Here is a 519807-nt window from a genome sequence, read left to right on the forward strand (position 1 = left end):
TTACAAAGCTCCCCAGAGTTACAGATTCCCTGCTCTAGGGACGTTGCTGCCACCACCAAGTGAACCAAAAACCCCTTTCTTCTTGAACCCAGGAAGGAATCACTTGGACTTCTTCCAGAGGGGTACCCCAGCCTCTTCTAACACAAGAGAGCTGTGGGGGGAGGGGGAGAAAAAAACAAACTGCAGTCTCTGATGGCTGACCTCTCAGTCTCAGGTATGCATACCTTCCAGGACACAAGGATCAAATCATCGCTCAAAAAAAGGGGATTTTATTAGCAAAACCAAAAGATATACTTGGTAAAGCATACTTGGTTGCTAGGTGTTACAGAGCAACTGAGAAAAGAACAAACTAAAACAGAGAAAATGGTATCTCTGAGATACAGCTTAAAATGAAGTGTATGGGGGGCACAGAGACGTTTAACCAAACAAAACAAAGAAACCTGATAGTGACTAAGTAGGCACTCTCCTATCTACTTACAATCTGTGCTTCAAGATCCAGTCCATTTCCATGGCCAGTATTCCTTGTAGGCATGATAGTTCTGTCTGGTTCAATTCATCTTTTTTCCCCAACTCCTAGCTTAAAACTCCCGCAAAGAAAACAGCAGGCAGATATATCTTTCCATTCAAATTTCAACACCCTCTCCCATTGGCTCTCCTGGCTCTTTGCCAACACCCCTTAGCTACCTGAGTTTAACCGTTTAGTCACTGATTGCTGGCCAACACTCCTTCTATCCATCACAAGCACATTCATCATCTTATGACCTGACTCCACTGAATTCAATGAGAATACTTATTAGGAGATTAGATGAGTGGAGGAAGTGGGTTCCCAGGACTAATTCAGCAGAGGCATTTAAGAGCAATATAGGCTATATCAAAATCCCCACTGTTGAGAATCCAGCACAATGCTATCTGCAGAATTTTGCTGCATGGGTTGTATTCCTGGGTGGATAGCTCTGCAAAAAGAAAGTATTTGAAATTAAAACAGAGAGAGAAAGATTATATGGGCATGCATGAATAATAGTGATAGCCAGAAAGGTCACTTTTGAATTGATGTATAAAGCTAGTTGTAACAGGCCCTGTATACACTTGATTTAGATATTGTGCTACATATGTATCTAACAGGCAGACACAGTTCACAGTTTATAAAGGATGCTTCCTTGGCAAGTAATTTCATCTCCAGATTTCTGCCCAGCGCCCAGCTGTTCCCCACTGAGTGACAGGATTAAGCCTTCTAACACTTCCCTAACCAATGTTACTGTTACACTTTTTGCACTAGGAAGGAAACCTTTCCCTGAGGAGTTCCAGAATGGCGATGGGGGTTTGGGAGGACATCTCTGCCCTCCAGAGAAGCCCACTTCCTAATCCAGTTTTATTACTGCAGACAGAAATTTCATTGCGCAATTTCTTATCCTAACTGCTGCACCACTTTAATCATGTTGTAGGAGTTTATTCTCCTCCCTCTGCATAGCTCTGACAGTAGCAGGTTGACCTGTGCTAGTTCATCTCTCCATGCTACTTTTCCATTTGCTCAGCTGCCCAGCTCTTCTCTCAGCTGCTGGGCACTACAAAGGCCAAAGCCTCAAACCTCTGTGCCTTGTAGGCTTTGTACAGTTTTCCCTTTCTTTATAGGACAGTACAAAGTAACTGGAGGATCAGTTAGCTGTGCCAGCCTGCAGGGCTTTAGATGATGATCCAAACAGCAGGAGCAAAACATTCCAGTACGGAATTTACTGGGGATGGTTTCTCTGTCTCACTCCCTCAGTTCCCCTTTAAATCAAGCACTGGATCTCTGGCCTTTTATGGCCAACTTAATGTCAACAGTCCTCACATTCAATCGTGAGTGGAAGCTCTGCTGTGGTCCGAAGCCAGAATATAAATGGCTCTCACACAGGATAATAGGAATATTGGGATTCATATAATAGTGGCTCTGTGAAACTCTCACACATGCTCAGATTCTGCCTTAAATATGCAAAGATTAGAGCTGGCCAGATTTTTTTCCAGCAGAAAACTTCAACTTTTGGAGAAAAACCAACACCTAAAACTTTGTCCCCAAACCCAATTTTTTCCATTTTAGGGTTGCTGCTGAACATTTAAAATTTCCCATGCAAAGTGGACACTTTTCACCAAAAAATACATACTGCCAATAACCACATTTTGCACTGAATGCCAGTTTAGAGAGAATTTGCCACCTGCCCTAGCCCCGAAGGCTCCTCTAGAAGACAGCAGAAGTCTGGCATACACCTGCAGGGGCTGAATTTGACTCTACACTTTGAGCTGGGTGTGTGATTCCCAACTGGAGGAAAAGTCCTAGAGGTAGTGTGCTAAAAACAGAATGTAACCAAAGCAGCACAAATGTCAAGAGGGACTAGCTGCCTGGGGTCTTTTGGTACAGAGGTTTATGCATGCCTTCAGTGTTCCTGATAATGCACAGCTCAAAATAGTTTCTTAGATTCTTTCAAGGAGGCTGACAGACTGGGCGGGCCCCTGGATCAGATGAGGAGGTTGGCTCCATGCTCAGGGAAAGGGTGGGGCCTCAGGTAGAAGGAGGGGCTGGGGCTAGCCTCCCCCCACCAGCTCTTCAGTGCTTCCCGGGGCTCTGGCAGCAATTTAGAAGGCCTGAGGCTCTGGACACTGCTGCAGTAACAGCAGTGGCTGGGAGCCCTGGACCCCTTTGAATCGGGGCAGTTGCCCCTTTCCCACTCCCCTCCACCCCCATTGGCTGGCCTGACTCCTTGATTCAGGATTAAGACATTTGATTCTCTTTTTGTAGCCTGGAAAGCCCTCCTCCCTCTGCTTGTTGCTGCATTCATTTTGTTGCCTCTTTTCAATCCAAGCAGCTAGTGAAAGTTTGGGGTCCTGGTTAGGCTATAGTTGGAAGTAACACTTGATGGAGCCTGGTGTTTCCTTTAATGCAGTTATGTTTATTTACAGTAACCAAGTCCTGTGTCTCTAAAGGCAGAAGGAACCAAGATCAAAAGGAGTTCCTTAGCTAACAGACCCAGCGTCTCTTTAGCCAGCCCCAGACCCTAAAGCTCCCTCTCTAGCTTTTCCCAAAAGCACAATACATGAAAGGGTTTCTCTGTGACTTTCTTGCTTTTCTCCATCTCTGCTCTTGTGTGTTATCAGTTTTTGTTGGATCTCATCTTACCTTCCCCCCAACACAATACTCAGCCCAAAGCTCCTGGGCAGGTTTGCCCATACCTTTTGTGAAAAGTTTTCCGGTTTTGCCCCTTGCTTTCTCTTCACGAGGTGCCGGGATTGATATGTGCAAGCCAGCAGGAGCTCTGTCTGCATCCTCAGTAAAATTAAAGTTCATTTTGCAGAGCATCTCTCCTGTAATCTTTACCCCAGATGACTTACAGAGGTGCACAATATTTGATGGGTAGGGAGAAGAAGGGATGGAGGCAAAATTGCACTATTATCTGCATGGGGCTTCACGCTGATTCTTGTGCAGTCATTTGATATCTGATTGGCTCAGTTTACAAACCAAATCTTTTTTTCCTCTAACTGGCAATGCAGCACGCTCCACCAAAGATCTAAAAATTGATTCTGCTGAGAGGTCCTGCCATTTGGATCAGCCCTCCTGTATCCCACTCTCCATTCTGCTCCTTGCCTTCTGAGGCCTTGTCTACACTGCTGCAGGCTGTCGAGCTGAGTTATGCAGCTTAGTTGATGTACTCATGTCTGCTTTTGACAACTGATACTCTCCCATCGACTCAACTTATTATTCTCATTCTAGTGGAGTATCGGAATTGATGGGAGAGCACTCGGTGGTTGATTTATTGCATCTATCCTAGACACAATAAATCGACCCCTGCTGAATCGATCACTGCTTGTTGATCCAGCCCCATAATGAAGACATGCCCTTAGTCACTTAACATAATCTCCACAGCACTGCAGCTAAAGCCATCACCTCCCCTTGAACTTCTCTGTCTCCATCTCATCCTGGCTCCTCTTAGATTTCATTTGAAACCTTCTTGTTTAGTCTCTCTCCCCGCCGATATTAGACACTGTAATTGTATTTATTTAACTTAGGAATACAATATGTATGCAAGATCCTCTCCGGAGTGATGTTGCCGGGTACTGAGTTGACTGGCAGAGAAATGAAACCATAAATGTCATCATTTGGTGTTATTAGGAACGTGAAACTGAGATTGTTCATCTAAAACAGTGGAGGAGGGAGTTGTTTCCTCTTCCAAGGTTATATAAATCAACTATCACCATCTAAATGCACTCAGGGCCAAGCACTGCCCACCTTACTCATGTGTCATCTGCTGACTTCAATGGCAGTAGGAGCAGTCCCCCTGACTTCTGTAGGCTTATCTGGAAGAGTAAACTGAGCAGGTTTGACTCTGAGCTTATTTGCTGATGCATAAGGGACAAAAATAAGGCAACTTTCTAAACTCTCTGCAGTAAAGGCTAATTTGGGTCCTACCCTGTAGAGGGTGCCCAGGGCACGTGGCACGCTTCAGGCATTGGTGCTTATTATCCTGAGAAGATAGGGGGAAAATAGGCTCCTTCCATTCCCATGCTGGTCATCTTGGGGGGAGGGGGAGGAGGAGAGGAGAGAGAGAGTTCTTATTGCATTCTGCTCAGGGATGGCTGCCTTCCACCTGTACCTGGAAGACTGTAGGACAGGGTGGGGAACCTGCGGCCCCCGGCTTGTCTGGATCTGGCCCCTGAGGGTCAAGGAGACCAGAACTGGACACAATACTCTAACTGATAGCAAATAGACCAAAGCAGATCACCAAGCAAATAAACAAAAATGAAAATTAAGCTTCAGATACTAGAAAGGTATGAAATAGAAAATTCTCATCCTGGCTGTGGATGCGAACAGGCTGCAGATTCTTAAGGCACAAACTACACTTGATCTGCTGCTGGGAATCCCCAGGTCTTTCATGCACATGCTAGAAATCCTGTTAGCCTGGGTCCAGCACGTCTTGCTCTTCAGTTCCTCAGGCATTTTCCAGGATTCTTCTTGTGTGGGGAGTAAAGAACAAGATATGACCTCACTCCCTGCTTTGGATAGCGTTAGCTTATGGCCGGAACCCTTTGTCCCAAACTCAGTTTGTGGAAAAACAGTAACATCCCAACATGGAGTCCAGAGTCATTTAGCCGGGTTGCAGGCCCTTGCACACCCTCAGCAGCCATTATTGACAAACTGTCTGGGACGGTCACAGGAAGGTTGAGTTCTTCCAGGTCCACTGTCTTTGCTTATGGGCCATCAGCATTGTCTGACTTCTTCATTGTTGTACCTAAAAGGCTAATTGTGGGTGTTACCCAGAGTATGCACAATTGAATACAGACACAATATTCATAAGTTTAGATACAAAAATGAAACACACATACACTAAGCATATTCAGCAAATCATCACTTTTCTGATTACACCTCTCTTTTACAAAATGCATCATCATAATTATGCCATAACTATATTATAATACTACCACTGTGAAGAATATATGGGGGCAGTATCACAGGAAAGTGCATTGTTTTCATCCTTGCCAAACTACAAAATGTCTCAACAAAATTTCTTCAAATTTTTGGCTTTTGAACTGAGACCCAGTATGGGAAGTTTTGGCCTAGAAAGGAAATTCTCCCTAAAGTTGTGAGCTTCAGATAACAAGGGCTTATAATGAAAACATTTACAGCCTTCCCTGTAACTCTGATTGCTCACAAAAGCTGTAAAGAAGAACAGATCTGGTCTATATCCTTACCAATCTCAGTGCAGATCCTCAAAAGTATTAGGCACCTAACTCCCAAAGATCTGGGCTGAAGTCATTATGCACTTACATGCAGTACCATCTTCTTCTGCAGAGCATGCAAGCCTCTCCTTACATGTTTAATGTATTGCCAGCGGTTTCGTGTTATGACTTGTTTGGCATTTGCAGTGTGATTTGATTGAAAGTACATGAGTGATCCTGTCAGTTTATCAGGGGGATTGTACTCTATTAGCTTTTAACCTTTTTGCAGGAATTTTGTAAGTGAAAAGATAAATCATGCTATAGTGGCATCAGTCAGGTAAAAATATCATTCCTGTTTCTGACTTACCTATTGTGACTTCTTTAGTTGTTTAGTATCTTAGTGGAGCAGGATGACATTTTCCTAGGATGTCTGTCTATTCCTACCCTTTGAAATCTTAGCTCAGATTCTGTCTTCTGTATGTGATGAAATGGGTCTTTGCCCACAAAAACTTATGCTCCGATAAATCTGTTAGTCTATAAGGTGCCACAGGACTCCTTGTCGCTTTTGCAGATTCAGACTAACACTAACACGGCTACCCCTCTGATACGGTCTTCTTATAAGTAGTTTTAACTCCAGTGGGACTTTGTGGGCTGAACTCAGTGGTGTAAGTTACACTGCAGGGATAAATTCGTCTCTTGGTTACATCAGTATAATCCCACTGATGCCAAAGGATTTGTACTGGGATAACTCAGAAGAGAGTTTTATCCTGAATGTATGATTGTCAGAATTGTAAGTGGCAAGGTAATGCACCTCTGCTGATTTGGTATTTTGTGTGCCGAGCCTACCATAGCCCTTTTAGACTAAGGTCAGGGTATGTCTACACTTGCATCCTCTTTTGAGAGAGGGATGCAACTGAAGACATTCGAAATTGCAAACGAAGTGCAAGATATTTAAATATCCATTGCTTCATTTGCATATTCACATTATGGCGCTATTTCGAAATAGTGCTATTTTGAAATAACAGACGCTGTTAAGACGCGGTTATTTCGAGAGAAAACCCTTCTCTCAAAATAACCGGTAAACCTCATTGTATGAGGAATAAGGGTTATTTTGAGAGAAGAGTTTTCTTTCAAAATAACCATGTCTTAACAGCGCCTGTTATTTCGAAATAGTGCTACAGCCGGTCCCCGAGTTGCGAACGGTCAATTTACGACCGTTCGCAGTTACGACAGAAGGTGTCGTAAATGGCGGACCCCGAGTTATGAATGTGATCTGTGCTTACGAACAGCACGGTCGCGTGTATTTCTATGGGGTGCAACTTACGAACAAAACCAAGTTACGACCAATTGCTTGGTTCATAACCGGTTTTTAAGTCGGGAAGAGGCTGTATTTCGAAATAGCGCCATAATGCAAATATGCAAATGAAGTGCGGGATATTTAAATCCCAGTTTCATTTGCAATTTTGAATGCTTTCATTTGCATTCCTCTCTTGAAAGAGGGTGCAAGTGTAGACATACCCTCAGATCCTGATATCAAATACACATTGCATAACCCTACAGTGCCCTTGTGTGCTTTAAACTTAAAGGAAAGCACCTCAGACATCAGCTCACATATAAATTATATTACACAGCACCCCTCCCATTTAAAAAAATGAATGCAAGGAGAAAGGAAGAAAACCAGCTAAGGGGCAGGTGGAGACTATGAAAAACAGAGTGTAGAACAACTTATTCAGATGAGTGTAATGCAATGATTAAATGGATGTCAGGACAGCAAGTGTCTGATGCCGACATAGATGTTTGCATGAGGTCTTCATCCTGCACAGAACTCCAGAGGTCCCCTAGCAGGAAGGAAAGAGGCTCCAATTTAGCAATTTACTTAAATATGAGCTGAACTGAGTTATTCCATTCCTTTCAACAAAGTTCTTAGGCTTGTTCTCTGGCATACAGGAAAGGTGCTGTGCCACTCTCAAAGGCTTCCAGCATCTTCATATCTGAACTATCCAGACAGGAAAGAAAGAGGCAGAAGAGAGGGGTGGAAAGAAGAGAAAGATTGATGGCGTATGTTAGATTTATCTACTAAGACAATGTTTGTCTGATCTCTAATTCTCTATTCTATCAGGGAGTATTGGTTTTTCTGGTTCTATTTAAAGAAACCACGAGTTTAGAAGTAGCTGCATAATTATAGATGCAACATCTTCATTGGTCATGCTGAACCCAAGGAAAGCGGGTTTGTAATAAAATGAGTCCACCAGTAGAAAATAACACAAGACACATGTATCTAGAAGAGAGCTGCTTACAAACAAAAATAACCACAAGCTGTACTACATATTATTGCTTCATTTACTTAAAAGTGAAAACATGCAAGAGTGGCCTTGTTCTTGGCTGTTTTATGGGTCTGGGCAAAAGTATTTCTCAACAACTTTTGCAAAATTTCCTGCAATTTTATTATGCTTCTCTTTGTTCCTTGAAAAGCTTCATGAAATTTCACAAGACATGCTCATTTGGAAGGAAAAACATATGAAATGATGAATTTTTGAATGATTCCTACAAAAAACCCTCTTGTATGTCTTGGAAAAGGACCCCTTTTTATGTGAGCATTTCGTGACAATGGGAGCAATTTCAATCTGCAATGAGATACAAAAATCCTCCTGTTTCAAGCATCTTGAATTTTGTTACAAAGTGTTTCCCCAGCTATCGTTATTATGCTTCAGCTAGCAATGGCCTGACCCTGATGTCATTTAAACCACAGGGGATTTGACCATTGATTTTAACAGGAACAGGATCAAGTCCAACACAAGGTACCACATAATGCTACATAAATTAAGGCAGGGATAAAATGTATGATTTCTTTCATGTGAAAATGTTTTCTGCACTAAGCAGGTTTAGAAAACACAACACGTTGAACTGAGCCTGGCCTTTGATTAAACTTCTCTGAGTTCAAGAGCCCAAGGAGAGCTCTTAATCACATAATCAAAACTATTATGTCAGGAAATAGCATCATAAAATCTAGTCGTGCCCTTTTTGGAATGTGATGAGTTTTACATAAGCAACTGTTAGGGTACGTCTAGACTACCGCGTTTTGTCGACGGAAGTTTTGTCGACAAATACTGTCGACAAAACTTCCGTCGACAATTTGCGTCCAGACACATGGAGTTCTGTCGACAAAGCAAGCCGCTTTGTTGACAGAACTCCGTAGTCTGGACGCAGTTTTACAGGCAATAACACCTTCTGTCGACAGAGTTCTGTCGACAGAAAGTGTTATGCCTCGTAAAACGAGGTATACCAGCGTCGACAAAACCGCGGAGTTCTGTCGACGTTATGTCGACAGAACTCCGCGGTAGTGTAGACGCTGGTATTGTTTTGTCGACAAAAGTCCACTTTTGTCGACAAAACTAGGTAGTCTAGACACACCCTTAATTAGGGAAGAGCAAAAGGAGAGGATCAGGGGAACATACAGCAAATGGACTGAACTGGGTGAAAGAAGGACCAAGCATGACAGAGACATATATAATGAGGGACTACAAAGCTAAGAAATGTATTTTTAGGAACTAGACTCTAGAAACTAGATTTTTTTATCACACCTGAAGCTGCACTTGCCCTTGTTTCAGTCTCTGCTTTCAGTCCTTGCTCCTGTTCTTTTTCAGTCCCTGCCCCAGCCTGCTTCCAGGCACGGCTCCTGCTCTGCTCCAGGGTCTGTTCCTCTCTGACTTAACAACAGTGCTTGATCCTCTGGCTCTGGCATTTGGCTTCTGTCCCTCCAATACTGACCCTCAGCTTGTTCCTGGGTTCTGCTCATTCTGTACCACCTCTTACCAATAGGCTAAACTCTTATTTCAAATACTAAGCCTGATCACACACAGCCTGGTCAGCTCCCATGTACGGTCAGTGTGCATCAGTCCTTTGCTAAAGCAGCCTGTGATGTGACATTTTACATAATGTCCTGCATCCCTAAGAGACACAATGAAATGCTTCTTATCTCAATCCCCGACAGGCTGAAGCCTCTATAACGTAAGGTTGTATTAACACCAAGACTCTTCCCCTACTGCACTGATGGTGCCAAGCAGCAGTCAGTGTTTTAACCACGATGTCATTATCATGCCCAGAAAATATCTGGACAACAGGATTGTTAAAATGTCAGTAGCAGCCTGGAACCCTGGCTACATAAGTGCTGTCATTAATTGAGTTGAACTGGAGGTGGCAAAAGTGGCAGATCCTCCTTACATGGGATCTATTGGATACATGAAGGGACTGAGGCCATGTCTCCATTTACCAGAGGATCGAGGCTCTGGTGATCAATCCTCTGGGGTTCAATTTAGGGGGTCTAGTAAAGACCTGCTAAATCAAATGCTGAGGGTGCCCCCCATCGGTGCCAGTACTCCTATTCCTTGCGAGGAGGAGGGGAGGTCGACTGAAGGGTTTCTCCCATCTACCATCTTCTGTGAGGACAGCACCTAAGCTCAACTTAAAGTATGTTGACTCTGGCTACATTTTTTATGTTGCTGGAATAGTGTAACGTAAGCCAACCTTCAGCTGTAGTATAGACCTGGTCAGTACTCCTGAATTTTACTACTGGTCAGTACTCCTGATTTTTGCCATTGACTTACTGTGTGGAATTGGGCAAGTCTATTAATCTCTTCTGTATCTCAGTTGCTCCATATTTTAAATCGGCATGATAACATTTATCTCCCTCACCGAAGTGTTGCAGGTCTAAATTAATGAAGTGCTTTATGATGCACATGTGAAAGATGCAAATATTTTTATTCTAGGCTGAGACATTTTTTTTACCCAGTCCTACCCAGCAAGTTTGTTTCGTTGCTCTCTATAGTTGTTCAAATTAATTTTGAAGTCATGCAACTGGAAAGCTTTTTCTTTTTAAAGATTTTTTTTAATGCTGATGCTGGAAAAGAAAATGCAAATGCCCTGTTATCAGCTATGGTTCCTGAAGAGTGAGAACTCGAGAAATTATTTCTGCAAAGCTCATTGAAAACTAACACAGTTTATCCTGGTTGCAGAAAATTCATTTGTAGGAAACAAAGGCATGAGGAAGACTTGATTATAAGCTTCTTTACTGGGGAATAAATCAGGAGTGACTCTACTGAAGTCAATGAAGTGGAGTAAATTACACAGATTATATGTAATAAGATTCATGTCAACTATATGTGGGTCACATTCTGCTCTCTCTTGGTGAATATCAGGAGTAACTCCATTTCTTCAATGGAATTGCTTTGGGTTTAGACTATGTAATTAAGATCAGAAACTGGGTATCTTTGACTCAGTGAGTTTGCCCATTTTCCTTACCAGCTAGCTTTTATCAGAGATTTTTATGCCTGGAAAATCCTAAAACAAAATGACCTGTTATGAGCAAAGAGTTATTTTTAGGTAAGTTAATAAAAGAGTATTAGGCTGAATTCTTTTCTCACTTATACCCTGTAAATCCACTAACTTCAAAAGAGTTACTCTGAATTTATTCATGTTTTGTTACTGAATGTGGCCCTGTATTTGAGAAAACTGTTTTCATTTGAATTTCCTACTTTTTTAAGTGGTGTACACTGTATTTGTGTACATGTTACACCTGGGCTACTCAACTTTGGAAGCCCCGGGGGCCACAGTAATACTCACAGTATATGCCAAGGGCCGCAACTTAAGTGTTGTTGCATATACATGCAAATATATATATGCAAATAGTTTCTTTCACACTGATGGGCATGAATACAAAGATTAAGGCAAGATTACACAACATGCAGGCCCCATTTAAGTCAGTTCTGCTGATATTAATAAAATGCAATATTTACCTGATTTCCACCCATACAACAGCACTTTTAATGAGCAATGACAGTCCAGGAATTTAACTACTAAAACACATATCGACAGAAGATCATTATATAGACTCACCATTGTGGAGCGTGTTCCCAGTGGAGGCCATATTCAAAGAATCCCACCTCCGGGCCCCAGATTGAGCCCTGCGGAAACCCAAACCGCACCGCGGGCCGCAAAGAAATGGGCCGTGTGTTGAGTAGCCCTGTGTTACACCAAAGTGCATGAAAGATGATATAATTATGCCTGTTACATTCCGTAGCATCATTATTATACTTAAAGTTGCACAAAGACATGCTTTGCCAGCTCTGGTTTTAATATCTCATCTGTTTCAAGTCTCACTAGGAAGAAACCTTGCCCGCAAGTTGTCAATCAGTTGAGGTTTTGTTAAGGATCACAGTAGAATGTGCGTGCTTTTAAAAATATATAGTACCTCACTGTGCTGAGCCCCAAGATAAAAAAACATATTTTTAAAAGTTACATCATTTTAAAAAGTGTTTCATATTTGGGCAACAGGTGCCATATTGTCCGATGCCAATGGAAAGACTTTGAAGAAAGGAAAGAATGCTGAAAGCAGCCAAAATATTTAAGTTAAGAAAAAAAATCAACAGATGAGACCAATAAAGGGAACCATTGCCATGTGTATTATAGAAGTGAAAGAATTTCAGCAGAATTTAGTGTAAAACAAAATGATGGCAACACAATATCATGGGGGTAAAAAAGGGAAACAAATGAAATGAAGGAAACGAAAGGCCAAAAAACTTGGTTACAGTAATGGTGAAGCCTGTAACTCAAAAGAGTAAGTGAATTTAGTTTGAAGATCCCACTCTGACTAGCTAGCGAAGCACCTAGTATGTGGCTCTGTTGTCTACTTATCTTTGAAATTGTTACATATTACAACCATTGCCATAGCTAATCCCAACAGAAATGTTTAAAAGGAGGTGGTCAATGTTCCCTTTAACCTTTTCCATCCATGTGCAGAATAAATGTTATGCGCCAATGTGCTCCACCAGCAGAAACAAAACAAAAACAAAAACAAAATAACAGAACTTAGCTGTGGAGCACTCTGCTAATCAGCTGGGCAGCATTTGAATCTCTCCTGAGTGGCCGTGGATGTGCATAGCTTACAGGGAACACTGCTGCTGCCCAAAGTATGGCTTTCTTTTACTGAGGTATGCTGCTTATCTAACATCCTTTGACCAGTATAAAGTTTGGGTCATGTTACAAAGGCATAAAAATTTGCAACTTTCACCAGATAAAAACCTCTGGGTGGATTCTGATCTCACTTTTAGTGGCTTTATATTAGTGTAACTCCATTAACTTCAATGGGTTTACTCTTGATCTCTATCAGTGTGGAGTTCAGATTGTCGCCCCTATTTTTTTTTTTTTTTACTTTACCACCAGAGTGAAGCCTCATCTGGCTAGAAGCTCCAAATATGTCTTTGTTAAAAGGTTTCTAACAGCTGATAACACCTGTCTCTATGGGTCTGAATAGGCCAACTGGTGCTGCAGAAAACTATGGAAGCAATCCATAGTCAGAGACCTGACGCTGTTGAACATCATCTGTGGAGTGGTCCCCACTGGAATATGTGGCCCTTGGAAGATCTGTCAGTAGGTAGCAGCTAAATCTGCTGGTACAATGTGTAAGAACTGTGCATGTCAATTCAATTACATTGTCACAAAGGCTGGCTTTTAGCAAGTGCGTGTTAAAGTTAACGGTGTTCACATGAAGACTTCCCATGGCCCATATTTATCATGTGAATGTGCAAAGTCATCTTATATAGTATTAGGGGGCTGCACCCCTGCTCTCTATGCTCACCAACCCCCGCCTCTGGCCTTACACTCACCAACCCCCTACCTCCAGCTGCTACACTTGCCAACCCCTCTCTGTCTGGATTTTGTGGGCCCTCGTAGGCTCTGGGGTGGAGACAAAATGAGGGGATAACTGTGTGGGGCAGGGCTGCCAGTGAGAGAGATAGGGATGGGGATGCAGGATCTGGGTGGGACGTGCAGTGCAGGAGGGGGTAAGGGTCAAGGTCTGGGTAAGGGATAGGGTGCAGGATGGGGTGAAGGTGCAAAGTCTGGCCAGGAGGGAGGGTGCAGGAGTAGGCTGGGAGTAAGTTGTCTGGCCAGGAGGGAGGGTACAGGAGCAAGGGAGGATGTGGGAGCAGTGTGGGGGTATATAGGGTGTCTGGCCAGGGGGGAGGTGCAGGAGCAAAGGAGGGTGCAGGAGCAGGGTGAGGGTAGGGTGTCTGGCCAGGAGGGAGGGTGCAGAAGCGGGATGGGGGTAGAGTGTCTGGCCAGAGGGGAGAGTGCAGGAGTGGACTGGGAGTGTGGGGTCTCAGTGGAGTGTGTGTGTGTGAGGGGGGTGGAAGTGCAGGGACTCCACCAGGGGGTATGAATGAGGGGATTGGGGTGCAGAGTCATGGTGGAAGGATCACTGAGCGCGCTCGGGGTGTGGAGTCTCAGCAAGGCGGTGAGTGAGCGGGCTGGGGGTTGGAGGTCTTGGCAGGGCTGTTTGTGAGTGGGATGGGGGTGCAAGTCTGGGCAGGAGGGAGGGTACAGGAGCAAGGGAGGATGTAGGAGCAGTGTGGAGGTATATAGGGTGTCTGGCCAGGGGGGAGGTGCAGGAGCAAGGAAGGGTGCAGGAGGCCACTTACTTGCTTTCATATGGCTCCCAACACCATGCCCCAGGCACCGCCTCCTGCTGCTCCTATGGCTGGATTCTGGAGCAGTGGGAAAAGCCTCCAGGAAGCGCGTCCCTGCACTACTGTTCCCCAAGCTGGGGGAGAGGGAAGGAAGTGGTAGCGTGTGCATCCGCTCCTAGCTGCACTTCTTCCCCATAAGCCAGATCTGGAGGGGAGCCTTGGGGCTTTCTCCCTCTCCCCCTCCCCCCCACAGGAAGCCGGCACTGGCTCTTCAACCTCACGGAGGAAGGGAGGTGTGAGGTTGGAGCACCAGCATGGTCTTCCTGCTGCAGGGTGAGTGAGGCAGGGGTCTGAGCTGGAGCTGCAAAAGAGCCATACTTGGTTTGGGAGCCATAGGTTACCAAGCCCTGGCATAGGAGGCGGGGATTTCGCAGCCAGAGAGCATAAGAGTGTGATGATGTAATTCTGTCTTCCAGCAGGAAAAACTTGTTTATATGTATATAGAGAAAAATGAAGGTAGCTGCTTTTCTGACACAGCCATAGGAGGGAAAACCAATCATGACCGCCTCTCCTGCCCCCATTTCAAAATAATACACTGTTTTAATACTCCCACACCTATACCATCTCCTACACTTTCTTCACTTGTCCCGATACTTTTGACTGCACATTCTATAAACTGCAAAACTCTGGTGCAATAAATTCCACTAAAAAGCTGTATAAACATTTTCATAAATCAAGGCATGAGAGGCTGGCATTTATTTAGCACCACCATAAATAAATAAATGTATGGGATTGCTTAATATAAATCACATACACAATTTGAATGGATTACGCGTCATGCCAGAGAGGTAATGTAGTGAACATCTGCCTTCCTCACCAGACAACCCCCAAACTAAACCTAAGTGGTGATTATTTTTTGGCCAGGAATAGGGGCCTGAATCAAAGTCCACTGAAGTCAATGGAAAGAATCCCATTGATTTCAGTGTACTTTAGATCAGTCACTAGAACTGCAGGCAATACAACAGAATAACGTGATGTTGGAAAGACCTTCAAGGAATCACTCTGATTCCACTGAACAGATAATCTCCCAAAGTTGGATAATCCAAGGCTGTTAAACAGAGAGAAAGAAACATTAGATACATTAATTGATTATGTTCCTGAGTTGATTAAGATGCACCTTGCAACAATATGTCCATTGATTAACAGGGAAGCCACAATAGAGTGGCGGTACCTGATAACTTTGGGTACGTCTACACTAGATCCCTAGATCGATATAGGGAGGCTAATGAGGGCAACCGAAATTGCAAATCAAGCCCGGGATTTAAATATCCCGTGCTTGATTTACATGTTCCCAGCCAGATGCCATTTTTAGAAATTGACTAGCCCGAAGTACTTGCCTGCGTCTACACGCAGCAGTGAAACGGGATTCCGATTTAAAGCCCCTAAATCGAATTAGCTGGTAAACCTCATTGGAGGAGGAATACCAGCTAATTCGAGTTAGGGCTTTAAATCGGAATCCCGTTTCACTGCTGTGTGTAGACGCGGGCAGTTACTTTGGGCTAGTCAATTTCTACAATGGCGACTGGCCAGGAACATGCAAATCAAGCGTGGGATATTTAAATCCCGGGCTTGATTTGCAATTTCGGTCGCCCTCCTTAGCCTCCCTAGATAGGGGGCTAGTGTAGATGTACCCTTACAGAGGCTCAGTAGACAGAATATGCTGGCGCAGTCAGTTCAGTGAACTCTGATAGTTGCCATCTCCTTGGTACCAGTGGCAGCAGCAGTGTACATCATAACTTCATAACGCAGCACTACAACCACCTGAGCCATGGTTACACTAGCACCTTCATTATTTTTCAACAGTTGCACTAGTGCTAAAAAATGGGCATCAAATTTGCTAATATGGATAGGGCCAGTGAGTCAGTGGCAGAACCTGGAACACAATTTGGGACTCCTGAATCCTGATTTCTTGCTCTAACGACTGGATCATATTCCTTCCCTGTGAACCATTCAGTCCTTACAGCACAGCCAACCATGTGAAATGTAACTTTCTTCCAAAACTTTAACATGAACTTCTCATAAGAAATCCTTTAGAAGTGACTAAAAATTCCATAATGAAAGCATTTATTAGCGTTTTAAGTTTTTTCGCACACCAGTAATATCGCTTTAGTAACTGTAATAGCTTTGTACGGTCACGGTCACCATGTTAGCATCTAAATCAGGAAAGCTCTTGAAGCTGGGTAGTTCAGCAGCCACCAACCAAAAAAGTAGCCACATTAAATAGTAGTTTAAATATTGCTCAGATAGCATTGCATTGATTGGGTTACTTTTGCCTGTATTAGCATTTGCTAAAGGGAAACGAAATCCATTTTTGAGGTAAACAGAGGAGATTAAAGTTGGCAAACCACCAGCTTTCAAGCTACCAGCTTTCTGGTTCAGCCACAGGGTGGGGGCACTGCTTTGGAGATTTTGAGCTCCAAAGCAGAAGAAGCAGAAGGAAGCACTGTGATTTTAATTAAGTCAGGAACAGGAGCTATGTCCTGGCTCTGGCCTGGAACAGAAAAAGTATCTGAGAGTATTTAACTTATGGCAACAGGAAAATAAATAAATCAATGCAGCAGTGACTTTGAGACAGAAACATAACGTTACATTAAATCACATTCCAAAGGAAGAGCAATTAACGTGAGGGTCTTATCAGACTGTTCTACAGTGCTTTCTCCTACACCTTCACATTTGGGCCTGAAGCTTCACACTTGAGCTGTTCTCCCATGTCTCACTGCGCTTTTCTTCACAATGGCTCAGACCTGCATTGCAGTGTTAGAGTACTTCCCTTACTTTCCCACTTCCCCTACTGTTCTTCTCTCAAAACACTTGCCTACAGAGTTACAGGAGCTCTACAGAATTTTTCTTCCCACATTGAGCACTGACCATTGTGGGTGATGTACTGTCCTCTTAATACTATGATGGAGGCAGATTGTGGTGTTGCAGTATATCAAGATGTAAAACATGTGTGAACTTCTGGTGGACTTTGCCTGGTTTCCTATCAGTTTTCCTACCTGGCTCATTGGCATCCTGCTAAGCCAGGAACTTTCCATTAAGAAGCCACTTCCAAGGCTTTCACCACTGTCAAACACTGAATAGCAGTCATGAAACTGACCAGATTGTTAAGTTACCAATAAGAGTCTGGTCAGTTTCATGGCTATTTAGTCAGAGGTGGGCAATAATTTTGGAAGGGAGGTCCACTTCACAAATTTCAGAAGTGGCCACGGGCCGACCTGGAAGGGGCGGGGACTCAGCTGGAAGGGGTGGGGCCTCAGACAGAAGAGACAGGGTTGAGAGCTACTCTGCTGGGTATGGTGAACTTATTTTCCGAACCAGCTGCAGCTAGTAAGAACGGTTTAATTTAAATTAGGAAATAGATTAAGCGTTTTAACTTTCTGAGGTTAGTTTATCAAACTTCATTTAAAATATTTTCTTTATTTATGGCAGGGATGAGGAATCTTTTTGAGGGTGGGGGTCATTGACCCACAAAAAATCAGTCAGGGACCACACAAGTGAGAAGCAAAAAAACTCCTCAAAAAATCCCCCAACACTCACTGATGTGGCCCCAACTGAGACACCTCTCTCCTCTGGTGCCCCAGCCTCACGGGGTGAAGGGAAGGGAAGCGGGGGGGACTGAGGTTCAGGGCTTCCCATAAACCAGATTTAGAGAAGTCTGGGAAGGAATATGATCATTGTTTTCAAGTACATAAAAGTACATAAAAGGTTGTTACAAGGAGGAGGGAGAAAAATTGTTGTTAACTTCCGTAGACAGGATAAGAAGCAATGGACTTAAATTACAGCAAGAGAGGTTTAGGTTGGACATGAGGAAACTACTTCCTAACTAATAGGGTGGTTAAGCACTGGGAATATATTACTTAGTGAGGTTATGGAATCTCCATCATTGGAAATTTTTAAGAGCTGGTTAGAGAAACACCTGTCAGGGATGGTTTAGATCAGAGGTGCGCAAATACCAGCCTATGGGCCAGATCCAGTCCATTAGGGATAGCCCTTTGTGGGCCTCCACACTGCACCTCCGTAGGTATGGGAGATCACTGCTCTTGTTGGCTATTGATTGCTTTTCCCAGCCAATAGGAGCTGTGATCGCCTGTACTTGTGAGGTGCATGTAAAGATAGCAGCAGTGGCCCACCTGGTGAACCACCACCATTGTATTGTCTACCCCGGTCTATAATCTTAGTGCTGTCATGAGAGCAGGTGTCTGGACTAGAGGAGCTTTCAAAGTCCCTTTCAGTCCTAGGATTCTGTAAGCTAGATAGAACCGAAATATGTAGCTAAGAAGTTTCCCACCATTCTTCTGGATAATATAATACAATCTAATGATATAATTATAACTCATATTCATATTTCTTCATTATTTCACAATTTTTCCCTGAAGACTTTAAAATATATTTTTAAAGAGAATAAATATCTAACACTGGCAGTCTGAAGACTGAATGGCTGTTGGGAGACACTGAATCAACATAACTCCCTTAAAGTCAAAGGGAACCATGCCAATTTGCTATGATCTAGGCACAGATCATCTCACTCACCTGCTCCATTCCACTTTGTACATACAATTTGATGGCCAACTGTTTTTTTAAAGAGTCACATTCTGTTTGGCTCACACTGAGGAAGTATTTTCCCTGTGTATTGTGCGCTGTGATGGTAAAAGTGTGCAGAAACTCCACAAACAGGCCCAAAGTCACAACTTTAAATGGATCATCTCTCTGTGTCTGTATTATCTATGTAGGGTGTAATTAGGTCTATCAGTGTGGCAGCATTATCTCTCTCTCCAAGCATATTTATGTGTACCTGTACTGCTGTGGTCACCAACCAGTAGATTGTGATCTACTGGTAGATCTTGGAGCCTCTGACAGGTGATCCTGACTGGTTTGGCCAAGAGGCTATCAAGCACAGCACTTCAGCTGCCCCTCCCACCACTGCTGAGCACTTCTTGCTCTTTCCCTTAGAGCTCCCTCCACCCCTGGGAGCCTCTTGCTTGTGGTACAGAGCAGGGAATGGAGAGGAGGGGCCACTGATGTCAGGATGTACCCTCTTTCACCTTATATTCTATCTCCACAGAACAGCGGGGGGGGGGGGAGGGGGGGAGAGGAGGGGAGAAAGCGGGGGCACAACAGGACTTGGGATGAAAGGAGTTTGCTAGCTGCTTTTGAGAGTTGTACAGGGCTACGGCAGGAGTGAGCCTGGCTTCGCCCCATGGCACCACCACCCAGGAGACACCCGAGGTGAGTGGTGTCTATCTGGAGCTAGCTCCAAACCCCTGCCCCAGTCATGAACCCCCTCCTGCACCGCAAGCCCCTGCCCTAGCCCTGACAAACTCCCTTACAGAGCCTGGTACCCTGAACCCACTCCTTCACCCCAACTCCCTGCCCCAGGCTCAGCTCAGAGCCCCCCCTCACACTCCAAATCCCTTAGCCCAAGACCAGAGCCTGTGCCCCAACCGTCTGCCCCTGCCTGGTGAAAGGGAGGGAGAATGGCGGAGGGAGGAAGGGAGGACCCAGTGAGCAGGGTCAGAGCCTAGGAGAAGGGGCAAGAAGGAGGCGGGGTGAGGGATTTGGGTTTGAGGTAGCTCTTGGATTGCAGTTAAATTCAAAAAGTGATCTTGTGATTAGAAAGGTTGGAGACCACTGGCTACTGTAAGTGCTGCCTTTTATGTTTATGTATCTGTGTACTTGCTTGTCTGCGTATATTTTTGTTATAATATATTTGTGTGTGTGCATGTTTCTTTGTGTTTTATCTAGGTATTTGTTCCTACGGATTTATTTTTGTGCTTGTAACTTGCGTGTATATTTCTGAGCGTGCACACATTTCTATACCTAGGTGTATTTCACACATCTGCGTGTGTCCACATATGTATGTCTATTTCTCTGCGTGTTTCTCTCTGGATACGTCTGTGGGGATAGTTTGGTTTGTTTATATGGGAGGGTTTGCGCGTTGGTGCTGTTCGTTGTGTATTTCTCTCTCCGCGTCTTTTGTTGGCTATGCTGATTGTGGGTTTCTGGGTGTGTACTCTGTGTGCATCTGGGATAGTCACTTGTCTGTGTGTGTGTGTGTGTCCCTCTCCCCTGCGTTTGCACCGCTGGCGGCGCCTTGTCCGCTCCCCACCCCACCTCTCCATTCCTGCTCGCAGCCCTCGCCTCCGGAGCTCGGCTCGGCCCCCACCCTCTCCCCTCCTCCTTGCTTCAGCCCGCCTCCCTCCCTCCCTGAGCGCTGGGGCTTCCCTTCCCCTCTCCATTCAGTGCTGCCCGCGCCGCGCGCTGCTGCCGCTGTCCCCGCCATGTCCCGGAGCCGGGCTCGCCCGGGCAGCCGGCTCTTGTAGCCGCGCCGAACGCCCCCTTGCCGGGGCGGCTGCACTGGGGGGCTCCGTGCCCAGCAGCGCCGGGCACCGCACGGGGATGGAGGGAGCCTGAGCTGGCCGCGGAGCAGAAAGGGCAGGCGGCACCAGCGCTCGCAGCCGGGCGGGGAGGCGACAGCACCATGGAAGCGCCGCCAGCGGGGGGCCCGACGGCCCCGGACCCCTTCGGCTGCCCCAAGGACACGGACCGCCAGCTGCGCCTCCGCCTCTGCGTCCTCAGCGAGATCCTGGTCACCGAGCGGGACTACGTGGGCACCCTGCGCTTCCTGCAGTCGGTGAGCGCCGCGTGTAGGGCGGGGGGCGCGGTCTCCACGGGGCGCAACGCGGGGCGGCTGCAGCGCCTCCAGCAGGAGCTCCTGGTCCCCGGCGCGGGGCCACCAGTGGGACACGGTCCTCCCAAGCTGGGGCTCTTCCGGGCTGCGCCGTGGGGCACGTGGGGGGCGCCCCCTAGGCAGCCCGGCTGCGCGGTGCGCACGATGTAGGAGCTCTTCTGCGAGGCAAGGGGGGTGGGTTAAGCAAGCGGGGCACAGCGGCCGCTGCAGCGTGGCGGGGTGTTCTTACGGGATGCCGATGGGCTGTTTACGCGCAGTGCTCCCAGGACTTGAGTGGGCTGTGCAATTAAGGGCGTGTGTATCAGCCGGTGTGTGTGTGTGTGTGAGAGAGAGTGTGAGGCGGGGAGTGTGTGTGTGTGTGTGTGTGTGTGAGAGAGAGAGAGAGGGGGCGGGGGATGGGGATGGGGTGGGGATGCGGGAGGCGTGCGAGCGCTGTCGGAAGAGCACTGCTATGAGCAGCCGAGTTTTCTTTTAAATCAAGAAAACCCTCTCACGCCGAGGGATCCTTCCGTGGCCCACCTTGGCAGTGTCTGACAACTCTGCCCTCCCGCTGGGCTGGGGAGAGAGGGAGGGGAATTCTTGTCCGGTGCCTTGTATGTTAATGACGGGGACCTGCAAGGAGGAGGTTTGTCTGCGCTTCACTTTCGCTGTTGTTTCGAAATTGACTATCACACGCGCTTGGGAACTCTCCCGCCGTTGCCTGACTTCTACTTCAACGCTAAACATAAATCTGGGCTTGGGGCAGAGTGTGTCTGTGCATAGGGCGGGGACTTGTATACCCTTCCCCTGAAGTTATCCGTGGACAAGTAAAATTTCCATCTCGTTTGCATGTAGGCTCTACACTTGGAATTCATCAGCATGCCATCACACTCCCGTGTAACTTAGTTAAAGGGCTTAATCGTTCATATAAATACCCAGATGAGCCTGCATAGAAAGTCATTAGATAAGAGGTGTCATTAAAAGGCGAGAAAGAGAGAGACAGAAAGACACTTCACTGGTTGCAGTAGCTCAAGATCCAGAGCTGGAGAAACCTTTTAACAGATTTGACAGGGCAGAAATTCTTTCTGCTGGACTGCTAACCAGTTGCTAAACCTTAGATTCATCTAACTGGCTTACACCCTGAACCCTTTCTCTATTGTCCTTTCTGGCAGGTTTGTTTGTTGGGGTTACTTTTTAAAATGATACCATCTACATGTGTTGTTAGTCTTTAAGGTGCTACTAGACTATTTGTTGTTTTTTAAGTTTTTCCTGTTACAGACTAACTCTGCTACCTCTCTGAAGGTTTTAAAATTAGTTTGGTTGTAGGGTTTTTCAGCATCACCTAAGTGGAAGATTTTCTAACAAAGACTAATGAAAAGACTGAGGTTCATGCTGTTTTCAGTCCTCCTTTTCTCTCACAAAGGGTTGAACCCAGAAACCAGAGTCTTGCACATTTTGAAAGCTCCTAATTACAGAGTCAGTTTAAAAATACAATTCTATTTCAGTTTGAGGCATTCCTCTAAAACTGATACAAGTTGTAACTCCCTCTCCTCCCCCACCAGTCCCAGACATAACAAAACAAAAAACTCAAAGAGAAAAACTCCTCTGTCCTAAGTACTGAATTTGCGATTTTGTCATCTGCTGGCTGGAATGTCAGTCACTGGCAACATCCAGCTGGGTGTATTTAAGCTTCAACATGTACATTTCAAGGCCTATTCAGTCAGGAGCTTTCATTTATAGAAAAACATAGCAAATGTATTGATTTTGTTTATTGTCTTTCACAGTTTTCAGGACAGCAGTAGTGATGACTATGTCTTATGTAATGGAAGGGGGAAACAATGACAAAGGGATTTAATTCCATTTCCACATTTTAGAGCAGAGCAGCAGGCGGTCTCTGTCTTTCACCATCATTTTATGCTGCACTGGCTGCTGGGTATTGAATGGCGTGGCTATTATCTTGGGAGGTTTGTTTGTTACAATATAATCTTACCCCGTTAAAAATGTTGGGTTGCTGTAATGATATTTGAATCCAGGAGTGGGAGATGGACTAGATGACCTAACAGGTCTTTTGCATCCATAGGCCCTGATTCAGGAAAGCACTTAAGCATATGCTTAATCTTAAGCCAGAGTTTAAGTGCTAAAGTTCTCTCCCGAATAAGGCCCATTTGCTGAATTGTGGACCTAGTTTGTATTGGCCAGTTTCTATGCTGGCTAACCCCTACTCAGCCACCTACAAATATTTCTCCTACAAGGGAGAAGAATTATGTAGTGAGGGGAATGAGGGTAAAACTAGGAGTCATGGAGTCAGGGCTAGTGACATTTCGCTGGGCAGGGTGCGGATGGCTTAACTTGGTCTCCTTGGGAAGGGGCAGGGTTTTGGGACTGGCAGAAGGAGTGAGGACTATCCTCCTCCACCCACCCCTCAGCGCCTCCTGGACTGTGCTCCAGCACTCATTTAAAGGTTCCAGAGCTCCTGGCCCTTTTAAATACCATGGACCTGGAACAACTGTTTCTTTGCCTCCCCCCCCCCCCCCCCCCGTTGGCGACCCTGAATGGGGTGAAACAGAGAGGTAAAACTTAGGATGATGGTTAGGAATGAATATCGTATTTGGCTGTGGAATTTCCTCTCCAGGGAATTTGTGCAAGTTCCATTACTTGTTACTTTCAAAACTTGACTGCACAAAACACTAAAAACATATAGTCTGCTGAGAGCTGCAACACTTTGGTCTAATTCTGGTTTTGAGGCTTGGAGTGGAGGTGTGTGGGGATGCTGAGATGTGCAAGAGGGCAGACTAGATGATGTGATGTTCCCGTCTGGCTTTAACTGTGACACTAATGCATTCAGGGAACAATCTGCACTGGTTCCCAGGGGATGGAGAAGTGGCCCATTCGGTCTTAGCCATCTTTAACATCTAGGATAATACAGTATGAGTCAATGGGATTGCACAAGTTTGTAGGGCAAGGACTTTGCCCTAAGACTCTAATAAATACAAGAGATGGCCCAGTGCTCCCAAGCACTTGATTCTTGCAAATACACTGGTCCACTTTGCTCCCTTTTCCTTTATTTTTCTTGATCCTTTGATAGTATTGCCTAAGAACTGCCGCTTCCTATCTGTGGTCCTGATCCTCCCCTGCCTGGCACTTTTTGTGACCAGTCATTTATAAATCCCTGTGTAAAGTGAACATAAATTGCGCCCATTCCAAGGGATGTACCCAGGTAACGTTCAAGGCTTGTTGAGGAACATGTTAGTCTTCACTGGATGCTGTGAATTTTATTGCCATCAAGTGGATGCAGTTGAAGTTACTGACCCAGTTGGAGCAAGAGCCTGGGCAGAATTCTCCCTCTACCAACCCACAGAAAGTCATATCCCTGTTCTGGGGCCAATTTGTTCCTGTCACTGCTTAAAGGGAGACACATAAGGGCAATGGGACCACAGTTCCCTTGATTAATAAAATTAAATATTAGTTTGATAAACATAAGAGGGCTAAATCCTGCTATCTTTACTCAGGCAAAATTATCAGTGGAAGTTTTGCCTAAATAAGGACAACACAGATGGGCCTAGAAGAAGCTTAGGCAGCGGGAATTGGTGCCCCTTGTTAAACATTTGCCATTCAAGCCCTAGTCCTCATTTACTATTCTCAATAAACAATGTTTTAAAAAGCAAACAACAAAATTCTATGGGTTTAGTCACAGTGTTGACATGGCCATCTACCAGCAACCTCCTTCTCTTCCCTGGTAATGTAAAGGAATCTCATGGGTATTTGATGTTATGGATTTGCTAATAAATCAAAGTAACTAAGAGCATTTTTATCTCTTTTTAGAAAGACTAGTATGTGGTCATGTAGCAGTAAAGGGAAAGGATTTTTTTATTTTTGGTGCTTAGAGACCTTTTCCCCCTAAGCTAGGTAGGGGTCTCTATACACACAGAGGCCCAGCCTTTATTTGCTTTGTATAAAAGATTCTATGCCCTTTATTTTGCTTCCATGGCTCAGTCAAGTGGACATCGAGGAAGTTACAGAATGAAGCGTCTTTTAGTTTCCCAACAAAAACTGTGACAATCACTATGAAAAACTGTTGATTCTGTTTTCTCCCGAGGAATAAGAAGATATACGGCGAAAGGGGCATTTGATCTACATTTTCAAGCCCCAGTTATTTATGTAGATAAATAAAATACCATATTTCATTTTAAAGTAATTGTCCCAAAATATTCATACATGTGAAATGTGAATGCTTCATGCTATTGATAATATTTTAGAATCTAAAAGTATCCAATCTGGCAAGATATTTAATATTTAATGACTGTTTCACCATTTATGCTGTTGGTTAGCTTTTTGCATTCCACTGAACTTTGGACAATGAAAAGAGTCTCCAGCCAATTTTGTTCCTGTCTTGTCTTATCTCTGGAACTCCTGTGGAAGGTAGCATTATGTTGTTATGTTTCAGAATCTGGGAGAGGGAGATTTATATAAAACCAATAACTTATCATATTTTTTCAAGATCTCATAAAAATGCTCCTATTCACTTCAGTTGCAGCATTTTTTAAACAAAAATCTAGAGAGTGTGGATCTATCCTAAATCAATAGTGCCTCTTTAATGTCCTTTTAACTATCCTTCTGAGCCTACTAAACTTATAATTTCCGTAAACTAAGGACTACTACCCTGAAAAAGGTAAACGTTTTCTTTTGGGCAACCTACCATTAATGAATTATGGCTATAGATTTTATCATGAAGGTGTATATGTATGTGGTACCACGCCCCTTAATCTGCCTATCCGCTCCATACACCTAAGCAGACATAGTACTGCAGTGTACAAGAATCGTAGGCTATGTTTACACTGGCATGATTTTCCGAAAATGCTTTTAACGGAAAACTTTTCCGTTAAAAGCATTTTCGGAAAAGCACGTCTAGATTGGCAGGATGCTTTTCCGCAAAAGCACTTTTTGCGGAAGAGCGTCCGTGGCCAATCTAGACGTGGTTTTCCGCAAAAAGCCCTGATCGCCATTTTCGTGATCGGGGCTTTTTTGCGGAAAACAGTACTGTGCTGTCTACACTGGCCCTTTTGCGCAAAAGTTTTTCTTACATGAGATCGTCAGTGCTTTTCTGGAAATTCAAGCGGCCAATGTAAACAGCTGGCAAGTTTTTCCGCAAAAGCAGATGATTTTGCGGAAAAACTTGCCAGTCTAGACACAGCCCTACTGTTCAAGGCTACATCTACATTACCAGCTAGAGGTGTGATCCCCAGCTCACCTAGACATGTTTGTACTTGCTCTTACCAGAGCTAGGAAGCTGACAGAATAGTGTAGCTGGGATAGCATGAGCAGTGGTAGCAGTAGCACAGACTAGTCATGCTGCATGCATACCCATGGAGTTCAGACAGGCTTGTACTAGGTAAGCTAGTTACATGCTGCTTCTGCCCATGCCAACCCAGCTATAGTGCTATTTTTAGTGTACTATCTTAGATGAGAGCTCACATGAGTATATCTACATGAGCTGGGAATGACATTAGTTCATAGTATAGACATACTGTGTAAATCATGAGACGATTAGAACCTTGCAAATACCTACACACCTTACTAACTTTAGTTCATTAAGCCATTTGTGGTGCAGATGGGACCAAAAGTTTCCATCAACAACTCTTTAAACCATCAGTGAGGCATTTGAGAGGGAGAAGGGGAAAATCTGAGAATAGGTTGCCAGATGTCCGGTTTTCGTCTGGACAGTCTGTTATTTCTGGCCCCTGTCCGGTAAAAAAAAACACCAGAAAATACCGGACATGTAAAATGTTGGGTATTTTCTGTTTTTGTTGGACGGAAGGCCGATGGGGCCATTGTTCCCCTCTGCGTCTGGCATGGGGAAGCGAGGAGTGTGGTGATTCTTAAAGGCGCAGCAACCTTTTTTTTTTCTCTCGATAACTTTCGTTGTCTCCGGGTTTTTTTTTTTTTTTGCTCAACCAAGTTTTTTTCCTGCCATGTTCGGGATTTTTGGTGAAAGCCTCTGGCAAGCCTATCTGAAAATGCCAACATAGTTAAAGGAATATTAATTGAATAGAAGATAAAATGGAAGGCATGGAACTTTACTGAAAGTTACCGATGGCGTAAGATGGGTTTCAGAGAGATAAAGCAAATTTTATCCTGGGTTTCATCCGAGATCATAAATCATAAGAATTTTCAGAGTCTCCAGAACCTAAAGATTCAGTAAATTCTTTCCCTTGTTGCTGCCTGTTTTAACTCTCTTCACTGTGGGTATGTCTACACTAGCCCCCTAATTCGAACTAGGGAGGCTAATGAGGGTGACTGAAATTGCAAACAAAGCGTGGGATTTAAATATCCCACGCTTCTTTAGCATGTTCACGGGCTGTTGCCATTTTGGAAACTGACTAGCCCAGAGTAACTGCCCGTGTCTACATGTGGCAGTGAAACGGGAGTTCTAAGTAAACCCTTAACTCAAATTAGCTGTTACTCCTCGTGGAATGAGGTTTAACAGCTAATTCGAGTTAAGGGTTTACTTCAAACTCCCATTTCACTGCTGCATGTAGATGCGGGCAGTTACTCTGGGCTAGTCAGTTTCCAAAATGGCGACCGCCCTGGAACATGCGAATGAAGCGCTGGATATTTAAATCATAGAATCATAGAATCATAGAATAATAGGACTGGAAGGGACCTCAAGAGGTCATCGAGTCCAGCCCCCCGCCCTCAAGGCAGGACCAAGCTCCACCTACATCATCCCTGACAGATGTCTGTCTAACCTGTTCTTAAATATCTCCAGAGAGGGAGATTCCACCACCTCCCTTGGCAATTTATTCCAATATTTGACCACCCTGACAGTTAGGAATTTTTTCCTAATGTCCAATCTAAACCTCCCCTGCTGCACTTTAAGCCCATTACTCCTTGTCCTGTCCTCAGAAACCAAGAGGAACAAATTTTCTCCTTCCTCCTTGTGACACCCTTTTAGATATTTGAAAACCGCTATCATGTCCCTCCTTAATCTTCTTTTTTCCAAACTAAACAAGCCCAGTTCATGAAGCCTGGCTTCATAGGTCATGTTCTCTAGACCTTTAATCATTCTTGTTGCTCTTCTCTGTACCCTTTCCAATTTCTCCACATCTTTCTTGAAATGTGGCGCCCAGAACTGGACACAGTACTCCAGCTGAGGCCTAACTAGTGCAGAGTAGAGCGGCAGAATGACTTCACGAGTTTTGCTTACAACACACCTGTTGATACAACCTAGAATCATATTTGCTTTTTTTGCAACAGCATCACACTGTTGACTCATATTCAACTTGTGGTCCACTATGACCCCTAGATCCCTTTCTGCCATGCTCCTTCCTAGACAATCCCGCGCTTTGTTTGCAATTTCAGTCGCCCTCATTAGCCTCCCTTGTTCGAACTATGGAGCTAGTGTATACATATCCTGTGATTTTGGAAAGGCTTCTCTAGGCTCTTTGCTGTAAGTGACAAAATGAGAAGCTGTGATCAGGGGCTGTGTGAACATCCAGTGATAATCTCAGTTCAGTACCCAACTGCATACTCTCCAAACCCTCCATCTCAGCTGGTCCTATGGCAGCCTTGCTGGCGTTCCCATCAGAGAGGCCTAGAGTGGAATAAATCTCTGATAGTGGATTATTGTCTTTGAGGCTGAGGTATGTTGGTTGGGCACTGCTATTGCTCGTGCTATATCTAGTCTGTGGATAAAGACAGGTCTTCATTCCCTAGCATTGTTTATTTTACAAAAGCTCTAAAATTCACTATCAGATTCAAAGAAAACAAGGAGACTGGTGGTTTGTTCTGTATATTCATTTCCAAAACCCCCTAATCAAAGCTGCAGCATTGCAATTTTGCAAGGCCAGATTTCTGGTAAGGGAGACCTGAAAGGCAACTTAGAAATGTATTTGCAATTCCATACATGCTCATTTACTATGATTCCAAGAGCAAGCCAAATACCGGTGCCCACAAATAGTTAGGTAGACTTCCCTATTTACATATTTATTCATCCAATATGCCAGTGTATTCATCTGATCTGCATATGGAACTGTGGTAACTGCGTGAACCTAATATCCCATTGCAAATGTAGGTATCCTATTGTTTACACATTTCTGTACATGCCTTGAACTTCACTGAACATTGAGCCCTTATTTACGCATGTAGCTAACACAATAGTGCCTGAAAATCAGAAATTGCCAGGATAGAGGGCTAAGTTGTGCCCATTTTGTTTAAAATCTGGTTCCATGTTTCATCTTTGTAAAGTTAAATCACTATCTTGTAAAATTTCACAGAATCAAGCCTGATCTTAGGGCAAGGCAAACAAGGTGGTTGCCGTGGGCCCCATGCCTTCAGGACTTTGTGCTGCCCAGCGCCCACCTGGCCGCTCGCTTACTGCCCTGGCAGGGAGCTGCCCAACCATGCGGTGCAGCCAACCACAGCCTGCGGTCTTGGGTTCGCAAACCCTTTGTCTGGGTCTGCACAGAATATACTTTCTGGTCACTAACGCAGTGGCAAGAGAATAATTTTTAAGTTAGACTGTCCCTATTTAAGGCAGCTTTCATATAGGGTAAGTAATAGCACCTAGCCTATTTTTAGGTTGAAGTATTATAGAATCCAGGAGTCTTTCTCCATCTTAACATTTGTGTAAATGTGATATATTAAGACACGTGCCATCACATAAATTTGCCCACATCCTACAGACGAAACATATTTTTGTTCTGTAATGTGCAGAATTTTCTGTTACTTGCTTTGCGTTGTAATCAATCTGGTATCTATGAATTCTGCACTCCACCCATCTCAAGATGTAACAGACAAATTCAAATGTGTTTTTCTTCACATTTTCACTAGCTTGTTTGCATTCAGGGTCATTGGTTTGGGGTTCAGCGTCAAAAAAACAGAACAGTTATCTCAGAGGTGTGGTTTCCTGTCTTGCCCTGTTTTACGTGTGTTTCAGGTTCAATAGATGCAGATAAGTTCTGCGGGCAGTAAGGCATGCCCTGTGATTGAGGTAACTATTTTTTCTTTGCTTTAAAGCAGCTAAAGGGGTGGTTGAGGAGTAGAAGGGTGGAAGGAAAGGAACTCATGGGGAAAAGATCTAAATTAGCATTGCTGTCCTCTTGTTTCTGGAGATCAGCTCCATGTGCCTATGTATTGCTACAGTGTATGAGAGAGACACTCAAGGATTATTTATTTTACTTTTGAAAATCATTATCATTCTCAGGCTATGTCTACATGACAGGGATTTTGAATAAAAACAGTGGTTTTTGCGCAAAAACCCGTGGAGCATCCTCACCTCAAGCGCGTTTTTGCGCAAAAAAAAAAAATACAGTAAATTGACAGGACAGAGGGCTTTTGCTGGTAGAGTTATTTCTCTCCCCACGAGGAATAACTCCTTTTTGCACACGAGTTCTTGTGCAAAAAGGTGCGTGTGGACTCTCAACAGGGGTTTCTCGCACAAAAAGAGCCTTTTACACAAAGCACAGGTGCCCTGATGGCCTTTCTGTGAATGGCAATCAGAACTTTCTTGCACAAGGGTGTCCATGCAGTGTGGATGCTTTCTTGTGCAAAAGCACATTGCTTTTGCGATGTGCTTTTGAGATGTGGACGCACTTTTGCGCAAGAAGTTTTTGCGGAAGATCTCTTCCACAAAAAGCTTCTTGCGCAAAAACCCTGCAGTGTAGACAAAGCCTCAATATTGCTAACTCTTATGCCTTTTCTTGTGAATCTTATAGTCAAATCTTGTTTTTAAGGTTCCAGCTTCTAGAGTTGTATAAGTACATGAGAATCTCCACTTTTTTTGTTAAGTTTCTAGCCCTCTAGATTGCAGAATAAAGCTTGAAAATGTAAAGTGATAGCCCCCTTCCAGAAGACAAAAGAAACAACTTCAAATGCAGTATTCTTTTTTAAATCCCATGGGTTTTTCTTAGGGGCCTGTATCTTGGTGCTTGAACATTTGCAGTTTGGCAATACTACATTTTGTTAAAGATATTTCCCATCTCAGAAGAGTCCTCCCTTCCAGTCTGAGTAAGTTCCAAGCAAAGCTGACAGTTAAAGACGTGTCTACATGTAAAATTCTACAGCAGTGGTTCAGTATAGCCATGGTAGACAGAATACATCTCTTTCCCTCAGAGGCAGCAACAAGGTTGACAGAAAAATTCTTCCATCAATTTAGCATTGTCTACACAAGAACCTAGGGCAGCTGCTTGGGGTACTCTCCTGACTAGTGTAAATGTTTCTAGTGTAAAGCAGCCAAGAGAACTAGAGCAGTGGTTCTCAAAATGTTTAGCCTGCGGCCTGGCCACCCCACTCAATGCAAACCTTTCCGTGGACTGCCAGACAACCGCCCAGGATGATAAAATGGGTGCAGGAGCAGGCGGGGGTAGGAGGCCTGGGTGGGAGAGAGGGAGGGTACAGGAGCGGGCTGGGGATGATAGTGTGTGTGGGAGGGGAGTGTGTGAAGGGGATGGAGGTATGGGTCTGGGCATGAGGGGGACAGAGGGTGCTTACCAGGCTTTGTGCCTCTCCCTCCCGCTGCTTCCAGGAACCATCCCCTGCTGCTCCCATTGGCCAGGATTCCAGCCATGGGAGCAGCAGGGAAAGCTTCCAGGTGAGAGGTTTCTTGCACTGCCATTCCCCACCCCATGCTGGGAGGTGCGGGGAGGAAGAGGAAATGGTAGCATGCAGAGTCGCTTCATCCTCCCACAAGCTGGATCTGGCCTGTGAGGTTGAGGGCTCCCTCCACCCCCTCTCCCAGCAGGAATCCAGCACTAGTGCAAGGGACTGGAGTGCCAGTACATGCTCTCTGCTGTGTGTGGGGGGCAAGCCCTGAGCCCACGGCCCACCTGCAAGACACGGACCACACTTTGAGAACCACTGAACTAGAGAGAGATTCAGGGCTGGTGTGTACTGAAAATTCACATTAGCATAGCTGTCTCCTGAGGCATGAAAAATCCACACCTCCGACAGACCTATTTGTGCAAACTTTACCCTGGGAGTAGAGAACAGAACTGTGGTAACTGCCTGAACCCCATGTCCCATTGCAAATGTACGAATCCTATTGTATACACATTTCTGTACAAACCTTGAACTTCAATGAGCATTGAGCCCTTAACTTACGCATGTGGCTACCACATGCTACACGGGCTCAGGGAAGTGGATTAACTACACCAATGGGAGAATCCTCCTGTTGCTTTGTAGCGAGTGAACACTGATGTTACAGCTGTTCTGCTGTGGTATCTTACATGTAGACATACCTTCAGTCACTCTGGGTATGCAGAGCGAATGACCTTAGGAAGCAGCCGAGCCATGGGAGGCTGGTTGTATTTCTCACTGCAGAAAGCAATCTGAATGTAGGGAATGAAACAAAAGCCATTAAAAAACAGACAAACCGACCTCACTGAAAATATTGGTTTCTTCAGTCAGTTTTCTCAACTGGTGTAAATCAGTGTAGCTGTCCTGAAGTCAGTGAAGCCTCATCAGTTTTCTGCTGTGGAGGTTCTGGCTCATAATGTCCTATCAACAGCAAAAGGGTTATTAGGAAAAAAGGATACAATAAAACATTTCCCTTTCCCTTCTCCTCTTGCTCACACTGAATTGATGTACAAGCGTCCTCACTATAAGTTCAAGATACTTTCCAAAAAACTTGGACTTACAGTGAAACAACTTAAAGCGGGGAATTTTTTTTCCCCACGGCTGACTTCCATTTGTGCAAATTGGTTTTTTTTTTGCACAACTTAAGAGGGGGGAATGGGAGGACTTATAATGTATCAGTTCCTACAAGCGTCAATGACTTCAGTGTGGAATGGATGTATACCGGGGACACCCTGTCCCAAGAATAACAGACATGTGCTTCTGAAGTGTGCACTAGTATGTCTGGCAGAGAGGAGAAAGAGAATCAAAGAGATTAGTTTCTTCCCAGGGTATCTTCATGTCTGTAGGACAGTGGTGTGCAATGTGTGGTCTGCAGGATATGTGTGACCTATCGGGGTTCTAGTGTGAACTGTGAGACATTTTGTTTACTGTTGCCCAAACGCAAGGTTGCCAGATTCTGCTAGTTTCTGTCCACATAGTTTTCTTCCTAGAGGTGTGTATCTAACACGGCACACACCTAAAGCAGCCATAACATTATCTGTGACAGCCACATGTTCTCTCCACAGCCAATCAAAGCGCTGCTACAGTTCATTTGGCACACCCACAAATTCTAGGCACACAAATGCAATTAGGAAAATACCCTATCATGGAAGACTGTCTTGGTTACAACAACCTTGTGTCCCACAGAGATGAAGGAGGGCCACTCACACGGCCCACTCACTAGCCTAGGTTGTCCACTCGCTGCTTTAAGATATTTTCAGTACCTCATATGGAACTAATTGTTTGTAGTTCAGAGTATGGTACTCCTGGGCTGAATGGTTTTGATGTTAATGACAGGGAGCTCTCTAAGGGTACGTCTAGACTGCAAGGCTATTTCAGGAGACCCGAGATATCCCAAAATAGCTACCCTGCGTACAAGGAACGTATCCACTATTTTGAAATAATTTTCAAAATTACGGATGTGCTATTTCGGCATCCCTGTAAACCTCGTTCCACGAGGAATAAGGGATTCTCAAAATAGTGCTTTATTTTGAAATTTGGCACCATGTAGACACTCCAAATTTCGACGCTACCACACTTTCCTGCATGGACAGGACTCAAGTGAAGAGAACTTCTACTGTGCTGCATGTAAGCCATGGCACTGTTGCATGCTAAAAGCGCCCCTGTGCTAATTGTTGTGCATTGCCCACTTGTCACCAATTCAGTATAAATCGTGCCAATTTGATGGGGATAAACTTGTCATTTTCTTGTTCTCCTTGGTTCATTCCAGCCCAACCCACTGCCGATCCTTGCTGTCAGGGCTGGCTTTACTAAGTGCGGGGCCCGAATTGTGGGGGCGGGGCCACGCATACGCCGCGTGCCCGGGGTAGCACCGCGCATGCACTGGGCGCCCAGGGCACCGTGCATGTGCCGCATGCCCGGGAGTGGGGCCCTTTTAGGCGTGCGGCCCCCCTCTTAGGCGTACGGCCCGTTTCAGCGGAATTGTCCGAATTGGCCTAAAGCCGGCCCTGCTTGCTGTGGTTGATCTTAATCCCAGTGTCCTGGGGCTCGCCCCCTCCACAGATCAAGGTGTTTAAGATGAATAGAGTTCTGCTGTGTGCCTGAAGACCAGCACTGATGGCCCAGGCATGTTCTGCTAGTCCCAACAGCCTTGACCTCCATCAAGGACCATTACCACCTTCCCAACCACAAAAGTTAAAGCCAGTAGCAGAGAACAGAAGAAGTTTTGCAGAGACCTCATTTGACCTCTGAGTTCTTGCCTGACGCCGGCCTTTCTGATGGCAGTGACCTAAGCTCATCTGTTCTCCATAGTCTTCTAGTTCCTGGTGTAAGAGCCTTCTGGAGATTAGGAGATAAAACCACAGGTGCTGGCTTCCAACTTTCCACAGGGGTGCTCAACCCCTGGCTCAAAGTTAGGCCCCACCCCCACTCCACTCCCTTCCCTTCCCTTCCCTTCCCTTCCCTTCCCTTCCCTTCTACAGGTCCTCATCCCTGCTCCAGTTCTTCTTGTCCAGTTCCGCCCTCTCCTGTGAGCGGGTGGCATGCCCCATCCCTGCTGCTCCTCCTTCCTCCCAGCACCTCCTGCACACTGTGGAACAGCTGATCTGTGGTGGGTGGAAGGTGCTAGGAGTGAGGGGGAGGAGTTTATCGGCGGGATGCTGGTGGGCAGGAGAGGGGAGGGGAGGAGTGGAGATGGGGTCACAGACTCCGTTATTTTGGAGAGATTTTTGATTTGCTAGTAACACTTCTCAGTACGGCAGAAAAACTGTTCTTGTCGGGGAAATCTCTGTAATCTTCACAAACTGCTGTCTCTCTTCCCCTCTCCCTGGCTACATGGCGCGGTTCCTCCGCAGCCCACTTTCAGCTGTGAAAAAGCTGGAGGCTTTTGTTTTGTGCTTTGGATGACAGGAAAGAATGTGCAGTTCATTAGTGCTGCCTGCGTGCTCCCAACCGCTTTGTATTGTGTTGGGACACTTAATCCATGTTTACACAGCAGCATTTCTGTTAAATGCTCTGAACGGACAGATGATCCCTTCATTCATATAATCAGTTAGGTGATGCTGTTTTAAGCACATGAAGGCCAACTGGATTAAAGAACTAAAAAGCAGGGGCAAGGCACAGTCATCAGCTTGGATTTTAACTGTTGTTTTCTTTCTAGAGGGCTAGGGTGGTTCCTGTTCATCCATTTCCAGTTTTCACTTGTAATTTACATTGTGTCCACCAGCTCACGCAGAGCATGGGCCTATCCTTCCCTTCTGGAGCTCTCTTAGGCTACGTATACACTGCACTGCTATTTTGGGATATGGGAGGTATCCTGAAATAGCTATTCAGCGTCTTTTGAGCACGCCTGTTATTTCGAAATATAATGGGCTCACTATTCCAACGCCCCTGTAGACCTCATTCCACAAGGCGTAAGGGACATTTCGGAATAGCGGGTTATTTCAAAAGAAGTGCTGTGTAGACAGCGCCAAATTTCGAAATAAGCGATTTCGAAATAACATCGAAATAAGATATGCAATTTGCGTAGCTCCAATTTTGTCTCTTATTTCGACCTATGGTGCAGTGTAGACGCATCCTTCGTGCCACTCAGAATTGATTTGCAACCTTTGCCTTTTAGAATCTGAAGCATTCCTGGGAAGGAGTGCAACATTCCCAGCCCTTCCCAGTCAGAGACTGGGGCAGGGGACTGAAATGCCCAGCAATGTCAGTCCTTAATCAGCTACAAAGGAGAAGTGCAACGTGGTCCCTCTTGTGCAAGGGCTGGGTTTGCTGCCTCCACAGCTTTCCCATTCTCGGCTGGACCGTAAGTTGAAGCCTGGTCTCAGGAGTGCAGCCAGCTCTGCAGTTGCTCCCTGAGCAGACCTGTGAACTTGCATCTAGCTGCAGACCAAAAGCCTGACTGGGACCTTGGCCTTGCTTCCTGTGGATGCGCTGGCAGAGTCAGACCTAGTGGCAGACCTGGATGGGGAAAGAACCCCTGGGAGCTGCCACTGTCCAAAATGCCTTGCGGCTGCCGCTCCTTCCCTCCGTCCCTCCCATGCTGGCTCCATGAAGCCTCAGGAACCCTTTGAACTGCAGATAGCAGCCAACAGCTGAGTGAGAGAAAACAGCCCCGTGGCTGGCTGTGGCTGTGCTCCTTCCCTCTTCCACTGGGAAATGCAGAGCCCTCCTCATTAGGAGGCTAACCCCCTGCTTACACAGCTGATAGCCAGATGTCACGCCATAAGATAGTGATGGCCAGCGGCTGACTGGCAGCTGTGATAAGCCACTGGAAGCCTGATGACAGACAGACAGGGTCTGACCCCTCTGGGCTCCAACAGGATGGAATCCCCCCACACCACAGTGCAGAGACTTGTGAAGCCTGACCGTGCAATGCAGAGCTCAGCTGCAGCCCTCCACTTCCTTTACTGCTTGCACACTGTGGCAAAGGCCATCGATTTCTGCCCTGTAGGCATTTCAGGATTAGGCCAAGTTTCCCAAGGCAAAGTTGGAGAGGGCGTGAAGTGGCTGTGGGACCATTTATGTCAATGGAAGCTGTTGGCTTCTTAGTGGACTGGAGCTCATCAATTTCCTGCAGCAGGTCATTAGTGAGGGACCATATCAACTACACAGCAGAGCCTGGTTCCTCCCTGCTGGAACTCTGTTGACTTCGGTGGCCCAGAGGGTGACATTTCAGCCAGTCTCAAACTGGTCTCTATTTTTGCACCCCCACTTTACCTGTGCAAATCCCTGATCCTTCTAGACAGGGTGGGTTGTGCTTCCCCAGGCGTCTAGTTTGTCTGTGTAAAATGTAGGCACGTTCACTTTTTCAGGCACTGTCGTTTATCCCTGCATCCACAGGCAGGTTGCCGTACAGCTGACCCCAAAAGCTGCATTCAACAGAAGGGCTTTGCTTTACATCCAGACAATTGTACTATTTTCCCCTCCCCTCCAGGAGTTGTCAGTTGTTCAGTTGCTAGTGTTTAGGGCCACATTTTCCAAGGCTCCATGTAGTCCCCATTAGGTGCACAGCTCTCTGATTTGGGTAGGCAATTGGATGCATGTGTAAATGTTTGGCTTTCACTGATCTGACTGCTGGAGGAGGCAGGATTGCCTGGGTCGAGTGGGACAGGCCCACTTCTTTCCAGTTGCTATATTCTGCACGGCTACGTCTACACTGGCATGATTTTCCGGAAATGCTTTTAACGGAAAAGTTTTCCGTTAAAAGCATTTTCGGAAAAGCACGTCTAGATTAGCAGGACACTTTTCTGCAAAAGCACTTTTTGCGGAAAAGCATCCGTGGCCAATCTAGACGCGCTTTTCCGCAAAAAAGCCCCGATTGCCATTTTCGCGATCAGGGCTTTTTTGTGGAAAACAGTACTGTGCTGTCTATACTGGCCCTCTTGCGCAAATGATTTGCGCAAGAGGGCTTTTGCCCGAACAGGAGCAGCACAGTATTTCCGCAAGAACTCTGACGATCTTACATGAGATCGTCAGTGTTCTTGCGGAAATTCAAACAGCCAGTGTAGCCAGCTGGCAAGTTTTTCCGCAAAAGCAGATGATTTTGCGGAAAAACTTGCCAGTCTAGACACAGCCCACATGTGTGCCATAAGTGCTACTACAGATAGTTCTGGGAGCGTTCTGCCATTGTGCCTCAGGCTGGCCCTGAAGGGACCACTTCTGCCGAGACAGGGATAGCTCCGTCTTATGCCCACTGAGCCCCACTGCTGAGACTAACATGATGTGGACATGAAACAGACTGAAACCCATTTTACATACGGGCAACTGCATGACCAGCAGATATTAACTAGGCTGCGTCTGAACCAAAATCCTAGAACTAACAAACTCTAAATCCCCTGCCCACAAATCATTCCATGGCTGGCGCTGTCGTCCTGGCGGTTTTGCGTGGCTGCTGTTAAAGGCCAGTGAGCATAGGAAACTCTCCTGAGCGGCCGCACAAGCACACAACTTACAGGGATCCCTGGTTTGCACTACACTGGGTTATTATCTCAACTAGGTGGGTACGTTTCAGTGATGCAGCAAACTCTGTGGGTTTCTCTGCCTAATCTGACAACTACTTTGAATTCATCACCCTGCTGGAGCCATTTGCTGTGAGTGTTATGACTGTGCTGAAAGCAGTCCCTCTCCTTTCCTTTGAAGGGGCAGATACAGAAGATCATAAAACTTTTGATCTTGCAAAAATGCTCGACGGAGCTAGCAAAAATCGAGTCACAGACAGCGGCATGCTGCTGCTGGGCCCAAGAAACAAGCACTGGCAGGTGGGGGCATATGAGAAGCAGGTTTGGGATGACACGTAGTGGCTGCTGTGCTTTCCATGCAAAATGCCGGACTCCCAGATCTGTGTGCCAAGCTCGTCCCAAGCCTCCGGAGCAGGGACACCAGAATGTGAGTTGCTTTGACCATTGAGCCGCAAGTGGTGACGGCACGTGGAAGCTTGCAGTGCCGGACTGCTGAAATGCAGGTGTGCAGGGCCTTTTATCTCCTGCTAGGCAGGACCGAGGTGGAGCGACTGTCTGCTGAGTTTTAACAGCCACATCCAAGGACTCTTTGAAGAGCTCACTACAGAGCTCTGCATCCAGCAGCCAAAGTGATGGGCTGTGGTGGTGGGCTGCGCCGTGCCCGGACTTGAAGATTTGGGGCCTGTTAGGAATCGTGTGATGCTTGTTTAGTTGCATGGCACGAGCATCAGGCAGTAGTGTGGAATGCTGGCGCTACATTCCATATGCGGTGGTAGTTCTGGCTGAAATCTGAGGGTAACAAAGGCAGAGAGAAGCCACCCAGGCCTGTATGCCGCTAGCCTGTTTACTGCAATGGGGCCTGCCAAAGCGATCCCAGAGTGGCCTGGGAAAGTGTCCTCTGAGGAAGAAGAAGTAAGGCCGCTATCCCTTGAAACCTTGGGGAGAGGACTGCAGAGGGCCTCCAGGAACGTTTCATGAAGACGGCTCAGCCTTAGGAGGATTCATGGGACATCCCTGTGTACATAAACAAAGACACAGCATGTCCCTCCTCCGCCCAGCTCTGTTCAGGAAAGAAAAGCAGAGAACAGCTCCACCTCTCTTTGCTGTATCTCTTCCCGTACGTGTCCAATACTGAAAAGTCCATCGCTGTGCCCTGCTCTGTTGGGGTCGGGCGCCATCAGTACCTTTAACAGTGTAACGGGAAACATAGTCCCACACTTAGCAAGGTTCCTTCCCCTGCATCAGACTTTCCTCTGCTTGACTGACCGGACTGCAGTGGCATCTCAAACAGGTCCTACCTCACATCAGAGCTGGACTCCCCCAGTCACATGACTTCCCTGTCTCCTTGCTGCCCATGGCAGGGGCATGTGATTGGGGCTCTTGGGAGGTATCTAGGGGGGTCAGGATGGGGGTCTCTGCCAAGAATGACATCTGAGCCATCCAGTCCATAGTACAGTTTGGGGCCACTGCCCTGGGCCCTGCAATTGGGAGAAACGCAGGCCCTAAGGCAGCCCGGGGAGCCCCCTGCCCCTGGACTCACCGATGGCAGCAGGAAGCAGAGCGACATGTCTGGGAGTCAGAGAGGGGGCAGAGTCTGGGCAGGGGGTTAAGGGAAGGGGCAGAGTAGGGTGGGGGAGATGGAGGAGGGGCAGGGATTTGGGGGAAAGCGTGGAATGGGGGTGGGATGGAAGAGGACAGGGGTTTGAGGAAGGAATGAGGTGGGGCAGGGGCAGAAAAAGGCTGAGTGGGGGGTGAGGGTCTGAGGTGGACGGGGGTTGTCCCAGCCTCCCCCTTTCCCCCCTACTGTCACGGTTGGTTCTGCATAGCACAGCTTGTAAAAATGTCAAGTCTGCAGCTCAGCACCAAATTGACTGATGACCTCTGTGGTCTTCTGCTCTGCTTGCTCAGTGCCTTTGCTTTCATGAGGCACTGCGGCTGGTCCCTGCCTGTGCAACCAGCTCGTAGATGTCAGTGTTTCTCTGAAAGCTTTGTAGCTGCACTTGCACAACCTCTTCTCCCTGCAGGCCCAAGAGAGCCAATACCCCTGTCTGCCCAGGCAGGACCACATCTGGGGCATGTAGCTAGCATAGTCCACTGGACAGACAAGGGGAAACTTGTAAGTGTGTTCACCAACTGGGCAATCAGGAAAAGGGTTTTTTTTAAGGGTGTATCTGGCTGCCCGTCTCCATAACCCCTGGGCAGCGTAGTTCACAACTGTGACCAGAGCAGCCAGTGTCAGGCATTGTGGGACAACTGCTAGAGGACTGCTAGGGTGGACGTAAGTCACACTGTGTCTACTCTCACACTGCATAGACCTAAGTATATCAACCCGGACTGGATGCCATTCAAGGAGGTGGCATTACTAAGCTGTTTTAATGGGGTGCTTACAGTGGGCATGAGATAAAATGAACTGAAAAAATATGCACAGCTGGCTTTATGCAACGCAGCTATAGTGATTAACCCGGCCTGAAACTAGGGATGTTCAATTGCCTTTATCTTGGTAAATACATAACTGCTGACATTTTCAGATAGTGCATATAGGCCCTTCACATCCACCTCGGCCTGGGCACACCTGCCAATTCCCTACCCCTTTTATTTTATTAAGGGAAATCAGAGGCTTTGGAGGATCATTGCTGGACACCCATATGTGGTCATTTGAGCCGGATGCCCAAATGGGGCCCTGTGTGTCATCTCACTAGCTGTCTGTGCTCAGTCATCGGGTGAGGCTGGGAGCAGTCGGGGGTGAGGAGAGGGTATGTCAAGATGTTTACAGTAAAAGGAAAGAACAACTGGGGAACATTTCCCAAGAGTTGCGTCTTGTGTGAGGTTGCAGCTGATGGAGGCGTGATCCCTCAGAAAAGGGGTGGACCAGAAACTTCAGCACTTGTCCCCTATGCAGCCTCCAGATATAAACAAGGTACTGCATGTGCAAATGTTCCTGTAGGGCGCACACAGCTCCCGGTCCGTGCCTGTACATGGCTGTTGCTCAATGATGCTGAAAGGCCAAGTGGCCCGAACGGTTGACCTGAGTTGAACAGAGCAAATCAGAGCTGTAGGCCATTTGGGCAGGGAGAGGCTCTCTTCCCTTGTATGTTTGCCTGGGTGGTGAAATTCTCTGCAGAGCCCGGGGTTTATATCAAGCCTTTTGAACCAATTAAGTCCTGTTAAGCCCTTAATGTGGCTTTTCAGTGGTGCACAGGGCCTGCTGCGGGCCCGATACACAGGGCAAAATTTCTGCACACCTCACTTTTATCTTTAGAATCTGCACAAGCTGTGTCCGGAGGAAACAGTAGCAGGTATCATCAGTCACTGCAGCTCAGACGGTGAGGAGAACTGTGCTGGGGCTGCACCACACCAAAGGCAGAATTTCCTGTCACTAGCTTGGGTTTAAAATGCAGCAGGGCTTTTAAATAGGCCAGACTTGTCGCTTAGCCTCGAAGCAGAAAATCTGAGCTTTCCAATGCATTTATCTCCAGGATGCCTTTCCAGTGGCCTGGAAAGCCTTGCACAAGCTCTGAAGAAGAAAGTCCTGTCTCACACATTTTCTACACCTTCACGTATTTCTCCTCTTCTGTGCTCACCGTCAGTACCAGCACGATGTGCAGGACCTTGCAGTGTAACCAGCCCTCAGAGACAGAGGGCAGGGGGGAGAGAGATTCTGAAAGAAAAATGAACTGATGAAGGGAAGCAGCAACAGAGGACCTGGCTCTCGTACTAAAAGTAACTAGGAATGAAATTGATTTGGGGTGAATGGAAGGTGTAGAGAGGAAAAGAGGGAGAGAGGAGAGATCTGTGCGATCCCTGGAGTGAATAGACGAATGGCTATGGAAGCATTTAATAAAGCCTGTTGCTGTTCCCTAATTATTATGGTGCCCTGTAAAAACTCAGCTGTGAGCAACTCCAGGTATTACAGTCTTAGAAGTTGCATATGGCTTTTCAGTGCTATGACTTTATTTTTTGAATGTTTGCCAAGCTGGATAAAGCTCTGGATAGTTTTACACAGTGAACAAAACATTCCCTGAAGAAGGACCATTTCTTTCAGCTGTTAAATATTTAAGGGAAGAGAATGTTAACATGATCAGCTGCTGGTTGATTCTGAGCTGGTGAGCAGCTTGGGCCAACAGAGGGAGGGTCTGTGTCGGAATGGAGGTTCTCAGGAATCTACTGAAGCTACATTAAGAGCGGGGAAAAAACAAAACAAAACAATGTTGGCTCAAATCCATCTCTGAGACGTGCACCGTTGGGCTTATCTGCACTATTCTGGTCTGCCTAGGGGCTCAGTCTTGATCAGTGTGAAGGAGCTCAGTCCTTGGAAAGGGGTGCCCAGCATTCAGGGGGCAGACAGAACTGCCAGGCCTCTGGGCAAAGGATGGTAGTGACTTTGCTCATTCAGAAGGGGCGGGACATTGGTGCAAGGGGTGGGGCTGGAGGCAGCCAGCCCTCAGCACTGCCGGGACTGCATCGTGCCCTCCCCCCCACCGGCCCTTAGCATTGCCTGGAGCCCACCGGCCCTTAGCACTCTGCAGGATCATGTGTGTAGCTAACAAGCTCCGAGATCTGCATCCTGCATCAGACGCTTTTGCTTTGAACTCTTATTTCCTTCCTCCATTTAAAAACAGCTTAATAAGTATTTTGACATAAAACACAGCCAGAAGGAACAAGCCTGTGTCTGACTGTGCCTCTTGTGTGTGTCATGGGGGGAGGGGGTTTCTTTTGCACAAGAAAGGAACACTGCATTTTTCGTAAGTGATTGCACAAGAAAAAGCCACAATGTTTGGAAAGTAAAGTATGAATCAAAATTTTACTGCAATATAGCCAGAGGAACTGAAATTTGCAACCAGGCAGCAACAATTAAACTGCAGTGGCAGCAGTCGCTGTGTCCAGGTGGCATGTGTTTGGAGGCAGTGCCTTTTGACGTAAGTTCTCCTTTAATGTGGTTCTGGGTGCGCTGTCAGGCAGCGTGATACCAGGAAACAGTTTAACCCAGTGGAAAAAATATAATCCCCCAAAAGTCATTTTACTTAGAGAAGAACATTTGACTTTGAAGTACATTAAAGACAGACTATTGCTACTTTGCATCTACGCAACACTTTTTCATAGGTACCTTTTCCATGGTGGAAAAGCACCGTGGGACAGTAAAGAGGCTGAGATTCAGGGAGGTGAAGGGATTTGCCCAAGAGCCACACAGGCAGTCAGTGGCAGAGCTGGGAACAGAATGCAAGTTTCCTGGCCCATTATAGTAAGATAGTAAGCAGAACAACAGCAGAACACAAACTTTTGCCCTGTTGAAGGAAAAGGATGAAGAAGAAACTTTATCTCACTCTTCTGCCAACATCTGAGAACATTTTGGTGACCCATGCAGAATGAGCTGGTGTTCCCAGGGGAACTGTGTCTTCAATACATTGCAGTTTCATAGATTCATAGATTCATAGACTTTTAGGTCAGAAGGGACCATTATGATCATCTAGTCTGACCCCCTGCACAGTGCAGGCCACAGAATCTTACCCACCCCTCTTAGAATAATCCTCTCACCTATATCTCCGATATTGAAGCCTTCAAATACTTTGAAGGTCCCAAGATGCAGAGAGTCCTCCAGCTGTGATCTGCGCCCCATGCTACAGAGGAAGGCGAAAAACCTCCAGGGTCTCTGCCAATCTACCCTGGAGGAAAATTCCTTCCTGACCCCAAATATGGCGATCAGCTAAACCCTGAACATGTGGGAAAGACTCACCAGCCAGACACCCAGAAATTCTCTATAGTAACTCCTATCATTCCTCCATTGACATATTTCCCACTGAAAATGAATGGTCAATTAGTTACCAAGATCATATTCTCTCATCAACCCATCCCCTTATCACAGAATCATAGAACTGGAAGAGATCTCAGAAGGTCATCAAGTCCAGCCCCCTGCTCTGGGCAGGACCAATCCCATCTAAATCAACCCGGCCAGGGCTTTGTCAAGCCGAGACTTAAACACCTCTAGGGATGGAGACTCCACTACTTCCCTAGGTAACCCATTCCAGTGCTTCACCACCCTCCTAGTGAAATAGTTTTTCCTAATATCCAACCTGGACCTCTCCCACCACAACTTGAGACCATTGCTCCTTGTTCTGCCATCTGTCACTACTGAGAACAGCCTTTCTCCAGCCTCTTTGGAACCTCCCTTCAGGAAGTTGAAGGCTGCTATCAAATCCCCCCTCACTCTTTGCTTCTGCAGACTAAACAGACCCAGCATTCCTGAGCTGTACATTTAAACTCCTCCCTGGTTATTTGTCCAAGTTTCCACTTTTTGTAAGCTTCCTTTTTGTGCTTAAGTTCACCAAGGATTTCCCCTGTAAGCCAATCCGGTCTCCTATCATGTTTGCCTCTCTTGCTACGCGTCGGGATGGTTTCTTTCTGTGCCTTCAATAAGGCTTCTTTAAAATACTGCCAGCTGTCCTGGACTCCTTTCTCCTTCATGTTAGCATCCCAGGGGATTCTGCCCATCAGGGAAGAGGGAGTCAAAATCTGCTTTTTGGAAGTTCAAGGTGTGTATCATACTACTCTCTTTCCTTCCTTTGGTCAGGATCCTGAAATCTACCATCTCATGATCACTGCTTCCCAGGTTGTCACCCACCTCCACTTCCCCAATTGGCTTCAATTGGCCAATATATTGACTTCTCAGTAGACATAAGAATTGATGGAGTCAGAGAGAATAACTCTTTTCTCACTTCAAGGCGCTTCCCCAGGAATCCGTGTTTGGAAGCCTCCCCTGCTGCATGGCTGCAAAGTACTCAAAGGCACACTTCATTCTTCAGAGTGGTCACTCACTGTCTTCTTGCTCTAAATCGGGGGTGGGCAATAATTTTTTGCCGGCAATAATTTTTGAAGTGGCCCTGAGCCACACTGGAAGGGGCGGGGCCTCAAATGGAAGGGGTGGGGCCTCAAACAGAAGGGGCGAGGTCAGGATGCTTCTGGGCTTCCCCACCCCCGGACCATGATTGATCTGGGGAGTGGGGGAGCCCCTTTGCCCTCCCCACCCACTAAGCATCCATGCCCCTGGCAGGGGGAGGAGACTTCCCATGCTCCCCCACCCCTAGGCCAGTCAGGGCTTGGGAGCGGGAGAGCACGTGAAGCCTCCTGCCCTGCCTGAAGCACACGGCGCTTCTAAATGCCCTCGCAGGATGGGGTCAGGGCAAAGGAAACTTTACATGCTCCTCCAGCCCCCAGGCCCTAATTGGCCTGGGGGCGGGGGAAGCGGCAGGGCCTCCGCGGGCCGGATCAACCCTCTTGGTGGGCTAATCTCAGCAAATGCTCACACAACCAAGTGGTTAGACATCTGGTTTTTTATTTGCTTGCGTACTCATAGGTGGTGCGAAACTCTCTCACTTCACACCTCACACCTCACCTCACAGGGGGAATTGCGCATTCTTACAGAGAGGTGAGCACACTCCTGAAGCGTGTAACCAAGTTGGCTCTGCACAATGCCGGTTGAAAGCTGCACATGTCAGTGGCTTGCCTTGCCTTGTCTGTGTCCTTTGGGGATGGGCAGAACCGTTCTAGTAAAATGCCAGCTGACTTGGACTTTCTGTGAGCTTTGAAGACAAGTGGGTAGTTTTACATTTAAAAATAGAGAATGCTACATTTGAGTGGCTTGTTCTGAACTGCCTGTTTTGGCTAGTGATGGACATGCTGAGGTGCCACCAAAAAGAAGCCTCTTCTGAGGAGATTTCCAGCCTAGAGGTACAGGAATGGGAAGTTTGGGTGATGTGAGGAGAAATTGAGCTTTTCAGAAACAAATGCTGGTCTCTGCTGTGGGTCTCTTGTCTCCAGTTTGCTGATGAATCTTTAACTTTTCTGTTCCTCTCAGGGGTACATCCTGTTTCTATTCTCTTTTGCATTTTTCTAAGGGTATGTCCTCACTGCAGAGTTCATTCAGGCTCTGACACAGTTGTACCCCCTAATACTCCTCCTGTCCATACACAAACCCCTCTCAACTAATTGTTGTGGTGCTTTTAACCTGGCTGACTTGACTGGGCTCAGATTCTGCTTTCACTTGGGGCTGGTAACTCTCTTTGCAGTGAGGGTCCACTCGAGTGGTGATAGTGCCTTCCCACAATTCCCCTCATGTACCCAGGACACACACGTTCTCCCAAAATTCACTGTGAAAGAATCAGAGTGGCTTAGCTGACTTACTGCAGCACAAAGGTATTGGTCACCTGGGATAACTCTGGAGTGAAGATGTATGATAGCATAGGACTTAGATTCTGGGAGCCAAGCTCTTAGCTTTTTCTTTTTTCAACATTGGGCGCAGAAGATACTTGAGAGATGGCTTCAAAAGTAATAAATGTCGGGGGAAAAGAGAGCTCTCTTGCTGCCTCCTTTTATTTCTGTTGGGTTTTATGGGTTCATGGTGATATTGGTTATGTTTGTTGTGTAAACAGCAGCTCCAGCTGAACTGATGAAATATGGTCAAATGGCTGAGGCTTTAACAAGAAACAGGAACTCCCCAGCTCATAAATGTGAGGGAGCATTTGGGGGTAGACCTATCCTCTCTATGACAGTAATGAGATTTAAATATATACTAGCCATAGCCGTGTACAGTTTCTTAAGTTTAGGGACTGACAACCCAGCCTTTTTCATATGTGCTAATTTTAAATTGCACAAAGTGAATAATTTCCAAGCTTCCTCCTCTTTGGTCAAAGTTGTTTTTTGCTTTTATAGTTTTTCAAAGACAAAAGGTTTCATGGGCATTGAAAGAGGCCCCTTTCCCCCAGCCTTTTTACACATCAATCCATGTCTTGAGCCTTTTACAGGTCTCCTAATCCTGTTATCTCCTTTGATGTTATCCTCCTCCTTTCCTGCTCCTCCCTGGATATATCTGAGGATGCCCTTTGAGACTGTTGAGTAGATTGCACAATGACATCCATCAAGACCATCCCTGGGCCTAGAACCCACAGAGCCCTGATATCGTTATCAGATCACATCTCATTTGAAGTTCTACCAGAGTTGCAAGGAATCAGGGATGAATCTGTGCAATAATGGATGACTTTTGCATGGCAGGGGAAAAAAAAGAATTGAGACCCCTGATAGAGATTCTCTCGTGTGTTCTGACCTGATGAATCAGTTGTCTGTCTTTCTTTCTTTCTTTCTTTCTTTCTTTCTTTCAACAGGGGAGGAGATGCTGTATATCAGTTTCAGATTAGTTTTCATTGTGGACTCCAAGTTGTGACAAGGAGTGAAATCCTATAGCAAGTTCTCTCTCCACATCTTTCTTTAATCAGCCCTGAAATAAGATCTCCATTAGGTGTGCAACATTCTGCATACCATTGAAGAGGGTCTCATTGGTTTCAGGAAGAACATATTTCAGTCGAGAGACTGTGAAGCCGGGAACTGTCCGTTTCTCCACGTTTTTATTTCTTGTTCTGGAAGAGTATGGGGGTTGTAGTATGAGACATAAAAACACACAACTCTTTCAGCTTACTAACTGATTCTTTTGTAGAGCAGACAAGTTTTCATAGGGTCAAAAATGGAGGCAAATAACTGCTTAAAGAGCCATTCTTTTTTCATGGGGAACTCAGTAAAACAGCCCATTTGGAGGCAAATTCTACAGATATGTACCATGGGAATTTTTTCTGCCTTTGAGTTATTGTTTTTTGATATTGTTTGAGACATCTGCATGAAATCTGGTTCCTTATTCCTGACTTGATTTGCTCCTCCTGCCTATTCCCTAGCTGCAACCAGAAACCTGTATGTGTTGATGTGTGTTCCGGAGTGGTGGATAAGGGAGCAGGTGCACTGGCAATAACTGTGGTGCCGTGTAGGGTTTTAACCTCAGGCGAGGGAGTCAGGAGAAACAGATGAACTGTTAGGAAATAGAAGAAACTCTGCCCCTCCCTTCACCCAATGTAAATGTCCCCAGTGACCCAAAACAAAGTAAATACAGTATATACTCTAGAAAATAAAGGACCTAGAGATAGGGTGGATTCTAAAACAAATAGGTTTCAGCTGTTTTTATGTGGCTTCAGCTTCAAGTGGAGGATACATTTGTGTTCCTATTACCCAAGAGATACAAAAGCAGGAGTGATCCATTTCTAAAACTTTTGTCACATGCGTTTTCTGTGCAATATGTGGCATGTGCAGATTATCAAAGAGATGTAAAAGGATTAGAGCTAGCATCTCCTTCAGGCTCTGCACCAACATAGAGAAGGAAGATTGTCCCATAGACACCAGCCCCTGGACTGCCAGGACTTTTAAGTCCAGGCACAGAGGTGGAAAGGGTGCTGCCCATCTCCTTACTCTTCCACCTCAGAGACAGGTGGATGGGGAATGGGCAGAACTGAGCCAGAGAGGATAGGGCGGTGCAATTTGCTGCTGGTATAGGGCAACAACAAATGACCACTTTCCGGAAGGAAGAAGGAAGTCCAGAAGAAAATGAATGTCACTTAGACATTTTCATAGGAATGCCACAAAAGGTTATGTTGTGCACCACGGCATCATGTATTCTTTCTGTCTATCCATCCTTACCTCCTCAACAATGACACATTGAATTCATCATGCTGGTCAGTGAATGCTCAGTCGTTACTGAAGATTAATGTGGCACTCTGATGAATTTACATAGCAGTCATGGCTCCAAATGCATAATCTATTGATGTGTGGCACCAACTGTTAAAGCATGTGCCAGCTGCAAATCTAAGCAGAGTTGGAGTGAGTTATAAAGAGCATTCATGCATGGAGTGTGTGAAGTTAGTGTTATGTGATGCTGCTCCTGTCCAGGCTGCCCAGTGGTTCACATGGGCTTGCCAGATCTCTAGCTGTTTGCTTGCGCAATGGCTGTTTTTAAAACAACAACAACAAATGCTTTTTGATTTATAATATTGTTTTGTTTCATTGACTAAGAAGTCAGAGGAAGAGATATGACTGTGGTTTCCCTTCTCTGCCCTCTAGGAGCTTGGATTAAGAATTAACGGGAGAGGGAGGACATTTAAAAATGAACAATGAAGGGGTCATGGGAGAGCCTGGTTTGGATTTTATTAAGGAAAAATGAAAGTTACACATGCAATTGTGGAAACTGCAGCAATGTTTTTTGCAGCAGAAGAGTAATTACAACAGGGCAGCATGTTCAGACCTGGGGGAAGAAGGAGGGAGCTGCACAAAACTGAGAAACAGGGGAAAAAAACGCGCTGTGGCCCCCAAATGAGGAGAAAGACATGCCCCACATTCCCCTTGCATACCACAGCCTGGGGGGAGGGGGCCCAGCCTAATAGATTTTGTATATTCCAGTCCCATGGGGGAGCAGTGGAGGACTGGAGCACCAGTGCAGGCTCAGCAATAGTGTGGGGGGGACTAAGCCTCAGAGGCCGGATCTAGCCCCCGGGCCTGAGGTTCCCCACCCCTGCCCTAAGAGGACTACACAGACATAGCAGGCCACTTGGAGACAGCAGCACAAACGAGAGGAGAAAAGCCCTGTAGGAGAGCTAGAAAGATTAAATTATAAGAATTCTTATGAATTAATGGCACAGGTAGTGTATTAAGCATACACTATTAATAAAACAGATTCCCTCATGTGTGCAGCTAATATGCTATTATAACTGAAAGAGCTTTTAAAAGTCTGATTTGCATCTTGTCATTCAAGCTCATGGTTTATGCATTTCACTCAGCATGAACAATGGAGACAGATTCATCCATTTCTTCTAGGCAGCTTCCCTTTCTGGTTACCTGATCTCATCTTATCTAGCCTTCTAGTCTCACTGAAAGTCAATGGGAATTAGGCTCCTAACTTTCAAAAACAGGACTTAGGTGCTTTAAAAAATGTTACTCTTTTCCAAAATAAAAAAACATATTTTAAAAAAAAATCCTCAAATGTATGTAGAAAGACTTGGTGTTTTGAGGTTGGGAAATTTTAGGATAAAGCAAGTGGAATGAAGGCAAATTTTTAACTGAAAACTTCCCTTAAGTTTGTGTCCGGTCTTGGAATTCAGTTTTTAAAATACCACCGCTAGCCACAGGTGTGGAAACAATATTGTCTGTCATCTACAGTGACACTGGAAGGATATTTCCACATCTTGAGGTGATTAACTAGGTAAATATATTGCCCACGTTTTCCTGGAAAATGTGTGTTTTCTGCCAGGGAAATTCTTTTTTCCAGAACTGATACCCACCTAGATAAATTCCAAGTATTTCCTGCAAATACTATGTCCTACCAATTATTAGCAATCCCTATGCTAGTCTTAGGGTTTGGGAAACCTGTGCTTCTTGCATTTGGTTGGCATTGGTTATTAATATGACTTTTTACTTTTTTAAAAAAAAATGTGAATGTCCCAGAAAATTCTCTCCTTTTTCTATCTTGGTCTTACTGACAGGGTGGACAGATTCAAACTGCCTTTGTCCCGGACACATCAACATGTATGCAGGACAAGTATCAGTATGTTATGAGGAGCAGGTTTGGAGCTAAGATGCTTGGTTTACTTTATAGCATCGCCACGTGCCTTTGCTTTTGATCAATGAATTTGTTGCTATTGCTGGGTGAGGCACAGGGTAAGCTTCCCACACACAGCTCTGCTAGTGCACTTTGATCTTGATGACCCTGCTGTTCTGTGGCTGAGATCCCCCACGTAGCTCCGTCAATGCACTTCAGCACTGTGCTCCAGCTCTGCCCCACCTATTCCAGCCTACCTCTTAGTTCTCCCAATGCATTTAAACCCCACTCTCTAATGCCCCTTGCTATTCCAGGCCTGGACTTCTCTTCAGGACAGACTGTGAGTGCTACCAGTGAATCTGCCAGTTGTACCAAATTGTGTGGTGTTATTCTGTCATCTAGCTACTAGACAGCAAGGGTCTATATCAAACTTAGCACTCCTGCCCACAGGCATGCTAGAGGATGCCTGTGTTGCTACTGCCAATGCTTTAGCTATTCTGTGCCACAGACAAGTTGCCCTACCTCCAGCTTCTGTGAGAACTATGTCCACTTCGGATCAGACTCTGCCACCCCTATGCAGATTAATTCCATCCCCCGCAAATAGGGTTACCAGATGATTTCAAAAAAATACCGGACACACTTGATCTCACATGGGGGCTGAGGGGGGGGCGGTCAGGAGGGGAGCGGGGCTGGCCAGGGGAGATTGTATGTGTTGGGGGGAAACAGCTGGCTGGAAGCAGGGCTGGCTGGGAGGGGATTGGGGGGCAGAGGGGCTGGCCAGGGGGAACTGGCCGGCAGGGAGCGGGGTTGGCTGGGAGGGGGTCGGGGGAGTGGGCTGGCCGGGGGAAATCTGAGGAAGGAACTGGCCGGTGGGAAGCAGGGCTGGCCGGGAGGGTCGGGGGGGGAGGGGACCGGCTGGTGGGAAGCGGGGCTGGCCCAGGCGCACACAGATCCTGGAGTGCTGCCTGTCCCACGCACTATCCTGGCGCAGCGCACAGGCAAGTCCAGTCTTGGGGATTCCATCCCACTTCACCCCCGCTCCCTTCTTCCTCCTCTCTACTGCGTAGTTGCATACTGTCTGGCTGGTAGACATGCTCACGCAGCGTGACCGAGTCTACCAGCCAGGCAGTATGCAACTACTTACTGATACTTCTGATAATAATAAAACTTACTTAATTAGAAAATACTGGACATTTATATGTCTGGTATTTTCTAAATTTGTTTCCTGGACAGAAAGCTCAAATACCGGTTCAAAACCGGATACCTGGCAATCCTACCCCCAAATAGCGTCCTTTGCAGAGGTGCTACTCATTGCAGCCACGTTGGCACTTTGGGTGCCAGAGCACTGCCTGACTTGAAGTAATAATAGCAACTGACTGCATGGCTACCATCATCTACTGAGTTTACAGTTTAGTTCAGTGGCTTTCAGCACCCCCTCTGTAAAAATTGTCCCAGTGCCCTGAGTAAGTGTGAGTAAGTTTGGCAGAATCAGGTCCTTAGGTTACATCTACACTGCATACTTATTTTGGACTAAACTATTCTGGAAGAAATACTCCAAAATAGCTTATTTTGAAATAGCACATCTACCCTACAAGGAAGTCTTGAAATTAGTCTGAGGCAGGCTCCTCTAATGTGAACATGCTACCTTGATTTAGAGCCCCAGGAAGCACTAGGGAGTAATTACTTAGACTGGCCCTGATGAGGAGCTATTTTAAAAATAGCAGCAGTGGAGTGTCCACACTAGAGCTATTCTGAAATAGCTATCTTGGAGGAGGCGTTATTCCTCAGGGAATGAGGTTTATAGAAGTTGGAATAAGCCGTCCTTTATTGCAAATTTATTTCAAAATAACAGAATTGCTGTGTAGATGCTCGCATTGTTATTTCGGAATAACAGCTGTTATTCTGAAATAACACTGCTGTATAGGTGCACCCTTAGGGTATGTCTACACTACCCCGCTAGTTCGAACTAGCGGGGTAGTGTAGACATACCCTTAGAGAATATAAGTGACTTTAAAAAATAGTCTGACAATCCATGCAAGCAAACTTGTGACTCTCAAACCCTGGGATGGTTAAATGCCCATGTTTGTCTCTGATTCACCCACCCAGCTTCCTCAATACTTGCCATTCATTTCCCTTTTGCTTCTATGCCTGGGAAAGATCATAGCAGAGAGAACACAGTAGAGAAAAGTTTTCAGAACAGTTCCCCTAAGGTGTCAGATATTGTGAAAGGAAAAAATCAACTTGCTGCTGAAAGGTGAATCCACATTTGGAATCGATATTCCAGACAAGTAGTTATGGCACTGGTATACCGGAGTCAACTATAGCTTAACCAGTAGGGGATTATTGGAGGTCAAAGCCTGATATCACTCACTCAGGATCCAATGAGGTGTCTGGGTTTAATTGCCTATGATTCTAAAGAATTTCCAGTGAATTTGGAAATGTGACAAGGTTCATAAATGCCTTGAGATGGGTAGGGATTTGCCACTTGGAGTGGCTTGTAAAGCCATGGTACTAAATACCTTAAGAATTACAGGTCACACATGGCAATCTTCAGGTTGGTTTGTGAAGATTTTCTTCTTTCTTGGCATTTTGTGAACCTTAGCTGGACTCTTCTATTCTGCTCTCCCTACATGACCGTCTCTCTGGGTATGTCTACACTACCACCCTAGTTTGAACTAGGGTGGTAATGTAGGCAACCGGAGTTGCAAATGAAGCCCGGGATTTGAATTTCCCGGGCTTCATTTGCATCTTGCCGGGCGCCGCCATTTTTAAATATCCGCTAGTGCGGACTCCGTGCCGTGTGGCTACACGCGTCACGGACTAGGTAGTTCGGACTAGGCTTCGGACTAGGTTTCACGAGGAGTAACGGTAGTTCAGAATAGGAAGCCTAGTCCGAACTACCTAGTCTGTGCCGCGTGTAGCCGCGCGGCACGGAGTCCACACTAGTGGACATTTAAAAATGGCGGCGCCTGGCAAGATGCAAATGAAGCCTGGGAAATTCAAATCCCGGGCTTCATTTGCAACTCCGGTTGCCTACATTACCACCCTAGTTCAAACTAGGGTGGTAGTGTAGACATACCCTCCGAGATCTGCACAAGGCGGAGGAGCAGCAAGTCAGAGTGGAGCATTGTTGGACAAATCCCAGAGAATTTTGCCCAACTCTGGATCTTAAACTTGATTTTGTCTTTGCTCAGTGTTCTTGGCATCCCTCTGCAGCATTTCCAGTATTCTTGATCCTGATCGGCACCACTGCTCATCATAGAATGGTGTAACTGCACTTTTCACTCTTGTAGACAGTTTTTTTCTCTTAGTGCTCTCCCTCTTCAGACTAGTATTCCCACACTTTATAAATACACTTGCAGCCCTGCCATAAGCCAACCCTCCTTATTTATGGACAGAGTTACAAATTCAGTCCAGATGGTGCTGTTTCCCAAAGTCTGCTTCTGAAATCTGTTTGTAAGATATGATCTGCACTGGCATATGCCCATTCGGCTGCTTTCAGGAAATCTCATGTCAGGTTTCATGGTTAATTGTGCAGTATCAAAATTACCCTTCCTAAGTGCCCTGAGTGGGGGGGATTGGATCCTTTATGGCTGCCACAGCAGCTCAGGCAAAGTTGCTTAGACTCAGTTGTGATTCTAAAAGAAGCTTTGGTGATGTTGTACTAGACATAATCATTTCCAGGTGACTCTTGGGCCTTTTATCTTAATAAGAATAAAATGCTTTTAATGCTAAAACAACAATTAATGACACCATTAATAATAATGATTAGTTCTGCACCAAGGAGCATACGATTCTAGTGCAGGCTAGAGACACACAGGGGATGTGGTCTCTCAGAATGTCAGCCACAAAGAGACAGGCGTATTTATTAAACAGTGCATGTTCTAGAGAGCTTGTGTTCATACAACTCACAAATTTCATGTTCTGGACTCAGTGTCTAATATAAGCTCACATCATACCCGTTTCAGTGTCCCATGTCGAGCTCGCTTCATAGTTACCTCACTCTCTTCTCCCTCTCTCATAAGAAAGGACAGACTTTGTCAGACTGATGGTCTACCTAGCCCACTGTCCTGTCTTCCAACAGCGGCCAGTGCCAGATGCTTGAGAAGGAGTGAACAGAACAGGGTAATTTGTTGACTAATCCACTCACCATCCAGTCCCATCTTCTAGCAGTCAGAGGTTAGGGGACATCTGGAGCATGGAGTTGCATCTCTGACCTTCTTGGCTAATAGCCATTAATGGCCCTATCTTCTATTCTTTTTTGAACCTAGTTACACTTTTGGACTTCACAGCATCATTGAGTATCACAGGTTAACTGAGCACTGGGTAAAGAAGTTATTTCTTATGACAGTTTTGAACCTGCTTCCTATTAATTTCATTGAGTGACTCCTGGTTCCTGTTACATTATGGGGTACATAGCACTTCCTTTATTCACTTTTTACACACTGTTCATGATTATATAGCCTCTATCATATCTCCTCTCAGTTGTCTCTTTTCTAGACTGAACAGTCCCAGAATTTTAAATCTGTTCTCTTATGGAAGTTGTTCCATACACTTAATCATTATTATTGCCCTTTTCTGTATTTTTTCCAATATCTTTTTTGAGCTGGGGCAACCAGAAATGCATGCAGTATTCCAGGTCTGAGCACGCAATGGATTTATATAGTGGCATTATGATATTTTCAGTCTAATTATTTATCCCTTGCTGAATGGTTCCTAACATTCTGTTGGCTTTTTTTGACTGCTGCTGCACACAAAGTTTTCAGAGAACTATCCACAACGGTAACAGCTAATTTAGACCATATCATTTTATAAGTATAGTTAGGATTATGTTTTGCAATGTGCACTACTTTGTGTTTTAGCAACACTGAATTTCATCTTGCCCAGTCACGCAGTTTTGTGAGATCCCTTTGTAACTTTTCGCAGTCTGCTTTGGACAGAACTATCTTGTGTAAACTGTCTGTAAACTTTACTATCTCGGAGTGCATCTACACTGCACAGTTATTTTGAGATAACTAACATTATTTTGAAAAAACAATGTGAGCGTCTACACATCCATTCTGTTATTTTGAAAAAATTTCAAAATAACAGACGGCTTATTTCAAAATCTGTAATCCTCATTCTACGAGGAATAACACCTATTCCGAAATAGTTATTTGGAAATAAGGTGTGTGTAGACACTCCACTGCTGCTATTTTGAAATAGCTCCTCATCAGGGCCATTCTAAGTTATTCCTCCCCAGTGCCTTCTGGGGTTCTAAATCAAGATAGTACATCTACATTAAGGAAGCCTGCCTCGGACTAATTTTGAGGCTTCCCTGCAGTGTAGACGTACTATTTCAAAATAAGCTGTTTCAGAATAACTATTCTGGAATAGCTTATTTCAAAATGGCCAATCAGTATAGACGTACCCTTACAGATTACCTCCTTTTCAAGACCATATATGAATATGTTAAATGGCACTGGCCCAGTACTATAGATCCATGGGGGGTGTCCTGCTATTTACCTCCTCCTGGTATGAAAACTGACAGTTCATTCCTTCTCTTTGGGTACATCTACACTAGCCCCCTAGATCAATCTAGGGAGGCTAATGAGAGCGACCGGAATTGCAAATCAAGCCAGGGATTTAAATAGACCATGCTTGATTTGCATGTTCCCTGCTGGTCGCCATTTTAGAAATTGACTAGCTCGAAGTAACTGCCCGTGTCTACACGTGGCAGTGAAATGGGATTCCGGAATAAAGCCCCTAAATTGAATTAGATGGTAAACCTCATTCCATGAGGAATACCACCTAATTCGATTTAGGGCTTTATTCTGAAATCCCGTTTCACTGCCGCTTTTAGACGCAGGCAGTTACTTCGGGCTAGTCAATTTCTAAAATGGTGACCGGCTAGGAACATGCAAATCAAGCGCAGGATATTTAAATCCCTGGCTTGATTTGCAATTCCGGTCGCTCTCATTAGCCTCCCTGGATCGATCAACGGGGCTAGTGTAGATGTACCCTTAGTTTCCTATCTTTTAAGCAGTTAGGGTACGCCTACACTTGCACCCTACTTTAAACTAGGGATGCAAATGTAGGCGACCAAAATTGCTAATGAAGCAGGGATTTAAATATCCTATGCTTCATTAGCATAATCTTGCCCATGCGCTATTCCGATCGCCAGCTGATTTGAACCAGGAAGTGCGCTTCGGGCCGCATTAGTTCAAATCAAATCCCTTGGTTCAAACTAACGTTACTCCTCAAAATGATAGCTAATAGTTCAGAATAGTGCGTGGGCAAGATTATGCTAATGAAGCGCAGGATATTTAAATACCCGCTTCATTAGCAATTTTGGTCGCCTATATTTGCATCCCTAGTTCAAACTAGGGTGCAAGTGTAGACGAACCCTTACTGGTCCAAGAGAGGATCTTCTCTGATACTGAAGTTAAGTTTATCAATCTGGAATTGCTTGCATACCTGTGGAGTTCCTTTTAAAAATTGCTATCACCTTAGCTACCGGCTAGTCATCTGGTGATAGAGATTACAAACGGAAGTAGTAGTTCTGCAATTTCACATTCGAGTTCCTTCAGATGGTGCAACACTTGGGTGAATGCCATTGATTCTGGTGACTTCTTGTGCTTACTTTATTAATTGGTTCCAAAAACTCCTCTATTTCCACCTCAATCTGGGATAGTTTCTAAGATTTGTCACCTAAAAAGAATGGCTTTGATGTGAGAATCACCTTCACATCCTATGCAGTGAAGACCAAGACAAAGAATTAATTTAACTTCTCTTCAACAGTCTTCCTTGCTTTTGTGTCTTCACTGATTGTTTGGCAGGTTTTCTGCTTCTAATGTACTTAAACAATTTTAGTGTTGTGTCTTTTCTAGTTGCTTTTCAAATTCTTGTTTCGCCTGTCAAGTTATACTTTTACACTTGGTTTGATGAAGTTTATGCTTCTTTCTATTTTCCTCAGTAGGATTTAATTTCTTAATTCGTAAAATATGTCTCTTTTGTCTCTAACTGCCTCATTTATTCTGTTGTTTAGCCATGGTAACAATTTTTGGTCCTCCTACTGTTTTTTTTAATTTGAAGAATACATTTAATGTGAGCCTCTTTATGGTGTTTTTAAAAAGTTTCCATGAAGCTCCCAGGCATTTCACAATTATGTCTGTGCCTTTTAATTTCCATTTAACTGGCCTCATTTTTATTTAGTTCTCCTTTTTTAAGTTAAATGCTATGGTGGTGTGGTTCTTTAGTACCTCCCATCCCCGGTGAGGATGTTAAATGTAATTACAGATGCTCTCCGAGTTGCGAACGGTCGAGTTACGACCGTTTGCACTTATGACCAAAGCTCCCATGGAGCGGTCGTAAGGGCGGTCCCCGAGTTACAAACGCGACCCACACTTACGAACAGAATGGCTGTACTTTATGCTCACTATTACCAAGCAGTTTACCTATATTCACCTCTTGGACCAGATCTTGTCTGTCACTTAGGAGTAAATCAAGAATTACCTTCTCCCTTGTGGGCTCCAGGAGGCAGTCATTAATGGTGTCTAGAAATTTTGTCTGCATTGCGTCCTGAGGTGACCTGTTTCCAGTCAATATGGGGATAGTAGAAATCCCCCATTGTTATTGGATTTTGTAATTTCTCTAATATGCCTGAGCTTTCACAATCCCTGTCACTATGCTGGTCAGGCGGTCTGTAGTATAGTCCTACTGTTATATGTTTCAAGTTTGGAATTCCTGTCCACAGAAATTCTGTGGTATAGTTTGATTCATTTACGATTTTTATTATATTTGACTCTATAGTAAAAATCTTAAATGAATCAAACAGTACCCGTAGAAGCTCTATGGATAGAAATTCCATGCTCTCAATCCTCACCTCTTTCCTGTCTCTCTGCAGCTATCTCTCTCTCCTTGCTCATTCCTTACTTCAGACTCCAAACAAGGTGGCTACATCTAGACGGGCATGATTTTCCGCAAATGCTTTTAACGGAAAAGTTTTTCCGTTAAAAGCATTTGTGGAAAAGAGCATCTAGATTGGACCGGATGCTTTTCCACAAAAGCACTTTTTGCACAAAAACGTCCGTGCCAATCTAGACACGGTTTTGCGCAAGAAAGCCCCGATCGCCATATTCGCCATTGGGGCTTTTTTGCGCAAAACAGTTTTTAGCTGTCTACACTGGCCCTCTTGTGCAAAAGCATTTCTGGAAAAGGGCTTTTGCCCAAACGGGAATGTCAAAGCATTTGCGCAAGAAGCACTGATTTCGGACAGTAGATCGACAGTGCTTTTGCGCACAATCAAGCGGCCAGTGTAGACAGCTGGCAAGGTTTTGCACTAAAGCGGCTGCTTTTGCGGAAAAACTTGCCAGTCTAGACGCAGCCAGTGAGTACTATCATTAGGACTGGCCTTAGCAGTATTTTTGTCAGGCCTGTGACCATCACAGAGGACCACAAGGGGTTCTTGAACAGTTGTTTCAGGAAGTTATAATCTCTGGAAAGCTCAGTCAGGAAAATGTTCAGTGCAGCAGCACAGGTGTGTGGGTAAGTCTATCGCAACCCATACCGCACAGTATGATTCAGACAGGCTAGCAGGGATGAAGGTCTATCAGTGCTGCCAACTCTTTGCAATTTTATGGTGCCTCTCTCCATATCTGGTGTTTTTCTTAAAGCCCCAGCTCATGTGATTACAGGGAAATCTCAGTTTTCATTTCTAGTCCTCACGCTGCAGGGAAAAGCTTGAAAATGGAAGTCAGTGCACCCTAGCAGCTTAGAAATTGTAAGGCAAATAATGTGAATGCAAGTGTAGCCTATATCGTTGGTCCTAGAGCTCATTGGTCAGGCCCAAATGGTCAAAGTCCGGGTGATTATTTGTTTTTGCTGTTGGTATGAGAGTTGTACAATAGGCCAACCCCTAGCTTTTTGGGGTGGATTTGAAAAAACAAAAACAAAACAAAAAAATAGTTTTCTTCCTTCCATTTGTAAAGTTTCTTGTCTACCCTGGTTGCACTGCTGGGCACACAGTGCCAGTCTGAGAATTTGAAGATGGCTTTGGGAGAGGGTTCTTTGGCATATACCTGTGTCCCTTGCTACATCCACTATCCCGTACTGTCCTCTGTGCTGTCTCTTCTTCTGGACAGAGGTCATGCAGGCTACTCCACCGCAGGAGCCTGAGATGTCCCAGAGTCATTCACAGTAGCCTGGAATTCATTGCCTCTGCATCTGAGAACTTGAAATTGTGCTCTTCCCAGTGGTCAAGGAATTCATAGCTGTGGCTTGTCCAGAGGTGGGTGGCCATGACTGGACCTGTAATCATTAGGAAAAATCCATGAGAAGCTTTCAAGCTTAGTGTTCATCTGGCACTGGCTACATTTCCAAAGCTCTGAAGGGTTTCAAAACCCTTCTTGGTCCCTGATATTCAGAATGAGAAACTTGGCAAAAGTTGGTTTTGACCATTGGCACCAAATGGATCAGAGTCTGACCTCAAAGTTCAGGTTGGACAAGAGCTTCCCTAAAAATCCTGCTTTTTTTCCAGGGAATTCCCAGTGGTTGCTATTCACATCTGCCATACAGAAACACACTTCGATTCCCTGCTGCCCCAAAATCTTCATGGAACAAAGACAGTGCAATGAGGAGTAACGGTAGTTCGAATTAGGAGCTTTAATTTGAACTACCTAGCGCGTGCCGCATGTAGCCGCGGGCAGGGAGTCCGAACTACCGGACATTTAAAAATGGCGGCGCCCGGGAACATGCAAATAAAGTCCGGGATATTTTATTCCCGGGCTTTATTTGCAAGTTCGTATGACTACATTAGTCACCCTAGTTCGAACTAGGGTGGCAGTGTAGACATACCTTGAGTGGGTGGAGGGAGCCCTGAGCTGACCAACAGAGCAGGAGAGATGTGGCTGCCTTCTGCTAGTGCCACAGACTTTTGACTGTTTTAAGACATCTTTAACTTGCCCTTAGCCCAACGGTTCCTAACCTTTTCCAGATGGGGATCCATTTTGACTTGGTGACCCAAGGCAATTCAAAAACGGGGGGAGGAGAGGAGGCAGAGCCACCTGGGGAGACCCTTGGTGACCCTGTTGAAATATAATGGTGACCCATCTTTGGGTCCCGGCCCATAGGTGGGAACCCTGCAAAGCCATTTGCTCCATGCTGGAGCTTTGCATAGATCTCCTCAGGAAAGTAGAGGATAAGACCAGCTTCTGAAAGAGGTGGTGGAAGCAAAATCACTTGGAAGGTTTGAATCCCAGCTTGAGGATCAATTACTGGAGTTGGTACAGGCAATGGCATGCAACCTTCAACAAGGGCCAAAGCTACCCATGCATCAGAGACTCCCACAGTGAGTCACAGACCCATCTCAGGCGGCAATAGTGCATGTAACAAGGTGGTGAGAGGTCACTCATCAAAACAGCAAAATAAAGGTCACGGAGTTATTTAAGGTGCAGGGAGAGATTCAGCAGTCACAGCCTGTCACCAAAGGCATGCGGCTTTCTCATTGTTCTGCCCCCACCGTGTGTATTTCTGTGTGTGCATCTTGATGTCTGTCTGCCCATCTCTGTGGTTTTGTTCTTAATAGCCATTGTGTGGACTGACTCATCCTGGAGAATGGAGCCACATGCCAAGCTATGAAGGATCACATGCACCTCATGAGTATTCCTGTTTGAGAGATATGAAAGGGCTGTGGAAATGGCAGTGGGAGAGACGGCGGCTCTTCCTGTGCCTCCCCTTTCTGTTTGCAGTTCCCTCTACAATCTGGAGGCTTTTTTGCAGCTCAGAGTGGAACGCTGAGGCAGCTAGCTCAGAATGTGGACTTGGGCTTCCTTTTGTTCGTGTGTGTCAGTGTAAAACAGTCAACTGATGAGCACACAGATCTTTGACCGTTTTCTAAAATGCACACGATTGCACAATGGCTTTGGATGACGGGTTTCCGTAAGAGGGAGAGTGAACTCACTCTGTGGAAGTTGTGACTCATAAACAAGATCCATCTTTACAAAACACAGCAAGCCACGGTTTCACCCAACAGATCATTCTGTGCCATGCTGATTATTGGAAAAGAGGAAATTCCTCCCATCACTTTGATTTTGCATAATGTAGCCAATAATTGAAGAAATAAAATGAATAATTAAGAAAACCATTTTGAATGCAGTTTCCTGAATTCAGATGCTTACCCCGGCATTTAGTGCTCACAGTCCCCCAGCACATTTTTTCTGCTCTCTTCCTAGAAGTCACTAGTATCTTCCAAATGGGAGACCCTTTCTCCTGAGCCTTCTTGAGGGAATGGGGTGAGTTTTGGTTTAAACAGTCAGCTCTGGAAGATGGGAATCCAAAATGGGTGCATATTATTTAATCTGCTGATGCTTTGACTGGTTTAATAGAATAACCTAATTCCAATAACATTCCAATAAGCACAAATTGCATAGCTTATTTTGAAGTAAGTGTGCTGTGTAGATACATCCTCAGGTGGCCATCAGTGGCACTGTTCGGAGAAGAAATGTTTTCCTCCTTGATTCTGTCATGGAGCATTATCTATTGATTAGGGCTGGGGATGTGGAAGACTACAAGGGAAATCCTGGTCCCATTGATGTTAAGAAGAGTTTTGGCATTGTCTTCAATAAGGTCCATATGTTATTGTAGGATTTCGTTCCCTGCTCTTGCAGTGACTTGCTGCATCATCTAAGCTAGTCAGCTTACCTCTCTGTGCCTGTGTCTATAAAGGAGATAATTGAAGCTAGTGGACACAAATACTTTGAAGCTTAAATTCATTCACATCTGTAGGATGCTTTGATGTCATTGAAAGGTGCTGGAGAGTGGTAAGTATTTATGTTAGTATTATCATCCTATAACAAATATTGTACGTTGTGAGCCAGGAACTCAGTGAGCAGAAATCATTGTGACAGCAGAATAGGGCACTCACAGTACATGAAGTCAACTGTCTATGTTTTTAAATAAGAGTTTTGCCGGCCCCATAAGTTTGGCTGTCTGAGCCTAGTGAAATCATGACTGCATAGATGACTGCAGATGGGGGAAGAGGAAGATAAATGTGAGGTTTTTGGTTAACATCTGTCACAATTAGTTCCAGGATTCATGTCCCAGGTGTCAGCCCTCTTCCCCTGGGCTAAGGCTGCTATTTTGCTGTGGCTTTTGGTTTTGGCACCAGTGTTTTCCTTTTCCCTGTCTGTGACAGTAGCTGGAGTGTGCTGAGTCCAGCACAAACTCAGGCTCCTTCCAACCAGGCACCTGTTCATTTCTCTGGTTTACTGTGGAGACTCCACAAAATCAGTTTGTCCCAGTGGGCTAGGAACGGTAAGTCAGATCCCCACCGTGATCAGTACTATGAGTGTGATTGGGAACACCCAGTGCGGGTGGGGTTTTACGCTTTAAATCACTGTGGGTTGGCATGTAACTTGCAATAGGCATTGTGACAAAGCCCCCCCTCAACCTGGGTGGGTCCCAGGCTTTCAGGCAGATTACTTGCCTCAGAGGTTCATAGCAGCCCTCAGTTTAGACACCAGCTTGCTGTTTGTTGAGTTACTCTCATTGTTGGCCAGCATGGGGAAAAGAAGGGAAACCAAACTCCATAGTCTCTGTGGCCCTTCCAAGTGATACAGAGCAGGACAAAGCCCAGTTTTCCCCCCATGCTCAAATGGGGCGTTAGTGGTGGAGGAAACCCAGGCCCACCCTCTATTCCGGTTCCAGCCCAGGTACAAAAGCTGTCTATAATGACTCTGGTATCAGCTGTGTGACAGCTACAAATCCCTGGGCCACTTCCCCAGCATCTTCCTTATGGCAGGTTTTTCTTCCTGGTATCTGTTTGCACATTCATCCCCCCTCCCCCCAACTCTCCACAACACTTTCTCTCATCAGCTCCTTCCTCTCACTGAGCTAACGGAAGGGAAGCCTTTTTTTTAACCAGTCTCAACGGGGTCTTAATTGGCTCCCAGGTGTTCTGATTAGCCTGACTCCAAGTCTGGGACACTCCTAAGTGGTTCCGGGTGTTTTAATTGGCCCGATTGCACTGATTGATTCTAGCACGTTCCTTGCTGGTTCTGGATCAGCCCTTGTTAGTCTACCCTGGGAACAGGGAGCTATTTAATCTAGGGCTAATATATTTCCCCTCTGTCACTCTCCTGACCCTGTCACAATATGTAAGAGCGTGAGTGTGTGCAAGTGAAGCCTTCCTTACTGCTCTAAAGAGCACACTCTAAGGCTACATCTACATTGCATCCCTCTTGCCCCAAAGCCTATGCAAATGAAGCACAAATTAGCATATTGCTGCACTTCATTTGCATAATTAATTAGGGGCTGTTTTTATGCAAGAGGCATTTGTGCAAAAAGGAGCCGTCTACACAGCCACTTTTGCTCAAGAGCCATTCTTCCTCATTTTTTCAGGAAGAACGGCTCTTGCACAAGTAGGGTTGCCAGATGGTTGAAACAAAAATACCAACTCCTCCCCCCCCCAAAACGGGAAAAAATTCTGTTGAAGAAAAGGGGGGGAGACCAAAGTTGTTAAAAAAAATTTTTTAAATAAAACAGCATTAAAACAGCATGTCCCCTTTAAGAGTGAGTGCAGGGATAGGAACAGGTGAGCGGTTGAGCACTAAGACCCAGGGGAAGCGTCCCCTTGGCCGGCACCCATTTTATGCTGGCAGCCTTGTGGAACCAGGTAAGCATGGGGGTTGGGATCCGGGGACTGGAGGTGTTGGGAGCCAGAGGGGATTTGGGGGGGAAGCCGGGCACGGAGTGTGTAGGGTTGCCAGATGCTCAGCATTTTCGCCTCCTGACCGGGGAAAAAATCAGAAAATACCGGACATTTTAGGTGTCCGGTATTCTCTGATTTTTTTACTGGACAGGAGGCAAAAATACTGGACTGCCCGGGTGAATACCAGACACCTGGCAACCCTATGCACAACAGGGGTTTTTTGCACAAAAAGGAGCTGTGTAGACAGCTCCTTTTTGCGCAAAAGCCTCTTGCGCAAAAACGGCCCCTAATTAATTATGCAAATGAAGCATGACAATAAGCTAATCTGCACTTTATTTGCATAGCCTTTTGTGCAAGAGGGAGGCAATGTAGACGTAGCCTAAGATAAGGTACCCTCACAGAAATCACTCCCAGGCCTAAACATCTTCCTTTCAGGATTTGGCCTAGGCACAAGGTGTAACCCCACCTCTGCAGCTGGACCTTACGTTGCTTGGTGATCTCAGCTGCTTACATTCTAGACAGGCACATCGGGTGAACCAAAGTAGCTGCCATACAGATTTAGCATGTGTTAGACCAGTGTTTTGTCTGGTTAGGAACATCGATTCAGCCTGGAAATTTCTGCAGACATCTGGGAACAGGAAATTCAGGAGACAGCTGTTCGGCGTTCTGAGCATCCCAGCCTACCTTCACCTTCACATTCACCTTCTTCCTGAGCAGCATGAATTAGATGTGTAGGGAGAATCAGAGGAAGAGAGGGACAGGGAAGAGACTGGAGGGGAGGGACTGAGAAGTAAGCAGGGGAAGAAGAGCGGGAAGGAGAACAGAGAGCTATTTCTTTTCCTTTTTTTGAGGAAAGGGAGCCTTCAAATCAAGATGACTTAGTTCAGCTGTACAGGCCACTTAATACCCATGAACTTGCAATTAAAGGCGGAAGCGGCAGACAAGAGAGGAGCTAAAAGAAGATATTGTTAACTGCTCAGCAGCGAAGGATGCAAGGAGAAACTGGGAAAACGGACAGAGCCCAAGTCATGAATAAACACTCAGTTCCCTGGGATCTGCTGCGGGTGGGAGGGGTGCTGGAGTTCCTCTGTCATTCAGAAACGCTGCAGTGGCACAGGCCCTTTGTCCTGCTCTGCTGGACGCTGCCACAAAGAGAGGTTTTATTCAGCTTCACGCCACTGAGCCGCCGGGCCCCTCTCTAGCAGAAGGGTTTCTTCCCCAGGCCAGGCTCCCAGAGAGCTTTGCAGAGAGGCTCTGTGGATGGATGTTTGCCTTGGAAGTGCATTGTTTGCAGCTTGAATTTTTCTTGATCTTTTGCCCAGATAACCTCAACTGGTTCCTATTTTGCTATGGAAAATGACATGTACCCAGCGAGAGTCCCCCCCCCCCCCCCCCGGATTATTTTACAGAATGGAGACACCAGAAAGAATCAGGAGCCATACTTTGTGGGCTCGCCTCAAGGCTCCTGGAGTGCCCTTGTTTTTGTTTAGGTCAGAGGGTGAAAGCTCAGCTTCTCTCCTAGTGATCTGCTCATAATTGTGTGTGACCATAGTAACCTCTGCTGGTTGGCAAGAGAGAATCCCCCCTCCCATTCCTCTAAGCTCTGCCCACCTCTCAGTCCCTAGCCAGAGTGGACTTTCTCCTAATTTGAACATCAGCTACAGTTTGTAACACATACCCCAGAATTCTTTGGTGTTGATAGATCCTGTATAAGTCTCAGAACAGTCTCCCATCAGACTCCTGAAAACCGGAGTGGATTACAGACAGCCTCATGCTCTAGACAGTTTCAACATGTTTCACATCCGCCTCTGATAATTATGGCCATTTGCAAGTACAGTTACTGGATTGGCATGTGAAGTTGTGGGAACTGCAATCACAAATGAAATGCATTGATTATGCATGAATTCTGTGCACCCAATTTTTATGAAAATCTGTGTCCACAAAGGCAATGTCCTCTACTGGTTAGGGGGAGGCTAGGAAATAAGACATCCGGCTAATGTTCCCTCTCATTTTTTTCCCTCCGTGTGCTGAATAAATGTTGTTATGTGCACCAAGGCACATGCAGATGTGCACCACCAATAGAAAGAAACAGATCTTGCTGGCTGTGGGCATTCTGCTAATCAACTGGGCAGTATTTGAATCTCTCATGAGCAGCTGCCCATACACTCAGCTTACAGGAAACACTGCTTCACACTTCTATTCCAAACTGTACTAAGTAGTTGGACAATCTGCAAGTCACTTTCTTCTCTGTCATTCAGTTTGTCCATATGTAACACTATGATTTTAGCACTGTGTGCCTAGTTATGATGTCTTGGTGCAGCATTTATTGGTATAGTGCAACTTAGGATAGGAATTCCTGTGCACAGCTCCAAGTTCACTGTCTTGTGGGAAATGTGTGTAGTGTATTAGGTGGTACCTGCTGGCATTGAAGGAAATTCTGGGAACTCAGGGGCAGGGGTGAAATGACCAGATTTCTCTTTGATCTATTCTAACATCCATCACTCACCCACATGGCATTCCAAACCACTTATCACCAGTATGGATGAAGCATAGAGGAATGTAGCACTCTTGTCCATCGTTGGGACAGGGCGTATGACCCCAATATACTGGAAAGGCAGATGGGCTTGGCAAGATAACTCACGCTTGAAGGTGATGGCGCCACTCCTGCTTTACCTGGTGGTGGAGTGAATGCACTAGATGAGGGTTGTGTCCAACCAACCCTGAATAGTGGGACTCTGATTGTTATACAAATCTGGGATGACAGCCACTGACTCCAGTCCAGACCTTCAGGATGTGGGAGGCCACATTCCTGTGGCTATGTGCTGAGTGAGCTTTTCCTCGGCAGTGCAGAAACCAGTAGGATGAGACCTGTCTTTCTTGCGGCGAAGCGAGCGGTAACTCAGTATAGAACGTTGTACTCACAAATTACTACCCGTCCGTGAGGAACCTCTTCAGCAAGAAGAAACTGACAGAGGGCAGTTGTCAAGGAGGCCTACACAGTGCACGTGCTGCTGAATGGGGTGGTCAGGCTGAGCACTGTGAGGGAGCTGTGGATAGGCCGCATAAGCCAATTTTATGTCCCCATTCCCTAGATTCAGAGTATAGTAAAACTCCAGTTGTCCGGCAGCCAGTGGTCTGGCACTTCTGATAGTCCAGCACCACCTGGAACCCGGAAGTGCTCCAGGCAGCCGGACAATTGGAGCTGCTCTGCCCTGGGCTTCCCCAAAGTGATTCTATTTGACCACCGGCTGACCTGAGGATGCCTGGGGCAGAGCAGCTGGGGTGCTGCCGGGTTGGTCCCGTAGCACCGCCCCTCCGCACTTGCAGGACCAACCCGGCAGCACCCTAGCTGCTTTGTCCCAGGCTTCCTGGAGTCAGCCGCTGGTCAGTTTCAGCAGCGGCTGACTTGGGGACGCCTGGGGCAGGGCAGCTGGGGTGCTGCTGGGTTGGTCCTGCAGCGCCGCCCCCCCATCCTCCCCAGACCTTTCATAGCCCCCCCTTCCGATAGTTCAGCATATTTGATAATCCGGCACCCCCTGGGTCCTAAAGGTGCCGGATTATCAGAAGTTTACTGTAGTTGGGCTGAAAAGGGCATTTCTTAGTGGCTCTGCAAGCCTTTATGGATCAGGCTGGAAGCAGGATTTTTCTCCCAGACCATCACTCCTCAATCTGGAAAAACATACCGACACACTACTGGCATAAGATTTCAATAGAAACTACGTAAGGTCTTCAGGACCTGACGCTCTGTCCTGGATCTGTGAAAAGCTTTCTGAAATGTAGGTGCCTTAAACTTCCTCTGTGAACTAGCTGTTTTTTAATTTCTCTTCAAAGAACTGGTACTAGGTTCCTAGTAAGGCACATCTAATTAAATGGAAGTGATTCTATTAAGAAAGGGACTAGGCTGTGTTCCTGCTTCTGGAGAGTGAAAGTGAGCTCAGCACTAGGCTGCTTCTACATATGAACATTGGAGGGAAGCTACAGAAGGGCTACTCCATTAGCCTCTTAGGCCATGTCTTCACTCCACAGAAGATCGATGCTGCCATGATCAATCTTCTGGAGTTTGATTTAAATAAAACTCAGAGGGTGCCCCTGTCCGCAGCCAATACTTCTGCTCCTGTGAGGAGTAAGGGAAGCTGATGCCTCCACTATGGATATGGCAGGGAAACTCAAATCCAAGTATGTCAACTCCAGCTGAGTAATTAATATAGCTGGAGTTGTGTATCTTAATTTGACCTTCCCTTTTAGTGTAGACCTGGCCTTAGGTCTCGTCTATACTTACACAGAGATCAATGCTCTGGAGATCCATCTTTTGGGGTTTGACTTAGTGGATATAGTAAGGCACCACTAAATCAATTCTGAAGGCACCCCCATCAATGCCAGTACTCCATGGAGTTGCAAGGAGTAAGGGGAATTGATGGGAGAGTTTCTCCCCGTCAACCTCCTACAGTGAGGCCACCCCAGGGCTGTGTCTAGACTGGCCAATTTTTCCGGAAAATCAGCCACTTTTCCGGAAAAACTTGCCAGCTGTCTACACTGGCCATTTGAATTTCCGCAAAAGCACTGACTTCCTACTGTAAGAAATCAGTGCTTTTTGCGGAAATACTATGCTGCTCCCGTTCGGGCAAAAGTCCTTTTTGCGCAAAACTTTTGCGCAAAAAGGCCAATGTAGACAGCTGAGATTTGTTTTCCGCAAAAAAGCCCTGATCGCGAAAATGGCGATCAGGGCGTTTTTGCAGAAAACCGCGTCTAGATTGGCCACGGACGCTTTTCCGCAAAAAGTACTTTTGCGGAAAAGCATCCGTGCCAATCTAGACGCTCTTTTCCAAAAATGCTTTTAACAGAAAACTTTTCCGTTAAAAGCATTTCCAGAAAATCATGCCAGTCTTGACGTAGCCCAGAAGTTCGGTTTAAGGCATGTCAATTCCAACTAGGCAGTTCTTGTAGCTGGAGCTGCATATCTTAAATTGAATTTCTTCCCTCATTGTAGACCTGGCCTAAGACTGATGCACTGACTTCATGCTCCCAGTCTTTGTTAACCAACTTAATGAGCCTGTTTCCTGAAGCTGTGTCTCGGGGGATGTTTTGAGCTCGTGGCAAGGGTAACAAGCCCCTATCCTGCTATCATTGAGCAGGGAGGAGATCCAGAAAACTGCTGCAAAGCCAACAGGTTTTTTGTTATTACAACCCTGTGTGAATTAGTCATCGTTTAAAGGAGACCTTTGGCTGCCTGATAGCAATTGTCTGCAAATTATCTACACAGTGTAAATGTAGATGTTAAATAACTCTGTGACATGTATTTGTAACTTTGAGCAGAGTCAGCTATACAAGCTCTGGGTAACTTGCTGCTCTAGTCACCATCAAATCAACCATTTCTTATGATTAAAAAAGTAATCCAGGGGTAGGCTTTTACATGGGTCTCTGACTAATGCCCACAAACAGCAGGCTGCTGCACACCATGTATGTGGACACTCTAGGAAACTGCATATAATTATCCACAATCGCAGGTGCTGAGGTGCACCCAGACATTTTGCAGACACATGGGAGGCCTGGTGGAAATTTGACCTGTTGTATCAACATAAGGCTGTGCTTTGATCCGTGGCCTTGGAGTGGCTAGAGGTCTAGGGATCACACAGAGGCTAACAGGGTCTTTAATGAGAGGATTCCATGATGCATAGAGTGTTTTCCGATTAAAACTCTGCCAGCTTTCCCTGCCCCTGTGACTTGCCAGCGTTGCCAGCTCTCCTGGTTTTATCATGAGTCGAGCTGCACCTGCTCACCAGATGCTTTCACCAAAAATCCCGAACATGGCATGGCAGGGCAGGGCAGGGCAGGGCAGGGCAGGGCAGGAAAGGAAAGGAAAGGAAGACCAAACTAAAAAAAAACAAAAACCAGGAGACAAAAGCTGTTGAGCAAAAAATCCCCCCCAAAATGGGAGAACACCAAGAGAAAAAGGTCGCTGCACCTTTAAGAATCCACACGCTCCTCGCTTCTCCCCGCCCATGCCAGACGCAGCAGGGAAACAATGTCCCCGCTGACTTTCCGTCCAAGAAAATCAGAAAATACCGAACATTTTACATGTCTGGTATTTTCTGTTTTTTTTACCGGACAGGGCCCAGAAATAACAGACTGTCCAGGCAAGAACCAGACACCTGTCAACTCTAACTGCACAACAAGTTTTCGGCAGATTGTAAATTTAACAAATGATGTATTGGTGGAGGACACCAAAATCATTCATGAATCACCTGCCTCCCCTCAAATTAGTTTGGATCAAAATTTCAGATTTTTTGGTTCTGCCACTAAACTTAAAAATCAGTTATTTGTTCAGCTCTCATGATCAGTTTGATGAGAGTTGGTGTTTCTTACGGCCCCAGCTGCTGGAGTCATGTGGCTATGGGAGCATCTCAGCTTTCATTTTAAAATGCCCCAATATTTCTAGCCCTCATGGGCGCAGAGAAAAGCTTTAAAACAGGAACCCTAAAAACAATCTAACAGGAAGAAGCCAGAATGTGTTACTTCTAAGCCAGTCTCATCTTAAAACCTGAATCAAGATGTTTGGGGTTGTCAGTAGAGTACCTTAGAAACCTGGCTCTGTATGTGTCATTGGGTCTGAGTGGGAATCAGTGCTCTGGCCTTTGTAAATTACAGACCTGTGTCAGTTGTCCCACTTGTTCCACTTTGGATGGGGGTCACTGAAGTTACCTCAGGGATGTATTTGGCCCACAGTCTGGTAGGTGCCAGATATGTGAAAGGTGGAGGGCCGGGTTTAAAGTGGAGTCCTGGTGACTGAGGACTGTTCAAAGTTTTGGTTTTTTAAAGCCTACTTGACTGAGCTAGACACCACTTTGGAATATTAGGCCTTGGCGGCATCACCGGTCACTTTCACATGAATAAGGGCCACATCCTGCTCTAAAGGAAGTTGGCCAGAATGCTGCTTCTCTCACCCTAGCGATGCAGCAGAAAATTAGGATACCTACCTAGCTCTTAAGAGAACACTACACAGGGCAGGGAGAGGCGGGGGAGGGTAGGGAGTTGTGACCGATTTGGTCACAGAGATCCCCTTGGGACTATCACCTGATGTGCTGAAAATACCACGGAGCCAGCCTTCCTGGGTGCCCCCTTTACTTTGAGCCACACCCTCCAACCTTCTCCAGCACCAGCACAGAGATTGGGGTCATGGCCTACAGCAGAGGAATGCAGATGCTGAAATCAGCTCAACTCTGGGAAGGCTCAGTTAAAGGGACTTGTCACAGCATCCAGGTGCACCACCCCAGTGGGACCAGAACCCCGGATAAATCCATCCAGCAAGCTCATAGTGTCTGCCCTCTTTCTTATGTTATGAGGGCCAACCACAGCTGTTCCCCCCGGTAACAATTATTTACATTGGGGTTATTAATAAACAAAAGTGATTTTATTCAGTATTAGCAATAGGATGTAAGTGATCATAAGAGATAGCAGACAGAACAATGAAAGTTACTAAATAAAATAAAACACACTAGCTAACTCTAAAACACTGGTTCCATGCAATGTGTTACCCTAACAGTAGTTCTACTCATCATTTCTCACAAGCTGGAAAGCCTCCCAGCCTGGGCCTAAACCTTCCCACTGTTCTGTCTTAGATGTTTCCATCAGTCATCTTGGGTGGTAAACAGGAGTGTCATGGAATCTGGCAGCTGTCCCTATTGTTTGGTTTCCCACTTTTATATTGATTTTGCCCAAGACAGGAATCCTTTGTGTTCAGTTTAAACTTTTCCGCATCTTCAGTGGAAAAGTAGTGACCTAAACACATGTGCTTGTGGAGATTCTCAGCCCCTCCTGCGGACAGGTCTATAGGAAAAACAAACTCATCTACAGATTGTTGTCCTTATCCAGGAACCATCACATTTCTGAAATACCCTTTAATGATCCTCACTTAGTGCATCTGTATTAGTAAAATAGGTTAATACTTCACATTTCTAACTTAAAATACAGGACCGATATGTGCACACAAACAGAATGTACACATTCAGCAGACTATAACTTTTCAAATGATACCTTACAAGAAGTATTTTGCATATAGCATTGCTTAGTGGGGTTCCCCAAAGGTCTGTTCTGAGACCAATCCTATTTTATTTATTTATAAATGGTCTAGAGAAAGGGGTAAACAGTGAGGTGGCAAAATTTGCAGATGATACCAAACTGCTCAATATAGTTAAGACCAAAGCAGACTGTGAAGAGCTTCAAAAAGATTTCACCAAACTAAGTGATTGGGCAAGAAAATGGCAAATGAAATTTAATGTTGATAAATGTTAAGTAATGCACACTGGAAAAATAATCCCAATTATATATATCATATGATGGGGACTAATTTAGTTACAACTACTCAAGAGAGAGATCTTGGAGTCATTGTGGATAGTTCTCTGAAAACAACCACTCATGTGGAGTGGCAGTCAAAAAAGCAAATAGAACGTTAGGAATAATTAAAAAAGGGATAGAGAATAAGACAGAGACTTTTTGAGATCTTATTGGCTCTATATAAAACCATGGTACACCTACATCTTGAATACTGCATACAGATGTGGTCACCTCATCTCAAAAAAGATATATTGGCATTGGAAAAGGTTCAGAAAAGGGCAACAAAAATGATTAAGGTTTTGAACATATGAAGAGAGATTAAAAAGACTTGGACTTTTCAGCTTAGAAAAGAGGAGACTAAGGGGGGGGGGGAATATGATAGAGGTCTATAGAATCATGACTAGAAAAAGAGAGTAAGGAAAAGTTACTTATTTATTCCCACAATATAAGAACTAGGGGTCACCAAGTGAAATTAATAGGCAGCAGGTATAAAACAAACAAAAGGAAGTTTTTCTTCACTCAGCGCACAGTCAACCTGTGGAACTCTTTGCCAGAGGATATAGTGAAGACCTAGGACTTTAACAGGGTTCAAAAAGAGCTATATAGATTAATGGAGGTTCAGTCCATCAATGGCTATGAGCCGGGATGGGTAGGAATGGTGTCCATAGCCTGTTTGCCTGCAAATGGATGACAGGAGAGGGATCACATGGGGATTACCTGTTGTGTTTCCTCCCTCTGGGGCATCTGATATTGGCCACTGTCGGCAGACAGGATACTAGGCTAGATGGACCTTTGGTCTGACCCAGTATGTCTGTTCTTATGTGTGGAGGCACTCAGGCAACTGGACGGCATGGCACACATAGCTGGAAATGCATGCTGTTTCTTTTAAAAACAGCTCTGTGCGTCCTATCGTGTAAAGTCTCAGTTACATCCTTGAGTCACCTTGCACAGGTAGGAGAGCTCCAGTGCCATCCCAACATAGCTTCTGCAGGTCAGGGCAGAATTCAGCCTAGATATATTGCTTGGCTAATGTCAGGAGGTTGTGAAGTTTCATTTGGTTTAGAGAAGAGTCATAAATGCTTCTCGGAAGTCCCTGAAATGGTTTGGTCTGCAAAGAAGAACTTGCGCTGGAAATCTTCTGAGAAGAGGGTGGGTCAGAAATACCCCACACAAAGCTCTTTTCAGTGTGTTTTTCTGCTTGCTGCCAGTACCAGGGAGCCCCAAAGGACTCAAAAATTAAAACAACAAAAAATGTTGAGCTGCTTGTGAGTCTCCAGAAAGTTTCCATTTCTGTTTAAGCAAGGAGTTATTGAGCATTTTACCTACAGTGACTCATCCTCTCTCTGTGACCATTCCCCCTCCAGCTGGTGTTTTGGCCTCTGGCAAAGTTTGGTGCTCAAAGGGAGGTTTTCTATGTTTATAATTTTTATTCCTTTCCTGCTTGTTTGTGGGGGCATGTTATCCATCTCCATGAAAACAGTGTGGAAGAAATTTGCTCTGTACAGCCATCTCCATGTCTTAATCACAAAATAACTGGGGCTGTGTCATGCTTTGCCCAGCAGAGCCTTTTATCTTACAAGGCCTTTCAGGCAGCTGTAAGAATTGTCTTTGCAACCTAAAACAAACCTCTGGAACAGATTATGATCCTGTGGAAGGCAGGCACTGGAGAGTTAGCTTTTTTTTTTTAAAGGACCCAATTCTTTACTGTGTGTTAAAAGTGTCATGCAAGTTCAAGGCTCCAGCACTGTCGTTCTATGGCTTTTGTAAGTGTGGGACACATCTGGTTCCTCTTTACTAAATAACCTCAATGGTTGTGTGCTGTGTCCCTGATAAACAATGTGGTCATGATTGCAGCCAGACTGGGGCTGGTCGGCCCTGACGTGGTGACATTAGAGGAGGGTGGGAGGGCACAAGGAGCCCTGTTCTTTGTACTCCCTGTTCAGATGCAGTTTTTGTGCTCCCCTAAATGCAAGCACAAAGCTAGCACACTAGCAGGGATGTGGAAGAGGGAAGGCTAGGAAAGACACACACTTCACTCCTTTAAGAAGTGTGGCAGTAGGCACATTTCCTCTGGGAGTTCATCTTCAAGGTTCCTGTTGGGGTACGGTGGCTTGGCTGTGCACCCTCCTTCCCCAGTGTTTTCATGCTCTGTGGTCTGGGTAATAAGCACTCCAGGCTTGTAATCCTAAACTGGATCTTTATTAAGAGAACTATTTACAGTGGTGCAGTCCACAACTGCTGTTAGTATTCTAACCATGAGCCTACAGCTTGACTTCATGATGCCTCCTCCAAACACTTCCCTCCTGCAACCTGTGCTCCTTCTGCCAAGTTTCCATGTAGGTGGGCTACACCCATCTTAGCTGAGGCCACCAATGGAACTGCTATCTGGGATTAGAATCAGTGAAATCCACATAAGTGACTCTACACTGGAAATAAAGCACCCCAACCTTTCTGTAAGGCTATGTCTAGACTGCAAGCCTCTTTAGAAAGAGGCTCTTTCGAAAGCATCTTTCGAAAGAGCCTCTTTCAAAAGAGAGCGTCTAGACTGCACGTTGAACTTTCGAAAAAGCGGCTTGCTTTTTCGAAAGAAAGCATCCAGTGAGTCTGGATGCTCTCTTTCGAAGAAGCCCTATTTACATTGAAGAACGCCTTCTTTCGAAAGAGGAACTTTCGAAAGAAGGCGTTCTTCCTCGTGAAATGAGGTTTACCGCCATCGAAAGAAAAGCCGCGTTCTTTCGATTTAATTTCGAAAGAACGCGGCTTGAGTCTGGACGCAGGGGAAGTTTTTTCGGAAAAAGGCTACTTTTCCCGAAAAAACCCCTGAGTCTGGACACAGCCTAAGTAGCATGTCTGGCTCTCTGCAATCCTTTCTGGTGTTCCCAAGCACCCTTTTTCCATCGGGCAGCCCCTTGTCACTTAATACTGCTCTCCTGCTTTTTGTGGCTGTCCCTTGACTTGGTTTTATCTGAATCTGGCAGGCATATCTGTGAGGCAAAACTCCCATCAAACTCAGTGAGTGAGCAGGCTGACAGGTGGTAGGAATTGGTCCCTAATTATTCAACGGTTTATATTGTTTTCAGGTTTAAAGTAAAATTAAATGTTTCACAGCTTATTGCCTCTCTCTCAGCTTTCAATCATCAAAATGCCCATTTGGTCCCTTTGCCAGGCTCTGAATTGGGCCTTGGGCCCTAATTCAGAAGCATTCTCTCTCCCTACAAGAACAGAATGTTTCTCTGTGAATTTTTACCTGTAATCCTTATGCTCAGCTTTCGAAAATACTTCCTGAAGTCTGAGCTAAATTCAGTTCCTCTGAAGTTGATGGAGTCACACCAGGGATAGATGTGGCACATTGCATCCAGGCGGTGACAGGTGGCTGTGAAACCTCAGGAATAAAGACGCTATCGTTTTACCTTCACTGGGGGTTTTCAGTTCAGAAACGGCTAATCAGACATTACATCTCTCCTGGGTTGGATGGATTAGTGGTTTGTGCATATTGGTCGGGCTGGGGCAATTAGCAGAGTCTGCTGGCTGCAATCACTATGTGTACTCAAGGGGCAATGGTTGCAGGTTGGCGTGAGCTGTCCTTCGCTAGGTTAAGTGGCTGTTACAGAAGGCGAAGATGGAAGTGTTAACTCTGCTGCCAAAGGCCTCTTTCACTCAGGCTACATCTAGACTGCAGAGGTTTTGCACAAAAACTTGAGGAGCGTCCACATCTCAAGTGCATTTTTGAGCAAGTAAATAGAACGGAGGGAGTTTTGCACAAGAGTTATTCCTCTTTCTATGAGGAATAACTCCTTTTTGTGCAAGAGCTCTTGCACTAAAAGGTGTATGTGGACGGGGAACTGCCTCTTTTTGTGCAAAAAACCCCTATTGAAAAAAAACACAAGTGCCCTGGTGGCCATTCTGTGAATAGCCATCAGAGCTTTCTTTCGAGAGAGCGACCATGCAGTCTGGACGCTCTCTTGCACAAAAGTGCATTGCTTTTTCGATGTGCCATTGCAGTGTGGACGTGCTCTTGTGCAAGAAGTTTTTGTGGAAGATCTCTTCTGCAAAAAGCTTCTTGCGCAAGAAGCCTGCAGTGCACACATAGTCTCAACGTGCGACTTTTCTGTTTCAGCTTTTTGATACTATCGGAACAATTGTTGTCTATAAGACAAGTTCTCCATTTCCCTGAATGAGGGACTTCATGAAAAATCTATTTCTCTGCAGATCAGAAAATGAAATAGATGAGATAAATGTTCAGTGACTTACTTGTGGGCATTCCCAATGCCCAGCATGCACCCTGTTGGGCACAAACTGAGACTGAAGGGGTGGGTGCAGTTCATTGACCTGGGAATGAGGCTTTAGATCCCATAGGAGTCAAATAGGGGCAGGGAAAAAAAACACACCCACATTTTTGTTCCTAGCAAGATGGACTGCATATTAGCAGCTGGAATTGACATGCATCAAAGGCCACCTTTGTGGCTGTCCCATGCCCGCAGCCATATGGTGGTACCAAAAAGGAGTGACATGTCAGACATGCCCCAGCTGGGCTCTCAGCCTCTTCCCCTTAGTTCAGCCAGATGCTCCTTCTGCCTCTTCTTCACATTTTGAAATAAACAATGGCTGGGGGGTGACCTGTCTGCGCTTGGGCAGATTCTTAGTGTCTTGCAGAACATGAAGGTGGTAGAGACTCAGTGGGAATAAATAAGTACACAATTACAACTTGCTGTTTTTCAACAGCTCCTTGCTGATGGGCTCTGGCTTGCACACATGCAAACATATGATGGTGAATGCCACCCTCACCACTGAAAATACCAGTGCATTAAAACAAAGAGCTGCAATTTATAAAAGGAAGACCAAGGGTAGAAAGAAAACTGATTCAAATGTCCCAGTATCATGTAGACATTAAGGGTACGACTAGACTACATGCCTCTGGCGACAGAGGCATGTAGATTAGGCTACCCAGTATAGGAAAATGAAGCAGCGATTTAAATAATCGCCGCTTCATTTAAATTTAAATGGCTGCCGCACTGAGCCGATCAGCTGTTTGTCGGTTCAGCGCGGTAGTCGGGACGCTCCGCGGTCAACATCAAAGGCATTTGTCACCCTCCCAGGTATGCCTCCTGGGATATGCCTCCCAGGTATGCCTCCTGGAGCGTCCAGACTACCACGCTGAACCGACAAACAGCTTATCGGCTCAGCGCAGCATTCATTTAAATTTAAATGAAGCGGCGATTATTTAAACTGCTGCTTCATTTTCCTATGCCGGGTAGCCTAATTTACATGCCTCTGTTGTCAGAGGCATGTCGTTTAGAAGTACCCTAAGAGGGAAGCATTAAAGTTGGAAGGTTTTCAATTGAGCCATTGGATATCTGGTCCATGGATTTCAGGAGGGAGCAATTTGTCAGCTGGGAAGCCAAAACAGCCTAAATTCATGTCTAAATCTGTGTAGTTCTATCCTCTCAAATCCACTTCTGAAAACTGAAGTAAGGCCGAGGGTTCACTTACGATGTCAGATGGCGTCCCCTGGCACCCTCCGTCACTTATTGGTTGTTATTCAGCAACTGTCCAGGGAGATGCTTACAGAGAACCTCACAGGAATAAAATGGGAGCAAATTTCCAGGAGGATAATGTGGCTGATAATCAGTTCTGTCTAGGACCAGGTGCAAAGGTACTCAAACAGGTGCAGGGCAGAGCTGTTAAAAGGATTGGACTCTCCTCAGGTTTCTTTGCCATGGACACCATATCATAGTGCATTCAGGAACACAAGAGGTGATTTTCTAGGAATTTTTTCTGCAGCCAGCCTGAATTAACACACACAAAGCTAGAAGCTGTGTTGGCAACGATAATATTGTTTATTGAGCCCTGCAGCTTGGTGCTCAATTCCTGCTCTGCATAGTTCACAATATGCACAAAATATATCCAGGAAAGCACAGAAGGCCTCACCCTGGTCTCCCACTGAAGTCACTGGGAGTTTTTCTATTGGCTTCAGTGGGAGCAGTAACAAGATGGAAGGTGAGATCCTAGACTTGACATACAGGTCTGTTTCTGTTGTCGTTTTCTTCTGTGCTGATATATTTCCATTTCTCTTTATTTTTCACACACACACATACACACAGAATAGTGATAGAGATGTAGCCGTGTTAGTCTGGTGTAGCTGAAACAAAATACAGGACTATGTAGCACTTTAAAGACTAACAAGATGGTTTATTAGATGATGAGCTTTTGTGGGCCAGACCCACTTCCACTATTTCTTCCACTATTTGATCTGAGGAAGTGGGTCTGGCCCACGAAAGCTCATCATCTAATAAACCATCTTGTTAGTCTTTAAAGTGCTACACACACATTGCCTTGTCAATTATTAACTATGCAGAGCATGGACCATTTCTAGGGGTGAGAGGACAGTTCAGGCCCCATGGCTTGTTCAGTGCTTGGCCTCTCTGTGGGAGCGTTGGTGGCTATTGAAGTAGGGCTTTAAACGTTTGGTTCTTAATAGAATAAGGAAGATTACAGCTGAGTGCAATGAGTGACCTAAAGACCTAAGCCAACACCCATGGAAATCAGTGGGAATCTCTCTAATGTAGGGTGCTGGATCAGACTTTCCATGTTTTATGTTTTCTCTTTAGACTGTGAGTTAGGGAAGGGAATGACTGTGTAGCATCGGGCACATTGTAGGTGACCACCAAACAACGATGATGATGTAAGTTGCGCAGCTGGCCACAGAGCTAACCTTGTGTGTCATTGTCATTTTCATACAAAATCGCTTTGATTTTTACCATTGCTTTCTGTGGGAGAAAAATGGGACAATCACATTTACCCATCAGTTCCCTGACTGTCACATCACTGGTTTACTAGGGTTAAATGAGAGTCTTGATAAATGAGGAGGCTGCCCACACACCCTAAGGAGCCTGCTTTCCCCCTTTTGCTTGTCCCTTTACTTATGCACATGCCATATTTGTATGAGTAGTTTCTGTGTGAGCAGTATAAAGAAGGGCTATGTCTACATTGGCAAGATTTTGCGCAAAAGCAATTGCTTTTGCGCAAAATCTTGCCGCCTGTCTACACTGGCCGCGAGTATTTGCGCAAGAACACTGATGTTCTACTGTTTGAAATCAGGGCTTCTTGTGCAAATACTCTGACGCTCCCGCTCAGGAATAAGTCCTCTTGTGCAAATGTTCTTGCGCAAGAGGCCAGTGTAGACAGGTAACATCAATTTCTTGCGCGAGAAAGCCGGATGGCTGAAATGGCCATCGGAACTTTCTTGCGCAAGAGAGTGTCTACACTGGCACAGATGCTTTTGCGCAAAAGCAAATCTTTTGCGAAAAGGCACATGCCAGTATAGACGCTCTCTTGCACAAATACTTTTAACGGAAAAACTTTTCCATTAAAAGTATTTGCGCAAGATCATGCCAGTGTAGACACAGCCAAGGTGTTTTGATTTCTAAGTAGCCATGCTGCCTGCAGGATGAATTTGTAAAGAGCCTCAATACTAAGTGTGCTGACATTCAGCACTTCCCTGGGTAGTATTTGTTGATGGTAGGAATGAATAGTGAATATTCCTTGGTATCATGGAGCTGTACTGGCCAGGAAAGTGGGGGATAGACCAGGTAACCTATTCAACTTTTCAGTCTCTATGATAAAATGACTAGGTCATGGGAAAGGAATCTGGTCTTGTGGCTCATAAGACTGACACCCAAAACTCCTGGGTTCTGTTCCCAACTCTGCCAGGGCGTTGCTAGGCATCTTGAGGCCAGTTATGGCCTTTCACTGTGCCTCAATTTCCCTCCTTGTATAGGGAGGATGATAATAATGCTCCCCTCAAAAGAGGCATTTGATAGTCCATCAAATCAGGGTGTCTAGAAGAAAGTGCTTTGAGCTCTCTGAGGAAAAGCCAATTAGACATGCAGGGTATGTCTACACTACCCCGCTAGTTCGAACTAGCTTCATTAGCATAAAGCCGGCGCTGCCATTTTTAAATCCCTGCTTGTTCGAACCCCGTGCCGCACAGCTACACGGGCACGAACTAGGTAGTTCGAACTAGGAGGGTAGTGTAGACATACCCGCACAGAATAACTTTACAACTCTCACTATTTAATCCTTTTTGGTCAAAAGTTTATTTTCTCCCATTTTGCCTCCTTCCTAGAGCAGCCTGGCCATCCCGCTGCGGAGGCCTGGCTACATCTCCCTCAAGACCCTGTAAATGGAGTTTAGAGCATGGAGCGATTCATCTCTTCTGGCTCTCTTTTTCTCCACACTGGATTTTTCTCTCCTCTCTCACCTTTGCTGATAAACCTAGTGTGTCTGGAAGGGGGCTGCCAAAGATATGTGGCTCCGCATTGGTGTTATATGTTTCTCACTGAGGGGGGAGGTGTGTGAGATACACAAAGCCGCCATCAGATGGCTCATCACCTTTGCTCCCTTTTCCTGATGTTACCCTGCCAAGCAGACGGGAGAGGCCTAATTGCTGAAGCAGATGTGGTGGGGTGGTGCTGTCCTCAAAGTGCCCATGTGCTAGTGCGCATGTGGATATTTAATGCCACATCACAAGCCATGGTATAAATAGAAGGGGCTCTGGTGCCAGAGCATCCTAGGCAGCTAACCCTAAATTAGAGGTGTGGTTCCTAAGGACTGCAACGCCATTCCCATGGTTACAGAGTACAGGAGGGAAGGAGGGACATTCGCAGTGCTTACTCCACTGATTAACACTGGCAGTTCTGGTGGAGTAGGCACAGAGCAGAAGGGATGCTCTGGAGGGGGAGGGAGGGTTAACAAGCCATTGATGAGTGGCATATAGGCACCAAATACCATACACTAGCCTCGCTAAAACCTTGAGAGAGAGGATCAGGGACAATCCGGAGCTAATGCAGGAGGAGAAATGAGCAGGCCACACAACCTTTCTCTCTATGGGATGGGAGCCTTTGAAAGATGTTCAGAGCCTAAACTACTTTTAATCCTGCTGTTGAAGAGGGTAAATTTTGAAGAGCCAGAGTTAGGTCTCAGTTGTAAATGGAATTACTCAGATTTACTCCTGCCTCGCTGAGAGCAGAATCTGGCTCAAAGCATTTAGCCCAACCAGCATGTGCCCTTTGCGTGGTTGGGAAACAGGGATTATTGTCCCTCTCGGTGTTTCTAATGGATCAAGAGCTGACAAGGCTGTTTTGTGTTTGCTACTAAGTTAGTCCGTGATCATGCTCTGCCAGGGGAACAGACATGCAAGGCTCGATAGACTCCAGGGCGATTCCCCTGAGGTCAACTGAGCTGCACTGGGGTAAATCGGCATGATCCGATGAGGAATTGAGCTGCATTTTTTGAGTAGTACCTGAGATTGGAGGTGATTTCAGTCTTGCTTGGCTGCAAAGAAAGCAGAGATGAGACAAGTGGAATTGTGTGGCCCTGTGTGCATGGCTGTTCCCGTCTCCTCCCGGTGCTGTCTGCTTCTGGAAGTTAGGGCTATGAAGCACAGTGATCCGAATGCCTGGCTTGGTTTTTACAGGCGTCACTAGAGTGACATCTTTTCCAGAAGTGTTACATTCCACAAAATATTGTAATCCTAGCTGAGCCTTGACACTTACCTCTCCAGCACCATTAAGGACCTGCATGAGCTTCCTTCCCTCTGTTTGAATAAGGCTTGAAAGCAAACCCATGGCTGAAATTGTCACAGCATTAAAAGATGTACTAACTATAAGAGTTAGGCAGTTCTTTAATAATTCCCAGGGAGTGGGGCAGGCCCAGCTCAGAAAACATCCCCTGAAATAGGGTTGTTGCTGCCTTCCCCATTTCCCATCCCTTGTATTCAGCCTTGGGGAGGGGAGTGATGGACTGACAAGCTGGGAGATGGAGGCTTTCTGTCCCCACAACCCACACACCACAGACAGCTGCAGAACAAGTTTCTCCTCATCCTACCAGATCAATATAGCTGAGCCCTGACCTCCAGGGGTGATCTCTAAAGGTGGCTCACATTCATTGGCATGCTTAAAAGGGCTCTGCGCACAAGTGCTCAGCTCTGCTTCATGCTCCAGTCACGCTAAGAACACACAAAAGAGCTTCATTAGCAGTGTTCCTTGTAAGTTGTTCTTTGTTCAGCTGCTTAGGAGAAATTTCAGTGCCACTCAGCTGATTAGCCGAGTGTCCACAGCTAGATTTTTTGTTTCTACTGGTGGTGCACATTTGCACATGCCTTGGTGCACCTATAAAATTATTCTGCACACGGATGGAAAAAATCCACACGCGGAATGAAAAGATTAGAGGGAATATTATTCATTAGGTGGAGATAAGGGAGGCCTCATTTTGGATTAGAATTTCATAGACAGCAAGACCAAAACAAGCATGAGGTAGACTGAAGAGCAGCTCTTTTGTATAAGACTGAAACACAGATAATATTCAGATCTCACAAGAGGGCTCACTCCGCAGGTATTATATCCAAACAACTAGCTGATCAGTTTGGAATTGCTCCGATTGGCTGAAGATTCAATGCTGCTTTATAGTTTCTGGCCTTCACATATTGAACTTTGCTCACAATGCTGCAGCCAGGCATTCACCTTCAGGAAGCACCTGTTTCTGTCTGGGCCCCTCAGTGCATTTGAAGATCAGTTAGGTGTTTAAATGTGATTTTAGCAAACTTAAATTAGCCTTCTGTTTTTGAAAGTATTCATTTTCTATCCTATGTAATTATTATTTACTTAATTGTTAATTTATTGTTAATTATTAAAACTTAAATAATATTCACATATAATTTACCTGTCATGATTTATACTTATTATTTTAGCATTTCCTTCATCTCTGCAATGCGGTTAGCATTTTGAAAATAGCCTACTCAGCTTCACTGTCCAGCTCTCATGCACTTGGAAAATAAAATAAAATAAAATAAAATAAAATAAAATAAAATAAAATATGGGGATTGTATTGCTTTCCAGTCTGGTGCAGACTTAAAATTCTATTTTCAATGAAATAAAAATTATGGAAAAGTTTGTATTAGTCTTAGATTTAGTAAAAACCTGGTTTTTCGCTTTAAAAAACCTACCTATGTTGAGGCCTAACAATATTTCCTTAAATGTGGAAGTCTTTTGCCAATACGCTGAGCATGCATTCATGCAGTATATTACAAGGCAGCGTGTCTTCCTCTGCTTGTTTTACAGAATTCACGTTTCATTCCAGACTAACTTCATTAACCTCATCATACAATCCTCTCCTGTCCCACAGAGACCTGTCGGCCATTGGCAAGAGCAGCTGCGTTTACTTACTACAAGAACTTCAGTCATTAGTAACATGAATACAAAGCTCTCAAAAGAACCCCGGATTACAATTATAAATCTAAATCTCTTTTCAAGCACAGTTAAAATATATTTTGGTAGTGATCATTTACCTGAAGGACTGCTGCAAGTTTCAGTCAATGCATATATTTTTCACAGAGACTTTTTTTACCAATACACCTCTGGGACATTAAACTCAATTGGTCTCCACTATTAGGTTGAAGAATGGGCAGCATTTCATGCCTTGACAACCATGCATCCAACAGCCTTGTAGGTTTCTCTGGACGAATGAACAAATCTGAGAGAGCCTGCATCTCTTTATAGAGACAAACTTGCTACAGAAGTATTGTGATTACACAGAGTGAGGGGTTTCCCCTTTTGTGGGAAATTCTGACATTTCAAAATCTGCCTTTGTTCCAAACCCAAATGAAAAAGTCAAATTTATTAAGTTTCTCAGAAATATCAAAATGATATAAAAATTTGTCTTTCCGGTAAGGTTGATATATTTTATGTCTATATTATATCAGAATAAGGTCAAAATGAAATACTTTGACTTTATTGAAACAATTCAATAAAGTTTCATAAAAAATGTTGACAAAAATCCATGTTTCCACGTAAAGGTTTGATTTAGTCGAATCAGAATTTTTGATGGAAAAACTTTTTTGCTGAAAAACTTTCCACCAGTTCTGCATAGGAGCCTGGGGAAATTTGGATTCTAACAACAATGGTGAGTCAGAGCTCCTTTTTGCCCAGTGTGGGGTTAGCGTCCCTGACTTCAGGGGTCTGCTGGGGCTGGCATTGGACACTGTGGCCTTTGCATCACAATTCTGTCTGTTTTTAGGGCGTAGTTCTATTTTTGTTTTATTGTTTGTTTTCCCACAAAGCCAGATCTGTTGCTATAGATAACTCATGCACAATGCAAATATGTTTTGGGGCAGATGGAGCCACTAGGTCACCTGAATTTTAGAAACAAGCAGTGCAATATAGATAGTTGGCCTAACTCCTGGTCTGTGAATCACTGTGCCAAGGGAAATATGGGCATGTCTACATTGGGAAGTTATTTCAAAATAACTAAATTCAACTTAAATAACTCCCAATTTTACAAACTCAAAACAGTGTGTCTCCGCTATGGGGAAGCCTCAAAATTAGTCCGAGACAGGCTTCGTTAATGTGGACACACTATCCCGACATAGAACCCCAGGAAGCACTGGGAACTAATTAGTTCGAATTACTCTGGAGAGGAGCTATTTTGAAATAGCCGTATCGGAGTATCCACAGTAACGCTATTTCGAAATAACTATTTCAAAATGAGTGTTTCTCCCTGAGGAAAGCAGGAGTACAGATTTCAAAATAAGTGGCCCATTATTTCAAAATAATGTCTCGGTAGTGTGGATGCTTCGCTCATAAGTTCTACCTTATGAGGGGTTATTTTGAAATAATGACCTAGTGTAGTCCAGGGCTGTATGAAGTGTGTTGTTATTACACCATCATTCTGGGTCGAAGGGGGTTAGCTTCCTGCTTATTGTGGCAAGTGGTGGTATGGTTACTTCCATCCACATTCCTCAAGTCTGCTCATGAATTTATATTCCTACTGTTGTGACTGAATTTGTAATAGCCAAACAAATCGAAATTCCTTGGAGAAGGAGTCTCCCCCCTCCCTCTCAGGACTGGGTACAAGCCTTCTAGGCAAGCTTCCAGTGCTTCAGAGTCCCTGAATACTTTGGAAGGGTTCAGAGCTGACATCTCTCCGGGAGATGTTAATGAAGGGAAGGGGATGGAGGGGTGGTTTCCTTAGGAACACAAAGACCTTGATCTCTGCAATTCTGAAATCTTTGCATGGGCTGCCTGTAACATTTCAGATTGATTTCAAGGTTCTTTTAATTACACCAGGCTGCTGAGTCTCATATGCATCTGACAAGCATTTTGTCAGCTGATGTACCTTCTCATGCATTGTGATTAGACACACCAGTTGCTCTGTAGGTTATAACCTTGGGGTATTTAGTACCCATGCCTCTTGAGAGCAGAAATTCATTTCCCAGTGACATCGGTGCTGTCTAACTTTTGGGTCCATTAAAATGAAATTTAAATACACATAATACATTTGCTCCTGCTTTTAATTGTTCTGGTCTGCTGCTAATTTTGCTTGTGTTTAATTCTCCGGCATCCTGTGGCTCTGGTGTGGGGGCTGATCTATATGTATTTTGGTTGATATACGGCCCGTGAACTATCAGAACAGTTTCCTGTGTGCAGACACATTGCTAAGAATAACATCTGCACCAGGAGACTTGCCTTGCTACCCTATAGTAATGTAAAGCTGCTGCTTGTGGATCAGTGAAAGCTAATGCTGCTGGGTGACACTTTGATAATGGAGTTTTTCATTCTTTGTGAAGGAGACTTACAACTGCTGGTGTTCTCCTTAGCTGGTGCCTATGTCTCAGGAGTTTTGTTGATCTATTTGCAAGTGTAGACATAGCCTGTTATTCTTCAAGTGACATGAATGAGAACAAAGTTCTGGCTGTACTACAGATTCCAGGACGCAGGCAAAGTTGCATGTCATTGCTCACAAGAGGATGGATCCTCAGCTGGTGTAAGTGGATTGACATCCTTGTACATTGTCAGAGGATCTGGCCTGCAAGGATGAGCAAAACAGCATTGGGAAGACAAGAGGAAACAGAGCTATATTTTTATTGAGTGTGTGGGTTGCATCAATTTAGGGTGGTTGCTATTGAAGAACAAGGACTTGCATTACTTCCCTACATTGACATTGCTTTTGACATGAAGGCATTAAAATCACTTTCCCTGGCTGTTTAAAATACCTTCGAATTTTCACCCCATGCCCAGAGTCAATGCCCTTCAGAAGCCAGGGTCAATGTAATCAGTCCAGGAGAATAGGTTAATGCAATCACTGAAAGGGAACCTCAAGCAGGATCTGAAATCAAAAGAGCTGTAGGTAATGTTATGCAAATGTCAGAGAATCTAACAACACTTCAAAGGGACTGGCACTCAGGCTGACTTGCAGCACAGATTGACAGGATGAGCAGGAGGCAAATCTAGGCTGTTGGGTTTTTTTTGCTCATTTATATATATGCCCCTGAAAGTAAATGGTATACATTTCCCTCCTGAATCGTCCCCCCCTCAACTTCCCGCCTTCTCCCCATCTCACAGCCTCTGGATCACTGCTGACTCCCTCTCTGCCTCCTCACAGATTTGTAGAGTTGCACTCATCTCACCTTAGGGGTGAGTTTATCCGGAATCAGTTTAACTGGAGCAGTTCCCTTTGTGGACACTCTGAAGGCAAGTTTACACTAGAAATGCGACAGCGGCGCAGCTGGTGAAGATGCTCTGTCTCCTGCCAGCATAATTGCTCCACCTCCGTGAGAGGAAAGCCATGTCTGAAGGAGAGCGCCATACATAGTGCTAGTGATAGAAATGTAGCCATGTTAGTCTGGTGTAGCTGAAACAAAATACAGGACTATGTAGCACTTTAAAGACTAACAAGATGGTTTATTAGGTGATGAGCTTTCGTGGGCCAGACCCACTTCCTCAGATCAAATAGTGGAAGAAAATAGTCACAACCATATATACCAAAGGATACAATTAAAAAAAAGTGATTTGTCCTTTTCATATGTGTTCACTTTTTTTAAATTGTATCCTTTGGTATATATGGTTGTGACTATTTTCTTTCACTATTTGATCTGAGGAAGTGGGTCTGGCCCACGAAAGCTCATCATCTAATAAACCATCTTGTTAGTCTTTAAAGTGCTACATAGTCCTGTATTTTGTTTCATACATAGTGCTGGCATGGAAGATCTTAGGTCGCTCTAACTTGTGTCACTCAAAGCGGGCGGGGGGTGGGGAGTGAAGGGAGGAAGGGGAGTCTTTTTCACACCTCTGAGTGATGCAAATTAGATCGACAGTGTAGACCTGCCCTGAGTGTGGTGTGATTTCGTTTTAGCTAAAGTCTGCCAGGAACAGGTCTCAGAGCATTCACACCTATTTAAATCAAATCAGATTTGCACCTATTTAATCAAATCAGATTAAGTTAATTCCTTGCTCAAACTGGTGCAGTTTTCCCAGGTAGAGCAGGCCTAATTGAAAATCTAAAGAATCTTTAGCCCTGAATGACTACACCTCTAAACAAGCCTAGCCCCAAGAAGTGGATTATCTACATGGACAGGAGATTCCCTCCTGTCAGCATAGGGACAGTCTACACTGAAGTGCTACAGGGTTTCAAGTGTAAACAAACCCTAAGTCTTGTCCCTTTCTTTCTCTACATTTGAAAAATGTGACTTTCTTTATTCTTGGGGGCAAAACATATGTGCTCACCGTGATCACTGTAGCTGTTTCATCTCTGGCCTCTTTGAGTTTCTCCTCCTTCTCCCTCAGTTGTCCAAAATTATTCCCTTTGATCATCATTCTGATCTTATCTACTCACATGCACTTTTAATCACTCCACTCCCTTTCTCTGCTCACTGGATTACGTTTAAGGCTTTGTCTACACTTTAAGTATCTCTGGAGATACTTAAGAGCAGGTTAGATAGACATCTGTCAGGGATGGTCTATGGTACTGGGTCCTGCCATAAGAGCAGGGGTTTGGACTCAATGACCTCTCGCGGTCCCTTCCAGTCCTAGTGTTCTATGATCTTATGAAAAGTTTAAAGCGTCCAAGTGTAGCCACAGCATGAGTGCTGGGAAAGAGCTCTCCCACCCACTCTATGTAAATCTCCTTCATGAGGGGAGTAGCTAACAGTGCTGGAAATGTGGCTTCCAGTGCTATAGCCTGATTTACACTGGCATTTTGCAGCACTGTAACTTGCTGTGCTTAGGAAAGGAATGTTTCTTCACACCCCTGAGCTAAAAAGTTATAGCGCTGTAAAGTGCCACTGTAGACTTAGCCAAAATGTCTTGTTTTCATGTGTGACTCCTTCCCATATCACCTCTTATTGTGTCTCTCCTCATCTCGCTGCACTGTCAAAAGCAGCTGCAGACCTTCCTTCTGTTCCTTCTCCAAATTACTAACGTGGTGGCTTTAGCTCAGTCAGTGAGTCTGACTCTGGATAGAAACCTTTAACACGCCAAATGTACAGTGCAAGGAGCTTCTCCATCGTCAGCCAAATTGCAGCCATCGACGCGGTGATATTTTCTTTAGCGATACACAATGTTCCCTCCAATTTTTTCTATCGGTGTGCAGAATAAATTTTGTTATGTGCACCACGGCATGTGCAGATGTGCACCATGAGTAGAAACACATTCTGCCAACTCTGGGCACTCTGCTAATCAGCTGGGTGACATTTGAATCTCACCTGGGTGGCTGCCCAAGTGCTCAGCTTCCAAGGAATATAGGTGATATGCTGTGCTTCTTCACCAGACATCACCGCACTAGCCACACTCCAGGCCCTTCTAGGACAGCAGGATTGATAATGTCCAGTGCAGATCCATTTTCCAGCCATAGCTACTCCTGAGCTTTGAAGGGAGGGGTGGTGGGATAGGGCCAGACCCTTGCCTGCACTATGAGGTGCTATAACCTTAACTCTGCGTTTCCTGTAGTTGGCAAATCTGCTGAGCTCTGGGGCCAGTCCAAAGAGATTAGCAGGCAAAACTTCATTTTTATGGTTAATGGGTTTTTAAAGGTTAGGCTAAATGCAGAAATACACTGGTTTAATTTAGGGTGTGATTTTACACCAATTTAACTATACTATGGGTTTGATTTAACTATACTATGGGTTGGAACTCCTTGTCCCAGACAAGGGAGTTTGCTGGACCAGGGGAAGTCTGCAAGGGTAGGTGCCAGCCTCCCCATTGGGCTCCTTTCTTCAGCCACCAGAGCTCCTCTCCCCAGCTGCAGCAGCTCCGCCGGAGTTCCTGATGGCCCCGCCAGCCTTGCAGCAGCCCCGTTGAAGCTCCCACCGGCCCCGCCAAGTTCGCAGCAGCCCCACTGCCCCCACTGGAGCTCCCGGAGGCCACACCGACCTCGTGGCAGCCCAGCTACCCCACCAGAATTCCCATTCTGCTGCCCCATGAGCTCAGCCCGCCCCCCCCCCCCGGCTGGCTTTCCTGCCTCACTGGCTGCAGCCTCTGGTGCCCAGCTGGCTGACTCTACTCTGCGCCACCAGCAATCACTGTTGCTGGGGCTCTCTAGTCCTGCTACATCCTTGGTCCTTCTGGACCACGGATGTTGCCACACCAGAGAGTCCCAGACCACAGCGGGTTCAACCTGTATAATTAAAGCAGTACTGAATAATACAATTAAAGCAGAATAATACAGTTAAAGCAGTTAAAGCAGGAGAAACTCCTACAGTCTTAGGCTATGTCTACACCCGCGGCTTCTTGCGCAAGAACATCTTGCGCAAGAAAACATCCACACTGCCATGTGCTTTTGCGCAAGAGCTCCCATGGCAGTGTGGACACTCTCTTGCGCAAGAAAGCTCCGACGGCCATTTTAGCCATAGGGCTTTCTTGGGCAAGAAATCCCTGCCGAGCATCCACACTGCCCTCTTGCGCAAGAGCTCCTGAGCAAGAGGGCTTTCCACCTGTTAAAAAAGAGCGTAGCTCTTGCGCAAGAACCGCTTTCTTACCACGCCGTACTATAAATTTCCTTGTGCAAGAACGGGCGGGCAGTGTAGACGCTCTGCGGATTCTTGCGCAAGAACGGCTATACTTGTGCAAAAAGCCCTAGGATTTAAGGCCAGAAAGGACCATCATATCATTTTGTCTGGCCTCCTGTATATCAAGCCACTAAACTCTAACCAGTTACTCCTTTAATGCTTTTCTGTCTTGAAATTGTATGAAATCTGTTATTTCTTGTAGTATTGTCATGTCACTTCACTTTAGTTTGGAACCCCAAAGAGTAAAGATGCATGTACATGAAAAATAATGAAAAAAATCCACAAAACACAGTTCACAGGAAAGTTTCAGCTCAGGTTCTAGCCAAAGGGTCAGGTTGGTGGTGTGTTTTTATTTTTACCAAGCCCTCGTTTCAGTGTTTTGCTTATTGAGAAATCTGCACAGTGGCTGCGGCTAATACTTGGCAAAGAAGCAGTTGTAAGCAAAGTTTGTTTTCCTCTCTCTTTTTGGCATTATTAAAGTTAAATCAGACTCTTCTGGATAGAGCTTATCAAAGGGATTGTAAACCTTTAATTGCTTCTTACAAAGCTGTTTCAACAAGGCATGGGAGAAAAAAAATCCTTTGTAAAGGCTGTAATTTTTTTTTAAAGTCACATCTTTTTGGAAAGTTTAATACTCCTGGACCTATTTGCCCCTCTGAACAGCCCAGGAAAATATTAAGAGTCTAACCAACAGGTAAGTACCTCTCTGCATTTATCTTTGCAAAAGAACAACCAACAGTTTTCTGTAACTTTCACCTTTCTTATAAAACTTTTGCTTGGCAGCCTAAGCTTCTGCTTGAGTATTACAGGAGGACTAATTGGCTGTGCAGCTGTTGGGTTTTAGAAGATGGCAGTTGACTGAATTGTGGGACTGTCAACTCCACAAATGAAACCAATGAAAATATTGAATATTTTAAACTCTCTCTCTCTCTCTCTCTCTCTCTCTTCTCTGTTAGGGTATGTCTTCACTGCATGACTATTTCAAAATAAGCTACTCCAGAATAGTTATTCCAAAATAGCTTATTTTGAAATAGCACGTATACACTGCAGGGAAGCCACCAAATTAGTCTGAGGCAGGCTTCCCTAATGTAGACATGCTATTTTGATTTAGAGCCCCAGGAGGCACTGGGGAGGAATAATTTAGAATGGTTATGGTAAGGGGCTATTTCAAAATAGCAGCAGTGGAGTGTCTACACACGCCTTATTTCGAAATAGCTATTTTGGAATAGGCGATATTCCTCGTAGAATGAGGTTTACAGATTTTGGAATAAGCTGTCTGTTATTTTGAAATGAAATAATGAAATGGCTGTGTAGACGCTCGCTTTGTTATTTCAAAATAACTCCAGTTATCTCAAAATAACAGTGCAGCATAGACGCACCCTAAACAGTGAAGAGAAATTATTTTGAATTTGACTCCATCTTTCTACACTTTTTCCACTTTAAAAAATATTTAAACAAGGATTCTTTTAAAGGGAGAGATTAGGAACACTATGGCAAAGGGATGGTAAACTACAATGTAAAGAGAAATCTCAGAGCAACTTCAGAATAACTATCTAGTCAGGAGTCTCCTAGCTGATTGAAAAGGGAGAGGCCTGTCTCTTTTAGAAAAAGCCCTTCACTCTCAGACTGTGTCTTTAAGAAGCATTAGGGGGATAAATTCCAACTTGCATAGATGTTCGCTCTTGTCAAGCTAATACACTAAAAATAGTAGTGTAGCTGGGGTAAGCATGGGTAGCAAAGAGTGGCAGCACAGGCTACCTGCTCTGAGAACAAACCCACCTGTACTCCGAGGGTATGTATTCAGGGCAGCTAGTCCACACTGTTACTAAGGGCTGCTATGCTGTTGTGGATACCCTACTATTTTTACCCACTAGCTTGATAAGAACTAGTGAAAGTATTTCTAGGCAAGCTTAGAATCCCAACCCTAGCTTCAAGTGTAGCGGTAGCCCCAGAGGAGAATGCCGTTTAATCTGTTCCCTTCCGTGACATTATTTTGTGGTGGAAACTCCTCCCACTGGAGAAAAGCATACACATGTATCTGCAACAGAACCGATTTTGCTCACAATAGCTTGCCACCAAAGAGCCCTCTTGCAGCAGGTGGAATACCTGGTGCAAAGGTGAAAAGGCAGGAGGAATAACTCCGACCCAAACTGCAGAAGAGTTGATAACTGTTCTTTAGACAGCACTGAGCTGCAGAACAAACGTGCTTGCCACTGTGCAGGCTGAAAGGTTTCTAAGATTTTTGTCATCATTAATATTATCAGCATTTGTCAGCACTGGGACTCTCTGGATGCCTCTGTAGAATATTTAAAGAACATGTTAACAGGAGTCTCTCCCAATGGTTATATCTAGGGACAGATTGATGGGACCTCTGGGTTCAATGTTTAGCGGTGTCACTGACGGGGTGTGCTGCTTTGGGCATATTGCTTAACTTTTCTGAAGCTCATTTTAGTAATAACACCTGTTTATTAATTATTTATTATTATTATTATTATTATTATTATTTATTATTCTAGGTGCATCAGTCAGGGACCAGGCTCTCACTGTGCTAGGTGCTGTCCAAACAGAGTTTGACACTACATCACAGCATTGGTGGGAGATTCAGTTATAGGTTGTACCTCCCTTAAGTGGGACTCCCTGGAACATCTGGCACCTACCACAGATGTTCCTGGACCATAGAGCCCAGGAACAGGGAGGTCTGGCAGTGGGGCAGGAGTGCCGTAGGGGGCATCAGTGACTCACCTGGAAGCCCCAGTGTGTATGTGTGTGAAGGGAGGGGGGAAACAGGTGGCATAGCAGGGAGTTGTGGCCCCAACCCCAGTGGTGGCCAAGGAGCTCTGGCCTAGCCCTGGTGCTCCAGCCTTGGCTGCACAGCTCTTGCCCCAGCCAACAAGACAGGTGGCTGCAGAGCTCTGCCCTAGTTGCAGACCTCCAACCATGGCCCTTCTGGACCTGCAGCAGCGGGGCCGGAAGCATCTAGAGAGCCCCTGGGGGCTGGGGCAGCAGTGGGGCAGGCTGGCACCCTAACCCAGTGTCAGTCCAGGTCAGGAGAAGTGGGACCTCTGCTGGTCTAGCAAATCCCCTTGTTTGGGATCCAGAGGGTGCCGGACCAGCGAGGTCCAACCTGTACATGTTTGTGAGATGTGTGATGAAAGATGTAATATAAATGCGATGCCTTTTTTGTCCTGCCACTATTTTGTCCTGGAACTATTTTTGGGGTGGGAGTGCTGCACCGCACACACACCCCCGATACCTATTTAGATTAAGTTGACAACTCTCCCGGACCAGACTCCATGGCTGCAAATGGCTGGAGCAGCTGCAGCGCCTTGGGCCAGCAAAAGGACTCTGGGGCTGGTTGGCTGCAGAGCCCATGGCAAGGCCAATGGGCAATGGGACCCCAAGAACCAACAAAGTCCATGGCAGCAGGACTCCGGGGGGCCAGCAAAGCATGTGGGACCAGTAGGACCCTGTGGGGGCCACCCAGAGTCTGGGACCTGTGGCGCGTATAAGAAAGCTCAGATGTTAGAAAATGGGGCGTGGATAAAACATCAGGGCTATGTTTAGACTTGCAAGATTTTCCGGAAATGCTTTTAACGGAAAAGTTTTCCGTTAAAAGCATTTTCGGAAAAGAGCATCTAGATTGGCACGGACGCTTTTCAGCAAAAGCACTTTTTGCGGAAAAGAGTCCGTGCCAATCTAGACGCGCTTTTGCGCAAAAAAGCCCCGATTGCCATTTTAGCCATCGGGGCTTTTTTGCGCAAAACAGTACTGTGCTGTCTACACTGGCCCTCTTGCACAAATGATTTGCGCAAGAGGGCTTTTGCCCGAACGGGAGCAGCATAGTATTTCCGCAAGAACACTGATGATCTTACATGATATCATCAGTGTTCTTGCGGAAATTCAAGCGGCCAGTGTAAACAGCTGGCAAGTTTTTCCGCAAAAGCAGATGATTTTGCGGAAAAACTTGCCAGTCTAGACACAGCCCAGGTGTCATTTAGCAAAACACCCAGAGTCTCTTTTTTAGAATCTCTTTAATCAAGACAGAACTTTTTGAGATAGCTAAAGATTCATACAATGAAAATCCGAGTGCTTAACAGCTATTGGCATGACTGGTTGGCATTGTGTGGCATAAACATATTTCTGGTTAGCAGGCAGGTGAGGTTGGGAGGGAGGGAACCTCTCTTATTACCTTTGTTGTGACTACATCCTAGAACTACAGCATAAACTTAGTCCTTCATTCTGTCAAGGCAGATTTCCATGCTGTCTGCTCCATATGTGTATGTGGGATGAGTGTGTGGCGGGAGATATATATAGGGGTGGAATGGGATTGTGGCACATGAGCAAAGAGATTTGCTTTTAGTGTCCTTGGACAAAATTTCCACATAGATCACTGGTGGCTCATCTGCCTTCTATTAGTTATCTGATGCCTCCTGCCCTAAAGGTGGCTGCATAAACACTCCCGTAGGTAGACAAGGTGCGGGGTTGTTCCCATCCCGGTTTTAAGGCATAAAGGAAATTCAAATGATTATTTATTATGAATTCTTTATATTATTATTGGTTCCCTCACTTTAATAAGAACCACATTCATGGGTCAAAAAAGAAGGAAAGGAGCAAAGAGCTGTTTCCAGGTTCAACCCAGCGAGAACCCTGCACCTCATGTCACGAGTAAGTGGCTTTATCCAAAGGCATCTGCCTTTGGAAGGCTCAGAAGGGCTAGTTGTGTTTCTCAGATAAAAGTATGTCATGAATCCCAGGGATGGAAAAATCCTGCTGCCCAGGGTTTGTATCTCCACTAGTAGTCAGGGATGTATCTGTATGCATTGTATCCCATTTCTGGGGATTTCCCCCACAATACTTGGCTTGATTTAGTACCTATTTGATAATGTTTGCAACATATTTCTCTCATCTTTTGCAGGTAACAGTAGGTAGGCTAGCCTCTGTTTACATATGACAGCCCCATTTTCTCTCTTCCCAGAGGCTTCCTTTACGTTCCCCTGCAGAGTTCCCTTTCATGCCAGTAGAAATGAGGACTTGCTGTTCTCATTTATTCCCAAACCAAAACCCTTCACCATCCTGTCTTTCAAGAATACAAGCCATTTGAGCAGGAAGTATGATGGAGCGGTTGGAGCAGGCTTTTAATTAGAACTCGTAAGTTCTTATCCTAGCTCTGGTACTGGCTCGTTGTTTGACTTTGGGCAAGTTAAATGGGCTCATCTTTTCAAAAGGGGTCTTTAATGTCTGGGTGCCTTCATTTTTAATTGTCCAATGTTAGATAAACAGAGCTTGATTTTCAGAGATGATAAGTGTTCACAGCATCAGTTCAAGTCGATCTGAATTTTGCCCCAATAAGGACTGCAGGGCTGGCCTCACTCTTGATCTGCTCAGCATACTCCGTCAGTCATAATTTAAAAGCAACATTGTCAGAGGATATTTTCTGCTCAGGATTCATTTTTGCCATACCATGCTTTCTCCCACTTGAAGGCCTCAGATCGCTCACATTCTGTTAACGCTAATTACATTAGTTTGTTTGACCACTTAATGTAAACTACTCGAGCCTCAAAGCTGTCTGAAATGTAAACTTTTCTCAATTTATATCCAAATATTTATATATCATTTTAATTTTAAAATTCATAAAATGCATCTCATGTGGATACTCAAACATGCACATGTAGTGGGTAGAAAATGACTAAAAATGTGATATGTTCACTACAAAGAAAAAGGCTTTGAGACAAAGTGGAAAAAAATTAGTGTTACAATTGATTGCACAAAGGGGACAGAATACTAGAAACTTTTTCAGAGCTAAGGCTGCTGGTTTAATGCTCAATAATGCTTAAGGGGTAAAATCTTGGCCTCATCAAAGTTAATAGAAAAACTCCCACTGACTTCAATGGAGCCAAGATTTCACCCAGAATTTTGTTCTCAGAATCAACTAGTACATCCTCACAATGATGCAAATTATATTGTTCCCATTTTGCAGAGGGAAAACTAAAGGCTGAAAAGCTATGTGACTTGCTCCAGATTATTGATAATGTCTTCATCAGGATAGAATTATATCTCAGGAATTTCTGGCTCTTCGTCCTGGCTTTAAAGCCAGCTAAAATAAATAGATTTTGACTGGAGAATAATGTAAGCTAATCCTTGACATCAAAAGAGAATGATTTCTAATCAAATAAAAAATACTTCTCCCTAAACAATTCTTTGTGCCCTGACCCACGGTGAGTAATTGTCATGGTGAGCTGGGTGTGTTGTTTTATGTAGCTGCAGGAGACGTTCTCTGAAAACAATGCACAAAAGAGACAGAGTGTAAAAATAAGCAGGGCTCTCTTGAGAGATGCAGGGGAAAGAAAAGTCTCCTGACATTTCCTGTGCAATTCTTTTCCCAAAGCAAAACTGTTGTATTGGGTTAGACAATTCAAGAGAGGGGAAGGCTGCAAATATTATTGTAGTGTGTGTGTGTGTGTGCACATGTGCACATGCATATATGGGTGGCGAAGGTACATAACAAGTAACTAGGCGACTGTGCCCCCTGCTCACTGCACTCGCCAACCCCCCAGTCTCTTGGGGTAGGAAGTCCTGGTTCTCTCCCCAGCCAGTGGGAGCCTGGGCCTCTCAGTCTCCCCATCTGCTGCAGCTATCCCAGGCCTCTCAGCCCCCATCTGATCAGCGGAGAAGGGTCAGGACGGCGCAGGCTGCATTTTGAGGTAATGGAGTTAGCAGCAGGGAGGAGGGAAGGAGGAGGCCTGATGACTGAGAGGGGAGGGGCTGCAGGAAAATGTTTAGTCTCACAGGAAAAGGTTTTTTTAATATATGGAGAGACAATACAGAGAACCCTCCCATAATAGCCATAAGACATCTTTACTTAGCTGAACAATGTTCCCGCCAGCCTTTTGCGTCCTTATTAATTGACGTGTCTGACCAAACACATTGGCTTCAACTTACGGTTAAATAAACAAATCCTCAGCTGATTCCAAGCCAAGCTTGGCTGTGAAAGTTTCTGAGGAAGCCACGTGGCCACCGATCACATGAATTAATGCTGGATCATTCCAGGAGCTTCACTGACAGCCTCTAGAGTGAGCTACATCCAGCCTCTCTTACTAATGGGGAGCCCCTTTGATTCAGGCCTTTGGAGAAGAAAGTATTAAGAGAGTAGTTAGAGGACTCCTCCATGCTCTGGGTGGGCATCAGAGATCCCAGAAGTGTTGGGGAGAAGGGAGAAAGCCAGGGGATCCTGCCAAAATTTACACCTGTGGCTCTAGAGAATCTAGTATTATTATAGTCCATTAGTAGCAAGAAAAGGCACCTGAAGAGTCAAATGCTAGAAACTCAGGTATCTCAATAATGCCGATGGTCAGATTTCTATCCTGAAGGATTTCTGAGGCAGCCTTATGTTCTACAGAGTGCACCCAGGAGCAACACAAAACAAAGGGGTATAGCAGTCCAATGACTCTGCTTAGCTGTCTCCAGAGATCTCCCTGAACAGACTGTATGGAAGCCCTTTAGGGTGCTCCCTGTGTTTGTGGCCTGTGGAAAGATGCTCCTGACTTCCTGGTGCCTTGTTAAAGCTATCAGATCCAGAAGCTGGATGTGCCTGCTTCTCTCCACCATACACCAGGGAGATAAGATCACACCACACACTGGGACCTTTGAGAACTGGGACAATCAGAGAGAGACAGAGAGAGAGATGAAGATGATGATGAAACACTGAAATCCTGGCAAAGGTGTGTGTGACTGTATTCCATGCAGCACAGTCCATATTGCTGTAATATCTTTCAGACCATAGCCAAGATATCACTTAGCCTTATTTTAGGAAAATGTCCCTCTGTAAGTCAGTACTTAAATGTATACTTAACTTTAAACAAGTGCTTCACTCCTGCTGTAGTTAATGAGATTTATGCTTAAAGTTATATATAGGCTTTAGTACCTTCCTGAACCAGATCCTACATAATATCCTACCTTATCCATCTATCTCTTCTGCTATTATTGGAGGAGACTGGGGAGGAGGGGAAGGATTGAATGTTACACTGGATTTTCTGTCACTGTTTGCTGTTGACAGACCATCTTGGAGAGTTGGGGTTGTCCCGAGAGTAAGCTGCTTAAGGGGTAACTTTTAAGTGGGATATGATCAGGCCAGTTTTTAGTGAGGGATAATGGGCTACAGCCTCTCTTACAGTACTCCCCTTTGTTCTGCCAACTATCTGTATAGTGACCTGTAACTTAGTTTGCTAACACTATGTGGAAGCACTGCAATCAATGTTCTGATCTAAGTTCCTCTCAAAATTACACCTCAAAATGGAACTGCAGCCCTTTTAAATATGAATCATACCTGTAAACAGGCCTGACGATGGTGGGGGTGAGGAGAAGGCTCTGTAGCCTGGTGATTCAAAAGGGCCCTGGGCTCCCAGTTGCTACTGCCACTACTGCTGTGGCAGTGCCCAGAGCTCAGGGCTGCTTACCCCTAACCCCGCCTCTCCAGCATGAAGCCCTGCCCAAGGCTCTGCCCCTTCAACACAAGCCCTTGCCCCTTCCACTGAAGGCCTTGCCCCTTCTGGGAGCATGGATCCAATACCCTCCTCCTTCCCATCTTGCCCAGGGGCCCAGCGAGGCTGTCAGCTCTCCTGCCTGTAAGCATATTGTTTACAATGGGTCTCAGATCTCAAAAATGAATTATCCAAACTACATGAAAATTATTATTGTATGAAGTACGACAATTAAATATTTTATCATTTTCCAGGGAGGAAATCTATCATTTTTCTATTAATCTATCATTGCAGGAGCTGAATAATAAATGCCATGCAGTAAGAAGAATTGTGGTCTGTTTTAATTAAAAACAAAACAGAAAAAACTAACCCCATTTTAAAAAAATGAATGTAGTGATAACGGGAAGAGTTTCTAAGTACACACAGTGCACACAATTAATTACCCAGAGTGAAATGTGGCTAGACAGCAGGATTAGCACACAGACTCTTGCAGAATGTGCCAGGGGATCTGTAAGTAATAACTACAAATGTTCAGGACTGTGAGTTATTTCTCATCAGATTTCTGACATGCCTCACTTCCTGGTATATGCCTTTAAGAATTCTGCCCTAAAGAAGAAGTGTGGTTTGTGCCAATCCTTTGTAATTAGAAGCATTGCTGGCAGCTCCAACATAAGAGATAGAATGAAGGAGAGGTACCCGTCTGTCTGAACCTTCAATAAGTGACAAGGCATCAGAAGCAGCACGACTAAAGCTGCATAGATTAACACTATCACGAGCCTCTGACGCTGTCAAAAGGAACGGAGCTGTCACCTTAGTGACGAAAATCTGTGTTTTTTATAATCTTAAAAATTATCCCAGTTCAATCAACATGTACATTTCAAATAAAGATCAATTATTTAATGTAAAATGCTTGGAATCAAGGAGGGGAAAACAACAGATGGAAGGTCTAATATAATTAATGTAGGTGAGAGAAATTATCTGGAATTCTGCTACTGGTTTGTTACTGTCCCTGATATGTAATTCGGCATAAACTACCTTGCTTTCACAAATACATATTTTAGATTTCTGTGACACCCCTTCTCTCTTAAGGGCCCCCACAAATATGTGTTTGCACCACTGACACGCAGAAACACCTGAAGTGGACAGTTAGCACGCAGGGCATCTTGCATCCTGTGGAGAAGGGAACCACTGGTTGAAGAACCTGGAAGAAGAGCCTGCTCTGATGACAGGTGCAAGGGGATCTCTGTCATCCATATATCACAGCCAGAGTCTCATTTTTTACATTACCTGAACTACACACCCAAACAGCAAGTTGTGCAGAACTCCATTTATCTATCACGAAATGCTGAAGGGCTAAGGAACCCTTGGTGAAATTAGAAACTGGACGTCCTGAGAATTGCTACCCTAGGCTTCCAAGAAAATATCGATCAGATGTCCTCATATTCATCCAAAGAGTTCTTCAGCTCTGATGGATTTCAACAGAGTTAAAAAGTATGTCCCTATTTTTCCTCCCCCCAATCTCCTTATTTGTTATTTCCAGATATTGGCAGGCTAGAATAAGGACATCCACTGCAGATCCCTCATGGGAACCAGTCTATCCACACTGACCTTTAAGCATTCCATAGCTTAGCAGGCTCAAAGTTTTTAATAAATAAAGAGGTAGTAGAAGCCGTATGTGCATCTGGCATGCAGCAGCAAAATGCTTTTCCTTTGCAAGTGTTCTTTCTGCTCCAGTTGCTAAAATTCATACAGTGAGAGCTGTCACAGAGACCTTTCCTGTGCTCCATTACTTTTCTCCTGCATCTTCCTTTTAAACACAGCAAAGATGACCAGCAGACCTTTTGGATTCCTTGGTGGAAAAGCCCCCAGATCCATTGGTAAACTGGTAGAGCAGTCATGAGCCACTAGCATGGGAGTACTTTCTAGCAGGTTAGTGCTTAGTATAGTATTGCAGGGTCCCAAAACAGATCAGTCCATCATCTTCTGCTCCTTCTGCCCTCCTTTCTCTACTCAAGTATCTGGTTCCAGAGCAACTTCTCTAGACATCCCCAACCCAACCCTCCTCTAGCCTATCAACTGTCAGATCTGTCTCCCTGGACTTTTGCCCCTTTATCCAGGTCCATCACAAAGACTCACACTTTTTTCTTGTAACCATTCTAAGTCTTTCCTATTCCAGTCAGAGCTCCCTTTCCAGGAGAGGCTCCCTGGGTATGTCTAGACTACATCCCTCTGTTGCCAGAGGTATGTAAATTAGACATACCAAAATTGCTAATGAAGCGGGGATTTAAATATCCCGTGCTTCATTAGCATAAAAATGGCTGCCGCTTTTTGTTGCCACGGAGCTTTGGAGACGAAAAGCGGCTGTCTAGACGCAGATCTGTCGCTTACTAAAGCCTTTGACGACAGATCCTGTATACCTCGTTGTACGAGCCATAAGGGATCTGTCGTCAAAAGCTTTAGTGAGCGACAGATCCGCATCTAGACTGCCACTTTTCATCGCCAATGTTCCGTGGTGACAAAAAGCAGTGGCCATTTTTATGCTAATGAAGCATGGGATATTTAAATCTCCGCTTCATTAGCAATTTCCGTATGTCTAATTTACATCCCTCTGGCGACAGAGGGATGTAGTCTAGACATACCCCCTGAGGCCTTCTTTCCCTGACACCTTCTTCCGTTGAAGATAGAATCAGGACTCCTTACCCTTCAATCCCCTTTTTCTTTCTCCCTGGAAGCCTTTTCTCTATCTTAGGCTCTAGCTCCTCAGGGCTTATTTTTAATTGAGCCTGACATTCTCTGCAGTTGCCACCACGAGCCCCATCAAGGAAGGATTAAATAATAATTATCGACTCACTTATCACCAGGGCCGCATTATGACTTTTGTGGGCCCTAGGCACTTTTGCCTTCTTGGGCCCCTCCCACCATAATAATATCAATATTAAAAATTATTTTTGATATAACTTTAAATACTTCAACATTTTATTTTTTTTCAGTTTTAGGCAAAATTTAATAGATTTTAATGGGCCCTAAACGTTTCATTTTTTTCTGATATGAGAAAAAAATTAAAACATTTTCTTTGACCCTAAAAGTTCATTTTTTTCTTCTGATTTTAAAAGAAATTAAAACATTTTTGTGGGCCCCTAAAAGTATCGAGGGCCCTAGGCACTGTGCCTACTGTGCCTACTGGATAAGTCAGCCCTGCTTATCACACTGTTCTTCTCTGCCTGATTTCCTCTGTACTTTGGAGCTCCTATGTTCTGTTTCTATCATGTGGTCGCTGGTAGAGTTATAGATAAGAACTTGTCTGTTTCCTGTGCATGACTACAGTCAGGCTATGTCTTCACTACGAGATTTTTCGGCTGAAAATATGCTAATGAGGGACTCATTAGCATGAGTCGCAATCTCATGAGCATATTTTCTGCAGTTTCTTTTTGTGCAAGGGATTTTTGCGCAAAAAGAAGCAGTGTGGACTTTTTTGGGGGGTACAAAATCCCCGTCCGGGACATGAATAAGGATCTTGTGTAAAATGGGGGTTTTGCGCAAAAAAACCCCATCCACATTGCTTCTTTTTGTGCAAAAATGCATTGCACAAAAAGAAACGGCAGAAAATATGCTAATGAGATAACGACTCATGCTAAGGAGTCCCTGTAAAGGACCGCACTGTCCTGAGAAGTTGTTTTCTCCCACCACCCTATTTGTTAAACCACTCCTTCCTTGTGCCTATAATCCCGACACAGTCTTGCGCACTGGACAGAAAATTCCAGCCTCCCGTCGCTTTCCAAGGAGGCACAGCTTTTAAGTCTCACATACCCAGCTGTGGGGCTTGTTTTGCTCCAGAAGACGGAGTAGGGGGGTTCGGGCCATCCCTCTCTCCGAACCCCGGCCCAGGGCCCTAAGGCAGGGATCACCTATCCCCGCTCAGTGGTTGGGGTATTGCCCCTAAACCCACCCGCTCACGGGCTACATGACCCTGCCCTGGGCCACTTCCTACGCCATCTCTCTAGGGATAGGTCCACTCTGGCTCGCCCCGCTCGCCGTTCGTCCGCTCAAGTGTCTCTCTGTCTCTCTTCCCCTCCTGGCTGGCGAGACGTCCTTTTAAATCCCCCTCCAGCGGGGCTCCTGGCGACTTGGAGTCGTTCCTTGATGACGTCATCTGCCCGCGCCTCCGAGCCACCGGTGACATCATCTGCACGTGCCCCTGAGCCGGCGTCACTGCCGGCCACTCTAGCCATGCCTCCTGGGGTATTCCCTGCCACTGCTTCGTGCTCCCCGTGTCCCTCGGAGCCGGTCCGGGGGGCATTGCCTGGTCCCGTGTCCCCCCGACAGGCCTGCTCTCCCCCCAGGATCCCGCACGCTCCTCGCCCCAATCCTTCCGAGTGCGGGGTGGGAGCACCCCATCACAGTCCCTCATTAGCATATTTTTTGCTGAAAAAACTCACAGTGAAGAGGAAGTCTCAGAGCTGGGAGACAGAGGCTCAGCCAGGTCTGTTTTGCCATGGTCTTCGAGCTGCTCTTTCCACTGGGGCAATATGTTGTTTATTCTAGGTTTAATACTATGTCTCTAGGTTTCCAGTTGCTCCCTTCCTCCATCTGATGTCCCAAAAACTTCTTTACTAAATGTACCCACCTGAGCCTTTCAACAGAAGCCTATGGCCTTGCCTACTCTGGGAATTTTTCTTTGTTACAACCATTGCTGACAGGTCATTGGTGAAGCTGCACCTGTGCCAACTCCTCGGCAAAGTCACTGGTTGAACCAGTACAGTTTACAAAAGCAGGGCAAGTGCTTTGGTGCCATTTGAGGCTTATAACAGGTTTCCCAATACACATTAGGCATTTGCACTGGGACATCCAAGCTGATCATTTATGCCCAGCCACTGATGGCTGTAGTCAAAGCCCAATCCCATTGTAGGCCAAACCTTAATTATGTCCCCAATTTTTCCCTGTACTTAAATAGGGGAAGCAGGAAGAACGACTTGGGTATTATTAACCCATTGCATGCTGTCTTCTCTTCTTGCTCATGCACTTCTAAAGTAGGACTCCTCTAAATTCCAAAAGTCCCATGGATAGGGTTGCCAGGTGTTCGGTATTTTTGCCTCCTGTCTGATAAAAAGTTCAGAAAATACCGGACACCTAAAATGTTGTTTTAATATTTTATTTTATTTTATTTTATTTTATTTTTTTAAATCAACAACTTTGGTCTGATTGGCCTTTTATTCCCCTCAACAGAATTTTTTCCCCAGTGTTTTTTGGGGTGGGGGGGTGTTCAGTATTTTTGGTTCAGCCATCTGGCAACCCTACCCATGAACACCATGAATGGGGTGAAAACAGGATGTGGGGAGAACAGGGAACAAAACAGGAAAACCTTTTGGGCATGAAAGTGGGGAAGCCCCGGCAATTGAGAGGCAAATAACAGTTTGTCGGGAATGTCAGAATCCTTTCATCTTGTTTGTAAAACCCCTTAAGTACCCTTTAAAAAATCCAGTTTAAAACCAAACAGTCTGCCATTGTGACAGGAAGTCATACAGAGTTGGCCTGAAGGAAGAATACTCTCTGTATTCTTGAGTGTCTAGGGAAAGCTGGAATCTGAAGGCTGTTTTCCGACAAGTTTCCATGCTTGTAACATATTTTCTAAGTGTAGCATCAGCCCTCAGCCTCTAGGTTGCTCTTGGACAAGTCCCTAACTTATGTCCACTTGCCACTTAATTAACACTTTTTTTCTGTCCCTATACCAGCAGTGATGCTAGACACAGGATATCACACTAAAACCATTAAGCCTCTGCATTTACATTACAGTCTAAGGGCTGGTCTGTACTACAGTAAACAGTGCAGACAAATCATGAGATCCTATCTATATGGGTTGGCCAAATCATTTTACCTTATCGAAACTAGGCTTTAAAGGTGTTATGTTATCTAATTACCACCTTCTAAACTCTAGTCAAGACAGACATTTCTAAACTAATTCAATCTACTGCCACTCTTTTAATCCTCATTCTAGACCAGGCTTTAGAATTGTGTTGGTCTGCAGCAGTGGTGAAAGGAAGTTGAAACAGAAATAGAGCTCTCACTACATCAAGTAAGTGAGGGAACAAGTCATGGGGAAGTACTGATCCACCATGCTACAGAGAGGAAGGGAAGTGCAGAGGGGGAGCTCTGGGCACACACTGTACTTGTTTTCTTTATTCTCCGCCTGCCATGATGGGAAAATTGTATTTCCACATGGCTTCTTACCTTTGTTCCTGGTTCAGTGTACAAAGGGCCTTAAATTTAAAAATCCTCGACACCATCTGCAGGAAGAAGACATTAGGATGGCTTATATGAGGCTAATGTCTTTCCAAATGCCTGACACTCATCTGGAAACAGCTTTTCAAGTCTTTTATGTTTCCCATTCCTTACTATACAGACTGAGTCCCTAGTGTCTGGACTTCATGCAGCACTCAGGAGGTATGAGCCACCCAAGGCAAAATTCTCATATTGATTAGTCCATGAGTACAGGGAAAAACAAGATCTAGGTTGAGTAAAATCTAATTAGTAACTGCTGGGTAAGATGCTGCCTTGGTCCCAAACTTCTGGGTGTATTGGACTGCATGGCATATCCAGTCTAAGACTGAAAATGAGAAATGGCATCCCACCCTTGATTCTTTGTGGGCATCATTGAAAAATTCCAGAAATGGATCATTTGCTCTCTTGGCCCAAGATTTTTCCAAACTCTTCCATTTGCTCTGGTCAGTCAGCTGCATGTCCTCTTGCAAGAAGTGTCCATGTTATTAATTATGCTGGCTAAAAAAAAAAAATTGGGACATTTTTTATTCCCCATTGTATTCTTAGACAATTGAATTTGAGATCTAGATTGCTCCTGGACACATCATCTTGAAAAAATATTTTCCTAGCCTGTTTTTATTATTTATTGCAGTAACCCCTCATGGCCCCACTCATAGACCTGGACGCCACTTTGTTAGGCGCTACACAAATACAGAACAAAAAAGCATTCCTTGTCCCGACAAGTTTGTAGTCTATGGCTATGGCTATGGCTACACTGTAGCCTTCTTCCAGAAAAGCTTATGCAAATGAAGCGAGGCATGGAATATCGCTGCACTTCATTTGCATAATTAATTAGCAGTTGCTTTTGCGCAAGAGGCTTTTGCGCAAAAAGGAGCTGTGTAGATGGCATGGTATGAAGCTCTGAAACAAACCAAAAAGGCTTGCATGAATCCTTTGAAGTAAACTTGTCAGATTTTACATGGCTCCTGCACCTTATCTGCGTTGAACTGCCAAAACTTCCAATAATGATGGCATGCCGTATTACAGTTAATCCTGCCTTTATGAAAGAGTCCTATTGGATTTTAATCAAGGATAATTTTTATCTAAGTTACTCGTATTTTACTAGCCTATAGAATACCTAGTACTATATTCCGGCTATCTATTTGTATAGGTAGGTTTTAAAAAACAAACAAACCCACACAACTGAAAAGAACAGATTCTATTGATTCTGTAAGACATTGAGTAATTTGCATGAACTCATATTAAATTTCTATAAGCCCTACTGCTTTAATTCATGTTGTTTTCCCTAGGATGTTCCCATAAAGGGTCAATAGGTAAATAGAACAATTAGGGCAAGGTTTTCGAAACAAGAGGCCCAAGGTCTGCATGCATTTTTGAAGGCACATTTTTGCCCTTATATTGGCCTGCATGATTTAATTGTGGTGGTGCAGGCAAATTGGGCATGCTGTGTGCACAAATAACTCATTGGGCCCAGTAACCATTTACAAATGCACCCAATCGCAGAGTCTACTTCTTACAAATCAGGACTTCACACTTAGCGGCCAGTATTTTATTTTATTTTAGTAAAATTAATTACTGTTTCAATTCAAGATGCTGACTAAAAAAGGAGGATTAATTAAACTGACAGGACTTGAAAATCCAGCTTTATGAAGGGAATTCTGAGCATCTCAGCAGATGCACCACAAATCACTGGCAATCTCTGAGTGTTGCTTTTATTAAATTCTGGGGTATTTTTTCCACTCTCAATATTTTATTGCGGATCAAGTCTCTGCTCTGTGTGAGCCCTCAGTGACTGGCACTCAGCTGAATTCACAGATGCGGTTAGGACTCTTGCAAAGACTAAATTCAATCCAGTGTGTAAACTTGTGGTGGGTGAAGTGTTAAATGAACTATTTGCCTTGGCCCAGGACACTGTGGAGGGAGACCTGGGCTTTGGCAGCACATTCATGAGTTTGTTCGGGGGGCTGGTAGAGAAGGAGCATGTGGGGAATGTACTGCAGGCAGCCTTTGGAGTGGCAGAGGATGCTGATAGTCTTGGATGCAGAGCTCCCACACTGACAGATGGGATGAATAGCTGGGGTGTCAGCTCCAAAGGGAGCTCCTTGTGTGCATTTCTTGGCCAGAAACTAGGTGCTACTATTCAGCAGCTAATGAAAGGGCAGCTGGGGGAGGGGGAGCGATGAGAGGAGAAAATGGCAGTCTAAATGAATGTGCTGCTTAGCACAGCCAGTCAGCGATGGTCAACGTGCTTTTCTGAGCAGAGGCTGTTCTTAAGACGTCATGTTTTGGGGTGCCAAAGTCCTGGATAATTGTAGCCTCAGATCTAGGCTTGTCAATAGACTGTTTTCATACTGGCTGTCTCAATTTCCAGATGTTCGTCCTAGCTGTCGGTTCCTTGAACTGTTGCTGAGCTATTCCTGCCTGCAACACTAAGGCTACATCTACACTATGAGTTTTCTTGGCAAAAAAATATGCTAATGAGGTACTCATTTACATGAGTCGCAATCTCATTTGCATATTTTCTGCAGATCCGTTTTTGTACTGGGTTTTTGTGCAAAAACAAGCAGTGTGGACATTTTCTTTTTGCGCACAAACCCCCTTTTTCTGCAAGATCAGTAAACCTCCTTTTTTGGGGAATAAAGATCTTGTAGAACAAGGGGCTTTTGCACAAAAAGAAAACGTCCACACTGCTTGTTTTTGCACAAAAACCCCAGGGCAAAAACAGATTGACAGAAAATATGCAAATGAGATCACGACTCATGCAAATGAGTCTCTCATTAGCATATATTTTGCCGAGAAAACTTGTAGTGTAGACGTAGCCTAATAGTAGAGATGAGGATGAAGCCTGCTGGGAAGAGCACTGGCTGCAGAAACACTAGCCCAGGAAGGAATCTCAGGCCTTGAGTCTCATCTCACAGTGGTGTAACTCAGTTGCTATCACCCAAAGGAAAGAAAACCTGTTGTGAGTGAGATTAGAATCAGCCCCTGGGGCAGGGGTGGGGAACCTAAGGCCCGGGGGATGGATGCAGCCCTGGTTTGCCTGGATTTGGTCCCTGAGGCTCCGGGCTCCCCAATGCTGGTGACGGGTGGGCTTTTTTTGTTTCTCACTTATGTGCAGTCTCTCATTGATTTTTCCATGGGTCAGTGGCCTCTGACCCAAAAAAGGTTCCCCAGCTCTGCCCTAGGGATTTACTGAAGTATTTTTGTGATTAGTATACAATCTACTGGAATACATGCATTCACCTCTGTTGCCCTTGGCATGAGGGCTATGCTATGGGTTTACATAGAACCATGGAGTGGTTTTCATGTTACAATAGGTAATTTCCCATTCACATACTTTCACCATCTCCTCACTATTGGAGATGAGCCACATTCACTGTGATTTAATTAGCATTGATGTCACACTCCCCTCTCTGTCTCACTTCCTTTTTTTTCTTTTCTCTTCAGCATCTGAGGAGGTAAGTTGTATCTTATGAAAGGCTGTCCCCCAAATACTCTAATAAATATGTTAGTCTTTAAAGTGTCCCAGACTCTGCTGTTTATACAGTCTACTATATATTTGATAGAGTTTGTCTGCCTGTGAGTGAGTATATCTGTTTATCTATCTATCTGTTCAAGACTTTTCCTAAACAATAAGAGCTAAGTCCATCAAATTTGGTATGCAGCTTCCTTGTATCATAACTTAAAGCAAGATAAGGGTTTGATTGTGCCAGGACAATGTGATGTGCCTGGAACGTGATTGTTTCTCATAACATGGAAAGAGAAAGCTCTGTTAGCAGGGTCAGTTATACTGTATAATGACCACAGGGGGCATTAAGGGGCCAGAAATGGGGACTATAACCGCATTGGGGCAGGAAGGGGCAGGGGTGGAGAAAAGGACAGTTACCTACTAAATATTTGAGAGAGTTTGTCTGTTTGTGTGTCCGTCTGTCTGTCTCTCCTCCAGCCAGGGGACATGTGTCCCTTCCCCATCTGTGCCTGCTGCAACTGCAGTGGCTATAGACAGGTGCTTCTCACCTGGCCCTAAGCTGCTGTGATGAGAGAAGGCTGGGGATGTCTTCTTTCCCTAGGGCAGCCTGCATATTGAAACCCTCATCTCCAGCCCCACCCCAGAGCAATGATAAATGAAGAAAAACAAAAATTATTTGAGTTAAGGACCCGAACAATGCCAGGTGAATCTTGTGGTGTAATATAAATATGGGAAATGAGGTTAAAAGGAAGGAGGGGTGGTCACTCTGGAATGCAGAAGGGCCTGGAAATATTAGGAAAACCCCTCTTCCCACATCCCTACAGGGACTTGATCATATTCTGACTCACATCATAGCATCGCCATGCTAAGGGCAATAGAGGGAATGCCTATGGCAGGGCTCTAAACAGAAAAAGCCAATCACCCAATAACTAAACCACAGCCAGAGCCAGCTACGGTTTTTTTGTTTGTTTTCATAGAGCTGGTTGAAAACTGCCAATTTTGCCTGGGACATATTTTTAAATCAAGTTTTCCCCCCAAACAAAAGATATCCTGTGAAAATGTGTTAGTTTCCCAATGAAAGACCACACTGAAAACCAAAAAATATTTCAGTTTTCAAAATGATTTGGGTTTCTTCTAGTTTTTTTTCTCTCGCAAAAAACATCAGCATATTGTGACCCAAATAAAAACATTTTGGGAAAAATTTCACGCTCATCATAACACAAATACCATAGAGGCATTTGAGGGGGCATTTACCGCAGTGGTAAGCCATATGTGTAGTGTGTTCTCATAAATTAGACACATAAATGGTTGCACATTTTTAACACATGCCTATAACAGAGCGCAAGGCCTTTGTGCCCTCGGTTCTAGACTGCCTGTGGGTGACCTCTTCATACAGTCGGTGTAATGGCAAACGGAACCCCAAACATCTTGAGAGATGCCGAGGACGGAACTAATATGCCTTACTACATGTTTGAATGCTGTGGTGATGGAAATGCTGGAAAGGCAAGTTACTGGAGCATTTCAGGCAGTAGTGTGCATTACATGCCACAGAAGCCCTGAATACGACTTCCTGACTGGTTGTGCCAAACCCCAAATGCACACGGAGGAGGCCATGTAGAACAATATGGTGTCCTCTTTGCAATGTGACCTCACACATGTGGTATGTGAGGTCATGCCTTGCATGCAAGTGTAGAATTGCATGCCTTATTACAATTGTCCCTGCCCGCCAGTGCTGTCAGGTCAGGTTACAGTAGCTGGCTTCTCAACTTCCTCGTTATGTTTCAAACATAATGGTCTGATTCTTTGCCCTGATTCAGAGGAAGTGGGCATTGGAGGCTGTGTGTGATATGATTGTGTTCTGCAAGGAACATGTGTACAAGGAAGAAATGGTGCAATGAGAAGGAGCCACTAAGACAGAACAAATGCATGTGAAGGGGAACTATGAAACCCAGCTTTTGGTAGGTTTGGGGGAATAGAGCCACGGATATATTTGGATTGTGCTCTGTCTTGCTCTCTGATCAGCCACAATGACACCCATTTTCCTGTTTGTTTTGGGAAGTATGGGACAGCAGCCTTGGTAAGCACCCCAAATTGTGGAGGCTTCTCTTAACAATCCTGACTTCTAAAGCCTGTAAAACTGGGCAGGAAATCTCACAGGAACAAACTTTCTCATGAGATACTCCGGAGCATTCTGTGAACTGGACAACCCTGTAGATTAGCTTGTCTCATAGCATTTTGGTGCTTGCTCTTCCATGTGGTATGTAGGACTGCAAAGGCAGCTGTGAAAAGAGGAAAAAACAATTGGTGCAATTCATCTCCAGGAAGAGTTTTGGATTGGTTCAGAGTGTGGGGCCACATTTCACAGTGTTGTGAGGATATTATCTTGCCTATTTGTCCTACTCTGCATTATTTTTAATGATCACACATTTCTTGCAGAAGTGTGGGCTGCTGAGGTACACAGACATCTTCCAGTCAGTGCTGCAAGGATCTAGTGCTAAGGACCAAATAAAGGGCTGACTTTTGTGAAAGTGATTTCCACATTGTTGTGTCCCCACTGCACTCAAATGGCTAACTGTTCCCCTAGGCTATGTCTACACTATGGAGTTTTTTTCCCGGGATACCAGAAGTATGGTACCAGGGAAGAAGTCTTCTCTTCCGAAATTTTTTTCGGAAGAGCAGACGTGCTCCTTCAGAAGCCATGTAGACGGGCCAAATGTCTCGGAAAAGTCTCTTCCGAAAAAAGAATTGGAAAAAGGTATGCAAATTGCGAACCTCAATTTGCATACTTTTTAAAAAAAAACTACAACCCAGCAATGTAGACATAGCCCGAAAGAGGAGATCCTAGACGTTGCTGGGGTGGGGTTTAGTAAAGAATGCAACTCAGTTTGGTGACTGCACTAGCATTAGGGAGCTTTTGCTTTCATGAGCTAAACTGTTCGTTCCTGCTGAGTTTGTGAGGCTTGTTCTTTTAATTCCTTTTTTACAAACTTACATGTAAAAGAAACTTCTTTTGCTGGAAGTCTAAACCCCCTTTAGGGCAGTTTTTGAGAAGTGCAGTGTTGTGTGTGGTCAGAATCTCGTGCAATGTAAGCCCCAAGATTTGCATGCACAACCCGCAACTTGGGTGCTAGCTCCAGAAATTAGTAGCATGCAAAACAACCTTTCAAAATCCAGCCCTTTATTTTCTATCTCCGGAATTATAAAGAGAGATGGTTTCTTTTAAGAGATGATTTACATTAACAATGTTAGTGCCAACAGTTTTCATTAAACATGGACGACTTCCTGTTTTCATTCTTTAGAAATGGAAGCACCAGTCCTGAAGGGAAACGCTACCTCCATTGCAATCAATGGCAAAAATCCCACTGATTTTTTCCCATGGGTGTGTGGGAAATGTGAATCGAGTGAGGAAGCATCAGTGTTTGAAGAAGGGAAAGGGCTTATTCAATTACACCTAGGCTACGTCTACACTGGCCCCTTTTCCGGAAGGGGCATGTAAATTTCATGAGTCGTCGTAGGGAAATCCGCGGGGGATTTAAATATCCCCCGCGGCATTTAAATAAAAATGTCCGCCGCTTTTTTCCGGCTTTTAAAAAAGCCGGAAAAGAGCGTCTACACTGGCCCCGATCCTCCGGAAAAAGCGCCTTCTAAGTAGGAATAAGAGCCTCCGGAAAAGGGCGCTTTTTCCGGAGGATCGGGGCCAGTGTAGACGCTCTTTTCCGGCTTTTTTAAAAGCCGGAAAAAAGCGGCGGACATTTTTATTTAAATGCCGCGGGGGATATTTAAATCCCCCGCGGATTTCCCTACGACGACTCATGAAATTTACATGCCCCTTCCGGAAAAGGGGCCAGTGTAGACGTAGCCCGTGGGTTTTGCCTGATTTAGAGACAAAGAGGTGATTTGATGGTTGCACCACAAGCCTGGCAATCAGACACTTCCTTTCTTGGTACTGACTCCATGTGTGTGGCCTTGAGTAAGTCATTAAGCTCTCTGCTGCTTTCCTCATCTGCAAAATGGGGATTATTACTACTAGCTTCACAGGAGAGTTGTAGAGCTTTATAGTCACTATTTGTAAAACGCTGCATTATGTATATCTGTCCTTGGCTTCTACAAGCTTTGATTATTTGTCAGTGGCCTGCCAATCACAGCTTATAATTCAGGGTTGATCATCCCTAGAGAAGAAACAATCGCACATAAACATATTGATAATTTCAGATGAACACACTTTCCTTAATGGGTACAAGCAAGACTGGACCTTACAGTGACTGATATACTATCTCCTATTTCTAGAAGTAGCTTAAACATGCGCTCTTTATTGACTGAGGATATCTGATCTCAGCACTGGGTGGGTGAGATCTTGTAACAGCGGTTGTGCTGCTTGTGAGCGCCTCCTGCTGGTTAGCTATTGGGACAAGGATAGCAAATGAGTGCAGTCCTTAGTCCCCGAGGCCTGATCTACACTGGAACAGAACGTTGACCTAAGATACGCAACTCCACCTACATTAATTGTGTATCTTAAATCGTCTTCCACACAGCAGGAGGTTGAGGGGAGCAAATGCTCCCATCAGCTTCCCTTACTCCTTGTGAGGAGCAGGAGTACTTGCACTGACAGGGGTGCCCTCTGAGTTCAATTTAGCGTGTCTTCACTAGACACGCTAAATTGAACTCTGGAAGATCGACCGCGACAGCGTCCATCTTCCCCATAGTGTAGACGTGCCTTTAAGCCTCAGTGCCAGGCCCAGAAGGAATGGTGGGGGTTGAATAAAGAGAGGAAAATGTAGCAGTGGATATGAAGCAGCAGAGAGAGAGAGAGAGGGAGAGGCCGTGGAGAGAGACTTAATGGTTCAGCTGACGTTTGCTGCAGTAATTGCCATGAAAGTGAGCAAATCTGTGTTGGGATTGAGAGCTGAGAACCCTGCCACAGGGACCAGTGGTTTGCAAAATACACGTGAGAAAACAAATAAAACAAATATTTCACTGTACCTTGAAATCTTTCAGACTAGCTGTTTGACTTGGCCAAAGTTGCTCCTTAAGAATCCTCCCTTCTCCCTTCCCCCACACACGGTTAACTCTTTCTGTTCTCATTTCCAGCCAAATAAAAGGAAGGGGAAGCTTTCAAATAAATTGTTGTGTCTGTAACCAACATGTAGAAGGAAGTATTCTTTTGAATTTAGACACTCCTACAATCAAACTAGAGAGTTGATCTTGCTTTCATTGAGCTCAGCAGGAGCAGTCTCTATATTCTTAACTCTTATGGGGGATTTTGGTACGTGTCTTCCTCTTGATTCAGTTTCTTCTCCATTTATCCTGAGCAGGTTAATACTGCAGCTGACAGACACACATTCTCTAACTGCTTGTTTTATGAGGTGAATGAATCCACAACGGGGAAAAGCTCAGTATGCATTTTGGTTTTTGAAAGCTGCCCAAAGCGTATTAACTGCACTCTCTCTGGGGCATAGGAGGAGAGCGGGGAGAATTCATCTTGTTCCCAGATGCCAAGGGAATCAGACTATCCTGCCTTCCATGGAGATAGCTGGGGACTGTTCTAGCGCCATCACACCTCCTGGGACTCTGTGGCATCGTTCCCGCTTTTGCCCTTTCACCAGATCACACATTTTTCCATGTGTCTGTGCATCTTGAGCCTCTTGAGAATCCCAACCTGTGATAGCCCTTTGTGGGGTTTGTGCTGCCTTTGCAGAAAGCTGAGCTCCCCATTGTCACATCACAGCTGCTTAGCAGAGTTCTCCTGGCAGGATATTTGCAGCGCCAAAGACCAGGAGTTACACCGTTTGGGTGCGTCTAGACTGGCAAGATTTTGCACAAAAGCAACTGCTTTTTCACAAAAACTTGCCAGCTGTCTACACTGGCCGCTTGAATTTGCGCAAGAGCACTGACTTTGTAATGTACAAAACCAGTGCTTCTTGCGCAAATACTTTCATGCTCCCGCTCAGGAAAAAGCCCTTTTGCACAAGAATACTTGCGCAAGAGGGCCAGTGTAGACACGGAAGAACTGTTTTGCGTAAAAAAGCCCCAGTTAAAATGGTTAAAATGGCGATTGGGGCTTTCTTGCGCAAATCTTTTGTGCAAAGGCACTTGCCAATCTAGATGTGCTTTTGCGGAAATACTTTTAATGGAAAAACTTTTCCGTTAAAAGTATTTCCGCAAAATCATGCCAGTCTAGACGCAGCCTTTGTGTTCAGTACTGGAGTGCTGGGCGCTAGCTTTGAAGAGACTTTTCAAATACCCCAGAAGTCTTTATAACCTTAGTGGTGGTCCGACAGATGCTGTGTCAGCCTGACATGATTCTGAGGAGAATTAATTAGAGAGGCTGCTGTTACTGAAGAGATATGGTAGGATGGTCTAGTTCAGAAATAGTCTCAGAGTAGTTGTGTTAGTCTGTAACTTTAAAAACAACAAGCAGTTCTGTGGCACCTTAGAGACTAACAAATATATCATGAGCTTTTGTGGGTGAAACCCACTTCATCAGATAAGTGGATTTTACCCAGGAAAACTCATGATATAATATATTTGTTAGTCTTTAAGGTGCCAGAGGACTGCTCATTGTTAGTTCAGAAATAGTAACCCCACCACTGTAGGTCCCATAGATACATTCCTGCACCACTGTTCAGAATGTGTATGGGGAGCAGAGGGATGTTAACTGCAGTCATTAATACTTGCTATATTAACTCTGGTACCTGATATGCCTCCCCTGGAATTCAGCAAATTGTTTGAAGTGGATTCATGACAACTGTTGCCAGATTCTGAGAGCAGTTTTCTGCGTGTGGAGGGCACATGGAGACTTTCAGGCTATTCTCTCTATATCAACACTAAAGTTTGGTTAACAAGAACCCCTTGCATGAGTAATTGTGTCCTGGGGGAAATCTCTCCAGATAGGAAAGTCTGCCCCGGTTTAAATTTTTACTTGGTTCCTTTTTAGTTTTGTAACAGAGCAGCTCAAAAAATACAACAGAAATACCATGCCTGTTCCATCATTTTATCTTCCTAGGTCCTTTTAAAATCTAGTACAGAGATCAAAGTACAACTGGTGACCTGATTTTTTCTGTACCATAAAGAACAGTAAAGTAGTTGCACATGCAAAGTAGATGCACAAATGAAGCTCACATTGGCAGACACGTAAATAGAGACCAGTGTGAGGCCTCCAGGAAAATACACTTCATAACAGAGTATGTCCCACAGCAGCTTCTTAATATTAAGGTCCAGTTTGGAACCTAAGCTACTTCAGTGACTCCCTAACCATATGACAATTAGGTCTGAGCAAAATGTTTCTAAGGAAATACAAAACCAGAGAATGTGCTCGTTAGGATTTTGTCGTATGTTTAAAACATAGACCCAGTTGGTGGGTCACCCAGGTTCATGAGGCTCTGGAGCAAGCTTAGGGTTACCAGGTAGCTTCAGAAAAAATACCGGACACACTTGATGGGGCGGGGGGGAGTGGGGCTGGCCGGGAGGAGGGGCGGGGGGAACGGAAAGCAGAGGGGCTCGGGGGCAGCAGGGCTGGCCGGGGGAGATTGGAGAGGGTAGCCGGTGGGAAGCAGGGCTAGTCGGGGGAGGGGGGGTCGGGGGCAGCAGGGCTGGCCAGGGGAGATCGGGGGTGGGGGGTTAGGGGGAGCGGGGCTGGCCGGGGGAGATCAGGAGGAGGAGAACCAGCCGGCAGGAAGCAGGGCTGGTCGGGAGGGGGTCAGGGGAAGTAGGGATGGTTGGGAAGGGTCGGGGCGAGCAGGGCTGGCCAGGTAGGGGAGTGGGGGGAGAGGGAATCGGCTGGCGGGGAGCGGGACTGACCCAGGCACATGCAGATCCCACGGCGCTGCCCGTCCCGTGCATGGTCCCGGCGAAGCACGAGCGAGTCCGGCTACGGCTCCACAACGTGCTTGCACAGCGCTCAGGAGCATGGACAGGGCTTCTCCTCCTCCCCAAGGTGTCACTCCTACGTCAGACGCAACCAGAGGCTCCCAGTGCCAATTGCGCCCTGCCTCCCAGCCACTCCCTCCACCCCAGCCAGGCTTCTGACGGGCGCCCAGCCAGAAAACCAGAAAATACCGGACATTACACATGTCCGGTATTTTCTGAATTTTTTTACCGGACAGAGGGCCCAACAACTGGACTGTCCAGTTGAATACCGGACACCTGGCAACCCTAAGCAAGCTGGGGTTCGATGATGGCTGTGCATGGAAATTGGGTAAACTTGCCTGTGAAACATACTGAATCTCACCTGTTTCAAGAAACGGAGGAATCTGCAGGAATCTGCAGGCCAGAGTCTCAGTTGTATAATTTGGTTTCGCTGATGTGGGGCCACAGTGATTTACCTCAGCCAAGCACCTAACCTTTATGTTTGTATGAACCCCCGAAAAGAGAAACTTCAACTCAGCTTTAAAGTGATCATAGGGTGCTTCTGGGAGCCAGAGCGCAATGTCTGTAAAAATAGGCTGGGCTCTTTCATGGATTTCTGCACGTTTTCACCTGGCCCATTGGTTTATTTATGTTCAACAGAAATGATCCTTCCACATTGTGGGAGGACCCAGGAGGGTGAAATTCTGGCTCCATTAAAATCAATGTTAAAACTCCCATTGATTTCAATGAGATAGGATATTACCCGTAAAAGAGGGGGAGGGATGGCTTGCTCAGTGGTTTGAGTATGGGCCTGCTAAACCCAGGGTTGTGAGTTCAGTCCGTGGGGTGGGGTGGGGTGGGGCATTTAGCAATCTGGGTCAAATCTGTCAGGTATGGTACTTAGTCCTACTATGAGGGCAGGAGACTTGACTTGACTTGACTCAATGATCTCTCAAGGTCCCTTCCAGCTCTGTGAGATGGTATATCTCTATTCTATATAATTCCGATTTCCCTGTGAGGTATTTGATATTCTGTCTAAGAAAAAATCACTAGGAAGAGAAAACAACAAGAAGTCCCTGTGGCACCTTAAGGGTATGTCTACACTACCACCCTAGTTCGAACTAGGGTGGTAATGTAGGCAACCGGAGTTACAAATGAAGCCCGGGATTTGAATTTCCCAGGCTTCATTTGCATCTCACCGGGCACCGCCATTTTTAAATGTCCGCTAGTGCAGACTCCGTGCCACGCGGCTACACGCGGCACGGACTAGGTTTCCTAGTCCGAACTACTGTTACTCCTCGTTCGAACTAGAATGGTAGTGTAGACATACCCTTATAGACTAACAGATTTATTGGAGCATAAGTGTTCGTGAGCAAAGACCCGCTTGGTCAGATGCATGTCATTAGGAAGAGAAAGAACAGAGAGAGAGAGAGAGATGTTGTAGACAGTCATTTCCCCATCATCTAAGCTGTTTAATTAGACCAGAAGCCAGCAACATTTTTGCAATCAGAATATAAACTAAAAGGCTCCAAGGCTGTGTCTACATTGGCACCCCTTTCCGGAAAAGAGATGCTAATGAGACACATCGCAATTGCAAATTCCGCGGGGGATTTAAATATCCCCCGTGGCATTTGCATTTACATGGCTGCCGCTTTTTTCCGGCTTGGGGATAAGCCGGAGAAAAGCGCCAGTCTAGACGTGATTCTCCGGAAAATAAGCCCTTTTCTGGGGGATTTCTTATTCCTACTTTCAAGAGATCCTCCGGAAAAGGGCTTATTTTCCAGAGAATCACATCTAGACTGGCGCTTTTCTCCGGCTTATCCCCAAGCCGGAAAAAAGCGGCAGCCATGTAAATGCAAATGCCGCGGGGGATATTTAAATTCCCCCGCGGAATTTGCAATTGCGATGTGTCTCATTAGCATCCCTTTTCCGGAAAGGGGTGCCAATGTAGACACAGCCCTCTTGTTTGGACTGCACCACTTTAATATCTGGATATGGGTGTGTGTGTGTGTGTGTGTGTGGGCAGGGGAGTAGACAGCCTCGCTGGGCAAGGTTGCGGGAGAGGAGGGAGGCAACTCTGAGCTCCTGGAAGGGGAGAGGCTGGGGCAGCCAGCCCTCAGTGCTGACCAGACCACAGCTCTCTCCCCCACAGTCCTCAGTGCTGTCCGGAGCATGCTGTGCGGGCTCCGTCCCTAAAGGTTTTTAAATCCCGGCTTGACAAAGCCCTGGCTGGGATGATTTAGTTGGGGTTGGTCCTGCCTTGGGCAGGGGGCTGGACTCGATGACTCCTGAGGTCTCTTCCAGCCCTAGGATTCTATGAGTCTATGAATTTAAAGGGCCTGGGTCTCCTGCTGCAATAGCAATGTTAGCGCCCAGGAGCCCTGGGCCCTTTTGAATCACCAGGCCCCATGGCAGCTGCTGCCCTTGCCCCCCACCAGTTGGCTTGTGTGTGGCTCCTCCTCTAAACCTCAATTTGGCACCTTTTGATGTTTGTAGACACTCTGATGCTTGAACTTCCGCCCTGAAGAATGAAGTAATGGAACATTTAATGTCATTTCTTGGTCATGCCGGGCTCAGACTGCAGCGGGCTAGAATTGGCTTTGGTCTGCAGCTCCCTCTCAGATCTGGGTGCACTGACAGTTCAGGTAATATGGGTCACATCTTGAGATCTTTACACAGTGTTTCCTCAGCCCTTACTCCTCAGGCTGATTGCCACAGAGGTTAGAGTATAGGCTGAATAAAGGCCCTGAGAATTAGGCTCTGTGGCATCATAAGCCACATAAAAGAGGGATAGATGCAATGCACCTTTCATGTAAACTGCACCCTAAAGCACTATGCAGAGTTAAGTAAGGCAGCAAAAAAGATCAGATAGAAGCACTGGGAGAAACAAATTAAGGGGTCTAGGAAAGGGACAGTCGTCGTGTGAAATTTTCAAAGGAGCCTAGGAAAGATAGGCACACAACTCACACAGCCTCCTTTGAAAATACCAGCTGGTCTGTTTTCATGTGAGATCAGAAGTGGAATAGCAATGAGATGGAGATATATGGGAAGGCTATCTCAGATGGCAGGAGACAGAGAAGGCTCCTTCACAAAAGAGGTGCGTAGGGATGTGAATGACTAGGATTAGAGTGCTAGGGAGAGGAGGGATGTGAGCTATGCTGGAGCATGCCCACAAAGGGCATGTCTACACTGGGGAAATAACAAGGCGAGCGTCCACACTACCAACCCTATTATTATGAAATAACGAACTTGTTATTTCAAAATAATAATTCCTGCTTGAAGTAGAATACATTTATTTCAAAATAGTTATTTCGGGAGTTATCATTTTGAAATAACCTAGTAGTGTAGACAGGGCCAAAGGGTTTTAAAGACAAAGGTGGCCGTTTTCACTTGGAACCTGAAATGAATGGAAAACCCTTAGTGCTGCCTGAGGATGTGACCCTGCTGGCTTTGCTTCTTTGTACTCTGAAGAACATGGGCAACAGCAGCATTCTACAGACAATGCAGCCGCTGGAGCTGGGACTTGGAGAAGCCAGGTAGAAACGGCAGTGGAAAGGCAGGAGGGGGTGATAGCCTGGAGGAGATTTCAGTAGAGGTCAAGACAAGGGTACGGATGTGCCCATAGGCCAGTTTGTACCAATGACCCTCTGTCACTTCAAGAAGCAGTCTTTACATTTAAATGGAAACAAATATAAGAAAGAAACTCTCCCTCCTCTGTAGTGTCAGACTGGCCACATGTTGCTTCTAAAGAAGGGGGATGTGCCCACGAAAGCTCATGTTACCATCTATACGTGTTGTTACTCTTTAAGTGCTACCAGACTATTTGTTGTTTTTTAAGTTTGTCCTGTTACAGACTAATTTAGCTACCCCGCTGAAGCTTTTGACATAATCCAGTCACATCAGCTGAGATTTGAAAAGGATCTGAAGGGAGTAAAATGAGATTTGAGTGCCTCACTCCCATGGGCTCCACTGAAAATCCCAGCCCCATGCAATAGCTACATTTTGCAATCCTTTTTATTACTTTCTGTGTTATACATCATGATGCCCACTTACAAGATGGCTGTTAGATACATCAGTTGGGCATTTTGATGTATGGGTGGTCCTTTTGATGCTGGATTAGTTAAGGGAAAGGATAGATGCCATGCTATCAAGGATTTGGCTTGTGTAATCAGCAGCTACTTCTTCCAAAATATAGAGAAATAATCCTTCAGTTTATTCATTCACTTCTGGATTTTAAACAGTTGAGTTTCCGAGTTATTTTCCATAGTTCATTTGGTCCACATTGGGATTCCCCATATATTGTGTTAAAAGGTGTGAGCAAAAGGCTTTTAGTAGCCAGTAGTTGGGCCTGGGCTCTTAATTCATATTTAACCAGATTGCCGGTACCAGTATGTGTTTTGTAATACATATAGACATTGTTATTATTTACTTGTCTGAGGAGGATAAAACAATCTCTTGAAAGTGGTATCTGTACCCTTGAAAGTGGCTTGACAGCTCTCAGGGGAATCCCAGCAGTATCCACTTGGCTTCTCCCTGTGTTTGTTCCAAGAGGCAGCTGTTGCGTCTGGAGTTTGTGACTGGAGTGGTGTTTGTTTTCTTGGGGTCTTTCCAGTTCCACAGGAGGGCTACCTTTGAAAAAACATTCACACAGCCTTGCATAGGAGCAGATGATTTGTTCCTTATGCGGCTCTAGAATTCATGTTCACGAGATGTGCAATAGGTCCATAATCCTAAAGAAGAAGGAAAACACTGGAGTGCAAAAAACCCCCCAACCACAACAAAAAACATTTCTTAGAGGAAACAGAGAGTATATATTAGCAAGAAAGAGAATATCCTTCTGGGTAGAATTATGCAGATACCATGGAGATCTGCATATAGGTCTGCAAAAGATGGTGAATTGTACAGCATAAAAACCACAAGTGATTATTGCTAATAATCCACCCCATCACAGGTCTAATAAAGCCCAGTGGTCTGCAGTAAGGATGTTAAGGACTAGTCGACAAGTCGATTCCCCCCCACTTGCTGCCTCTATCAAATAGAGACAGCAAAAGGGGAAGAGGAGGTACTTCAAAGTGGCAGTGCAGCACAGAGCCCATACTGAATTAAGTGTGGCACTGCCGCTTTGAAATGCCGAGGCGGCGTTTCAAAAGGGCAGCGCTGCGTGGAGCTCTCGCGTACATTTCAAAGGAGGAACACGGAAGTGCCTATCAACTAGTCGATGGAAATTCCATCGACTACTTGACTAGTAAATTAGTTGATATTTAACATCCTTCGTCTGCAGGTGCTTTTACATTTGAAGAAAAAGTGCCCATTTAAAAATTCAGTATAGAAAAGCTGTTTTGATATTCTACTGAGAAAAAAGCAATGATGCATGTTTACAGATTTATGCACTGGGCTATTGCAGGGGCTTTTTAGACTGTCTAGTGCAGGGGTGGGGAACTTCAGGCTCGGGGGGGCCAGACGCGGCTTGCAGCTTGCCTGGTTTCGGCCCCTAAGGCTCAGAGCCCTCCTCCAACATTGGGGAGACTGCGCTGGCACTCTAGCCTCCCTGCTGCCCTGCCCTGGGGCTGGAGCACACAAAATCTACTAGGCTGCCTCCCTCGTCCCCCTGGCTCTTGGCTCTGGTGTGGGAGGGAATGTGGGGAGTGGTGTCTTCTCAGTTGGGGCGGGGGGCACATCTGTGAGGGTGTTTTTGTTTTTGTTTGCTTCTCACTTGTGTGTGGCCTGGCCTTTGACTGATTTTTCTCTGGGTCAGTGGCCCCCAACGCCAAAAAGGTTCCATTTCAGGGTATTTAGCATTTCCGTTCCTCATCAGAGATTAGATTGAAATATAAATATGTGCCACTGAGGTTTGTCACTTTGAAGCCAACATAATACACAGGAAGCACAAAATTAGGGCAATAAAGAACATTGTCATGCTATTTCCTGCCACTAAACACCGCTGTCTCTGAGGCAAGTCCCTGTTCAGCTGTTTGCAAATGAATTAATTAGATCTGCACCCCTTCTCAGCGTCACTTTTCCTCTCAGCTGTGACTCTTCATTGTTTCAAAAAGCGATGGAGAATGCTCTTCACGTGGCAAAAACTGCACATAAGTATTCTTGGCAATATCCGCGTATGATGGCACTTAATTTCTGTTCTTCCTTTACTGGAAATTGCTTATTTAAAATTCCTCATGGTAGGAGTCTAAATGTCAGTTGTTAGTAATTTTGCAATTAACACAGCAAATCGCTGCAGTATAATCTGCAATATATGAGGCACAACAGTAAATTATAATAGTTTTGATCTCACATTAGTTTTACATTGGTGTAATTCCATTGACATCAGTGGAGTTGCTCGGATTTACATGGTGTAAATGGCATTGCACCCATATAAAACCTGCATATGTGACATTTGAAGCAAATCCAATATCTTACAGCATTACATTGGCTTTCATCCTGAACTAGCCAGAATAGTTTCACAGACCACACAGTCTATATAGAGACAGGAACCACTAAATTCATTACTAAAATCCAACTTCCTCTTGGATGGAAGTGAGTAGCTTTTTAACAGCACACTATACTGTGGAACAGTTTAGAAGTAATGAGGAGAAGAATTACACATCCAATTGAAATTGCTTGATTTCTGGTTGACTATGTCTGGGAAGTATAGCAGAGTTTCATATAAGTTTTGCTTTAGGCAGTTTTCAATTTCCTTAGAGAAAAATATCCAAAGCCTAATTTCCCTTAAACCTGTACATTTAGTTGGAGTGTGTTAATATGAAAAGATGTCTCTCATCAAATTGAAGTGTTTGGAAATAGCACACGGAGCATCATTGTTTAAATTATCCTGAGATAATTTACTATGGTGTGGATGAGACAGCAGCACAGGTCTGTAGCTCACAAAGTGTGTGTCACCTGGAAGATGAAGGATGTTCATGTTTCCTGTAATTTCTGCAGAGTGACGGGTTATGATTTTTGCCTTTAGTTTATATCATAAGAACATGAGCATTCAGCTGAGGTTAAGCATCTTGAACTGGGATGCACCTGCATTCAAAACCCAGATTTTGCCAAATGTTCATTTGAAACTGTCCACATAGTTTAATAGATCTATGCTCCCAAAGAGATTCTGAGCAACTGCACTGAAGTCAGTTGAGGTATACCTGGGTCAGTTTGGTGTCTCAGTGGATTCAAAGCGCACTGTGTCAGTGACCCAAAGCAGTGGCAGTGCTCACCAAAGCAATGAGAAGAGAGAAGGGGTATGTCTACACTACAAAGTTAATTCGAACTAACAGCCGTTAGTTCGAATTAACTTTGATAGGCGCTACACATACAAACCGCTAGTCCGAACTTAATTTGAACTAGCGGAGCACTTAATTCGAACTAGGTAAACCTCATTCTATGAGGACTAACGCCTAGTTCGAATTAAGGGCTGTAGCCCTCCCCAGCTTTCCCTGGTGGCCACTCTGGCCAACACCAGGGAAAGTTGTCTGCCCCCCTCCTGGCCCTGGATCCCTTAAAGGGGCACGGGCTGGCTACGGTGCCCGTGCCAGGTGCAAGCCTGCCAGCACCCAGCCAGCAGACCCTGCACCTGGCATGGCACAAACCAGCTACCCGCTGCCACCCAGCCCTCTGCCTCTTCCTGGGACCAGGCTGGCGGCTCCCGGGAGCCTGCCCGGGTCCGCAAGAGGCGGGCGCCCGTCTGGTCTTGTGCGGAGATCGTGGACGGCTCCCGGGAGCCTGCCCTGGTCCACAAGATGCGGGCGCCCACCTGGTCTAGTGCGGAGATCGTGGACCTCATCCACGACCTCCGCACTAGGCACAGGAAAGTGGCCGTCTAGGGCAGGATAGCTGCCAGCCTGGCCACCCGGGAGCAGGTTTGCATGAAAATCAAGGTGGTCCACTGAGACCCCCGACCCTGAGCCCTGAGCTTAGAATGGCCGTACTGGGTCAGACCAAAGGTCCATCTAGCCCAGTAGCCTGTCTGCCGACAGTGGCCAACACTAGGGACCCTGGAGGGGATGGACCGAAACAATGACCAAGCCATTTGTCTCGTGCCATCCATCTCCAGCCTTTCACAAACAGAGGCCAGGGACACCATTTCTACCCCCTGGCTAATAGCACTCTATGGATCCAATCTCCATGACTTTATCTCACTTCTCTTTAAACTCTGTTCTAGTTGTAGCCTTCACAGCCTCCTGCAGCAAGGAGTTCCACAGGTTGACTATTTGCTTTGTGAAGAAGAACTTTCTGTTATTAGTCTGAAGCCTGCTACCCATTCATTTCATTTGGTGTCCTCTAGTCCTCCTATTATGGGAACTAATGAAGAACTTTTCTTTATGCACCCTCTCCACATCGCTCATGCTTTTATGGACCTCTATCATATCCCCCCTCAGTCTCCTCTTTTCTAAGCTGAGAAGTCCCAGTCTCTTTAGCCTCTCTTCATATGGGACCTGTTCCAAACCCCTGATCATTTTAGTTGCCCTCCCCTCTCCCACCCTCTCTCTTCCCCTCTCCCACCTCCTTTTCCCAGTCTCCCCGAGTTTTGTTCAATAAAGAGAGTTTCTATTTTTGAACACACGTGTCCTTTATTTTGTACATCAGGAAGGGGGGCTAGGGAGAGGTAAGTGGAAGGAGGTGAGGGAGGAATGGGGTACGAGCCCCCGATGGGGAGGACTGGGGTGGCTCTGTGGGCTTCTCAGGGTGGAAGCTCTCCTGAAGCCCCTTGATTGACCCACCCCTTCGGATGGCAGCCTGTGGCAAGTGCAGCCAGGCTGATGGCCGAGTGCTGTGATGTGCCGAGTGTGGGCACTCAGGGCACTCCAAGCCAGGACTGCTTTGCAAGCGGGGAACCCCTGAGAACTGTCTGTCCGGGGTGGGAGTCAGGTCCCTTTAAGCACAGCCCTCGGCTAGCCTGAGACAGCAGCTCCACGCTCTAAGTCCTAACCTGATGCCCTGCTGGCACTGCTTCCGGCCATCCTTAACCTCGGTTCAGGGTCCACTCAATCTGGACATGCTAATTCGAACTAGTTTTTAGGTCTAGATGCACTAATTCGAATTAGCTTAGTTCGAATTAACTAATTCGAATTAAGTTAGTTCGAATTAGTGCTGTAGTGTAGACATACCCAAGGGGTGTTACATGTTCAGATTCAGGAAGGGAGTGAGGAGTTATTCCCAGTATTGCAGGCCAGACTAAGGTATAGAAATTGTGAGGGCCTCACTCTCAAGCGGCACACGATGAGATCAGAATCTCAACTTTTGTTTGAAAAAGATGTTTTGTTCCATCACAGATGCAAAGTAAAGCTTGAAAATGTGACTTGCATGTAACTGATACATGTCTGAGTTTGCAGAAGTCCTGAAACAATAGCTCCAGAAAGCATGAATTAGACCAAGGTTTCCCAATCTTCTTCACATGTGGAGCCCCTATGGGGTCCTGAAATGGGTAAAATCCTGTTCTTCAGATGAGATGATCTCGATCACAATATCTTTTTCAAAAATCTTGATGAGTTTTTCTGCAACTGTATGCACTTCTCCAGCTAGTGCAATAAGGTAGTTTATTTAGTAGGATGCTTCTGCTGCATTTTCATTGTCTGATATAGTGTTTTTAATCACTGGGAGTTTCCTATTTGAAAGTGTGTCATGCTTTCACTTGAAAAAACTTCTGCCTTTGACTTCAGAATGATTTATTTCTACATGCCTTCATAGTTTAGTAGGCATCAGAGAACTATTGCAAATTGCTTTGTACTATACTTGCACTATACTTCAGGGGTGCGTCTAGACTGGCAAGATTTTGCACAAAAGTGGCTGCTTTTGCGCAAAAACTTGCCAGCTGTCTACACTGGCCGCTTGAATTTGCGCAAGGGCACTGACGATCTAATGTAAGAATTCAGTGCTTCTTGCGCAAATACTTTGATGCTCCCACTCAGGGATAAGCCCTCTTGCACAAGAATACTTGCGCAAGAGAGCCAGTGTAGACAGGCACCTTAATTTTTTGCGCAAGAAAGCCCGATGGCTAAAATGGCTAAAATGGCCATCGGAGCTTTCTTGCGCAAAAGCATCGTGCCAATCTAGACGCTCTTTTGCGGAAATACTTTTAACGGAAAAACTTTTCCGTTAAAAGTATTTCCGCAAAATCATGCCAGTCTAGACACAGCCCAGGAGTATGATATGAGTTTGCTTTATTTTCAATGCAAGCAAATCCAAAAGACACATAACTCTCATCATACTTGTGTTTCTTGTTGCCTGCTGCTAATCCACTGGATGACTGTGGTTTTCTCTTCAACAGCTCGCGTTTCAGTTTTTCAGTCACAAAAGGCTGTGATTGTCCTTCTCCTCTCCCAACATTTTGCTCATTTGTTCCAGCCAAAGTCCAATTGATAGAAGCCATAGTTTCTTTTTTTAGCCACTTATCCATGGAGAATATGTTTGGTAGTAAGGGGAGGTAGTGATGTATTGCGAAATGTTGAACGAAAACACAGCATGAAGAACACTGTATTGCAGTGGGTTTCAGTCACAAAGCCAGATGCGTGTTTTGTGAAGCAGTGGTACTCAAAACTTTTTGGCCCATAGTCCACCCTGCTCAATGCAGCTCTTTTTGTGGACTAGAAGCCAACCACTCATGATGATAAAATGGGTGCAGGAGGCGGTGGAGGTGCGGAGTCTGGCTGGGTGGTTGGGTGCAGGAGCAGACTGGGGGAGGGATGTCTGCGAGGGAGGATGCGGGAGTAGGCTGAGGGTCGGTGGTCTTGGCAGGAGAGGGGTGTGTTAGGGAGATAGGCAGTGTGAGCTGTGATTCTGGCCAATGGGATCAGTGGGGAAAGCCTCCAGGTGAGCAGTTCCCTGTGCTGCAGCTCCCCTGGTAGGGAGGAGGGGGAGCAGCAGTGCATGAAGCCTCTTCCTTCCCCTGCAAGCCAGATCCTGCCTGCCAGGCTCCCTCCCCCCCCCCCCCCCCATAGTGGGAAGCTGGCACTGTTGTTCCAACCTCATGGGGGAGGAGAGCCTGGAGTGCCAGCACAGGTTCCCTGCTGCAGTGATGGGGTGACCCCGGAGCCAGCAGCTCACCTGTAAGATGGGAGTGGTCCATAGACCTCATGTTGAGAACCACTGATATAATATATGTCATCGGGCCTGCAGCTCACATACAACGTGCTATATGCTAGTGGTAGGTTCAGTGTTTTGTCAAGCTATACATAGTGTTATATACCCCCATTCTCATTTCAAGTTGCAATATCAAGCTTATTTATTGAATATTTCCATAATAATTCTCAATATAATTGGTAATTTATAAAAACAATATTCTCATTTTTTTAATAAAAAACATCACTCCAAATAACTGTCATTAATATTTTCTTGTGGAGCCCCTGGCCTCCATGGAGCACGCTTTGAGGAACCCTCAACTAGACCATTTATCTTAACTCTGAGGGTGTGTCTAGACTACAGGGTTTTGTCCACAAAAGTGGACTTTTGTCAGCAAAACTATACGTGTGTCTACACTGCCGCTGAGTTCTGGTGACCATAAATCAACAGAACGCTGCAGTTTTGTCGATGGCAGTAAACCTCATTCTACGAGGAATAACGCTTTTTTTCGACAGAGCGAAAAAAGGCGCTATTGCATCCACACTGCGCTTTTTCAAAAGTGAGTGTCTAGACTCTTTGTTGAAAAAGCAGCTTGCTTTGTCGACAGAACTGGCTGTAGTCTAGATGCTCTTTTTCGACAGAGGCTTTGTCGACAGTATCTGTTGACAAAGCCTCTGTCAACAAAAGCCTGTAGTCTAGACGTACCCTGAAAGTTGCTCACTTTCCATCCCTAGCAGATATGGGGCCATGAAGGGACTTAGAATGCAGGGTGGCCTTAATGCTAAATCAAGAATGATCACAGTTAAAAAATAGTCAATCAGATATTTATCAAAGCCTGTGCATGGCATTAGCTACCTGTCTAGGGAACCGGCTTCATGATACTGTAGTTTAAGATACTGTCTTTTGCTGATTTAGTGGTGGGCTGTCCCATGCTGTTTCATTGTTTCTGTTCCCCTTTTCATTTCTCTTTGAATTATGCACAGCTTCTCTTCCTTATATTTAGTTGGAAATCTCTTTCTATTCCTGAACATTTGAGGAAGTATGCTGTGTATTTTGGGTGGGGAAGTTGGGCACATGTCTCGTTGCAATCTCTGCTCTGTTGTTTTAGTTACAGGTTCCTTTCCACTTTGTTTTCTAATGTATCATCCACTCCTTGTTTTTATTTCTTATTTGTATTCACTGATTTTAGATTTGGTAAGAGCCTTCCCTTGCTTTGTACATTTTATGTGATAACGTAGAGCTTCTTCTTATTACATTATTAGCTAGAGCTGTGACTCAAGTTTGGTTTCTAACCTGAGTCCTCTCCACGCACACAAATCTCTAGGGTCACATCTACACTACAAAGCCTGTATCAGCATCGATAGGTAGTTGTGTATATACTTGGGGTTCTGCTGTCTATCCTTTGCGGGTGTGAATTTTTCACCTCCTTAGCCAAGATAGCTATGCTGGCAGAATTCTATCGTGTAGACCAGTTCTGGCTTGAGGTAAGAGGTGTTTTAAACTGGAGCTAGTTGGTCCATCAGGTGTGGAGGGGTTAAAATTCAAGTGCAGCTGACACTTGAGCTGCTACTGCAGGGGGATGCAGCAGCTACTGCGAATCCAGTTACTCTTCAAAACCAAACTCTGAGCTATTATTTTTATGGATAGGGCTAGTTGCTTAAGTGTTACTCATTTCTGAATGTGGCTGCAATTATAATTTGTCTGGAAGTTAATATTGTTGAGGGCTGGGAGTGATAAACTCTTGGAGTGTGGTTTTAACATGACTTTTTAGTGGTTTGTGGTGGAAAAGGGGGAGATAGGAAGACAGATGAGTATAAGGGCATGTACACTCTAGGAAAATACGTGTCCTGTTACCATAGATTAGCTAACACATTGTAACTAAACACTAAGGTATGCTTAATGTGACCTACTAATGTAACATTCTTGTCCACACTAGAATATTATCGTGTGTTAACACATTTACTACTGAGGTAAAAGCACAGCTTGTTTCTTAGTCAACCTAAGTATTGCAGAACCCCTCAGAACTCATTTCAGAAGGAATCCAGTGTGATTTTCAATGAAAGACACCTATCTGCAAATTCTTGCCTTAAACGGTGGAGTGCAGTGAAAATTCTAAGTTGCACAATTCAAACTAAATGACTTGCAGTTGTGACAGTGGACTGTCAGCATAGCAGACTGAGTGGTGTAAGACTTCCATGGAAAGGGAGCCATTAAAAACTTATGGCCTGGTGAAGAGAAAATATCTATGCAACCATTGTTTGCATGTTCCAAAATTGTGTGTTTTCCTTTGAGTCTGTCAGGATGGAAAGGACCTTGTTTTCCTATCCTTATAAAGACGCACAATGCAGAATGCTCTGTGACATGGTGCAGAAAGAAAACACTTCGTCGCCTCTTCTGCTTAAGATAGGTTTTCATGAATCCTGCAAGGCATTTGCACTGTGAGTAAACATGCATGATGTGTGGTGAATCAGACCTTGAAGGCAACAAGTCACAGACACACAGTGCCCAAACAAATATTTTATATATTGATGCAGCAGCAGAATTTTAAACAAAAACAAATCCTCCCCAGGCTGTTTTTCGAGCAATTAGCATGCACGTGGAGAAGAAGGAACCTTGAGTTTCAAAAAAAAAAAAAAAAAAGCAGGAGGGGAACGAAAATCTGCCCTGCTGATCTGGCTGGTGACATTGACCTGAGTAATTCCCCATTTATTTGAAGATGTTTGTTGTGTAGTCTTAGCACTCTGAGCTCTCTCTACCTCTCTGTGTCCCACCATCTCCTCCCTCTTTTCTGTTGTGCACACAGCAATCCACCACTGAACTGGAGCTGCTCTAAAACCCAGCCTAATGATTGCACAAGACCAAGGCTACATCTAGACTGGCATGATTTTCCAGAAATGCTTTTAACGGAAAAGTTTCGGAAAAGAGCGTCTAGATTGGCATTTTCGGAAAAGAGCGTCTAGATTGGCACGGATGCTTTTCCGCAAAAGCACTTTTTGCGGAAAAGCGTCCGTGCCAATCTAGACGTGCTTTTCTGCAAAAAAGCTCCGATTGCCATTTTCGCAATCGGGGCTTTTTTGCGGAAAACAAATCTGAGCTGTCTACACTGGCCCTTTTGCGCAAAAGTTTTGCGCCAAAGGACTTTTGCCTGAATGGGAGCAGCGTAGTATTTCCGCAAGAAGCACTGATTTCTTACAGTAGGAAGTCAGTGCTTTTGTGGAAATTCAAGCGGCCAGTGTAGACAGCTGGCAAATTTTTCCGCAAAAGCGGCTGATTTTCCGGAAAAACTGGCCAGTCTAGACATAGCCCAAGTGTATGGGCAGATAGAATAGGAACAGTAACTATTGTCTGTCCATCCATCCCAGAAAGGCCATCCTTTGGGACTGCTGACTCCACCCCACCTCTGCTCCACCCTTTCCCCCAAATCCCACCCCTACTTCAGTTCCTTCTCCCTCCCACACACAACATAAACTAGGGGATTACCGGAGGCCATGCAGCAGCAGGGGTTGACTCCTTCCCCTCTCCTCATTCACCATGGTGGTGGTGGGAGCTGAACCAGCTCGGCAGCCTGTTCTGCCGCGCTGCCCTCTTCCGGCACACGGTACCTCTCTTCTCCAGGGTGCTGGGAAGTGGAGCACCCTGGGCACAGCAGGGAGAAGTACATCAGGCTGCCGGTCTGCCCTGGCTCCTGCTGCCATGTGGGAGGGATGACCCCTGCTGCTGCCTCGTGCCAGGCCTGTCAATAGGATGACTGAGGTGGCTGCCATAGCGCCCTCCAAAGCATGGGATCTGGGGGAGCCACCCCGAACCGTCTTATGGATAGGACAGCTCTGCATCCCAGGCTCTCATCACCCTGCTACCAAGCACCTTCACAGTTTAGCTTTTGATTAGAACTAGAGCTGCTGGTTTGTGAGGGAGTTTTTTAATCAAAAGTCTCAGAGCGGTCATGGGAAATTTAGTAAAAGTGGTTTTTGATTTACTAAAAGTAGTTTTTTATTTTAAAATGCCATCACAAATGAGGAGGAAGAGCCTGGTCAGGAGAAGGCTGGATAATGATCCCACCCTGCCTGCACCCAGCAATAATTGTTGCTGCTGTTCCTGTCTTACAGAGCTGTCCCTGTTCCAACCATCACACCCTGGCACACGGAGTCACAGCGCTGCTCGTGTTTGGCCTGGCCCCCTCTGTCATGCCAGTAGGTCATTCCTGCATTCCAGGTCTCAACACCAGTCACTCAAAGTTGGCCCAGCTTCTCTTCCATGACAACAGGAGAGGAGCATCTGGCTTGAACCTGAGCAGCACTGTGACTTTGCACATCAGCTCACAATTCCCAGAGCAGGGAGCTGGACCCTGTCACATGGGATAAAACCTCAGGAGCCACTGCTGAAGGCTGAGTTTATTAAAACCACAGACACAAAGATGAGTCACAGACAAACCGGGATATCATAGCATCCACAAGACGTTTCACACCACGATGAATATGCAGCCCTAGTTTTCTTTATAATTCAAGGAAGGCTAAAAAGTCAAATAAGTGAGTTTTGTCTTTGATTCTGAAGAAAAGAGTTTCCTGACCATGCTGGTGTGAATGAATTCCATCATCATGGGAAGCTCAGTCCCCCATGTTTATGAGTCTCACCCTTGTGATTGATGATTCTGTTATCCTTGAGAAGTACAACTGTTGTAGGTCAATATGACTGTGTAGTGGGAGGCAGTTCTTCTGACAACCTGTGTAGGGCATCAGGACCAAACCCTTGAGTTGGCAGTGTAGCCAGCGCAGCCTGCGGTCGGAACAGGGTCTCTTTCCAGCCTGGTATGCTGAATAGCCAGTGGCTGACTTCAGAACCAACTGGAGATTATTCAATGGGGACCTTCAGTGTTACATAAAATACAATAATTAAGTGAAGGTGTCACTGATGTATGGTTCCTTGTGGCCAAATGAGGTTGGATGGGATTGGAACCTGACTTTGGTCTGTAAGAGATAGAAAGGGTCATTTTTTTACATCCCCTGATCTTTAGGTATCCAGAGGGACCTCACAACAGCAACCTGTTTCAATGCTAAGAGAGTAGATGACCTTAATGGAGGTCAGGTTATGGATATGGCAAGTTCTTCAAAGTGCGCCCTTCTCCCCATAAGCATCATCTTTGTCCTGCTCGGGCTCAACTTCAGCTAGTTATTCTTCATCGTCAGGTATAAGGGTGATGGTACTGTTGATGTTGGGTGCTAAAGAAGATATGTAAAACTGGCTGCCATCAGTGTATTGTGGGTACTTTAGCCTATGTCAGTCACTGAATGGGAGATGATGCTGGTGCAGATATGGGCTAAGCCAGGTAAAAACTGCAAGTTACCTGCAAAGGATGTGAAATATCCTGTGTTGACTGAAAGCATTTAACAAAATGTCTCTGAAGAAGAGTTATTTTCCCAAGCATGTTTGGAGGAGCAGGTAGCATTGTCCTATGAACACATTAACGGTAGGACTGTTCTTCAACCACTTGGATTATTTTCTTTAGCCTGAGTGACTGTTGCAAAATATTTTGATTTCAGAAGAAAAGGGATTTAAAACCAGGGAACAGATAGTTTTGTATCCAATAAGCCAGATTTTTATGGCTACGTTTTAAAAAGTTGGCTATTAGGTTTCTAGGACAATTTCCCCCCTCTCCCCCCCCCAAAAAAACCCCTCACAACAACTATGATCTAATTTAACAACTGCTTTGTTTTAGTGACACTGGAGAGATTGTTTTCTATACACATCAAAATGATCAGAAGACTGGAACAGACTAGACAATCTGTCTACAAAACTGATTCTTTCTCTTCCCCCTGGCATGCTTTTCCTTTTCCTTTCCTTTTTCTCTCCTTCTTTGTCTCACTGTTTTTAAATCTCACTTTCTGTGTGTGTGTCCCTCACACTCTCAATCTCACACACAAATTAAATGATCTTTTCAGACAGGCGTCACAGAAAAGCTGTTTTTTAAATTAACACAGGCTCTGCTTTTTATTGAGTAGACCGTAACAGCTAATATGATTTGCACCTTCTTCTTACCAGCTTTCTATTATTAGAAATATATATTATGAGGACTTAGATGCTGGTAAATATTAGTCATCAGTAGGGCTGCTAATTGTGTAGATTAATTAATTATGCCAATTGGATTTATTATTCCCGAACAGCAAGAGGAGCCTGTATTAAAGTAAGAGTCCCTGCTTGCCTTGTAGTTTTAGAATTAGTGGAACAGCTTTTCTGACTCTCATAAATCTGACATCTGATAATTAGTGCTCAGATACATGATGCGGGAGTGGGGAGGGCGTCATACTCCCCTCTGCCCCCTCCATACTTACTTTCAATCCTGGTGCCATTGCTCATCATGCTGAGCCGTTCATCTCAGACAATTCCAATGACTTCCCCAGTTGCTGTCAGAACATTTGGAAGCACATTAATATTGGGGGTGACTTCAGCAAGCTTGCTGGTTAAGATTATTGGCTGTGTTCTTATAAAGTGGCTTCTGGGTCACCAGAAAAAATATTCTATCACCTAAAAATATTAGTTCTGAAACCTTCCCATCCTGATCTCTGCTCCCAGCTCCACATAGCTAGCTGGGACCTCGCTAGGATCCTCTTCCCATGTAGTAATACAGGAAGAGCAAGGTGGTTGTGAACCCCAGCCATTTGTTTGTGTACCCTAGGTTGAAAATCCAGAGTCTGGAAATTATATAGCTACTGCAGGCCTAATCTGTCTCTCCATTCATCCAGATGTTAATTGTGTACTGGCTGAGAGAGGGCCAGCACTGAGTAGGAACAGAGCAGTGCCCATGCAGTGCTGAAGGGCCTATAGATGAGTCATACTCTTCAGGCCAACAAACTAGAGGCAGAGACAATCACAGACTACAGGTTTGATTCAGAAACACAGCTCCTGTGGTGTTATGGGCAGTTGCCTGGCTCCCCATGTGAGACTGAATCAAAAATGAACTGGGTCTGCATCAGCCAACAACAGAAACAATCCAGCTTTTAAAGGCTTTTTATTATTGTTCAGTAACAAGGCAGCTTTGTACCATAAATAGAAAGGAATGGCGCACATCCCCATTTGTCTCAGGTGGATACGAAAAGCCCTTTCTTCCCCTGTTTGCGACACTCCCCAGAGTTCAGCCTTTTGAGTAGCAGGTGAACATAGAAACCACTAACAAAGACAAATTGGAAAGACCCCCCTTCTCTTTTATGTCTGCATCACTTTGATGGATCCCAGCAGATTCCCTCCTCTGGGGTCACCCAGAGTCAGCTTCCCCTGCAGGTGTTTGTCTGCATCCACTAAGATGCCTTGGAGGGGAAGTGTAAAATTCTCTTCTCCTTGCCTCAAGGGAGGCGTTTAACCCTATCACTGCATCGCCAATTCCCCTGTTAAATCCTTGCAACTGGATCAGACATATTGTGGTCATATATATTCAGTGTAAATGCAGGAGTAGCCTGAACAGAACTCTAAAGATGGACATTGGAATCACTGTCCATTGGTATCTGGACCTTAGCTTTTTATTGGATTGACTGTTACTGCCAGAGCTATACTGAGCAGGGTAGCCTAGGCAGGGATGAAAAGTTCTGATGTTATTTTGCTTGCAGTTTTAAACTAGTCCAAGTAAAATTAAATGGAAATGAAAATGAAATTCAGGCATCATTTGCAGTTCTGGGTATACTGAAGTTGTCCATAGTTCTTGTTCTTAGTTCTTTCTGACATGCCCTCAGCTTCTGCTATCCTTTATTGCTCCTTCAAGTCCTTTTCCTTGACATATACCTTGATGGGAGACAGGCATTTTGCCTCTGAAAGTCAAGTCAAAACAGCTCTCTCTCTAAGGGCATGTCTTCACTATAGGCTGGATTGACAGGGCAGCAATCAATCCAGCAGGGGGCAAGTTATCGTGTCATGCAGAGGTGATAAATTGACCACCAATGGTTCTCCCATCATCTCGGGTACTCCACCCAACTATCCCCAGCAAGAAGTGCAAGGGGAGTCATGTAGCTACAGTTGCATAATTTCGATCAGGGCTACTCAACATGTGGCCTGTTTATTTGCTGCCCGCAGTACAGTTTGGGTTTATGCAGGGCTCCTTTGAACATGGCCTCCACTGGGAACATGCGCTACAACGACAAGGCGTCTCCCAGGCAGAGTGAGCACTGAAAGACACAAGCAGACGGGCTGGCTGGAACAGACGGGTACAGAGTCTTGGCGTTTTTAGCCAGGGCATTGTGGGAAGTTCAGGCTGCTTAGCCTTGTGGGCAGAGCCTGAGAGGTGCTGACTGGCTCACACTGGCACATTTGAGTTTGGTGCTGTGGCCAGACAGCCCTGCCTCCATCCTGCACGGAGCGACGGACTCCTGCGTGGGGACATCAGTCCTGCTGGGAATCCAGGACAGAGCTCCCGGGCACCTGTCCTTTTTTGCCTCTCATGTCCAGCCTGACTCGCCCAGCTCCCCGCCCACTGCAGGTTGAAGTGCTCTGGCTTGGAAACTTTTTCTGAGTAAAATCACTTCAAGAAATGCACAACCTGAAGCTTCAAGCTAAACACCCAAAACACTGGTATACAATTTTCTTTTTAATAAGAAGCATTAAAAATGGCAAAAAAAGAAGATGTCTGTTGGATGAACACAGAGTTTTCAACCCTGTTTGGGAGATGGAATTTGCATGTATAGTTGCTTGTATATGCAACCACACTTAAGTTGCAGCCCTCAGCATGTGCTATGAGTATCGAAGTGGCTCCCAGGGCTTCCAAAATTGAGTAGCCCTGATTTAGATCGATCTCCCTTGTAGTGTAGATCAGCCTGAGGAGAGGAGAGGAGAGAATAAACAAGCAGTTCCTCACTTTGGTCTTTGCTTTGTCACAAGTCCACCAACTCTTTTTGACTTAAATATCTGTTAGCAGTGGCAGACCTAACGTCTTTAAGGAAATACCTGAAATGCTTAGCTCAGTCTAACAGTCCTAGTAATGACATGATGTAGGTTTAGATTCAAGTCTCAGAAGTGATCAGTCCATTGTGTTATAACATCGTACTTATGTGGCTGGATGCTAAGGAAAAGCCAGAAGGCACAAGCAGTGAACTCAAGTAGTATTAAGCCATTTGAAAATGATCCCTTTTTCTCTTCCTTCAGGCATTTCTGCACAGAATCAGACAGAATGCTGTGGATAACGCCGAGAAATACATAACAGAGGAGAATGTCAAGGTATTTCTTCCATCTTTCTCATTTCATTGGCAGTTTTATTAGTTCACGTGAAGAACTCGTAATTAGTGGCAGAGAATTCTGGGGAAATTATTCATTTCAGTGAATGAGAAACCAAACACCCATAGGTCATATCCATACTTGTTTTTCATTTGTTCTTTGTGAACATTTTGCAAGTGATGTTTGGCTTGTAGGAATTTTAGTTAGAAACAGTTCTGGAGATTTGTAGGCAAGTGAAATTTGTAGCCGGCAGAAATGGAAGTACAAGAGCTTCAGCCATTAATTCACGGCTCATAAACTAAATTGTGGTTTGCTTCTGTAGTGGTAAAATCAATGGAAGCAAAGCTGAGGATCTGACAGTAATAGAATAATGTGACAGCAGTAACGTCCTTCCCATGACATGAATATGGAGTTGAACACGCTTTCTTTTCCCCAGAGATGGTCTCTTCTTTTCATTTATTGGTATGGCTGTAATGTCGATAGACCCCCAATCAATGCGCAGGCCTCTGTTATGCTCCTCGATGTACAGACATTAACAGTAGACCTTGCTGCAGACAACTCACTCTCTACATGTCAGACAGACCCGCTGGGAGGTGCAAACCAAGCCAGACGATGTGGAGGTGGGTTGGCAAGATAAGGCAACTATAAAATGAACAGAGGTTAGCTGAAAAGTTGAAATCAACAGCTCATCACTTAGTTCAACTGTGAGAATGATTTGGAAGCATCAGGGTAGGTTTGAAGGAGGAGGGATTTTAGAGAATAATGGTACAGATTTTACCAGGGAGTTTTTCCTGTGCATGGGGTTGGGGGGATGGGAGAGGGAGAAGCAGACAGGTGGGTAACCCAGGCATAGTGAAGATAGGAGTCATTGGGAATCCCTAAGCATTCCCTGTGCAGTCTAGCCTGACCTGTTAGCAAGGCAGAAGTGTCACCCATCAGGGCAGAGCATGTGTTCAGGGGAATAACACATGCAGCGACTAGTGACTACCGATGCTGCGTGCTGCAAAAAATGTAAAAAAAACCCTAATAAACCCACACACCAATTTGCAGGTCTGACGAATGAACAAAGATGCTGCTGAATGTTATGCTTGCTGCTATTATTCATAAAACAGGTGCCAATTATGACTGCTTCATAATCAAATGCAAAAACCACTGGCCCATCCAGAAAACTCCTCACTTTCCCTGATGACTAAATGGATTAAATGGAATTCCATTGTTCCTCTTTGGGGGATGCACCATTATATTTTTGGTTTATTCTTTTGCTCACTACCCAGAGGGCTTTCATGATACAGACTTTAAAGGCTCTTCTTTATTAATGGTTATTATTATCTTAACCAGCTTGCAGTAACAGAGCTTCCCTTTGGAAACAAAGGACCAGTATACATTAAGGTGGGGGCACGTTCATAGCTGCACAGTAGGAACATTATTTCCTCCTTTCTGCTCCCAATGGAAGGCATTTCAGTGGCTTTCCTAAAGCCAGGAGCTTTTCCATCTCCACGGTGTTCCTCACTGGTGCCCCATGGAGGCAGGTGCACACTTGTACAGTACTATGTATCTCTGTTTACTAGGGAGCTGTAAGGTAGCTAGCACCATGGCTGGCTCATGGCACGTACTGTGAAGAGTATATAAATGGTTTGGAAGCCTGTTTAAAGATGAATCTCCCTCTTCCTGCAGTGAGAATGTCTGGAGGGAAGTTGAGAGTATTTTGATTGCTAAGCAAAGGAAGAAAATATCTTTTAGGACCAGCTGGGATAATACTTTCAGTACTAGCACTGTAGATTTTTCCTACAGCTGGTATTTTAGGTGGTTGGAGAATTCAGAGAACTTTGGGTACAAGATGTGTCACCTCCAGAATGACCAGTCCTAGACCTGGTCTTCACACAGTTTTTGTATCAATATAACTATTTCGGTGAGAAGGCCGATGTTTTTATTGAAATAATTATATTGATACAGACCCTCATATGGTTGCAGTTACAGCGCCATAATGTGCTTCACACACATATAGCTTATTCACCTCTCCATCGGGGAATAACTATCCCAGTATAAAGCACTGGGTATATAGCCATATCATGAGGATTGTACCACCATTACTGTACAGGTGTAATTAAAATGGTACAACTGTTGAATGTAAACAAGCCTCCAGCTGTAGATCCCTGACATAGTGCTGGGCAACAGAAATGTCATATCAAACTAACAGGCTTTTTTAGCAAAATTAGAGAAGACCCCTCTGCCCTCTTTTGCCTCAGGTGACCTTTGTTACCTAAAGAGCCTGGATCCCATTGATCATCACAGTTCACGGTCGATGACACAGCAGATATTCCTTGGGTCATAAACTACCCCCTTGAAGACTGCTCCTTGAAGGGTAAAATCATGCCTGACAGATGTTTTCCTCTTCCTTGCTAATCTCCTTCTGGCACAGCTTTCCTCCTGGCCTGCAAGAAGAGGCTAACATATCATAACATCAGTCACAGCTGAGCTGGAGATGTTCTGTTGGGATTTGCATTGGGAATTTTCTGGAAGGAAACAAACAGTCCCTCTGTGGAGAGAAGCTTGTGTTCCTCTCCTCTTTCCTCCGCTTTCTTAAGCTTGAGCACAGGGAGCTGTTCAAAGGCCAACATTGCAAATTCACCATGTTGGAATGCTTGATACTTTTCGAGCCAAATGGTGGCTTTAAGGCACAGGCCTGCGTTGGGGATGGTGTAGGGCGACAGGCAGTGGTTTTCAAACTACGGGTTGTGACCCACTGCTGGGGCATGGAATGTCAGGCCTGGTGTCTCATTGCTGCAGGGTGATCAGGTGAGAAGTGGGGTGCTAACGCAGCTTCCCGCCTGTCCTGGCACCGCAGACTGCGCTGCACCCCAGAAGCGGCCAGCAGCAGGCTTTGCTCCTAGCTGGGGGAGGGAGGGAAAAGCACAGGGCTCCGTACACTGCCCCTGCCCTGAGTCCTACTCCACCCTCCCATTGGCTGGAAACCTGCTGCTTGTTGCTTCTCGAGAGCAGCATGGTCTGTGGTGCCAGGAGAGGCAGGAAATCTGCATTAGCTCCCCTGCTGCACCTTTGACCAAGCGCCTTTCAAGGTAAGCCTCTACTGCCACAGCCCTGACCACCCCCCCCAAGCCAGAGCCCCCTCCTACACTCCAAAGCTCTCATCCTCAGTCCCACCCCACAGCCCACACTCTAGTCAAAGTATGTTGGCTATCAACTACTTCATACCAGTCGCAGGGAGCGTTAGGACTTGAGTTCAAGGTGGTTCCTGAAGTGGCCAATATCACATGAACTCATGCTGACGCATGTGACAACATAGCCAATGACATGAGAGCACGCCTGATAGGTAAACTGGACGCGAGGGAGGAGGGGCGCGAGAAGAGTGCTGGAAGCTTGTGACTCTCTTTCACTTCACTCAGTGAGTGCCAGGAAACTGGAAGCCATTGCCCCTTGGTATTGTTTACCTCACAAAAGTGTCACTTATTGACAGGGGCAGATGACTGTTTTGCGGGGCCCTGGGCAGCATAACTCTGCAGGGCCCCCCCTTTGCCACGGCGCATGCGCCGTGGTGCATGCGCAGTGGCGCCACGGCGCATGCGCGGGGCTTTTTTAAGCGCGGGGCCCAGGGCAGCCGCCCCGTTCGCCCTGCCCTATATCCGCCCCTGCTTATTGATGAAGTCAGAGCTAGGAGGCTGTTTGCAGGATGAGAAATGAGTTGGCTTCACTGCATATCTTCCCTCTTTGAAACTGGCCTGGTTACAAATATCCCAGCTGCGACACTAGTGTACCTGTTGCTAAGCTAGTGACTGCCACTGCTAATAGCTTATCTGGGTCACTTGTTTGTCAGGGTTTCTCCACCTTTATGGCAGCCTTTGCACTTAACGTTTCTCTTCCTTTTTGCTATGATGATAATTAGAAGTTATACAACTTTGCATGTTTGTTGCACCTTTCACCCTTCACCTTCACCTTTCACAATTCTGTCAGAATACTACACCCTGGATTTTTTCCCAGACCAGGGCTGAGTCTGTGAGTTTGCACATGAGCAGTTGTGCATGATCACTACCATGCACGCAAGCGCACACAAAGTCGGAAATCGTGTTCACACATGGTTAGCAAGACTCTTATGTAGTAAGAGGATGCACAAATACCCAACTTGCACTGACATGCAGTAGTGCATATGCAAATTAGGGACCTAATTCTCTGCTACCTGCAGCTTATGTGGCCATTTACATCTGTGCAAAGTGGAAGTAAAATGCTACTATTCTGATTTGACAGTGCTTTTATATTGATTTTGCTCTAGTATAAATGGCAACTTGAGTAAGGTAATAGAGAATAGAGCCCTTTTATCTGAAAGTGCACTTCTCTATGTGTGTGCAAGCTGGGAATTGGACCTTTAATGTGCAAGTGTATGTATGTAAATTCATGCCTAATTTTGGTATGAAAAATTAGTTCCTGTGTTTGCAGGAAATGCTTTGTTCGCTAGTAAAATCCACCGGTGGTGAGGAACATGGCTGCTGTTTAACAACACACAGCAACACTGCAGTATACGTATGGCGTATACAGTGTAAGTGAACAGCATCATCATTATTTAAAGGGTAAGAATAATAGCGCCTTCCAGTTTACCTAGAACATCATTGCTAGACTCTAATGTCATGCAAAACGTACCACAGGATCCATAATGACCACAAGTGCTGAGATGTTCAAATAACTTTGTAGGTCAGTTTTCTCTGAAAGGTGACTTGTCATGAGTGGGAGGAGAAAGCAAAGGGCTTTTTTGTCTCTGTCCCCATGAGTTTGGCCTTTGTAAGCCCACATGGTATTTCCCATTACTTTTCTTGAGAGTTTGTGAGAAACCTGTAGAACTGACAAAGGTCACTGATGATTATCAGGTTGAGAGACTTGGAAAGTTCATCTTTATTTACATAGATACATCAATGGCTAAAGCAAAACTAAGATCCTCCCTGGGGAAAGGCTAATAGTGTGAAAGGCACATAATCATACAGATCCCAGAGACATTTTAAAATGCAGCTGCTTCTCATGATTTTGATTCCCTCTTGACAGCACGACACTGGCACTGCATTTGGGCACTTCTAATAAGACACCCCCACCTTCATCAACAGTTAACATTGGATTTCTTTTGGTATTTCAGATCTTGTTTTCCAACATCGAAGACATTCTTGATGTTCACAAGGCGTTCTTGGCTGCCCTGGAATTTTGTTTACAACCAGAACCTCAATCTCAGCATGAACTGGGAAATGTTTTCTTAAAATTTGTGAGTACAATGACTTAATGCTATCTGTAAATGCAGCTTCCTGTCACATGCTCCCATGTTCCTTAGCTAGCCCTAATCTCTTAAGTTTGGTAGTTGTGCCATGACAATGTGTATCTTTTATGAACATACTATGTGGGGTGGGAAAACACTTTGTGAATGAGACTGGAACAATGGAAACAAGATCAAACCCAGCTAAACAAGGAGGTATTTTTAGAAATTGTTCCTTTTCCCTGTATATAGAATTTCTTTTTTCTTTTCGTCCAATCCAGCTGATCATATTTTACTGCTAAGAGTTTATTTTCTTTGGCTCTAAAAGTTTCAAAAAAAGAATATCCATTCTAAAAAGAATCAATTAAAAAATCTCTAGGTTTTAGTACAAAATAAGATAGAGATTTTAATCCACAAAAGACAAGAAATTCAAAACTAAGGCAGTATTTCTTTCTTACGGGAGCAGTGCTCCTTAATGACTTGGTTACACGATAAAGGCCTCATTTTCAAACGCTTAGGTGTGCAATCCCATGATTAAAATACATTAATTGTGCATGCAAGAAAAGTGATTATGAATGTATACAGCTTGATTGGCATCTCACTCGTGCTATTTGCATGTAAAATTACCAGATCTGCATACAATAACGCACAATTGCACGGACATTTTGCATATGCAACTGCATAGCCAAGGTGTTCGAAAATCAGAAATTTCCCACACAGCATATTTGCTGTGAACTCTAATAAATAAATTCAACAGCAGCACCTCTTCTTTCAAATCTGTTCCATCATGCTTTAATAATCTGGAATGATCTAGACCCGACAGTGTTGCTGGGTCTGAGAGCACAGAATTTATACATTAGTTTATCACCTGCTTCCTTTGCACATCTTTATTTATTATGCAACAATCATATAAACATTCCTACTAGTGGAATCTATTGATTATAGAGCACTGTGCGGATATAAAATTTGTATCCATATCTGCATCTGTATCCACAAAAATGAGCCGTGGATATCTGCATCCATATCCGTGGATGTGATACCCGCAGATATAAAGCAGATATCCGCGGATTTGCAAGTTACAATTGTTTATGTTGTACGAATGCCCGGGGTCCAAGGGAAGGTTAACAAAGGGGGAGAAAGCAATTCCTTAAAATGTGTAGTTCTGCTGGAGTTCAGAAGATAATATACAGCCTTGAGTGCCACAGTGTGACAACAGAAAGGGCTAATGCTCAGGGGCCTATGTTTTGCCATAGTGTAGATTTAGTCCCTGGTGACCAGCAGTGACAATTCTGATGCAGCAGCTTGTGTTTAAAGCAGCTCTCCAGTTCCCCTCTGTGCTTAGGGTACCTGTGCCCCATATGTATAATTCATACTGTTCTAGTGAAGAGTGCGCAAGCTGTACTATGGAGCTGCCATTGGAGCCGTTTCCCATGGAGTCATTGCATAGTTTCAGTGAAATGGTGGGCGGTAGGAGAAAAAAGGACAGAAGAGAAAAAAGGACAGAAGCCTGGGTGCACACTCTAGGCTTTGAAGGGAAAAAGGACTGCATCCCTGGGGAGCCATCGTTGGTTGGGACAGAAGTGTAGAGCTTCCACGTTTCCATAGCACATGTTGTTAGCCCGTTTGACAAGGGAGCAAACAACCTAGATCATTGTTTCTTAAACTGTGTTCTGTGGCACAACGGGGTGTCACGAGGCAGTCGGAGGTGTGCCGCGGAGAACAACAGAGTTCAAAATGGCCGCCCTTGCTCAATAATAACTTTTCCCCTGACTCTTCCTCCCCACACACAGAGACACTTTTTTTTTTTTTTTTTTGCACAACAAAAAATCCTCGGTGTTCCTCATTAAAAAAAAATATTGTTTGCTGTTCCTCGGTCTTAAAAAGTTTAAGAAACACTGACCTAGATGGAGGGAGAAAACCTTGAGATAACAAATATTCTAAAAATAAATCTTGTAAATCTCTGGGTGAGCCTAGCAAGTAGAGTCGAATGGATAGATGGATTCCACCCTGGATTGCATGTACAAATCTCTAAAGGTTCAGTGTATCCAGACATCACTCTCACCAGAGAGTTTTTCTTAACAGCAAGATCATCACTGTTCCTATGGGATGCCCCTGAACACCTGCCCTCCACGTGCTCCGGGGTTGGGGAGACTAAAACTGTGCCACCTGCCCTCCCTATGGTGCTATACGGCAGTGGGTGTGGGAGGAACGGCTTGGCTCCTGAAGAAGACGGGGCCTGGGCACAAGGGGTGGGACTAGGCAGCAGGGCTGGGAGCTTGCCTCCTCCAGTCCTACCTTAACCCAGTGCCCATGACTGTTCCCGAGGACAAGTGCCACACCTGTATCACCTGCCAGATGTTAGCACAGATGTTCCCTTGCAGCAGACAGCTGTTTAAAAAAAATGCTTCTCAATTCAGCAAATAGAGTGAGAATTCCAGGACTCAAGTGCTTACAGGCCAATGGTGTCTCTTTCTGACATTTCCCTGGAATTTCTAAGCTCTAAACGTTTTCCCTGAGTTTCCTTGTTATAAAGGCTCTTTTGTGCAGACCATGGAAACATCAGGCTGTCTGCGGAGCAGAAATGCTCAGAGCTGGCCAGAGCTTGGTCTCTCTGTTATTGCCAGAGCTGATTCATGTCGGGTAGAAGCAGGACAGGAAGTCTGTGTGCAGATTCCTGGATCACAGGGAACTACCTGCTGACAGTGATAAAATTTCAGAGGCCAAGCAATATCCACATAACTTACGGTCTGAACAAATCACAGAACTCATCACCCCTCCCCCCCCAAAAAATCTAACCACACATCAGCAGTCTCACACCAGCACATTCAAGGGACTTTAAGTTCTCTTTTATTTTTACTTGACAGCTCCCTCCTGGAACAATGAGGCTTCACATCAATGTCACAAAACTTAGGCAGAAGCTAGCCAAGCAATATCTATCAATGCATATTTATGGGCTCGCCTATGTAACTGACCTGCTCCATAGGACAGCCTTAACCTTCATCCTGCCTTAGGTCTACAGTGATGAGGACAAGACAGGTTGCTGACTAACCAAGCCACTAGGTCTAGATAGGAGCCTTACTAGCTGAGAGAAACAGTGTGTAGTTCGGGGTGGGCAGTAATTTCTGCAGGAGGGGTCAGTTAATGAATTTTGGTACATGGACATGGGAAGGCTCCCCTGGAAGTGGTGGGGCTGAGGTGGAAGGGGCGGGGCTAGAAACTAGCCCCTCCGCCCCCAGGTGTCTGAGGCCAGAGGCTTTGAATTAAAAACACAGCAAAGGGCTCACGGCTCCCATCCCTGCCATGACCACATTGCCTGGCAGTTACCCGGGAGTGCTGCAGCTATTTAAAGGGCTCGCCACTCTTGCTTCTACCAGGATAGTGCCACGACTGTGAGCAATGAGCCATTTAAATAGGATCCTGCTGCTTTAGCTGCCGCCTGGACATTCAGTGGCACAGGCAGCAAGATATAAATAGAAAGTGGCCAGATGCAGTCTGCAGGCCGGATCAAAGTGTTATATGGAGCAGATCCGACCCCCGGGTTGCCTCTTGCCCAGCCCTGTTGCAGATGCACCAGATAGCTCCAGCCCTCCAATTCAGCAGGGCTGGTTTAGCTGGTCTCATCAGCTTTCTGAGCACCTATTAATTGAATTAGATACACGAGTGGTTTGCCTGGTGCTGTGTGAATGTGATCGGACAATTCAGTCTCCAGGATGAAGCAAGCTGATGTCGCATCCCCCATGTGCACTGGAATCAAGCAGTCTTGAAGCATTGAAGAATGTGCTCAAGTTCCTGAATAAAGATGGAAATGACCGCATGGTTAAAATTAAACATGTGCTTGAGTGCTTTGATGAACTGGGGCTTGCGGGGCTCCTCTGAGGGGAACATCTTACTCTTCACACTTCCCACTTCCCACTCCAAGGGCTCCACGCAAGGATCAGAGAGAATACTGGGGGGACAAGGCTTTTAAGAATACTCCAACTTAGAGCAGTCAAAACTTATTTTTGTCGCTACAGCAGCTCTGGCTTTGGATGCACATGGGGAGCAGATCTGCTGAGTAAGAAGGTGACATTTTTACCCGGTCCTTTTTCTGACCATAATTGCACTTTAAAGTAGCGGTAACTGTAGGCTCAGCATTCCAGGGGACACATCTCTAATTATGGAACTGATAATTTCCTCATTCATGGGGAGCAGGGAAACCTCACTGTCACCCAGAGAGGAAATTAAACACTTCACACACTGAGTAATTTACAGCATAGCTCTCACACATGTGGGTCTTATGCATGAAAGGCGGCTGGAAAGGACTTGATGAAAGCACTTTGGTGCGTGTATAATTATTGTATTGAGTCAAGTTTAACAGGGGGATTTTGTCATGATCTAACTATAACCTCCCACAATGTGAAGACATGGAGCTGCAGTCAGTACAGTGAGCAATGACATTTGCTCTTGTTGCATGGAAATGAGCTCTTCCCCTGATCTGAAACAGATGCTGTCATGTTAACAGATGCTAGTTTTTAAGCGTGCTGCTCCTGTGCATCTGGGCTTGCACAATGGAGTCAAAAAGAGCAAATATTTGAGGGACTAATATACCCAGCTTCTCCTTCTTTAACTTGCTCTTTTAAAGACACAGTCAGTCCCATCATTCCCAGTTGCTTCCATCCATGTGAGTCATGCACCTAACCTGTGTCTGGTGGTCTGGAGCCTCCCTTTCTACCCAACTCCCTAGGATTAAAGCCATATACCAATGTTAACCATGCAGCTGAGAGATAAAGTTCCAGAGTCTGCTTGTCAGCTTCTCACTCCAATTTCTTTGTGGCTGCTGCTTTGTTTGCCTTATGCCATTGTTGTGTTTGGGAAGAAATCAGTTTAGTCTTCACTCTACACCCATCGTTAAAAGGAGAAACAAAATGCCCCATCGGATCAGTGATCCTTTGGTTTAAAAAAACAGGCAGCACTTTACTCAGTTCATGTCCACGTGTCCAGCCCTCAAACTGTGCAGTCCTCCTGTATCAGTGTGTAAACACTGTCTTCTATGAGGTCATAGGGAAGGGAATTCACTGTGGATGCAGCTATTTTTTTCCAGAGCCATGTTATATAAACTGTTTCAATCAGCCACAGTTTTTACTTGGATCTGTACATATCTACATAAATAAAGCTGCTCAAATTTGGAAGTATCTAATTGCAGTGTGGGCAGGAAGATCTATGTGGACCAATGCCAGCAAAATACTGCTCCTAAAAGTGCCCATAATGCTCATAGTTTGGGGCAGATTGTGTTAGAACCCCAGATACAGGAAGGTGAATGGAGCTTTCATCCCCACAAAGGCCTTTAAACGATAAGGTGCTGGAAATAATTTTTTTTGCTTTTCTGTGAAATATTCCACGTTGTTCTCCAAATTAGTGATGTTTGGGGGGGACTCAGCATCTTTAATCTGTTACACTTGGGGAAAATTCTACCATCACTCTCACCTGGTGGTTTAAATGAAACAGAACATGGTACTACCAGCTGCTTCTTGTAGTTTAACAGGGAGATTTAATTTCAGTTTGTGAGTGTGACATCATGTGAATGGCCAGAAGGACCATGTTTATTTACAACACAGTAGGTGAGGAACTGGAAGAGCACCTCCATGTATTGTTAATGTTGTGCCTAAACTCAGACTCCTTTGCAAAGTAGGAATCAATATTATTCAGAGAGAAAATATGCAATCCAACTCTGCCCATGCAATCACACTCTGAGTCAACATGTGTTACTTTTTTCTTGCAGAAAGACAAGTTCTCTGTGTATGAGGAGTATTGCAGCAACCACGAGAAAGCACTCAGGCTTCTAATGGAACTGAATAAGATTCCAGCAGTGAGAGCATTCCTCTTGGTGAGCATCTTTTCTAGCATCCTATGCTTGAACAGTCCAATTGGGTACTCTACTTACAAGGAACCCTTCATGTCCCAGGGGCTCAGAGCACTTTACAAACATGAACTCTTCAAGCCTCGCTGCTACTAGTAGGAGAGATCTTAATATGCCCATTGTTTTGACTGGCAAACTGAGTCACAGAACTAAATGCAGCCCTGGACTGAGCAACTTCAACAGGAGGTTATCCCCATTTTGTCCAGAGAAGAGGTGACACACAAATGATTAAATGAGTTGCCCAACAAGTCAGTGGCAGAAGTACGAATAGCACCCAGTTGATCGGATTTCCCAGTCTGTGCACTGAGCAAGAGACAGAGCTCCCTCCCAAAAAGGTGAACTGCACTTCTTGACTATTTTCTCCTTCTTTGATGGCATTTCTTCCTTTCAACACCCTCACCCCTTATTCATTGGTTCTAGGCCATCTCTTTATTGCCAACCATGGGTGTTGCCATCATTTGATAGGGTGATTCAGGATGTTAAGCAAAGTTCTTACTGCATGCCTTAAGGTAGAAAGGAGGCTGCCCTTTTGAAAATATGGCCCTTCTATCATTGCCTTCTACTCCTAACATGTCTCCCGCCTACTAAAGGCTTAGGCGTTGGTGATTAAATAGAGAAGCGGAAGCCTCTTCTGAATGAATGTCCCTCCCAGGTAAGCCTTCACTCTCTGGGCACTTTTCTGCCAAATTCCTAGACCTAACAGGAAGGGTGGAGAACAAGAGTTCAGTCCTATAAATATTTAGGCTCCCTTTGCTCTTCTGAGTTTGAGTTAGTCCTATGACGTCACCATGGTTTTGAAGCACTGAAGTTTCTCTTTCTAGCTTGCTGGCTTCTGTGTATGTCTCGGCAAAGGTCTAGAGAAAAAAGTGCACATGACAATTGTTTGAGAGTACATCTAAACTGCGCACTTATTTCGAAATAAGCTGTTCCGGAAGAAATACTCCAAAATAGCTTATTTCAAAATAGCACGTCTACACTACACGGAAGGCTCAAAATTAGTCCAAGGCAGGCTTCTCTAATGTGGTTGTGCTCTCTCAATTTAGAGCCCCATGAGGCACTGGGGAGTAATTAGTTTGTAAGTCCCTGGGGAAGAGAGATTTTGAAATAACAGCAGTGGAGCATCCATACTACTGCTATTCCGAAATAGCTGTTTCAGAGTAGACGTTATTCCTCATGGACAGAAGTTGGAATAAGCTGTCCGTTATTTCAAATTTAATTCGAAATAACGGAATTGCTGTCTAGATGTTCGCATTGTTATTTCGGTGTAACGGCCGTGTAACAACGTACGCACAGGGATAGTCAATCTGTGCCTTTATTCGTGTCCCACCACCATCATCCCCTAGCGGACGCAAGAGTCTGGCCTGCCTAAAGTCCTGTCTTTACTCTGTGGCTGCCCCGTTGGTTGCTCTGAGCTGGCCCCAGGTGTAGGGGAGAGGGGGTCTGGGCCCGCCCTCTCCCACAAACCCTAGCCCAGGGCCCTAACGACGCAGACCCACTGTGGTCCAGTCTGGCTAGCAGGGTTTCCAGCCATAACACACCAGCCCGCGGGCTATTAGGGAGCCCTGCCCTGGCCGGCTTCCTCTCCCCTTACCTAAGCCTCCTTTCCCTCAGTGTTCCGGCCTCTCGCCACGCCCCCGCATGAGCCTGCTGGGTGGCCGACTCCCCGTGCCGCTTCCTCCTCCCCTGCAGAAAAGCCGCTGCTCTTTTTAAACTTTGGCGCTGGGGTGTTGCGTCATATCCGGGCGCCATCCCTCTCTCTCTCCTCCGTGCCCCCTCCCCTCCCTCATTGCCTGGGAGCACGTTGCGCATGCTCCCTCGCAGCCTTCCTGCGCCCCGCCCCTGGCCCGCTCCGGGAGGTAGGAGAGGTGGGGGCGCTGATTTCCACCCTACATGGGCTGGAGACGCACTGCACTGCGCCGGCCTCTTCCCTGCTGCGCCGTGCCCCATACAGGGCCGCTGCTGGTGGCTCCCGGGTGCGGGGCAGCCATGCCCCGTCACAGTCCGCTATTCCGAAATAACGCTGCTGTGTACACTCACCCTCAGAGTGTTCTCTGCACTTACTAATTGGACCAGCAGAGACAAAAAGCATTAGCTATGTTGTTGGCCTCAACCAGTAAACTGGGCAGAAGGCCCAGAGTGAGAGATGATATGCTGCCAACTGTCATTTTCTGTAGCACCTAAATTCAAAAGATTCTCAAAATAGCTGTAAATACGGGGAAAGCACTAAACACTGTGCTTTGCCATGGCTGTTTTAATTCCTTCCACTCCCAATCTCCCATGAAAGCCCATGTTGTAAAGTCACCATGCAACAAGGGCTACATTAGAATACAAAGCATTGCTTGTATGAAGGGGTTTGGCCCGGGTGCCCTCTTGCAGCTGGTGAAGTATAGAGCCCAGCCTCAGAAGATTTAAAAATGTATCTTGAAACTCAGTGAGAGTTAAATGGCCATTTTGAGGCCAATGTTGGAGCAATGGGTGGAGAAGAGGAATGGAAAGGATTGAATCAGACGAGATGCTTGGAAAATTGAATTGAGCATTTTATGAGCTGGTAGCAAGCACCACAGATCTCAAATAGCCTGGAGAGTAGTTACTGTGCAGGGGACTGTATGCAAAAATACCTCTCAGGGCTGTTGATGAATATGTCTGAGAGGGCAGTTTGAAAATAGTATGATTCAACCTGCAGACATAAAAGCTCCAGTTCTCGGAGTGCTTCTGGGACACTGCAAACATTGATGCACTGGGAAAATGTTCTCAATGAACAAAGCAGCTGAAGCTTGGTTTGTTTGGGGCTTCATTACAAACTTATCACTCAACTTTGGTTGACTGAAGGTTTTGTGAGTCTTTCAAATATACTTTAAATGAATTATGGAACAACTCTGGTCCTTTTGCCTGGACTTGGTTGGGTTTGAATTGAATTTTCTTACTTCTTGTATCAGCAACAATTGCTCTGAGTATATATGTTTATATAGTCCCATTCATTAGTCCATTAGTCCTATAGTCTTATTTTCATTTTGGGTACATCTATACTGCACACTTATTTCGAACTAAGCTATTCCTGAATATTTATTCCGAAGTAGTTTATTTCGAAACAGCACAGCTACACTGCAGGCCTAATGTAGACATGCTGTCTCGATTTAGAGCCCCAGGAGGCACTGTGGAGGAATAACTTAGAATGGCCCAGGGAAGGGCTATTTTGAAATAGCAGCAGTGGAGTGTCTAATAGCTATTTTGGAATAGGTGTTATTCCTCAAAGAGTGAGATTTAAAGATTTTGGAATAAGCTGTCCATTATTTCGAAACTATTTCGAAATTGTTTTTTTGAAATAATGCTTGTTATCTCGAAATAGCGGTGCAGTGTAGATGCACCCTTAGTCTGTAAAAGACAAGACTGAGAGGGGACATAACAGCTTTCAAATACCTAAAAGGGTGTTACAAGGAGTAGGGAGAAAAAAATATTCTCCTTTACCTCTGAGAACAGGAAAAGAAGCAACGGGCTTATATTGCAGCAAGGAAGATTTAGGTTGGGCATTAGGAAAAACTTTCTAACTGTCAGGGTGGTTAAACACTGGAATAAATTGCATAGGGAGCTTGTGGAATCTCCATCATTGGAGATATTTAAGAACAAGTTAAACGTCTGCCAGGGATGAACTAGATAGTGCTTGGTCCTGTGGTGAGTAAAGAGAACTGGACTTGATTATCTCTCAAAGTCCCTTCCAGTTCTAGTGTTCTATGATTAACTATATATAACCAAAAGTGGGTGGGTTTGAACCTATCTTGGGTACAGACATGCCCATGCACCTTTTTTTTGTCTGGAAGCTTCAGGGTCTCACATAGGGTAAACGCAAAGTACTCTGGAGCCAAACAATGGGTTCTGCCATGATGATTAGTCAGTGAGACTGTCTATGGGATGCAGTGGACTTTGGTTTCCTGCAGTTCAAATCTTGGCCATAACTTTATAATACTGTTCCTAAGGAGAGCATCATATTTTAACCTTTTGGGTTTGATATTTTTTGAGCCCAGTTGTGGAAGCCTTATATATATGTGCGCTAACTCATGTGAGAGGTCACATTAAGTTCAGCAGGGCTTTTGGGGAGTAAGGAGCTAGCTGCATGGGTGGTAGGTAATGGAGCCAAGGGAAGGCATTGCCTTCCCAACACTGTCTACACTGTCCAGCCACCTGAGAGAGGCTGTGCTATGCGGCTTCCCAGTGGCTGAGGAAGGCAAGGGTCGTGCTACATGACAGCCTGACTTCCTAGTGGCCAGGGAAGGCTGGGGCCATGTGGCATTCCAGCTCCCTGGCCGCAGGGAAAGACTGGGGCTGTGCTGTGTTGCAGCCCAGCAGCTGGGGAGGTGATTAGTCTTAATTATTTGCATTAGTTATTAGTATTGCTATATGTATTTTTTTTCTTTTGGATGCGGGACCGTTTTTCATTCTGTTTGTACAGCACCTCCCACAATGAGCCCTGGTCTGTGATTGGGGCTCTTAGATGCCACCACAATACAATTTATAATCTACTGGCCCCTAGCTCTGACTTGTCCTGAAAATTTATCCGAATTACTGTGGGAACTCCTGACCTCTGTTTGGGAATGACATTGGATCTGCAAGGAATCGTACATGCAGCATTCTGCTTCATTTCTTGGTATGAAAAGTTATAAAGTTTTACAGCAGCAGATAAACAGTTTCTGCTTTCCAGGAAGTGGCTGCTTTTCAATTATGATGAAGTGATTCTATTTCCTGTACAATGTATTTTGGGATCTTAATGTGTGAACAGCACTAAGGGCCTATAAAGTCATAATCAAAGAGTGCATGGGAGTGTTGTATCAATTATGATGTTTCTTTTCCTTTCTGTGTACAGAGCTGCATGCTTTTGGGAGGCAGAAAGACAACAGACATTCCACTAGAAGGTTATCTGCTGACACCAATTCAGAGAATTTGCAAATATCCACTGCTCCTAAAGGTATGGTTTAGAATAGAATTTCCACAGCTGGCTGCTTTGTTCCTGGGTTCCTTTTGCAGATTTTCAGCCTTGGCTCTTGAGCACTTACTTCTGCCTTCTCATGTGCATATCAAAAAGTTAACTTACATCCTCTGCATGAATGAGTTTTGTAGGTGTAGTCAAAGGCTGGCTCATGTTTAACAGATGGGTGATTACTGCAATGGTTTGGCTAGGTGAGAAAGGCTGATGTACTGACTAGGTCATGCTGTTCTGCTTGAGAATCACATGCTCGGAAGCATCAGTGCTATTTTAGCCACTTCCTGAAAAGCTGTGTTCAAACAGTTATATCATTACTCTGAGACTACGTCTAGACTGGCATGATTTTCCGGAAATGCTTTTAACGGAAAAGTTTTCCGTTAAAAGCATTTTCGGGACAGAGCACCTAGATTGGCACGGACGCTTTTCCGCAAACACACTTTTCGCGGAAAAGCGTCCGTGACAATCTAGACGTGCTTTTTTGCGGAAAACAAAATCTCAGCTGTCTACACTGGCCCTTTGCGCAAAAGTTTTGCTCAAAAGGACTTTTGCTTGAATGGGAGCAGCATATTATTTCCACAAGAACACTGACAATCTTACATGAGATCGTCAGTGCTTTTGCAGAAATTCAAGCGGCCAGTGTAGACAGCTGGCAAGTTTTTCCGGAAAAGTGGCTGATTTTCCAGAAAAACTGGCCAGTCTAGACACAGCCGGAGTGTTGGGCGAGTCAGGGAATGACATATGTTGGGATAGCAAGCCTTCCATCTCAGGGTCACTGGTTTGAATCCATCTGTGTCTGTAGGGATTGCACCCTCTTGATGTTTGGCAGCTTGTCTGCAATGTGCTCAGTTGACAGGTAACATTGCAAAAAACACCCCTCCTGTTCACGCTAATTGGCCCCCTTGTTGGCAATCTCAGCAGACGAGCCAAGGAATGAATAGAGGCAGTGAGGACTGAACTTACTTCTCCTCCCTTGCAGTGTCCCCTCTAGATCAGAACTGAGGCACATGGGCAAAGCAGGCCAACGTGGGAGAACTTGCACCTCCCCTGTCCATGCTGTACCTAATTTTGTTGTTAAAACAGAAAATGCCAGTTTCCCTGGGCTGCCTGTCTCATGCCTTCCTTTAGAATCACATTAATTGATTAAGATTAAAAATAAAAGAAGCCACCATCTCAGCTGCCTTTGCCAGGAATTACTGAAATACTGTATCCATTAATTCCAAATGCATGAAAACTATCACTACCTAGGTACGGACTCCTTACCCTTTTTCTCCTTTTATGAACCCACTGTTTGCTTATGTCATTCTATTGTCTTTCCTCTTTATTCCCTCCTCCCTGCCCCAGATATTCAATTGGCTTTCCATTTATGCATGTGCAACTTTACAGGTGGTTAATCACATGTACATGTTGTTTTTCACATACTAGCAGTTGTGGGCGCAGCTGGTAGGATTTATGTACACTGAACCTGTTTTGTGCAAACCAAGTGCGGCGGCCAGAGTGCACATTGGGTTTGCATACACAGGAGTGTGGGAGCAAAAAGAGCAGAAATAGAGGCCAAGGTAAGACTGCTATGAACATTTCTTCCTTCCTGTTAATAGTAGCTGAAAGAGGACAATACTCTTTGTCCTACAGTGCCACCAACTCTGGTGTATCTTTGGCCATGAGACTGGTCACATCTAGTCCACAGGAAACCTGGTTTGAATGGTGTGTCACTTCCTGCAGTATATATGTGTATTTGTTTATGCAGGATAGGTTGGGGAGGATTGGGTGTCTGTTCAGACTTTGAATTTACACTGGGACTGTGAGCAATATTACTGCCCAGGGAAAGATGTCTGCTGTGGAATCTAGTAGGGTAAATAGGCCAGAGGAAGTGAGGATCTAAAAATGTGGTTGGTTTGCATTCCTGATCAAGGACCTTAGTAATATTTATGCTTCCTTGTTTCCACATTGTGATTGGTTGCTTATTTGGCTCCCAGCTGTGTTTGTCCGAGTGTTAAAATGCAGTCGTGATGACTGAAAATCTGAGGTTCTTTGAATTCCCTAGAGTGCCCAAATGTTTCAAAACACTGGACACACACAAGAGGGTAGTGACCGGATGGATTCTTGCTCATGCTCCACTTCTCTTTGCCCCGCTCAGGAAAGTTCCTGCTGGTTGCCTGGATGGGGGAGTCCCCAGCAGGTGCAGAGCTTATGGCATTTGCTCCTACACCCCCCATTGCCTAGCTGGGTGGAGATATACTGGAGGCGGATGGCCAAAGTGGCTAATGCATATTTTCAACCTGGGAAATGATCTTTAGGCTGTTTTCTCCTGTGTCCAGGGCTGATCAGAGAATCAGGGATCTCCTGCACTGCACGTCGTGGCAGTGAACTGTGCCCTAAAAGAGAATTAAAGCGCTTGATTCTGGCAGGCCATTGGTAGAAATCCATGTTAAAATATCATATTTTCCAAGCCTTAGGAATTCCCCAGTCCCAGTCAGCAGTGCATAGGCTGACTCAGCAGGCCAGACCTACCAGACATCAACAGAAAAGCAGAAGGCACTAAACTGTCTGAGAGAAACTTGTCTGAGAGGCCTTTTTGTCTTCTGCTTAGATTTACAACCTGGAAATCAGGACTTTTGGGTTCTTTCTCAGTTCTTCCAGGAGATCTGTGACTTGTGAGAATTATCTGTCTCACAAGGAGTACCATGAAATTCATAAATTATTTGCAATTTGTTTTAAGCAAGGCAAATCTAGGGTTTCTAGATCTTTGCACATCTATGCAGACACTTACCCATTATCATGCAAATAGAAGTCTGTGTACTATTTTAAAAGCCCATCAATATATTAGAAGAGCATATACTGTAAATATTACAGCAAATCATGAAACCTCAGCTCCTTCATTCGAAGACTGATAGGATATGTGCCGCTTTTTAAATACTATCCCTACGGTTGCTATGGAAACATCTCAGACAGAGGCAGACAGTTTTGACTGTCAGATAGCAGTTCTAGTGATATGATGAAATTTTGGCACGCTCTGACTTCCCGTTCTCTTTTTTTGCATAACTTGTGGTGGACGGCACTTAGTGGTTCTATGCCAGGAGATGACACGGGTTATGACTGGAATTTCCATAGAGTCAGTTTCTCCTGCTTTGTTTCAATAAAGAATGTGTCATTTTACAAATGGAGAAGGGGGAAAAGACATTTGAATAAATGTCACTAAGCCACAGGTTCAAATCTAGCCCAAATCAACTGCAACCAAAGTCATTAATATTTGATGACCATTTAATGGTCTTTTTTAAAACGATCTAGTGGTTTCAGTTCCCTCTCTCCTACTGAGGTACGTGTGTCATAAAAATCCTAGTTGGCGGCAATCTCCATGCTCTGAAGGCAGACTACAGACTGACTTGGCCTGGCAACTGAAAACAGCTTCTCCTACCTAGAAATGGGATAGTCAGCATGAAGGCACATTGCAGGAATGGGGTTAAGTGTGCACTGTTGATGCCCTGGCTATGCTTGACTTCTGGATAGAGGACCCACTGTTGCCCATTTAGTCTTCTTCACCACTATTAAATCTATTTATGAAACAGTAGTAGAGCACATTGCAAGGCATTATCGGGCAGGATGTGCTGGGTGGAAATTCTTATTTTGTTGCACGTCTTTAATTTATGAGGTTCTTTTCACATCCTGGCTGGTTTAAATCACTGTGCATTTCTCAGCATTTCATGGACATGAAACAGGATCTGAAGAGAAGTCTGATAGAAGAGAAGTCTGAATAGAAATTTCTGATATTGACCAGCCTCAGAGGGGTAGCCATGTTAGTTTTTAACTTTAAAAACGAGTAGTCCTGTGGCACCTTAGAGACTCACAGAAATGTATAGACATTATCATGCACTTTCATGGGCAAAATTCACTACTTCAGATGAGCTTGAGTGGAGAAAAAAAGGGGGACCCTCAGAATTATATTCTATATTATACCCTCAGATTATATTCTGAGGGTCCCCCTTTTTTTTCTCCACTCAAGATCATCTGAAAAAGTGGGTTTTGTTCACGAATGATCATTATGATGTATATATATTTGTGTTAGTCTCTTGAATTATGTTTATACAGCAGTGTTATTTTGAAATAACTGACATTACAGTATTCCGAAATAACATAGTCTGCATCTGCACTACAAGCAGTTATTTCAACATAATGTTGAACCAATGTCGAGCTGGAGGACTTCTTACTCAGAGTCCTGTAACTCTCATTTCACGAGGAATAAGGGAAGTCAGGGGAAGAGTACTCTTTTTCAGACTTCCTGGTGTGCAGACAGCGCCAAAAGCCGAATAAGCTATTTCGACTTAAGCTATGCAATTGACGTAGCTCAAGTTGCATAGCTTATTTCAGCTTTAGCCCTGCTGTGTAGACATGCCCTAAGGTGCCACAGGACTACTCATTTTTTACATTGATCAGAAATTCCATCCTGAAACATTTCCACTAAAGTCAAAACCAACCATTTTGCACACAAAAAAGCTGCTTCTTGACAAATCAGCATTTCTAATGGAAAAAATTATATCATGGAAAATGCTGAAGGGAATGCAGCTTTTGTCCTTGCAATGCATCAGCCTTATCCAGAGAGTCCATGTAATTAGTGGAAATGCCTTTCAGCTCTGAAAATGTCCTTAATCTTCAGAAGCGATACATGTTTATGATGGATGTGTCGTGTGCCTTTCAAATCTCAGTTAATGCTGCTAAGAAAAAAATATAAAATGAAAATGGAAAGTTTTACTACCAGTTCCTCAGAAGAAGACATGAGTGTTTGGAGTGATTCCATAAAAGCTGACCAATTAAAACCAGCTCTCCAAACCCAAAAATAAAGTAGGTGTTAAAACAATGTAACTTCCAAATACAGTAAAACTCCATTAGTCCAGCATCCAATGCTCCGGGACTCCTGATGGTCTGGCACCATCAGGAACCCGGAAGTGCTGGGGCAGCCGGACAGGCTTCCCCCATTCAGCTGCTGCTGAAACTGACCAGCAGCTGAATCGGGGAAGCTGGGAGCAGAGCAGCTGGGTTGCTGCTGGGTTGGTCCCGCAGCGCCAAAGGACAGCGCTGCGGGACCAACCCGGCAGGACCCCAGCTGCTCTGCCCCAGAGGTCCCTGATTCAGCCGCTGATCTGTTTCAGCAGCGGCTGACTTGGGGACCCCTGGGGCAGAGCAGCTGGGGTGCTGCTGGGTTGGTCCCGCAGCGCCGAGGGGCGGCGCTACGGGACCAACCCGGCAGCACCCCAGCTGCTTTGCCCCAGGCATTGGGACTCAGCCACTGCTTCAGTTTCACCAGCAGGCTGAATCCGGATGCCTGGGGCAGAGCAGCTGGGGTGCCGGGGTTGGTCCCGTAGCGCTGCCCCTTGGCGCTGCGGGACCAACCCAGCAGCCCCCCAGCTGCTCTGCCCCAGGGGTCCCCAAGTCAGCTGCTGCTGAAACAGATCAGCGGCTGATTCCAGGAAGCCCAGGGCAGAGCAGCTGGGGTCCTGCCGGGTTGGTCCCGCAGCGCCGTCCTTTGGCGCTGCGGGACCAACCCGGCAGCACTCCAGCTGCTCTGCCCCAGGCGTCCCCAAGAGCAGCTGGGGTGCTGCCGGGTTGGTCCCGCAGCCCCTAGGGGCAGTGTTACGGGACCAACCGGGCAGTACCCCAGCTGCTCTGTCCCAGGCATCCCCAAGAGCAGCTGGAGTGCTGCTGGGTTGGTGCCGTAGCGCCGCCGCTTGCCACTGTGGGACCAACCCGGCAGCACCCCAGCTGCTCTATTGCAGGCATCCCCGATCCAGCTGCTGCTGAAACTGACCAGCAGCGGCTGAATCAGGGACGCCTGGGGCAGAGCCGGACTATCGTAAGGGGGGGGGGCTATGAGGGGCCTGGGGTGGCATCCCCTCCCACCCCACTCCAGACCCCTCATAGCCCCCCCTTCTGATAGTCCGGCATATCTGATAGTCCGGCACCCCCTGGGTCCTAAAGGTGCCAGATTATCAGAAGTTTACTGTACAATGAAAGCAGCTGAACTGCAGTGATTGCTATTGTGGGGGACTGGGCTGTGTTTTCTCTCACTCCTAGGCTAGGACATTCTGATACAAATGTATTCCTGCTGATTAGCAAAATCATAAGCCAAGAGTTATTCTTCCTTTCTCTTTTACTTTGTCTTTACCAAGAGCTTGTGAATTTCCGGATTTTGAGATAACCTAGACATGACCTTGGTAGGGTCAGGTTTTACCTAGTTCTGTCCTCTCTTTTGTCTGAGAGGCCTTTCTGTCTTTTGATTAGATTGACAAGCTGGGAATCAGGACTTTTGGTGTCATTTTAGTAAGAAAAAGGAAATAAAACCACTGAAGATGCTAAGTGCAGATTGAACCTCTCTGTTAACTAGGTCTCCCTGGTCCGGCAACATCCATGGTCCAGCAGGACCACGGATGTTCCAGGACCAGAGAGTCGCGATGGAAGGCTGGTGGCTGGGTTCCCCGCAGCTGTGCTACCTGGGGCACCACAACTGGGCTGCTAGGTACAACCCAGCAGGGCTGCTCAGGGAGCCAGGAGCCCAGTGCACCGCCCAGCATGTCCAGGAGCCCGGCACGTTGCAACAGAATGGCCTGGCGCGTGCAGGAGCCCAGCGTGCCTGCAGCAGGGTTGCCTGGCGGTGCCAGGAGCCTGGTGCGCTGCAGCTGGGCTACCCGTTGCATTCAGGAGCCTGGCACACTGCAGCGGGGCTGACCGGCAGAGCCTGGAGCCTGGTGCACAGGAAGTTGGGCTACCTGACTTAGCAGGGAAGGTGCGGGCATGGGGTGGGGACTGGCAGGGCAACGGGGCTGGCGGAGGAGGAGGCCGGCAGCCAGTCCAGGGCAGGGGTGGCTGGTAGCAGGTGGGCTGATGTGACCTTCCCTGCTCTGGCAAAATCCCTTATCCAGGACCAGTCAGGTCCCAAGAGTGTCGGACCAGGGAGGTCCAACCTGTAGTTAGTTTTGCTAAGGTACTGTGGAAGTAGTAAGCAAGCAGGTATTGACCAATATTTTCTATGATTCCCTGCGTGGTGTGATATCTTGTGGTGGATCCTCCTATAATTTTTTATCTCCTGATGAGGCTACTTGGTTTCTGAACCAATGCCGGATGGAAAGGGAGATAGAAAAGCGAATGCAAATGTTGATGGCTGTTGCTATTTTAATGTTAGCTTACATTTTCCTAGCAAGTCCCTCAAATGCAGCATCTCTACAGATGAGTGTGAGCCGTTGCTTTAATGTTTTTGTTGCTTTTCTCTGAACTCTCCCCAATTTGCCTGTCCCCAGGGGAGGTGTTCAACCTTAGCCCTGTTTTCCAGCATCAGTGTCCAGGCAGTCCCCAAGTTACAAACATCTGACTTATGAACAGCCACACACACACACACAAAAGCTCACCTGCCTCAGGGGAGCAGGCAAGAGGCAGAGGTGGTAACAAGCAGCACAAAAGCTGGCTGGAGGATGCGGGAGGAGCAGGAGGTGGTCGCACAGCCAACGGCTGGAGAGGAGCAGCACTTTGGAGGGGAAACCGCCGCTTTTCTCTAGCCGTTGGCTGCATGGCCATCCCCAGCTCCTCTAGAGTCCTCCAACCACTGCTCGCTGCTTCCTGGTGATCAGGGCCTGAGCACAGTCTGTGGGGAGGGGGGTCCAGAGGTGGTGCTGAGCTCGAGTGGGGGAGGGGCAGCCAGAGGATAGGGGGCGGCAGAGCTGGTGCTGAGTCCGCAAGGGAGAGGTAGCCCGGGGATGGAGCTGGCCACAGGAGCCAGCACACAGCCCTTGGAGGGGAGGGGCGCAATGGGGGATGCCCATAAGTCCCCTTCAGAATCTCCAACTAGCTCCGCATCCTCCTCTAATGAAACCTACCTTTTCTCAATAGGGTTGCCAGATGATTTCAGAAAAAATAGCGAACTCCCCCCCCCCCCAAAAAAAACATGCCAGAAAAAAGTTTGTTAAGAAAAAAAAAAGGACCCCGAGAGTTGTTAAGCAAAAAAAACAACCCAAACACCGTGGCCCCTTTAAAAACCGCGTGGTGAGGCTTTTTAGCTCTAAAAGGCTGCCAGCAGCCGCCCGCCATCTTGCCTCCCTGCCCTGGGCCAAACAGCTCCCCGGTAAGCACTAGGGTTGCCAGGCTGCCTCTGTATTGAGCTGGACAGCCCGGGATTTTCACCTCCTGACCGGGAAAAAATCAGAAAGTAACGGACATTTTAGGTGTCTGGTATTTTCTGAATTTTTTTTACCAGACAGGAGGCGAAAATAACAGACTGTCTGGTTCAATACTGGACACCTGGCAATCCTATCCTCACGCACAAGTATTTAAAGTTAAATGAAATACTATTTCTACTATTTTTCATAGCAAATATACAGTAGTTCAGCTACATTATGGGTTAAATAGGCTTTTGTGGGCGAGGCTGGGAACCTGACCACTATGGGAAAATGAATTCCAAGTTCCAAACAACTGACTTACAAACAAACTTTTGAAACACAGATGTTTGTAAGTAGGAGACTTCCTGTACACGTAGAACAGTTCCGATACTACTGATGGTACCCTTCTTCCCTACCATCTCTAGTGTATAAGGGAGTACAGACAGAATTTGTCATCTGGCACATTAATGATCCTCAATATGAAGTTTTTCTAATCTTACTTTCTGTTCTTCTCTTTCTTGTTGGTGCTGCATTTTGGCAAAGGATTTAGAGTCTGTGTTTGGTATGTTGGCATTCAGAATATCCCACTCTTCATCTGTCTGTTGGCAGTGAGTTTTATCATGTACACAAAACAACAGGCATCACTTTTTAAGCATGGGATTGGGTTAAGCATTGGCTTACATTAAACAGGGAGAAATGTGCTGTCTATGGCAAGTGTTCTAATCCTTTAATAGCAGCAAAAATAAAGCCCCATACCGCTGACCTTGGTAGCGCACACTCTACCGACAAAGTTGATCAGCATTGAAGTATCAGCTGGAAATCTGAGTGGGTAAATGTTAGTAGAAGAGCTGTATTAAAGCAGCAAGCTGTGTCATTGATAACAATTGATAAAAGCAACAAGAATGATTAAAGGTCTAGAGAACATGATCTATGAAGGAAGACTGAAAGAATTGGGCTTGTTTAGTTTGGAAAAGAGAAGACTGAGAGGGGACATGATAGCGGTTTTCAGGTATCTAAAAGGATGTCACAAGGAGGAGGGAGAAAAATTGTTCTTCCTGTCCTCTGAGGATAGAACAAGAAGCAATGGGCTTAAACTGAGCAAGGGAGGTTTAGGTTGGTCATTAGGAAAAAGTTCCTAACTGTCACGGTGGTTAAACACTGGAATAAATTGCCTAGGGAGGTTGTGGAATCTCCATCTCTGGAGATATTTAAGAGTAGGTTAGATAAGTGTCTATCAGGGATGGTCTAGACAACACTGGGTCCTGCTATGAGGGTAGGGGATGGACTAAATGACCTCTCGAGGTCCCTTCCAGTCCTAGGATTCTATGATTCTATGACTGTACATTAATTAGTAGGAGCTACACTTGTTAGTAGAACCAGCTCTTGTGCTAGCTAATCCCTGCACAAAAATAGATATTCTCCCCCCTAAAAAAGTGTATTTGTAAGAGAACCTGGGAAAGGGGTGATGAGTTAATCACACCCTTAGGGGGTGAGATTAGAGGCATTCACCCCCATCTCTCCTACTTTATAACATATACAAGTTATAGCACACTATACGCCACGCCCCCTCGAATCACCTGACCTGTAAAGGCATATCACAAGGTTATGAACATTTCCTGTATTATGCATCTTCTGGGTAGGAGTTAATAAGTATCCAGCCAGACATCTATACTCAGGTTCCAGTCCATTTTTTCTAACGTCCCACAAAATACATAGCTATACAGAAATCCAGGGTAGTAATTAAGTGTTGCCTCATGTGATAGGAAAGTCATAGCACCTAGCAGGAAAGAAGGACCTGGAGGCAAAAGCTAAACTGCCAGATTCAGAATGTACTTGAAAGGTAAAGCAGAACAGTGAGGTGTGTATAAACCCTAATGAACACAGTACCTGAATTTTGAAATGGAGAATAATGAGGCCAATGGTGCAGATACTGAGTGGAATGGAAAACTGCTAACTTCCCCACTATTCCCCTCAGAGTTGCTTAAAAGACAGGACACCTCTAATTAGACAACATTTAATGTGTTACCATCTAATTTTCCCATTTCAGAAAGAAAATGGGATTGTATTTGGGTTCATAACATTGCATCAAAAATTTAAATTAATTTGCTTATCCAGACTGAATTGCAATTTAAAAAAATGCGTGTTCATAAATGAATGAAATACTGTTGTTCAGGGACACTGTTTAATTTAAAAATCCCATCAATGCATGAAATACTTTTATCTGCTATTTTCACAAGTGATAGCTAAGATTCCTAACAATGAAAAAGAAAAAAGAAAGTATTTATCATGGTTAACGATTGTTCACTTTGTGGATTTTATAGCACTTTGTGTAATGCTACCATTTCTCCCAGTCAGTGAGAGTCTTTCACAAAGTAGAAGAGGAAAGAAATGCATTTTAAAAGTAGAATTATAAAATCACACAAATTGGCAGGCAGACTCAGGGACAGAAATACAACCTGAAGTAACTTTTAACTTAAAAAAAGATTAAATTTCAAGCTGACAAAGTGCAATCTTGTTCTTGTTATTGTTTATTAATTATTATGATTATTATTGTTAATGTTAAGAAAAATAATACAAAAATAACACAAAAATTAAACTCATGGAATAATTTCTGTTCATATTAGGTTTTGTTGGAGAAACACAGTTTGGAGCTGAACTATTTATTAATGCTCTTTTCCAAATAGATTAGAACAGGAAATCTGGTGTCTTTGTTATCTTTATCTATTGTCTTTTCAATTTGTAGCCTACAGGATTGCCACTTACAACTATATTTTACATATGCATTAGTTGTACAAATTTAGGTACTCTGACAAGCAACAATTTGCATCTGCAATGAACGTGTAATGTCTGGAAAGAGTAGTGTATTGTCATAAAGGTGAGTATTCTTGAACTCATGAAGAAGGAAACAAAGAAATATTTTTATGTGGATACTTGTCATTTTCACTTGCAAAATATGTGTTCAGCTATCAATTTAAAGCATATAATCAGAGATAATCATTTTGATGGTGGTGGTGGTGAAGGCTGGCAGTATCTTTAAAAAAAGAGAACAGTTCAGCTGAATAACATCCTTTCTGCTAGGAAGTATTACAGCTGGGTTTATATTTGAAAAACCTCTTATTTCCTCTGTCTAAATAATCTGCATTGTTCTTCCCTTCACTGTTTGTATCTTACACTGAGTCCTCTCCACCCTGTCATAGTTTTAAGTTTATAGGACACGTACAATTAGCACATGTTTTTGTCTGTTCTCTGATGTTATCTTTTACATCCAAAATGGTTCAGTTTTTACACTTCGATTCTGTTGGAAGTTTGCAAAGCTTTCAGCTTTGAACTATGTGAGCTGCATTCATGACCGAAATACTCAACCTAAATCGGAAATCCTTTTGCTGTGTTGCATAATCTACGATTTGTATCTTTGCTTGTCAGGCAGAGAGTTCTCTTTTTTTCTGTGGCAAAATGCTGCATCGAGCATGTGAAAAATAGTCAGAGGGTACAATTCATAGAAAGACTGTACAATTCAAAAGAAAATGTGCTTTGGGCAGCCTGGGCTTTTCTTTTGTGCACATTTCTTAAGTTCTGATAGAGTTGTGTGGAAATCACAAGTGAAAATAAGCTTTTGGAATCCAAGTACAGAAGCTGCAGATGTACCTGTTAATGTAGTGCTTTTATATTTCTTTCAAAAATATGCATGCAAATTGCCTTTCTCAGTTACACTGGGATCCAGTGCTACTTGCACTGAATTCATGGGAGTTGTCAAATAGATTTCGATCAAACCCCCTCACTCTTTTGGGGACGTGGTTTTCAAACATGGCGCCTGAAGGAATGAGGTTATATGCATGCAAGACAAGCAAAATACATTGCTTTGTTTAGTTAGATATCTAACATGTGTCACATGCACTAGCTTGTACTTAGAGTTCGATAAATGCATGCAGTGGCCAATCATCATTTCCTCATTGGGTTTTAAAGCAAAGTCTTCTGTCTCCACTGCAGTGTAGTCAGATCCTGGTGTGCTGTAGAACAGAAGAGCTCTGAGAAACCCTACAGACAGTGATGTTTTCCCATGTACTCCAGGCCTTGTAGTTTTCAGATCTGTGACTCGCACATTGGAGACATACTGAAAATCATTGTCAGACAGTGATCATATGATCATCAGCTGATATGCACAAGGTGCTTTAAAAAGAGGTGGTGTCTCCAGAGCAGACTAGAATTAAATTGTTTGGGCACTAAGGGGGAATCTTGCTCTGCAGATCTTGCTCTGCAGCTGCCCATGACGTATCTGTTCTCTGGACAAAGAGAAGATATGATTCTACATGCATAGATGTTGGCTAGCACCTCTCTTAATCACTAAACGCATTAAAAACAATCGAAGGGGAAGAAGGAAAAAAAATCAGACATACCCTGAGACTTTAAAGCAGGGCTAGTCAGCACACAGCCCATGGGCCACATGCAGCCCATGGGCCATTTGTTTGCAGTCCGCAGTGCAGTTTGGATTTCCGTGGGGCTCGACACGTGGCGCGGGTAGGACCCAAAATAAAAAAGTAGTCAATATAATGGTCTTCTGTTGATATGTGCTTTAGTAGTTAAATTCCTGGACTGCCATTGCTCATTAAAGTGCTGTCATATGGGTGGAAATTGGGTAAATATTGCATTTTATTAATATCAGCAGAACTGTCTTAAATGGGGCCTGTGTGTTGTACAGTCTTGCCTTAATCTTTGTATTCATGCCCATCAGTGTGAAAGAAGCTACTTGCATATATTTGCACGTTTATGCAACCGCACTTAAGGTGTGGCCCTTGGCATGTGCTGTGAGTATCATAGTGGCCCCCATGGTTTCCAGAGTTGAATAGCCCTCCTTTAAAGAAATGCAGACCCAGCTTGGGTTGGACAAACTTCTCTCAGAAAGGCCTAGTAATCTATCTATCTATATCTATGTATATTAATTAGAAATGTGTGTGTCTTTCTGTCTGTGAATCTGTCTGTCTGCCTTTGAGTCCATTTGTTCAAAAACTCTTAAAGTGTAAGCTAGAGCCGCCAAATTCTTATCTCTTATGCTAACTTAAAGCAAGATCAGGGTTTGGTTGTGCCAGGAAAAAAGGAAGTGCTGGGAATGGGACTTTTTTCCAGAACAAGGAAAAGGACGGGGCAGAGAGAGTACGGACATGATACTCACAGTCACCACCGCGGGCAGCGAGCGTAGGGGACAGCTATACTGCAGAGTGACCACTGGGGGCAGCCACATCAGTAAGGGTATGCCTATACTGCCACCCTAGTTCAAAGTAGGATGGCTAATGTAGGCATTCGAACTTGCAAATGAAGCCCGGGATTTAAATATCCCGGGCTTTATTTGCATGTTCCTGGGCGCCGCATTTTTAAATGCCCCGTAGTTTGAACTACCTGCCCGCGGCTACACGCGGCACAGGCTAGGTAGTTCAAATTAAAGCTCCTAATTCGAACTACCATTACTCCTCCTGCAAAATGAGCCTGTCAGAAAAAACACAGGTGCTCTGATGGCCATTCTGTTAATAGCCATCAGAGCTTTTTTGTGCAAGAACATTCATGCAGTGTGGACGCTCACTTGCACAAAAGCACATCATTTTTGTGATGTGCTTTGAGGTCTGGACATGTTTTTGCACAAGAAGTTTTTGTGGAAAATCTCTTCTGCAAAACGCTTCTTGCGCACAAACCCTGCAGTGTAGACGAAGCCTTTGAGAAGGTTTTCCACATTGACCATACTTCAGTACATGAGCAAAGTCGAATAATAATCAAGTGATACAGTACTTAAATGCTTGGATTCTTCCAGTGCAAAAGGGAGATTTTACGAGAACAAAATGGTACAAACCAATGTGAATTTTGAGGTGTGAACAGACAGTCTAATTGTTCTCTGAATGTAGTCTAATTGTTGATAGTCTTATTGTTCACTGCACTGGCCTTCCAGGAGAGAGGTATCTCAGAGTCCAGGCTCAGAAGGCTCTCAGTTCTGTGTAGGCTTGAATGGGAGTTGTCTTTCTGTCAGTTTGTGGCAAGCCATTTTGTTTTACTCATATGCCGTCTGTGGCCTCTGACTGAGAAGAAGAAAGACACTCCTCCACATTCCCTTCACACACCAGAGCCTTGGGGGGTCGAGGCTAGTAGTTTTTGTGGGCCCTCCTAGGCTCTGGGCTGGGACCAAAAATGAGGGGTTTGGTGTGTGGGAGGGGGCTGCCAGGAAGCGGGCTTGGGATGTGGGATATAGGCAGGAGGAAAGGTGCAAAGCAGGCTGTGGGTGTAAGGTCTTGATGGGAGGCGATGCTGGGCAATGATAGTGTGGAGTACCCAATGCTGGGGAGGAGCCCTGAGCCTTGGGGGCCAGATCCAGGTAAGCCAGGGGCTGAATTTGACAGCCCCCTCCGTTGGTGGTATTTTGGAAGGACTAGCTATATAGACTGCATTACTGCTTTAAGCTGCAGAACACTTTGTATTGATTTTAATGAGAGTCATGCAGCAAAAACGGCCTGCACCACTTTGAATAGGTGAGGCTGAGACAGATGACTGTAGCGCGTGCTATATGATCCACTCTTTTTTTTGGGGACACTCATCTCCTGCCTTACCTGGAGCCCACAGGGAGTAACAGAGCCCTCCCATGGGATCTCCTCCTGTGATTTTTGATTGACAGTTATAGGGATGGTGCAAGCTGGACAGCCGACTCCTTTCCCTGTTGCCTATGTTATCCAGTCAGTCAATCACCCTAGAGCTCAGGATAATTAACTCTGCTCCCCTAATGGGACTCCTGGTTCTCAGTACAGTACACTTCTGCTCCATCTCCCACCTGGCAATTGCCATTATCATTCACACTTACAATTTTCAGGAAGGAAAATTCGTAGCTGTGTGTAAGTTCCTAAAATAGCTTGTCCCATACATGATGCAAAAAGAGGCCATGGCCAAAGGGCAGTAATGAGTTTTATAAACTTGAAAAAAATCCCAGGGAATGACATTTCTGAGTTTATTCTGTTTTGAATTTGATGGTTAATTATTATTACAAATCTATACGGCCCGGTATATTTACCTTCTGCTCTACAAAAGTGATCAGTCTCGTTCATCTGTTGATAGCACCCAACATGTGAGAGTGAGAGAGAGCCCAGAAAGTGCAGTACCCAAGCATCATGATTCTCATGAGAACAGTAGGTTAGCCTCAAGATGTAAATTTCATTTTAAAAGATTAACACAAAACTGATTACTTACTAGATAAGCAATGATAGTACTTTTCACCCTACGAGATTAGATCCTAAACAGTGTCGCAGGAACAAATGAATTACGGTAAGCCTCTCAACAACCCATGTGAGATAGATTCTGTTATCTTCATTTTACAACATTGATTAAGTAATTTACTCCATGGTCACAAGGGGAATTCTGGGGCAAAGACAGAAATGGAACCCAGATTTATAATATTGTTATTAAATCCTGAACAGCTTTTGAAAATCCTTTTTTAATTCTGGACTTTGTCCCCTTCTTTAATTCTTTTCTTTCATACGCAGTGGTCCAAATCTTTTCAACATCTCCAAATGCTGACTCCTGAACGTCCATATTCAGTCTTAGAACTTATCAAGCCCTCACTTACCATGGTATCTCTATATCTCAGTGATTCTGAAACTCCAGCGTGGGTTGTGACCCCATTTTAATGGTGTTGCCAGGGCTGGCTTAGACTTGTTGGGGCCCAGGGCTAAAGGCAAAGCCCAAGCGACCAAAGCCAGGGGCTTTAGCCTTGGGCAGCAGGGCTCAGGTTACAGGCCCCCTGCCTGGGGTCAAAGTCCTTGGGCTTTGGCATAGCCCCTGTCCTCCTTACTGGGGCAGTGGGGCTCAGACAAGCTCAGGCTTCAGTTCCCCCTTTTGGAGTCAAATAGTAATTTTTGTAGTCAGAGAGGAGTTGCAGTGCAATGAAGTTTAAGAGTCCATCCTACCTCAAATTCTTTAATGCCTTTTTCCCTCACCACAGCCCTGTGGAGGAGAGAGTGCTGTTATTCCCATTTTACAGATGGGGAACTTAGGCTCCAAAAGGACTAAAAGTAAGTCAAGAAACCAACCAACAAATCAACTGGCCCTCACAGGGCCCGTGTCACAGTGCCAAACCACAGCAGTGCAGATGCTGCTGCTTGGACTGGCGCTGAGGCTCTGAGAACCAGCCGCCTCACCAGGTTCCAGAGTCTGGCGGGAACGTCTACTCTATTGTTTTTAACCCAGCAGCATGAGCTCCGTGAGCCTGAGTCAGGTGACCCGAGCTCTGAGACTCACTGCTGTGTTTTTTTCAGTGTAGACATACCTTGTGTGATGTGCCTTAGATCAGTGATGGGCAGCCCAGGCTAGTGAGTGAGCTGCATGAGTGACCCTCCTTCCTCTCATCGGGCTGCAGGATGGTCATAACCAAGATGGTCTCCCAGGATAGGGGAGTTTTGCTAATTGCACTGGCATACCTAGAACTTATAGGATGTGCCAATTGAACCGTAGCAGCACAAATGGAACGCACGGCTCTCCCTGTCAGTGCTGTGTGCAGCCAGCACATCCCTCACCTTATGTGCCCTTGCTGTCAGTTTAGTAACAGTGGTGGGGAAAAAACAATGCAGATGGAAACCAGTGTAATCTGGCAACCTTGCACGTGAGCAACGATAAACAAAATGGCTAGCAGGCCACATGTAAAACCCCCAGTGGGCTGCATGTGGCCCTCGGTCTGCAGGTTGCCCATTACTGCCCTAGATCATACAAGAAGTGTGTAGTAGAGCAGGGTACTGAAACCAGTGGTCTATCCTAGGTGGAAGCAGGGAATTGAAACCAGTGGTCTATCCTAAATGGAAGGCCATCAACCTGGGTGGGGTAGCTCTGAAGGGATGGTTGTGAGCACTGTTTGCAGCCTGCTTTGCTTTGCCAGCACTCTGGACATGTACAATGAGACAGCTCAGCAGCAGTTTGCCATTCCACCACAAAACTTAAGAACAACCATGATCAAAAGGGAAAGAATATTGAGAGAAAGTGAAATATTCCAGCTGGGCTAAAAATGTGGATCTTAAACACCGTATTATGTATCAAGAGGAAACAGCAAATCTCACTTAAGGTTTTTTTAATGGCTCTTTTATCCAGTTGAGGTTAGCAATAAAATAATATTGGACTGAAAAATGATGAATTATGAGTCGACAGTGGTTACGCTATTTGCCAAACCTTCATCATGGGTGATTATTGTCAGGTTCCAAACTATTCCCACGGCTGTGCCCCAGCAAGCTGTGGCTAGTTGGGCTACTCTGATCTGAACCGGGAGAGTTGGAGACGCCTAGCAATTCTTCACAGGTGACAGAGTGTTCATATTTACGTTAATCAGTCCAGACGACACATGCCCTTCGACTACACTTCATCCAGGGAAGAATTGCTGAGCTCTTGCAGTTACCTTGGTCCTTTCTTGTTCCCAGCCTAGATTGTTTGGTAGGCCTTCCCTTTCTGGGATCTATCTGTGATCACTGTGTGTTGGTTTGGTGACCGCTAAGGCCTTTGACTCATAAGAAATTAACTAAGGCTATGTCTACACAGCTTCCCTCTTCCGCAAAAGCCTATGCAAATGAAGCACAGATTACCATATTGCCGAGGTTCATTTGCATAATTAATTAGGAGCTGTTTTTGCACAAGAGGTTTTTGCGCAAAAAGGCACTGTGCAGATGGCACCTTTTTTCACAAAAACCTCTTGCGCAAAAACTGTTCCTAATTAATTATGCAGATGAAGCGCAGGCATATGCTAATCCATGTTTCATTTGCATAGGCTTTTGCAGAAGAGGGAAGCTGTGTAGACATAGCCTGAAGGTGATAGCAGTACCACTTGCTGGTTCTGTGACCATTGGTCAAGTCACTTAATCTTCCTGTGCCTCCAATTCCCCTATGGTATAATGAACATAATACTTTTTCTACCACCCAGAAATGTTGGTAGGATAAATTAATTAATGCTGTGTCCTTAAACAATGTCTTTTAGCCCAGAATACATAAAGTATTACTATCATTGCTATTTGTAGTATTGCGCATGGGGATACCTAATCTATCAACCACACGTGCAGGGTTAGATTTTCAAAAGAATGCCGTTTCCATTGGCTACTGAGGGCTGAGCTGTTTGGAAAATCTGGACTATCGGTCCTGCTCTTACACCACTGATGTAATGGAAGGTGCATGACTGATTTCCAAGGGAACAGTGTCAAGCCCATAAAAAGGGCTATCATTCAGAACATGTCTGTTTGCACATGTGCAGCAGGAAATGGTCTGTTTTTCTATATAATTATTTAATGCAATTAAGTGTGGTTCTTGTTATCACCAAACACACTTGACTCAACACAACATGCATTGCACGTTTTTCCTCTTTTGATATATTTGTCAGCATGCAGTGCCTGCACTCACTGAACAACATAGCTACATAATAGCACTCCTATCAGAGACCAGCATCTACAACAGGGCTACTCAACTTTGGAAGCCCCAGGGGCCACCATGATACTCATAGCACATGCCAAGGGTCACAACTTAAGTGAGATTGCATATTCATGCAAATATATATGCAAATATATGCAAATAGCTTCTTTCACACAATGCCTTGATGCTCCTGGCACTTCCTCCCTGAGGGCTAGAAATGCTGACACCCTATACCCATCTGTTCCAGCCAGCCCATCCGCTTGCATCTTTCAGTGCTCCCCGCCTGGGAGATACTTTGTTGTTGTGGAGCGTGTTTCCACTGAAGGCCATGTTCAAAGGATCCCACCATAAGCTGAGCCCTGTGTAAACCCAAACCATACCACGGGCTGCAAACAAATAGGCTGCAGGCCACGTGTGTCCCGCAGGCCGTGTGTTGAGTAGCCCTGATCTGCAACAACAAACCTACAGCTTTCTTCAATTCAACCAACTCTGGAGCGCTTTTCTTATGCAATTGCACTCAAATCCCATTCTAGTGACTGTGCCTTTCACATGTTTACAATTTTCCTTTTTTAGGAGCTAGCTAAGAGGACTCCCTCTAAGCATCCTGATCACCAAGCGGTCCAGAACGCATTGCAGGCAATGAAGACCGTCTGCACCAATATCAATGAAACCAAGAGGCAGATGGAGAAGCTGGAAGCCCTTGAACAGTTGCAGTCCCACATTGAAGGATGGGAGGTATGGTGGCAGATAAGTGGGACTGCTAACTCCCCTGTAGGGAGTTAACTATTCTGCGTAACCCAAAGGGCTGGGATGTAATGACTCACATGGTATACAGGGATCTCTGTAGGTCTTATGTGGGGTATAAATGCACTGAAAGGTGTAGGTGGCAGCACTTAAAGGTGTGGGTTTAGAATTCACTGGTTTTGTTAGGAGTGTGAGCTATGCCTAAGTGGTAGCATGAAAGAAAGAAATTTGTTAGATTTGAAAGGAATTTCAAATGTGAAATCAGGAGATCTAATTTTGAGCAACACAGAAATATAGAGGATGAAATCGAAGGTGTTCTAAATCCCTCTTCCTACAAGTCATGACTTCATTCAGGACCTGTCAAAGTTAACCCACCTGTCTTAATGAACCTTGTCTGTCACCTCTCCCCTCTCCCCCCAAAATGACAATGAACTAGGGCTGCTGTGTCTGTATTTGCTGCTGTTAGGTAAGTCATGGAAGGGATTCTATTGGAGTATTTATTAGCTGATGCTGGGGAAGAGAACACAGAGAAAGTGACAGAGAGAAGGAGAAGTTTGAGGGAAAAAGCGGCCTGGAAAGGAGCCATCCAGTGGTAGATTCTGGCAGTGGATTTAATGCAAAAACAACAAAAAAAGTTTGTCAATTTTGTAATTTGATGTCTTTAGCCAAGGCCATGGGATTAGCAGTGCTGGAAGCTGGAGGGAGAGGCAGAGTTCATTTTTAGTTCACCGTAGGGAGTTAGTGGTGTTAAATGGCTTCATGGAGAAATTGGCGTTGGGAGTGTGCCTGACATTTAAAATATCCAGGCCGAGTGCTGCCTGCTGAGGATTCCTTCACTGGTGACTTCTTTCCAGAGGTCAAGTAAACTTCCTCATGTTCGGACTTCTGGGTGTGCTCCAGGACTGCTTTTTTTTGTTTGTTTGTTTTAAACTTTGCTCATTTTTTCCCTGAAGGATGTTCTTTGGCATCCAGCTGATGACATGAAAGCCACACAGATATCCAGCTGTGTGGTGTTTGGCTTGCAAGCACAGCAAAGGCAGATAAAGTTCACTACAGGAAGATGCCCAGAAGTAGTTACAACCAGTTGGATGTGAGTTGAGGATCAGTTAGGCAAGGGGCACATCTCGAAACTCTGAAGCCTCAAGGGTGACTTTGAGAGTGTCCATGGTGTCAGTCACAAAAAATACCCAAACCACTCATGTTTTCTTAGGGCTAAAATAATCTACAGTAACACTGTGGGGACAAGCACTGTTTGAGGTCTGTTTATCTGCACCGTGTTACAAGAATGTCACTCAGAAATGTATTCGTAGCCCACTGCTAGTGAATAACACTTCTGAACTTTCAAACTGATGGGCTGTGGCTCCTACTGGTGGTTTGAAGGTTGCAGTTCCTTCACATATTGTAGAAAGAGATCCGAATTGACATTTCTTCTGATGTACATTGAACAAGTGGGAAACTGGTTTGTAATTCTTCACCCTGGGCTTCCACACTACTAGGTGTCAAGTATCAGAGGGGTAGCCATGTTAGTCTGGATCTGCAAAAGCGACAAGGAGTCCTGTAGCACCTTATAGACTAACACGTGAATTGGAGCATAAGCTTTCATGGGCAAAGACCCACTTCATCAGATCCATGTCAAAATGGGTCTTTGCCCACGAAAGCTTATGTTCCAATTCATCTGTTAGTTTATAAGGTGCTACAGGACTCCTTGTCACACTGCTAGGCTGTGTCTAGACTGGCAAGTTTTTCCGCAAAAGCAACTGCTTTTGTGCAAAAACTTGGCAGCTGTCTACACTGGCTGCTTGATTTTGCACAAAAGCACTGACGTTCTACTGTCTGAAATCAGTGCTTCTTGAGCAAATGCTTTGATGTTCCCATTCGGGCAAAAGCCCTTTTCCAGAAATGTTTTTGTACAAGAGGGCCAGTGTAGACAGCTAAAAACTGTTTTGTGCAAAAAAGCCCCAATGGCGAAAATGGCGATCGGGGCTTTCTTGTGCAAAACCGCGTCTAGATTGGCACGGACGCTTTTCTGCAAAAAGTGCTTTTGCAGAAAAGCATCCGTGCCAATCTAGACGTTCTTTTCCGCAAATGCTTTTAACAGAAAAACTTTTCCGTTAAAAGCATTTGCGGAAAATCATGCCAGTGTAGACGTAGCCCTAGTGTTTGAACAAAGTGGCCATCCCTAGCAGTGAAAGGGAACCTGATGCCATTTGCAGGTCAGAACAATGTCTGCCCCGACAGATTTTCTCCTCGTTTTCCTTAACCTTTTGAACACAGTTTTGTCTTTGAAATACAAATTCTTCCCTTTGCGATTGTGTCAATGGGGTGCCCGAAATGTTAGCATCTGTAGATAAGCTCCCCGCACCACTCATTCTCAATCAACAAAGCTTCCTGCTTCCAACAGGCTTAATCTGCAGCACATACATTGTCAAAAAGCCAGCAGATATCACCGTGATATAATATGTAGGCTTTTTATCTTTACCCAGGAAGCTGCATAGCTGTCTGGAGAATCTGAGAGCAGCTCGGTTTAAATTTGTTCAGTTCCACTGAAATCTGCACCTCTAATTTGGGAGCAGCTCCGCTTTTTCTGTTGTTTCTAATAAACCAGAGCAGGTTTATTGCCCTCCCTGCCAGATGTCCAAGGGAGACCTCCAGTCTTATTCCACTACCAGTCTGCGCTGCTATCCTCATTTCCAGCCTGTAAACAGCATGACATTTAGCCGCTCCCGTGTTCTCTTCCTTCTAAGGCTGTTTGCCTGCGCTACCATCACACCGTCCTTTGCTGTAGCCACACTGTAACCCTCCCGTAACTTCAATCCACGTTAGCACTGAATACTATTTTTATTTTTTAAAGTGATTTTCTCACTTATGCCTATATTTGCCACATTTCACCATGTGTTCTATGTTTCCACCTTTCCATCACAGCTCCACTCAGTCCCGTGCCCAGGACAGAGTCCTGGCCTAAGGCTGTTTCAGTTAATTTTTGACACATAATGCAATGCTGGGATGCACTGTTCTATATCAGGAACAGGAAAACACCTGCTTTTTGAGGACAGGGTCTGTTCATCAGAGTGAACTATGCTCACATTCATTTCTCTGTGGGAACTTTGTCAAATCCTGAGAAGTATAATTTATGCATCAAACAGGCTATTTTCTCCACTTGATTCATGGGGAATTCCTTTCACAATTCTGTGGATCTGTTTTTCAAAGAGGGGGGAGTGGAGGTGAAGGATAGGTGGAAAGAGAGTGCTTTACAAAGAGCATCCTTTACATGGGGCTTTTTGTTTACCACAGAACCAGTTCATACACTGACCATTTCACTGTACTTTATACTGACAATTCTGTAAGGGAGAAAAAAGATGAGTGAGACAATATTTTTTATTGGGCCCACCTTGTCTAATATCCTGGCACCAATATTGGCAGCAACAACACTCCAAACAACAATGGAAGATATTCTATAGGATCAGTTAGGGATACCCTGTGTAAACTGTTTTCTCTGTGCAATCACTACATGCTGATTTCCTGGGTTCCCCAATGTGATATGTGCAGAAAAGCAAAATTACCATCTGAAAAGAACAGCAGGAGTCAGAAGAGAGGTGTTAATGCTGGGGAAGATCCTGCCAGACCACAGCTGTTGCTGGACAAGTGGTTTAGGGAGGTGCAATCTGTATTTGCACAACTGTATGTAGAAATTAGGGAGAGGGAGGTGTCATTATTCTGGAATTCAGCAATCTCTGGCCACTTTGCTTTGTCAACAGTTCATCTTCAAATAAAGACATTTTTAATACCTCGTTCCGTTACAATGAGGTTTACCAGTTATTTTGAGCGAAGGGTTTTTTCTTAAATAACCACGTCTTAACAGCATCTGTTATTTTGAAATAGCACTATTTTGAAACAGCGTCATAACACGAATATGCCAATGAAGCCCGGGATATTTAAATCCCGGATTCATTGCAATTTCGAATGTCTTCATTTGCATCCCTCTCTCAAAAGAGGGTGCAAGTGTAGACATACCCGGCATGTCTACACTAGGGAGTTATTTCAAAATAATAATTCCTGCTTGTGAAGAGGAATAAGCTTATTTTGAAATAGTTATTTCAGGAGTTATTATTTTGAAATAACGTACTTCGAAATAACCTGGCAGTGCAAACAGAGCCTGAGGCATTGATAGCACTTAGCCAATCAGTGTTATAGAAATGAATGTTAACACTTTTTGCATGTGTAATGTAGTTAGGAGGAAGAATACTTCTTTGTGTGGCTGTGACTTCTTTAGTCTGGTCAGCAGGGCGGAATAGGAAGTATATTATATAATTTGACCTACTGTGATTTGAGTGTTACTGGAAAAGAGAACTGTCTTTAGCTGATATATGTTTTATAATCCAAACTGCTTAATTTGCAAAGTTCCCCCATGATGTTCTTTATAGGGTGTCCTGAGGTCTTCCCGGACATGTCTACACTGAGGAGTTGTTTCAAAATAACTTACCTTATTTCGAAATAACAAGGCGAGTGTCCACACTACCAAGCCAGATATTTCAAAATAATGTGCTTATTTCAAAATAACTCCTGTTTCTGAGAGGACTAAGCTTATTTTGAAATAGTTATTTCGAGTTGTTATTTCAAAATTACCTGGTAGTGTAAACATAGCGAGTCAGAAATGTGATGCTATGAAGCTATTTGGGTACATCTACACTGCATGCTTATTTCAAAATAAGCTATTCTAGAATATTTATTCCTAAATAGCTTATTTTGAAATAGCATGTCTACAATGCAGGGAACCTCAAAATTAGTCCGAGGCAGGCTTCCCTAATGTAGACGTTCTATTTCAATTTAGAACTCCACGTGGCACTAGGGAGGAATAACTTAGTATGGCCCTGGTGAGGGGCTATTTCAGAATAGCAGCGGTGGAGCATCTACACATGCCTTATTTAGAAATAGCTATTTTGGAATAGGTGTTATTCCATGTAGAATGAGGTTTACAGTTTTCGGAATAAGCCGTCCGTTATTTCAAAATTATTTCAAAATAACAGAATGGCTGTGTAGATGCTCGCATTGTTATTTCGAAGTAACGCTAGTTATCTCAAAATAACGGTGCAGTGTAGACGCACCCTTTGAGAGATATCACTGACAAGAGTTTAGACACAAAATAGCCTTGGTTGTTCTAGAGAGGTGAGCTATGCTTGGATTCACTGGTTTCCAAACCAGCACTTTTCAATTGTGTTGCATCTTTCAAGCTTGAGCTTAGGAAAGGAAGCAGTTTCTAGTCAAAGGCTGCTGTGTATGCAGATCAATGTGCATGTGCATGCATGTGTTACACATCTGTGACTCCATGCATTTGTTTTTTTACACTTAGCAAAAACTGTTTGCAATATTTCCATTTCCAGTGCTGACATGTTTTATTTTCTTAAATATTATATGGGACAATAATGAGGTTTACCAGTTATTTTGACAACGGGGTATTTAAATCCTGGCTTCATTTGCAATTTCAAATGTCTTCATTTGCACCCCTCTCTCGAAAGAGGGTGCAAGTGTAGACACACCCGCTCTTTGTGGGTATGATCCAGCATAGCCCATGTCCCTCCCCTTCCTACCACGCTAACCCTAGTCACTCAAACCCCTACTCCTACCCCCCTCTTGTGTGAATGAGCGTCTTCTTCTCCTGCCATCTGAGGTAGCATCTTCCCATTTATCGCCGCAGTGTAGACATGCCCTCAGTGTGTTTGTTGTAAGTGGATCCTTGTTAATACAGAATTAATTGAATCCCTGTATCTAAGCTGAGCAGAATTCAATGTGGTTTTTTTTTTCATAGTTTGGACAGATAATGTCAATGTTTATTTTTAAGCATTTTCTTCTATTTTTATCATTTTTAATTTTCACAGTCACAGGAAATAATATACCGTCAGACAGTGGGAGAGTCAGTTAATGATGTTGGTGAGATTCAAAAAGTTAAAGGGTTACAGCTGTTAAAACACAAGTGACCATTATCACATCAGAATATACAACAGACTTAATAACCTTAAATAAAAATCTAATACATTCTCATCCAGCATTTTTCTTATTTTGCTTCTCTGCAAATTTCAATGATTTGTCGTAATATTTTCTATCAGTAGGGGTGTATGGTGAAATTGATATTTACCAACATCTTACTGATAAAAATCGACTACTTTCCAACCTACTGGTAACTGTGAAATAATGCTAAATCTAGGAACATAGGGCTAGATCATAGGGAATGGCCAAGCTAGCCTTGGTGCAGGCTTAGGGGGAAGGAGAGGATGTTATAACTCCTAACCATGGTGCTGGCTAGAACTATTTACACACACACAGACACACACTCACACTCACTTGTGCAATTTAGAGCATTTCTACAGCTTAATTTGTGCCCATACTGAGTTCCTCTCAATGGTCTGTTCCACCAGCTGGGAATCAACCAGGCAAGGGCACTCCAGCCACACTCCATACAGTGGTACAAAGAGAAGATGGCCTGGAACCAGCTACAGTAGCCTATGGAGGGAATCTTTGCGCAGCTAGCTCAGACAGCTCAGTGATAAGTTTTTGCATGTGGACTGTGGAGATGGATCTCTGGTAAATTCATCTTCCAGAAAAATGGTTAACAGAGAATGTGGCAAAGCTGCAATATCAGGAAGGCTCGATCGCCCACTCTTAAGGCTACCACTTATTTGCAGTGCTGGGCATAGAGTCAGACTGATGTTCTGGAGAGTACACTGGTACCAGTACGACAGGCATGGGACTTAAAGGGATTTCTTATGAAGAAAAGATCTTCGATTTGAATAGGAAAATCTAATCACAATAAACAGGTTTTCAATAAGGGCATGTTTTAAACTCCCAGGGAGAGGACAATACGTATAGTCACATCCAAAATTAAGAAAGCACACAACCCTGATAAATTCACTAGTCAGTAGTTGAGATTAGACCTGAGCAAGTAATTGATTTTTCATTTCTTTCTTTCTTTTTCTTTCTTTCTTTCTTTCTTTCTTTCTTTCTTTCCAAATCTGACTCTTAATTCATAAATAGTTTTAGTCAACCTGAAGTTGCACTTTTTGGACAACAACCTACCCGTATGAATTTTTTTTGCCCAGTTGTAGTTGTGACAGATATGATAAGCAAACACATAGATTATTAGTTACAATGTTTCATTGAACTCTCAGAAAAGAAAAGGTAAAATAAGCACAATTGTTTCTCTCTGCTTTAGGGGTCCAATCTGACTGATATCTGCACACAACTCCTGCTCCAAGGGACTCTGTTGAAAATCTCAGCAGGAAACATCCAGGAGAGAACGTTCTTTCTGTTTGACAACCTTCTGGTCTACTGCAAGCGGAAATCCAGGTGAGCCCCAGAGGCATTAACAGGTCTCTCATGGGGCAATTTTTAAGTGTGTCTTTTCCACCAGGAGACAAGCAGCAACTGCCGGTCATCTATGCTATCTCTCATCCATCTCTAGGACTGACTCACAGGTTTATTATCTGTTCCTTTCATCTGCTTTTACTACTGTTGTCCATTCAGTCTCATGGACATACAGAGTGCTGTACGCCAGGATAAATGTGCATGGTAATAGGGTCCCCGCCCTGAAAAATGTACAGTCTGAAGATGTGAGTTGATACCACACAGAAGAAATGAGTAAGGTGTGGCCCTTACAGCTGAAAAGCTTCACAGAGCAGGTGAGTCTTTAGGCGAGCTGGGAAGAAGGGCCACTTGCAACTATTCATTGGCCGGTTGTTCCAAGCATAAGAGGACCAGGTGAAAGAAGACATGAAGTAGTGAGTGGGCAGAGAAGACAAAAAGAGCAATGTTGCCTCCATTTTTTTCCTTCAATGTGCAGAATGAATTTTGTCATGTGTATCAACGCATGTGTGGATGTGCACCACCAGTAGAAACACATGCTGCTGGCTGTGGGAGGCTGTGGAAGCTCTGCTAATCAGCTCAATGGCATCTGAATCATTCTTGGGTGGCTGCCCAAGCACTCAGCTGACAGGGGACACTGGTTCAGAGAGAATAGATCGAGAAGACAGGCCACATGAGTTGAGTTGGTCAGGAAATTTCTGATGGAACAGGGTTCTTTTTTGGTTGGACGGAAAATGTAGATTTATTGAAACTGAAATGTTCTCTAGAAATCTGTCAGTTTTGACAAATTTCCACTGAAATATAGACTTGTAGTGCAGATAATCATGCCGGCTGGGTTGTAGGGGAACATGGGCTTTAAGGGACCACTGCTCTGGGGCAGCCTTCCCATGAGGACTGCTCAGATTTGGTGACCCCAGGGCCTCAGTGACGTATCGCTATGGGACTACACCCCTACGAAAACTGCCACAGGGCCTGAGATAACAGGGTTCAGGTTCCTAGGCACAGAGGTGTATGCATTATTTTCCCTTCTTTTGCTGTTAACACTAACTCTCCCCTTGTGCCCCCTTAATGCCCTATTAGGGCTTGTCTAGACTACGCTGAAGTTTCAAAATTCCACGGGAATTTGCATATCTTCTTCCAAGCTCACTTTCGAAAACAGAGCTTTCGAAAGTGAAAGTAGTCGGGACACGGTTTTTTCAGCAACCCCCCCCCTTTTTCAAAAAAACCTCATTTTTTGAGGAAGAGTGGCTTTTCAAAAAAGGGGAGGGAGTTGCCAAAAAAACCGCATCCCGACTATTTTCACTATCGAAAGCTCTGTTTTCAAAAGTGAAATCGGAAGAAGATATGCAAATTCCCATGTAATTTGCATATCCTCTTTCGAAACTTCAGCGTAGTCTAGACATAGCCTTAGTATTGACTGTTATTACGAATGTAGCATTGACAGCATGCAAAGGGGAACCCCATAAACATCCAGAGGGGCTGGCCAGGGCCAGGACACCAGCCTTACATGGGAAGGGTGGGGTGGCAGTGACATCACAAAGACCTGTGGCAGGATTTCAGCTGATTGGGGGAGAGAGATGACCTCATAGAGAGACGCTGAAACAGCCAATCAGGATAGAGGCACAAGGCCAGGGCAAACGCAGAGATTCCCATGGCTTGGTAGCAGTGTGGCGTCTTCCCAGATCTCTGTAGGGGCCGCATGGAGAATTGGGACCCAGGGGCAGGGGCAGGAGGAGCCTTGTCAGCGTTTTCTCCTTCCCAGTGGCTGTGTCAGGCCCGGTGAGAAGGTCGGAGCCTCAGAGACGTTTGGAGCCTGCTCAGTCTGGTTCCCCTTTGCCCCCTCCCCTCCCTCTGTCTCCTCTTCTCCTGTGTCTTTCCCCCTTCCTGGACATAGTTACTACAGCAATTAGTCCATGTTTTATTGGCTTAATTCTCCTTTCAGTTTTCATTTCTTCATGGCTCAGATCTCATCCCCACACCTTCCCCAAATTTTTCGCTTCATTCTTCGTTCCTTGCTTCCTATTATATTCCCCTTTCATAACCCTCACCAATTTCTTTTCCTCTTCTCACCGCTAAGTGCGCTCCTTTTCCCCCTTTACAAACCAGTCCTGAAGGAAGCCTCGCACTTAGAATGTTGCATTTGGCCTTTCACGGCTCCATTTCTGCCTGCCTAAGAGCTTTTTCTCGCTCTGGTGCTCTTTGTAGTTCAGGTTGGTACAACCCCTCCCCTTATGCACTTTTCCTGGAACACTAAGTTTTAGGAAACAAAATGTTCCACTGTTTTTTAAGCAAGTGTCTGTTTTTGTACAGCAGACATTACTAACTCTGTACTCTGGCTTGGGTTCGGCTGTTCTAAGGCTTTGAGTTCCCCCAACGGATCAGTTCTGTTTATCTTTCTTTAATAATGTAACATAGACTCTCCAAATCTCCAGAATATGATTTCCATTAAAAAGCAAAGTAAGAAGCTTTTGGGCATTGCGTAATCTGAAAGATCTATTTAGGGAGTAAAGGGCTACTTTAATTTTGGATATTTCCCTTGTCTAGCTGCTATTTATAATCCAGTCCTGAGTGGAAATGAAAGCCTATGCACATGTGATAGTATTGTACTTCAGCCAGCTGCATGAAAAACAACTGACACATTAATGGGATGCAGATTTCGTGAAAGTTAGAGCTGTCTGCCTAATCACATGATCTCACTTATACTGACTTTAACAGGGCTAATTCCACTGGCATTACCCCTGATTTACTCCAGTGTAACTGAGATCAGAATCCCACCACATTCCATAAAATGTCAACAATAAGAAAAAACACTGCTGCTCTGTTTTGGAAAACATGGGGTCCCACTCTGGCATGAATCAGAAGTAGATTTCTTGAGCCCAGTGGAATTACATTACTGTAAAATGGGTCTAGGATCAGAGGCAGGACCCAGATTTTTAAATGAAGGTGTTTGATCTTTTCAGGGGTGGGGAACCTCAGGCTCGGGGGCCAGATGTGGCCCCTGGCTTGCCTGGATCTGGCCCTCGAGGCTCAGCTTCCCCCCGTCCCCCAGCATTGAGGCTCTTGCACTGATGCTTCAGCCATCTTGCTGCCCCACTGCGGGTCTGGAGCACACAAAATCTATTAGGCTGGGCCCTCTTAGGCTCTGGTGTACAAGGGGAATGTGGGGAGTATCTTTCTCCTCACTGGGGCCATGTCAGTGTGGGGTTTTTTTTTTTTTGGTTGGTTGGTTGGTTGGTTGGGGTTTTTTTGCTTCTCACTTGTGTGTGGCTCCCAATTAATTTTTCTGTGGGTCAGTGGCCCCTGAGCCAAAAAAGATTCCCCACTCCTGCTTTACAGGGGTCTAGCAAAGTCTGACAAATGGATGACACAGGTTTTCAGGGCTGAGTATTGTTTGGTTACGTTAGAAGCAGCTGTTCAGACTGCATCCTGATGTCAGGAACAATATGCTTCCTTTGGGGAAATGGACTGTCTCTCCAAACGTCTTCATCAGGGCTGTCTGGAGAGCTTCTCTTTTTGAATCAACTCAATGCCCTTGAGGAAATGATCTAAGGACTCCAAGATTTCAGCCCGTAGCAATCTGATGGCATGTAAATATCTGGTCATCACCAAATTGTGTTTAGCACTAGTTCTAGTTGGAAAATGAAAGATATTGTTCACAAAAGCTTTGCTGATTCTCTATTCCTCCACCTGTGACACCTGTTTTTCATTTCAACAAAAATTCACTGATTAGCTCTTTTTATCGCAACATTATTTATGTTTAACAGCTGGCGGTTCTTTCTAGGTGCTGGGGGGCAAAGACTTCACACGCTCCCCCTGCCCTCAGGCCAATCAGGGTCTGTGGGCGGGGAAGCCACTTGGCCCTGCCTCTTCTGCCTGAAGCCCCGTTCCATCTGGGGCAGCCTGTAACCACTTCAGAAATGTGTGAAGTAACCCCCCTTCAAAAATTATTGCCCACCCCTACTGTGGGAAAAGATAAAGCAGAGCTATTAATTGCATTTCTGGTTCCTATTTGCAGAGTTGCTGGGAAAAAGGCATCTAAACGTACCAAGTCAATCAACGGATCCCTCTATATCTTCAGGGGCCGAATAAACACAGAGGTCATGGAAGTGGAGAACGTTGAAGATGGAACAGGTAAGAACTATTTTCTCCTTCTAAGAACAGACATGTCCATAGCCTCTCTTAGTAAACCACAAAATACAAAACTACTATATTGGATTACAGGTTGGGTTCTTCCTAGGGGCTTTGGGTCAGGCCATAGGTGAGCAGCACATAATATTATATTCCTTTGTCATTTGGGAATCAAGACACTTATAAAGGATTTGTTGCCATGAATGAAATGTGATCAGATGTGACTGTCCTTGTGGGCTGACATTGTCCAAAAAGCTTCCAATATAAGCTGTGAAGGAGCTAGTAGTAGATTCCCACGAGGTGCAGAATGAAGACTCTTGCCAAAGAGCATATTCTTTTTCATGCCATATTTTAGATCTAGATATTTTCTTTCAAGGGTTTTCATTTGAAAGCTTCTCGTATGATGAGGCCCAATTATAACGTGTCACTAATTGGATCCCCTTTGGGGCTGAGGGTATGGAGAATGGAGGCTGAAAGGGATTCATGTTAGAAGAGGCTGCTGCAGGTCTGGCTTGTAGCAGAGAAACCAGGGGGGTTGTTCATAGATTCATAGCTTCCAAGGCCAGAAGGGAGCACTGTGATCAGGTAGTCACCTCCTTCCCCCCCATAACACAGGCCATAAGGAGTGCCTTGAATGAATCCCTGTTTGATCTAGAGGAGAACTCTTGGGAAAACATGGTGTGCCCATGTGTGAGGGAGTGTGTGTCATTTCCAGATGTTCACTGCCATGTGTTACTTTTGAAGGGGTAAGGAGAAATTTCAGTTTCTAGAGCTCCACGTTTACAGGATTTGCACAAAGGGATTGTCCAGTACAGAATAGCTATATATCAGTGTAATTTCACTGGAATTCAAACCATTGGTGAGTGAGCCTCCTGCAGACTTCCTCTATTGACATGGCTTCTGGAATGAGACTTGCCCAAACTCTTGCTGACCAAGGAACTGCTGCTCAGGCATGGAATTTCTGGGCAGGGGCTGTCACGGTTTCCAAACTTAGTGCACTAAAGAAAGGAACCTACATAAGTATTAGACCAGGAGTGGAGAACCTCTTTAGGATTGGGACACACAGAAAAATCAGGGGCTACTCGCAGCTTTGGGGGCCACATCTACCTTAGGTTCCCCACCCCTCCATTAGACTTTCAGAGGAGCTAAGCACCTTTAGCTTCTGTGGACTTCAGTAAGAGCTGCAAGTGCCAGCATCTGTGAAATTCGGAGAATTTTAAATACGGAAATTATGGCCAATGGATTAATTTGTTTTCATTAAAGGGCCATGCCTTTCATTCACTTTCTGGTCTGTGCTTTGTGTTTTTGCAGCAGATTATCACAGCCATGGCTACACGGTGACTAATGGCTGGAAGATACACAACACTGCCAAAAACAAATGGTTTGTCTGCATGGCCAAGACTGCGGAGGACAAACAGAAATGGCTGGATGCTATAATCAGGGAAAGGGAACAGAGAGAGAGTAAGTGGATAGTATATCTTCTAAGAGCACTGAGTGACTCACATAGTAGACATACTGTACGTGAACGTGTGCATGTGTGCGCATGCATGTGTACATGGGTGCTTGCATACATGTTTGGTTGACTATCAATGTTTATAAATATTAATACACATGACTTAAATATGCTTTGGACAATATACCTCATGTAACCTATCAATTTTAATGTTAAAATCTGCTGGATCTGTATATCATATTTTGGTACATGTATCTTTCTTGTATCTAAAGTTAGAAATATGAAGTATGAGACTGTTTATAGTTTTAAATGTGCTAATGAGAGCCATGACTGATCTCCCCTCCACGCCCCCCAAAAATCATTAAGTGATCAACTTAATGACTTGTAAACAGCCTTCTTTGTCTGTAATTCCAAAGGTAATTGGCCTAGTAAGACTTGTGACCGTATCACCTGGTACTGGGATTCCATTTTGAACCAGGACATTTTCCATGGTAGGGGGGAATGGAGAACAAAAGATTCCCACCCCAACAAAAAGTCTGTTTAAGCAAGGGAAAGTTATCAGGTGTTTTCAGCTGGCCTAGGATATAAAGAAAACTCTAAAATGGGCTGGAGACCCAAGTGAAAGTAAAATAGTTTGTCTCTGATGTGAAGACTTGAAACAGGAATAGCTCTTCAGGATAAGATTCTGCTTACAAGAAGTTTTTTTAGTGACTCAGAACTAGCTATGCGTTTTCTTTTTCTTTTTTAGTAACTTACGTTGATCTGTCTGTTTTCACTTGCAACCACTTAAATCCCACTGTTTGTACTTAATAAAATAAAAACACTTTTGTTTACTATCAGGCCCAGTGTAAATAATTGTTGGGGGGGGGGGGGGGGCAATCAGTGTGCATCTCTCTCTTTCTTTGATAAAGAAACAGCCTCATGAGCTTTTCCTGTGTAAAACTTTTAGACAAAGAAAGATGGATTTATTTGGGGAGTGGATCCCTTTGGAAGCTTGGATTCCTGGGTGATGTGCCCTGCAACTGTATCCTCCCAGAGCTAAAGTGGTGCAGAGTCTGCAATTTCTCTTCAGGGGGGCAGTAACCCCAACTCTGTGCCTTATCTGGAAGAGACCAGAGAATCTGGCCCACGAGGACAGGCTGGTGGGGAGGCCCAGAGAGCAAGAAGGCAGGTGTCAGTGGTATGATCAGCCACCAGGGAACAATCCCAAGGGGTCTTCTGTGATGGCACACCATCACAAGTTGTTTTTAATTGCCAAATTTAATGACAAGAAAATCAAGTGACTAGAAGCATCTACTTCTTAATTTACCCATGGGCATTTTAATGCTCCTGCTTCATTGTATTTACAGGAATCAAATTGTCAGTTTCTTTCATGCATTGAAGCACTTCAAAATATTGTCTTTGTTTACAAATAAAATACTTAAAAATCAATTAAGCAATCTGTAAGGGGGGAAAAAAACCACAGCCTTTTGCCAGGCAGTGCTACAGACTCATCCTCACAAGGAGTCATCCTAAATGTTTTTGGTCTGTGCAGTCAAATAAAACAATCCAGGGAGAACATCTTTGGGAATGTTTGGGCTTTTTAGCCTAGGAATACTGACAAATCTGTGCAGATGTTTGTCTGTGGAAGTGTTCTGTGAGGCTATGTCTACATTGCAGAGCTTTTCTGGCATACCAGAGGTATCCCAGAAAATCTATGCCATGTCCAAGGAACACATCCGCTTTTTCGGAACAATTTCCGAAAAAGTGGACGTATTCTTTCGGCATCCTGTATTCCTCATTGTATGAGGAAGAAAGGATGTTCCGAAAGAGGAGGTTTTTCTGAAATTTGTCCCTGTGTAGATGGGCCAAATTTCGGAAAAGCCTCTTCTGAAAGAAAAGCGGAAAAAGATATGCAAATAGTGGTTCGCAATTTGCATATCTTTTTCTGACTTTTCTTTGCAATCTAGACACAGCCTGAGGGAAAGGTAAAGTCTATGGAGCCTAAACACCGGACTTAGAGCCAGGAATCCTTGAGTGAAAAGATTTTGACACCAACTCCCTCTGTAGCCTCATTTGAATTCTTAGCCTGTTTCCCTGTCTTCAGAATGGGAATAATAACTCATTGGCAGAGGGGTTGCCAGTTAACATTTATAAAGCACTTTGAAGATTAGAAGCCTGACCTTTAGAAGTGTCCTCCCATTCTACAGGCACAGTTTTATGGATGCAGTTGGCCTCATTTACAGCTATAACCACCTAATTCTTCCAGGCACTAACTGAGATCAACCTGAGACCCGTTTTGTACTTAGCCCTATAAATGTTAAGTGATACTCATTTTCACTAGGAATTTCAAAGGATGTTAAGTCAAACAGGCACCCAAACCCCATTGAAATTTAATTGGATTTACGTGCCTTAATCCCTTAGGCTGCATTGAAAAGCCTTACCCTAATTATTTTAACACAGTACTGCATAATAAAATGATGTACAGTGCAGTACAGTACAATAAAAAAGAGGAGAAAGGTTTAATAAGAAACAAAAGAGACAGGGCGAGACAGACAGAACCATTATTAAATAAATGCTTGGGCACAGGAGAGACAACTGGGGACAAAGCAGAACTACTGTTAAAAATTAGAGTATCCTAATGATACAGGCTCTTTGCTGATATATGTGGGATGTCTGTAGAGCTGAGCTGTTTTCACCCACATGCATAGATGCACACATGGATTATATAAAAAGCCATATTATAATATGCTACATAGTTTTATAGGTAAATTTTTATAAATCTACAATAGAAAAAGCATGCAAGTACGCTTTGTTTCCAAATCTCTCTGAAACAGCTTTCTCATAGAAAAAAAATTAAAAACCCATTCTGCTTACACACAGACTCCAATACTTTTCTACTTTGGGGGTCATCACGTGGAATGTAGTATTTGTAGAATGCTTGTCGATCCTCAGGTGGAAAGAAAAATATCAAGCATTATTATTATTCCTTCCCAACAGAGAATCCTGACTCAGGTGAGGAACCATTCATTGGGGTAGCTGAACTCTTTAACTACAGCAACATCAGATACATAACAAAATCCTTAGGAAAAAAATACAGACAATCGCAGATTAGGAAGTAGAATTATTTGTTAATGGAAATTTCTCTGCGTTTTTGTGTGACTCTGTGACTTTTTTCTGCTGCTTTTCATCCTGCTGGTTTATGATGTGGCAGCTGATGACAGGAACGCCGGATAAACACGGCAATCGTAACAGACATTCCAGACCTTATTGGAAAGCTTCATTTGACTCAGGATACTTGCAGGGTCACAGAGCTATCAGTGTTTGGATTAGAAACTTTGGTGAGCTTCCCAATTCTGTGCGATCCCGGAGTAAGCTGTGTAGTGTGTGCATTCCAGTCTGCTGTTTACATCAGAGCCTGGGGAATTCAGTGATGTCAGACCAGAATGAAACGTGTACTATTACACCGGCTGTTTTCTATTACAAGTTCACACTGCAAATTAGCTTTGCCTACACATGACAGCATGCATATTTGAATCATGGGAAGGGGGAGGCGGTATTGAGTCAGGAGGTCTGCAAAACCAAAACTTTTAGGCAGATGTTGTATACATGAAACAAATGCTATCTGTGCAGGATGAAATACTGCATATGACTCTCACTGCTTAAGCACATGAACCAAGTCTGTGAAACAAATGCAATAGCTATTTGAAAGAAACTTGAAGACAGTGTGGTAATTGATGGCCATGGCTGTTAATTTTTGTTTGTTAGTTCTTCAAGCATAACATAAGGCTGGAAGGGGTAAACTGAGCATCCTTTAGAGATAATGATGCATCCTCTCTAACTAGCCTTTGAGGCTGCTGCTTTTGTCTGTAAAGTAAAGGCATAGTTGGTGAAAGTTGCCAAAAAACCCTGGAAAATGAAGTACCCTGTTCATTGCCAGACAGGTACAGTGCAGACAACAGGAGTTGCAAATTCCCTCCATGCTTTGTCCCGTGCAAGTGCTTTAAGCCTCAATACCAGGGGCATTCATTAAGACAGTTTCCACGGTCTTCCATAAGATAAGAAAGGCAAGCTGTGATGTGGATGCATGTTCACTAGGCGCTGGAATCATTTCAAACCAACCATCTGATTGTTGCAACTCTCAGTCACAATTAAACTGGGTCATAAGTGAACCAACAGCTAGGAGGTGACAGCCTTCATATATTCCATCACTACTCACCTAAGTCATCCAGCTTCAGATGGGTAGTCTTTGTTAGCCTTTAAGGTGATGCAAGACTATTCGTTGTTTTTTAAGTTTTTCTAAGTCATCCAGTATCTCTCTGGCTGACTGTTTGATATGGAGTTAAGGGGTGTCCTGAAGCACAAGGGCATTTGTAAACAGCTTGTTTACTGGGGACAAGACGAGGAATCAGCATTCCTGTCTAGACTGGGTTTAAGTCATCTCTGGAGTTAGAGTCAACAGAATTTTGGCTCCAACTAATGGAAGTCTCTCAAAATCATCTGTTCTGACAAGATTTGTCACCTTGAACAAAGCCTTGTGAGAGTTACAGCTGCACCAAGAATGAATTTGGAGTGATGCGTTTGTTTGTTTGCTTGCTTGTTCCAACTGGTGCGTGTTCTCAGTGCATGTTCCTGGGAACATTCCACTCTGTGTGATGTGTTGGGACCTCGTGTTTGGTGCCCTTTGTTTCTGAGCTGGTGCTCTCCATGGGAATCAGAGAAGAAAGGCTGCAAACTTCACCTGCGCACTGAACCGCCCATCCATTTTGTATCCAGATTGTGAAGGGGCCCATTTTTGTCAAATGAGACTCTCCCATAAACTCTTATTGTCTCGTGTGATGGGCAGCAGGTGCTCTGTGTATGTGGTTAGCCTCAACTTTTGGGTCCGAGGGAACACTTTGGTGGCAAGGGTCTGGAGCAACCCCTGCTTTGTATTCCAGGTCTGAAACTGGGAATGGAGAGGGATGCGTACGTCATGATTGCAGAGAAAGGAGAGAAGCTGTATCACATGATGATGAACAAGAAAGTGAACCTTATCAAAGACAGGAGGAGAAAATTAAGCACTGTCCCGAAGTGCTTTCTTGGCAAGTAAGTGGTGTTTGGACTGAAAAGGTCCTTTCATGCCAATTAACAGAAGGGACTGTGGGTTTTCTTTGGATGGTATTGTGAGGGCAGATCAGGCGTGCTTTGATGGGGCTTAATTGGAAAGGCCATAACCCCCATTACAGCTGCAATTTATTAAAATTAATCATTAATTTCTATTTAGTGCTCTGCACAGGCTGTACAATAGCTGCACATTCCACTGTGGAATATTTCACAACAATTATTTCAGATAGACAGCAGGGATAAGAAAAGAGCCTAGCTCCCCCCTCCTCTTTTTCCCCAGATGCCCCATGCTTTTGATAGTCCACCTGTGCTCTGTTTTTATTCAGAAGGGGATACTTAAAAGGACAGGGGTTGAGCCCAGCAGAATGACACCAGTCTCAGTTTCAAATCTAGAGTGTGCTCATTTTAGTTGCTGCACCAGAGACAACGTACATTGATCAGGAGACCTCATGTCGTGCAGAAGTAAGGGATAAAAAAGACCTTTCAGTTGGAGAAAATTCTCTCATTCAGGAAATAATTCTTAATGTCTTGGAAGAAGCAATATGGAGGTGCCAGAGCATCGTTACTGGGGGCAGTCAAGAAGAAATTAGATAAGACATTAGGGGGCCTTACTGTGGGGTAATATCCTGCACAGTTCACAGAGAGTCAGAGTTGATGAACTGAGAAGACTTTTTATACTTGGCTGCTTATAGTTGAAATTATCAGCTGGGAAAAATAATTTTGAGAGCCACCTTATCCAGATACTTCCCCTTCCTCCTGTTCCCAGTCACTGTAAAGAGGCAGCTTGCATGCAGCAGCCCTTGGGTGTATGTGAAGTGGAAGTGATTCAGTGCCTTTATGCTTGACAGACAGCAGTCTGATGGACAGACTGGAATTCCTGGTAGAATGAGAGGACTTCGCTCTTTTTTTATTTTTGCTAGATTCACATGGACAGCTTGGGCTCTGGATGTGAGGCGAGTTCTAATATTTCCCAGTTCATGCACCGCCTGAAGTGCCAGACCTAAAGTTTGTCTTCTCACATTACTGATTCCTCTGCCGAGTCCCCATATTTTACCTCATTCCAAAAGTCATCCGTGGAATTTCCTGGTTAATCCTTTCCTTTTTAAACATACTCCTTGGCTACGTCTACACTGGCAGCTTCTTGCTCAAGAACTGTTTTGCGGAAGATTTCTTGCACAAAAAGTCTTCCACAAGTGCGTATCTACACTGGTATGTGCTTTTGCGCAAGAGCATCCATGGCAGTGTGGACTCTCTCTTGCGCAAGAAAGCTGTGATGGCCATTTTAACCATAGGGACTTCTTGCACAAGAAATTCATGTTGCCTATTTACACTGCCCTCTTGTAGAAGAGCTCTTGCACAAGAGGGTTTATTCCTCATGGGGAGAGGAATAACTCTTTCGGAAGAAGCTCTGTTTTACAACGCTATACTATAAATTTACTTGCGCAAGTGTAGACAGCAGGCAAGTTTTTGCACAAGAACGGCTGTTCTTGCACTAGAAGCTGCCAGGGTAGACATAGGCTTTGTGATATTTTAAATGTTTCACAATTTTGGCAGCTCGTTTCCCTCAGTACGGCCTGGGAACAACCCTGGTTTTCCAGTCTTGGAAACCTGAGGCAGCTCTGCCAATGCCCCATGATCTTGACCCGGCCTAGGATCTACCCCCTACACTTACCAATGCACCTTGTACCTGAACTAGGATGTCTCTGCTATTTTATACATGATGCCAATGTCCATAAAAAGTGGCTTTGCTAGTGCACTTCAGCCTTTACCTAAAGCAGGGGCAGGGAACCTTTTTTGGATCAGGAGACACTGACCCACAGAAAAATCAGTTAGGGCTGCACACAAGTGAGAAGCAAAAAAACCAAAACAAACCAAAACCCACCCTGACTGAGGAGAAGAAAGACACTCCCCACATTCTCCTCCCACACCAGAGCTTGGGGGGAGGGGGGGGCAGGCTAGTAGATTTTATGTGCTCCAGCCCCATGGTGGGGTGGCAGGGGACGTGATGGTGGAGAGGGCTGGAGCGCTAGTGCAGGCTCCCCAAAGCTGAGGGGAGGGAGCCCTGAGCCTCAGGGGCTGGATCCAGCCAACTGCATGCAACCCGCAGGCAACCCGCAGGCCTGCATGCAACCTGCAGGCCTGAGGTTCTCCACCCCTGACCTAAAGCAACTTTGCTCTTCTAGTGTTGGGCTCCTAGCACAGCTCAGCCAATGCATTTCAATCCTAACCCCACTGTTCCATTCCTGGGCTTGCCATGAACAATTCATTTCAATGGTGACCTGCATATTTGCTGGTCATTCCAGCCCAGAATCTTGAAGAAGAAGTTACTGTCAGGTTGAATTGTGCCTGTGTATTTGGTGGTTTTGAGGTGCAGGCAGGTGTCAGCTGGGAATAAGACTGAGGCTGCTGAACTCATTTCACTCCTGCCCTTGGACTATCTCACACAGCATCTCACTGCACTAGAGCAATCACTCTAAATGCAAAAGCATGCATGCGGAGGGAAAAGCTAATAATACTGATACGCCATGAACTAGCCATAACGGCCTCCAGCACATCACGAGTTAGAGAAATATCAAGTGTATTTATTTATAGGACTGTCTCCGGAATTTGATTCTAAAGAATAATTTATTAGAGAGTAAATCCATCTTGCAAAGTTCTCTTCAGGTGCACCAGCAAATCATCTAGGCAGGCAAATAATCATACTCGGTGAAAGGGATTTTTCAGTGCCAGGAAAGTCTTTGCTACAACAGTTACTTTCTGTACTTGTTTCTTTCCTCACCTTAGTAAATTGCTCAAATGACCTTGAGCTTTACTGAATTTTGCAAGGTAGTGGGGCGAGCAACCCTAAAAGCTTTCAAATGTGTCTGGACAGATTGGAGCAACCAAAATGGGTTGGAAAGATTTTTCTCTCTCTCTCTCGAGGAGCAGAAACCTAGTCGCCTGAGGGGTTGTGGGAAGGGATGTGGCTGTCAGAACTTAAAATTAAGCCTGCTCTAAATTAAGATGAGGATAAACCAGGACTCCAACAAGTGCCAAGGAGGCTTAAGGGAAGCTTTGTCCCACCTCTTACCCCATGTTTCCCAACCCCACCTAAGCTGAGCAGAGCTGAGTATCTAATCCATGGTCTCTATTTAAGCTGAGGCAAAAGTGTGTAATCACCCTCTTGTCTCCACCATGCATAAGTTAGCCATTGGTACTGCTTTCCAACAATTGAGGTGACAAGTGGAATGAATGGCCACATATTTAGGGCTTTAAAGTGCATTTTATTGAAGCAGAAAGGGCAGGATTATGGGTGATACCTTAGAGTATGTCTACACTACAGCACTAATTCGAACTAACTTAATTCGAATTAGTTAATTCGAACTAAGCTAATTAGAACTAGTGCATCTAGAACTAAAAACTAGTTTGAATTAGCGTTTTGCTAATTCGAACTAGCATGTCCACATTGAGTGGACCCTGAACCGAGGTTAAGGATGGCTGGAAGCAGTGCCAGCAGGGCATCAGCTTAGGACTTAGGGTACGTCTAGACTACATGCCTCCGGCGACAGAGGCATGTAGATTAGGGTACCGGACATAGTAAAATGAAGCGGAGATTTAAATAATCGCCGCTTCATTTAAATTTACATGGCTGCCGCGCTGAGCCGACAAACAGCTGATCAGCTGTTTGTCGGCTCAGCGCGATAGTCTGGACGCTCCCCTGCCGACATCAAAGGTATTTGTCGACCACCCAGATATGCCTCCTGGGATGAGGCATACCTGGGTGGTCGACAAATACCTTTGATGTGGCAGGGGAGCGTCCAGACTATCGCGCTGAGTCGACAAACAGCTGATCAGCTGTTTGTCGGCTCAGCGCGGCAGCCATGTAAATTTAAATGAAGCGGCGATTATTTAAATCTCCGCTTCATTTTACTATGTCCGGTACCCTAATCTACATGCCTCTGTCGCCGGAGGCATGTAGTCTAGACTTACCCTTAGAGTGTGGAGCTTCTGTCTCAGGCTAGCCGAGGGCTGTGCTTAAAGGGACCCGACCCCCACCCTGGACAGACAGTTCTCAGGGGTGCCCCGCTTGCAAAGCAGTCCTGGCTTGGAGTGCCATGAGTGCCCACATTGGGCACATCACAGCACTTGGCCATCAGCCCGGCTCCACTTGCTGCAGGCTGCAATCCGGGGGGGGGGTGGTTAATTGGGGGGCTGCAGGAGAGCTTCCATCCCAAGGAGTCCGCAGAGCCAGCCCAGTCCTCCCCATCGGGGGCTCGTACCCCATTCCTCCCTCACCTCCTTCCACTTACCCCTCCCTACCCCCCTTCCTGATGTACAAAATAAAGGACACGTGTGTTCAAAAATAGAAACTCTCTTTATTAAACAAAACTCGGGGAGACTGGGAAAAGGAGGTGGGAGAGGGGAAAAGAGAGAGTGGGAGAGGGGAGGGCAACTAAAATGATCAGGGGTTTGGAACAGGTCCCATATGAAGAGAGGCTAAAGAGACTGGGACTTTTCAGCTTAGAAAAGAGGAGACAGAGGGGGGATATGATAGAGGTCTATAAAAGCATGAGCGGTGTGGAGAGGGTGCATAAAGAAAAGTTCTTCATTAGTTCCCATAATAGAAGGACTAGAGGACACCAAAGGAAAGGAATGGGTAGCAGGCTTCAAACTAGTAAGAGAAAGTTGTTCTTGACAAAGCAAATTGTTAACCTGTGGAACTCCTTGCTGCAGGAGGCTGTGAAGGCTACAACTAGAACAGAGTTTAAAGAGAAGTTAGATAAAGTCATGGAGGTTGGGTCCATGGAGTGCTATTAGCCGGAGTGTAGAAATGGTGTCCCTGGCCTCTGTTTGTGGAAGGCTGGAGATGGATGGCATGAGACAAATGGCTTGGTCATTGTCTTCGGTCCATCCCCTCCAGGGTACCTAGTGTTGGCTGCTGTCAGCAGGCAGGCTACTGGGCTAGATGGACCTTTGGTCTGACCCAGTACGGCCATTCTAAGCTCAGGGTCAGGGGTCTCACTGATTTTCATGCAAACCTGCTCCTGGGTGGCCAGGCTGGCAGCTATCCTGCCCTAGACGGCCACTTTTCTGTGCCTAGAGCGGAGGTCGTGGATGAGGTCCACGATCTCCGCACTAGGCCAGGCGGGCACCCACCTCTTGCGGACCTGGGCAGGCTCCTGGGAGCCGCCAGCCTGGTCCCGGGAAGAGGCGGAGGGCTGGGTGGCAGCGGGTGGCTGGTTCGTGCCGTGCCAGGTGCAGGGTCTGCTGGCTGGGTGCTGGCAGGCTTGCACCTGGCATGGGCACCGTAGCCAGACCGTGCCCCTTTAAGGTCTCCGGGGCCAGGAGGGGGGCAGAAGAGTTTCTCTGGTGGTGCCCAGAGTGGCCACCAGGGAAAGCTGGGGAGGACTAGCCTCCCACTAGTTCGAATTAAGTGGCTACACAGCCCTTAATTCGAACTACTTAATTCGAACCAGGCGTTAGTCCTCGTAGAATGAGGTTTACCTAGTTCGAATTAAGCGCTCCGCTAGTTCGAATTAAGTTGCCTGTGTAGCGCCTATCAAAGTTAATTCGAACTAACGTCTGTTAGTTCGAATTAACTTTGTAGTGTAGACATACCCTTAGAGAGGTTAAGTTTAAATACAGAGAGCCAAGTTCTGCCCTCCTACAGGTATATACAGCTGACACTGGAGTTATGTATGGAGAATGTGATGCTAAGGACATTCCCAAATAGCACCAAATTAATTCACATGTGTGGTAGAAACTGAACGTCTGGCTCTTTAGGTAGGGCTGCCAACGTTCTGGCTGCAGAAAAGTAAACAATCTTGCTTTACCCCTTCCCTGAAACCCTGCCTCTGAATCTTTTAGCACTGTGAGATGGCTTTCTTAAGTGCCACTTTAAGATCTCTATGGCTTTTGGTTCTTAATCAAAATTAGTGTTTATTTTGCAGTTTTAATAAACTTTGAGAAGACTGTGACCCAGAAATATTGGCAGATGCTAGACCATTGCAAATAAATAAATCTGTTTGAAGCCAAAGAAAGACAATCAAGAAATTTATAGGAAGATGGAATTTTAATCCCATGCATTTGTTATGCCAGGGTATCTCCTGGTTATTGTTACTGCAAATGAATATGGAGATTAAGGAACTGCATGTGCAAATGGCCAGGTAGACAGAGCTGAGTGACCATTTGCGCGCATGCAATGACTTGATTTCCATGACTTATAGTCACAAAGGTTGCAATTAACTTCTGCAATGTAATTGCATGTTAATTTGTGCATTAATTGTGTCTAATTTGGTCTCCCCTGGGTCTCTGTGGTTCAGTTCCTCATTTAATTTGCTGGTGTCCCCTCTGACAGATAAGGAGTAGCACTGACTGGCTCAAAAAGAGACATCCCACCCTTCTTCGCCTTTAATCCATTGGAGGAAAACACAGGATCTGCTGAGCTCTCTTAGTAGTTGTCTCTCCATAAGGAGTTATTTCACATGTTCTTTCCCGAAAGTAATTAGGTGCCAGTCTTCCAACCCTTAGCTTCTACTTGTGCACACACAAAATCATGCATTAACAAGTATGCACATGTACATGGTAGCTGCAAACCTCTCTGCACAGTCTAATGTTTTTACTTTTCCTTTAAATACCCTAATACCTGCTAGCAAACAAGTGTATTATTTGCTACTGTAGTGCCTAGTGGGAGACAATGGAATATGCATGCAATTTTGCAGGCAAATAATTAGGTAGTACAACTCATATTCTCAGTAATGGGAGTGGAGCATCTGATGATTTCCACCCCATCTTCGTTAATTGTGTAGCTTAATTTGGCTTTGGGTGCTGTCTACACAGCAGGAAGTTGAAGGAAGAAAACTCTTCCTTTGACTTCCCTTACTCCTTGTGAAATGAGGGTTACAGGAATCAGAGTAAGAAGTCCTCCAGCTTGACATTATTTTGAAATAATGTTGCTGTGTAGACGTACCCCGGGAGACCAAGGAGGCATCCCTTAAGGTACTGGGCCTGATACAGCACTGGTTTAGCATAGTCTTAGGTGTTTTACAAACTTGGTTTCCATGGTATTACGCTGATGTAATGAAGCAGTTCTACTGCTTTGATGTTCCAATTACATGGCAGTCCCTCAACAAGCTGAAGCTGTTTTTTATTGTTGTTGTTCTAAAAGCAAAACAGTCCCATTACCTACGGCTGGGATGAGTCAGTCCATGACAAATACAGAAAGACTAAAAATACTGCCTTGAAAGCCCATAATTGGAGGCACGGATGCTGGTTTTGATAAATAACCCTACGTAAGTTGGCAGGCACCCAGCTGGTTTATTGAACTCAGATTTCCCATATGTTGCTCTGCTTTCAAATATTTCTTTTCGATAAATTTTACACATTCTGACGTAGTCCCTGATTAAACTGACAAACTTGCTTGGTCCCTCGAGGGCACTGGCAGGGTCCCATTCATCCAGCTGGCAAAGTTTATATTTGCTATACATACTGGCACTCTTCTTGAGTCACACACTACATAGCTAGCTGTAGGCAGAAGTTTTCCTCTGCCCATGTTTCAGTTCTGCCTTCACCATAGAAACAAGCTATGTGATTCACCTGCTCATTCAGAATTAGTATGCCTCCTACCACCAACTTTTAGTAGGGTAGAAGGTTTTGATAATCTTTTATTTATAAAGCAGACCCAGCTTTAATGTAGAGACCCTATATTAGCCTAGCAACAGGACTTGAACTCTGACTGAGTCTCCACTCATGTACACTGATGTAAATCCAGGAAAGACGATGGTGTTATACCCAGTGCAAAACCAGTGGAGGAGAATCAGACCCAACGAAGTGAGATGAATATGTTCCTTTGAAGGATACGACGGTAAAAACATCAGTTCCCTGTCTGTATGATTTACTGTTTTTTAAGGGCATCAATAAACCTCCCTTTGCTACTCTCATCTCAGAGTCTGGAGTGCTCGTTAAAATAAGTCTCGGTTGTAGTCTTTTTCTGCTACAAATGGACCTTCTTTCCCTCCAAGTCTGCTAGTTATGGAGAATGAAGGGAAATGTTTCCCACAGGAAACGTGCTTCATCTGCCGAGCATTTCCTACAGAAATGTAGGAAATCCAGCTGTCTAGAAGAGGCACCCTCATTCCCTCCTGAGTACTGTAGCTGAAGTGTAGGATAGATGGTGATGCAGTGCTTCAAGGAGAGAGTCACCTGTGGTTGGTTAATGTCTGGCAGAGACATGTTTGCTTGCCCTTAGGGGGAGAGGGCTAATTGCTTTTGCTGTTCTACTTCCCCTTGCAGTGAATTTGTATCCTGGCTCACGGAGATTGGGGAGATAAGCAAGCCAGAGGAAGGGGTCAACTTGGGACAAGCGCTGCTGGAAAATGGCATCATTCATCATGGTGAGTGCTCTGGGTCACAGCAAGGTGCCAGAGCTTAGTGAGACACTGGAGACATTGGTGTAAAGGCCCTAGCAGTTGTTCCTACGACATTCAAGTGGCTTTCCTCAACATTTGCATCAAATCCTCGTTTTCCCACTGTGGGAGGGTGTTTAACTCTTTCTAGAATGAATGGGGGAGGGGGGCCACATTTGTAGCCATTTGTGTCATAACATGATGACTCAGCCTCCATCCTAAGGTAAGCCTACATCTCTCAAATGATGGGATGCGGGACAGTCTTGTGAAAATCAAGGCTGTTTCTGATTCTGGGTAACAACCCTAAGTGGCCTATGGAGGAAAAGTTACCCTTGACTTTGCGACAAATGTTTTACAGAGTAAATGGCTCCTTTCTCTGTGGCTCTTAGCCGTTTTACTGAGCAAGTGAGTACAAAGACATGATTCCATGTGCAGTGCCCTCGTCTATGACAATCCAGGCACCTGTGTTCCTTTGGGTGAGAGCCAAATGACTCTGGGTGTATAAACACTCCTAATTTGCCACTTTTGCCTGTAATTACTTGAGATGTGTGTACCATCTCAGCAGCTGCATGCATACACGCGGGCCTAAAAACTTGTACGTTCATGTGCACTTCGTATTTTTAAAAATCCAGCCTTGGATTCCTAATGCCTGCTATGGAAAGCTAAAGAGAGCCGAGTTGTGCAACTCTGGAAAGAGGCAGAGACTGAAGTAACGGGAGGTCTGTGGCTCACTGAGTAAAGAAACATTTGGCAATTTCCCCTGAAAAACGAGTCTCAGACTCAAAAGCTATGGAAGTTAGGTGTGTTTTCTAGTAGACAGTATTCTCCTTGCGTTTCTTAGCCATTTGAGCGAGGTTGTAATGGGGTGGGGGAGTATTTGTTCTTTTCAGCTCACATTCCAAGAGTGTATCGTTTTAAAAGTGTGATGTGACGTTGTTGAAGACGCCCCGGAAATGCCTCTTCTTCATAAACTCCTAAGGCATATTTTAAGGCTCGGGCCTCTTTGTGTGCAGTTGTGTGAGAGTTTGCTCACCTGACTTGATGGAAAATCGGACCCACTCCCTGTTTCTAGTCAGGCCTGGCTTTTCTCCGGCTTTTTGTGCCCTTCAAAACCCAGATTTCTCCTGCTCTTCCCATTCTTTTCCCATTTCAGCAAGCAGAGTAAGTCAGTCATGCACACGTTAAACAGCAGGTGCCTCATGTCTAGCCAGTAGGTGCACATGGCTGGAAAATACTCATCAAAGAAATGAGAATTTTATTCCTTAAGATCATAAGTCATCAGTTGCCCATATTTCAGAGTAATCTCTAATCCACTTTAAATAGGGGAGCTATTAATTAGACTGGTATTGATTTAGCACTAATCTGTTGGCATTACAGCTCCACAAGAGCTTCTTCCAGAAGATTATAACGGCATTAAGAAGTGATGTCTGTTGTCGTCTCTTAATCAAAACACAGGGAAACCTTTCTCTGATGTGTGTTAACACCAGCAGCTTCAGATTTCTCCATGCACATGTGTTACGCCGGCAGGTAGAACCAAACCTGGCACCTCAGGAGCTTAGTGCACAAGAGTCTGTACTGCTTGAGCTAAAAGCCTGCTGGCTGTCAGCTAAGACTGTAGAGCAAGCTCATTCTTTGTCTCTGTAAGTGGTTTAAATGCCACTCTGTGGGAAAGTGAACCACACCTACAAGGTGTGGGGGTTACCCACGCACTTCCACTGCTCATGTGTGGACACCTTCATTTGTGTGAACTCACACTATGGACCATACTTTCAAAGAAACTCAACTCCCATTTAGGCAACAAAACAAGTGGCAAAATAATCAAAACTCAGTAGACCCCTAGTGACACTGATGTCTTATTTACTTGCCTAAATAGAAATAGAGCCTTAATTATGGGTTCTGAGTTCTTGAGTGGTTGCATGTGCATAGGCACACAACTATCCCTTTCCATGCAGGCTCTCTCTCTCTCTCTCACACACACGCACACACACACACTCACTCACTTGGCACCGCACAATACATTTTTCTGAGGTTGTATGATCCAGTATTGACATTTTATTACAGCCACCCAAGCTGCTATAGCTGACCATCCTGGCAATGTGATTTAGCAGCTGCCCCAACAAAATCTCCCAGCACAGACACATGAAAATCTTACAGGGTATTTTAGAAATGTGCATGTGTCTGTCCATCTGTGAGTCCATTTGTTCAAGAACTCCTCCTAAGTGGTAAGAGCTAGGACCACCAAATTTTGGATGCAGCTTCCTCTTATCCTAACTTAAAGGAAAGTCAGGGGTTGGTCATGCCAGGTCAATGAGAAGTGTTTGGAATGTGAGGCTACATCTACATGGCGCATTGTTGCGCAAGAAGATATGCAAATGAAGTGCGGCGATGAATATCTCCACACCTCATTTGCATACCTAATGAGCTGCCATTTTGCAGAAGGGGCTTTTGTGCAAGAAGGAGCTGTCTATGCTGCTCCTTCTTGTGCAAAAAACCCCTTTTGTGCAGGAGCCGTTCTTCCTGAAAATAAGTGGCAGGACGGCTCCAATGCGCAGTGTAGACATAGCCTGATTGTTTCATATCAATGGAGAAGGGAGCAGTTATACACATGCATGATCACAGGGAGCAGATGCTGGCCAGCAGCATAGCCCCCGCCACCCCAGCATGCTCTGGGAAGCAGCTGCTGGCCACTGCAAAACTCCCTACTGCCCTGGGCCAGCCTCGGAGAGAAGCTGGTGAGCAGCTTTTGTCCCCCTCCCTGCCCCCCGTTGGGCTGGCCTAGGGAGCACCAGTGGGTGGGATGCCCAGACTCTTACCATGGCATGCCAGCCCTGGGGAGCACTAGTGGCTCCATGCCAGCCCTGGGTATCAGCAGAAGGTGGGGTGTTCACCTTCCCACTCCAGACCCACCCCACAGAGAAACAGGCAGGGTGCACAGCCTCGGGGAGAAGCTGGCAGCCACCATTACCCCCTGCCGTGACCCTCCCCAAGCCCCTGCCCTGATTCCTGTGCCCCCCATACCACCAGCCACCTACCCTGAAGAACCCAAGCAATGCCAGGTAAGTCTTCTAGTAGTTAAATATTACCCTCCCCTGACAAAGAACAGATCCCTCTGAATATATATAATATTGCCTGTATCCAGAGCAACTGTTGTCCCGGTCTCCTGATGACAATTCGTAGACTTTAAAAGGCTTCTTCAGCCCTATTTTTAGTTGAGGAAACAACACTTGTAATTAGGTTTTGAGTTTTATTGACATGAAAAGAGTTTCCTTATCTCGAATGAAGTTAAAATCCAAACCCTGCAATGTAGCCCCACATTAGGCAACGTGCCTTATCTTTTGTTTTGCACTTGGTATAAGATGACTATTGGATGAAAAGTGCTGATTCTCCTAGCCTGCCTGACCATACCCTCCTCTGGGAACAGGGTTCTGTGCAACGCAGAACAGACTCATGGCAGATCACAGGCCTGCAGGAGTGCTGAGCTTTGTGTATTTTATCACTTTACCGCCTCCTCATCTCTTTTAATCCTGGCTCCTTTATCTGGGGCTGCTGATGTGTGTGACAGCCTGGTACCCATAACAGCCAGCCAAAGGAGTTTCATCAGAACTTTGTTCTCACCTGTGCCAGGCACAAAGAATCAAAGGGATCTCTACACAGGACCCGTTCTCAAATCAGATGCGGAAGTAGCAGACCTAGAGCATGCAGACCCTCAGCGAGGGAAGAGTCAATAGCCATCATAGAGGGCATCCAAAAACTCTCCGGCTGTGTCTAGACTGCATCCCTTTTCCGTAAAAAGGATGCAAATTAGACACATCGCAATTGCAAATGAAGCGGGGATTTAAATCCCCCCCCCGCTTCATTTGCATAAACATGGCTGCCGCTTTTTTCCGGCTCGGGGCTTTGCTGGAAAAAAGCGCCAGTCTAGACGGGGATCTTTTGGAAAACAAACCCTTTTCCGAAACATCCCTTATTCCTCTTAAAAAAAGGAATAAGGGATCTTTCGGAAAAGGGTTTATTTTCCGAAAGATCCCTGTCTAGACTGGCACTTTTTTCCAGCAAAGCCCCGAGCCGGAAAAAAGCGGCAGCCATGTTTATGCAAATGAAGCGGGGGGGGGATTTAAATCCCCGCTTCATTTGCAATTGCGATATGTCTAATTTGCATCCCTTTTACGGAAAAGGGATGCAGTCTAGAGACAGCCCCCATGTCTGAAAGAATTTGAGAAGCTTCTGAAAAGGATTATATGATGCAGTTACCTTCAGTACCAGGAGTTTGGACTTGATCAGCCTATAGGTCTCTTCCAGTCCTAACTCCTGTGTTCTTGTGTCAAAATGTTGACCAGATTTTGCAACATTGAAACAGAGTCCGGAACATTCTGGAACCTGTTTAATGTTTGGCAGAGAGAAAAGATTGAGGAAAGGTTGTATAAAATTTCAGAAAGCAAGTTTCATCATAAGCACGCACACGGCAGTATGTCCCAGTGAATATAGGTAGTTTTGTCCCATCCCCACATATGCACAAAACAGGTATATGGGTGTCAGTTCATTTTGGTTAGTCGTATGTCTCATTAAAGATGACAGAGATACCTGGGACTGCTCACTCCCCACCCTCATCTCTACCTACTGTTTTGGTTGCTCTGTTCTCACTTTTCTTCTTCCTCTGTATTTGCTTTCAACTTTGGACCCATCTTTCCCCTGTGAATCATATTCTGCTGCCTAGAGTCATCATTATAATACAACATGGACCAATAAGATCTCAGCTGCTCCATGGCAGAATGGTCATTTTAGCAAAAATAAGTAGTGTCTGGAGAGCACTGTTTAATTGCATCAGTGAGCCCATTAACACCGTATTAAAAACAAGGACCCTGGTGGAATAATCCCTCAAACATCTGTAGGTCCTTTCACCAGCATGCTCTCCTTTAGGAATTGCAGCAGATCCCCATGTCAGAGCCTTGGGCAGCTGCAAAAATCATTTCATTCATGTTGTAGGATTACAGAGTCAACAAGGGCCTGATTCAAAGCTGATTGAAGTAAATGGAAAGACTCGCATTGACTTAGTGGAGCTGGTTTCAAAGCTGTAACTAACTGAAACAGGCTTGATGGAAGAGAACAGTATTTTATAGGGTATATTTCTTTCCTGAAATGGCGACATTTTGGAAGATCATGCTTTTGAGGCCAGACATTCAGAAATGTATCTGTCAACAGCAGGACTGGTAACTGTGTGTGTGTGTGTGTGTGTGTGTGTGTGTGTGTGTGTGTGTGTGTGTGTGTGTGTGTGTGTGTGTGTGTGTGTACAAACCTGATATTGTGAAGCCTTTGTCATTAGAGGTACTGCAGAAAATTGTAGGTTCTTTGTATGCAGAAATACTGTGCTGTCATAATGTGTGGCCAGGGAAGAGGCCTGGACTGATTAGTAATTGCTGCTCTTGTGGTTCAGTTTCAGATAAGCACCACTTTAAGAATGAGCAGGTGATGTACAGGTTTCGGTATGATGACGGAACTTATAAACCGAGAAGCGAATTGGAAGATATCATGTCCAAGGTACTCGATCTCCCAGGCTAGAGCCTGATAACTCTGAATAATAGTTACTAAAAATGTCTATTTTGCATCTGCGTGGTCATAACAAGCACTACAGCATACTATCCAAAGCTAGTAAAATCTATCTGTTGTGTCAATCTGCTGCCATGCTAGTGTACGAGACAGTCTCTTTCTCATTCCCCATCTTGCCCACTTTTTATGCCATTTTGGAGGATTCTGTTGATTAGGAGAGAAAGCGAGGCCTAGTGATAAATTACTGTTATTAGTTACATAAATTATGGTGGCATCTAATGCCCCCAGTCCGGACGAAGGCTTGAATTCTGTGAAAACACAATAGGCTAATTGATACCAGCTGAGGCCACCTTCCAGTTTAAGAGAGAGGAGATATAGCAATGGTGTGTAGATGTTTAGGTTTTTTCTTTGATACTTACATATGTCTATGATGAGTTCCAGTGATCCCCATCTACCCCTGAATTCATTATTAATTGATTAATTTCTTATGGCCATCACTTCAGAAGTGGTTCTTGTGAAAAGATCGGGAGAAGAAGCAGGATAGAAGAGGCTAAGATGCTTATGTAAGAAGCAGACAAGCTGATACACAAGGCTGCCACTGTTGGCAGAGCAAAGGAGGTGGGGTAACACAGTAAGGGTGCATCTACACTGCACCCGGAATTCAAAATAAGCTATGCAATTTGAGCAATGCAAATGGCGTAGCTTATTTCAAGTTAATGTTGAAATAGTTTATTTTGAAATTTGGCACTGTTTACACAGCGCCAAATTTCTAAATAGAGCGCTATTCCGAAACATCCCTTACTCCTCGTGGAACGAGATTTATTGGGACGTTGGACTAGCAAGCCCGTTATGGCATAACGTGGAATAGCTATTTAGGAATACTTCCGGTATCCCAAAATAGCTCCACAATATAGACATAGCCTAAGAAACAAGTGTGGAAACGCTGGGGGAGAGCTGACAAGGTATTTGAAGGTAAAGACAAGAAGCTCATGCTTGGTAAAATGAGACTGGTGGGGTCAGTGGAAGGGGTCTCAAACTAAGGATGTGATTCAGTCAGAGCGAGCTTAGCAGCTGCGGTTTGCATGGGTTGAAATGGGAGTGAATGCTGGAAAGGAGGATGTTAGAAGCAAAACCTCAGTACCAGGGATGGGAGAGAGATTGCTGGAAGTGGAAAGAGAGGAGGAGAAGAAGAAGAGTTTCTACAAACATTTGATCTGTCTAATTCCTGATGAGCTGGTGTTGTCCATGGCCATGCTACTGTAGTTCCAGAGCTGCTATAGCTATTCAGTATAGTTATGAAAAACTATGGATCTGGTACATAACTATAAAGCCACATTTGTTTTTTCCTTAGGGTGTGAGGCTCTATTGTCGACTGCACAGTCTTTACACGCCTGTAATAAAGTAAGTTCTGCTTGCCTGTTGTGCTGCCATTTGGAATCTTCGCTCTTCCTTCCTATAACCTGCAATGAAAGAATTTGCTCAGTTTATCAGGCTCCTTTGCTACAATCCCATCTCCAGCTGGGATTAGCCGAGGTGCTTCTGCTGAAGAAGTGTAGACCTGAACTTAGGTTGGTGACCTACTGGCTAAATCTACACTGGCATGATTTTCCGGAAATGCTTTTAACGGAAAAGTTTTCCGTTAAAAGAATTTTCGGAAAAGCGTGTCTAGATTGGCAGGACACTTTTCCGGAAAAGCGCTTTTTCCGGAAAAGCGTCCGTGGCCAATCTAGATGCGCTTTTCCGCAAAAAAGCCCCGATCGTCATTTTCGCGATCGGGGCTTTTTTGAGGAAAACACTACTGTGCTGTCTACACTGGCCCTTTTCCGGAACAGTTTTCCGGAAAAAGACTTTTGCCCGAACAGGAGCAGCATAGTTTTTCCGGAAAAGCACTGATGATTTTACATTAGATCGTCAGTGCTTTTCCGGAAATTCAAGTGGCCAGTGTAGACAGCTGGCAAGTTTTTCCCGAAAAGCGGCTGATTTTCCGGAATAACTTGCCAGTGTAGACACAGCCTTAGACTATTTATTTATCCTAGATAGATTCCTCTGACTGGGGTTAGAGTGGGTATATTGATAAGTGAAGCCTGAATGAGGAGAGACATGGTAGAGCATCTGTTGCTGGTGCTTGTTGCAGGCAATAGTCTTTTTGTTGTTTCCATTTGGTAAATTCACCCAGAGGATGAAGCAAAGGGCTCATAAAAAAAAACAAACCTCACATTGAGTGATAAATCCTCACTTGGCAAAACTCTTCTTGACTTCTGTAGAATGATAGCCTGGATCGGGGCATTGGGATTTGACCCAAATACCAGCCCACGGCATAGAACTAATCTAAGTGTACTAGTTAACTCATTTCCAAGATATGGGCTTTTCAAATGTTAATGCCCTATTGGAATGTCCAGATCTGCAGTTCCTAAAGTCTATGCCATGAGCCTATTTGAGGTTCCACATGAACCATTCAGATATCCTGTCCAACTGCCCATGGTTGAGATGAGACATTTTTGCTCACAGGAACTTTCTATTTTAAGGTACACACAATTTTGATGACAAAAAATAACCCCTAGGAAAAATAAACATGGAGACATGGACCTCCCTGTCCCGAGTGCGCTCAGGAGATGTCCCAAGACAAAAGATACTTTTGGTATGACAGGGGTCTATCTGATGAAGCATGTCCATTCTTCAATCATAATTCTGCCTAACTGACAACATGTGGCTCTGAGTAGGCAAAGTGGCAATATGTGTGTGTTTGTGTGTGCACCTCAGCCACTAAGAAAGTAATTGATATGTAAAGAAAAATAATGCTAGTTGTAACTTGAACTGAGAAAAACTGCCTCTGACTTCAGAGTGCCTCCAGCATCAGATGAATTGTGCTGGAGAAAGTAATAGCCATCTCCATTTTGTGGCATTTGAACCATGCACCATTTTTTCTATCAGATTTTTTTAGCCATTCTTTTATTTCAAGAAGAATCCTGGTATTGGGAAAAATTACAGCCACTGAAAATGTTGGGCTCCTCATGAATGGACTTACAACTTCACCACTCTCAGACTCTTCTTTGATGCCCACCGTCCATCAAACAAACTCCATCACCCCAGCGAGGACTGCCACTCCTGAATCTCTGATCTTCCTGCTCTATGACAAGTTTCAACTTGTCCCATTGGATGGTAGCCTGGCGCCATTGTCCCACTACACAGCTATTCTGCCATTCGATCTCTGCTCTGTCTGGCATCTTCTGATCCTACAGTTCCTGTTGCCATAAGTTCCTGGTGGATGAAGGCCCCTTTTCAGAGTATGCCTTGCACTCCAACAAGCTGGGAGACCTGCAGAAATTGGAATATCTGGGTGTAAATGCCAAGACGTATTGGGGCAACAGGAAGTCTCTGATTTTATTACTCTGTGGCTATTCATTCCATCATCATGTGAAGCCATTTCCTTTTACTGAAAGCACAGTGGCCTCAACACAGCATCTGCCTTTGTTATTTGTTCCCTCCCACTGATATTTCAATGAAGTCTTGGGGCAAAATAAGATGGTGCCCCACTGGCAATAGAGCATGTCTTAATTTGCAGGGTGTTGCCTCAACAGCGAAGTGTATGACCAGGGCATCTAAACAGAAAATTGTTAGATTTGTGGAAGACCACCCATGGGTGATTGATCAGCTAATGACAGGAAGCACATATCAGGAACCTTTGTTTATTCCTCCGGCACTAATGTGTGAGTAGTGGACAACACCTCCCTATGTTGTGGGAGCAGCAGGCATCATGCTACCTTAATTTGTCTGAGGCAGTGTGACTAGCTAAGATTCAGCCTGATATTTTTCCATATTGTGGCCACTCATGTAGTGGCATCACTTGCAGCTTCTGGGTCAGTGAGTTAATGTCCAGACATCCTTCCTGACAAGCATTTAATGGGCAGCAGCGAGCAGCTGGGCCTTGGACCAAGCATCCAGAGCCCAATGAAATGTTAGCCCTTTCATTCTAGTGTCTAGGCCCTCCCCGTATGCTGCCGTTCAACATTAAAATGCAAGGAGCCACCTCTCCCAACCTGGAAAACCCTATTCATGACAGCTCAATATTTTCGTGCTCTGCTTTATTATTCTAAAATTTCCAGAGCACATTTGCTTGTGATAAGTGTGTGAGTGGGGGAAGTGCTCCTCAGAACTCCCACAGCTTAGTGCTGGAGTGAGTGCATTACTGGAAGCCAGGTTTAAAAAAATGTGTGTAAGCACTACGGGGAAAGTTGTGTTCTGAGGACATACATTTCTGGGAATTTTGTCAGACTGTTTTTTCAAGTTTTGGAAGTGCTACTTCCCCTTCTAATTTCTCACTCCCTGGGTTAGGCAAACATGCAGGCATTTCTGCTGGAGTTCTTTAAAACAGCCAGATATAGCACAGTCCCTCTGTAGGTGACCTATAAAGGCAAAATGCCAGTAGGGTGAACTTTAATTTTAGGTTTTTCCTCTTTGTCTTAAAGAAAACCCCATGTTTGTATAATTTGGTGCTAATGAAACAGCCTGAGTCAATAGCACCAGAGACTAAACTATAGAACAGGTACATCTTGACTGTGAAGGTTTCCCCACATAGCTATGCCAATGCACCTCAAGCGTGAATTGGAAAGACCATGTCTATGTAGAGGGGGAAATTTATCCTCCATGGCCCATTCAGCAGCTGGCTTCTCTGCTGAAACTGCCAACAAGAGCGAGCCAATTAATTTCAGAAATGGCTTTTGCAGTGTAGGACTAGGAATCGGATCAAGATCACCAAACTCATTTCATCCAGGCCGGTGAATCACCATAAAATGAAAACAACTTTCGTTCACTAATGCCATGGGATGTATTCAATCCAGTGGTAAAAAGTAAAAGGCTTTATAGGCCAAAGTCCTGAGCCACCTAATCCCCATTGCTTCACAGATTCGAGACATAAATATATTTTCAAAAAGACTCCAAAGCTTCAGTTATTTCCATGATCTTGGAACAGGAACAAACAAAGCCTCTAAGAAGCAGTGATTTATAAATGCATCTTTTCTTTGTCTCAAGAATGGTGCTGTTCTAGATGAGGGCAGGAATGTAGAGGTTTTGGTCCTTATTAGAAGACTTAAGTGCTGACAATTAAAAAAGATTGTATTTGACCTCTTCTCCCTGGATCAACAACATCTGAATTCCAAGTTTTAGAAAAATGTGGATCTGAATGTGGACATGTGGATCTGGAATATGTTTCTCATCCAAGCTGTGAGATGTTCCACAGTTTAAATCTCAGTCCTTTCTTCTAGAAGAGGCAATGGAGCTGACAACCTTGCCAGGCCCTCGGGCAAGATTCGATGGGGAGGGGGAATAAAAGGGGGTTCTCTGTGCCCTTGGAAGGGGCAAGATCTCAGGTGGAAAGGGCAGGGCTGGTACTATCTTCTGCCACCCAGCCCCCTTCAGGGGTGCCCAGAGCAGGGCCTGAGAAGAGCAGACTAGCTTCTACTTTGTTTTCTTGTGTTTTATTTAGTTACAGTACTAAAAAAATAATGAATGGTCTAGTTGCCCTTATAGCTGTAATTCCTCTTCCTGAGTAAAATACAGGTTGCAATACTTTACTTATTTATCCAGCCTTATTGAAATGAGTACATTTTTATACCGATGTTTCTTATTTTCTTTTACCTAAGAGACCGAGACTACCATTTGAAGACCTACAAATCAGTAATCCCTGCCAGTAAACTAGTGGATTGGCTGATTGCACAGGTACGAAAATGTAGATAAATAGTACATCTGTATATTGCTGTCATGCTATCATTGACAGCTTCTGGATCTTTCAACATTGCCACATCAGTGCAACTGTACAGTGAGTATAAAGCAGCAGTTTATCTAGATAGTGCTACAATATGTTTTAGACATTTGTGTTCTTAAAACCCATTAAACTCCAGTGTTGGTTATTATTATTTACTCTGTTCCCACTCAGTGCTTGGCAATGTACAGACCAAGAAAATTCTGCCTTGGCCCTCTGGGAGATGAACTGGATCTTTTCATATCTAGCTTCTATGTTTCTGTGAAGACAAACAGATTTAGCTGTCAGTTACACCAGTGTAAATATGGAGTAGCTGCATGTAAGTTTGAGTTATTGCCACTTATACTAGGGCAAATAAAGCAGCATTTTTACACTCGATCAGAATCTAGCCCTGAGGAATTTACATTTGAGCTTTAATGTTCTAGAGCAAGCCTAATAGCTAGAGCAAAAATAGAATTAGCAGTCTGATTGCATTCTTGGGGTTTAAATCCAGAAGATGACTCTTACTTACATAAAACCCCTTTTATTTGGAGTTCTGTTGATGAAAATCACTATATAAGAGCTAGGTATTCTTATATTCCCAAAGGGTATGTCTACACTACAAAGTTAGTTCGAACTAACGGACGTTAGTTCGAACTAACTTTAATAGGCGCTACACTAGTGCTCCGCTAGTTCGAATTTGAATCGAACTAGCGGAGCGCTTAGTTCGAACTAGGTAAACCTCATTTTACGAGGATTAAGCCTAGTTCGAACTAGCTAGTTCGAATTAAGGGCTGTGTAGCCCCTTAATTCGAACTAGTGGGAGGCGAGCCCTCCCCAGGTTTCCCTGGTGGCCACTCTGGCCAATACCAGGGAAACTCTATGCCCCCTTCCCGGCCCCGGACCCCTTAAAGGGGCACGGGCTGGCTACGGTGCCCGTGCCAGGTGCAAGCCTGCCAGCACCCAGCCAGCAGACCCTGCACCTGGCACGGCTCGAGCCACCCACCCGATGTCCCCCAGCCCACCCCCTCTTCCTGGGACCAGGCTGGCGGCTCCCGGGAGCTTGCCCTGGACCGCAAGAGGCAGGCACCTGCCTGGGCTAGTGCGGACATCGTGGACCTCGTCCACGATCGCCGCACTAGGCACAGGAAAGTGGCCGTCTAGGGCAGGAGAGCTGCCAGCCTGGCCACCCAGGAGCAGGTGTGCATGAAAATCAAGGGGGTCCACTGAGACCCCCGACCCTGAGCCCTGAGCTTACAATGGCCGTCCTGGGTCAGACCAAAGGTCCATCTAGCCCAGTAGCCTGTCTGCCGACAGCGGCCAACCCTAGGGACCCTGGAGGGGATGGACCAAAGACAGTGACCAAGCCATTTGTCTCGTGCCATCCCTCTCCAGCCTTCCACAAACTTTGGGCAGGGACACCACTCCTACCCCCTGGCTAAGACTACTCCATGGACCCAACCTCCATGACTTGATCTCACTTCCCTTTAAACTCTGTTCTGGTTGTAGCCTTCACAGCCTCCTGCAGCAAGGAGTTCCGCAGGTTAACTATTTGCTTTGTCAAGAAGAACAACTTTCTCTTACTAGTTTCAAGCCTGCTACCCATTCCTTTCCTTTGGTGTCCTCTAGTCCTTCTTTATGGGAACTCATGAAGAACTTTTCTGAATGCACCCTCTCCACCAACCCCTGCTTTTAGAGCCTCTATTCTGTCCCCGCTCCATCTCCTCTTTTCTAAGCTGAACAGTCCCAGTCTCTGTAGCCTCTCTTCATCTGGGACCTGTTCCTAACCCCTGATCATGTTAGTTGCCCTCCCCTCTCCCAGCCTTTCTCTTCCCCTCTTCCACCTCCTTTTCCCAGTCTCCCCCAGTTTTGTTCAATAAAGACAGAGTCAATGTTGGAAGAAACGTTATCTTTATTTTGTACATCAATAAGAAGGGGGGCTAGGGAAGGGTAAGTGGAAGGAGGTGAGGGAAGAATGGGGTTCGAGCCCCCGATGGGGAGGACTGGGCTGGCTCTGCGGGCTTCTGGGGGTGGAAGCTCTCCTGCAGCCCCCCAATTGCCCCCTCTCCCCAGATGGCAGCCTGCGGCAAGTGCAGCCGGGCTGATGGCCGAGTGGTGTGATGTGCCCAGTGTGGGTACTCCGGGCACTCCAAGCCAGAACTTCTTTGCAAGCGGGGCACCCCTTAGAACTGTGTGTCTGGGGTGGGGGTCGGGACCCTTTAAGCGCAGCCCTCGGCTAGCCTGAGACAGCATCTCCATGCTCTAAGTCCTCCTCTTATGCCCTGCCGGCACTGCTTCCGGCCATCCTTAAGCCCTGTTCTGAGTCCACTCAATGTGGACTTGCTAGTTCGAATTAGCAAAACGCTCATTCGAACTAGTTTTTAGTTCTAGACGCGTTAGTTCGAATTAGCTTAGTTAACTAATTAACTAATTCGAACTAAGTTAGTTCGAACTAGCGCTGTAGTGTAGACGTACCCAAAGTGACATAAAAGGCCCTTTGTATAAATGAGAATCAGACCTGGCATGTTCTTCTTTGGAAATGTTCCTTCCAATTGCTTTTGACATTTCTTTACAGCAAGGACACAAAGGTGATTTAAGACCCCCATTAAATCAAATGGAACAGCTGAAGGTGGGTTACCTAGCCCTGCCTATCAAAGGCAGATGGAAAGCAGGCATATTGGAGTAGTTGGATCTGTTCCATGTGGCTTAGCGGGGTCCATGGAGAACTAGGAAAAAAGAAAAAAGAGGCTGCTGTGGCTGAAGAGGTGCAATTTAATCAATATGATGTGGCCATGATTGTGATTAATCACAGTTCTGTAGGCAAGAGGATGACTCAGAGGGAAAAATAACAGATCAATCTGAGGTCTGGAGAAAGTGAACTCATTTTTTTCCTCCTTTTCCTCATTCTATTAGGTTAAGCCAGCCTGTAGGTTTGCTGTTCACTTAATTTTCCTTTATACTTCATGCATTAGGCTTGAATCATATATGCATAGAGGCTAAATTGATGCGTATGTTATATGTGAAAAATTTCTGGTGTATTCATTTACTTTATAGGATCATTGTCAACGTTTAACTTCTGCATCTAGGCCTTGGTCCAATTCCCATTCATGCAATTAGGAGACATTCTTTGACTAGTGGGAGTTGGATTTTTAATGTTACTAAATTAAAAATCAAATTTGATTTTTTCTGACTGGTGGCACTACAAATTCTCCCATAGATATAAAAATCCAGATGGAATATTGCTGCTACTTATGTCATTTACTTCCTTTATGAATAGATCCTATGGAACTTGATAGAAAATTATCACTTTTCTATAGTTTTTTTTTTTTTTAAACATCCCATAGAATTTAATAGAAAATTCCTTCCATTGTATGGAAACCTATAGGATAGTTTAGAAATATATAGAAAAATTCTTATTTTCTGTTAAATTCTATAGTTATTTGAGTAATTTCTCTAGAAACCTAATACACGTCTATAGAATTCTATTAGGACTTTTCTATAAGAGCAGTATTAAAGATTCTATATTTGGAATTTAGCTGGTGGCCTTTTTCGTGTGCAGTGAACAAAATAAACTCCCAATTGCTCTTCCAGAGCTGTGTTGGCACTCTAGAAATGGAAAAGTGTTCATACTGATAAAGCAGATGCAACTTCCAGACATGGAGGGGAGCATATGCAACATGTTAAGTTATGGAGATGATTTATGTGACCACTTTTCTGACTATAGCTACACTGAGAGATTTTATTGCCTTTGTGAGTAAGTGCCCTGCATTTATAACAATCAGATTTCCATTCAGACAGACCTACAAACAGCCTATGCACTTGCTTGGAAACTCACCCCTCAGAATGAATTATTTTCTTATAACTGGTCACAATTTGGATCTTCTACCTAAATATTTCAGTAGGAGCTGGTGGGTGCTCAGCTCTTTTGAAAAATCGATCCAACTTTTAGTTTCCTAATTACAGTTTTAGGAATGTAACTTTAGGCCCCCATTTTTTAAAATCTTGGCTGTGGTATCTAATGTGATTTCACAACTAAACAAGTAGCCAGAAAGGGATCTTGAAAAAAATGCACTTCCTGGTTCTGACATACCTTCTATATTCAGGATTTGAAGTAGAAAATCATGATTTGATTTAGCAATGTTGTACAAATAGTGCAGACCATTGTTTTCTTTATATTCAGTGACCCAGCATAGTACTTGAAGGATGGAATCTGCCTTCTGTTTGTCATTTAGATTGGAAAAGTGAGGGGGATCTTTCACTAATAGAAGATTCTGGTTTTCATTTCCTTGGCCCTCACAAATATTCTCAAGATTCAGCAACACAAAGGAATTAGGGCTTTTTTTTCCCTATGAAAGAAATTATATTTTAGCCATCATTTGAGATCCTAAACCCTGCCTCCTACTTGGGGAATATTATATTTTCTTGCATCTGCCAACAATCAAGCTGAATTTGGTCTTGAGAGACACAACTATGTGTACATTTAACCTGTTGCCATTTAAATCTGAAACATACAACAATCCCTTGTGTATCACAAGCTCTCAGAATCTAGACCAAAATAGGCACCAATTGCCTGATTATCAAAGACACTGAGTGCTAGTATCTCCTCACATAAATGGAGCTGCAGATGTTCCAGCATTTCTCACTATGAGGCCTATTATATTGTGCAACCTGGAATACTAGCACTGCATATTCAATACCAGCTAGCCTTTATGTGAGAGAGAGAGGCTGAGGGCTTTCCATAAGACCTGGAGATTTAACGCTGAGGTTGCCTGCCTTTCTGTTAGTTATTTCCTGCCCACAATGGCTGGATTTGGTCTCAGTTATCTCCCATTGTGTGTCTAAGGTGTGTTCTATATTTGACACCTGAACACAGTATTAGTCATCATGACATTGGAAGAACATTCCAGCAACATTGTTGATGGAAGATGAGGGTATTTATGTCTCATCTCAGGGCATAGGGTAGGTCCTGGAAAGTGAAGACTTGTAAGAAACCCTGTGTTGGGTATTTCTCAGGTGACCTTCTGAACATTGTGGGGAGAGGGTTTTGGCAAGTCCTAGCCTGAAAGGAGAAACACCTGCGCTAGCTTTTGTGATTGCAACTGAAGATGTCTCTCAATTTAATAATGGTCCCTGTGGAAATTTAGAGATAATCACTCGGCATTTGTGCAGGTGAACTGCTGGATCCTGTCACTCTTCATGTTCGAAAGTCATCTCCCCTCACTGACAGCTGAGCAATGTGTGTGTGTGTGGGGGGGGGGAGGTGTTGAGTATCATGTGCACTGCAGTTTCTACAAGAGACACATCTAAAATCACATGTAGAATGTAAGGATGTCTCTCTTTAAGGGATTTTTTTTATTATTATTTATTGCAGTTGGAGGGATGGTCAAATATTATTTGGAAATATGCACAGGATCTGCAATGCTTTATTTTTAGTTACCTTCTATATTTAAAAGGTGCTGGTTTCCTAGGGTGTGAGCTAAGGGCACCCTAACATCCTCAGGAGTCGCCAAGTTTGCTTTAGAATCCCTGCCCATGGAGATTTTAATGGTCAGTTACCTGGAAGAGAACCAGATCCCAAAGGCTAATTTCAGAATGGTGTCAGAAGCCATTTTCCCTTCAATGTATTCACAATTACAGAATTAAATTAGATTTTAAACCCCAGCCCTTATGTAGAATGAACTATCCACTTAGCCTAAAAACAAGTCATGGTGCTAGCTGGATGCTGTCACATGGCAGGATGTGGAAACTGAGAAGAGACTTGTAAAGCCTTAGAAATAGGCTTAGAGTAGAAAATGAGTGTAATGTTTATTAATACCCACGGCTTGTGTATCCTTGGGGGATTATGAATCAGATTCAGGCAACCCCTGGAGCAGTCACTCGGTATCCTGGCAGGGATACAGCCATTGCTTTTTGTTCCGCAGCTATCATGGGTTTAGTCTTGCTGTCAAACACCATCTCTCCAGTGTGAGCAGAGGATTAAGAAGTAGAAGGGAGGGAGCCTAAATGTAACCAAGTCTCAGGGCAATAGGAATCTATACTTAGCATGTCAGTTATTCTTAGTCAATGGTAGCATGTGGGTTTGGGGGGTATGGGACTGTAGCACGTTCAAGCACTCTCTGCTTGAGCACCTTCCCCTGGTCTATCTGGCGATTAGCTTTCAGCCCTGGAACACCCCCGGTTGACAGGTGTCTCACCCTCAGTTACCTGTCTTCTGTGCTACTTCAAACCCTCCCAAACCACAGTGCCACTTCCCTCACGGCTTTACCTCCCCTCCCCCCACACTCTGGGGTCTCCCCTCACAGTAAACCCCAAATCCCTATACCCACTTTGCCTCAGTGACCCACTGCCAGTCATCCTCTAGCCCCTGCCTCAGGGGCAAACTGCAGTCTGAAATGGCCACTCATCCTCTGCAAGGGAGTGTAGGACTCTCAGGATTTGAGAGCAAGGCCTCAGCCTGGGAGCTTGCCTGGCTAGAGTTCACCAACTCTTCCTGAGCTTTCCCAACCCTGCTCTGTCTCAGGTACCCTCTCTTGCTTCCCAGACAGCCTCAATGTATACTGCCCCGCCCTGATTGGCTGCTACCTGCCTCAGCTGATTGGTCCACTGTCCTAGCCCTCTCTCAGGTCTGAGTTTAGCCCAGGGCTGGGAAATCTCAGGCCTGGGGGCCAGATGTGGCCTTCAGCTTGCCTGGATTCAGCCCCCAAAGCTTAGATCCCCACCCAGCATAGGGGAGCCCACGATGGCGCTCCAGCCCTGTCGCTGCCCCTCTGAGGGCTGGAGCACACAAATTTTACTAGTCTGGCCCCCCAGGCTCTGGTGTGCAAAGGGAATGTGGGGAGTGTCGTTTTCCTTCTCAGTTGGGGGCCACAATGAGGTTTTTTTTCTGCTTCTCACTTATGTGTGGCCCCCAACTGATTTTTCTGTGGGTCAGTGACCCCTGGCCCAAAAAAGGTTCCCCACCTCACGTTTAACTCTTATTTCACCAATTGGGGTGATGGCCCCATTACAGGGACCTGTGTTCAAATTGTGAGTGCTAAGTCCTTAAGTACATGGGTAGTGTCTGCAAGGTGGAACCTAGTTTTTCTTCCTAGATTTTTTATTTTTCGTTTCTTTGTATTTTTTTCTTGGAAACAGCCAGACTGCAAATGTGGCCTTTATTTTAGCAATAACAGCACCTCAATAGGGCCAGATCCTGAGAGAGGCTGAGTCCCTAGAAATCAGTGGGATGCCATTCAGAGCTGTGAGCCATACTCAGCACTTTTCAGGGTGTCAGAGAGAGGAAGAAAAGGTGCATCAGGGATACATGCATACATCTTCCTTCACATGCCAAATAAGCTGTTTCATATACAGAATTTGGGCATTAATTGCAAATGACTGATTTTGTGCATGCAAATTACTTTTTAATGATTTGTAACAGGCACATTTGCAGGCTCACCTCTTGTACCCTACTTTGAAATATTGGCCTGAGGGCTTCAAATGATATTTAACTGAGTGAGTCATGTTTTGCCGATTTGGCTATATGAGAAAACAGAGTACCATAGAAGTTTAATTAACTGAAACCTTTGGGAGTTCACTTGAACTGATTATGCATAGAGTTTTCCCTTCCTTGGTTTAGATACAGATAAAAATTTCTCTCTCTCTCTCTCTCTCTCTCTAAGAATGAGTGGCATTGTCTGTGGCTAATGGGTACTGAACTTAATCTTTATCACAATTGCTGGTAATAAAGAAAAAAGTGTCCACATTGATGTAATATTATACGTCTGTGCTAGTAAAATAGCTGCTTTCCAGACTCAGGTCTTTTGTCCTCCCAATTCCTGTGGGAGGGAAGGTGTGTTATATATAGGAATGAATGGGGTTGGGGCAAAGGAAAGCCTGCTTTAATTACTTGCTATTGTTCTCTGCAACCCTGTTAATTTCAGGGCTGCAACTGCAGGGAGGGGAAATTGTTTAGATTAGGAAGTAGACTGAGGTATAACATTTATCCTCCTGTTTCTAGGGAGACTGTCAGACTCGGGAGGAAGCCGTCGCACTGGGTGTTGGACTCTGCAATAATGGTTTCATGCATCATGGTAATGTACCAATTACCCTTCTTGTAGCCAATTAACAGAGCTCTCACTTCTGTCTCATTAATGGGGGATAGCTTCAAATCCCAATCCTATTGGCTGTGTCATACATGCAAGCAGTCTCAGAGGTCCCAGCAGGATCCCTCTGAAATGCAGCCATGGGGAGCACGGACCCTATCAAAGATGTTTGGGGGAATAGCTCTGTCAGAGGGTCCCCACATGGAGTATGTTCATGATAAACCCTGCAGCACCCAGGCAGTTAAATGGGGAAATCATTTTCTCACTGTGTGTTCTCTTGGGAACAACCAAGCTGCAAATATGGCCTTTATTTTAGAAATAAAGGCACCTCAATAAGGCCTGATCCTGAGAGATGCTGAGCTCCCAGAATTCAGTGAGATGCCATTCAGAGCTGTGAACAATACCCAGCACTTTCTGGGCCATCCAAAATGCTGCACATACTAAGTGCTGTCCCGAAATGCACTCCAGTAGGTCTCGGGTACAACATGACTCGGGATGAATCGTCAAACACTAGGCTGAGCTATCCTAAAGGAACTGCCAAATTGCTCTCTTTAGTGCCTGCCTCTCAGAGCAGCCTTGGCGGCCCTCGACACTGTACCGCTGGGAGCTGCCAGATTCTCGAGCTCAGCCCTGTGTTTTGAGGTCTGCCCTGCCCTTTGATTTCTCGTGGCTATTTTCAGTTGTTTTGGCACCCCAACAGCAGTGAAGATTTGCTCTAAAATAAAAGCCCCCGGCTGTTTCTTGATCCACATTCTTCTGTCTCCCATGTCCTCATAGTAATGAAGATGTGGCATGTGGGCAACGCAGATGAAATATCCAAACCCCCGAGTGCAGTCTAGGAGTAGCAATTAGTGAGGGACTGTAAAGGAGCATTGCTATGATTCCTGCCCCCAAATGAGAAGGTACCCTCCTTCCGATGGGTGTTTGAGATGGGCAAGGCCAATGGAAAATCACATCTGAGGTCAAAGCATGGATTATGAGAATTTGTAGCTGTTTGAGGGGTTTAGAGGTTGAATTAAACTCTCTATCCTATTGCCCCTTCTTGGGCAGACATTGTAATGAGACACCCTGTTCCCAGAGTCTTAACTGCTCATCTCATCTTGTGGAACTGGAGAAACTCACCATGTGCACATTCTCTAGCACATTGTCTCCCTTTCAGTTCAGCCTGCAGCTGTGGCCTCAGTCCTGGAAGCTGGAGGAAGAGGGCAGGGAGGGTCTGATTTTCATTGCTTTATTCACATTGGTAGCCCCTTACTTCTCATAGAGTCCCACTGCTCCTTTCAGAGCAAGGTCAACACGAGCAAGTCTCTCAGAATATGTCCCAGAATGAAAGGGAGACAAGCGATGAGCAATCCCCACAGGGTCCAAACATTCATCCCAACCCTTTACCCTGGTGAGTGGGTGCAATTGAATTCACATGCATGGAGACCTGAGCAGAGAACTGGAAAATGTGCCCTGTAGAACCCCCATCTCTGGCAGACCCTCAGGGAATACCCTGGCCATTGCCCAGTTTTTAGGATACATTGCGTAAACTGCAGGCTTTTGAATATCTATTATATACACAACAATAAATGAAATGGCTGCAAAACCTTTCCAGGAAGTGTTCCTGGAAAAGGTGAATTGGAGACTGGAGAGGAGGAGGAGATGGGAGAGCATCCAGTATTGCTGCTCTGGGCCAGATCAGAATCTGTCAGTAGATTTCTCTGCAGTGTTTACCCATAGGCTGGAATCAGGGGAGCTGACAGCCATGCCGGGCCCCTGGACTAGGTGAGGGAGGCCAACTCTGTGCTTCCAGAAGAAATGGAGCCTCAGGTGGAAGAGGCGGGACTGGGGCAGCCAGTCCTCAGTACTACCCAGAGTGTACTGTGCTGCTCCCCCAACCCTTAGAACCATTCAGAGGGTGCTGCATGGCACTCTGGTGGCAATTCAAGGGCCCAGGGCTCCAGGTGCCACAGCAGTAGCAGTGGCAGCATTTGGGAGCTCTGGGCCCTTTGGAATCACCAGGCCCCAGGACAACTGCCTCATTTCCCCTGGCCCCCTCCATCAGCAGACCTGGCTATAATCAGAACCAGCTTTGAAGTGGCCACAGAACCTGAAACAGACATTTGGAAACAGGCATCACATCCAAACTGGTTCTGGACACCTCTGCCAGACACGTGATTAAAAAAAGCTGAAGGAAAGAGAAGCTGTTAAAAAGTTCATTTACTTCTGAGGCCATTCTTTGTTGTGTGGAGAAAACAGGCCTTTGAAAGCTTCACAATGGCCATCTGTTTACAGATGGGAATTACTCCAGGTAGTGGCTGAAAAAGCCAATACTGCACCCTCCCTTGAGTGTTTCAGATTCTGCACAAGTAGTATGAAAACATGCTCCGTTTGATTGCAGGAGGCGGCACATGAATGAACAAGCAGGAGCCATGGGAATAAAAGCTGTGGGGAGGGAGATCATAGGCCCCAACCTGGAACATTTGGGGCACGAGCACCCAAATTTACTCTGATTTACAAAGCTATTGTTAAACACATAGGATGGCCTGCCTCTCTCAGGAACTCCACTCCCATTTCCAGCTCTCCTATCCATTCTGAATACCTTCATTCCACGGGTGCTCTGAACCATTCTATGTGGACTCATATCTCTCTAACCAGCAGTTCAAAATCAATTTTGTTCCCAGAATCTTCCCTTTGTCTTCCTCCATAATACTGATGCCAAGGCAGGGAAGTAAACAAATCACATCGACAAACTAACCAGTGAAGAAAAAGTGCTAATTCAGCTGGGAAGTAATATTTACTTTCCAGGTATCAGTGGGTGTTTCCAGAGATGAGACTAATATGAACCAAACAAGTTGCATATTGCTTGATAATATACTACATAGAAACTTTCTTGTAAGAGGACCTGATGAGCATTCCACATTCATCAGAAGCCTGGGCATAGTTTGGTGGAGTTAGAGAGAGAGTATTGCCCCCTTCTCCCCCCAATGGCAAGTATCAAGCAGGCATGGAATTCCCCTCCTCACTCCCCCTGCCCCACCTGCGTGGCCCTATTGGCCTGACTGGAGCTAATCTCCAATATAGAAGTCAAACTACGCCTATGACCAGAAGCACTGAAGATCAGACCAAGATCCACCCTGCACTTTGGTGAGATGTGCCCAAAATATGGCACAGATTAAGAAACCAGGGTTAAATAAATGATTGGCTGGGATTGGTGGTGAGGATTTGGCATGTAAAATCCTGTTTAATCTGTTAACTAGTTAAGCAGTGCGGTGGGCTGCTCTAGCCAGGCATGGGCTGTTCTGACTGGGCTGACGCGCCCCCACCTGACATGCAATGGGCTGCTCCAGCCTTCTGCACCATGCCATGAGCCTGGCTGGGTTGGAACAGCTCCCCCCCACCATGTCAGGTGGGGGGGGGCTGCTCCAGCCCAGCTGTGTCACTGGTTAACTGTAACTGATAAGCATCACCCGGTAAGAGTCATGTTTACCCGTTAACCAGTTAGCCATTCATACCCTTAGTCAGGATTTTCTTTGGTCTTTGGTTTTCTAAAGGGGAGAGAAATATGTTTAGATTTCCTTCTAACTGTCTGTCTGCCTTCCACCCTTTGGTTTTCAGTCCTGGAGAAGAGCGAATTCAAGGATGAATCCCAATATTTCCGCTTTTATGCTGATGAGGAAATGGAGGGTACAAGTTTCAAGAGCAAGCAGTTGCGTAATGACTTCAAGCTCATTGAAAACATCCTAGCAAAGAACCTGCTGGTAAGACAGAGCTGATCTGGTATTTGTTTCACATAAGGCATTGTGATCTTTAGCTTTCTAAAGCAATTAAATTTATACCAGTGTACAGAAGAAAAAAACAGGGTGGGAAATTACAAACAGTAGCCAGATATTGCAGCTGACTTTGATTCACTGTGAAAATTCTTTTTGTTGAGAGACAAAAAGGAGAGGTAGATTCAAAAACAGGCCTTGCATCAATTGGGCTGAAGTTAAAACACTGGGTGACAAATAGTATGGTGGATGTACTTAGGTAAGAATCAGGTAATTCTCCAAGATTCATATGTATTTGGGAGTCACTATCAGAGGGTATGTCTACACTTGCACCCTAGTTCAAACTAGGGATGCAAATATAGGCATTCAAAATAGTCAATGAAGCGGGGATTTAAATATCCTGGGCTTCATTAGCATGATCTCGCCGGCGCGTTACTCCGAATGCCAGTTGTTTCGAAAGTGAAAGTGCGCGCTGGGAGATCATTCTAATGAAGCGTGGGATATTTAAATCCCCGCTTCATTGATTTATTTCGAATGCCTACATTTGCATCCCTAGTTCGAATTAGGGTGCAAGTGTAGACATACCCAGAGTGATTTCAGATAAGCTAGATTCCTACACAGAACATATCCACTTCAAGTCTCAGTTCCAATATCATGGATGGGATCCAAGAAAACATTTTCCAGGCAATAATATTGTTCTTCATGCTAATTGCCCTACAAATAGTTATTTCCCATGATACCCAGTCTCTTAAACACTGTCACACTCTTGACTGCATGTGGACTGTTCTATCCTGGTTAGGATTTGGATGCTATTTGTCCAGAAAAGCTCATTTACTGCCAGTGGCCCAGACCCCACTCTCCTCTCCTGTTGAGAACTGGCAAAATGCAGGAGCAGGATGAAAGCCCAAGTCAGTAACAACAAAAACAGCTTTGCTGGAAAGGATCCTAAGGCCCATTAAAGGAGGGAAGAGTTTTCCTGGTGGTTGGCAGACATTCCCCCACCCCTGCCTGCTGTTATTCTACCTCCAGGAAAGTCATTCAGGGTGTGTCTAGACTACATGGCTCCGTCGACGGAGCCATGTGAAGTAGTTTACCTGACATAATCAATGAAGCGGAGATTTGAATAATCCCTGCTTCATTAAATAAAAATGGCTGCTGCGCTGTGCCGACAATCAGCTAATCCAGCACAGCACGGGAGTCTAGAAGCAGATTGGTCAACAAGGAAAGCCTGTGTCAACTGCTCCTTTATGCCTCGTGAAATGAGGTTTACAGGAGCGGTCGACAAAGGCTTCCCTTGTCGACTGATCCGCATCTAGACTGACACGCTGTGCCGGATCAGCTGATTGTTGGCACAGCGCGGCGGCCATTTTTATTTTAATGAAGCGGGGATTATTTAAATCCCCGCTTCATTGACTATGTTGGGTAAACTACTTACATGGCTCTGTCGACGGAGCCATGTAGTCTAGATACACCCTCAGTGTTTGTCTAACTGGCCAGTTGTGATATTTAAATCCCCATCCAATGATGATCCTCCCTCTTTCTCCCTAAAAATTGTTCACCTGCACCCAGAGTTGCCAGTTTGGATGTACTCCTATAGGTTTCATCATGTGTCATAATCTTTAATTAAAGTTTAAGTCTTTAATTCCTGGGGATTCCAGGACAATCCTGAAGGATTGGCGACTCTCCCCCCCCCCCCCCCCCAGTTCTTGTGAGCTGTGTGTCAAGTTACCATATTCAGCATTTGATACAAAGAAGCTCCTAAAAGAATAATTAACTGCCAAGAACTTAGACTCTGGGCTTGATTCCTGCATTTTGCAAAGCACTCAGGGTATGTCTACACTACCACCCTAGTTCGAACTAGGGTGGTAATGTAGGCATACCGCACTTGCAAATGAAGCCCGGGATTTGAATTTCCCGGGCTTCATTTGCATAAGCCGGCCGGCGCCATTTTTAAATGCCGGCTTGTTCGAACCCCGTGCCGCGCGGCTACACGCGGCACGGGCTAGATAGTTCGAACTAGCAAGCCATTCCGCACTATCTCGCCCGTGCCGCGTGTAGCCGCGCGGCACGGGGTTCGAACAAGCCGGCATTTAAAAATGGCGCCGGCCGGCTTATGCAAATGAAGCCCGGGAAATTCAAATCCCGGGCTTCATTTGCAAGTGCGGTATGCCTACATTACCCCGCTAGTTCGGACTAGCGGGGTAGTGTAGACATACCCTCAGAGATCATCTTCATATTCACCCATAGGGGACTGGTCATCACTCAAGCTGCTTTGATTTTCTTCCCTCTGGACAGAGGCCCCTTTGGAGGGGGGGAGGGAGGAAGGGAATAGATACCAGCGTACATTTTCCTCTTTTCTTCCCCCAATTTAAAAGGGCAGGTGTCTAACAACTACATTATTTCTACCCAGGCATTATTTCTACCTAAGGTCCCACCCCTTGCAGGAGTGTGGAGCCAGGCCCACCCCCCACTTTGCCCAGGGGCCTGGCATTCTGTTGGCCCCGTTTCTACCCCTGAAATGCGGGAGCCTTCTAAAGGTCAGCAGTAGACCTAATTGATCCTTCTTTCTGCTAATGTATTGGGTATTTATTAGCATAAAAGAGTTTGAGAACACATTTCAGCTTGGTGCTTCAATCAGACACTATTCGTAATCAATAGCGAACTCCCTGATATCTGCTCCCTGACTGGGTAACTAAAGGATTTGAAACAGGAGAAATATTTATCATTATATTTGTTCCTAAACAAATGCCATAATGTGAGTCAGTGCACAAACACAATCTCCTCCCAAAGAGTTAAAAGTTGAAAATGAATAGTAAATAATGCATAGCAAATTACAAACAGCATGCTTCTTGGTACAGATTTTCAAATACTAAAATTCTGCGCATCATTGCTATTGCCACAAACCAAGAGCTACCTGAATACTTGTAAAGTAGAGATTCCCACAAATACAAGCACTGGAAGTGCATTGCATTTATTCATACTTCCTTTTTTGGCTAGCAATAAGAAGCTGCTGGAATCCTTGTTTTTCCCTGGCTGCAATATGGCTCCACCTTTTTCCTCTTTAACTGGGCCTTTGTGCATCACTCCATTCTTTAGGGCTCTGTGTAAGCCACATTGCAGTTAGAGTAACACAACTTCCTCTCTGCTGGATTTTGCACTGTACCTCTTCAGTGTAACCCGAATTGCTTACGGGGAACAAACTCAACTTACTCACCAAGTTGTGAAAGCTTTTACCCCCTTTCCATATCTTGGACAACTTGTACTCTAAGGAGGGAAACAAGAAGAACTTTCTGTCCAATGAAAATCACAAATGCCAAAGGAATGTGATTCTAGGCTGGAAAAAAATGCACTTCAGACAAAGTTTGATATTCATTTATTTATGCAGTTGTTTTTGATTTATGGACATAAATCCTGACACGTTGAAAAAATACACAAAATTCTTTGCATAGTTCAAAAAGAATTCGGGCTTCTGACTGCCTCCAGCTACAGGGTTTGCATCCATGTTGCAGCATTCTCCTTTATTTTATGAGTTGCACTTCTGCTTACTTCTGAATGATCAAGGAACTGGACTGGCAAATTCACACACAGTTAAGTCTGTTGATAGGGAACACCAACAGAGTCAGGATTATTTGTCTGATCTTAAATAGAAGTTGTCCCAGCTTTTCCCATCCTTGTAGAGATATTGGCTGCAAACATCTTGGGTAACAGCTTCTAAAGCACCTAAGGAGTGATATAGGAGCCTTCATCCCATTTGTCAAACTGAACCTAAGTCACTCAGGAGCCTAATCACCACTGAAAGTCAATAGCAACATTACTGCCTTCTGGTATTCGGGTTCTGAAAAAAGGTGACATCTAGTGATCCGAGCACAAGAATGAGAAATACCTGGGGCCTAACCTAGTTTCTGACATGAGATCACTGTATAGCCTGTATAACAAGGTTTACAGGAGCGGTCGACAAAGGCTTCCCCTGTCGACTGATCCACGTCTTGACTCGCACGCTGTGCCGACGATTAGCTGAGCCGGCACAGCACGGTGGCCATTTTTATTTTAATGAAGCCGAGGATATTTAAATCCCCGCTTCATTGACTATGTCAGGTAGCCTATTTTACAAGCCTCTGTCGGCAGAGGCATGTAGTCTAGACATACCCTTGAACCGTGTCTCAAGGTACATCTACAGAGTGTGGCTATTTCGGGATACCAGATATATCCTGAAATAACTATCCTGCGTCTTAACAAGCTGCCCATTATTTCAAAATATTTTTCTAAATAGTGGGCATGCTATTGCAGCATCCTTGTAGCCCTTGTTCCATGAAGGTTAACGGATGTCTGAAAATAGTGTGTTATTTTGAAATTTGGCGCTGTGTAAACACGCCAAATTTCAAAATTTCAAAATAGAATCGAAATAGATACACGATTTGAGTAGTGCAAATTGCTTCTTATTTTGAGTTTAGGGTGCTGTGTAGATGCACCCTAAGTTTTCCCATCTGCAAAATGAGGATAATGCTTTTCTTCCACCTCTGTCATATTTAAAAGGGACTTTGAAGATAAAAAGCACTAAATCAAATAAGAATAATTGATGATAATAATAGCAGTTTGAACTTACTCTGTATAGTTTAGCACTCTCCCATTGCAGGGTCTCAAATGTGTAGGTACTCAGTAGCATTATAACTCAATCATATCTCTCACTGCAATTTTAAAAGAGCCCATTCATTGAACAGGACAACCTCCTTAAATGTGCTGCTAAAATGATGGCACTGCAAAATATATTTCTCTTATTTAGAGCTTACATTGTGACCTGCATTTTTAAAATAAAGTCCAGCTCACTCCGTACTAAAATTTCTTTTTGCATTCCAGAGGAATTATTCTTGTGTCTTTTGCTAATAGAAAATGACCTCATTCTGCACAGCTTCTGCAAGACAGAGGCTGCCTCATTGCTTTCATTAGTCTAGCCTCCCAAAGTCTATTCAGGCTTGAGAATTCAAAATCCTTGATTAAAAACACCCTCAGGAACAGAGTCACTAATGAGATTCTGTCCCCGAGGGATCTTTGAATGCCCAAGGAATTGGGCTAGCAAGTCAATAACAAGAAGAATGTGTCATCCAGGTGTAGCTAGAGGCCATGATAAGGGTGTTTTGGGGTGGATTTAGTCACTAAAAACCCCAGCAAACACTAAAGTGAAAATAAGTATTCCTTATACTGAAAATATTCTATTGTTAATTTATTCAGAATGTCAGTTCACTGAGGAGGTCTTTGATCAAAAGGATCTTGGTTATTGTGTTTTATTTTTTGTGTTTAATAATTGGTGAACTGTGCCACCAAAGGTTTTAGTGTCTCAAAGTCCTTGGCAAGACTTATAGCAGAGCTGTGTTTATGCTGCAGATGTTTTCTTCACACTAATGTGTGTTTGAAGTTTTCAGTTAATTCACTTCAATCCTGTTCACACCCACTCTGAAGTTGGATTTCCACAAACATCCATCAGTCAAGTTTTACTAATGTGCATCCTTTGTGGGATTGAATTTAAGATTTAACACTTAGGTTAGTATGGGTGCAAGAAGCACAATCTAGCTCAAAATTAATATATCTGAGAAACATCTAAACATACAGTAACTGGGCCAAACTCTGAAGACTGGTACAAAGACCTAAAATGAAAATACAGCGGAAGTAAAGGGAGAAATCTTCAGCCTTTCGTTTGCTTCTAAGGCTTCTGAATGCATAACCACCCTGCCACTTTAAAGCATGTGAGGGGAGTAGATATAATCACTGCTTTCCTCCCAACACTGATTTAGCTCATGGTCATTTGCATTCAGAAGATAACTGACATTGAGGTTAACCCGGGATAAAGAAAGCCACAAGCTATCCATTTGGTTTTACTGTTTATTCAGTCAGAGCATACTGCAATCTGATGTCCAGGCTACTGACAGTGGTTTAACATGTGTTTTCCATGTTGAAGGAAAATCTCCTACTAGAGGATTGGCCATTTTCATAGCACAGTAACAGTATAGTTCATGTTTACGGAAACGTCTGACACTTTGTTGCCAATGTTTTTAATGTTGGCTTGTGGCCATGTTCTCCTGGTCCATTGGGGCAGGAAGATCCTTTTGATTCCAGTGGGAAGCTATCCATGGAAATCTGAGGGCAGAAGCTGACCCGTAAGGACTTAGATTCTCCTTAGCTTAAAGCTTAGTCTTTCTGCCTCCTTCTCATCTCTTCCATTTTGCCAAGAGCCATCCCTTAAATAGCCTTTTCTCTAAAGATATGTTAGAACTGAATTGCTTATTTGTCCACCACTCGCTGATTACCCAAACACTGGCATAGTGCTGTTCATTTCATGTAATTTTTTTTTAACACAATTGACCCAACATGCAACCATGTTCTTTTAACAGCACAAAGTGAAAAGATAGAGATGTATCCTGAACATGCTCTTTCCTACCATCCCCTCTTAAGGAAAGAGCCTAAATGAAAAGATAATCTTATTCTTGTGTTCTGAAGGTCATATCTGTGATATTCACTGATCATCCGAGCACTTACAGTGCTTGTAAGAGCTCCACTTTATTCTGTGTCTGGTTCTAACTGACTGTGCATTACAAGAGCATCTCACCCAACTGGGAAGAGCAGCCCTTAAAGACACTGTTCCCTATGGCTACGTCTACACTGGCCCCTTTTCCGGAAGGGGCATGTAAATTTCATGAGTCGTCGTAGGGAAATCCGCGGGGGATTTAAATATCCCCCGCGGCATTTAAATAAAAATGTCCGCCGCTTTTTTCCGGCTTTTAAAAAAGCCGGAAAAGAGCGTCTAGACTGGCCCCGATCCTCCGGAAAAAGCGCCCTTTTCCGGAGGCTCTTATTCCTACTTTGAAGGAATAAGAGCCTCCGGAAAAGGGCGCTTTTTCCGGAGGATCGGGGCCAGTCTAGACGCTCTTTTCCGGCTTTTTTAAAAGCCGGAAAAAAGCGGCGGACATTTTTATTTAAATGCCGCGGGGGATATTTAAATCCCCCACGGATTTCCCTACGACGACTCATGAAATTTACATGCCCCTTCCGGAAAAGGGGCCAGTGTAGACGTAGCCAATATGTATCATACTGATTACATTAAGTAGAGGCACTACAGTTTTTTCAGATCCTGGACCAGCTTTTAATCGACCTTATGTCATGGACATTGCTCCACCCATCCACAGTCACATGACTGCCCTGTGACACTACAGTAGCTAATATGGAAAGTTATGCAAGAAATATTTAATTCAGTATTTTAGCTATCCTTTAATGGGATGTAGTAGCTTGGAATGAAAGAGGAGCCAGGATCATGTGACCATGTGATCACATGACTGCTCATCATGGACTACCAGCAAGGACTCTGCAGATCACAATTGGGAACCTGTGTACTAAAATGATTAACAAAACAAATAACTATGTAAGTGTTATGATGGACATTGTACAGGCAACAAGCTGTTATTGGAAGAGAGTTCAGTCACTAATGTTGATACTATGTCAGGAACTCACATCTCACTTGTTGCAAGCAAAGCAGATGTGAGCGAGACAATTATAATGGGCTATTTTTAAGATATGTCTTCTCCCCGTGTCCTGGTCAAATTCTATTTGAGGATGCTATGCCTGTCTAAACTTCCCTTGTAATTTCAATTGAATATTCTTCTTTGCATCCTGTACTGTATAATTGTATGATGCTGCTGTTCAATATTAAGCAGCTGCTATTTTATACTTCCAAAGTGGCTGCATTTTAGGGGTGACAGAATGATTCCTATTTATGGAAAGTCTCTTAATTGCTATGGATGAAAGGTTGTTCTGTACTGAAATGCAAGGTATTACTATTTCATTATTTGGAAAACATATCACAACTTTCTCAAAGATGAAGTGAACACTGACGATAGTTTGCATAAATGTTTATAAAAGGGCTTTGAGATTCTGTGTTTTGAAGAGTGGCTTAGAAATATAGGACTATTAGTTTCATCACCATCATATTGACTGAAAACAATCCACATTAAAAACTGTTCTGTTTACCCTCATTTTAGAGCTGAGAAGGGCAGGAAGATTATGAGTAAACGATAGTGCATGAAAGAGATTTTCATGTGTAATCATGAGATCTGCACAGAAACTCGGCATTCAACTGTGTGTAGCCGTTGGCTTCTCAGGGTTTGCAAATTAAGACCTCTGTGTACATCTGCACAACAAGTCACAGCCCATACCAGTGAGTTTCAGAGCCTGGGTTGATAGACTTGGACCACAGCACAAAAAATACCTAGACATTATAGGAGCGGTGGGCAATAAAACAGCAGAGGTTCTTCATGATTAGGCCCTGGTGGGCTGCTGCTGCTCTCTTTACTGCACTTCTGCAGGTACAGGCAATCACTGCTTCCATTGTCTGGGAATGGTGATCCATGACCAAAGGGAACTCTGATCCTCTGTATCTGCAGAGGCAAAGGCAAATGCTGGCCATAGTGACAGTGATGCTTCTGGGTGGGTGGAGCTCTCCCCGGGCGAACACCCTATCCCCTAGGCCATGCCAGAACCCACCCCACCACCTCACCTTCAGGGAGCCCTTTTTCCCACCTCTCCCAGAGTGGGTGGGACTTGAACCTGCCAACCTTCCGTCCCCAGGCTAACCTTGGTGGACCGGATCCGGCCTGTTATTTGCCCACCCCTGCATTATGGCTTGGGCTGTGAAACCTATGCCGCTCCCTAGGCTTCAGAGCCCAGACCCCAGCCTAAGCGGCAACATCTACACAACTGCTTTTAGCACCATGGCGAAAGCCCCATAAGCCCTAGTCCAGGGGTAGCCAACCAGTTAGACACGAAGAGTCAAAATAGCTGTGGATAGTAATGCAAAGAGCCACACATCCCTCACCCAGAGCCAGGTACCCCCAGGCCTCTCCCACTCTAACCCAATGCCTGAGTCTCACCGGAGCTGCCATCGCCACAGCCACGCACTTCTCCCTCCAGGAACTGGGGCGTGTGCACAAAGCGGGCATGGCGTTCTGAACGAGCCTTAACCTTGAGAGCCGCATTTCTGTGAGCAAAGAGCCACATGTGGCTCAAGAACCACAGATTGGCCAGCCCTGGTCTAGTCTTGACCTGGCATCTGAGACTTGCAGTTGCAGGCTGCTGCTCTCCGAGTAGACATACGCTGAATGTTTAAAATATTGTGTCATTTGGTTTCACAGACCCATAGCTGTCAGAAAGGTGAAAATAGTCTTGTCATGCTACACGTGAATGTTCAGAACTCCCCCCGTTCCTCAAACTTGTGTTTGGATTAGTGGTTGTGGGTGATGTAGAGTGGCAACTTTATCATGCTATCTGTGAATACAAAGACAGTGAGTTAGGCCTTGTCGTCACTGCCTCGAGCGATCTTCCAGAGTTTGATTTAGTGAGTCTAGTTAAGATTTGCTAAATCAAACTCAGAGAGCACCCCCATTGGCACTCTGGCTGTCAATGGGGAGGAAGGGAAGCTGATGATAGCATTTGCTCCAATTGACCTCTCGCTTGGGGGACAGCAGCAAGCTCGGCTTAAGGTAAGCCAACTCCAGGTACGAATTCTATGAAGTTGGAGTTGCATACTTTAAGCTGAGCTTCTGGTCTTTAGTAGACCTGGCCTTAGTGTTGTTTCCAGAGAAGCTAGCTGAAATTATCCCGATTCCCCATTAACCCGCCTCATTGCTGTTGCTTGATTTTTCTCTCAAAAGGTTAATGGTAGTGACACCCATTAAAACAATGAGAATTTTAAGGCTAACTCTCCACTTGGTGCTTTGAACATATAGCCCAGAGCATGTTCCTCCAACAGAAGAGGAACTGCACAGCCTTTCCACATGGGAAATGACAAGTTGAACGGGAGAGTTGCCCAAGCAGTTTTCAATTGAATCCCAAACTTGAAGCAATCACTTACCCATTATGTTGGGCTGAGACTTGTGTTGGGCTGAGACTTGTAAGAGTTCAAGGCCAAAACCTACCTATCCCTGTGCTCGTTTTCTAATGAACTCTTTGCACTGAGTACACTTGAGTAGCATTGCATTGCACCTTTTTCACAGAATCTTCCTTGGGGTTTCCCTTTTAATCCAAACATCTCCTGAACAGCTTTTTTTTCTTGCAGGTGTCCTAGAGTAGTGAGTTATTTTGCACCTACAGATTTTGATCCTACAGGAAAAGACATTTCTATTTTCATAATCTGCTGTGGTGAACCACTGACAGGAGGAAGCTGATAAGTTAATGGCATTAGAATGGTAATAGAAAAAGACTAGTGCTTTTGAACAGTATAGGAGTCAGAAGGAACAAGGGAGGAATCTATAATTTTCTTCTCATAGGCTGTGTCCAGACTCAGGGGTTTTTTTGAAAAAACTTCCCCTGCATCCAGACTCAAGCCGCGTTCTTTCGAAATTAATTCGAAAGAACGCGGCTTTTCTTTCGATGGCGGTAAACCTCATTTCACGAGGAAGAACGCCTTCTTTCGAAAGTTCCTCTTTTGAAAGAAGGCGTTCTTCAATGTAAATAGGGCTTCTTCAAAAGAGAGCATCCAGACTCACTGGATGCTTTCTTTCGAAAAAGCAAGCCGCTTTTTTGAAATTTCTCCGTGCAGTCTAGATGCTCTCTTTCGAAAGAGGCTCTTTCGAAAGATGCTTTCGAAAGAGCCTCTTTCGAAAGAAGCCTGCAGTCTAGACATAGCCATAGTGACATGGGTTAGCTTATAAGCAACTTTCTTTTCATCCCAACTCTGATTAGATAGATGTGTATTAAATGTGTTAAGCTCACTAAAATGCATGTTGCTTATCTGATGGAACTCAGTTCAATTTGAGGCTGAATTCATGAATTATTAAGCTCAATACAGGGGTAACGGTATAATTTTAGCATGTGTGTTATACAAGATCAGACTAGATCAGTGTTTCTCAACCTTTTTTATAAAGTACCCCCTTTTAAAAAAAATATAAGTTCCCCCTTTAAAAAATTATAAGTACCCCCAGTACCTACAGTTTTCAGACAATACTACATTTTTTTCTACCATTGCAACACATTTGTTTAAACAATTTAATCGTAGCCTGGCAGGCGATGAATTTTTTGGGTGTAAAGTACAAAAATAAAGCGCAGTAAAACTTAAAACAAAAATTCAGTTTTCTCCAAATTTCACTTGTGTTGACGTACCCCCAGACTTCTCTTGAGTACCCCTGAGGGTACTTGTACCACTGGTTGAGAAACATTGGACTAGATGATCTAATGGTCCCTTCTGACATTCAGATCCATGAATTTATGACAACAGTGACTGAAGAAGTGAAAAGCTCACTTCTTTCAGCTCACCAGTTCCTCCAAAACACATTTCCATGTCTATAAAACATTACCTGCACGCTTTTTGTTTTTAAGATCTTACCAGGAGAGGATGACTATGGGTTTGACATTGAAGAAAAGAACAAAGCAATCGTGGTCAAGTCTGTTCAGCCAGGATCTCATGCAGAGGTGAGATCTTCTGACAATTATAACTATTTCCCTTTTAGCAGTGGGAAGAAGTGTCTATCCTTTATAAGCCTGTTTCATGTTAGTTGCAGCTAATAGGAAATTGAGTATTGTCTGACATCCTCCGGTAATAAACTGCCTCTGTACGTTGATATGTTTTTGGCCGCTTAGGATAAAACATTCTTGATGAACATTTTTATTAAGTGGTAAGAGAACAGACAGCCCCTTTGTGTGACAATCACAAACATTGGGCAGTGTTGGGAGATACAAAGCGGAGAGCAGTGAGACAAGAGTTGGAATTACAGAGTGGGCATATTTGAATGCTGTTTTTTTCAACCATATATAATCTGATCTCTTCCTTGTTTTCTAAGAGCACTAATCAGCTTTAATGCAGTCTCACATATATTAACTTACCTGTCTGAGGTATGTGGCTCTCATAACCACGGTATTGGAACACTTCACAACCTTTCAATGTATTTACCCTTACAGTTTCCCTGCTCCCCCAATGTAGGAGGGTGCTATTATTCTCATTTTGCAGAACTGAGGCATGGAGAGACACAAGAAGGCTACGTTTACACTGGCATGATTTTCCAGAAATGCTTTTAACGGAAAAGTTTTCCGTTAAAAGCATTTTCGGAAAAGCGTGTCTAGATTGGCAGGAAAACAAATCTGGGCTGTCTACACTGGCCCTTTTGCGCAAAAGGACTTTTGCCCAAACGGGAGCAGCATAGTATTTCCGCAAGAACACTGACAATCTTACATGAGATCATCAGTGCTTTTGCGGAAATTCAAGCGGCCAGTGTAGACTGCTGGCAAGTTTTTCCAGAAAAGTGGCTGATTTTCCGGAAAAACTGGCCAGTCTAGACACAGCCGAAGATTGTGGGGAGAGGAGGAAATGGAACTCTAATCTCCCAAATCCAAGCCTAGAACTTCTATCCTTGGGCGATCTTTCCTGGCAATCCTGCAGATTGCTTGAATATGTATTGCTCTGAACTGTCTATGATTCTTTAATGATCCAAGGAGAAGAAGCAACCAGATTGATTTCGACATATTGCAAGAATCCCAAATAGGAACTTGAAGCTGCGGTCTAACATTAGAATGAAATGATCTCATTGTTCCTTATTCTCTTTTGTTTTATAGCCATGAGCAAAACTGGGCCGTGGCCTCATCTCATATTCAGATTAACATAAATGGGCCAAATATTGTATTAATGCAAATCTCGGGGGTAAGCTGTTGCCTGACAGATAATCGCTCAGTCATTTCTTTGGCCAGCTGCCCGTAGAACATTTTGCATTGAAAATCTGTTTGTGCTCTGAGACAACAGAAGCACACAATTTTCTAAGGAATCTTTTTCTTGATCGTCCAAGACAAACAGGCTGTGACCATCTGCCCATCTTTTCAACTTGGCTTTAGAATCCTGAAGGAACCAAGTCAAGATCTCACTGAACTGGAAAGCTGTCAGCTCAGTTCACCAAGATTTGAAGCCTAGCAGTAATGCATTTCATTACATTCTTGGGCTCTTAATTGCTTTTTGATACTACAGTGCTAGCTAACATATGGTTCTGGGCCAGCTCAGCAGCTTTAGACCATTTGGTAATCCTCTGCCGGTTTTAACACTCAAAGGACAAAACCAGGGCAAGGAGTTTCACCTCATTGTGCCCATCCACGGTTCATAGGGTTTTATTATCAATGTTTAGGCTGTGATTTCAGTTATACTAATGTGACTCTAGAATGACTCCAAGTTCAGTGAGTAATTACTCCAGATTAAAGGGAACAGGTGACAAAAGCTCACAGCTAGTTGTAACACAGGGCTAGATGTTGGGGGGGGGGGGAGAGAACAGAAAATTACAATAGGGTCATAGGCACAACAAGGAGTGAATCTACTCAGCATCTTAGATGTCTGTATACAAATGAAAGGCATATGGGGAGAAAACATGAAGAACTGGAAATATTAGTACAAAAACTACATTATTACTTAATTGGCATCACAGAGGTGCAATGGGATACAATTATGACTTGAATATTACTCTAGAGGGATTAGAGGACTTTAGCTTGTTCAGGAAGACAGGCAAGGGGGAAAAAGGAGGAGGTTTTGTATTATACATCAATAATATATACACTTTTTCTGAGGTCTAGAAGAAGGTGAGAGGCAGACCAGTTGATGGTCTGTTAGGGCACATCTACACAAGCAGGGCCAAAGTCAAATTAAGCTACACAACCTGAGCTATGTCAATTGCATAGCTTAAGTCAAAATAGCTTATTTCAGCTTTTGCCGCTATCTACACAGCAGGATGTCCGAGTTAAAGCACTCTTTCTCTGCCTTCCCTTACTCCTCGTAAAATGAGAGTTACTCCTTGTAAAGTGAGGAGTCTGAGTAAATAGTCCTCCAGCTCAACATTATTTCGACATTATGTCGAAATATCTGCTTGCTGTGTAGACGCGGACTGTATTTCGAAATAATGCTGCTATGTAGACATAGCCCTTGAGAAGATAAAAGGGGGAATTGAACAGAGGGGAAGTCACGGTAAGGAACAACAGAAATATCTGAACCATAAAACCTGGTAACTGGGATTTTAACTTCCCAGTTGTCTTCTGGAAAAATAATAAAGCAAAACACAAAATGTCCAGTGAGTTCTTGAAACATACTTGGGACATTACTGCCTCCACTTTCTGAAACAGGTAATTGGGGAAGTAACTAGATTCTAACTGACAGGAAGGTATTGGTTGCAAATCTGAAGGCAATTTGGGTGAAAGTGATCATGAAATGGTATGTTTCATGATTCCATAGAAAAAGAAAGAGTGAGCAGCAGCAGAATAATGGCAATTTGACAAATTTTCACAAACTCAGGCTATGTCTACACTATGGCATTTTTGAAGAAGAGGAAATGCAAATTTCACGCTCATTTGCAAATTTCACGCTCATTTGCATATTCTCTTTTGATTCTTTCCGTGGAAGAAGTTTTTGCGAAAAAAACCCTTTTGTGCAAGATCCTGTAAACCTCTTTTTTTGAGGAATAAGGGATCTTGTGCAAAAGGGTTTTTCTGAAAAATGGCCCCATCTACACTGCGAGTTTTCTTCCACAAAATCCTCTTCCACGAAAAGGATTGGAAGAGAATATGCAAATGAGAGCATGAGATTTGCAAATGAGCGCTTCATTTGCGTTTCCTCTTCCGCAAAAATGCCAGTGTAGACGTAGCCTCAGAGAACTGGTAGGTAAGATACTTCAGAAAGAAAATATAAGGGGAAAGAGAGTTCAGGAGAGTTGGGAATTTCTCAGAGAGACAGTATTAAAGGCATAACTATCTTGATGCAAAGGAAACATAGGAAGAATAGTAAGAGGCCAACATGGATCCATCAGGCGCTCTCTAATGATTTGAAAATCAAAAAGTATCCTACAAAAAGTGGAAATGCTAATGAAGACAGCTGAAGAATAGTACAATCATGTAGGACAAAATCAGAAAAGCTAAGGCACAAAATGAGTTACACCTAAAGTAGTGACATAAAAGGCAATCTGAAGAGGTTTGATAAATAGCTCCTCCACTTAGTGGGGAAGGAGAGCTAATAACATCATGAAGGCTGAGGTTTTTAATGCCTATTTTAGTCTTCACTAAAAAGATTAACTGTTAACAGATTTTTAACACATTTAATATTAAAAACATGGAGGGAAGAACACAAGCTAAAATAGGGAAAGAACAGGTTTAAAGACATTTAGGTAAGTCTGATGTATTCAGGTCAGCAAGGCCTGATCAAATTCACTCTTAGGTGCTTAAGGGACTCACTCAAGCAATTTTGGAATCATTAGTGATTATATTTGATAACTCACGGAGAGGGAATGAAATCCCAGAGGACTAGAGATGGACAAATACAATATGTATCTTTAAAAAGGGGAACAAAGAGGACCTGGGGAATTATCAACCCATCAGCCTTTTGATACCTGCCAAGATATTGGAATAGATTATTAAACAATCAATTTGTATGCACCTAGCAGATGATAGGATAACAGCCAACCTGGATTTGTCAAGAACAAATCGTGCCAAACCAACCTAATTCCTTTCTTTTACAGAGTCATTGGCTTAGTTGATGGGGGGGAAGCTGTAGATGTGATAGATCTTTATTTTAGTAAAGCTTTTCACACAATCTCATCCGACATTCTCATAAGCAAACTAGGGAAAATGGGTCTTGATAGACTTGGGTACAAAGCTACTAGAAAGACCGTATTTAAAGAGGTCCCACCAGGATCTTCTCTAGATCTGATACTAGATGTTTTCATTGATGGCTTGAATAATCGATTGGAGAGTATGCTCATAAAATGTGCAAATGATGCTGAGCTGGGTGGAATTGCAAGCACTGGGAGAGGAGGATTATAGTTCAAAACAACAATTTGGAAACTTATCTAAAATAAACAAGATGCAATTCAATAAAAAAGAAATGCAACATATTAAACTTAAGAAAATATCAAATTCATAGCTATAAAATGAGGAATAACTGGCTCAGTGGTAGTATTGATGAAAAGGGACTGGGGGGCATAATGGATCCAATTGACTGAGAGTCAATAATGTGATACAGTTGTGAAAAGACTAATCATTCTGGGTTGTATTAACAGCAGTGTCATATGTAAGACATAGGAGGTAATTGTCCTGTTCTACTTGGCACTAGTGAGGCCTCTGCTAGAGCAAGGTGCCTTCTAAGCTGCATGGCAGAACGGCCTCACAGCTGCTTTCTGAACCCCGCCCAGGGGCTCAGGGCTGCCATGCCCAGAACTGCCTGGCTGGGGGAGGGGCACTTCTCCCGCAGTTACAGCAGCAGCTCCCTACTGAGCAACTAGTCTCTCCCAGCTGGTAAGGAGGGGACGCGTTTCTACTGGCTGGAAGAGACAAGCTTCTCTGTCCTGGGCAGGAAGTTGCTGCTGTAGCTGAGGGAGAAGTGCCCCTCGCCCAGCCAGACAGCTCTGTGGGTGGCAGACCTGAGCCCCTGGGTGGGTCTCATTAAGCAGCTGTGGGGCCATGCTGCCATACAGCTTAGAGCGCTGCAGTGCTGTGTCCAGTTCTAAATGCCACGCTTCAGGAAAGAAGTGGACACGTAGGAGAGACTCCAGAGGAGAGCAACAAAAATGATAAAAGGTTAAAAAACTCGGCAGATTTCATCTTGAGAGAAGACAGTGAGGAGAAACCCGATAAACAGGCTTTAAATATGCTACAGGCCATTATAAAAAGGAGAGTGATCAGTTGTCTTCCATGTACACGGAAGATAGGACAAGACATAACGGACTTAATCTATGTTAGGCATTAGGAAAACCTTTCTAACTCTCTGGGTACGTCTACTCTAGCCCCTTAGATAGATTAGGGAAGCTAATGAGGGTGGCTGAAATTGCAGATCAAGCCCGGGATTTAAATATCCCGCTCTTGATTTGCATGTTCCCGGCCAGTCGCCATTTTAGAAATTGACTAGCCCGATGTAACTGCCCGCGTCTAAACGCAGCAGTGAAACAGGATTCCGATTTAAAGCCCTTAATTCGAAGTAGCTGGTAAATCTCATTGCAGGAGGAATACCAGCTAATTTGAGTTAGGGCTTTAATCGGAATCCCATTTCACTGCTGCGTGTAGCAATTACTTCAGGCTAGTCAATTTCTAAAATGGCGACCGGCTAGGAACATGCAAATCAAGCACGGGATATTTAAATCCCGGGCTTGATTTGCAATTCCGATTCCCTTCATTAGCCTCCCTAGATCAATCTAGGGGGCTAGTGTAGATGTACCCTATAAGAATGGTTAACCTGGAAGAGGCTTCCAGTAAACCTGTGGAATCCCCATCATGGGAGGTTGCTAAGTACAGGTTAGACCAACATCTGTCAGGGATGGTCTAGATATACGCAGTTCTGGCTCAGCAGAGGGTGCTGGAATAGATGACCTCTTGAGATCTCTTCCATCTCTCCAGTTCTATGATTCTGTGATTTAAACCTGTGAAACTGATTTCAGCATGTGGCTCTTTGCCTTCTCTATGTATCTTCTGTGCACCTCATCACATCCATTGCACAGTTAGTGTATTTACAGCAACATTTATTGCCACATGTTTTGATCCTGGAGCTTGTTTATAAACAGTACACTCAGACACATCAGAAGGAAATAGGAAAAAATTACTCCATTGAGAGTCGTGCTTTAAACAGCCAATGACAAGCGGAAGTATCTGAACAAACTATCAAACGTACAACCATGTTGGCAACGGCCATCTAATGGATAGCATCCAGTGAGCTGCCCGCTCTTCAAAAAAGCTAGTGGCCCATATCCAGACAACTGTACTGAGTTAGCATAAGGAATATCCATGTTTCAGGAAATGAAAGAGCCATTTACATTGTAGAATTTTATGCTTAAAGAAACATGACCTCAAATTTTCATCTGTCTGAATTATTATAGTCAACAGAAAAAATACCTTTTTCTAGTTCAATTTGGTATGTCAAGGGGCTGCCCCTGTTCTGGGGTGTGCCGCCCAGGACTGGGGCATACTTTAGACCTCCCGGACCTGGCCCTAAAGTAGAATGCCCCTCTCTTAGGGGAAATATGGCACACTGGCCTAGTCTTTTATATGTAGGCTCGGCAGCCTAGTCCCTTAAAGGATCCCTCTCTCACTGGGGTTCTGGGAGGAACCCTCCTTCTCCACCAGTCCCCGACCCAGGGCCCTATCAGTGTTGGGTAGCTCCCTCCATTGGCTCGTTGGGGAGTCCTTCCCGAAATGCGCCAAGCCTGCCAGGGCCTTTCCAGCTCCCCGCCCTGGGTCGCTTCCTACCCCCTGCAGCGGTCCCACCTGCAGGCATGAGTCGGGCAGCAGTAGCGGCATTCCTCAACCCAGCATCTGGGGTAGCCGTGGCAGGGGCAACGGCTGTGTCCAGGGAGGCAGTACTGCAGCTCCAGCATTGGGGGTGGAGCCTGGCCTGGGCCTGGCAGCAGTGAGGTCAGCCGGTCCGGCACCTGTCTCTCTGTCTGTCTGTCTCTGTGTCTGTCTGTCTGTGGTGGCTGGGGCTCTGAAGGTTGTGTCTTAGCTCCTTCTCCTCCGGAGGTCAGCCCCCACTGAGCAGTTCTGCAGCCCTTTATACCTGGGCTGCATTGAGAGCATACCCAGCAGGGCTGTGGGAGTGGGGCCCTCTCAGCCACCTGGACCCGTTGAATTCCCTGAGCTTGAGTGCGGGGCGGTGCCGCCCCGTCACAGTATGTACCTTTGTTCCTAATTTGTACATGGATTAACCATGATTGTTTGTCTAAATTGGTCTGCAGCATGTATGAACAGTCTATTAAAATGTGAAGTAATCATTTGCACATTGAATTATTGCAGTTAGGCATGGATTTGAAGTAACTATCCACACATTAAATACATATGAATAATTCTGAAAATCCGAGTTTACTTTGCTAACTCCTCCATCTCCTGTTGAACCCCAGATTACAAAACAGCTCTAATTTCCAAAACTGCAGTGCTAATTTAAAATAAGCCCAAACCATTCATAGGCTAAGACAAAAGCTGGGCTTCCAACTTCCCTCGTACCACAGGTTAAATTTCACACCTGGAGGTAATGTACATATCTCCATTAGTCTAAATCAATGAAACTTTCTGTAGATTTCAAATGAATCATCGAAGGACTCGTAGAGAAGGACAACACAGCCAAGGTCTTACAAAGCCCATTACAATCCCTCAGAGACTTTGCCTACGAGAGTAAAACCAGCTTCAGGTGCTGGAAATTTGTAACTGGATGAGTTCAAAGGCATCAAACCTCATCAGCAGTGGCCTCACACATTTCTGTGACTCTCTCAGTGGATATTACTGTAGCCAACCTTTCCTGTGTCCTGAACTCTTGAAGACCTTTCAAATGACCTAAAGCTTTGTGTGGCATTTATGTCTCATTTGCAGATGGCCAGCCTGCAGGTTGGAAGGAAGATCTACTCGATTAATGAGGACCTGGTATTTCTGCGTCCATTTCAAGAAGTGGAGACCATCTTAAACCAATCTTTCTGCTCTCGTAGGCCACTTAGACTTCTGGTGGCCACCAAGTCTAAAGAGTAAGTGCCCAGAGAGATAAAGGTATATGGGTATCCAGTACGGTGAGCATATTTCCCTGTGCTGAGTATGGGACACCTGGTGAAATTCAAGTGAGTTTGATGGCAATCAATCAGAACTATGCAGTACAAATGGTCAAATTAACATCAAGTTGACTGAGCCCCTGTGAAAAAGAAATACTGAGTAGCTGGAGTCTTTTTATTTACCTTCTTATCGATAAGGTGTGACTGGGGAGAGGTGATACACACACACACACACATTCCTGTACAACTCTCTGTATTGGATGGAGGTGACTGACTGACCTGATTCAACCTCCCTACCCAGTGCTCTCCACCCTTCATTCCTGGCTGGGCCCCCGGGATGAACCCGCCTCTCCTGGTACTGCACCTTCTCAAGGTGACCTGTGGAGGGCACCGTCACAGACCCCCTACCAACACCCCCCCAAATCAATGGCAAGCAGCAGCCTTTCAGCACTGTGTGGGAAGGAAAGAATGGGAGCCGCCTCCAGCTAAAGAAGGAAATGAGAGTGGGTGTAGGGATGACCTGGCCCATGTTTTTCCCGAGATCATCTCTTCCCTTCCCTACCCTCCCACTCCCCCATGGCTAGAAGCAGCTTGTCTCTTCCTACTTACACAGTGTAGAAAGGCAGCTAACACTTCCAAGCTACTGCTGGCCACCAACTTAACCCAGAGGCCTTCTGTCCTTTGGGTACCGTTTGGGTAGGAAGGGAGTAAGCTATGAGGATGCATTGAGCCCTAGCTTCCAACGTATACATTGCCAATGCCATCTGTCATTGTTTGCTGGGGTACACAACCCACAACTTCGTTCTGAGCCAAAGGGATGTGAGCCAGCAAGACCTGTGAGTATCTGGTATCTAGGAAAACCTCAGCAGGATTTATTGCTTTGAACGGAGAGTAATTGGGGTTATGTCCCATGTGCTCCCCTGCATGCTTTGCTCAGCTGTAGCCTTCGTTAGACCTAGGTCTCCAGGCAGGGGGGCTGACCTACCATATGTTCAGCTTTCCTACGTGCTGCAGTGCAGAGACATGTGCAGCAGCTGTCTCTCATTTTTAATTTGCACAGACTGTAATGACATTCCAGATAGAAACAGAATGTGCAAAGCTGCTTGGTGACAAGTCAATTCTCTGCTCGTGAGAGCTTAACTACTTTGTGGTTTATTGTTTGTTTCTTCTTCACTCTGACTGTCGCTTTAATACATGGCATATCCATGTGGGGAGTTAATGAACAGCATGCTGGGAAGTAAATCTACAGTGCTGTCGCATGCCATGTATTAATTGACCACGTGGTCCCTACTACTGTGCACTAAAAGTTCCATAGCGCACTTTGACCTACAGCTGCATGAAGCATTGCACAGCATGCATGGGTGCGGTGGGTTTGCATTGCAATTTGCCATGCTCTAGCTCTCCATATGCACCAGTCCAACAAGAAACATGGACTAGAGTGGGACATATTGTACTCCAGTCAGGTCCTATAATGCCCACATACCTAGAATTAGCCTCATCAGTTGCAAAATAACATTATTCTTCATATGAAGATTAGATGTTTCATCAAAGGCCTCATTATTGCATGTGGTACATACTACCACAAGCCCTCTGGTTTAAATCCCGTTCAAGGTCAAAAGTTGTTACCATTAGAGACTCTTTGGTGGCCTCCTTTGTGAGTGTGCATGTATGGAGGAGGTTTTCAATTCAGTTCCCAGAAGACAGATGTCCACATCATAAAATTCCTATTCCGAACTACCGGTACACCTCGAATCCTAGTCCGAACTACCTAGTTCGAGCCCCGTGTAGCCGCGCTGCACGGGGTTCGAACCAGCGGGGTTTTAAAAATGGCGGCTCCCCGCTTATGCAAATGAAGCCCGGGAAATTCAAATCCCGGGCTTCATTTGCAAGTGCGGTATGCCTACATTACCCTCCTAGTTCGAACTAGGAGGGGAGTGTAGACATACCCATAGAGACTAACAAAAAATATATAAACAGTATAGCATAGCACAGCATAGTTTAGTAAATATATTTTTGTTAGTCTCTAAGGCACCATAGGACTACTCATTTTTTAATGTTACAGACTAACATGGCTACCCATCTGAGACATTCAGGTATATTTAAAACTGTTTGCAAACAGTCTAAGAATTGTATTGAGCCCATAGCACACAGTGGTATGACCTTACTAAAAAACTGAAGGCAGCACACCTCGGTCTAGCAGTGTACATAAGAACGGCCATACTGGGTCAGACCAATGGTCCATCTAGCCTAGTATCCTGTCTGCTGACAGTGGCCAATGCCAAATGTCCCAGAGGGAAGGAACACAACAGGTAATCCTCATGTGATCCCTCCCATCACCCATTTCCAGACAAACTTAGGCTAGGGACATCATTCCTACCCAGCCTGGCTAATAGCCATTGATGGACCTAACCTCCATGAATCTATCTAGCTCTTTTTTGAACCCTGTTAAAGTCCCAGCCTTCACCACATCCTCTGCCCAGGAGTTCCAGCAGTTAACTGTGTGCTGAGTGTAATTTGACCTGCTGCTTTCTTTTTTTCTTTCATGTTTTCTGCAGAATTATAAAAATCCCGGACTGTCATGATGCTCTATGCTTTCAGATACGGGGGGCAGCACCACCCTACGTCCGTGCTGTGGGCAGAGGTAAGCAAGGGGTGTACGATGTCACTCTGGATTGCAGTATTGAAACACACACAGCCAAACATATCCCTGTGACCGAAGAAGAGCCACATTATATTGCCCCAAGACCACTAAAACACTATGTAGAAGTCTCTAGGAGCTCCAGTCACAGAACAGGATCCTGTTGCACTTGTGGCTTTGTACAAATACAGAGCAATGAGAAAGACCTGTTCCCAAAGAGGTTGCATTCAGGATTCAGTTGAAGCATTGCTTCGCTATTTCAGCAGGGTATTAAATGGCTGCTCCCACCTACAGGAAGCAAAACGTGTCTTGGCTCAATGCTAGGAGAAACGTGTTGTTAGACTGTGGAAGGGTTGTTGAGGAAACTTCATCACTTGAGCCACTGCAGCCAATGCCCAGTAGGAATCACTTCTCTGCTCTCCGGTGGATGGATCATCTCTCCAATGTTCATGCCCTTTGCAATGATGCATTATATCAGCTTTGGGGACAGCTTCTACTTTTCACACCAGTTTGTACTGCTGAAACTCCACTGGCTTTAATGAGTTATGCCTAACTTACACTACTATAAGCAAGAGATGAACTGGGGCCCTTCCTCAGTTCTTTTAAAAGGAGAAAGCATAGCATGGGTCACAGAGGCTATGTCTACACTGCAGTGTTATTTCAGAATAATTGACGTTATTCCAAAATAACAGTCACATCTATAGGGCAAACAGTTATTTTGACATAATGTTGACATAATGTTGAGCTGGAGGACTTCTTACTCCGATTCCTGTAACCCTCATTTCCCGAGGAGTAAGGGAAGTCGGAGGAAGAGTGCTCTTTCTCAGACTTCCTGCTGTGTAGACAGCGCCAAAAGCTGAAATAAGCTATTTTGACTTAAGTTACACAATTGACGTAGCTCAATTGGTCCTACTGTGTAGATGTGCCCAGAGATATTCATTAATACTGTGATTCAAATGAAACTCTGCTCCTAGCTTTATCTTTTGTAACTGCAGAGAGCAAGACCTTTCAGCTGTATCCAGCTTCCTTCCTTCAGTAGGATTGTGTGTATGTACAAATATATAAAGTCAGCATTTAGAAACAATACAAAGACTTATCATCCCATATACAGACAACAGTACCCTGCATCAAAGCATCCTTTTGTTACATACCTTGAAACAAACACAAAATATAATTTTTAAGACAAAGCTTTAAAGCATTTCCTTTAGCTAGAAATGCTTGCTAGAAAGCTTTCATTTCTGGAGCCTTTACTAGAAAAGAGACTGATTACACTGACTCAAATGATTTGCATCTTAGATAATTGAGCTTAAAAGTAATTATGACTTTAAATATAGGCTTTACGGGCTAAATTCTGATTAGAATTTCATTGGTGTAAATCTACTCAAGCTGGTGAAATTACTCTGGATTTACTCTAGTGTAACTGACATTAGAATCTTGTTCCTGGACTCTGGTAAATTGCCTAATGGGGAAATATTCAGCTTCTTTCAATTAACATGAGATAGGCTGCAAACTGTGTCGTTATGCAAATTTAAACAACATCCTAGCTAATTAAGACTAAAAAGAAAAGACCGTCAAAGATCCTCAAAAGATTAGTTTACCCTTTAAGAATTTCATTAGCTTTCTGCTGTGACTGTATCCAGCTTTATGTAAAAATAGCCATACTGGGTCAAACCAATAGTTAGTCTGTCTAGCTCAATATCCACTCTTCTGTAAGTGGCTGAAGTCTTATACTTTAGAGGGAATGAACAGACTGGCAATTATCAAGTGATCCATCTCCTATTATCCAGAATTAACTTCTGGTAGTTGGAGGTTTAGGGATGCACAGAGGAGGAGGTTGCATTCCTGACCATCTTTACGAATAGTCATTGATGGACCATGAACTTGTCTAACTCTTTTTTGAACCCAGTTATACTTTTGGCCTCCAGCAGATGGCCATGCGTTTCACAGGTTGACTGTGCATCGTGTAAAGAGATACTTCCTTTTGTTTGTTTTAAATCTGCTGGCTATTAATTTAATTGGGTAACCCCTAGTTCTTGTGTTATGTGAAGGGATAAATTTTAAATTCATGTTGATTTAAAAGCGGCACTTAAAAAAAAAGATATTTGTCTTTCAGTCAAAGTGAGAAGGACTCTAATGGGCCAGATTCCCCTGTTTTACTTAAATAGGACATGATCCAAAGGTCACCAACATGAATAGCAGATATTAGGTATATAAATCAGGATTAATTCCACTGAGGCCAGAGGAGAATCATACCTTATATGTCCACATGCATGAGCTAGCTGGATCTGGATTTTCTGTAATTTTAGAACGAATTTCTGTAAACAATGATCCAAAGTGTTTAGATAAGTATACAGTGTTACATATTTGCTGCCTGTCGATAATTTTTATTATGAAAACCTGGTGTGGTAGCATCTGTCTACCAAGAGGAGGATGAAAATAAAAGTTTAAATTCTTATTCTTATAAAGAATTATAAATTCTTATAATTTGCAACATAAAATGGAAAGTCCCAGTTTCAGCATAGTTGATAAAATATTGTGCATTGTACTTGACAGAAAATCTGCATAAAGTAACCAATCGTTCATACCTTGCAACATAAGTATTTTCTTTGTGCTACTTCATGGCTTTAAGATGCATTCTGTTTTCACTTTTGAGCACTGAAAGTTGGTAAACAGGCTTATCGAAACGGGTTCTGTGAGTGTGCCTACACTGCAGTTTACACCAGCAGCTGGCCTGGATTGGCTGACTTGGAGATGTGTAATTGTAGAGTGGACATTAGAACACAGGCTGGAGCCTGACTTTTGGGACCTCACCCCTTGTGGGTGTTTAACTGCAGCCTAGACACACTTAACAAATCTTAACATATATTCTGTCAGTCACTGGGTTTTAGGCAGACATAAAGCACTCGAATCCTCTCTCACAACAGTGTATATCAGGAATCACTCCAGTGAAATTCTGTAGGCTTTTTCCAGGGCATAACACTCCAGTCTAGGCCTTCACTGTATGATTGTGCCTTCTGAAATCAAGCTAGACACTCCGAGCTGAGTGTGTGAATGAGGGTAGGGGAATAAAGCCAGTGCTTGATAAGTTTTATGAATGGTATTAGATGATGTGGGTGCTTGTGATGGCAGGAGACTGGACTTAATAGGCCCCTTCCAATTCGAAATGATTAGTATCCACATAGGTACGCACACCGGTGTAACTGACTAGCCACAATGCAAAGTACTAGAGAATCAGACAGTCACACAGCAAGGGTACTTCTACACAGCAGGGCAAAAGTCGAATTAAGAGACGCAGCTTCAGCTGTCAATTGTGTAGCTGAACTTGAAATAGTTTCATTCAGCTTTTGGCATTGTCTACACAATAGGAAGTTGAAGGAAAAACACTCTTCCTTCAACTTCCCTTACTCCTCCGGAAATGAGAGTTACAGGAGTTGGAGTAAGAAGTCCTCCAGCTCACCATTATTTTGAAATAGCAGCTTGCTGTATAGAGGCACTCTTTATTATTTCGGACTAACATTGGTTATTCTGAAATGCTGTTGTGTTGACATGCCCCACGTTACTAGAGTGTGATTCACAACCACATCTTACACATCAGCTATGATGTATTAATATATGCACTGAGACTACGTCTACACTAGGAGTTTTTTTCGTCAAAAATATGCAAATGAGGGACTCATTTGCATGAGTTGTAATCTCATTTGCTTATTTCCTGCCAATCTGTTTTTGTGCTAGGGGTTTTTGCACAAAAACAAGCAGTGTGGACGTTTTATTTTTGCGCAAAAACCCCTTCTTCGGCAAGATCCTTTACCCCAAAAAAGGAGGTTTACTGATCTTTTCACTCCCTCGGTTCTCTTAATCTTTGCTGGGTTTCTAAGCTACTTGAACTCTCCTCTGGTCTGTCCCTAATCCAGGTTCCAAGGCTGCAGCTGTGGGACTCCACTCAGGGCAGTGTATTTTGAAAGTGAATGGGAATAATATGATGAATGAAAATTACACTGAGGTCCTTGAGCACTTTACAGCATACAGGAACAGGCAGCAGGAATTGCTGGTGAGTACATACATGTGTGACCTAGATGGAACTTAACATTGTGAGGGGAAAAATAATGCAAGGGTCTTACACAAATGTGCTCCTTAAATATTTAAAAGCAATCTCAGAAAGTACATTTTCACTTATCCACCTGCCCCTGTGGCGCTCAGCTGTAATTAATGGAGGTCGTAGGGGTGAATCCCTGAATAGAATTTACCCCCTAGGTGTAAAATATGTGTGAATCACAAGTATTCCAGTCCACACACATCTAAAGATTGCTTCCCAGATAATAGCAGAGGTAGGTTTGAGCTACAAAATTTAAACAGAGATTCATATTTTATACTCCTAAATTTCTGGGGGGATTGAATCCGGATTCAATTGAGGGCGGGGGGCTGGACTCGATGACCTCTCGAGGTCCCTTCCAGTCCTATAATTCTATGATTCTATGATTCTACTTCAGCCCACTTTGGAGATGGGGATCAGCTGCAAAATTCACATATATACCTGACGGGTACTGAATGAGGGAGTTTGCTGGACTAGCAAAGATTAATTCCGTCCCCTCTGCTTCTGGACTCCTGGCTCTCCCAGGGGGCCACTAGCCTTCCAGCCAGGCTCCCCCCTGGCCACTGACTCCTAAGCTCCCCTCATGGCCCTTGACTCTGGCCACTCAGGTCCACTCCCAGCCCTGACCAGGCTCCTGGCCACCAGCCTGTTTGCACCTGGACTTCTAGCCAACGCCTGCTCCCAGCCACTGGGGCTCTTTGGTCCAGAGAGGTTCAATCTGTACATCCAGGTTTATATTACCAACCTATACCCCTTCCTCAGAGCATTCAGATGTTTCTGTCTAGGTTATTAATTCTTAGGCTGTGGTTGCAACAAGGTTTCAGGTGCCAGTAGTGTAAACTCAGGCCTCACAGACAGCACACAAACCCAGACTGCTAGAGGACAAAAACTTCACAGTCATCATCAAAAGGTTTGAAATCCATGTGAGAAGAAAGTGTGAAATGCAAGTATATCCCCGATGAGGCTGAGTCCACTTTTCATAATATTCCTGTTCTTCTGAAAGGGCTTGTACCAGTGGGTGTACCGAACACATGAAGATGCTGAAGAGGCCAGAGCTCAGCAGTCAGCATTTAATGTGTACTTGAATGGCAGCCATCATGAGCCCGACAAAGGACAGCTCTCCATTGAAGGAAGTGGAGAACTGGAGCCCCTTCATAAAAGCCAACAGGAAGCAGGTAAAGGAAAGTCCACTTACTTTCATGAAGGAAGAATACATAGGCAGGCAAGTCAGGCTTTTTCTAATTACTTGGGAGAAAAAAAGGGGTGGGGTGGAAAGACAAAATGCAATTATTGCTGGAGAAAATCTCTCATTCTAGCAAAATGTGCAGGGAGCTGCAGCTTCCCAGACGAAATATTGTCATGCTGCAGTTTATTTGGGAGGAACATGAATTTGGGAGGTGAGATGGCAATCTCACTGCTGTGGCTCTCAACAAAGAGGACCGTCCCTTGCTCTGAACAGAAGAGACAGCATTTATCAATTATGAGACAGCATTAATCAATTATGAGGTGCCTAAGGGTACTTCTATAAGTACCAATGTCACAAAGCTAGGCAGGCAGAAGAAAAAAAAACCTTTTTGACTTGGGCCTCACCTGCTGAGAAAGTACGGGCTAACTGGAGTTGTCTAGTTGGTAGCTGTGACGTCAAGCCTCAAACCAGCATGATTTTACAGTTTCTGAGTTCGGGGTCAAGATGCATCACATTGAGCCCCTCCCCCATGCCACATGTAGCTCAACTTCTTTGGGTAGTTCTCCTCACTTAGTGGAAAGCAGTGTCTGATTCGCTCTGGGTCTATAAGACAGTCAAGAAGCCCTTCAAGGGGACTCAGCTGGAGTAAGGGACCGTGGGATATAGTTTACTGGCCACCACAGGGTGAGCTAAAACTGATGAAAATGAAAGGTTAAAATGACAGAAGATTCTTTCTCTTGAGACATCTGGTCCCCATTTGGTATTTTGGCCATGTGGTTCCCATCATGGGCATTAGACTGTGACTAAAACAAAGGTGGTATTTATACTGAACAGAAAACTTGAGTCAGATTTAACATGATTCTCTAGCATGGCACAATTTAACTAGAGCAGGTTCTGGCTGCCCAGCTCATACAGAGAAGGCCTCTGTGCCATATTGGCCTCAGAAGTATTCCTGACATGCCTCCAGTGAAGGATGTACACAAAGCATTTGCAAAGACTAGGACCTCAGCAAGAATCAGGCCTTCTGTGTTTATATCTTCCACATGTTGTCTGTGTTTTTTAGCCTGCTATGCCAAATGGAAACAGATTGACATCTCCCCCACCTTACCCTACAGGACAGACACTCGTTCTTGAAGTTTCTGGAGGGAACACTTTTGATAACTGTGTGGTATCATCTCCTACAAATTAGGAGCTGGGTGATGGCAGCAGAAGAGGGAGGGAGAAGTGTTCCATGGAGCTGCCTGGGTAATATGGCTGCAAATTAAAAGCCTGCAAGTAACTCCAGCTAGAATAAGACCTTCTTTGTAATTTAAGTGACGTGGATATTTAGAGGGTGTGCTAATAGTGTCAGCAGCATTTCTGGGTACATCTCATTCTACAGGCAACCTTCCCCTTAGCTTGACAGATTATAACTATACATAAAAAGACTAACTAGATATTAAGATACTGATAGAGGAAATTGATTGATGTGGGAGAATATTCCCAAAAAACACTCAAAGCAAATTCACTCCGCGGGGTATAAGTCCAGGCTTGCTGGACGCCTGTTAACAACAGAACTGGGATCAGATACACAGCATCGCAAGTCGCATGCAGACGCTGATGCACCAGAGTATCTGAAACCAAATACTGCAGCTGTTAAAAACAGGGACTTGCACAAGAGGAGGGCAAACAGGGACATTCCAATAATTATTGGGAACCTAGAACTTCTCCACCCTCGGGGTTGCAGAAGTAGGGAAGATCACTACTGAGCTAGGGCTGGGGCCAGAGCTGGGTGGAGGGAGGGAAGACTGAGCTCCTGCATCGGTTAGAAAGGGGGAAATGAGCCTCAAGGCAGAGAGGGGGATCAACTTCCTCCTGAGAGGGAGGGCAGAGAGCTGCCCCAGAGCTGAGGAGAGGGGTGACAGCGAGCTCCTTCCAGGGCCGGGAGCAGAGAGGGGAAGCAAGCTTCTCCCCAAAAGGGGTTACATTTAAATTCCTGCCCATGCCCCATGCCCCTGCTCCTAAAAGGTAGGAGATGGTCCAGAACACGTCCCTCCTCCCCCCGCCCCGGGACAGGTCGCTGCAAGATGCAATTCTAGGCTGTTTCTGCTGGTGAAGTTGATACTTGGTGAAATTCATGGTGGCCTTGGAGAGGAGCTGGTGACAGCACTGAATGCCCTGCCCCGGGATGACTCTCCCTCTGGCACAGCTGCACCCACCCAGGAGAGCCTGGAGCATTAACTGCAGTTTGAAGCATAGTGGTGCCAGAGCTTCACGCGTTTCATCCAGGACATTGAGGGCTAATGTAATTCACCCCCCATTTGAGAGCCCCAGCCAGGTACCATGATCTGTACCATAAATGTATCCTGGGCAGAGCTGGAAGCAATAAGTCTCCTGCATGTGCATGCACATGTGCAAACCTGCATCTGTGTATGTGGGCATTACTGAGGGTTGGTCCAGTAATGATTTACCTTTGGTTCCAGTCTCTCCGTTGATCATGAGCGAAGACACGCCTCTCATTAGCTTGACTGTGGATAATGTCCATCTGGAGCACGCGGTGGTGTATGAATATGTCAGCACTGCTGGGATCAAGTGTTTTGTCTTGGAGAAAATCGTAGAGCCGAAGGGTTGTTTCAATCTGACTGCAAAGGTACCTGCCACACGAGTTCATTAGAATGCACCGGCATCGAGTAACTAACTCCTGTTTGCTACAGGCGAGTTCCACTGACTCGCCCTTCGTTTCAACTTTTTGGGGACTTGAGTCAAGCCACTGTGGCTGGAGTGTCCTCAGCTGGGAACTCTCCCAGTCAAACTCTCCCTTTTTTATCTGTCCATGAGAGCAGGAGTTTGCTGCTCCTCTGGGCAAAGGTGAGATCCATCCCTTCAGGGAAGCATTTGCTTCATCTTGGGATAACATTATGAAGGCTTTCCCACATCAGACAGCTTGAGTTGGTTGACACAAGGAATGGATATGATTGCTGCCCACTGTGGGCAGGAATGATTGGTAGTATCTTTTGGTGCTTACTACAATGGACCAATAATAAATGTCTGTATCAAGGAACAATAACGGTATTGGCACGGCCATGATAGGACAAAGCAGAAGTAACAAGAGAGGGAAAACGAGCCAGAGAAGGAAAATATTTCCTGTGGCAAAGCGACTGTTTTGAGCACATTAAATATATTTTTAAAACTTCTGGCCAAAGATTTGCAGTGTTGAGTTTAGGCATGAATCAGAGGGCTAATTAGGCAACAAAAGGCTGGATTTATGTTAAATGCCACTTTCCTCAAACATGCCAAAATGTGGGCTGTGCAGTGGAAGGATATTGCAGTATTCCTGGCTATTGGCACTGTACCACTGAAATTTTGTCTCCTTCTTCAGATTTTACAAGCCTTTGCTGTGGACGACAGTCACTTTGTGAAGAACTGCAAGAGGCTCATCTCCCAGAGCAGAGCTGTGGAGACCATGCCTGAGTACGATTTCCGGCAAACCTGTGACACTAAGCTGGAGAGTATCTGCAAAAGGCTCACCAGCTACTACCAGGTGCAGTATGATAACCATCAGTCGTGTAGCTAGACAATGCTGTACTGTCAAGATGGGGGCGGCCTGAGTATTCTTTGCTGTGTTTCCCTCATTAATGGCTTTAGAAAGAAGTGTCATACTGGTTTGAGCACAGAACTAGAAGTTACGTAGATTGCAAACTCTATGAGACGAGGACCTGTTTGCAGAGCATGTGCTACACTGTCCTGACTACAGGCTACAATGCCTGGACTCCTCTGCTGACAAATCCATCCTGCCCATCCCAATGGAGGGCCCAACCTGCTAATTCCTCTAACAGTAACAAGAGCTGTCAGATGTCTGTGTTGCTCGCACCTGTTACTATGATTGAATGAAAACATGGTGTAGCTCAGGGCTACTCCACACGTGGCCCACAGGCCGTTTGTTTGTGGCCCGCGGTGCGGTTTGGGTTGATACATGTTTTAGTAGTTAAATTACTGAACTGTTGTGAAACCAAAACAAAAAATTAGTCAATATAATGATTTTCTGTTGACGTGCGTTTTAGTAGTTAAATTTCTGGACTGTCATCACTCATTAAAAGTGCTATCACATGGGTGGAAATTGGGTACATTTTGTATTTTATTAATATCAGCAGAATGGGGCTGGCGTGTTGTATAGACTTGCCTAACTTTTTGTATTCATGCCCATCAGTGTGAAAGAAGCTATTTGCATATACATTTGCACATATATGCAACCACAGTTGTGGCCCTCAGCATGTGCTGTGAGTGTCAGTGTGGCCCCCGGGGCTTCCACAGTTGAGTATCCCTAGTGTAGCAGCATGCACAAACTAAGTGGCTACGTCTAGACTGGCCCCTTCTCCGGAAGAGGCATGAAAAGCAGGCAAGTCAGAATAGGGAAATCCGCGGGGGATTTAAATATCCCCCGCGGGATTTAAATAAACATGGCCACTGCCTTTTTTCCGGCTTGGGGAAAAGCCGGAAAAGAGCGTCCAGACTGGCGCAATCCTCCGGAATAAAGCCCTTTTCCGGAGGATCTCTTATTCCTACTTGAATAGGTGGCGGCCATGTTTATTTAAATCCCCCGCGGATTTCCCTATTCCAAAGTTAGAAATTAGCATGCCTTTTCCGAAGAAGGGGCCAGTCTAGACATAGCCAGTGTGTTTTGCTGCAGTTATCTGACACATTTAAAATCTGAACCTAAGATAAAACAATTTTCAATTAAATCAAATGCCATTTTTTCCAGTGATATTTTGAAACAGTATCCTCCAGGCTCACAGAGAGGAGATGGCTATTGGAATGGGAGGCTGGCTGGGAAAAATGAGGGCCTAATGTGTTGCATCATTTTTTACAAATGAAATCTCACAAACTTGCTTTACCCCTGCCCCTTCCAGTTTGCAGATGAGCTCAAAACGAAGGTGAGCCCAGCCTTCAAACAAGCCACAATGGAGCTTCACCCCTTCAACAGCATGGATTTCTGCCCCACCAACTGCCACATTAACCTCATGGAGGTGTCATACCCCAAAAACACTACCTCAGCCGGAAGGTCGTTCAGCATTCGCATCGGACGGAAACCGTCTATAATTGGTCTTGATCCGGAACAAGGTGCTAATTAATTCCCAGTGCTTCAGTGATATTATCTAAGTAAAAAGATTAGTTGCATTTCTGGCTGCTCAGTGAGCTGAAGACAGATCCAATGAAATGCTGCCTTGAGAAGATATCTTTTTTCCCTTAAAATGCTAATAGTAAGATGACAGACAGTGTGCCGTTATCAAGGGAGCTGACAGCTTTATTGGGCACCTGGCCAAGCTGGAGGGGGCATGACTCTGTGTTTCACTCCCAGAAGGGGCGGGTCCTCAGGTGGAAGGGGCAGGACCAGGGTAGATGGTCTTTGGCGTTGATGGGGCTATAGTGCGTTCCCCTGCCTTCAGTACTGGCACACCCCCATCTCCAGTCCTAAGAGCCACCTACAGTGATAGCGCGGCACCCCAGCAGTGATTTAAAGGGCCTGGGGCTCTTGACTCTGCCACAATAGTAGAAACCATGAGCCTCAGGTCTTTTTGGAATACCAGGCCCTGGAGCAACAGCCCCCTTTCCCCCTTGTGTCAGCAGGCCCGGCAGTTGGGGCCATGCCAAGTGCCCGAGGCACTGTGTTATTTTACTGTTGAGCAGCTTTAACAGCCAAGCAGTGTGGTTTTCTCATCACAAATAAATGCCCTGGGGTGGTCTTCCCACTTAGAAGCTTTGACTTATTGAGTGGAAGAAAAAGTGATGGGGCTACGTGATTCCATAATGTGAAGTTGTATCATAAACACGGGTTAGAAACCTTAAGTAGCCAATCAGAGGGCAGTACTATTCCCTCTAAGCTGCCACTAAACTAATTCCCGCCATGGCTGCCACTTAGGGTTTCCCTGCCAGGCAGATACTTGTGCTGCAATGTTTCCCTGTTGTACCTCTCAGAATACACTTCCGACTCATTCATTGTCTAGTAACAGGAGTGTACAAGAGGACTCGCAGCCCTGGAAATCTAGACTATCCAACGTACTGGAGAATGGCCCTGGCACTTTTCATTCAGGATGTAAAATGTCAATTTAAAAAGTTAACCAGTTAAACACGGTTTCACCAGTTTACCGTGGAGCAGCCCTCCATCAGCATCATGCTGTGGTGGGCCTGGCTGGGCCAGAGCAGCCTCCCACCCACATCTGCAGTTGGGGGGTGCTGCTCCAGTCTGGCTGGGCCACTAGTTGACTAGTTACCAGTAAGCATCACCCAGTAAGGGTATGTCTACACTAGTCCCCTAGATTGATCTAGGGAGGCTAATGAGGGCAACCAAAATTGCAAATGAAGCCAGGGATTTAAATATCCCGTGCTTGATTTGTATGTTCTCGGCCGGTCGCCATTTTAGAAACTGACTAGTCCTAAGTAACTGTCCGCGTCTACACGCGGCAGTGAAATGGGATTCCGAAATAAAGGCCTAACTCGAATTAGCTGGTAAACCTCATTGCAGGAGGAATACCAGCTAATTCGAGTTAGGCCTTTATTTCGGAATCCCATTTCACTGCCGCGTGTAGACGCGGACAGTTACTTCAGGCTAGTCAGTTTCTAAAATGGCGACCAGCCAGGAACATGCAAATCAAGCATGGGATATTTAAATCCCATGCTTCATTTGCAATTTTGGTCAGCCTCATTAGCCTCCCTAGGTCAATCTAGGGGGCTAGTGTAGACATACCCTAAGAGTGAAGTTTACCAGGTAACTGGTCAACCAGTTAATCTTTTATATCTCTACTTTTCATGAGAGTAGGAGGGACCAGTCACAATGTCCCAGTCATATTCCAGCTCTGCTATGGATATTCTCCTTGCCGCTCTTTGTATGTATTCTTTCCTTTCCCTAAAAATAAGAAAAAAATAAAAAACAACAAATAGTCTAGCAGATCCTTAAAGACAAACAAAACATGTAGATGGTATTATTGTTCGTCTTGTGCTGCTAGACTATTCGTTGTTTTTTAATTTTTTTCCAGTTACAGACTAACTCGGCTACCCCTCTGAAACTAAAAATGAGAGGCATTCTCTTTAGGGTCAGTTTTCCCATCTGCAGCTGGGATAATAATGCAGACCAATACAACTGGTTTCTCTCAATCTGAAATTCGATCGCACTTTGAAAATGTGTTTCGCTTCCCATATGGTCAGGGCTATACTTGGGTGATGTAATTACATAGAGTCATAGAACCATAGAATACTAGGACTGGAAGGGACCTCGAGAGGTCATCAAGTCCAGTCCCCTGCCCTCATGGCAGGACCAAATACTGTCTAGACCATCCCTAATAGACATTTATCTAACCTACTCTTAAATATCTCCACAGATGGAGATGCCACAACCTCCTTGGACAATTTATTCCAGTGTTTGACTACCCTGACAGTTAGGAACATTTTCCTAATGTCAAACCTAAATCTCCCTTGCTGCAGTTTAAGCCCATTGCTTCTTGTTCTATCCTCAGAGGCCAAGATGAACAAGTTTTCTCCCTCCTCCTCATGACACCCTTTTAGATACCTGAAAACTGCTATCACGTCCCTCCTCAATCTTCTCTTTTCTAAACTAAACAAACCCAATTCTTTCAGCCTTCCTTCATAGGTCATGTTCTCTAGACCTTTAATCATTCTTGTTGCTCTTCTCTGGACCCTCTGCAATTTCTCCACATCTTTCTTAAAATGCGGTACATGACTTGGTGTGATCCTGAAATACAACCATGTCAAAAAGTTCAGTTTTCAGGGCATGGAGAAGTCCTGTAGAATAACTAGACAATTATATTTTTGCTATAGTGCTTTAAAGAAGGTTCAGAATTCCTAGACGGAAGCACACAGTCTCTATTAAACACTGTAGGATTTTAAAGCAATTTCTATAGACTCACCTGTTTAAATTTCTGTATGAGCCTGTTGGTTTAATTCCTAGTAAATTCCATAGAAACTTCTCTAAGTATCGAGAGATGGTTCATAGAGTCACTAAAATCCCACTAACTCCTTCCTTCAATGTTTAGTAGGTACTTTGAATCCAGTCTCGTACACCCAGCATTGCATCACCACCATGGCTGCACCATCATGGCGGTGCCTAAGCCCAGAAGATGGAGAACCCAGCCCACACGAACAATATGAAGGTAGCTTTGGCCAACAGAATGGGGGAGCAAACCAGGAGGAAAGGGGACTCAGCTTTCTGCTGAAACAAGAAGACCGGGAGATACAGGACTCATACCTTCAACTCTTTAATAAGCTGGAGATAGCAGTGAAGGAAATGAAGCAATACGTCATTCAGATAAATAAGTGAGTAAAAGACCCCTGTGTGTTTTGTGTTTGTGCTGCTGATGGCACTTCCTGAAAAAAGGGACACACTGTCTGAGAAAATGGAAATATGCAACCACAGAAATATGTTGTGTCCATCAGCACGAATGTGTGCGTGCCCACCCAATGTGCCACTGCCTTTTGCTGGATGGAGAAGGCTGGACTTGCTCAAATGCAGATCCATCTGCCTATTTGTAGAGCCCTGAGGGGATACAAAAATGTGGATCTGCCTCCCATCTGCATCTGCCAGGCTCAACTCATCATCCGATCCGCAACCTGGATTTTACTTGCGTCCTCACAGCAAATCATCGGGAAGGGATGGGGGAGGGAGCACAGATGAGCGAGGAGGGGGCAAGTTTGTGCAGGAAAGAGGCAGGCAGCATGAAAGCAGGGGCTGGGGGTTAGGGGCAGCAGGGACATGGCAGCAGGGCTCCACAGATCAGTCATCACCAGGCGTGGGGGACAGAGAGGGCCCAGACAGGGCTGGCACTTAGCTCCTCCTTCAGGGTGATTTAGACAGAGTTTGTTGTGTCCTTTTCATATAGGGACCTGTCCTGCTATTCCTGCCCCCACCTGGCAGCTGGCAGGAGAGGGAGAGAAGAGTCCTGCATGGGTATCCACTCCACTCTCCGCATATATGCAGGGTTGTATCTCTGGGTGTCTAGACAACAGGGTTTTGTCGACAAAAGTGGACTTTTGTCGACAAAACTATACCTGCGTCTACACTACCGCCAAGTTCTGTCAACATAACATCTATTCTACGAGGAATAATGCCTTTTGTCAACAGAGTTCTGTCGACAGAATGTGTTATTGCATCTACGCTGTCCTTGGCGTCTACACTCTCATGTCGACAAAGCGGCTTACTTTGTCGACAGAACTGGATGTAGTTTAGATGCTCTTTATTGACAGAAGCTTTGTCGACAGTATCTGTCGACAAAGCCTCTGTCGATAAAAGCCTGTAGTCTAGACGTACCCTATATGTCAGTTGCACTATTACTGAGCTGGTGTAGGGTCTTTGCGCTTACTGGCTTGAAGTCTGTGTTAGACCGAAGGGTTGTCTATACTGCTTCTGATTCCTGTATTTGTTAAGCTTCAAGTGTAGGCTAAGTGCTGTATTAGGCACAGACACTGGGAAAATCCCTTCCTTGAAGAGTTTGTCTATAAGACTGACAAAAAAGCAGAAGCCAGACTGAGAAGCCCAAGGACAGGAGCTATTTTAGATAGGAGAGCCTGGCAGACTAGTTCATTCCATGGAGAGGGGCTGGATGGGAGAAGGCGCAAAGATAGGAACAGGAGAAGAAAGGAACAAATGAGGCTGAGAATGTTGGAATGAAGAAGGAAAGGGGAATATGGCAGGATTGGAACCAGTTACAAAGGCCAGTGCTTATGTCCCAGTTGTGCATTTTAGCTGGTGACTGTGGTGGTTGTGAGTGTGTGTCAGGCTCATAGACTCTTGGGATACTTGCCCTACTTGAGTTATGGGGGATAACGTTTTCTTATTCTAAGATGAACAGTGGAAGGGGCTCAGTCTTTGCTTTCTATTCTTTTTCTGGGCTTTCAGCACTGAAGTCAGCTTAACAGGTCAAGTAAAAGGGATTGGATTCTCTTTATAAATGTGATTACAGTTTGTCGGACTCAGGGCATGCAGGAAAATCTGCAAGGCTTTAGACCTGTCTGAGCAGGAAGAGATCTCCTGAAAGAGTTAGCAAATACTGACTACAGGGCTTCCTCCATTGGCAAGTAAAAGGCAGATTTATGGTGTATGCTTTGTGGTTTTTGGAGTGCCAGTTAGTGTCTAGAGAAAATCCAGCTGGAAAAAGGATGCAAACAAGGGGACATTTCTTCACTCTTGATGGAAGTGAGACTGTTTGTGCAGAATAATTTATTTCAGTAAATAATTACACTTCAAAATGCGCCTAAAAATCTCACAGTATTTTGCAAAAAACTGGGTGGGTGCCTATTCCTAGCATACTGCGACAGCACTGTGTTGCGGTCTTTTTTTTAATCCCAAATACTGTGTTAGGGGAGGGGATCATCTAGACCTGTGCAAAACTCTCATAACCAAAACTCACCTACTTTTCAGTATTGTTAAAGGCAATGTTTGCTTAGATATTTGAACCTTAAACAAGTCAGAACTTGGCAGTTTTTGCCAAGTTTCACGTTGTACTTTAGGTTTGGAATGAATGCAAAATTCATCTATTGTGAGTTCACATGAACTAAAACAAAACAAAACTTGCATGAACTCCAGTGAATCAGACTGAGTTTTATGTAGTTCCCATCTATATATAGCTAACAACTTATAGAAATGTTCCTTTTGATTCCCAGTGTCCCTTGGGTTCAGATCACAGTAGCGAATGCATAGCTCACAAGTTTACACACAGTCACTGAGAGCAATGTGTTTTACCTTTGTAGGCTTTTATCCACCATAACAGAACCCACTGGCACATGTGATTCTCTGCCCACTGAGGAGACATCCCCACCTTCCTTGGGAGCCGAAGAGAGCGACACTGACAAAGCTGAGCATGGTGGGATTAAGAAGGTTTGTTTCAAAGTTTCTGAAGAGGACCAGGAAGACTCAGGACATGACACAATGAGTTTCAGAGACTCCTACAGGTGTGTTTAAAGATATACATTGCTCTGCCTTGTGGTTGGTCTAGTACTTTGAGGTGACTTAATCTCAGTATTACAGTACTGGATGGTAACTAGACAGATCAAGACAGATTAATGATCAGAAAGTCAAGTAACTACAGAGGTGCATGCTGTTGAAATTGATAATTGTGAATAATAATGGCATTATACCACTACTAATACATGGTAGCTATATATGATGCTTACACTATAAAAGCCCATGAAAGCTGATGCCCAAATAAATTTGTTAGTCTTTAAGGTGCCATAGGATTCCTCCTTGTTTTTGCTAAAACCTATTAACATGGCTACCAGAGTTTCCTGTAAGCTGGGTACTTGTGCGGCCACTCAGGAGAGATTCAAATGCCGCCCGGCTGATGAGCAGAGAGCCCACAGCAGGGGTTTCGGTGCACATTTGCACATGCCTTGGCGAGCAGGAAAAAAATCATTCTGCACATGGATGGAAAAGATTAGAGGGAACACTGATGGCTACCTCTCTGCAACTTTAAAAGTGCTATGCAAACTATAGTTTGTCCCCAAATCCTTACTGCTTACTTAGCAAAACTCTCCTTGAAATAGTCTTGCTGTTGAGTAAATGCTTCAGGGTGTTTCCCATTACCCAATTAATGGACCTGTATTTCTGGACACTTAGGACTCGATTCCATTCCCACAGAATCCTATGGCAAGACTCCCACTGGTACCAGGGAGTGTAAGAACAGGCCCCAGTTCCTGCTCATATGTTACACGTTTAAGTGTATCCAGTACTGGATTCACAACATTGCATCAATTGGACGTGGTTCACATGTCACACAGGCTATCACAAGATCCATTTACTGCAGGGTCAAAAGATCAGAGATCCACGTAAGGTCAAAAAGGAGGCTGTTCTTCAGTAAAGTGCAGCAGCTACTGGAGGGATTTCTCCAGGGGGTTCAGGAAGAGTCGCCCATTGCTTAAAGACCTACCCCGCAGCTTCTGTAGTTTTTCCTGATGGTTGAGTGCCTTATGTGTATAAACGCATTGCCCACAGAACATACAGACTAATTAGACTTTGGTAATGATTATGCTGGTGGTTGTCTCTTGCTCCCAGTCTCAGGTTTCTAGGGCAGACAGTGTTAATGTAGCACCAGTTCTCAGGAGAGCTTGCCTGCCGACTTGTAATGATACTATATTGGTCATTGTGATTTTAGTTCTGAGGCAAAACAATTTCTAGACATTACATTGCACGATAAAAGAGCAAAGGAAAAGCATGTACTGGACTGTACTTCCTAATATTAATATGTGTGTGGTGATCTGTTACAAGGATAGCCACCCTTAGTGTTACGCATTGTGGGCTGATAAACTGCCATATGATTCCCCTGGCAAACACAGACATCTGAATTTATCCTTGGTGTATCTCCAATCATGTCTGTAGTATTACACAAGGCATTATCTTGGTTCCAACTGTGTTTCTGTTCATGGGAAAGTTATAAGACCAGTGTAGTGTGTAAAGTGGAATGGTATTGTAATATGCCCCCCCCCCCCCATTGCATTACTCCATTTAGGATCCTCCAGTAATGCTCAATTTGTAGGAAGCAGTAAGACCTATCATGGGTACAAGAACACCTGCAAGGGTCCTCACATCAAGCAGATCTTAAAGTATCGTGTTCCTCATGGTCTTTCAGTAGGCGCAAGCGCTCCCATATCTTGCAGGAAGTCCTGTGAAGCCTCTGGCCAGATCTTGGGAATCCCCCTTCAGGTTTTCAAGATAGAATGAAGCACGCCAAAGTTTTTCTCATGGTGTTCTCACTGTGGACATGAATGGTTAACCAGTTAACTGGTAAGCCTCACTCTTAACAGGTGAGGCTCATCAATTTTGGTTAACGGGCGGGCACTGGAGCTGTTCCCTGCCGGCCCAGCTGGAGCAGACCCTGTCCGTGTCAAGCCCAGCTTGGGTGCGCTGCAGGCAGGGGCGCTCTAGCCAGACAAAGCAGCCCCTATTCGCAGCCAGGGGGTGGGGGTGCTCCAGCCTACCTGTGGTGGGGGGGGGGGTTGCTCCAGTCCAGCCGGGCTGGAGTGGCTCCCCCTCCCCCCCCCGGCTTAACCAATTAAATATTATGTTTAGCCTGTTAATTAAATGGGATTTTGCATCTTTAGTTAGCACACTGAACCAGCTGCTGGTTACATAATTACCAGTGCCCTAGCCAATGCCCTAAGAGATGCCCACCACCACTAGGGTTTTTAAAGATGCCTAGAGAATTTAGGCACCTAACTCCGTTAAATCCTTTGAAAATCCCAGTCGATGTGCTTTGGGATTAGAACCCAGCTGTGCAGCACCATGTTAGAACTAGCTTCTCTGGGGCTTATTTCTCTTAGGAAATAATAAGCAACATTATTTTCAAGTCAGTGCTTTGTTTTGTAGTCAGCTGTATGCTATTAAGCTCAAGTTACCTCACTGCACAGAGATTAACATAGAAAACACTCCCTCCCCCATGCCCCATTCACAACCCCCCCAAAACCAAGACTTTTAGAATATCAAAAAGTCTAATTTGACTTTTCTCCTCCTAACCCATATAACTGTGAGCCACAGACACTCGACAGAGTTTCCAGACTGCTTGATCTTATAAGAGATACTATTGTAAGAGGATTTTTTCATTTAAGTCTGTGAACAATTTCCCCAGAAGTCGAAAACTCAGAAGGAGAAATGAACATTTAGCTTTAAAAAAAAATGGATCTTTGAAACCACAAACACAAATATTTAGTCAGGTGTCTCAAAATCTTGTTTTTGAGACAAGATTGATGTGCTGCTTCTTCTGGAATATTTGCTCACACACTCCACAAGAGCTGGCTTTCTTGGGAGAGTACGTTTTTAAAGGCAGGACTTCAGAAGAGATGAAACAAGTTGCCTTTTTCATTTTTCTAATGGGGAAGGATGTGCGTGTTCTAGGCCTGCTCTAGTACACAGCGGGCTTGTCAAAGAAAGTTACAAAGATAAGAATAATTCAATCTAATCACACGTCTCTGGAGCTTTGTGCAGGATGAACTGGTTTTCCACTGCCTTGTGCCTTTTGTTGCTATTTACACGGATGCAACTGAGGTGTTAAATTCTACCTTAGCAGAATGGTACCTCATTGTGTAGGGAGGTACATAACAACACAAGATGCATAGCAGTGAAAAATCAGAACCCTTGCTTTAAATCTTTAACCCTTTGGTTAAAGTACCGAATAGGGTGTTTCAAGGAAGAGGAAGAAAAATTGTTTTCCTTGGCCTCTGAGGACAGGACAAGAAGCAATGGGCTTAAATTGCAGCAATGGAGGTTTAGGTTGGACATTAGGAAAAACACTGGAATAAGTTGCCTAGGGAGGTTGTGGAATCTCCATCACTGGAAATATTTAAGAGCAGGTTAGACAGACACCTGTCTGGGATGATCTAAATGGTGCTTAGTCCTGCCGTGAGGGCAGGGGACTGGACTTGATGACCTCTCTAGGTCCCTTCCAGTTCTAGTGTTCTATGATTCTATGATTCGGCTGTTCTAGGTTAGAATGAACTCTCAAAGGTCATGATTGGACTCTTGGTGACTCCAAATGAGAGTTAGTTTGGGTTTGGTTGCTTCTGGGCCTGAAGGGTGCAAAGATCCTTATTCTGCTCTCTGTACACCAGCTAAATTTGTCAGGCCTGGTCTACACTAAAGGGCAAAGTTGACTAGAGGCTGCTGGTACCTGGAATTCTTCACAACCCTTTTCTTGCTCTGTGTGGTACACAGACAGCATTAAGATAGGCTCAGCATTTCCATCACAGTATTGGGTGTGGAAATGTGACTAGATTGGGCTTTGCATGAGTCTGATAGCAGCAACAACTGCTGAACACTAAAAGATACTAAGAAACAGCCCTGAACCTGCAAGTGTTCATGCCAGTATATATGGAACCCTCAATGAAACATTGATTCTACAAAGTGAGGAAAAATAAGCCATAACAGTTTGATTAGATATGCTATTTCTTTTTCTTTCTTGTTTTAAAACAGTGATACCTTGAGCTCTAAAGTCTCATTCACCAAAATTAACATTTATTTCCTCTATAAGTAGAGTTTTACAAATAGAAAAATGCATTTTCTTAGTTCAAACTCTTGTCTATGTACCAAATAGGTGACTTTGATGGGTTCAAACTTGTTCCAACTAGACATTTGCCCACCCCAAAATGAAAACCTGGTTATGTGCTTTGAAGGTCTTTTAATGAAATCTAAGGAATCGTCTTGCTCTTTTATCGTCAGCCTATTTCTGAACTCTGTTTTACTTTAAGAGATTCTATAACTGAAACTAATCTACTGTGGGTAATTGTGAGATCAAAGGAGGGGTCTCTGTGGGGCTGTCATTTGCTTCATAATTTTACATATAAATGTAAGATAAGAGAGATTATTCTGTCTTATCTTTATTAGACAGAGGCAAACAATTAAGTACACGTAACAGATATGATAGTTACTCAAATGTATTCTGATAGTTTTTGATCCAGAAAATGGATCCTGGGGAGCGACAAAAATGAGCAAATTACAGATAAGAATATGCCTTCTTTGCATTAACCACGCTCCTTTCTGGTTGACTGTTGGGAGAGCTAATTCAGAAGCTGTGTTTCCCCCACAAGGGTTTGTATTGCAGTGCAGCAGCCATAAGTTTTGGCTATCTCCCTTTAAACTTCTTCAGAAAGAAGAGAAAACAGACCTTGCTGATAATAGCTCTTACAAGGACAAACAAAATCCAGTTCAGGGAGACAGGACTCTGTAGGTTCTTTATATTAATGAGGCAGAGGGGAAATTATTCTCATGCTTCCAATACCAAAGTTAAAAGCCCTTCTGTTTTAGGTCTGCATGTTTTAGAACGAGGATTGGTGACTTTCCAAAGCCAAGATTTGAAAAATTCTAAGGCAAGGCTAGATAAAAACAGTGAACTGGATTCTCTAGTCCATCCCATTCTCTTTGCACCATGAATATGGGCAAAGGGAACTTGAAGCAGGAGGACACTTGTGCTGGAGATTTCCCCCTGTGTACAAGGCATCTCTTCTGGGATAAAGCTGGTTGAAATGACTCAAATGCGTCTCATGCCAGCTGTGCCTCCCAGCTCCACTGCCTCCTGTGTCTGCACCAAACACCTCCCAATATAAGGGGAGAGACACAGCTGGGACAAGAAGGGGAGAGAGTATGGCAAGGGCAAAGAAGGGAACGAACATGACAGTGCAACACTCGACTATGCCCAATTCCCCACTGGCATAAGGCTGTTCAGGGTCCCTTCCCTGCTCTCCCAGCCATGCCCCTGCAACTTTAATGTACCCTTGAGTTAGATGGCTGAGAATCTGTGACCAGGCCCCTATGCATGGGTTCCATGGAGAATCAAATACACCGAGTTTAATTGTGTACTGGACACCCCCCATGCATGTTCCTGGGTCATCTTTAATAAACTATCTATGCTTTATAAGAGACTTGCTCACAGCCACACTTCAATAGTCCCACGAGCTGAAGGATGCTGTCCCTCTTAGGGTACATCTATCCTGTAGTTACAAAACCTCGGCTGGCCCCTGACTTGGGCTCACAGGGTTTGGACTCAGGAACTGTTTAATTGTGGTAGACCAAGCTCTGAGACCCTCTCTTTTTGCATTACCCAAGAGTCCCCCACTCCAGCCTGAATCTCTGCCCTGTAGTTAAACAGCCCTATAGCCCGAGTCAACTGGCATGGGCCCGTCACTGGTTTTATCGCAGTGTAACAGCCAAATCAGGAGGCCATACTTCACATTATTCAGTCCCGAGTCAAGTCAACCCCTGTTGATGAGTAAGGAAATTTCCCTGAGGGACCATAGAATTGAATATAAACCAAGTAATAACCGAATCAGAGCCTGGGGCAAGTCAAAATTTTCAAGTGTCTCCCTTTCTTCTCCTTCCAGTGAGTGTAACAGTAACCGGGACTCTGTGCTCTCCTACACCAGTGTACGGAGTAACAGCTCTTACCTGGGCAGTGATGAAATGGGATCAGGTGAGTGAGCGGCTATCAGTCAGGCCTAATAAAAGAGGCTCTCCAACGTGATAGGGCAAAGTAGCTTTGTTGGTTGTGATTTAGCTGCTAAGACAGTTCCTTGAAAGGAACATAGACCAAACTATTTGCATGATAGCTAAAGAATTAGAGGACTGCTCTTTCTGCAGGGGACTATTATAATCATAGTGAGAGGAGGAGAAACTAGGACCAAACTAGAGTTCTTTGTTGCTGATTTGTTTACATAAGGTATTGGCATAGTCTGAAAAATATTTTGATCTGTGGATTGGGGAAGGAGAGCTCCCAAGCTACCCAATTTGTCTTCACTGATCTCTTCAAGCTTGTTATCTTACATTAATATACTCCATGGCTACGTCTACACTGGCATGCTTTTCCGGAAATGCTTTTAACGGAAAAGTTTTCCGTTAAAAGCATTTTCAGAAAAGAGCATCTAGATTGGCACGGATGCTTTTCCGCAAAAGCACTTTTTGCGGAAAAGCATCCGTGCCAATCTAGACGCGCTTTTGTGCAAAAAAGCCCTGATTGCCATTTTAGCCAGATGATTTTGCGGAAAAACTTGCCAGTCTAGACACAGCCCATAGTTAAAACCATGGTCACGGGGCTTTTTTTGTTGTGCCATAACCACATCACACCAAACTTCTCGCTGTCTAGTTTTGTAGGCAGAGAATGGGCCCGGGAGGGGAGGAGGGTTGTATAGGAGACTCCGAGAGGCACTCTTTAACTGTATAAGTGCTACACATGGTTCATGAGCCACAGTTTGGCCACACCAGAGTTATAAAAAATAATTCATCTTTCCTTTATTAGGTGATGAACTTCCCAGTGACATGAGGATTCCTTCAGACAAACAAGACAAACTTCATGGCTGTCTGGAGCATCTCTTTAACCAGGTACAGGACGCTGGCACGGTTACATGGAGCAGCGTACTCGCTATCACAGAGCTATCATGCCTAAGTAGAGATCCAGTGAGCAATGTTTCAGAGTAAGAGGAGAAGAAGTGGATGTGAGATAGTTTGAGGAAACAGTTTTGTCTCCACCGACATTCAAGTCATTTTAAGTAATTTGGACAATGGTGACCTGCAGCCAGGCCTGCTGATGGAGGGAAGGAGCACAAAGGGGCAGTTGCTCTGGGGCATGGTAATTCAGAGGGGCCCGGAGCTCTCAGCCGCTGCTACTATGGCAACGGCCATGGTGGCCGAAGCCTCGGTCCATTCTGAATGGCGCACCGGCAGCTCTGCACGGCTCTAAGGGCTGTGGGGAGGGGCATGCCGTGGTCTGGGTGACATTAAGGGCTGACTGTCCTCAGCCCCATCCCTTCTGCTCAATGCCCTGCCCCTCCCAGGGCATGGAGCCTCCTCCTTGACCTGGGGCCTGCGGTGGCTATTGGCCTGCAGCTTTGGATTCAAGACAGGTGCTTTGAAACAGATGTGTGAAAACCAACAGTAGTGAAACCTTCCTATTAGGAGCAGTAAGAATAGATCTCATGGACAGAATTGTTGGAAAAGTTACTCCCCTGTGCAAAGAAAATAATGTTACCAAAAGATCTCTTTACACAGTTATAACCTCAGCTAAATTGTTCTTCTGTGTCCCTTGTTCATCAGAGCCCAAATCATTACTCTCCTGCCCACACCATGCCCCAAAAATTCATACTCCCATGAAAAGCTGAGGTTGGAATGGTTTAATTACCTATGCTAAAGTTGAAATTTCCATCAAGATAAATAGGTCTAGACTGTGACGTGGAGGCATCATGCTTAGCTTAAGTGAATGTGTTAGTGACAACATGCACTACTTGCAACTTCTTTGCACAATAAATAGTTCTTCAGAGATTCTCCTGCAGTTTTACTAAGAGTGATCTAATGCAATTCCTGCTCCAGGTGGATGCTATCAATGCACTCCTCAAAGGATCAGTCATATCCAAGGCCTTTGAAGAAACCAAGCACTTTCCTATGGACAACAATTTGCAAGGTAATAGAAAAAATAGTTTGGGTGTAGTGAATAAAATGTAATTTCACAAAATACAAGCCCTTAAAATTTAAGAACTAGAGGTTCAGAAGTCAGTACACCCAAGTTCTTATATAAAATTGTGCACACATAATTAGCCCACTCAGTTACAATAGTTATGTGATTTATAAATGACCAGTTACATGCTGACTATTGGTATTCTATACTGTTCACTAGCATCTCTACACATCCTGTGGGACTCACACAGTAGCAAATCTCTAACAAGCTGATGGAGGGTCCGCTACTGCAATTCTGTGGCACCCAAAATTTCTGCATAAGTTTACTTAAGGAATTACTCCACTTCTTTTTGGGGATGGCTAATTGCCAAAGTAAGCTCATCATCAAATAATACCAACACACATTTTGGAAATTCAGCCATTCCCAGAGAGAGGACACAAATAATGCTGTGGGTTTTTTCCTCAAAGAGGATGATGGGAATTTGGTCTCATGAATTTGGTGACCGGAATGTGGCTTTTTCCCTCAGAAAAGGATTTTTATTTCCTAAACATTTGCTGCATTTCCTTTTCCTCTTAGAACCTAAGCTCTCTTCTGTTATTTTGGCTGATCTTCATGTGTTCTGGTCAGGGTCTCTCTCTCTCTCTCTCTCTCTCTCTGTTTTAGCCCCTATTTTTAGCTACATTGGCAACTTTAAAAAGTGTGCAGCCTCTCTTCTTCAGAGTTAGGAGAGGTTCCTGTCAACGCTGTGGAAATGTTTGGAAAAAGCCATGTTCCTGTGACATTTAAACAGCTGTAAAATACCTGCCACTGCCCTTACACTCTTTGAATGCAATAAGGAAATGGCAGTCACCCTGCATATATTTCCCTCAAGCTTTCTTTTGTTTGTTCACTTACACACAGACTTGTCTATTCACACTGGACCAGTTGCACTGAAAGAGCCTTTCAGTTCACTGACACTTCAGGATGGTCCCATATTAATCACCGGGAATCACACCACAGGAATAGACAAACCCTGATTATAGTCAGCTGGAATCTTTGCCCAAAGTATCTTCTTGAGGCACCCTGAGTTGCAAATGAGCATGAAAAGGAGAGCTTAGTGTGGTCACATCTCAGCGATGGATGTGAATTTGCATATCATCCTGTCTCTTTTTGGAAATAGTAATGTGGCACACAGTATGTGCCTGGCCATGGGCTTTATCACTGACACCAGACTGTTTGGCTAAACTGCATAATTGCATCACAGGGAATCAAATTTACCTTCTTCAATTCAAAAAACATAGGATTCTACCTGGTGAAGCAAAGCAGAATATTAACTAACTTACACGTTCCCAGGAGCTGCAGCCTTAAGTAAGTGTGACAGTCAATCTTGGGGTTGGTCTGATCCCCCCTACAGGTGACACAAACACACTTGACTATACATTAGAAGGGACAGAGAGAACAGAGGGGAATGCAGAGCTTAGCTCTGTAGCCATAGTGCTTAGGGATATATTTGTAATATAGTGCCAAAAAAAAAAAAAACCCCAAATCACGCAATTCCTGTGTATTGTGCCTGTGAGTTGCAGGCCTAATTTTTGTGTATGAGACTGAAAAATATAATGAGCTAGAACTGGTTTTTACAAGACTATGCAAATCACACTCTTTTTTCCATCTGTATCAGACCCATTTAAGCAATTCCGTCACTGATGGTTGATATAGATGGCGTATTCATTGGTTAGACCTATATGCAAATTATATAGCTAATGAGCTATGCTGAGTTATGTGGCCTCTCTCCACTCCCTGGACTAAATTGTCTATTTTGCTGCAGAATTTAAACAGAAAGAAGAAACCACAATAAGATGCCGGAATAATATTCAATTCAGTGTCCAAGAAGACCCCTGGAACCTTCCACTGAGTATAAAGAACCTTGTTGAAACCATTCAAAAACATGTGGAAGGTCTGTGAATGGGGGTGGTCATTTATCAGTTTCAGTGTTACAGGCATGTTTTGTTTACAGAGATGAGTACAAGCTGTAAAGCTCGTGGATGTGAATAAAAAGGGGGAGCGAGTCTGGTCTGAAGTTTTTGTTCAGCTCATTAGGGAGCTACGAGCCACTTACAGAGTTTGGAGCCAAGCATCTCCACTGTTTGTGGTTGTGCTGATGTTGTTTTTGGCCCATCTCTGGCTGAGAAGATAAAAATTGTAACTGGAAAAATCTTCCTTCCCTAGGACCCCAGCAACTTTCAAGAATATTAAAAATGGAATGGGTTCAAAATATCCAATTCTTCCTTTATTTTTGCCCTGTGTTAAAGAGCAGATGTCAACATCTTAACTATTAGGGCCAGGAGGAAACATTGCGAGGGGGCAGATTATTCTGTAACTGCATCGCACATAGTTTTGTTCAGTGCTTACTTTGCATGAAAGAGACACCCAGGACTCAAGCAATTAGATGCTGGGGCTCAAGCAAGTTTTTTACTTTTATAATTAATGTAGCAAGCCCAGAAGTGCGGGAGCTCTGAACTGTCAAGGCTAGAGGTGCCTGGCACAAAATAAGCACTGTTTTTGTTGCACTTTTCTTGGAAGGAGCTATTACGGACCATAGTTTGGAGGCAAGATGCTGTGTTAGGTGAACTTCTAAGCCTGGTCTACATTAGGGAGTTATTTCGAAATAACTCCCCTTATTTTGAAATAACGAGCAGACCGTCCACACTACCCAGCCCGTTATTTCAAAATAATAACTCCTGCTTGTTATGAGGAATAGTGCTACTTCAAAGTGGTTATTTCGGGAGTTATTATTTTGAAATAATTTCCTAGTATAGACATGACCCTAGTGAACCAGTCTAGGTTAATTTTGTTCCCTATGTTTAATATGGGAATGGAAATATAGGTAATAAATTAACCTGGATTTTAGCGGGGAGTAGGGAGAGTGGGTTATTGTTCTTCCCAGTGCTGATGTGTTGCAGCACCACAACTGTGGACTGAATGATCATGAGGAATTTTTTTTAATTTTTTTAATCTGCTTCGAAGTCTCTAGGGACTGAATTGGGCCAGAGTGACTTGCTTGCCTGTGTCATTATTAAAAACACGTAAAGAAAATGCAATAGAAAAAACACTAAGCTGATTCTGAAACGAGATGAGTGGAGATGGATGTAATCAGTCCCCGTAACTCACTGAACCATTACATTCACAAAATGCTGTGCTTTGGATTCAAGTAGAATGACTGAGAGTGATGTCTACTCTCAAGTGCAAGACCCAGCCCTGAGGTCACCTCTGTAGGGATTCCTCCACATGTGCAATTTGTTCCCAATAATTCATGGTAGTCGATGGAGCATTTAATCTATAATAAGGTGTCTGATTTATGCCTCGCTTCCTGTTTGTGTCTTAGGCTACGTCTAGACTGCACGGTTAAATCGGAAAAAGAGATGCAATTTGCTTTACCGTTGAAAGAGGCTTTTCCAAAATTTGGCACATCTACACAGCGCCAAATTTCGGAAAAAAGTCCTCTTTCGACACATCCCTTATTCCTTGTAAAACGAGGATTACAGGGATGGCGAAAGAGCGCGTCCGCTTTTTTGAATTTTTTTCCGAAAAATGTTCTTTGGATGCGGTATCCCAGAAAAGCAGTGCAGTCTAGACGTAGCCTTAGTGAGGATTAACTCTAGACTAGATAGAAACAAAGAAGGGGTGTCAAATCCACCTTTGCGTCATGTTTATCAGTATCTTTCTTCTTTTTACTCTTCTAGATGGGAAGAATCAACTACTTCTGGCCTTGCTAAAATGCACAGGTAAGGGCTTCTGATTTGATGTATTGGTGGAAACATTGCCATGCTGGTATTGGTGTGATAGTGTGTAGTTTGGCCAGCATCTTTATTTGAAAGCATTTATTGATTTATAAATGCATGCCTGCCTGCATTTATTTGAATCTCTTATCTCCAGTTACAGAGCACACAACACATTAGCCAAGTAATGGTGCACTCAGAGTGCAGTGATGACATTATGCCATCTCTTGTGTGCCTCATGCTGGGCAGCTCTTTCTTACTTCCATTGCCTTTTTGCTCAGTCTTCTTTAGTCTTGGGGTTGCTCACTTTATGCTCCAGTATCACTAGGCATGTTGCAAATGTCATCCCTTTGCCCTTTCTTCATCTTCTTCCCCTTGCGTGAGCCTCAGTCTCAGTTGATCTCCATTGGCTCTTGATGTGGTGGAGACAATGCAGCAAACAGTGAGAAGCTATGGCACAATTCATTTTGAGGTTGTGGAACCCTCATTCTTTACAAACAGACCTGCCAGAAGCAAAAGACAGGACTATGCAGCAGCGTCGGAAAACTCTTCCGGAAGAAGCCCTGTTTTCCGACGCTGTACTGAAAATTTACTTGCGCAAGAATGTGCGTGCAGTGTAGATGCTCTGCAAGTTTTTGCTCAAGAACAGCCATTCTTGTGCAAAAAGCCTGCAGTGTAGATGTAGCCTAAGGGTATGGTCTGCAGAGCAGTAAGACCAGGGTTAGAAGAGCATAAATTAGCAATCTCTGGGGGTATGTCTACACTAGCCCCCTAGTTCGAACTAGGGGGGTAATGTAGTCATTCGGAGTTGCAAATGAAGCCAGGGATTTGAATTTCCCGGGTTTCATTTGCATGATGCCGGCCGGCGCCATTTTTAAATGCCGGCTAGTTCGGACTGCGTGCCGCGCGGCTACACGCGGCACGGAGTAGCTAGTTCGGATTAGGCTTCCCAATCCGAACTAGCTGTACACCTCGCACCCCTGCTTAGTGTCCTGGGACCCTGGCCTCAGCTCTGGTTTAACGCAGTTTGTGAGGAGATGGAAAGGGGGTAGGCTTTGAGTGTGAATTTGCACCCTGGCCTTATCTTGCAGTGTAGATGTACCCTAAATTTGCACCTACATACATTGCAGGCATCATCGTTCCAAGGGGGCAAAAATATACACTGGGGCTACGTCTACACTGGCACCCTTTTCCAGAAATGCTTAAAACGGAACAGTTTTCCGTTATAAGTATTTCCGGAAAAAGCGCGTCTACATTGGCAGGATGCTTTTCTGGAAAAGCACTTTTTCCGGAAAAGCGTCCGTGGCAAATGTAGATGCGCTTTTCCGGAAAAAAGCCCCGATCGTCATTTTCGCGATCAGGGCTTTTTTGCGGAAAAGACTACTGTGCTGTCTACACTGGCACTTTTCCGGAACAGTTTTTCCGGAAAAGGACTTTTGCCCGAATGGGAGCAGCATAGTTTTTCCGGAAAAACACTGACAATTTTACAGTAGATCGTCAGTGCTTTTCCAGAAAAGCAAGCGGCCAGTGTAGACAGCTGGCAAGTTATTCCGGAAAAGCGGCTGCTTTTCTGGAATAAGTGGCCCAGTGTAGACACAGCCTGGGTGTAGGAGCAGTGGTGTGAAGCTGGCTATGCCACCTTTTTACGTGACCCAGGGATTCGATTGTTGGTAGGGCAGCTTTGAGCTCTCTTTGCTGCACCTCCAACAAAGAAGATTTGCCTAGGCTGAGGATCTGGCTGTTGGTCTTGATTGTCTTAGTTCGTTTATTGTTGCATTTCATGCTTCATACAAGTAATCTGTCTCTCCAAAGCCCTGGTGTGATATATTCAGCTTCATTTTGCAGAAAACACTCTCTCAGGAATGCGAGAGGCTGGTTCATCCTACCTAGGGCGTATTAGGAGGAACCTAAGGCCCCCGGGAAGCCGCTCTTCATTTATTCATGCGTTTCCTTTTCTTGCCCTTTGCATGTTCTTTGTATAAGCTGCAATCCCCTTAAGTGTGACACCGTTTATCCGGCCTGCATAAGACTGCCTTGCGGAATCTCCACAGTGTTAACCGTGCTCCCACCGAGCTTGCCAGTCAAACATGAACCAAGTGGTCCCATATAGGCACGCCTGTTAATGGATATGGGAGTTAGGGGAAGTAGCATCACTAAGAGTGGAGATCCTGATTCACGAATGCCATTGTCAATTAAAGGAATCCGGCCAAGTCTGGCACTGATAACATGGGGAGCCTTATTTAGCCTCTCTCAGTCAGACAAATGGACAAGCAGGTACAGGGCAACAGGAGGGGGGAAACACAAGGGAGAAACACAAGGTTTGGAAAATCCTCTTTTCTTACCCACTCCTGATAGGGGACAGAACGGGATTCAGAGCAAGCCAAAGGTCATACAGAGAGACTGAGACGGAATGGAAGACAAACTTCCTCTAATTCCTTTATGCCTCTCTTCCCCTCTCTGGCAGATACTGAGCTGCAGTTGAGACGAGACGTCATTTTCTGCCAATCCCTCGTGGCTGCTATTTGCACTTTTTCTGAGCAGTTGCTGGCTGCTCTCAGCTACAGATACAACAACAACGGGGAGTATGAAGAGAGCAGCAGAGATGCCAGCAGGAAATGGCTGGAGCAGATAGCAGCCACTGGGGTTTTACTCCACTACCAGTCCCTGCTGTCCCCCAGCGTGGTAAGAGAGATGCAAAAGACTGGGTCTCACAGCTTCACCAGGAATGCTTGCCTCTCTCTTGGCCTCTTTAAGGTCACCTAGTCACTTTCCTCCTACTAACCTCCTGACCTTATCTGGAAACTCCTAACCTGTCAAGGAGCCCGCTGTTCTTTACTGTGGATTAACGTCACGGGGGGGTTTTGTTTGTTTGTTTGTTTTTGTTTCATTTGTTTTTTTTTTGTGAAAGTAATTTATTGCCATCTCAAAATTCTTTATAATCTAACAACTCAGCTCTATGGTAGTAAAGTAAAACAACAGGTGTAAAGTACACTGGACATCAGACTTGCCCACGCATTGAAGGTGTTCTATGTAGTCTTACTGAAGTGCACCTACTTCATGTTTTACAATCACTCCAGACCATGCGTTCTTTCTCAACAACACAACATTCCCAGAACGTTTAGAACCAGGCATTTGTTATAAACTGTAAGTAACATGTATCTAAAAAGGACAGCTGGGAAATGTAAAAAGCAAAAGACAAGGAGCACAGTTGCTAGGAAAGTGTGTGTGACCTGACCTCTGCTGGTGAGAAAATGAATTTCAACAAGCAGACAAAAGTAGTGTTCCCAGCGAGAAGGGCAAATCTGGGCCTTTCTTGTTTGCAGGTCAGGGCCACCCTTAGGATTTATGGGGCCCTATGCAGTAGTATTAACTAATAACTAGTAAGTGATTAACTAGTAACTAATAACTGAATTTACTAACACAGTAAATTCAGAGACTGAGGGTAAATAACTGGGGTTGGCAACAGCTTGTGAAAGGCTTCATTACCACTCGAATGGCCCTTTCACAGAGTCAGTGTCCTGCCAATAGGTCTGCCAGGCTTTTTCACTTTTAAATTCACTAGATCCTCTCTGGAGGAAGCAGAGCTGCAGAACAGGGATAAGAAGAGGCAGTCGGGTGGACATTAAGACCCAATAGTGCCCCAAATTTTCAGGTGCCCTAAGCAATCTGTTTAATGGCAAGGACAGCTCTGATGCTGACTGAATTCACGGCATATATTCAGCACTGGCATTGGTATTAAAAGTTCTCTCTTATGCTGACTTATGTGCTCCAACACTGACAGGCCTCACATCTGGATCAGAAGGGCAGGGCTCTGCTGGCTTGTGGTGAGCAGAAAACTGTCAGGCAAGAGCCATCAACTTCTGCAGGATCTCAACTAAAATAATAATTTTAGAAGGAAAATGAGTGTGAAGGGAAACCAGTTCTGAAAAAAGCAAGAGCTATGGAGTGAGACATATTTTATGTCCATTGCTAAATAGAAACCTGACGGACAAGGTGTTATACAGTGCACAGCTGTGTCATTCCTTGAAACGGCAGAAGAGGCGCAGACACAGATATATGTCAGCCTAACTGACTAACTGGCTTAGTCCTCAGGTCATGATAGGGGGAGAAGGAGGCACATTTTTGGAGAAGGGAGTTTACTCCACAAGATCCATTCATTTCTTAGCCTCCCTTCAGAATCTATCAGTACTGCTGATGGTGAACCTCATGTCCACTGAGAACTGGTCTGAGGCAGCCAAAGCTCATTTCAGACAGTCGCCAAATGGAAACAACCTTCACTCATTACTGACCTGTGCTGGATCTGATAAAAGACCCCATCCCCTGCTCTCAGGCTCCTTCACTATCCAGTTCTCCACACCTCTAATGTCTGTGCTTGTCTGCTCCTACTCTTCCTGTGGATAGATTACCCATTCGTGCTTGTTTCTCTCCACCATAGAAGGAAGAGCGGGCTATGCTAGAAGACATCTCAGTCACTCTGTCTGAGCTGGACAAGGTTGCCTTTTACTTCAAGGAGCTGGACGAAAGCCTAGTAGCAAGTGAGCTTTTTTCAGCTTTTTTTTAGTGGACATGAACTCTCCCCTCTTGTTGTATTGCTGGTTAGTTTACGCCGTGAGGTTAAATCCTTCTGAAATGCACAATCCTGAAAGGAGCTGAGCATCTCCTGTGTCATGCTGAGTTCCCTTAGCTTCCATGGCATGTAATTGGAGTGAAAGTCACTCAGCACCTTGCCCGAGGGTACCTTGCACAATTGGGTCCTAAAATGGTAACTCACATCAGCTCTGGCTGTTCTCTGGACCAGGTAGGCAAGGCACATAACCTTTTACATCCCTACTGGCTATCTGATTATCTGGCTAAACAATATAGCTGTAACCGTTTATCGGTTATCTTTTATTTGTCTGACCATCCATTTTTGAAATATCCAGACTCAAGCAACAGGTTCAAATCCTACCTGGATCTGCTTAGGCCCATATTTTTCTAAAATGGATACACTGAGCACTACATCACTTTCTGTAGATGGCAATTGGTTAGAAACTTTAAAAATGAGGGTGCCCACTGCATGTTAATAAAATCCATGGTAGTTCCCATGAAAATACAGAAGGTGATTTACCAAAGTGACCAAGAAACTTCTCTTTCCTTCCATTGTTGTGCTAGCTGGCTATCCTTCCTCACACCCCAGAGGTGGCTGCACTTTTTAGCTGCAGTGTGTGGAGCACCTTGGAATCTTACATGCTTCCAGGCACTATAAGAATGCAGGCTGGTATAATGCAGTCTGAAGTTTGGAATAATCAGTATTGGTATTTCTGTCAACTGTACTGGCTAAAGTTATGACCAGCCATAAGTCATTGCCAAGGACCTAGCCCCAGATCTGTTCATTGATTACTCAATAGTCAGGCTGGTAGCATAAGCCTAATTGCCAACATTCATTTGATGACGCCACTTGTAATATCTCTACAATTGGAAACCACTCGGCCCAGCCTGTGTTTCTTGCCAAGCATCTGGAGAGACGTGACAGCTGGAGTGAGCAGTTCCAGACAGATGTGTGTAAATCACCCGCCTTTTAGCAAAGGCCAGGGCAGACACCCCTGCCAAGTCCAAGCTTACATGACAGGACTCTATTATTTTTAACCATATTTGCTGCAGTAGTGCCAAGGGCAAGGCAAGAACAGGGCCCCGCTGGGTCAGGTGCTGTAGTAAACAGTCCTACTCTAAAGTGTTTAGAAATTTGATAGGAAAGAAAGACACACAGTGTGGGGGAAGAGATCTTGCGTACAAGCAAAACAATCTGTGTGGTGTTATCAGATATCATCTTAATTGATGGCATGTCTTGTAAACAACATGCTTCTTCTGAGCATATCATCTCTCAATACAGGACCTCCCTCACTTGCTACCACTTCTAACCTTTCAGAAACAAGATGTTATTCAATGGACTGATGTGCTTAGATGTTGCTAGTCTCTGCAGTCTCAGTAAAACACAAATGTCTTTACTGTTGCTTCCCCAGACACTCCAGTCTTCTACCAGATTGAAGGAAGTCGCCAGGCCTTGAAGATTATCTTTTACCTTGACAGCTACTACTTCTCCAAACTGCCATCTCGTTTTCAGAATGGGGGAAGCTTGAAGCTGCACACGGTGCTCTTTACAAAAGGTGCCCCCAAAATTCTTGACCAAGAAAAAGAAGTGATGTGAATAGAATTAGTTGCTAAACATTTTAAGGTTCATTGTGAAGGAATGGCCATAAAGTTGTGATTGAAAAAAAAGTGACAACTCCATAGGTAAAAATGGATCCCCTCCTTCCGAATGACAATCTACTATACTGGAGTAGGGGATTAATATGCTGTAGATGGTTAGGATGAGATATTCATGGGGGTAAGATTAGCCTTACAGATACCTGCTGTGAGGTTTCTTGCAACTTCCTATGAAGCATCTGATCACTGTCAGAGACAGGACATTGTACAAGACAGACTACAGGTCTGCTCCAGTCTGGAAATATCCATATTCCCTAAGCTATAGAGCTTGTCTACACTAGATGGTAGATCGACGCTGCAGTGATCGATCCACTGGTGGTCGATTTATCACTTCTGCTTCACGTAATAAATCAACCTCCACATGCTCTCCCGTTGACTCCGGTATCCACCAGGATGAGAAAAGTAGCCGGAGTCAATGGGAAAGTATATCTCCCACTGACCTTTCCATGTGGAAGACACCGTGGTAAGTAACCTTGACTTCAGCTATGCTATTTATGGGTAGGGTGGGAGTAGGTGTAGTGTAGACTAGGTCATAGACTGAGATAGGTAAAGGAGGCATTTTTTTCACGTGTGTATTCATAGAATCATCTGGGCTGAAAGTCGAGGGATATCTTGAGGATCAGCTAATCTGTTTTCATGCATTGTGGCATACAGCATAGGATACTTCCTTCAATGCAAGAGCAGTATGATCATATTCCAATGATCTTGTACCACAGTAGCCATTGGCCTTTGAGATGTCATAATGAAAACTGTGCTTCACAGAAGACATTTCCATAGAGGGAAATAAGATCATTCATCTTATTTTCTATAGGGTTGGTCATTTACACAATTTTGTCAATTACCTAGCAGGGGGATGAAAACAATCACATGATAAAATGATATACAGTAATATATTTATTAAAATCTTATCTCCTTCCAGCTCTTGAAAGCCTGGAGAGCCAGTCACAGCCAGGTGACTCATCTCTAGAAGAACTCCAGCAACAGATTAATGGAGCCTCACTTGAAAAAGTGCAGCAGTATTATCGCAAACTCAGGTAATGTGCCTTTTCTATTGTCCCTCAAGACAAAAGAAAATGGTGCTGTTTATGCAGGACCTTTCATAGACAGATTTTTCTGTCCTGGTGGTTTCATGTCTTATGCACAGTGATTCTTTGAAGAAGCATGTGATATGAAAAGAAAGACTCTAGGGACAACGATATTCCATTTAAGATTCACATGTTGTTTTTTTAATCAGGTGATTTTTTTTTTTTAAATCTCCAGTGTATTAGAAACCTTAAATAGTTTAGCAAAAATAGCCTTAATTGTAAAATCCTCCTGGGATATAGAATGTGTCAAGCAATTTCCACCTATGTTGGACTTCAGATTTTTTCACCGTAGATAAAATTGAGCTAAAGAGACTTTTCATTAGTCTTCAAGGCCTGTAGAAAGAAATAATCCAAGTGCTTAATAAGAAGATATACCTTATTGGCCCACAGAACTGCCCTTTCATATCCAGCTGAGATGCTATGCAGTAGTTAGTGAAGTGAGATTCTCACCCACTAATCCAATTTTTAATGGCTAATCACAGGACATTTTACCTTGAGAGATCCAACTTGCCTACTGATTCCAATACAACAGCAGTGAAGATTGACCAGGTATTATTATTATTTATTTTATGGTCGTAACTTACAGCCCCCATCATGGACCAAGACTTTGTAGCACTAGCTGCTATAAAAACACAGAACAAAAAGATCTTGAATCAGCCTGAGGATCAGTTAGGGTTCCGTCACCCAGCAATGAGTACCATCACTTTAGCACTGAACAATCACTTAAGTCCATTTGAATGGAAATTTTGTTCACAACATACAGGACAATAAAAGCAACCTCTCCCAGACCCTCACCTAAAACTCAATTCAATAGTAAACACAGTCTGTATCTGGGTAGATGCTTCATGTGAATGTTTGCACATGCTATGGAAGCAAACAGAGATTTGGGTCTTTTTTTTATAGGGGAGAAAATTCAGGGACTCCCCGATCAGTGCAGTATTAGCATATACTGTAAAGCAGATGGATATGATTTTTGTTCACTTGCAACAGACTGTCTTAAACCCTCATCAAGTCCTCACGTCTTGTGTTGAAAATCGTATCTACTGTGAATAGTTGTTACTTGAGACCTACCAAGAGTATTAGAGTCTGGGGAAAAAAAAGTTCTTATAAGAATCTATGTAAATATGCCACTGATGCATGTGTCCACTGTTCCTATATAGCTTATTCGCCCCATTAATGCAATGGATGAGCTGTGTAGACTGATGAAGTCCTTCATAAATACAAAACCCCCCCAGTCGGGATATTCTAGTAGTAATACATCAGGAGCTGGGCTGCTGCCTATATCTTCAGAGCTTTGTTACCGGCTCGGAGCCTGTCAGATTGCCATGTGTGGCACTGGGATGCAGAGGTAAGATTTAAGAAGCCCTCCAAGGTACTGTTGAGATATTAATTTTTCTTCTGTATAAGAATCTGATACCTGAGCCAGTTACATAAAGCTAGAGAGGGATGGATCTCTGACAAATTAAAAAGAAAAAAGCCCTTTGGTGGCAAGTTTTATTTTAGGGTGGACTATGACGACTGCGACTGCTGTGACATCAGGCACTGCTGGACAGTGGTTGAGACACAAAGTCCCAGTGCAATTACTGATAACCTATGCTGGAGGGGCAGGGGGCACAGAGCATATGTCTTTCAGACAACACGGTCTTTGATCACAAAGGTGACCTCTAATACATGTTTTTTTAAATCTTTTGTGTAGGCTCTCATAAAACCATTTATTGAAATGGCCCACAATTTCAGTGTTAAAAAGAGTCATTTTTAGAAGAGTTTTAAATCATGGAAGACACATGAACTACATTAGAACTGCAGTGAGACACATGAAATCACAGCAGTATAGCTCACTTGCTGTAGGGGAGGTGTCATTGAGCTTAACTGCATAACTGGTTATATATTTTTAAATGAGAAGCCAAAAAGTATATCTAGAATGGTGCTGTGGCCAAGTTCATTTGTAGTTATTGGCTAAGTAGCTTTGTTAAAAGCCCTAACTCAAGACTTTATTAAAAGACACAAGTAATTTTAAAGAATGGTTTGTGAATGTATTATTCCCTTATGTACCCATGTCCAGAAGTACATTGAGTGTGTCTCTGGAACAAGCAGCCATCCTGGCTCGAAGTCATGGACTTTTACCCAAATGCATCATGCAAGCTACAGACATCATGAGAAAGCAAGTGAGTAGTTAGATCCTTTCTACTACTACTTCCTTCGTTGGATCCTTCCTTAGTATGCCACCATCTTAATCCCTGGGATCTCTTTATAGCAATTTCAGTTAATTTCTCTGTGGAATTATATGTTGTGTATAAACATACTTACCTCCACACACTGTAAAATTTGTACAACTGCATGTACACCTTGCAGGAGCAAATTCTGACCTGTGCACGTGGAGACATTAGGCTATTTAAACTGCATACCTGGGGCTACATTATTTAAAGTGCATGAACAGATATTTGAAAAATGTACAAAATGTGTAGGCTTATGCCTTTATACAAACGTATAAAAGAAAAAGAGTCTGGCCTTGGAAAATGTAGGTCACAGAGTATTCTCATACACGTCCTGTTTATTCTATAACATGTTCTCCTGCCTACAACATTATATAGTGGAAATCTCCTAGTGTTAGATACTATTTCTTCTAAAGTGCTTTGAGACTTCTGTCATTTTAAGTAAACACAGATGACTGATGTCCCCACCCAGTGGCTTTCAGTGCTACTAAAAGTAGTTAATGGATTATAAGATAGAAATCAGACTCCTGTTAGAGTATTTTCCCTTTAGGGTCAGATGTTTTATTGATATTATCAATGCCATAAATTCTGTGTTTCCATAGGGACCAAGGGTTGAAATCTCTGCTAAAAATCTTAAAGTGATGGATCAGATGCCACAGTCTGCACCCCGGTAGGTCATTATGTACAGTACATATTACCTGAATATTTGTGTTGCATCTTTGCACCCAGCTGTGACATTTCCTTCTCAAAATGGCATGCCCTTTAACACCAGTACACAATACTATCCCAGCCATCACTATGCTAAACCAAGTGCACCAGTATTTAAAAAAGCTTTGTTCAAAATCCCCTGTCACTCACCATGAACTTACAGAACTCCTGCGTTGTCTAAATAAAACATCACTGATTTTTTTTTTTTTTGGACAGTGGCAATATGTTTCTAAACCTCAGTGACTGTCAGCTATCTGTGGCATGCCGAGGAGCAGAAATTCTTAAATGCCAGATCTGACTGCAACTATGCAAAGATCATTCATGAGCTAATATTTTGGCCAGAGCCCGACCAAGTGTCTGGAATAGCCTGAGTGCCTCATAATTTACTGCAGAGTGGGTTTAAGAGCAAGCAGCTCAAATTAACTGAATTTATGGTGATGTACTTCCTAGAAGAATCAATTGCCTGAAGTCATAGCCATTCTGTTGTTATCTGAGGCTCAAAGCCTGAGAGGTGCTATTCACCTGCAAATCCGGACACAATTTCAGGTGGTTGTTATTATCTATTTCCAAGAGAAGCTGTTTTCACCAATTTCCTCTCCCTCTGCCCTCCTTCCCCTCCCAGACAGACCAAAGAGAGAAAAGAGAGTTCTTTATAGCTTCATTGAACATTCATAGAATGCTAGACTATGCCCATGGAAGTCATGGCACATCTACACTTGCCCCCATCTCGAGATAGGGATGCAAATGTAGTGTACCGAAATTGCTAATGAAGTGCGGGATTTAAATATCCTGTGCTTAATTAGCATAAACGCATGCAGGCACCATTCTGAAATCACGTTATTACGAAATAAAACGCCTCGTGTAGTAGCGTTATTTCGAGAGAAGACCCTTCTCTTGAAATAACTGTTACTTATAAAGTTAAACTCCTAATTTTATGAGGCGTAACAGTTATTTTGAGAGAAGGGTTTTCTCTCAAAATAACGTTGCTACATGGGGCGTTTTATTTCGCAATAATACGATTTCAAAATGACGCCCGGACACGATTATGCTAATTAAGCGTGGGATAGTTAAATCCCGCGCTTCATTAGCAATTTCGGTACATTACATTTGCATCCCTATCTCAAGATAGGGGGCAAGTGTAGATGTACCCTCAGTGAGCCTGCGTCTACTCCTATGGAAGTTAATGGGATTCATTTGAGTAAGGCTAATCAGCACTGGCCCTTGAAATGAGAAGCGGAAAAAAACATTTAGGTATACAACATCTTTCCTGGATAGAGCAGGTTTATTCTATTATAGGGTGTGTTTACACAACAAAGTTATTTTGGAATAACGGCCGTTATTCTGAAATAACTATGAGAGCATCTACACAGCAATTCTGTTATTTTGAAATTATTTTGAAATAACGGACGGCTTATTCTGACTTCTGTAAACCTTACTCTATGAAGAATAATGCCTATTCCAAAATAGCTCCACTTCTGGGCTATGTCTACATTGGCCCCTTTTCCGGAAGGGGCATGGTAATTTTTGAAATCGCAATAGGGAAATGCGCAGGGGATTTAAATATCCCCCGCGGCATTTAAATAAAAATGTCCGCCGCTTTTTTCCGGCTTTTAGAAAAGCCGGAAAAGAGCGTCTACACTGGCCCCGATTCTCCGGAAAAAGCGCCCTTTTCCGGAGGATCTTATTCCTACTTTGAAGAATAAGATCCTCCGGAAAAGGGCGCTTTTTCCGGAGGATCGGGGCCAGTGTAGACGCTCTTTTCCGGCTTTTCTAAAAGCCGGAAAAAAGCGGCGGACATTTTTATTTAAATGCCGCGGGGGATATTTAAATCCCCTGCGCATTTCCCTATTGCGATTTCAAAAATTACCATGCCCCTTCCGGAAAAGGGGCCAATGTAGACGTAGCCCTGCTGTTTCGAAATACTCTCTCACCAGGGCTATTGTAAGTTATTCCTCCTGGGGCTCTAAATCGAGATAGCACGTCTACACTAGGGAAGCCTGCCTTGGACTAATTTTGAGGCTTCCCTGCAGTGTAGACGTGTTACTTCAAAATAAGCTATTTTGGAATAACTATTCTGGAATAGCCTACTCCAAAATAACTATGCAATGTAGATGTAGCCATCGGCTTTTGCGCAAAAACTTGCTGCCTGTCTACACTGGCCACGAGTTCTTATGCAAGAACACTGACGTTCTAATATATGAAATCGGTGCTTCTTGCGCAAGAACTCTGATACTCCTGCTAAGGAATAAGCCCTCTTGTGCAAGTGTTCTTGCGCAAGAGGCCAGCGTAGAGTGGCAACATGAATTTCTTGCTCAAGAAAGCCCTATAGTTAAAAAGGCCATCCGAGCTTTCTTGCACAAGAGAGCGTCTACACTGGCATGGATGCTCTTGCACAAAAGCACATGCCAGTGTAGACACTCTCTTCTGGAAGAGTTTTTGCGCAAGATCATGCCGGTGTAGACGTAGCCATCATGTTTTACCTGGTTCACTTTTGTAAGCCCTGTGAGAGGAGGGTTAGACCACTGTACATTTCAGTGTCAATTTTTCCTTGTCATCCTGTTTCTCTTAACTATATCCCATTGGGCCACCCTAAGTAATTGTTCGTTTGCAGAAAGTTATTTCACGCTTGTGGCATGAAAACAGTAGTTGGTGGTTGAGGTGAAGTTGGTTGCCTGTGACACAATTTGGCCTGGTTTTGCTTTCTCAGAGACCTTTCACAGGGAACAAGATTTTGGTTCTCATACATTGGCCTCCTTTTGGATTCCAAGAGCCTGCTCAGTAAGGGATGAACATACACTGTCTACACGTGACTCTGTGCCACATCCCAAATGTCAAGCATCACACTTCCAGTAGCAGTGACATTTTCCCCTTTTAATGAATATTCATTACTGAAGAGCTGTTTTTATGATCCTAAAGCTATAATGTGTTTGACGTAATTCAGGATAAATAACACTGGAGCTCGAGCTGTGATTTACAAAGTGGAGTGAAGGAGAGAAAAGCCTCATATTTGATTTTAGGGTTTTAAAGAACCTTCATTTTGGAAAGCTTATTTTTGAAAAAACACAGGTTCCTATTTGCTTTCATTGGTGTGAGGTGCATTAAGACTAAATGGAACATAACGGAGCAAAGGTAAATTCATTTCAGGTAAACTGAATTTGGGCTAAGTATCAGGAAACATTTTCTAGCAGTGAGGCCTGTTAGACTGTGGAATAATCTTGGAAAGGAAGTTACAGAAGCCCCATCATTTGAGTTCTTTACTTAAACTTGGACAAAGCTGGAGAAAATGCTACAGGGAACCATCATGTACTGAGGAGATGGAAAAATCCCCATTTTCAGCACCTTGTCTAGCTCTAATTTCTGTGATTTTTTTTAAATGTCTCTGTAAACAAGATTAAATCACAGTGGAATGAGACTTGTCTCAGATACAAATATCCAGGAAAATAATAATAAAATTAATAATTTATGGATTGCCAAGAGCTAAGGACCAAAATATGACTTGGGTTGCACAGCGGTGGAGTAAGGTCTGAAAAATAAAAGTCAATTTTATGATAACAGCTCTAAGTGTTTTAATTAGCAATTCTCTAATGACACATTTAGTTTGCGAAAGGATTAATAATTGCATCTAGCTGAATCTTTCCTGTCAGAATATCAGTGACTGCTTCTTAGAGCAATAAAGAAGCTGAAAGTCATATGCTAATTGTAGTAACTTATCATTATATAATGAAACATCCATTTTTAATCCTCCCTTATAGACTCTACAGGCTATGTCAGCCACCTTTAGATGGGGACTTATAAAAATGAAAGCAACACCCATGTTATGGAGTCATTAAAGTATTCAGCTGAAATCAACCCTGACCAAGGACCCATGACAACTGACACTGGTGGTGTTAAATGGAGACGGGAGGATATGGTGCTGGGTGTCTTGTGTTCGGTAAGAGAGATGAATCTGCGAGGCCCGCCTGCTGAGAACTCCTACAGTATATGGGCAAAGATTCTTATTGGTTCCTTGGCTTATTGGAGAAGTTCTCTTACCATAAACACTGTAGAGCTGAGACAAAAGACGTGCCCCCTGCCCGAATGGCCAGAAGGAATGGCAATTCCATGTCAAGAAACTGCAACTTTACTAAGAATTCAGCTATGCTGCTGGCTGAAGTTGTGGCCTTCGAGTTATGGATCCATAAAGCAAAAGCAAGATGAAGCACATCTACTCTCCCAGTAGTTTATCTGGCATCCATTTAATTGCCAGCAGAATTTTGGTCAGTGGTCTCTTCTGTAAAAGCATGAGGAATACCACTGAGTTAACACACTGACCTGCACTTTTGAACCAGGAATAACTCAAGTTTCTGGTTTATTCACATATGAATATAAAGTTTCTCTTCTAGAGTCGTTTTCCTCCTCAGCCCAGTGAGAACCAATCTCTGTATGCTGCAGAGTACACATTCCATAATACTTCTTACCATTACTTCCTCTGACTTACAATAGAGGTCAGGTTTGGGATTAACATTTTTTTACTAATGGTCTATTATGTATTCTGGAAATACAATAATATTTTACCAGAGAGTTTGGCAATGAAGGATTTTTTAGGAGAAATTACAAAGAAAATAATTGCGGTCTTATAGTCTGATTATTTGAGCAGATGTAGTTTTTAAAAGCAGGTCAGAAGAACTATAGTTATTTATGTGGAGTGGAGTATTTGTTTTGGATCATGTTATTATATATACAAAATTTAAATAAAAATTATATTGTTTAAAATGGGACCAATATGCTGGCAATTACACAGCTAATCCCAGTTTACTGGAAACAATTCTACATTATTTAAAATCTTTCAGTATTTAAGTAGTCTTTAATACAGTTATTAAAATGTATTAGAAAGGTTTTTAAGTTAAAAGAAAAAGGAATCATGTATATAATGTACTTTATTTTTTCCTGTTTCAAAATTGTTCTCCATTCTGTCAGTATTAGCATTTGTGCAGTAATTTTCTCCAAATTACTGATACTCATTGAGAATGTCAGCAGTCTCAGGCCAGAAATAATGTTCTTTTGGAGTGAGTGCCTTAATAATGATTCACCCATATCTAATAAAATTCAGCAGCACTGGAGGAACCTAACGTTATTCTCTCTCACTGTAGAAAAGCCATAGTATCTTTTAAAACAATTCATTGTTAGGAGACTCCAGGAACTGTTTGGAGTGATGTACATTCTAGAGAATGAAGGGTTTCTTTTGTTTGTTTGTTTTGGGTAGGGGGTTGGGGGAGGGAAGGATTGTGTTAGTTTGTTTTTGTTCTGAACAGGGCATTAATGAACTCCAGTTTTATTTAGTTAACAAGCCAACCATCTCAAATATTATGTTAAAAATCATCTCTTCTCACCTGGCTGTGAAGGTTTTCTTAATTCGATTTCTTCAGCTGGCACAAAATTACTTACCACCAACTTTGAGGGGGTTGTATAGGCTTCCTCAATTATTAAATGTTTGAAATATTTTTGGTTTCCTTCATTGTCAGACTGAGTGTTTTTGGGAGAGGGGACACACGCTTGCTTGTTTTATTTCTTTTTAAGTATTTCTTCTGACCCACCTCAGTCCACAGCAGAGGGCTCCTGTTACATCCAAGACACAGGGGACAGTTACTGCAGTCAGATGAGCAGAACACATTGTTTCTAAGCAGTTGTGCTTCTTCATAACCTTGGAAGATCTAATCTTGCCGTTTGCTGTTGAGAAGAATCATTTCTTGACAATTGTCCCAACTTAAAATTAACTATAATGATATCTAAAAAAAAACCCTATTGAAACACCCAAGAAATAAAAACGTAGGGGCCAGTATCCTCTTCTGGGGTAAATCAGCACAGTTTTGTTGAATTCAGTAGATCTGATTTATACTGCCAGTTGAGAACCCTGTCCTACATTTATGCAGTTCATACAGACCTTAAAGGCGCATAGAAGATGATCTAAGGGCATTTACACTGTGCACTGGTTTACATTAAAATGTATGTGTTTTTCTCATTAAATACATGCTAGAACATTTTATTATTAAAAGTTGGTTTCTATTACAATGAAAGAGGAGATGATTTTATTTATGTAAGTTACACCCTTTTGTGCTTTGTTGTTAAAGAGAGTTTAGGACTTTGCAGAGCCATGAAAAGTCAAAAGTTGAAGACGTTTGGAAAAGTTGTTTTTGATATCTGATCAAACTGCCTCCTCAGTGCTACTCTCTTCCTGTTTGTGCAGTACCACCTACAAATGTAGTTTCACTTCAGAATTCTTACTAAAAATAGGACAGAGCATTTTTAAGGCTACATAATTATAAAGTTTGAGGCTAGGCCTGAAAAAGTGAGCACAGTTGGAGTTAGAAGGCTTATGCCAAACGACAAGTGAAATCAGTAGAACAGGCTCAGGATATGGACTTTTCAGGACTACAACCAAAGTCAGAGTCAGATCCCAGGTGAGGGTGCCAATTTTCTAATCACATGAACCCAAACACCTTTTCCTTGCTCTGCCTCCTACCAGTGGCCCAGGGCCCCACCACTGTCCTGCCCCTTCTCTGAGGCCCCACCCCTCGCTCAATCCATTCCTCCTCCCTCCATCATTTGCTCTCCCCCACCATCACTCATTCATTCAGCTAGGGTTGGGAGTGAGGGTTCTGAGGGGGAGTTTGGGTGTGGGAGGGGGTTCTAACCTGGAGCTGGAGGTTCCTCTTTCCCCTTTCTCAAATTAAAAAGTTGTTCCCTCAGCAAAAGTGTATTTTGGCTGTAAAATATCTTTTAAAAAATATGAACAAGAAAAAGTTTTTTTTTTCTCCTGTATCTACCTGAAAAAAAGCATTACCACAACAGGACATTGAACTATCATGCCCTTGCGCCTCCAGAAATGCAAAAAGTCCCCAAGGAGAAGAGGAAAAAATCCCAGTGGGCAGACTGTTTGAAAAATGGTCAATAAAATTATGAGTCTGGTTAACAGAAAATATTCCTCTCATGTCAAATTCTTTAGCCCATCATGATCGAATGGCCTGATCTTAGCATGGGGAGGTTCAAAGTCCCAAATTCATAAAATCATAGGGTTGGAAGAGACCTCAGGAGGTCATCGAGCCCAACCCTCTGCCCAAAGCAGGACCAACCCCAACTAAATCCCTCTTCCCCATTCACACACTCGCCTTTTTCTGACAGCTCTTTTGAACCTCCTTTCAGGTAGTTGAAGGCTGCTATCAAATCCCCCCTCACTCTTCTGTAGACTAAATAAGCCCAAATCCCTCAGCCTCTCCTTGTAAGTCATGTGCTCCAGCCCCCTAATCATTTTTGTTGCCCTCCACTGGACTTTCTCCAATGCATTCACATCCTTTCTGGGGCCCAGAACTGGACACAATACTCCAGAGGTGGCCTCACTAGTGCTGCAAAAAGGGGAACAATCACTTCTCTAGATCTGCTAGCAATGCTCCTCCGAATGCACCCCAATATGCCATTAGCCTTCTTGGCTACAAAGGTACACTGTTGACTCATGTGCAACTTTTCATCTACTGTCATCCCCTGGTCTTTGTCTGCCAAACTGCTGCTTAGCCAGTCGGTCTCCAGCCTGTATAAGTGTTTGGGATTTTTCCGTCCTAAGTGCAGGATTCTGCACTTATCCTTGTTGAACCACATAAGATTTCTTTTGGCCCAATCCCCCAATTTGTCTAGGTCACTCTGAACTCTATTCCTACCCCCCAACATAGCTACCTCTCCACGTAGCTCAGTGTCATCTGCAAACTTGCTAAGGGTGCAATCCATCCCCTTAACCAGGTCACTAATAAAGATTTTGAATAAACCTCCAGTCTTGCTATGACACTAGCCCCTTTTCTGGACTTTGGGAAGTCCCAGAACCAATTTGCCTCAGGTCCCCATCAGTAAGAAGGGATAGTTATAATAATGCTCACTTGTCTACCTCTCTGAGGATTGTGATGATTTACCAGGTCATGCTGGTAAAGAGATTTGAAAATATAAAACACTAGCTGCTAACTATCACAGTTTCACTGCTTCCACGATGACTAGGGTAAACACATAGGCAATGTCTGGCACAGCAAATCATACTAAATGGTATCTGAGGCAATCAATGGGCTTCTCAGACACCTGGGCATTATTCACTGATCAAAGACACTATCAGCCCATCCAACCCAGCTTACTCACAAAAGCAGATGTAGTTTTGTGAATAAGGTGACCATTGACTCACCCAGTCACCCTAATACAGCTCTTCACTACACTAACAGTGGTGTCACACCAAAATGTGCAAGTGAGACTGTCATTCTGTCACACATGGATGCATCAGTGAGATCTACAGCAGTACTACAGCCTAGGAGTCTTTGTAGTAGAGCAAGGTCACAGAAGCAGCGTTTCCTGTTTTGGATAAAATTGTTTTGAATTTACCCAGCATCGGGGGCCATTATCCAGGATCAGATTCTGTCCTATTAAAACCAAAAACTGTTCATTGCTTAATTAGGGTTGTCCTAAAAATGTTTAACCCCCAACCCAGCCCTAAAAGCTAGTCATTCTGTGATTGCACATAAATTAGTTTAAGCAAAATGCAGGACAATGTAGCACTTTAAAGACTAACAAGATGGTTTATTAGATGATGAGCTTTCGTGGGCCAGACCCACTTCCTCAGATCAAATAGTGGAAGAAAGTAGTCACAACCATATATACCAAAGGATACAATTTAAAAAAATGAACAAATATGAAAAGGACAAATCACATTGCAGAACAGAAGGGGGATGCGGGGGGGGGGGGGTGGGAAGGGGGAGGAAGGAAGGTAACTTTCTTCCACTATTTGATCTGAGGAAGTGGGTCTGGCCCACGAAAGCTCATCATCTAATAAACCATCTTGTTAGTCTTTAAAGTGCTACATTGTCCTGCATTTTGCTTCAACTACCCCAGACTAACACGGCTACATTTCTATCAATAAATTAGTTTGTGAGCCATGAATTCGTGAATTTTAAATCAAGCTCCAACACTGTTTAACCCTCTCTATTGCTCTTCCCCAGCTGTAAAATGGGAATAATAGGACTACCTACCTCCCAGGGCATTGTGAAGCTTTGTTAGCTACTGTTTGTGAACTGCTTTGAAGTCTGAAAATGCTAAAGGAAGCATTTTTATTTTTCCTCACTCAGCTGAGAGTTAGCAAACTGGGTACAAGGGAGACAAAGAAGAAACAATTACAAAAGAACAACATATATTTCCCATAATTAGATAGTTGGTAACAGCAGGCTTAAGGAAAATCAACCCAAAATACTTTTTACACATAAGCATATCTGATTTATTGTGTCACTCCTCATTGCTGGAATTGCAGTTATTGGATATTTCAGTGCCTCCCCTAATCTGGGAAACCAGTTTGTTTACTACATTTCTTGATACTAGGGGAAAAAACCTCTGTTGTATAAGGCCAGATTCATCAGTCTTACTCATCTTGATTTACACTGTCATTTCAAGAGACTCAGAATCCAGCCTACAGTAATAGAAAGTTAATTGAATAATCACTTTAAAACATTGTCTTGGAGAGAGGGCATTTATTTTAGATTCAGGATGCCCATTCTGAGGCTGAGTCACCCTTCAGCCACATTTGAGACCAATGTAAATTTACTTATTTATGATCCTGAGTCACACTAGTGTAAGTGAATAGAACCTGTGTCAGAAGAACCTGTCAACAGAACCTGTCCATTTGCTAGCCAGATGCAACGCAAGGCATCCCAATATAACATTCGAAAATCTACCATTGGTCACTTGTAGGGGTACTGGAACTTGTAATACTTAAGGGCTGTGTCTACATTGGTGCAATCTTGCGCCAAAGTGGCTGCTTTTGTGCAAAAACATGCTGCCTGTCTACACTAGCGGGGAGTTCTTGCGCAAGAACACTGAAGTTCTAATGTGTGAAATCAGTGCTTCTTGCGCAAGAACTATGATGCTGCCATTCAGGAATAAGCCCTCTTGCACAACTGTTCTTGCGCCAGTGTAGACAGGCAACATGAATTTCTTGCGCAAGAAAGCCTTGTGGTTAAAATGGCCATTAGAGCTTTCTTGCACAAGAGAGCTACTACACTGGCACAGATGCTCTTGCGCAAAGGCACACGCCCGTGTAGACGCTCTCTTCTGGAAGAGTTTTTGCACAAAATCATGCCAATGTAGACGTAGCCATAATGTCAAGAGGCTGCATCTCTGAGCAGAAGTAGAAGGACCTGATTCTTCATTGTACCACAGCAGCTTCATGCTAGTGTAACTCCACTGCTAGTTTAAGAGGATGTGTCCAGAATAGGTGTGGCCTTTTGGTGCTGACAAATTAACATGTGGCCCCCTGATGTGGCAGTGAAGACCCATCTGTTGAGACTTCAAATACCACGGCTGTGCTACTGCTGCATTTGAAGATCATTTTGTGCCCAAGATCTTTCGCGGGGGCAAGGCTGAATGATACACAATGTATAATGTGTTTTTGCATGCAGCAGAACTTCTCATGTTATAGGAAGATGTTCCAGAAATGATCATTTGAGAGAGTTGTAGGGAATTCACATTTTCAAATGTTTTGTAAAAAAATACACATAAGGGTTTTTCCAGTGAAGTGTTGTTGTTTTTTTTGCAGAGGAGGAAAGGTTAAGTTGTACCAGCCATGGTATATTTTCCTTAATGTTCTGTATTTTCAATTGAGCATGTGTCTCCTGCATTAGGATAAAAGCTGTAATATACTTCACAGATGTTCAGCTGAATGCATTGCTGTGATATCTGATCCATGGCATCATTTGGGGATTAACACTGTGGCCAGTAAACTATATTTAAACTCATCAGAATCATTATCAGGACATCCACATGATGGATCCTGTAATATTCAATGGGATTCACATTGTTCCTCCAAGGTTTAAGGGGACAGGGAAAAGGGAATGGGATGGGCACACTCATACAAGGTTAATAAAACCACTATGGCCAGACCCTGGTGTCCTTGTTCAAGCAGAACTCTCTTAACTTGCAGAGGAGTTTTCCTGCAGGAGGACTAAGGAAATACTTCTCATTTGGTGCTCATGGCTCTTTTGGTTTATGGGGAAGAGAAGCAGAGAATCTGTTTTCCCTCAACTCCACTCAGCCCATTAGACACTCTTACAACAACAACAAAATATTGTGGAGATGGAAAATCCCAGGAAACCTGTACATGGCCTCCATACACAAGAACTTAGAAATATGCCTAGACTATAGAAATATGAACAGACATTAAATTAAGAGAGGCTGATGAAGATAACACACTCCTCTGTTCCCCTGCCAACATCCCAGATGGAGATAAACAATTGTTTCTTCCTAAATTACAAACTACAGTACTATAAAAAGAAGCCTCAAACAAAAACAGGACAAATCTCTGTAGAAAGAAAAGATGAGGAATAACAGGAGCTAGCCATCTGGGTTAAGCAACAGAAAATCTAGCCAGCAGCTTTTCCTTCTCAATGCTTTGCTCTCAAGGATTTATATATACCTGCCTAGTCAGGTTACAAAGAGGACCCCAAAATAGGCTAATTAATTCCAAATCACAACCAACTCTCCCCCGTGAGGTAGAGCTTAGCCCTATAGCACCTAGGTGGGGAACGCTGCCTTAATATAAGCCTTTCTCAGCTAGCCCCTCAGCAGTTGTTTATATAGAGTTCCCTGCCTTTCCTGATTGGATCCAGTGGCTTCAGCTCTGCTTCATTACTTACTCCTGATCACCTGAGTGGAGTTAGCCACTGAGCAGGGAGTTAATGTCTTGCTTGTTGGAAATCAGATAAAGTCTCTGCAGTGTTCTCCCAAAACTGGGCCTCTTTTACACCTTAGGCTCTCTACAGCAAAGGCCTAATCTGTCTGCTGCCCTAAGATATGGCAATGGTATTTTAAACAGTGAGTGGTATCAGAAGGCAAGACCCAGGTACTTACAGGAGCCTAGTTCCCATTGATTTCAACAGGAATGTAGGTATAGATAAAGCTCTGGGATGAGGAGTTTATGCTACTAGTCTACCAATACTGGGCCTAATTACAAACTGGAATAAATGACTGTGATCCTGTTTTCTCAGACCAGCAACAAGAAACTAGCAAGTGTTTCCACTGGATGTTGGTAATAGTCAGACTCTTACAAAAGGCTGGAATTCTCCCAAGTCTGCCACCATTACAAGACATGGCAACAAATATCAATGCTATTTCTGTCCTTTAAATGGAAAATTATCAAAAGAGCAAAGAGTCCTCTACATGTTTGTTTCAGCTTGCCCTAGATACAACAGAAAATAAGTTCTGTGTAGCAGGTGTATTAGCCTACGGATACACACACGCACTCACAGTCTCTTGTCCCTCTGTGTACCATACAAACCAGTATATAATGGCTTCATCTTAGCCCCCAGAGAGAAGTATACTCTTTTCTGGTGATTCTCACATTTCTTTCTGGGCCCCTTGGGTGGCCTCCAATCCCCTTCACGGGGAGAGCTCTTCCAGCATGTCCATTATTAGGCTGTTTAGTCCAGGAGCCTTCCCCTTGTTTGATTACGTTCTCTGTTGTATCATCTTTGGTGTCTGTCTCTGAAATATCAATGGCACTTACATCAGCCTGACTAAATGTGCCTTTTGGCAGCACTTCTGCGCTCTCACATTGCATTCCAAGCCCTTTGTCTTGTGTATCAGCTGTGATGCCCGGTGCACCATCCGTGCATGTCTCATTAGCCCTTTCCATTAGCTCTCTCTTCTGTTTATTATGCTTATAATTAATGTTATCAGTGATTTCTAATTATTTAGGCTCAGATGTTCCTGTTCTGTACAGCGTGAAGAGCACCAAACACACTGAAATTGGCCAGCACGCAGAGAAAGTCAGTGACTTCATAGCATCTCTCTGATGAGCACGTGGAGGCCCTGCATGCACAAGGGAAACCCCACGCTAAATGAGTGATTGAGGTGTGCCAAGGAGGAGCTGGGGACAGCCATGTTAGGATTAGGGATGTGAATGGGGAACCTTACCGGGTGTTGCTTTCTGGGTACTGGTTAACCAGTGCCTGGAAGCAGCCCCCCACCTGCAGCCCACCGCAGGCGGAGGGCTGCTCCAGCCTGGGGTGGGGGGCGGGAGCAGGGAGGGTAGGAGCCGGCCTCTTCATCCATGGGGGTTAGGGGGCAGGGAACAGAAGCTGTCAGGATTCACACCAGATGTGACCAGCAGCGTGTTTTGGCACTGTGTTGGAGGAAGGGATGGGCGCTGCTTCCAGTCACGGGAGGGGGTGGGAAGGTCTGACTTGGCCTGTGGATTTGCAGAGCTCATTCCTTCCTGTCAAAAAGCAGCTAATGCCTCCAGGCTGCTGCTGGCCACCGACATAACCCAGTCACCAGCTACAACCTGGGCAGGAAGGGGTTAAGTTAGGGCGGGCAAGATATGGCCTGCCAAGGCCTTCATTCCACCCTGAGGCTACCCGTTAGGACCCTCAGGCAGGGCTCAGAGCAGCTACTCCGTCTGCCTTTCTGCACAGGGAGAGGGGAGAGCTTCATGTGCACAATCTTTCAGCTTCCATTGGCTGGTTCCACTGGCTGCCCCTGCCCCCAGCACAATCTCTCAGCTCCCATTAACCCCCCATGCAGCACAGTGAAGCACATGGAGAAGCCAGCCACTTAGACCTCTGGGGCTGTGGCAGGCAGGGAGTCTGCTGGGCTGCTGGCACCTGCTGGCCAGAGCCTCTCTGGCACCCTACCCCATCCCGTACCCTAACTCCCTGCCCAAGTCACCTCTTCCCCTACCTCCAGGTCACCACCCAAACCCTCTGGACCCCTCTCCTCACCTGCTCCAGGTCACAACTCCCTCCCAGACCGTGCACCTCCCCCCCCCCAGCACCCCAGAATTCTCTCCTGCTCCCATACCCCCTCCCAGACCATGAACCCTAGGTCACAACCCCCTCCTTCACCAAAACTCCTTCTCTGATCCCACACCCTTTCCTGCACCCCAGGACCATGAGCTCCCTTCTGGACCCAACCTCTGTCCTAGACCCTGCACCCCCTCCATGGAAAAGTGCAGCCCCTGACCACTTACCAAACTCTTGAAGTGCCCCCTGTCAAAATGATTGCCCACCCCGGGTTAAGCCTTAAAGATGCATTGTGCACCAGGGCTCAGAAGAGAAGGGTGCGTAAGGGATGGAGCAATTCCATGTTCCCTGGACCGGGGGGGGGGGGGGGGGGGGAAGCAGGTGAAGACAGAGCTAAGCTGCTGCCAGGGAGGCTGCTGTGCAGTCTGCAGATTCAGGGTGGGAACAGACTGGAAATCACCTCCAGGGCCAGCATGCAGCAGGACTGTGCTGATGGACTGGCAGGGGAAGTGACCTGGCCCTGCCCACTGCAGTTTTGCCCTGCCATCAGCCTTGTATATCTAGCCCCACTGTTGGCCTCTGGACCCCCCCCCCCCCCCACACACACACACACACACTCACTGCTGATGGCGGAGCAGCTGACAGGCAGCGATCTGGCCAACAGCAGGACCTGCTAGCACTGATGGTGCTTGGGGAGACAGAAAATATGGGACAATGTATCCGTCTCTTAAAAGAATCACTTTAAGAAATGCTGATTAATGCTCTGCAGACTCTGCAGGGGAAAAATAGGTCTGTTTTTTAATGAATTAGGATTAAAATTAGTAATTAATGTTTGAATCAGGTCATTATTTTCTTGATCCTTTTTAAAATTAAATTTGGTTAAAAGCACTTGGAGGGCAATGAGCGGAGAATCATGATTATTTAATCAGCTTGAAATTACGTACATAATTACTTACACAAGTGAGGCATTTTTGGTTCAGATAATTAAAAACAATTAGCATGGTTTTATCGCAGTTTTAATGGATGAAAATCAAATTCACCTTATTAGTCAAGGTTGAAAACTTGCTTTTTTGGGGTTGAGAATTCTGTTTCAAATTATTGCATGAGAGTTAATGAAGACACCACATGAGCACAAGGCTGGGAAAGGAAGGATTTGCACAGGGTATATCTTTTATCTCTGATCCCACATGAACTCAGCCCTCTTATTTTTTCAATTTGTGTTTATTATTCTTTTGCATATGCAACTAAGCAACCTTATAGCCAATACAAGCCCTAATGTATCTTGCCACAAGGGACAATACACATACTGGGCCTTATTTTCTCTCACGTACAGATTCATACAATACATTTCACAGCCAGAAGGGACACTGTGATCATCTAGTTTGACTTTGTGTATAAACAGACCGTTCGTACTTCCTAGAGTAGATCTTTCAGAAAAACATCCAATGTTGATTTTTAAATGATCAGTGATGAGGAATCCACCTCAATCTCTGGTAAATCGTTCTAATGGTTAATTCCTCTCACCGTTAAAATGTATTCCTCATTTCCCATCTGAACTAGCTTAGCGTCAACTGCCAATCATTGGATCACATTATACCTTTCTCTGGTAGACTGAATAACCAAAGATTAAATACTGGTTCTCCATAGTGCTTATAGACTGTAATCAAATAACCCCTTAAGGTTCTTTTTGTTAAGAGAAACAAAGTGAGCTCCTCGATTCAGTTGTAATAAGGCAGGTTTTCTAACCCTGTAATCACTGTCACGGCTCTTCTCTGAATTCTCTCCAATCTATCAACATCCTTCACGAAATGGTGAACACAGAAGTGGGCACGGTTTTCCAGCAGTGGTCATTCCAATGCCCAATACAGAGTTTGGCTTAGTACAAATCAGATGTTGCACCAATCAGAAGAGCTGACAGCCTGCATGGGCGCTGGGCAAAGTGAGGGGCCCCCGCTCCATGTTCCTCTGCAGAGAGGGTGAGGCTGGGGGTACCTGTCTCTCAGAGCTTCACAGAGCATGCAGAGTGGTTCTCTGGCAGCAATTAAAAGGGCCTGGGGCTCCAGTCACTGTTTATACCACATCCTGCTCATAGCCTGCTCTTTCACCCTCTCCCCAGCATGCTCTGGATAGCTTTGAGGGCTGCCTGGCGGGTGTAGGGGTGGCGGCAGGCTATGGGTGACACTGAGGGCTGTCCCTTCTGTCTGAGGCCCTGCCCTTTCCAGGAGCACAGCGCTCTGCTCCCTCCCCCCGGCCAACCACGCTCTGGAGCCTAGCAAGTCTATAGGCTCTCCTGGATAACTGCTTCTCTGCCTCTTGGCTAAGATCAAGGGGGGGGGGGGGGGCGTGTCAAATCACTAGCTCATAGTGAAGACATAATCTATGTCCCTTGGTGGATCCTGGCCTAAGTGACTTGCCCAAGGTTGCATAGCAAGTTGTGTGAACCAGACACCATGGCCCTTTCTTAAACTCCTCTTCTGCGCACCTCCCATCTAGATGTTTTCTTTGCCCTTGCCCATCAAGAATCCTCAGAAACATTGTTCAGAACCAGATTTTATTATCAGTAGTTTCAGAGCCACTTAAAATCTTTCTAGCAGGCTAATACTTCTTAGTTTTACTCCTTAGAACCAGACAGTTTTAGCTGTGGTCACTAATATGACTATAAAATACTTTAAAGAAATCTATGGTAACACCAGTATTTCACAGCAGTAGGTAAAAACTGTGTTGGTTTCAAGAGAACCAATAGGGGTTGGTTTTCTTCCACTAAAGTAAATAAGTGGAGAGAAACACTGATGTCACTTGCAAAGAGTGATTCCATTTATTATGTCCCTTCTCAATAAATTTTCAGGAAACACACTGGCCCTCTCCCTGGTCAGTAACCATGGCACAGCTGTAATTTCATTAGTACTCTGTTAATAATCCCTAGCAAACACAGAGTGCTTTGCAGCTGCTGGTTGCTAAACAGCGCAGAGAAGTTAAGTGATTTGTGTATGTCCATGAGAGAGGTTGAAACAGATGCCGTATTTCCTAGAGTGGTACATTGTCACTCAGCCTCTGCCTTACACAGCCCTTTAAACCCACTTTATATCACACCATGCATGTGCTTTATCTCCATACTGCTATGCACTTGGATACGATCTGATATTTCTATTTTTCTACTTACTCCTTACTGTTAAATGTATGTTCTTGGACTCATCTTCAAAGAAAGGTTGATTTAAAGAAATAGTGGGGTGTACACAGACCCCAAATCACACATTTTCTACTATTCCAAACAGTGTGCAAATTGAGAGGGGACCCTGAACCTAAATAGTTGTTTAGCGAATGGTTTTTAGTTATCTCCTGAAAAATATGCATGGAAATAGCTTCACAATAATGGTGCAGAGGCATAATGCGGTGATGGTACATTAGCAATTCTGCCATAGATTTGGCTATGGATGTGGGTTTTGACTCCTATTGATTTTAATGGATTTCATCAATAAGGTAAATATTGGGCCTACTCTTCAGTAGGTATAAAACAGCTCTTGATTTCAATTTTTACCTGCTCTGGATCTGGGTCATAATACACACAGAATCATCCATCTATCTATCCATCTATACTCATCCAGTGTTACCAAAGGGTGAGCTTCCTCATACAGAATTAAAACCTCTACTCAGCAAAGGTAGAATGAGAACCGCCAGGCATTTTAAAGCAGGCCAGTTAGCTGCAGTTATCTTAAACTGGTTCTTCCCCAAACTGCGACATTCTTTATCTGCAGATAAATGATACTCAATCTGGTTTGAAATTGTTTATCTTTGAAAATCAAAGCATTTAATGACATCCAGTCTACTCCTTCTACCCGAGCATCCAACTTTTAGTATGAGCAGGGAGCAAAATATCAGCACTCCTAGGGACTGGCTTTTGGAAAGCAATTTTTGATCAATACAGCCAGCTGAATGGTCAGTATTAAGGTGATTATTAAAAACAAATTTCACTGCATAGATAACTTTCTGCACATGATGTCATTCAAATGATGTGCTGTATAATTCCATCATATTAATACTACTTTTTTCCACTCTTACTCATCTGGGAGAATCACAGCTAATAAACTACTCTTGTGACTCAGCGTAACTAGTTTCAAAGATGTTCAGCCTCGTTCATTTTAGCCCATTATGTCCATTATCCATTTTCAGACATATTGAGAGGTTCCACATGTGCAGGATCACAAAAACAATAAACCATTCAAAATAGATTTGAAGTACACAGCACAAACTGCCAATTCTGCTCCTTTCACATTAATGGTAAAACTCTAGCTTGTGTATATTCAAAGCAGTGTGTCACCAGTAAAGGAAACTATGTAGGCACTGGACAGTAATGTCTTTTCCATACACTCCAATTAAATTAAGATGACAGTAGTTTTGGGCTGTCAGGTTGTTCAATTATTTATTGGCTTCTCAATAGACAGTAGTTGCGTCTCAAATTTCTAACTTTAACTCTGCGTTCCATTAAATTCACTATAGTTAGCACCAAGAATAAATAGACTCTTGGAAGATTAACCAAGTCAGATGTTAAAGCTAAATGCCTCATCCATCCTCTCTCTTACCAGTCACTAACAGTTCATCACTGCTTTTAATAAAAAATGAGAATGTTAAAAGCCTCGGCAAGAACAGGGTCTAAAAGGCCAGGCTTTGCTTTAATCACCCGGATTGTTTGTTTCCTGTGGTTGCTCATAATGCAGACTCTCAGCTTGGAACAGAGTGAAACTTGAGCAGTTCTTTCATTTAGTGTTTGAAACCACCACAAGAGGCAATTGCTTTATTGGTTTCTCTCTGGATGTCCATTTTGCCTCTCTAACTACAAACGTAGAGCTGGACAATGTTTGGGAGCTGAAACTTTTTTCATCAAACTAGCAGATTTAGGTCAACTGAAACTTTTTGCTTATTGAAAGTCAAGTATGAATTAGGCGCCTAACTCATGTAGTTGCTTTTGAAAATCCCACTTAAGCTACCTTTGTAAATCTGATCCTATCTAGTCTGGAATTACACCTAACATTGAGAGCTCACCTGTTGTCAACTCATGGATGCTAAGTCTTAGATTTTGCCCATCTCAGTTCCTTTCACTAAAACCCCTTTGTAAGGATAATGATTTTTCAGCTGAAAGGCACCTTACTGAGTCCTATTATAGACATGATTCCCAACATGTTTAAGGATTCAGATAATTATAACATTGACAACAGCTCTGAAGCATAAGAAAATTGTGCTGTTTTCATTGGCTTCAACTATCGACTGACAGAACCAGAGTACTTTTGAATAGAGTATGCCAAATGACTGGAATAATCTTTCACAGCTTCCCACCCAACAGAGGTCAACAACTCATTTTGTGAAGAGAGATGGCAGATGAATGACAAAGCTAAAATGAAACCTCAAACAACCTCTCTGATACCCTGAGTTTCAATGGTGGTATCATATTATAATGCATTCATGGGTGTTTTCAGGGAACCGTGTAATAGCAAGATGATTTCAGAGCGGGCAGTAAATAATCACTTAAGAAAGCTTATTTTTGACCTGAGTATGTAGCCATGCCTGTGGGGTGTGGGTTTTCAGCACATAAACCCATGTTTAACTCCACAGCCTTCTTTGCTTTGTCATTTACATTTAACAGGCTTTGCCATTAAGAAAATCAAAACTCAAAACTGGGTTCATCTTGTCTACAGGAGGTCAAGAAGTAAAATGGCATGGACACCTGTCAAATACAAAGTACAAGGAAACCCCATTAATTACTCGCTGCTTGTAAAGTGCTAGGGACATGCAATAAATATTAAAGCCAAAGCCCTTTACCCTTCAAGTCCTTGCTCAGAGCACAGCAAAAAACGGTTGCACCTCAGAGCAAATGTAAGATCACACGTTAGACTAACCTGAGTGCTGAGCAGAACTCTGAATGGCCATCCCTACTTGCATGTGGGGTGAACCAAAAAAGAGGTTAGATCTGGGAACAGAACTGATGCATCTACAAAGAACATGGACTTAAGCTTGATCCTCATTAGGCTATCATGGTAATAACTAAATACTTCCCTCTCTGGACTCATTCCTGTAGTGAGATGCAAGTCACACTCTCATAATGCAGAGTGGGTGTCCCCTGTGTTGTCCTTCCTGTCCATTACTCTGTTCCATGTACTTCGCAATTCAACACTCCACACCGGCACTGTAGAGGATCAATCTTAATTTATTATTAATTATTATGGCAGCATCTCTCAGTAGGCTGAAAACACTGGCACCAGGATTTTGGTTAAATTCCACTTGGGGTATCCAAGATTCCCTAATATCCCCCCTTCAATTTCAATGGGACATGATTTTTTCACTCAGCCTCAATATTTATGTAGCAATGCTGTGTGGCACATTTCGTCCCAGAGGTGGTTGCATGTAAGCACTCGTGGAAATAATTGCTAAGAGCTTCGGGACCTCGAGGAGGTTGAAGAGTTAAGAGATGTGATAGTTTGTGTTTGGTTTTTTGGAACATACATTTTTGTTAAACATGTCAAACATATTTGGACACAAATTACTGATTCCATCTGACCGCGGGCAAGTCAGATCATCCTGGGAAAGAATGCTCATGGCAGAACTAAAGTTACCAGAGATCATGCTCTAAGGGACACATAAATACCGCAGAACAATGATCATATCCTATGAACCACAGGCCATCTCTTTGTCCCCTTTCACACGCAATAGCAGGGATGTTACTTAAGCAACAATGACAACACAAGGCATTTACTGGCAATAAGTGACTAACTGAACAGGGCTGATTACCCTCAGCTGTTCTCCAGCCATTAACCCCAGTTGGTCCCTGCACCTCAGGATGCTGTGAGTGTGAGGGTATGATTGATGGTATGAGCTGGACATGAAAATAAAACAGGAAAGGACAGATTTTGTAAAGGAGGGTAATATACTCCTGCAAGGACCATTTCTAGAGAGTTAATCTGTCTATTTGGGACATGTAGTAAAGAGTCACTCACGCACAACAGTTTCCATCCAGAGAGCTCAATATAGAATCATAGAATCATAGAATAATAGGACTGGAAGGGACCTCGAGAGGTCATCGAGTCCAGCCCCCCGCCCTCAAGGCAGGATCAAGCTCCGTCTACACCATCCCTGACAGATGTCTATCTAACCTGTTCTTAAATATCTCCAGAGAGGGAGATTCCACCACCTCCCTTGGCAATTTATTCCAATATTTGACCACCCTGACAGTTAGGAATTTTTTCCTAATGTCCAATCTAAACCTCCCCTGCTGCACTTTAAGCCCATTACTCCTTGTCCTGTCCTCAGAAACCAAGAGGAACAAATTTTCTCCTTCCTCCTTGTGACACCCTTTTAGATATTTGAAAACCGCTATCATGTCCCCCCTTAATCTTCTTTTTTCCAAACTAAACAAGCCCAGTTCATGAAGCCTGGCTTCATAGGTCATGTTCTCTAAACCTTTAATCATTCTTGTCGCTCTTCTCTGTACCCTTTCCAATTTCTCCACATCTTTCTTGAAATGTGGCGCCCAGAACTGGACACAGTACTCCAGCTGAGGCCTAACTAGTGCAGAGTAGAGTGGCAGAATGACTTCACGAGTTTTGCTTACAACACACCTGTTGATACAACCTAGAATCATATTTGCTTTTTTTGCAACAGCATCACACTGTTGGCTCATATTCAACTTGTGGTCCACTATGACCCCTAGATCCCTTTCTGCCATGCTCCTTCCTAGACAGTCGCTTCCCATCTTGTATGTATGGAACTGATTGTTCCTTCCTAAGTGGAGCACTTTGCATTTCTCTTTATTAAACCTCATCCTGTTTACCTCTGACCATTTCTCTAACTTGCTAAGGTCATTTTGAATTATGTCCCTATCCTCCAAAGAAGTTGCAACCCCACCCAGTTTGGTATCATCTGCAAACTTAATAAGCGTACTCTCTATCCCAATATCTACATCATTGATGAAGATATTGAACAGTACGGGTCCCAAAACAGACCCTTGAGGAACTCCACTTGTTATCCCTTTCCAGCAGGATTTAGAACCGTTAACAACAACTCTCTGACTACGGTTATCCAGCCAATTATGCACCCACCTTATCGTGGCCCTATCTAAGTTATATTTGCCTAGTTTATCAATAAGAATATCATGCGAGAATATATGCAATACAAAGGTGCACAGGTATCCTAATCCTCATTTTATAGGAGGAGAAGAGGAGACAGAGAGTGAATGACTTGCCGACTGTGAAGAAAGAACAAGCAATAGAGGGAGGGGGGGTGAAGTGGGCGTGAGGTCTCAGCGAAGAGGCAGGGCACAAGGCAGGGCCTCAGGGAAGCAGGGCAAGTGTGTTCAGGTTTTTTATGTTGTTAGAAAGTTGGCAGTTCTCCACACTGCCACGCTGAGCCAATAACAGAGTCAGATATAACACTCAAATTTTGAGTCTGGGGCCCTATCTGTTGGACTGTGCTGCCTCTCTTTTATAAGATGAATATTCCCTTTAGATTCCCACAGCTACTCACATTGCTCAGAAATCCTGCAGTGTGACAAAGAGGAGTAATGCTGAAGTTTCCTTCCTTCTGCAAGTCTCAGAGGAGTAGCTGCAATAGTCTGTAACTTATAAAAACCTTAAAAAGCAATGAGTGGTCCTGTGGCACGTGAGAGACAAACCAAATTATACATAACACATCATGAGTTTCTGTCGACACAACCCACTTCTTCAGATGAGTACAGCAAAAGGGACAGAAACCCTAAATCAAAAGCAGAAAAAGAAGGGAGAAGGGGAGAAAAAAAAAACTATCAAAGTGCTCATGCAAAATGAGGTTAATAGAGTGGGCTGTAAGTGTCCCATACCTAGCTTTTGATGTCATTTGGGTGTTAAATATAATGGCCCATCCAGTTCAGTTTGACACCACCTGGGAGAGGGTGTCAAATTTGCACACGAAGGACAGTTCAGCAGTCTCTCTCTCTCAGTGGTTGGCGCCTGAAATTTCTTTGTAGAAGAATGGCTTCTTTTAAACCCAGGCAGGTTAAAATGTTGCCCCTCAGGTTTCTGTGTGTTACCATTTTGAATATCTGATTTGTGTCCATTAATCCTTTGTGGTAGAGTCTGTCCAGTTTAGGAAGGGAAAGTTGGCTACGATGGATGCTTTTTTTCATATGACCAGTAGATGGTGCTAATTCTCTTTGCATGTGAAAGCTTCTTGAAATATGGTCCCAGTTCATTTTAGTTGTGCAGCTTGCAGGAAATGCAACGTGGTACAGCCACCTTAAGGCATTTACATTAAAGGAATATAGCTATGTTCTTTTTCTTGTTGTTCTTTTACCTTCTCATTGTGTCTAGGAAAGAGACAAATTGGTGGCTAGTTACCAGATTCCCAGGGCTGTCAAGTCAAGATTTCTTGTGAGAACTAATCACACATATACAGAACACAAAGAACAATGGCTTTTATGTTGTGACTATCGCTAGCTGTTGTGCTTGTATGGTAATATAGCACTTGGGATAAATGCTCTACAGCATAGTGAGAGCCCTGGGCTTAGTTCCTTGAATCAACTGGGATGTATAGATATCACAACCCCTCCCCATAAGCAGATCTACCACCGTAACAAACTTACTTCAGACTTACTGTTATATGCAGTGCAGTTATAGCTGTGTCAGTCCCAGGATATTAGAGGCAAGGTGGGTCTAATAAGATAGTGTGTCTCTTGAAGTGATTTGTCATACTAAGAGTAGCTGAGTTTTTTAATTAAACGTGATACTTTCCCCTTAGCTTGACATTTTTCAGTGATTGACTTTCCTCTTTTACCTGTGCTAGACAGCTTAAATTGTTGTGTGATCCTCATGTGTAAGTCTGTGATATGCTGTCCTATCTACCACAGAATTATCCATCCCTCTGCCTTCTTGGATCCCTCCTGAACTTCTTATCCTCTAAAAGGTGCATTAAGAAAATTGGGCCTGATCCATTAATTCTTACACCCTGAGCACATGTTGCAACTATATGTACATGTGTGTGTGTGTGCATGTGCGTGCATATGCACCTGTAACCCACACACCTAGTGTGGTTACAGAGCAATGCAAGTGTTACTTAGACCACGGCAACAGTTAAGATCAAGAGACCGCTACAGCATGGGCTAGGAGCTAGCTGGCTTTTAGCTCAGAGGGTAGAGGCTCCTATATTCTGCTTCAGAGGTCACAGGTTGAAATCCACCTGGTGGAGGTTACAAGTGGGGGCTCATCCAGGATCTCAACTGGATCTCTGAAGCTCGGGACGGGCTTCCTCACCTAAGGGAAGTATGTAACCCACAACACCTAGTGTGTACTGAGCAATGCAAGTGGTACCTAGACCACAGCAACAGTTAAGACCAAGAGACCTCTACAGCATGGGCTGGAAGCCAGCTGGCTTTTAGATCAGAGAATAGTGGCTCCTATACTCCGCTTCAGAGGTCGCAGGTTGAAATCTGCCCGGTGGCAGATACACACACACACACACACACAAGCACAAATATACTTTTGAATTTCTGTTTACACTCCTCCTTTTTCCTTGCATTGCCACAATAGTTCAGTACAGGAATAACCAGAAACAGCGAATACTTGTCAGTAGCAGAGATTATTCCTGGAAAGCTTATTTCAAATTCGTATTTGCATCTGAAATGTAAGGAACACAAATTCCTTCAGTCACAGGGACAGATCCTCAACTGGTGCAAACTTTCCTCGCTCCACTCACTTCAGGCCGGTGGTTTACATCAGGCTTTGCTGATTTACATTGGCTGAGAATCTGATCCAACACATGGAAATGGCTAGGCAGTAGACATCAGGAGCTGCCTCTCTAGCTGTGTGTGCCCAAGTCATGCAACGGCTGGCCGCTCCTGAGCCAGGAAGGTGCAAGCTGCATTGCCAACAGGTCTCTGAAACCAACTTGCCCCCTTTCCTTTGAGCTGGCTGAGCAGCTCAGTTTTAAGGCCACAATTCAGCTCCCATTAAAGTAAAGAGGGTGGGGGTGCACCCATGGACTCCCAGAAGAATTAGATTAGCCTCAAGGACCAACTGTGTGACCCCTGTAGTAGTGAGCTTATGAGTAATCCCAATAACTTCAATGAGTCTATGCAGGTGAGTAAGTGTTGAACAGTTTGCTACTAATGATGAAGGAGTGGTGACTTCGCCATGCTATGCACATTAGGTGCAGCCCCTAGTCCCCTGACAAGTTGAAAACGAACCCCTGGGTTGGGTAATTTAGCATGTGTCACCTGACTTCAAACATGAGCTGCTAAGATCTTAATGAAAACAGCATGAATGGAGCCCCCATTAGCTCTCTGCTGGATTTATAGCCTCCTCTCATTGGAATTCAGAGGAAGACATGCCAGGGTTTGCATTAATATTTATCTGGTTTATAGTGTACTCTGTGCACATTAAAAAGTGTTATTGTACATTATTTGGTGAATAATCAGTGCTCGTATTTTTTTCCCATTAACCTGTATTTACCTATACTGCCTGTTTGCAGGAAGTTTTTTTAAATAGCTTGTATAATCTTTATGTATATATTTAACATTGCTCCTTGCTTAATTTCTTCCTCCTACTGGGTTTTTGATGTCAGTTCTGACAGATTAATTCTGTTTGAATGAATACAGGTTTTTCTTCTCTTTAGTTTTTCTTTTAAAGCTGGCTCCATCCTCGCTGATGCCAAGCAATATTCTTCAGCTCACTCCACGATTTTGTACTGCCTGAGAGGTCGCAGCAAAGAGAATGTGGGATGGGAAAACAAAGGAGCTAGTAAAATGGTGAAAACGTATTGGCATTAAGTGAGCCGTGGATGCTATTTTCATCATGGCTTTCTCGTAAAAAGAATGTAGATAACAGATGCTTCTCCGACCTCACAAAAGGAAATGCTGATGGACCCTTTCTCCACCTAACCCACAGAGGATGTGAGACTCTTACAGATCGACCTAGTAATCTTAACTCAAGATTCTAGTTCTGGAGGACCCTGAAGTGTCAGCCAAGATAGTGGCCATCACACCAGGCCTCAATTGTTTGATGTCCTTCAGATACATTTATGGCCATGCAAAGCACCTGCACTGCATTGACATCAAAGGGTGATCTGAAAATCCAGGGGTTGCCTGATCAGGGCCCATCTTTGAGACAGTGCTGCTGGGTCTCACTATGTTCACAATAATAGGGGATCTTGCACATCCTTGTGTGGGTGCCTAACAGGGAATGTAAGGCTCCTGTAGCTCCAGCCTAAGGCTGAGTGGATACTGCAAGCGGGAGCAGGCAGTGTTAAACATTGTGATTAGGAGGGTGAAGAGACGTAAGTCCCAAGACTCAGGTGCATCTGCTCCCTTCTTCTCAGGAATGCAAGGTACAAAAAGGGATGGAGCATGGGGCCCTGCCATGGCAGGAGGGAGGCCACCCCGGACTGCAGCCTTGCTGGCTCCAGGTGCGGAGGGGAGCCCTGCTGCCTGGGGGCATGGAGCCTTGCTGACCTGAGTAGGGCTGGTGGCCCAGAGAGGAGGCTGGTTGGGGGGGCAGAGAGCCCCACTGGGCAGAGTGGGGCCAGCAACCTGGAGATGAGCCCCACCAGAGGGCTGGGGGCAGCAGAGCCCAGCAGGTGGGCTGGGGACAGTGCACTGGCTAGGGCTACAGCCAGATGGGGAGCCCTGGGAGAGACCGCAGCCTGACCTCACTTGGTCCAACAAACTCCCTTGTTCAGGACTGCTCAGGACCCAAGGATGCTGGACCAGGGAAGTTCAACCTGTATGTGCACCAAGGTATGTGTGGAGGTAACCACCAGTAGACACACATGCTGCCAGCTCTGGGTGCCGTGTGTGCTCTGTTAAGCAGCTGGGTGGCATTTAAATCTCTCCTAGGTGGACACCCAATCACTCAGCTTACAGAGAATACTGCATAGAGGCCTTAGTGTGCTCTGGTCTTGCAGACGAGGCCCATAACTATACACTTCCCTCTCTGACTTCTCTCCTGGAGACAAGTTTATCACCAGTGTTCGTGCCTGCATTTGTTTAGAATAAATGAAGATGGAAAAAAGGTCACTGAGTCCCTTTCCATTCAAGGGCAGGAGAGAGAGCCCTGAAAGAAGATGTATTGGACTTAGAATGCTGCTCAGCTCATCCCAAACCTACAATGATAAAAGTAAAATAAAATAACCAGGTCCTCCCATGACCCCGTGTTTGTAAACCAGAGGCAGACCCTGCTGCAACTGCTGCTGTCCTAACTGCTGATGAACGCCATTCAAATCTGATTATGTCAGTCAGCAGATGCTTCCCTTCACCTACCTATTGCAACTTTTTCCAAAGGGCCTCTGATTTTGTTTGCTGCTGATAATGCAGGATGAGAAAATATGTCAATAAATATTCCCTCTGCTTCCTAAATCCCTCCATAATTCTCATTCCAGTCAATGTCAGAGTAATTGCAGTCTCCTATGATCAATGGTCTAACCCTGGTCCAGTCCTCTCTCTGCATAAATATTTCCTGATCTGTCTTCTCACCTTGCCCTGGGAAATCGGTAATTGTTTTCTAGTATCATTGTTTTTACCGTGTCAGTATCTAGCCTTGAGCTTGAGGGGTCTTAGATTTACCATCCAGAGTGAATGTTATTTCTTTCTTCAAACATAATGTCCTTCCTTGTTTATATTATCACACCACCTCCTGCCCCGCTCATTGAACTTAGCCTGTCTGTGCACTGTGGATCACAGTAATGTAATATCACAGCCTATTTCCTGATTCAGCCATATTTTAGCTCCTCCAGTTTTTACCAGATTTGTGCTTAAACAGCAGGTGCCCTCATTTTTGCAAACTTGTTTGTTGAAGTTTTTTTGTTTTGTTTTCACTGGCTTGTCATGCCCGGCCAGCACTCAGAGGTTCACCTGCTGGGCAGTGACAACAGTTAGGGTGCGTCTACACAACACCCTAAATTCAAAATAAGCTATACAATTTGCACTAGGCAAATTGAGCATCTTATTTAAAATCTATTTCAAAATAGCTTATTTTAAAATGTGGTGCATCTACACAGTGCCAAATTTCAAAATAACGTGCTATTTTAAGCCATCTCGTATCCCTCGTGCAACCAGGATGGTGAAATAGTGCGCCCGTTATTTTGAAATAACAGGTTACTTGTGTAGACACGGGGTAACTATTTCGGGATACCTCTGGTAGCTGTGCAGTGAATAGCTACCCCAAGTCTGCCTTATTCAGGCATTTTCCATACCGCTCTAGAAACACATTTTGAATACGGTTATCATTACCTCAATGTTTGTTCCTCCTTGAACTAAAACGATGGGGGCCTATCTAAACAGGGTATTAGTCGCAACTTCTGCAATCCTTGGCCAGCAATTGTCACAGCTTCCCAGTGCAAACACCTTGGAGAAACAAGAAAAACCAGAATTTGTATCAGAAGAATTTTTCTTTGTTTGAAAAAAAAATCAAGGTAAACTTCACTACAGTAGTGAAAATTACGTTTTTCTTATCTAAACTATGGAATTGCACCAGGGCACTTACACCGGTGGCTGGCATAGGGGCTAAGCCTCCAGCACAGACAGTACCTCAGAGTACTCCTATAGGGGCACAAGCCCAAACCCATTGAAGTCACTGGAAAGATTCCCAAGGACTTCTGTGGGCACTGGATCATCCCCATCGTGACATGCCTGCCTTTGCAGGGTGGCCTTTGATTTGAATGGGCGTGTTTGCAGCAGCACAAAGACCACTGTGCGCACTTCCCTGGCCCTGTGACTGCGACAGGGCATTTGCCACTTAGCTCTTTCCTCCTGAAGGAACAGTTGTACAACTCGCTCACATTTTCTGTTTGGCATCTCCCAGAACAACAAACAAAAAGTCCTTGTCCACTGCTGCTCAAGGTGCCCCCAGGCCTCTCGCCCAGCTCTAGGGGAATGCTGCTTTATGCACAAGCTCATCAACCTTAGCAATAAAAACGGCATAAGTGTTTTTAATGCACATTTAATTTCATTTTATTTCCACTGAATACATACATTACTTATGCATTAAACAGGCTGTGCCAGGAGCTTCGTTCCAGAAGCATATTCAACCCGACAACCTATTCAAGCAGAACAGCAGCGGCACTCATTACACAGAGGATTAAAAGTTTCTTCTTCAGAGCAGAGACTTTCATTACCTATGTCTAGCCCTATCAAGGACAGATAGCAGGGTTTGTTTTTCTCCCTACCATCCTCTCTGTTCACCCTGCCTCAATTCTGAGTACCTACACTGCAGTCTTTTAGACTCCAAATGGAAAGTGACAGGATCCTGCTCACAAACTGTCATAACCAGAGGGTGTGTTTCCTCCACAGATCAAGCACCATTCTGATCAGGACATGTTAAAAGCAGTAACATCATAATCAAGTGCACACAAAGGTCAATGAAAGGAAAAGCAAGTTCTCTGAGAACGTTTGAAATTCGCCATGTCAATAACAACAGGTCAACTACATCCCTCAGATAACTTCACTGAAATCATAAATCAACACCAGAGATTAATAATGTAGCCTTCTGTATTTTCTTAACAACCATCAATCCATTTTAATTCTCTTTTCCTGAACTTACAAAATTCAGGACAGTCTGTATCTAAAATGCCTATATACCAGTTAATGGGACCGAGAGCAAAATATGTTACAAACATGAGAAAAATACAGAAAACACTCTGCAACCAAAAATCAGAAAGCAGCAGAACTGTGAGACAAATATCAAAGTAACACCAAAGGCTCTTCACTGAGGATTTTTGTGGGAACAAAAAAATATCTCGGAGCCCTTGGAGAGCATGAATGTAACCACTTAGAAATTGGCATTAAAAACACAAACATTAATGAAGATTTATGAAGACAAATATTTATTTAAAATATATTTAAAGGCTAAGTGCTATCTGCTCCCAAGAAGTTTCAGCAATTTATGGGGTTGGAAAGAAGTTTTATGGGTTCAGTGAACAAATGTATGCTTCATTTATTATAATACTTGGTTCTTCTTTACTACACTAAGAGTACCTAACTGACCCTCACATCAATCTTGGGAAGTATTAGCCCCAGTTTTCAAATGGTGAAACGGAGACTAAGATGACCAGCTCTCAAAGGTGTTTGGATGCCTATTTTCATAGGGTATGTCAAGACTACATGCTTCTGCCTCCAGAGGCATGTAAACTAGGGTACCCGACATAGTCAATGAAGCAGGGATTTAAATATCCCCAGCTTCGTTAAAATAAAAATGGCCACCACGCTGTGCCGGCTCAGCTGATTGTTGGCACACCGTGCGAGTCAAGATACGGATCAGTCGACAGGGGAAGCCTTTGTTGACCACTCCTGTAAACCTCGTTCCACGAGGCATAAGGGAGTGGTCGACAAAGGCTTCCCTTGTCAACCAATCTGCGTCTTGACTGTGAGCTTGACGATCAGCTGAGCCAGCACAGCGCGGAGGCCATTTTTGTTTTAATGAAGCCAGGGATATTTAAATCCCCGCTTCATTGACTATGTCGGGCAGCCTAGTTTACATGCCTCTGTCGGTAGAGGTATGTAGTCTAGACATACCCATAGATTTGAATCTTTGAAGAGCTGGGACAGAGTGACCAAGGCCAGTATTTCCAAAGGTCTTCACTGATTTAGAGACCCCCACCTTGATACATGTAGAGCCAGAGGCACTGAGAATGCACAACTACCAGCAGTGATCTGGGGGTATTCAGAATAATGAGCCATTCCTTGGATTTAGGCTATTTTTTTGGTAATACAATGGCCTCAATTCATCCCTATAGGGATGCCATTGAGATCAGTGGAATTCCATTGGGGATGAACTGGTCCAATGTGTATCATGAAATTCATAATGCAACAGTGAAAATATTATACGTTATCAGTGGTCAATCAGCGGGGATCTCCCCAGTAGAAGGGAGTCAAATTCAGAAAGTGGAGATAACATAAGCCTGTAATTTACTGTCCTTGCACTGGCCAATCACCATCCTTAATGGAGCAGGCAAAAAGAAGCAGCTTAATTCTGGAGAACAATATACCTTTGACCCTTCCTAGTGCCATATCATCACTGTGTGCATACAATGTCTAGCACAATGAGGTCCTGAGGGATTGGGGCCTTCACCATAAGGCATTATGGAATATCTCTTCATGAATGTGAGTATCACACCCTGCCAGCTAGCTTCACTTTTTTTTCTTGTTTTTTTTCACTCAGCATGCAGTCAACTTGTGGAACTCCTTGCCAGAGGATGTGGTGAAGACTAGGACTTTAACAGGATTCAAAAATAGCTAGATAGATCCACTGGAGGTTAAGTCCATCAGTGACTATTAGCCAGGATGGGTAGAAATGGTGTCCCTAGCCTCTGTTTGTCTGGACAGGACAGGGATCATGTGAGGATTACCTGTTGTGTTTCCTCCCTCTGGGGCATCTGGCATTGGCCACTGTTGGCAGACAGGATACTGGGCTAGATGGACCTTTGGTCTGACCCACTATGGCTGTTCTTATGTTCCTATGTTTTTATGCTTTAACCTAGAGGCTTTTCTTAGATAGCCATTGACACAGCTTTCTTCACAGTCTATGGCCCACTGTCTATTGATGTTCAGAGAAAAATTTCTATCCACAACAGGGTGCCTGGGTCAGCTCCTATGCAAAGAGAGTTTCCTGGCAAAACCCAGCACTTGGACACACTTTCCTTAGCTCTAGCAAAGCCTGCCTAGTGTTGGGCTGTGCAGTAAGATTTCTAGCAGTAACAGAAGCACTATTGCTGCTGTACTGCTCTCCCATCATTACTGTGACAACAAAACACTCCCCAAACCAGCAGGCTATTAAGAACTATACAAGTCCCACCAGAGCCAATGGAGATTCTCCAGTGTTAGTTAATATTTATTCTGTACAGTCTAGAGCTAGACCAGGAAGAGAAATGTGCTGCGTCCTGAATGCCTCTGTTTCCTGCAGAAACTGGCACTGTCCTTCTAGCTGATACCATCACTCTGTTGTGTGTGTCAGGGGGAGGAGGAAGCACCAGCAGCTGCCCAGAGGGGTCAGCCATAATAAAGGAGCATTTTGCACTACCTATACACAATGTGCAGTCACTATCAACAACCACAACAAAAAATGCTATCAGAAAAGGATTAGCCAACCTGCCCTCAGGGTTATGATGGCCATCTTCAATTTTAATTGACCAGAAATAGATGGCAAGTATCATTTTTATCTCAAGTCCCAGAAATAATTTGTGTTGCTACCCAGAAGATGCGCTTACTCTCTTAAGAATAGATGGTTTCCTTGGTTTCCTGGCAAGAAGCGCATATATGTATAATGCTAAGACTATTAATCAGGATTATGTTGCCAAACATTTATGTCCTAGAAATGCTGCTCTTTCTGATTAGTGACTATATTAACTATTGTGCAATGCCATATGGCCTCAATAACACGCCTGTCACTTTTCAGAGAATAATTACTTCAGTTTTGGCAGGATTCATCTGCAATATTTGCTGTCTCTTTAGATGACATCATAATGGTGCAACGCAAAAGCGATCCACATCTCTGTGAAACGAGAAAGGCGCTAGCAATGCGAGATGCCGGACTGTGGTTCAAATTAAGGGCAGGGATACTTTTCTGAGAAAACATAAGCAATTGTTTCCCCCAGGGGTATCAAGAAGGGAAGGAATATTTAATGAAAGACAGACAGAAAGAATTATTCATTACACACAACATCTCAAATCCTTTGGGGTTAGTGCCAGAATTTGAAAACTGAAGGTGTCAGAAAATATATTGATTATTCTGGGATTGCCCCAAATCACTGAAAATTTAATCACCAAATATTAAACAAATATTCTTTTTTATTATGGTTTCAGTCATAGATCAATGCACCAGTTGAGGAAACATATGGTCACCGATATTTTTAACTTGCACACTGATTTCAAACTATGCACTAGTCTGATTTGCAGGGCATATGAGAAAGATGCCTGGGCTTTATGATTGGCCATAGGATCCCTATAAGCCTTTGGCTATGTCTACACTGCAGGCTTCTTGCACAAGAACTTTTTGCGCAAGAGTTCTCATGCAAGAGCTTGTCCACACTGCCATGCAGTGGCGGATATAGGGCAGGGCGAGCGGGGCGGCTGCCCCGGGACCCGAGCTTCAATAGGCCCCGCGCATGCTACATCCGGTTGGTTGCTGCCGAGGTGCATGCGCGAAACGCTACTTCTAGTCGGCTGCTGCCGAAGCGCATACACGAAATTGTGCCGCCCCGGGCCCTGCGGCACTGCCCTGGGTCCTGCAAAATTATCATCTGCCTCTGCTGCCCTGTGCTTTTGCACAAGAGATGTGCTTTTGCGCAAAAGCATCCATGGAAGTGTGGACGCTCTCTTGCACAAGAAAGCTCCGATGGCCATTTTAGCCATAGGGGTTTCTTGTGCAAGAAACTCCTTTTCCCGTCCACACTAGCCTTTTTGCGCAAGAGCTCTTGCGCAAAAAGGCTTATTCCTCATGGGGAGAGGAATAATTCCTGTGCAAAAAGCCCTTTGTTCTTACGCTTTACTGTCCTTTTTCTTGCACAAGAACGTGCTTGTAGTGTGGATGCTCCACAAGTTTTTGCACAAAACCAGCTTTTTTTGCGCAAAACCTCTGCAGTATAGATATAGCCTCAGAGATGTTCCTGCACTGTATATGCAATGCTGAAGCACTTCATAAAGTGGCGAGACAGTAGTTCACACATGACTGACCAGATATATCACAAATGACATATGATCTGATTTGGTCCCATTATTCATGTAATAAAATGATGTCTGCCACTATTTTAATTACTTGCAAGCCTGACAGTAGAAACAGAAGAAGTCGGAACCTCTAACCTTTTCACAAAGAACAAGTTGAAATTAACATACTAAAATAATGCTCTGAGGGACACACTTCACTCATGTGTGTTCACATGGGCGCCAGTCTTGGAAAAATGTATTCATGTATATAATTTAGCTTTACAAGTGCTGCCGCTGATTTCAATGGAAGTAAAGCTAAGCATGGGTATGTCTAGACTGCATCCCTCTGTCAGCAGAGGGATGCAGATTAGGCAGGTCGACAGTGCAAAGAGGCAGGGATTTAAATATCCCGTGCCTAATTTGCATAAAAATGGCTGTCGCGTTTTGCTGACTCAGCACTTTGTCGGCAAAAAGCAGCAGTCTAGAGGCAGCCTAACCTTTTTCAATAGATCCTGTAAACCTCCTTACCATTTGATGATTGTTAGTCATATTCCCTACTGCGATTCTCTTCATTTGATTCCATTTTATATTAGCTTTGTGTGGGAATAGTTTTACCACACAGGAGCCCAGTATTTTTCATCTGAGTATACAGACCTAGTGCCAAGCTATGCGCTGGCTCACAAGTTGAGCCTGCATGCTCATTTAAAAGACTATTTCTTCTTGTAATCATCTGAGCTCCGTTGGTGAGGTGGTCTTTGCAGGTTAGTGTGGGTGTGTGTACACTGCAAAGTTATTTCAGAATAACTGCCATGATTCTGAAATAACTATGCGAGCGTCTACACAGCAATTCCGTTATTTCAAAATAATTTTGAAATAATGAGAGACTTATTCTGACTTCTATAAACCTCATTCGACGAAGAATAACGCCTGTTTTGGAATAGGGGCTGTGTAGATGCTCTACCGCTGCTATTTTGAAATAGCCCCTTACCAGGGCCATTCTAAGTTATTCCTCCCTGGTGCCTTCTGGGGCTCTAAATCGAAATAGCACTTCCACTTTAGGGAAGCCTGCCTTGAACTAATTTTAAGGCTTCCCTGTAGTGTAGACATGCTATTTTGAAATAAGCTATTTCAGAATAACAATTCCGGAATAGCTTATTCCAAAATAAAGGTCCAGTGTAGATGTAGCCTTTGTGAGCTAGAATTAATCCTAGATGACAGTGGCTTTAGGTCATGTGCCAGTCATTCTTCATTCAAGAAGACATTGACGTCTCATGAAGTATTGGCATGATTGAGATGGAAACAGTTCAAAACCATCTTTGACACACTAGGCTTAAGTCTCCACTTCTTGAAATAGTCACTGAAGACTGCCACCGCTTGGATCAAGTTTTTCTCAATGGTCTGTCTCTTGAAGCTCAGCCAATATCTTCTACCTACTTGATCGGTCCTGAAATGTTGGAGGCAGACCATATATATGTTGAAAGAAGCTGTAGCAGGAACAGATTCCTGAGGGAGTTTGTTCTTCTGGACTCTTCATGAGTTCAGTTTATTGGCTAGTATCACTGGGGGTTGTCTGTGTCAATATGTCATTTCCATTGCCATAATAATCCATTAAAGTAACATCTTTCACATCTTGATCAGAGGGCCATATGGTATCACATGTTGCTGCCAAGTCAAGGAACACAGCCCCCATCTTCTTCGGTTGGAACTCGATTGCAGACCACTTGCTCTGAAGTCTCCCTGGACAATGCTCAGAGCCTGCTCTACAGTGGGTATAAATCATTTCAGAACTTAGTAAGCATAGCTCCAACATGATATTGGACAGTAGCTAGCTCAAAGAGAATAACTACAGGCAGTCCCCGGGTTACGTACAAGATAGGGACTGTAGGTTTGTTCTTAAGTTGAATTTGTATGTAAGTCAGAACTGGTACATATTGTAGGGGAAACTCTAGCCAAACATTTCTTCAGAGCTCAGCTTTATTCTCCCACACCTCAGTCCTTTATGCTCAAGCTGAGGGGTCTGCTGAAAAAAGCCGCTCCGCGTCTCCCTGGTCTGCTGGGGGGAAGCAGCTAGTGCGGGGTTGCCTCACCCCGTTTGTAAGTAGGGATCTGATGTAAGTCGGATCCATGTAACCCGGGGACTGCCTGTATTTTCATGGTTTTTGTAGAGCTACCACTCTGGCTTTCCAGAATAGCTTAGGCATGTTTGTTCTTTTAGATGACATGGGATATAAAAATTAACAGCCGTTTTATGATCTCCTTAACAAGGTGCAGTAGCATTTCTCGCAAAATCTTGGTAAAGTTGCCTGCTTTTCCTGGTTTTCCACCTTCTCACTGGAGCAGGCCTGCTGATGGGAAGGGAGGGAGGGGAAAGAGGGCAGCTATCCTGGGGCCTGGTGATTCTAAAGGGCCCAGGGCTCCCAGTCACTGCTGCTGCTACCGCGGTAGCAACAGCAGCCAGAGCACCAGGTTCTTTATGTCGCCACCGGAGTGATAAGCTACATGCTCCAGGTGGCTGTGGCATGGCATACTCCGGGCAGTTCTGACACTAGCTGCCTCAGCCCTGCCCCTTCCAAGGCCCCGCCTCTTCCACAAGTCACTCTCCCCACCTTGGGCAGGGGCCTGGCAAGTCTGTCAGCCCCCCTGCACTGGAGAAAGACTAGAAGAAAACTCCAACATGGGTCCAGTCTATATCAGCACCATTCCCTCTATACCGATTCTGCAGAAAGCCTGTCCTTGTTGGCTTTTGCCATGTTAGCTGTGTGGTGGTGATGCTTTTGGTGATACTTTACACGGATATATAGGTAGCGACTTCTCTGCTGATCCTGTCTTCCCTATAAATGAACATGCTTTCCTCCTAGATCGTGTCATGCCTTTATCTGATGCAGTTTCTTCCCAGCATTCCCTGCAACAGGCACTAAGTCTGCCAGTGAAGTAGTGTGCTATCTCTGAGTCACCAAATGCATTGCACTGCTTCAAAAGTTCCACCTATATCAGCCTTTTGTTAGCCAAGTGGCATACATTTAGTGCAGGGTGGGCTGGCCAGATGAGGTTCACCAGGGTTTCACCCACATGGGCCACGAGTTGCTTTATTTACCTGAGCACGTGTAGGTACGGCCACTTGCAGAACCCAGTAGCCAAGGTTTGTCATTCCCAGCAAACGGGAGTTTTGGTAAGCGGTGGACACCTGTGCCACTTCCCACGGTTCCCATTGGCCAAGAACAGAGAACCGCAGCTAACAAAAGCTGTGAGCAGCCATGCCTGCAGACACTCAAGTTAAATAAAGCATCTGGTGGCCTGCCAGGGGCAAACCCTGGTGAATCGTGACCAGCCCACGGACCACTTACAACCCACCTCTGGGCTGCGTCTAGACTAGCAAGATTTTGCGCATAAGCAATTGCTTTGCGCAAAAACTTGCCAGCTGTCTACACTGGCCATTTGAATTTGCGCAAGAGCACTGACTTTGTAATGTACAAAATCAGTGCTTCTTGCGCAAATACTTTCACGCTCCCGCTCGGGAAAAAGCCCTCTTGCACAAGAATACTTGTGCAAGAGGGCCAATGTAGACAGGGAAGAACTGTTTTTTGCACAAAAAAGCCCCGATGGCAAAAATGGCGATCGGGGCTTTCTTGCGCAAAATTGCGTCTAGACTGGCCACAGATGCTTTTGTGCAAAAGCATCCGTGCCAATCTAGACGTGCTTTTGCAGAAATATTTTTAATGGAAAAACTTTTCTGTTAAAAGTATTTCCGCAAAATCATGCCAGTTTAGACGCAGCCCTTGTGTATCTGGATGGCTCTCTGTGCAAGTTTTCTGCACAAACCACCAAACCTCCAAAAAAAAAATCAACATTCTGCTGGTGGCATCTAACTCAGATGATGAAAACGAACATGCTCAGAACACACTGCTTTGGATTGTTATCAAGCAGAACCCATCATCAGCATGGACACCTGTCCTCTGGAATGGTGATTGAAGCATGAAGGGACATATGAATCTTTAGAGCATCTGGCGTGTAAATAATTTGCAACACCAGCTATAACCATTCCTTGAGAATGCCTGTTCTCAGTTTCAGGTGGCATTGTGAACAAGAAATGGGCAGCATTATTTTTCCTCCAAATGTAAGAAAACTTGTTTGTCTGAGCAATTGGCTGAGCAAGAAATAGGACTGGATAGATTTGTAGGGTCTAAAGCAGGGGTGAGCAATAAGCGGCCTGCTGCACGGACATGGTTCCCCTGGCAGGCTGCCAGATTCTTTAATTACCTGAGCATCTGCAGGCACGGCTGCTCTCAGCACCCAGTGGCCATGGTTCGTCATTCACAGCCAGCAGGACTGCGAATGGTCAGGTCTGTGCACACACAGGTAAATAAAATGTCTGGTGGCCCACCAGGGACTATCCTGGCAAATCACATCAAGCCTGCTGGCCACTTATTGTCCATCTCTGGTCTAAAGTTTTACATTGTTTTATCTTTGAATGTTGGGCTTTTTTGTACATAATTCAACATTTGTAAGTTCTGCTTCCATGATCACGAGATTGCACTACAGTACCTGAATTAGATAAAGTGAAAAACAATACCTCTTATTTTTTACAGTGCAAATATTTCTAAATATAAAGTGTAAACATGTAGAAAACACCCAAAATATTTAAATAAATTGTATTTATTATTGTTTTTCAGGTGATTAATCATGTGATTAGTCACAATTAATGTTTAATAGCTTGACAGAAATAATGTTATGACAGTTTGGCTTTCAAAAAATTTCAGAACTAGAAATTTTCAAATGGTTTTGAATTTTTCTGAATTTTCTATTTCACCTGAGTGGAGAAATTTCAATTTTTAGGTCTTTAAACACAAACCCTTTTCCCCACTGGGAGCAGAAGGTCAAAAAGTTGGAGAAAGTGAAGGAAAAAAGCTACTTTTTCTTTTCCTTATTTACTTTTTCTCACTATGAATGATGGAAAGATTAAACATTAGAAATGAATTGAAAAAAACTCATTTTCTCATACTTTTATTTCTTCCTATTGTAACAATATGAAAACAGTTTTTTGTAATAGTGAGAGAAAATAATTCTCTTACTCCCTTTTTCAAATTTATTCACACCACACATTTCAGTAGAAAAAATAAAAAGTGAAAGAAAGAGAAAAATCCCTGACATTTTAGAGAGAAATATTTCTAAATGAAATTATTTTTTTCTTAATAAAAAGTAACATTGATTGGTATTGTTGTTGAAACGTTAATTAAAAAGTGAAACATTTTGAGCTAAATAAAAACTTTAAAAATCACAAAAACCACCCCAAACATTTGGGCAGCTCAACAAATGATCCCTATTTAACAGGCAGGAAAGTCAGAACCTCATCTCTTCCACTAGTCATTAGTCAGTTAGACATGTATATAGCAGATACCTCAAACAGGAGGTCATTACTCTATACAGATGCAACTCACATTATTGCTCAGTGACAGGGAAAGGCTATCTATTATTCAACAATTTTCTGGGAGTTTCTAACAACACAAGCCATTTTTTATTTTAAAAAACTATATGGAAAAGAGAGAATACAATTTTCAGTTACCCTTTTGTCACCCCCTCCCTCCTGCCCTGACAGAACAAGAAGGGGAAAAACATGTTTGAAAAGGGCAATTTCACAGGTTTAGTCTGCTCATCTTACTATATATTTTAGAAATTTGTGTCTTTTTGTCTGTCCATTTGTGGGTCCATTTGTTCAAGAACTCTTCCTCCCCAGTAAGAGCTAGGACCACCAAATTAGGTGTGCAGCTTCCTCTTATCATAATTTAAAGCTAGACAAGGACTTAGCTATACCAGAACAAAGGGATGTGTCTAGAAATCAATGGTTACTCATAAAATTAAAAGGGAGGGGTCTGGCAGGAGGTATAATTATACTGCACAATGCCCCGGGGGGGGGGGGCGAGAGGGCGAGAGGGGCAGCAAGGAGCCAAAGATGGGGAAAAGGACAGCAATATCCTCAATTGGTCAGCAAAGGACAGGTGTGGAGAAAGGGACAGCTATCTACTATATACTTCAGAGAGTTTGTCAGTTTGTCCATCTGTCTGTCCCCTTGTTATGCCAGGTAAATCTTCTAGTATGAAATATACCATCTTACCCCCAGGCCTTACTGGGATTGCCCACTTATCTTTATGAGGCACTGATACGTGATGCTGTGAATTATATGGCAGAGAGTGGCAATGGAGAAAGTGTAGAGGATATTGAGATCCGCTTAGTGTGTTCCACCGTTCTCAAAGCACGCTCCTATTCCTGACACTGTCATTCACCCAGATTATGGGTTTTTAAATAGAACAGAATGATTTATTACTTTTGTGATACTCCACAGGCTAGTAAAGTAAAGGCAAAGGTTGTTTAGGTATAAAAATACCAAACCCACGACAGAGCCAGGCAAAAATAAATGGCATTTAAGAATCTGAAATCAAAGTTAAAATGACCAATTCTTGTCATATAAAATAAGTTTATCTATATACAGTGTGCATGATAACAGATCAGAAGATAGAGAACAAGAGGATGCCTCAGTCTGTTTGCTGTTGAAACTCCTATTGATTTAATTAGAAGTCAAATCAGGACCAGGTAGAGGGCTAATGGAGGTTCTCCTCTAGCTCAATAGACAGAGATCTGGGCTCTTGGTGAGGAAGAATGAGAATTCTGTCCCTTCTGCCAATGTGAAGGTCAGTCTGCCATAGTGTACAAAAGTCCCAGGTGGCTACAGATTTATGATGACATGGTAGATAAGCTATCTCAAACTGCTTTCCATCTTATACCAGTGCTAGACTGCACCAATCACTAGAAAACATTCTGTACGTAAGAGATTGAGTAATACAATAGGTCTGTTTATATGACTATTTTCTGGAGGGGATAGCTCCAATCAGAACTGTTCTGTTTCTACTGCATGAGGATAAACTCAATGGCAATGGCTGGTTTCAATGTACATGTAACACTCCAAGTCATAATGCTTCACTGCTAGAAATCTGCTGCTGCTGCTGAAGAAATGAAGAGGGAAAAATCTGCAAGAGGCTATTTTCTGATAATTTAGAGCTTAATGGATCTCACTTGGTCCAGACATTTGGGGATAAAACACACTGCAGGGCTGCGTCTAGACTGGCATGATTTTGCGGAAAAGTTTTTTCCGTTAAAAGTATTTCCGCAAAAGCGCATCTAGATTGGCACAGATGTTTTTGTGCAAAAAGTGCTTTTGCGCAAAAGCATCCGTGGCCAGTCTAGGTGCGATTTTGCGCAAGAAAGCCCCGATCACCATTTTAGCCATCGGGGCTTTTTTGCACAAAACAGTTCTTCCCTGTCTATAGTGGCCCTCTTGCGCAAATATTCTTGCAGCAAGAGGGCTTTTTCCCGAGCAGGACCATGAAAGTATTTGTGCAAGAAGCACTGATTTTGTACATTACAAAGTCAGTACTCTTGCACAAATTCAAGCGGCCAGTGTAGACTGCTGGCAAGTTTCTGCACAAAAGCAGCTGCTTTGGCGCAAAATCTTGCCAGTCTAGATGCACCCCAGATGTTGCCAACAAAACAGTTCTTTCAGCTGAGCTACTTGACCGGAGCTCATTTCAAGAAGGATGGAGGGGACTATCATGTGCTAAGAGGAAAAGGCAGAATGACATTTAATTTTCTATTTGTTGCACTGTTCACAATCACAGAGGATGTCAGCAGAGTTTGCTCCAGAAAGAGTTTTGCAATGCCCCATTGCATCAATGTTGGAAAAGATTAGAATGGAGTTTTCTCAGTTCACTCCATACAGTAATCTAACTTCTGATACTGCAACTCCAAACAGGAAGCTTCTGTCCTTGAATCTTTGATATCACTTTAATAAAAAAAATATAAGCTGCAAAATAACATTTATTACAGGACAAATCTGGAGATACTCCCAGCGTTCCACACAGTTTCGTGGACAACTTTTTTACAGTTAGGTACACAGAATAAATGCATCGCTATGGAGTTCACCTTTCTTATGCTAAAGAAAGTGGCTGAAACCTCTCATAGCTGACTCCCTATGGAGGACAGAGATAGAAAAGACTTACTGAAGCATCTACTTCAGTGGGCATATCTGCACACATCATTGCCATACTTGTGTGTTTCAGCTTCCGACCTCCTCACCCCTTTGTTTTTTAAATGTGACTTATATGTACTTCCAAATAGGTACTACAAAAATTCAAACGCTCCTGTGTGGGCAACCAGATAGTGTAGATGTCCCCTTCCTTTCTGACCCTATTGTCCCATTATCTGAAATTTCTTAAATCACACACATATAATTATGGGTACGTCTACACTGCACGCTTATTTTGGAATATGCTATTCCAGAAGATATATTCCGAAATAGCTTATTTTTAAATAGAGTATCCACACTACAGGGAAGCCTTAAAATTAGTCCGAGGCAGGCTCCCCTAATGTGGACATGCTATTTCGATTTAGAGCCCTAGAAAGCAGTGGGGAGAAATTATATAGAATAGCCCTGGTGAGGAGCTATTTCGAAATAGCAGCAGTGGAGCGTCCACACTGCAGCTATTTTGAAATGGTTATTTCAGAAGAGGCGTTATTCCCTGTGGAATGAGGTTTACAGAAGTCAGAATAAGCTGCCCGTTATTTTGATATTATTTTGAAATAACGTAATTGCTGTGTAGACGCTCACATTATTTCAAAATAACACTAATTATTCCGAAATAACAGTGCAGTGTAGACACACCCAAAGTCATTAAGATCTTTTATGAATAATGAGTGCCTGCAGACTGAAATAAGGAGGAGTGTTGTTTGCATCAATGTTGCTATGAAGCAGCACTATCAGTGTGGTAGGTGAATTTAGTGACTGGGAAATGAGTGTAGCACTGAGATGCATGATACAGTTAGTAATATTTATTGGCCATGCATTTTCCACAGCCTGCAATTCATGCCTATCATGTCCCAAGATAGACCTGCCATCACACTCACTAGCATAGTGAGTGCCGTTAGAGAGATTTAGCAGCATGTTGCCATAAGACCTGATGACGAGCAAACAAATGCTGCCCTCAGAGAAATTAAAACGTATAGATCGTTGACACGGCTGCCATATTTTCACCTGCATCCAAGTTAATTTGGATTGAGACAAACTGTAAGACATTTTAAAATCAATTAAAAGCTCATCAAGAGGTCAAAATGGAGAAAGGAAGGAAGGGAACTTGTAGGCAGCTTGGTGGGTGAATAAGATGGATACATGGTAAGGGATGGGAAAGAGAGAAAAAGAAAAAGATTTAAACATTACCAGCATTATTAAGAATTCATGTGATCTGCAAAATATCTTAGAGCATCAGCGGTGCTTATCCCTGTCCATGATGATCATTCGTAACACCAGTCCTAGGGTAATCCTTAGGAGAGTCGGTCTTACAACTGACATCGATCTCTGGGCAAGGTATCTTACACACAAGATCCTCAAATTCGATTTCTTGTCAACCACCCGGCTTTTACTGCTGACATATAAATGGACATCAAAATGTTACAAAGGACAGGCTGGCTTGATGACACCAAGTTTGGACTTTAATACAGCTGTCGAAGCTTAGGAGCAAGAACATTATTTTTCACTAGCTTTCAAGTTGGTCTCATTTTCAAACCACATTATAAAATAATATAATATAGAATATTTAGGAGCCCAATAGGAGCCCATCTACCTAATAGGAAAGGAAGAGCATCCAGTTATTCTAATTAACCCATCTACAATACACGCAGAGAAACACAACCCTTCAGATTCTGGATCAATGTATTGTGTTCTGCAATTCTAAATTTCTAATGCCCCTCAAGTCATTTGTGTGAAAAAGCACACATAATTTCTATGGCCGGAAAACTGACTTTCCTCTGAGCAACTTGTGATGTGAAACTGGCTGTTTTACACAGCGGCAGCATAGTCTGGGTGCCATTCAACTTCTAAAAAATCCCAATTCTCTTCGTAGGTATCTGTAAATCCATGCCTTTGGTCCAAAGCCATTGTCCCAGCTTGCTAAGCCCTACTGATTTAATGCCACACATTTTGAAATACTGTAGCAGAACAGCTTCAAAAGAATCACTGAAGAGTTAATACACACTAAGAACTGATGGTGGTTTGGGGAACTTCTGGCCTAATTAAATTCCATTTTGTTCAGTCATCCTCGAACGAAACTTCCATTTTCAAAGGGTTTTCTGAGCAGTGCACTAATGAAAGAGAATTTATAGTATTTATGGGGCAACAGTATAAATGGAATTTAATCGCCAAGCGTCAGCAGGGAACTGTCTAATCTTTATCAAGCAGTGATTAGCGACCAAGGATTTCTGGTGGGATAATGAGCCCCAGACTGGCTCCTTTCCAGTTTTTGACACTGGCACTGATGTACATCTGTTAATTGCTAGAGGAATACATACGTAACTGAACTTCAGTTAATTAGTGGAGATTTAAATGAGTCACCCTAGTTTATGTTTTTTTAAATTTACAAAAATAAGGAGTCAGATGATCACTGCAGGCACTGAAGGTGCACCCTAGCTTTCCCAGGCAACTAAATGAGGAGCTGTATTGCTGAACCAAATTCAAGAGTAATCTGGGTGACTCCTCAAGAGACTAAGCACAGGAGTAAGCAGATATTCCACTGACTTTCATGGAGCCAGGCCTAGGAAGGAGAAATAGATCCAAGATAGAACCTCAGACCTGATCTACACGCACATGAAATCCACATGTGACATTTACAATCAGACTCTGCCATTACAGTTGCTCAAACCAACCATCCCTGAGCTATGGGCATTTTAAATCCAGATCCACATTTTCCTCCATCTTAGTTAAACACTTGCATGCAAAGTTATCAGCCTCAGTTTCAGAGGCACTGAAAATCCGCAGTTTCCAATTAATTCATTTTTGGGTGACCTCCATTTTCAAGCCCTGAAGTCAGTGGACATTGATAACGTTCAGCACCTCTAAAAATTTCACTTAAAACAAATTGCCTGAATATGTTTTAGGTCCCTATCTCCAGCTGCTTAGCTGTCTCGCCCTACAGTCTCTGTTCAGCTTTGCCCAATGTTGAATGAATCGGGCACCAAATATAACATGACTTTACAATGAAACAGACTGAGATAACCAAAAAGTCTCAGGGTATGTCTACACTACCCCGCTAGTTCGAACTAACGGGGGTAATGCAGTCATCCGCAATTGCAAATGAAGCCCGGGATTTGAATTTCCTGGGCTTCATTTGCATAAAGCCGGCCGGTGCCATTTTTAAATGCCGGCTAGTTCGAACCCCGTGCCGCGCGGCTACACGCGGCACGGAGTAGCTAGTTCGGATTAGGTTTCCTAATCCGAACTAGCTGTACTCCTCATTCCACTTGAAAGTAGGAATAAGAGATCCTCCGGAATAGGGCTCTATTCCGGAGGATCGCGCCAGTCTGGACGCTCTTTTCCGGCTTTTCCCCAAGCCGGAAAAAAAGCGGCGGCCATGTTTATTTAAATCCCGCGGGGGATATTTAAATCTCCCGCGCATTTCCCTATTCCAAAGATCTAAATTAGCATGGCTATTCCAAAGAAGGGGCCAGTGTAGACGTAGCCTTTATGTCTAGATGCTATTGTAGGGGACATGATTCCTGTAGGGCAACATCCTTCTAGTATCTTTCAAATTCTATCTCCCTGCAGCACTTTCCATTAAAAGGTAAAATCGTTTGGATTTTTTCCTTTATGAAAACCACCCACATATTTCTCCTGGGAGTGGCAATATTTAAAGACTTGCCCAGCTGGTCATTAATCTACAATAAAGTTCCTTGCTTTAATTGTTATTGCTTCCATAACTACTTATCTGTTCTGTACAGACAGGTGTTCAGTATAAAATTGGGAAGTGTGTCAGGTAGAGATATAGCTTGATTTGCAGTAAGTGCTCATGTTATAAACTTCCTTATCATGGAGAGGAGAGAAATCATGTGCAGCTGTCCCTGGTACCAGCATTAACCTATGTGCATAAATCAGATGGGATTTTATTGCAGGGATGGTCACAGTTTGGTCAAAAAAATGATTATGGGAACTATACAGGTTAGCCTGCAGCTGCCTCCATCCTTCAAATCAGTTTGTGTCCCATGAAGATTCTGTGACCAGTGTGCAGGGCCATGCTTGGGATTTATGGGACCCTATGCAGCGCTATTAAATTGGTGCCCTTATGCCTAAAGGTAGCTGTGGGGGGATGGGATGATAATTTTTTTAGAGATGTGATTTTATAATCTGCAGCAACACTAATGATATATTTTAAAAACAAATTTTAAACTAAAGTCCTGTTGACTAACACAGTAAATTCAGAAAATGACAGCATATACCTGGAGTTGGCACATGCCTGTTAAATGATTTCATTACCACTTGAATGGCTCTTTCACAGGTTTGATGTTCTGCTAATAGGTATGGCAGCCCTTTTGACCTTGACATTAACTAGATCCTCTCCAGAGGATGCAGAGCCACAGAACAGGGATAGGAAGAGGCAGGTGGGTGGGCATTAAGACCCTGTGGTGCCTCAAATTTTCAGGTGTCCTACGCAACTGCATATTCTGTGAATGGGTAAGGATGGCTCTGCTGGCATGCAATTCTCAATCTTGTCCCAGTAGCCAGAGCAAACTGCATGATGATGGACCTCAAAGTCAAGCCAGACACCATGAAGGGTTCAAATTACTTAGGGGGAACTGGGATCTCTTAACTATAGAGAGGATTGTTCTTTTCCATGAGGAAAGATGGTATTTGTAAATGATATTATCCTATCAGCTCCTGGCTGTTTGAAAGATTCCCCTTCCGTCCCCATCCCCCTTCCCTCCCATTCTCTTCCTATTTGGATAATAAGGAAGGCCTATAGAAATTAGGAAGGAACCTTAGAATTTGGAAGAAATGAAAACAGGTAAGATAAATGTGTTCAAAGTGAAGTGTGTTTAGCATCCAATAATATGGGCAAAGTAGAAAGATGCACATGATGGATTCCTGGCATGCACCATCCTAATATTCAGTTCCGGGACCCTTCTTCAGTTCACAGTGGCTGTGACCTATCATACTGTGGAATTATTAATCAATTAAAACAGTTTCTATTGCTACTTTGCTTGCCAAATGGTTTCTTTCTCCCCCTCTACTAATTTCAATCTGCCGCTTCCCTTTATAGTCCATGTATGCAAGCAACAATCTGTCGGTTTTTTCGTTGAAATGCAGCAGTCGTATTTGTGCCACTGTAGAGACAGCTGGGAGATCCAAAACCATCCTGGGAAGGAGAGATTGACAGGCAGCACCTTTTTGGTTTCAGCAGACATGTCACTCACTGAGAAGAAAAATGTATCTATTAGGTTCTTCTACTCCCAGCACATACACAATTGCCGTACTCTGTATGTCAGCTTCTCTGCAGAGGATTGCTTTGGGAATCTTTGATGTCAGCCAGAAACAGCCAATTATATATTATGTCCAGAAATAATTTATTTCCCTGGCTCACGCTGGAATTTCTCTCATAAATGGAGATTCCCCTGAAGACTAGTTCCTGCCTGGGGGGTTCAGAAGATGTCCACATAAGTCCTTTCCTTTTTTTTATAATTCAGTAATGCACAATACAATGCTATGCTTGTGTGAATTTTCACTGGTAGCACTGTGCATCGCCTGCAAACTTTTAATTTAATCAAGCCATGCATTGGTATGGCTGGAAACAAAAGGTGACAATAACAGATTGCTTCATTGGCTTTGGAGTTTGTTTTTGATTATCTGATCATTATGTCTCTAGTGAGAAAACACTTCTGCAGAGAAAGCAGGAAAAGGGACATGCGTGTGAGACATCCTGCTGTGCAGCGCAACCTTTGATCTGTACGTGAAAGCAGAAAGCTGGAATAGATCTTGATTGAACAAAAAACTGGAAAGTCCCTATTGCCACCCATTATTAATGGGGTGGTTGTCCCACTCTAATGGGGAGGGTTTAAGGCTGGAGGGAGCCTGGATAGAACCTCAGCCAAACAGGAAAGGGCTTATAGGGAGTAAATCAAAGGATGGCATGCTGGGGCAGCCCTCTTTATAGGGTCACAGGAAAGTGGCCCAGAGAACCCAGAGGACAGTTAAGGAGAGTGAAGGAGGGCAGGACAAGGCTGCTGCCATAGGCTCACTGGGTCAGGGCCCAAAGTGGTGGGCAGGCCTGGGTCCCTCTTCTCCCTTGCACCACACCTTGCCACCAAAGTGTGTGGCCTATCCATACTGCAGCTTGCCCCTGAAGCAAGGGGCTAGACTTTGGGGCTGCAGTTGGCCACGGTGACTGGTGTTACGACCGAGGTCTGCTGATACCCCTGGATGGGGATGAGAACGGAGTGATGGGTACTGCCGGAGGGCAGTATCTTGAAGAAGATGCCACAGTCCAGGGTGTGGCACTGGTCCAGAGCCAGGGAGTGGAGACAGGGAGCGAAGAGCGGAGCGACAAAGGGCAAGACACCAGCCAGAAGGCAGCACACTCCCACGGACAGAGCTAATTCCTGGTATGTCTACACTAGCCCCCTAGTTCGAACTAGAGAGGGTAATGTAGGCATTCGAAGTGGCAAATGAAGCCCGGGATTTAAATATCCTGGGATTTATTTGTATCTTTCCGTCCGGGCACCATTTTTAAATCCCCATAGTCCGAACTAACTGCCCGCGTCTACACGCGGCAGTCAAACGTTAACTCAAACTAAGTGCTTATGGAATGAGGTGTAATAGTTAACTCAAACTAAGGACTTAGTTTGAGTTAACGTTTGACTGCCGCATGTAGCCGCGGGCAGTTAGTTCAGACTAAGGGGATTTTAAAATGGCGCCCAGACGGGAAGATGCAAGTAAAGCCCGGGATATTTAAATCCCGGGCTTCATTTGCAACTTCGAATGTTATTTTCTTCCAAATTCTGTTTGGCAGATTCAAATATTAACACAGCGCCACTGACATGTTCAATCTCAAATCCCAGGCATGTTAAGCATGACTGGAAAAGTAGTAATTTAAACACTTTTCTAATAGAATAAATCTAATTTAACAACTAGAGATTGTCTTGGACTACTCATCTGCAAAGGGGTGCAAGAAAAAGTCAGAATGCCCATATGCCTTTGTGTGAGCTACCCTGACCATGGGTCCGGCATTTGGGAGAACATCAGCAATCCAGACCCAATATTCTGCACTTCCCTCAGAGCAGGCAAGAGGGATCAGGCAGGAGCAAGGAATGGGCAGAACTTTTTCTCCTGCAACTTACAAGCCAGACAGCACAGGTGGTGTCACATATAATAAAGGCCAGCAACAGATTATGGCTACCAGAACAAACAAACAAACAAACAAAAAATACAGAGGGAAATAGTTTCTGCAGCAACTTAGCCACCACCCCGTGCTCACTGTGTGCTAAAAGTCACATCTGAGCTTGAACCAAATTTTCCCCTTATTTTACTCTCACTTACACTAGAGTACATTAGAATTAACTTTATTAAAATCAATGAAACTGCAGTAGAGAAAAGTTGGTATTTTGGGAGAAGAGAGTCAGATATCATGACTGTAAGGCCCAGATATTTACATTGCAAACACAATTATGATTACTGCATATACCATCTTTATGTGCAAATGCATGCAGTTTTGTGCCTGAATTCCTTAAAACGGCAGTTTAGAATTAAAATAGTAACAATTGTTTTTGTATTAGACACACACATATTTAATTAATTGCACAAAATCAGAGACAGATCCCAACAAAAGATGAACTTTTCTCTAGTTAGGAGGCATCTAGATCTGGGGTTCTAGTCTGATCTATTTTGGAGATAGGGATCTTCCAAAATTTAATATAGAAAATTCCTCAAAGTCCATGGATGTCTGGATCCACATTTTTGAGTCAGACCCCTGCCTGTCCTGAACAGGACATTTGAAAACCATTTCCTCTGACAGTTAATGGTTACAATTAGAGAACTGAATTAAGAGACTGTTGTTTCCCCTGCAAAAATTGATATCAACATCAAACAACTTGAAGAAGAGCAGAAAAAGACTCTTTTTCATGTGCTTCAGGGCCTTCTTCTTATTAATAGACTATCTAGTAAATCGGAGTCTTTGTCTGATTGTTGCAAACCTATGGAAAACACGTAACACTAATGAGGAAAAAGCAGATGATCACATGGTGTTACCCTCTGCCAATAGGTTTTTTTTGTAAAATACTTCCAGAGACTGGCCATGCCTGATGAAAAGCATAACACTCCACAGCCATCTCACCATGAAAAGTAATTCAAAGGCCCCAAACGTACATACAATCACTGGAGCCTAATTTTGGCTTTCCTTAGCTTAATAAATAACTTGATTATATTTCTAAATTGCAGTGTGTGCCTGGAACAGTTGGCCTGCAATGAAATACACCCTTGGCACCTAACACTGGCACCAAAAGCTGTTGATCACAAGCCACAGCCTGCATATGCTTTGCTTTGAAAGCAGGTGAAGGCTATTCCTGACTTGAATCACACATTGTGGTATATTGCATGGCACCTAATTAAGACAACCTGAAACATCATGACTAGATTGCTTTTCCTCAGTGCTGAGTGACATATGTGTGTGAGATGTGGGAAAATGTGGGTAATACATTGAAGCAAATGGTGCAGGGCCATTTCTATGTGAACTTGTGGGTAATGAACACTGGGGACCTAGCTCTGGTCTTAAAAGCCAGTTAGTGCCAATTGGCAGAGGGCCCATCATATTGTAACTCATATTACGCTTGACACACTCATTAGCCTCGAAACACTGTTGTCATAATACTTATTTTAAAGGTGCCATGTAAGGTATCGTATGCCGACTGAAAATATATTGGTCCTGAAAAAATAACTGGATGATGTATGTATGGGTTGAGTACAAAGTGTCACATCACATATTTTCTTAATATGTGTTTGTGAGCAGTGCATAAACCCAGTCTCCCCTAGACAAAGGAAAGTGTATGTACCTGTCTGACTGGCTTGATTACTGAGAGAGGACAAGGAAAGTACATTTATACATATGGTAAATAAAGCTATCAAGCCTAACAAGCAGCAGCTTAGTGAGAACACAGGGTTAGAGTCTGGAAGGCAGAGATCCTACCAGGGTTTTGAGGCAGAGACAATGGATTTTGGGTCATCTAAAGGGAGTAGAGATACTTTATTTTTTTACCCGTCACTTAGGAAACAAAGGGTACATCTACACTGCACGCTTATTTCAAAATAAGCTATTCCAGAAGAAATACTCTGAAATAGGCATGTCTATACTACAGGGAAGCCTCAAAATTAGTCTGAGGCAGGTTTCCCTGACGTGGATGTGCTACCTCGATTTAGAGCCCCAGAGGCACTGGGGAGGAATAACTTAGAATGGCCCTAGGAGGAGCTATTTTGAAATAGCCACAGTGGAGCATTTCCTTGTGGAATGAGGTTTACAGATTTCAAAATAAGGCATCTGTTATTTCCAAATGATTTTGAAATAACGGAATTGCTGCGTAGACACTCACATTGTTATTTCGAAATAACATCAGTTATTTCGAAAACGCTGTGCTGTGTAGACGCACCCAGAGAGAACAGCATTCTTTCATTCCATGCATATGGGGCTGCCTGGGCTGGAGATGCTGGTAGCAATGTAAAAAAATGTCTTGAGCACAGGTTGTAATTTCCCAGGAATAAGTGTCAGAAAGCATGTTTTATTGTGTTTGTAATCATACCTCTCTCTGGTCTTTATTAACAACTTATTCTTATTCTATTATAAAACCCTTTCTGTTCTGTGTATTAAAAGGAAGTGTGCGTCTTCAGTGAACTGGACATACTAATGTGTTCCCTATATCTTTGGATGTAGCAAATGTAAATATTTCTGAGTGTTCAGTAAGAGGGACTACACATACTGCAAGGAGCCATCTATGGGGAACTTCAAAACTAGAGCTGTTAGTTGTTTTTTCCAAGGCAAAGTTCAGATAAATGGAGTCTTGAAGAGTTTGCTAGGAGGGCAGACAGGCTGGTGTGTCAGGGAACCTTCACAGTTCTGTGTGTCTGAGCAGGATCTGTAACACCATTTGTGAGGAAAAATGCATTATCTTCAAAAATAGGACTTTCAGACTTCTGCTCTGGCACCTCATTTCCCACGCTAGTTGGAGAATGCCTCAAAGTCAGGCCTGATAGGAGAGAAAGAGAAACAACTACAGCATTGAGAATGCCCAGGGTGGACATAATAGGCTTTGCTGGAACTCAAGGCATGACTAAAGCATATGAACCACAGGCTGCATATTAGGGTAGGCCACGTCAGCACACTCCTAACCTGAGAGGATGGCACAGAGGCACACAGAGGTCTCAAATAACTATGTGAACACATTCTCAAGAGATGATACAAAAACACACTGGTCCATTATAATGATACAGAAGGGAATGACAGGATAATAGATGAGGAAGTTTTGTCCAAAACTACCTGGCACAAAGATAAGGGTGGTAATTAACATCTGGAATGTAATACAAAACTAGTTTATAATCAGGGTATAAAAAGAAGTCATAGGAGAGGTATCTTTGTACTAGTCTGGGGTCAGCATCCTAGCGCGTGAATGAGCTGGTCCCTTGTTATAGGCATACACTTGTTAGGCTATGTCTACACAGCAGCGTTATTTTGGAATAACCAATGTTATTCCAAAATAACATAATCTGCGTCTACACACAAGCAGTTATTTCAACATCACGTCGAAATAATGGAGAGTTGGAGGACTTCTTACTGTGACTCCTGTAACCCTCATTGTATGAGGAGTAAGGGAAGTCGGGGGAAGAGTGCTCTCAAAATAACTGCTGTGTAGACAGTGCCAAAAGTCAAAATAAGCTACGCAATTGATGTAGCTCAAGTTGCATAGCTTATTTTGAGTTTAGCCTTGCTGTGTAAATGTGCCCTTAGTGTGCCTGTAGCTCCTATAGGGCACTTGTACTGTGCTTTGTCAACAATAAACCTGGCCAACTTCCTATGCCACTGCATCAAGCCTTTGGTCTTTCCTTATGAATGGCACTGAGCGATCATGAATCAACATGCTGCACTTTCCATCATAGCAACTAACACTAGAGCTCTAAGAAAAGCCACAATCACAACAACTCTGAAGCACTGACAACACCTTGCAGCTCTTGCAACAAGATCTGCTAGAGTCAGATCCGCTTCCTAAAATATAATTTGGAGGCTATGAAATGTGTGTGCCATAGTCCCCCTAAAACACTTCCTAGGTTTACTGGGTTTTGAAGGTTGTGTTGGATATTACCCCCTTAACTAGCAACAGGGTTACAGATTTTGCATATGTAAACCCAAAACCATGATCAATTGGCCATTCTGAAGGTTATCTTGCAATGTTCCCAAACTATTAGAAGCTGAATGGCATATTGCCGTACAATCTAAGTTTCAGCCTCTCAGTTCCATGACACAGCCATCTGGATAATCGAAAAAACACCCACTTATCTATGGGTCCAGCTGTATCCGAGTATAAATCTTACAGCTGGGATCATAGTTAATCCATGTGGAATGAACTGGCCAGCCTTGTGCAGTGAGTTTGGGTCAGCATCCTCAGCTCATCTGGGTCAAGTATCTCTCTAGTGAAGATAGTGAAGGCGGCAGTGATCCTTTGAAGTCCAAGATGATCTTTGCCGGTTTTATTTTTTTGTGGGTCCTTTGGTGCCTGAGGAGCTGCAGGCTCACTGGCAAACATTGCAGGAGGTGTTGGAAGCAAGAATTGGGCCATGATTGCTGCAGGACAGTTCTCTTTGCTTTCTTTTCTGGCATTTTTCCTGTGAGCAGGGCAAGGTGATTTTCCTCAAAAGCTGACATTCCTTTTCTGACAAGTCTTCACCATTTATCCCTGGTTTCAATGCCAAGGGCGTCATTTCGGGCATCTAGGAAGGGCAGCAACTGTGCTCTCTAGGACGCGACTAGCTTTTCATCCCATTCCCCAGATGCTAAGGGAGAGAGGGGAAAGTGCTTGCATTCCATGCATTCCTCTCACGGGGCGGGGGGGCGGGAAGGGGGGGCAGGTGAATGAAGGGAGCTCACCAGCCAGGTGGGAGAGGAATGCACAGAATGCAAGCACTTTCCCCTCTCTCCCTTAGTATCCAGGGAACGGGATGAAAAGTCCCAGAGCACATGACTGCTGCTCTCTCTAGATGCCTGAAATGGCACCCTTATTCAATGCCAACATCTCTTGATATTTAGACAGGTACTGAGGTCTGACTTAAAAAGTAGGTTCTGTCTGTAGGATGTTTCTGGTTTCCCAACAATAATTCCTGTGTTACGTATAGGACATGTCATTCGAATGTGTAGAATCTCTTAAAACTGAATGAACTTTTTCAGTGTGACATTTGTAAACAGATCTGGTCCCCTTTTATGACAATTTAGTTTTATGAGATGCAGAGTTTGTAATTTTGAAAAGGTGACATTTACATATACAAATACTCAAATGTGTGATATCATGTATATGGACGAGAATGCTTGAAAACAACCTTTTTGGAGACTCTTTGGAAATGTATTCCTTTGTAGTGAGAAGGCCATTGTGCCCTGGCATTTGTTGAGAAGGCAAACAACAAATGTAATCCAGAAGTATAAAATTAACTATAAAACGAGAATAAGTTAGTATAATTATATTCTATTATGCTTCTTATACCATGCCCATCTCCATGGTGTCTAAGCTCTTTCCAAACATGTATTAGGCAATGTGACTAGCATTTCTTACATCTGGTTCTCTCTTTCTCCCTTCTTTACCCTAAAGGGAAAGTATGTGAGAATTTTTTTAATGTTTATTTATTTTTAGCAGTGTTGAAGAAATGAATCTGGTACGTTGATGGAAAGAAAAAGGGTTCATTCAATGGTGGTGATAAATTCAAAATGGATGAAAGCAACTACCTTTTTACATGCATAATTAGACCATGGAACTCATTGTCACAGGATATTGTCAAGGCCAAAACCATAGAAAGATTCCATATAAATATGAAAAACTAGAATATTAGAGTGTTATAAATAGTTAATGATCATTTTTAGAAGGGATATAAAACATCATGCTTCAAAGTTTACGCTAATCTCTAATTATTAGGGATCTGAATAACCTTCGAAGGGTAGATTACTCCACATCTGGCTGTTGCTTAGTTCCTTACACTGTTCCTGTAGCTGGCAATTTTGGAAACAGGAAACTGGACTCAATGGATTAAATGAGTCTGATCCAGTCTGGTAATTTCTATGGTTCCATTTTCCTATGTTTGAGGAGGTAATAAGATGGTAAAGAGTACCTGAAACATTAAATGCAAGACATATTAATTTAAAACATCAAAAAAAGAAAGCTGGGTGTGAGATGATACTAAATACACAGCTTTTTGGGGGGGGGGGGGGGTAGAGGGTTATTCTATTATCTTAACTCCATGGTACTAAATGGTCAAAAATCACCTTTTGTATTTATTGCATAAATACGAGGAAGGCTGAGTTTAAGATGATTAAATACTGGTCCAGCTTAGCTTTGAAGGATGGTGGGGTTGTCACTTTGATTTTCTTTGCAAAGTATATTAATCAATTGTTTTCTCCCCAGTACTTTCAGCAGCCTTGTGGAGGCGTAAACACTCCCCATCACTGAGGTGACCACTTTCTGGGGTGCAGATGCTGCCTCCTTGGCTACAAGGGGGTTGGCTGTCACTATAATGTGGAACAATTCACCAGGCTCCGGGTAACCCCGAGTCCATATGTGGCTCGGCTCACCAGGCAGCGTGGCCTAATGGCCAGAGTATATATATATATATATATATATATACACACACACACACACAGAGAGCGAGAGAGAGCGAGAGAGAGAGCCCTCAGTCCAGGGCAGAATGGCCTTCTGGCCAGGCTTAGTAAATGGTTGAGGCTAATACCCTGATAGGGGGACCCGGGCCCTTCCTGCTCCACCGGGTCCCAACCCAGGGCCCTGTGAGTAACAGTATGGTCTGCCACTCCCTCGGTGGGGAATCCAGCTGAAACACACCAAGGACACCTGGGTGGGAGAGGCTGCTCCTGCACCCTCCCTGGGCTACTTCCTACTGCTTTGTTTGGATCAATGTCCCACATGGTAACTGGGTCTTCAGGCTCTCCGGCAGCCACTTCTCCCTGGGATTCCGTGGGGTTTGCATTTGGCTGTCTCCCAGATCTCTGGTTCTCGCTGCAGGTGTGGCTGGCAGCAGAAATTCAGGAGCTCTGGCAGGAGGTCCATCTTCTTCGCTGGTCAGCCCAGACTTAGCTGCTCTGCTGTCTTTTATACTGTTCCAGCACATGGACCATGCCCAGTCTGGGTGAAGGGGTGGGGCTATTTTGACAGAAAACCCTTCCTTCAAAATAACCCTTACTCCTGAGGTTTAAGGGTTATTTCGAAGGAAGGGTTTTCTGTCAAAATAACCCCACGGGGACCGCGTTTGTTGCCTCAAAAGACGCTATTCCGGAAAAACGGCAGTCCACAATTATGCAAATGAAGCGCAGGAAATTCAAATCCGCGCTTCATTTGCAATTTCAAGTGTCTGCATTTGCATTCCTCTCTTGAAGGAGGAATGCAATGTAGACATACCCAGAGTCTTAGCCCCCTCCACCTCCTGCTTCAGTGCAAGGTATGCACTCCCCATCACAAACCTCTATTGAGAGCAATGACATTACAATCGCAACATCGATATTCTTTTTATACCTTTTCCTAATCTTATTAAATCTTTGCCATCAAAATGGAGAAACTGTCAAAACAATGAATTTGTCTGCAGTGTTTTTTTCTTGTTATAATCAGTGTTATAACAATACATTACTTCATGAGTGCATAATTACAGGTATCGTCTTGTTCCCAATGTTATGACTATAGCAAAAAAATAGCACCAATAACATTCTATTTCACGGGCATACTAAAAACTCTACAGGAACAGAATGTGGAACAAACTGGACACAGAGTGTTTTAAGAGTTCGCTGTCGAGAGATGGGGTAACATTTTATCCTTTGCCATAAGTTACAACTTTCATGACTGGTTGGACAAATGCTTTTTTTAAAATGGAAAAGAAATTTGCTCTTGGTGGTGCTGTTCAGCCTTTCAAAGCTCTTCGTTTATTTACATCTGTCTCTTTCATTTCTTTTTCACAGTGAGGTGTAGTATGTATCAACTGGGCCAAGCTGGTACAATCTGGACTGCCCAAAATCCTCCTAAATCACTTTAAGTACTTTGAAAATCCTCCCCCCCCATACTCCTTCACATTACAATCTTATTTTTTTTATTATGAGTTAGATCTTCTGCATATTCATCTTAATTCCACACTGGAAAATTATCAGTGTCTTCAGATATCCAGTGATGTAGCCTGTCAGGGTTTGCAGAGGGGCTCTTCCTCCTCTGGGTCAGTGGGCAGCCACTCCTCTGCAGCCCAACAATTCCCCGTAGTCCTTCGGTTTGGGCCTGTGATTAGACCAAGCGAAGAGACAATGTTCTCTTGGGCCCCAGCCCAGGGTCAGAGTGGAGCCGCAAACAGCAGTCACTACAGCCTTGAAGCCCAGGCCCTGGTGCAGGATGGGCAGCAAACCCACAGTTAATAGAGAGGTCCAGGCCCTGGCGCAGGACAGGGCAGAAAACAAGCATTCTATACAGTTAGGGGCCCAGGCCCTGGTGTAGTGCAGGGCAACAAACACCCAGTAGTTCAAGTTGGGACACCCAAACAATCGGGTCTCCTCATTCTGGCAGAGATCTAACCAGTGCAGGTGGATGGCCAGGAGTAGCAGGAAGGCAGACTGCCACCCAGGGGTTGGGTGGTGGAGCTGGGAGAACGCAGGCCTATCCACTCCACTGCGTCCCAGATCAGGGCCCTAACAGTAGCAGATTAACCAGCTGCTGAGTCAGCAGGGATCCTCTCTGCAACACATTGACATGAGTTCTGGTTTGGCCAGACTAATGTCAGCTGTCCCCAGGCTACTTCCCATCTCCCCCTCTGCACATATCTGGTCCCACAGCAGCCCTTCTGGAACGGCAGGTAATTCCTCTCAGTCAAAGTCTGTATGGAATCCCAGGGGTCAGTCTCCTGCAAGCCTTCAGCAGCCTCCCAGCGTGGGAGCACAGGGCAGGTGGCTGGTTCCTCTGAAGGCTGGGGCCTAACTGAGCTCATGGGCTGCTCTTTTGTCCTGCTAGCCATGCCCCCATCTTCCGGTCAGGTGATTGGCTGGGGCCAGGCTCTACCCAAGAGGGTTCACGGAGGGGCTCTTCCCCCTCCAGGTCAGTGGGGGGCCACTCCACCTCACTAAAAGTGGTTAAGAAGTTATTACGTTTTTAGACTTTAGCTTAAGCAGAATGGTTGTGTTGCTCTAGTGCAAAGCATTTTGGTAACTTGTAGTCCAGGCACCTCGTTCAATGTTATTTATAGTTGATATAATTTCCCTCATCATTAAAAAGTCCTTAGCTGAAAATAGGCTGACCAACACACATATATACAATATGGCCCAGAGTAAAAATGCTTCAGAGCCATAGTTTTGTTACTACTATAATCAATATTTATCTCCCAATACATTTTGTATCCTGTGTTAGTGGCTTGCTTGGCTTCCTTACATTTGCCTGAGAGCCCTAGGCAAAATCCATAATAGCTACTAGTGGACAAACTTCCTATTCTTGACTACACCCCTTAAAATGGATGTTTACTGGATCTCTTCTTTTCTGCACCTCTCATTCTTCCAATTTGCCTCTCCAGTTACAAGGATCTGATTGTGAAAATGTTACAAATGCAGGGCTGCACACAATTACTGCAATGACATACCCAAATCGGGTATTGATATATGCACACCAAATGGTGAATTGGATGTCCAATTGCAGTATAATTGATCAGTTTGTTCATACAGGTGCAAAAACTGTGTTTCCAAATTAAGCACACAATTTCATGCAGCCACTGGGATAGGATGTGATGAAAATCAAGGCCTTTGATTTTCAATTCAGATTTCTATTTGCGCTCTTTGCTGTGGTTTATTCTCTCCAACAAAGTATCTTTGGCCACAAAAGCATATTATGCATCATATTTGCTGTAGGTCTGTCACATAATAGATGGAATCCACTTTTCTCGTGTTGTTCACTTAAAAACTAATAAGGCATTTGCTCTTACAAATAAGCAACTGGTTTCTCATAGTTTGTACCCATATATCATTCGTTCATCAGTAATTTATTATTTCTATAGAGCCATCAATGTACGTAGCAACTTGCAATCACCCAATATGCGACAGGAGAAAGATTTCAGTCATTCACAGCCCAGAACAAAAATGCCATTTTTCCAACAAAAGTTAATATATTTATTAACATTTGGCTGACTTCATTCCCAGCATAACTACAGTCACACTCTTTGGAGTCAAGTATCAGAGGGGTAGCCGTGTTAGTCTGGATCTGCAAAAGCGACAAGGAATCCTGTAGCACCTTAGGGTATGTCTACACTAGCCCCCTAGTTCGAACTAGGGAGGCTAATGTAGGCATTCGAAGTTGCAAATGAGGCCCGGGATATAAATATCCCAGGCTTTATTTGCATGTTCCCGTCCAGTCGCCATTTTTAAATGCCACTAGTCCGGACTAACTGCCCGTAGCTATATGCGGCAGTTAAACGGTAATTCAAATTAAGTCCTTAGTTCGAATTACCTGTTACACCTCATTCCAGGAGGAGTAACAGGTAATTCGAACTAAGGACTTAGTTCGAATTACCATTTCACTGCCACGTGTAGCCACGGGCAGTTAGTCCGGACTAGTGGCATTTAAAAATGGCGCCAGGACAGGAAGATGCAAATAAAGCCCAGGATATTTAAATCCCGGGCTTCATTTGAAACTCTGAATGCTCACGTTAGCCTCCCTAGTTTGAACTAGGGGGCTAGTGTAGACATACCCTAATAGACTAACAGATGTATTGGAGCATAAGTTTTCATGGGCAAAGACCCACTTCATCAGATGCATGCAGTGGAAATTTCCAGAGGCAGGTATAAATATGCAGGCAAGAATCAGGCTAGAGATAACAAGATAAATTCAATCAGGGAGGATGAGGCCCACTTCTAGCAGCTGATCTGGAGGTGTGAACACCAAGGGAGGAGAAACTGCGTTTGTAATTGGCCAGCCATTCAACCACTTTGGAGTGGTTCATGACTGAATGCTAATTTCTGGACAGACTGTCAAAAAGCAGGGCAGACACACCAAATGGGTGGTATGTTCTATCATTAAATGTCACCAACCCAGTAACAAATGTGCATTCCCGAAGTACTACTAGAATCTAATAATAATAGAGTCACAGACAGTCCCCTTGGACACTCTAGTCTATCTTGCAACTCAGACCAGCTGGACTTAGTCAGGAATGGTCACTTACACCAAGTACAGGCAGTCCCCGGGTTATGTACAAGATAGGGATTGTAGGTTTGTTCTTAAATTGAATTTGTACGTAAGTCGGAACTGGTACATACTGTACCCCAGGTGTCCCCGATTCAGCCACTGCTGAAACTGACCAGCGGCTGACTACAGATTTAGCCGCTGTTGAAACTGACCAGCAGCAGCTGAATCGGACACGCCTGGGGCAGAGCAGCTGGAGTGCTGCTGGGTTGGTCTGGTAGCGCCAACCCTTGGCGCGGCAGGACCAACCCGGCAGCACCCCAGCTGCTCTTGGGGACGCCTGGGACAGAGCAGCTGGGGCGCTGCCGGGTAGGTCCCCGCAGCGCCGCACCTCGGCGCTGCGGGGACCAACCCGGGAGCACCCCAGCTGCTCTACCCCAGGTGTCCCCAAGTCAGCTGCTGCTGAAACTGATCAGCGGCTGATTCCAGGAAGTCCGGGGCAGAGCAGCTCTGCTCGGGCTTCCTGTAGTCAGCCGCTGGTCAGTTTCAGCAGCGGCTGACTTGGGGACGCCTGGGGCAGAGCAGCTAGGGTGCTGCTGGGTTGGTTCAGTAGCACTGCACCTCGGCGCTGTGGGACCAACCCGGCAGCCCCCCAGCTGCTCTACCCCAGGCGTTGGCAAGAAAAGCCTGGTCTGCTGGGGGGGCGGGGCACACTAGCTGCGCCTCCCCCCCCGCAGCAGACCAGGGAGACGCGGAGCGGCTTTTCGCGCCGTGGAGAACGTGGGACCACAGCGCATCTCGGTGGTTCCTCCGCAGTGAGAAAAGCCGCTCCGCGTCTCCCTGGTCTGCTGGGGGGGGGGCGCTAGCTCCGCGTCTCCCTAGTCTGCTGGGGAGAAGCGCCCCCCATGCCGCCAGAGGCTGCGACAGTGGGGGAGGCACCTCGCACTAGCTGCGCCCCCCCCATTCGTAACTAGGGGTCTGACTTAAGTCGGATTGACATAACCCGGGGTCTGCCTGTATTCAGATTGCTCTCAGTCCCGAGAGACTAGTTTGTCACCCCAGATCAATTTATACCTTAGTTCTCGTACCAAAGACAACATTGGTAGCCACTCCTATAATGGACTAATTAAGAATTTAATAGCTAGGTAACAGAAATGAGTTACTGACAAGTTAAAGCTGACAGCATACATGCACAAATGAGCTCAGTTCCATGGTTCCGAAAGGTGACAGAAAATCTGTCAGCACTGAATGTCTTTTTAGCACAAACCCGGGTTGACCCCAGGGATTCTCTGCTTTTTGTTTCTTAGCTCCAGCTGTTTGAAGAGTCCAAACAGTAAAGAGACTCGGTTTTGCCTTGTCAGGGATTTTTATCTCCCCTATTCCAGAGTCCAAGCTGACAGGATGAGTTCATCCATAGGTCTCCCATTCCTGGAGGGAGATAGGAATGCTGTCAACAAGGCCTCTCTCCTTTGATGCTACAAGAAAGCTGATGCCCAAGTAAATGTGTTAGTCTTTAAGGTACCACAGGAATCCTTGGTTTTTGCTGAAACAGGCTAACATGGCTACTCCTCTGAAACACAACACCTTATTTGCTTTCAATAGGTCAGCTTGAGCACTTCACCTTAAATAATACTTCTGATTCGGTGTAACACAATTACACAGGTTTACAATGCAAACACTCAATATAACTTTATATCTTGGGCTATAGAGGTCATAAGTGAGATTACACAGCATCCTACAAGCATTCTGTGCAGTCTAAACAACAAACACATTCTTTGTAATTTACAGCAAAATGCAGGACAATGTAGCACTTTAAAGACTAACAAGATGGTTTATTAGATGATGAGCTTTCGTGGGCCAGACCCACTTCCTCAGATCAAATAGTGGAAGAAAGTAGTCACAACCATATATACCAAAGGATACAATTTAAAAAAAATGAACAAATATGAAAAGGACAAATCACATTGCAGAACAGAAGGAGGATGCGGGGGGGTGGGAAGGGGGAGGAAGGAAGGTAAGTGTCTGTGAATTGCTGATATTAAAGGTAGGGAGAGTGGGATGTTTGTGAGTTAATGGTATTACAGGTGATAATTGGGGAAACTGTCTTGATAATGGGTGAGAAAGTTCAAAGACTTGTTAAGTCCTTGTTGGTAAGTGTCGAATTTTAACATGAATGACAGTTCAGAGGATTCCCTTTCAAGTGCAGATGTAAAAGGTCTTTGTAGCAGAATGCAGGTGGCTAAGTCATTTAGAGAGTGTCCTTTCTGGTTAAAGTGGCAAGAAACTGTTTTCTCTTTGTGATCTTGTCTAATATCTGTTTTGTGGGCATTAATCCTTTGGCGAAGTGTCTGAGATGTTTGTAATTTACAAGTATCAACATAGATATTAGAGGTTAACACACTGGTTTCCAGATATAAATGTGTCAGTGTTCAGTGAGGCCTGGGACCTTGACGTAGACTGACGCCCGGTGTACCTGTGTCACAACTACATTGATTTCAGTGGTTTTACAGCAGGGACAAATTCTGTGCTGACATACTATTCCTTTTATCACACAGGCCATTTCCTCAAGGAATTATGCACTGTCTATCATGATCATCTGCTTGTCTGATCTACTGCACATAGCAAGCCACACAGCCTCACCAACCCCCTTTTGCAACAGATCCCTAACCTCCAGCTGAGTTTCAGATGTTCTCAAATCATGATTTAAAGATGCTAAGTTACATAGTATCTGCCTCTTACTCTAGTTTAAACCTGCAACTGATCTGTGCCCCATGCTGCAGAGGAAAGCAAAATAAAACAGGGTCTGGCAATCGGATCCATGGGAAAACCTCCCAACCCCTATGGCTGTCAGTTGGACCCTGAGCATTTTGGCAAGACCTAGCAGCCAGACACCGGGGAAAAAATTCTCAGTAATAACTTAGGCCTGGTCTACACTGGATCAGGAATGTCAGCTCAAGGTACACAACTTCAGCTACGCAAAATGCAAGATGCATAGCTGGAGCAGGCTTACTTTAAACTGTGCCTTGGTGGTATCCACACTGCAGGAGGATGACAGGAGCAAACACTCCCATCAGCTTCCCTTACTCCTCGCAAAAATAAGCGTTCCAGACACTGGGGGGAGGGGGCTGCTCTCAGCGTTTGATTTACGGGTCTATACTACATCTGCAAAATCAAACGCCAGAAGATCAACCTCTAGAGCATTGATCTTCTGGTAAGTATAGACATGCCCTTACAGCCCTCGTCCTTTAACGTCCCATTACCAGTCATCAGAGATATTTGCTACAAGCAGTCACAGATTGGCAACTCTCCATTACAGGCAGCCTCATCATACCATGCCTTACAACTTACCAAACTTAGTCTTGAAGCCAGTTAGGTTTCAGCCTCTACTGCTCCCCTTGGAAGCTGTTTCAGAACTTCACTCCTCTGATGGTTAGAAACCTTTGTCTAATTTCAAGTCTAAATGCTAGCCTGGCACTTGGTTCAATTCCATGATCTGTCAAGTCACTTTGGATATGTCTCTATCATAGAGTTCTTGTAGCAGGTGAGCAATCCAGGTTCATATGCATGCTGCCTGGTGAACTTGTACTGAGACAGCGAGCTTGCACTGAAGTCTGTTTCACTCAGACTCCTACTATTGTTACCCATGTTAGCCAGATTAAAGTGAGCATGGATATGCCTACCTGCACTACAGTTATACCCCAGACTAACACGGCTACATTTCTATCACTATTCTACAGTTATACCTTACTTTGTGATGTAGATGTACCCTTCAAATCACAGTACCTCAGTTTCCTACCTTTAAAATAGGGGTTGGTCCATAATATAACAAGAATAATGTTTGCAGGGGGGAGCATTCGTTTTATTTTTGTTTAATCAAGTACAAAATTGTATTAATTTATACATTCTATTAATTTTCCACTATTCGCCCCCACTACAGTTAGGGCATGTCTAAACTATATTCCTCTTCCAAAAGAGGAATGTAAATGAGGCTGATCAAAAATTCAAATGAAGCGCAGATTTACAAATTTTGCGCTTCATTTGCATAATTGCAGGAGAGCAGTTTTTCGAAAAAGAAACCAAAGTCTAGACATGGTTCTTTCCAAAAAAACCCAACCCTTTTTTGATAGAACCCTGAAAAAATGAGGTGTATGGGTTCTTTCGGAAAAGGGTTTTTTTTTCCAAAAGAACCCTGTCTAGAATACAGTTGCTTTTTTGAAAAACCCTTTTTTCGAAAAAGTGCTCTCCTGCAACTATGCAAATGAAGCGTGAGATTTGTAAATCTGCGCTTCATTTGAATTTTCGATCGGTTACATTTACATTCCTCTTTCGGACAAGGAATATAGTTTAGACATAGCCTTACTATCTATTAAGTAAGTGACCCCAAAAATCTCTACAGTGCACAGATATCTACCAGACAAAGCTTTCCTTTGAACTGGTCTTCTAATGGTCATCCTTATATTAAGTCTAGCACTGTGAAAAACCTGATTTCTTTCTAATCCTAATTTCCTGTTAATTGCTATTTATATTTGGAATTTTTTACCTGTTAAAATTTGCTTTGATGATGAATTGTTTATAGAATCACTCTGAGTCAGTGAAAGCAAGAGTCAGCACTCCTGCTTTTGAAACAAAGGAACATTAAAATGCATTCTAGCTGGAGGTTTCTGTCTATCTAACGAGGTCTACAATACATAAAGGGCTTGCTTGTCTAGCCTGCTTCTTTAGCAATGAGCTATCCAGCATCTTGTCTTTACAGTGAACTACATCTCTATCTTACTTTATTTGATTAATGTAAATGATTTACCTTCAGCAATCAGATTGTTTGCCAGGGTAGTCATTATACGGTGACAGAGATTACTCCTGTACTTAATCAAAAAGAGCAATGATTGATACTCTGTCAGGTTTGGTCTTTAATCAGTGAAGCTTTCCTCCAATCATCAGCCATTAAAGAGTCTCGTTCATCTGATTAGCTTGGGGGCATTGGACTTAAAAAAAAAAAGAAATGAAAAAAATGAACTGCAGAATTTTTGTCCCCCTATACAGAAATGACTGCTGTTGCTTTTTCAGCTTTTTGTTACCCCATAAGCATTTACATGGGAGTGGATGACCCTGGGTGTTGGGAATGGGACATAACCTTTTACTTCTACTAGGCTATGTCTACACTGCACAGCTATTTTGGGATACTGAAAGTATCCCAAAATAGCTATTCCGCATCTTTTGAGCAAGCCTGTTATTTTGAAATATAATGGGTTCACTATTCCGACATCCCTGTAAAACTTGTCCCACGAGGAGTATGGGATGTTTCGGAATAATGCTCTATTTCAAAATTTGGCACAGTGTAGACAGCTATTTTGAAGTTACCCCAAAGCTATTTTGAAATTAACTCAAAATAAGGAACATGATTTGCGTAGTTCAAATTACGTAACTTATTTCGAGCTATTTCGAGCTATGGGTGCAATGTAAACGCAGCCTTACAGATCACTGGTTGAACTTAGGCACAAGTCAGTAGTAACCAAAAGTCATAACCGTCTAATGGTTCCTTGGAGACATAATTGAAATGAGATGGGGCTCACAGCCCAGTTCCCAGAGGACAATGTGGCCAATAATGTTGTCACCTTTTTACTCTTGTTTCCAAGATCTTTATGGATGCAAAAAAAGGACACACCAGCGGAAGAAGCACAAAGACTATAAGCCATGTAGAATGGCAAAGGATAAAAACCTCTTAATGAAAAGCAATCACCTCTAACAAATTAAATATACAAATGTATTTAGCAGTGCACACCTTGCTGAGTCTTCCTGTCTTGATCAGTCAGGCTAACAGGGCTCCTTTCCTTCCAACAACAGCAGGACTCTCTTCTTCTGAAGCTCTAGTACTTTAACTTTGGCTACACAGGCACTCCAATCCAGCTGCTCCTCCATGTCCAATTCCACTACAAGGAATCAGAAGATCCAGCTCCACCCTTCTTTGGCCTCCAATATGACACAAATCTATCACTATATTATCCTCCATCTCAGTCAACTTCCTATTAAAATGTTTATTTGGGCTTTCATTTCCTCTCACACTGGCTACTGTAAATTAAGGCATGGGTGAACCAAGTAGGGAAGATAACTACTTAATTTCTTTAAGAAAGAGATTTGTAATTTAGTGCAGGGCACACAGCAAATAAGCCAGCACACACGTTAGGCAGCATGCTCTCCGTTTTCTTATTCGACAGGAAAATGGTGGAGGTCTCCCACACTATATGCCATGAAACTATACACATTCCCAGCAATTCTTCACGAGCTTCCAGTGTCCCCATACTGATGAATTACAGTGTCAGTTGAGCTTAAATTGGACTGTCAGAGAGTGTAGAATAATTACAGAGGAGCACCCACAAAAGGGGAATCCAACTGTAGTTACCATGAACGGTGACATGTAGTTCTATATATCTAGACTTCTATTCAGAACCAGCATCGCATCAGTATCATACCCTTTCTGTAGTTCTTTGCTGTTGGAAGTGTTTACATGAAACATAAATCTCTCTGGGTATGTCTACACTGTCACCCTAGTTCGAACTAGGGTGGCTAATGTAGGCATTCGAACTTGCAAATGAAGTCCGGGATTTAAATATCCCAGGATTCATTTGCATGTTCCCGGGCGGGCGCCATTTTTAAATGCCCGTAGTTCGAACTACCTGCCCGCGGCTACACGTGGCACGGACTAGGTAGTTTGTATTAAAGCTCCTAATTCGAACTACCATTAAACCTCCTTGCAGGAGGAATAACGGTAGTTCAAATTAGGAGCTTTAGTTCGAACTGCCTAGTCCGTGCCGTGTGTAGCCGCGGGCAGGTAGTTCGAACTACGGGCATTTAAAAATGGCACCCGCCCGGGAACATGCAAATGAAGCCCGGGATATTTAAATCCCGGGCTTCATTTACAAGTTCAAATGCCTACATTAGCCACCCTAGTTCGAACTAGGGTGACAGTGTAGACATACCCTTACAGACCTGTATAAGGTAGCTGCAGGTTTCTCCCTATCTGTCAGGGCAGGAGACTATGCCCCCTTGCTACAAACCCTCTGGGAGCCACTCAATTCAGGGGAAAATTAGCTAGGAGTTAACTGGTTCTTTCCAGCAGCTGGGCTGCACAACAGGGAGTCTACCTGCTCAGGGCCCTCAGTCAATGGACAGTTCTGGTCCATGTCCATTCAGAGCAACACAGCAGTTCAGGGGGAATCAGCTCTTGGGTGGGAGCAACATCCAAACCTATCTGACGTCCTAACTGAGGAGGGCACCAGACCAATACAGGCCTCCTGTCCCAAAGGCTGGGGCAGGGCAGCCACCCTTCAGGGATGAAGTGGCCAGGGTAGAAGGACACAAGCCCTCCCCATCCACTGCGTCCCAGCCCAGGACCCTAACAATAGTGGAGGAGATTGCCAGTGGGTCAGCGGGGATCCACCCACAACATGCTGGCCAGCTAGCAACCAGTCACACAACCGAATTCTATTCAGATTCCCTGGCTCCTTCCTTAACTCCCCATTCTGAGGTACCTACATTCCTGGCTTGTCGTTGGTCTCGCTCAGGTAAATGGCAAGTGGCAGCTCCAACAGCTCCTTAGTGTTTGGTTGCTCCAGCAATCCTTCTGGGTCTCCGGCACTATAGCAGCCTCTGTCAGGTCTGGGCTCCAGCAGCAGGGGAGAGATGTCCTGCTCCTCTAGTGGCTCTCCTCCAACTGAGCTAGAGGCTTCTCTTTTATAGTTCCAATTCCTGTCCCGCCTCTTTGCTTCTGATGGGGTAACTGAGGATGTCCCAGCTCTGTCCACCAGGGGGCAGACATGGGTCTCTCCTAGTCCACCATGCCCCCTTGCTACAGCCTGAATTCTACTTTTGCACATGAATCATGCTGGTGATGAATGAACACCCAATGGTCCCCAGCAGCATGAAGAGTGGCACCAGGTCCACCAAATGGGGATGGGAGGGGACAAAGGGCCCTTTGGTTCCTGGCTGCTGCCACTGGTACTGTGGCTGAGGCAGCAATCAGAATCATGTGCCTCTTTAAATCTCCACCGGAGCCCCAAGTGTGTGCTCCAGGAGGTGCTAAGGGCTGGCAGGGAGTGTGTGTTGTGCAAACCAGGCAATGCTAAAGGCTGGCTGCCCCAACCCCACTTCTTCCGCCCAAGGCCCCTCCTCTTCTAGAAGCATAATTCTGTCGGCTCTCCTGAGTGGCAGCGTAGCTCTGGAAGTCGCACCTTAAATGGTAAATGCCTCTAAGGACCCCAAGGGAGCACAGTATTCAGTGGCATTTCTATTTCTCTCAGGGCTGATTCTCCTCAAACTTACATCACTATAAATCAGAAGTGGTTCCACCATAGTCAATAGGGTTACACTGGTGCAAAACCAGAATGAGCATGATGAGAACTTGTATTCATCACCAGTTCAAATTCCACTAGACTTACGTTATGAGGGCTCTTGGGACTGAACTAGCAGGGGATGCTGCTGGCTAAGTGTGAGATACATCGGTGAAGGATTTGAGTCCCAAGACTGGAACAGCATTGCAGACTCTAGCTTGGGTTTGAATACACTGATGGAGCTACCCAGGATTCCAGCACTGGAAGAGATGAGGCCCCTGCTGATCAAGAGTGTGGTAGAGTTGAGTTGAAATGTTTGGACAAGCATACGCTGTCCTCACTCCTGGTACTTGACAGTGTGTTGGGGTAGGAAGGCAAGGCATGACCATGCATGCTTCTGATACATCACATCTCTAATGCTGCCAGCTATGTTAGCCTGCCTTATAGCCCTTCAGTGCAGACAGCCAAAGTATTACTACTGCGCTCCCCTATCCACCTTCACAGGTGTGTTGGGAGGAAGGGTGGCTTGTATTTGCCCCATTCTAGGGCATTCACACAAGTCCGGCAAGAAGTTGGCTCAGTGCACTGATATGCACGGCAACGAGGCATTTCCCTAGCTGAATACCAGTTTCTACTCTTGGGTCTGTGTTAATGGAGAGAAGATGTTTGGACACCTTGAGATTGGTAGGTTTTTTGCTTTAAAGGGAAACGGTTATTTGACCGCAGGGTGAAGGGGACAGACCCAGCTGTAAATTTAGAGCCGATCTTTTTGAGAGTTGATATATGGCAGTGTGACAGGACATTTGCCCTGCACTGGCCCTTTAAGGGCAAAAACCCCAGCCCTGAGTGAGGGCTGAGTGAAGCCCCAGCTGAGGTAGCTCTGCTAATGAGGGCTCAGCTGGGGGCTGTATAGAGAACTGACTGCTGTTTTGGAGAGAAAGCAGTAGGGACCTAACTGCCAGGGAAGCAGGAGGCTTTCTGGAGGTAGAGAGATGCTGGGGAAGGAAGGCAGAGCTGGGGAAGCTCTGGCCAAGCAAGTTCCCAGGTTGCAGGGCATGAAGCAAGGTCTGAGGCTACTAGGGCTGTAGAGAGGCAGCCATGGGAGGCAGGGGCAGCAGGTCCACCTCCCTTTGCCAGTAATGAGTGGCCATTACAGACTGCAGTTTGCCCCTGAGGCAGGGGCTAGATCAGTGTTTCTCAACCTTTTTTTTTTTTTTTTAATAAAGTACCCCTTTTCAAAAAAATACCCCCCTTTTTAAAAAAAATCATTATGGCTATGTCTACATTGAGCATTCTTGTGCAAGAAGATATGCAAATGAGGCCTGGTGATGAATATCGCTGCACCTCATTTGCATACCTAATGAGCAGACATTTTGCACAAAGGGCTTTTGCACAAGAAGGACCAGTCTACACTGCTCCTCCTTGCGCAAAAACCTCCTCTTGCGCAAGAGCACTGCTGCCTGAAAATAAGCAGTAGAATGGCTCTTGCACAAGTGTGGGGTCTTGTGCAAGGAGAGTGTAGACTGCTCCTTCTTGTGCAAAAGACCCTTGTGGAAAAATGGCGACTCATTAGGTATGCAAATGAGGCGTGGCAATATTCATTGCCGCACCTCATTTGTATATCTTCTTGAGCAAGAATGCGCAATGTAGACATAGCCCATAAGTACCCCCAGTACCTATAGTTTTCAGACACAAACTTTTTTTCTATGATTGCAATACATTTCTATCATTGCAACTTAATTGTAGCTGGGGGCAGGGGGGAAGGAGGATGAAATTTCTGGGTGTAAAAAGTACAAAAATAATAAAGCCCTGTAAAACTTAAAACAAACATTCAGTTTTCTCCAAATTTCAGTTGTCCTGACATACCCCCGACTTCTCTCAAGTACCCCTAAGGGTACTCGTAACACTGGTTGAGAAACACACGGGTAGATGAAGACTGGTAGTGGGTCACTGAGGAAAGGTGGGTACAGAAGAACTGGGTATTCCCTGGGGTGCTCAGCTGGGTAAACAACACCTCCCCCAGAAGGGGGGCTCAGACAGTGGAGTGGGCACTGCCAGAGGGCAGTGTCCTGAAGAGGACGCTGTAGACAAAGAGAAACATGGGGCGTCACCAGCTAGAGGGAGGCAGCCAGCCGGCCAAACAAGCTAGTTCCCAGGACTGCTGGCTGGAGGCACTATGGTGGTGAGTCGGCCCCGTGACAGGCAGATAGAATTTAATCACTCCAACCGTACTCCCACTGCTGGGATAAAAAGGTGATTATGTTTAGAAAGAGAAGCATGATTTTTCGATCATTGTAATTGCCCAAAACAATGACTATACATTGATTTAAAGCAACCTGAAATATTTTTAAGGCCAGAAAATAATATAAACAATGTGCTGGTCTCCTAGGTGCTGTCATTCAGAATTAAGAATGGGCAAGATGAAATCTAAACACATGGCTCTGCTGAGTGGGTGAGGAATAATCAGCTCATTCAGTGCTAGCTGGGTGGGTGGAACCCAGACTGAGACAGCAGTGAAGGAACATTATTTCCTCATGCTTCTTGCTTGAGGACCTCAGTGAAATGAAATCAGGGAGACTCAGTCTAACTCCTAGCGGACAGGCGTCTGAGTCTCTGCTTACTTGCATAGGGTGAATCAGGAACAATTCCACTGAAGTTAGTGGAAGTAAGCTGCAACAAGACTAATAGGAAAACAGAATCATTGTCTGGAAAATGCTGAAGTCAATGGAGCTAGGCGGATTTATACTAGCTGATGATCTGGCCCCCAGTCCTACCTACAAAAATTCAAACTCACTACAAACTAATATTATGAATTTATATTGCAGTAATAGCTAGAGACCTCAGCCATGGGCTTGCACTGGGTGCTGTACCTACACAAAGCAAAAAGAACCCTTGCCCCAAAGAGTTCATACTCTAAATAAAAGACAAAAGGAGGATACAAATTAGTGGGTGGTACTAAAGTCCTAATAGTCTTCTGTCTCTAATATCCCTAGAAGTGTTGCATCCATGTGAGGATATGAAGCAGATATAAAGGCAGTGCATGAGATGCTTACATTATGGTTGCCAGCAAGATTTTAGTCTGTAGGGCTGTCACGTTACCGGAGTTTAAGGGAAGCAGCCAGGTCACTGCTGCGCCCATGGGGGAATGTTTGCCCCAAAAGTTGGTACGAAGGGGGCCATGTGAGGTGTCAAACAAAAGCTTACTTTCTACTGGTTCTGTATATGCTCTTCATATATTGGTATAATGTCTGTGTGTGGAGTTATGAATATGTACTCTGTATGGAGACTGGAAGTTTCTCTGTATGTGGTTGAGCAACGGGCTCAGCCTATGGACATGCTAATTAGCAAGGCTCCAGAGACAATAGGTCTCTTAAGTACCAGAGACCCACCTATGAAGGAATCTAGGTGCCTGGTTAGAGATCAGGTGACTCTCCCAGCTTGGAAGAGGCCAGGAGGGGGGATAAATAGGTCATGTGGCCGACTCCATCTTGGTCTCCAGATCGGCTTCTGACCCCAAATGCGGCCTCGCAGGGACTCACAAGTCGGGAAGAACTATGGACCCATCCTGACACAGGATGTGCAACAAGGACTTTTAATCCAGCAGTTATAACATCTCTGCTGTGAGCCTACATCGAGAACTGGGAGATTCGATGCATGTAATGTAGGATACTTTAACAACCTTACTCTCATGCTTTTCGTTCTTTTAGTAATAAACCTTTAGATTATAAAGGATTGGCTCAGCGTGATCTTGTAGGTAAGGTCCAGAGGGTAAATTGATCTGGGATCTGTGGCTGGTTTCTTGGAACTGGACAGAACTTGTTCGGGGAAGGTGAGATTGGGCTCTAAAACCCCTCACCTGTGTATGAGGCCCGGGGCCAGCTGGGGCACAGATATTGCTGGGGTGTCAAAGGGGTTTTGCTCATGAGGCCACTGGCTGGCTGGGCCAGCAGCTGGAGCACTCTGGGACTGTTTGTGGCCTATTTGGGAGGGTCTCCAGTCTGGGGGCTATAGAGCGCCCCGAATTTGAGCAATTCGCCCTGAGCAGACGCCCTCAGTGGTGCCCAGACCCGGCCCAGTCTGTCACAAGGGCTGTCAGGCTAGCCCGGACATACACTATGTAGAACACCAGTTCTACAAAGTCAGTGAGATAGTTTTCTCTAAGGTTCTCTATAACCTGTTGTGACGGACCAGGACGTGTCTGGGCACAGCTGAGGGCATCCGCTCAGGGCGAATTGCTCAACTTTGGGGCTCCTTACAGTCCCCAGACTGGTGACCTCTCCAAACAGGCCACAAACCAGTCCCACAGAGCGCTTCAGCAGCCTGCCTGAAGCCTCACGAGCAAAACCCCTCTGAAACCCCAGCAATATCCGTGCCCCAGATGGCCCCGGGCCTCATACACCAGTGGGGGGGAGGGGGAGGGGGGGAATCTTAGCACCCAATCCCACCTACCCCGAAGAAGTTCTGTCCGGTTCCAAGAAACCAGTCACAGATCCCTGGTCAATTTACCCTCTGGATCTTACCCACAAATCACGCTGAGCCAATCCTTTAGCATCTAACATCTAAAGGTTTATTATTACAATAAAGAAAAGCATGAGAGTAAGGTTGTTAAAGGATAGTACATTACATGCATCAAATCTCCCAGTTCTCAATGCGGGCTCTAGCAGAGATGTTACAGCTGCTGGCTTAAAAGTCCTTGTTACACATCCTAGGATCAGGATGGGTCAACAGTTCTTCCTGGCTCTTCGATCCCTGCACTGCTGCCTCTGGGATGAAGTGCTGAGCTGAGTACCAAGATGGAGTCGACCACCTGGCCTATTTATCCCTCCTTCCTGGTCTCTTCTTGGCTACAGCAGGTCACCTGGCCCATGGCCTATCCCTGTGTTCCCTGCTGGTAGCCCTTAGGTATGAGTCACCACTCCTGAGGTGTGTCCTTGGTCTATAGAGGGCTATTGTTCCAGAGCTTTGCTCGTTAGCATGTCCATAGGCTGAGCTGCTTTGCCCATAGTTCAACCACATATAGAGAAACATTTGGTATCCACACAAAATACATGCTTATAACTTCACATACCGACATTATACAATCACATGAATAGCATATATGGAATCAGAAGAAAGTAGGCTTCTATTGGACACCTTACATGGTCCCCTTTGCACCACTTTTGGGGCCAACACCCCCCCATGGGTGCAGCAGTGATCTGGCTGCTCCCCTCAAAATCCAGTAACATGACACCTGTTAGCCATCAAATTGTTACTGCTTCCCACTTTTCAATCAGCCAAGGACAAAATCTAGGCTGTATGACAATATTCAAAATGAGACACACAAAATAATTATTTATGTAAGAAACTTACAACGTTGTGGGAATTGTCCCTTTTTTGTAAATCAACTGTTTCTATAATTGCACTCTTATATTCTTTATTATTAAAATATCTTACTCTTTTTAAACACTTTTCATCAGTAGATCTCCAAGCACTTCACAAAGGAGGTTAGCATCATTATACAGCTCTTTTAAAATTTTCCAACGGAAAGCTTTTCTTTCAGGGTGAGGTTAGAAGTGCTTTGGAGGATAGGGTTAAAATTCAAAATGATCTGGGCAAACTGAAGAAATAGACTGAAGTCAATAGGAAGAAAATCAATAAGGAGAAATGCAAAACACTCCATTTAGGAAGAACACATACAAAATAGAAATGGCTGCCTAGGAAGGAGTACTGTAAAAAGGGACCTATAGTGGATCACAAGCTAAAAACATGCCAATAGTATAACACTGCTGCAAAAAAACCAACCATCTTTCTGGGACGTATTAGCAGGAGTGCTGTAAACCGGTCACCAGAAGTTTAATGAGCACAGATTACCAGAGTTGACTTGAGTCCCACGACTTGAACTCGAATCCGACTTAAGTCGCCTAGGTGACTCGACTTGAGACTCGACTCGGGTTCATTGTTTGTGACTTGAGACTCGACTTGAGACTTGCTAATTTTGTTAAATTGACTTGGTGAAAAAATTGTCCTAAAATGCCGATACTGATGGCTTGTACAAAAGCGACTTGACATTTTTAAAATTAAGACTTGGGACTTGACTCGAAAGTGACTTTAGGGACTCAAGACTCGACTTGAGACTAGAACTGTAGTGACTTGAGACTCGACTTGGACTTGACAATGACGACTTGAAGACAACACTGCTGATTACAATGGAATATCTAGAGCACATTAGTACTCTGTGTAAATTAGACCTTCACAGGAGTATTTTGTCCAGTTCTGAGTATACCATGAGTGCAGGGGACTGGGCTAAATGACTGCTCAAATTTCTTTTCATCCCTATGATTCATTTGAATGTAATGTGGGAAGTGCTGAATTTATACCAAAAAAGTAAACTAAAATTGAAACCCCCCCCTTAATTCTGAAATGTTCTATTTTGATATTTTTTAATGGAAGATTTTGATTTTTTTCTTTTGAAAAAAACCTATTGTTTAGAAATTTCACTCAATTTTAAAAAAAGGTTTAAAAACCAAACAATGACCCATGATATTTCAGCACATATCCATTGACTCAACACTTCCCCTCCCCCCCTTGAATATTTCATTTTGGTAGGAAATTTTTTAATTCTTCATTTTCTTTCTGATCCGGGACAAAACACATTCTGAAGTAATGGAATATGGAGTGAAGTGGAAAGTCTCATGAAACACACGGCTCTAATTTCTAAAGTAAATAAATGCTGAAGTAAAAGTGAGGGATGTCAAGTTTGTGTGGAAGATAATATCTTTGGCACTAAAATGAGCACTGTATTTAAAATGAAGAAGGACAAGTGCAAGGTACAGCTTACTTGCACAACATGAATGATAGCAAAACATTTAGAAACAGATTTTTTATATGTGTGCACATGAGTGCACAGCACTTCAGAGCATATAGATCACTGCTATACAAGTGTAAACCCAGGGTTCAGTGCACACATGCTTGCATGCTGGGGTACAAGCCCAATCTTCATGTGCACAGTAGCCCATTGCACATATCTAAACTCAGGAGCTGGAAAAGTGCATCCTTAAGATGCAAGTAACAAGGCCTTTGGGGCACATGCATATATGAATCACACATACCTGCTACGGTTCTTGAGCCCCTTAAAATTGAGAGCTGTAGGAGCAAGCACATGACCTACAAGAAGCCAAATCTCTCTCAGAAAGGGGCAGCAGATCAGAGAGACCCAGGGTGAGAGAAATTCCATAGTAGCCAGGAAGGTAATAGTCATCCACTCTACCCCATGTGATGGTAGGATTTGGTTTTACTATCCCTCTGTAGATCGAATCTTAAAAAAGATTCCCAGGGGTGGTGGTGGTGATGTTACTACTGTCCTTTCCATCTTATTCCATTGCCACAATTTAAGTATAGCCTTCTCCACACTCGTAATCTCCAGCCTGATTCTGGCCTGCATATTTATACCTGCCTCTGGAAATTTCCACTACATGCATCTGACGAAGTGGGTCTTTGCCCACGAAAGCTTATGCTCCAACACTTTGGTTAGTCTATAAGGTGCCACAGGACTCCTCACCGCTTCTCCACACTGTTTCAACTTAACAATATCCCTAGCACTTCTCAAGCCTGCTATTTCACAAATCATTTACTGTTATCAGCCTATTTACCATGTTTATGCTTAATATGTAGGTAAAGAAATGGAATAAATTCAGAATTGTGCTCTTCAGTATTTCATGGATTTCCCCACCCAACACATTGTGAAGCAATTTTAAATAAACTGCTACACCCAATAAGAAGCGGGTGTATTTTTCTGTAGGAGATGTTGTAACATGTGCTTTTAAAAATAGCATTAGCAAATTTTTCCTTCGCTTTGGCATTTATTGCTATTGGCACCAAATCTGGGCTTATTTTCTTTATGGCTGTCACTTACCTTCATGAAGTGTCAGCAAAATGTCTGTGAAAGAGTAAAGGATTCATAGCATTCCAGCAAGCTTGTTAGTGCCTAGTAGATCAGGGTGAACTATTTGCAGTGGGGCCCTCATCTCAGCTAGGTTCTCTTGGCTCTACTCTAATAAAAATAAACAACAACAATAAATGGGCCTAATTCAGCAAAGCATTTAAGCATGTGCTTATGTTCCCACCCCCAGTTAAGCAAAGCCGCCTGGGTGAAATATTCAGTAATATTCAGCATTGACTTAATATTTCATCAAAATCTATGGTAAAATGCCCATCAACTTCCATGGAATGAGGATTAGGTCGGTGCTGAGTGCTTCGAAAAATTCCATCTTTAAGAACAAAACTTTAAATGCTTTTCTGAATCTGGGACAATACTAGCTCAGCAGGCTACAATTAACTCAATGTTAGGTGGTAGTATCAGGAAATACCAACTCAGTAATGGAGTGAGGTGAGAGACTTTACCACAGCTCCATCTTAAAGCACAGCATGGTAGCAAATTATTGCTTTTAAGTGCAATGCTATGTGACATGGTTTGGATTGTCGTTGTTGGATCCTGCATTGTAGCAGGCTGTGACGTAGTGGGGGTACTTGCTGGGCTGTGGTGACCCCTGCTGTCTGGAGCAAGACCCAGCAGGGAAAGCCTCACTAGGCAGAGGTAATGCCAAACTTGTTGAACCAGTGGCCAGACACCCCCCATGGAGAGGAACAAAGGAAGGTGGAATGCTGCCCTGGCTGGGGGGCAAGGCTGGAAGAGGGTTAGTTAGTTCCTGGCTGGAAGGCAGGGAATAAGGAGCTGGGGAGGGGGCTGGGACTCCCCTATCTCAAGGGGGGGCACTGAGGCCTCTTAGCCCCAGTTCCTGTAACCAGATTACATCTGTGCTGCACTGTGCTGGAGGAGCAATAAACCACCCTCAATTCCACTGGCTGGTGCAGTCTGTTTGTGCCATTTCGGGGTGCAGGAGACGGGGAACCCCCAACGCGCCGTCACACAGGCACACCAATGATGCTAAGTTTGAGTGGAGCATTTCAGGGCAAGCTCAGAATTTTCATTGTGGCTTGAGGAAAAGAGTGCCAACTGAAATCTCTGGCTATCACAAAGCATGTCACTGACACCATAAAGCACTGGTTCCACCGAAAAAATAATCCAGGTTGCTGCACACTTGGTCCTTTAGTTTTATTGATTGGTTTTCTGCATTCATTCTAAAGACAAAGGAGTTTTTTTAGTGCAAAAATGACTGGGGAAAAATAATTCAGGATAACATATTTACAACTTTTAAAGTATATACATGAAAGAGAAATGACTATTGTTTTATTGTTATTACTACTCATAATTTTTAAATAGAGTCACTAAAATACACACAGAAACTAAAAACCTGAGCAGTATACAAAGGAAAAGTTTCAGCTTGATTTCAGATCAGCAAAACTTGGGGCATAATTTTGCTAATACAAATACAGACCCAGAGAAGCAGGCTGCTTGTTGTGGAGATGGCGGACAGTCCAGGGAATAAAGGACTGTGCATTCAAACTAACCCAGCATTTTTATTGTTTTTAAAAGATATTGCCAGTATGAATATGCGATAAGCTAGATACCCAGACACCATAAACACTGGAAGAATGTCCACAGAGAGAGCCCAAACTATTAGCGCAATTTAATAAAATGAATCAGCACCAAATAAAGGGAGAACTCCAAGGACATTTAAAAACAGAGTTTCAAACTCATATAAAAGACTGACAAGGCCTTTTTTCCAAAGTCAGCTTCAAATGACTTTTTTCCAAAGTCAGCTTCTTACCAACCACCACAGGACATACCACACTAACACCAACCCTGGTACCTTCCCTTGCAACAAACCCCGTTGCCAGCTTTGTCCACATATTCATTCTGCTGATACCATTATTGGACCTAACCAAGTGAGTTATAAGATCAAGAACACATATTCCTGCGCATCCAGAAATATAATCTATGCTATCATGTGCCGAAAGTGTCCGTCTGCTATGTACATTGGACAAACATCTCAGACACTTCGCCAAAGGATTAATGCCCACAAAACAGATATCAGACAAGATCACAAAGAGAAAACAGTTTCTTGCCATTTTAACCAGAAAGGACACTCTCTCAATGACTTGACCACCTGCATTCTGCTACAAAGACCTTTTACATCTGCACTTGAAAGGGAATCCTCTGAACTGTCATTCATGTTAAAATTCGACACTTGCCAACAAGGACTTAACAAACATTTGAACTATCTCACCCATTACCAAGACAGTTTCCCCAATTATCACCTCTAATACCATTAACTCACAAACATCCCACTCTCCCTACCTCTAATATCATCAATTCACAGACACTTACCTTCCTTCCTCCCCCCCCCCCCCCGCATCCCCCTCCTGTTCTGCACTGTGATTTGTCCTTTTCATATTTGTTCATTTTTTTAATTGTATCCTTTGGTATATATGGTTGTGACTACTTTCTTCCACTATTTGATCTGAGGAAGTGGGTCTGGCCCACGAAAGCTCATCATCTAATAAACCATCTTGTTAGTCTTTAAAGTGCTACATTGTCCTGCATTTTGCTTTAGCTTCAAATGTGGCACCCACATGTTTTATGAATGCAATCAGGCAGGTAGGTCAGTTCTGGATGAAATCCTTCTCCCCCTCTTTACACCAGGTGAAAAGGACTGTTTGTAGGGAAATGTCCTTCTGACTTACCAAAACACACCCCATCCATTTGCTTTAAAATGGTCAAAATTGAAGGATACGTTATTTGTCAGCTTTCAAAATTGTGCTTTCCTACTTTAAATTCACAAGTAGTTGTGCATGCAAAGACGGTATCTGTGCATTCATCTCAGTTGTGTTCACTAGCTAAATGCTTATGGTGAGTTTCTCTAATTGGTAAAGTACAGAATTAGCAATTCAGGTGGAGAGGAAGAGGCTAAGGTGGCTTTAAATCACCTTTGCCTCTTTATTATGATGTACTGCTTAGCGGCTCCTGGTTCTAATTAGTATCTAGATACTTACAGTAAATGGTCCATGTAACAGTAGTATCTGAACAAATCCAAAACTTTAACCTCATTGGACTGTTATGGGAAGTACTATTATTATCCCTGTTTTACAAACAGAGAATGAGAATTTAAGTGAAAGTCACCCAAGATGCCCAAGGCAGAGCCAAAGATAAACCCAGATCTTCAAAATCTCTATCCAGTCTCAAACCACAAGGTCGTGTTACACTAGTTAAACCAGTGGATACGGGGGAGAGACTGTAAAGAAACCAGGAAAAAGACCAGGAAGGAAAAACAGAACAAGTGAAAATGCCTGGACAGGGAGGACATAATCAGTAAACAACTAGCATCAAAGTAAACATTAAGAAAAATTCAGAAGTAGCTGAGATTAGAGATCTTGGAAGACTTAAGCCACTGATACAATTATAGTTCCAATTTACAAGGATATGAAGAGAGCAAATAGACAGCAGAATTTCGTACATACCATCTGAGCAGAAGGATTTTCACATTAAAATGATAAAACTGAATCCCAAAAGGTTTAAAAACTCATCAGTGCAAAAGGGAAGATTTCCAGTAGCTGGATACAACCCGAGATTGATTGGGCCAGATTCTCATTTATGGGTATGTTTATACTCCAGCTAGGGATGTACTTCTCAGCTCAGGTAGACAGATTCACATTAGCTTTGCTTGAGTTAGCACACTAAAAATAGCATTGTAGCGGGACCAGCATAGTCATAAGCTCAGCTAGCTGCATGTGTACAAACTCACCTGGAGCCTGGTACATAGTCAAATGGTTAGCCTGAGCTGCTGTGCCACTCACAGCACACTGTTATTTTTTGCACACTACCTCGAGTAGAACTAGTGCATATTTGAATTGCAGTGGCAGTGTAAGCCCCTTTAACAACACTGTGGCAGTACTGAAGGACTACAAAGTGATTGGAAATATAAACCTTCTGTACACTGCCAGAAAACTGTAACGGGGACTTAGTGTAAATGAAAATCGTGTCCATTAAGTGGTAAGAACCTCATGTTGTGACATAAATATGTAGCTGCATCTAGGGATGTAATAGTGTAGTCAATTAATGGATAAGCAAAAGCTTATAGGTTAAAGCTATAGACTACATGTATTTCCTCCCCTCCCCCTTTGCCAGTCAATTTTTTAGCAGGCTGGCCAGCAGCTAGACTAAGTCCTGGCTCATGCCATATTCAGGACCTATCCTTGATGTGGCTCTGCATTTAAAGTGCATTAGGAGCCAGGTGGGCAGGCAGCCTAGATCAGTTCCAGCTCGCACAGGGTCTGGGAGCTCAGCCCCGCCCCTTCCCCCGGACCTCATGTTGTGCAGACGGGGGAGGGGGTGACAGGCAGCCGGTCCGCGACGGGAGCTGGTTTTTAAACTGGCTCCCCTCATGGACCACCTCCCACCTGGCACCCTGCACTGGCTGCCAGCCTCATCCCTGGGGACTATAGAGTAGTCGACTGATAAAAATTCATGAGGTTAATTGACTATTCAATTGACCGATATTTAACATCCCTAGCTGCATCGCAGCAATCATAACTTAGGACATACCCAAACATAACTGTTTTAAAAGTTCATTTTGTATATGAAGCTGACCTTAAGCCTACCTTCCAGGTCTCGTATAGACCTGGCCAAGAGAATCTGACTGAGCATCTAAGGCCAGGTCAATACTAGAACTGGAGTGTCTGCTTAAGTTATGCAATTCCAGGTAGGTGAATAACGTAGCTGGAGTTAACATATCTTAAGCTGAGCTTGGTGCAGTCTTCACAATGGGAGGCCAATGGGAGCAAATGCTCCTGTCAGCTTCCCTTACTCCCTGTGACTGACAAGAGTACCGGCACCAACCAGGGATGCCCTCAGCATTGAATTTAGCAGGTCTTTACTAGACCCATTAAATCGAACACCAGAAGATCAATCTCTGGCACATAAGTATAGATGTGGCCTAAACAACTAAGTGGGTAGAAATCAGACCTAGAGAGAGAAACCAATACGAATCCTAAAGAGCAAATTTTCCCAAAGAACAAATTTTGGAAGGATGTGAGAAATGGTGAGATGAAAGGAACAAAGCAGTAGAAGTGAAAAGAAAACATGTGAAGATAAATTAATGACGACCGTAGGTTTATGTATCCCTCTTCCAACAATAAATATGCTAAGATTAAAAAAAAATCAATATTTATGAACAACAATGTGCAAAAAGTAATCAAGGTTATGAAAGAGGCTTTGGGGAGGTATAAAACATCAGACAGCAAGAACTGGAGAGGTGACAGAATGCAGCCAAGAGTATAAATAAGATAAGAAAGGCTGAGGTAGAGAAAGAAAGGAAGATTACATGCACATTTAAGATAAATAGTAGAACATTTGTCAAGCACATGAAGAATGAGATGTGTTGGTGAAAAATGGACTAAAACCCTTGAGACATCTAGCATGATTTATCAACAGTAGAAAATGATACTGTTAAAATACAGTTTCTGGCCAATGGGAGCTATGAGATTGGTGGCAAGGCAGCATGTGAAGCCTGTCTCAGAGACACATGGCCCTGCAGCCAGCTTCTCTGAGCAGCGTGCGGGGGCAGGACAGGCAGGGAGCCTGCCCGTGGCTCCCACTGGGCTGTAGGCTGGATCCAGTGGCTTGACAGGGTCTGCAGGTTGTATTTTGGCCACCCCTGCTCTACATGGTATTCCTCTTTTGGATCAGAAAAAGTACTAAAAAGTATGGTGAAGTCTGAATGTAGCTCTGCGTGTTATTGTGTTAATTGCACCCACATTGGGAAGGAGACTGAGCTGTGCTAATATGAATTTTCAATGTTATCAAAGGAGTAAAGATTTCCTCAATACAAAATAACATTTCATTGTGTTGTGAGAGTACAAGTTACAGAGCCAAGTAAATGACGTGCCAAAAATAACTATGTTCACAGAATGGCCAGAGACAGCTTGTTTTTATTGCATTCTTATTTTAAATCCTTGGAAAAGGCAATTCATCGAGAGAATGAAAATTACACAAAATTCTCTCAAAACTTCAAAGTCCAAAATGCAAGCTGTATCCTTTAGATGAGATTGTTCGCCTATGTCCTATGACACTGTTTGTGTTATCTGACTAGGTGAATGAAACATTTATACGTCTCAGAGCAGTAGCCATGGTAATCTGTACTTTTTAAAACAATGAATAGTCCTGTGGCACCTTAGAGATTAACAAATATCTAGGATCATGAGCTTTCGTGGGTAAAACCCACTTCATCATCTATAGATAGTATATATCCTATACATTTGTTAGTCTCTAAGGTGCCAGAGGACTACTCGTTATTTATAATAAGGTTTTTGTTGCACATGGCAATGCAGATTTCCAAGAGCAATTGAGAACATGAGTTTAAAATTTGCTTTGCTCTGGGCTGTGCATGAAATGAGAATATGCAAAGAGCTCAAACGCAGCTGAAACTAATTTGTTTCAAATATTCATGTGCATTTACTTCTAGTATTGCCTGAGCTCAAGCAAGTAACCTTTGTGACCCCACGTTATTATGAGACAAATCCTTACTTAATGTAGTACGAAGCAGAACAAGCAGGAGACCTAGAACATTTTAGATTTAGTTAAGAAGAGTCCTTGCAGGGTAACAGAAAGGAGATCAAGAGTTCAACAAAGCAGAGAGATTTCATTTTTATGAAATAATGGAACAGAAAAGCTGTATACGTATTGTGGGCTTCAGGGAGACGCAAGACAGAGTTCTGCTCCAGGAGGTCAGTGACATGGAAATGATGAGCGAACTGCTTGAATGAATGAAGGTTAGTTTGGATAGAGAAGACAATGTGAACATAGATAGAAATAATTTGAGATGGAGCAAGGTACCCAGTGGAGTATCATTGAGGCTCCCTATAGACATCAATTTTATTCATTCTGGACCCACTCCAAAGCCCACTGAAATCAATGGAAAGATTGCCATTAGTTTCAATCTGCTTTGGGCGTAGTCTTTAAAGAGTGTCATCATTTTAATAATCTCCTAGGCCCCGATTCAGCCAAGCACTTTAGCATAGGCTTACTTTTAGATGTACCTTTAAGTCTCACTGAGGCTTATGTGCTTTGCTGAATAGGGATGGACTACTGCAATGGGGCCTTCAGCTCCTAATAACTCCAAAAATATTGTCCAAAAAGGGGGAAGGAGGCAGGAGATTCCAAATGGCAGCCTGGATGTTTTCCCAAATGAAGCAAGTAAAATTTTAAAATATGCCTTTCAAATACATGATTCTATTCAGATGCTTAAAATAAATAATAACATGTATTAATGTAATAAACAATAATAAAATGTTTTAATGATGCACAATAATATCACCAAAGATAAAAATTAAAAAGGAGCAAGAAACAAGTAAAATTATATCACTGTAGGTGTCTCAGAGTAATTGGATATATATTTTTATAATAGTCAAAGAGGGCACAGGGAAAGCATGCTGATGATATCAAGAATCAGAACAATAGCAGGCTTTTATATTTAACTGAAGGTTTTTTCCCCCCGGAACAGAAACAGTCCCTGCCATATTGCGTTCTTAAGATACAAGACAGATCCCTGTTACTGTGACAGTCAGAGTAGCTTAAGGACTTGCTCTCACCTCTGTTTATTTTGCAGGATGCTAATAAACCCCACCACTTCCTGCTGCTCTCTACTCTCCTGTTGACTGCTGATTTTAGAAACTTCCTTCTCCTCCTCCCCTCCAAACATCTACGTACGATACCTGGAAAGTGGGGCACATCTCTGCTTTATTAGCTAACACAAGAGGAGGGTGAACAATCCAGCAGTAAAGAAGTATATTGAAAGGAACAATGGGAAAACATCCCCTTTGGCAAGGAAAGTGTCTCAAAGGCAGCACAGCAATAAAGAAGCAAGTTTCTCCCTCATCCATCCAGTGCTGATCTTACTGCCATACTGGGGGGCAGAGAATGATGACTGTTTGAAGAGACCACAATTAAAGTGAGACACTGCACAGGTTGCCTTTGTATGGAGGTATCTTTCTACTTAGATGGATATCCAGTCAAATGAACACACCCGTGCCCTGTGCATTCAGGAGAGAAACAACAGAATTTGGGTCTCTGGTAATTACAAAATAGAGCATGCTGGTTTTTAATGCCAAGTGACATTTTTATTTCCACCTGTGCCTCAGGGACTTTACCTATCCCTAGACATAATAGTACTTACCTACCTCCCACAGTGTTTAGAAAATTATTTAATATTTTGAAAGTACTTTGAACAACTAAAATATTATCCAGTACAAGTACTCACTATTCTTAGCATTGCAGTTCCATATAAGGAATTACTCCTTTTTAAAAAATATATAAGTGGTGTTATATCTTAGTTTTTCCTATACTAATAGCTTAGAGATAATTGACCAATTCAGGTATAGTTTCTGCACCTGATTTACATTTCTGTCTATTTAACTAGCATAAATAACTGGTCCCTAAAAACATAATAGAATACCAGAGGGGATGCTCCTATCTCCTTTTTTTCTACTGCTTGACTCTGCAGCTATAAGGCTGGGATGATCTGTGATAATAGTTTCAGTCTAGACAGGGCGCAGTATGTCCTCTCACTGCAGAGAAATGAAGACCTGAGGCAGTCTGTAAATCTCATAAACTCTTGGGTTATGAGGAAGAACTGAAAAGGGTAGAGCAGTGTCAATTATTTAGTGCCCACTGCACTAAATGGCAATTTTAGCAGAAGATGGATTATCAAAGAGTTCAGTGGTCATACTTGTCCCGCTGAGGGTTCAACTATGGTCCATAATCTCTCATTTGCATTTTAAATTTAACAGGAGGGTGGCAGATGTCCAAAGAGAAATTTGCACCCACAACATGAGTAGCAAAGTTCCTGCTCCCTCAACCACAGGATGTTCCTTTTTGGTTCTCCAGGCAGGGCTGCCTACTTATAGACCTCAACGGTCCCAGTTTGAACCTCAGCTCTGACAATGTTCAGGACAAACAAAGTGGACTAAATTCTTTCCCTACACCATTTGTATGCCAGGACCATAATAAATCAACTCACTCTGGTGGAATAACTCCTGATTTACACTGTCATAGCAGAATGGAGAATTGGGTCTCCATTGGTCATGAGACCCTATTTTAGGTTACAGCCCAATCAAGAGTCTGGTCATCACATGGTATATTAAGTTTTAAGAATTTTAAAGTCTGAGAGACTGCAATCCAATGAAATAACACTCTTCTCTATTTAAAATAGACTTTATCATGGCTATTTTTGTTTGCATTCCCAAGCAGGCAGACATTTAGTTGCAGAGTTTCCCCCTTGTAGTCCATAGTTCTTCAGGCAACCGAAAACTCATTGACGCATGTGCACATCCCACTGCCTGACTTAGCAGCACTTTTTGGCTGGAGTTTGCTTGAGCAAGAACATCAGAACTGGACCCTGCAAAGGAAAATACTCTTCATTTGAAATGTAAAATGCAGCTTCTAATGTTCAGCTCACAGGATGGGTTGGGGTGTCTAGAAAGGATTCTCCTTGCAGGTATATTCAGAGTTCTCTTGAGTAAAAGAGATTGGTCACTCTGCTTCTGCTGTCCATTTGGACTTGTTTGAGCCTGGCCCAGAGAACAGGAATATCTCAGCTTCTCCACAGCTGACTACGATTTTCCTACATAGCAACTCAACAATAGATTTTCCTATTCCCCAGGCTGCAAATTAAAGTGCTGTCTTTATGAAGACTAATATTCTGAAAGAGCCAGATAGTAGGTTCTCCAGAGAAAGGCCCAACAAAATAAAATATCAGCTATAAAATAGGCTCCTATTGTGGACACGTCAGGAAAACTTCAGACTTCTGCTTTTACCATTCCTTTTTGAGTCACTGGCTGCAGGTCACAAACTGTGATTGTTCTTTGTTACAATCATCATCAAGATCTCAGGTAAATAACATTCTGTCTGATCCCTTCAAATTCTAGGAGACATTGGGCTGGGATTGGTCTTGAGTAGAAATCCTACATTTTTGAAGCAGGTCTAAGCCTGCCGCCTTATTTGAGTCTCTCCCACACAGAAACCAATGATGCATGTTGCAGCTTTATTTCTGTCTGAGGCTGCTCGTTCTTCAGCTGGAATTTCAGTGTTAGGCAATTTAAAACAATTTCACAGCAGCATGAGAAATAGGGCCTGTTTCTGAAGCCTGCTGAAAACTTCCATTGACTTCCATGGGCTATGGCTCAGGCCCATATTGAAGAAATATACAATAAAAACACAGTCCAGAATATTTGACAGAATGCAGAGCAAATAGATGCACATTCATTCCTGCTGTGTCTCATAAACAGATGCATAGCTAGATACATTTAATGTACTATTGCTCCTACATTTCTTTACCACTTTGTAATCTTTATTAGTATTAGGTCAGATTTTTAAGTGGCACAAATCAAACAGCTCCATTGATTTAAATGGTGTGTAACCCCCTTTTTCCTCCCTGGGTTACTGGGGAGCAGGTCACACTCACAGGTGTGTCTGGGCGTTTGATGGTTTTAACCCAAAAGGAGATCCTGAACACCCCAGTGGTGATGGTGTTTAGTTGGGGAAAGCCCTATCCACCCCCTTGCTGCAGTCCCTTGCTCATAATGAATGTACAATGGCCTTGTACACACTTACTGGTGTGCCTTGAGAGCCTCCAGGAATATACTCATTCCAGCTATAATCTGGATCTAATTCCAGAACAACAACTACAAATCATATACATCTAATAGATTACATTAAAATAAACAATCTTTACTTAACTTAAATAAACAGGGTTTAACAGATTAACAATGAATAGCATTAACAAAGCGCACAACAATAATCGGAACATCTATATCTAGCATTTGCACTGCCAATATTGATCCCACCCCAGAGTGTGCACACCCCTGGACTCAGAGTCCCAAACTCTTGCTTGCATGGGCGCGCTTGAAGAACTGCAGCTGTAGTGGAGATTCTCCACAGAAAGTGTGTACGAGGATCCAAGCTAGGCAGCAGCTCTTTCCCAGGCAACACCCTTCCCAAAAAGGCCCAATCACTTACAGCCTCATGATGTGCCTATCAGAAGCAGCCTGCTAGATCCCAGCTCCAAAGGGCAGTCCCAGTCTGCAGCTGCATTCCAACAGCCCCTGGACTGGATCAAACTCCTCCACAGCAGCCTGTTCCCAAAATCCAAGGGCAGAGTCCCAGACTGCTAGGCCTCTCTTTTCATGCACATGGAGAGCCTCTGATCTCCCACACAAGAGTAACTTCCTTCTTGTTTCTCCCAAGGGCTCATGGGAATTGTAGTCTGTGAGGCTGGATTGTAGCATACAGGGGCTACGTCTACACGGGCATGATTTTCCGGAAATGCTTTTAACGGAAAAGTTTTCCATTCAAAGCATTTTCAGAAAAGCGCGTCTAGATTGGCAGGACGCTTTTCCGCAAAAGCACTTTTTGCGGAAAAGCATCCGTGGCCAATCTAGACGCGCTTTTCCGCAAAAAAGCCCTGATTGCCATTTTCGCGATTGGGGGTTTTTTGCGGAAAACAAATCTCTGCTGTCTACACTGGCTCTTTTGCGCAAAAGTTTTTCAGAAAAAGACTTTCGCCCGAACGGGAGCAGCATAGTATTTCCGCAAAAGCACTGACAATCTTACATCAGATCGTCAGTGCTTTTGCAGAAATTCAAGCGGCCAGTGTAGACAGCTGGCAAGTTTTTCCGCAAAAGCAGGTGATTTTGCAGAAAAACTTGCCAGTCTAGACACAGCCAGGGACTTTCCAGAAAATAAGAAGAGGCACCTTTAGTAAGTGGACTACAGGTGCTATACCCATTTACACAGCCTGGGGACCTGGTCTACTTTTTTAAAAAACAGAGTAAGGCCCAGATTTGTAAAGGTAATTTAGACATTGCTGTACTAACCCTGTGATGCCTAACTGATTTAGGAACCTATTTCTCATTTTCATTTAGAAACTTAAATCCCATCCACTGTCAATGTGTTTCAATTACTTTTGAATTGTGAGTTTTAGACTTCTACATTGGTTAGGGTTTGCAACACTCCATTCAGCAACACTTAAACACATTTAAAAATCTGGGCCTAAGAACCTTCATCTCAAGTAAATTGTTACCCCCTCCCCGCATGGCAGCCAGCTATACACAAGAAAGACCCAGAAATGCCTGTCCTTCAATATCACCACTGGTTTGATCAAGTTAAGTGAATTATGAAATTGATTTTGATGCTCTGAGTCAAGCCAAGAGACTCTTCACCAGGTCAAAGCTCCTTGGACTCTGCAGCTTATACCGCGTCATTTCTGGCAGTAAGACATTTCCCCTGTGCTTATGTAAAATATGTTGTAATAATCACACGTATACTTTGATGTTAAAAAAAAAAAAAAGCCACAGCTTTTTCACAGCTCAAATGGGACTCTGGTGCTGTGGAATAAGGAAAACTAACAACTTGCTCAAAATCATTTCTCACTTTTATTTCCATTCCTTGGGGCAGGATCTGCCAGCTTTTGGGGCTCTAAGGCTTTCTTCATAGTAGTTTTTCCATGCCAGAAAGAAAGCAGCATTTCTCTAGACCATAAAACTCAGCCATCGCTGTCAGGGAGTTACCCGTCTCCTAAAACTTCTGGGGAAGGAGGAGCAGTAGCAACACCAGCAAGACTTTTTCTGAACTCATAATCAACAGGCACATGGTCATTGAGATTCATTCTCCCAAAGTTTTTCCCTTTATACTTTGAAGCATGCGTAATGGTACTAAATTGCAAAGACTTTCTCCTGTGACTGTCACCAACATATTCGTTCACAGTGCATGTAATGAGTAAAAGACTGGGGTCGGTCAGTCTGTCACTGGCACACCATGTGAACTTGAGGAAGTCATGTCGCTGCTCAGTGCCTCAGTTTCCCTACTAAACAATATTTTTGAAACCTTGTGAAATTCCAAAATGAAAAATACAAATACAAGGTACTTAAACCCTATACTTAAATGTGAAATTTGCTTCATAATTACTCACTGTGGTGCAGGCTTTGTTCTGAGTAAAAGGCAGAGCCTTATACAAAATGTTTAGCTATATGAGTAAGAATTGTGCACAATAGACTTGTATGGTCTTTCCTGAATTTTAAGTCAGAGCCATCATTGCTGACTAAAGCAAAAAAGCACTCTCTAAGTAAACAATCAAATATTTCTGGGACTGATATAAACAGGATAGCCCTGAGCTACTAGAAACAGGAGAAGGAATAACTGAGGCTACCTCTAGACTCCAGGCTTCCTGCGCAAGAAGCTTTTATCAGAAGAGATCTTCCACAAAAACTTCTTGTACAACAGCGCGTCCACACTGCAAAAGCGCATCGCAAAAGCAATGATCTTTTGTGAAAGAGAACATCCAGACTGCATGGACGCACTCTTGAAAGTAAGCACAGATTGGTATGCACAGAATGGCCACCAAGGCACCTGTGTTTTTTCCTCTTTTTGCACAAAAACCCTCTCCCCCTTCCATACACGCCTTTTTGCAAAATAACTCTTTCGCAAAAAGGCTTCTTCCTCGTAGAAAGAGGAATACCAATTGCACAAAAACCCCTCTGTTCTTTCAATTCTCTTGTGCAAAAAAGCGCTTGAGGTGAGGCTGTTTTTCCGCAAAAACTCTGTACTGTAGACATAGCCTAACAGACCCAGCTCCAATGGGGATTTTTCTTAAGTCCTAACCATTTCACCCTACAATCTCTCTTGTACCTTTGGTTCTCCATATTATGAGGACATTGCAGAGGTGTCACTTGAATCCGCTATGGAGAGAGATATCATTATTGCTTATTTGTATTGTGGCTGCACCCACAGTGCACAGCAGACACACACACACACACACACACACACACACAAAAAACTTATTTGGCTTCTTCTTGAGGCCATCCTGTGGTGGTGGAAGCCATGCACCATGGAGGCCCAGAGGTGGCCCAGGGCAGTGGGGGCAGTGCAATGGCCAGTAGATGTTACATGAGTCAAGCCAGGGTTGCAGGGGCTGTGTTGCTGGCCAGTGGTTGCTCCCTGAGGCTGGTATGCTTGCTGCCCCCTGTGGCCATTCATAAGAACATAAGAACGGCCGTACTGGGTCAGACCAAAGTTCCTTCTAGCCCAGTATCCTGTCTGCCGACAGTGGCCAGCACCAAGTGCCCCAGAGAGGGTGAACCGAAGACAATGATCAAGCGATTTGTCTCCTGCCATCTCTCTCCAGCCTCTGACAAACAGAGGCCAAGGACACCATTTTATCCCCTGGCTAATAGCCTTTTATGGACCTAACCTCCATGAAATTATCTAGCTTCTCTTTAAACTCTATTATAGTCCTAGCCTTCACAGCCTCCTCTGGCAAGGAGTTCCACAGGTTGACTACATGCTGTGTGAAGAAGAACTTTCTTTTATTACTTTTAAACCTGCTCCCCATTAATTTCATTTGGTGTCCTCTTGTTCTTCTATTTAGGGAACTAATAAAAAACTTTTCTTTATCGGCCCTCTCCATACCACTCATGATTTTATATACCTTTGTCATATCCCCCCTCAGTCTCCTCTTTTCTAAACTGAAAAGTCCCAGTCGCTTTAACCTCTCCTCATATGGGACCCGTTCCAAACCCCTAATCATTTTAGTTGTCCTTTTCTGAACCCTTTCCAAGGCCAAAATATCTTTTTTGAGGTGAGGAGACCACATCTGTACACAGTATTCAAGATGTGGGCGTACCATAGTTTTATATAGGGGCAGTAAGATATTCTGGGTCTTATTTTCTATCCCTTTCCTAATAATTCCTAGCATCCTATTTGCCTTTTTGACCGCCGCTGCACTCTGCGTGGAAGTTTTCAGAGAACTGTCCACGATAACTCCAAGATCCCTTTCCTGATTTGTCGTAGCCAAATTAGCCCCCATCATACTGTACGTATAGTTGGGGTTATTTTTCCCGATGTGCATTACTTTACACTTATCCACATTAAATTTCATTTGCCATTTTGTTGCCCAATCACTCAGTCTGGTGAGATCTTCTTGGAGTCCCTCACAGTCTGCTTCTGTCTTGACTATCCTAAACAGTTTGGTATCATCTGCAAACTTTACTACCTCACTGCTTACCCCTTTCTCCAGATCATTTATGAATAAGTTGAAAAGGATTGGTCCCAGGACTGACCCTTGGGGGACACCACTAGTTACCCCTCTCCAATCTGAAAATTTACCATTTATTCCTACCCTTTGTTTCCTGTCTTTTAACCAGTTCTCAATCCATGAAAGGACCTTCCCTCTTATCCCATGGCCATGTAAATTTTTATATTCATGAGTATAACTATCCCTGCTCTCACACCCCTCTCTTGCTGTTTGATACAAAACAACCACATTCCATACACATTGTCCTGGCACAAACAAACCCTGACCTTGCTTTAAGTTATGATAAGAGGAAGCTGCATACTAAATGTGGTGGTTCTACCTCCACCAGGGGTGCGTTTAGACTACATTCCTCTTTTGAAAGAGGAATGCAAAAATGAGGGAAATAAAAAATGCAAATGAAGTGCTGATTTACAAATCTCATGCTTCATTTGCATAATCTCATCCGATCGCTTTTTCGAAAGAGATTTTTTCCAAAAAAAAAGCAGTCTAGACAGGGTTCTTTCGGGGGGGAAAAAAAACTTTTTGAAAAGATCCCAGTAAACCTCATTTTTTTTCAGGAATAAGGGTTCTCTTGTAAAAGGGTTTTTTTTTGTTTGTTTGTTTTTTGTTTTTGGAAAGAACCCCGTCTAGACTGCTTTTTTTTTTCAAAAAAAATCTCTTCCAAAAAACAGATGAGATTATGCAAATGAAGCACGAGATTTGTAAATCAGCGCTTTGTTTGCATTTTCGATTTCCCTCATTTTTGTAGTCTAGATGCACCCTTACTGTTTCTTGAACAAATGGACTCTCGGATGGACAGACACACAGACAGAAGCACGAACTCTCTAAGGGTATGTCTACACTACCCCGCTAGTTCGAACTAGCGGGAGTAATGTAGTCATCCGCAATTGCAAATGAAGCCCGGGATTTGAATTTCCCTGGCTTCATTTGCATGAAGCCGGCCGGCGCCATTTTTAAATGCCGGCTAGTTCGAACCCCGTGCCGCGCAGCTACATGCGGCACGGGGTTCGAACTAGCCGGCATTTAAAAATGGCACTGGCCGGCTTCATGCAAATGAAGCCCAGGAAATTCAAATTCCGGGCTTCATTTGCAATTGCGGATGACTACATTACCCCCGCTAGTTCGAACTAGCGGGGTAGTGTAGACATACCGTAATATACAGTAAATATAACAAGCCACCTTCTCCCCATTTATTAAAGTATCAAGACCACAAACTTTCTTTGCCCTTGATGACGTCTGCACTTCCGGAAGGTAAATTCCATGGAAAACAAATGCAATGGATGTGTAAAATCAATGATGTTGGCTCTGGTCTAACGCTAAAAATAGATAATAGATTTCATAGAAACCTAATTTGGTTTTCGTTCTTTTTACAACTTTTAAAACTTGTCTTAAGCATCTGAGTCATGGTCTAGTGTTAGATAATGAGTACACTGTAGAGCTGTATATTTGCAAATGGCTCCATTTATATCGATATGCAGTATATTCTATAAGTACCATATACGGATTTTCCTTGGGTTGCCATATTTTAAACCAGGAGATTAGGGTCCAGGAAAAAGCCTGTAATAAATCAATGACGTGTAATGAAAAAGTCTCCTTTTGTCTATGTTTTGCTTTGTACCCATAATAAAACTAACTTATTAGACTCAATTGAATGTTCAAATATATATTTTTTTAAGACTTGACATATACAGCCTCTACTGCACTCTGGAGACTGTACTTTCATTACCTGCTCTCCCACTCAATTTGGACATTGAGACTGAAAGAGTAGCAATGAGTTTATGAAATCTTAGTGTGCCAGGGAATGAGGTAACTCCTTTTCTATGCACCTTAGGGAAATCCAATGGGATTTTTAAAAAATCGACCATGTACTTACTGAGATGGCAGCCATAAACCTCTGGAATGGGATCTGACAATGGCAGGAGTAAGGTGTGGGAAGTTTTATAACACTCCAAAGCCACATAGCCATCTCTGGAAGGGAGAGTGCAAAATGAGACTTGGTTTAAAAAAAAAACAACAAAGTCAAATTCATTCCTTGTAGGCCCCCCATTAACTTCATGGGCATTCCACGCCCCATTGCATTTAAAAAATAGAGATTCTTGGAAGACCTCTAATGAAGGGTAACTGCTGCTACATACAAAATTTACCTCTTAGATTTTGAAATGTAATATTGTGCCATGCATGTAAAAATAACATCCTAATTCGGTCATAATTTCAGTTAGAATTGCACAATTAATTGTAGTTTATTTATAAATGGAAAAAAGCTTTCATAATAGCAACATGTCTGAGTGCAAACTGAATAAATGTCATATACTATCGGATGGGATCTTAATGGTTCCCAGATCTTTAGTGGTCCCCAGATTGAGAACTAAAGGGAACAAAGCAGCTGTCATACCCTGAATAGTGTTTTGGAATCTGCTGAAATTATAAAGAAAGTTTGTTAGAGTAGCATGATAACCTATTCATTATCTGCCAGCTGAGGTACTGCAAAGTTTGCATTTGTTGTCATGAAGATAGATGGCTGCTAGAAAGAATCTATTACAACTTCACACCATTCCAGTCTGCACTGTTCCTCCTGTCAGCTAACTATGGGACTATTTCCACAACAACTCTCAAAGAATTTATGTGTAGCCTTTCTGAATACACAAGATCATTATCTCTGCAGCCAGAATAACCTATTGCCTGAAGATCCTTCTGACTGATAAATTATGACACATTTAAGCAGTGCATTTTAGAATCTAGATGGCAACGGTTCTAAGTAATCTTCCTTTTATTCCTAAACTGTATATATTGCTAGCTAATGGGGCTGGAAGCAAAGGGAGGATATTTTTGCTTATAATCTTTGGTGGCATTATTGCACACATTTCAACCTGGCAAATTCACATGCAGACAGCTAATTAGTCACATTTGCAGTCACATCTTCTGTTGCACATATGATAACGGAAACTGCATATACAAATTACATGCGTATACCCAGTTCTAACTCTTGATCTAGGGATGTTAAAATGTGTTTATATTGGTAAAACATGTAACCTCTGAAAATTTGTCTCAAAGGCAGCTGTGTGGGGAGCCAGGAGGTAGGAGGGCAGGTGATTTTGCAGGAGTTGGTACGCACAGGGAGCTGGTTTAAAAGGGTTAGCTCCCTGTGTGTACCTGCTCCCACCTGTCCCCCTGCACTGCTGCTCTGTTCTGCAGCAGTGTGTGGAGCGGGAGGGGAGGTTTGCGTGTAACTGTGAGGGCTAACTGATGAGCCCAGGCTCTTCAGTTGACTGTGTACATGGGTACACGTTCACATCCCTACCTTGAACCTAAATCTTATCCTGATCCAGATAGTTCTCGATAGTTGTCACCTTCATAAGCATGAAGGTTTAGCTATGTAAGTTAAAACAACTAGGAATAGAAAGTGAGATTGGAGTCAAGCATAGAGCGTTCCAAGTCGCGCAGTGGTCAAGCTTTGCCCCATAGCTCTGCCAATGTACTCCAGTGCTGATTTGCAGCACCAGCTTCTTCCCTCTCCTCTCCCCCCCCCAGTTTCTATCAGCTTTATATCTATAAGAGGTCTTCTGCTCAAAGCCAATGTACTTTGTGTAAGAGATTTGACTGCATGGGGAGAATTCTGGAGCAAAGACAGAAACACCAGACCGCAGCGGGTATGCTGATGCCCATATCACCATGGAGGCTGAGCTAAACTCCTTTCTAGCTTTGAAAGAAGACTCTGGCTGTACTATTCAAAGAAGTAATCTAACTGATATGCAGGCAAAGTAGGAATTAATGTGCTGTCTAGTAGCAGTGGTGATAGGGGCTTTAATGTACTTTTAATCTTTGATGCTCATGGAAATGTTTTCCCCACTCCAGGGAACCTAAACACGCCCTGAATAAAAGATTAAAACAACATTAAACTAATAATATCACTGTTGCTGAGCACATTAAATTCTCTTCTACCTGCAAAGGACAATTAGATCGGAATAGCTTTCGAACATTGCAATTTCCTTCTCCACTCAGATGTAGAAGATAAGGAGGCACCGCTGCTCAGGCAGGAGGCAGGCAGAGGTATCCTTGGGATTAACAAAGACAATGGCCTTACACAGTCTGAGCCCTGGAATCCACGGCACAGATTCCTTTCCAGACAACAGAACCCCTTGTAGCCAGGCCCTCCATTGTGTGGGGGGCGGTGGGGAAGGTGAAGTGTGCAACTGCCCCTGGTCTCAGTGATTCATAAGGACCCGGGACTTCCGGCAGCTACCACTGCTACTGCGACAATGGCCAGAGCCCCGGGCCCTTTAAATCACGCCCCCCCAGAGTCCCAGGCGGTTGTGATGGCTGACTGTGGGGGGGGGGGGTGCAGACCTGGTGTTGAGGACAAGCAAGCCTGCTGACGGAGGGGCGTTGTGTGCAAAGAGGGCAACTGCCCTGGGGCCGAGTGATTCAAAGGGGCCCAGGCCCTTTGAATCGCCACCAGAGCTCCACACAGTGCTCTTTGGGTGCAGCACGCTCCAGGTGACACGGCCTAGGGGAGGCTAGCTCCAGTCCCCACCCCCGCCGTGCCCAATGAGTCTGTCTGTTCCACTGGTGACAAGTGTAAATCTAGAGTGAACGGTGCAAGAATCAACCTCTTCCCCATTGGGTTTAGGGAGTTTAAGCAGGAGGATGCCTGCTTAGTTCGGGAAATGTCTTTCATTTGTATTCTGTGATGATGATGACGACAACGACAACAATGTAATAACTGGCACTGATATAGCATTTTTCATCTAGGTCCCATTTATTGTCCTAACCACCCCCAAACTCACAACAGGAAAACAAAACAGCTATCTCCTCTGGTCGGTCTGATTAGTGAACAGAGCCCTTTAGAGCAGGCTGCCCTGTTACAACTGTACACAGGGGAAAAAAGTATTGCTATCCCCATTTTACAGACAAGAAAACCAAGGGCTCAGAGATGAAGACACTTGTCCAAGGTTACACAGGAAAATAAAGGCAGAGGTGGAAGTAAGATCTCCATCTCCTGAATCAACTGTCCATCGAGCGCCATGCTCCCTCCAATAATATTCACTGGATTAAATAATGCACATGTGCCCTGGGATGAATTATTGACACATTTTAGAAATCTAATCTAAAAAAAAAATCCAAACCAAAATGGTTTAAAATCTTTTATGGAGTAACAAATGATCATAAAATAAAGGGCTTGTCCACATTGACACAAGATCCCATATTGTTCAAGGGCCTAAAAGTAATTAAGCCCATACAATGTGCCTTATTTATTTGTATTTTTACTACTCCAATCACCCAGATGGCCCCTAGCAATCTTATAAAAAAGTAATAAAATTATAATAGTGCCTATACCTCTTTATATAGTCCTTTTCATCAATAGACCTCAAAGTAATTTATAAACAAGGTAAATTTCATTATATTCTTTAGTTATAATCAGTCAAATTCATGTTTGTATCCATGTTTGGCTTGTCACTGCTTTCCATTATTACCTAAATTCATGTTTAAATGGTTTAAAAATATACATGCTTCATACTTGGGTACTTTCCTTATGCTTGTTCTGCTGAAGTCTGGGTGAACTGGTGAAAAAATGGCTGTATGCTTCAGAGCTGCCAAAAGATCCGTGGATGCTCCTGCATTATGGGATAGTTACAGAAGTCAGCTGCCATTCAAATGTCCATCCCTCGTGTCACAGGTAAGAAAGCAACATGGGTCTCCCCTGAGGTAATAAAAATGAAGCTAAACCTCATTAATGGCCCATTAATGGTTATAAGACCTGTGCATTTTATAGTTTATCAAACCAATTTCTCTCTCCAGAGAGCCAGTGGATAAGATTTATGCACCAAATAACAGAACTGTGATTACTACACAGCCACATTTTTTGAAACATGACCAAGCTGGCTTCATGTGAAATAAACACAGTTTTGAAACAGGACAAGATGTTCAGCAGTTGTTAAACTGCACTGCAATTTTAGTGAGAAAATCAAACACACTTTGGGTTCTCTTTTATTTTTATCCTTCCAGGCAGTTTTTCTTGTTGCACTTGTGCTTATTCATGACTTGAAGTCAGCTACTAATGATAGATGAAGATTACTGGAATTTGTCCCCCCTATGATGGCAAGGATGGAGTAGATAATCACTATAGATCTTTCCCAAATGATCATGTTTGTGTCTGAAAATATTAACATGTGGGACCTTTGCTGGGAATTCTAAACGGCATCTTTGCAAAGCCATTCAGCATATGTTTGCTTCTACATGTTGATATAAATTATTTTCCTTTTTGGAAGGCTCTGAGGAAAACAGTTCCAGATTAATTTCATATGCACCAGAGTACTAAGTATTTTATATGGCCACTTATCAAGTTAAAATGGATAACAATTATGGAGAGGTGCAGTTTTATGGTCTGGTCACAGTACTGGGACCCATACTCTTAGGCTACGTCTACACTGGCCCCTTCTCCGGAATAGGCATGCTAATTTCGAACTTTGGAATAGGGAAATCCGCGGGGGATTTAAATATCCCCTGCGGGATTTAAATAAACATGGCCGCCGCTTTTTTTCCGGCTTGGGGAAAAGCCGGAAAAGAGCGTCCAGACTGGCGCGATCCTCCAGAATAAAGCCCTATTCCGGAGGATCGCGCCAGTCTGGACGCTCTTTTCCGGCTTTTCCCCAACCCGGAAAAAAAGCGGTGGCCATGTTTATTTAAATCCCGCGGGGGGTGTTTAAATCCCCCGCGGATTTCCCTATTCCAAAGTTCGAAATTAGCATGGCTATTCCGGAGAAGGGGCCAGTGTAGACGTAGCCTTAGAGTGACCAGATAGTAAGTGTGATAAATCAGGCTGGGGACCATAGAATGACCATGTTTCCTATGCTGAATATGGGACACCTGTTAAAATTACTTGTATTCAAATGAGTTCAAAGGCAATCAGAACTATGCAGTAGAAATGTTCAGATTAACATCAAGTTGACTGAGCCCCGTTAAAAAGAAATACAGCAGAGCTGGAATCTTTTCATTTTACCTTCTTATATTTAAGGTTTCCATGAGGCGAGGTGATGTACACATGTTCCCTACATCTCTCTCACACAGAGATGAGAGTGGGTGGGCAGCAGAGGTAACACGTAACCAGCCACCGCCTGCCTATACTCAACAGCCACTGGAGCAAGCAGCCTGTGCTGGCTGGAAACGGGGGGAGGTGGGTGAGGGTGGGGAGGAGCCTGCTGGCCAAGAGCAGCCATGCCACTGAGGGACCAGCAGGGGGAGCGCCTTGCCCTACACGCTGCATCTTTGCCCAACCACCCACCTTGCACACTCACTCCCATTGTCAGCCACTAGACCACTCCTCCCCGCACTCACCATTGTTGGGTGGGCGGCTGGAGAGCAAGGATCTGGCCAGCAGTAGGACCCACCTGTATTGGTGAAAAGAAGGAGACAGAAAATATGGGATAATTTGCCATTAAAAATAAAGTAGGGACACCTGCAGAGAGCTTAAATATGGGACAGGTCCCTTTAAAAATGGGACATCTGTCCACCCTAGATATGGGTTCAGTCCATACCTGGCAGCACAGTGCCCCCTATGGGAGATACTTAGAATGCCACCGACTCACTGACACCATTTCTTTGAGTGTACTGGGAGACTCCAAGCACTGGCCAGGCAGGACTCTCTTTAGTCTGCCAAAATAGAGGTGATCCCAGCAATTAGAATTAATGCATTTGAGCATAAGGAAGAACCTTGTTGGAGTTGTCTTCTTCCCTAGGACTGATTTTATAGTCCCTGTTTAGAAGATCAGGGGGTCAGAGAGGATTGGAACCTGTTCAGTTTGATACATCTGGCACCAAGAGAATTCTAGGCATAGAAATCACTACGTTAAGTTGATTCGATTTCCTACGAAGGACTCGGGACTGTTTCTTGGTGTGCTGATGAAGCCATTGACACTCACCTTCTTGCTCTCTGGGGCTCTTCACCATCCTGTCCTGCTGGGCCAGATCTGGTCTCCCCAAGATAAGGCACAGAGCAGAGGTAACCACCCACTTCCCAGCTCTCTGAGTCTCGATGCTGATTGGCCAAGGAGGATGGCATGTTATGGTATTTCCACTCTTCCATCTGCACTGCTGTTGGGGGTGGCACTATCTTTTGATCTGAACAGCAGCAGAGCAGAGGCCAGCTCAGAAATCAGTGCCACCACCAGTAGCAGCGCCGAAGGAAGGTTGGAACAATGTGGCATTGTCTCCCTTCTGCATTCCTTCCCAACCCCAAACATGGGGTCAGTCAGACCATGAGTATTTTCGCATAACTCACCAGACAATGCCCTGGAAAAGAATTCTCTGTAGTAACTCAGAACTAGCGTGACCAAATATCCCTATGCTGAATATGGGACAACTGGTAAAACTGAGAGTTCAATGGCAAACAATCAGAATTATAAGCATGAACATCCAAATTAACATCAAGTTGACTGTGCCCCTGTTAAAATGAAATGCTAAGTAGCTGGAGTCTTTTTATTTACCTTCTTATCTTTAAGGTTTGCCTGGGGAGAGGTGACACACACACACATTCTCGTATACCTCTCTAACACAGGAATGAGGGTGACTGAGGCTACATCTAGACTACAGGCTTATTTCAGAAGAAACTTTTATGGAAAGATCTTCTGAAAAAACTTCTTCCAAAAGAGACCGTCCACGCTGCCGAAGCGCATAGAAAAAGCGATCTGCTTTTTCAAAACAGAGTGTCCAGACTGAACGGGCGCTATCTCACATATAAGCTGTGATTACTATGGATGGAGTGGCCACCAGGGCACTTGTGCTTTTTCCTCTTTCCTCTTCTTTCGAAAGAATTCCCTCTTCCCCGTCCACACACGCCTTTTTCCAAAAGAGGCTTCTTCCTCATAGAAAGAGGTTTACCAATGTCGGAAAACCTCCTCTGTTCTTTCAATTTTTTTTAAAAAAAATGCGATTGCAGTGTGGACGTAGTGACTTTTTTCAAAAAAACAGCCATTTTTCCAAAGAAATTCTGTAGCGTAGACAAAGTCTGACTGACTTGACCCAACCTTCCCTGCCCATTGCACTCCAGCCTCCAAGATTGGCTGGGCTCTTGAGATGGACCCACCTCTCCTGGTACCCTCCGCTGCATCTTCTCAAGGCCATATGGGGGGGCAAATAGGATCACAGCCTCTCCCCCCAGATTTCTGTCAGGGTTTCACACCAGAGCATGCTCAGCAGCAGCCTTTCAGCACTGTGCAGCGGGGGAGGGATGGGAGCTGTTTTCAACAGCAGGGAGGTGGGGATTGGGGGTAGGGATGACCTGGCCTGTGTATTTGACCTCCCCTGTGGCTGGAAACAGCTTGTCCCTTCCTACCTGCACATTGTTGACAGGAGGCCTCCAAGCTGCTGCTGGCCACTGACATAACCCAGCCACCTCCTGTTCCCTGGCTAACGTTTGGACAGAAAGGGGTTAAGTGCTAAGGATGCCTTGTGCACCAGGGACCAGGGAACCCGACTGCAGGGACTTCAGAAAACCAGGCCAGAGAGGTGGCTCAGCAGAGGAAGTGACTAGGGAACAGAGCAGCCCTGCATACCCGGAGGGCAGGAATTAGGGTGGCTGCAGTGTCTGAAGAGAGTCTACCCCTATAAAATCAGGACATCTGGTCACCCTACAGGCTCTCCTGCATTCTAATCTTGACTATGATCATTGCTGCAATTTTAGGCAGATCACTTAATTTCTCTGCCTCAATTTCCCCATCTGTAAAATGGAGATAATGTACACTGATTGGCCTTACAGGGTTGTTGCACATATTTGGTCATGTTCATAAAGTGTTTTGAAAATGAAAATCATTAGGAATCCAGTTCCTGTTCACATATATATGAGAGTTTGTGCATCTGTCTGTCCATCTGTGAGTCTGTTTGTTGAAGAACTCCTCCTAAATGGTAAGAGCTAGGATCATCAATTTGGTAGGCAGCTTCCTCTTCTCCTAACTTAAATCACGGTCAGGGTTTGCTTGTGCCAGGAAAATGGGAAGTCCCTGGAATGGGATTGCTTTCCATAGCATGATAAGGGAGGGGGTTGAAAGCAGGGATAGTTATGCTCTGCAATAGCCACTGGGGGCAGCAAACATGGGGGGTGGGACAGTTATACCACAGCGTGATCACGGGGGCAGCTGCATCAGGAAAAGAGTGGCCAGCTGGGGCTAGAGCTCTCCATGTTGCCAGCCACCAGCCACAGGTAAGTGGATATCCTGCCCAAAACACCTCCCCCCACAGGAGCACTGCGGGGCTGGCACGCACAACCCTGCCCCCCTTAGGAGCAGTGGGCTGGGGAAATACAGGTCAGGGGGCCAGAAAGTACAGTATAGACCCTCCCCCTCGGATCATATGCAGGCCTGGGGAACCAGGCTACATGCCTCCTGAGGAGATGCAGGTTGTGCTGTATGGCCCCGCCCTCCCCAAAGAGACACAGGAAGGGGGGTGAGCAGCATGGGCCAGCCCTCCCAGAAGAGATGCAGGACAAGGGGGCTGGGCTATGCCAGGAAGATGGGGGCTGAGAGTCCAGGCAGTGTGGCCAAGCACCTTCCCTCCTGGAGCACAGGCAGGCCGGGGGACTGGGCCACATGAGCCTGCCCTTCCCTAGGAAATGCAGGCTGGGTTGCATGGCCCCTTCCCAGCAGGCCTTACAGTGCAGCCCATGCCTCCCCCAGAGGAGCCACCAGCTGGGAACATGGCCCCACCAGGTGCCCCAAGGAGCTGCTGTTGTCAGAGCAGTTCCATTCTCATCACCATGGGAAGCCCTGGTGAGCCCCCCACAGACCTCCCAGCCCTCAGCCCTGACTCTTGCCCCTCCCACACTCTGCCCTGAGCCCCCCAAGGACCTGAGCAATGCCAGGTAAATCCTTTAGTAAACAAAACCTATTTTGGAAAGCTAAATAAAATTTCATGGTATGCATGTGAAGCATAGATACCAGTAGGAAAGTTCACCAATCCAGAGGTCCTGAAAATACAAGCATTTAAAAGAATGGAAGAAAATGTTGCTATGTTATTACCACACCCTTGTGAAAGCCACTGTAAATCTCCTTACACAGTGAGCAAGGCAGGTTAAACCAAACCATTAGAGTGAAAATGCTTCAGAAGAAGGATTTTGCTTATCTGCTGACTGCTTTAGAATTCATACTGTTTCAACTAGAATAAATGTTCTTGGAAATCAGAGAATGTGTACGCATCAGCATTGAGCATGCTAGATTAAGGGTAGCTGCATCAGAATTCTGCAGTGCTAGAAGCTACAGGACAGGCTTGTCAGATTACATCAGAGGGTGCCATAAAAATGCTAGACTGCAGTGACAAACATTCAAAAGTAGATCTTGCAAAGTTCACAGGAACAGTACAGTGTAGAGCTGTGTGGATAATTGATTTTCTGATTCTCTGGCCATTCAGAAAAAAAAGGGGGATGGGGTGCAATCTGAAAATCATGAAGAAAAGTCAAAACATTTTGTTTAGAAACTGTTGAAATGAAATGTGTTGACTTTTTTTGCAATGTCTTTCGATTATTTGCAGCTGAATCAAATTCAGCACGATCCGCATGAATTTGCAAAATCTTTTCATTGACCTACATCACAATATCGCCCCAGAAACGGTGTGTTTGAAAAGTGTCCCCCAGCTTTAGTTCAGGGCTTGGGCTTTGAGGTGGGCATTGCTTCCTAGTGCAGTGATACACACCCTAAGCACCAGTTCTGACACTAAGAGCTTCCCTCCACAGCAATCCAAACCTAAAAGTATGAGTGTAGACCGTAGGCTCAGACTGGGGTCCAGACTCGGAGACGCTCCCCTTGGTGGGGTCTAAGGTCTCAGGCTCCAGCCTGCACCCTAACGTCTACTCTGTGAGTTTCAGCCTCACAGCCCTGCCCACCAGTCCGAGTCATCTGACCCAGAGCAGCTGCACCATGTGTCTTTTACTGCAGTATAGACAGATCCTAAAGGACACAGTCAGTCACCCGAAGGAAACTTTTAGAAGGACCACAGCTTAGAGCAGGGCTACTCAACTTTGGAAGCCCAGGGGGCCACAATGATACTCCCAGCACATGCTGAGGGCTGCAACTTAAGTGTGGTTGCATATACATGCAAATCTATATGCAAATAGCTTCTTTCATACTGACGGCATGAATACAAAGATTAAGGCAAGACTATACAACACACAGACCCTATTTAAGTCAGTTCTGATGATATTAATAAAATGCAATATTTAATCGATTTCCACCCATATGACAGCACTTTAATGAGCAATGACAGTCCAGGAATTTAACTACTAAAATGCATATCAACCTGTGGAGGAAGGAAAAGGGAATAAGGGAATTTGTGTGCAGCCATCTTGGTCTTGTTAACAAGAGAGCAAGAGTCAGGCTAAGTCTGTGGCCTGACAACACGAGATCTGTAATTAGACGCTGCCTTCGCCTCTCGCCTCCATACGGAGATAAGGATAGAATGCTGACTCTGGTAGGGACCTTGAGATAAGGAGCATCTGGGTGGAACTAAATAACTGTTAGCCATTGGTGTTTGTAATGGGAAGGAGACTAATTGTTATTGTTATTATATTTAATAGACAGTATATAAACTGCTTCATAATTGCTTGTATTCGAAGATCTGCCTCGGGGGGGGGGACTTCCCCCCTCTCCGAACCAGTTTTTCCCTTGCTGCAGCTCGTAATAAAACTGCCTCTGGCTACTTGTTGCTTACAAACTCAGAGTGAGGACAATGTTTTCTTCCACAAACCGAAGACCATTATATTGACTCACCATTGTGGAGCGTGTTCCCAGTGAAGGCCATGTTCAAAGGATCCCACCCATGGACCCTGTGTTGAGCCCCACATAAACCCAAACTGCACCGCAGGCCACAAACAAATGCATCTGCAGACCGCATGTGGCCTGCAGGCCACGTGTTGAGTGGCCCTGGCTTACAGTCTTGTTGCAGGGCTTTTCCCTTGTGCTGGTCATGCATATCTCTCAATTGGAAACATATATACAGGGGAGTCAATAGCCATGCTGGGCAAGATGTGGGGGGACAGGGGGGTGGGAGGGGAAGGGGAGGAGCACTCAGCATTCCTGGAAGGGGCAGAACATCAGGCAGGAGGGGTGGGGCCCAGAGTAACCAGCTATGCCATGTGGACCGTGGCAACCCCTTCCCACGTGCGACAGGCAACCCTAAGAACCACCCAGAGCACACTGTATGGAGCTCCAGAGGCAATTTAAAGGGCTCAGGGCTCCAAGCTTCTTTGACTCACTGGGCCCTGGCGCAACTGCCCCCTTTGTACTGCCAGTCGGTGGGCCTGCATATATATCATTTGGGGATATTCAGTCATGAACAAGAAGCCGAATCATTGTTCTTGCTCCACAGAATCAGTGCCTAAAGTTGGGGGAGAGGGCACAAGAGGGTCTGACACCTGGCCAAAAATATTTCCACTTGAGCCAGGTTGCTGAGAGGTGCCCTTTTAGTAGGGCTATGAACGACTGGTTGACTAGTCGACTATCCAATAAGCAAAATTGCTTCCTCCACCCCTTGTTGCCTCTATCGGGGGAGGAGGCAGAGGAGGAGGTGCTTCAAAGTGGCTGCACCGCATGGAGCCCAGGGCCAGACCAGGCCCCAGCTGATCCCTAGCTCCATGCGGCGCTGCCACTTTGAAACCCTGTGAGGAGCACAGGTCCAGCAGGGGACTGCTTGAATCCCCCACTGGCCCCATGCTCCCAGCAGCACTTTCGCCTTTGAAGTGTAGCAACAGCCCTGAGGCTGTTGCTACACTTTAAAGGCAGAGGCGCCCTTATCAACTAATCGAATAGTCAATGCAAATTACATCGACTAATCGGTTAGCCAATTAATCTAAATTTAACATCCTGACCTTTTAGCACCATCTTACCAATGCTGCTGCTTCCAGGAGAGAACCCTCCTGCCCACACACAAACTTTTTTGCACAGAGGAGGGGATGCATTTTTTTTAAATGATAAAATGGTATTTCCAAGGGCTGGTGCTGGCAAACTCTCTCCTGGCCTAGGGCCTAATTCTGCAAGATACTGATGCAAAGGGAGTTGGGCACATGCACCGGGGGCTTCACCAAATGGCGCTTTCATCTGAACCATTGGTACACCTCTTCCACTCCACCACATGATGGCTGCAGATGATGATACTGAACTAGCCAGTCATGCCCAGCTATACAGGGAAACAATCACATCTTGAATACATTTCATTATAGACAGGATGACCATATTTCCCTACGCTGAATACTGGACATCTGATAAAATTTCTCATATTCAATCAAGTTCAATGGCAATTAATTAGAACTATGAAGTACAAACCTTCGAACTAACATCACATTGACTGAGCCCCCGCTGAAAAGAAATATTACATAGTTGGATTGATTTTATTTATCTTCTTTAAGACTTTAGGGTTCACAAGGAGAGGGGTGACACGCACATCCCTATCCTCCCACGCATGGGGAGATAACACACACATGTGTCGCTTTCTCACACAGCAGGGGCACCGGATCAACCTGACACTCCCTGCCTGGCACTTTCTGCCCTCCATATCTGGCTGGACTTGCAGGACAGACATGCCTCTTCTGGTACTTGGCCCGGCATTCCCAAGTCAATAGAGTAGGGCGGGGGGCAGGCTCGAGGTCACATCCCTGCCCGGGTTCACACCAGACCATGGCCTTTCAACACTGTGTGGAGGGAAGGGGCAGGAGTTGCTTTCAGGAGCAGAGGAAGAGGAGGAGAAAGGATGACCTAGCCCATGTCTTTGCAGAGCTCTTCCCTCCCCATTTCACCCCACCCCATGGCAGGAAGCAGCTTGTCCTTTCCCACCTGCCCAGTGTCAAAAAGCAGCTCACATCTCCAGGTTGCTGCTGGCCACTGACACAACCCAGTCACTTCCTGCCCCTAGTTACAGTGTGGGCAGGAAGGGGTTAAGCCCTAAGGCTGCATTGTGCACCAGGCCCCAGCAGGCCCATGGACAGCACATCCAGACCCCAGGACAGAAGAGTCAATGGGTTCACAGCCCTGCACAAGCCTCGCAAGTCTGACATTCGGGTGGTGCAGGCCCTGGGAGTGAGTGTGGATGTAGGAGGGGTGTGGGCTCTGAAAGGGAGTTTGAGTGATGGGGGGGTGCAGGGTGGGGGCTCTAGGAGGGAATTTGGGGTGAGCAGAAGGCCTAGGGTACAGAATCTGGGATGGGGTGAGAGGGATCAGGCTCCAGGAAGAAAATGGAGTACAGGGGAGTATGGACTTTGGAAGAGCATTTAGATGTGGGGTATAGGCTCTGGGCTGGAGCAAGGGGTTGGAGTGCAGGAAGGAAGCAGGGGGCAGCGTTTACCTTGGGCAATTCCCGAAAGTAAGCAGTGCACCCCTCTGGCAGCTGCTCCTACGAGAGGAGAACAGGAGGTCTCTGCACACTGCCCCCACAGCTCCCATTGGCATCTGGTCCTGGCCAATAGGAGTTGAGGAGTTGATGCTCAGGGCAGGGGCAGGGTGCAGACATACACACAAAGATACAGGGGCTGCAGAAATGTTGCCAGGCATTTCTGGGAGCAGCGTGGAGTAAGCGCAGGCATGGAGGCTGCCTTAGCCCCACTGCTCTGCCAGTACCAGCAGCGGTCCTCAAAGCCTTTTAAATCACCTGGATCCCTGGGAAATGGGCCCCTTTGCCCCCACCATTGACTTGCCTAGGGCTAGGCAACTAGGGATGCACCTTTCTACACACACAGAACTGAACAGCCTTGCTCTGCTCCTGCCTCACCCCTTCCCCACCCCGCCCCTTCTCCAAGCCCCACTCACTTCATCTCCCCTCCTCCATCACTTGCTCCTCCCACCCTCACACACTAATTTTCTTCGGGCTGGGGCAAGGAGCGGGGTACAGGGAGGCTCAGTGGTGTAGGCTCTGGGTGATGCTTATCTCAAGCAGTTCCCAGAAGCAGCAGTATATGTCCCCTCTGACTTCTAGACAGAGGCACAGGCAGGTGGCTCCATGCGCTGCCCTGTTCACAGGTACTTCCTCTGCATCTCCCATTGGCCATTGTTCCTGGCCAATGGGAGCTGCAGAGTTGGCAATATGTGGAGCTGCTTTCAGGAGTTGTGCAGAATTAAGGCAGGCAAGGAACCTGCCTTCACCCTGCTGTGCTGCCAACAAGACTTCTAACAGCTTGGTTGGTGATGCTGACCAGAGCCATCAGGGTATTCTGGTCAAAAACCGGACACCTGGCAACCCTACAAGGAACCCGGCTGCAGGAGCTTCAGCCACTTCAGAGCCCAGCCAAAGAGGTGGCTCAACAGGGGAGGGTGCCTTGGGGATGGAGCAGCCCCGCACTTGCTAGGGGCAGAACCCAGGACAGTGCAAGAGGCCTTAAGTACAAGACTGTCCCTTTAAAAATGGGGCATCTGGTTACCCTAATTACAGAGTTTTCAATGCATCTGATTACAAATGCACCTTTCTGCTTGATTTAAAGCAAAAAGTGATTATGCCATGACTGGTAATGAAGCACAAGAACTAAATGGATGACTGAAATAAACATTTTACACATTTTATGTTGGATGCCAATAGACGATCAAAATAATCAGGGTAGAATTACAAAAAGGAAAACGAACAGAAATAAATGCTCCCCCAACTGATGCCATGAATAGCTGGAGTAAAGCTGAAAGTGGCAGATCTATGGTGCAGTCAAGACCTTACTTCTCCTGCTCTCACTGATCCCACTGAAGTCAATGGCAAATCTTCCAGTAATTTCAGTATCAGACATTGAAAGAAAAAAAAACATTCTAGCAGCAACCTGTAAAATGGCTCTTCAGAGCAATAAGTATTGAGGATTCAGAGAAAACTTAATATAACTATGATGGAAATAGAGAGCAGTTGAGCAGAGCTTCCTCTTTCCCTCTGTATTACAACTTTGGGTAGTTCAAATAATATGAACATGGACTGAGCCATCTTGTATTTAGGGTTGCCAGATACTTTCACAAAAAATCCCAAACACGGCGGGGAAAAAATTGATTGAGGGGCGGAAAAAAATGGGGGACCAAAATTGTTGAGTAAAAAAAAAAAGTCACTGTGCCTTTAAATCCACACGCTCCCTGCTGCCCCCTCCAGACGTGGCAGGGAAAGAATGTCCCCGCCAGCCTTCTGTCGGAGAAAAACAGAAAATACCAGACATGTAAGATGTCAGGTTTTTCTACCGGACAGAGGCCACAAATACCAGACTGTCCGAGCGAAAACTGGACACCTGGCAAACCCTACTTGTATTTGAGTTTGCAAAATAAAACCACAATTAACCAAGGTTTGCAATCAAACAAACCAGCCAAAATGAAAAAAAAAGAAACAACAACAACCACGTAAAGCACCCTCCTATTTTTGCCCATCTCTCCTGCTTTTAGTTATATGGACTTATGCCCAACACACTCTTTGTTTTGGAGTAATTTGATGATCTACGATCACATTTTCAGGAACCTCACATTAAAACATTTTAACAAGAGTACACTGCCTTCTTCTCTAACAATTATGATAGATCAGATGTAACCATTTGGATAAAGACAAAATAGGTTGGATTCATGTTTTAATAATGCAGGTGCAATTTGTATTTGCACGTAATGGTGCTTGGCAATTTTGTTCCTACAGCTGCTAGCACTTGGACATCTATTTTCAGATACTTGATATGCAGGAGCAAGCAGATAGTTAGCTATTCGTGTTACTATTTGTATCTGCAAAACAATAGGGTATACAATATTTCAGGTGGAAAACTCTGCTCACAAAGAGCTGAGGTTTGCCTAAAAATCAGGCTCTATAGCTAGTGGAGAACAAACTGTTCATGAAAGTAATAGAGACAACAGTCCAATACATGAGTAAAGGATTTCAGCGTGTGTACAGATAGGAGAGCAAAGAGCAATGCAGATCTCAGAGGAAAATGTTGCTCTGTGTGAGTAATCTCCAGTCACCATGGTAAAAGGACACCGGAAGCCTACTTTTCTATACAGGATTTTCTTACTGGAGGAGGCAATGAACGTATGGATGGTATATAGGACAGAAAGAGTCACTAGAAAAAGTTTAGTGTATGCACTTCCTTTTTATGATGCATTGAAAAACATCTTCTTTCAGCATAACCACATGAGCATATGCCTATAGGCAATACAAAGGGCACATGGCAGAAAACCCAGGGGACAGAACAGCATACAAACAGGGATCACATCTTGCTTTATCAACTCAGTGGCAAGAAAACTTTACAAGAGAGTAATTTACAGTAGACTGGAAGCTGTTAATTTAAACTGCAGAGAAGAAAAATGTGGACCTGTAACAGGCAGAAATTCCTCCCAACATATCATCATCTATAGTACAAAAATGGGAAGCAGATATTGATTTTCTCCTTGTAACGTTTGGAAGTCAAATACTTCCATGATTAATAAACAGTCATGTTCATAAAATGGAGTCAGTTCGTTACTGCATTACTATTAGCCATAAGGAAAAATAGAATTTAAACCTGGCCAATTTTGGATTACACTTTTGGAGCTGCCTTGATCTTGGAATTAGGGTTTGTTTTCCCTCTGAAATTTGAGCTTTGCTTTCCATCCTATATTATGTTGCAGGATAATCAATTGAAAATTCAACTGTGCAGTGTTGTGAGCTCTTATATGGATCCCATTCCCTTTATTTTCTGTTCAGGTACTGTGCTTATCCCCTGCAGTTCTGGAGCACCTGAGATAGCACATTCTTCAGGGAAACGCACCAGGAACGTACATGGGATCTGATCAAACAATGGAAAAAGAGTTCCATGAATTAATGAATGTAAGAGAATTTCGATATGGCCATGTTTGCAATGCTTCCACGTTCGTGCTTCTAAACAGGGCTTTGCAAACAACTGGATCAGGAGCCATGTAAATGGTTCATCCAGAACTCATCACTAACACATATTGGCTCAAGCGATCGCTCATTCACTCTTCCCCCACTACCACAGGGACTGAGGGTTTCATTCTCTCAAGCTTTCCCAATTCTTGCTAGCCAGGAGAAAGGGACCAGAACTCAACTCCAATATTTAGCACTCCATCAGGGGTCCTCAAACTTCATTGCACCACAATCCCCTTCTGTCAATAAAAATCACTATGCAACTCCAGGAGGGGAAACTGAAGTCAGAGCCCACCTGAGTCTCACTGATCTAGGTAGGGGAATGTAATGTGAGTCCCAATAGGTGGGGTTGAAACTCTCTGGCTGCGGCCTCAGGTAGTGGGACTTGGGCATGGGCTTCAGCCCAGGGTCTCAGAAAGTTTGTCAGCCCCGGTGACCCCATTAAAATGCCCACTTTGGCATCCCAAGCCACAGCTTGAGAACGACTGCACTAGCTCCACCTATTAACAATGCATCTTTGTTATAACACAAACTCACAAAATCCAACAGCTTTCTGAATATATTATGCAGTGGGTATTTTAGCAGCACAACAAAGGCATTTCTGCCAAACCCACAAATAAATGAAGCTGCATTAACCAGCACACAGCAAGTCTAGAATTTGCATCAGCACATGCTAGTGGAAGTTTCTGATGGTATTTTCCACCAAGGTGAAAATCTAAAGCTCTTTACTCTTATCTATAGCAACCACCTACCAGTACTGAATGAGACCTACAAAGGATATTTAAGAATAGCCTATTTTGCTTCTTTGTAACACATAAAAGAGGACTTGACCTGATTTATTATAAAAGCAGAAGTAGCCAAAACTTCAGATACTTTCCATAAACTATTTACACAGAGAGAGAAATTATACACAGATTTTATATATAAACAAACCAGATTCATATCAACATAAGTACTGCTACAAACCAGAGATTTTCTAAATAACAATGGGTTGTTGAACTGATTGGGGTGGTTTGGAGATCAGTTTGAACAACTAATTACCATGCATCTTTGCTGGAAGTAGAACTGGGCACAGTTCCACAGTAAGTTTTCTCCCTGATGCACATCAAATTGCTGTTGCAATAGCATATGAGAAGCCTCCTGTCAGCTCTTTAACTAGGAGATGTACTTTCCATGCTATGCTTTGCACTATGCTGAAAATATATTTGCATTATACTTAGGAATGTAAAATCCTATTTAATTGGTTAAACATTGTGTATAAACCAATTAACTGATTAAAGGAGGCATAGGTGAGAGGGGGCTGCTCCAGTCCCACTGGCCTGGAACAACTCCCCCCCACTGCAGGCAAGGGTTGCTAAGTAGCCCCTGCTTATGGGGCGCCTGGGGCTCACTGTGGACAGAGGCTGCTGTGGACAACGGGAGCAGCCCCTGTTCGGGGTGGGTCCCCTGCAGGGCTGGTGCAGCCCTCAGTCCCCATCAGTTAACTGAAACCAGTATGCATCACCCATTAAGAGTGATGCTTACCGGGTAACCAGCTAACCAGTTAACCTTTCATATCCCTAATTATAGTAAAATGTTTCTCTGAGATTTAGAGAATCTAAACAATTGGATGGGAAGGGAGAGTTATCAGGATAATTTCTTCCATCCAGTCCTTTAGTACAGCTCAGGATGGTCTTGGTCTAATACAACTTTTGTTTCTCCATAGCAACAAACATCTTTAGCTAGAAGAGCCAGCAGTATTCCCTTTTCCCAATATGCTTGACTGCCTATTCTAAATTGGCTTTAGCAGTTAATACTCTCTATATCATCTCTATGTACCTATTAAAACATACTCATGTAGCAGCTATCCTGGGGCTTAGGATCCTAACACCCTTAGTAAAGTACAAAAAAGACAGTAGTGCAGACAGGGAAGTCCAGATTGTTTTTGTTCTAGAACTAAGCTCTCAGCATTACCACTTATAGCTCCCCCATCCCATCATTCCACCTTGAACACTCTGTGTGTTCTCCATTTATATTCACCTGCTACCCAATTAATTTTCCATCAGCAATGCCTTTAACTTCAGTGCAGGACCCCTTGGCCATTAATCCTCCACATTAGAACCTTGATTGGAAGTTCTAGTCCTGCGGTTAGGCTACCAGCTGGCCACTTCCATAAAAATTCAACATGGTATGTTTAAAGGGGCTCAATGCAGTTCTGTTATCCCAGAGGGCTTTTTGTCATAAGAATACTTACATCTTTATATGCAGGAAATTCACTGCCGTGCAGAGGTGCTATTATGTAAGCATCTTTGCCCTGTTTAGGGCCTAATTCCAAGTTCACTGCAATTAATGAAAGACTTTAATGAGACTCATGCATGTGCTTAAATGCTTTGCTGAATCAGGGCATTTGTCTAGCTCTTAAATTCTATGCCACGTGCACCTTTGCACAAGCGCTCTGCATAATATTTTTACAAAGAACTATCAGCTATGGATTCCTGAAAGATGGGATTCATCCAGAAAAGTACCTGATTGTAACGTGGTCACAAGCATGTAAACTCAGCAACCAAATCTGAACCTATAGTAGGAATCTACACTAAGAACCAGCATCCTGGAAATGTGACTTGGTTTTGAGGCATTTCTCCTTATTAGAAGTGTCAAAGAAGCAGAAAGAGGAGGAGAAGGAAAGCATGGAATGTTCAATGTAATATTTCACAAACCAAACAGCCATAATCTCAACACTGAATCTCATGAGTCAAGTTATGCGAGAAAAGTCAAGCTGCCTCTAATTATTGTACAGCAGAGAGAATCTGGCAAATTGTCTTTTTCCTGGATTCAGGGAACATGCACATTCCTTCCTTTTGGAAGAAAAAAAAAATCTACATTGTTCTTTCACCTCTAGCCTCACTGAAGTATTAATACCCCTCTAGAGTTCGAGGCAGGTATGACTTTATTGTTGCCATTATAAAATATGCTTCCTGATGTAATGCATGATAAGGTTCCCTAGAAAGTCAGTTCTTTCAAATAAATCCTGAACTGAAGGAACATATAAATAATGCTTCAGGATTGAAAGAGTTACTGGGAAAATTTACTTAGGTCTTCTTTATTTCTGTAACTTGAAAAATAAAGTGCCTATCAATAGAAGGAATTTCATTTTAGCTCTCTGGCATGTTGCCATTTAATTTTTCAATAAATAATTCAGAACAGTGCTTCTATACTGAAGTTGCCATAAATGTAACTTCTGCATAACAAATTGCCTTGATACTCAATTGATGATGAAAGGAGAGACATATAACAGGATCAAGGAGACTCTTGCTTACCTGTGGCAATTTCATCTCATTTCCTGTAAATGGAAAGATGAAGTCATGCTTGTTAAGGAAAAGAAAAAGAAAAAAAAAACGGACATGATTGAGAAGTATCAGAATTTAATGTGAGACTTTTGCAAACAGCAATCCTGACCAAGAAGAGAAGAAAATCCTAATTTTTTTTTGCTGAGAAAGATGGGAAAGTTTCTAAATGCAAAAAAGTTTGCAGAAAAAATAACTTATTTATGTTTCAAGAGAAAACCATACATTTACATTTAAATTAATGCTGTAATAAGTCTGTGCAACTATGTCTAGTGGTTGTATAATTTCCATTCAGCTAAATGTTTTCACAATTTCAAATATTTTCTAAATAGTTTTTAAACAACAATTACATTGTATTTGCATTAAATGGCTCTACATTCAGGACCAGCTTCAACACTGCAGTTATGGACTATGTGGAGCTCTCAAAGGGTACTTAAATGAAAAGCACTATGAGTTCATTGTGATGTGCTTATTTCTTGGTGATGATAAAAATCTCACAAAACTGCAGTGAACACAATGATCCTGTTAGTGTTTCAGTAACTAACATGTCATTGCCAAGACATTAATCCTAATTCCATGGTGGCACTGTCAGTAGAGTTTTGATAAAACAATGTGCAGAAACAAACAGAAGCCAGATGAGAAGAAGCCAAAAGGAATATGAGCCAGCTTTCCAAAAGTTTGCATGAGAATGCATATTCAAGCACGCACACTTTTGAAACTCTTACCCTGAAAAATTAAAGTTACATTTAAAAATAATCTGCAGATCTGCAGTACTAGATGCAGAGCTGTGATGAGGCCTTCTATCATATGAGTAGAGTTAGAATTCTGGGAATCAGAATTCATGGAGTCCGGTCCCACTCCTGAATCTGTGAGAGCATGTGTAAGTCATTTAGACTGTCAAATAACTAAAGTGATGAACCTAAACGTGTGGATTTATTTTCCATAAGGCAAACAACCAACAGTTCCCACTAAAATCAGTGAGAGCTGCTAGTGGCATAGCCCTTTTGAAAATCAGTCCAACTATTTAGTCACCTAAATGCAAAGATAGTCCCATAACGTTAGGCACTCAGTTTTGAAAATGTTGATCCTCGCCTCTCAGTGCCTCTGTTTATCAGCCTGTGAAAGGGAGGGAATAATAATAAGAACAGCCATAGTGGGTCATACCAATGGTCCATCTACCCCAGTATCCTGTCTGCCAATGGTGGCCAATACCAGATGCCTCAGAGGGAGGGGAAACAACAGGTAATCCTCACGTGATCCCTCCCCTGTTACCTACCTCCGGAGAAACAGAGCCTAGGGACACCATTGCTACCCATCCTGGCTAATAGCCATTGATGGATCTAACCTCCATGAATCTATATGGCTCTTTTTTGAACCCTGTTAAAGTCCTAGTCTTCACCACATCCTCTGGCAAGGAGTTCCACAGATTGAATGTGTGCTGAATGAAGAAAAACTTCCTTTTGTTTGTTTTAAACCTACTGCCTATTAATTTCATTTGGTGACCCCTAGTTCTTATACTGTGGGAATATGTAAATAACTTTTCCTTATTCGCTTTTTTCACACCAGTCATGATTTTATAGACCTCTATCATATCCTCCCTTAGTGTCCTCTTTTCTAAGCTGAGAAGTTCAAGTCTTTTTAATCTTTTTTCATATGGTACCCGTTCCAAACCCGTAATAATTTTTACTGCCCTTTTCTGTACCTTTTCCAATGCCAATAGATCTTTTTTGAGATGAGACAACCACATCTGTACACAGTATTCAAGATGTTGGTGTCCCATGGTTTTATATAGAGGCATTAAGATATATTCTGTCTTATTCTCTATCCCTTTTTAAATTATTCCTAACATTCTATTTGCTTTTTTGACTGCCGCTGCACACTGAGTGGATGTTTTCAGAGAAGTATTCACCATGACTCCAAGATCTCTCTGGAGTAGTTATAGCTAAATTAGTCCGTATAGTTGGAATTATGTTTGTACGTATAGTTGGAATTATGTTTTCCAATGTGCATTACTTTACATTTATCAACATTAAATTTCATTTTCCATTTTGTTGCCCAATCACTTAGGGTATGTCTACACTAGCTCGTTAGTTCGAGCTAGGTAGGGTAATTAGGGCAACCGGAGTTGCAAAGGAAGACCAGGATTTAAATATCCCGGGCTTCATTTGCATGTTCCCCGGGTGCCGCCATTTTTAAATCCCCCTTAGTCCAAACTCTGTGCCCGTGGTTACACACGGCACGGAGTAGGTAGTTCGAATTAAAGATCCTAATTCAAACTACTGTTACTCCTCATTCCACGAGGAGTAATGGTAGTTCAAATTAGGATCTTTAATTTGAACTACCTACTCCATGCCGCATGTAGCCGTGGGTACGGAGTTCGGACTAAGGGGGATTTAAAAATGGCGGCGCCTGGGAACATGCAAATGAAGCCCGGGATATTTAAATCCTGGGCTTCCTTTGCAACTCCGGTTGCCTAATTACCCTACCTAGCTCGAACTAACGAGCTAGAGTAGACATACCCTCAGTTTGTTGAGATCTTTTTGAAGCTCTTCACACTCTGCTTTGGTCTTCACTATCTTGAGCAGTTTGGTATCATCTGAAAATTTTGCCATCTCACTGTTTACCCCTTTTTTCTAGATCATTTATAAATGTATTCAAATACTTCCAAAGTATTTCCAATTGCACCTACCAGTCAGAGCTCTGTAGGTACTGGACCCATTAAAATCAAGATAATTAAAAGTATCTGTTTAAAAAAATGGAAAAGGCAAGTCTCCTAAAAGGTCATCTCAAGAGGACAAGGAACATTTACTTTATAGCACATTAAGCACCAAATTGTGTACCAGAAAACGTAAACGCTGTGCAACACAGCTGAGTTAACATTTCCATGTTAGCCTTAACTTTCATATTTTCTGGCTTCTTGTGGATTTGAACTGAACAATGGCACCAGTATCTCATTAACACATTTTTGGCATTTGGGTGTGATTTCCAAAGATGGCCTCTAACTGTATCGGTAATTTTGTGCCCATAGAGAATAGCCCGTGTATCTTGGCACCTGCCACAAATTGCAGGTGGAAATTATAGGCTGTCCTGCTTGACTGTATTGGCATTATAGTGCCAAGATACTACACATTATTGACTATAGGAACAGTCAAATGGATTGACAGAGCCTGTCATTTGCCGGCATAATTAATGGAAGGCAGAAAAGTGCACCTGTTGAAAGGCAAGACAGAGTTGGAGCTCATACAACAACTTCGCCCAACATGTCCAAGGTTCTGAGGCCCAGCCCATTGTTCAAAAATGCTTTGTTTTATTAAACAGCAGGTCATTGTGACTCTTAGTCAATCACTACTAACAATATGCAAACCGCGTTCAATGGATGTAGAAAACACCTTCATATAAATCAAGCATATTCAATGTTCAGAGCGGGGAAAGCAAGGCTTAATAGAAATCAGAGATCCCAGCAGTCAACTTATTACTATTTTTGTGAAGGCTGATATTTAATTCAGCTTGTGACAGGAATAATTGCCTTTTGCAGCTGTAGGTTGGGAGCCATTTTTGTTCACTGACTGTCTAGCACAGGAAAATATAGATTCTCTCCTAAAATAAAAGCAGAAATTCTGAGCACTGATTCAGGCCATTATGTTAACATTTATTATGCCGATTTCTTTAAGATCTTCAATTGACACATGTCTAGCAATTTACTACCATGCACCATTAGGGAAATCTAGCCCAGGAAAAGGGGTCAGAGGTCTTCCTGAAATCACAGCTAGAGAGCATATTATATCTATCTAACATATTTGTTGAAGGAAGTGAATGGAAATAATGCAGGCAAATGCTGTTACAAAATCGTATCTCCATATAATAGAGAAAATAGCGTGGTGGGGAGTGCAGGATAATAGTTTCGGAGAGAAGTCTTTGGAACTTTGCCGTAAACAGAATACAACACTGCATCTGGCTGGTAGTCACTAAGATCAGCAATACAGATAAGGCAGTGTGGGTTCTGGGCAGAAGCTCTAATGATTTCAAGTGTGTGCTTAATACCATGAGTATAATATTTCTAAAATGTCAGTGAATAGGATTCCAACGTCAATGCCAGATATGTGTTTTGCTATGAGCTAGGTGAAATTTTGCTATAGGTTGAGCTAAAACCTTGTTCAAAATGATATGTAAATGTCCCTTCCATTTAAGATACTGTAAGAGACATTTAAGGAACTACATCTAAAACAAGGCCTAATAAAAAATCTGCCCAGAAACTAGCACCAGAATTTACCAGACTCCATCAATTTCTACTTCCAGGTGGAACATCCCAGGGTCCCAAAATTTCAGGTAAAAAAGGAGCAACATCAGGCGTGTATGCAGGAATTTCTGTGTGTGTGTGGGGGGGGGGTGAGCCATGGGAGAGGCTGGTGGCTGCCTCGCCCCCGTGGCCCAGCCCTGCCCCCGGCCTCGCTTCTGTGGGGAGGGAAATCAGCCCCAGCCTTCCCCCTGCTAGCCAGAGCATGGGGGAAGGAGGCTGGGGCAACGCACTGCTTCTGTCTTCCCCTGGCTGGCCGGAGTACGGGGGGAGGGAGGTTGGGGCAATGCACTGTCCCAGCCTCAGGCTTATTTGGAGGACCATGGGATGGATGCATTCGCACCCTTCGCACCCCTCCTGCTTATGGGCCTTAATATTCTTTGAGAAGCATTGGAGAAGGCCAGGAAGTGTCTTTGTTTTCTCTGACCATGTGTTTTTGCCCCTGAGAAAGAAAGAATTTGTCTTTTCTTGTATCAGAATCACCACTGCTCAAAACACAGAAATTTGGAGAGCTGTAGCCAGACAGGAACCCCCCTTGTAACATCCATTTTTGCTTGCCTGGATATGCAGGCTCAGTGACCGTGAATGGCTGTAAACAGAGATATGCCAATTGCTGACCAAGAGGCTGCCAAGGAGTGCCCTTGACTAAAACCCATATTGATACGAACACACAGCTGTCCGCGGGGGAGGAATCTCCCGCCCAGCAAAGAATATCCGGCACTCCTAATTTAGCTATCTTCCTCTCTTACAAGTGTAAATTATTTGAAACTTGCTTGTAAGAACTGGCGCCACAAAACAGACCAGTACAATTTGGCATCTTAAGATAAGAAAGAGGATACGGGTCCCCAGGGGTATAAAGATGGGTCCAGCAGCACATTTACTCTAAGTGTCAATCTACCATCTATCTGCTGGTCGGGTTAGGTGTTTGACCTCCCGAGGTTCCACGAGGACGCCCACCTCGTATTCATCTTTCCTAGGAATTGAGGGACCGGCCCTGGCTTGACCCGCTGGAGTCAAGAGGCACAGAAAGGGGTAAAACTTGTACCTAGATGTGGTCCTTTGTCTTAAGTGTACACATAGACTTAGAGCTCTTTAAAGATTAAGCTGTCACTTGGTACCATTATTTCTATTTTCTATCTTTATTTTCTTTGTAACCATTTTTAAGATCTGTATTTGCTAGCAGTTAAGAAAGAGAGCAATAGCCATTGTAACCATATGCTTTTATAAGTCTTTTTAATAAACCTGTAAGGCTACGTCTACACTGGCCCCTTTTCCGGAAGGGGCATGTTAATTTCAGAAGCCGTAATAGGGAAATCCGCGGGGGATTTAAATATCCCCCGCGGCATTTAAATAAAAATGTCCGCCGCTTTTTTCCGGCTTTTTTAAAAGCCGGAAAAAAGCGGCGGACATTTTTATTTAAATGCCGCGGGGGATATTTAAATCCCCTGCGGATTTCCCTATTACGGCTTCTGAAATTAACATGCCCCTTCCGGAAAAGGGGCCAGTGTAGACGTAGCCTCACTGTTTAAGTTTTTAACCTGACTCCTTCAGTTGCCATAACAGAACCAAGCACAATTTAAAAGAACTTCAGCCGGTCATAAGGGACAGGTATAGGAAGAGCTTGGGCGTTTTGGATCGTGTCACTCCCAGTGGGGCATCTCTCAGTCTTCCCTAGACTGCCCACTGCAAAGGGATCCTGTATCTTAGCAGCTAAAATCTGAGATGTAATAAGCTCTTCCTATAAATTCTGGGGCGTCTGTCAGCCTGTTGGCTGCCCTCCACGACGGGACCCCGGTCCTAGTGGTAAAGTCACGGACATTAAACCTTTTTACACACACACACACACACACACACACACACACACACACACACACACACACACACACACACACACACACACTGCCCTGACCGTCGGCTGACAAGAGCTTGCAGAAGCGTGGTCAAAGTCATCAAGCTTTTACTTTGTGGGAATAGAGAAGAAAAAGCCTGCGCCTGCTCCCATTGAAATCAGGAGGAGTTTTACCATTGGCTTTAGTAAGAAGAGTTTTGAAACCAAAGACTTAAATCTCTCCTAGCGGCTTTTTTTTTTTTCATAACAACACCTACAAATAACGTCAAGGGAAAAAAAAATAATGTAAAGATAATCTGTCCTCTGGGCTTCTCAGTGTGTCCTGGTCTCTCCTTTTCTTCTGCTAATATAAACTCTTCAGAACAACAATTGCCTTTATTTGATACCTGCTGCCAGATAATGTTGTTGGCAATTTACAAATGTGTTATTTAGGATATGCACACACACACACACACGCATACCCTGCACCCCTAGTTCCCCTGTATATACATGCAAGTGGGAGGTAGGTAAAGGAGTACTAGGGGCTCTGTGCTGGGTCCCTGTTCCTGGATCTCCCCACCCAAGCGGCTCTTACCAGCAGCCTCTATGGGAGCAGATGAGGGTCTGCTGCTGCGGCCTTCTCCGTGGCACCAGCCAGAGCAACAGCTGCCCTGCACTGCCCCACTCTGACTTCCTGCCTCTGTTTTGGCCAGGGGGCAGGGAGAGGAGATTGAGGGTGCGTGTGGAGACCTGATCTCATGATGCAGTATGTGGGAAGCAATGCTCTCCATGTCCCCAACTCTGCCCATGTCCTCAGGGCTTCTGTCTCCAAGGGTATGTCTACACTACCCCCCTAGTTCGAACTAGGGGGGGTAATGTAGTCATACGGAGTTGCAAATGAAGCCTGGGATTTGAATTTCCTGGGCTTCATTTGCATAAAGCCGGCCGGCGCCATTTTTAAATGCCGGCTAGGTCGGACCCCGTGCCGCGCGGCTACACGCAGCACGGACTAGCTAGTTCGGATTAGGCTTCCTATCCGAACTAGCTGTACGCCTCATGGAACGAGTGGAACGAGGCGTACAGCTAGTTCGGATAGGAAGCCTAATCCGAACTAGCTAGTCCGTGCCGCGTGTAGCCGCACGGCACGGTGTTCGACCTAGCCGGCATTTAAAAATGGCGCCGGCCGGCTTTATGCAAATTAAGCCCCGGAAATTCAAATCCCGGGCTTCATTTGCAACTCCGTATGACTACATTACCCCCCCTAGTTCGAACTAGGGGGGTAGTGTAGACATACCCCAAGAGAGCACCAAGGCTCCAGCTCTGTGCCTCTCAGTGTCAGTGCAGTGGGGGTCACAAGGGATTGGGGCTCCCTGGGATTGGGGCTTCAGCCCCAGCTCCTGACTTCAGCCCTGCGGGGGGCACTGAAGCTCAGACTTTAGGTTACAGCCATGGGGTCCCATGGCCCCCTTGAAAGGCCTCACAGACTCCAAGGGGGCAGCTGGTATAGACTATGGGTAAACCAACACTTTGAGCTGGAGGGCAGAATTCCCAGTTTGAGGAAATGAGCTCGAATGCTAAAACCAGTGCAGTTGCCATGGCAGGGGCTAGCTGCCCTGTCGTGCATGTCTAGCATCTCGGATGCACAAGTACTCCAGCGGCTAGCCTCCTCCCACTGCTCCTGGCTTCACTCTAATGTTAGCAAGCTTGCTAGGTCAGAGCTAGTGCAAGTATGTCTCCTCCAGCTGGAAAATGCACCCACGGCTATAAGTGTAGCCTTAGCCTCAGACTGTTTGAGGTCCAGGCTTAATATTAGCTGGCAGCAGGAGCATGATGTTTTCTCCTGAGGAACAGGTGAGTTGCTACTTTCAGGTGCTAATTCCAGGGGAAATTGGGGTATAACCTCCCCTGGCCTCTCTTTTACCCTTTTCCCTCGAATTGAGGGAAGTTGCTGCCCTAAGTGTTGCCCCAGAGGGGGGATTGGCTGCTGGTGACATGCCCTGATTCAGGGAGTGCTTAGTCATAGAGCTTATTGCCAAAAAGGAGCATCAGATCATTCAATCTCACCTCCCATATACCACAGACTACCACCCTGTGCATTAACCCCAACAACTGAAATTAAATCAAATTATACCCCCCAGGAAATTAGATTATGCGCCACAGTGTTTTATTTCCTACCAGTGTTACTAAACTGACACGCACATGAAGCCAGGGCGCATGAAGTGAGGTGCGGGCTCATGGCAGAGGTTATTGACAGAGAGGCCGGATGCTCCCTCTGTATTCAGCCAAAGGGCTGCTTTGGTTGACTCGCCGCATGCCTGCAAGTTCTAGGTACACAAGCGCCGTTAGCAAAACGACCTTACCCCAGGAGACCATCTTGGTTACGACAATCTTGCAGCCCACTGAGAGGAAGGAGGGCCACTCATGCAGCCCACTCACTAGCCTCAGATGCCCATCGCTGGCTTATATAAAGAGTCAACTGATCTCTTATGCCCACATTTTCAGAATTGGTCATATTTGACTAATTTGCATACTCTGATACTGAAAACACAGCAATAAACATAGAGACCTGGCTTTAGCTGTCCCAACCCTGGAGCATCAGGAGGGCTGTTGGGTCAGTTGCAGTCTCCCTAGCCCTGGAACACTGGGACTTGGAGCGAGAGGGTGACATGGCCCCAGCCCAACCTAGAGCTGCTGCATGGGAGGGCCGCAGAGGGAAACAGGAGGGGGCCTGAGGGCAGAGCATGGACAGGGCTATGCCTGGCTGTTTGGGGAGGCACAGACTATCATACCCACCACCCACAGTAACAAATCCACGTAACTGTCCATGTGGAGATACACTTATCTAATTTGCTTGCACACTTACCGACATTGCATGTAAAAATCTGAGCCTTACAATTCTAAGGAGTGAACGAAGAACTGGGGAAAAATCTCAACAATGTGACTTCTCAGGACACAACCCTGTGAGGCATACGAATCAAGCCATTTCACATGTGATATAGGAATGGAGATGATTACTCTGCTTTTTGAAACTCGTTTCATTTGAGCTGAAAGTACAGAAGTGTCTTGCAGGCATAAAGCAGTAACTCAAGGATCCAAGGATTGACATTCAGATCAATAACGCTGTCTTGGATTGAATCTTACTGGTAATGCTAAACATTTCCTAGAACAGGGATCTTTAAAACACATGTTAGCATCAATTAGACACAGTGGCACAATTTTAATCTCGGCTTGCAGCAGTACTCTATTGATTGTATTTAAACACCCTAATGGAGCTTGTGAAAATATTCTGATAAATAAAGATCCAAAGTAGCTTGAATAGGATATGAATTATTCAGAGCTTTCACACCCTAAATGTAAAGCAAATTGTTTCTGTCTTTCATGGGGCTTTCACAGATAGTCCCTTCAGTGTCATTTACCCACTTAACCAAGGAAGTCTAAGTGTCGATAGCCAGGTAATGTATCTAAGTATCTCCAGCCCTTGGGAGTTCATTATAGTTATGACTTGTCATATCATATTACATTTCTTTCAGACGGTTACCATACCAGTAGCTTAGTTGTACTGCAGCTGCTCAACAGCTTTTTGAGGTAGAAGAGTAAATGAACCAGGCTCTTTTTCACGGCTGAGCCAAGTAATGTTGTGGTTTGTCAAAGAGAAATGACATTGTTTCACCGCACAGCCTGTATTTTACAGGCATTTTGGGTCACTGGTATAAAATCCAGGAGATGCATTTTCTACGCTTTATTTGCGGGGACGGGGGGAAGCTTGCATAAGGTTCTCAACAAGATACAACCTGGATATTATTTTTACCAAAGAAAATCCCTATATGTTATAACAACATAATAGATTCAGAGAAGCTTAAATTATAAGGTCAAAAAGAGGCCCTGTGATTATGTCATTTATATAACACAAGCATCATCCTCCCCCTAATTATACACCCAAGAATTACATTAGCTCTTTTGACCAACGTGTCACACTGGGAACTCACATTCAACTGATTATCTCCCATAAATCACAAGTGCTTTTCAGAGTCACTGCTTCCTGACCTGGCCTCCCCCATCTTGCAAGCTTGGCCTTCATTCTTTGTTCCTATATGAAGAACTTTTACTCTTGACTGGATTAAAATGCATCTTGATTACTTGTGCCCCGCGTACCAGGTGACTCAGTATCACTATCAGTATCAGTAATCTCTCTTCATTGCTAGTTTGATTATTCCCCCAAATTTTGTCATATACAAATTTTATCCCAATAAAACTTTTTAAAGGCCATGGATAAAAATATTAAACAGCAGCATGCTAAGCCACCAATAAGGGGCAGGGAGGCCCCAGGCCCTTTAAATCACTGCCAGAGCCTCATGGGGCATGGTCCAGTGGCTCTGAGAGGTGGCTGCCCCTAACCCCGCCCCTTCTGCCTCATGTCCCGCCCCTTCTGGGGGGCTCAGAACTGAGCCATCCATACCCCCGCCACTCATTGCTCAGAGCCTGATTGTCTGTCTCTTGCATTGGCTTCATGAGGCCAACCTCTAGTCATTTATCATTTCGATTCACATCCGGATAGCCAGATTTTAATCCATTTCATGCATGCCCTGGTGATTTTACATGGTTCTTGTTGTTTTATCAAAATGCTGTGCAGCACCCAGTCAAAACCATCTTACAGAAGTGTATGACATCACCATTATTGCCCTCATCAGCCAAACTGGTAACAATCAAAAAAAGATATTGTGTTAATTTGACAAGATCGATTTTCTACAAACTCACATCGAATGGCTTTAGTCCTCTTTCTCTCCTTTAATTCTGTATTAAAGAATCACCGTACATTAACCCGCACTCATAGCCAGATCACACTGGTATATAATTTGGTGAATTTGAAGATTAGGAAAATGAAGGATTAATGACACTAGCTATGCCAGGCTAGGGAGCAGGCCTACGTTAATAAAGTTTCATAAGGACCATGCATAAATATGTGACTAATTTGCATACATAATTACAATTTTATACATAAATCACAATGATGCTTGCCTGAAATCTGTAAATCTGCTATATGTGAGGCCAATGTACCCGATTCCAGAGCTGCACTCTACTCCTACCCCCACTCCCACATACCAAAGAAGGCCCAGAACTGAGGGTGTGTAAGCAGAAACTGTACATATTTTTTTTCTCCCTTATTTAATCTGGAAGGAATGAGAAGAGCACAGTTGGGAACTGTAATCTAATAAAGCTACATTTCCCTTTACCTAATTGAGTACCAATCAGATATGAATGCCATTCTCATATGAAAACAACATGAAGGACTCTGCTCCTTAAGGCAAATAGGACCATTAGAGAACAGTTCTGAAAAGCTTTGGACACCTGCATACTCGAGTATTTGGGACTGTTTTGTAAAATACCTAAAGAACCATGTGTAAAGGTCTCAGAAGGGTAGCCGTGTTAGACTGTAATTAAAAAAAACAATGGTCCTGTAGCACCTTCAGATATGTCATCTGAAGAAGTGGGTTGTACCCACGAAAGCTCATGATTCTATTTATATATTTTTGCTAGTCTAAGGTGCTACTGGACCTTTGTTGTTTTTTAAGTGTTTTTAATGAACCATGGCACGATGCTTCCTGAAGGTGGCAGGTACCCACTAAGTATCTAAGTTAGAGTGCAGGTAAAGTCAATATAGCCAGCTGTAAAAAGAGCACAGAAGGTTTCTGGTTCTGCCTTGATACCATTTTATCATCAGCCAAATGTACTTTATTGGAGCGCTGAACAGTTAGAAAAGATTCTAGCACCAACTGTGTGATTACTGAGTACAGTTGGCTAAAATGAGTGTGTCCTAAGGCCCACAGCTCTTTCTGCACACGTGTGCAACTACTCCGCTGAGTTTCATGCTATATCTGTAAGAGAATCAGATACAAATACAGCTCAACTCCAGCATGAAAATTGCAAGATGAAAGCTGTATTATGCATGCTATGCCTGGGGTCCTTTTTTCTGAACTGTGCAGTCTGTCTATATAGCCGTAGCAAACCATTAACTATTTGGAAGCTGCAAATATAGGTACATACATACCCTCAGAAAGCTGGCAGTCTACAGCATACCAGAATACTAAGGGCTAACTCCAAGAGGTATTTAATTAATTGCTAAGTGCTTATTAAATCTCCTTTATTATCTATTGTTACTCCTGCATCCAGGTAGAGCTACTAAATATCCATAGTGGTAGGATTATACTATTGCTTATGGGGATGTTTTATGCTGGGCATTTGACGCTCCATCCTCTTTGAGACAATATGCAGATAAGCAATTATCTTGGCTGATACTTTTCCAGAGAGCTTCAATGTCTAGAGGCTGAGGGTAGAATTGTCCTCTTTTGTTAATACAGCTGCCTTTGATTTGGTTCGCTTTGTTATGTACCCTAACTGCACTTCACCTTCGATAACGGGTAGAGAGTTGTCAGGGTGGGATAATATGACTATCAAACATGCTATCTTCACTGAGGTGGACTGTTTGTAGTATCTGCTCTCTTGCAGTCCACGTGTCTTTGACTTACCCAGAAGGAATCTGTGAGCTTCTCTCATTTGCAAGTGTTTTTTTAATTAAAGAAAAGGAATTTGGTTTTCCCACTCTCTCTCATTATTTTTGAGCTCTCGTTTATTTAAGAGGTAATGTGAGAGCAGATGAAACAAGTTCTGCAGAAACTAAGATGTCTCATTGCAACAGCACTAGCAATTCTCAGAGGAGGGAAAAACCTCAACATGTCAGTCAGTGCTGATACATTTTGACAGGAAAGATTTTAACTAGGATTGAGACCATGGAACACAAACATACTCCTTGGATTTAATTAAAAAATGTCATTAGAGAGCTGTTTCTCAGCCTAGACAATCTCAACTAAACTCCTAGCATCTCGGGGTTTTCTAGCTCACTCAACTAACAGAAGAGAGTTTGACCAACATTGCTATCATGGACTATGTCCAGACTACGCTGAAGTTTTGAAAGAGGATATGCAAATTCCACAGGAATTTCTTCCGATCTCACTTTCGAAAGCAGAGCTTTCAAACGTGAAAGTAGTCGGGACGCGTTTTTTTGGTTTTTTTTGGCAACCCTGCCCTTTTTCGAAAAGCAGCTCTTCCTCAAAAAATGAGGTTTACGCAGCTTTTCAGAAAAGGGGGGAAGCTGCCGAAAAAACCACGTCCCAACTACTTTCGAAAGTGAGATCGAAAGAAGATATGCAAATTCCAGCAGAATTTACATATCCTCTTTCAAAACTTCAATGTAGTCTAGACGAGTCTTGATGTTTATGAGAACTGAAAACATATATATGGGGAGGAGGGATAGTTCAGTGGTTTGAGCATTGGCTTGCTAAACCCCGAGTTGTTAGTTCAATCCTTGTGGAGGCTATTTAGGGATTGGTGCAAAAATTTGTCTGGGGTGGTACTTGGTCCTGCTGTGAAGGCAGGGGACTAGACTCAATGACCTTTCAAGGTCCCTTCCAGTCCTAGGAGATAGGCAACCTCCATTAATAAAATATCAAGCATTCACACCAAATTAAGCTGTGTGCTGGTAAAAGTGCATTTGAGAATTTGGCCACCAGTTAATACCTGATAGACACTTTGGCAAGGACTGAAATGTTATTTTTGTCCCTGAGACCTGAAGCTGAAAGGCAGAAAATATATGCAATGAAAGACAAGAGTAAAAAAAAAGGAGGACAAAGAAATATATTTTTTAAATTGCCATGCAATTTTAAAATAAATAGCAGGTCTGCATAAGAGATGGATATATTTGGGTCTGTACTGAAGGAACTCAAAGAAGCACTCGCTGGTGGTGAGTTGATAAGGGAGAGTGGGAGATTGCCAGAGTGGTCGTACAGATATCTCTGCTAAAGATATTTTATCTGATAGGGCATTTTGTCATGGGCAGATCTGTGAGTGACTGCTGCTGTGCAGCTCGTTGGCCAGTTCTCACACACACAGGACTGTGTCAGTAATTAGGACTTCTGCTTCACTTTAGTTTTCTGTTTTTCATACAATTCCAGGCAGAGAAAACGTATCTTGGACACAATTCCCATTTCCTTGCAAACCCAGGAGACTATCACCAGGACATGGGACATCGGATCTCCCCTTGTAAAGTTCTTATTGAAACTGGTGAACTGATTGGGGCTGGGGAGGGCTGATCTTTCAAGTCTTATTTCTCACTAGAAAGGTCTCTAGTATACGTATGCATTGGTCATCTATAGAAATGACAGAATCACATCTTGCAAGTGGCTTCTTTGTGGAGGGCTCACACAAATAGGTGGAATTCACAGCCTGCAATTCAGCCTCATTTCCCCTCTTCCCCTCAGCCCATGTGATTTAATTTTAAAAGCATCCATTTACTCTGCAGAGTACTGAATTCACTGTAACTGCACCAGAAGAAGACCTGAGTGTCACTGTGGACAGCTCCATAGAAATCTCTGTGCAACATGCATACATAGCCGAACAAACAAACTCCAACCCCCAAAGAAAACATTTGAATGGGTTGCATTAGGAACAGGCTAAATAATATTCTTGAAAATTTGACAATGCCCTTCTTCCAGGGGTAATTCACATCTGGAATACTATGTTCACATCTACTTGCACTATCTTAAAAAAAAAAGAAGATAGAACTGAAACAAAAAGGTTAAGAGCTGGGGGATGACTATGTTTAGAAGCATAGAGAGAGATTTGTGTTGGTGGTGAAATTTAAAAGCTTAGGATGGAAATTTAGCTTAGGATGGAAAAAAAACCACCTAAGAAGGACTGCACCAGAAACCTGCAAGGTCCTGAGCACTTACTTGCAAGTTCTGAGAGTCCTTAATGTTCAGTGAGTATTGTAATGTAGGTCTGCATTGTATTGTAGGTCAGTGGGAATCAAGGGTACTCAGCACTTACCAGAACTGAGCTGGCAGATTCACAGTTCAGCTTTGCTCTCTGCTCTTAGAACATGCTTGAACCTTTGTTTATTCCCACTGCTCTTTCTAACTCTCTTTCGTCTTCAGCATGTTTATTTCTACTTTTATTTCTCAGATTTTGTTGCTGTTATTATTTTTGTCTTCACAGCATTATCCATCTGCTCAGCTTCCACTTTAGTGACTGAAACAGCTACAAATCCACCTTAAAAAAACAAGAGCACACCCTTTTGGGGAAGAGGCTTGTGAGTTTGTGTATTATTTCTTAAAGCAAATATATTAGGCCATTTAAATGCAGTTCATCAACCAGAATGAAAGAAACAGAGGTTCCTAAGTGAAGTCGCTTCCAAGGAGATAGCTATATTCTCAGGACATTTAAAGGGGCCATGTTCTCAGCTGGCGGTAAATAAGCACAATTCCATTTACGTTAACAGAGCAATACCAATTCATACCAGCAGAGAATCTGAACTTCATTTTTAGGATGACAGTGGGGGAGATTTTCCCTGGAAAAAGTCATGTGAGAAATGCATACACAAATCCAATCAAATGGGGACAGGCTCATACATGTGCATCTTTCCCACAATCAGTTTTACTTCTAACAATTGCTAGAATTAATGTTAACCTCTCCTGAATTGAATGAGATTAACACAAGCTAGAGAATTTATGTTTTAAAAACAGATAGAAAGCAGGGTGGTGCATCCTATGTACAGTAAGGGAAACTTATATAGTGTGTGGCTAGTTCTATTAATAAAAATACATGTATCACCCCACATTATGGAAAGAGATGGGAATGTTCTGCTATATACAGCAATGGCAACCTGAAGTGAGAATATGGCCTTAAAAAGGTTCACAAAGTAAGTCAGTTTCCTCTTGTGAGTTTCTTCTTACACTGCACTGGCATTTGCATGAGCAGAGTCTGAATTTTGCAATTATCTCCCCTATATTCCTTGATCTGACTAGTTTATTTTGGTATGAGGTTTAATTTCCCCCCCTTTTCTTAGTTTCCCAGATCCTGCAGGAAAGCTGCTCCTTTGAAGTCTGATATTTGGCCTGGTAATTACATCAGTCTGTAGCTGACACTCTTTCAGAAAAAATTAGAATGAGAAGAAACCAGTAGCCAATAGGTGGAATATATTTAAATATTAATTTACAAATCAAAGTTTTAGTGACTAATTAAATTACTTTCTAATTGTGAGCACCACATATTCAGACTTATTTTGAAAATGAAAAGATCGCTAGATGGATGCCAAGCATGAAATTTTCCATTTTGTTTCCTATTACATTTTAATCAATATGTGCTGGGTTGCTAGGGCTTCTTAATTAGCATTCCACTGCCTTCTCATATATGAATGCAGTACATACTTTTAAGATAACCCTGTACACTTCTTGCCAATGAGATTTCCCTGCAGATATTTTTGCTGGTTTCAACTTTATTTGCACAGCTGTGTTGCTTCCTATACAATAAGCTCTGAAAAATAAAAAGGATCCCAAAATGAAATGCTGAAGAATGAGAAATATAAAGCCTCAGTTAGAAAAATAGCTTTCAGGTCAATACTTATGTCACCTGTCAAAGCAACAGAGAATACGAGATCTACAGAAAAGAGATTTAAAGCTTCAAGTTTTGACTGACAATTTTGCAACACTGAGTCTTTTTCAGAACAGACAAAAGAGAAGATTTTCTCTCTGTGTGTGTATATGTACAATGGGAGTGAAAATACTGTAATTTACGCTGATATAAAACCAAAGTAACTTAATTAATGTCAATGAAGTTACACTGGTGTAAAAATAACTCAATAGCTGTATGATATTTTTAGCTAAATCTTTTGAGGGAAAAATGTATATTTAGCATCTCCAAAATGTTAAATGAATTCATGTATGTTTTGCCAAACTTTTTATGTGAAAAAAAAAATCCAACAAACTCTAAGCATTTCAACATTTTCAAAACAAAATATTTCCATTTTCAGTTTGAAATAACTTTGTTTAAAAACATCCATCAATATAATTATTTTAAAAGATGAAATATTTTTGAAACGGAAAGAAAATATTTAATTCTGGGGGTCAAACAAACCATTTATTTTCACTTAAATTATGCTATTACTTTTTGATTCCTCAAAAATATTGAAAAATATCATTTTCAGTCAGCGAGACATTTTTTTTAATGATTTTTTTGGAATTGCCAGAAAATTGAAAAATCTGTTATCCATCCAGTCCTACTAGCAAAGTGATATCAGATCCAATAGTTCTTGTTGCATGAAACAATAACCATCCAAATGAGAAACCTGGGACACGTTCTACATTTTACTGAGGGAGATCACATATCATACAGTACTCAAGTGCCACAAAAGTCAGTCACCTCCATCTACCTCAGTGGTGGCTGGAAGTGTACTACTGAAGAAAAGGAAACCAAAGATGATCCATGAGATGTGAGTGAGTGGGCCGACCATGCACCTGACAAAAGGAAATATGAGCCTAATTCACCCCTGGTGACAGTCACTGCACAGTAATGGAGTGACACCAGGAATGAATTTGGCACTCCGTGAGTGTGCAGATGGTTGCAAAAGCCCCAACACACACACATTAGAAGGAAAATTGGATTCCCTAAACTAAAAGCTAAGGAGTTGTGTCATAGGTTTTCTAGTAAATGAAAGTTGCCTTCTGTTGGTTTTCCTGTTTTCACTTGACCCTTCCTATGAACCATCCGGGGTCTGTCATTGTCAAAGCAAAATGCAATTTTCAGCACAAAGCTTTGAGCATCTGAGCAGATGGTGACCTTATCCCTGAATGTCAGTTCACCAGGCCGCGTGCAGCAGGCTTTCATTTTAAAATTTAATGGAGATGACCGTACAGATGTAGAACAAAGTGGCTTCAAACAGGCACAAAGCAAACAAGGGATGTGTCTAAACCTGGCAGGTTTGACAGGCTGAAAAAGAAATAGCTTTTGACTTGTTCTTAATACGTCTATTGGCTCTCAGAACTAAAGAAAAATCCCCCCTGGCAGTTTAATATATATCGTGCTAGCAGTGTCACATTCTCCGTTTCTAGAACTGGCAATTTTTTCTTACACACTGTGGCATTCTTCAGATGATTACATTAAAATGTGCATTTTAAGAGAACCCAGCAAAATCTGAAGACTGAGTAATTTTTCACTCTTTAGGGTTTTAAACTAAAACATCTCAGTCAGAGGGACAATAAAAATAACCTGTCAGTCCCCAAGCCCTGGTAACTGGCTGCTAGTGAGGAGGTTTATACTTTCAACAACATTCCACAGTATTGGGGATAGGGGGAGGGGGTCAGATCAAGTCCATATGTAGACCTGTAGCAAACCCCAAATCCTTGTCAATTCTAAGGTGGCGTTGAGTCACATAGGGTATGTCTACACTACCCTCCTAGTTCGCACTAGGAGGGTAATGTAGGCATACCGCACTTGCAAATGAAGCCCGGGATTTGAGTTTCCTCGTGGAACGCCTCGAGGTGTACCGGTAGTTCGGAATAGGAATCCTAGTCCGAACTACCTAGTTCGAGCCCCGTGTACCCGCGCTGCACGGGGCTTGAACCAGCGGGGTTTTAAAAATGGCGGCTCCCCGCTTATGCAAATGAAGCCCGGGAAATTCAAATCCCGGGCTTCATTTGCAAGTGCGGTATGCCTACATTACCCTCCTAGTGCGAACTAGGAGGGTAGTGTAGACATACCCATATAGACATGGTATAGTTCTCTCGGGGTACATTTATTTCATATTTCCCCAAAGGCGGGAGTCCCAGTAGATGGGACAGGGAGGCTGCTGGCTGCATCACCCTTTAATGAAAGAAAGGCCAGTGTAGGATTTCTGGAAAATAGTGTATGGTTAGCAACCAGCAAACCCATCCAAGACTGCTTTGTGCATACCTGGAGTTGCAGAGGCTCTATGTGTTGATACTACACAGAAATGTTCCCTCTAATTTTTTTTCCATCCATGTGCAGAATAAATTTTGTTATGTGCACCAAGGCACATGCAGATGTGCACCTCCAACAGAAACAAATGCAACCGGCTATGAGCACGCTCTGCTAATCAGCTGGAGAGCATCTGAATTTCTCCTGGGTGTCCACCCAAGTGCTTAGCTTACAGGGATCACTGCTACACAGCACAAACTTTGTGAGTCAAACTGGAAGGTAGAGAGCCAGGGGACTTCAAGATGCACCTCTGTCTAGTAGCCTTAAGACTCCTCACTGCATTCAGCACAGTTGAGTCTCACTTCTTGTTTTACCATAAGTGACTATGCAGCTGTCTTAGGCCTGGTCTACATAGAGTTTTTGTATCAATATAACTACTTCGATAAGGGGCATGATTTTTTTTACCAAAATAATTATATCGGTATAACTGCTAACAGGGATGCAGTTACACTGCTGTAAAGGTGTTTTTTCCATGATAGCTTATTCTCCTTTCCCCAGGAATTGAATCATAGAACACTGGAACTGGAAGGGACCTCGAGAAGTCATCCATTCCAGTCCCTTGCTCTCACAGTCCCCTGATCATCCAGAGATGGAGATTCCACAACCTCCCTAGGCAATTTATTCCAGTGTTTAACCACCTTGACAGTAAGGAAGTTTTTCCTAATGTCCAACCTAAATACAGTAAAACTCCAATAGTCCGTCATCCAATAGTCCGGCACTTCTGACAGTCCGGCATCAAAATGGCAAGAGCCTAGTGAATGAGCTTTGGCAAAAAATGAGTCACAAGGTAACAACGGCAGCAGCTGAACTGAGCAAAAAGGATAAAAAAGGCTTAAAAAAACTAAAACATTACAGTATACTGTATACAGTATGTACAATAAAAAGGGCTAAGAACACTTTATATACAGTATATAATATAACCAGTTTATAGTACCTCCTGATAGTCCGGCATATCTGATAATCCAGCACCACCTAGGTCCCATAGGTTCCGGATTATCGGAAGTCTACTGTACTTGAAATACTTATAAAAAGCATCTTTATACTAATATCAGAGGCGCTGGCTTCCTCCGGGTGCTGGAGGTGTTCAACCCCTTGCCCAGTCCCCTTCTCCCAAATCTCCAGCTCTGTTCCAGAGCCACATGTATCAAGCAGTATGTTAACACTCCTCCCCACAGCACTTCCTAATCATCCTGAGCTTCTCTGGGCCCCTGGATAAAGCAGGGGGCCCCTGCTCCATGTCCAGGGGTGGGGCCTTGGCAGAATGGGGGCTGGAAGCAATTAATGGGCCCTGGGCTCGTGGTTGCCATTGCTGCTGCAGCAGCACCGGCTGCCAGGAGCTCCAGGCCCTTTTGTGTCACCAGGCACCAAGGCAGTTGCCCACATCAGCGGGCCTGCTTACACTGGCCAGATAAATGGACACCTCTATTTCACAACTGCGGATTTTACTCCTAGGATTTCATTGTTAGTTTAGTAACCTTCTGGAACCCTACCTACCCAGCAATTAATGGGATAAATGGAAAGAGCATCATTCCATCATGCAGTCAAGGGTGTTCCACACGCAGGGACAAATTTTCAGCTCACCACAACCCAGCTTCCAAGTTTGCAATTATGAACCAAATATTTATGCTAACCAATCCCTTTATACATGCTTGGCTTCCTAATTAGACCAATTTGCATGCAGATGTGAAGAATCCAGAGCTGGTAAACTACCCCACAAGATTTGGGGTAAATGTTGTGGAATGTAGCATTAAACAGGTGCCACATTTCAGTGTCTGTAACTATGTCTTTAAACTTTGCAAACTAATACTTCTCTGCTCTGGAGGACATGGCTGAAATTTTTCAGTAGCAAATAAATAAAACGGTAAAGTGTAACAACTGAAACAAGGCAGCTATGGATAATCAATGCTTTCACAAAAAGTTATTCTAAAACCAGATGATTCTTCTAAATGTCTTTCTCTTAATTGCTCTTCTTGGAACAGTTTAAAAAGGCATATTAGTTAGCAGCAAATTAAATTGACCATGCTGCTACGTACATCGTATAACGTAATGTGACAGGAGTGACACGCCAGTACGGCACAAATCACAAGAAAAGGTTCAGTTTTAAGCGCCTACAACTGAAAATGTAGCCTGCAAACTTGCAAAGCCCCAAAGAGTGGAAGGATTACAGCTGGCAGTGTTCTCAATGACTTCATTTGCATGTGAAAGGACACAAATTCAAGTTAATTATACTGGAAATACAAACCTAAGGTATGGATATTCATTTCTCATTAGAAAGCCCTGGCTTTTTTTACAGGCTCTTCACATCAGTGATGTGTAAGGAGCTGCAGAAAAACATCCTGCTTAAGCAAATAGATAAAAGTAGGGCAAATATTAACATCAAAATTGCTCTGATGTGAAGGGCCTTGTTCATTCCAGTACTACTGACACAAATATTCTGCATCTCTCTCGCTCTGCCAGATGCTCACTTGATTTCCCATAAACTTATTGAGCTATTAATAAAGAAGCTTTTTCAGTCATAATTTACATAGAAATGAAAAGGACCTTAAGAAATCTACATATATTTTGCATAAAATATTTGGGCATGCACCAGTTCCTTAAAAAGAGTCCTCCCATCACATCTCCATATACAAAAGACCAGAGCTGTAACTGAGTTTGTATTCTCACATTAATGAACGACACTGCACATTTATTTCAATCAGTCTCCAGAAGGGTTGAGTTTTTCAAGGGGGAAACTCTGGAACCATACACTAGAGCACACAGCTACAAATAATCTTATTTCTTCCACCCCCTTTTCTCTATGTATATCCATATATTTCTTGTACAAATCTATAAAACAATGACGCTGCTGTTCCTTTTCCTCTGTCTCTTGACTTCCTCATATCCTTTAGAAGTCCCACAAAAGCATTACGTCTCTGCCACCTGCTCTGATCCAGCTGCCAGTCTACACAAGGGAGGCAAACTAAGCCAATAAATTAGTATTTGTGCAACCCCTTTAAATATCTGATATCCTGTCTCCTAAGTATTTTACGTGGGCTGCCTGATAATAATTGATGCAGTTTGGAAGAACAAGTCCAATGGTTTCTTTGCACTCCTGAAAAAACTTGGATGATGATTCTGCTCTTTCCCTCCCAAAATGAACCTGAAAACAGATGCGTCCAGTGATAGTAAGAAGCTTGGCAGGAGAAAAGCAATGAAAATAAAACAGAAATCTTTGTAGGTCATTTATTGTAATAGCATCTCCTCTCCCTGCTTGGATTAGTGGTACAGTAGAATTGACCATGAAAGGTTGAGATTCTGCGCTTTGATTCCAAGATGCATAGTGCAAAATCTGAGTCCTGGGCAGGAGGGCTTTAAGCCACCCTTTGTAATGCCTGGTGGCCAAGGGAACAGTCCAGAGCTATAGTGAAGGGCGTACAAGTGATGAGGGAGCCAGCAGGTCAGTCTACAGAGGCAGTGTAGGGTTTGTTGCTCAGACAACTTCCTCTTCGCACTGGGGCCTTTATACACTCCGGCTACGTCTACACTCGCGGCTTCTTGAGCAAGAACACCTTGCGCAAGAAAACGTCCACACTGCCATGTGCGAGCTGTGCTTTTGCGCAAGAGCGCCCATGGCAGTGTGGACACTTTCTTGCGCGAGAAAGCTCTGGTGTCCATTTTAGCCATAGGGCTTTCTTGTGCAAGAAATCCACATTGCCCTCTTGCGCAAGAGCTCTTGTGCAAGAGGGCTTACACCCGTCAAAAAAGAGTGTAGCTCTTGCGCAAGGAGCCCTCTCTTACCACGCCATACTGTAAATTTACCTGCGCAAGAGCGGGCGGGCAGTGTGGATGTTCTGCAGATTCTTGCGCAAGAACGGCTGTACTTGCGCAAGAAGCCACGAGTGTAGACATAGCCTCCAAGTATCCACTCAGAGTCCTGCCTGTCTATCCAATCATGGGCTTGAGATTTGGCCTCTGGTCAGAGCCAGCAGCTGAGTGTATTTCTGTGGCACAGTGGCTAAGGACCCCACCCTAGGCCCTACACTTTTGAACTCACCTTGATACAAGGCTATTCCAGAGGCTGGAAAGTCCTGCAGCAGAAATAAGAGACTAAGTATTGCAGTTATAGCAACATCCCCAGGCTGCAAAAAATTCCACAAGCATTGTGTGCTGTCGCTCAACTCCCAAGCACATTCCCTCCAACTAAACCCCATGCCTAATATGCCACCCATGCCAGGGCTTGTGAGGTAGTCCTTAGGAGGCTACCTTACAGTGTTTTCTGTAGCCCTGCCCTGGGGGAATCCTTTCCCAAATGGTTATGAGTTGTTGGCCCTTTTACTCAGTGTAAAGAAGCCAGAAAAGATAGGGGAGGATTTCTTCCTAAATCTTTTTGATTCCATCTCTCCATAACTTGCAGGTTGCACTTTGCAGGAGTTCATGTGAAAATTTTCTTCTGTTTTGATCTATATAAGTTCCCACCCCTGTATCTTTCTGGTGGTTCAATTGGACCCAAACACTCAAAGTAAACTTCACTCATAACCATCACACTTTCCCTTGTTTTGCATCAAGACCACATGAAACCACCAGTTTTGCACGGGTTCAGTGGAAAGTCATGAAACAGCTCTTTCTCATGAGCCTGAGAGAACTTTCGGACAAACGTGAACTGTGCTTAGCATTTGTATAAAAAAATCTAGATAAATACAGAGCAAAATTCATTTTCTGTTATATTTACAGAAAAAAATTAATTTGTATTTTCTGTTTGTCCTTTTGACATATAATCATGGCATCACATTTATCCAGTACAAACAAAGAGAAGGCAGCCATAGCTATTTAGTAAAATTCTCAGCCAAAGTTTTCTTAACTAGGACAAAAACAAAAGTGGCTTTTTAAAGGCATGCTGAGTCCTGCTACCCCACTCAGCACATTAAAAAATCATGCCACTTTTAAATAGGAGCCTCCATATAGATTTAGGAACTTTAAGCATTTGAGTTTTAACATTTTGGATGTAGTATCCTTTCTTTCCTAACGTGTTCTCATTATAATCTACTGCATGTTGAACCAAGTTATTAATATAAGGCACGATGATGGGTATATTCCACAGCTCAATATAAAACTTCAGGCAGCATGATAGGATGCGTCCAAATCCTGCCTCCAGCCTGAATCTGAAAGGGGAGAAATATTGACTACCAAAAATTATGTGAAGTGCTGGTTAACCTTTTCCAGTATTGGCATCATTTCCTTTGATACTGGAATGGAGCCTGTCATAAGTTACAGATTTTATCCAGTACAGTAGTAGATCTCATGCAGTCTGGCAAAGGTTCTTCTTTGGCAATTAATTCCATGTTTTATTCATCCCAGAATTCTAGCAAGGCACTCTGTGCCTTGCTAACCACATTATGAAGCTCTAGTATTGCAAATAAAGGTGCTTTTTGCATACCAATCAGACTGTTTCTTTTCAGGGAAAATGAATTTTGCTCTGTATTTATCTCACTAATTGCATTCATAGCATTATAGACAAAATATCTTGCACCTCAGATTTACATTATGCAAAAACCTAATCTCTGCAAGTTAATAAACAAAAAGTGTGTCATATGGTACCCCCTTTGAGGCCAGAAAATACATCATTGTTAGAATTGCCAAGCCATATAAATTAGATTTATCAGTAAAGAGAACTAAAATACCATAAACTATCTGAGAATAATTACTTTGGTGCATGTGTACACTGTAAAATCACTACTTAGCAGAAGAGCAGGACAGCTGACCAAGCATATGTTGCTCAATTTATGTCCCTATAATAATTATAAAATGAAGACAGTAGTCTTCTTCCACTTGAATGTATTCAAGAAACAAGGTAATATTCCATAGGACAGTGAATGCACTTCCACCAAACTCTCCCAAGTATTTTTAAGGCAAGTAAGATTCGGGCAGGGGGTGAGGGTGTGTCACTGAAATCAGACAAATGAAAATCAACCATAAAAATGTGTATAAAGTATGTCTCAACCTCCAGACAGGCTGGTTGTTGTAGAGATAGTTACAGTTCAGGGGTCAAGACCTCATTCAAGCAAAGCTCCCATTGACGTCAATGAGTGTTTTGCCTGCAGCTGTGCTAAGTAAAAGCTGCAGGACTGAACCCCAGGTTGAATGCCAAAGTTTGGGAAACGTCTATAGCGTACTTTATGTAGCTAAGCGTTGTCATGGCTTTTTAAGTACTGGTTTGTGCTGTACTTGGGGTTCAAAGTTCTACCCTCTCCTCGTTCAGCTTAGTGTGTAAAGCACATTTAGTGTGCATCTGCAACAGCACAAAATGAGAATGCATTAGAGACAGGGTTTTCATTCTAAGATTTGCTTTTCATTTTAATGTCTTGTAAAGGTCCCTGATCACTGAAATGACTCAGGGTCAGTGCATTGATCTTTCACAGACACTATTTCAAAGTGTCAGCTCTTTATATTCTTGAAATGAACGAGTGGCAGAGAGTGAGCCAGTCCCAAATGTATCCTTTCTGCAGATACAACTGTTGTCACTCTGGTGGAGTCTGTGCCACCGTGTGCCTGGCACCTCAATCTATGCTGTGAATGCCAAAGACAATGGGTATCTTGGGGGAATCTGGCAGAGGCAAATAGCAGCAGAGATACAAGGAGACAGAGTAGAGAAGGTGACAGTGGTGGGTCATTTGTGTAGAAAGATTAAATGGGGCTTTATAAAACTGCCTAGTCTGCTGGCATTCACACAAACTACATAAGCTAACTGAAATTTGCATGTGCATAGGTGATGGATAGGCGTGCTGGCCAGCACTTGGTAACTAAAGGGTTAAACTCAGATCACTAAGGTGCTGGCAGGAAGCCAGAACAACCAATGGGTTACAGTGCTGAAATGTCAATTTTACATATATACGTGCTGCTATTCCTTTGTGTGTGAGTTCGAAGTTAGAAGCTGGAAGGAAGCAAGCTAAAGTAATCAAACAGAATTACCATGCCTAAAAGAAATATTGGGCATGGGAATGGGCTGGGCCTTGAAGTATGGCTCAGTACAGCTCATGAGTAGATAGAGAAATGTATATTTAGTTGTGATCAGAGTATTTTTCTTGATTTCACTGTTTGGTTGAACTTCTCCGTGTGAAATCCATGTGCTTCCCTCCCTCCATTCACTATACCTAAGCTGTGCCAGAGAGACCATTTTTTCCTCTGTATTTAATCTGCTCTTTTCTCAGCTGCCCTGTAACATTTAGCATACAAGTATGCTTTATCAAGTATATCTTTTTATTTTGTTAATAAAATCACCTTTAAGGCAATTATTTGATTCTTGTGTCCTGGAAGGTGACAGGTCTGTGTGCGTGCCTGCCTAGGTTGAGAGATTAACTATTAGAGATTGCGGGGGGGGGGGGGGGGGGGGGGGGAGTTCTGTGAAAAGCCACAAACAGAATCTAGGTCTTCTGTTTCCCTATCAATTGTTTTAACCACCAGGCAATATCTGAGGAAGCAGAACAGGCAGACAACCTAAGGGCTTGTCTGCACTTATCAGGAGATTGATGCTGCAGAGATCGATCTCCCGGGTTCGATTTAGCAAGTCTAGTAAGAACCAGTGTTCCCACAAAACAGCATGGCAGTACAGCTTCACAGGTGATTAATCAATTCCACACAGTCAGTCAGCTCCTTGCAAAGGGAACACTAGTACTGATCACACCCTTGCTGACTCCAGTACTCCACTAGGTTGTGAGGAGTAAGGGAAGTCAACAGGAGAGTTTCTCCCATCGACATCCTGCAGTGGGAATGCTGCAGTAAGTCAAGCTAAGGTACATTGACTGCAGCTATGCTATCCACGTACCTGGAGTTGCATAACTTAGTTCTACTTTCTCCTGTAGTGTAGCCTTGGCCTAATATCTCTCATTGGCAGTCAGGTTTTGAGAAGCATTTAAAGTCTTAATAGTTCGGGTATGGATTGAGTTAATGCAGCTCAAGAAACTATGTCCACTTTTCCCCAATGTTGAGTTTTTGCCCTCAACAATAATTTCATTAACAAAACACACAATATAATTTGGATTTTGCACTAATATACAGCATTTGTATTTATTTTTATCTCTGTGAAGGCTTATTCCATAATAAGCTTCTCTTTTGAGTAAACAACATTGATTCTGCCTCACTAATGACCCAAATGAAATTATGGAATATATTTGTTCAGGGGATATTCAGAGGGATAAAGCCTAGTGTACTGGAATCACTAACAAATGTTCCTCTGCTAAACAGAAATGGGTCCAGCTCTCCCAAAGCAAAATAAACCACTTTAATCACCCTGGCATGAAAAGAAAAGAAAAGAAAAGAAAAGAAAAGAAAAGAAAAGAAAAGAAAAGAAAAGAAAAGAAAAGAAAAGAAAAGAAAAGAAAAGAAAAGAAAAGAAAACCATTGTCCACAAAAATTATCATTCAGCCCATTTGCTTTAGAGAATCCAAGTGAAATCTTATGAATATTGGGCCATTTACCTCTTATAAGCTAATTGATGCAAATATCACATGTATATTCTATCCCATCTTTGCAGCTTTTGTGTACTTGTTTTATGGGTCAGAAATGCTATTTACTGTAATATGCATTTGCTTTGACAATGAAACATGAGAGATAAAAGAAATGGAGGTGCTTCTTGTTCCAAATCAACTTTGGGACATCTACTATAGCCTCTCATTTTACAGCCAACTCTGAGCAATTCATTTGATATGCTGCACTGACTTCCAAATATCCTCTTGGTAAAATGTAAATTCATTGTGAACTTCAACAGAAATTTTTCTGTGCCATATAATATTTTCTGTTCCATGCAACATTTAGGAAAGACTTACAAATGACAAAAAATAGTCACATTTGGAAAAAGGATCAGGAATCACTTCTATGGCAATATTGTCTACAAAAATTTGAAGGGTTTAAATCTAAGCAGAGAGTTGTCTATGGTAGGCCAAGATATATAAATAGAATTTATAAGGTCAGTGGAGTTAAACCAAAGAAAATTTATGATCAATAGGTGAGTATTTTTCCTTTCAAACTTTATATCTCGCTTTCTGTCATGCAGTTCCATCCATATGTAGCCATTTACAAGCTCCCAAAAGTGGGTCATCATTGACAATCACTTGAATTGAGGTTCTCTCTACCATGGATTTACATATGGATTATGAGATGACTCAGGAATCTGATCCTGGAACCATAAATCCAGTTGCAGTAGGTACAGCCTTTTTGTGGCAGGTCAGCTGCCTTCTGAGAGAAAATTCTCTCTTTTTCTTTCCTTCTCTCTCACTTTTCATTTTTGAGAGCAAGGTTCTTCTCCTTGAAGCAAGCCATTTCCTGATGGAAGATATGGTGCCGCTGGGTTGGTTGGTGGCTTGCTCCTCTCAGCTTGTGATGTCTACATCAATTTTCTTAAGATATTCTTTCGATGTGCCTATGTAGGATTTCCTCTGACCACTATGGGATCTCTGACCAAGAGTGAGCTGGAAGTAGAAGGCTTGTTTTGGGAGATGAGAGTTTGGCATCTGCACACAATGTCCAGAAGGTGCACGAGAATCATTGTTTTAATGATGGTGACATTGGCTTCAGCAAGGATGCTAGCATTACTGCAGTGACTTGACACAAAGAATCTTTTGGAGGCATCATTGGAGGTACATCTCCACACTCTTGAGGTGTGATCAATAGGTCACCAAGATTTCACATCCATAAACGAGTGTATGGACAACAATTGTCTTATAGACGTGGATCTTGGTGTCCTCCCGTAGATCATGGCTTATGAAAAAGCATCAGAGCAATTTGTCATAGGAAGCACATGTGCATTGGATCCTGTGCAGGATCTCAGTGTCAATTTTAAATGTTCTGAGAAAGTTGATTCTCAAGGTAGCAAAAGTGCTCAACTGTCTAAGTGTGACCCAAAGCAGTCTGATAGAGCACATTAGACTTCTCATTACTGAGTGAGAGTCCTTCGGTAAGCAAATCCAGTATGGAGTGAAGGTCATTCTCAGGGTGTGCAAGGATGACACAGTCATTAGTGTGAAGATCAGTAATTGACGCCCTGCAGACCTTAAACACTGAGTGAAAAAGTTGATGAGCTGTCCATCCATTCTGTACTGAATGTCAACTCCATCGGGGAGCGGGAAGGGTGTGATCTTTAATGAGGACCAAAATGGCTGCTAAGTAGATAGAGAACAAGGTGAGGCAATAACACTTCTTTGCCAAGTGTGGAATGCTGGTGCTAATAACTATTTATTTCATATCTACCTACTCGGTTGTTTCGGAAGTCAATCTGGAATAGATGGAACATTTTATGCTGTGATTAAATGTGTCCATCAGATCATAACTTTCATACTAATGGAGCAATAATAACACTGAATTCTGATACAGTGCTTTTTATCAGTAGATCTCAAAGCACTTTAAAAGAAGGCAAGCCTCATTATCCCCATTTTACAGAAGGGTAAACTGAAAGACAGGAAGATGAAAGGACTTGTACAAAGTCACCCAGCAGGCCAGTATCACAGCCAGGACCAGAACTGAGGGCTCTCAAGTCCCAATCAGAGCTCTATCCACTTTGCAACACTCCCTTCCTTTTCTGTGTTAAACAAGAGATCTTGGCAGCTATACAACAGCTGGGTGTCCATGCATCAGATTCTGTGTTGTCTGGCAGTGCTAAAAATCTATATTGAGTGAAATATCCTTTTTCATAATTCTCCTTCAGTTTAAATGGTGTAGAAAGCTCGGAAGGTCAGGAGTGAAGTTATGCCAGAAGGATTTCAACGTAAAAGAGCTAACATTGTTCATCATTTCAGGTAAGCGGCAGCTGCCAGTGTATTAGAATTTTCTCAGGAAAGGGACATTAATTCAACATTACCAGAAACCAGCCCTGGATTAAACTAAGTAGATCATTAAAGGAGCATTCTAAAAATAAAGAATCTACTATATTCCTTTCAGAAATAAAATACAGTAATTACTCATATAACATGTGCCTGCTTAGCATGTTTTCGTAATGGCACAAATTTTTTTTTAGGGAAATTTTTTTGAATAACATGACTATCCGCAAAATAACACGAAAATAATCAAGTGGCAGACTACTTTGTATGACGGTATAAGTTGGTGAAAACAGTGGTAATACACATGAGCGTGGTCACAGCGCTCCTCCGCTCACTCACATGTTTATCTTTGTGTTTTAACAAACCGCGGTGACTTGTGTTGCTAGATATCTAATGTTGACGTTGACCACCCACCACCAACAAAAAATTGACTTTGCCACCACCACCTGAAACGCAACCCCCATCTTTTCCATTATTTTTAATGGTAAAATTGACCCTGTATAGTACATTTTCACTTAGCACGAACATTTTCAGAAACGCATCTATCGTGTTAAATGAGGAATTACTATATTAAGGTTTCATAAAATAAAAATGATTTAAGTCTCTTTCCATGTACACTTCTTTACACTGCCTTACAATTCTTTTTAGCAAGGGCCCTATGTGGCTGCTAGGTAGTTTGGTAGTCAAGATCATCACATGCTCATAAGATTTTATATTAAAACTACATGACAGTGACAGATTTAGGAAAGAGCTAATTTAAACCTGATAGTATCCATTCATTTTGATCCTCCCAGTAACAGCTGGGTGAACTTTTCATAGTACAGTGAACAATTTAACTAGTGAAATTCCCCCATCATTGCTCTCAGAAACAGGTGGTATTCCTCCTTGATTTTTACAATTTTTTAAATTAGTCTGTTATTCCATGCAAATAAATTTCAGCCTAGAGCTGAGAAAATACAACCAAAATATATCTTTGAACATTCTTGAGACTAGAACCCACTGATGATTTTTGCTACCATTCATAATTTTTTATTTTCAAATATTTAGCATGAGAGGTTTTACCTGCAAGAATATTTGTGAAAAGCAAAAGTGATGTGAATATTAGCGTAATGCTTTCACATCCATTCTGAAAATATTATTTATTCATAAGATTTGCTGAACAATTATGAGTGTTTGAAAATGTGTGTCCAGCTGGGCCTTTGAAAGATACAGTCAGGTATTTTATTCTCTCCCCTGGCTGTAATCTTCTTTGGAGCTAAAATAGAACATTTATTTTCCTATTGATTCTATCTTTATTCAGTCCACAAATTTCACCTTACTACTTATAGCAAAGAAGCCCACATAATTGAAATGGTGCTCCAGTTTGACAGGGATATGTAGGTTTTCCATACTATCCCATTCTTCAGAGATATCAGCACAGTGTTAGGATTAGGGTGACCACACACCCTGTTTTAATTGGGATAGTTCTTTTTTTGAGTCCTGTCCCAGTTGTACTTTTTTGTGACTTTTTTGTGACCCTGACTTATTTTTGTGTGTGTGGTAAAAATAGGCTTTTATCCCATTTTCTCTTGCCAACCGATCAGCAGCAAATGGGACAAATGCCCACACTTGCCAAAAAAATGGGTCATGCAAGTCTAGCAGGATGCAGAGGAACAGGCACAGGAGTGAGCAGGGAAGCTACCTGCACGGAGAGGAGGCATAGTTCAGGCAAGCAGTGACAGCCAGCCGTTCAGGGGCAGACACGGTTCGGGTGAGCAGCAACAGTTCCATGGGTGGGGGAGGGAAACTAGCAGGGCTTGGGTGAGGAGTGATGCGAGCCCCATGCAGGTAGAAGGCTGGGCTTGGACAAGAGCTTGTATGCAGTAGAGGCAGGGCTTTGGCCAACAACTTGGGTCAGCCTTGTGCAATCCTTCCCCCTTAGCAAGCAGCTGGTCATGTGAATGTCAGAGATATACTAAATGCAACTTAAATCTGGAAGATGGTGAATATGACCCAATCAACATCTTCTGCATTAGTACGTACTCCAAGTACTAGTTTTTCTTTTCACGACACATCAACCATCCCGTTGTTTAACTGTACTCCACATCCAGCTGGCTATTTATGCTACTACAGCATCCTGGGTGATGTGAATCCCATTCCCATTGTAAAGCCAAAGGGAAGTGGGGATATATTAACTGAGAAACCCTTAAGCCCACACAAGGTGAAAACGTGCAGTTGTTATTGGAAATATGTGGCGGGAACAGAGCATCACTTAAGTAGTTATGGTCCACAGGTACTTGCAGAGACTACAGATGCAAAGCCACTCAGACATATCAGTCCACTGGACATAAACTGACAGGGAAGCCTAGCAAACCTGTTCAAGGGAGGCTGTCCCTTGAGAAGCCCATCCATCCTCCATTCCCTTCGCAGCCCCTGGTGAATAGTGTTCTTCTCTATTAAACCAGAGTCATGATCATTCTGTGCCCATCAGATCCCATTTCACACAAGAGTCCCACGGAACTAAGTGTATGTATCCAACATGAGAAAAGACAATGGCTCAGAAAAAAATCGCCTCTTCCACTTTTTTCAGGAACACTTTCTCTCTCTCTCTCATGAATCTAGTCTTATGAGAGGCATCGCTGTCCTCATAGTATGCCTGTGAACTGTATCACTAGCAAAAAGTCAGGTTGCCAATAAAATGTTTCCTGTAAATCTACATGCCATCTTGTCTGATTAGATCTGGAAATGCAAGAAACAATCTGTAATGGAGGCTGCTGGCAACAGTCTGTGAGGCTTCCACATAGCACAGAGACATCTGCCATACTGCAGAGAAAAGGCACCCCCTCCGTATCCCTTCATATTAATCATTCAGATATCCATTGGAAGAAAGTTGCCAAAGGGCCTTCTCTCTACATGTGCTTCACTTGCAAAGTGAGTGATACAGAAGAAGATTTTATATTGCCGCAAGAGTCCCCTTTGCATAGAGTTTATTCTCAGATTCCCAGGTACAGGGTTGAGACCCTGATGGGTTATCAAAGCCTAGAGATGATTGCTAGTATAGTATTCTTAAAATATCATGATTCCCTCCCTTTCAACTCATCTTTCTTGTGTCTACTGTGTGTGGTCTAGTCTACACTACATGGAAAGCTCAAAGTAAGATAAATTATGTAGCTGGAGTCAACGTATCTTAAATCCCTGTCCACACAGCAGGAAGTTGACGTGAGCAAATGCTCCCATCGGCTTCCCTTACTCCTTGCAAGAAGTATGAGTACCAATGCCAATGGAAGGGGCCCTTTGAGTTCTATCTAGTGGGTCTATACTACACCCACTAAATCGAACCCTGGAAGATTGACCACCGCAGTGCCAATCTTCCGTGTAGTGTAGACATTCTCTGTGTGTGTGTGCATGTGAGAGAGAGACACTGTATGTGTGTGTGTGTGTGTGTGTGTTAGAGAGATTGAAAATAAGGTGTCTAATTGTCAGATTCAGATCAGCATTTTCTTATATATAGGTGCAGAGCCAAACACATCAGAGCTCAGCAAGTCATAATAAAGAAGATATAAAAATGATTAAGGGGGCAATTCTCCTCTCAGATCTGCATAGCAAATCTTGCTTCTGATATTGTCCTAAGGAGGGTGAGACACGAGTAAGGAGATAAAAATATAGGAGTCACGATCTGGTATGTGGATCAAGGGGAGAATTTTGCCAGAAGAGTCTATTATTTTCTACCCAGAGGGGTAAACTTTGTCTGACAAAATTGCCTTGTACATAGTTAGGTTTGCATTAAGGACAGTAAATCATATTTACAGTGTAATGAGTTGAGTTGAGTGGAATTAAACAACTGGGGTTAGACAGTTATTAAAGTGAAGAACTCGGAACAATTTTTTTGACAAGTCAAAATCCATCTCCTTAAGCGCCTTTTGTCTTGCACATGACCACAGCTGTGAGACCGAAATGGTAAACGCATCAATATAACATAAGCCAGCCTCAGGGAATCAGTGGCTAGAATAATTCAGGGGACCAGACTTCATATTCTGTGCTCAATCTGGAGAGACTGTCAGTAGAGTAACTTGGCTAGCAAAATGGGAGAGACAAAGGGGCAAACACCACAGCTCCTCATCGTGGTGCAAGCTCCCCATCATGAGATTTGTTTTTTCATTTCCTCCTCCGCCCTCCAAGACAATATAATTCCCTCTCCATAAACATTCCCTCCCTTACCCTCATTCCATTTCCAGTGTCTTCTCCATGGGCAGTGGGTATGGCAGGCGGGGGAAGGCACTATCTTCCCAAACAGCCAGCCTGGCCCTGCGCACACTCTGCCCCGAGAGTGCCTACTGGAGGCAGAGCATTACTGCCCCCAGTGCCCGCCCTCCCCCTTCTCTGGGCTAGGGAGGCTGGAGCCATGCACCCTCCTCATGCTCTGGGTCCGGGGAGACTGGAGCTGCGTGCCACCCCCTCCTTCCCATGGTGCGGGGGGAGTGGCGGCAGCTTGGCTTCTGTGGGGAAGGGGGACAGGGCCTGGACAGAAGGGGCAGGGTTGGAGCTTACCTCCCCCAGCCCTACCTTCACCCACCACCCATGGTCTTCTCCCTTTATACCAAACACCCCCCTATTCTCCCCTCAACTACCGAAAAAAACAACTTCTCTTCCCCTAGCCAAGGCTTCTCATGGGTCAGGGTTCCCTCCCTACTGCGTTATATCAAGGTCACCCATGAGGCTATGTTCCCACTGCCCACAGCTTCAACTATGTTCTCTCCTCCACAAGGTCCAGATAGGCTCAAATAGGAAGAACAATCACGTCTCTGGAGCTGGCTCAGGCTCCCATGTGCTGTGCATTCAGAGCCATGAAGTTAGGGAGAGAGCTCTGACTTGAAAGCCCATGGAGGCAGGAGGCACAATTACAGCTTCCTAATGCCTGCCCTGCTGACCAAATAGGCCTCTAAATGGCTTTGGAGTCACCTACATGAAATGGACACAAGCAATCACTCGCAGAAGAAAAAATGGTTACTTACCTCTCATAAGTGTGTTCTTTGAGATGTGTTGCTCATGTCCATTCCAAATCCTACTCACCTCCCCTTCATCAGAGTAGTCCAGTAAGAAGGAACTGAGCAGGTGGAGGGCCAGCAGGGGTATATTTGAGCCGATATAGCAGCGCCACTCCAGAGGGCTCCCCACTGGCCCAACAGGTACTGCTAAGGGAAAAACTTTCCAATGATGCGTGTATGTGGCACGCACACTTACATGGAATAGACATGAGCAACACATCTCGAAGAACGACACTTACGGTAGGTAAGTAACCATTTTTTCATGACCTTACTTTTTCTATTTTGAAGGATTCTTGTGACCACCCTCAGCTATTCCCTGCCTTGGGAACACCAGGGAGCTACCAGGGCAGCCGAGGAGATGTCAGTTAGAGAAGAGACCCGCACTGTGTCCCTTTTCCTTTGTGAACCCACAGCCTTAGCACACTGCCCCAGTGATTGTTACATCTATTGCCCCTTCACCCAACCCAGGGGCTTGGAGAGAGAGAGATGAGGTGGGCTGGACTCCCACCAACAGCCAGGTGCAGTGTGGGATGTCAAGTATCAGAGGGGTAGCTGTGTTAGTCTGAATCTGCAAAAGCGACGAAGAGTCCTGTGGCACCTTATAGACTAACTGAAGTGTAGGAGCATAAGCTTTCGTGGGCAAAGACCCACTTCGTGCATCTGACGAAGTGGGTCTTTGCCCACGAAAGCTTATGCTCCTACACTTCAGTTAGTCTATAAGGTGCCACAGGACTCTTCGTCGCTTTTGCAGTGTGGGATGTGGCTCACTTGCTGGCTTAAACTAGAATAAATGATGGATTATCTGTAACGGGAAGTCTTTTAAACCAAGGACATCAGTAACTCAGCCAGAGGTCATGGGCCTGTTACAGGAAGGGGTGGGTAAGATTCTGTGTCCCGCACAATACAGCTGTACATAATAAAATGTGTTACAAACATTTCTAAATATACTGAAAAGAATGTTATCTCTGATGTAAAATCAAGCACTCACACGTTAGCACTTGTCAGATTTATGGCTGCCTGTGCAATCATAATTCGGCACCCTTACACACATACATTACAATTTGGTCTTCACATGCTATTTTTTTCCACAGGACTCCGCCTCAGTCATTGCACAGAACAGATGCTCAAATGGGTAGAATTCACGTTGCAAAGACCACCGTAAATCTGGCATTTCCTAACTTTTAAATGTGTTACTATGCAACCTAAGTAACATTCTTTTTACATAATTTTTGAGTGTACACTGCTATTAGACAACTGCAATGAATGTACGTAGCTCTAAAAGAGTCAACTCTACAGTGTACTGTCTGAGCCTTTCTTTTTCTGGCAACAGAGAAAGGCTCCAGAAGTTGGGAGGCAGAAATACACTGCGCAGCTATAAGCAGCAGCATAGACAAGCAGGCACAGCTTGGGTGCTGCATAGGATATGTACTGAAGTACATGCCCACACCTTTCAGGCATGTCAGCATTCAACCTGCCTAAACTGTGCCTCACCAGCTACACTGCTATTTAAACCAGTGCCAAAGCAGTTACCAAAGTACATACTCTACACACCACCGAAAGCAGTGTGCAGTATTGACGTAACCAAAGGAAGTCTAAATGAGTAAATTAAATGTAAAGGAGTCCAACGAAGACTTAGTTTGTATAACACGTTCATTTATGGGTCCAGAAGAAAGTGCAAATTACATCAGATTAGACCCCATCCACACTTGTTTACATTCCATTGGAATTCAGCCATTGGGATCTATAGCTGATTTCTCCATTTTATTTTAAGTCACAACTTCTTCTTCCAACTATCTTATGCTACTCCAGAAATCTTTAGCTGCCACTCTGGGTACGTGTTATTTACCTAAAACAATTGGTTCCACCTTGCATTTAGTTGTGACACTCGGGTTAAGTTTCCCAGACCTGAAGAAAAGCTCTTCGCAAGCCAAAGCTTGTTTCTCTCACCAACAGAAGTTGGTCCAATAAAATATACTACCTCACCTACCTTGCCACTCTTGATATCTGACTATTTCAGATAAATTCCCAACCAGACAGTCTTGCAAAATGCACTATATTTTAATGAGACAAAGTGGGTGAAGGACTATCTTTTATTGGACCAATTTCTACAAAATACTAAGATGTACTACTAATAAAATGAAATAAAATAAAAATTACCTCACCCATTTTGTCTAATAATGTTGACAAACATGGCTACCATGCTGCAAACTACATTTCAATGGTTGATCCCTACAAGGAAATTACTGTTGAACTGCTGAGCTACAGTTCATCTTTAAGTTTGACACAATCAACTCTGGATTAAACAAAGACTGTGAATGGCTTGCTAACTACAAAAGCAGCTTCTATTCTCTTGGAATTCACACCTCCAGATCAGCTGCTAGAAGTGGGCCTCATCCTCCTTGATTGGATCCACCTGGTCATCTCCAGCCTGATCCTGGCCTGCATATTTATTCCTGCCTCTGGAAATTTCCACTACATGCATCTGACGAAGTGGGTCTTTGCCCACGAAAGCTTATGCTCCTACACTTCAGTTAGTCTATAAGGTGCCACAGGACTCCTCATCGCTACTGTTGAACTAGTTATTATTACTGTAATAATATTTTTGTTAAATTCCTGCTGTGCTTTTGACCTGTGTAAATGTTCTGGATTGTTTTTTATAGTGGAAGCAGAGTCCCTTTACCTTACAATGCTGGGGAGAGGAAACCCTGCAGGGTTGTCTGTAAGGCTGCGTTAGCAGCTGGTGCCAGTCAGTCTGGAGAGCGTAGGCGATCCAAAAACATGGAGAGCTGGCACGGAGAAGGAAGCCTGCATAACTTTTAACTCTTACTGCAAGAGACATGGAAAAAAGGAAGCGGCTGTTTTGCCCTTCCATAGCACTTTTCGCCTCCGGATCTGAAAACACTTTAATATTAATTATACCTCACCACACCTCTGCAAGATAGGTGGTGAAATGCATACATTTTAGCATAGAGCTATCTGTCTACAGACACAGATTGGTTCAAGTGGCAGGTTTGAGAATAGGCTCCTGTCAGTTTGTTAAATCCTTTTGCTACCTTTTCCCCCAATTACCTGGCACACACGTGAAAGGAACCACATGTATCAATTACAGCACAGCAGTTCTGTGTGCACCATGTTAATAATCAACAGCTGGTAGCTGATGAAGGACTAGAGCTTTTCCATCTCTAATATCTATGATTTACATTCATTGATCAGTCTTCTAATCCACCACCGCAAGCTGTCTCTCTATAAATGTTTAACTGAAACAACAATCTCCTTAGTCTGCTGGGAGACATAATATATTGCTTATCTTTTCATGGCATTTTAAACAGTTAATATAGCAGCTCTGGATTCAGTGGTTCCTTTGCACAAATGATACCTATCTAGTTTCATGGAAGTTTTGTATTCTTCCACATGCAGATACAAATGGCTCATTCAATCACTACCCAGCAGGTGGATCCTACTCACAAACCTGGGGAGTAATGCCAACCTTCTTGACAGCACTGATGTCCTCTTGGTTTGAAATTTATCACAGGTGAGCAACCAAAATCACACTCAAAGCCTGGGCATAAGCATTTTTTCCCTTTGTACAACAGCTTAAGGTAGACAGCCAGAACTACCATATGAACTATAACTTACTATTTCTCTTTTGTTGTTCTTGTTCATGGTCAACTTTTTAATGCTACTTTAAAACTTGGCATCAAAATAAAGTGTAAAACTCAACAGAATGATTTAGAAGTTATTTACATTCAGCTTAATTTTTTCAGTGTTTGTGTGGGTGATCCGATATATCAGAAGCAATGGGCCAGAAAGTTTGCAATTGGAGTTTTCCAGCAGAAAAATTCCCTTGCGTTGGCTTATTTTGTTTTTATCTCTTTGTCTATACAGTTGAGCAAAATGAAACATAATTGGGGGGAAGGGTTGCCCTTTGCTGGGTTTAGGCTTTGAAAAGCCAAAATTAAGGGATCCTTGAATGCTGTTCCAATGTAATCTGAATCCTCACATTTCAGCATAGAGGGGGACTAAGAATAAACAGTTCTGGCTCTGGCCCATTTTTAATTCTGAAGAGAATGAATTTTGGGCAGCTGAACTTCCCTGTTAGGTTTCCACTTCAGCTTAAATGAAAACAGGCTTTAAAAAACCCCCACAGTAAGCCAGAGTCTCAGTTAGGCTGAGCTCTAAACCACCTTTCCATTCCCCTGATCCTGGGCCTACAAAAGGCTATTTTGGCCCCTAACATAATTTGACAAAGCCTCTAGGACAGGGCTACTCAACTTTGAAAGCCCCAGGAGCCACAATGATTCTCATAGCACATGCTGAGGGCCACAACTTACATGCAGTTGTATGTACATGCAAATATAATCAATCAGAAAGATTAAGGCAAGACTACACAACATGTAGGCCCCATTTAAGTCAGTTCTGCTTATATTAATAAAATGCAATATGTAACCGATTTCCACCCGTATGACAGCACTTTTAATGAGCAATGACAGTCCAGGAATTTAACTACTAAAATGCATATCAACAGAAAATCATTATATTGAATACTTTTTTTGTTTTGGTTCCCACCTGCAGGTCGCAAACAAACGGGCTGTGGGCCACATGCGACCCACAGGCCCCATGTTGAGTAGCCCTACTCCAGGCTAATACAACATGAGTTGGTAGATACTGATACAGATACACTCCCTCTCAGGAGTGTCCTTTTTTAAAAGTTCAAATATGGCAACCTACTCTAGGCGGCTCTAATGAAGACCAGCTCAAGCTCTGGCTGCACACACTCCTGTCCCTGGCTTACTCCTGAAGCTGAGAAGACGGGAAGAGCAGGTTACGTAAGATCAGCATGTTCAGAGATTCCTCAATTGCTGCTTTAGAACTGATTTAAGACCCCTTTGTGCCACTCTGGCAATGCAAACACAATTTAGTAGGAAGTGAGGATCTGAGCCAAACTTTACTTAAATCTATTATTCTTAACAGAGTCCTGAAGTTAACCGGCAAGTTCCTTCCCCTCTTCAGGAAGGCACAGTTTGTGCAGAACTCTGATAACAGGCATCATTCTTCTAGCTAAGGAGAGAGTCATTACAATGCCTCCAATCAACAGCGACAATCCCAGTCCCCATGTAGACGTTCCCTGACAGCCTTTTTCTGTTCCCTCACACCTCGATTTATAATTATTCCCTTGTCAAAATGCCTTAAAGACAAAAACATTGTTATAAAACTTACACTATGACTAATGGAATTGACTCCTGTTGTATATTTGTCAATTGGCCAGAGATCCTTGAAGGATTTAATACACTGAATAACAAGTATGTTTGCCAATATTTTTACTTTATTTTTCAGGGAAGAGAGTGTCAAAAGTTAGGTGAGTTAAGCGAAAACAATTTAGGACATGTATATGCAGGGTAGTTGTAGTTGAGTCCGTCCCAGGATATTAGAGAGATAAGGTGGGTGAGGTAATATGTTTTATTGGACCAACTTCTCTTGGTAAAAGAAACAAGCTTTTGAGCCTCACAAAGCTCTTAGAAGTGCTTGTCTGTCTTACCAACAGAAGCTCGTCCAATAAAAGATATTCCCTCACTTGCCTTGTTGCTCTGGGGCATGTATAGACAGGTAATATCACATTTCTGATTTTGCCGTTGAAAGCATTTCATTCCTCATTCTGTAGCTAACTCAAAGGAAACAGGCACCGAGGGTAGCCTATTACTCCCTTACTTAGGCTATTCAGGCAAACAGCCTTGGCATCTCAGTGCTGCTTTAATTGTCAAACTAAAGCTAGAGGTGATTTACGAGACACGCTGGTGGCATAGGAACAGTTCTGTGCATTCCCAACACATAAAATCCAGTGGTTACCACACAGACAATAAACTCACTCTCTGCACACTTGACTTGGCACAGAAAACCAAATCCTGTAGTCTAGTGGTTCTCAGCTTTTTCCATACCATGAAACCACATTAGAACAGAAAAAAGTTTGTTGCTCCTGACACAGTGCTGGATCTCCCTTCTCGTTTATCCATAAAGTCATGAAGGCTGGATGTGTTCACATCACCCCTGGAAGTTGTCACTTCCCAGGCTATGAGCCTGCAGTCTAGCCCCCTAATGTTAGTCCAAATACAATTGAACTGACAGTATTGGAGTGAACATTCACAAATATGGTATTCGCCCACTATCCCTATGTTGTTTTATAAGGACATTTCCCCTGCTATAGAACTGAGATGGCACATCTACCCTAGGAAATTATTTCAAAATAACTAACTTTGAAATAACAACTCCCAAATAACTATTTCAAAATAAGCTAATTCCCTCAGGAGAGCAGGAGTAGAGCTTTCAAAATAACCAGCCTGTTATTTCAAAATAATAGGCTTGGTGAATGTGAATGCTCCACTTATTGTTTCAAAATAAGGAGGATTATTTTGAAATAACTCCCTAGTGTAGACCAGGGCTGAGACACCAAATTCTGCTCTCACTTAGGAACTAATTTGTCCTCCAAGGTTCAATTGGGGTTTTATGGTGTGTAAATCAGGATAGATTGTGACCCAAGTCTTTTTGTTATAATTCTCTTTGACAGTCTAATTTTAACAATAGAGCCACTTCAATCTACATTAACTAGCACTGGAGTCTGTGCATAAACATTTGTGCATGTACATCTGTGCATGTTCTTTAAACTAGCTGTGCCAAAGCCGACTTGCCAGCTAACACTGGTCATTCTGTCTCCATTAATGTGAGTACATAGGCTAACATCTGGATGTTCCATCCAAAAAATAATTTTTTTGGCTTGAGCTGTTCCTTCAGCACAAACATATTAGCTTTCTAATGTTTAGCTAACTGCTTGACAACTCTTTAGGTATGAAGATGGAATTTTGCCAACCAAAATTTTGTGTTTCTTCCTTTATATAGACATTTGCTTTGAAGTACTCCACATTTATTGAATGAACAAATGAACTTGTTTATGTGAAATATTAAGGGAAAATTTCCACATCATTTCAGTACATAATTGTTGTTTGTTTTCAGACTGTTACAGAACATCACCGGGATTAGACTGAGACATTTAGAAGGTCTTCCATGTGGTACCATATTTATACATCTTAAACCCATGTTTATTTAGGAAGATAATACTGAGGGACTAAGAAGATTTGAGTTAAATGAATGAAATGGCATAAAGCCAAAATTGTCATGTCTGGGAACCTAAAGTGAGGCACATTTTCATACTTAAACATCTGATACAAAATACTATTTTTAAAAAGTGATTTGATTTTCAGAGGTACTGTGAGGGCCCACAACTCCTAGGCTATGTCTACACTGCAGGCTTCTTGCACAAGAAGCCTTTTGTGCAAACATTTTTACACATGGCAAAACCTCAAATGTTTTGCACGTCAAAGCACATGGCAAAAGCGATGTGCTTTTGCGCAAGAGAGCATCCACACTAGATGGCCATCAGAGAACCTGTGTTTTTTCCCATAGGGGTTTCTTGTGCAACAAACCCCTCTCGAGCATGCACACCTGTCTTTTCACATAAGAACTCTTGCACAAAAGGGAGTTATGCCTCATAAAAGGAGGCTTACCTATGGCGGAAAAAGCCCTCTGTTCTGCTGCTTTACTCTTGATTTCCTTACGCAAAAGCACATTTGAGGTGTGGACACTCCGTTTACCAGTCAGTGCTCAACACCCATAAAAATGAATTTACTTTTATTTAAGTAGCTAAATATGGAATTAAGCACCTACCTTTGGGCATCCAAGTTTGAGAATTTTGTCTTTTCTCTACAATTCCCCAATCCTGAAAACACTTCAAGTAAAAGGAACTACTCACAATGCATAAAGGAAGGTATGTGTGGGAGGCTTTTTCAGGATTCTGGAGGTGAGGGTGAAATTCACCCTGTAAAATACTTACATCCCATCGAAAGGTCTCTTTCTGTTCCTTCTGCTGAAATCAGTCGCAAAACTCCAATTTGCTTTAATGGATGCCAATCGAATCTTTAGTCATTAAAAAAGGGGCAAGCAGAAAGTTGGCCTTTGTTCTGGCCTTCTGCATAGAGGTTAATTATATCACCCACAGATCAAAAGTTTATTTGAAATATGTATTGTTAATTGATTTTAACCATTAAAGGAAAAAGGCAGCATATAATCAAAACTATGAATTCAGCACATGCCATGGCACAGTATCTAAAAATCACATCTAACTTTTCAGGTTACTGTAAAACCCAGTCACATTAGCACCAGTGTAGCGAGCACATTGTTTCTAGTATCCTGAGCTATTTGTGCCACCGTTTGCTGTTTAATAATGCCATCATTCAGCATAACACTATTATTTTTACCTATTTCCTCTACAAGTTGGGCTCAATTTATCTTCTGCTTATTAGGTTCTTCTGGCTCTGATGGGCAAACAGCAAAGTGATATAAATTCACTGAATTTCATTTTGATTTCTTTTGACTGGGCCATGAAATAATTCTAGAGTGAATTTACATCCCCCTCCAAAGTCAAGGCTGTCAAAACATGAAAATCACATTGCAGACCATGGGGGAGCAAAGGGAGCATTCGGTTTTGCAAATTTTTCCCACTGGGAGAAAAAGGTAGCCTGGTTGTAGGAAACAAATACGTATTGTTTCTAAAGACCTTCCTTAAGAACTTCATATTGATCTGGTGACATTTTATTTTTAACACACACATGTTTAGGGTCCTTAAATTTCAAGTATGAGATTTTCTTCCATTTTTATGCTAAAACTCATAAATCACTTGGTGAGCTGTGTCAGCTACTGACTAGGCCCTTTAAAACTGAGATATACCGCAGCACAGCATTACATGCTAAAATACCAGAGAGGAGTCTGTTCCCATATATTCCACCGAAAATGGAGGGAGGGAAATCTGTCAGATTTCAGCCACTGAGCATGGATTCCAGCCAGATTTGAAGTCTCTCTGAAATGTGGAAAGAAGCCAGTTGGCAGTAACAAAACACAGGTCCTTCCCAAATAGGACATAAGTTAGAAAGATCATCTGTCTTTCAACAGATCAACACTTGTATAATTTTCTACTATATAAGAATATTATTTCTGAATAGGTTTCATTTGTGATTTACATATATGGTGGCTAATTCCAAGTTTCTCTCTACCAGAAGGTGCTTTGTTAAATATACAAAACCAGAAGAAACATTAATCACACTAGTGTTGTACAAACTATATTTCAAAATTTTTAAAAAAATGTTCATGCTCATAATCAGTGTGACAGTCTGTATCTCTATGTTCACCCTTTTCACAAAACAATGATGGTATGCCTGATAGTACAAGGTATGCCTTGCAAGGTATAATTTGAAAAAAAAATCATAATTTTGCAGATCATTATTATCCTGGTAAAATGTGTGGCAACATTCTATGTAAAGTTATACAATTCTATTTTAAGATACTGCTGAGACATGTTCCAGTTTTAGAAAAGCAGGCAGAAACCAGTTCCTCAGAGACAAAAGCCACTTTTCAATAAAACCAAGTGGCCTATTACCTGGTTAGGAGCCATTCTTTGGAAGGAAAAAGGGGGTGAGCAAGAAACCTATATTTTGGCAAAGAAACAACTGGAGGTTCCCATTCCCACAGATAGTCTGTCTCCTGAAACTCAGCTGGAGATGATTTTCAAAGAAAAAGAAGAGTATAAAAAAGTGGGACAGACACCCTAAAATATTTCTCCTTTTCTCTCTGCCTATGGCATCAACACCACCTCAAGGAAAAGGAAATTAACACTGAACTGGGGCAGAAGTCCTGGCTGTAAGGAGTCTTCCACATTAGCGACGAGGAGTCCTGTGGCACCTTATAGACTAACTGAAGTGTAGGAGCATAAGCTTTCGTGGGCAAAGACCCACTTCGTCAGATGCATGTAGTGGAAATTTCCAGAGGCAGGTATAAATATACAGGCCAGGATCAGGCTGGAGATGACAAGGTGGATCCAATCAAGGAGGATGAGGCCCACTTCTAGCAGCTGATCTGGAGGTGTGAATTCCAAGAGAGCAGAAGCTGCTTTTGTAGTTAGCAAGCCATTCTAACAATCCAACTCTGGATTAAACAAAGACTGTGAATGGCTCGCTAACTACAAAAGCAGCTTCTGCTCTCTTGGAATTCACACCTCCAGATCAGCTGCTAGAAGTGGGCCTCATCCTCCTTGATTGGATCCACCTTGTCATCTCCAGCCTGATCCTGGCCTGCATATTTATACCTGCCTCTGGAAATTTCCACTACCTGCATCTGACGAAGTGGGTCTTTGCCCACAAAAGCTTATGCTCCTACACTTCAGTTAGTCTATAAGGTGCCACAGGACTCCTCGTCGCTTTTGCAGATTCAGACTAACACGGCTATCCCTCTGATACTTCTTCCACATTAGTTGCTCATCCCAGTCTCATTAGCCTCACCTATCCAGTCCCAGTCTCCACTGCATCATTTGGCTTCTCATCTGAGTCCCAGTCTCCTTATCCAGCAAGTCCTAGTCTCAACCCTCAGGATGCCCCATCCCAGTTTCTCCCTCCCCGCTTCTCTTCTTATCCTTCTCACTCCCCCACCAGGGCCTCCAGTCTCCACTCCAACCCTAACCTCATTTGCTCACAGTCCCAATCTTTCTCCCTGGGATTCTCATCCAAGTTGTGCCCTCCCCGCACCAGCTCCTTGGCCCACACTCTTTGCCCAGCCAGTCCCAGCTTTTCCCTTCTACCCCACCTCCTAAGAGATCTCTCTACAGACTGCTCTAACTTACATCACTGATGTATGAGCCATTATGCCTGTGGAAAATCAGTGAATGCAGCTCTACCTTGCACTCTATTCTACCCTTCCTCACTCCTGTATACCAGTGATGGGCAGGAGGCAATTGGCACAAGACCAATCTCCTCAGGAGCATTTTCTATTGGGCCCTCACAGCCAAAATCCAGACTCTTTACCCCACCGACGTGATACGAAGGAGCCAGCTCACAATCTGGAATCTAGCCCAGTTTCATTTTACACTTGTTACTCCACAAGCAAAGGGGTCATATTTAATAGTTGTTTCAAAGTGCTAGATTTTGGCCAGACTGCAGAACCATGCAGGACTCCCTCCTGACTCTTCTGTACTGGCTACCCAGATCTCAGGCCTGGGCATTCCAGAGTAAACAGACACGGCTCAGATTGGTATCAAAGGGTTTTATGCACCTAAATATCTTTGAAGAGCTGATCGGTCCATTTACTCCCTACTGAAGTAAGCTGGCAGAGAAGGATAAGAAATACATGAGCCTTAGCTTGCCCCCCTGAAACATCTATCTAGCACAGGATAGCTCAGAATAAATGACTGCCTCTTCCCTGGCTGTTTAATGCTTTGTTCCTCTTCCTTTATGTAAAGGATGCAGTCCCGACTGCTGCGCCTCTCCCTTTGAAATATACAAAAGCCACCCGTGGCTCTTGTACATTTCAAAGGAAGAGGCATAGTGGGGAACCTGCACAAGCGAGGACTGCTTCAGTCCCCCCTCATGCTGTTTCCCCCACTGCACCTGTGCCTCCCCTGTCCCCCTATGGAGTTGGTGCGGGGGGGGGGAGGGCGACAGCTTTTAATACAGAGGCAGCAAAGGGGGGGAAGCCGCTAGTTGAGTAATGACTGGACTACCCGATAAGCCTAGGCTTATCAGATAGTCGACTAGTCACTTACATCCCTAACTCACACCATTCCTTCAAGAACAACCTGAAGTGTTATCCATTGTCTTCCTCATCACCATCCCCTTCCTTGTCATCACTAGTGGTCACCATTCTGGCACCTCTTAAGGGCTATATCTCCTTCTCCTGCCACCCTTAGGAAAAAAAATGTGGCCAGTACTGAGGGAGGCTGCTCAGCTCAAGGTCAAAGCCAACCAGCTCCCCTTCTGCCAGCAAAGAGACTGCATGTATAAAGTCCAGTTTACAAAGGTCTTTTGGGTCTTTGACAGGCCATAAAACAAAAGTGCTCGATAATAAATCAAAAGGAATTGTACATGTTCCAGTTCTCTTGGGCATGTAATAAAAGCCTCTCTCTCCTAGCTCAGCTCTTTGCACCAGGGCCAAACATAACAAACCACCAAGGAAAAAAGAGAGAGAAAGTACTCACCCATCCCGAGCCATTGCCCTTTTATATCTTGGTCATCTTAATTGATCCCAGGAGATTCCCTCATCACAGAGTTCTCTCAACCAGACTTACCTACTAGCACTTATTTCCCATTCCTGGAAACTGAGGCAACATGTCCCCATCCTCTTGCTCCATACAGATTTAACTCTTCACAGCCAAGCCCTGTGTGGAGCTCCTTCTTCCTGTCACAATCATTAATTTGGCTCCAAATTAAAGTAGTGAACTAGCTTCCTTTGTTACAGGCATCACTAATGTTTTTCATCCACAGATGTTTCTCTTTGTCTTTAACTTGTTCTGACTGAACTACATACAAATTATTCAAATAATTTGAACAGCCAATATCATTAAATAAATCTTTTCCGTTGGCTTGATTGATTGAACATAACTGAACCATGTTCTCTTTATATGATGGGAAATGCTACTTAGGTATGTCTACACTATGGGACAAGGTCGAATTAAGCTATGCAACTTCAGCTACATTAATTGGGTAGCTGCAGTCAAAGAAGCTTAACTTGGCTTTTGGCACGGTTTACACTGCAAGAAGTTGAAGGGAGAACACTCTCCCTTCAACTTCCCTTACTCCTTGTGAAAGCAAGACTACCGGCATCAACTGGAGCGCCCTTCTCAGTTTGAATTAGTTGTTTTAACTAAACCTGCTCATTCAAACTCTGGAATTAATAGCAGCAACTTCGATCTTCCTCTGTAGTGTAGACATACCCCTTGGCTTTGTCCATGTACAATTTCTTCTTCAAAATATGTGCTTTTAAATAGGTTAATTGTTTTCCTCTGCCCACACTGACTCCATCATGAAGGTAAATGCACAACTAACCTTAACACACATTTTCCTGGGGAAGAAAGTCATTTATCATCACAAGAACTATAACTGACCTAAGAACCATTAATAGCACACCAGCTAAGTGACCTACATATGGAAGGGTAAGAGCACAATCAGCACAAGAGAGTCTACAAACACACAGCAAGCATGGCTTCACTTGGTTTGAGCTCCCACTTTGCTCCTCTCCCCTTCACACACCAATAAAGTTTGCTCGTGTCCTTGTCTGAATGTGTTATGTTCTCCCCTAAAAATAGTGTGATGGTGCACCACTAACTGCATCCTTACATTACTATAATTATGTGCCACTGAGAGGTGCTTAGAAGGCACTGAACATGTATAAGTGTCAATAAATTAGTTCCACTTCCTCCAAGTGGCAAATCTAGGAATGACATGAGCACAGTGAATTGTACTACCCCACTCACAGGAAAACACAGTCATGGCTTAGGACAGTGGTTCTCAACCTTTTTGAGCATATGGTCCCCTTTTCAATCTATTAACATTTCATGGACCCCCTTCCCTGGTGGAGAAAAAAAGAAAAGATAAAGAAAAGTGAGGATTGGGCCCACTATGGTGGGCTCGATCCTTATTTTAACTTTCCACGGTCCCCCTGCAGTATCTTTGCAGACCATCAGGGGTCCGTGGACCACAGGTTGGGAACCACTGGTTTAGGAAAACGAATGCCCTTTTCATGTGCCACCAATAGGGTGACCAGATGGCCCAATATTATCAGGACTATCCTGATATTAGAGGCTTTTTCTTATATAGAAAACTAAATATCTGCCCTCCCATCCTGATTTTTCACCTTCATATCTTGTCACTCCAGCCAACAAGCACTGCTCTCATGATGTGTCAGCAGTTTCCTATAACCACAGGCACCTGAATCTATCAGAATCCCTATAACATCTGGATACCGAGACATGTATATTCCTCTGCAAGGGTATGTCTACACTAGCCCCCTAGTTCAAACTAGGGAGGCTAATGAGGGCGACCAAAATTGCAAATGAAGCGTGGGATTTAAATATCCTGCGCTTCATTAGCATGTTCCAGGGCAGTCGCCATTTTGGAAACTGACTAGCCCAGAATAACTGCCCGTGTCTAGACACAGCAGTGAAACGGGAGTTCGAAGTAAACCCCTTAACTCGAATTAGCTGTTAAACCTCATTTCACGAGGAATACTTTTTTACTTCGAACTCCCGTTTCACTGCCGCGTGTAGACACGGGCAGCTATTCCGGGCTAGTCAGTTTCCAAAATGGCGACCACCCGGGAACATGCTAATGAAGCGCGGTATATTTAAATCCCGCGTTTCATTTGCAATTTCAGTCGTCCTCATTAGCCTCCCTACTTCGAACTAGGGGGCTAGTGTAGACGTACCCTAACTATTCATGCACAAAAAACTATAGATTTGACAACAGGCACCATGTGGTGCCGTTACAGTCTGCCCAATTATTTTCTTTAGTGTGCGAGAAAATGTACAATAATGGGAATACAATCTTGATGTTGCGGTTTGGTTATACAAAGTTCTGAGTATAGGAACCTGTGCAAGCAGCAAAAGAGGTTTGTCCCTGCCTTGGTCTCTTATTGGAGTCAATTTTTGAGGAAGAATTATTCCCTAGCAACTGGCATTGGTGTTGGTCACAGATTCCTGATAGAAGCAATAACCTACATGTGTTTATGACCACTTCTGTTCCCTGACTCACATGTACAAGTAAAATAAAACAAGCTACATTTGGAATACACCCAGAGTATGCATCACTGGTTTTTCCTCCATTGGGAAGCTGGCTTGTAAGGCCCTGAATATCTGTTACCACTTGGTGGAAGTCAGTCAGTCAGTCTCCATACAGGGTTGACCTTTTGCCAAGTTATATTGAATTAATATGTATTATTATTTGCATTACCATAGGCATAGAAGCTGGGTTTGGTTTAACCTGCACCATCAGACCCATATTAAAGTACATTCCAGTAACTTAGCGGATGACAGGGTCCACAGGAGTCACTTTGATATAGTAGGTCACACTAAATCAATTTTGCTTCTTATGTCAAAATGGTCCATGTTGGGTCTTGTATATAACCAATCATTCACTATACATCAGCAACCACTGGAGGATACTCTTAACATCCACATTTTGGAGACACAGATGTTTTAACAGCAGTACTAAGGTAAAATGTGCTAGGTATGTTCTAGTCCAGTGGTTCTCAAACTTTTGAATTGGTGACCCCTTTCACACGGCAACCCTCTGGATCAGGGTTGCCAACCCACAGAAATTTCATTTACGGACAAAATGGGAAAAATGTATAGACAGACAAATTTTTTTACAAACATAATTTTTATACTATATTAAGATGACATAAATGGCCAAAAGTGAAAAGTAATCGTTGTCATTCATACATCACAAGATCAATACGCTATTTAGCTTACTTTCATTTAGTTAGTTATGGTCCTGGAAGTTTTCCATTTTGTGATTGTACATCCGAACACTGACAACTAAACAACTAAAACGTCCAATTTCCACTGCTCCACAGTAAAATGGCCGAAGCAGCATAGAAAAAAATTAATCGCTATTGAATAATTGCTGTTTTTTGAAATTTTATTGCACCTCTACGAAATTTACAGACAAGACACCTACATTTTTTTTTTTACAGACTTTATGGATATTTCCAATTTCGGCTAATTTTTTACAGACTGTCCATAAATTTCCTGACAGTTGGCAACCCTGCTCTGGATCCAACCCTCTTTATAAATTAAAACCACTTTTTTCTATATTTAACACCATTAAAAATGCTGGAGGCAAAGCAGAGTTCAGGTGTAGGCTAACAGCCTGTGATTCCCATGTAATAGCCTTGTGACCCCATGGGGGATCCTGAACCCCCTTTTGAGAACTCCTATCCTAGTAGAACATACCTGCTGAGCTGTTTAATGTGGTGGGTACCATGTAACTGTCTAGTGATTGCAATGGAATGGTAATATAATAATGCCAATGCAGCTGATACAGTGTGCATTAACAATTGGTACAAAGCCATCTTCCTCATGGGCCAAGCAACTCACAGAATATAAACACACTCCTTTGAAATGGGAATCTGAGCAGGCTATAAGTGTAATGTATATTAACTTCCAATATACAGAAAGGCTGAGCTTGTGGGGGTTTTTTAAATGATGTAGGTAATTACCAAAATTGCATACAAAAGGTAGATGAAATTCTGAATCTTTGGACCTAAATATGTAGGTATGACTGTAGTATGCTGCAATCTTTAGGGCTCCCTGCAGGTGACGTGATTTAAAAGAACAGTTGTCCTCCAGTTATTTTAGCCATACATCAGGCAATCACTATGCATTTCAGACTGAATGTTTTGGAAAGGGGCCCATAATTGTTTTCAAATCACGGAAACCTGCAAATAGCTCCTGTGGTCCTCTCCTGTTGCCTTCCCCCTTCCTGCATCCATCACCTTGGAATGTCTCCTGCTCCCTCCTCAACGGATAACATTTGAATAGTAGATCAACTGCTCAGAACATTGAAGTTTTATGTATTTTCCTGAGAACTGCTTGTTTCCCCTCCTCAGCATATTTTCAGGTTGCTCAGTTTGGCATCAAAATAAGATCTTTTGTTAAACAGAGCAATTGTTCATTAGGTCAATTCACCTGTAAGAATTCTGAACAAAATAAGATATTATTAGTAGCTTACAAATATATCTACTCAAGCCTAATAAATTAAAAGTATGCCGAGGTGATCAGTATCCAGATGGGAGACCTTTAAGAGAAATGTGGAGTTTTGAAATAGGGATAATAGATCTGTAGATGGGAACCTTCTTTCCAAGTGGAATCAGTGCTCCACATGATATTTCAAGTAAAACACAAGACAGTCAATCAATCTACTCCTGTTACCTTTTGAACCAAACCCAGTAAACACTTCAGGCTATATTTGTCCTGCTGGAAGGGATCACACACCAGGGAGGTATTTGGTCTAGTTTGTCACCAATTGCTATGGCATTTCAGTATCTGATTTTGCAGACGGTTCCTGAATACAAACTATGGCACTGAGTCATTGTGTAGCAGCCTAGGGTCAAAGACTCAATAAAAAGATTGATTAAAAGGGGTGTGTTGCTACTTCTCTTTGCTTTCAGAATCTTTTTAAATTTATTGCTCTAAATTTGATGGCTTTGTCTCAGGCATAAAGTGTTTACATTTTGTACCATAGTGCTGAGATACTGCAATAAAACAAGATTTATGCGGCATATCCTGAAACAACATTCAGAAACTGTTCTGTAGACACAATACTGATTTGTGATTTGCATTGTTGTGTGTGTGTGTGATGCCTTAGGAGTGGGCGGGGAGGGGAGGACAAGGGGGCCAGGGAAGAGGAACTTGATTTTGACAGCCCTAAAGCATCAAATTCTCCCTTTGTCCACAAAGCAGGCATGGCTTAGGCAGTGGCAGTGCAAGACTCATACAACACACACACTGTGACCCCTACCAATGTGCCTTACACCTGATCTGGACAGAAGGTGCTCCAGTCTTATTGGTCTATTAAGTCTTTGACCTTTATGCATCACAGGTGCCAATTAGTGGCAATACAGTTAATCTGGTGGGTTTAGTGGGTGACCAAAGGGTAAAAGTCTCTATCGCCCATGATCAGTCTCCTGTGAGAGCTAATCCTACCTCTCCCACCCTCTTCTGATGTGTGCTGTAGAGATGTAATCATTTTATCTCTTCTGGTAGCACAGCAGGGACGGTTCCTCACTGATGACCTGCTCTTTTCTCTACAACTTCAGACAGCAGGGCAGGGATAAGCATCAGTCACTGTTCATTAAAATACTAAAAGAGATTGTAATTGATAAGTTAAACACAAATTGTCATGCAGGAGGGGGCAGAGCTTGTTTGTTTTGGTTACATTGACAAATACTCACATTGGGGCTCAGACCCAACAGAACTGAACGCCAGGTTCACGATCATGGGCAGAGATTGTTTACCTCTCTGAGAAGGTGGAAACGCCCCTTCCCACCACAGCTGACATCCCTTGGCCCCCAAATCTCCTCCCTCTAGTGCCATCTCCTGCCAACCCCTCCCGGTCGACAAGCCAGAGGAACCCACAAAGGTATCTAGAGTACAAAAATGGTGTAGGAGGTTCAAGGCAAAGAAGATATGACTGGGATAGACAGAGAAGGCCCAGTTATGGAGACATATAGGTCATGCGACAGGTTGCTGGCTAAGCCACAGTTCTGCCATTAGAGCCTAGATGAGAAGGGCAATTGAAGCCACCTGAGAAACCCCATGGGAAATGGGAAACAACTGTGGGCTTCACTAGCACAGAGTTAGATAAGGCAGCCAGGGGAGAAGTGAAAAGAGAGGAGCCAGAGAATGGCTGTGTGCACTGCAGTCAGCTGGAGAGGCTGGCTGAGTTTGCTGCTGGAACAAAGCTCTGCAAATAGAAGGTGGTGGGAAACTGGTATGGAAAAATACCACTATAATGGAATTTTGGTATGAAAAATTACTCAATAAGCTATGTCAAAATACACTTGAAATGAGCTATGCAATTTGTGCAGTGCAAATTGCGTAGCTTATTTTGAGCTGTGTGCGCTGCGTAGACATATCCTATATGATAAAGTAAAAGTGAAGTATTTGACCTTATCAGAAGGCTTTGATCATTTTAATTGACATTTTTTGATGAAACTGACACATTCCTGCAAAACATTTTAATTTCTCAAACAGCATTTCTTGATTGCATTGGAACATTTTTGACCAGTGCTACTCAGAACCATTCATAGTCCATAAGAACAGAATTGCCAGATCTGGAGCAATGTATTTAAATATTATTTTAAAACAGAGAAGCAAAGAAACACCCCTTTATTACTGCACAGGGCAACATAGAGCATCTTGTCTGAGGACAGTAAATGATAGCTGTTTAATTATTCTAAGAATAGCTGCAGGTTTCAGGGCAGAAATGCAAAGGGAATCTATTGATATTTTTCTTTAAACCAAAGTTGGTGGCTCCCTCCTTACTCTCATCCCCCCCCCCTTCCCACTTCTACATGAACACAGAATTCATGGTGAAAATCCTTTCACCAGCACCCATCAGAATGCTGTGTGCTAAACCAGTCAAAGAGTATGTAGGTTTCAACAATTTCAAATAGTAAAAGATCTCCTGGTAATATGCTAACAGAATTTATTTTCTAGATATTATCCAGCTTCCCAGAGATACTCAAAGTGCACCATTAAGTACATGCTAAAAAAATCAGAGTTTGTTTTGTTTGTGTACATGGAAATGTGCCAGAGACCAGGCCTGAAGTGATTCATTTCATAACTCACATTTTATGAAGTGAAGAAACTTCTGTTTCGGAAAGTGATAAAAAAGTTATTTCCCTTTAGGTCTATCTGTTCACACTGTTGCGTGATTGGGAAGTGATTAAGATGGACCAATGATGTAACAGACTCCCCTTTTATAACAAAGCAGCATATTACAGTACACTCAGAAAAATACAGAGAAGTATATTGTCCCAATATATTTCAGCTGCATTTGGAGAAGCTTCTCCTGATTCTTGTGGCAGGTGACATGAGTAAATAATGCAACTAACAAATGATGCTGCAATACAGCAATTTTATTGTGGTATTGAGACTTTTGGCAATTGTTTCCAATACATCCATGTTACCTTTGTTGTACTCTATGACTATGTCTACACAGCAGTGTTATTTTGGAATAACTGATATTATGATGTGTGACGGCGCGTTGGGGGTCCCCCGTCTCCTGCACCCCGAAATGGCACAAACAGACTGCACCAGCCGGTGGAATAGAGGAGGTTTATTGCCCCTCCAGGATACAGCACAGCACAGATGTAATCTGGTCACAGAGCTGGGCTAGGATGCCTCAGGCCCCCTTGAGATGGGGGAGACTGGGCCCCTAAACTCCAGCCCCTTTCCCTAGGCTGTCTCCTCCATGCTCCCAGCCAGCAACTAACTAACTCTCTTCCAGCCCTGCCCCCCAGCCAGGGCAGCATTCCACCTTCCTTTGTTCCTCTCCATGGGGGGTGTCTGGCCATACTGGTTTGCATAGTGACTCATCCTGTTTTGCTGGGTCGTGGTACCCACGGCAGCCAGTGGGGGTTACCCCAGAGCCAGCAGCATAGAAACCAGCCAGGTACCCCCACCACGTCACAGTTCTCCCCCCTCCGAGAGCGAACTGAGCAGGGTCACTCCGCTCGTGACCTAGGGAAGTTCGGGTCCTCTGCGTGGGAACCCGCCCTGGGGACATGGGTGCTCCCCTTGACTCGGGCCGGCCGTGGCGAGGCCCCACATGAGCTGGCTTCCCTCTGTCCACTCGCCGCCCCGCTCCAGGGTGACTGGCACAGGCCTGTCCTCGGAGGTCACACCCACCCTTCCGCTGGCCTTGATCTCTGGTCAGGGTCTCTCGGGCCGAGGCCATGAGCCCCGCGAGCCTTCTCTGGACAGTCAGGGCAGCTTCCATCCCCGATGCTCCATCCAGGGAGGTCTTCCCCTCCCATAACTCTCTCAGCAAGCCCAGATGGTCCTCTCTCTGGGGTAGAGACCCCCAAGCCGCTTTCCTACTGTCTTGGGCCTTCCCACCCCTCTGGCAGGAGTCACAGGACCGGCAGTACCACTGCACGGCTGTAAAGATTCCCGGCCAATAGAAGTGCTGGAGCAGCCTCAGCCGGGTGCTCCGGATCCCCTGGTGGCCCCCAACGGGGACGTCGTGGGCCAAATACAGCAGCTTGAGGCGATACTTTTGGGGGCGACCAGCTGCCGCTGGACCCCCCATGCCCTCACCTTCCTGGGGGGAAGCCATTCCCGGAACAGGAGTCCACGCTCCCGCAGGAATCTCTCCTGGCCACCTCTCCCCCGGGGCTGAGCTGCACGGAGGCCAGCCTGGTCCCTCAGCCTCTGCAGGGAGGGGTCTGCCTGCACCTCAGCCTGGAATTCAGCTGCTGAGGCAGGGATCGGGACCTGTTCCCCACCTTTACCTAGGTCCGGAGTCCCAGCCTGGCTGGACCCCGTGTCCACTGGGATGGGACCCTGAGGACGCTGCCAGGAGTCCTTCCCTGGACCCACGTTGTCAGCCCCCCGCTGGCTCTGGCTCCGGGTAGTGACTAGAGCCCACTGGGATTCATGGGGCCACTCCTCTAGGTCATTCCCCATCAGCACCTCGGTGGGCAAGTGCGGGTGCACCCCCACTTCCTTGAGGCCTTCCTTCGCCCCCCATTTCAGATGCACCCGGGCTACAGGCACCTTAAACGGGGACCCGTCTATGCCCTTCAGAGTCAGCTGGGTGTGGAGTAGTATCCGCTCTGGGGCCACTATGTCGGATCGGGCCAGAGTCACCTCCGCCCCCGTGTCCCAGAAGCCCGTCACCTTCCTACCATCCACCTCCAGGGGTATGAGGCACTTGCTCCGCAGGGGCCGTCCTGCCCCCACCCGGTACACGGAGAAATCCGCCTCCTGAGAATCAGACCTCCCAGGGGAAGTGCACTGAGCATCCTTCCCCTCTCTCTGAGCTGAGGTTTGCCTGCCAGCCCCTGCCTCTGGGGCAGCCTGCCCTTCCTCCCGCCCCAGCCAGTTAACCCTGAAAAGTCCCCGGTCCTGGGCCCTGGTGCACTGAGCCCTCTTGTGGCCTTTTTGCCCACAGCGATGGCAAGTTAGGCTTTGGGCTGTCTCTGTCCAGGCCCTGGCTGGTTCTCTGGGGCACAGACGACCTGTTCCTTGGTCTCGCCCCGTAGTTGACTCCCTCCGTCGCTCAGCCGAGATCCGGTCTCTGCGCGGTTCCCTTTCTCTCTGGGACTCCCGTTCACACCCGGACCGGCTCTCCGTGAACTCGTCCGCCAGCCTCCCGGCCTCCTGGGAGTTCTCTGGTCTCCGGTCCTTGAGCCACAGCCTCAGTTTGGGTGGGCACGCTTCATAGAACTGCTCCATCAGGACCAGCTTGAGCAGCTCCTCTGCGGTCTGGGCTCCGACTCCAGACACCCACTTGCGGCCGTATTGCTACAGGCGGGAGGCCAGATCCACATAGGTCTCCCGTGGCCCTTTCTGTACCCCCCGGAACTTCTTCCTGTACATCTCGGGGGTCAGCCCGAACTTGTGCAGAAGGGCCTCCTTGACTCGGTTGTAATCCCCTGGCTGTAGGTCCTCCAGCTGACCGAGCACTCCGGCTGCCTCCTGGCTCAGTGCGGGGACGAGCTCCTGCAGCCAGTCAGCTGGGGGAACCCGTTGCAGTCCACAGGCCCTCTCAAAGGAGCTGAGGAACCCGTCTATGTCACCCATGTCCTTCAATTGGGCCACCACGAGCCTCTCCAAGCGTCTGGCAGTCCTGGGACCCTGGGGCCCATCCGCACTTGGCGCAGCCGGTGCCCCGCCGGTTCTCCGCTCTGCCATGGCCAGCTCATGCTGCCGCTGCCTCTCTCGGTCCTGGCGGTCCCTCTCTCAATCTTGGCGCTCCTTTTCTCGGTCCTGGCAGTCCCTCTCTCGGTCCTCTACTTCCAATTCCTTGATCCGCAGCTGGATCTCCAGCCGCCGCAGCTCCGCTGGGCTGGCCCCTGCCCTAGATGGGCTATGGCTTGCAGGCCTCCCAGGAGACGCTGTCTCATCTCTCCGGTGGGTTCCAGTGCTCCTCCCCCTCTCTGAGCCTGACACACTCTCAGGGGGGGTCTGGCTGCTTCCCCTGGGGACAAGATCCTGGTCCTGTGGCTGGTCATTCTCTTCCAGCTGGGCAATCACCTGGGCCTTGGTTGCTTTCTGCGCAGGCAAGCTCCTCTCTCTGCACAGCTCCACCAGCTCTGCCTTCAAGAGTCGGGCGTAGGCCATCTGCCCGCGGGTCCCTTCAGTTCAGACTCACCGGTCTAGTGCTGCAGCGCCCCACGATTCCCAGGAACCGCTTCGCTCTGTCTCCAGCACGCCTGGCTCCAGGGCTCTTGCTTCTACTGCGCCTTGTCGCTCGCTGCTGGAAGCTCCATCCACGGGGTGCAGTGCATCCCACTTCTAACACCAGTGTGACGGCGCGTTGGGGGTCCCCTGTCTCCTGCACCCCGAAATGGCACAAACAGACTGCACCAGCCGGTGGAATAGAGGAGGTTTATTGCCCCTCCAGGATACAGCACAGCACAGATGTAATCTGGTCACAGAGCTGGGCTAGGATGCCTCAGGCCCCCTTGAGATGGAGGAGACTGGGCCCCTAAACTCCAGCCCCTTTCCCTAGGCTGTCTCCTCCATGCTCCCAGCCAGCAACTAACTAACTCTCTTCCAGCCCTGCCCCCCAGCCAGGGCAGCATTCCACCTTCCTTTGTTCCTCTCCATGGGGGGTGTCTGGCCATACTGGTTTGCATAGTGACTCATCCTGTTTTGCTGGGTCGTGGTACCCACGGCAGCCAGTGGGGGTTACCCCAGAGCCAGCAGCATAGAAACCAGCCAGGTACCCCCACCACGTCACATGATGAAATAACAAAGAACGCATCTGCACAGCAAGTCATTATTTTGAAATAACAGGAGTCTAACTCTGACTCCTGTAACACTCGTTTTATAAGGATTAAGGGAAGTTAAAGGAAGAGTGTTCTTCCATCGAATTACTGCTGTTTAGATAGCTTAATTGACTTTTGGTGCTATTTTGACTGCAGCTACGCAACTAATGTAGAAATCAGTTGGCCTGATTAGCAGTTGAGATGAAAACAAAATGTGATATGACCAAATAATCTCCAGCTTAAAATAACAATTAAGAAAGAAAACTGTTAGGATGACACAATTTTGTTGTCAAACGTACATTATTTCCAGGCTGTGTCTAGACTGGCCAGTTTTTCCGGAAAATCAGCCGTTTTTCCGGAAAAACTTGCCAGCTGTCTACACTGGCTGCTTGAATTTCCAAAAAAGCACTGACTTCCTACTGTAAGAAATCAATCCTTTTTGCGGAAATACTATGCTGCTGCCGTTCGGGCAAAAGTCCCTTTTGCGCAAAACTTTTGCGCAAAAGGGCCCGTGTAGACAGCTGAGATTTGTTTTGTGCAAAAAAGCCCCGATCGCAAAAATGGCGATAGGGGCTTTTTTGCGCAAAAGCGCATCTAGATTGGCCACGGACGCTTTTCCGCAAAAAGTGCTTGTGCGGAAAAGCGTCCGTGCCAATCTAGACGCTCTTTTCCACAAATGCTTTTAATGGAAAACTTTTCCGTTAAAAGCATTTCCGGAAAATCATGCCAGTCTAGACGTAGCCCCATAGTCTTGCACTGGTACTGCTAAATTTTTGATTGACATCAAAGCAATCATTTAGGGCACATCTACACAGCAGGGCTTAAGCCGAAATAAGCTGTGCAACTTGAGCTACATCAATTACATACCTTAAGTCGAAATAGTTTTTTTGGCTTTTGGCATGGTCTTCACAGCAGGAAGTCAGAGAAAGAGCACTCTTCCTCTGACTTCCCTTAATCCTTGTAAAATGAGGGTTACAGGAGTTGGAGTAAGAAGTCCTTAGCTCAACATTATTTTGATATTATGTTGAAATAACTGCTTGTAGTATAGATGCAGACTATGATATTTCAGAATAACGTGAGGTGTACTCTTAGAATCAGTCCTCTGTCAAGGTAAGATGTTCTTAGAGTTCTTTGCCAGGCTAGAATTAAAGAGTATTCAGTTAGATGACAGAATGGATCATCTTGTGATCTAGTCAGGACACCAGCTCGCAGGAGACCTGGATGGGTTATCATAGAATATTAAGACTGGAAGGGACTTCGAGAGGTCATCGAGTCCAGTCCCCTGCCCTCATGGCAGGACCAAGTACTGTCTAGCTCATCCCTGATAGACATTTATCTAACCTACTCTTAAATATCTACAGAGATGGAGATTCCACAACCTCCCTGGCCAATTTATCCCAGTGTTTAACCACTCTGATAGTTAGGAACTTTTTCCTAACATCCAACCTAAACCTCCCTTGCGGCAGTTTAAGCCCATTGCTTCTTGCTCTATCCTCAGAGGACAAGATGAACAAGTTTTCTCCTTCCTCCTTCAGACACCCTTTTAGATACCTGAAAATTGCTATCATGTCCCCCCTCAATCTTCTCTTTTCCAAACTAAACAAACCCAATTCTTTCAGCCTTCCTTCATAGGTCATGTTCTCTAGACCTTTAATCATTCTTGTTGCTCTTCTCTGGACCCTCTCCAATTTCTCCACATCTTTCTTGAAATGTGGTGCCCAGAATTGGACACAATACTCCAACTGAGGCCTAACCAGCGCAGAGTAGAGCAAAAGAATGACTTCTCGTGTCTTGCTCACAAAACATCTTTTAATGCCAGAATGATGTTTGCTTTTTTTTTTTTTTTACTACAGCATCACACTGCTGACTCATTTTGAGCTTGTGGTCCACTGTAACCCTAGATCCCTCTAGATCCCTTTCTGCCATACTCCTTCCTAGACAGTCGCTTCCCAGTCTATATGTGTGAAACTGATTGTTCCTTCCTAAGTGGAGAACTTTCCATTTGTCTTTATTAAACTTCATCCTATTTACCTCAGACCATTTCTCCAATTTGTCCAGATCGTTTTGAATTATGACCCTATCCTCCAGAGCAGTCGCAACCCCTCCCAGCTTGGTATCATCTGCAAACTTAATAAGCGTACTTTCTATGCCAATATCTAAACCGTTGATGAAGATATTGAACAGAGCTGGTCCCAAAACAGACCCCTGCGGAAAAGTTTTTCCGTTAAAAGCATTTGTGGAAAAGAGCGTCTAGATTGGCACGGACGCTTTTGCGCAAAAGCACTTTTTGCGCAAAAGCGTCCATGCCAATCTAGACACGGTTTTGTGCAAGAAAGCCCCGATCGCCATTTTCGCCATCTGGGCTTTTTTGCCCAAAACAGTTCTCAGCTGTCTACACTGGCCCTCTTGCGCAAAAGCATTTGCTCAAGAGGGCTTTTTCTCCGAACGGGAGAGTCATTGTATTTGCGGAAGAACACTGACAATATTACATTAGATCGTCAGTGTTCTTGCGCAAATTCAAAGCAGCCAGTGTAGACAGCTGGCAAGTTTTTACACAAAAGCAACTGCTTTTGCGGAAAATCTTGCCAGTCTAGACGCAGCCTTTGTCTGATCCTGATGGCACTGGTTCCGGCCAGCCTTACCTTCGATTCAGGGTCCACTCAATGTAGACGCGCTATTTCGAATTAGAAAAATGATATTTCGAAATAGTTTGTGTCTAGATGCATTATTTCGAATTAGCTTATTCCAAATTAACTAATTCAAAATAAGTTAATTCAAAATAGTGCTGTAATGTAGACATACCCCTAGAGATTCTCCATTCTGTATTTATTCATTTAGGGAAGAAACCCACTTTTTTGTATGTATTTTAAATAGTTTTCTTGTAGATGTGTATCAGACTTTCTGGCCCAATAAAAGTCAAAAACTCATAGAATGCTCAGGAATTCCTTTTGCCAAGATCGTCTCCTTTTGCTGCATGAACACAGCCATTCATTTGAGTTCCGATATTTGGCGGGACAGAGCACGCAATGCTATTCTGCAGAGAAGCTGAGTAACACTGCAATACTTTCCTGTTTGGTGAGTTAAGTCAATCTATGAATAGCAAGACACCAGCTCAGTATGACATTAGTTGAAGTTGGTCATTTGCTTTTGCCTTTCTGGAAAGGTAGGCCCCCTTCTTCTACTTCTCCACAGGGCTTTGAAGACTTTGGTTCTGCCACTTTAGCAGTACTATACAAAATAGTTTGCTAATACCACGTAAGTATGAACCATTGCAAATGAAACAAAAATGAATCCCAGAGGTCCAAGTGCATGTTTCAAGTAAGTGAAAACTTGTGAGTACAAATAATTACAGATGCAATCCTGCACCCACAGTTATCAGGGAGAGCAATTACAATTACTTTCAAGTATAATTATCTGTTTTATTAATGCAATCAGGTATTTCAGCATACAAATGATCTTAATTGCACCAAAAATAACAGGGTATTAAACTGGTCAGCAATGATTTGCACCTTAAAATGCAAGTGCAAAAATGACGGTCTAGATCAAGCTACTCTGAATACGTGGCCCTAAATTAACATAATTTGGGATCACACAGAGAAAGAAAAAAAAAGTTGCTAAACAGACATCTTCTCAAAGCACCAAATCTCTACCCTACTGACAGGAAAAGTTGCTTTTCATTTAATTTCATAAAGAGCAATGTAAGATGGCAACTTAATTCGAACTAGCGGTGCGCTTAATTGGAACAAGGTAAACCTCATTCTACGAGGACTAACGCCTAGTTCGAAATAACTAGTTCGAATTAAGGGGTGTGTAGCCACTTAATTCGAACTAGTGGGAGTCTAGCCCTCCCCAGCTTTCCCTGGTGGCCACTCTGGGCACCACCAGGGAAACTCTTCTGCCCCTCTCCCGGCCCCGGAGCTCTTAAAGGGGCACGGGCTGGCTACGGTGCCCGTGCCAGGTGAAAGCCTCACAGCACCCAGCCAGCAGACCCTGCACCTGGCACAGCTCGAGCCGGCCACCCGCTGCCACCCAGCCCTCCGCCTCTTCCCGGGACCAGGCTGGCGGCTCCCGGGAGCCTGCCCAGGTCCACAAGAGGCGGGTGCCCGCCTGGTCTAGTGCAGACATCGTGGACCTCATCCATGACCTCCGCACTAGGCACAGGAAAGTGGCCGTCTAGGGCAGGAGAGCTGCCAGCCAGGCCACCCAGGAGCAGGTTGGCATGAAAATCAAGGTGGTCCACTAAGACCCCCGACCCTGAGCCCTGAGCTTAGAATGGCCGTACTGGGTCAGACCAAAGGTCCATCTAGCCCAGTAGCCTGTCTGCTGACAGCGGCCAACACTAGGTACCCTGGAGGGGATGGACCGAAGACAATGACCAAGCCATTTGTCTCGTGACATCCATCTCCAGCCTTCCAAACAGAGGCCAGGGACACCATTCCTACCCCCTGGCTAATACCACTCCATGGACCCAACCTCCATGACTTGATCTCATTTCTCTTTAAACTCTGTTCTAGTTCTAGCCTTCACAGCCTCCTGCAGCAAGGAGTTCCACAGGTTGACTATTTGCTCTGTGAAAAAGAACTTTCTGTTATTAGTTTGAAGTCTGCTACCTATTCATTTCATTTGGTGTCCTTTAGTCCTTCTATTATGGGAACTAATGAAGAACTTTTCTTTATGCACCCTCTCCACACCACTCATGCTTTTATAGACCTCTATCATATCCCCTCCTCTTTTCTAAGCTGAGAAGTCCCAGTCTCTTTAGCCTTTCTTCATATGGGACCTGTTCCAAACCCCTGATCATTTTAGTTGCCCTCCCCTCTCCCACCCTCTCTCTTCCCCTCTCCCACCTCCTTTTCCCAGTCTCCCCGAGTTTTGTTCAATACAGAGAGCTTCTATTTTTGAACACACGTGTCCTTTATTTTGTACATCAGGAAGGGGGGCTAGGGAGTGGTAAGTGGAAGGAGGTGACGGAGGAATGGGGTACGAGCCCCCAATGGGGAGGACTGGGGTGGCTCTGTGGGCTCCTTAGGGTGGAAGCTCTCCTTCAGCCCCCCCGATTGGCCCCCCCCCCGGATGGCAGCCTACGGCAAGTGCAGCCGGGCTGATGGCCAACTGCTGTGATGTGCCGAGTGTGGGCACTCAGGGCACTCCAAGCCAGGACTGCTTTGCAAGCGGGGAACCCCTGAGAACTGTCTGTACAGGGTGGGGGTCGGGTCCCTTTAAGCACAGCCCTCGGCTAGCCTGAGGCAGCAGCTCCACACTCTAAGTCCTAATCTGATGCCCTGCTGGCACTGCTTACGGCCATCCTTAACCTCAGTTCAGGGTCCACTCAGTGTGGACATGCTAGTTTGAATTAGCAAAACGCTAATTCGAACTAGTTTTTAAGTCTAGATGCGCTAATTCAAATTAGCTTAGTTCGAATTAACTAATTCGAACTAAGTTAGTTCAAATTAGTGCTGTAGTGCAGACATACCCTCTGGGAATTAGCTCTGCTCTGTGCCCGAGCACCCTCTTCGAGCCAGTATCTCACCTACTGTTCCCTGTTTTCTGTTAATGACTCCACCACCTTGCATTGGAACTCACATCCCTCCAAGATCACGGCACCCTTCCCTCCAGGTACTGCCCGGTGGCAATGCTCCCACACTCTGAGGTTCTCCCCTGCAGGGTCTCCCCCAACCCCCTATACCTACTGGCTGTGTCTAGACTGGCCAGTTTTTCCCGAAAATCAGCTGCTTTTCTGGAAAAAACTTGCCAGCTGTCTCCACTGGCCGCTTGAATTACCGCAAAAGCACTGATTTCCTACTGTAAGAAATCAGTGCTTCTTGCGGAAATACTATGCTGCTCCCATTCAGGCAAAAGTCCTTTTGCGCAAAACTTTTGCACAGAAGGGCCAGTGTAGACAGCTCAGATTTGTTTTCCACAAAAAAGCCCCGATCGCGAAAATGGCGATCGGGGCTTTTTTTTGCAGAAAAGCGCGTCTAGATTGGCACGGACGTTTTTCCGCAAAAAGTGCTTTTGCGGAAAAGCATCTGTGCCAATCTAGACGCTCTTTTCCGAAAATGCTTTTAACGGAAAACTTTTCCGTTAAAAGCATTTCTGGAAAATCATGCCAGTCTAAACATAGCCACCTTGCCTCAGTGACCCTACTGCCAGTCATCATCTAGCTCCTTACCTCAGGGGCAAACTGAAGTTTGACATGGCCACTCATCATATGCAAGGGGTGGTGGACCTACAACCTTTGCCTGCCCTGCCTGCCTACAACCCTAGTACCTGTCAGGCCTCTGTTGCTAGACCTCAGCCTAGGACTATTCAGGCTACAGTTCCTCTGGCTCACCCTGCCTTCCTCAGCACTGCTCTGTTTGTGATACCCTAGCTAGCAGACAGCTAAGTCCTTCTCTCTCCAGAGCTGGAGCAAGAGTGGCTCACCCTGGCCAGCCATCTGTTTTATACTGCCCTCTTGGGCTCTGATTGGCTACTACAAGGGCCTCTCATGATTGGCCCCTAGCTACATCTCTCTCTCAGGGCTGTTTTAACCCTTTTTATGCCTGGAGCAGGGTGAACACCCCACCACAGGCAACAGTGAAAAGGAGAGAATATTCCCTCGAGAAGAAAAAACTGGAAGAGTTATGGAAACAAGAAGCAGAGCTCTGAATAAATGTCCCTGAACTACAAAAGGAAGGAATAGGCAGAGATGGAGATGTGTATTCAGGAGAGGTGAAACATGATAGGTACTTTCCTTTTTCTTCTGTTTGTACAGTGCCTAGTATAATGAAATTCTGATTCATAGCTAATGCTTCTTATAACGGACTCACTGTAAGGAAAGCAGAGGGACACTTTTTATTGTTAATTTTCAACCTCCCTGACAGTTATTCTCCCACTCTTCAATTTTAACCAGTTCTCTAAAATACAACCTAAGTAGCCAGGCTTGGCACCAGGATGAGGCATGGACCTGAAGAGAGAAGGAAAGCAGTTGCCATTGCAGCCTTAGGAAATATGATAGTTATCCATCTTTGGGATTAAATCTAAAAATCAAAGTCTGGGCTTTCTGTGGTCAACTGAAGAGCCTATTTCACAAAAAAAGCATAGTCTTATTCCCTTGTGTTAGCCAAAATCCAACTCTGGTAATTATATTCAATCTATAAAACTTGCCCTGCAATATCAGTTGAATGCATTGCATTCTTCTTCATTTTCTGTCCTAAGTTTTTGTGGGGACTGGTAGACAGTAACAGTTATCCATCTTAGAGGTGGCTGTTTTTAAATGGTGGCTAACACGATCTCCATTCATAATCTGCCTATCACAGGACTTCTCTTTAAAAATACAATAATTATCTAGTTACCACACACGGTATCAGAGATACCCGTAAGCACACTAAAATGTGGAACAGGAAATAGCCCTAGATATAAAAACAACATTCTGAAGATCATCACTGCATATCATTTTAAAGTGGCATGATGTTAAGGGTCCCTGCAGAATGACAAATGCTACACAAATGTAAATTACATCATCATTAGATTTGTTCAATAAAATTAGAACAGGGACAGAATTAATTTCACTTCATTATTAGTACAATGGTGTGCTAGATAAACAGATGGTAGTATATATAGAACCTAGGAGTCAGTATGTTTGACGACACAGCCAAAGAGCTAGAATTTTCTGTATGCTTAGAGGCTGCCATTTTGCTGCCATTGTTCCCAAATGCTTGTCTCATCTATTTTTGTTTTTGTTTTTTTTGCAGGGTGGTAGAGTAGCAGTATTTAATCTGTTGTGAATTTTAAATTGTTTCCTCCCCTTTGTATTGCTGTACCAAAACAAAATATATGTGCTTATGGTCATTTCACTCACAGCTTAACATGGAATATTTAAAGAAGAAATTTTGACTGCTTGTTTACATGAGTCACTAGGAGCAAAGCAGTTAGTTCTCCACAGATGAATTGAAACTCAAGGATAAATTCTTTCCTGAACATTTTAGGCAACCAGTGACCTGAAAATAACCTGTTCAGAGGATATTCAAACGTATCCACGACATTGTCAGCAATGGACATAAAAAATGGCTACAGCTCTTGTCAGAAGAGGAGGGATGTGACGCAGAGCACAGAGGTTGCTCTTACATTTTACATTAAATACAGACCAACTATCTATTGTTTACTAACTGTGACACAGAGGCCCACTTGTGTTTCATAGCTTTGTGTCAACAATGCTTGTCAGGTGTGTAATACTCATCACATCTCCAAAGGTGGCACATAGTATATCATTTGCACTCTAACACCACATTGGTCTCTGTGAAATGCATGCAGCAACACTAAAGGTGAAATTGTGGATACTCTCTGATATGTCTCAGAGTCTATTAATGGACAAAGTGACAAAACAGGTTTCCCCTACATCGAGGAGAAAGAACATACAGTGACAATGGCACTGTCAAGGCTCTGATTTGCCCTCTCTGGGTCAGCCAGTGGCTAATCCTCTTACAGCTTTGTAAGGACGGAGGTGTGACCTTAACCATTCCTGCATTCCCAGTCCACACACATTTGTAATAATCTTTGTACAAAATATGCCTTGTGAGGTATCATTTGAAAGCTAATAGCTTGCGGATCATTAATCTTCTCACATGATGTATGTACATGGGGTTAGTTATGGATATATGTGAAAGTATTTTTAAACCAAGCATGTCAGGGATTTGGCAAACAGGTCTAGACAAAGAAATGTGTTTGCTTCTCTGACCAACTGCCCTGGCATCACCCAGAAACAGTGGAAGCTATACCTACATAAAAATCAGCAGAGGGATGGGAAGGCCACGGAAAGGGGAAAACCACATGAAGTTCTCACCACCTGAAACAATTTCATTGAACTTCGGAAGATAAAAGCAAGGACAGAAGATAAAAGGCACTCATCACTAGACAGACACAAGGGAAGAGAGCTCTTGAAAGATAAGAAAGATAGGTGTTTCAACCTAGGGAGGAGAGGAGGTCTCTGGAAACTAAATGTAGGTGAGACCCCTAGTTAGGTGACATTCTCTCACCGGGAAAACAAGTGAAGCCAGTATCTTGTAATAACTGGTGAGAGAAACTATCTTGAACAAAGCCTGTACCTTGCTAGAGTTCATTTTAAACTTTTAGATGTATGTTTTCTCTTTTATTTTCTTTTAAGCCTTTGTAAGTTTATTCCTTTTACTTGGTATTACTTACCCTATGTCCTATTGCTGATACATTTGTTTTATTTTACTATACACCAATTCAGTGCTGTGTTTAAATGGAGGGAAATATTTATTCCAGTTAAGTTTTTCCTGCTGGACGAAAGAATGCTGCTGCCGGGCGACAGAATGACGTCAAAACATCAACAGGTTCTCTGAGTGAAACAAAAGCAGCCAGAGGGGAAGGAGGAGGGGGGACACAGGCAAGCATAACAAGCAGAGAGTGCAATTTCTGAGGAACTCTTTAAAAACAAACAAACCTTATTATTTTCCCAGCCTACAGGGTTGGACATTACAGAGCATGTAGTCTGGGGAAAATCTGGGACTCTGTTGGAGTCACCATGCAAGTAGTAACCAAGGCTGGTGGATGCCAGAGTGAGATGGTAGACAGGCTGCTGGGTCAGAGCTGCTGAACCAATGCTGCCTATCAAACAGTTCAGGGTGTGACCTGTAGGCCAATGGTGGGCAACCTGCGGCCCATTGGGATTTCACCTATGGCCTGCTCATCACCGGTCTGCCCCCTCTTCCAGCCGCCTCTTGTGCAGTGGGGCACTGGAGCCTCACACTTACAAACTCCTCCTCATCCCTCCCAGCACTTTCAGTCCCCTTCCTTCCAACTGGGAGAGACTCACTGCTGCTGCCCCTCCCACAGCCAGGAAACTCCATGCGTGCAGCCCTCAGCCCCTACTGGACAGGGCTGATTAAGCAGCTGTAGGGCTGTGCTACCAAACAGCTTAGAGGGAACCTTGGTCTTCACTGCAACAATTGCCTCAAGTTACTGGTTTATTCCACTTGAGCTAGCCATGCTCAGGTGGGAGCAGACACCCTGCAAAACCACACTGGAGCTACAGAGTGATAGGATTAGCTATTGAGGAGTTGTGAGGACTCCATTTGTAGCTGTATCCCATTGCATTCTTAGCTCTGGCATCAACAGAAGTTGCACTTCAACTCCTGACAAGCCAGCTGGCTTGAGTCTGAAATACCATCTAACTTGAGCTAGATATTCAGGTATGTGTATGAAAGTCAAGTTAGAGGCAACACTTGACTGACAACTTCAGCTAACACTACCACAAAGACAAGACTCAGCTCTCCTTGGAAGACATTCATTCCATGAAGCCTGCTAGCACTAAACAGTTCCTCTCTGGTTGTTTATGGATTTAGTCTATAGACTCTCTAGAGTGAGGATTTTGAAAATGACACTTAAATGGCAATACAAATAATCATAGTTTGTTTTCAAAACCCACTGTTACTTGTTCATGGATTCATAGGAATACAATACAGCTTCATAATGAAGCTATCAGACCAGAGTCCTTCAATTTCTCACAAATGATGTCAGGTGATATTTATACCAGTGCAGAATGAATGAAAAATGCCTCTTGTTCCATTTAAGATTCACTTAAGCCCTTCACCTGGGCTTTAAGCATCTCAGAGGTCCTTGATAAATAGTAATTGTTTGCTGGGTGACTTCACTGGTAATGAAACAAACAAAAAGAATCTATGTTCATGGAAGGGGTTGATTCACCTCAGTGCAAACAAAATATATGTACTGTGACAGGGTTAGATCTGATGACTGCAAAAAAGTAAAAAAGCAGGTATTAAACAAATACCTATTTCTCTGGTAAACAAACAAGGTCTACTCCAGATTAATTAAGACAGCTGCATTAACCAGTGGATACAGGTTAATTAAGATGCCTGGAGGCAAACAAGAACCTATTTAGAACCCATTGAGACAGGTGGGTTGATTGGGATACCTGGAACCAAACAAGGACCAGCTAGAATTAACCAGTAGAGAGAGACAGATTATTTAAGACACTTGGAGACAGTCAAGAGCCTGCATTATTCAGTGGATACAGGTTAATTAAGACATTGGGAGCCAATTAAGGACCAGCTAGAACTGATTAAAAGTCTCCCCTTCAGTCATTTTAGTAGCATGCCAGGAGCTATGGGAGGACAATGTACTGCTGGAGAGCAGAAATAGTAAAGATGCTGTCAGGTCCAGAGGTGAGGGGTAGAAAGAGCACTGTTCAGGGAGCAGCTCCTTTGGACCCCAGGGCTAGGTCTATACTGGTGGGTTCTTGCACCAGAAATATGCAAATGAGGCTAACAGTGGAATATCACTGAGCCTCATCTGCAAAAAATGGCAGCTCATTAGGTATGCAAAAGAGGCTCTTGCACCAGAAGGAGCATCTACACTGCCCCTCCTGACGCAAGAAAAATCCTCTCTGATTGAGTTAGGAAATCCAGTGTGGTTGCCTCCATGTCTGAGAGGCCACCAGAGACTAAGATGTTTTTTTACCCTTCCTTTACCCTGCCATGCCAATGATGACCCTGGCTAAATCAGACCACAGCTTTCCCCTGAAGTAAAGGGGTTAGACTGAGAGCTGAAGTGAGCCACTGAGGTGAGCAATTAGCCTAGAATTGCTGTTTTCCCTAGATGGGGAGAGATAATATTCAGCCTAACCAGAAGCACAAGACCACCTGTTTGGAATTAGGAGTCTCATTACCATCCCAACAAATATGATGGGTTGGTGTGATTTTTAAAAATATATTAGAGATCCAGTCCAGCTACAAAATTCAAACCCAGATTGAATGTGCAGGGGCTTTCAGTGAAGGGTTTGCCTTGGCTCATTATAAAGATAATGACCAGCTGCAAAATTGAGATCGGAAGCTGAGTTTCAAACATCTGCAAATCTCACTGGTGATTCAATCCAGTCCTATCTAATGTATGTATGCACCAATCAAAGGTGGCCTATTTTATGCAATATTAGAAGACTTACCCAACATTGCTCAAGTCTTTCAGGGCAGGGGGCTGGAGTCATGGGGGGTGCAGGAATCAGTGCAGGGACTTAGGGATGTGGGGGCTCAATAGGAGGCAGGGAGCGTGGGGGTGCAGGAGTCAGTGTTGGTGATGAGTTGGGGCTTAGGGTAGGGGGTGGGAGGTGCAAGAGTCAGAGTAGGGGTGGGGACTCAAGGCAGGGGTGGGGGCACCTGCTGGCTTCTGCCCAGGGCCAATGGGGCTGCACAGCCTGCCTGCTGGCTTCTCCACAAGTCCAGCTCCAGGACAGAGTGGGACACATAGCCGGCCCGCCAGCTTTTCCCAGGGGCACCAGGTGCCCCATGCCAGAGCCTGTTCCCCAGGAACTGCCCAGGGCGGCAGGGGACATGCTGGCCAGCCAGCAGCTATTCCCCAGGGAGGCCACCATGGTGAGGCTATGATGCCAGCCAGTGGCTGCTCACTTGTGGTCATACATGAGTATAACTGTCCCTGCTATCACATCCTTCCCTTTTATGAGAACGGATAGCATTCTACGCACATCTCATTATCCTGGCACAATCAATCCCTGACTTTGGTTTAAGTTATGATAAGAGGAAGCTGTGTACCAAATTTAGTGGTTCAGGAGGAGTTTGTGAACAAACAGACTCACAGATGGACAGACACACAAACTGCAGACAGATGCACAAACTCTCTCAACTATATAGTAGATAATGGAAACAGAGCTCTCAGGAGAATCTCTTTATGCCTTGGGTCACGCTAACCATTTATTTATTTAGCGTTTTCATAGTCATCTAGCCAAGCAACAGCATCTTCAGTGGCGTGATGAAGTTCTTCTAGACCACCACTGACACTAATCAGCAGGCATTCATCAACAATGTGCGTCATCCTCTGTGTTGTACTGCAGCTGCACAAAGGGCCTATCACAAAGGCCCTAGTAATACTGGTTGGCTGCCCAGAGGCCAGTATTCTCGTCACGCCACCTGCCAGCAGTCAGGGAAGCTAATGATCCAGCAAGCGTGCTGAATTCTGCGAGCAACAGCTCAATGAAACACGGTACTCTCTCCTCACCAACAAACCCAAAGTACAGCTCAGTGACTTCTATGGCACTGAACCAGCTTTATAGATGTTAAGACTCAATGTTGAGGGTTTGTCAATTGCCATGCGTGATTTACTCAGCGTTCTTGCTCATTGACATATGCTAGCCATTAATACGTAATGAATACTGATTTTGATTTAAGTAATTTTGCAAGGCTGTTGGAGGGGAGGGGAGCAGGCGGGGGACAAAAGGAAAAAAATAAAACACAGTTAAAGTGCAGCCCAACTTCAAATTACACTGTAAAAAACAGAAAAAAAAGTCTTCTTTGGACTTAGCATTTCTAAAGCCTGAAAAAACAGAATGCTCCTCACACCGATAAGAAATATTAGCCAAGGGTCAAAGTATTTGTGCAGTACCTGCTAGGTTGTTTTTCCCATAAACATTAGCACAAAATTTGTGCCAAAAGAAAACAATTCTGAGACACATATAAAAGAATAATAGTTTAAAGAAAAGCAGTGAAGTTCAAAAAACAAAGACAGTTAATGGCAGTTAGACCTCAAATTAATATTGATTAAAAAAAAAAACTGACGAAGCATCTCTTGACATTAGTAGATATGAATCAGAAGCACATACTTCCTTCTGCCAGGGAACTAAATCTCAGATTTCATATTTAAAAGGGTTTTGTCTGCAGACAGTAAGACAGACTTTATAATTTATACTGAAGGAGAAATTTGAATCAATGTGACTCAAGAATGGTACTGACTAATCTTTCAGACTGCAGGGAAATTCTTCAGAAGAATACCCTTAGAGGAAATGGATTAATTATACAGAGAAAATTCTCAACCACATCATTTTAGAGTCTCTCTTTTTTCTCACACATAGATTTGGTTAATTTACCAAAAATTACCAGTCTTGATATAAAAATATATATGGCACACCACAATTTTATATAGTGAATTTTAGACAAACTGTACTCCCAAATGGATTTTTTAAAATATAATGCTGTGTCCATGATATGAGTTGAGGCAAGTCTGTAGAGAATTATGAAAGCAAAGAGGGAAATTTTGGATTAGACAAAAAATAAAAAGTTTCCCACCACCAAAACCTGTATTAATTTTAATCTTTTCAGATTTAAATGTAGTTTAAATGTCAACTCACCATGGAATAACTAATTCATAGAATGAGATAAAACCCTTTCATGTTTTAATGCAGGGGTGTGGAACCTTAGGCCTGAGGCCTGGATGCAGCCCTCAGCTTGCCTGAGTCCAGCCCCCGAGGCTCATAGCTCCCCCAGCACCTCTGGAGGCTGGAACACACAAAATCTACTAGCTTGGGCCCCTCTAGGCTTTGGTGTGTGAGGAGAATATGGGGAGTGTCTTCTCAGTCAGGGACCACAGTGAGGGTTTTTTTACTTTTGTGGCCCCCGACTGATTTTTCTGTGGGTCAGTGCCCCCCCCCCCACTCAAAAAAGGTTCCCCACCCCGACTTTAATGCCTTGGACTTAATCTGTGTCCCTTCATCTTTATAAATGTCACAGAAACTTGCTTTCTGAACAAGGTCTGCTTGAAGTATTTTCTTGGCTAAAAGCCTCCTTGCTATAGATGATTCTGAGATGCTAAAGAGATTTTTATTTTTAAGGAGTGACACTGAATAATGTTTTTACAGTGGAAACATCAGAACAATGGATATTGATATAGTAAATTTAACAAACTATATCCATGAGAACAAACTGTTAATTAGAGTACCAGCTGCATCCAGCCCCATCCTTTGAGTGTAATGAGTGAATCACTTAGGCATTTAAAAATCTATTTAAACTTGATTTAACTGTTTTGATGCAGAGAAGCGAAGTGTGAATTCCAAAATGTTAATTGTGTTAAACAATTGGCTAAAACTTGAAAAGAATCATAGACCACTGTGTAATGACACATAGATCTAAGTGATGGGGGAAACAGCCAAGTTCAAGAGAATAGGAGTTGTTAATGGCGACAAGCCAACTTTGACCATAAGTCAACTTGGATTGATTGATCGATTCATTTAAAAATAGCTACTTTCCTCATGTCAGCATAAATAATGTATGTGGGCTTTGTTTGTTGTCTAACCTCAGAGACCTGGTCCCACGGTTGTCTTGGAATTGACATGCTATAGATGGTTGGAACCAATAATGTACAATATGTGTTTTCTTAGGGTCTTTGTAGGACATGAAAATAAGACAGGTTGATAGCATCTGTAAAAGCAACAGTCTCTCTAAAGGTCAGTTGTTCGAAAAACATGAATGTCATTTGCTTCTTAGCAAGGGTGAAGACATTAGGACAGAAAGCAAACGGAACTACCCTGTTCTTGGTCAGTTCCAAAAGCCATTGTTTTAATACCTCAACTGACTAGAACAGTTAAGTTTCTTTTCTGTGTTAAAAGTTCAACTGCCTGAATCCCCTCTTTTTTAGGTATCACCAATTTGCTCTGCATGCATGAAATAAAGTCTTACTAGTCAGCTAAACAATGTGCAAGCCCCCACAGAAGTCATCTTTAGACAGCAGCCACTGACAAACTTGTTAGTTGATAGACAGAAGCAACACCAAAGGGAACAATAAGATGTCTGTCATTAGCAGAGATAATGCCCAATTCTGTGAGGATTCTAGCAGTAATAAACCACATTCAGTGCTTTTACAATGCCGATAATACATTAGAAAGCTAAGCACTGTTTGGTGGCTACATAAAATAGCAGTCAACATCATACAGGTAACAACCTATTTTTCTCTCTCAAGGCAAGAGACGATTTAGTTCTGGTTTTAATAATTCATATGCATCTGGGCTAAAATTATCATTTCTCATATTTCTGCAGATAAACTGAATATACTCTCACAAGCTATCCCTGGGAAAGCAAATTATAAAACCCAAACACCTGATCATGAGTGAAATGGAAATGAAATGCAATTCTTCCAGTGGTTAAAGTCCGATCATCAGTAATTCTTTCACTTTTTTCCTGTTTCTTGAACAGTTTCCAATGGATCTGAATAATTACCTGATCTTTTGATGCACTGCACGGTGTTGAACATTAAAGGTGGCATTTTGAAAACCCTCTGAGGTATGTGTATGGTTATAATAGGAACTACACAACCACATCTTCTAGGCTTGAATTTTCACAGTTCCCCACTAGTAGGTTGCAGATATTGATTCCCACTGATGGCAAAAATGCCTAGCAGTCAATGGTTGGAAATGTATTTACAAACACACACTAATTAATTAGAAAGGAGATGGTTTCAAATAATGGTTTAACACATTATACAGTGAAAGCATTTTTCAAAGAATTACCGTATTGAGACCAACCTGAAAATTCATTGCTGTCTAGTTTTCCATCTAGCTTCTATAAAAGTTACGTATTAACTTTTCACAAACATAGTTACTGTTTAAACTTTGCACCAACAAAAAATATCATAGTCCTCACTTTACATCGGTCTATATCAATTCAGCACATTTTCCCCCATCCATCTTAAAAAAAAAAAACCACTACACTAAACAGAGGCACGACAGCATAACTTAGCTATGAAAATATAGCTAATTAAATTCCCCCTATCAATGTAAGTTAATTTGTTACGGCTGGCAACACCAATGACATATACTAGGCAGCTGTTAGACTCTGCTTGAACAACTGATATTCCATGGCAGGAGTAAGATACCGTCTCAGCCCCTAGGGCTCTTTCCCTGGCAACATGGCATCTATAATGACCTCTGTAATACAGCCAACTTCAGTGAGAGCAGCTGATCACGGGAGTGGTCAGTAAACCAATCTCAGTCCTAACGTAGAGAAGAGCAGCCTAGGAGCTTCTCCAATTTACATTGATTCCAGCTACACAATGGCCCATTCACCTGCCATTGTGACATTCAGAAAATGTCAACCATGAAACAGACCATTTTAAACTTTTCAAATTATTGAGTCAAAAAAGTAGTTAAAAACCCCTTTTTGAGACATGGTTTCAATTAATAAGCATTTTTTAAGAAAAAAAATATTTGAAAAATTCCCGAACAGCTGCAGAATCTAAATTAACAGAAAGAGTCCCACTGACCCACTGAATTTACTGGGTTTGAGATCAGGCCTCTAGTGTTTGTGAAAGAGGCCAGACTGCCAATCCTGGTGACCTAAAGCTCAGTTTATTTACAGAACACACAGAGTTCAGGCAGTAGCATGTAAACTTAACCTGCTTCATGCCCCACTATCAGTAGGCCTCAACATTTAACTGAAAGAGGTGAAAGGACAGCTCCGTTTTGGTAGCCTATTCAGCCCTTGACCTCTCTGGCTGGGGCTATCAATTACAGCTAAATGTTGCATGGAGGGGCAGAAGGTGGGGGTTGGGGGGATGTTTTAAACTACCGATATTCAATTGAAGCAGTTTGGCAGCAAGTTAAAAAAAAGATATTTGTTATTTATCCCAGCCACAGCTATACTAAATAGGCCACCTGGCTTTGCTCATCTATTCATGATGTTATTCTAAAATAAGCAAACCAGAAGTGTCAACAATCCTGATACAGTCTTCTTGACCCTTTGGGTTTTCATTTGGTCATATTTCATGCTGTGTACAACTATGTAGTATGATCAGTCATTACTAAAGGCTGAATTCACCCCTGCACAGATGGGCCAGCATAAGTAGAAGTCCGACTGAAGACCACAAAAGAGGGGTGATTAGAGGTCTTGTGCTATCCTCTTCATAATGGTGAATTTCACCAATGCTGAATGTATTTTCATAATGCAAGTGCAGAACATAAGATAATTGGAAGCTGTCTCAGGCTACAATCCCAGTTAATCTCCTATACTTGTTCCAGCCTTCATTTATCTAACTTTCAAATGCATGTAAACTTCCCATCATTTAACATGTGAATTTCAGTTTAAGTATTCCCTTCTGAGAAATCCTATACAATTTAAACATTTTTAGAAATGATTCTAAAAATCTATAGTTTTCTAATCTCACAGAACAATCTTACTCTGTAATAAACACAATCCTACAGAATCCTCTGTCAAGGATAGAGTTATCATATACTAGCAGATGCTTCAAAAAGACTACAGAAAGCCTACAATTTTCTATTCAGTTCTATCAGACTTTTCATGAGGGTTTCAGCTAAATCCTCATTATGCAAGACCTCTTCTTTCCCAGGTCTTCTTTCTCTCTCTCTAGTCATTCATTTCCACTTTCTTCCTCTCCCCCCTGCCCACCGGCTTTGTCCCTTGTGGCTCCAAATTATAGGCTAAGAAGGGAAGAATGCAGGCCTTGTGTACATAACATACAGCTGAGTTAAGAGAGCTCATGCAAGTTACACAGGAGAATCATGTGCCTCAGCTCCATGAGGCCAGTTCTGGGGCAATGATGTAAAAGCTGGCCTTACACAAGGGTATGTGTGGTTTCAGGAAAGGGTCTCTGGTAATTTTCAAGATGTCAGCTAGCTTTGTAAACACTTACCTCATGCTGTCCAGCCTTTTACCACCTAGCCCTGCCACAGCTCACAAACCAAGAGCTAAAACTGCAGCAAAAGAAACTTTAGAATGTACAGACTCAGTCTGAGTAGCCCTTCAGCCGCCCTCCAGCTGAAAGGGAAGGGAAATGTCTGCCTGAAAACTCAATGATCTGCTCATCAAAGTTTCCACCTCATCCTCTCCTCTCATGGACATGGGCTCTGTCAAACTCCACTGACAGCAATGGCCAAGTGCCATTGCAAAGAACTAAGCGACATGAAAAACAAACAAGCTCCATCTTGGGTCAGTCTATATTCACCTTTAGTGTGTCCTCTCACCTAGTTAAAGCAAAATGCAGGACAATGTAGCACTTTAAAGACTAACAAGATGGTTTATTAGATGATGAGCTTTCGTGGGCCAGACCCACTTCCTCAGATCAAATAGTGGAAGAAAATAGTCACAACCATATATACCAAAGGATACAATTAAAAAAAATGAACACATATGAAAAGGACAAATCACATTTCAGAACAGGAGGGGGATGCGGGGGGGGGCGGGAAGGAAGGAAGGTAAGTGTCTGTGAATTGATGATATTAGAGGTGGGGAGAGTCTGATGTTTGTGAGTTAACTCACAAACTTAACTCACAAACATCCCACTCTCCCCACCTCTAATATCATCAATTCACAGACACCTACCTTCCTTCCTTCCCCCCCCCCCTGCATCCCCCTCCTGTTCTGAAATGTGATTTGTCCTTTTCATGTGTGTTCATTTTTTTTTAATTGTATCCTTTGGTATATATGGTTGTGACTATTTTCTTCCACTATTTGATCTGAGGAAGTGGGTCTGGCCCACGAAAGCTCATCATCTAATAAACCCTCTTGTTAGTCTTTAAAGTGCTACATAGTCCTGTATTTTGTTAAAACCATACTGACACTTGAGCCAGTTTCTGTTGGGAAAATTGCCAGGATACAGAGCAGCATGCAGTGTAGAGCAGATGCTCTCTTGTCTTTTCCCACCTATAAATATATTTTGCAAATATTGAAGGAGGTCAAATCTGAACATCACAATCGTCCTTTCAAGCCTTATAACTTATCAACATAACCCTGGTTACTATAGGAAAGCCTCAAACCTTAATGTTTTGATCCTCAAAGCACCCCTTTGAGATAAGTGCTATTATCAACACTTTACAGAGGAGGAACTTGAGAGATTTAAGTGACTTGTCCCAAGTCACAGAGGAGGCCTGAGGCATAGCAGGGAATGGAACCCCCTTCTCCAGAGCCCCAGGCTAAGGTGCTAACCACTTCTGTTCTCTACCTTTTACTGCTTTAAATTCCTCCTTTGTGACTCACAGAAGTGGGACCGCATGGTCATTGCAAGCCTGGAAGCAAATAGCACCACACAGCAGCGCAACTCCCTCCCCCCTTTTGCATCTGCACATTTCTCTCTCTAGTTACACCAGCTTTTGCTGTTCTCTTCTGGCAGGAAGCAGGTGAGCATCGGTTATAAGAACATAAGAAGGCCATACTGGGTCACACCAACAGTCCATCTAGCCTAGTATCCTGTCTGCCGATAGTGGCCAATATCAGTTGCCCAGGGAGGGAATACAACAGGTAATCCTCACATGATTCCTCTCCTGTCACCTATTTCCAGAGAAACAGAGGCTAGGGACACCATTCCTACCCATCCTGGCTCCTAGGCATTGATGGACCTAATCTCCATAAATCTATCTAGCTCTTTTTTGAACCCTGATAAATTACTAGTCTCCACCACATCCTCTGGCATGGAGTTCCACAGATTGACTGTGCAAGGAGAGAAGAAAAATTTCCATTTTTATGGAAAATGAACAGCATTTCCAAATTCTTTCGAAAATCTTTTTTAAGTGTGAAATAAGTTTGAGCCAACAGAGCTCTTCAAAAAGAAAATCTGCAAATACTTGCTGGAGTCAAAACTTCTGGTGTCAAAACTCTGCCAAGGCCCCTCTGAAACTGCTTTGGCCATCGTGCAGGAGCACCCAAATATAATGAAGACAGATTATCATTCTTTCTCCAGAATACTCAGATTTTTCCATCACCTGTAATGTAAGGATTCTGTTCCACTTCAGGGGAGGATTAACAGAGCTTTGGGATTCTGGCCCAGAGTTCAGAGGGGTCCAACGCCCAAGCCAGACACAACAGCTGGTAATGAGTCAGAGCAGAACAGGGGAGAAAACCAGAACTGGCATGCCTCACAATTGATTGCTGCTGGATAACTGGATGCCTGCTGCTAGGAAACCATAATTAGGTCTCAAGGATCTATAGAGGGAAAAATAGCTACACCACTCCTTATCTATACCACTTTTTAACTTGAGGGAAGGGCAAGACAGAACACCTTTACAGCCAATTGCTACCACCGCAGAGGAGCCAGGATAGTGGGAGCAGGCACAAAACCATGGGTGCAGATGTTTCCTTTGCCTTGACAATGTTATGCCAAGCCATTATACGAAGGCATGTCAGGGACAGGTTGTGTCAGCTGGATGACTGAGTCAGCATGATGAGCACACCGAACCTGACTCTGATCTCACTTACATGGGTGTAGACCAGGTGTAACTACCTCAAAGTCAATTAATTATATTAATGTGGATTAAGAATTAGGCCCACTACCTTAAGGAAGCTGAGGCAGCATGAGCTGGCTGAAAGCTGCATGGAGAGCACCGAGAAGAACACACACACCACTGGCACCCGAGGATGAGAGAGGAAAGACTCCCAATTGCAAGTCATCCACAGTTTGATGGCAGCTGGCCAGAGAGAAGGCCACTCCATGGAGAGAAGGCAGAGCAAGCACCACTCCTATCAACTATGAATTAAACTTCACAGGTTCAGAGGAAAGTCTGAAGAGCCTTTCTGGGGTAAGGGACGATATGTAGCAAAATTCCTTCTAACCTGAGATCTTCTGGGGGGTGACTGGGGAGTCCCAAGATTGTGGTGGATTTCAGTCTCAATCCAGCCAGACTCACTGTACTAAAGTCATGTAATAAACAAAGTCCTTTTTCTATCATAGTCTTCAAGTCCCACTATATTGTGATCTCTCAGACCGGCCTCATTTGAACTAAGGTCTCGGTGCCAGAGGCTGCGTCTGCACTGCAGGCTATTGCCGGCAGAGAGTATGCTAATGAAGCGCTCATTAGCATTTGTCACGCTGTCATTTGTATATCTCTGCTGATGCTTTTTGTGCAAAAACAAGCAGTGTAGATGGGTCCATTTTGCGCAAACCTCAGATCCCTTATGCCTCAAAAAAGGAGGTTTACAGGATCTTGCGCAAAAGGGTTTTTTTGTGCAAAATGGACCCGTCTACACTGCTTGTTTTTGCACAAAAACCTCTGGTGCAAAAAGCATTGGCAGAGAGATGCAAATGACAGCATGACAAATGCTAATGAACGCTTCCTTAGCATACTCTCTGCTGGCAAAAGCCTGCAGTGTAGACATAACCTCAGTTGGATATGCAAAATGAGCATTTGCACACCCACTCACAAGCATAAGAGCACTTAAGAATTGCACACTGTGATCACTGAGCACCCTTGAATATTCTCAACCGGTTTAGCAACTATTGCTGGTCTAAGCAAGAGATCAAGAATGAGAACCTGGAAATGGCCATGTCAAAACCTTGCTCTGGCCCTTACCTTGCCACTCTGCTAGAATCACGTTCCTGCCATTGGGATAACTCTCTGCCACAGCATACATGCAGAATCATAGCTGGCAGTGAACTGCATGATGGAGCCTAGAATGGGACACACAAGGGGCCTGAAGACTAGAACATGTGACTTCTTGGCTCATTAAAACCCAGTGAGATTAAAAACATCTTAACTAGCAGTCATAGGAAGGGATGTATAAACACATGCACAGGCCTGACATACTTCATCTGAAAGGAGACCTACAAGTGCACACAAGTTGATATTTTCCAATGAAATGGCAAGGCTGGCACACCGAAGAATTCCACTCACCTCTGCACTGCCTCAAGATACAGCCCTATTACTATTCTACCACAAGCCTCTTTTTCTTTGCAAGTAATCCTTTCACTGCCTGATGCCTTTAGTTTAGGTTCCCCCTAGCTCTCTGAAGCTGCAGAATTGCATACACCTGCCCATTCTCTGTAAGAGATGAGATCACAAAAGGTGAACGTCGTCATTTATTTCAGAAAGTAATTTCAAAGGCATCTGAATCCAAGCTTACTGGATCTGTCTTCATATATGTAAGTCAGTGCTAAGCACAGGAGAAAACAAAAACAAAGCAAAATAATTCCACCCAGCGATGAGTTTCATATCTAGAATGCATCCTGCATGAGACAGGACTTGACCCTGTTTTCTGATGTCCTCTTCTCTCTCCCCAGCAATGCTCTCTACTGTAATAGAGTTCTCCATGTGGAGTAAGTGTCAAATAATTTACAGCAGTTCTCTGGATGCCAACAGCATTTTGATCTTACGGAATCCCTATTGATTTTCCAATGCAAAGACAGACTGTGTGTGAGCTGCACAGCAACTACATTCGCAGTGATGGGCATCAGCCTGGACAGTATCATTCCTGGCATTGTCGCCATTTTCAGTGGAGCACTGTCCACTGATGCTTAAGTGGTTAGCCCATGGCTTGCAAGGATGATGCTGGCTCAGAGTTGTCTCATTTCCATTATTCCCTTATTCTATACAGGCCTTGAAAACTTCTACATCAATCCCAAACAGTGATCTCCAAGGAGCTAACTTGTCACATGGTACTGGCTCTTCCTCCACATTTCCACAGAAGTGCCTGGAAACCTCTGAAAGCAGCTGGAAAGAAGGAAGAGGTGCATCCAGATTTATGATGCTGCTGCAACATAAAAATAGGAGAAAAGGAAACAGCCAAGTGCTGCCTTCAGAGACTGAAGACAACAGTATTCCTGGAACTACTAGGGTACGTCTAAACTACATGCCTGTAGATTTTTGTATTTGTGTATTCGATTTGTAGATTTGTGTATTCAAAAAAGGGAAATGAAGCCGCGATTAAAATAATTGCGGCTTCATTTAAATTTACATGGCTGCCGCGCTGAGCCGACAAACAGCTGATCAGCTGTTTGTCGGCTCCGGGCGCTAGTCTGGACGCTCCCCTGTCGAAATGAAAGCCTTTTATCGACATCCCCTGTAAACCTCACCCTACGAGGCATAAGGGGGATGTCAATAAAAGGCTTTCAGGTCGGCACGGCGTGTCCAGACTAGCGCGCAGAGCCGACAAACAGCTGATCAGCTGTTTGTTGGCTCAGCACGGCAGCCATGTAAATTTAAATGAAGCCGCAATTATTTAAATCGCGGCTTCATTTCCCTTTGCCTATCTGTCTAATCTACATGCCTCCATCAACGGAGGCATGTAGTCTAGACACACCCCTAGATACCAACTGGTGCTACCAGCCGGCAGTGGGGGGGGAGGGGGAATCTTCTAAGGGAGAATGCAATGAGGCAGCCAGCCAGAAATTGTAGGCAGGGGAGAGACCAGATAGGAGTGGGAGCTTACAAACCATGAATAGATCACGTGATTGACTTATTTTCCCAAGGATAAAACATTTATTGCATCAAAGACAAGACACTATGACTTTTCCATATCCACATTCACCATAAGAACCATAGGTCTGTTGATCATGCATGTGAGACCCTATTATGAAGTACTCCACTTATACAAGTTTGAGAACCCCTGTTAGTGCTCTTATTCCACAAATCAATGCATTAGACACTGTCTTCTTGGGTTGCCTTAGTCAAGACATTCTCCCATCCAGCCTCGTCTTTTAAACGAGACTGTTACTTATCAGCCTCACAGCAAACATAATAGACTAATAATGTCATTATCAAGGCTATGAATTGCGAGGAGGAAGGAATGTAACAAGACAGTCAGATTATCCATGTCTTCCTGAGTAACCATATGGTCATCTTATTGCCACCTTCCTCAGCTCTCCCCTTTTTCTCCTCTTCCTGTCTGTTTGTGACCCCTCACTTGAGGTCATGTTAAATTTAGGCTGTATGCTCATTAGGACAGGGACCATGGGCCCAATCCACTTTGCATTTACATGAATATTTACACCCTTGTAACTCCATTGACCTCACTGGAGCTAATCCTGACTTACACAGGCATAAATGAGATCCGACGCAGACTCAGGGCCTGCTTTGCAAGGCACCCAGCAACTCCCTGGGTGTTTGAAAACCAAAAAATAAAGTAAAATAAATTGGGCCACCTGTATGCTTGGCCGTTAGGATTTACTGAAGGGCTTTGATATGTTGCCTGAAGGGCCTTCAGTGACCTTGTCAGCAAGATCCATTGCAAGGAGGCAAAGCGTCCCGTGAGTATGCCTTGTCTTCTTGCTGATAGCATAAACACAGTGGCCTAACTCTCAAATTCAGGAGAGATGTTCAGCCATTTCTAGCACCTGGCAGTTTTCAGGATTGATCTCAGCTTGTTTTGTTTCAGCTCTCAGGATACTTCATTTAAATTCTTCTCTTCCCAGCACATGGCTGACAAATCATAGTGTATCTATTTTCCAGGCTTTATGCCGTCCCTTTCCCTTCTCTTGGCATGCATAAGTTGCTTTTGAGGATTTCACTCAAACCATTGAATAGAATATAGTCCCTTTCTGTCTTGTTTTCCTTGGAAATCAATGCTGATGGCAGATGCAAATCATCTGGTCAGTAGTTTCTGTTAAGTAATAACAATTGCTCATCTTCCCACTCACATTTCAGGAGAGCAGAAAGGTTAGGGTGTTTTTTTTTTCTGAAGTTTGCCTTAATCTGGTCTGGGACTTACCCCCACTCTGTTCTAAAATTTGATTAGTCAATTTCACATGCATTCACTTTTTTTATTATTGTATCACTTTGGTATATATGGTTGTGCCGATTTTCTTCCACATATTGATCTGAGGAAGTGGGTCTGGTCCACGAAAGCTCATCACCTAATAAACCATCTTGTTAGTCTTTAAAGTGCTGCATAGTCCTGTTTTTTGTTTTAGCTACACTAGACTAACACGGCTATCAGTGTTATAACATCTCTATCAGTGTTTCAAATTGTATCTGCAAAAGGATGAAATATGATTGAAACAGTTTTCTGAACCATCCCTCGCAGCTCAGGGCAGACTCATTTTTAAGACAGTAAAGAGGGGGTTCTAAAGCTTCTGTTTAAGCCTTCTAGTGTGCGACACACATTGAAAATGCCTCTGGAAATCCAGTTTGTTTGGCAATGGAATCCAGCACAAAAGAACTCAAGGCCCAAGTCCACAAAACTTACACATCATAAGTAATCCCATTTTCATTAAGGTTGCAGAACTGGGCCATTGTAGGAATATGGAATAAGATAAACCACCTAATCACAGGTACATGCAAAGCCAATCAGAAACAGAGAGGGGTATGTGTTGTGTGTGTGTGTGTAGAGACAGAGACAAAGGCAGTCACAAAAACCACAGGAAAAGGCAAAGAAAGCAGTAGGAATCAGAGATCAGACAGAGGAGCAGTTGTAGTGTGACACTGAGAGAAAGCTAAGTGAGCTTTTTGTGTTGAATGATGGCTGGAAAAACAAGTTTGGAATATTGAGCAAGTAAACTGTCTCCTGTAGTTTGACTCCTCCTGTGTTCAAGGAAGCAGGATGACTTTGTGTACACTCCTCATAAACACACAGCATTGCATCAAAGAAATTTATAACGCATCACTCCTCTCAGTGAAAACAACCTGCTAGATCCCTAAATACTTAGAGGTCAAAAGAGCTAACCATAATTTTACAAATTTCACTTTCCTCCTACTGGGAAACTATGAACAGACTGATATTTGTACAATGTTTGTTATTTGAAATTGTTCTGACACACGTTATATTGAAGACATTTCCACCTATTGGTTCCTAGCAAACTATTTATTTAACTTAAGTTTTCAACCATTTGCTGTTCCCTAGTCATGCTATGTGATTGGTCACCTAAGTCACACAGTTTGGTTTCTGCTTCATAATTAGACAACTGAATTTCTCATCAACAGGAGAATAGAAATGGATGTTTTAAGAGGTCTGCTTGATGGCTTCCAATCTGAACATAATTGCACATGCATTCACAAGACTTACTTGCCATGAACATAGAAAACAAAAAGGTACAGAATCAATGTACAACATTTCACAGAAAACTAGTTTTAAAAGGTAATGAGCACAGTCAAAGTAAATCTGCCTGTTAGGGTTGTTTTAATGTTTGTGTTTGTGACGGGGCGCCGGTCCCGGCCACACCGGAACCGACAGCACCCCGCACTCCTGAGCCCGCGGGGGGCAAGAGGGAGGCCGGCACTGCTGCGGGAGCACAACCTGTGGCGTCTGGTGGCCCTGGAAACCGCGAGCGTGGACGCTTGCGGATGGCGCCCCTGCTCACATGCCCCGTCTGCACGGGGATAGCCAGGGACGCAGTCGGCACCCGGAGGGGATTCCCCTCCCCGGGGGACAAGAGGGGCGGGGCCAATGGAGGCTGGCATTTTAAAAGACGCCCAGGGAGAGCAAAGGGGGAAGGACGCTCCGGCCGGGAGAGAGGGAAGTCAGAGGCTGAGGGATCGAGGAGAAGTATCCGCTGGCACGGGGGAGGCCTTTGCCGAGGCGGATCAGACAGCGAGAAGGAGGAAGTGACCCAGGACGGAGACGGCAAGCGGCGTCAGCGCGTCAACCCTACCCGGGCGGTTGGTGAGTTACGGGGGAGCCCCCACCAACCGGGCAGCGACCAAGTGCCGCTGCCTTTAGGGTCCTGGTTTGGGACCCGGAGCGAGGGCGGGCCCGGGTCCCCCTCCTTCCTTGCGGGCCTTCCGTAGCACCCTGGGAGAACGAGACTAAAGGAGCCCTTGAACAAGCTCCGGACCTTGCATAGTGACACGGAACGGCAGGAATTTGGTTAAAAGGACACGGTGGAGGGGGCGGTAGGCAGGTAAGCCCCGATGATGACAGGGCTGTAAGCCTGAGGGGCGGCCTGACCCATGACAGTGTTGATAAAACTTAAATAGTCTGTTTTATTTAAACAGGCAACATTGTCCTTAATGTGAATCCATATAAAGGTTGATAATATGCATATGGCATCTGAATAAGATTAATGTCAGTATCTGTGCATGTTTGCATTTGGTTCTTGTGTTAAAGTGGAAACATTTTACAAGTTAAATCCTTGGACTAGTGCACAAACCCATGTACACGTGTGTATTAAATGTTAAGAAGAGTTGGTTGAGAATTTTTGGATGATTTTTTTTGTTGGAAAATGGCAATCAATCAAAACCAAATCTTTCTGCTAAAATATCTCATTTCAATCCAACTTTCATCAACAAGGTTTCTCGAGTCCAGGATGGAATTTCTGATCAACAGTGAAACCCACCTCAGAAATCCAGGCACTCACCTGAGGTGTGGGAGTCTCATATTCAAGTCCCTATTGCCTAATTCAAAGCAGGGTCTTGAATCTGAATCTGCAGATTCGCATGAGTGCATTAACCACTAGGATACTAGCCACTCCAGGTGGGATTCTCTCTCTGTTAAAAGTTTTGAAAAGACTCGATTTTTCCTAAGTTCAGAACAAAAAACATAGAAACCGGGACATTTTCCACAAAACTTTGTTTTCAAGCCAGCCTTAGTTTATAGTGATATAGTAGAGTCTCGATTATCCGACCTAAACCGGATTGGAAAATGGTTGCATAGAGGAAATGTCAGAGAAAACGGAATACTAATAAAAAACACGGGTACAAATATGTATAAACTCAATTTATTACTAATTCTAAGGAAAAAATAAAATGGAATGTTCCAACAAACAAAAATAAAATTTACAACACTTGTGTGAATATAAAAAAGTTTCATTTTTTAAAAAATGAGTGATGGGAGTTGTTTTTGGGCGTTCTTGCTTTTCTTCACGGCAAGATCACACCAACGTCTGAACAGCAGTAAGTATGTGACGGTCGCTTCCCTCTGTTGCTCAACGTAAATTAGTGCTGTGTTGAGAGCCATCACTCCCTCACTGTGACTCAATCTGTCTACTTTCTCTAGTTTGAAAATATCATCTTCCATATTGTCATCATCACCACGATTCACAAGGTCAATTAAATCTTTATCAGCCAGCTCTTGTTGATCTTTTTCCATCCGTTCCTGTATGTCGTCATTGCTTACATCTTCACAGACTGGTATCTGTTTCAATAAGTTTAAAAGATTTTCACAAATTTCTTGACTTCGTTCTTCTTTATATTCATCTTCATTTATTCTGTTTTCGTCATCCGTAAGTATTTTTTTCCATGATCTTGCCAGTGGTTTTTTTCCCAATTTCTTCCGAAGCTTGCGCAACCCAATAAACAACATCTTTTAGGTTTATTTTTTTCAATTTATCAAGCATGCTATTTCCATCACCAATAACATCTATAAGTGATTTAAGAAGCCGACGTCGATATTTTTTTTGAAAGCTTCAATAACACCCTGGACCATAGGTTGGCACAATGAGGTGTCATTTGGTGGTAAAAAATCACTCTTATGTCCCCATCCTTCACTTCGTCTACGTAAGGATGAGATGGCGCATTATCAATAACCAAAATTGCTTTCCTTTCTAGGTTTTTTCAATTCAAGAATCTTTCTACTGAAGGAATGAATTCATTATAAAACCAGCTTCGAAAAATTTCAGAACTCATCTATGCTCTCTTTTGGTTGCTGTACCAAACTGGCAGTGCTGTGGGAGCTATATTTTTGAAAGCATGTGGATTTCTGGATTTTACTATTAAAGCAAGTTTGAGATTATGGTTACCTAAGGCGTTACTGCGGGCAAAAATGGTCACTCTTTCTTTGCTTCTTTTATAGCCAGGAGCTGACATTTCTGCACGGGAAGCCAGAGTTTTTGATGGAAGCATTTTAAAATTTAAGCCCGTTTCATCACAATTGTATACCTGTTCATGCGATAACCCTTCATTATTTACAAGAGACAGAAAATGTTCTCTAAATTTAATAACTGATTCAGAAACTGCTGACAACTTTTCTCCGCAGATGTTGAGCTGTCTCACTCCATAACATTTTTTCCAACGATCTAGCTAGACTGTACTAGCTGTGAGGTTGGCTTCTCCTTCATTAAATTCGTTGTGAAATACCAGTGCTTTTTCTTGTAGAATAGGCCCAGTTATTGGCATGCTGTTTTGTCTTTGCTATGTAAACCACAAAAACAAAGCTTCACTCACCTTTTCGTACTAGCATTTTTTGTCTTTCTTTTTTTCAGACCTTCATTTGAAGCCCTGTCAGAGCACCATTTTTCAATTTCATTTCTTTTTCTCTTCCAATCACCAACAGTAACATGCCCCACACCATATTCTGACATTACTTTTTGCATAGTTTCGCCTTTATCTAGGCTTTGTAAGGCTTCAAGTTTTTGTTCCATTGAAACAATTACTTTCTTTCTTTTTTCACTTGTCATGCTGATAAATAAATTTCAATCTACTTTGGCGTCACCAAACAAAAGCACGACTGCACTCCTGTGCGTGGTGTGGGTGTTTGGTGCTAATTGTGATTGGCTGTTGTACATGCTGCGTTCTTATTCATCAATTTGTCACGTTGGCGGGCAGTATGTGATGGCAGGTGGTACATCAGATAAAACAGAATGTTGGATAAGCGGCGGTCGGAAAAATCGAGACTCTTTTGTATCTGATCAAATCAAGGGCTCACTTTTGAGTTCCGGACATTGGGAGTACACACTGAGAAGCCTCTATCTTCTTACCACAAGTGAGTTAAAATACAGCATTTCTTTTTGGTTCCTACACATAGGGCTCCTCACAATCACTCCCAACACATTTCACTTCTGAATTCTGCCTGCTATGTCATAAGACCAGTACACAACTTGAATAGTTAGTTGTTCAGAGAAATATCATGATAACCTGGAAAGATTCAGTGTGATCCATTATTGAGAGCAGGTTAAAAATATCGGAGTAATATTTTCAAAGTCACATTCATAAATATTCATCGAAATCATATTTTAATTTGAAATTAGAATTATTTGTGCACCACTGGAAGTACTAGTGTACTCCTCCCCTCGGGGAATAGACCAATACCCTCTCACATATCAAATAACCAAGAGACATGGCTTGAATGCTGAATCATCCCCATTAACTCACCGAGTGAAAATTTCAAAAAAAATATTCACTGAATACATTCCAATAAGCACTACATTTATGGAAACCACATTCTGCTAAATTTGTTGAATAAAGTATGTGTGGTGAATTGCCTACTCACCATTGCTTATCGAGTGTAATACAAGTTAGGATCTTAAACTCTTAAAGCTTTCCCAGTGGACCAACAAAACATCTGTCACAGCATTCAAGTATCTCCACTCAAGGTTCATACAAAGCATCCTTTGCTGAAAAGACAAAGGCAAAACCTCCCACAGTCTCTAGAGAATTCTGTCTAGTTTGCTTTCAATCTTCTTCCTCCAAGTCCCCATCTCTGGAAGACAAAGGGGAGGAAATCTTCTCCGTGATGCTAGTGTGAATGTAGCTTCGGCCGTTGAGTCTCCATGGAGACAATGTATATTTTCTCTTTGCATTGTGATGAAACCATCCCACATTGAATACATAATCACAGGAAATGAAAATCTTATTCCATCCTGGAATATTGCAGGAGCAGAAATCAGAAATGAAGAGAATTCTTCATCACAATGAGTGGACTTGGATCAGTTTAGCCCTCATTCATGATCAGTGTCACCTAAGAAAAGACTCACAAGCCCAAAGTCACAGTTTAAAATTTGTCTGCTTAAAGGATCTTATTTTAATATATTAGTTGGTAAAGAATAACTAGATATTCAGATGACATCACAAGGAAAGAAAGAGAGACTTAGCTATGGAGAATTAAAGGCTATCAGGCCTATCCAGCTTTTCCACCACTCTGAAATATTAATACAAGTTTAAAATTCTTTCATAATTGCCAGGCACAGTTGCCTCTTTGTGTGATATTTCAGATGAATGCATCTGAAGGCTTCTTAATAATTTCAATTCTGCTGTATTATAAAGAAATTTTAAACATAATATGTAAAAGAAGGATCATTTCACCTTTTCCTTATGCATTTCTCGGTTAACCATATGCAAATATTCCAAAAGACAGTCACACAATACTACTCTCTCAAGTTTGTTTGCTCATTTCATTGTATTACACAATCTTTCAATTTAAATATTGGGGAAGTGAAGCAATTAAAAAACACCACCTATAGAAGTTTATGTCAGAAACACAACCATAGGTCATCACCATATAGCAAAGGTTACAAAGTATGTTAACCTGGACTTGATCAGTCATGCAACCATATTCCTGAACATCACTCCACAAACTCATCTGCTGGAATTTCAAGAAACAGGAAGCTAAATTGTCTTACAAGAACTTTAGAATTGCAATATAAAACAAATCACAAATATTAAAATATAAGAAAATACAATGTAAGGTGATGCTTCCCAACAACAATATAACCTTAACTCTTCCCATGTTTGCATGCTAGTACTTTACTATATCACTGTTTTGTGTGTGGAATGTGTAACCTCACATGTCCTGTGCAAAACACAGGAAAGTAATTTAGAGACATCTCCTGATGCACTCATAGCTCTTGCTCCGTGGTTGTGAAGTTAGAAGCAAGAAAGAGCAGCTTAATGTGTGCAGCCTCTCTTTCAAACAGAAGGGATTGCTCTTGGGGGGAGTGGTGCTATGTAGGGAATTGCAAGGTGTATTAATAAAAATCTCAGTTTGGAGTTGTGATATTTACTTTAAGAATTGCACCCTTTTTTGTTCAGAATTGATAAAGTATTAAGAATGCGCAATGCTTCGCAGTACATGAGAATAGATAAGACTTGCATTGGGTAAGTCTAGGAAAACCCAGGATCTATTTTACAGAAATGAAGAGGATTCTGCTGCCAGTAATAAAGTCTGGAGGTGGAAATGTAGGGCAGGTCTACACTACAAAGACAGGTCATTCTATGCTATACAATTGGAGTTATATTAGTAGAGTCACTCATATCAACATAACTCAGGTCTACTCACAATGGGGGCTACGCTGCGGAGGGACAGACAGAAAAAACTCTCCCATTATTCATTTCGTTCTGCTGGAATACTGGATTCAACAGAATCATTGGCAATCAATTTACTAGGTCTTTATTAGTCTCACTAAATTGACCATCGGTGGATCGATTGCTGCAGTGTCAAGCCAGCCCATAGTGCAGACAAGCCCTAAAACCAAATATCCAAAGTTGATTTAATCTAAGAACCCAAACCCCTTTGTTTCTTTAGATTCTTTTGTTCATTGGGAGTATGTCTACACTGCAAGTAAACACCCACAGCTGGTCTGAGTCAGCTGATGTAGGCATACAGGATTCAGCTTCAGGGACTGTTTAATTGCAGTGTAGGCTTTCAGGCTCCAGATGGAGCCCAAACTATAGGACCCTGTGAAGGGGGAGGTCCCAGAAGTCAGGCTCCAATATGAGCCAAAATATCTACACTGTAATTAAAATGCTCTTTAGCCTGAGCCACGTGAACCTGAGTCAGCTGATATAGGCTAGTCTTAGGGGCTTCATCCAAAACTTTTTATATATTCTGGATCAAGCCCATGCAATGGGCACCACAGAAGTTAGCATTTACCCACACTTACCACATACTGGTAGCTGAAATACCACAGTGTTTTCTTCTCCTAAGCATCTCTGCTAACTGTACAGATGCAACGAGGAGTCATGTGGCACTTTAGAAACTAACAAAAAATATATACAGGATCATGAGTGTTCGTGCGCAAAACCCACTTCATCAGAACTTGACTGTATAGATACAGGGAACCTGGGTCAGGAGAGCATAGGAGAGCTGATGTTCCTACAGTGCCACCATGAGGCCATGCCAAGCCACAGCCAGCACTGTGGACAATAGGCTTGCAGGAAGTACCACCCAAGGGAGACCAGAGTGACAGTGTCCTGAGGCTCTCTAATTAGCCAATCACCTATTTAATCCAAGATCACGCCCCAGGAAGTTCTCTGGTCAATAATACAAACTTCTGGCCTGGTATAACACCAGACTTCATCTTGTCTCCTGATTTCTGGCCACCAAACACAGCCTGACTCGAGTCTGGCTCTACCTCAGGTCTCCAGTTCTGTCTTGACTCCCAACCTGATTCCAGCCTGACGCTTCCTCTGATCTCCAGTCTCCGATCCCTGCCTGATTTTGACCCTGACTCTTCCTTATTGAACCTAAGTCTACCAATTCCTCCAACTACTGCTCACTGACTTCTGTTCCTGCAGCCCAGGTGTGACTGTTCAAACAGACTACCTATGCACACCCTGCCAGTAACACTGTGCGGTAATTCTTGGTTCATATTTACTTTTGAATGGCCACCTGAATGGCTCATTTTTCTGTGTCTGCATTTATCAACTGAAGAGGAAAATTTAAAAAAAAAACGTTTTTGTTTTGTTATACTTTACTTTAAACTTACATCTAAAGGTTTAGTATAGAATTTTCTTTTTCCCTACTCAGTTTGCTCTTCTTTGTTCAGCATCCATCTGGGAAACTGAGACTGATTACAGCACCGCTATGATAAGTTCACCCCTAACAGCCTAGTGTTGGATGTGCCAAATTGTGATCAGTGTTAGTAACATTGTCTACTAGCCAAAGCAGGGCAAAGGGAGTTAGGAGACCCGAATTCCCTTTCCAGCTCTGTCAGTTGTTACGTAACACTGAGCAAGTCATTTAAAATTCTCTATGCCTCAGTTTCACCAGCTGCAATTTTGTAAAGCACTTTAAGACCTTGGATAAGTCACTTTATAAAAGGAAAGCTTTGTAATTCAAACCTGGAAAACAGACAATGTTATGTAGTTAGCACCTTATACAGTGTGTAGTTAAAATTTCTGTGTGGTATGTAATGTATTATTACTGTTTAAGTTTGCAGAGAAAAGGTTCCATATTGTGCCAAATGTAACGTCCTGATACCTACATTCCTTTTCCTTTGAGTTTCCCCCAAAACTTCCATTGATTATGGTCTTTCTTTATACCCTTTTCCAAAACAATTGTGCATGACACTTTGTGCTGCTACATAGCTGCTGTGTTCCATTCTAGAGGGCAGAACAGGAGTGTGTGAGCATGTATAACCTCTGTTTCTCAGTTGTAAGGTGCTTTGAGATCCTTTGAATGACAGGCAATATCACATATACACATAAAATTATCACATTTATCTTTCTGTAACAGAATACTTCTAATAGTCGTAGAAAATGGACACAAAGAAATAGTCTTACCATGGTCAGTGTGAGCCTCTGAATTAATTAGATTATTAAAGAGTAAATATTTCTTAAAGTTAACCATTTCAGTTGCCTACTATTTGTTTCCTTACTAAAGAAGGCCATAAAATTATGACTGAAAAATAAGATGTTGCACAATTACTTTTGTATCTCTACAAGGACAGAAACCTTGCAAACACTTTTCTTTACAAGTCAGACAAGCTGCAAAGTTTGACAGGGTAAGGAAACTAAATCACTCATACCCGCAAAACATTTCCTCTATTCCAGTCTCCTTCTCCACCCCCAGCTTCTTTCTTGTTTGTATCATATAATTAATATAATAACTTGTCATCTAACATAGCCAAGAGAGTGATAACCAATAGTGAAGAAGTGACTCTAGACAGCAATAAAATGTACTTTAGCAGCATCTATGAAGAGCTTTGACCCTTAAGCTTTTTAAGTAAAAGGATACCACTTAGGTTTTGAAACTAAGGGTGTGTGTAGGACGAGGTGTGCTGCAGTACTCCCTGGTTTGAAGTGGTTTCCATTGTATCCAGGGTTTACAGTTCAGTTCAATGGCTCTCTGTGCCCCCACTATGCAAATAGTTCCAGCATTCCTGGGATACCCTGGCTTGCCTAAGGTGCATTTCTATATGCTTTGCACCAGTTTAAGAGGTGGTCTCATACTATACCTTGCCAAGGAAGCTAAATCAAATATGAAGAGCTTCATATAGGGAAACTATATTGGAACACTGTAGGGTGGAGTTTTAACTGAGCCTCTGATAAGTTCCCACTTGAATGGGTCAGAATTTCATGAAATCTGTACCTTCACTTTATGGGGCAGATGGCATAAATGGGAGTAGTCCCATTCTGTTGATATCAATAGACCCATGCTGTTTGACACACCTGTTTAAAATCTAGCACTGTGAGTGCAAGCGCTTGTTAACTTTATCACCTTGAACACTCAGGTAGTAAATGCTGGTGTATTTGGGGCCAGATAAAAAGTCCTCTGACATCAAAAGAAGTCTTTCCAATAACTTTGGTGGGTGTTGGATCAAGCCCTAAATATTAGCATTCACATATACAGAACCAAATAATTAGACTGATGGTTTTGTGTTTTAATTTTCTGTAGTTAAAACACCTAGCAACAATGGTAGTAAATTCTACACAGAGTTAAATTTTACTCAGTTTTCTTTCCTCATATTCCATCTGCTCCACTAGATACAGTTCACAATATTTTATCTCCCTTGGTGACAGATATTATTAAATGATATATCCTGATTTATATCCCACTCCATTTCCTTCTAATTTTGTTCCATGCTTCATTCAATTTGTTAGATAGCCAGCTCCACATAAATATACTAAGGTTTACTACCACAATGTCATCTTAATGGATTTAAATATATCTGGGAGAAAAGAGGTTTGCAGAAAAAGGAACAGTTTAAATCTCAATATTTAAAAGAGATGGTAATTAATGAAGAATGGTGATATGGACATGGTAGCGCCTTTCCATACCATGCACAAGTTACCAATACACTAATCAGAGATGCATTTGGGAGAAAGGATTTCGGCTTCTTGGAAAAAATAATGAAAAGATTATTAGCAAGAATTAAAGTAACTACATGCAAAATAAAGAATCCCAAGTAGAAATGTACTTGCGCAATGTTTTGTGTAAAAATGTTTGAAAATGATGAGTCAAGATAGCCTGTGGGTTATGCACAACAATGACGATGCCTGTACAGTATGCATAATGGCAATGTCTTTCCTTAGACTTTTCCACTGAGTAGTTAATTGACTGACATGCCTAGACATTGCTACAGCAAGGGGGCTTAAAACTGCTTTGCTTAAGCCTGCTTTGCTTAAGCCAAACCAAGCATGCACTAGACTTTCTGCCCCACCATACTGCACATGCTGAGGTGCAAGGCCTCTGTCCAAAATGTCCTGAATTTACCCTAACCTGCATTGACTGGACTAGCGGCATCCAGTACAGTTACATCATGTTATTCTAAAGCAATCAATGGGAATGTGGTATTTCCCCAGCAGTAATAGACACTGTTTTCTGGAGCACTACCACTAATGTATAATGCTTACTAGTAATTAAAATGCAGAGGTCAAAGAGGGAGCACTTACTAGCAGTTAAAAGTACAGGACTAGGAGTCAATACATCTTGGTTCCGGTCCATGCTCCATCACTCTCACTGTGTGACCCTGAACAAACCAGTTTCCCCTCTCTGTGCCTCCATTTCCCAGTCTAAATTGAGAGGGGTTATATGACTAAGTACTAGATTCACAAGAGGCTTTGATGCCTAACTGCACCTTAGATGTGTAATTCTAAAATGTATGCACCACTAACATTCCCAAAGTCCCCAACCAGCTGCCACATAACCCTGTAGGTGCCTAAAATCTCTGGATGCCTACATTTCCACAATTAAAGTCCCTGAAATGCCCAAATTTCGGCTGCTGGGCATGCACACAGCTGCCTCTATCCTGACACCACCCAATGCTTAAATTCATACCTATGCCTCAGCAGGATTCACACTATTCTTGCCTAACCTGCCTGCAGGCCTGATCTAGCAGGCTTGCTCAGAACATGCCTAAACCCCTACAAAATATGGCAGGTGAGGTGAGGGATCTTAGAATATGGATCCACTGTATTGACCTCACCACTGGGCTGTTCTGAAGCAGCTGTCTCCATTTCCCTTTTAAAGCTGTTCCATGGTGTGTAACTACTTAAATAGTCATTTGACCACAGAGTCAGAATGATTTTAAGGCCCAGTGGTTAGGGATCTGACCTGAGAGTTCACGTTCAAATCTCAGTTCCCCATCAGGAAGAATCAGAGGTGAAAGTAAGGTGGTGCAGCCCACTGTGTCACACTGGTAAGAGCCAGTTGGGGTGCTCTGCTGCCGGGAGATGGGGGAGGAGGTTGTGTGCTTCCAGCCAGGCTCTCAGGGTTCTCCTGAAGCAGCAGACAGGTGAAAGGGGCTGGCTGGGAGTGTACTCCACAGCAGTCAGGCACTGACCAGGCCCTGAGAGGCCCCCTGGGCACCATTTAGGAAGGGCAGGAGAGGCTGAAAGGGTTCTCCTCATTAGTTTCTGCGCTTCCTGCTTGTTGTGTTGCCTCCATTTCTACCAATGCTGCTTGCTGTTTCCTGTTCCCATTCTATCACTGTGAGGGAGCAAGAGGAAAGGACGTAGCATGGGTCACTCACTCCTCTGCCCCCTCCCTGCACCATCCTGGAGGGAGAGAAAGGCACACACGCTGAGCACTTTCCTTTCACTCCCTGAGAGTGACAGAAGGGGAACAGCAAACAACAAAAAGCTTCAGTAGAAATGGGAGGAGGTTTCAGCCACCCTGCCCTTCCTAAAGGGCATCCTTGTCCCCCTGCCCTGAGCCCCCTCACACCTCTCCAGTGCCCTGCCCTTATTCCTGCACACCCCCCAAACCTGTGCTCTAAGGACCCCTGCCTCAATTCCTTCACCCCTCCACACACCCAAACCTTCTGCCGAAATCCCTGCCTCACACTCCCAACTCTTCCACTCCCCATAAATCCTCTGACCTGAGTCCCTCCTCACACACACCCTGCCCTGACTCCTGCACTCCCCACATTCCTATCCCCTGTTCTGAACCCCCTCACGCTACACTCCAAACCCTTGCCCTGAGCCCCCTGCACTCCATCCCACACTTAACATTTTTTACAAGTACTGACATATCTCACCTCCCACTATGAGACCCCAGGAGGGGCAATACAATAGAACCTGAAAGTAATTTAAATTAGTTTCACCTCTGAAAAGAGCCCAGTCTTCCTGAAACCTGGGCCATGCCCTGAAAATTATTAGAGAAGGAACTGGTACCTCTACCACCTCCTCAGTTGTTCTTAAAAACCCTGCCCTGGGCACCTAACTTGAGAAGAGGGTTCATGGCTGAATCCCAAGTGGAGACAGGCATATCCCTACAGCCTATAATTAAGTGCTTAAGTCCCTTTGAAGGGCATGGTTTGGGCCACATCCCTCCTCAACATGGCAAGGCCTACATCCTCTTTGTGAATTTAGCCTTCAAGTTCCTCGCAAGAGCGTTGGGGGAGAGAGGGCTAAAACCTTGTGTACCAGGATGCTGTTTTCTTGTCTTCTCCTTTTCCTCACCATCAGGAAGCGAGAGGAAAGCTCACAGCTAGCATTACTTCCTCCTCTGCCCACCAGGAGTAAAAGGAATGCACATAAGCTGTGTATTTTCCTCTTGCTCCTTCATAGTGAGGAGAAGGAGAAGATAAGGAAGCAACATCCCAGTACAAGGCGCTTTAGCCCCCCTTCCCTCCTTAACTGGAGTCTTTGCTGTGAAACTTAATCCATGAGCATTTGTTTAAAGCACTTTGAGATTCCCCTGGTGGGAGTGGCTATAGAAGTGCGAAGTTTATTGTGCCTGGCACATTGGGAAGACAAGTACACCTTTCAAAGTGAGTATAAAAGGTAATTTCTCCACTTTTACCAGCACTGGATATTTATCTTTGGTTTATGTAAGGACTGTGACAATGAGCTTCATTTTTACTATATTCTAGCAAAAACTTAGCCAATAGTAAATAAGAACACATCTTTCACAGAGAAAAAAAAAGCTATTAATTATTGTTTTATTTATTTTCCCTCCCCAGGAATTTAATTTTTCTACCCCCAAGTTATATACGCATGTCTGAAGAGGAGCCAAACTAATATCAGAAGGTTGTGTAATACTCTCAATGATTTATAGATATGTTAGGATCAAAACTCCCTGAAGAACTACTTCCAAAAGGCAGTGTTTCCACAAGTGATTCATTTTTAATGTAGGTTTCTCAAAAGGGATTGTATAATTGAAGGGTCTTCCCCTTCAGTCATAACTCAGGGGAAAGTTTCCATTGGCGTGGGCTCCGATATTCTTTGGAGACCCTCCACTTTGGAAAGGGTTGGCCTAATTCTATCATTCCCATAAGCATTGCTTTCTTGGAGGGCTTTTGTTACCTCTGAGAATGGAAACAGTAAGTTTGCTGATGGTTCGTGGTTCAGCAAAGTACACTCTTCAGCCATAGGCTTCCCAGCAAAGTTCATCAAAATCATTATGCCACAATTCTAACATAAATCCATCTTTCTTGTCCACTCACCCCAAGCCAATGCGTCTAACTATGGCATTTTCTTTCATGAGTCACAGATAGAAACCACACCTATTGAAAGGAAAAAAAATACCTAGGATCATTCAAATGCAAGTTTTTATGAAGAACATCTTATGTTAATTTCAACGTGACCTATAGCTCACTGGAATCAATAGACAGACATTGACTTCAGTGGGCTTCCAATCAGGCCCAAAGTCTTCAAACTGTGAGCCCAGCATGCAGGTAATGAGACAGCAGAATGTGTTATGTATGTCTAGAGACAGACAGACGAGACAGTTAAGTGTCTAGAATCAGACAGGCAACACGACAAGCAGCAAGCATAGGAGCCAACGAGGAGGACCCCATCAGTTCAGATACGGAGGCATCGAGCATTGTTGTTTGCCAGCTTACTGCTATTCTGACAGGTCTTTAAAGCAAGCTGTTGCTTGAACTTTCTTTAAAAAAAGAGCTTGCCACATTACAGGTCTGTGAGCAGAAGAAGCCTGAACAGCATCTCACTTCTTTCTAATTAGTGTAAGGATAAACTGGAAAAATGTTGCTAGTCCAGCTTCTGCACATAAAAGATGTTTCCTTTCCCAGACAACAAAAAGTACCTTGTCAGCAATTCATACTTTTGTCAGAGTGCTGGGTTTACTCAGACAAATGCTTCCATTTTATTGCATTTCATTTGCAGCTACCATTGGTTTGACCAGGTTAAAATAAATAGTAGAAGTTGAGATAGGACATATTTAAGAGCAGGTGAGATAGAAATCTATCAAGGATGGTCTAGATGGTACTGGCTCCTGCCATGAGGGCAGGGGACTGGACTTGATGACCTCTGGAGGTCCCTTTCAGTTCTAGTGTTCTATGATTCTATTATAGTAAAAGATGTACCAAATACTTCACAATGGGAAATTGTGAAGTATTTGGGAACTTGTCAGACAAGAAGCCATTCAAAGACATTTCCCATTAAATGGTGGTAGTTCATTTTTTACATTACTAGTTTAGGAAATGCATGATGAGCCACACAGTTCCAAAAACATTTCTCAGAAATGCATACAGAACTGCTACTTCCGAGGTAGATGATTAAAGCTCAAGCCATTAGTCATTTCACAGCTTGTTTGGGGTTGACTGTGGCATTTTATGCCTTTCTGAATATTTAGCTACCGAATTTCATGACAGGGCAATATTTAGAGTGAAAAGGCCACAGTAATTAGTTTAAGGCATGGAAAGAATTTGATTTTATGTCAGCTTTTTGACTGCAGCATGCATAATAAAAGGGGGCTTGCAAGCTTTTGTTTGACGAAAGCTCAATGGTGCAAAAATTATCCTTGGGAAACAGCTGCAATTTTCCTTATGTTTCTGTAGAACAATCTCTCAGCCACCTATGATCTTCACAAGAACTCCTGCTTGTGAAGAGGAATAAGCTTATTTCAAAATAGTTATTTTGGGAGTTATTGTTTTGAAATAATTTATTTTGAAATAACCTGGTAGTGTAGACATAGCCTCAGCTGGCTTGCTTTGATCACACTGACTTTTATCTTTTGCTCATGTTTGCTGGCAGTCTGTCAACACAGATCTTGGGTAGGAATTAATCTACTATATAAAGTGGAATCACTCCTTGGGCAAAGAAACAATTTTCACATAGCAGCTTTACTCTACTGGGTATGTCTACATTACAGAGTTTTGTCGGAAAAAACGGCAGTTTTTCTGACAAAACTTGAGTAATGTCCACGCTGCAATTGCATTCTTCCACAAGAAAATCAAAAGAACAGAGGGGTTTTCCCGGCATTGGTAATCCTCATTCTACAAGGAAGAGCCTTTTTGTAAAATAGTTCTTTTGCAAAAAAGCATATGTGGAGAGAGAAGAGGGAGTTCTTTCGGAAGAAGAGGAAAAAGGAAAAAGCACAGGTGCCCTGGTGACCATTCCACAGGTGCCCTGGTGACCAAGCAATCACAGCTTACATGAGAGAGATTGTCCATTCAGTCTGGATGCTATCTTTCGAAAAAGCAGATCGCTTTTTCAATGCACGTTTGCAGTGTGGACGCTCTCTTTCGGAAAAATGTTTCAGAAAATCTCTTCCAAGAAAAGCTTCTTCCGAAAGACGCCTGTAGTCTAGACATAGCCTAAGAGAAAATGTCACTAGAACTGGAATTGGTATTTGCTCATGGTTCAGGACATTCATTCTACAGCTTGAACCTCTCTAGTCTGGCCTCTCAGGACATGGCCAGTGCCGAATCAGAGAATTTGCTGAACTATGGGAAGTCAATATTGTTTAGCAGCATTACCAATACTTCTACTGCTTACTGGGCTCTTAGAAGACATATAGGGGTAAATTAGAGCTAAATAACAGCACAGAACACTGAGAGCCAGGACTGGTGGCTATAAACAAACTTTATGGAACCGTGAGAAAGTTGGCCACACCCATGATAAGTGGGTGAACTGAAATCATGCTGGACCACAGATGTTGCTGGACCAGAGTGTGTTGGACTACAGAGGTTCAACCTGTACTTAAATTGCTAGAAATGGGGTTTCACTGTAACCAACTTCACTTAACCTCTGAGAAACAAAATTGTACTGAATATGCTGTACTTAATGAAGATATTTCAGGTAAAACCAGATAAAAGTTTCTGGATTTTGCAGAAATTTGAAATTTCAAAATTAAAATAATCAAGAACATTTGAAAAACTTAGTGACTCCATTTCATCCCTATTTTTCAACTGACTATAGAGTTGGTAAAAAACTGTAACTGGAAATTTTTGAACTAAAAATGGATTCTTTGTCTCCCTGCAACCTCTAACTTATAAAGGCAAGTATCCATAGGTTTCCTTTAACAAACAGGGAAGACACACATAAAGGGGAAAAGAAACAAAGAGAGAAGATGCACATAAAGGGGAGAAAGAAACCAAAATTCTTGACTACCAGTCTTCTGTGCTATTACCACTCATAAACCAAATCTGGAAAATTTCTATCCAAACAGTGAAAGTTTGATAAAGTTATAAACAACTGACAACAGGTTCTTTTTGATTAGGCAGCCTTCTGTATAGGCATTTCACAGCGCTCTCTGCCTATAATATTTTTGTCTGCCTGTTTCAGAATCATTGAAACAACGACAGTGAGTGAAATCCTGGCACCACTGAAATCAACAAGCCACAGAATCATACCATAGAGTCATAGAATCATAGAGTAATAGAGCTGGAAGAGACTTCAGGAGGTCATCAAGTCCAGCCCCCTGCCCAAGGCAGGATCAATCCCAACTAAATCAACCCAGCCAGGGCTTTTGTCAAGATAGGACTTAAAAACTTCTAGAGATGGAGATTCCACCACATCCCTAGGTAACCCATTCCAGTGCTTCACCACCCTCCTAGTGAAATAGTTTTTCCAAATATCCAACCTTGACCTCTCCCACCGCAACTTGAGACCATTGCTCCTTGTTCTGCCATCCGTCACTACTGTGAACAGCCCTTTTCTCTTTGGAACCTCCCTTCAGGAATTTGAAGGCTGCTATCAAATCCCCCCTCACTCTCCTCTTCTGCAGACTAAACAAACCCAAATCCCTCAGTCTCTCCTCATAGGTCATGCACTCCCGCCCATAATGATTTTAGTCGCCTTCCACTGGATTCTCTCCAATGCGTTCACATCCTTTCTATAGTGGGGGACCCAGAACTGGACACAATATTCCAGATGAGGCCTCACCAGAGCTGAATAAAGGGGAATAATCACATCTCTGGATCTACTGGCAATGGTCCTCCTAATGCACCCTAATATGCCATTAGCCTTCTTGGCTACAAGGGCACACTGTTGACTCATATCCAGCTTCTCATCTACTATAATCCCCAGGTCCTTTTCTGAAGAACTGCTACTTAGCCATTCCGTCCCCAGTCTGTATCAATGCTTGGGATTCTTCCATTCCAAGTGCAGGACTCTACACTTGTCCTTGTTGAACCTCATCAGATTTCTTTTGGCTCAATCCTCTAATCTGTCCAGATCACTCTGGACCCTATTCCTGCCCTCCAGCGTATCTACCTCTCCCCCTCGCTTAGTGTCATCTGCAAACTTGCTCAGGGTGCAATCCATCCCCTCATCCAGATCATTAATAAATATGTTGAACAAGACCAGTCCAAGAACAGATCTTGGGGCACTCTGCTAGAAACCGACTGCTAACCTGACATTGAGTCATTGATCACTATCCGCTGGGCCCAACAGTCTAGCCAGCTTTCTATCCATCTTACAGTCCATTTATCCGATCCGTATTCCCTTAACTTGCTGGCAAGAATATTGTGGTAGACCGTATCAAAAGCTTTGCTAAAGTCAAGATATATCACATCCACTGACTTTCCCATATCCACAGAGCCCGTTACCTCATCATAGAAGCTAATCAGATTGGTCAGGCACAACTTGCCTTGCGTGAATCCATGTTGACTATTCCTGATCACTTTCCCCTCTTCCAAGTACTTCAAAATGGATTTCTTGAGGATGCCCTCCATGATTTTTCTGGGGACTGAGGTAAGGCTGACCTGTTTGTAGTTCCCTGAATTGTCCTCCTTCCCTTTTTTAAAGATGGGCACTACATTTGCCTTTTTCCAATCATCCAGGATCTCTCCCAATCTCCATGAGTTTTCAAAGATAATGGCCAAAGGCTCCACAATGACATTTGCCAACTCCCTAAGTACTCTCGGATGCATTAAATCCAGGCACATGGATTTGTGTATGTTTATCTTTTCTAAACAGTTCCTAACTTGTTCTTTCCCTACCAAGGGCTGTCCACCTCCTTCCCATACTGCGTTGCCTAGTGCATTTGTCTAGGAGCTGACCTTGTCTGTGAAGACAGAGGCAAAGAATGCATTGAGTACTTCAGCGTTTCCCACATCATCTGTCACTAGGTTACCTCCTTCATCCAGTAAGGGCCCCACACACACTCTGATCACCCTCTTATTGCTAACATGCCTGTAGAAACCTTTCTTGTTACCCTTCACATCCTTTGCTAGCTGCAATTCCAATTGTGCTTTCACCTTCCTGATAACTCCTCTGCATTCTCGGGCAATATATTTATACTCCTCCCTAGTCATCTGTCCAAGTTTCCACTTCTTGTAAGCTTCCTTTTTGTGCTTAAGCTCACCAAGGATGTCCCCGGTAAGCCAATCTGGTCATCTACCATATTTGCTTTTCTTGCTGTGTATTGGGATTGTTTCTTCCTGTGCCTTTAATAAGGCTTCTTTAAAATACTGTCAGCTCTCGTGGACTCCTTTCCCCTTCATGTAAGCATCCCAGGGAATCCTGCCCATCAGTTCTCTGAGGGAGTCAAAGTCTGCTTTTCTGAAGTCCAGGGTGTGTATTTTGCTACTCTCCTTTCTTCCTTTGGTCAGGATCCTGAAATCTACCATCTCATGATCACTGGTTCCCAGATTGCCATGCACCTCTACTTCCCCTACTAATTCCTCCCTGTTTGTGAGCAGCAGGTCAAGCTGCGCATGGCCCCTGGTCAGTTCCTTCAGCATTTGTAGCAAGAAGTTATCCCCATGGCTTTGTATTCTGTATGTCTTTCCATAAAATGAATAACACACCTTAAGTTAATTTTTTAAAAATCTATGGGATGGAAAAACCATCTCATGACTATCTCTGATATATTATCATTACATATTTTAAAGGATGCTGTCATCTAAAGTGTCCTAGTTCCTTTCCAAATGCAGAATATGATAGTCCCAGGACCAGCAATCACACAATAGAGAAAAAGAAAAAGAATGAAGGACTTTGTTGCTACCCTCTGGCTTAGGACTGAGAACATATAAAAGTTCCAGATGTAACATCTAGTATATTGCCAGCATCCAATTCATAAAATGCAATAAATACCACTGATCAGTGTGGAGCCTTGACACACTGATACTGATCCAGGAGTTGGTGATGCAGTAAGAGAGCTGAGTTTTGTGTGCCCTTCTGGAGAGGTGATTTTACAGCTGCTCCTCACCAGCTGCTGTCTGAATCAATCTTTCCCAGTGTGGCTCTCTAGCAAGAGCTCTGTGATGTCTCCATCTGGCAGCCTATATTAAGTGATTGCAAATTCTTGTATGAAAGGGAGTTTCCTATTCAAACCCAAACTACTGCAGTGATGCTAAATCCTTCAACTGTTAGAATAGGGATTTTGATTACTTTCTCTCCAGCACTTCTTTCTAGCTTCCTAGCAGTACATGAGAATTTGGAAGGGGCTTCTTTGCTGCTTGGGGTGAAAGCCAGAGACATTGAGTTGTAGCTTCAGCTGGTGAAAATCAACAAGGTAATTTACACAGGCTAAGGGATACATAGAACCTTGAATGATGAATAACTACTGATTCCTTCTGGCCCTCTAAAAAACTTCCACTGTTTAACCCCAAACAGGACCCACCTATTTACTTTAAGAAGAAAAGACAGTATGAAAATAGTTCTCATCTTATGATGGACTTTGTCTAAGGACCCACAGATCAGCCAAAATCAGGACTTTCTCTCCCAACAACAGAAATTCAAATGGCTAAATGAGGGTGTTATTAATCACCTAAGCAAGAATCTCTCATAATTTGTTAATGGATTAAACTTCTATCTCTCTCCCATCCTCACCAAAGAAAATGCCAAGTCGCCCTCCCAATAACATCCCCGATAACAAGAAGCAATGAAAATTTCAAATATTGTATTTTCCCTTTTATTCTTAAACATAAATAGCTATAGATCAAGGATGGGCAATATTTTTTGACAGGGAGCCACTCCAAGAATTTGGTAAGTGGTCAATGGCCACACTTTTCTATTATATTAATGGAGGGAGTGCGGAGTCTGGGATGGAGGTTGGGTGAAGGAGGCGGTTGTGACCTGGGGTAGGGGATTGGGATGCAGGAAGAGGTGCGGGATCTGGGAAGGGGTTTGGGTGCAGGAGTGGATTCTGACCTAGGGGAGTGTTGTAGGATGGCAGCAGGATCTGGGAGGGAATTGTGACCTGGAGCAGGAGGAGGTTGTGACTTTGGACAGGGAGTTGGAGTGCCAAATGAAGACTCTAGCTGGGAGGCACTTACTCTAGGTGGTTCCCAGCCAGCAGTCCAGAAGGACCATTGGGCAGGCTCCTTGCCTACTGTACCCCCACATGCCACTCAAAGCAGCCAGCTGTTGGAGCTAGCTGATGTGCCCCTTGGGAAGGGGGGTTCTGCAAGTTGCTTGCACCTGTAAGCACAGTCCAGGCGCGAGCTGCAAACGATTGTTTGGCTGGAGGCAGAGCCTGGAAATCCCCGTACCCTCAAGGGGCATGCATTATATAGACACTCACATGTTGACCCCAGCAGCTGGCTGCTTTGAGCAGACAGGGAGCCCTCCCAAGAGTCATGCTGGACATAGGAGGCCCAGAGGATCATGGCAGGTCAGATCTGAATGTTTGGTGGGTCAGATCCAGACCGTGGACAATATTTTGCACATCCCTACTATAGATTATCTTACTGAATCTGCACTCCCACGAGACCACAATAAATGTAATAAGAAATTGTAATAATTTGCTCATGGAATTAAACATGCAATTGCTCACCTAATATTCTTGAGCATTTACTACAAGTATATAGGCAAATCTGGCAACTGTACGTGATACACATCTCTAATCATGCAGTGTACATGCAAAATGAGCATAGGCTTGTATATAATTGTGCACCTCACCTCGTTTGTTGGAAAATCTGGCCCTAGGTTCTTTGAAAATATCTATCCATGGTGTCCTTAATTTTTGGACTCTTTCTTGTTATATCCTTTTTAACTATTTTGAATTTTAATACAAACATTAAAAAGTAATAAAATTATTTTCTACAAAGTGTCATTTTTAAATAACTTAAAAACATGATTTATTAAACCTCAAATTCCCTCTTGTCGTGCTCCTTATTACATGAGTCAAAACTACTCACTGTTACTGGGGAGCCGCTGAAAAAGACAATTGCTAGAATAATACATCTGCTGTGATGGCCAGATGACATGAGCCAAGCACTCTAGTTAGATGCTCTCTTTAATGAGGGTTAGTTAAATTCCATTTAATCAGTAAATTACATTTACTCATTAAAACTAATGTGCACTCAACAATAACCTACTTGATTGAAGTAGTTTCTTTTTTAGATAACAGAAACAAATGCAAGACTCCAGTGAAGAGGAAAATTTAACATAAAAAGAAAACTAGGGCTAAAAAAGAATATAGACATAAGAACAGAACATCATGCACGGGAGAGGTGTGACTGCATTGTGCAAAGTAAAGGTTGCTTTACTCTATGAAGCAATAAGACATTAGCTAAGTGAACAAACAATGAGATTGAAGACTAAGTAATTTATCCCAAGGAAACTTGAACAAGATTATTAATTATTATTTGTCCTACACTCGTCTCTACAGATTCCACCCAAGATTGTGCTAGGTTTTTTACATACATGGTAAAAGACAGTTGCTCCCATGCACAGCTTACTCTGTAAGTAGACAGCGTGGGAGAAAAGTAATATGGTTATTACTATTTTACAGATGGGGAATTGATGCACAGAAAGATTAAGCAAGTTACCAGGGTAACAGAGGACATCTGCAGCAGGAGTTAGGTTGTGAACCCAGAGATCCCAAGTCCCAACCCAGTGCATTACCCATTATTCTTCCCAGGTCAGAAATATGGCTTTGGAGGAAGACAGACATGTGCGCCAGGCCCTGGAAGCAATATTTCAAGATTCTGGGCATCTTTTGTTCTCCCACTCCTATGTTATGTGGAGAAAAAAAGCTGCTCAATACAGCAACTAACCAAACCTTTAAAAAGGCCTAAAGTGCCCCCAGGCACTGAGTCGTCTACGCACTGAAGAGTCCACAAAGAGAGCATTTTTGACAGAGGCAAGGAGAACAAAACTAACAGCTGACATGGGCACCTTTAACCTACAGCAGTCAGAGATGGTAGCTAACACAGAACTCAATGATACACTTTGTCAGTCATGATCCCATGCTGCATATCATAGATGCATGAAGTTTAATGTCAGAAACTTCTCCTAAATTGTCTAATCTGGCCTTCAGTATACTGAAGGCCTTTGGTTCAGTTTTTCAGAAACATGCCTAGGTTTTACAAAAGCTACTATTTCCTTCCTACCAGTTTGCATCCAAATTTTGGACTACTCAGGTACGAGTATATTTTGAACCACTCAAGTACAAAGAAAGAAATGCTAGAATTCCCTGGACCAGGCAAAACGAACGATGCTGGGTTGGTAACATAGGTCCAGTCTCTAGGCAATGCTCTGCATGAAACTGCTTTTACTTTTAATAATCCTACTTTTCCCAGTAGCTTTTTTTCTGCCTTCCCATCCCCCAAATTTAACTCTTATTTACCCAAAAAAACTGAAGTTAATTTTGCATTGATTTTCACCTTTTTTTTATTTTTTGGTAAAAAATACCTATACATTCTGAAGTAATTTCAAACAAAATATAAACTGCATGGAAATGCCTTAAGAATATCGCAGTGCATTAGACACTAGTTACATCAGCATCCAGCCCAATAGCTTGTATCTGATTAAACATCCAACACTTGCACCCGTTTCCACCATCACTTGTCATTGACTCCTTCTGGCCATTATACTCGGCTTACGCTGTCTGGGCACCCATCACTTCATCCTCATACCGGGAGAATGGCTGTCAGCAAGACATACTCCCATTTTTGTGCACATTTGGAGAACTGCTTTATGAACATACAGGAGCAACCGGGCCCTAGTCAAAGGTGTGGTTGGGAAGGGGAAAATTAAATAGAAGGAGAGAACACATGCAACAAAGAGAATACAGGCAGTCCCCGGGTTACATGGATTCGACTTACATCGGATCCCTACTTACAAACGGGGTGAGGCAACCCCGCACTAGCTGCTTCCCCCCAGCAGACCAGGGAACTGCGAAGCTAGCGCCCCCCCCCCCCCCCCCCCAGCAGACCAGGGGGACGCGGAGCGGCTTTTCTCAGCAGACACCTCAGCTTGAGAATAAAGGACTGAGGGAAGTGAGGTGTGGGAGAATAAAACTGAGCTCTGGAGAAATGTTTGGCTAGAGTTTCCCCTACAATATGTACCAGTTCCGACTTACATACAAACTCAACTTAAGAACAAACCTACAGTCCCTATCTTGTACGTAACCTGGGGACTGCCTGTACATAGAACCAGAGTATCTACAGAACCATTTGTTTACTGCAGCAGTTCTCATATTTTAGCAGCCCAAGGACTCCCATTCTGACTTAAAATTGTAATGGATCAGCAAGCCATCACTCAGCCTCAAACCCTGCTCCTACTTCTCCCCATCCCCAAGACCCCACCCCGCTCCATCTCTTTCCAGCCCTTCCCCGAGTACATCCCATCCCTACTCCTCTCTCCCCACATCTCCTGTAAGACACATAACAGCTATTCTCTAGGGTACATCAAGACTATGTTCTTCTTTTGAAAGGAGATATGCAAATTCAGTGCTATTTGCATATCTTCTTCTGACTGCTTTTTCGAAAGTGTTTTTTTCGAAGTGAAAGCAGTTTAGGCGGGGGGGTTTGAAAGAACCCCCCTTTTTCGAAAGAACCCTTCTTCCTTAAAAAATGAGGCATACAAGATTCTTTCAAAAAAGGGGGGCTCTTAAAAAAACCCTATCTAAACTGCTTTCACTTTCGAAAAAAAAAACACTTTCGAAAAAGCAATCAGAAGAAGATATGCAAATTAGCACCGAACATGCATATCTCCTTTCGAAAAAAGAACGTAGTCTAGATGTACCCCTAGTATGCAGGAGTCATGAGAGGCAGGGGAAGAATTGAAGGGGAAAGGAGTTGATCAGTGGGGCCAGTGGATTGCCTAGAGTACTCTTACAGACCCCCCATTTGAGAAATCCCGGTTTATGTACTTAAAGTGATAAAAGATAATTTGTACAGGAAGATCCTTCCATTCCTCATCTTTCATTACTTTCAAGGTATACAATCACTTAAAATACTTTGGCTTTAAGGAGCATTTGTATCAATGCTACAAAAGCAGAGAGGGAAAAATACATTCAGTATAGCATCCCAGAATTGAGGCTTCAACCTTGAATGCATACTGTATGAACAGCTGGGCTCTGGCAGGAGTACCAGTCTGGAAAATAAGCTAAAGAAACAGATGGATATGCACACTGGCTGAGCATCCCTTTCAAAGGGATACCAGATGCAACACATGGAAATTGAACCATGATCCCACATCTGTGCTGCACACTTCTGAGGCTAGTTAAGGAACCAGCTTGAAACTGGATGGCTGAAGCTGGGGAAGGATACTAACTCTGCCATGCCTAACCTTGATCTATCCCTACCCAAATTAATATTGGCCATAATGTGTTGCTCGCCAAGAGATGGTTCTGTGTCAGACAGAATGTTATTTCAGTCACACCACAATGACAACTTGCGACCCAGAACAACTGGTGACCTTTTGGTACAAGGTACTAGTTGATGACAGTGACTCCAGTGATCAGATACTCTAAGTGTCCAGAGAGGACCAATGAAAAGCCATGCAGAAATATGGAAACTGTCTCCTCAGAGAAGTTCTAAGATGGTGGCAGACTCAGGCAATGCATCCCATATGTCATGCCACTGGCCTCAGAGCATTCACATCAGGCACAAACTGGACTCACAGACAGACTGGTCTTCACAGTTCAGGGATGAGGTTCACAATGGAGAACTGTGATAATGGAGCAACTGTTTGATTCAGGGAAGTTTAAAGATAGGGATAAATCACAGGCTCCTGAAGCGTACAGCCAGGCCATTGGCTATTCTGGGGTGGTAAATATCCATCAGTCCTCCAACTGAAGTTGTTCCACTTTGTATAAACAATGGGTCAGAAGAAAGGTGAAAGAATGACTTGATCACATGGTGAATAGGACACTCAGATGGGAGGGAAGACACCTGGGTTCTAGTCCCTGCTCAAGTGAATATTCATTTAAACAAGGTGTAACAGCTTTAACAGAAGAGACAGAGATACCTGCCAAGAGCTCCTTACAAACCCACAGACTCAGAATTTAAGTGGAAGGTCTAAAAATCACCTATTTCCAAAGTCTCTAATGACTGTAGAATTTTTCTGCTTTCATAAGTAGAATCAAAAAGAAAGTGAACAAATTTGTGACTATGTGACTGAATTCAGGAAATTTGCATAGTCAGTTTGGAGAGAGGTTAAATGATATATGAAGGAATCAGTCAGTGTGTGGTACGCAGAATGAAGAATCTAAAAATAGCTATTGATGGAGCCTGATTTGATCTCCAAATGCACATTAGATGCTGCTGAATCAAAACAGTGGTAAAATGTTACACAATGCAGTTGTAGCTCCTTGGTACAGGCACAATAAATAAACTGGGAGCCCAGCAGAAAGCACAACATGGACAGCACTCAACAAATGTGTCCTTACTGTCCTTACACTGTCACAAATAATTTCACAGTGCAAAAATTATTGTTGGCTCAAGGACTAACCCAGCAGAAAATTCAGCATTCTGGGGCACACAGAGAAGGTTGCCTTTTTCCCCCACTCAGCTGCAAAACAACCACTTCAAGAGGACTTGCTAGAGGATTTCAGATCCATCAGCTTGACGATGATAACACAGAGTGTACTGAGCACGGTAAAGCATCTCTACAACTGTTTAATTTAGAACATAATAAACAAAGTGTTATTTGGATTTCTTTACCAGTGGAAGAAGAAAGACTTAATATGCATCTTTTTACAGAGTCTGCTGTGTTTAATTTCACTGAAGGATTATCAGAGACTACTTACAAATGTGAAGCTGCAGAAAACTTTAGGGCTACTAACAACATATAAGGGAGCCATCCTCACTCCAGGGGGTGTTATTACAGAGAAGGTAAAACTATAACTAACACATGCTAAATAGCTATGTTGTGAAGCAAGGTGTTTTGCATTACTTAATAGAGAATGGCTGAGAGAAATTCAGCTAGATCAGCAAAGCAGAGCATGGCTGCAGGTTTTAAAAAAAGTAATGAACTTTGGCCCCAAGCAAAATTTCACTGAACTTTTGGATGATGAAGCTAATGTCTTTCAGGATGGTATTAAACAGATTGAAGCAAAAACTGCTTGAAGAGGAAGACATTCCTAAATTTTACAAAATTCCTGCAGTACAATGTGGAATATAGCCAAAGGTACAGAGACACTTTAGTCTGACCAAAAAAAGCCTGTAAACCTGTACAGATTAGGTGGAAAAGCAAACAGATTAATACAATAGACCTGTAGAATCATACTTCCTGTGGTTCTGGCACTAGGTTCACAGTATTGGCCCAGCTCCAAAGTCCACTGAAGTCAGTCGGAATCTTTCAGTTGATGTCAACTGGTTTTGCATCAGGCCTTTATGTCTATCAGACTTTTTTCTCCTAAGACATTGAGGTTCATTACAGATGACTGGCCAGGGTATAAACATAGCTGCTAAAGATTCTAATGGGAGCAGTGTACATATTTTAAATTTCATCTAACTCAATTTACAGCACAATACCTAGTTCAAAATAAAATTCTGTGCTCCTAAAGGTTTTGCATTCTATCTCCTCCGCCTGCTGAAGGATTGATATTCTAAAAGAATTCAGCTCTGTAAGATAAGTGTTAATACATTATTTCTCCAAGGCCTGAAGTTTGAATTTAATGTGAACTGAATAAAATCATTTGCTTTTTATCTGCATGGTCCATGAACCATGATTTGAGGCCAATATATGAGTAAGGAAAATGAGTTTGGCTCCAATGCCCTAATCCCTGCATAAGATCATAAAATCACCACACATCACTCAGCACTGCTTAGCAAGAAATGACTGTCTCTGTAGTAATAAGAAAACAATGAATTACAGTCACTGTCCCCTCAAAAGATGAAAGCTCCTGCAAGTTTGGTACAAGATTAAACCTGGATAGGCTGCATTGCAGAGGCAACACAGCAGTAAGTTCTTCTGGAATTGCTAATGTTTGATTTCCCCTTGACAAACATCTATTCTCAACAGAAAAGGCAGCAACCTTTTATATGAGTAACAATTCCATTTTAGACTCACTCTCAGTTACTTTGGGGTAATTCCAGTATAAACAATGGAGTTATTCTAGATTTACACTGGTGTGACTGAGCTGAATTCCACCATGTAAGTTACACACTTTGTTTAAACACGGTCAACTACGCTTATGAACAGAGGAACAATTGCTGAAGCAGTTAACGTATTCTAGAATTCCATGAATCTTATAGATGTTAAAGATGGACAAGACAGGATCCAAACATATGCCAACAAATTTTCTTTTCATACCAGTTCAGATGTATTGACTCAGTGTTTCATTGATGCTTACTCTCTCTTTTGCGATCACTTTCTGTTAGTGGATTTTACTATGGCAGGGAAAACATATCTTTAAACTTCCATTCAAATGCTCATGGATAATGAACCTTCGCATCATAAATGTGATCATAAGAGTTACACTCTTCTCTTCAAGAGGTGCAAACAAAACTATACACCCAGTCACAACTTAGCCCAGATTTTGGATTTTCAATAGCAAATCAGAGAGTAATTAATGTTCAAGACAAATTTCATTAATAATCTTGGATGACAAAGACATTTGAGAAAATTGCAATGTGTTCACTCTGTTACACCCTGCAAAGAAAAATGAATAATTTACCCAGGTCTATAGTCTGTCCATACTATCCATCCGCTTAAGGCAAAAATTCACAGAGCATTCTCCATTTCTTTCTCAGTGCAATTTTAAGTTTCCCAAATTCCATTCCATAGTTTAATTTTTAAAAAACCTTTCCATTGACTTCAAAGAGCTTTGATTAAGCCCCTATGTATTATGGACACGAGTATTAAAGAAAACCTTTAAAAAATCGGATCAACTGACTGACCTCTATCACTGCCAGGAAATTTTCCTATTAGTCAGCAGGATACTATAAGCCAAATCTTGATATTGGCTTCAGTGTATGTGTCTGTCTGGAGCAACTCCACTGACTTCATTGGAATTACTCTGGGTTTCTGACTTAAGCAGAATCACTGCTGATTTACCTCAGCATAATGGAGCAGAATTTTGTCCAACGTATTGTAGTTATTTATGGGCTCATCAATAATTGTTGCACCAGTTTAACTTAAAATGCAATTTAAAATTATTTTAAGTCAGTGCAAAAGTCTGTGAATGCTTCAATTTTGGTTTAAACCAGGTTTAGTTTAATTTTATTAGGAACAAGTTTAAAGTAAACCACTTTTCAACTGAAATAAGAGTGTATACAGAGAGTTTTGCACTGGTTAAACAAAACTGGTGCAAGTTTGGGTGTAGATTAGGCCTCTGGGGCCTCTATGACCACCAATGGAATCCAAATGCAATGATTAAAATCTGGTTCCAGTTGTCATTGAAAAAAAAAACCTAATTTTGCACTGAACCTCAGTTGGTTCCTGATAAAGACACGATGGGGCCTTTAAGCATTAATCTACATTTTTAAATAAAAAGAGATGAGGTAATGTCCAAGGAGACAGAGCTGGGAGTTTAGATGCTGATATTACACAAATGTATTATTTAATGTACCAGATTAAACTGAATTTATACTCAGGTGAATGATGTCAGAACTCAAATAGGTATCAGTAAGTATGACTATGTAATTAAATTATTAAGATACATTATTTATTGTGGAGTTTAGATTAATATGCTGTAGAAATTTGTGTTTTAGAAAGGTTTGTTCAAAATCCAGTAGAACTCAGTATCACGTCCATACCTTCTTGTCCCGTATCTTGGTACCATGTCTACACCACCCATTAACATTGCAACAAGAAATTATAATGCAATAAAACATCCTACAAACAGTTCCTCACATATTTCAAATTTTTGGACAGCAATTGCATATTGATCCTGCTGTAATTCCGTCAGCGTCACTGGAATTACAGCAGGAACACATCCGCCCCCTCCCCCCCCCCCCCACATTCAATTTTACATGCATTTCTAGTTGTCAGGATCCTGACAAGAGCAGTCAGGAACAAGGGTCAGAGTAGGGTCAAACCTGAGCCTGAGAGTAGCAGAGAAATTCTTAAATAAATTCCAGGTTGAGGTTGATACAGGTGATCAGAGTCCAAGTGATGATTAAGGCTCTGGTCAGGAAGCGAGGCACAAATCAAGCCAATGTTGAAACCAGTTCAATACCAGAAAGCAGGAATGGTCATAGCAACTCCAGATCTGCACTGTTGACTGTACATGTATTGGAATGCCCTTTGGGCTTTTTTGAGGATGGAGAGCCAATCAGGAGCCCTGGAATGCTGCCTGTCAGACCCATTGAGGTGGGACTTCCTGTAGTCTATGTCTGCAATAGGTCATGGGGGGAGGGGAACGGATTGCAATCGGGTTACAGAGTGGAGGTGTTCAATGCCTGGCAGTTTTGCAGTCATTGGACCTCCTAGCCCTTACACTAGCTGACAACAGAAAACAATTCCACATGGTTCAGCCCAAACATGGAAGAGGGAAAACATGGAATATTTGTTTTCCAACAGAAATCTAGGTGCAGCAGGTAGACTTTTGCCATCTGAGGAAAGGTTGTTCCTGTATTGCCTTTTGTGACAAGTTGGTTTTATATTAAAAAAATCACCAGAGAATGTATCTATTGATTAATGTGAGTGGGAAAAGGAGCAAAATTACTTCAATTATTTTGATTTCTTTTGTGTCTCCTTTCCCCCTTGCTGCCGCTGTTGTTTTAAACTGATCTCAAGCAAAAAAGGATGAAGCATTTGGCAAGGAGGTTTTTTTTGTCATTACAGGTGCAACATCTCTAGTCCGGTCTTCCATAGTCTGACAAGGTCTGTGGTGTAGCATCCCCATGGGTACTCCCGGGCTGTGGCACTCAGAGGGAAAAGCAGGGCCCCTTGCTCAGCAACTCCTCTCCTGCCTTCCCAGAGCTTCTGAAGCACTACAAATAGTTCATTTGAGACACTTAAGTTCAGGGAGGAATGGAGAGAAGCAGGTACAGGGGACACTCAAGGAAAGAGGAAGGGTGACTATGGAGTTCCACAAAGCTGAGCTCCTGGCCCCTGGACACAGGCACCCTGCCTCTTCCCCCCAAGTGCCCTTGCAGTCCTCACTCAGTCAATAATGGCCCCACTGCTAACTCCGGAGCGGAACCCCGCAGCCGGCAACAGCAGAGGGACCAGCATTGATCTCCCTTGGTCTGGCAAATTCATGGTTCATGACTGGTCAGGTTCCAAGGATGCTGGGCCAGGGAAGTACAATCTGTAGACATTTCAGATTCCTGGAGCACACCACTATTCCTGCACTGCTAAATCTGCTAAGATGCAAGGATAGGGCACAGTGTAGTATAAAAATTGAAAGCGAGAGAAGTAAGAAAAACAAGGAAAATTACTAAACAGGAAGTTTAGACCATTATTATAAGACAGTGGGGCAAATATTTCAAGTAAGAACTCCAAAATATAGGCGATTGCACACGCAGTTTGTGAGTGAATGTACTGCGATTGCCACTCAAATAAGGGAATTATTCACATAAATGAGACCAATAGGCTATTAGCCGTCTCAGTTACCTGATTCATATATGAAATTTCAGTGAATGAGTATATGTGCAAATTAAGCACTTCATTGCACTCACTTCTGGCATACATAACTGTATGACTAACTAGTTTGATAATCTTGCCAAGAGTAACTTTACTGTACTGTTTCCACATCTGTGGTGTAAATAATGTATGAGGATGAAATAATACCAAGGTGCATGGGGATAGAACTACGTTTGGGTGTAAAATAAAAGACGGCCCTCATGGTATGACAAGCAGCAATGACTTGGAGCTAAGGGCTAAATTCTCGCATGAAGATTGCTCATGATTGACACTAAAATTGACAAATATCGAAGAAGATAGGCCCCAAAAAAGGAAAAGATTTCTCCAGATGCTGGGAGAAACTGTTAAGCATAAGGACAGATAGACAGTAGATGAGACTTGCCACACACTGTATGCAAAAACAGAAAGATTTTTAGTAGGAATGATATGGGGAACAGTCCTACAAGCTTTTACAGGGAGAAAGGACGGGATACGATTCATAATTCTGTGCAACAAGGGGCTGCTGGGAGGTCTCTCTCTAAATTACGGTGATGAGTTATCAGTTTACTGTAACTATTCGTGACACTGATCTTTGATGTAAATCACAACTAGGATGAGAGTCAAGATACCTGAAATAAATGGGCTCCATAGATGGCACTTGCTTTAGATTCTTTAGAACAGGGGTGGGGAACCTGAGGCCCGGGGGCCAGATGCAGCCCCCGGCTTGCCTGGATCTAGCCCCCGAGGCTCGAGGCTCCCCTCCTAGCATTGGGGAGCCCGTACCTACGGAGGAACTGGAGCACACAAAATCTACCAGCCAGGGCCCCAGACAGGCTTTGGTGTGCAAGAGGAATGTGGGGAGTGTCTTTCTCCTCAGTCGGGGGCCACATCAGTGAGGATTTGGGAGGGTTTTGGCTTCTCACTTGTGTGCAGCCCGACTCATTTTTCCGTGGGTCAGCGGCCCCCGACCCAAAAGAGGTTTCCCAACTCTGCCGAAGAAGACAAAAAGGCTGTGTTTAACTTCTGGAATTCATTTGTAGGCCTTCAAATTTTACAGGGCTGCTATGCAGAACCCTTAAGCTACTCCCGGTTACAAACACCAGACATTTGATTGTATCATAAAAACCAAAATGCTTTCTGAGCTTTACAGGGAACAGAAATGATGGATGAAATCCAATGAGTAATGAATATATCTGCTCTGACCAAATCCAAACGGCACCTTATAAACTTTTCCCACCCTGGCACAAATACCTCTCACAAAATACACATTAATTCACAAGCTGGTTGATGTGACTGAGCCAAGAGTTTCAGAAATGTCATTTTCCTGGCACCCATAGACAAGTTCTTTTATTTTTCCATGCTATTGACCCTGCGTTTGGCTGATAGGCAGATTATGTGGCTCCCCAGCTTTTAAGTAAAATAGGCAGCTAAGGTTTGAAGTGCCAGCATGCTGAATTGTTCAGAGTGAGCAGCCCGCTGTACCAATCTGACTACTGGAATGGAAGCCTGAGTTCTCATCATGGTTCTGATACTGACTGGTTCTGTGGTCACGGGCAGGTTACTTAATCCCTCTGCCTCTGTTTAACCTTCTTTAAAATGGAGAGAATACTTATCCATTTCACTGAGAGGGGTGAGTTGCAAAATGAGCCTGAAATAGCCAACAGAGCCTGCTAAGCAAGGGCCAACTGGCACCCTTCCTCCAGTGAGGGCAGGACCATATTGAGCATGGACAAGGAGGGCTCAGGGGCATGGCCAGAGCTTGCTGCCCCCTGAAAATCTCTGGCTCACAGAAAATCCTGGGGAGGCGGGAGGCTGCTGCAAGGCTGAAGCTATTCCAAACAATGATCTAAGGACAGACCACGAACTGCTACTATCTCCTGGTGACTCTCTCTACCAGGGGCAGATGACCGTTTTGCGGGGCCCCGGGTAGCATAATTTCGCGGGGCTTTTTGAAGCGCGGGGTCCGGGGCAGCCGCCCCATTCGCCCTGCCCATATCCGCCCCTGCTCTCTACTCTGTGGTTTCCACCAGGGACCAGCAAAGTAGAAGATTGATCTCAATAGCTCCAGTGACGAATAACGGCAGTAAATAAGAGCAGATTTTCCCTTTGGCTAACTCATAAGAGTCATTGCAAGATCGCCTGTGAGACATGTTGCCCTTCACCTGCTTCAGAACTCCTGAGTCTCTCAAGCATGTGAATGAATGCATCTGCCATCCCTCTGGTGATGCTGTGTACACCTGCAGGCACCTACCCACACAGATTCTTTGACCCTGCCTTCTGCAGTATGTAGCATGAATGTGACAAACAGACATACTGTTTGTTGCGTAGTATTTTAAAAATCGTAAACAAAACACTCTACTGCCCCACATGTTTTCCCTTAGGGAGAAAACAAGAGAACAGACATGGGAGAGCTGCTTGTCCTGTTGTTTAATGAACATCAGATGCTGTGGTAGTAAGCGTGGCTTAAGAACATACTAAGAGCAGAATGTATTCAATTGCAGGATTGGACCCCAAAATAAACTGTTCACTTGGGCCACAAGCCAAAGGCTGCCAACTCTGGGATTAGGCCCTGTCAGGTAACTGCAAAGACTGTTTGTTTACATTAAGCATCCACAGGTCTGGCCTCCCACAGCTCCCAGCAGCTGTGGCTTGATGTTCCCAGCTAATGGGAGCTGAAGGACGTGGCAGCCAGCACATCCCTGCAGCCTGCACCATTTCCTGCAGCTGCCTTTGGACAGAAACAGTGAGGCTACAGGGGTTGCAGGAGTGGGGAAGGGCGGGGGGGGGGGGGGCTGCCGATGTTTAACATAAACAAACTGTCTTGCATCCCACCTATGAATTACCCTGACAGGCCACAGGCCAAAGTTTGCTGACCTCTGGCCTAATCCAAAGTCCACTGAAATCAATGTGAATCTTTCCTTGTTCTTCATTAATAGCAGCCGGTGTTTTGTCAGAAGCCAGGAGAGATGGATTAATAAGTAAAAGGCAGTTGAGGCTTTCAAAAGTACTGCCAGGTTGGAGAGCTTTGTCACTGAAGCATGTACCACGTCTATAAGATTGATGGCTTAGTCTTCTACCATTATATAAAATGTCAAAACAAACTACCAACTGTACCAGAGTGACAGCCTCCTGCTTATTAGTAAATGTTAGTATTTTGTTAAGGAAGAAAACCACCCACTTACATACATTCCTGCTGCATGAAGGTAGTTTCCATGCTGTACTAGAGAGGCTCCAAATTAGTCTATATTTTGTCATGTCAGGGTTATACATCTGTTTGAATGTTGCAAACATTTATGAATATTAATAACCATTTGTTCCAAAGAGCTGTAAATCAGTTAATTAGGAACCTGTCATCATGTTTATATTGTCCTAAGGAAAACCCAACAGCAGTAGCATATGAAATTAAGCCAGCGTTTAGTCCATGAACACCATTTGCAAATAAATTACCTGGCCTGCTCTCATTAGAGTCTGCATGTAACACAAAGCAGCATATACTTTCTCAATTACTCATATTTTAATGGAATGATTACAGGAACGGAAAGATATATTGTGCATTGACATTCCATTAATAATGATGTGGGATGCACATTAATGTGCAATCTCAGAGCCGATCTCCATCCTTCGCAAAGCTGAGTAACTTCTAGAGATGCAGAGCCCCATCAGCTTCACAACCTTGTAGGATGAAGACCTCAATCAGGACAAAAGCTAAATTACGTACAAATAAATGATATACTGAAACATAGCTAGGACTTGCTGGCAAATATATAATATTAGAACTCTCCATCCTATCAGTTCTTTCCCAACGTATATGAAACTAATAATTTAAATATTTTATGAAGGCAAATTACTCTGCCTCTGCATTCACAGTTATTTTTCCCTCCAGAAATGATGATGTCTTGCCCCAATTACCGTCAGGATATTTTGCATATGTTCAACCACCTTTGTTCACAGTGAACCTTACAACACAGAAGGGATACAGCATAAATGAGTTGGGGATAGTCACATGATAAATTGCAGAACCATGCAGCAAACGCTGTTTCAGACTACTCACCTGCATTCTGCCCAATAATCATCTCTCCGGAGATCAGTCTTAAATCTCAACTCTGCATCACATTGCTGTAATTTCTTTTTAAAAAACCCCCATGGAAGCCATAAAATAATTTCTTCCCTGCCAATGTGCTTGGCCTAAGACCTAGCACAGGAAATATTAATCCTGGACTAGTGAGAGGCTGAAGGCCACTTATCTTGTAAATCCACATGATCTATGAACAGGAGACATGCCATAAAGTCTCCTGCTTTACATTACTTAATGGAGAAGAATCAGGTCTAGCAATTATTACTATTAATAGCAAAAGTTTCATAGGCAGGGGGTGCAGAACCATTTTTTAGTCTGGAGCTGCTGACCCATAGAACAATCAATTGGGGGCCGCACAGAAGTGAGAATTGGGGAAAAAACTCCTCACTGTGGCCCTCAAATGAGAAGGAGAAAGACACTCCTCCATTCCCCTCGCACACCAGAGCCTAGAGGAGGCCCAGCCTAGAAGATTTTGTGTGCTCCAGCCCCAAAGGAGGGTAGCGGGGGGACTGGAGCACTAGCACAGGCTCCCCAATGTTGGAGGGGGTCCTGAGCTTTGGGGTCGAGATTCAGGCAAGCCGAGAGCCACATCCGGCCCCTGGGCCTGAAGTTCCCCACCCCTGCTCATAGGCAGCCCTCGACAAACTATAGAATCTACTCACCCGTGGCGAGTAGATTTGAGCTGCACGCCCCGTTTATCAGCGGCATGTGCATGCGCAATGCGGCTCTTGCACATGGGCAGTGTGGGGCTGGCGAGCGGCTTTCGCAGCCATTTCTCAAGCCCTGCTCATAGAGATAGCCATATTAGGGTGTGACTACATAGCAGCACTTGTTCAAAATAAGCTACACAATTTGAGCTACACAAGTTACGTAGCTTATTTCGAGATAGTCTATTTAGAAATTTGGCGCTGTCTACCCCACACCAAATTTCAAAATAGACCGCTATTCCGGCCAGTCCCTTAATCCTTGTGGAACGAGGTTTACCAGGACATCAGAATAACCAGCCCATTATTTCAATTGCATTTTGAAATAATGGGCACACGGTTAAGATGAGGAAAATGTATCCCGAAATAGCACTGTCATCTAGATGTACCCTAAATCTGTAACTTTAGAAAACAACAAATAATCCTGTTGCACCTTAGGGTATGTCTACACTACCCCGCTAGTTCGAACTAGCGGGGGTAATGTAGGCATACCGCACTTGCAAATGAAGCCCGGGATTTGAATTTCCTGGACTTCATTTGCATAAGCGGGGAGCCGCCATTTTTAAAACCTCGCTGGTTCGAACCCCGTGCTGCGCGGCTACACAGGGCTCGAACTAGGTAGTTCGGACAAGGTGTACCGGTAGTTCAGAATAGGAAGCCTAGTCCGAACTACCTAGTTCGAGCCCCGTGTAGCCGCGCTGCACGGGGTTCGAACCAGCGGGGTTTTAAAAATGGCGGCTCCCCGCTTATGCAAATGAAGCCCGGGAAATTCAAATCCCGGGCTTCATTTGCAAGTGCAGTATGCCTACATTACCCTCCCTAGTTCGAACTAGGAGGGTAGTGTAGACATACCCTTAGAGATTAACATATTTATATATACAGTATCACTAGGGGGCTGCGCCCCCTGCTTCCTACACTCGCCAACCCCCCTCTAGGCTGGGCAGGGCCAGGGCCGAAGCCACACTGGCCCCAGCTCTTCCCCACTCCAGCCACTGGGGAGGGCCCAGTTCCAACTCTCTCTTGCCCTTCTTCTCCAGCCTAGCCCTCTCTCTTGCCCCCCCGTCCCACCCAGCTCCCGGCCCGACCTGTCTCTCTCACCCCTTGGCCCGCCCCAGCCCCTGGACCTTTTTCAACCTTCTGTGTTCCAGCCCACCCTGGCTCTTTCTTGCCCCCGCCCCAGCCTGCCCAGCACCTTTCTCGCTCCTTCTCCCCCCCCCCCCATCCCACCCCGGCTCTTTCTCACCCTTCCTCCTACCCAAGCCCATCGCAGCTCTGTCTCTTCCCTCCTACCTTCCAGCCCACTCCAGTTCTTTCCCATCCCTCCTCCCACAGCCATTGGGGAGGCCTCCCTGGCCCCCCCCCATCCCACTGCTGGGCAGGGCAGGGCTGCGCCATGGCACACTAGTCCTGGCTCTTCCCCTGACCTAGGGTGTGTGTGAATGGGGCTAGGAAGTGGGGAGGGGAGAGGAGGCATGGCTCCTGCGCTGTGGAGCACCAGAGAGGGGGAGGCCTCATGACATGCGCCCCTCCCCTCCCAGGCCTCGTTACGGTTACGAGATGGCTTCAAAAAAAATACCAGACATACTTTATCTCAGATGGGGGGCGGGACTGGTGGGGAGGGGAGCAGGGCTGGCCGGGAGGGGGTCGGGTGGAGCGGGGCTGGCCGGGGGAGATCGGGCGGGGGGGGGGAGGAACTGGTCGGTGGGAAGCAGGGCTGGCCAAGAGGAGGTTTGGGGGAGCGAGGTTGGCCGGGGGGAGAAGAGGGAGAGAATCGGCCGGCGGGGAGTGGGACTGACCTGAGCACACGCAGATCCCGGGCGCTGTCCGTCCCGCACACGGTTCCAGCGAAGCACAAGCAAGTCCGGCCCCAGGGATTTCATTCCACCCCCTCCCCCCCCGTGTAGTTGCATACTGGCATGCTGGCAGACACACTCATGCAGTGTGAGTGTGTCTACCAGCCAGGCAGTACGCAACTACGTACTGATACTCATAATAATAAAACTAATGTAATTAGAAAATACCAGACATTTATATGCCCGGTATTTTCTCAATTTGTTTCCCGGACAGAAACCTCCAATACCGGACTGACTGGTTCAAAACCGGACACCTGGCAACCCTAGGCCTCGTGGCTTGCGCTCCCCTCCCCAGAGGGGGAGGGAGGAGAGGAGTGGCTGTGAGACTCCCATGGCCATGCAGCTCACGGTTTCTGTGTCCCCCCCCCAGCCAGAGCACAGTGGCAGGAGGTTGGGGCTATGCGTTGCCCCAGCCTCAAATTACTTTGAGGGCCATAGGGGGTGCATTGACACACACATACCCCGTATCTGGGCCTGGAGAGGCTGTGGGCGAAGAGGCCAGTCAGCCAGGAAGCCTGCCGGCAGAGCTGGTAGTGTGGCGAAAGGCCCTTTCCAGGTGGAGTGGGAGTATTCTGGGCGTGGAATTGGGGGCATGGAGACACAGAGTGACTTATGACAACACTCTGTCATCCTACAGGAAAAAAATAGTTCCAGACATAACTTTTTTCATCTGAGGAAGTGGATTTTGCCCACGAAAGCTCATGATATTATCTATATATTTTTGTTAATCTCTAAGGGTATGTCTACACTACGGGATAAGGTTAAATTAAAATACACAACTTCAGCTACTTTAATTGCATAGCTGAAGTTGAAGTACCTTAATTTTTGGTTCTGTCCACACTGCAGAAAGTTGAAGAGAGAACACTCTCCTTTCTACTTCCCCTACTCCTTGTGGAAGCAGGACTATCGGCATCGACTAGAGTGTCCTTCTCAGTTCGAATTAGCATGTCTTCACTAAACCCACTAATTCAGACCCTGGAAGATCGACAGCAGCAGCTTTGGTCTTTTCTGTAGTGTAAATAAACCCTAAGGTGCTACAGGATGACTTGTTTTTAATAGTGAAGTGGGACTCCTATATTTCAAATAGTTCATAGAATTTCTTTCTAGCCTGACAGAGCCTAAGATACTTGAACCTGGTAATTTATGTACCAGGCTAAGAAGCAGAAATATATTATCAAATGCGTCCAATACATTTTTTAAAAGCTTCTCTTATGTTTTTTTGCAAAACATGTTGTGTTCGGCATTCATATAGGAGACCTGTTTAGTTCACTCCTGTTTTATTCACTCATGAGAAATACAGCCATTTCAAGGTCAGACCACTTATCAAGTCTTTCTACTACTCATTCTTTTATACTCTTCTCTATGGGTATGTCAACACCACAAAGTTTTGTCAGAAAAACAGCCATTTTTTTTCCGACAAAACTTGAGTAACGTCCACCCTGCAATCGTGCTCTTTCGAAAATAAATCGAAAGAACAAAGGGTTTTTTCCAATGTTGGTAAACCTCTTTCTACGAGGAAGAAGCCTTTTCCCGAAAGAGGGAGTTCTTTCACAAGAAGAGGAAAGAGGAAAAAGCACAGGTGCCCTGGTGGCCATTCCACCCATAGCAATCACAGCTTACATGTAAGATAGCGTCCATTCAGTGTGGACGCTATCTTTCAAAAAAGTAGTTCACTTTTTCAATGCGCTTTCGCAGTGTAGATGCTCTCTTTCAGAAGAAGTTTTTTCAAAAGATCTCTTCCAGAAAAGCTTCTTCTGAAAGAAGCCTGCAGTCTAGACATAGCCTATGAGGCCTGGCCGAAAAACATGGAAGCCAATGACAATCTTTCCATTGATGTCAATGGGGTTTTGGATCAAACCTTTAATACCTAGAAATACAGTGTCAAACAGGAGAGTCAAACATCAATCTAATTTACTTTTCAATGTGTGAAATGTCAATCTGTGCCTTTGATCTTGCCTAGATTTTAAGATATTTCTACTTGAATAATAACATATTACCTAGCATCTGTGTCCTTCCAAACCTGCAAGGAAATCACTCCTAGGATTGATCTAACAATCTCATACTCTTGGCCATGAAAAGGCAGAAATGTCATGAGCTCAGCAATATGATGTCACTGCACGATAAAAGAGCTTAAAATATGGAGATATACCTGTCTCTCAGAAGTGGAAGGGACCTTGAGAGGTCATTGAGTCCAGGCCCCTGCCCTCACAGCAGAACCACATACCATCCCTGACAGATTTGTCCCAGCTTCCTAAATAGCACCACCAGGGATTGAACTCATAACCTTGGATTTAGCAGGACCAATGCTCAAACCACCAAGCTAGCCCTCTGCCCTAAGGAAAAACACTCTGAACATAAATAAGTCTGATATGGAAAGTGATGTCAAAGATATGACAACCTATCAGACAGAAACACTGAAGCATTTTATTATTGTAGACTGAGCAGAAAATTAGGTGTTGTAAGGAATTATAAATTGATTTAGACTTGACTGTGTCCATACCCATTTTTGTTTGTTTTCCACAGACCCCTGAATGCACCAGACTTTGAAATTATACCCACCAGTTACCCAAACAAGCCTAAACAGATTTTCAAAGCATCCACGAAACTACTTGCTAAGTTTTAAATTCTAGGCTTAGCTCATGAAGAATGCACTGGGTGAAAACTACAATTCATCTTTCCATTGCATTTGGAGGAGTAATGCAGCCCACAGAGGAAAAAAGAGGAGCAAAGATCTTTTTCTCCCCTTGATTGCAAGTGGGACCTGAAATCAGTAATGAGCTTAGCATAAGGTATTTCCCAGGAGTTAATGAACAGTTGAGGTTAAGGACCACTATGCTTTGAAATATCAACTCTCTTAATTAGTCATCAATCCCACACCCAGTCACTCAAAGGTAAATGCT

General features: G+C 44.0%; 1 protein-coding gene and 1 long non-coding RNA gene across 9 annotated transcripts; one reads left to right on the forward strand and one right to left on the reverse strand.

Moving 5' to 3' along the window:
• Positions 1 to 20417: 20417 nt before the first annotated feature.
• Positions 20418 to 287763, forward strand: PREX1 (phosphatidylinositol-3,4,5-trisphosphate dependent Rac exchange factor 1). Of its 4 annotated transcripts, none has more exons than XM_075901238.1 (40): positions 20418 to 20835; positions 136392 to 136463; positions 141595 to 141717; positions 147464 to 147568; positions 152457 to 152558; positions 171686 to 171847; positions 179061 to 179194; positions 183225 to 183340; positions 184649 to 184798; positions 189710 to 189857; positions 198147 to 198247; positions 203691 to 203794; positions 205155 to 205204; positions 209443 to 209518; positions 217537 to 217609; positions 221222 to 221364; positions 232729 to 232821; positions 240712 to 240860; positions 243437 to 243522; positions 247431 to 247567; positions 248613 to 248784; positions 251258 to 251424; positions 252154 to 252315; positions 253682 to 253892; positions 256823 to 257099; positions 259530 to 259730; positions 265644 to 265732; positions 266555 to 266637; positions 267622 to 267712; positions 269511 to 269639; positions 271426 to 271467; positions 273926 to 274143; positions 275897 to 275996; positions 277461 to 277604; positions 278624 to 278738; positions 279272 to 279338; positions 279950 to 280137; positions 280852 to 280954; positions 281605 to 281672; positions 285463 to 287763. In XM_075901238.1, exons 1-40 carry the CDS (start codon positions 20683 to 20685, stop codon positions 285503 to 285505), a joined length of 4947 nt encoding a protein of 1648 aa, XP_075757353.1. In that variant the 5' UTR covers positions 20418 to 20682; the 3' UTR covers positions 285506 to 287763. The 4 variants fall into 4 exon arrangements, with proteins under 4 accessions (XP_075757353.1, XP_075757352.1, XP_075757351.1 ...); XM_075901237.1 differs by having other exon boundaries at positions 184652 to 184798; positions 256820 to 257099; XM_075901236.1 differs by having other exon boundaries at positions 20420 to 20835; positions 256820 to 257099.
• On the reverse strand, positions 224713 to 469371 carry LOC142818856 (uncharacterized). Of its 5 annotated transcripts, XR_012896538.1 has the most exons (6): positions 469326 to 469352; positions 380067 to 380119; positions 378250 to 378432; positions 374608 to 374702; positions 309740 to 309853; positions 224713 to 224967 (listed from the first exon to the last, which is right to left on the reverse strand). It is a non-coding gene; the product is annotated as an uncharacterized LOC142818856 (long non-coding RNA). The 5 variants fall into 5 exon arrangements; XR_012896535.1 differs by lacking the exon at positions 378250 to 378432 and having other exon boundaries at positions 469326 to 469371; XR_012896536.1 differs by lacking the exons at positions 224713 to 224967; positions 378250 to 378432 and adding an exon at positions 303664 to 304825 and having other exon boundaries at positions 469326 to 469371.
• Between the last annotated feature and the right edge of the window lie 50436 nt (positions 469372 to 519807).

This window comes from Pelodiscus sinensis, chromosome 18 (genome assembly GCF_049634645.1).
Source record: "Pelodiscus sinensis isolate JC-2024 chromosome 18, ASM4963464v1, whole genome shotgun sequence".
NCBI classification, from domain to species: domain Eukaryota; kingdom Metazoa; phylum Chordata; order Testudines; family Trionychidae; genus Pelodiscus; species Pelodiscus sinensis.

Coding starts and splice junctions, on each gene's coding strand:
- PREX1 (XM_075901236.1), top strand. CDS start 20,683: ATGGAAGCGCCGCCAGCGGGGGGCCCGACGGCCCCGGACCCCTTCGGC. Junction 184,799..189,709: donor GGAAAGGGAACAGAGAGAGA/GTAAGTGGATAG, acceptor TTTGTATTCCAG/GTCTGAAACTGGGAATGGAG. Junction 248,785..251,257: donor TAAAAGCCAACAGGAAGCAG/GTAAAGGAAAGT, acceptor CTTTGGTTCCAG/TCTCTCCGTTGATCATGAGC.